Here is a 576,716-nt window from a genome sequence, read left to right on the forward strand (position 1 = left end):
ACAAGATTGTCACCCCCATGTCTCCACAAGATGGCTGGCAGGGGAGGGCAGTTGGGGGCAAGATCAGGCCAGCAGGGGAAGGCAGTTTGGGGCAACCAGGCTGGCAAGGGAGGGCAGTTGGGGGTAATCGGGCTGTCAGGGAGCAGTTAGGCATCAATCAGGCCAGCAGGGGAGTGGTTAGGGGGTGATCAAGCTGGCAGGCAGAAGTGGTTAGGGGCAATCAGGCAGGCAGGCATGTGGTTAGAAGCCAGCAGTCCCGGCTTGTGAGAGGGATGTCTGACTGCTGGTTTAGGCCCTATCTGGCAGTTGGACATCCCCCGAGGGGTCTCAGATTGGAGAGGGTGCAGGCTGGGCTGAGGGACACCCCCCGCCAGTGCATGAATTTCATGCACCAGGCCTCTAGTCTATACTAATAATAGAAAATATGCAAATTGGCCAGGATGCCATCATGTAATGACCAATCAGGATGAGGGTGGGGCCACGGCAGAGAGCTTGCCTGCACTGGGGTCCAAAGGGCACAGAGAGGAAGGGAGAGAAGATAGGCAGTTAAGGGGATCAGGCCAGGAGGGGAGAGCAGTTAGGTCCATCAGGCTGGCAGGGGAGCAGTTAAGGACATCAGGCAGGCAGGTGAGTGGATAAGAGCCAGTGGTCCTGGATTGCGAGAGGGATCCTGGATTAGAGACGTTGCGGGCACTGCTGAGGAAATCCCCCCACCCCACCCCATACATGAATTTCATGCACCGGGACTCTAGTATATATAAAAACCAAGTGACCGGAATGACTGGAATGACCAGAATGACCAGTTGCTATGATGCATGCTATGCCTGGCCAACTGACTCAATGGGGGGTGGGATCAGTGGGCCAATCTCCCGCATCCACTCCCCCTGGCCAGCCACTCCAATTGGCCCTGATCGGGGTGTGCCAGCCAGACCCCACCCAGAGACAAATTCATGCACCGGGTCTCTAGTGTATATAGAAAACCCTAAAGACTCTACCACAAAATTTTAGAAACAGTAAACAAATACAGTCAAGTTGCAAGATACAAAATCAATGTGCAAAAATTCATTGCCTTCCTGTATACTAAGAACAAAACTTTAGAAAAAGATATGAAAAAAATAATTCATTTTGCAATTGCAAACAAAAGAATAAAGTACCTAGAAATAAACTTAAGGAATATGAAAGACCTATGTACTGAAAATTACAAAGCATTATTAAAAGGGATTGAAAAAGACACAACAAAATGGAAAAATATTCCATGTTTATGGATTGGAAGAATTAACATAGTTAAAATGACCATATTACCAAAAGCAATATACAGAATTAATACAATCCTCATCAAAATCCCTCAATGTCATTTTTTAAAAAAACATAGAACAAAAAATCATCAGATTTTTATGGAACCACAAAAGGCCCCAAAGAGCCAAAGCAAGCTTGAGAAAAAAGAAGGACCTGGGGGTATCACAGTAACTGACTTCCAATTTTACTACAGAGCTATTATAGTCAAAACAGCATGGTATTGGCAGAAAAACAGACACACCGATCAATGGAATGGAATAGAGACCCCAGCTATAAAATCACATGTATATGGACAGATAATTTTTGACAAAGGAGCCAGAAACATACAGTGGAGTAAACATTGTCTCTTCAAAAAATGGTGCTGGTAAAACTGGAAAGCCATATGCAAACAAATGAAATTAGATTACAGTTTGTCGCCATATACAAAAATTAATTTAAAATGGATCAGAGATCTAAATATTAGACCTGAAACAATAAGTTATACAGAAGAAAATATGGGGACCAAACTTATGGACCTTGGTCAGAAAGGACATTTTATGAACTTGACCCCAAAGGCAAAGGAAGTAAAGGTAAAAATAATTATATCAAACTGAAGAGCTTTGCACAGCAAAAGAAACTGACAACAAAACAAAGAGGCAGCCAACCAGATGGGAGATATTTGCAAACAGTAGCTCTGACAAAGGTTTAATTCCAAAATAGATAAAGAACTATAAAACTCAACACCAAACAAATTAAAAAGTGGTCAGAGAACCTAAAAATACACCTCTCCCGAGAAGACATACAAACAGCCGATCCCATATAATAAAATCCTAATATGCAAATTGACCAAACTGCAGAACAACCAGTGCACACTGTTTGATGCACACTAACCACTGGGGGCAGACGCTCAACGCAGGAGCTGCCCCAGACTGCAGGCCCCAGGCCAGCCAAGGCGGGTGCCAGTGAGGGTCCTCTGATCGCCCCACTGGTTGCCCCACAGATCAGCCCTGATCTCCGGCCAGGCCTAGGATCCCTAGCCATGCATGGATTTCGTGCACCAGGCCTCTAGTAGATATATGAAAGGATGTTCAACCTCACTGGCAATTAGGAAAGCACAAATCAAAACTAAGAGATAACACCTCACACCTATTAGTGTGGCCATTATTAACCAGACAAGCAATAACAAGTGTTGGAGAGGTTGTGGGAAAAAGGGAACCCTCATTCCCTGATGGTGAGAATGTACAACCACTTGTAACCACTATGGAAAGCAATCCAGCAATTCCTCAAAAATTTAAGAATAGAACTACTTTACCACCCAGCAATCCCTCTCCTGGGTGTATACCTAAAAAAACTTGAAATAATTTATTCTCAAAGATATATGCATCCCTATATTCATTGCAGCATTATTCATGGTGGTCAAGACATAGAAATAACCAAAGTGTTCCAAGAATGAAGATGTGGAACATATACACAATGGAATACTACTCACCCATAGGAAAGGATGAAATATTGCCATTTGCAGCAACATAGATGGACCTTGAAAACATTATACTAAGTGAAATAAGTCAGTCAGAAAAAGCTAAGAACTATATGATTTCACTCATATCTATACTAATAAAAGGGTAATATGCTAATTAGACCAGACATCTTCTGGACATCCTTCCAGACAATGCCACGGTGTCGGGGGCCGAGGCAGAGGTGGTTAGGGGTGATCAGGCCGGCAGGGGAGAGCAGTTAGGGGGATCAGGCCGGCAGGGGAGAGCAGTTAGGGGGATCAGGCCGGCAGGGGAGAGCAGTTAGGGGGATCAGGCCAGCAGGGGTGCAGTTAGGGGGATCAGGCTGGCAGGAGAGGGTGCAGGCCGGGCTGAGGGATACCCCTTCCCCCCCACCCCCACCGTGCACGAATTTCGTGCACTGGGCCTCTAGTGTGGGATATAAAACTGAAACTCATGATCACAAACAGCAGTGTAGTGGTTGCCAGAGGGAAGATGGTGGAGGCAGAAGGGAGTCCTAATATATGGTATCAGGAGAAGATTTGACTGGGTAGTGGGCACAAGGTGCATTATACATCTTGTAACATAGAAACCCTCAGCTGAAACCTGTATGCTCATGTTGACCAATATCACCCCAATAAATTTAATTTTAAGTAGTAAGAAAATAGATTTAATAGAACAAAAAAGCAGCGTGCACATCACACCAGTAATTTCTAATGATATCTTCTTTATTCATGTAAATACTTCCCTCCAACACACACACACACACACACACACACACACACACACACACACATCCTCGACCCATTAGAACAAAGAAGGAGAAAAAAGATAACCAAGAAGAAAATTCATTAATTTTGCACTTTGGAGTCTCTGTGTGGGTGCTGGCTTACCACCTCCCTTGGGGAAATATTTTTAGGAAGAAATTGGTCCCCCTCACAAGCACCCCTTCCCCACAACACATCACTGATTGCGGAAGGTGTGACAATGCCTTCCTGAGACCAGGAGAAAGGGTTGTCACTCTTTTGTTGCACAAGCCGGAAGCTGGAGCAAGAATCTGCTCAGATGCCATTGGCAACTAACAGCTTTCCAAGGCTTTAGGAAAATAAAGAAAATCAAGTAGAAACCAAAGATTCTTGAATCGGATAATCACTGACTAAGATTGCACATGGCCACCAGTCTGGATTTTACAATGGTCTAGCAAGCCATAGGATCTGGACCAACCAAGCCTTTGTGAGTGACAAGCTGGGAATCATAGCGTTGCAGTTACCGCAAGTTAGTGCCAACTTTGCTATTATATAGCTTTACCCCGCTGCACTTTAATCTTATTTTCATATGTGAACACCAGAGATTGGCCAGGAGATCACTTTTACCCTGAAATTTCAGTAGCTATGGGGGCCTCTCTCTCTCTCTCTCTCTGTCTCTCTCTCTCTCTCTCTCAAACACACACACACACACACACACACACACACACACACACACACACCAATTGACACAGAACCTCCTATTCCTAAGCTGGTGAGCGTTTTATTTAATAATTTAATATTTGGAAACTTACTGATTTCCTATGCCTGTTGGAAAGACCAAGCTGAGTGAGGGTGGGAGAAACGCTGTGCTTCATCATTTGTTCCCTGCGGCTGGCTGTCTCCATTGTTGACTTTAGTGGCAAACCTTGTAATCCTGCTCTTGCGGGGGAAGTCTGACACCTTGAGGACTGGAGAGGGGGTGCGGGAGCCCAGACGAGCACGAGTGGGAGAAGCTTTGAGAGTTGCCAAGTGGGGGTGAGGTTACTCTTCCAAGTCTGGAGGCCTGCCTCCTGGATGCTTGTTCTTTGGGGTGGGAGCAGCGATTCTGAAGCAGAGTCCTGGCACGAACTGAAGCCGGACATCTCAGCAGAGCTCGCCTAAGCCTGCAGGTGTGGCTTGCTGTCAGAACCACTGGCTGGATTCTGGCCACCAACACGCCTGGATGAAGACCGGCCTGTGGTGAGCTCCCTACCCAACTGGCTGCCTCGAGGCCCCGTGGAGACCATCCCGGGGCAGGGGAGCTGGGGGCCAGGCGTCCGCGTCTGCCAGGGCGCTGGGTCCTCCACGGACACGCAGTGCCGTGCGTGGGACGCGCATCGTCAGGGACTGTCCCTTCCAAGACGGTCTGTGCGGACGCGGGGTCCGAGCCCGCGGCGCCCAGGCGGGGTCCTTCCTCCGCTCACCGGCTGTCAGTCGTGGGAACGCTAACGCTGCCCCCGGGGTCGGTGGGGCGGGAGGGCGGTCTCCGCTTCCCGGGGCTCACCTACAGCGCAGGCCCCTCCCCCACCTCCGAGGCGTCGCTCTGGGAGCGCTCTCTCCGCCCAGTTCCGTGCCGCTGCGTGGGCTCCAGCTTCCTGCGTCTTCCTTCAGATGCTTGGAAACTCCGCAGAGACCACGGAATGCCTTAGAATGTTCCCGGCGCCGCCCTTGGACTGATCCCCCTTCAGCCAGAAGACTGCGACTCCGCAGGTAAAGCGGGTGTCGCCTCGTGCAGCTCCATCTGACCCGAGTGGCACTGTCGCCTTTCTGGGATCTCGGCTAAGTTTCTCCAGCCCCTGGGAAGCCGGCTTTCCGGGGAGGCGGGCTGACATCTCTGGGGGATCAGGAGTTCAAAAGGCTCCCGCTGCATGGTTTCTCTTTAAACTCTACTGGATTGTGGAGCTTCCTGTGGCTGACCCGTGCTGAGCAGGAGTTTGGGGATGCTTCCTAGCCTCTCACCACACCCCGCTTTAAAGCAGGGGAGAGGGCTAAGAAGGACCCCCCGTGTGATTTATAAGGCAAACAAAGCAGCTGCAGGCAGCCACGATGCCGGGAGGACAGCTGTTCTGTTGTTTGTGTGTGTTTTTACCCTTTTATGCATTGGGAGAAAAGAAAGATCTTGGTGGCCACTGGGAGTATATAAGTGAGCCCTCCTAGCCACTCTGGATTCCTAAACTGGGGGAGTGAAGGAAGGATGGTGATCAATATTCTGTCGATCAATTACACTCTGCGTCATTTTTAGTCTCTATCAAGAAACAGAAACCCTGTTGCTGGACCAAGTCTTGGGATTCCTAGTACGCTTGGCAACTGTAATTCCAATGACTCTGTTTACTACTTAGGTAAATCACTGAGCTTCACAGCACAACTTGTTCTAGCGGTGAACGCTCCTGCCTTTTGTTACTAGAGGACACTGGAAGGGAATAGAGTTTGAGAGAGTCAGAAGGGAACTCTTGTCTGTATCCACTATGTTGTATCCCTGTACACAGGGTTTCTTATGGGACTTTCCCAATTAAATTCCCCACCTATAAAATGCAGCAGGTTGCTTATTGAGTAAGCACAAAGCCAAATGAGTGAGAGAAGGCAGAAGCAAGGTTTACTTGTATTATTAAAAAGAAACTTAGAACATTCTTGTAAAACGGAAAAAAATGTCAGGTATCCTATATTTTTTAACTCTCCTATCATATTACAAATTACAAAATCTTTAATAGAAAAGGTTAACTAGAATTTTTAAAAGTAAACCTTTGAATTAAATAGTGAGAGTATGAGTGGGTGGATTTGTTAAAACATTGCAGTCATTATCATAGTGGCATGATTGTATTTACTCTTACATTTGTAATATTTGTAACACCTACTTCTCTTCACCTGGACAGTAGATCAGGAAATACTCCCCGTTCCCCTTAAGTATTTAAGGCAAAAAAATCAAGATATAGGGATAACTAGTACTTCAGATATTAAGTCAAAATTTAATAAGACATTGTTTTTTTGGGGGGGAATTTTTTTTAAATTTCTTTATTGGTTATGGTATCACATAATTGTCCTCATCCCCCTATTCCCATCCCGAACCCCTCCCCACGTATGCCCCCACCCTCTTGTTGTCCATGACCACTGGTTAGGCTTATATGCATGCATACAAGTCCTTAAGAAACACTTAAAAACTATATGAATTAATGCAGTTAATGCAAATCAACACATCAGTAGACATTAAATGGACTTTATCGAAGTAATATATGAAAATGTCTTTGATTAATAAAGCTTGGCACAGACAGACAGAAAGTTCTTACATTGTTTAAGAGTCTAGAGAGCTGGAGAGCCTTTCAATGTAACTGTTCAGAGCTCAACCAGTCTGCTAAGCTTGTGGGTGTGAAGACGTCACAGATTTATGCCAAGAAAATGATGCACAAAGAGAAATAGAGGTCAAAGAGATTGATCCATAAGAGACGCTTAATATTCATTGAGTGAATAAATATATATGTTCAGATAGACAGATAGTTAAAATAAGGCATAGTGAGAAGATGTGTAATTGCAAATTTAGAAAATTTCTTCCTCTTAAGTAAGAACTTGTATATGAGCATTCATCAAAACAGAGTATCTAAGCTTCACAGACACAAGAAACTTGTCTCTGTAGTAAAACCTGTCAAACATTAACAATGTTTCTAAAAAATCTTTGCTATTGAAACGTAAAATAACTTTCAATTTACTTGCTTAATGGTCATTCTCAAAGATTTGTAAAGGGTGGATACATTTCCCTTATTTATAACCTTTAAAATTTTTCCATTTTTATGTTGATCATTTTTCTGTTATAGTTATTATTGGAAGGTCAAGATAAAATAAATGGACAGAGAAAACTATGAAAAAATTAATGCCCTCTATGAATTTCATGCCCATTTTGGTTATTAAAATAGCAAGAGACCAAATAACTTTCCATATAAGATAACCTTAATTAATTCATACTTTACATAAATAGGTAACACCAGAAACTTTGCTTTTATTTTTTCTCATTAGGGGAAATTTGAATATCTTGTTAAAGATACATATTTTAAACTTGTAAACCCTGTTATTAACATGATTAAATGTTTATCAAAGTATAATAATAGCCCTCAGAATGTTTACTGATTAACCCTACAGAATTAAAAAAAATCCTTTTATAAATATATTGTTGAAAATATTGTCATATTTTTATCTGCATGTTTAACTGCCCAGATAAGTGATGACAATACATTTAGCAGCTGAAAACTGAAATTATCTACCTTTTCTAATTGATGCATATCTCGGAACAAAAATAAAGATATGCACATATTTGTTCAGTATTTAATAATGTAAATATCAGTGCTTTAAAGAGATGAAGGATTTTGTTAATGAAGACAAATACATAAAAAATGCTAAACAGTACTAGGACAGTAAAACTGGGGACTGAATATTTTCTCATTAAAATGTTATTGTTTCATTTTAAAAAAGAAGCTCAAGTTTGGTAAAGAAAAATATAATAAACTCTTAAATTTTCTGTTCCCCAAATTATAATTGCTAAACATTATACAAGGTCAGATGTAAGGTGCATCTTGCCTTTCTACATTATGTTGTCTAGACTAAATTGAAATCAGTGTGACTCAACTCTTAAATATCTATGGAAAGCCCACCATAAGCATTTTGGTTCTCATTAAAAATGGAGACAGATCAAAACAAAAAACTTACCTTTTCTCCTAATTTATGCCCTGTCACCTCCCATACCAAGTAAATATTAAAACTGGTTAATTCAACCAAACTTTAATTGGACATTTACTTCTATCTAGTTGTGATCTTTAAAAAAAATGCTTTAGAACTCTTTCCTCTCCTCTCATCTGCATTTAGACCTCAATATTTGAAGAAATTTGAGAATATTTTGATCAGGGATATAATATCAGGAATATATCTTTTTAATCAGCACAAATATAGACCTGGTCTCTTGAGAACATTAGTACTACTAAATAACTCTATGATGAAAATGAGTTTAGGAAAATATGTCATTCATCTTTGAAAATGAAAATTAAAGACATGCATTGAAAATATCAATTTAAAACTACATTGTTCTATGAACAGTTTGGTAAATGAAGTGGCCTATTTAAATTTTTAAAAAGTCTAATGATCCTTCTGGAAGTTCAATTTTACTTAAATAAGTTATGAAAGATAATAGTTTCAGTACTTGACCTGCTTTTTAAATTGAACTGTAGATGATATCCCACTAATATTAGTGTATGTTTTGTCTCCTTTTTAAAAAAAGTTTTCTTTGAAATACAGCATGATCTCACTTACATGTGGAATCTAATGAACAACATACACTGGTGAACAAAAATAGGTCCAGAGATGTAGAAGAATCAAACAGACTGTCAAATCTCAGAGGGAAGGCAGGGGAGGGTGAGTGGGTGGGAAGAGATCAATCAATGAACTTGTATGCATGTATGCGTATCCCATGGACACAGGCAGTAAGGTGGTGAAGGCCTAGGGTCGGGGGCCGGGGCAGGCTGGGAGAGATCAATGGGGGAAAAGAAAGGGACATATGTAATAATTTCAACAATAAATATTAAAAAAAGATGTCTGAAAAAAAAACAGCAGTGTCATAGAATCATTAAGAGGTAACAGTTTTACATTTAAAAATCAGAAATGCTAATTAAAACACCAATTTAAAAATATGCCTTGATGGCTTTATCTAGCATACTGCATTCTTTTTTTGAGAAATAGCAGGTGCAATGAGATGAATCAGATATGCATTTATTATATTCTGCTTGTAGTTTGCTCTTATATTTTATATATGTTGAAAAAATCAATATAACTAATTTGCTTGAATAAGTAGAATTAAGAGTTAAAGTTTATTTAAGACAGGAAAACAGGAACTAAGATGAAAATAAAAAAAAGAAGAAGAAAAGGAGGGACTCAATATTTGTAGGTACTTAATCTATGCTAGTCACTATGCTAGAAACTGAAAACATTTTTTTCATGTTTATCTTCACATCTACTTTAAAACTGAAGTACTATTACCTTCTTTTAAATAATCTGAAATATTAAATTTCTAAAAAATTCACAAAGCAATTAGAGAGTCAGGATTTGAACCTATATCTACTTCTACCTAAAGACAATACACGTTGTACTTAATTCTAATAGCTTCAAAGATAAAATTAGCAATCTTTTAACAAGATTTTTAATTCCATTGGATTCTTACAGCTATTCGTTTCTTTAATTTTTAAGTTAATGTAACATTGGGACTTAAATCCATTACAATACTACAAATTTAGAACAATATTCTGTTAACTAAAGCTCCATAAGTTTTGAAACACAGCAGGAGATATGCTACTCAAGAAGGTTGTTTTCAAAATTCTCTCCTTTCTTATTCTTGAATATAAATGTAATATATGTGGAAAGGGAAACAAAGGTTTATTCTTTTCATAGATAAAATTCAATGCTATATATTTTTAAAAAATAATTATGATATAATTTCTAAATTGTAAGTTTTCATTCAAACTTTAGAACATCTGTAGGCTATTAATAAAATATCTTTGTTTATAAAAATAGCAGTCATGTCAAGACATGTTAGGTTAATACTGCATCTTATCAGTGTCATATAAATTTTCTCCTCATGTGGTTTTGTCTTAATTTTATCTGAATTTTTAATTGCTTATTTATTTTTAATGTATCTTGATATTTAATGCGAGTAGCTCTCATTCATATATTTCTGAAGTCATCTATTACCTGACAGCACATTTTAAGAAATTTGCCATATTTTTTAAACCTATACCTGCAGTTGAAACTGATGTGGTTATGTCCAAAGACCTATTGATATTGAAGTAGTATAGCATTGTTGGATATATGTAATACCATTACAAAAAAGAGCACTGAAGTGATAGCCATTCAGTAAATATTTGTTGAATAGTGTTAAATGAATAATTGAATATACGGATTAATGAAACTTGAGTAAGATCTTCATTTTTGCATTTTTTGGCAAAGCGCCTTCTGCATTTTTTTCCTCTCAAAATGTTCTCCAAGCACTTAAGCCTAGCTCCAGGTGTCACAAGTAAAATAAGCAAAACCCTTGTTATATGCTGTCTGGCAGGTGGGTAGAGGACTATCTCCTGAACTAGGCAGTAAACCCCTTTAGGAAACCCAGAGGATGCTAAAAAATGCAGGAGTTTTTACCTGAATTTGAACATATTTATTTATATAATGAAGCCAGCTATAATAATAAAATTGCACTTTGGTGATTATAGAGAACTATATTATTACCTATATTTCAAAAATAATTAAGTTACTCAAAGGACATAACTTCCATTCAATTATTCCATAATGCTTATTTTTCACAGGATTTATAGAACCAGTTATTAATGTGTTTTAGTTAAGTGGTGCTGTGCTGGAAATCTTAAGAGAAAAGCTTTTCTTCCATTACACTGTGAGAAATGTGGGTAGAGTTGAAAGAGGACAGATACAAGTATTCTCAGGAATACCTACTGAAGTAAAGAAAGCCATAGACTTTTGTTGTTGTCATTGTTGTAATCCTCACCAGAGGATATTTTCTCCATTGCTTTTCAGAGAAAGTGGAAGAGAAAGAGGGCAAACCAGCAACCCAGGTACATGGCCTTGGCTGGGGGAATCGAACCTGGGTCCCTTCCGTGCATGGGCCAATGCTCTGTCCACTGATCACTGAGCTACACAGACCAGGGCAGCCATAGACTTCTTTGGAGTGATTATATTTGGCAAATTAAGTTGAAAATTTATGTCAAAGTCTTGGCAGTACATGGTACCCAATTGGAAATAAAACAAAACAAAACATTGGTTCTTGTTGGAAGAAATTCACATGTATCCTCCTTGCCTCAAATTATTGTTTCCTATAAGAGTAGGATTTAGGTTTTCCAACTATGAATCAATGATAAATTTAAATAGCATTATTGATGGTATTAATGATGCTGTTTTTGTATATATAGATATTACTAAATTACCTTTCAGAGGCAATGCATTTTAGGAGATACGTTTTTTCCAAAGTCTTGATGGATTTATTGTGATACATTCACATTTTGCCCAAGCCCCTTGTAACCAATCAAGCAAACCTAAGAGAAGAAGCCAGTTTTAGAGGTAGGGATGTAGTGACTTGGATTCTACCCCCTACACCCTTTCCTTGGGATCTAAAAGATGTTGAATCAAGATATTGTTGGAAATATCCATTCTACAGTCATCTAGGTATTCTCAGTATCCACTGTGTATGTTCTTTAGTCAGCTCTTCTGTCTAGAGCTAAGAATATTTTGAAGACTTAAAAATAGGCCATATTTTCATGATATTAAATATTGTGAAAAGAGGACTGAACTAGCTACATTGATTTTTGTAAAATCATTTTTTGGGACCTATATCCCTAGGACTACCCACACTTTGCCAGAAGTTTTGCTTTCTGAGAGTTACGTGAAATAATTAGAATGCCTACTTCTAAGCCTCTGAGAACCTTTATAATTAAGAAGAAATAAATATTTCTAAAGAAAACTCAAATTTTAGGGTTATTGTTGTTCTGTAGGATATTAAATAGCCTTGTATCTAAAAAAAAAAAGTATGTCCCTCTGCATGTGCTATATAAGAAGAAAATGTTGGCAGGGAGAAAGACTTATTTGCTTATCTGGTTCAATTTAATATCACAGATTAACATTTTCATTTGTAATGAGCAAGTATAGAGAGCTGAACTGCATATTTTCATTTTCTTGCAACACAATGAACCAGCAAATGATTTTGCCCTTTCATGAATAAAAGAAGATTTAATAAAAAATATTTCATTATAATAGTAGTTATAAAAAAGAATTTTTCCAACATGTAAAATATCAACAACTTTAACTTTAACTTGGAGAATAAAAATTGTTTTGTTTTCTGTTATACTTAGCAGTGAACCATTAAAATCTGAACTTAAAGCACACGTTTTAACATGCTTAAATACTTTCTTACCAATTATCTCATACTTGTAATTGAAATATTGGATACAATTATATATTGAAAATTCACTCTTTCAGAATAATATTTAGTAGTATTTTTTGACAACAAAAATGCAAAGGATCTTTTTTATAATGTAATATTTTAAAAAATATCATAGATATTTACAATGTAAAACAGGGGCAAGAGACAAACTGATTGAGAAGATCTAAACACATTAACTATTTGAAATGATCTATCATTGACTAATCTACATATATTTGAAACATAACTTTGATTCATTTCAGTTTATTTAATGAATGTATATGAAAGATGAGCTACATTATTATAATGCTATTATTGGTATTATTAGTCAAAATAAGATCTTATCTATAAATATATGAGTATTATGTGTGAAAATTAATGTGATTAAAGTGAATCTCTACTCATAAAATGAATTGGTATTCATTAGCTTTGAGAGAGTGTCAGGATCTGTCAGATTTTATTTTGATTATTTTAACCATAACAAAATGAATATATACAAGTATAGTAAAAAGAGTGACTGCTCAAAGGCTTTTATTTCCAATGCAACATTAAAAAATATCTACTGCTTGCACTCTATTCGTCCTCTACTTACAGGTGGATGTATTCAATTGTCTACATTGGTCCTGGGTTTAAGGCTCTCCTCTCATGGACTGGAGGGAGGCTATGACAGGAGTTGCCATATATAAATCCACATTCCCTGATGCCTTCATCAGAGCAGGGCTCTTACACATGTAGATGGCAACAATGATGATAATTTATTTTTTCTGATCATTGGTAAAATTTTGAGAAATTTAATAGAAAACTCTACTAAATTATGACTTCTGATAAAATACCATTACGAGTTTCTATTCTTTAGGTTACAAGTAGAAGTGTTTTGTGTTTTTTCTAACATATTTAAGAAATTAAGCCAATAATGGCTTAAGGAAAGAATTATAAGGAAGTCTATTGTGTTAAAGAAAAATTATCACTTGCACTCTCTGCTTCATTAAAAGGAAAAAAATCATTACAGGGTCATTGCTGGCATTTGGGGCCATTTTTGTGTTTTAAACTAAAATGAATGCTCACTATAATTGTAAGGATAAGTACTAAAATATTCACTACATATCTAATATTGTCAAATATCTTTCCTGAAACAGTATATTACTTATCATATATTACTGATTTATTAATCATAGGTAACTATTTTTAAAAGTTTAACATTCTAATTTTAAATACTTTTTTCCTAAAAATTTTAGCAATGTACTGAAAGTGTTTGCCAATTATCCTATATAATAAAGAGGTAATATGCAAATTGACTATCACTCCTGGTTGCAGTTGGGGGCAACCAGGCCTGCAGGGGAGGACAGTTAGGGGAAACCAGGCCAGCAGTGGAGGACAGTTAGGGGTGACCAAGTTGGCAAGTGAGGGAAGTTAGAGGTGACTGAGCCAGCAGGGGAGGGCAGTTGGGGGCAGCCAGGCCAGAAAAAGAGGGCAGTTAGGGGTGACCAGGCCAGCAGGGGAGGGCAGTTAGAGACAATTGGGCCAGCAGGGGAGCAGTTAGGTGTTGATCAGGCTGGCAGGGGGTTGGTTAGGGGTGATCAGTCTGGCAGGCAGAAGCGGTTAGTGGCAATCAGGCAGGCAGGCCGGCGAGCAGTTGGGAGCCAGCAGTCCTGGATTGTGAGAGGGATGTCCGACTGCCTGCCACTGGGATCAGGCCTAAACAGGCAGTTGGACATCCCTCGAGCGGTCCCAGATTGGAGAGGGTGCAGGCTGGGCTGAGGGACACACCCTCCCTCCGTGCACAAATTTCGTGTACTGGGCCTCTAGTTTGAAATATAAATGTAAGTTAAACTAATATAAAACATTTACCTAACTTTTGATGAGCTATTTTTACCTTTATTTACACTAGAGTAGGCTGAATTAAAGTTGAGGGATAGTATATTCATCTTTAGAAAAATAAAATTTTATGTGTGTCCACACACATGCATTCTTGGGGATAGTAGACTGAACTGAAAAAATTAGGCAGAATGTTTTCTTTAAAGAAATTATACTCATATGGCACAGTATAGGTACATAATTATACCCATAGAGAAATAAACATAGCAACTACAAAAGTGTTTTGGAATATTTAACCTAATTTTTAAAATTTATTATGTTTGATTTCAGAGAAAAGGGGAGAGGGAGAGACAAACACCAGCAATGAGAGAGGATCATTGATGAACTGGGTCCTGAACAACCCTGACTGGGGATCAGGCAGAAAATGAACTGTGAATTCCTGGTTCATAGGTGATGCTCAATCAGTGAACACCAACTGGACAACCTAATTTTTTATTAGCATACTAATGGCCTGGTGCACGAAATTCATGCATGGATGGGGGGACTCCCTCAGCCCAGCCTGCACCCTCTCCAATCGGGGACCCCTTGGGTGATGTCCTACTGCTGGTTTAGGCCTGATCCCTAAACCAGCAGTCGGACATCCCTCTCGCAATCTGGGACCGCTAGATCCTAACCACTCACCTGCCTGCTTGCCTGATCGCCCCTAACTGCCTCTGCCTGCCTACCTGATTGCCCCTAACCTCTCTGCCTGCCTTCCTGATCGCCGCTAATGGCCCTCCCCTGCCGGCCTGATCTCGCCCCCAACTGCCCTCCCCTGCCAGCCTGATCTCACTCCCAACTGCCCTCCCCCGCCAGCCTGATCTTTCCCCCAACTGCCCTCCCCTGCAGGCCTGATCTTGCCCCCAACTGCCCTCCTCTGCTGGCCAATTCGGTTCTGATTGGTCGGTTTCTATGCCAGTCAGTGTCAAAACCTCTGCTTCCTAGGCAGCCATTGGCTCTTAACAGTTGACCCAGATTTGGTTCTGATGGATCAGTTTCTATGCCAGTCAGCATCAAAAGCTCCGCCTCCTAGGCAGCCATTGGCTCCTGGCACTTCACCCAGATGTGGTTCAGATTGGTCAGTTTCTTTGCCAGTGTCTCTGGGACAATCAACGGGGCATGATCAGAAAGGCAGGGCTGATCAGCAGCCCCGGTGGAGGCCTGGAGAGAAATGGAGGCATGGCTGCTGACCCGGCCTGGAGAGAGAGAGGCAAGTGCTGATCAACAGCTGCCACACAGGCTAAGGATCAGACTTTGCTTCTCTCCTCAGGCCTCTCTCCAGGCCTGATTCAAGCCCCCTCAGCAGGCAGTGCTGGGTCACCGCGCCTGCAGCCACAGCAGTCAATGCTGGGTTGTCATAGCAACCCAGCGCTGACTGCAGGACTGACTTCTGGTTGGTCTAGCCCCAGATCGTGATGGACCCAGGATTTTTATATATTAGGCCTAGAGGCCCAGTGCACGAAATTCGTGCACTGGCGGGGGTGTGTGTCCCTCAGCCCAGCCTATACTCTCTCCAATCTGGGACCCCATGAGGGATGTACGACTGTCCGTTTAGGCCAGCAGGCCTAAACGGGCAATTGGACATCCCTCTCACAATCCAGGACTGCTGACTCCCAACCGCTCACCTGCCTGCATGCCTGATTGCCCCTAACCGCTTCTGCCTGCCAGCCTGATCACCCCCTAACTACTCCCCTGCCAGCCTGATCGATGCCTAACTGCTCCGCTGCCGGCCTGATCTCCCCCAACTGCCCTCCCCTGCAGGGCCGGTCCCCCCCAACTGTCCTCCCCTATAGGCCTGGTCACCCACAACTGCCCTCCTCTGCAGGCCCAGTCCCCGCCCCCCCATCCCCAACTGACCTCCCCTGCTTCTGAGAAACACCATCTAAGGATGTAAAGTTCCAGTATGGTGATAAACTTGTCCATGTATTCTAAAACAGTATGACCCATATCCTAATGGCGATGCAATATTTGTACCCATGGAAGCAAAAGCAAAAGAACTATTTATGGAATGAATATTTTCCATGAAATTTTTACTGTCAGAATCTTCGTTTGTCATTAATCTTTTTAAATATGCTGGGTATTCTGGAAAATGTATATCATTTAGACAGACTTTACCTTTGCTACAACATCAAGTATATTTCCCATCGGATGGTTTTTCATCAGAGAAATTTAGTGATAGGCAAAATTGATATCTGACAGTCATTCCACCACAACTATGTTGGAGAATTGCATCCTCATGTACTCCATTTTTGCTGAGAAGGCAGTTCCTACCAGTATTGGTAGTACTTGTTGATGACTGTTCTGTAGACATATTCTGTTGTCACCACCACCTTCTTTCAACTTCAAAGGCACGTTGGTCTTTAGACATTTTCTGTTGATGATGCCGGCTATTTTCGGCTTCAGAGTTACAATTTGCCAATAGTAGCTTTTCAGATACATTCTGTGACAGGCTCCGCCTTCTTTCTTTCTTTCTTTTTTTTTTTTTAATTTCTTTATTGATTAAGGTGTCACATATTTGTCCTCATCCCCCCATTCCCATCCCACACCCCTCCCCATGGATGCCCCAACCCCCTGTTGAACTTAACCATTGGTTAGGCTCATATGCATGCACACAAGACCTTTGGTTGATCTCTCCCCCCTCCCCCCACCCTCCCCTATCCTCCCTCTGAGGCCCGATAGTCCGATCGATGGCTCCTTGTTTCTGGTTCTGTTGTTGTTCATCAGTCTATGTTGTTCATCATTTCCTCTAGATGAGCGAAATCATGTGTCACTAGAGATATACTTATAAGAACTGAATGTGAGACGAGCAATAATAGTTATGCTGACAGGCAAATGAATCAGTCTGTAGTGAGTTTCTTTCTGGACCAACAGTTCTTTTGAGACCCAATATCAATGACCAGCAGTTCCTTATGTGTACATGTCGGCATTGACCCCTCAGCTCTGGATGGTGGACAAATGGTGGTAATGCAGGTCCGACTCCCTCTGGTTTGGTCTCGGCCGGACCCAGGGGCACGGCTTCACCCGGACCCAGGGGCAGGTGGCCTCACCCGGACCCAGGGGGTGCGTGGCCTCACCTGGACCCAGGTGCGCGTGGCTTCACCTGGACCCGGGACCCAGCCTCACCCGGATCCAGGGGCACACGGCCTCACCCGGACCCAGGATCCAGCTTCACCCGGACCCAGGGGCGCATGGCCTCTCCCAGACCCAGGGTCGCGTGGCCTCACCCGGACCCGGGACCCAACCTCACCCGGATCCAGGGGCACACGCCTCACCTGGACACGGGATCCAGCTTCACCAGGACCCAGGGGAGCGTGGCCTCACCCGGACCCAGGGGCGCGTGGCCTCTCCCAGACCCAGGGGCACGTGGCCTCACCCGGACCCAGGTGTGCGCGGCCTCACCCGTACCCGGGATCCAGCTTCACCCGGACCCAGGGGCGCGTGGCCTCACCCGGATCCAGGGGCACACGGCCTCACCCGGACCCGGGACCCAGCCTCACCCGGATCCAGGGGCACACGGCCTCACCCGGACCCGGTATCTAGCTTCCCCCGGACCCAGGGGCACGTGGCCTCACCCAGACCCAAGTGCGCGAGGCCTCACCTGGACCCGGGACACAGCCTCTCCCGGATCCAGGGGCATACGGCCTCATCCGGACCTGGGATACAGCTTCACCCGAATCCAGGGGCGCGTGGCCTCACCCGGACCCAGGGGCGCGTGGCCTCTCCCAGACCCAGGGTCGCGTGGCCTCACCCGGGTCCAGGGTAGCACGGCCCCACCCGGACTCAGGTACCAGCCTCACCCGGACCTAGGGGCGCATAGCCTCACCCGGACCCAGGGGGGCAGCCCCACCCGGACCCAGGACCCAGCCTCACCTGGACCTAGGGGCGTGCGGCCTTACCCGGATCCAGGGGCATGTGGCCTCGCCTAGACCCGGGACCCAGCCTCACCCTGACCCAGTTCCCAGCCTCACCCGGACCCAGGGGCACGCGGCTTCACCCGGATCCGGGACCCAGCGGCGTTTCGTCTTCTTGATCCCAATTCCTGTTGGTCAATTCCCTCTCAGCAATTCCTTCGGCCATTTTCTCAGAGCTCCAGGGCAGCCGCCGCAGAACTCGTTGGGCGGCGGGCTCGGCGAAGCTCCGGTGTGCCCGGTGCGCGGCGGCGGGCTGGTCCGGGGTGGCTGCGTCGGCCCTTGGGTCTGCAGCGGTGGCCGGTCCCCGAGCGTGCGCACCTGGCCGCTTCCGGGGCGTTGAGATTCTTGAAGGACTCGGAGGTCAGCAAGCACGGAGTCTCCCACCCCATGTCTCCCAGGGGCTCGTCTGTCCGTGCTCGGCAGCGTGTGGAGCCTTCCCCTCAGCCGGAGACCGCCGGGGGAACTGCGCCGAGCACGTTCCAGGCCGCCATTGTGTCGCCTGAGCCGTAGTTCTTAAAGTGTGATCTTTGGGTCACCTGCATCAGCATCATCGCGCGTACCCCTCTCTTTTATTCTAGTTGTAGAGCATCTGCTCAGTCAGCCCTCCGGTGGTTCTGGATGGTGTCTGCTCTGCTCTCCCGTCGTAGTTTCAAAATTGTTGTGGTAGGCAACAATCAGGCTTCTGCCCTATGACTCCATCTTGGTCCTTCTTTGTATAGTAAAGTCTTGATTGTTGTTGGTGTCGCTGGCAGGAATTGTCCTCCAGGCCAATTGGCCGTGCGGACCCTCTGTGTCTATAAAGGAAGAGTTGCTGTGCAGGAGACACGTTTATGGGCCGGGTCTTGGTGCAGCAAGGCTTTGGCGCTCACTGAGTCTGCCTCTTGAATGTGTCCCTAATGCGAGTGGTTGAAATCTGGTGTCGTCTCACACCGACCACTAGATGCCCTCGTTTCTGGGTCTCCAATGGAGTGTAGGTCAGCTACTGCCTGAGGCCACTCAGCAGGAATTACAGCATCCCTTATATTCGTGACCTGTTTCGGTGTCTTCCCCTTTTGGCTGCCTCCCTATCACTCAGCTTCCCCAATCTCCCTAGGTGGTCGCTCTTGATACCCCCCTTTGTGGGCTGAGTGCAAAGTCTTGGTGTTGTTAAGCCTTGATTGCTGTTGGTACACTGGGAGGATTTGACCTCCAGTCCAATTGGCTGTGAAGATCAGCTGTGTCTATGCCGGGAGACAGCCCCATTCAACTAGACTTGCAAAATTGTAAAAGCCTCTGGGCTCAGCTTGGATGGGGCGGAGTTACAGGGCGGAGCCTACAGCCTTGGCTTCCCGTCAGCCCCGCCCTATGAGGTTCCTGTGTCCCTCTGTACTCCCAGCAAACACCTCTGAGAGAAAAGCGCCCTGGAGTTTCGCGCGCTGCCAAACAGTCTAGTCTCTCCCCCAATGAATCTGGATTCCCAGATTCTCGCCCGGAACTGGGTTTCCGTGTAGTCGGAACTGGGGCTCACCGCAGTCTGGCGCTTTTGTCTCCTTCCCACCAGGGCAATCCAGAGACACAGTCAACAGACCATCCTCTGTGCACATTCCCGCGCGCACCTCCGGTGCTCTGCCTTTCACCGCTTCTCTGCATTTCCGCCTTACAGCCCAGATTCCCCCAGTATGAGCCTGGCTTCCCCGGGTCTTTCCCGGAACTGGGGTTCAGTGCAGTTGGAACTGGGGTTCAGCACGGTCCAGAGCTTTTGTCTCCTTCCCGCTAGGGCAATCCAGCGGCACAGGCAACAGTCCCTCCTCTGCGCACATTCCCGTGCGCGGCTCCGGCGCAACTCCTCTGTGCCTCCGCCCCACAGCCCAGATTCCCCCAGCATGAGCCTGGCTTCCCAGGGTTTCGCCCGGACTGGGGTTCAGTGCAGTCGGAGCTGGGGTTCAGTGCAATCTGGAGCTTTTATCTCCTTCCCGCCAGAGAACGCCAGCCAGGCCGTCAGCTGCCCCTTCCTCTCCGGCTCCGTCCTCCCCGCACACGCGCGGGCTCGTGTCTCCGCCCGTGTCTCCATACCTCAGGCTTTTACGGCTTCTCTGATTTTCCTTGTGGTTTTCTCTTTCCTTCTAGTTGTGGGCATTTCAGTCAGCCAGCTTTCCTGTGGTTCTGGATGATGTCCGTTTTGACTTTTAGTTGTATTTTTGAAATTGTTGTGCCAGGCTGTAGGTTAGGTGTTTAACCTATGCCGCCATCTTGGTTTCTCTCCACCTTCTTTCAAGATCAGACACATGTTGGTCTTCAGACATTTTCTGTCAATACGCTGGCTTCTTTTGGCTGCAGAACTACGTTGTATCAATAGTTGCTCTTTAGACATAGTCCCACCTCCCTGCTGTCACGGTCTGAGATGCAGGTGAATGAGAGTCCTGGCTGTCAGGCCGCTGAGAGCTGTCTGACCAATGGCTGATTCTGGCTGATTCTGAGGGGGTGGGACTTCCTTCTCCCTGCTGTCAGAGTCTCTGTGGCATCGATGATGAAGTAAGCATTCCATCCTGCCTCTCTGGGCCCAATCTGCCCAGAGGTCCTCCGCAGCCAGGCTGGAATGGTTGCCTCATTGCCGGGGCAATGAGGCAAGCATTCCCTTCCTCCCCCTGCCCGCCCTCCTCGGCCCCTGCCTGCTCAGAGTCCCTCCGTGGCCGGGCCAGAATGCTTGCCTCGTTGCAGGGGCAATGAAGCAAGTGTTCAGCTCTGGCTGCTCAGTGCCTTCTGGCGAGAGGCCCTCCGCAGCCGGGGTGCAATGCTTGCCTAGTCGCTGTGGAGATGAAACAAGCATTCCGCCAAGCTGCTCCTGTTCCCCTCCTCCCTCCCCTCTCCGCCCCAGGTACTGGGCGACTCCGGCGGGGCTGAGAGATCTGGGCGCCTCCATCTTGTGGCTACGTGTGCTGCCATCTTTGTGATGGAGTGACAGTCAATTTGTATATTCCCTCTTTATTAGATAGGATAGGTAACATTATTCTTGATAAACTACCAACTCTTTGACATTGGTAACTAACCAACCACTTTAAAGCTATTTTTTTATCAAATAATAAATTCTAAATAAAACATTATTAATGGGGCACAAATCAATTGCAATTAAATTCCAACTAATAGCTCTTTCTTATTGAATAGTAAACACACTATTAATGAACAAAAAGTAGAGGTATTATGTGGTAGCAGTTTGACCTCTGTCATTGAGGTGAGATTTTTTTTTTCAGTCCTGTGGTTTTTCTGAGTAATCTTAATTTTTCCCATTTGAAGTACATTATACAGGGATGGGAAAGTGCTATCACTCACTGCTGTTTGTATTACACTTATAACTATTATTGCTAAACTTGCCTAAATCTTGATAGAATGCATTTTCTTAAAGTTTCTCTGCAGATGTGCCTAACACTATATTACACTAAATCATAATTTAAGACATCATCCAAACCTGTCAATGAGAGAGAAATCCTTTCTAATTTTATTATCTGTATCATTGCAGCATATGATTAATAAATCTGCTAGTTGTTTTATGTAATTCAAATCAGACTTACTTATCTTGATATGTTCATTACTTGTCTTTTCAAATATATATATAAACATTGTAGTTTTTAATCAATGCAAAAAGGATGTAGAAGTGGATGAGTGGTATACTATTTTCCCATTGCTGAACCTCATAAAAATCTACCCTAAAGCCATACTTCCTTTCCAGTGGAACATCTTGTCTACCAACCTCGAGATTCATCTAAGTATTGTGTGTATTGATAGCTTGTTCCTTTTTTATTTCTTAGTAGTATTTCATGGTATAGATGAAGTACAGTTTTCATATCACCTGGGACAACAACATGGAAAAGCTGGAAGTTTCTAATCTGTTCCTCCTTCAGCATAGTCCCTACTTCCTAATACAAAGAGGGTTCTTTAAACTTCTGGATCATCAGGAATCTTACTTTCTAGATTTCACCTTTCAGACAATTTTGTGCCTGTTAATGGTTTTGTGGCCTCTAGAGTATAGTCTTCAGGAGCCCAATTCGATTAGCTACATCTTGATGCATAATATCAGCAAGTTGTACATCTCGGTGGCCTATTTTTGTTTAATTCTTTATTGTTTAAAGTATCTATAATAAGAAAAGTGTAATATGCTAATTAGACCAGAAGACCTTCCGGATGAAACAGGGGCTGTGAGGGAAGCCCAGGTCCCAGATGCTGGAGGGAAAGCATTGCTGGCAGGCAGAGGAAGGGAGGCCTACTCTTGCATGAATTTCATGCATTGGGCCTCTAGCTACATATGAAGCCCTTTCCCCGCATTGACCTGTACCCACTCGTGTCCCCCCCTCCTCCGGCACATACTCATATCCCCCATACTGGATGTGTCCATTGGTTATGCTTATATGCATGCATACAAGTGCTTTGGTTGACCTCTGCCCTCCCTCCCCACTCTCTCCCATCCCCTTGAGGTTGGATGGTCTGTTTGATGGTTCTATGCCTCTGGATCTATTTTAGTTCATCAGGTTATGCTGTTCATTATGTTCTACATATACGTGAGATCATGTGATATTTATCTTTCTCCGACTGGCTTATTTCACTTAGCATAATGCTCTCTAGTTCCATGAATGCTGCTTCAAATGGTAAGAGTTCCTTCTTTTTTACAACAGCATAGTGTTCCATTGTGTAGCTGTGCCACAGTGTTTTAATCCACTCATCTGCTGATAGGCACTTAGGCTATTTCCAAATCTTAGCTATTGTAAATTGTGCTTCTATGAATATAGGAGTGCATCTGTCCTTTCTGATTGATGTTTCTGTTTTCTTGGGATATATTCCCAGAAGGTGGATTACTGAGTCAAATGGGAGATCCATTTTTAATTTTTTGAGGAATCTCTATACTGTTTTCCACAGTGGCTGCACTAGTCTGCATTCCCACCAGCAGTGCACAGGGGTTCCTTTTTCTCCACATCCTCTCCAATACTTGTCGTTTGTTGATTTGTTGATGATAGCCATTCTAACAGGTGTGAGGTGATACCTCATTGTCGTTTTGATTTGCATCTCTCAGATGATTAATGACTTTGAGCATGTTTTCTTATGTCTCTTGGCCTTCTGTATGTCCTCTGTCCTAAAGGGTCTATTTAGTTCCTTTGACCATTTTTTGATTGGATTGTTTATCTTCCTTTTGTTAAGTTGTATTAGTTCCCTATAAATTTTGGAAATTAAACTCTATGGGATAGAACACTGACAAATATGTTACCCCATGCAGTGGGCTTTCTTGTTGTTTTGTTGATGGTTTATTTTCTGTGCAGAAGCTTTTTATTTTGATGTAGTCCCATATGTTTATTTTCTCCTTAGTTTCCATTGTCCTAGGAGCTATATCAGTAAAAAATATGCTATGAGATATGTCTGATATTTTGCTGCCTATGGATCCTTCTAAGATTTTTATGGATTTCTGTCTTACATTTAAGTCATTTATCCATTTTGAGTTTATTTTTGTGAATGGTTTATTTTTGTGGATTACCAACTTATTTTGTAAGTTGGTGATCTAGTTTCATTTATTTGGGTGTATCTGTCCAATCTAAACACCATTTATTGAAGAGACTCTCTTGACTCCATTGTATGCTTTGCTCCTTTGTCAAATATTAATTGAGTATAATGGCTTGTGTCAATTTACGGGTTCTCTGTTCTGTTCTGTTATCTCCTGTTCTATTGGTCTATATGTCTGTTCTTGTGCCAGTACCAGGCACTTTTGAGAACAGTGGCTTTGTAATACAGCTTGATATCTGGTATTGTGATTCCTCCAACTTTGCTCTTCTTTCTCAGGACTGCTGTGCCTATTTGGGGTCTTTTTTATTCCAGATGAATTTTTGGAGAGTTTGTTCTAGATATATGAAGTATACCATTGATATTTTAACGGGGATTGCATTGAATCTATAGATTGCTTTGGGTAGTATGGACATTTTAATAATGGTGATTCTACCAATCCATGAGCATGGTATATTCTTCCATTTGATTATGTCTTCCTCTATCTCTTTTTTCAATGTCCAATAATTTTCTGAGTACAGGTCTTTTACCTCCTTAGTTAACTTTATTCATAGGTATCTTAGTTTTTTTGTTGCAATGGTAAAATGGAATTGTGTTTTCAGTTTCTCTTTCTGTGAGCTCATTGTTAGTGTATAAAAAAGCCATAGATTTTTGGGTGTTAATTTTATATTCTGCTACATTTCCAAATTCAATTATTAAGTCTAATCATATTTTGATGGAGTCTATAGGGGTTTCTATGTACGATATCATGTCATCTGCAAATAATGACATTTTTACTTCTTTTTCCCCAATTTGGATGCATTTTATTTCTTCTTCTTGTCTAATTGCAATGGCTAATACTTCCAGTACTATGTCAAACAGGAGTGGTAAAAGTGGACATCCCTGTCTTGTTCCTGTTCTTAGGGTAAATGGTTTTAGTTTTGCCCATTGAGTATGATGTTGGCTGTAGAATTGTCATACAAGGCTTTTATTATATTGAGGTATGATCCCTCTATTCCTACTTTTCTGAGAGTTTTTATCAAGAATGAGTGTTGGCTTTTGTCAAATGCTTTTTCTTATTATGTGATTTTTGTCTTTCAATTTGTTTATGTGATGTATCACGTTTATTGACTTGCAAATATGTACCAGCCTTGAATCCTCAGAATAAATCCCAATTGGTCATGGTGTATGATCTTTCTAATATAATGCTGGATTCTATTGCCAGAATGTTGTTGAGGATTGTAGCATCTATGTTCATCAGGGATGTTGTCTTGTAATTATCTTTCTTTGTATTGTCTTTATCTGGTTTGGGGAATAAGGTGATGCTGGCTTCATAGAAAGAGCTTGGAAGTCTTCCTTCCTCTTTAATTTTTTGGAATAGTCTGAGGAGGATAGGTTTTAATTCTTCTTTGAATGTTTGGTAAAACTCCCCTATGAAGCCATCCAGAACATGGATTTTATTTGCTAGAAGTTTTTTTTTTTATTACTGCTTCAATTTCATCAGTTAGTTATAGGTCTATTCAGGTTTTTTCATTCTTCCTGGTTGAGTTTTGGAAGGTCATATTATTCTAGGAATATGTCCATTTTTTCTAGGTTGTCCATTTTGTTGTAATAGTGTCCCTCGTAGTATTTTTTTTTTTACAATCCTTTGTATGTCTGTGGGGTCGGTTGTTACTTCAGCTCTTTCATTTCTGATTTTGTTTATTTGGGTCCTCTCTCTTTGTTTCGTGGTGAGCCTGGTAAGGGTTTTATCAATCTTGTTTATCCTTTCAAAGAACCAGCTCCTGGTTTTATTGATTTTTTTTTCTCTATGTCATTTATAGCAGCTTTAATCTTTACTATTTCCTTCCTCCTACTTACTCTGGGCTTTTCTTGTTGTTCTCTTTCTAATTCTTTAAGTTGTAGGGTTATATAACTTATTACCATTTTTTCTTGTTTTTTTGAGGTAGGCCTGTAGAGCTATGCACTTCCCTCTCATGACTACTTTCACTGTGTCCCATAGATTTTGGATTGTTGTGTTTGTATTTTCATTTGTTTCTAGCATGCTTTTTATTTATTCTTTGATCTCTTTGGTAACCTACTCATTGTTTAATAGCATGCTATTTTTCCTTCATGTGCTTTATTTTTTTCATTGTTTTTATTGTAGTTGGTTTCTAAGTTTATGCCATTGTGGTCTGAGAAGATGCTTGTTATGATTTCTATCTTATTGAATTTGAAGAGACTTTGCCTGTGTCCCATAATGTGGTCTATCTTTGAAAATGTCCCATGTGCACTTGAGAAGAATGTATATTTTATAGCTTTGGTGTGAAATGTTCTGAAGATTTCAACTAGGTCCATCTGATCTAGTGAGTCATTTAACATAGCTGTTTCTTTGCTGAGTTTTTTGTTTAGATGATTTATCCAGTGGTGTCAGTGGGGTATTAAAGTCCCCTACCCTGATTGTATTGCTGTTGATATCTCCCTTGATATCCTCCGGAAGATTTTTTTATGTATTTGGGTTTTTCTGTATTAAGTGCATACATGTTTACCAGAGTTACATCCTTTTGTTGAGTTGATCCTTTAGTATTATGAAGTGGCCCTCCTTATTTCCTGTTATGGCCTTCACTTTGAGGTCTATTTTGTCCAATATAAGTATTGTTACCTCAACTTTTTTCTCATTTCCATTTGCCTGAGAATTTTTTTTTTTATCATCCCTTGAATATCAGTCTGTGTGAATCCTTTATTCTGAGGTGGGTCTCTTGAAGACAACAGATATATGGGTCATGTTTGCTTATCTATTCAGCGACCGTATGACTTTTGATTGGAGTCCATTTACATTTAAAGTTATTATTGATAGGTACTTGTTTGTAGCCATTTTTATTCTTTCTGCCTGTGTTCCTTCTTCCCTTTCTATTTTTCTTTTTACAGCAGTCCCTTCAGCATTTCTTGCATTGTTGGCTTGGTCATAATAAACTACTTTAGTCTTCTTCTTTTTTTTTTTTTGTCTGTGAAGCCCCTGATTTCACCTTCAATTTTGAATGATAGCTTTAGTGGGTATAATATTCTTGCATTCAGTCCCTTGCTTCCCATTACTTTGTGTATTTCATTCCATTCCCTTCTGGCCTGATGTGATTCTGTTGAGAAATCAGTTGTTAGTCTAATGGGGGATCCCTTATAGTTAACCTTCTGTCTCTCTCTGGCAGCCTTTAAAATTCTTACTTTGTTGTTGGTATTTGCCAATTTAATTATGATGTTTCTTGGTGTCAGTCTTTTTGGGTTTATCTTATTTGGGACTCTGTGTGCTTCTTGAACTTGTGTGGATTTCTTCTTTCCAACATCAGGGCATTTTTCTGTCATTATTTCTTCAGTTTCCTCTCCTTCTGGCACCCTTATTATGCAGATGTTGTTTCATTTTGTGTTGCCCCAGAGCTCCCTGAGCCTATCCTCCTGTTTTTTAAGTTTTTAATTTTTTTCCAGTTGCTGTTCTGCTTGGGTATTTTTTCTACCTTGTCTTCTAACTCGCTGCTGTGATCCCCAGCTTCTTCTGGTCTACTGTTGAAGCCTACTATTGTGTTCTTTATTGCAGCTATGTCATTCTTCATTTATGCTTGATTCCTGTTCATGTGGTGACATTCTCATTCAGCTCATTACAATTTTCATCGAGTTCTGTGTATTTGTCATCCATACATTTGAGCATCCTTTTAACCATTACTCTGAATTCTTTCTCTGACAAGTTACTTGCCTCCATTTCATTTAATTCCCTTTTTGGTAATTCCTCTTTTTCTTTCCTTTGGGGATTGTTTTTTGTCTCCCCATTCTTTGCTGAAGGTTTTTAATTGTTTCTATGTCTTAGATCCAACTGCTCTGCTACCCTGGTTCTTTTAGGGGTGGTGCTATGTAGTTGGACCCATTGGTGCAGTCTCTCAGATCTCGTGAGTCTGGTGACCTAGTGGAGCCCTCTACTTGAGCTATATGGTTTCTCCTGATGTAGTTGGGTCTTGAATGTTAGTTTCTCATTCATGGATGAAGTCTCACCATGGATTGTCTGGCAATGTGACTCACCCTCGGCCTCACTGTGCAAGCTGTTTTGGATGTGATTGTGGTTCTGGCTCTTGTGGAAAGAGTTGCCTGTGGTCTCACTGATATGTACTCAATGTGAAATCACGGAGTCCCCAGCCTGGGAAGAAGGGGTCTCAGGGCTTGAGGATCAGGTACTGTGACTTTGGCCAGTTTTGTGTGACTCTTGCTTGGGTAGTTTCACTTTATATCTCATTAAGAGGTTCCTGGAGCCTGTGATGGTGGATGGCAGCTGACCCATAGTCTTTGGTTGAGGCAGTGGTACTCTGACCAGTGTGATTTCCCTCAGTGAATCATGAGGGGTTCCAGGAGCCAGAAACTGGGATGTGGGGATCTCAGAGTCTGTGGCTGAAACAACATGAACTTGTCCAGGGAGGTGATTCCTCAGTAACTCACCAAGGTGTTCAGAAGCAGGCAGCCAGGAGGGGAGGTCATGGATCCTACTGAGGCAACCCTTTGCCCTTGGTTTGAGAGGTATGCACCCAGTTGCAGCTCACAGAGGGCCACAGGAGCTGTCTGACAGGGCTGTGAGCTAGTGGGGCCTACACACTGGAATGGTGTGATCATGGTGTCCAGATGTCACCAGGAGGGGGAAGTCCCAGTTTCTGCTTCAGGAACTGTGTTCTCTTGGTTGAATACACACATGCCCTTTGGTGGCTCACAGAGGCACCCAGGAGTTGCCTGCTGGAGCAGTGGGCTCAGAGGGCCTGCATAATGGAGCGGCACACTGCAGAGACTGGATGCCAAGCTTCTGCTGAGGGAACTGTGTGCCCTTGGATGGGTACACATGCACCCAGCAGCAGCTGCCTGCTGGGGTGGCAGGCTCGGGGTTGGGGGTGGCCACCCACACACTGGAGCAGTGTGACTGCAGTGTCTGGAGGTCATCAGCTGGGGCAGGAGAAGTCCCAATTCCTATTGCAAAAGCCATGCACCCTTGGTTAGGTACCTGTGTGCCCAGCAGCAGCTCACAGAGGCACTCAGGTATTGCCTGCCAGGGGGCTGGCTCAGGTTCCTGCATGCTGGAGCAGCACAACCGTGATTTCTGGAGGTCAGCAGCCAGGGAGGGGGAAGTCCGAGTTTCTACTTCAGGGGCTGTGAACACTTGGTTGGATACTCATGCACCCAGCAGCAGCTCACAGAGGTGCCCAGGAGCTGCCTGCTGGGGCAGCGGGTACAACACTGGATTGCTGCAACTGTAGTGTCCAGAGGTTGGTAGCTGGGGAGAGTGAAATCCTGGTTTCTGCTGGGGGAGCTGTGTGCCCTTGGAGATGGGTGTCCTGGGGTCTGCAGGTCTGTAGGTGAGGCAGCTAGACTTTGGCTGGTGTGGCTGCAGAATCCCGGGCAGTGTCCAAGGCCAGTCTGGGTGGTGATGATCATGGGTTCCTAGAGGAGGCCACTCTCCCCTTTAAGATCTCATGGGCTCCGGACTCCGTGCCCAAGTCCTGCAGCCTGGGGGTGCATGCAGCAGGAGCAGTGGCAGGGGCTCCCTGTTGAGGAGAGCCTGGTCTGCCAGCCCCTGATACTCCTGCAGGATCTAACTGTCCCTCCCTCACACACACACACACAAACCGCACACATCCACACACTCCCCTTTCACCCCCTCCTCACTTACACCCTCTCCCTCACCTCAGTCTTGCTAGTTGCCATCCTTGGTGGCCTTTTTAATGTCCCCTACACATATTTCAGATCTTTCCACTGGTGCTGCTATTTCCTTTGATCTTCTCAAGTTCCCTCCTTTTGTCATTCAGATTCCAACACAGTAATGATACTAAAGTAGCCACACAGGTCTTAGGTATCACATCACCAATTTTATTTCTTTAAAGTTGTTCTTTTTATATCTCTTTATCATGAGATACCAGCTCCATAAAAGCAATGACCATATCATGACTTATCCACTTCCTGCACTATTTCTCTGCGTATTATACAATATCACCTACTAACTATTCAATGCTTATTTATTGAATGCATAAATGAAAAATGAATCCTTTACTTAAAATGACATGGCTGAGCATTTTTCATATATCCAGAATATCTTTTCCACATTTCTCTATTTGTCAAAATTGCACTCTTCCCTTTTCTGTGAAGCTCTTTAAGCTTTATACAGAAAAAAATAATTTGTCTCTCCTATGTGCTCTTATAATGTGCACCTCCCCTAGACACAAAGGCCTCTGTAAAATATCTATAATAAAAGCATAATATGCTAATTAGACTGGACAGCTGAATGACCTTCCGGACAACAAAAGAAATAATAAAAGAATAATAACTCAAAAATAAATATCCACAAATTCATGATTATATAAATAAATGATAAGATAAGTAGGAGTAAGAAAAAAACAAAATTTCTTTAAAGTAGAATTCCAAGTAATAAATGTAGAAGGGATGAGAAAGAAAATCATCATTGTACCCAGTTGTAATTTGAGTACAGTGAGTGAAAGATGATGTAATAGAACATCTCCTATGACCTTTTTATTCCTTCTATTTTTTGAGAAATTTTCCACTGTCTTTCAGGGTATCTTACATAGATCTTCAGCCCACTTTTTGAAATATTTGCCGTTGTAAATGGCAAATTTACAGATAATTCTGTAAATTATTTTCTCCACTCAAGAAAAACAATTTTAGAAAATATTTTTTGTTACACTCCACAGTAACAGTAAAATATGTTTGCATTTAGGATATGTTGCTTTATTTATTGCACAAATGAGATGTGGACTACCTTTATGCTTAGACAAATATCCTTCTAAATATTTTCTGTCAAAAGAAGAGATGATATAATGCTTGGTCAGTTGAAGTTTGTTGAAATCACTCACTCACCAATTAAAAATAATTTATTAGTATGTATTACTGTATCTATTATATGTATTACTGTATCCATAAATTTAAAATTTAATTTTAAAATGATTTTATTTTTAGATTAAAAATAATCAAGCCATTAAATACAAGAAAAATAATCTTTTATGGGGCTATTTACTTGAAATATAGACCATATGAAATTCATATTAATTTATATCACAAAGTCTAAAGTATTAATATTGTATTATAATTTTACTAGAGGTCTGATGCATGAAATTCATGCAAGATGGGCCTTTCTTCCCCTGGCTGCTGGCACTTGCTTCCCTCTGGCACAAGGGGCCCGAGCTTCCCTCACAGCCCCGGCTTCATTTGGAAGGATGTCTGGTCTAATTAGCATGTTACGGTTTTATTGTTATAGATGGATTACATTGATTCATAATATCTATACTAATAAAAGGGTAATATGCTAATTAGGCCTGGAGACCTTCCCGACGTCTTTCTAGACAAAGCCATGGTGGCGGGGCCAAGGCAAAGGCAGTTAGGGGAGATCAGGCCTGCAGAAGAAGGCAGTTGGGGGTTAGCAGGTCGGTGGGGGGTGGGCAGTTGTGGGGCCGGCAGAGGGGGCAGTTGGGGGCGAGCAGGTTGGCAGGCAGAGTGGTTAGGGGTGATCAGGCAGGCAGGCTGGTGAGTGGTTAGGAGCCAGTGGTCCCGGATTGCGAGAGGGATGTCCAACTGCAGTTTAGGCCCGATCCCTGTTGGATGGGGCCTAAACCGGCAGTTGGACATCCCCCGAGGGGTCCCAGATTGGAGAGGGTGCAGGCCGGGCTGAGGGACACTCCCCCTCAGCCACTAGTAGTAATTATACTTATTTAGTGTACTGCTAGTTCTCTGCTATTCATATATTAAGTGACTGATAAAAATTCATTTTTATGCAAATGTATATATCTTAGTAGTTCATAAATCTATTTATATATCTATCTTGTGTCTTAGCAAATACAACTTATATAAGTTATTCATTCATATTTCCATTAATTTTATGAGAAACAGTTATATTTTCCAATCTGAGAACTGAAGATGACAGAGCTAATTATTAAATACATGGGATGGTAGTAGATTATTAGAAATTTTTTCTCTCATAGACTATGGACCTAGCTGATTAATATATCTCCAATAGTGTAGAAATTAATTTCATAAATTTAATCTAAATGTGTCTTGCATTAAAAAATTATGTAGAGTTATTACATTTTTATTATATATACTATGGGATATGTGGGTCAATTTATATTTGTCTTAATAAAGGAATTTAAGCTTAATTTAAACAAATAACTGGAAGACCCTCTCAGGGTGACTGGATGTAATTTCTGCCCAGTGCTCTAATAGTCAAAGTGTAGAAAATCAATGAAGAGCAGTAAAGAGCAGGAATCACTGATTATCTTAAGGCAATGAAATGTGCTATCTAATTAGTGATGAACATGAATGTCCCTACCTTCTATCCAGGAAAACCACAGCCAAAAGCACAGGCTTGGTGGATTCAATAGGAAAAGAAGACTGTTGAGCTTGACTCTAGTCAAGGTGAAGAGACTTGAGAGTTGTATAATAAGTGGGAGTTCCCTGGTGCTCCAGTCCCCATGTGGGACATGGCAGGATCTTCCATTCCTGCTGGCCAAAATACCACTATTCTCGGCCTTTTTGTACTGATAGGGGTTGGGGTGGGGGCATGTTAAGCTGGGAAGGGCTCTGGCTTCTGGCACCATGTGCTTGCTGCACCCCACTCCAGTATCAGTGCCAGGTGGGGTGGGGAATTTGACAGAGGCAGTACACCTGTTAGACAGTAATGCAGGTGTCCTAAGATGAACTCAGGAGGACAGAAACCTTCCACAGAACAGGAGAAAAGAAAGATAGATCTTGATTTTCAGTAGAATATAGAATGTAAAAGCGGGACCTCATGATCTTTCTGACCTTTTATGTTTTAAGCAGGAGATGTCAGAATAGTTACCACAGGGTTAACTGGCTTCTAGCAGGCAAGTGTTTCATAATAACATAGCTTTTCCCTTTCAATATAGAGTCTTTCTATCATTATGAATTCACTGAACATTGGATTGTTCACCCACTAAATAAATAAATAATCAAACAAACAATATTTTTTACAAATTATTTTTTTGAGTTCACATCTTGAAATTTTGCCATTTAGAAATACAGTGAAACTGAATATAATCAGCACCAATTGAATATCTATATATCAGCCACTTTTGTATATCATATCACATTTGCATAGCAACAACCCTGAATGTAGGCAGCATTATTTATCTTGACATATAGGGAGAATATATCTCCAAGAAGAGAATAACTAACCTGAGGCTAAGTTGCAGAAGATTTCAAAAACCCAATACTTTTGGCTCCCTAACCAAGACACCTTTCATTGTCTGCTTATAAGACACAAGTAGTAAAGCTAGTTCTTTTTTTTTTTTTTTTTTACTATAATAAGTTTAAAATTGCCTGAGTTACCTCAGATCAAAACTTAATAGGTTATGAATTTAAGTTATTGAATAAAAATGTGCTTGCAGTAAAGCTTGGGTTAATTCAACTCCTGAACTTTTAAAATTATAGAAAACAAAATGTTAAGGCTGAAACTGCAGAAGCATTTATTACCTGTATTCTAAGATTCTAGCACCCTGGTTCACTTACTATATTTTTGCAACTCTTTAACACAAGGTTCTGAGATAGTTGTGTTATCCCTATTTTATGCATAAGGATACATAACTTGGAGTTAAGTAATTCTGTCCAGAGCACAGTGGTTGGGGTACAAACTAGCTCTTGATGAGTACAAATCAAGGAGAACTGGGGTAGTGGAGAACAAAGAGAGCGATGGGAGTCATATATATGATGATAGAAGGAGATTAGACTCTGAAGGATAAGTACACAATGCAATATACAGACGATCTATACTAATAAAAGGGTAATATGTTAATTAGACCAGATAGACCAGATGTCTTCCGGACGTCATTCTGGACATCCTTCCTGACAAAGCCTGGGCCCGGGTGCCTGTGGCGGGCCCGGGTGGCGCTGCCCAGGGTCCCAGGTGCCTGCCAGGGTGAGGCTGGCTGCAGGCACCCGGGATCCTGGCCAGCTGCAGCCAGCCAGAGGGAGGGAAGCCCAGGTCTCAGTTGCCTGTGGGCTGCCGGAGGAGGGAAGCCTGGGTCCCCATAGCGGGGACCGAGGCAGAGGTGGTTAGAGGTAATCAGGCAGGCAGGTGGGTGGGGAGTGGTTATGGGTGATCAGCCAGGCAGGCAGGCAAGTGATTAGGAGCCAGTGGTCCAGATTGTGAGAGGGATGTCTGAATGCCGGTTGAGATCCAATCTCTGTAGACTGGGCCTAAACTGGCAGTTGGACAACCCCCAAGGGGTGCCGGATTGCGAAAGGGTGCAGGCTGGGCTAAGGAATGCCCCCCCCCCCCCGTGCACTAATTTTGTGCAACAGGCCTATCCTATCTAATAAAAGAGTGATATGCAAATTGACTGTACCTCTGCTACACCTACAAGCCACACCCACCAGCCAATCAGGAGTGAGTATGCAAATTAACCCAACCAAAATAGCCGCGGCCATGGAGCAATCAGGAGGCTTGGGTTTCCCTGGCAATGGAGGAAGCCAAGCTTCCCGCACACCCTGGCTGGCCCAGGCCTCTGCTCAAGGCTACAAAGTTTCAATTATAGAAGATAAATAAATCCCAGATACCAGGACCTCCACATGGGTTGCTGGGGGGGCATGGCCAGCCTGCAAACCACCACAGGCCCCTCGCCCAGGCCACCCCATGCCCCAAGGGAACCCCCACCCTGATCCGGGACACCCTTTAGGGCAAACCAGCCAGCCCCCACCCATGCACCAGGCCTCTATCCTATCTAATAAAAGAGTAATATGCAAATTGTCTGTCACTCCAACACACAAGATGGATGCCCCCAGGTGGTCAAAGATGGCTGCCCCCATGTGGACACAAGATGGCCACCACAAGATGGTCAGCAGAGGAGGGCAGTTGGGAGGGACCAGGTCTGCAAGGGAGGGCAGTTGTGGGTGATCAAGTCTGCAAGGGAGGGCAGTTAGGGGTGACCAGGTTGGCAGAGGAGGGAAGTTGGGGGTGACCGGGCCTGTAGGGAAGGGCAGTTGGGGGGGGACCCAGGCCTGCAGGGGAGGGCAGTTAGGGGTGACCAGGCCTGCAGGGGAGGTCAGTTAGGGGGGACCCAGGCCTGCAGGGGAGAGCAGTTGGGGGGACCAGGCCTACAGGGGAGGGCAATTAGGGGCAATCAGGGTGGCAGGGGAGTGGTTAGGGGGTGATCAGGCTGGAAGGCAGAAGCAGTTAGGGGCAATCAGGAAGGCAGGCAGGTGAGCAGTTGGGAGCCAGCAGTCCTGGATTGTGAGAGGGATGTCCAACTTCCCGTTTAGGCCCGATCCCAGGGATCGGGCCTAAACGGGCAGTCCGACATCCCTTGAAGGGTCCCAAATTGGAGAGGGTGCCAGCTGGGCTGAGGGACACACACCCCCTGTGCACAAATTTTGTGCACCAGGCCTCTAATAGTCTATAATAATAAAAGCATAATATGCTAATTAGACCAGACAGCCTTCCAGACAAAGCCAGGGCTGCAAGGGAAGCCTGGGTCCTGGGTGCCAGAGGGAAGCCAGTGCCGGAAGTAGGGGAAGGAAGGCCTACTCTTGCATGAATTTCATGCATCGGGCCTCTAGTATATACATAATTGTCCACCTGAAACTTATATAATGTTCTTAACCAAAGTTACCCCAATAAATTTAATTCAAAAATTAGACAGTCAAGATTATTTCTAAAATTTGACAGCAGAAGAGGTAACATATGGTACAGTGTATTACTCAGGGTTCTCCAGAGAAATAGAACCAAATATGAATGATATTTATTATTATAAGAAATTGACTCACACAATTATGGAGGCTTAGAAGTCCTGCAATGTGCTACCTGCAAGCTGGAGGCTTGTGTAAGCCATTGGTGTGGATTCTAGCCAGAAGAGTCCAAAGACGGAGAATTAGGGTTGCAGATGATATAAGACCCAGTCCAAGAGGAGAGAAGATCAATGTCTTGGCTCAAAGGTCAGGCAGAGAGAAAGAGAGAGGATTCAACCTTCCTTTGCTTTTTGTTTTATTCAAACTCTTAATGAATTAAGTGCATGTAACTTATCCTTTATTATTTGATTGACAGATGAAAATATTTCTTCACTTTCCCTCTAAATGTTCCATCAGTGCATATAGAAAACCTCTAAGTTTTTTAATATCATGGGACATTGGGGTTTTAATTTTGAAATGAAAATGGAAAACTCACAACTAAAATTTCAACTCACAATTCCTGGCTTCACTTTTATGATAATTTTAATAAATCAGCAATTGTTTACAAAGCTACTAAACTGTTTACCAAGGTAATGTGGGCTCATTTCAATTAGAATTAGAATTTAATTCCTCAATTCTCCTTAAGGCAATCAAATCCCCAAGAGGCAGAGAAAATTAACAGAAATCTAAGAACTGTTTGTAATGGAGCCAGATTCAGAATGGAAGATTCTACTATAAAATCCATAGCTCTTTCTTATTTCTTAAATCAATACTTGAGAAATTAGTTTATGCCAAGTCCTAGAATAACAGAAGAACTTTGACCTAAAGAAAGTTAATTTTATTTAGTTAAAACTTAAATGATGATTTTATGGAAAATAAACTTTTCCACTCATATGAATATTCTTATCATATCTCTTTAAACATTTAAAGGCATAGATGGAGCTAACTGAATTTAAAAGAAAGTGCAAAATGACTGATAATAATAATATATTTTAAGTGTAGTCTTAAATTTTTCAATGTGAACATACCAAAGAGATAAACTTCTGGGATTAATATTTTAAAATCATAATACAACTTTATATCACAAAAATGATCACAATATCATAGGTCTAATAACTATCCTACCTAATAATAGACAAATATGCAAATTGACAGCACCTTTGCTACACCCAAGCCACGCCCACCAGCCAAGCCACGCCCACCAACCAATCAGGAAGAGTATGCAAATTATCCCAACAAAGATGGCAGCTAATTTGCATATCAAGACAGCCTAGAAAGAAGCCAAGAGCTGCATAAGGGAGCAAAGCTGCTGAGAAGCAAGCAAGCCACGGGGAGGAGAAGGGAGGAGCGGAGGCTGGGCCGGGGGAGAAGGGAGAAAAGCAGGCGGGTTGGCGGAGAAGGCGGGCCGGGGGAGAAGGGAGGAGCGGAGGCGGGGCCGGGGGAGAAGGGAAAAGCAGGCGGGTTGGCAGAGAAGGCGGGCCGGGGGACAAGGGAGGAGCGGAGGTGGGGCCGGGGGAGAAGGGAGAAAAGCAGGTGGGCTGGCGGAGAAGGCGGGCCGGGGGGACAAGGGAGGAGAGCAGGCAGGGTGGGGTAGAGTGCAGCAGGAAACCCTATTGCAGGATTTTTCCTGCAACGGGAACGCTAGTATAGAATAATAAACTCTCTGGAAAGTTGCATCATGACATTCTTTTGAGTTTAAAAAACTACTATTTTTCCATACAAACAACTAGTTTAGCATTGGTGGATTTAGCAAAGTGAGAGTTCTGAAGAGTCTTAATAAGTAAAGCTTTGCTTCATATAGTATCTATCTTTTTGACCAGGTGATCAGATGTTAGCTCAGATAAACTGATATGCTGGAATTTCTTAATGTGAACAGTGAAATATTTATTAGTTTACAAACATCCCTGGGAAAAGTTTTTCTAGAACAAAAATTAACATTAATACAGATATTCTTAATGATGTATGTGGTTGCAGTTCCCATAGGTGATATGATATATTTGTCCCTCATTCATAGTTTTTCTATATAAAAGAGTCATTCTTACATATCCTATGTTGCAATATGAAGTCCTTCAATGTGAGGTCTTATAAATTTCATAACTATGAAAATTCTTGGTCATTACTACTAAAATATTCTTACATTCCATTATTTTATGTTATATTTATGTAATCTCTTTAATATAGATTTTCACCCTATTATATCTATTTTTTTCTCTTAACTTTTGTATTTAAAAAACTGGGAGAATCTTATGACCTGAACTTTCAATTCACTGATTCATTTGGTTGCCATTCTACCAATGTTTTCTATTACTTCTAATTATTTCTTATTCCCCAGTTTTTCTTCTGTCCTCTTTTATAATTGTGTACATATTAATATTCATAGTTTTATCATTATGTGGTAAATTTACTCTCCTGCTCCTATTAAAAGGTAATGAAACTGCTTTCCCAGACAGTTTTGTATTTTTCCCTCTTTGCTCCTTTTCCTCTGGAAGCATCAGCCAAGTGACTAAAGCCATACGCCCTTTTGATGACTTTAGGTAGTAGAGGTGAGAAGTATATTCCAAAGCTTTGAGCTATACATGTGTTGATATACACAATACATTTGTAATTCTTCATATGGCTAACAAAAGCTTGGGGATAAAGATATGCAGAAAATAAAAGTGGGTAAAAACTGAAAGCATTTGCGCAGACTATTTGATAGCTTAGTAACTATTGACTGGATGTTCAGTCAGTGCACTCAGCAGGCTGACAGGTGTTAAACCAATTTTTGGCAAGTGATTAAAGCAATTTGACCCTATTTATTTTATTACCAGAGGCCTGGTGCACAAAATTCATGCACAGGGGGTTTCCTCAGCCCAGCCTGGACCTTCTCCAATCCAGGACCCCTTGGAGGATGTCCAACTGCCGGTTTAGGCCCAATCCCCATTGGGCCTAAACCGGCAGTTGGACATCTCTCTCACAATCCTGTACTGCTGGCTCCTAATTGCTCACCTGCCTTCCTGCCTGGTTGTTCCTAAATGCCTCCCCCTTGCTGGCCTGATTGCCCCTAACTGCCTCTGTGTGCTGGCCTGATTGCCCCTAACTGGCCCCCCTGCTGGCCAGGTCGCTCCAAACTGCCCCCTCCCTGCCAGCCTGGTTGTTCCTAACTGCCCCCCCCCCCCCCTACCAGCCTGGTCACCCCTTACTGCCCCCCCTGAAAGCCTGGTCACCCCCAACTGCCTTCCTCTGCCAGCCTGGTCACCCCCAACTTCCCCCCCCCGCCAGCCTGGTCTCCCCTCACAGCCCCCCCCAACAACCTGGTTGCCCCACGAAGCCTGCTGTTCAGTCATTTGGTTGTCCCTCCCTAACCCCCCCTGCCGGTCTGGTCACCCCACGCAGCCTGCTTGTTCAGTCATTTCCTCATCCCTCACTAACCCCCCTGCTGGCCTGGTTGCCCCACACAGCCTGCTTGTTCAGTCTTTTGGTCATCCCTCACTAACCCCCCTGCTGGCCTTGTCACTCCATGCAGCCTGCTTGTTCAGCCGTTTGGTCATCCCTCACTAACCCCCCTGCCAGCCTAGTTGTAGGCAGCCATCTTGTGAGGGCGTAAGGGTTAATTTGCATATTACCTCTTTATTATATAGGATTTTATCTAAAATGACAGTGGAATAACTATAAAGGCATAGTAATCAATTCATTGATTCGTGAACTTTTAGGCACTTACTATTTGGTTAGCAATGTGGATGAAAAATTGTATGTCAGAATTACATGTATAGTAAGAAATATTCTAAATTTAAGAGATCCACAAAATGTATTAAGATGCTTTAAAAAGGTTATTTAACCCTGCCTTAAGAGGAAGAAAAGAGAAATCCTTAGAGACAATGATACTTCACTGAGGGTTTAAAAACATGGAAGGAATTTCTAGAGTGTTAAGGGATAGAAGGTTACTCCAGTTTAAAAAACAGTATAAGAAAATGCTGAGAGGGGATCCCATCATGGTGGCCAGCAGAATGGCAGTGAGGGAGAGAGTGAGTGAGCAAGGGAGTGAGAAGAGAGATTTTGGACATGTGTGGTGTGTGTGTGTGTGTGGGTGAGTAAGGGAAGTTAGATCTCACAGGAGTCTTAGGGACTGGCAGATCAGGTTCTCCTGAATGGGGAGCCTCTGTTATCTCCACAGGCCAGGCACAGCTCTGGTGCAGACACCATGCCATCGAAGGGGGAAGCAGCAAAGGCTTGGAGCACAGCCACACCAACACCAAGACTGGCATCAGACACAAACCCACATAGTGAGTAGCTTGCCAGCCATAACTTACAAGGGACCACCACTCCACCCCTGCAGAGTGGCACATTACTTTGATGAGGGATCGCAGATGACCACAGTGAGTGCATGTCAGAGAGACCTACTGTAATGCTCCTCCCATGCTCCAGGACCTTGTCCTCCAGGACCTCATACTGTCAGTGCATGCCAGAGGGACCCTTTGCCCCTCCCGACTCAGGCCCCTGGACCACGCTGCGAGTTCATGACCCAGCACATTGCCCAGCTCAGACCACAGGATGGCATAGCAAGTACCCACCAGAGGGACCTAGATCACCACCTGGCTGAGGGTGCCAGGGCCACAGAGTGAGTTGCATGCCAGAGGGTTCTAGGACCTCATAGGGAGTCACACACCAGAGGAACTGTGCACATATCTCACTGATCTCGAGCATGGCAGACAACTGAGGGAACAGATCTGTGGGGGAAGGGAATATAACTCAGAGCAGTGACAATAAAGGTATGAGACTCAAAGTAGACCCAGGGTCTGGATAAGGAGTCCTGGACCTTTGGACTGATAGAGCCTTCAACCTCTCAACCTCAATTAGGTTGCCCAGAGCCAAAAAGAGACAGCAAATCACATTACATAAAAACAAATACAAAATGATAGCAAAAATGAGGAGACAAAGAAACAATCCCAAGAGGAAAGAAAAGGAGGAATTGCCAGGAAAGGAAGTAAATGAAATGCAGTCAAGCAATTTGTTAGAGAAAAAAATTAGAGTAATGGTTAGAAGGCTGCTCAAACATCTGGATGAGAAATTCACCAACATGTGTAAGAAACAAGAGAGAAATGAAGAATGACATAGCAGCAATAAAGAACAAAATGGAAGGATTCAACAATAGACTAGAAGAAGCTAATGATCAAATCAGCGAGTTAGAAGACAGGGTAGAAAAAACACTTAATCTGAACAGCAATTGGGGAAAAAAAGTTAAAAAGCAGGAGGAGTGTTTTAGGGAGCTTTGGGAATAGGTGAAACAAAGCAACATCCACATAACAGGGGTGCCAGAAGGAGAAGAAGCTGAGTAAGAAACAGAATACCTTTTGAAAAAATAATGAAGGCAATCCTCCCTGACTTGGTGAAGACAAAAGTCACACAAGCATAAAGAGTCCCAAAAAAGATGAACCCCCAAACATCCACACCAAGACATGTCATAATTAAAATGGCAAACGTTAACAACAAATAAAGAATCTTATGGGCAACAAGAGACAGAAAGTTACCTATAAGGGATCTCCCATTAGACTATCAAGTGATTTCTCAAAAGAAATACATCAGGGCCAAAAGGGAAGGGAATGAAGTATGAAAAGTAATAAAAAGCAAGGGACTAAATCTAAGAATACTCTATCCCAGTGGTCACCAACTGGTGATCTGTGGACCACTGGTGACCTGTGAGGTCCAAAAGGTTGGTGACTGCTGGTTTAAGGAAACTTTTGGAGCAGCAGTTGCCACTGGTGGTCCATGAGGTTCGAAAGGCTGGTGACCACTGCTCTATCCAGTAAGGCTTTCATTCAAAACCAAAGGTGAAATCAGGAGCTTCGCAGAAAACAACAGGCTAAGGGGGTTTATTACTACCAAACCAGCAATGGAAGAAATCCTAAAGGGACTGCTCTAGGTAGAAGGAATAGACAGGGAGAAAAACAGACATAAAGAATAAAAATGGAAACAAACAAGTACCGTTCAATAATAACCTTAAACATAAATGGTTTAAATGCTCCAATCAAAAGATATAGGGTGGCTGAGTAGATAAGAACACATGACCCATATGCTATCTACAAGAGATCCACCTCAGAACACAGGACTCACACAGACTGAAAGTGAAGGTATGGGGAAAAATTTTTTCAGGCAAATGGAAAAAAAAAAAAAGCTGGGGTAGCAATACTTATATCTGACAAATTAGATCTACAAGTGTTGGCCATAACAAGAGATAAGGAAGGCTACTTCATAATACTAAAGGGAGCAATTCAATAAGAGGATATAACTCTGGAAAATATATATGCACCCAATACAGGAGCACCCAAATACATAAAAAATGTTCTGGAAGATATCAAGGGAGAGTTTGACAACAATACAATGATAGTAGGGAACTTTAAGACCCCATTGACATCACTGGATAAATCTTGTAGACAATAAATCAACAAGGAAACAGCAATCCTAAATGACTCACTAGATCAAATGGAACTAATTGACATCTTCAGAACATTCCACCCCAAAGCTATGGAATATATATTCTTCTCAAGTGTACACAGGACATTTTCAAAGATAGACCACATATTGGGACACAGGCAAAACCTCATCAAATTCAAAAAGATTGAAATCATATCAAACATCTTCTCAGATCACCATGGCATAAAATTAGAAATCAACTATAATAAAACAATCAAAAACAATTAAACACATAGAGACTAAATAGCATGCTATTAAACAATGATTGGGTTACCAAAGAGATAAAAGAATAAATAAAAAACATCCTGGGGAAAAAATGACAATGAAAACACAACAAGCCCAAATCTATGGGACACAGTGAAAGCAAACCTGAGAGGGAGGTTCATAGCACTACAGGCCTACCTTAAAAATCAAGAAAAACTGGAAATTAGTTATCCAACCCTACAACTTAAAGAATTAGAAAGAGAGTAACAAGAAAAGCCCAGAGTAAGTAGAGGGAAGGAAGCAATAAAGATCAGAGCAATAAATGACACAGAGACAAAAAAAAATAGAACCAAGAGCTGGTTCTTTGAAAAGATAAACAAGATTGAAAAACTTGTAGCCAGTCTCACCAAGAAACAAAGAGAGAGGGTGCAAATTTTTTTTAAAAATCAGAAATGAAAGAGGTGAACTAACAGCTGACCCCACAGAAATACAAAGGATTGTAAAAAAATATATACGAACAACTCTATTCCAATAACCTGGACAGCAATGACCAAATGGACATATTCCTAGAAAAATACAGTCTTCCAAAACTTAATCAAGAAGAATCCGAAAATCTGAATAGGTCAATAACTACTGATGAAATTGAAGGGATAATCAAAATACTTCCAGCAAACAAGAGACCTGCTCTGGATGGCATCACCGGGGGAGTTTCACCAAAAATTCAGAGAAGAACTAACACTTGTCATTTTCAGTCTATTCCAAAAAATTCAAAAGGCAGAAACACTTCCAAGCTCTTTCTATGAAGCCAGCATTACCTTAATCCCAAAACCAGATAAATACACGACAAAGAAAGAGAATTACAGGCCAATATACATGATGAACATAGATGCCAAAATCCTTAACAAAATTCTAGCTAATCTGATCCAGCATTACATTAGAAAGATAATATACACCATGAATAAGTGGGATTTATTCCAGAGATGCAATAAAGGTACAATATCCTCAAATCAATACACGTGATATATCACATAAACGAATTGAAAGACAAAAATCACCTGATCAAATCAATTGATGCAGAAAAAGGATTTGACAAAATCTGATTTTTTTCTCTGACAAATTGCTTGACTGTATTTCATTTACTTCCTTTCCTGGCAATTCCTCCTTTTCTTTCCTCTTGGGATTGTTTCTTTGTCTCCTCATTTTTGCTATCATTTTGTATTTGTTTTTATGTAATGTGATTTGCTGTCTCTTTTTGTGGGGGGGTAGGAGGGGAATTTATTTATTTATTTTTTTACTAATTCTACATATGTTTCCATTTCCCCCCCATTAACACCCTCCATCCCACCTCTGCCCCCAGGCCCTCACTGCTCCATTGTCTATGTCCATGAACCATACATATATGCATACAAGGTCTTTTGTTTGATTACCCCAACCCTCCTTCCCTCAGAGATTCCCCACTCTGTTCCATGCTTCCATGTCTCTGGATTCAGTCCGCTCATCAGATTATTTTGTTACTTAGATTCCACATATGAGTGAGATCATGTGATGATTGTCCTTCTCTGACTGGCTTATTTCCCTTAGCTTGATACACTCTAGGTCCCATAATTCTGTCTCAAAGGGTAACAGATTCTTCTTTTTTATTGCTGCATTGTATTCCACAGTATAAATGTACCATAGCATTTTTATCTACTCATATACTGATGAGCACTTGGGCTGTGTCAAGATCTTAGCTATTGTGAATTGTGATGCTATGGACATAGGGGTGCATACATTTTTTTCTGACTGGTATTTCAGGTTTCTTAGGATGTATTCCTAAAAGTGGGATCAAAAAATGACAAGTGCTGGTGAGGATGTGGAGACTCTACAGGCCTATATCCCATTCAAAGCTAAAATGCTGTTATTACCAGGTTGCAACTCATGGCTCCTTTCTCTGTCATTCTCATGAGTTCTTTTCACCATTATCCATTATTTAAAATGTACCACAGGACCCACATATATGTTTTAAAATATACTATACTAGAGGCCCAGTGCATGAAATTCATGCATGGGTAGGGTCCCTAGTGACTGCCAGTGCTGGCTGGGGCCTCCCTTCACCAGCTGCTGGCTGCCAGCTGAAGCCTTCCTTCATTCTGCACTGCCCCCTGGTGGTCAGCATGTCATAGCGAGTGATTGAACTCCCGCTTGGTCAAACTCCTGAGGGAACACTGCATATTAGGCATATATATATATATATATATATATATATATATATATATATATGTTTTCAATATGTTCTAAAAATCCATGCAGCATAACTATTATTGCTCGTCTCACATTCGGTTCTTATAAGTATATTTTTAGTAACACATGATCTCACTCATCTAGGGGAAATGATGAACAACATAGACTGATGAACAACAACAGAACCAGAAACAAGGAGGCATCGATTGGACTATCGGGCCTCAGAGGGAGGATAGGGGAGGGTGGGGGTAGGGGGGAGAGATCAACCAAAGGACTTGTGTGCATGCATACGAGCCTAACCAGTGGTTAAGTTCAACAGGGGGTTGGGGCATCCATGGGGAGGGGTGGGGGATGGGAATGGGGGGATGAGGACAAATATGTGACACCTTAATCAATAAAGAAATTTAAAAAAATGAGATAGTGTTAACAGAAGCGTGTCATAGAACTTAAAGCAAGATAAATTTCATTTCAAAGGGTTCAGTCATTAGAGGCTTCTGAAAAGTTGAGTATTATACATTTGAAAAGTGTCAAAATGTATCTGGCAACTAGCAAGAAATGACTGACCTGAAGGAAAAAAAATTATTACGTTGATGGAGATAAACACCATGTTAGAGTAAATGGGAGATGAGCTTAAAATTACAGAATAAAGAAAATCAGCCTGGCTGGTGTGACTCAGTGGTTGGGCTTCTGCTCATGAGCCAAAGGTCACAGTTCATTCCCAATCAGGGCACATGCCTGGGTTGCAGGCTCCATCCCCAGTGCGGGGGGTGGAGGGGGTATGTGGGAGGCAGCCAATAGATGATATTTCTCTCTCATTGATGTTTCTATCAATCTATCCCTTTCCCTTCCTCTCTCTTTAAAAATAAAAACATATTTTAAAACAATTTTGGCAAGGGAACTTATATAACAGTCTATATTTTATTTTTTAAATATAGTTTTACTTATTTCACTTAACTGCCAAATTTTTATTTTTTATGTGTTTTGTGTAGCACAATGAATTACTAAATTCACAAAACATTTCAGTCAATATGTGGTATTTTGGGTATAAAACATGCAACTACTGGAATGTTCGTATAATATCCTGCTTAAGGGAAGTTGAAAAGTCTGAAATTCAGAATGGTAACAAAAATCAGAGCATTATATTTTTATATGCAGTATATATTATGACAAATATTATTGAGCTAATATATCATACAAATAGAAAGAAAAAGTATTCAAATTGGAGTGTGAATAACTTATCCAGAAAAATGCTGTTTCATATCAGACTCAGAAGAAGTAAAAATGTAACTGAAGATGTATAGTGACTTTTTGTACAGATGCTCCTCAACTTACAATGGGGTTACATCTCAGTGAACTCTATCCTAAGTTGAAAATATTGACTGGAAAATGCACTCAATACACCTAACCTACCAAACATTGTATCTTAGCCTAGCCTACCTTAATTGTGCTCAAAATATTTACCTTAGCATATAGCTGTGCAGTTATTTTGAGTTTTTTTCTTCATCAGAAGCAGGAGACACAGATGTGCATTTTGTAGACATGATAGGATGTAACACACAAAACACAATATCAAAAAAAAAAAAAAGCAATGCAGTACACTCTAGAGTATTGGTTGTTTAGCCTCATGTTGGAGTGGCTGACCCAGACTGAGGCTCACTGCCACTGTCTTGCATCATGCGAGAGTGTTATGCCATAGGGTTTCTATTGAATGTACCATTGTAGAGTTGAAAATCTTTTTTTTTTTAATATATTTTATTGATTTTTCACAGAGAGGAAGGGAGAGGGATAGAGAGCTAGAAACATAGATGAGAGAGAGACATCGACCAGCTGCCCCCCGCACACCCCCCACCGGGGACGTACCCGCAACCAATGTACATGCCCCTGACCGGAATCGAACCCGGGACCCTCCAGTCCGCAGACCAACGCTCTATCCACTGAGCCAAACCGGTTTCGGCTAGAGTTGAAAATCTTAAGTTCAATCAATCAGTCAGGGAACATCTGTGTGTTAATTAGATAATTGTGGTTCTCACACCTAATGACAATTTTTAAAAAAATATTCTTGGGATTGATGTGAAGATTAGGTCTCTCCACTGTTTTGTTTTTTTAATTCTCTAACACATTTAGGGAAGATAACTTTCACATTAATTAAATATTCACATCATTTTTTGCCATCACTTCCCACATCTCCTCTGGTTACGAAATTTAACTTGGTGGAGCAGTCAGTTCACTTCTGGTGTATGTGTTATAAAGGGGGCATTAAATTATATTATTTCGTGGCAATAAACATCTTTCCCCCTTCAGAAAGTTCATTCTGAAAGTGCAGGACTAGGAGCAGGCTTTTATTTCCACATTTTAGGTCAAGATATTTTCTCAACTGAGTCCCCTGTTCTTTCACTGACTTTCTATTCAGTAGCAATTCCATTGTCACTGATAAGTATGTCAGCTTAGAAACTATCAGCCTCTTTAGCACCTTCTCTCACTATTGCATTTGTATATCACAATTTTAAAATGTTAAACTTTATTTTTGTCATCCTATTAAATGTATTTCTATATATCTAGAAAGACAAGTTTATGTATTGAAAAATAATCTTCCTTACTCTTTTAAGGTTTTTTTTTTTGCCATCTCGCTCTCTCTATCTTCTTTCTCTCTCTTTTATTATTCCACTGTAAATATTTAAATTTTATTTACTTAATGTACTTAAAATTTAAATATATTTCAAAACCATCTAGCCTTCCCAATGTGAATTCTTATATTTTTCAAATTTACTAAATTGGAAGAGGGCATTACAGTTAATAAAAGATCCTTCTTGCTCTGGCTGGTTTGCATTGGTGGATAGAGTGTTGACCTGTGGATGAAGGGTCCTGGGTTCAATTCTAGTCAGGGGCACATGCCTGGGTTGCGGACTTGGTCCACAGTCGGGGGGGGGGGGGGGCGTGCAGGAGGCAGCCAGTCAGTGGTTCTCTCTCATCATTGATGTTTTTAGCACTTTCTCCCTCTCCCTTTCTCTCTGAAATCAATAAAAATATAATTTAAAAAAGATCCTTCTTAGCACTAACTCTTTGGTTCATCCACTCATTCCTTTGTGGGTATTGTTTACCTCACTTAATGGATGGATAAACAGTATCTAATTAATGTCTCATGCCCAGTTCACATCTTAACAGTCTTGATTAGAAATGTTGTGTGTGTTTTTTTCAGTCTATCACTCTTTTAAAAATTTACTTATGAAATTTACTTTTGCGGCAGTTATATAGAATAAATTAAATATATTTTAATAAATCTAATTTATCATTATCTGCCCCTTCCCCTCCCACAAGGTCTCAGTAGCTTCTATGTTGTTCACCAATCCCTTCATTGTCACTGACATCCTGCACTTGGAAATGAGAAGTCAAATGCTGTTTATTACCTAATTCTTTATTTAATACTATTTTAATAAAATAAAATAAAGTAGAATGAATATAATAGTTGCATCCTCTAGGTGACTCCTAATCTTGTTGGAGTCACAATTCACATGAAGTTCTGATACTGCATATGTGTGTGTTCATACTTTCATTTTAACCTATATTTTGGGTAAGCTGTATTCAATCATTAGTCTTACACAAAAACATTGGTAAGAAACCTCAAATTCAACTCTAAAAAATGGTATATTCATATATTTTTCCAACAGCAATGGTTAAAAACAATGTGAGGTAGTGAAGAAGAATGTATACTGCCAAAATCTATCTATCTATATAAAAACCTAAGCGACCTATCACAACCGAACGGATGACCGAACAGGCTGCATGGGGCTACCAGGCTGGTAGGGGGGTTAGTGAGGGACAAACAAATGACCGAGTAGCAGGCTGTGTGGGGCAACCAGGCCAACAGGGGGGTTAGTGAGGGGTGACCAAATGACTGAGCAACAGGCTGCATTGGGCGGCCAGGCCTGCAGGGGAGGCAGTTGGAGGTGACCAGGCTGGTGTGGGCGCAGTTGGGGGTGACCAGGCCAGCAGGGGTGCAGTTAGGGGCGATTAGGCCGGCAGGCAGGTGAGCAGTTAGGAGCCAGTGGTCCCAGATTGTGAGAGGGATGACCCGGATTGGAGAGGTCTGAAGAAATGGTTGGGCTGAAGAAATGTCCTCCATGCACAAATTTTATGCACTGTGCCTTTAGTATATATATAAAAGCCTAAGTGACCCAACAGCCGAACAACTGGTCGACCGGTTGCTATGATGCACACTGACCACCAGGGGGCAGATGCTCAATGCAGGAGCTGCCCCCTGGTGGTGAGTGCGCTACCATAACCAACCTCCCATGGCTGGCCAACCTCCCTTGGACCCTCCCCGCTGGCTGACCGGCCCTGATTGGCCCCAACTGGGACTGGGCAAGATGGCCCCAATCAGCCCCAAACACCGGCCAAGCTGAGGGACTACACCCATGCACGAATTCGTGCACTGGGCCTCTTGTAGAAAATAAATGCCAGTTATTATCATTATTAAGTATGTACCATTGTACTCCTGATAAAATTAGAAGTGAAGCCCAGAATGGTGATCTCATATACTCTTAAGGATGCTGGCATAGAGTGGGAAAAGAAGACCTGGAGAAGCTGGTGACAGCTGTCACTTTAAGGCAAATATTTTAATGTTACCACTGATACATAAGTGGGGCATTCAGGATCAGAAAATTAAAATGAGATATCCTATATAATAAAGAGATAATATGCAAATTGACCCTCACATCACAAGATGGCCGCCACAAGATGGACACCCCCACATTGTCACAAGATTGCCGCCCCCATGTTGGCACAAGATGACCACCAAAAGATGGCCACCCCCACATCATCACAAGATGGCCACCCCCACATTGTCACAAGATGGCTGGCAGGGGAGGGCAGTTGGAGGCGATCATGCCAGCAGGGGAGCAGGTAGGTGTCAATCATGCTGGCAGGGGAGCAGTTAGGGGTCTATCAGGCTGGCAGGCAGAAGTGGTTAAGGGCAATCAGTTAGGCAGGCAGGTGAATTGTTAGGAACCAGCAGTTGGACATCTCCTGAGGGGTCCCAGATTGTAGAGGGTGCAGGCTGGGCTGAGGGACACCCCCCCCAGTGCACGAATTTTGTGCACCAGGCCTCTAGTCCTACCTAATAAAAGAATAATATGCAAATCAACCATCACTCTGCTACACCCACAAGCCACGCCCACCAGCCAATCAGTGCGAGTATGCAAATTAACCCCAACCACAGAGAGCAGGAGGGAGGCTTGGGTTTCCCCAGCAATAGTGAAAGCCAAGCTTTCTGCACACCCTGGTGGGACCAGGCCTCCACTCAAGAATACCAAGTTTCAATTATAGAAGATAAATCCCAAGAAAAATGGCGGCATCCACAGAGCTGGAGAGAGCAGGCTAGGGTTGCCCCTGGTGACTGAGGAAGCCAAGCTTTCAACCTGCCCTGGCCGGCCTAGGCCTCCGCTTAAGGCTACAAAGTTTCAATTATAGAAGGTAAACAAATCCAAATTGAAATGGCGGCAGCCACAGAGCGAGCAGAAGGCTTGGCTTTGCACTAGGCTACAAAGTTTCAATTGTAGAAGGTAAACAAATCCAAACAGAAATGGCTGCTGGCCACGGAGTGAGCAGGAGTCTTGGCTCTGCTCCAGGCTACAAAGTTTCAATTGTAGAAGAAAAATATATCCCAGATACCAGGGCCTTCGCTTGGGTCACCGGGGGGCATGGCCAGCTTGCAAACCACCACAGGCCCCTTGCCCAGGCTTCCCCTCACACCAAGGGAACCCCCACCCTGATCTGGGACACCCTTCAGGGCAAACCAGCTGGCCCCCACCCATGCACCAGGCCTCTATCCTATCTAATAAAAGAGTAATATGCAGATTGACCATCACTCCAACACACAAGATCAAGATAGCTGCCCCCATGTGGTCAAAGATCCTGCCCCCATGTGGACACAAGATGGCCACCACAAGATGGCCAGCAGGGGAGGGCATTTGGGAGGGACCAGGCCTGCAAGGGAGTGCAGTTGGGGGCAATCAAGCCTGCAGGGGAGGGCAGTTAGGGGTGACCAGGTCAGCAGAGGAGGGAAGTTGGGGGCAAACAGGCTGGCAGGGGAACAGTTAGACATCAATCAGGCTGGCAGGGCAGTGGTTAGGGGGTGATCAGGCTGGCAGACAAAAGTGTTTAGGGGCAATCAGGAAGGCAGGCAGGTGAGCAGTTGGGAGCCAGCAGTCCTGGATTGTGAGAGGGATGTCCCACTGCCCATGTAGGGCAGTGGGACATGGGCAGTGGGACATCCCTCAAGGGTTCCCAGATTGGAGAGGGTGCAGTCTGGGCTGAGGGACACCCCCCCCGTGCACGAATTTTGTGCACCGGGCCTCTAGTATAACATCATAATAGTCTTGATTTATTGAAGTTTTAACTATACTAGAAGAAGAAGAAATTATCCTTTTCATCTAATAATATAAATTCTATTTCTATTATTCTAGTGAGTTAAAGCACTGCCAAAATAATAAAAATTATATTCACACTTCAAGCAAGTATTTTGCATATAAAAGTGAATACATTTAAACACTAGCATTACTGTTTACTTTCCTCTAAAATTTAATTTTTCCTTTTCTTTAAAATATTGGCATTTAAGGATTTCACAGCATACCCTGTGTGCAATTGTGAAAATGAGTTTATATCATGCTGTGTAGTTGGCCATATTATACATTTAAAATACCAAGACTAATAAAATACTTGAGAAAAATTTTCAAGATTATTGGATTCCCACTTTTAGCTTAGTCTATAAAGTCACCTTAATAAAATAGTTAATCTGATAGGCCAGAAAGGAGCAAATTGTAAAATAACAGTTTTGGATATTAGTTCCTGAACCTAGGCTTTTAAGAAATCATGATGAATAATTTAGATACCAAAAGGTAAAACTTAACTGCTTTTTTAAAAAATATATATTTTATTGATTTTTTACAGAGAGGAAGAGAGAGGGATAGAGAGTTAGAAACATCGATCAGCTGCCTCTTGCACACCCCCTACTGGGGATGTGCCCGCAACCAAGGTACATGCCCTTGACCAGAATCGAACCTGGGACCTTTCAGTCCGCAGGCCGACGCTCTATCCACTGAGCCAAACCGGTTTCGGCAAAACTTAACTGCTTGATAACAGAAACTACTATTAGAGTTACCATGTAAACAATGCATAATTTCCCAAATAAAAGCATTACATTAAATACAATCACATGTGTTAATGCAACATATGTTTAATCTATAGTTAAAGCATTATTAACCTCAAGTTAACTTACTCATAAAATATTTGATCTAAAAAGATCAGTTAAGATGAATATGCATGCTCAAGTACCTATAATGCTCCATTCATATTAATTTAATATGGTGTTTGTAAATAAACATGTGACTTGTATATAAAAGACATAGAGTAATAAAATAGTTTAGTTCATGAGTATGAAATCAAGGACTAACAATTATAAAAAAAGTATATTCAAATTATAATACATATTTCTGTAAATTTATGACATCAACGTAATATTAAATCAATATAGTTATCAGCAACTTTTTTTCTTATTACTCTCTTTTAAGGTGATCTTTTATTTTAAATAATTTTCTCATCTTCAACTATATTTTTACTATCACTTTCAAATAATACATTTTATAATGAATATATTACTGCCTTGTGGTTTATTGTTTCATGATCTAGAGGTAATAGAATGTTTTAAAATAGAAGTTCATAATGAATTATCTCTCTGTTTAATCCTTTTCTAAATCCTTCCTTTGAACATTGGATTGTCTGAGCTCATCTTGATCATTAATATATTGAGTACATATTCTTTCCTTTTCAGTGAACTTACTTATAAAAATAAAATTATGCTCAGTATAAAATTTTATTGACATTGGTATCATTAATTCACTTTAACACTGATGTCAATACTTACTAATATTAAAAATAGATTACATACAAAAAGAATGTATGGCCAAGATAGTGATATTCATACTCTCACCAGCATCTCCATGATTAGCAAAATTGACAGTGAATAATATATTTGAGTATCCTTGGTGAGTCTCAGAGATATAGCCTCTGATTTTCAAGGTTTTCTGCTAAAATTATACATATTTATGATAAATTTTATAAATAACTTGCAAAACTGGGTAGGCACGTCTTTTGACAAATGTCACCCACAAAGTAACTTTTTTTTTTTGGTGTCAGCTTTATTGATACATAATTCACATACCATAAAAGTCACCCATTAACGAGTACATTTCAATGGTTTTTAGTATATTCCTAGAATTATTTAACTATCATTGAAATCAATTTTAGAACAGTTTTACCACCCCCCAAAGAAACCTTGTACCCTTTAGCTGTACCCTTCCCCCTACCTTCCCTCACCTCCAGCCATAGGCAACCACTAACCTTTCTTTCTCTCTAGATTTGCTATAGATATGCTTTCTCTATAGATACAGTTCTAGATATCCTAAATAATAAAGAGCTAATATGTGCCCTGGCTGGTTTGGCTCAGTGGATAGAGTGTCAGCCTGTAGACTGAAGGGTCCCAGGTTTGATTCTGGCCAAAGGGCACATGCCCGGGGTTGCGGGCTCAATCCCTAGTAGGGGGCGTGCAGGAGGCAGCTGATCAATGATTCTCTCTCATCATTGATGTTTCTAACTCTCTATCCCTCTCCCTTTCTCTCTGAAATCAATAAAGAAATATATTTTTAAAAATCTACACTAATAAAAGAGGAACATGCAAATTAACCATCCCTCGGCTACGCCCATCAGCCAATCGGAGGGAATATGCAAATTAGAAGGAGAAAGATGGCGGCTGCCCAGCTGCTCCAGGCGTGGAGTGTCTGGGCGGGGCAGGACGCCTGCTATGAGAGGGAGGGCAGGGGGTGAAGGGATCTACAGGAGGGGCCACAGCAAAGACGAAGACTGCAGACTCCAGAGTCTGCAGCAAAGACGAAGACAGCAATCTGCAGCAAAGATGGCAGACTCTGGCTGGAGTCTGCAGCAAAGACGAAGACAGCAGACTCTGGCCCGAGCGAAGGCCTGGGTTCCAGGTGCCGGAGGAAAACCGGTGCTGGAAGCCAAGGGAAGGAAGGCCTATTGCACGAATCTCTTTGTGCAATGGGACTCTAGTAATAATAATAAAGAGCTAATATGCAAATGGTCATCACGCCCTCATACCCTTGTGCCCTCGCGCCCTCTCGCGCCGGGGCCGGGGGACCTGAGGCCAGGCCTGGGGACCTGAAGCCATGCCCCCGACCCAGGCACTGGGGCCAGGGGACCTGAGGCTGCAAGGGGGATCTGAGGCCACGCTCCCCGCCCGGCGGGGCTTGACGGGGGACCTGAGGCTGCGCCCTGTGCCCTGCGGGGCTTGACAGGGGTGGGGCCGGCTGGGTCTGGGTCTCGTGTGACTTCGAGGCATGCACGGGTGTGTGGGGACTTGACTCTGGATCCCATGGCATGCCCTAGACTCTGACAGGAGGAAGATTTTCATATACATTTTACTAATTTTCTTTCATCTCTGACACTTCTATATAGAGAAAGGGCAAATAGCAATATTAAAACATTTCCTCTAATTAATTCCCTTTTAATATGCACGAATTTTGTGTACCAAGCCACTAGTTTCATGTAAATGAAATCATATAGTATGTCATCCATTATTACAGGCATCTTTCACTTGTAGTGTTTTCAAGATTATCCATGTTATAGTAGGTATCAGTACTACATTCCCTTTTATTATCAAATAATATTCTGTTGTTAGGATTGTCACGTCAAAGTAACTTTTTAAAATAAGTTGCAAATACTTCTTTTTATTCCTCTTAGATTAGGACTTTGCAACTAGTGTTTGCAGATAGTTGAATACTTAGTAAGTCCATTTCTATTGTTTACAGGGAAAAACTTCACTATTGTTACTTAATAATAATGGCATCATTATTGTTATTAACATAATTGTGAGATAAGCCTTGAATTAAAAAGTATACTAACACTAATCATTGTGGGTTTTTTGTTTGTTTGTTTGTTTTTGTTTGCAATTTCAGAGTCAAAAAGAAATAGCATGGCATGAAACATGGCTCAGTTCTACTACAAAAGAAATGTTAATGCCCCTTACAGAGACCGAATCCCTCTAAGGATAGTTCGAGCAGAATCAGAACTCTCACCATCAGAAAAAGCCTACTTAAATGCTGTGGAAAAGGGAGATTATGCAAGTGTCAAGAGAGCCCTAGAGGAAGCTGAAATTTATTTTAAGATAAATATTAATTGCATTGATCCTCTTGGAAGAACTGCTCTCCTAATTGCAATTGAAAATGAGAACTTGGAGCTCATTGAACTACTCTTAAGCTTTAATGTCTATGTTGGCGATGCTCTATTACATGCAATCAGGAAAGAAGTTGTTGGAGCTGTTGAGCTGTTATTGAACCACAAAAAGCCAAGTGGAGAAAAGCAGGTATGTGGAAAAATATTGTTTCTAATTTATTTTACTTGCAGAAGGTTTCTATGTGTGTTCACATGCCCTCAAATACTAATAGAAGCATTGAAATCAGAATTATTTTGCTAGAAAACTGTTAAACACACAGTTCATATCCTCCAACAGTTACTGCCACCACCAGTTGCACCACTTACCCTGGCAAATCAGACATTTAGTGAGAATCAAAGCAAAACAAAGTAACCCATGTTGGCTTTCTCTACATTGGAAACATTTCTATGTTGTGTTCAACACAGAATGTTGTTTGGGACTTACTGTGTATATGTGGGTATTTTTCCTGTTGCCTTTCATTTTCTGACATTCAACAGTAGCAGGCTTGCCCATTTTGAGATTCTGTATCTCACTGAAAAAGTGAATTGCATCATCAAAGTTTGATATTGTTCTTTAGCAGACTCCCGTGGATCCTCTTAAATTGAGACTCGGTTTTTAAAAAAAGTTTACTAGAGCCCTAGCCGGTTTTCACAGTGGTTAGAGCACCGGCCTAGGGACCAAAGGATCCCGGGTTCGATTCTAGTCAAGAGCATGTGCCAGTGTTGCAGGCTTCTCCTCTGTCCTAGCTCTGATCAGGGCACATGCAGGAGGCAACCAATCGATGTGTTTCTCTCATAGAGATGTTTCTCTCTGTCTTTCCCTCTCTCTTCTACTCTCTCTAAAATCAGTGGAAAATATCTTCAGGTGAGGATTAAAAAAAAAGTTTACTAGAAAATGACTATAAATTTAATATCAAATTTATTAGTGACAAAATTATAAGCTGCATCTTAATATCATCAGAAGAAAATAAATTAAAATGGCACAAAATGTGGTTTTCTTTTCCCTCATTGTCTCCCTCTTTTTACCACTAAGGAAGTAGAGAAATCATAGACAGAAACAAATAAGGAATCTGTTTCTGTCTGTCTAGAGTAGACCCTTCCCTTTGTTATTGCCTTGTATCTAAATTGTCTGTTTTATCTTCCTTTCACACTGAACTCGTCAACTCCCTGCATCAAGTTTATCTCACTAATTAAAAAGACATTGAACCTACTACAGTAGCTTAAATATGTCTTTTAAAGTAAAATCTTACTAAATGTGTGTGTGTTTTGACATCTCTAGCAATTTCTTCCCTTTTTGTTACAATGCACAAATCTCTATTTCTGCAAATGATAGACTGTTAGGAGATGTTATATATTTTTAAAGCAGTGATTTTCAACCAGCGTATGCCACAAGAATTTTTACAACACACAATACTTGACTATTTAGTCATGGGCAATGACCTCTTTTTCCTTAGATTATAAAATTTTTTAAGAAAATGACAACAGCCAACACAACAATAGCCTTCTGGTGTGAATACCCTCTTTTGAATAATAAATATATAGGTCATATAATAGAGTTGCATCTTATTGGTCTTGTCACATAATAAGAGGTCCCTGGTTCAATTCCTAGTCAGGGCACATGCCAGGGCTTCTGCTGGATACCCACTAGGGGGCATGCAGGAGGCAGCCTATAGATGTTAATGTTTCTCTATCCATGTTTCTCTCTCTCTTTCCCTTTCTCTATCTCTCTAAAAGTCAATAAATTCTTAACTGGTTTGGCTCAGTGAATATAGCATTGGCCTGTGGACTGAAGGGTCCCAGGTTCGATTCTGAACAAGGGCATGTACCTCGATGGCTCAATCCCCGGGTGAGTGCAGAAGGCAACCACTCGATGTGTCTCTCTCACATCAATGTTTCTCTTTATCTGTGTCTTCCCCTCCCTTTCCACTCTCTCTAAAAATCAATGGAAAAATATCCTTTGGTGAGGAATAAGAAAACAAAACAAAAATCAATAAAACATTTTTTAAAGATACCTAATTACAATTATTATTTATTGTAAATCAATCAAAATCATATATATCTTTATCAGATCAGCAAAATATATATTTTTTGGTTTGTCACAGTGTAGGAATCCCTTTCCACGTCCCGCGTGGTCCAGGGTTCCGGTTCAGGGTTCGAGTTCTGGAGAAGGGCCGCACACAAATGAATGGAGACTTGAAGAAATTCAATTTGGTGAAATGGGGGGCCAGGCGGTAGTCCACCTCTAGTGGGAGAACTACCCCCTGCTCTGGCTCTGCCATCCCTTTTATTGAGGCTTTGGGGAAAACATCTTAGTCAAGATAAACAGAAATATACATGTAGCCCTTAGGCAGGAAATAACAAAAACTTAATGGGACAAACCAAGGTGGAAGCTGCTTCAGCTAACAATATCTCAACTAAAGGGTGAGTGGTTAGAGCAATTAAGGTTGTTGACCAGCCTTCCTGGCTTCCTGTCAACATCTCTCCTTTAGTGACACTGATTGGTTTCCGGCATCTCCCCCGTTTTCTTTCCTTAAAAAATCTTGCATATGCAGACTAGAAATAAACATATAAGAACAAAAAATGAGACAAGCAACAATGGCTATGCTGAGAGTCTAATGAAATCAGTCTGCAGTAAGTTTCTTTCTGGGCCAACAGTTTTTGAATCCCAGTTTCAATGTCCAACAGTCTTTTGAGAACATGTCAGCAATGGTATCTGGATGGTGGACAGATGGTGGTAATGCAGGTCCGACCTCTGGTTTGGTCCTGGGCAACCTGCAGCGACGCACAGCTGCTGACTGCTAGCATGGCAAGGTGTCGTCAGCGTCTTCCATCTCTGGACTGCTTCTCTTCTGTCTTTGTGGCTGGAGCATTCCTGTCAATTCCTCTCTGTTGCAGGAATCCACATGGTTTTGGAGTTGTGTTTTCTGAAAATATACAAACATATTCTCAACCAACAGTTAATAAAGGAATCCTTTCTATAAATTTTACTTGGGATCCTTTTTATTTTTGCCCAAACGATTTTCCTTTGGCTTATTCTGACACCAGGTGTGTTTTTTCATAGGTGTCCTGCTCTTACTATTACAAATGAAAATTAGTTTTCAAAGAAAAAAATTTTTTTTGGATGTTTTTCCTTAAATAATATTTTTCCACTATCCCCCCTTTTTTTGATTTAATTATTAGGAGGCTTTTGGAAAATTTTTATAATGCATTCTTGATCACTTTAAATTTTAAATTTTTGCACAAAAATATGACTGCTTTAAGGTTCATTACATGTTAAGCAATGTTACCATGAAATGAACTACCAAAAGTATTTTTAGTTAATACTGTAGAAACAGCTTTTTGTCCAGTATAATTTTTCTTGAATATTTACTTATTTCAATTAGCCAATTTAGATTAATCTGAAAACTTGACTATTTTACTGTCAAATTTAATACTCTAACAATAATCTTAGTTTACCCTGTAAATATTAATGCAAAGGATTATTTGCATCCTTGAGAAGGCTGTAAGCATTCCTGGTATTAGACTGGATTTAGATATAGGGCTGCTGCTGTCAGCCAAGTCTCTGTTGCCTGGGTCCCGATCTGAGCTGGACAAGTCTTTGTCGGCCACCTGGGTCCCGATCTGAGCTGGACATGGGAAGCGCGAAGCAGCTATGGGGCAGGAGACCTCCCTCAGAAGGGGCGAGTGTTCAAGCCCCTGCAATGTTGGGGGGGTGAGGATCTGTGCCCCACCTCTGTTGACCCCCAAGTTCTCTCCTGATGGCCCCTCTGCGACTGTGCCTGTCCCTTGAGGAATCTTACCCGTCTTTGACTAACCAGCCATCCTCCGGGGCCAAGCAGGGTGATGTGAGGTTCAGTTCTGTCTCCTTGGTAGCCTATGCCCCTATGGCCTCCATGCCCAGCACCTGCCTTGGGATCCCCTCGCCTGCTGGCGGGGCCCTGGCATTGATCACATATCTTGGGGAACCCAGGTTTCTTCTCCAGGGAGGGCCCAGCTCACGCCATTGTGCGAGAGACAGATCCATGGTACCAGTCACCATGAGGCTTCAACCTCAGCAGGAACAGAGAGCTCAGGCAACAGCTGTGGGCAATTGGATGGTGAGAAGAGGGTCCCTCTTGGCAAAAAGAGCAAGAAGGGCTAATATAGAATGCTCAAATGCCTTCCCAGGGGGCCTTCCACACAGTGGAAGGGATTAAATCCTTTCATCTGCTTTTAAATTGCTGCCAAACGTTCAAAGAATTAGTTTGTAAGTTTGTTTGGTATATGCTGTTGTAAAATATCAAAAATTATAATGTCATTGTAGAATAATATCATGTAAGGATTTTCTTTGCTCTAGGCCATGGCAATTCAATTTAAACTGTCTGTCAATTATTTAGTTACTTCGTTTTGCCCTTTTTGGGGCCAAAAACCTTCATAACATTTAAAGTATATTTATTAATTTTTATTTGATAAGGCTTTCCAGGCAATTTCAAGTATATTAGATCTGTTTTAAAAAGATTTCCTTTAAGAAGAGAGAGTAAATTTCTTGTATTATTCCGGGCCCTTGGAGCTTTCCAAGAATCATCTCTGTTAAGGCCTTGAAATTTGAACATGGTAAAAAACCATCAAATATATATATATCCATATATTATTTAAAGATTATAATATCTTTTATAATTATCTTAAAATATCAATTAGATTTTAAACTAGTTTTTACATAGAAAAATTTTGGTTGGGATCACAGAATTAATCCTCTTTTTTAATTAGACCAATAATAAGCAACTTATTTTGAATTCCTAATTATTAGAGAAAACACATTTTTTTTTCTCAAAAATAAGTTCTTATACCTTTAGGCATTTAATTACCACAACTATATTTTCTCCCAATTTAATTTGCACTTTGAACTTTTAAAGCTGGCAAGTCAAATATTTTTAGCATGTCCTAGATTAATAACACAATAACACTTTATATTTCTAAGAATAAATACAAGACATAATTAAGAGCTTCAATTCTGTCCTCTAGGTTTTTTATGAGGCAAATTTAAACTTTACTTTTCATTTGCCAGTGGCTCTGGAAAACCAGGTTTGGTTTATTCGAACGTAAATTACCATATTTCTTAGCATACTGGGAGAGTGGGCTTCCATATAGGATCTTCACTTGTTTCCCTTCCTTCCCCACCCCCTGCTTACTTTGGGGGAAGTTTCAGGAACAGATCTGGCCAAATTTCTTTTTAAGCTTAAAAGATAAAGACAAATCTCAAATTTTTCTTTCTTTTTCGCTTTCCAAAATAATAACTAGCACCCAATTTGGCCAAGATTTGCATTTCTCTGCTAGTTCTTTTATAATTTTTAAATAAAACTTTGAGTAACCTTACTTCGGGAAAGCAGCTAGCCTTGCCCTCTCCTGCCACCTTTGAATTTCTCCGCACCAGAAGCGGTTTCAGCAGTGGAGTTTTATTTCTTACTACAGATTTTAAACTCCAAATACAAACTAAGATTTTAATTTGAACAAGAAACCACATTCTTTAAGCATGCAAACCAAAAGTCTATAATAAAGTTTACTTTATATTTATAACCTAATTCTTCCCCATTAGCCTGGCTGAAAAAGACTTTCCCACCCTACTTACAGTTCCCGACTCTGCAGCTGGCCGTGGGCTTTTGTGTGCGGTGAACTTCCATCACCTTTTTCCGGTGAATTTTCCACACCTTTCCTCGGTGTACTTTTTCCTTCCTTCGCTCTTAGGCGAAAAATACCTTCTCCTCCAGAAGCCCCTCGGTAGGCGCCAGAATGTAGGAATCCCTTTCCACGTCCCACGTGGTCCAGGGTTCCGGTTCAGGGTTCGAGTTCTGGAGAAGGGCCGCACACAAATGAATGGAGACTTGAAGAAATTCAATTTGGTGAAATGGGGGGCCAGGCGGTAGTCCACCTCTAGTGGGAGAACTACCCCCTGCTCTGGCTCTGCCATCCCTTTTATTGAGGCTTTGGGGAAAACATCTTAGTCAAGATAAACAGAAATATACATGTAGCCCTTAGGCAGGAAATAACAAAAACTTAATGGGACAAACCAAGGTGGAAGCTGCTTCAGCTAACAATGTCTCAACTAAAGGGTGAGTGGTTAGAGCAATTAAGGTTGTTGACCAGCCTTCCTGGCTTCCTGTCAACATCTCTCTTTTAGTGAAACTGATTTGTTTCCGGCATCACAGGATTTTAGTAATTAGTTTATGTATGCCATAAGATGAAAAAGTTTGAAAAAAAAATCACTGTTTTAAAGGAAGCTTTGCTATAACTACTGTTGTCTTTGTTTTACTAGAGGACTTTTCATCAGACTCATTGCCATTATTAGAAAACATTTGTGGCTGGGTGTCTCCTGAAAAACTCACTATGTTCTCAGAAATCTGTGTTCTCTGGTCCAGTCTTATGCTTCACCTCCACTCACCCCTTCCCCTCACCTGAACCCAAACTTTGATAAACAACATTCTACAATAACAATACTTTTTTTGTTGCTTTGCTGGCTTTTTGTTGTTTGTTTCATATTCAGATGTTTGTGCATTACCTTTCTATCATATTGCTAAAATTTACTGGTAGAAAATTTCCCTTGATTCATCTATCCTTTCAATTTTATATAAACCTTAACAGGTAATATCTAATGACATATCTGTGTAAGTTCAGGTGCTACTTCCTCAGTACCTTGTGATTCTGAAATTACTTCCATAATTACATCCCTACAATGTTGGTATTTTCTAATAACAATGACCTTAGAGTATATATACTCTTATTTTATGTAGGCAACCATAAGATAGATGTTACGACTGTGATCTAAATCATTTTAGATTTCAACAAGTCTACAGAATAAAATTGCTATTACATGTGTTTTTCACGTTTATTACAAAATAGCCTTCTTTTAATCTCTAGAAAAAATTGGCCCCTATGGTTCAAGTCTCTTTAGTCAATGACATTTGTGCTGGCTAGAGTTATTTGGTGTCTGGAGAAGATATCTGCTATTATGGAAGTGTTTGTAAGATGTTAAACTTTTGAGCTAAACTCTTATCTCACAAGTAGGTCCTGGCTCCTTAGAGGCACTTGATCTAAACTTTGGTTGTTAATGAGGCAGTAAAGGTTTGAAATCTTGCAAGAGTCTGAAACATCCCAGGCCATGTGTTTCTGGAAGATTTATCTTGTATCAATTTTCTGGCCAAATATTTTCCTCTTCAGTGAAGACACTGATAATATTTTTAATTGTATCTTTTTATTTGACCTTTATTTGAACCTTATTAGAATAACCAATCTACCTACTTCTGATATCTCGGTATATTGCACAATGAAAGTGGGGTTGTTACAACATTAAATGTACATAGTATACAGCCCACAAAAGATGTCCTCATGGCATGGAGATGCAGCTCTATTAAAGCTTGGCTGTTTATCTGTGATTTACTTAGGTAATATAGCTCCTAAGTATAGCCAACATCTTCAGGAATAGGTTTCCATAAGCCAGTGTGTTGTAGGTAGCAAATATGTAGACAGGAATTTTTCTCTCATAAATTGTAATTCCTTAGATGATTCTTTAGATTGTTGAAAGCCAATTTGGATATTATGATTTGCCTGAACCTCAGCCCAAAGACTCTGGGACATATTGTCATTAATTTTGGTGATGTCACTGAAGCCAAGTGTTATAATCTAAAAACAAAATATCCAAGTGGACAAAAATAAACATAATTTGTCTTAAAATGAGTTGAGAAAGAGAGTCTAATACAAAAACCATGCAAACCTGACAAATATAGATTAGACTATATATTCTTCTTTTCCAAAATTGTCACATATTAATTTATTTATCTGAAAAAAAGATTCAGTGTTTGATGGCATCCTGAAATCATGAGGGTTTTGAGATTTCAGATTAGTTTGTGTTTTCATCCAGTACATTTACTTGAGAAAAATCTGAGGATGCTTATTGTGCCAAGGCCTTGTGCTGGGCTCTGGGGAGGAGACATTGCTCCTGTTCATCAGAGTCTTAAGGTCTAGTTATATATATAAAAAAAAAAAATTATGGGAACACTAGAGGCCTGGCGTATGAAATTCATGCATGGGGGGGGGTCTCCTCAGCCCAGCCTGCAGCCTCTCCAATCCGGGACCTCTTGGGGGATGTCCGACATCCCTCTCACAATCCAGGACCACTGGCTCCTAACTGCTCACCTGCCTGCCTGCCTGATTGCCCCTAACTGCCCCCTCCTGCTGGCCTGGTCACCCCCAAATGCCCTTCCCACTGGCCTGGTCACCTCTGTCTCCCCCGCTGGCCTGGTCGCCTCTTACTGCCCCCACTGCTGGCCTCGTTGCCCCCAAATGCCCCCCCTCCAGTCTGGTCGCCCCTCAATGCCCCCCTCTGCCGGCCTGGTTGCTCCTCATTGCCCCCACCCTGCTGGCCTGGTCACCCCACGCAGCCTGCTGCTCAGTCGTTTGGTCGTCCCTCACTAACCCTCCCCCCTGCCACCCTGGTTGCCCCATGCAGTCTGTTCGGTTGTCCGTTTGGTTGTTTCGGTTGCGATGGTCACTTAGGCTTTTATATATATAGATGAATAAAAGTGATCACAATGGAAAAGGGGAAGAGAACCAAATCCTCAGGTAACTGTGAATTTAAATAAACAATTCGGTAAACACAAAATGTTACTGGGTAGAGAGCATGAGGGAGCAGGAGAAGGGCCTGAAGAAGAAAGAAAAAAAGAAGGTGTAAGGGTTTACACCTGGAAAAGATTAACTCCTTTAACTGGGATAGATAGTATGAGAAAAGGTTTCAGGGACATGATTAGATATACTCAGTTCTTTATTTATTGAATTTCAATGAAGGCAATTATACATTTGTACTTAAGAAAGGGTCTGAGATTGCTATATAAATGATAGTGAGGACACTGAAGCAAATTAAATCATTCTAAAATGTTCTCTTCTTGCCCTTATATATCATTTAAATGTTTGTGATTGCTAATATTTTGAAAGATTTTTCTCAGTGGAGAATTTAATGAAGATATTTAGGTTTTTCCAGTTGGGCTTAGATCATTAAATATTTTCTTCCATATTTAATTTACACTTTAATATAGACCTTTAGATTAAAGTATTGAGCTCTTAGTGTTTACTTTTATTTTTATACCAAAAAATGGAAAAAGAAATAATTAACTTATTTTATGTAATAGACAGCATAAAGAACATTTGTTTCTTAACACTAAGTAGGAAAATAAAACATTATGTGCTTTTACTCCTCCCTTGCTAAAATCGTTGCTCTGATATTCTCTTATGATTTTACTGAGCTTTTCTTAAACATTTTCAGTACCTTATTTATCTACAGGAAATAAATGAGTGAGTTTTTAGCCCTGATTCAGTAAATTGATTAGTTACTTGACTTTTAATTATTTCTGGCAGACCTTTCTCTTTGTGGTCTTCTAAGGTCAGATCCAATTGCACTTTTAGCTGCTTCAGTAAATGCTTATCAGAAACATAAATTTCTTTTCCATTCTTAACTTAGATAAATGGTTCTCAGTCTTCACTGTCATTAGCATCTCTAGAAGGGCTTGTTAAAACACAGATCACTCTATCCCAGTGATGGGCAACCTTTTGAGCTTGGTGTGTCAAACTTCGCCAAAAAACTGAGCATAACTTGGGTAGTGTGTCACTTTGAGGAAAAAACTAACTCCAAGACTCTAGTCGCAAATGCTTCATTCTCAGGAACAGCAAAAGTTTCATCCTCGGCATGCGGCCGTGTGTCATCAGAAATGGCTACACGTGTCAGTGCTGACACGCGTGTCATAGGTTCGCCATCACTGCTCTATCCCATAATGAGAGTCTAAACAGTAGGTTTGGAATGAGACCCTGGAACTTGTATTTCTAACAATTACCCGGGTAATACTAATGCTGCTCTGACCTGGAGACAACACTTTGAGAACAGCTTCCTTAGAGAATGTTGAAAGTTATAGAATACATATGGTTGTATAGTGCTTGAACTCTGTGATCAACAAAAAGTAAACACTGTGCTATATGGTTCTAACCCATTGCACCAATTTAAATGGGAGTCATTTAAATCATTGATTAATTATCCTTACTTAGGATATGAGTTAAATCATTTTAAAAGAGCCTCTATATCTACATATTCAGATTGTGCCTGTATCTGGAATATTATAATGCCATTTATAATTTAGTTGCTTAATACCAAGGAATAGCAACATCATTAGAAGCTATAAAGTGCTGCAAAAGAGCAGAGTTGAGTCATAGAAATACTGACTTCTAGCCTTCACCATTTCCTAACAGGACAAGTCTCTGAATCACTCTCAGCCTTGTTTTTTTGTTTGTTTGTTTGTTTGTTTGTGGCAGTTAATTGGGATTATAGTATGAATTTACTTGCTTTTTAAAGTCTGGTAGTGGTCAAATTCTGGAAAGTGCTTTATAAGGTAATATAATAACAGCATAATATACTATTATTACTTTTTTATGCCACAATATTTTCCTATTGACAAACATACTAATATAAGATATGCTGAAAAGATAAAGTTAAGCATTGGCAATATACTGTCTAGAGTGGATGACTATTTTTTTTTTCATTTGAAAAAATGCAATAATTAGAAATAGAAACCCTGTTAAGAGAGAGTAAAGGATAATTTAATTCAGTTTACTCTTTTTTTTTTTTTATCTCAGTGCCTATAGGGAAACCTTTTTTTAAAATTTGCTAATAAAATTTGTGGCTTTAGAAACAGTACCTATTAAGTGATCAGAATATCAAATAGTCTAAAATAGGAAATTGACATTAGCATGTTAATGAAAATATGCTATTAACCTAAAATATACCCTGCTAACTCAAAATAAAGAACATTATCCAATTAGTATAGATGCTAATAAATATAGCTCTGGCTACTAGCAAATAACTGTGTTCTTTAGACAATCTAAAATTTCTATATTGAATCCGATTACTCTCTGCTTTAAAACTCAGATAACCCAAAAATAATTACTTTTAATTTCTACATTCATTTGGTTTTTCTCATTGGGCTTCAGAAGAGATAATTTGCCTTTTGTAATTCTATTTTAGTTCTATGGTGCTATTAAATTATAGTGTACTAGAGGCCCGATGCATGAAGATTTGTGCAAGAATGGGCCTTCCTTCCCCTAGCTGCTGGCACCGCCTTCGCTCCGGCCCAGAGCTGCCATCCTGCCTTCCCACACTGCCCCTAGGCCCAGAGCTGCTGGGGCGGGGCAGAATGCCTGTGCTGTTGCCATGGCGATGACGCAGGCGTTCTGCCCCGCCCCCGGCCACTCTGTGCCTGCGTATGCAAATTAACCCGCCATCTTTGTTGGGTTAATTTGCATACTCACTCCTGATTGGCTGGCTGGAGGGAGTTGTGAAGTTATGGTCAATTTGCATGTTTCTGTTTTATTAGTGTAGATGCCAATACAGCCTATGTGCTCTAGGTATGAGAGCCATCCCTTATAGAATGAAAACAATTCAGCTTTCCTTAGTGGTTAACTAATTTGGTTTACCCCTTTCTATTTGTTTTTATTACATCCTGGATATTTATAAGTACCTAAATATATGTGTAATCATAATCATATATACTATAAAAATTCAGAGAGTGCAAGAGCAAGAGCAAAAATGTGAAAGAGGGAAAATTATAGTAAAATATTAAAGATGTCCACCCTCCAAAATACTTATTCTCTCATGAGACATAACTATATAAATGTTATGTTATTTATATTTTTATGTAAACTATCTATAGAAAACTATAAATACTGTATGAGTCTACCATTACATTGAAAAAACTCAAAATTTCCCCAAATATAAACTTTATAGCATAAAGTAATAACCAATTTAAAATATTTATTTTAATAAGTACTTTGAATGTCTAAAAATTAAATTGTCCTAATCCTATCTAATAATAGACAAATATGCAAATTTACCATACCTCCGACACACCCACAAGCCACGCCCACCATCCAATCAGAGCGAGTATGCAAATTAACCCAAACCAAGATGGCTACAGCCACAGAGAGCAAGGTTTCCTAGGTAACAGAGGAAGCCAAGCTTTCTGCCAGCTGTTGCAGGCCTAAGCCTCCACTCAAGCTACAAAGTTTCAATTATAGAAGGTAAACAAATTCAAACAAATGGCGGCAGAATGGAGCTTGAGAGAGCAGGCCAGGGTTGTCCCAGGCAACAAGGGAAGCAAAGCTTTCCACACACCCTGGCCGGGCCCACCCGCTTAAGGCAACAAAGTTTCAATTATAACCCCAACACAAATGGCTGCGGACCTCGGAGGGAGCCCCAGGCTTGGCTCTGCTCCAGGCTACAAAGTTTCAATTGTAGAAGGAAAATAAATTCCAGATACCAGGGCCTCCGCTTGCGTTGCCAGGGGGCATGGCCCGCCTGCAAACCACCACAGGCCCCTTGCTCAGGCCGCCCCATGCCCGAAGGTAACCCCACCCTGATCCGGGACACCCTTCAGGGCAAACCAGCTGGCCCCCACCCCTGTACCAGGCCTCTATCCTATCTAATAAAAGAGTAATATACAGATTGATCATCACTGCAACACACAATATAGCTGCCCCCATGTGGTCAAAGATCCTGCCCCCATGTGGACACAAGATGGCCACCACAAGATGGCCAGCAGGAGAGGGCAGTTGGGAGGCACCCGGCCTGCAAGGGAGGGCAGTTGAGAGGGACCAGGCTTGCAAGGGAGGGCAGTTGGAGGTGATCAACCCTGCAGGAGAGGGCAGTTAGGGGTGACCAGGCTGGCAGAGGAGGGCAGTTGGAGGTGATCAACCCCGCAGGAGAGGGCAGTTAGGGGTGACCAGGCTGGTAGAGGAGGGAAGTTGGGGGCAAACAGGCTGGCAGGGGAGCAGTTAAGCATCAACCAGGCTGGCAGCGGAGTGGTTAGGGGGTGATCAGGCTGGCAGGCAGAAGCGGTTAGGGTCAATCAGGAAGGCAGGCATGCAAGCAGTTGGGAGCCAGCAGTCCTGGATTGTGAGAGGGATGTCCGACTGCCCATTGAGGCCCGATCCAAACGGGCAGTCGGACATCCCTTGAGGGGTCCCAGATTGGAGAGGGTACAGACTGGGCTGAGGGACAACCCCCTTCTGTGCACGAATTTTGTGCACTGGGCCTCTAGTATTTCATAACAGGGAGTTTAAAAGCTATTACAACATAGTATAGATTGTCTTTAGTTAGCAGGAAATTAGCAATCATAAGAGATCTGAATAATTCTGTCTTAAATGAAAGAATTTTTAAAAGATGTAGTATGCTGCACAATCCTATCTAATAAAGAGGGAATATGTTAATTGACCCTCATGCTGTTGCAAAGCTGGGGGTGACCACAGTCAATAGGAAGGGAATAAGCTAATTGACTGCCTGTCTCTCAAAGGTGGTGGTGCCCACAGCCAATAAAGAGGGAATATGCTCATTTATTTCCCCTCCCTCAAATATGGCGCCACCCACAACCACAAGATTGCGGCGCCCAGTTTCCTCAGCCTCCCAGCCACCCAGGGCCAGCCTGAGGTGCAGGCAAGCCTCGGATGTTGTCTGCCCAGCCACCCAGGGCCGGCCCGAGGGATGACCAAATGACTGAACAAGCAGGCTGTGTGGGGTGACCATGCCAGTGGTGGGGGGCAGTTGGGGGTGACTAGGTAGACGGATGGGCAGTTAGGGGCAACCAGGTCAGCAAGAAGGGGGCAGTTGGGGGTGACCAGGCCGGCAGGGGGGCAGTTAGGGGCTATCAGGCAGGCAGGCAGGGGGGTTCGGGTCTAGACCGGCAGTTGGATATCTCCTGAGGGGTCCCAGACTGGAGAGGGTGCAGGCTGGGCTGAGGGGCCCCCTCCCCCATGCATGAATATTGTGCACCGGGTCTCTAGTGTAAATGATAAAATGGCTTAAGCTAACTGGTCATTCCAACTCATGAAATAATATACCATTTAACCTCCTTAGTCACTTTGACATTGTATTCTCCTCCCTTCCCCCACCTCTCCTGAATTTTTTGTGAAGAGAAGTTTTACTTTTTGTTCTCAAGATAAGGTCCTACTACAAGCAACCTTTTTGTTTAATTTCCCTGCCTCAGTTTCCCTATTCCACTTGTCCTGGAATTATCCTAGCTTTTTACTATCCTATAACAATTCCAAACTGTGAGTTTTAAGCCTACATAGAATGTAGCCTTCTCAGAGAATGTTCACACCCACTTGGAAGGAGTGAGTGGCTTTTGGAAGGTAAGAGATTATAGTTGCCAGTTTATCCACTGGATTTATAACCTCTTTTCCCTTAAATGAGATAATAATGGGTGAGTTTAATTTTTCATTATCCTCACCCCCTCATGTGTGTAATCTAATTGTAACATTCTTTCTTGTTTTCTGGAATGTTCTAGGGAAAGTATATAGATTTTTTTGAACTGGAAAAAAAAGGATTAATTGTTAAGCAACATTAGTACCATCTATACTAATAAAAGGGTAATATGCAAAGTGGTCATGACATCCTCACAGTAACGACCGAACAGCAGGCTGCAGGGGGGTTAGGAAGGGATGACCAAATGACTGACCAGCAGGCTGCATGGGATGACCAGGTTGACAGGGGTGGCAGTGAGGGGTGACCAGGACAGCAGGGGGGCAGTTGGGGGTGACCAGGCTGGTGTAGGGGCAGTTGGGGCAACCAGGCCAGCAGGGAGGCAGTTGGGGGCAACCAGGCCAGCAGGAGGGGTAGTTAGGGGCAACCATGCCAGCGGGGGATGTAGTTGGGGGCAACCAGGCTGGTAGGTGGGGCAGTAAGGGGTGAGCAGGCTGGCAGGGGGGACAGTTAGAAGTGACCAGGCTGGCAGGGAGGGTGCAGTTGAGGGCAACCTGGCTGGCAGTGGGGGGCAATTAGGGACAACCAGACCAGCATGCAGAGGCAGTGAGGGGTTACCAGGCCAGGAGAGGGGGGTAGTGAGAGACAACCAGGCCTGCAGGGGGAGCAGTTGGGGGTGACCTGGCCAGTAGCAGGGACAGTTAAAGGTGACCAGGCAGACAGGGGGGGCAGTGAGGGGCAACCAGTCTGGTGGGGGGGTTAGTTGGGGGTGACCAGGCCGGCAGGGGGGGCAGTTTGGGGTGACCAGGCCAGCGGCGGGGGGGGGGGGCAATTGTAGGTGACCAGGCCAGCGGGGGGGGGGGAAGTTGGGGGTGACCAGGTTGGCAGGGGGGCAGTTGGGGGCAACCAGGCTGGTGGGGGGGGGCAGTTTGGGTGATCAGGCTGGCAGGCAGAGGTGGTTAGGGGTGATTAGGCTGGCAGGGGGAGCAGTTAGGGGTGATCAGGCAGGCAGGCAGGTGAGCAGTTAGAAGCCAGCAGTCCAGGATTGTGAGAGGGATGTCCAATTTCTGATTTAGGCCCTATCCGGAAATGGCAGTTGGACATCCTCTGAGCGGTCCCCGATTGAAGAGGGTCCAGTCTGGGCTGAGGGGACACCACCCCTCCCTGCCCCGTGCATGGATTTCATGCACCAGGCCTCTAGTCATATGTAAATGTGAATTTTTAATACAATAGTATAATGAAAGATAAAGTTTAAATTAGAAATAATTACTAGGTTTCAAATATGCCAATAAAGAACACAAGAGGCAATCTACTTAAATTCTGGTGATGAAACCTCAGACAAAAGGCTTCCTAGATACCCACATATTGCTTGGGAAAGTTGTGAATCTATAAGAGGTTGGACGGACCCAAGGAGCTTGACCATTATTAACTCAGAGATATCTAAAAGTCAGGAGAGAAGAAATGGACCATGCTTATAAGACTAAAGTGAATTCTAAATAACTATAATCTAAACATGTTATTAATTATCAAATGTAGTTTCACTCTGAATAAAGAGAAAGACAAGGAAAATTTATTATAATGAAAAATGATTGAAGATGACCTATAGAAGAATAAACACATTCTCTTTGGGTATTTTAGAAATCATGTTTTCAGAAGAGACAAGACATTAAAATTCAACATTGTCAGAATTATTGTAGGATATCAGCTCACCTAAGTCATAGTGTCTCTTTTAATAGATGAGTTAAAAGAAGATTATTTGTTTTACCACACTTAAGGAAAAGAGTAACACCTGGTGAATATTTGAGACCTTTAAAAATTAATGTATTGACACAAGTGGTGAGACAACCCATGGCCAGAAAGGACAGAGGATGCCTGGAAAACAGTAGGATCTGGGCCGGAGAGAGATACCCAACTCCTGGGACAAGAGGGTCAGAAGGAACCTGTGCTGCACCAAATTCATGTCCCTTGGGGACACGTGTAACTCTCAACTGTGGAAGGGGGTCACAGGGTGCTGGCAGCCGGGAAATCTACATCTAAGCCCACAGCTGCGAGAGGCGCATCCAGAAAGGCAGCCTGAAGACCTGCCCTAGCTGCACAGTACTGGGAGGGGGTAGAGAAATGTGCAGAAACACAGCTGTTTTGCCTTTATATTTTCCTTGCTTTTACTTGATAAACCCAATTCATAGGACCTTTCAATTACAAGGCTGTGGTGCAGGTGGAGGTGCAGTTTTGTGGAGGCTGGGGAGAGGCTGTGGAGAGGAGCAAGACAGGGAGAGGTGACCAGGAATCCAGCACTGGGACATTCTGGTCCCTCCAACCCTAAGCAGCTATTTTTCTCCTGAAGAGCCAGCCCCTTCCAGTACCTGGGGGCAGCTGCACCCAGCCTCGAGCTCTGCAGAGGAAACAGAGAATCTGAAAAGCCCCACGGAACCCTTGGGGACTGGGTTGAGGAGCCATCTGGTCCTGGAAACTAATACAGCAACATCCCCACCTAAAGCCCTTTTCAGAAAGACACTTGTGTAAATACAACTGAAAGCAGGCAGGCAAACAAAGCGGGCAGATTGGCACTGCTTTCCTGAAACAAAGGCAGTGGAGACAGACACAGAGGAGTGGTAGATCACTGGGAACTTCAACAAGGTGCTGACTACCTAACAGGAAACTGAGAAGTGGCAGACAGAACAATAGAGAGGGGTGTAAAACCAGCCCCTGTGGGACATTAAAAATCGGTTCACTTTTTTATTTTTTATCTTTTACTTAAGAAAGAAATGTTTTCCTTTATTTTATTTTTTTAACCTTTTATTTTTTGGATTATTTTTCTTCATTCTATTTTTTATCATTATTTTACTTTATATTATTACTATTATTATTATTATTATTATTACTAACGCTATCTTCTTCACTTCTCCCTTTTCATCCTGTTTTCTCTTCTACTGGTCCTGCTTTAGTTTTTCTCTCTCTTTTCTTTTTACATCTTTATCTTCTTTATCTGTCTTATTGACATGTTATTATTACTGTAGTCTCTGTTGGCTTATTCATATATCCAATTTTCTTTCCCCTGATCTAAGTCCATGCACCCTTCTCTTTTCTCTTTCTTCACTAGCCAATTTTTTAAGCTTTTGTTTTTCTTCTCCTCTCTTGCTCTCTTCTCCTAATTGCTTCAATAGTTTCACTCACTAAACTCAAGTTTATATGCTCTCTCCTCTATTCTCCTTTTAAAAAAATAGATGAATATAAAGATAGGTAGATTAAAGAAAAAAAATGTCTATCTTTGAAAATGTTCTGTGTGCACTTGAGAAGAATGTACTGTATATTCTATAGCTTTGGGGTGAAATGTTCTGAAGATGTCAATTAGGTCCATCTAATCTAGTGAGTCAATTAACCTTGCTGTTTCTTTGCTAATTTGTTGCTTAGATTATTTATCCAGTGGTGTCAGTGGGGTATTAAAGTCCCCTACTGTGATTGTATTTCTGTTGATCTCTACTTTGATATCTTCCAGAAGTATTTTTACGTATTTCGGTGTTTCTATATTGGATGCATATATGTTTACCAGAGTTATAACCTCTTGTTGAATTGCTGCCTTTAGTATTATGAAGTGGCCTTCCTTATCTCTTATAATAAATCCCAGATACCAGGACCTCCTTTTGGGTCATATAAAAAGAAGAAATAGGAAGGGGAAAAGGAACACAGGTAGAAAGAATAAAAATGGCAACAAATAAGTACCTATCAATAATAACCATAAATGTAAATGGATTAAATGCTCCAATCAAAAGACATAAGATAGCTGAATGGGTAAGAAAAGATGACCCATATAGTATATGCTGTCTACAAGAGACCAACCTCAGAACAAAGGACTCACACAGACTGAAGGTGAAGGATGGAAAAAGGCTTTTCAGTCAAATGGAAATGAAAAAAAAAAAAAAAAGCTGGTGTAGCAATACTTATATCTGACAAAATAGACCTCAACATGAAGACCAATATCCCTGATGAACATAGATGCTAAAATCCTCAAGAAAATTCTAGCAAATTGAATACAGCATTACATTAGAAAGATTATTCTCCATGACAAAATGGGATTTATTCCGGTATGCAAGGCTGGCACTTTATCTGCAAATCAATACACGTGATACATCACATAAAAAAATCACATAGTCATACCAATTGATGCAGAAAAAGCATTTGACAAAATCCAAAACCCTTTCTTGATAAAAACTCTCAACAAAGAAGGAATAGAGGGATCATACTTCAACATAATAAAAGCCTTATATGACAAACTACAGCTAACATCATACTCAATGGGCAAAAACTAAAACCATTTCCCCTAAAAACAGAAACAAGACAGCGATGCCCACTTTCACCACTCCTGTTCAACATAGTACGGGAAGTACTAGCCATAATGCTCTGACAAGAAGAAGAAAGGAAAGGCATCCAAATTTGAAAAGAAGTAAATTGTCATTATTCACAGATGACATGATACTGTACATAGAACACCCTAAAGAATCATCAATAATCTACTAGACTCAAAAAATGAACTTGACAATGTAGCAGGATAGAAAATTAACCCCTAGAAATCTATGGCTTTTTTATACACCAATAATTAATTCACTAAAAGAGAAACTAAAAACACAATTCCAAAAAATACCATTGTACCAAAAAAATTAAGATACCTCCAGTAGGTATAAACTTAACTAAGAAAGTAAAAGACCTGTACTTAGAAACTACAGGACATTGAAAAAAGAGAAAGAGGAAGACATAAACAAATGAAGAACATACCATGCTAATAGATAGGTAGAATCAACATCATTAAAATCTGCATACTACCTGAAACAATCTATAGATTCAATACAAGCCCCATTAAAATTCCAATGGCATATTTCACAGATCTAGAACAAACTCTCCAAAAATTCATCTGGAATAAAAAAAAAAAATTACTCCGAAGAGCCACAGCAATCTTAAGAAAGAAGAACAAAGTTGGAGCTATCACAATATCAGATATTAAATTACATTACAAAGCCACTGTTCTCAATAATGCCTGGTACTGGCACAAGAAAAGACATATAGACCAACAGAACATAACATAACAGAACAGAGAACCCATAAATTGACCCAAGACATTATGCTCAATTAATATTTGACAAAGGAGGTAAGAGCATTCAATGGAGTCAAGACAGTCTCTTCAATAAATGGTGTTGGAAAAATTGGACAGATACATGCAAAAAAATGAAACTAGACCACCAACATACACCATAAACAAAAATAAACTCAAAATGGATAAGGGACTTGAATGTAAGAGAGGAAACCATAAAAATCTTAGAAGAATCATAGGCAGCAAAATATCAGACTTTTGTCCTAGCAATATCTTTTCCAATACTGCTCCTAGGGCAATGGAAACTAAGGAGGAAATAAACAAATGGGACTACATCAAAATAAAAATCTTCTGCACAGAAAAAGAAACCATCAACAAAACAACAAGAAAGCCCACTGCATGGGAGAACATATTTGCCAATGTTATCTCCGATAAGGGTTTAATCTCCAAAATTTACAGGGAACTCATACAACTTATCAAAAGGAAGATAAATGATCCAATCAACAAATGGACAAAGGACCTAAGTAGACAGTTTTCAAAAGAGGACACACAGAAGGCCAAGACACATAGGAAAACATGCTTAAAGTCACTAACCATATGAGAGAATCAAATCAAAACAACAATGCGGTACCATCTCACAACTGTCAGAATGGCTATCATCAACAAATCAACAAAAGACAAGTGCTGGCGAGGATGCGGAGAAAAAGGAATCCTCGTGCACTGCTGGTGGGAATGCAGACTGGTGCAGCCACTGTGGAGAACAGTATGGAGTTTCCTCAAAAAGTTAAAAATGGAACTTCCATTTGACCCAGTAATCACACTTCTATGATTATATCCCAATAAACCAGAAACACCAATCAGAAAGGATATATGCACCCCTATGTTCATAGCAGCACAATTTACAATAGCTAAGATTTGGAAACAGCCTAAGTGCCCATCAGCAGATGAATGGATTAAAAACTGTGGTACATCTACACCATAGAATACTACGCTGCTATAAAAAAGAAGGAACTTTTATCATTTGCAACAGCATGGATGGAACTGGAGAGCATTATGCTAAGCGAAATAAGCCAGCTGGAGAAAGATACATATCACATGATCTCACTCATATGTGCCATATAATGATCAACATAATTTGATGAACAAAAGTAGATCCAGAAAAAAATGGCATGGGAATTGGGGGGTTAGAGCACAACCAAAAGACTTGTATGCATGCATATTAGCATAACCAATGGACATAGACACTGTGGTCATGGGGTCAATTAGAGAGAAAGGAGCTATATGTAAAACTTTAGACAAAAAAAAAAAAAAAAAAAAACCTACCAAAAAAAAGGGCATAGGACCTAAATAGTCTCTTTTAGGAGATAACATACAGGAGGCCTAGAGTTATATGAAAACATGCTCAAAGTCACTAATCATCTGAGAGGTGCAAATCAAAACAGCAATGAGGTAGCATCTCACACTTGTCAGAATGTCTATCATCAACAAATTAACGAAGGACAAGTGCTGGCGAGGATGTAGAGAAAAAGGAACAACCCCTCATGCACTGCTGGTGGGAATGCAGACTGGTGCAGCCACTGTGAAAAACTATATGGAGATTCCTGAAAAAATTAAAAAGGAACTTCCATTTGACCCAGTCATCCCACTTCTAGGAATATATCCCAAGAAATCAGAAACACCAATCAGAAAGGATATATGCACCCCTATGTTCATAGCAGCACAATTACCATAGCTAAGATTTGGAAACAGCTTAAGTGCCCATCAGCCGATGAGTGGACTAGAAAACTGTGGTACATCTACACAATGGAATACTATGCTGCTATAAAAAAGAAGGAACATTTACTATTTGCAACAGCATGGATGGACTTGGAGAGCATTATGCTAAGTGAAATAAACTAGTTGGTGAAGGATAAATATCACATGATCTCACTCATATGTGGGATATAATGAACATAAACTGATGAACAAAAATAGATTCAGAGACAAAGAAACACCAAACACACCCTCCAACCTCAGAGGGAAGACAGGGAAGGGTGGCGGTGTTTAAGAGATCAACCAAAGGACTTGTATGCATGCGTATTAGTATAACCAATAGACACAGACACTGGGGTGGTGGGGGCTTTTCCTGAGGGGTCAGAGTGGCTGGGGAGGGGTCAATGGGGGAAAAAGGAGACATATATAATATTTCAAACAATAAAAAAATAAAATTAATCAATTACTTTTAAACACCTGGCACGAACTTAAAAATAATAGTCTTATACCTTATATTTTTTATTTTTTATTAGATTATAGTTTTTGCACTCCACAATATTAGCAAAGGATATGTTAGGCACCATATAATCACAAATTTTCATGGAATTTGGCCATTTTTACATGGTTTTATTAGTTGATAGTAATACATATTTTATAGGTTACCTCATTCAAATGAAAAGTTACCTAAAAAAGCAATAACAATTTATGAATCACCATAATCTATATTTCTTTGTTTTTCTCCTTTACTTAATTATATAACTAAGTGTTTAAAAAGATACTTTAGGATTACTATAATGCTAATATAGCCCATTCATTAGAAATATTTTCTAAAAAGCAAAGAGGAGGGAAAAGTCATTTTTTTTTTTTTTTTGGAAAAGTCATTTTTCATTCTGTAACTTGTTCTGTAGTGGGAATTAAGTTTTTATTTACCTGGGACTTTGCTCCTTCTGTATATTTTATCTGGGGCAGGAAAAAGGAGAAATTAATCTCCAATGTGGTTTTTTCTTTTCCTAGTAAAATTTGGTCCCTCCATGCCCTAACTGGTTTGGCTCAGTGGATAGAGTGTTGGCCTACGGACTGAAGGGTCCCAGGTTCAATTCCGCCAAGGGCATGTACCTTGGTTGTAGGCACATCCCCAGTAGAGGGTGTGCAGGAGGCAGCTGATCGATGTTTCTCTCATCGATGTTTCTAACTCTCTATCCCTCTCCCTTCCTCTCTGTAAAAATCAATAAATTATATTAAAAAAAATAAAAGAAACCATAACCCTAGTCAACTTAAAAAAAAAATTGGTCCCTCCATACTATATCCTGCTATAGATATTCTTGACACGTTAGAATAGAGGTTAAGAAGTCTCTTAGCTGGTTGCTACAGAACTCAAAAATTGCTGAAGTCTTTCATTCTTGTACCTAAAGATTCAATTCACTGCTAAAGGAACTAAATGGAGGAAAGGGGGTAAAAATGATTCTTCTCCTATGTGCATTTCTCAGCATTCAGTCAAAAATCTATGTATTTTCATTAGCTATAGCAAGAATAAAGCCACATTTCATTAGGAAAAGTGGGTCACCATCACCTTTCTCTTGCCTAGGAAGCCCTGCTCCATGGATGATGTGACAAACAACATGTCTTTTCTGATTAGCTTCCCATTGTCAATTTCTAGAATGTCTTCAAGTGTTATTTTAGTTATTTTTATGCAATCTCAGAGAACAAGTTTTGAAAACAAGTTCTTTCAGTAGCACTCCTAAGTGTTGTAGCTATCATTTTAATTCTGAAATTCAAAATTTTTGTGGTCTCACCTTGCCTACATACTTACCAATATACTACATCCTGGGATATTTATAGATAGTACTAGTGGCCCGGTGCACGAAATTCGTGCATGGGGTGGGGGGTGTTCCTCAGCCCAGCCTGCACCCTCTCCCATCTGGGACCCCTCAAAGGATTACCTACTGCCAGTTTACAGAGATTGGGCCTAAACCGGCAGTTGGACATCCCTCTCACAATCCAGGACTGCTGGCTCCAGTCGCTCACCTGCCTGCCTGCCTGATTGCCCCTAACCACTCTGCCTGCCAGCCTGCTCGCCCCCAAATGCACCCCCGCCAGCCTGCTCACCCCCAACTGCCTCCCCTGCTAGCCTGCTCACCCCCACATTCCCTCCCCACTGGCCTGCTCACCCCCAACTGCCCCCCTGCTGGCCTGCTCACTCCAAACTGGACCCCTGCTGGTCTGCTTACCCCCAACGGCCCCTGCCATCCCATCCTGGCCTGATCACCCCCCAGTGACCCAAGGTCCCAGCCCCTCCTTTTTTTTTTCTTTTTTTTTTTTTCAGCACCTCCTTGAACAGAGGCCAGGGCCAGCTGGAAGCAAGGATTTATTTATCTTCTATAATTGAAGATAAATTAGGATTTATTTATTTTCTATAATTGAAGATAAATTAGGATTTATTTATCTTCTATAATTGAAACTTTGTAGCCTTGAGCGGAAGCCAGGCCGGCCAGCGTGGGAGGGAAGCTTGGCTTCCTCCATTGCCAGGGCAACCCAAGCCTCCTGCTTGCTCCAGATCTGTGGCCAGCCACCATCTTTGTTGGATTAATTTGCATACTCACTCCTGATTGGCTGGTGGGCATGGCTTTGCATAGTGGAGTGACGGTTAATTTGCATGTTTCTCTTTTATTAGTGTAGATTGCTATCCTCATTTGCTTTAATTTGCTAATTATTTTAAATGAAGATTTTATTTTCTTTAATTTGTTTCTTAATGTGATTACTAACATATAAATATAAAAACTCTTATTAGCTGTGGATGTAAATGATTTTTTAGTTTGTTTTACTGTGATGGTAGGTTCACTTTCTTCTCAAGCTTATGAATATCAGTATATTCATTGAGCATAAATTGCTCTTGAAACCAAATCAAATCTTTGTCTTGTTGCTTTCTGCATAATACTATGTACAACCTAGGTATTAAGTTTGTTGAAGAGAAGGCAGATGGGTAAATATGGTGGATTAAAGATTCCTATCAGTACTCATGAAAATAAATCATAGAAAGAACAATTTGGCATGACAAAATCAAGCATCAAAGAGCTTACAATTCTGGTTTAGATCATTATCAGCATGTACAAGATTATTAATACCTTCGTTATGAAATTTTCTAGGAATATATATATATATATATATATATATATATATATATATATGCCTAAGCGACTGAATGACCAAATGACCAAATGATCGAACTACTGGTTGGTCTGTTGCTATGACATACACTGACCACCAGGGGGAGACACTCAACTCAGGAGCTGCCCCCAGTGGTCAGTGCACTTCTACAGCCAACCTCCCGTGGCTGGCCAACCTCCCATGGTCCCTCCCCCAGGCCGGCCAACCTCCCACAATCCCTCCCCTGGGCCGGCTAGGCCAAAGGACCCCACCTGTGCATGAATTCATGCACCAGGCCTCTAGTATGTATATATTTTAAGTTTCCTCTCTATTTCACCATGAAGCTGTGGTGTATGGTAAGTGAAGGATAGTGTTCTGAGCAGCCTCACTACCTCTTGAAAATTATAAGTTCCACCTCAAGCATGAAAACTTCTTTGTAACAATTACAGTAGCTCCATAAGAGTCTATAATTGTTTGAAAAATATAAGGCACAGCCCTAACTGGTTTGGCTCAGTGGATAGAGCATCAGCCTGCAGACTGAAAGATCCCAGGTTCAATTCCAGTCAAGGGCATGTACCTTGGTTGCGGGCACATCCCCAGTAGGAGGTGTGCAGGGGGCAGTTGATTGACGTTTCTCTCTCATTGATGTTTCTAACTCTCTATCCCTCTCCCTTCCTCTCTGTAAAAAATCAATAAAATATATTTTTAAAAAATACAAGGCACAGTCCAAATTTTCTATATGAAATACACATATGTGTACATATACATTTATGTAAAGACAATGGTTATCTCTGGGTAATGGAATTTAAGATGACATTTTTCTCCTTTTGTATTTTAAATAAATATATTTTAAAAATTAATTTTTAGATGGAGAGAGAGAGAAACATCGATTGGCAGGCCCTGGGTATGTGTCCTGATCAGGAATCGAGTCAGCCACCTTTTGGTGTATGGGATGATACTCCAACCAACTGAGCCACACGGACCAAGCTTCTTTTTGTACATTTTGACATTTAAAATATTTATAGGCAATAAGGATATACAGCCTTTTTAATAAGAAAAATCAGTGCTTGTCTCAAAGTTTATAATGCTAATGCATACCACAGAAGCAAAAGTCAATTGATGAGAAGGAAATTATTAAATATATGGACAGATTAGGCTTAAATAAGTTAGAGTTGTTTCTTTAGAATATTTAATTACTAGAGGCCCAGTGCATGATTGAATCATGCACGTGTAGGGTCCCCTTCACGCTTTCGCTTTCAATCACGGGGGAACTGGGTGCCTGTCCGCTGGTGCACCAGGTCTTTCAGAAGCCTCCAGTGCGGCGGAGGCTTCTGAAAGGCCTGGTGCCTGAGCAGACAGGCACCCAGCTCCCACGCTTTTGCTTTCGATCGCAGGGGAGCTGGGTATCTGTCCGCTGGAGCACCAGGCCTTTCAGAAGCCTCTGGCGTGGCGAAGGATTCTGAAAGGCCTGGTGCCTGAGTGGACAGGCACCCAGCTCCCCCATTTTTGATGGTCCGTGGTGGGACGTGAGCTCGCTGCCCCAGAGGCCCCTTCTGTGCCGCAGCACAGCCATGGTGCAGATGCTGAGCTCGAGCCGCTGCTGGCGACGTGAGCTCAGCGTCCCGCCAGCCCAATCGGCCACCCTGGCCACCCCAAGTCCTGCCTTCCCACGCCTCCTGGCCAATCGCGGGCATAGCGAAGGTACGGTCAATTTGCATATTTGTCTATTATTAGGTAGGATACTATTATAGCAATCAATAAAAGGGACATAACATTTAGAAATATTACACTCTCACAATAGGCCAGTTCTTTTAGTATTCAAAAGTTAAGTCTAAAATGTTTAGTATTTTTATTTATTAATTTTTAATTAAATTTATTGGGTCATATTGATTAATAAAATTAATATTTAAATTTACTTTTTTCATTATTAAAAGTACAAGCCATGATTATAATAATTACCTGTATCTTCAATTTTAATATCATGAGAGTAAAGTTTACTTTCTCCTCATATTTATAAATCATCCCATCTCTGTCAAAGATCATTTAATACTGTGAGTAAACAGGCAGTGCTGTTATCTCTAAAAGTGAAGCTGGTGAAAGCTGTGCTGATAGTGGATGAGCAAAGATTATATGCCTCCTGAGGTTTATCTACTATCCTTTTTTTGGCAAGGGATCCAATCACATGCCCAGCTCTAGGCAGTTCAGAGTAGTCATACACTCAAAATCTCTACCTTGAAAGGCCTTACTAACTTGCAGCCTTTCCTGTCTTTTTAGGTTCAACTACTGGTTCCATATTTTCACTTTGCCTCTCTTTATTTTGATATCCTGGCTTTTGGACCAGCATGTTTTTCATTAGGACATACTATGGATGTAATTCTGCTGCATCTCTCATTGCCAAAAAAGGATCCATATGGAGTTTTTATTATCTTACCTGTGTTAAACAGGTGCTATGACTGAGAAAAGTTCTCAGAGTGAATTTTCCACTATAACATAGAATTTTAAAAATAAATTTGAGTATTAATAACAGTATGTAAAAGTATATTGTCAAATTAGAATGGTAAGACCTTGTACTATACTTCTATATTCCCCATATTTTGAGTGTTCTTCAATGAAAGTGGATTAAGATGTGAGGATTCGTGTAATTTATCCCTACATTCCTGCCACCCATACTCCATCCAATGTGGAGAACTTAATCAACTGTCCTAAGAGTCTCATGCCACTTGAAAATTACAGCCAAGCATGATAATATTTCTTTAGATTTAACATAAACTAATATATTTTTACTCTATGGAGCTGTTGTTAGTGCCTCAAACCACAGAACTTGACAATTTTATCAACTTTTTATTCATTCATGAAAATATACATTCATTTATTTGCAGCACATTTTAAACAAACCTAATGAAGAAAAATAAAAGACAGAAACAATGAAGATAAACCTTGGTGTCATTTTTAACCTCTGAAAGATTTTATTAATTTCAAGATTATTTCTGTCATAATTTAATAGTATGTATTTATTTATGTGGTTAAAATGAAATCATAATAGAAAAAGTATATAGAAAAATGAATTTATAAAATGATAAACTTGATAAAGATAATTCTACTTAACATGGAATAATAAATCAGCAAATTATACAATCTTATTATTTTACTAGAGGCCTGGTGCACGAAATTCGTGCATGGAGGGAGGGCGTGTCCCTCAGCCCAGCCTGCACCCTCTCCAATCTGGGACCCCTTGAGGGATGTCTGACTGCCCGTTTAGGCCCGATCCCAGATCGGGCCTAAACGGGCAGTCGGATATCCCTCTCACAATCCAGGACTGCTGGCTCCCAACTAATCACCTGCCTGCCTTCCTGATTGCCCCTAACCGCTTCTGCCTGCCAGCCTGATCACCCCCTAACCACTCAGCTGCCAGCCTGATTTATGCCTAACTGCTCCCCAGCCAGCCTGTTTGCCCCCAACTCCCCTCCTCTGCCGGCCTGGTCACCCCTAACTGCCCTCCCCTGTAGGGTTGATCACCTCCAACTTCCCTCCCTTGCAGGCCTGGTGCCTCCCAACTGCCCTCCCCTGTTGGCCATCTTGTGGTTGCCATCTTGTGTCTACATGGGGACAGAATCTTTGACCACATGGGGGCAGCCTTCTTGTGTGTTGGAGTGATAGTCAATCTGCATATTACTCTTTTATTAGATAGGATAGAGGCCTGGTGCAGGGGTGGGGGCCAACTGGTTTGCCCTGAAGGATGGGGGTTCCCTTGGGGCTTGGGGTGGCCTGAGCAAGAGGCCTGTGGTGGTTTGCAGGCCGGCACGCCCCCTGGCGACCCAAGAGGAGGCCCTGGTATCTGGAATTTATTTACCTTCTACAATTGAAACTTTTTAGCCTGGAGCAAAGCCAAGCCTCCTGCTCGCTCTGTGGCCAGCAGCAACTTCTGTTGGAGTTAATTCACCTTCTATAATTGAAACTTTGTAGCCTAGAGTGGAGGCTTAGGCCAGCAACAGGAGGCGGAAAGTTTGGCTTCTTTTGTTACCGGGGAAACCCAAGCCTCCTCCCCACTCTCTGTGGCTGTAGCCATCTTGGTTGGGTTTATTTGCATATTTGTTCCTGATTGGCTGGTGGGCATGGCTTGTCTGGTGGGCGTGGCTTGTGTAGTGGAGTGAGGGTTAATTTGCATATCACTCTATTATTAGATTAGGTATTCCATCAATATAGTGGAACTAACACTCTTAATTTTTGTTGGAACTGAATACTTTTGGAAAAGTAATTTAGCAATGTTTAGCAAAAACAAACTAAAGAAAAAATGGCATTCATATTTAATCACTTATTATTTTATGTATTCAAAATAGAGGTGATTATGTAAATTACAGTATCATTTTAATTAAAACATTGTATGATCACAATGATAAGACAAAATCTATCAAAGGATAAATATGTATCAAGTAACTGAATTCAACATACATTAAATAAATAATATTGTATTTAATTAAAAATATGTGAACACTAATTCTCTTGAGAACTAGTGGTTTGCATGTGGACAAGACTTTCTGAGCTTAAATGTAAGGCAGATATTTAGCCTATAAAAATATGATATGCATGTCATCATTCTAATAGATTGATGATCTATTTCAATGAATTGTTGCTTGGGTTACACTGAGCAAGACTGGGGGGGTTAGATTGATCGATTTGATTATTGAGATGAATAAAGTCAAGAATTCTGTCTATTCTGTTCATTGGTATATTACCCAACTTTGAAGAGGGACTGTCATAAACTGTGTGCTCCAAAATATTATTGAATGGCTGAAAGACTACCACATTAGCACATAGAGACAATAATTAACATAAACAGAAAAACTAATGTGAAGTCTTTATGTAGAATAAGAACACTGGGCTTAAGTTTGATCCCTAGAAAAGAACACTGTTCCAGGCAAGAATAAATATGATGAGGGGACCCAGTGAGTGAAACTGAGAAAGAATAACCAGAAAAAATAGTGATAATAGTGATGATGATAATTATCTATACTAATAAATGCCTAGGTGGTGTCTCGCCCTCATGTCATCACAAGAAGGCTGTCCCAATGTCATCACAAGATGGCCGCCCCATGTCATCACAAGATGGCCACCACAAGATGGCCAGCAGGGGAAGGCAGTTGTGGGCAATCAGGACAACAGGGGAGGGCAGTTAGGGGTGACCAGGCTGGCAGGGGAGGGCAGTTGGGGGCAACCAGGCCTGCAGGGAAGGGCAGTTGAGGGTGACCAGGACGGCAGGGGAGCAGTTAGGTGTTAATCAGTCAGGCAGGTGAGCGGTTAGGAGCCAACAGTCCCGGATTATGAGAGGGATGTCCGACTGCTGGCCTAAACCGGCAGTTGGACATCCCCTGGGGTCCCAGATTGGTGAGGGTGCAGACTGGGCTGAGGGACACCCCCCAGTGCACAAATTTCATGCACTGGGCCTCTATCCCTATATAATAAAGGGCTAATATGCAAATGGTTGTCACGCCCTCGCACCCTCATGCTGGGGCCGGGGGACCTGAGGCCATGCCCCCCACCCCGGTGCTGGGGTCAGGAGACCTGAGGCCAGGCCTGGGGACCTGAGGCCACACCCCCAACCCAGTGTCAGGGCTGGGGGACGTGAGGCTGCTCCCCCTGCCCTGGTGCTGGGCCAGGGGACCTGAGGCTGTCCCCCCCTGCCCAGTGGGGCGTGATGGGGGACCTAAGGCTGTGCCCCCACCCTGCAGGGCTTGACGGGGGTGTCGCTGGCCCAGTCTGGGTATTGCGTGATTTCAAGGCACACACAGGTGGGCGGGGACTTGACTCTGGGTCCCCTGGCGTGTCCCAGACTCTGACAGGAGGGAGATTTTCATACACATTTTACTAATTTTCTTTCATCTCTGACACTTCTATTATAGAGAAAGGGAAAATAGCAATATTAAATTATTTCCTCTAATTAATTCCCTTTTAATGTGTATGAATTCCGTGTACCAGACCACTAGTAATATTCATAACAGATTATGTTTTAGCAAATGTACACAACACTTATATTCATCATTACTTTTATTGCATAAAAGAACCCTATGAGGTAAAGACTATAATTATCTCCATTTTATAGATGAGAAAATGGACATTTAGCGGGAGGTTAAAGAATGTTTCCAAAGCTACACATGGTTAATGAGACAGCCAATATTTGAGCCCATGCGCTATCACCCACGGAAAATGGAGTCATGGAAGCTGACAGACTGGTGACTTTTAAAAAGGAGAGTGTGATAACTATGGGCAGGTCATATTAAAAATGGAATCACTGATCAACATTGCTATCAGAAATATCTGAGTTTTTTTTTTGTTTGTTTGTTAATCCTCACCCAAGGATTGTTTTTCGCCATTGATTTTTAGAAAGAATAGAAGGGCGGAGGAGAGACAGAGAGAGAGAAACATCAATGTAAGAGAGACACATTGATTGGTTGCCCACACAGGAGCCCAGATAGGGCCAGGGATGCAGCCTGAAACCAAGGCACATGCCCTTCACCTGGATCAAACCTGAGACCCTTGTGTCCTCGGGCGACACTCCAACCACTCAGCCAAACTGGCCAGGGTGAGATGTCTGAGATTTTGCTACCTATGGTTTCTTCTCGGATGTATATGGTTTCATGACTTCCATTAGGTCTTTTACCCATTTTGATGTATTATTATGTACTAGAGGCCCAGTGCATGATTGAATCATGCACGTTTAGGGGGGGAACTGGGTGCCTGTCTGCTGGTGCACCAGGCCTTTCAGAAGCCTCCGGCGGGGTGGAGGCTTCTGAAAGGCCTGGTGCCTGAGCGGACAGGCACCCAGCTCCCCCGCTTTTGATGGTCCGCGGTGGAACGTGAGCTCGCTGCCCCAGAGGCTCCTTCTGTGCCGCAGCACAGCCATGGTGCAGATGCTGAGCTCGAGCCGCCTCTGGCGACGCGAGCTCAGCGTCCTGCCAGCCCAATCGGCCACCCCGGCCACCCCAAGTCCCGCCCCCCCGTGCCTCCTGGCCAATCGCGGGCATAGCAAAGGTACGGTCAATTTGCATATTTGTCTGTTATTAGGTAGGATGGTGTAAGTTGGTGGTCTAGTTTCATTTTTTGGCATGTACCTGTCCAATTTTCCCAGCACCATTTACTGAAGGAACTGTCTTTACCCCATTGTATGTTGCTGCCTCCTTTGTCAAATATTAATTCAGCATAATGGCTTAGGTCAGTTTCTGGGTTCTCTGTTCTGCTCCTTTTATTATACCAGTACCAGGTAAATTTTTTTATTACAATGGCTTTGCAGTATAATTTGGTATCTGATATTTTTATCCCTCCTACTTTGGTCTTTTTTTCCTCAAGATTGCTGCAGCTCTTTGGAGGCTTTTTCTTGGTTCCATATAAATTTTTGAAATATTTATCCTATATCTGTGAAATATGCTGTTGATATATATACAGTGCACAATAAAAAGCACATGCCATCCTAGGAGATACACAGCTTAAATTTTCAGTAACGAAAAGTACACGTCCAAACTTTGACATGTACACTTGTGAAGCTGGCCCACCAGGAAGTTATTGTTCTACCTTTCAGATAATTCAGACTGTGTCTATGTGAGGACAAACAGCTGAATCTGGCAAAACTGAACAAGATAGTTTTCTGCTCTTTCTCCTAACAATCATAGGTTTGTCACATAACATTAGGTACCTCCATGTTATTTAGTTATTTAAAGATTACAACATACTTTCACATTTAATCTTCATCAAAATCTTGTGAAAATTTACCTTGAGAAGGCTTTGATATATATTTCTCCAGTTCTTATTCTATAATGAGAAAAATCTTGAATAAATTTCCACATTTCAAAATGGGAAAATGGAAAAGAAGAAAAAAAAAAACTGGCTTTGTCTTTTTTTTACACAAATAAAAATGGTTGAAAAAAATGTAGGATTTAATACATATGCCCTTACTCTTGTTACCTGAACTACTTCAGGATATCACAGTTGCCTTCCATACAAGACACAGTCTATTAATTAAGAATTTAGACTCCGGCATCAAGCTGCATGGCTTTCTCTGTGACCATGGGCAAGCAATTTAAGTTCTCTATTTTCCTCATTTGTAGAAAGGGGATGATAATAATACCTACTTCCAAAAATGATCCTGCGGACTAACAAAAATGAATTTGAGGATTAACTAAGGCACTTAAAACTCCTAGCATTGGCGTGGCACATGGTAAATGTCATGTGCATGTCAGTTACTGCTTGTGTCGCTATCATCAGAATCAATGTATATTTGTATTAACAGTGTCAATGAGATGAAATAATTTTTGCCAAATCCTTGTTTATTTGGCTCAAGTGTGTATCATAGTTCTAAAATAAATTTGTCATCCAAGTTATTGTAGAATTATATTTACTATGTTCCTCATAATACCTACTCATATCAATACAGACTGTATTTGCTGCTATTTTTTAATTCAAAGCAGATAAGTAGGCTTACAAAAATTATTTACCTAATATAATTTAAAATGATTAAGATTTAAAAATTTAAAATAATTACTAGTACTGATGTCTTATATAATAAAAGGCTAATATGAAAATCTACCAAACAGCAGAACAACCGGTCGCTTTGATGTGCACTGACCACCAGGAGGCAGATGCTCAGCTCAGGAACTGCCCCCTGTTGGTCAGTGCACTCCCACAGCGGGAGCACCACTCAGCCAAAAGCCGGGATCATGGCTGGCGAGCGCAGCTGCGGTGGCGGAAGCCTCTCCCACCTCCACGGCAGCACTAAGGATGTCCGACTGCCGGCTTGGGCCCACTCCCCATGTGGAGCAGGCCGAGGCCATCAGTTGGACATCCCCTGAGAGCTCCTGAGAGGGCGCAGGCCAGGCTAAGAGACCCCCCTGAGTGCACAGATTTTGTGCACCGGGCCTCTAGTATTCATATTTTTACTGGATATATCACTGACCAAGGTTTGAGTAAAATTACAAATATTTTGTATGAAAACCCTTCCAGGAGAAAAGAGAATCAGGAGTTGTGTAATATGCACTCTCATTCATCATTTCTCTCTCTCTCTCTCTCTCTCTCTCTCTCTCTCTCTCTCTCTCTCTCTCTCTTTGAATGGATATTTCTCTATTCTTGTGTAAAAAATAAATAAATAATGTCTTCCCTTTGCCCTGCTTCCATTTGAAGAGAAAAGGGCAGCTTAAAGACCATTAAACTATATTAAAGCACATCATGAAAATGATCAGATTTGAGTTGGGTTCTGAATGTTTGTTATATTGGCTAAGTGGATAAGAACAAAATTACCAATGAAAAGTTTGATGCTGGAATGATTGGGCCATAGGATGCATGTCAAGAGAGAGTACAAAGTAAATTTTAATATACAGGGTTGGACCTGAGTATAGAGGCCTTTGTTTATCAAATAAAGCAGTTTAAATATAATTGAATTATACTAAGGACAGTGCTGATACAGAGTAGATTGTCAACTAGTGTTTAATGAACCTCAATTAAGGATACTTTATGTAAATAACTATAGTACAACTCTCCAACAGGACAAAATGAAACCTCAGGTGCATTTCTAGAGATTCATACATACAGCATTCATTCTAATTCAAATATTCAATAACACCATAATATTTTATATTAGTAATATACAACTATTTATTCAACTTTTCTCTTTTATAAAATGTTCAGATGATACCCACATTTCGATTATAATGAATATAACAATAATGAAAATAAGTAGAAAGAAATATTTTCACAGTACTTGCTTTTCTGTAGGAAGGGTTTACAGAAGTGAGACTGTGGTTCTCAGATTTGATATAAGCATCAGATACTTTCCAGCAAGGCACTTATTCATATTCCTCTAGCTCTTGATAAGTGAAAGGGCCTATCTCCACAGATTCTTAAATTTGACAATATGTTGGACCAAAATATTGTAGTATGTTATTATTTTAATTTGCCTTTCCCTGATAAATAATGAGAAAAATCATGCTATGCTTCTGATTTTTTTCTTCTTCTTCTTTAATGCACTTGGTTATAATAGTCCATTTGTCCATTAGGTTGTTTATAATTTTATTTTCAATTTATAGGTTTCTTGTGTGATGTGAATATTAAGTATGTTTTGTATGCTTCAAATGCGTGTTTTACTGTAGTTTACTTATCTTATGACTTTATTGATATTATCTCTGGACATTCTACTTAAGAATTACATAATCAAATATGTAGTCTTCTATTCTGTGTTTCCAACCTTTAAGAAGTTCCCATACATAATAAGAAATAAGTCTGGTTAAAATTATATTCAACTGATTTATATTTCTTGTTATATTCTTGAATTCTACTCTCTATTTCATAATTTTTGCAATTCTTGGATATGTAGTCTTCCATAGGCACTAATGAAATGATTTCATCAAGTTATAAATAACAACATAAAACATTCTAGATAAAACAGTATTAAATGCATATGTATATTTTTTGAGCATATGTATTATTAAGATTAGATCCTCTTATGTAGAAATATCTTTTCCCCATATTTTGGATCCATAAAATAATAAATAAATGCATAAATTCCTCTGATGTGTCACTATTTCTACTTATAAGTTTTATTTTTCCTTTAAATTTCTCCTAAGTGTTGTATATTTTATCACCATTAATAATAGCAACCTTTTCATTCTATAAGTAATCAGTTCTGTTTATAACTTGTACTGTTACAATAGAGAAAAATATGGATTTTTGTAAATGTATCTTGTATTAAGCTTTGTTAATGCTGTTACTATATCTTTCCTTTTCAAAATATATGGCCATGTAAACTGCCAGAGATGCATTTGTTTTCTTTCTTAATATGTTATGGATATTTTGTTTCTAATTGTATTGCATTAGGTAGAAACATTAAAATAATAGTGAACGCTATTGTGAAAATAAATATTAGTCTTATTTCTAATTTTAATAAGAAAAGCTTTCAATCTTTATTATAAGGTTTGCTATTGGTGTTTGATAAATAATCCATCATATTTAGGAATAGCGATAGATTTTATCAAATACTAGAGGCCCAGTACATGAATTTGTGCACCAATAGGGTCCCTCAGCCTGGCCTGTGGGATCGGGCTGAAACCAGCTCTCCAACATCCCCCAAGGGTCCGAGATTGCGAGAGGGTACAGGCCAGGCCGAGGGACCCCATCAGTGCACGATTTGGCACAGCGAGGGATGCGGGAGGTTGGCCAGCCAGGGAGGTACTGCGGGAGAGCTTCAGGATGTGTCCAGCCATCTCACTCAGTCCCAATTGGCCAGAGCCCAGCAGCAAGCTAACCTACCAGTTGGAGCATCTGCCTCCTGGTGGTCAGTGCATGTCATAGCGAGTGGTTGAGCGGCCTTAGCATATCATTAGCATATTACGCTTTGATTGGTTGAACAGCTGATTGGACGACCAGACACTTAGCATATTAGGCTTTTATTATATAGGATTTGGTTATTTGTTGCTTATTTAAAATTCAAAAGTAAAGAAAAAAATGGCAACCACAAAATATAAAACAATATAGAGGTCAAAACTAATAATATTTATTATTACACTAATATGAATCAGCCAATTGCCCCTAATTAAAAGACAGAGGCCCATATACATATAAGCTAATTTTGGAAGATTTATGTTCTTTGGAAGAGACTCAGTAAAATAAAGTGCTATTTTGTTTCTTTTTGCTCCAACCTCAAACCCTACCCACCAGTTCCTAGGTTATAGTGAGATATTTTAAAACTGAATTCCAAACTGTTTTTGGATATTCTCTTCACATTTGTCTCTTCTGCTTCAAGTAACCTTACTTATCAACTATATTAACAAACCCCAGGCATAATAAATATAAACATTTACCTTAACTCTACATATTGCAAGACTCATTCCTCAACCTACTTTTGCCACTTATGTGGAGGTGAATCACTTAATACTTGATAATAATACTATTTGAAATATTTGCTCCTGTAGGATATTTAGGTGATGTACCTTCTGAATTCTAGTATTGCCATAAATACATTTATTTTTCTCTTAACAGGAGAGTGATAACTTGGCTAGAATCCTGAGTCACATTCTTTTTTTAAAATTTATTGTTATTAATTGAATTTTTTCAGGTGACATTGGTTAATAAAATCATATACGTTTCAGGTATACAATTCTATAATATATCATCTGTATATTGTATTGAAGTTTAGTATTCTTTTTTTTTTTTTTTTTTTTTTTTTTTTGAAAACATAGACCCCCATTAGGCTTACTTATTTCCAAAAATAATTCAAATGGACAAATTATAAAGGGATTTATTAAAAGAAAGTTTATGTTTTCTTTTTTTTTTTTATTTTTTTTATTTTATTTTATTTTATTTTATTTTTTTATTTTTTTATTGAGGTATTATATGTGTACAGTTTAGTATTCTTATACCCCCCTTGTCCTCTCTTTTACCTCCCTCACCTCCTTTTTCTTTCACTAAAAATTGGCTATAGGTGCAATTATAATATCTTGCATATTTTAATGAGGGAAGATAAAAAAATTAATATTAGTTGCTTTTCCATTCTTACTCATTCTATACTAGTAGCCCAGCGTGCAAAATCGTGGTGTTCGCAGCCCCGCCCTCATGCACACACCCTGCCACGCTCACAGCCCTGCCCACCCATGCGTGCCCCACCCACCTGCCCGCCTGCTGGCCTCCAGCCTTGCTGTGATCAGAGCCTGTGGGCCACCGGGGAGAAACTGAGAGGTGCTCCATGCACTTCATGGTGATCGGTCGTTCGGTCGTTTCGGTCATGATGCCTCTGGCCCTTTATCATTATGGTAACTGGTCACTTTACACTCTTAATCTTTCTAAATATTTTTGGTAATTTGGGATATACCATTGTTTTCATTATTTCAAAGACCTTTTCAGACTACAGATCCAACATTTTCTTAGAACAGGAAAATGTTGCCTGCTTTAAGAATCATTTATTTGCAAACATTTTCACTATCTGTTTTTTATTTTCTTCTTAACTATAATTTGTTTACATAATAAGGCTTCTGGATCTTTCCCCAAATATCCAGAATTTTCCCTCATGAAGTAAATGTTTGTGTGTGTGTATGTGTTGTGATATATTTGTTCTATTTGATATCCTAAGAAATTTATAATTATAGAGGATTCTAGCTTTGAATAAAGATGAAAGTATTTTTAAATTTCAAAAATAATACTACATATTTATTTTCCAGACAGTCTTTTTAATTCTCTAGTTGTCTCTCCTAGAAAACAAGCCTCTGCTTAGTGCTTTCTAGTTAAAATTCTCATATGAGTCTCCCAATTCCAATTTAATCAGACCTGAAGAATTTCTTAAATGCAATAGATAAAATTCAAAGAAATCTGTGAATGAGGATGGGAAAGTTACATCTTATTTTAATAAATTTTGAATTGAATATATGAGTTTATTTAATTCTGAACATAGGCAAAAAAGTCTTATTAGCAATTCTTATGTCTTTGTCAATAGCAGAAATCATAGATGTTTTAGTATCATAGCACTGTTTTACCATATATCTGATATATTTGTATATTTAAAATTACTTTAAAATTAGTCCAATTACTTGCCAGTAGATATTTTTATTTAATGCACTAATAGAGAAGTATATATGTTTACGGCTTCACGTTTGTTTTAAAATATGTTTAAATACATTTTTTTATTGTAATACTATGCATTTATGTTTAGAAATATTCTTTCTAAATAAGGATCCACAGACTGCTTCATGTTTCCAAAGGCGTCTGTGGCACATGAAAATTTAAGGACCTCTTATTAGAGCCATATGCATTAAATGGTGGCTGATTCCTTTTGAGCTGCTTTTTATAATTATTTTCTGGGTTAAGGTTTCATTGGATGTGAGATCAAACTATTAATATCTTTAAATATCAGCCCTTAGCACAGTGAAAGGCACAGATCATACTGGTAAATCATTAGCTCTAAGCTAAGACAAGAGGGTATTTCTTTTTCTGCACAAGTAGAATTTTGACTTCTGTTCACTAGTAGTCTTTCCAGGCAACAGTTTAGGCCTAAAAGAATAAATTTGACTTTTTTGAGATAAGATTGTAACCTAACCATTCATTCACCCATCCAGTTGTTGGTTCATTCATTCATTCATTCATTCACATAGCAACCACTTGGTTTTTGTGGAAGTTCATTGTGCATGTGTATGTGTTTGTGTTAGCATGTGCATGTGTGTGTATTTCAAGTTTTAAATAACTGATAAAAAGTGAATTTTAAAGTATAATTCTAAGTTGAAACTTTCTTACGTTGGTTTGAATTAGAGAGTCAGTCTTATGTATAAGAGAGGAAAATTTGATATTTATAATGCTGATTTTTAAAAAATGTAGGTTTTGATACATTATATAACTAACATTGAAATTAAAAGCAAGCCCAGCTGGTGTGACTCAGTGGTTGAATTTCAACCTATGAACTAGGAAGTCACAGTTCTATTCCCGGTCCGGGCACATGCCCAGGTTGCGGGCTCAATCCCTGGTAGGGGGTGTGCAGAAGGCAGCCAATTAATGATTCTCTCTCATCATTGATGTTTCTATCTCTCTCTCTCCTTTCCTCTCTGAAATCAATAAAAATATTTTAAAAAATAAATTAAAAGCAAAATGAACGAACTCAACCATTTTTATTGAAGCAATTAATAAAAGTCTCATAAATATTCTATTATTGTGCTATCAAGTGGTTTTTTGAATAATAAAAACTCCATGTTAGAAGGTATATTCTTTCTCATCTAACAGATATAATAAAAGACTTTCACATGGTATTATAACTAATTAAGAGTAAGGCCAGATTAGGTTATAAATCTACTTAGTCTTAAAAATTTAGGATATACTGTAAATAAATTTATTTTATTCAATTTATACAAATTCACTGTAATAAATGTTGAATTTAAGAGAATCAATACTCAAACTGAATGAATGTTATTCCAACATGAATTTCTCTCTTAAAGTTTTTCAATATTTGAGTAAAATATCACACTCTAGATTTAAAATATATGCAGCAGAATGGTACTGAGTCACTTCAAGGTAAAGCATTTGGATTAATTCTGAGAAAAGTAATCAGTTTTGAGTTAATATATTCCTTGTGTATGTCAGTCATTTTTAATGTTATGTGACATGAAAATAATTTAGTTAGTAATACAACTAATGTTATTGTAAAATTGAAAAAAATGCATTAAATAAATATTCATTCATACTGTCTGGACAGAATAAAAGACAGAACAAGTTTCCAGTTGCAAAATATTAAAACCAGAAACACTTATTTGACTTCAAGATCCTCTTTTAATCGCCTTTTCTACTTAGTTGTAGATTACTTAGTGAAATAAATATGTAACTCAATCACTTGAAATTTATTTTTTTTAAATAGTTGGGTGTGTGTTGCTTGTTTATTTGTAATGCTAGTATATATTTTCATGCATATCTGTATGCCTGGGTATAAAACTTTATTTATGTCTATAGGTTTTTACACCTGTAAAATAAGTCAAGTATAGTGTGATTTTTATCTATACAGGGTTATGGTCATGACATTCACATCTGCCCTTAAATATACTAAATGAAAATTTTGGTAAACAAAATTTTCTATCAGAATCACTTTTATTTAATAGTTGCTAAGAACCTATTGTAACTTATTTATTTATTTTAATGTTAAAATGTGTTCTTCACTTGTGAAATTGGAACAACAAAGAAAAGAGGTAGAGTTGCATATTGAATATTGAATAAAACAAATGAGAGGGATTAAGGTAGGAAATACACTGGTTTGAAAATGAAACCTGAAAAAGGAGGAGAAAGTCCATTTTTCTGGATTTTCTAAATGTTTCTGAGGTCAAATGCCTTACATTTTAGACTTATTTAGATTTCTGGATAGTAAAATTTCTGAATAGGTAGTGAATTTGACAACAGGCTGAAAAAATATATCAGGTGCAGGAGTTGAGCAAACAAGACTCTCTGAGTTGCAGCTATTTGCTGCCCTATTAATGGCTTCAAATATTGTCCATTTTCCATGGCAGGAGGTGGTTTGAGATGGAACTCTCACCTACCAGTTTGGTAAGACATGGCCCTTTACCAGCCCTTATTCACAGCCTTCTAAAGGACAGAGAGAGAGGAAGGGGAATTGGTCCCAAATGGATTTAGGACTTCTCTGAAAGTCTCCTGTTAGTGCTAGGCCTGGCAAATTGCCATTACAATCTTCTCCAATGTAACTTTGGATTTTTTAGTTTCATTGATGTTCAGTGTTTCTTCCCAGACAAGTGGACACTGAACTCCAAGATACCCCAGGGCATCTGAAAGGATCCTCTCAAGTTCTCTGATACTTTTGCTTCGAATTATTGTACTCCATACTTCTGCTTTCCCTCTTGATAGGCTGTGATCACATTTCCATTGCTACAACTCTACTTCAGACTGCATTAGTTACCGGGCGTTTTCATCTGCCTCCAACCATTCTAATTTTTAATTCACTAATCAAAACATGCTAGCCTAATTCTAATACTTAAGAAGTATCTTATTAAATTTGTGTAAATTCTTTTACAACTCCATCAATTTCTACAAAATAATGCTATGCAAAACTTTCCCTAATCTATATTAAGGTATTTTACAATTATTTACCTTTCTTTATATGACTATATCATACTCTAAATAAAGTTTTTCTTTGAATCCATCTTTCATATTTTCTTCTGTGGCTGTCATTTCCCTATAACTTTTCTATATCACTAATAGTTCCAACAAAGCTTAAATGTAAACTCTTACTCAAATCATTTTCTAATTCTACATAGGAAATATAATCTTTCCTCTTTAAATTAATTTCCCTTTTACTTTATTCATACTCTCTTTAGGGAATTCACTGAGTTCTAATGCTAAATTTCATTTCTATAATATTATACTATGTTGTATATGAGTGAGAGTAAATGAAAGGCATTCATGTGACTTGATTATTATGTTATAAGACTTAGTGAATATTTTTTTCTAGTTTGTTTGAGCAGCTGCAAATCTGTAAACGTGGGCATTTACTTGGAATGAGCTAAATGCACCAGCCACCTATGGAGAAAACTGGATAATTTATGTCTTTACTAGAGGCCCTGTGCATGGATTCCTGCACATTGAAGGGAAATTAATTAGAAGGTGGCCAGCAGAGCAGGACTGGGAGAGATGGGCCGGACACACCTGGAGCCAACCTACCTTGGTCCCTCTACAGCTGGCCACACCTGGCGTGGTGCTGTGGCTCGAAGGGCATCTGTGGAGTGAGCAGGATCCCTCCTGCAGGTGGGGTCCCTCAGCCTGGCCTGTGGGGATCAACCCAAAAATGGCAGTCCGACATCCCCTGAGGGGTCCCAGAGTGCGAGAGGGCACTCTGCAAAGTTGCTGTCGCTCAGCAGCTCCTGCATTGAGCGTCTGCCCCCTGGTGGTCAGTGCACATCATAGCTACCAGCTAGTCAACCAGTTAGCTGGTTGGTTAGCCTTTTATATATATATACTAGAAGCCCGGTGCACGAAATTCGTGCACGGAGGGGGGTTGTCCCTCGGCCCAGCCTGTACCCTCTCCAATCTGGGACTCCTGGAGGGATGTCCGACTGCCCGTTTAGGCCCGATCCTGGTGGGATCGGGCCTAAACGGGCAGTCGGACATCCCTCTCACAATCCAGGACTGCTGGCTCCCAACTGCTTGCCTGCCTGCCTTCCTGATTGCCCCTAACCGCTTCTGCCTGCCAGCCTGATCACCCCCTAACCACTCAGCTGCCAGCCTGGTTGATGCTTAACTGATCCCCTGCCAGCCTGTTTGCCCCCAACTTCCCTCCTCTGCCAGCCTGGTCACCCCTAACTGCCCTCTCCTGCAGGGTTGATCACCTCCAACTGCCCTCCCTTGCAAGCCTGGTCCCTCTCAACTGCCCTCCCTTGCAGGCCGGGTGCCTCCCAACTGCCCTCTCCTGCTGGCCATCTTGTGGTGGCCATCTTGTGTCCACATGGGGGCAGGATCTTTGACCACATGGGGGCAGCTATATTGTGTGTTGCAGTGATGATCAATCTGTATATTACTCTTTTATTAGATAGGATAGAGGCCTGGTGCATGGGTGGGGGACAGCTGGTTTGCCCTGAAGGGTGTCACAGATAAGGGTGGGGGTTCCCTTGGGGTGTGGAGCGGCCTGAGCGAGGGGCCTGTGGTGGTTTGCAGGCCAGCCACGCCCCCTGGCAACCCAAGGGGAGGCCCTGGTATCTGGAATTTATTTTCCTTCTACAATTGAAACTTTGTAGCCTGGGGCGGCAGCCATTTCTGGGCGGCAGCCATTTCTGTGGCAGTTAATTCACCTTCTACAATTGAAACTTTGTAGCCTTAAGCGGGTGAGCCCGGCCAGGGTGTGCAGAAAGCTTTGCTTCCCCTGTTGCCGCCGGCAACCCTGGCCTGCTCTCTCAAGCTCCATTCTGCCGCCATTTGTTTGAATTTGTTTACCTTCTATAATTGAAACTTTGTAGCTTGAGTGGAGGCTTAGGCCTGCAACAGCTATGGGAAAGCTTGGCTTGCTCTGTTACCTGGGAAACCTTGCTCTCTGTGGCTGTAGCCATCTTGGATTGGGGTTAATTTGCATACTCACCCTGATTGGCTTGTGGGCGTGGCTTGACTTGTGGGTGTGGCTTATGTAGCGGAGTGATGGTTAATTTGCATATTACCATTTTATTAGAGAGGATATACTAGAGGCCCGGTGCATGAAAATCGTGCATGGGGGTCCCTCAGCCCACCCTGCACCCTCTACAATCCAGGAGCTCTCAGGTATGTCCTACTGATGGCTTAGGCCCACTCCCCATGGTTCTCTGCTCTCTGCGGGGCCTGGGGGTTTCCCTGCAGCCATGGAGATGAAGCCCCCATGCCCTGCTGTCCGCTCTCTGCTTGCCGCCGCCATGTGCCATCCGAAGGAAGCCCCAATGCCCTGCAGTGTGCTCTGTCTGCCAGGCCTGGGGGCTTCCCAGACATGGACACACTAAGGAAGCCTCCATGCTCTGTTGTCTGGGCTCTGTCTGCCATGTCTGGGGACTTCCTTGCCACTGCGCCACTAAGGAAGCCCCCAAGCCCTGCTGTCCGGGTTCTGTCTGCCAGGCTTGGGGCTTCCCCGCCATAACCCTGTGAATTAAGCCCCCAAGCCCTGCTGTCTGGGCTCTGTCTGCTGGTCCTGGGGCTTCCCTGCTGCCACCATGCTAAGGAAGCCCCCACGCACTGCTGTCCAGGCTCTGTCTGCCGTGTCTGGGGGCAGATCCAGCCTCACTGCTTGGTCCCCGCGAAGCCCCATGGGGCTGACTTGGCCCAGACGCTGCAGCACCGGTGGAGCGGGGAGGCTGGATCTGCCCCCTCCGGAGGTGGATCTAGCCTCACTGCTCCAGCAGACAGGCCCGGACACTCCAGCAGCGGGGCTGAGGGGACTGGGTGCCGCCATCTTGTGGCTACGGGGGCCACCATTTTGTTGGGGAGTAATGGTTAATTTGCATATTACTCTTTTATTATATAGGACTAGAGGCCCAGTGCACAAAATTTGTGCATGGGTACGGTCCTTAGGCCTGGCCAGCGATTGAAGTGTGAGTGTCTGACATGGAAGGGCAAATTCCAGCTGACTTCTGGACTCTGAGCAGCACCTGGGCCCCCAGGCCTCCACTTACCCCCCTCTGCCCGTGTCGCGGTGCACTAGTCCCCACATGGAGATGTGGTAAGCGTGGCTAGACACTGTGGGTCGGGGTGCAGCATGGGCCTCTGGGTCACCCAGTGGCGCCACACAGAAACTGGGCGGGCAGTGCACTCTCTCCCAGCCAGCTTCAGCAGACCAGCTCCTGCGCGAACCCACAGTGAGCCCAACCGGCCCCTGCAGTCTCAGAAGCCCATGGGGGCCAGCAGCACCTCCACTGCTGTCTGCTGCCAGTGACTTGTTTCCGACGCCCACCATGTTCTGTGCTGCCCCCTGGTGGTCAGCGCACGTCATAGCGAGTGGTCGAACTCCTGGTCGAGGCGACAATATGCATATTAGGCTTTTATTATATAGGGTATCTTCCATTGATTTCATAGAGGAAGAGAGAGGGCAAGAGAGAGAGAAACATCAATGATGAGAGAATCATGGATTGGCTGCCTCCTGCACGCCCCACACTGGGGATGAAGACCACAACCTGGTCATGTGCCCTGACAGGGAGTCAAACCTTTACCTCCTGAGTCATAGGTCTACTTTCAACCACTTAGCCCCGCCTGCCAGACTCTTGTTCTTATTTTAAAGGAGAGATAATTAACACTCCAGAGGTCAACTTGCCCAAAACAGCCAAGTTTTGCAGTGACAGAGTCTGAAGGAGGGAGGTAGACTGGTTCTAAACATGCACTCATGAGACACTGTCTCTGGCTCTTCAAGCAGCATTCCTCAAGGTCCTCAGATTCCATGCATGACCCAACACCCTCCCTACTTGACATCAGAGCTGTGGAGACTGGAGGATGGGAAGGGCCATCTGTGGTTCACCTGGGAGAGCCATGGGAGGGGGAGGGATGGGCAGAGCTGGGAACACCACAGACCCCGGGTGGGAGTTAGAGGCAGCGATCTGGATGCTGATCGCTCTGTCCCAGTGTCGCAGGAGCGTTTCTTTCTCTGGAAGCACTGCAAGCATTGCCTTAGGCTTGGGGACTTGGGGCTGGTCTCGGCCGTTCTGTTCTGTGGTGCAGGATCCTCTCTGTCCTGGAAACTGGAGTCGGGGATTGGAGTCAGACCACCTGGGCAAGCCCCTTTGCATTGGACCCTGAGACCTTTTGTGTCACCTGTGACCCCGTTCCGGGCACAGCTGATCTGTGTGTCCACAAGGGGGCTTCATTTTCCTAGTTTTCAACATTTGCTTTCCATAATACTGTACATTCTGTTTTGTTGTATTTTGTACCAAAAATAAAACTATTTGCTTGTTCCCAATAAGTACTTGTCATCACTGAAGATAGCTTCGGGGGTGGGGGGGGCCGTGGGGGGATTTGGGCAGCCAGCCAGGAATGACCCGCCTCCTGGACCTCAGGGTGGGAGGCTGGTCATGAACATTCCAGGACCCTCATGTAGAGCTCAACTAAGGTCTGGGTTTTATAGTCAGACCCTCAAAACGAACCCCCCCCCCCCTGCCAACAGCTGCTGGAGACCCTGCCTTCCCAGGGGCTGAGCGGAGCATGGTGCATCCTCCCCCCTTCCCGCCCCCCCCACACAACGTTCCTCACACTCTGGCTTCCCTCCAGTACACCTCAAAGCTGCCACCTCGGCTGCCAGTTTCCACTGTCTCCGCATTGCCCTTGGGGAGGGTGCTGTCACCTCCTGCTGTCTCCCTGCTTCCTCTTCCCCCTCAGTCTGCTCCTGACACAGAAGCCAGCAGGTCCTCACCTACAGCCTTGGTGCGTCTGCCTGTTCTCAAGGGATGCCAGGTTCTCAAGGACCCTCGATCCCTGCAGGATGTGCCCCCTGACCCAGCCTTGACCCCCTTCCATCTGGCCTCTTGCTCGTCTTGCTGCCCCTCCATAGGCTGTGCCCTCTGCTTGATGCCCTTCTCCAGACGTCCGCCTATCTCTCCTCCATCCGTCCACTTTCCCTCAATGAGCCTCCCTTTGCCCCTCCCTTGCGGAACCCCTATGTGGCTTCATTCCCATGTTTTCATGGTGCCCATGACCTCTAACAGCTGCGCCTCATGTCTGTCCGAGGTTGTTTCCTCCCCACACCCCTGCCCTCTCCTGGCAGAACACATGCTCCTAGGACAGGGTGGCTGACTCCCTGCTGCTCTGCGAGTACCTGGGCATCATAGGAAATGGTGGATGCTCAGTCAGTGGTATGCGGTGAGTAAGATGCACAGGCAATGGTGTTAGGTGTAAAGGCCATTGGAAGGCAGACTCACTTGGAGCTGAGGACTGGTGATCTCTCTGCACAGCGCTCAGTGCGGGGCCTTGGGAGCCAGTTGGTCTTTTCTTGAAAGAAGGCACAGGCCAGGCTGAGGGACCCCACCGGTGCATGAATTCATGCACCGGGCCTCTAGTGTGTATATATATATATATATGTGTGTGTGTGTGTGTGTGTGTGTGTGTGTGTGTGTGTGTGTAAAACCATATATAGGAAAAATATAGTATATACGTTTTCATCTATATATATAAAAGCCTAATATGCAAATAGACAAACTGGTGGAACAACCAAACAACCGATTGCTATGAAATGAGCTGACCACAATGGGACATGCGTAAAACATGGTAGGTGTCCGCAGCAGGCAACAGAGCACAGAACATGGTGGGAGTCGGCTGTGGCAGGATGGTGGAGCAGGTGAGTGGGAGCTCCAGACCAAGGCAGGTCACTGTCATTGGGTGAACCTCTGGTAGTTACTGAAAATTCTTTGCTTCCATGTGCTGTGGTCCTGCCCAGTGCTTGCCCCAGTTGCCAGCACCGGCCCGCTCACACCCGCCGCCAGTGCTGGAGCCAGTCCCGAAAGCTCCGTGCTGTCAGCAGGTGCGAGTGGCAGCTGCCAGCACCAATTGCTCCTGAGGGCTTCTCCACCTCCCCCTGCTCTTGAGAGGCGATCGGGGCAGCAGCTACTGCTCACACCAGCTGTTGGTGCCAGCTCCAGTCGCTCCACGCTGTCAGCAGGTGTGAGCGGGGCCAGCACCATCAGTGTGTGTGAGTGGTGGCAGTGGCAGTGGGAGCAGGAGCAGGGCTGCCAGAAGACAGGGGACCAAGGGTTGTGGTGGGAGAGGCCAGGTGGGGGCGTGAAGTATGGGCCGAAACCTCCCCCTGTGCCCATCTCATCCTCAAGTCCCACAGTTCCTTTCAAGGAGCACGAATTCATGCCCTGAGCCCCTAGTATACTATAATAAAGTTTAATTTGTGAATTAGGCATGAAAGCAATTAACAACAATAGCTAATGATAAAATAGAATGATTATAACAATATATTATAATAAAAGTTATGTGAATGTGGTCTCACTGTATCAAAATACCTTATTAATATGTTTATACAGTGTGGATATGCTAGACTAGACAAAGGGATGATTTACTACTCTGACAAGAAGGAGCTGGACAGCTCAAGGTGTTGTTAAGCATCTGATATGACATTGGTAAACACTTGTTTCTTATTTTTGTTGTTGTTAATCTTCACCTAAGGATATTTTTCCATTGATTTTTTTAGAGGGTAAAAGGGAGGTGGAAAGACAGAGAGAGAAACATCGATGTGAAGAGACACATCAATTGGTTGCCTCCCACAGGAACACACCCCGGCCAGGGCAGGGATCAAGCCTGAAATCAAGATATGTGTGCCCTTGACCAGAATTGAACCTGGGACCCTTCAGTCTGGGGGCTGATGCACTATCCACCGAGCCAAACTGTTTAGGGCTTGTTTCTTATTTTTCAGTGTATATCACACAGTATCTATTATGGTATTGGATTTATAGTAAACTAGAAGCCCAGTGCATGAATTCGCGTGGCTCTACCCACCCACGCTGGTCTTTGGTCGTTATGGCATTAGGACCACAGGCCTTTAATAATATAGATTACTAAACATTTGAATTCATTTAATGGAGACATATGGGAAATGTGTGTTCTAGCTTTCTGTCAAAATGGCAGTCATCTCTTTGAGGATATGGACTGTTTCATCTTTATTTTTCTCAATTATGAGACTGTAATACTTTGCCAGACAATAGATTCAATAAATATTTGTTGATTGCAGTATGAATGTATTATTGAATTACAAAGATTTTTAAGTTATGATAGTATTTTTAAAAAAGAAGTTATTTGAAGAAGTTAATATTTTGGAACAATCACCTTTGTAGTAGTGGAGGGAAGTAATTGAAGACATATTTTTTATTATTTAGAATTGTTTATATTTTATATTACTAACTTTTATAAAACCCAATGGCCCCTTTTTGTCTTGCTAAGGCTTTCATTCTATTAGCTGTTTAAGCATAAAGCCATTTATTTCTTTTATTGCAATATGCAGGAAAGACAGCATATAAATTATGTTGGAGTAAAAAGAAATGCTACAATGATTTAAATTATGTAATTTTTAAAATTAGTTATTTATTGATCAATAAATCATTATTGAATATATTTTTGGTTGGTCCTATAAAATATTACCATTTAATAATTATTCAACAAAATTAAAGTTATTATAAAAATAAAATTAGAATTGTTCATGTATTAACAATTATAAATTCACAATGATTTATTTAGACTTAAAATCATAAACAGAATATTTAGTCTTGATATATTCTCATATATTTTAATCAATTACTTAATAATATTTCTAATATTATGACACTGACCTTTTTTCTGAAACTGTATTTCCTTCTTTAAAATCTATTGTTGACACTATTACAGATGTCTTCCCCCACACACTTTTTACCAACCTCAACCCAAACCCCAAGCTCCCTTCCTCTGGTCTGTGTTTGTAGGGTATGCCTATATGTTCTTTAGTTGATCTCTTCACCTTCTTTCATCCAGTACACACCATCACACTCCCTTCTGACATCTGTCAGTTTGTTCCATATATCCATGCCTCTGGTTCTATTTTGTTTGTCAGTTTATTTTGTTCATTATATTACACATGTAAGTGAGATGTTATGGTATTTGTATTTTTCTGTCTGGCTTATTTTTCTTAGCATAATAATCTTCAGGTCCACACATGCTGTCTCAAGAAGGTATGATATCCTCCTTTTTTACAGTTACATAGCATTCCATTGTGTAAATGTACCACAGTTTTTTATCCACTCAACTACTAATGGGCATTTGGGTTGTTTCCAGATATTGGCTATTGTAAATAATGTTGCAATGAACATAATGGTGCATATATTCTTATGAATTGGTGTTTCAGGACTCTTAGGATATATTTTTAGAAGTGAGATTCCTAGAAGTGGGACAAAAGGCAGTTTCATTTTTAATTTTTTGAGGAAACTCTATACTGTTTTTTTACAGTGTCTTAACCAGTTGGCATTCCCACCAACAGTACACAAGCATTTCTTTTTCTCCACATTTTTGCCAATACTTGTTTATTGATTTAACTAGAGGCCTGGTGCATGAAATTCATGCACGGAGGGGGTTGTCCCTCAGCCCAGCCTGTACTCTCTCCAATCTGGGACCCCTCAAGGGATGTCCAACTGTCCGTTTAGGCCCGATCCCGGTGGGCAGTCAGACATCCCTCTCACAATCCAGGACTGCTGGCTCCCAACTGCTTGCCTGCCTGCCTTCCTGATTGCCCCTAACCGCTTCTGCCTGCCAGCCTGATCACCCCCTAACCACTCCGCTGCCAGCCTGTTTGCCCCCAACTTCCCTCCTCTGCCGGCCTGGTCACCCATAACTGCCCTCTCCTGCAGGTTGATCACCTCCAACTGCCCTCCCTTGCAGGCTGGGTGCCTCCCAACTGCCCTCTCCTGCTAGCCATCTTGTGGTGGCCATATTGTGTCCACATGGGGGCAGGATCTTTGACCACATGGGGGCAGCTATATTGTGTGTTGCAGTGATGATCAATCTGCATATTACTCTTTTATTAGATAGGATAGAGGCCTGGTACAGGGGTGGGGGCCAGCTGGTTTGCCCTGAAGGGTGTCCCTGATCAGGGTGGGGTTCCCTTGGGGCATGGGGTGGCATGAGCAAGGGGCCTGTGGTGGTTTGCAGGCCGGCCACGCCCCCTGGCAACCCAAACGGAGGCCCTGGTATCTGGAATTTATTTTCCTTCTACAATTGAAACTTTGTAGCCTGGAGCGGAGCCAAGCCTGGGGCTCCCTCCGCGGCCGGTAGCCATTTGTGTTGGGGTTATAATTGAAACTTTGTAGCCTTAAGCGGGTGAGCCCGGCCAGGGTGTGCAGAAAGCTTTGCTTCCCTTGTTGCCTGGGACAACCCTGGCCTGCTCTCTCAAGCTCCAATCTGCCGCCATTTGTTTGAATTTGTTTACCTTCTATAATTGAAACTTTGTAGCTTGAGTGGAGGCTTAGGCCTGGCAAGGGCAGGCGGAAAGCTTGGCTTCCTCTGTTACCTAGGAAACCTTGCTCTCTGTGGCTGTAGCCATCTTGGTTGGGTTAATTTGCATACTCGCTCTGATTGGATGGTGGGTGTGGCTTGTGGGTGTGTCGGAGGTATGGTCAATTTGCATATTTGTCTATTATTAGGTAGGATGATGGTAGCCATTCCAACAGGTGTGAGGTGATTTTTCATTTTGGTTCCAATTTGCATCTCTCTGATAACTAGTGACATTGAGCATTTATTCATATGTCTATTGGCTATCTGTATGTCCTCTTTGGAGAAGTGTCTATTCAGATCATCTGCCCAATTTTTATTTGGATTGTTTGTTTTTTGGGTATTGGGTTTTATAAGTGCTTTATATATTTTGGAAATTAATACCTTATCAGGCATATAATGGGCAAATATATTCTCCCATACAATGAGTCCCTTTTTCATTTGGTTGATGGTTACCTTAGCTGTGCAGGAGCTTTTTAGTTTGATGTGGTACCATTTGTTTATTTATTTGCCCTTGCCCTAGCAGGTATATTGGCAAAAAGTATTGCTGTGAGAGATGTCTGAGATTTTATTGCCTATATTTTCTTCTAGGATTTTTATGGTTTTGCAACTTACATTTAAGTCTTTTATCCATTTTGAGTTTATTCTTGTATAGAGTGAAAGTTGGTGGTCTAGTTTCGTTTTTTTGCATGTACCTGTTCAATTTTCCCAACACCATTTATTGAAGAGTCTGTCTTTATTCCATTGTATGCTCTTGCCTACTTTGTCAAATATTAATTGACCATAGAAATGTGGGTTGGCCAACCTGGCATGGCTCAGTGGTTGAGTGTGGACCTATGAACTAGGAGGTTGCAGTTTGATTCCCGGTTAAGGCACATTCCCAGATTACAGGCTTGATCCCCATTGTGGGGTGTGCAGGAAGCAGCCAATCAATGATTCTCTCTCATTATTGTTGTCTCTATCACTCTCTCCCTCTCCCTTCCTCTCTGAAATCAATAAAAAATATATTTAAAAATAAAAGAAATGTGGGTAGATTTCATTGCTCTCTGTTCTGTTCCATTGAACTATATTCCTGTTCTTATGCCAGTATCAGGCTGTTTTTATTACAATGACCTTGTGGTACAGTTTGATTATGTATTTTGATACCTCCATCTTTTTCTTCTTTCTCAAGATTTCTGGTGCTCTTCAGGGTCTTTACAGTTCTATATAAATATTTAGAATATTTGCTCTAGTTCTGTGTAATATACCATTGGTATTTTAATGGGGATTGCATTGAATCTATAGATTGCTTTGGAAACTATGAACATTTTAATGATGTTAATTCTTCCAGTCCATGAACACAGTATTGTTTCCACTTACTTGTATCTTCCTCAGTTTCTTTCTCCAATGTCATACAGTTTTCTGAGTACAAGTTCTTTTACTTCCTTGTTACATTTATTCCTAGGTACCGTATTTTTTGTTGCAGTAGTACCCGTGATTGTTTTCTGTTTCTCTTTCTGATAGTTCATTGTTGGTATCTAAAAATGCCACTGATTTCTGAATATTAATTTTGTATCCTGCTATTTTTAGTATTTTTACAATTCTTTGTATTTACTGTAGTGTAAGTTATTACTTCTCTTTTATTTCTGATTTTATTTATTTGGGTCCTCTCTCTTTTTTTCTTAATGATTCTGGTTAGAGGTTCATCAATTTTGTTTATCTTTTCAAAGAACCAACTCGTGGTTTCCTTGATCTTTTGTATTATTACTATTATTTTTAGTCTTTAGGTCATTTATTTCCTTCCTTCTACTTACTCTGGGCTTTTCTTGTTGTTCTTTCTGTAGTTCTTATAAGTGTAGAGTTAGATTGTTTATTTGAGTTTTTTTTGTTTGTTTCTTGAGCTAGGCCTATAATACTATGAACTTTCCTCTCAGGACTGCTTTTGCGGTGTCCCATAGATTTTGGGTTGTTGTGTGTTAAAAATGTATGCTTTTCAATATGGTCATTTTATAATTTTTTTTGATAAAACATCTTATAAGTTTTTCAAAGTTACATTTTATGTTTTATGAATGGTTGACACTTTAAAAATGTATGTAAAACTATGGTGAAATTATACTGAATTGAGAAAATCCCATTAAATTACATCTGTCATTTAAATCTACATTTACTATAGGAACTTATTTACTTGAAGTTTTTAATGTTTTTGTTTATTTCAGTGAGAGAGGAAGGGAGAGGGATAGAGAGATAGAAGCATCAATGAGAGACAGAGATGATGAGAGAAAAATATCAATAGACTGCTTCCTGCATACCCCCTACAGAGTATTGAGCCCACAACTTGTGTCAGTGCTTTGACTGGGAGTCAAGCCATCAAACCAGAGATTTCTTGGTTCTTGTGTCGATGTTCAACCACTGAGCCACACCAGTGGGGCTACTTATAGTTTTGATTTTACTAAATGTCTGCCATAGCAAATACTTAGTGTATAGTTATAGATGACCTCTTGTTCAGTTTTGTTTAAAGGATTTCTTTTTCTTTGTAGTAAATATATAATTAAACTAGAGGTCCAGTGCATGAAATTCGTGCACAGGAGGGGGGTCCACTCAGCCCAGCCTGGAGGGGGGTCCACTCAGCCCAGCCTACACCCTCTCCAATCCAGGACACCTTGGGGGGTGTCTGACTGCTGGTTTAGGCCCAATCACCGGGATCAGGCCTAAACTGGCAGTAGGACATCCCTCTCACAATCCTGGACTGATGGCTCCTAATCGCTCACCTGCCTGCCTACCTGGTCGCCAGTAACTGCCCACCCCCTGCCAGGCTGATTGCCCCTCACTGCTTCTGGGTGCCGACCTGATTGCCCCTAACTGCCCCCCCCCTGCTGGCCTGGTGGTTCCTAACTGTCCCCCACTGCTGGCCAGCTCACATCCAACTGCCCCCTCCCTGCCAGCCTGGTCCCTCCTAACTGCCCTCCTGCCTGCCTAGTCACCCATAATTCCTCCCCTTGCCAGCCTGGTTGCCCCTAACTGCCCCCCTCTGCCAGGCTGGTTGCCAATAACTGCCCCCGCCTGCCAGCCAAGTCGCCCCTCACTGCCCCCCTGCTGCCAGCCTAATTGCCCCCAACTACCCCTCCTGCCAGCCTGGTCACCTCTCACTGCTCCCCTGCCTGCCTAGTTATCCCTAATTGCCCCTCACTGCCTGCCTGGTCACTCAAAACTGCCCCATTCTGCTGGCCTTGTCACCCCTAACTGCCCCCCACCCTCTGCTGGCCTGGTCACCACACGCAGTCTGCTGTTCAGTCATTTGGCCATACCTCCCTAACCCCCTTGCCAGCCTGGTCATAGGAAGCCATCTTGTGAGGGCATCATGGTCAATTTTCATATTACCTCTTTATTATAAAGGATTTTTTAAAATTTCTTTTTAAATTTCTTTATTGATGAAGGTATTACATATATGTCTTCATCCCCTCATTACCCCCCAATGCCCCCATACATGCCTTCAGCCCCTATTGTCTGTGTCCATTGGTTAAGCTTATATGCATGCATACAAGTCCTTGGGTTGATCTCTCCCCCTTACCCCCACCCTCCCCTCCCTTCCCTCTGAGGTTTGACAGTCTGATTGATGTTCCTCTGTCTCTGGATCTGTTTTTGTTCATCAGTTTATGTTGTTCATTATATTCCACAAATGAATGAGATAATATCCTATATATAAAACAGTAATATGCAAATCATCACTCCGCTACACTCACAAGCCACGCCCACCAGCCACGCCCACCGGCCAATCAGAAAGGGAATATGCAAATACACCTAACCAAGATGGCTGCAGCCTCGGAGAGCAGTTGGAACTGGGATATTGGAGCCGAAGATCAGAGGGGAATATCAGAGCCAGCAGGGGTCCCCCACAGGTGATCAGAGCCAGCTGGGATCCCCTGCAGGCGATCGGAGCCAGCTGGGGTTCCCTGTCCAGGGCCCGAGCCTCAGCCAGAGGCTTGCGGCATTGGCTGGGGGTGGAGCTGGGCCACTGGAACCAGCTGGGGTCCCCTGTGGTGATTGGAGCCAGCTGGGGGTCCCTGACCAGGGCCCAAGCCTCAAACAGAAGCTTGAGGCCTTGGCCTTGGATGGAGCGGGGGATAGAGCTATCTGGGGGTCCCTGCCCAGGGGCCGAGCCTCAAACAGAGGCTTGCGGCATTGGATGGGGGCGGAGCGGGGAGATCAGAGCCAGCTGGGGGTCCTGCCCAGAGCCCAAGCCTTGGCCAGAGGCTTGCAGCCTTGGCCGTTGGGGCGGAGCCTGGTGATCGGAGCCTGGTGATCAGAGCCAGCTGGGGTCCCCTGAGGGCAATCGGAGCCAGCTGGGGGTCCCTGCCCAGAGCCCAAACCTCTGCCAGAGGCTTTAGGCCTTGGCTCGGGGTGGAGCCCACGAGCGGAGCCATCTGGGGGTCCCTGCAGGTGATTGGACCCAGCTGGGGGTCCCTGCCCAGGGCCCAAGCCTCAGCCAGAGGCTTTAGGCCTTGGCTTGGGGTGGAGCCCTCCAGCGGAGCCAGCTGGGGTCCCTTGCAGGTGATCCGAGCCAGCTGGGGGTCCCTGCCCAGAGCCCAAGCCTCTGCCAGAGGCTTGCAGCCTTGGCCGCTGGGGCGGAGCCTGGCAATCAGAGCAAGCTGGGGTCCCCTGTGGGCGATCGGAGCCAGCTGGGGGTCCCTGCCCAGAGCCCAAGCCTAGAGGCTTGCAGCCTTGGCCGTGGGTGGAGCCGGCGATAGAGCCAGCTGTGGGTGTCTGTGGGCAATTGGAACCAGCTGGGAGTCCCTGCCCAGGGCCCGAGCCTCAAACAGAGGCTTGCGGCCTTGGCTGGAGGTAGAGCAGGGCAATCAGAGCCAGCTGGGGGTCCCTGCCCAGGGCTGGAGGCTTTAGGCCTTGGCAGGGGTGGAGCCGGAGATCACAGGAGATAGGTGTGAACTACAGAGGAAATACCTTTTCTGACCACTCATTGGCTAAGCTCCCTGTATGCCACTGGTAATATTCTTAGTAACTTGGGTATAAGAATCCAAAAAAGTGATCTAGGGCTTTTCCACCACACTCCTGGAGAAAAAAATGAAGGTCCGCTGCTGGAGGGCTAAGAAATGTCATAACCTGCCCTACACGGTTTGGCTCAGTGGATAATGTCTAGGTTTGCCAACCGCAGAGTCCAGGTTAGATTCTGATCAAGGGCATGCACCTAAGTTGCAGGCTCCTCCCTTGCTGGGGCCCAGGTCAGGGCTCAGGAAGGAGGCAAGCAATCTAAGTATTCCTCTCACTTTGATGTTTCTCTCTGTCTTTCCCTTTCTCTTTCACATTCTCTAAAAGTCAATGGAAACATATACTCAGGTGAGGATAAAAAAAAAAAAGAAAGAAATGTCATCCTATCTAATAAAAGAGTACTATGCAGATTGATCATCACTGCAACACACAATATAGCTGCCCCCATGTGGTCAAAGATCCTGCCCCCATGTGGACACAAATTGGCAACCACAAGATGGCCAGCAGGAGAGGGCAGTTGGGAGGCACCCGGCCTGCAAGGGAGGGCAGTTGAGAAGGACCAGGCCTGCAAGGGAGGGCAGTTGGAGGTGATCAACCCTGCAGGAGAGGGCAGTTAGGGGTAACCAGGCCGGCAGAGGAGGGAAGTTGGGGGCAAACAGGCTGGCAGCAGAGTGGTTAGGGGGTGATCAGGCTGGCAGGCAGAAGCGGTTAGGGGCAATCAGGAAGGCAGGCAAGCAGTTGGGAGCCAGCAGTCCTGGATTGTGAGAGGGATGTCCGACTGCCCTCAAGGCAGTCGGACATCCCTTGAGGGGTCCCAGATTGGAAAGGGTACAGGCTGGGCTGAGGGACAACCCCCCTCCGTGCACGAATTTAGTGCACCGGGCCTCTAGTGATATTAATATTTCTCTGAATGGCTTATTTCACTTAGCATAATGCTCCCCAGTTCCATCCATGCTGTTGCAAATGGTAAGAATTCCTTCTTTTTTACTACAGCATAGTATTCCATTGTGAAGATGTACCACAGTTTTTTAATCCACTCATCTGCTGATGGGAACTTAGGCTGTTTCCAAATCTTAGCTATGGTGAATTGTGCTGCTATGAACATAGGGGTGCATATATCCTTTCTGATTGGTGTTTCTAACTTCTTGGGATATATTCCTAGAAGTGGGTACCTCCCATACTCGGATAATTAGTGACTTTGAGCATGTTTTCATATGTCTCTTGGCCTTCCTTCTGTCTTCTTTCGAAAAGTATTTAGGTCCATTGTCCATTTTTTTATTGGATTGTTTATCTTCCTTTTATTAAGTTGTATGTGTTCCCTGTAAATGTTGGAAATTAAACCCTTATCGATTATAACATAGGCAAATATGTTCTCCCATGCAGTGGGCTTTCTTGTTGTTTTGTTGATGGATTCCTTTGCTGTGCAAAAGCTTTTTATTTTTATGTAGTCCCATTTGTTAATTTTCTGTTTAGCTTCCATTACCTTCAGAGCAGTATCAGTGAAGAAATTGCTTTGGCATATGTCAGAGATTTCACTACCTGTGGATTTCTCTAGTATTTTTATGATTTCCCATCTTATGTTTAAGTTCTTTATCCATTTTGAGTTTATTTTTGTGTATGCTGTAAGTTGGTGGTCTAGTTTCACTTTGTTGCATGTATCTGTCCAATTTTCCCAATACCACTTATTGAAGAGACTGTTTTTGCTCATTGTATGTTCATGCCTCCTTTGTTGAATATTAATTGGGCATAGTGGTTTGGGTGGATTTCTGGGTTCTCTATTCTATTCCATTGATTTATATGTCTGTTCTTGTGCCAGCACAATTCTGTTTTGAGAACAGTTGCTCTGTAATACAGCTTGAGATCAGGTATTGGGATCCCACCTGCTTTGTTCTTCTTTCTCAGGATTGCTGTGGCTATTGAGGGTCTTTTTTTATTCCAGATGAATTTTTGGAAAGTTTGTTTTAGGTCTGTGAAATATGCCATTGGTATTTTAATGGGGATTGCATTGAATCTAAAGATTGCTTTGGGGAGTATGGACATTTTTTATGATGTTGATTCTACCAATCCATGAACACAGTATGTTCTTCCATCTGTTTATGTCTTCCACTATCTATTTTTTCAGTGTCCTGTAGTTTTTTTGCATATACGTCTTTTACCTCCTTAAATAAGTTTATTCCAGGTATCTTAAATTTTTGGTGTGATAGTCAATGGGATTGCTTTTTTAGCCTTTCTTTATGTAAGTTGACTATTGGTGTAAAGAAATGCCATAGATTTCTTGGTGTTAATTTTGTATCCTGCTACATTGCCGAATTCATTTATTAAGTCTAATAATTTTTGATGGAGTCTTTAGGGTTTTCTATGTACAGTATCATGTCATCTGCAAATAAGGACAGTTTTACTTCTTCTTTTCCAATTTGGATGCCTATTATTTCTTCTTTTTGTCTGATCACAATGGCTAGAACTTCCAGTACTATGTTGAACAGGAGTGGTGAGAGTGGGCATCCCTGTCTTGTTCCTGTTCTTAGGGGAAATGGTTTCCGTTTTTGTCCATTGAGTATGATATTGGCTGTGGGTTTCTCATATATAGCTTTTATTATGTTGAGGTGTGATCCTTCTATTCCCACCTTGCTGAGAGATTTTATCAAGAAAAGGTGTTGGATTTTGTCAAATGCTTTATCTGCATCAATTGATATGACTATGTGATTTTTAACTCTCAATTTGTTTATGTGAGGTATTACATTTATTGATTTGCAGATATTGTACCATCCTTGCATCCTTGGGATAATTCCTATTTGGTCATGGTGTATGATCTTTCTGATGTACTGCTGGATCCGATTTGCTAGAATTTTGTTGAGGATTTTGGCATCTATGTTCATGAGGGATATTGGCCTGAAATTCTCTTTCATTGTGTTGTCTTTATCTGGTTTTGGTATTAGGGTAATGCTGCCTTCATAGAATGAGCTTGGAATTGTTTCTTCCTCTTGAATTATTTGGAATAGTTTGAGGAGGATAGCTTTTAGTTCTTCCTTGAATTTTTGGTATAACTCCCCTGTGAAGCTGTCTGGCCCTGGGCTTTTGTTTGCTGGGATCTTTTTGATGACAGCTTCAATTTCTTCCATACTTATTGGCCAATTGAGATTTTAAGAATCTTTCTGATTGAGTTTTGGAAGGTTGTACTTTTCTAGGAATATGTCCATTTCCTCCAGTTTGTCTAGTTTGTTGGAGTAGAGTTGTTCATAGTATTTTTTAACAATCCTTTGTGTTTCTGTGGGGTCTGTTTTTATTTCACCTCTTTCATTTCTGATTTTATTTATTTGGGTCCTCTCTCTTTGCTTCTTGGTAAGCCTAGCTAGAGGTTCATCAATCTTGTTTATCCTTTCAAAGAACCAGCTCTTGGTTTCATTGATCTTTTGTATTGTTTTTTCAGTCTCTATGTCATTTATTTTTGCTCTGATCTTCATTATCTCCTTTCTTCTGCTCACTCTGGGCTTTTCTTGTTGCTCTCTTTCTAATTGTTTGAGTTGTAGAGTTAGATGATTTACTTCCATTTTTTCTTGTTTTTTTTAGGTAGGCCTGTAGAGCTATAAACTTCCCTCTCAGGACTGCTTTCATTGTGTCCCAAAGAATTTGGATTGTTGTGTTTTTATTGTCATTAGTTTCTAGGATGTTTTTAATTTCTTCTTTGATCTCATTGGTAACCCAATAATTATTTAACAGCATGCTATTCAGCTTCTAAGTGTTTGAGTTTTTTGGATTGTTTTTATTGTAGTTTAGTTCTAAATTATGCCATTGTTGTCTAAGAAGATTCTTGGTATGATTTCAATCTTCTTGAATTTTGGAGACTTTGCTTTTGACCCAATTTGTGAAAATGTCCCATGTGCACTTGAGAAGAATGTGTATTTCGTGACTTTGGGGTGAAAGTTCTGAATATGTCAATTAAGTCCTTCTAATCTAGTGAGTCATTTAGGATTGCTGTTTCTTTGCTGATTTTTTGTCCAGAGGTTTTATACAGTGATATCAGTGGTATATTAAAGTCCCTTACTATGATTGTACTGTTGTCCATCTCTCCCTTTATATCTTCCAGGAGTTTTGGTTTTATGTATTTGGGTGCTCCTGTATTGGGTGCATATATATTTATCAGAGTTATATACTCTTGTTGTATCGACCCCTTTATTATTACGAAGTGGCCTTCCTTATCTCTTATTATGGCCTTCACTTTGAGGTCTATTTTGTCAGATATAAGTATTGCTACCCCAACTTTTTTTTTATTTCTATTTGCCTGAAAGATATTTTTCCATCCCTTCACTTTCAGTCTGTGTGAGTCCCTTGTTCTGAGGTGGGTCTCTTGAAGACAGCATATATATGGGTTATGTGTTTTTATCCATTCAGCTACTCTATTTCTTTTGATTGGAGCATTTATTCCATTTACATTTAAAGTTATTATTGAAAGGTACTTGTTTGTAGTCATTTCTATTTTTGTGCCTGTGTTCCTTCTTACCTTTTTATTTCTTCTTTTTTACAGCATTCCCTTTAGCATTTATTGCATTGCTGGCTTGGTAGTGATAAACTCCCTTAGTCATTTTTTTGTCTGTGAAGCTCCTCATTTCCCCTTCAATTTTGATTGATAGTCTTGCTGGATAGAGTATTCTTGGATTCAGTCCTTTGCTTTGCAACACTTTGTATACATCCTTCCATTCCCTTCTAGCTTGATGTGTTTCTGTTGAGATATCTTTTGATAATCTTATGCAGGAATTTCTAGGTAACTCTCTTGCTGCCTTTAAGATTCTCTCTTTGTTGTTAACATTTGCCATTGTAATTATGACATGTCTTGATGTGTCTTTTGGGATTCATCTTGCTTGGGACTCTCTGTACTTGTGTAACTTTTTCTCCCCCATATCCGGGAAGTTTTCTGGCAATATTTCTTCAAATAGATTTTGTAATCCTTGCTGCTCTACTTGTCCTTCATTTCATGTTGTCTCAAAGCTCTCTTAGGCTCTTCTCCTGATTTTTAATTTTTTTCTCCAGTTGCTGTTCAGATTGGGCTTGTTTCTCTACCTTATCTTCTAACTCACTAATTCGGTCCTCTGCTTCTTCTAGTCTACTGTTGAAACCTTCCACGGTGTTTTTGATTGTAGCTATATCACTTTTCATTTCTTCCTGATTCTTGCATAGGTTGTTGATTTTCTCATTCATTCAGTGTATGAATTGTACCACCATTACTCTGAATTCTTTTTCTGTCATGTTGCATGCTTCTGTTTCACTAATTTCCTTTATTGGTGATTCCTCATTTTCTTTCTTCTGGGGATTGTGTCATCTCCCCATTCTGACTATCACCAGAAGGTTCAAACATCGAGTTGCATGGGCCTGGGCCGTGTGCAGTGGGAGCTTCACACCACACGAGCATCACTGAAGATCTCCGACAACCAAGACTTGTGGTTGCCGTGGGTTTGTGGGAACCAGGCTCACCCAAGGTCAGCATTACCAGTTCTCTGTGTGGCCTCATGTGCACACCTAGAATCAGGGACTTCACCTGCACCACGCTGAAACAGAGACCCCGCTGGCACGTGCTGAAAATCAGAGTCTCCTACAGCATGCCAGGAGTCAGAGTTCCCCTGTGCCTGAACCAAGAATCGAGTATCAAAGTCTCTGTTGCTTTGTGTGGCCTCACACTGAGAATCAGGGTCCCTGTGTGTGCATGCACCAAGAATTGGAGTCACTGGCTCTTAGAGTGCATGCACTGGGAGTCAGGGCTCCCAGGTGCACATGATAAGAAACAGAGTCAAGTCACTGGTGCTCAATGCTGCCTTCCACCTGGAAAATTCAGGTCCTGGTCAGCTCAGGGGACTAGGTTACCCAGTAGCACTGTGTCGGCGGGAGGTGCACTTTTGCACTGCGGAAAACAGACTTCTGTGTGCGCTTGCCCAGAATCAAAGTCAGGTGGCACTGCCGCCCTGTGTGGGCTTCGGGTTTGGTCGTACAATTGTGTTGTGGGGAACAGATTCCCAGTGTCCATGCACTCCCAGGATCAAATTCCTGTTGCAGAGCTGCAGCAGTGTGAGGGGTGGGTCTATCAGTTACTATGGTGCTGCCCGTGACTGTGACTCACAGAAATCTGCAGTGGGGATGTCTGGATTCACGGTGTCTGTGGGTCTGCAGCTCTGGTCACAGGTCTCTGTCCCTAGTGGCTTCAGGGTCCTGGTTTGCATCTGAGACCAGACTGAGTGGTGCTGAGGCCAGGATCCTAGTCTCAAACAGCTCTGTTTCTCAAGATGGCGTGGTCTCTGTGCCTGCACTGGCCGCCCTGGAGTGTCCGCAGTGGGAGCGGGGCTCCGCCATCTAAGACTGCCCGGTGTGGCAGCCCCTGGAAGACCTGCAGAATCTAACTGTCCCTAACTCTCACTCACACACACACCACACACACACATCCACATACTCCTCTATTGCTCCCTCACTCTCTCACATTCTCTCCCTCCCTACCTTCCTGCTGGTCACCATCTTCCTTATATAGGATTATTAGTTAATGTTATCTTTAAAATAAAAGATTACTTAAAAATAATGTAATATGTATTAACCCTATTTAAATGTAACATACTATCTCAAAAGGCAATATGGTTTCCTTAGTTAGTGCATTTTAAAAATCATGGTTGTTGCTATTTTTATCAACTAATTGCATATATTTCAAATAGGTAATTCCATCCTTTTAATCTTTATATAGTATTTCTTATAAAAAAATTGATATTCTAAATGGCCAAATGAAATAAAAGCATGTAGGTTTAATTATTCACACGTAAAGCCTACATCTCTACTTAAAAGTAGTAGAATTGAAGTTTCATATCAGTGGTTTTTTCTACATACTTCTTTTCCTTTTGATCCTATTTCCTTCATATTTTACCAGCAGCATATTTTAATGTGACATGTGTTGTTTTTTTCTGCTATTCCTGATTAACTTATCCTTATGTAGCTTTGATTTTCATAGCTGCCACTGTGACTTTTTGCCAGCAGGGAGAAATATTAAACCAAAAATTGTACGGCAGCATGGTGTAATGCAAGACATACGGACTTGGGTGTCAGACAAGTGGACCTGAGTTCAAAGAGCAGGCCTTTAACTTACTTTCTGAGTGAACACATCTATAATCCTATGTAATAAAGAGCTAATATGTAAATTGTCATCAACCCTTGTGCCCTCGTGCCCTCATGCCCTCGTGCCCTCATGCTCAGGCCGGGGGACCTGACGCCAGGCTGGGGGACCTGAGTCTGCGCCCCCTACCCTGGTGCCGGGCCAGAGGACCTGAGGCTGTGCCCCCCACCCCACACCAGTGCCGGGGGACCTGAGGCTATGCCCCCTCTGCCCGATGGGGCTTGACGGGGACCTGAGGCTGCTCCCTCTGCCCAGTGGGACTTGACGAGTGACCTGAGGCTGTGCCCCCCACCTCGGAGCTGGGCCGGGGGACCTGAGGCCACACGCTCTGCCCAGAGGGGCTTGACAGTGGACCTGAATCTGTGTCCCCCACCTGACTCTGGGCCAGGGAAACTGAGGCTGTGCCCCCCACCCTCTGGGGCTTTACAGGTGTGGGGCCAGCTGGGTCTGGGTCTCGCATGATTTCGAGGCACTCTCAGGTGGGCAGGGATTTGATTCTAGGTCCTGCAGCATGCCCCAGACTCTGACAGGAGGGAGATTTTCATATACATTTTACTAATTTTCTTTCATCTCTGACATTTCTGTTATGGAGAAGGGCAAATAGCAATATTAGAATATTTCCTCTAATTAATTCCCTTTTAATGTGTATGAATTTTGTGCACCAGGCCACTAGTATGTGAATAACTAATGGAGAGGTTTAATGTACGTAGCAAATGTTTACTAAATAGTACCTATTAAATTATTTTCCTCATTATCATTTCTAGAGTATATATAACCCAAAGAAATTATGCATAAGCACACTAGTGACCTGATTTACTAGGGAGCAATTGTTTATTTTTAATAAAACAATGGTATTAGCAATGTAGCACATCTTGTCATCTGGAAAATATACCATAGAGGAATAGATGAAAATAGAAAACATGACGCTAGACCTCCTATGTCTGCTGCCATCTTTAATCATTGGTTGGATGTTAGGAATCTATCTATATAAAAGCCTAAGCGACCGTCACAACAGAACGGACGACTGAAGCCCCAGAGGTTGTGTGGGACAACCAGACTGGCAGGGGGTTAATGAAGGATGACTAAATGACTGAACAGCAGGCTGCATGGAGCAACCAGACCAGAAGGAGTCAGGTTGGGGGCAACCAGGCTGGTTGGGGGGCAGTGAGGGGCGATCAGGCCAGCAGGCAGAGGTGGTTAGGGGTGATCAGGCTGGCGGGGGGGGGGGCAGTTAGGGGAATTCAGGCAGGCAGGCAGGCAGGCAGATGAGCGGTTAGGAGCCAGGGGTCCAGGATTGTGAGCGGGATTTCTGACTGCCCATTTAAGCCTGATCTTCGGGCTTAAACTGTCGGATATCCCTAGATGGGTCCTGGATTGGAGCAGGTGCAGGCTGGGTTGAGGGGACCCTCCCCCCCCAACCACCCCCATGCATGAATTTTGTGCACCAGGCCTCTAGCTCAGAAGATAAAACACAAAAGGAAAAAAAAAAACACTGAAGAATTAAAATACTTTTATTACAGAGGAAAATTGGTTTTAAAACAAATAATTAAGTAATTTTAATGTATTTTTAAATTATTTAGGAAATCATCATCTCTGGGAAAGAGAAGCAAAGATTGTAAGTTAAAAACTAAGTTGGGAGCAAAAAGGGCTGTAACCAATAGCAAGTTTCCATAGCCACTTATTTAAGATTCCTAAAATGTTGTAATTCAGATTAAAGAAAGAATAATGTATCATTATATAGGGAGTTATTTTTCTGTAATTCACTCTTAATTTTTTGGAAAAACAGCCATATCCCTCCACATAAAACAGGCAAAAGATTTATGAACCCTGTTCAACATTCTATGGCATGCTGTCTGAAATTCACAGGCTTGAACAAATGAATAAATATTCATTACCTCTGCTTTCCTCTTTTTCCTAGGTACCTCCCATACTCCTTGATAAGCAGTTCTCTGAATTCACTCCGGACATTACACCAATCATCTTGGCAGCCCACACAAATAATTATGAAATAATAAAACTTTTAGTTCAGAAAGGAGTCTCAGTGCCCAGACCCCATGAGGTCCGCTGTAACTGTGTTGAATGTGTCTCCAGTTCAGATGTGGATAGCCTTCGCCACTCACGCTCCAGACTCAACATCTACAAGGCCTTGGCTAGCCCTTCTCTCATTGCACTGTCAAGTGAAGATCCTTTTCTCACAGCCTTTCAACTAAGTTGGGAGCTTCAGGAATTGAGCAAGGTGGAAAATGAATTCAAGTCAGAGTATGAGGAACTGTCACGACAGTGCAAACAGTTTGCTAAGGACCTACTGGATCAGACAAGAAGCTCCAGAGAACTAGAAATCATTCTTAATTACCGAGATGATAATAGTCTCATAGAAGATCAAAGTGGAAATGATCTTGCGAGACTAAAATTGGCCATTAAGTACCGTCAAAAAGAGGTGAGTGTTGCCAGACTATACCCATCAAAACACCATAAAATTTAATCACAGTGCAGAAAACTGGTACTCCAAAATTAGGTATGAGCATTTTATTTATTTATTTATTTATTTATTTATTTATTTATTTAATCTTTTCCATTACCATTTATCCCCTCTGTGTATGAGCATTTTTCTATTTAACTGTTACATGATTTTTTTCATTTTGTTTTATTTATTTATTTTTTCATTTTAATTTCTTTATTGATTAGGGTATTACATATGTGTCCTCTTTCCCCCATTTACATGGATGATATTTATTTTTTGATTGATATTTACTTGTAAGATTAATAATTATGAAATACATTGAAGAGTGATAAATGATTTCATAATTGGTGATGGTTTTGGTATCCATTAGATGAATTTATTTACTTTGGCATAATGCAAAAAATGAATGAATTTAAAAATTTTCAGACAGAGAGTTTTGGTTCTCTCATGTGTAAGTCTTGTTACTTTAGAAAGTCATGCATCTTTCTCCAAGCTTCTGTTTTCTCATCCGCTTAGTGGACTTCATATTTATAACATTTGATTATGCATGTGTTTATACATATAAAAGGTATCTCTCACAGATTAATAGAAAGTGTAAAATGTTTGGATATATTTGAAGGCTCTTGTGAATTATAAGGTGTTATATTAATAAAATACATTATTAGAAGTTATTACTAAAGAAAAAGCCTTTGCCCCACCAGCAGATAAAAGTACTAAAATCTTTCTCATGTCTGGATTAGTTTCTTGATTTTTCAAAAATAAGAGGTTAAGAGGAAACTCCAAACTGTTTTCCACAGAGGCTGCACTAGTTCGCATTCCCACCAGTAGTATACAAGGGTTCTCTTTTTTCCACATCCTCACCAATACTTGTCATTTGTTGATTTGTGGAAGATAGCCATTCTAACAAGTGTGAGGTGTTACCTCATTGTCGTTTTGATTTGCATCTCTGGAATGATTAGTGACTTTGAGCATTTTTTCATATGACCTTTGCACTTTTGTATGTCTGTTTTAGAGAAGTGTCTATTTAGGTACTTTGCCCATTTTTAATTGGATTATTTATCTTCCTTTTGTTAAGTTGTATGAATTCCTTATAGACTTTGGAGGTTAACCCCTTATTAGATACTAGTGGCCCGGTGCATGAAATTCATGCACAGTGCAGGGGAGGTGTCCCTCAGCCTGGCCTGCACCCTTTCCAATCTGGGACCCCTTGGCAGATGTCCAATTGCTGGTTCAGGCCTGATCCATGTCCTAACTGGCAGTTGGAAATCCCTATCGCAATCTGGGACTGCTGGCTCCTAACCACTCACCTGCCTGCCTGCCTGCCTGACCACCCCTAACCACTCTGCCTGCCGGCCTGATAAACCCCAACTGCCCTCCCTTCCAGCCTGGTCACCCTTAACTGCCTGGCCCTGCTGGACTGATTGCCCCCAACTGCCATCCCCTGCCTGCCAGCTCACCCCCAACTGCCCCTCCCACTGGCCTGATTACCCCCAACTGCCCCCTCTGCTGTCCTGCTTGCCTCACCTGCCCCCCCTTGCCAGCCTGCTCACCCCCACTCGCCCCCCCTGCCAGCCTGCTCACCCTTAACTAACCCCTCCCGCCAGCCTGCTCACCCCCAACTGCCCTCCCCCTGCTGGCCTGATCACCTGTAACCACCTCTGCTTCAGCCCCACCACCATGGCTTTGTCGGGAAGGTCTCCAGGAAGGTCTCCCCATCAAATTAGCATATTACCCTTTTATTAGTATAGATTTCATTGGAAAATATGTTCTCTCATGGAGTGGGCTCTCTTGTTATTTTATTGATGGTTTCTTTTGCTGTGCAGAAGCCTTTTATGTTGATGTAGTCTCATTTATTTATTTTCTCCTTAATTTCTATTGTCTTAAGAGATATATCCATAAACATATTGCTACAAGAGACGTCTGAGATTTTGCTGCCAATGTTTCTTTCTAGGGTTTTTATGGTTTCACATCTTACATTTAAGTCTTTTATCTATTTTGAGTTTATTTTTGTCTATTGTATAAATTGGTGGTCTAATTTAATTTTTTTACAAGTATCTGTGCAATTTTCCCAACACAATTTATTGAAGAGATTTTCTTGATTCCATTGTGTGCTCTTGCCTCCTTTGTCAAATATTAATTGAGCATACTAACTTGGGTCAATTTCTGGGTTCTCTTTTCTGTTCCATTGGTCCATATGTGTGTTCTTGTTCCAGTACCAGGCTGTTTTGAGTATAGTGGCTTTGTAGTATAACTTGATATCTGGTATTGTAATCCCCCCATCTTTGTTCTTCTTTCCCAAGATTGCTGTGGCTGTTTGGGGTCTTTTTTGATTCCATATAAATTTTTGAAATATTTGTCCTAGGTCTGTGAAATAAGCCATTGGTATTTTGATACGGATAGCATTGAATCTATAGATTGCTTTGGGTAGTATAGACATTTTAATGATGTTGATTCTACCAATCCATGAACATAGTATATTATTCCACTTTCACATATCTTCCTCTATCACTTTTTTCAATGTCCTGTAGTTTTTCAAGTACAGGTCTTTTACCTTCTTAGTTAAGTTTATTCCTAAGTATCTAAATTTTTTTGTTGCAAGGGTAAATGGGATTGTTTGTTTAGTTTCCCTTTCTGAGAGCTCATTATTGGTGTATAAAAATGCCATTGATTTCTGGGTATTAATTTTATATCCTGCTATGTTGCCAAATTCATCTAGTAAATCTAGTAGTTTTCTGATGGAGTATTTAGGGTTTTTTATGTACAGTATCATGTCATCTGCGAATAATGACAGTTTTACTTCCTCCTTTTATTTCTTCTTTTTGTCTGATAGTTATAGCTAGCACTTTTAGTACTATGTTGAAGAGCAGTGGTAAAATTAAAAATGGAGCTACCATTTGACCCAGTGATCCCACTTCTAGAAATATATCTCAAGAAATCAGAAATACCCACCAGAAATAATATATGCACCCCTATTTTCTTAGCAGCACAATTTACAGTAGCTAAGATTTGGAAACAGTCTAAGTGCTCATCAGCAGATGAGTGGATTAAAAAGCTGTGTTACATCTATGTAATGGAATACTATGCAGCTCTAAAAAAATAAAGAACTCTTACCATTTTTAACATCATGGATGGACCTAGGGAACATTATGCTATGTGAAATAAGCCAGTCAGAGAAAGGTAAGTATCTTATGATCTCCTTCATGATAAGTCTTAACCTTTTGCACTCGGATGTCGAGTGTGACTCAACACGGTTAGCATCGGTAGCAGCTCGTATGTCGAGCCACACTAGACACGTAGTTTCACCGCAGGGGGGAGGGGGATTTTTGTCTATTTTTCCAGTATATTTTCTTGTTTTCATTAGCATGAAAGGACAAGTAAAATGTAAATGCCGTCTCAACTGATGCCACCACCTAAGCTTATCTTTTGCATAGGCAGCAATCTTGAGTAGGAGGGTCCAAAGCATGAGTCATTGCATCATGCCTTTTTGAGCTTGCATCATCTTCCCTTGGTAAAGAACCTTCCTTATCTTTTCGTCTCCTAAGTTTGTTTAGGTTTCTATTAGCATATCACAGATGTTGTCATGACACAGGGTTTAGTTGGATGATTGGTTTGCCCCCTAGCAGTCGCACGTTCTGAGTGAATTTCCCCTCCTCAGGATGGATAAGTTTTCCAAAGACATAGAAAGCAGCGATGATGAATTTTACTTCGAAAACGAAGAAAAAAGTGAAAAATGTAGTAGTGACGAAAGTGAGTTCTCCGAGGATGCGAGTGGAGATGATGAACAAATCGCTGGTCCTAGTGGAACTACAGAAAGGAAAAAGTCCCTTGCTTTGTCCAAAGATCTGGCTGAAAGTACTGACAGTGACAGTGACATTGAATTCATAAAAGCAAAACGAAGACGCACAATTGTTTATTCGAGTGAGAGTGATGGAGATATAGGTGATATCATTGAGAAATCGGGTATAAGACCCAGTGAAAGTTACATTTCTAGGGGAAAACAGGAAAAAGAAAAGTGGACATCTACCTCTGTGAATGACAAAGAGCCTAGCAGAATCCCTTTCTCCACAGGTCAGTTACATGTTGGACCTCAAGTTCCTTCTGGATGTGCCACACCAATAGACTTTTTTCAGTTGTTTTTTACTGAGATGTTGATAAAAAATATAACGGATGAGACAAATGAGTATGCTAGGCATAAAATTAGCCAGAAAGAATTATCCCAGCGATCCACTTGGAATAATTGGAAAGATGTGACAATAGAGGAAATGAAGGCTTTTCTTGGTGTAATACTAAATATGGGTGTATTGAATCACCCCAACTTGCAGAGTTATTGGTCCATGGATTTTGAGTCTCATATACCATTTTTTTCAATCTGTTTTCAAAAGAGAAAGGTTCTTGCAAATATTTTGGATGTTACACTTGAAAAACGACCAAAAGTCAAGTAAAGATTTGAGAACAAGAACCGAGAAGGTAAACTGCTTCTTGTCATACCTTGAAATTTAGGGAGAGATTCTGTCCTGGAAGAGAGATTGCTGTTGATGAGACTGTTGTTGGTTTCAAGGGAAAGATACACTTCATCACATATAATCCTAAAAAGCCAACAAAATGGGGTATTCGCTTATATGTCCTCTCAGATTCAAAATGTGGTTACGTACATTCATTTGTCCCTTATTATGGAGGAATAACATCTGAAACGTTGGTGAGACCTGATCTCCCTTTTACTAGCAGAATAGTTTTAGAGCTTCATGAAAGATTGAAGAACTCAGTACCTGGTTCTCAAGGTTATCATTTCTTCACTGACAGGTATTACACTAGTGTCACTCTTGCAAAGGAATTGTTCAAGGAAAAAACACACTTGACAGGGACAATAATGCCCAATAGGAAAGATAATCCACCTGTTATCAAACATCCAAAGCTAATGAAAGGAGAGATAGTGGCTTTCAGGGATGAAAATGTAATGCTTCTTGCGTGGAAAGACAAGAGGATAGTCACAATGCTCAGTACATGGGACACTTCAGAGACTGAGTCTGTGGAAAGGAGAGTGTGTGGTGGTGGGAAGGAAATATTTCTCAAACCCAAGGTCATGACCAACTATACAAAGTTTATGGGGGTGTTGATATTGCTGATCACTACACAGGCACATACTGTTTTATGAGGAAGACTCTAATATGGTGTCGTAAATTGTTTTTCTGGGGGCTTGAGGTCAGTGTTGTAAATTCCTATATATTGTACAAAGAATGCCAAAAAAGAAAAAATGAAAAACCGATAACGCATGTGAAATTTATTAGGAAACTAGTACATGATCTTGTTGGAGAATTCAGAGGTGGTACACTAACTTCCAAGGGTAGATTATTATCCACTAACTTAGAGCAACGTTTAGATGGAAAGCTCCATATAATCACACCTCACCCTAACAAAAAACACAATGATTGTGTTGTTTGTTCTAACAGAAAAATCAAAGGAGGAAGAAGAGAGACGATTTATATTTGCGAAACATGTGAATGTAAACCAGGTCTTCATGTGGGTGAATGTTTCAAAAAATATCACAACATGAAAAATTATAGAGATTAAAATTAGTCTTTGAATGTATCAATAATTTGAAATATAAAAAAATCCAAATAAATAAGTTTGTATGAAAAGAAACTCCAGTTTTTTATTCTACTGCCGCACTTTGTAAAATCTGGGGTATTTAAAAAATTAAATCCCGAGTAGAATAAAGGAATTGAGAAAAAAGCAAGCAAGTGCAAAGGGTTAACCCATAGTCACACACAATAGGGTGGTGAAGGCTTGGGGGAGGGGGGAGTGGGCAGTAAGGAGGGGAAGGGACATATGTAACACTTTCAACAATAAAGATTTATTAAAAATGAATAAATAAATAAATAGAATAAAGTTAACAGCAAGAGAGTAATACATTTCTCATGAAAAATTTCATGGATGTGAAGTATCATTAAAGGAAATTCAGATCTGTACTTATTATCCAGTAAAATTGTGTTTTTTGTTTCCATCACTATTTGAGCTGTCAGTTCGCAAGTAACTGTTTACTTCTATCTCAAGAAAATATTGGTTCTCTGCTTACATTTGAATTATAGTAATTATTTATTCCAGAACAATAATTTGGAAAAAAATTATGTAAGATGAAAAAGAAAGAAAATGAGATTTTGGAGTTAAAAAAAAAATTGTATTCAATTTCTTTTGAACTTAGCCCTGAATTATCCCTTGTTACATTGCCAATTATTACAAAACTAGAGTCTCGGTGCACGAAATCGTGCACTTGGGGGGTCCCTCAGCCTGGCCTGCTCCCTCTCACAATCTGGGACCCCTCGGGAGATGTAGCAGTGTGCCAAGCTCCTTAGGAAAGGAGATTTTCCTAACAAGGAAGAAAACAACTTCTTTTGTGTGCATTGCCTCTGATTCTAAAATCATACACACTACTTTGAACCATTTCAAAAATATCAACTCATTTTTTTAGGTTATAATGTTTAAGACTCAGAGATCTGATATATATATACTAGAAGCCCGGTGCACGAAATTCGTGCACGGCGGGGGGGTTGTCCCTCAGCCCAGCCAGTACCCTCTCCAATCTGGGACTCCTGGAGGGATGTCTGACTGCCCGTTTAGGCCCGAACCCGTTCGACTGCCCGTTTAGGCCCGATCCCAACAGGATCGGGCCTAAGCGGGCAGTCGGACATCCCTCTCACAATCCAGGACTGCTGGCTCCCAACTGCTTGCCAGCCTGCCTTCCTGATTGCGCCTAACCGCTTCTGCCTGCCAGCCTGATCACCCCCTAACCACTCCGCTGCCAGCCTGGTTGATGCTTAACTGCTCCCCTGCCAGCCTGTTTGCCCCCAGCTTCTCTCCTCTGCTGGCCTGGTCACCCCTAACTGCCCTCCCCTGCAGGGTTGATCACCTCCAACTGCCCTCCCTTGCAGGCCGGGTGCCTCCTAACTGCCCTCTCCTGCTGGCCATCTTGTGTCCACATGAGGGCAGGATCTTTGACCACATGGGGCAGCTATATTGTGTGTTGCAGTGATGATCAATCTGCATAGTACTTTTTTATTAGATAGGATAGAGGCCTGGTGCATGGGTGGGGGCCAGCTGGTTTGCCCTGAAGGGTGTCCCGGATCAGGGTGGGGTTCCCTTGGGGCGTGGGGCGGCCTGAGCGAGGGGCCTGTGGTGGTTTGCAGGCCGGCCATGCCCCCTGGCGACCCAAGTGGAGGCCCTGGTATCTGGAATTTACTTTCCTTCTACAATTGAAACTTTGTAGCCTGGAGCGGAGCCAAGCCTGCTGCTCCCTCCGGGGCGGCAGCCATTTTCTGTGGCAGTTAATTCACCTTCTACAATTGAAATTTTGTAGCTTTAATCGGGTGAGCCCGGCCAGGGTGTGTGGAAAGCTTTGCTTCCCCTGTTGCCGCCGGCAACCCTGGCCTGCTCTCTCAAGCTCCATTCTGCCGCCATTTGTTTCAATTTGTTTACCTTCTATAATTGAAACTTTGTAGCTTGAGTGGAGGCTTAGGCCTGCAACGTCTATGGAAAGCTTGACTTGCTCTGTTACCTGGGAAACCTTGCTCTCTGTGGCTGTAGCCATCTTGGATTGGGGTTAATTTGCATACTCGCCCTGATTGGCTGGTGGGCGTGGCTTGGTTGATGGGCGTGGCTTATGTAGCGGAGTGATGGTTAATTTGCATATTACCATTTTATTAGAGAGGATATATACTAGAGGCCCAGTGCACGAAATTCATGCATGGAGGGGGGTGTCCCTCAGCCCAGCCTGCACCCTCTACAATCTGGTACATCCCTCTCACAATCCAGGACTGCTGGCTCCCAACTGCTCGCCTGCCTGCCTGCCTGATTTCCCCTAACCGCTTCTGCCTGCCAGCCTAATCACCCCCTAACCACTCCCCTGCCAGCCTGATAAACACCTAACTGCTTCCCTGCCAGCCTGATTGCCCCTAACTGCCCTACCCTGCCAGCCTGGTCATCAAACTGCCCTCCCCTACAGGCCTGGTTACCTCCCAACTTCTCCCCCCTGCAGGCCTGGTCACCCCTAACTGCCCTCCCCAGCTGGCCTGGTCATCCCCAACTGCCCTTCCCTGCAAGCGTGGTCTCCCCCAACTGCCCTCCCCTGCTGGCCTGGTCACACTTAAATACTCTCCCCAGTTTGCCTGGTAGCCCCCAATGCCCTCCTCTGTAGGCCTGGTCACCCCCAACTGCCCTCCCCTCAAGGCCTGGTCACCCCTAACTGCCCTCCCCTGCTGGCCTGGTCATCCCCAACTGCCCTCCCCTCAAGGCCTGTTCCCCCCCAACTTCTCTCCCCTGCAGACCTGGTCACCCCCAACTGCCCTCCCCTGATGGCCTGGTCACACTTAAATACTCTCCCCTGGTGGCCTGGTTGCCCGCAATGCCCTCCTCTGCAGGCCTGGTCCCACCCAACTGCCCTCCCCTCCAGGACTGGTCCCCCCCAACTGCCCTTCCCTGCAGGCCTGGTTCCCCGCAACTGCCCTCCCCTGCTGGCCTGATTGCCCACAACTGCCATCCTGTTTTGGCCATCTTGTGTCCACATGGGGGCAGCCATCTTTGACCACATGGGGGTGGCCATCTTGTGTATTGGAGTGACGGTCAATTTTCATATTACTCTTTTATTAGATAGGATACTAGTGACCTGGTGCATGAAATTTGTGCATGGAGGGGGTTTCCTTCAGCCAAGCCTGCACCGTCTCTAATTGGGGATCACCTTGGGGGATAACTGGCAGTCATACATTCCTCTCACAATCTGGGACCACTGGCTCCTAACCACTCACCTGTCTGCCTGCCTGTCTCATCGCCCCTAACCTCTCTGTCTGCCTGCCTGAACACCCCTAACTGCCTCTGCCTGCCTGCCTGATCTCCCCTAACTTCCCTCCCCTGTCAACTTGATCTTGCCCCCAACTGCTCTCCCTGCTGGCATGATCTCGCCCCAAACTGCCTCTGCCTGCCTGATCACCCCTAACTGCCCTTCCCTGCTGACCTGATCTTGCCCCCAACGGCCCTCCCCTGCTGGCCTTATCTTGCCCCCAATGGCCTTCCCCTGCTGGCCTGATCTTGCCCCCAACAGCCCTCCCCTGCTGCCATGGTTGCCCCCAACTGCCCTCCCCTGCTCACCTGATCTCACCCCCAACTGCTCTCCCTTGCTCACCTGATCTTGCCCCCAACTGCTCTCCCCTGCCTGCCTGATCACCCCTAAATTCCCTCCCTTGCCAACCTGATCTCACCTCCAACTACCCTCCCCTGCAGGCCTGGTCTTGCGCCCAACTACCCTCTCCTGCAGGCCTGGTCTTGCCCCCAACTGCCCTCACCTGCTTGTCAATTTGGTTCTGATTGGTCGGTTTCTATGCCAGTCAGAGTCAAAAGCTCCACCTCCTAGGCAGCCATTGGCTCCTCGCACTTCACCCAGATTTGGTTCTGATTGGTCAGTTCCTATGCCAGTCAGTGTTTCCGGGCTTATCTCCGGGCCTGATCAGAGAGGCAGGGCTGATCAGCAGCCCCCCACGGAGGCCCGGAGAGAAACAGAGATGCGGCTGCTGGCGAAGCCTGGAGAGAAAGAGAGAGGCAACGGTTGATCAACAGCTGCCACAGAGGTTGCGGATCAGACCCTGCCTCTCTCTCTGGGCCTCTCTCTGAGCCTGATCCACAGCCCCCTTGGCAGTCAGTGCTGGGTCACCACGGCAACCCAGCACTGACTGCAGGACTGACTTCCAGTGTTCGGTCGGTTGTTATGGACCCTGGGTTTTTATATATTAGTGTATGTGTATATATATATATATATTTCAGAGAGAAAGGGAGAGGAAGAAATAGAAACATCAGTAATGAGAGAGAATCATTGATCAGCTGACTTCTTCTTGCAGGCCCCTCACTGGGGATTGAGCCAGCAACCCAAGCATGTGCCCTGCCCGGGATTCAAACCCTGACCTCTTGGTGCATGGGCCAATGCTCAACCACGGAATCACACCGACCTGGCAGTAATCTTATATTTTAAAGGGGCTAGAATAATCTTAATATACAACTATAAGATACTGATGAAAACCTTTATTTGATTAAAGTTTTTAAAGTATAACATGTGAAAATTAAAAGTAATTCTATGCCTTAGATCTGATAAAATGAGGTTAAATATTTATGTGACCTCAGCAATTGGGCCAGGCATTCTTAAATATATTTTATTAATACAATATTATGATTTACTTTATTTAGTTTTTTTGGGGGATGAGTATTTAAGGTATTGACACAATTATTACAAAGGTCTCCTATTATATCTGTTCAGTTTTGATATTATCTTGTAAATCATGAGTAGAATAAAATTCCCAGATGCTCTATCCATGAAATGAAACAAAGAACACAGTACAGCTGGTTGTGCTCACTTGTTTCATTTTTGTTCTCTCTGATGACTACAGTGATTTTGGTTCTGATATCATAACTGATTTAACTTTGTCTTTGGCCATAACGACTTGTGTGAAGGCACTGAAACAAAACACTCTGACTCTTTTACCATACCCTCATGATGAAATACTACAGTGATATTTAATCAACTGAAGCAGCCAAATTCTTGTCAAGAGTTGTCCAAAACAGCCCTGGTTGGTTTGGCTTAGTGGATAGAGCATTGGCCTGTGGACTGAGGGATCCCAGGTTTGATTCTGGTCAAGGGCAAATGCTCAGGTTGTGGGCTTGATCCACAGTGGGGGGCATACAGAAGGCAGTCAATCAATGATTTCCTCTCATAATTGATGTTTCTATCTCTCTCTCTTCCTCTCCCTTCCTCTCTGAAATTAATAAAAAAATCAAATACTAATAAAAGGGTAATATGCTAATTAAACTGGATAGACCCGACATCTTCTGGACATCCTTCTGGACAAAGCCATAGTGGCAGGGTTGAGGCAGAGGTGGTTAAGAGTGATCAGGCTGGCAGGGGAGAGTGGTTAGGTGCAATAAAGGAGGCAGACAGAGGTGTTAGGGGCAATCAGGCAGGCAGGCAGAGTGGTGAGGGGTGATCAGGCATGCAGGCAGGTGAGCAGTTAGGAGCCAGCAGTCCCGGATTGTGAGAGGGATGTCTGAATGTGGGATCGGGCCTCAACTTGCAGTCAGACATCCCCCGAGGGATCCCGGATTGGAGAGGGTGAAGGCTGGGCTGAGGGACCGCCCCCTCTGTGCACAGATTTCATGCACCAGCCCTCTAGTCTACACTAATAAAAGAGAAACATGCAAATTGTCCATCATTCCGCTACACCCACCAGCCACGCCCACTAGCTAATCAGGAGCGAGTATGCAAATTAGCCCAACCAAGATGTTGGTGGCCATGGAGCAGGAAAGAGCAGGAGGCTTGGGTTGCCCCTGGCAATGGAGAAAGCCAAGCTTCCCGCCCGCCCTGGCCAGCCCTGGCCTCTGCTCAAGGCTACAAAGTTTCAATTATAGAGGATAAATTCCAGATACCTGCTTCCAGCGGCCCTGGCCTCCGCTCAAGGGGCTCTGAGAGAAAAAGAAAGAAAAGAGAAAAAGGAGGGGCTGGGAGCCTGGATCGCTGGGGGACATGGGCAGCCTGAAAACAACCATTAGCCCCTCACCCAGACTGGCCAGGCATCCCAGTGGGGACCCCCACCCTGAAGGTGGTGTGGCCAGCCTGAAAACAGCCCTCAGTCCCTCACCCCATCAGTGGGGGTCAGTTGGAGGTGATCAGGACAGTGGGGGGGCAGTTTGGAGTGAGCAGGCCAGCAGGGGGGCAGTTGAGGGGGAGCAGGCCAGTGGGGAGGGAACGTGGGGGCGAGCAGGGCAGCAGGCGGGGCAGTGGGGGTGAGCACACTGGCACAGGGGGCAGTTAGGGGTGATCAGGCTGGCAGGGGGGCATTTGGGGGCAAGCAGGCTGGCGGCGGGCGACAGTTGGGGGCAAGGCCAGTGGCAGAGGGGAGTTGGGGGTGAGCAGGCCGGCAGGCAGAGTGGTTAGGGGCAATCAGGCAGGCAGGCAGGCAGGTGAGCGGTTAGGAGCCAGCAGTCCTGGATTGCGAGAGGGATATCCAACTGCTGGTTTAGGCCTGATCTCTGTAAACCAGCAGTAGGATGTCCTTCGAAGGGTCCCAGATTGGAGAGGCTTCAAGCCGGGCTGCGGGACACCCCCGCCCCATGCACAAATTTCATGCACCAGGCCTCTAGTATTAAAATAAAGAGTTGTCCAAGACAAAAAAATAATAATATTAATTTCTTACATATTAACTGAAAGGTTAACATGATGATATGTAGACAAGCTGAATAACCATCTCAGAGAGTGGATAAAGAAAAACTAAATTTATTTTGGAAAAGAGATGGAGGATGGGATATCCAAAGGGAAGGGCTGCACAGCACTGAGTCAAGGGGATATAAAGTCCATGATGGCAGCACCCAGGAGCTGGAGTTTTATCCTTATATGCAGTCACTAGCAGGAAGCTCTTGTCATCAGTGTGTCAGGGGACTGAGTTTGTGGGCTTGGAATTCGGATAGAGTGCAGATATGCTATCAGGTCTTTAGAACAGTTTTAATTTCTTATATGTTCTGATTCCTGGTGTCCATCAAGTTTTACCCTGTCTTTGTCCTCCTGTGGCAGGAAACTTACAAATGGCTATTAAGGGTTGTATTGCCATATAGTCCTAATATTTCCCTACTCTTTCTATTTGGTAGTAATTATTCTTATGGAATCTGGGTGAAGGTCTCTATCTTCTGTCAATCTTCCTAAGAAACAAGGCCTCCTGGTGCTGTTGAAAGGATCCTATCTAATAAAAGAGTAATATGCAAATTGACCATACCTCCGCCATGCCCACCAGCCAATCAGGAGCGAGTATGAAAATTAACCCAACCAAGCTGTCTGCAGCCATGGAGCGAGCAGGAGGCTTGGGTTTCCCAAGCAATGGAGGAAGCCAAGCTTCCTGTAAAACCTGGCTGGCCCAGGCCTCTGCTCAAGGCTACAAAGATTCAATTATAGAAGATAAATAAATCCCAACAAAATGGTCACAGCCGCAGAGCTGGAGAGAACAGGAGGCTTGAATTGCCCCCGGTGATGGAGAAAGCCAAGCTTCTGCAGCCCTGGCCTGCCTTGGCCTCCACTCAAGGCTACAAAGTTTCAATTATAGAAGATAAATAAATCCCAAATACCAGCGCCTCCGCTTGGGTCACTGTGGGGGGTGGCTGGCCTGCAAAACACCACAGGCCCCTTGCCCAGACCACCCCATGCCCCAAGGGAAATCCCCACCCTGATCTGGGACACCCTTCAGGGCAAACCAGCTGGCCCCCACCTGTGCACCAGGCCTCTAATAAAAGAGTAATATGCAAATTAACCATCACTCCAACACACAAGATGGCTGTCCCCATGTCGTCAAAGATCCTGTCCCCATGTGGACACAAGATGGCTGCCACAAGATGGCCAGCAGGGGAGGGCAGTTGGGAGGGACCAGGCCTGCAAGGGAGGGAAGTTGGGGGCGACCAGGCCTGCAGGGAAGGGCAGTTGGGTGGGGACCCAGGCCTGCAGGGGAGAGAGGTTGGGGGGACCAGGCCTGCAGGGGAGGGCAGTTAGGGGCAAACAGGCTGGCAGGGAAGCAGTTAGGCATAAATCAGGCTGGCAGGGGAGTGGTTAGGGGGTGATCAGGCTGGCAGGCAGAAGTGGTTAGGGGCAATCAGGAAGGCAGGCAGGCGAGCAGTTGGGAGCCAGCAGTCCTGGATTGTGAGAGGGATGTCCGACTGCCTGGGATCGGGCCTAAATGGGCAGTCGGACATCCCTCTAGGGGTCCCAGATTGGAGTGGATGCAGGCTGGGCTGAGGGACACACACCCCCATGCAAGAATTTCGTGCACCGGGACTCTAGTATATGTATAAACAATCAGAAACCAACCAGCCAGTGGCTTAGAATGTCCATTAGTATAAGGGAGGGTGAAATTATCAGAACAATTCATATTTTAGTTATTAGATACTATAAGACAATGATTAGATCAACTGGTAAAAGTCAGACATTTTTCAGAGGAAACTACTGCAGCCACCTTTAGAGAAAATATGCCTTCATCATTTTTCTGGACAATGGGTCCCAATGCATAAAGGTCCCTGTATGTGACTTTCTTCCCAAAATGAATAAAATGAGTATAACTCTATATATTAGCAATAGGTGTCCCAACTCCTACTAGACAGGATGTAAAGGTCTATTCTACATATGTTCCTCCTAAAAGGCAAAAGTCAGAGATATTAAGAACATTTTTTACTAATTGCACCCAAATATTTTTGTCTCTTCTGAATGGAATTAATTCTTCAGCCAAACCAGCCATGGTCAAGAGCATGATTATAGTAAGTATTGTCTTTGAAAGATGACCTTGAGGTGTTTCTTGGGTTCAGTTACCCATTCTTCCCCTTCTGGCACCCTATTTACTCTGGTGTAATGGATCTAGGGCTTTATCCCTGACAACTTCAGCAGCTCAAGTATGTCCCAGGATCCCATCCATGTTGATTGTCGGTGATCTGGTTTTCTATGTTTCGAGTAGAACTCCTGCTAAGAAGGAATGTAGCATACCTGTGACAGAAAAATCCCTAGCACATGCAAAATTATTAATAACTATCACTGTTTGATAAAGATGCTGCATATAATGCTTAATTTTAACATTATATCTACATATACCTCTGTTCCTATAGCTGCCTGAAAGGGTCTCCCATATATTATTTCATAGGGCCTCAAACCAATCCCACTTCAGGGAGCTACTCTAATTCTGAGCAGGAAAATTGGCAACACCTGATTCTAATGCAGATGAATCTCCTGACATAGTTTGGCTATATTATTTTTTAGGGTATGGTTAATTTTCTCAACCTTTCCTGAGGCCTAGATGATATCTCTAGGGACAAAAGATCAGAAGGCCTAAATGTATAACTAACAATATGCTAGGGGAGGAGAGGCCACCCTTGGGGCAAGGTCCCTACAATTGTTCCTTGCTAGGCACCTGGGGCTTCCATTCCAGTGACCTTCTGTACCTGGCCTGTCATACTTGCTCAGCTCATATCTGTATAACATTCTCCCCCTCATGGATTTTTGGTACTGAATTCTTTCAGAGAAAAGGGGCATAGTATTTCTTCTGAATGTGCTTCCTGCTGAAAGGGAGTGATGTTTTCCTTCTGAGCCAAAAGATCGTTGCTCTCTGTCAGAGGGATGATGAGGCCTGGGCACAAAAGGAAGTTATAATGGTGTAAAGGGGTGGTATTTCCTGAGTAAAAATAGGGTTTGTAACCCAGTGGAGAAAAATTGTTTTATAAATTTCAGTATCACTGGGGAAAAAGATAGAATGACAATAATTATGATAAATAGTCTGATAAAAGGAAAAAATTCTAGTTGTTAATAATTACAAGTCAAAGAATGAGAAAAAAATGAAACATTAGTTTGGATGGTTGTAGTCAAATATTTAAGAAAACTAGATAAAAATTTAGGATCCAGTTTAGTTTAGCTCATGGGTGAAAAAATAAAACTTTGAAGATAATGAACTGAATTAGAGTCTAATATTTAAAACTATTTATATGGAGAATTTTCCCCCTAAAATTACCCTCATTTTTACTAAAGAGCCAAATGAACACCAATTTATTTACTGTATTGAGGCTAGTTTCAATTTGTCCTGATTATTTGCATGAACACAATAAGAATAGCAATTGATCGTATAGGTTTTTAAAAAAATCTGCTCTGCTGAAATTTCAACATTGAGCCTTAATTAGCCCGTCAGGACAAATAATCTGAGTGACTTAGCTGCCATCAGGTTTTCCTGCAATATCTGTAGACTTGGGTGAATTCCTCAAGTTATTGAGGTCCCCAAAGATATCTTGAGGATCCTTCCTTGCCATCTCCCAGGAAAGCAACTTCATTCCTTTCCTGGAAAGACTGCCATGAACCATGTGACCAAGCAAGATAGCAGACTTTCTCCAAGGGGCCCATATTGGCTTCATAATCAATCTTCACTCATTAAGACTTTTTGATGACATCCGAAGTCCAGGCATGTTTCTCTCAGGCATGACATTCCAGTCAAAGTCTTGGTTAATAAAACCACAATTGGAAACTGGTATTATTGAATTCATGCAAAGAACCATGTTGCCATGACTCACTCATTAAGAATTGACAAATTTTGGAAGGATTAGTAGGAAGAAAAGTAAAAAGGCTTTCATATGCTTAAGAAGGTATAATGTATCAAATTGTTCTAGGAAAATAAAAACAAATTTTCTTATATTTGGAAGGCAGAAAGATTTTCATCCTACCTAATAAAATAGTAATATGCAAATTGACTGCACCTTTGCTACACCAAGCCACGCTCACCAGCCAAAGCCACACCCACCAGCCAGCCAATTAGGGCAAGTATGCAAATTACCCAACAAATATGGCGGTTAATTTGCATATGCCGAGGGAGGGAGGAGTGAAGGCTGAAGACAACTTAGAAGGAAGAGGGAGGAAAAGCGGAAAGCAAGGTGGCTGCCAGAGGGAAAGCCCAGGTGGGGCGGAGAGGGGTGGAGCGGGGCAGAGCGCGGAGGGCGGCAGCAGCGGCCACAACGGCGGTGGCACAGAGCATGCGGCCACAGCGGCCACTTGCAGGATTCTTCCTGCAAATGGGCTACTAGTATAACTAATATTTTATATATATATATTGGCAAATATATTCTCCTGATTACTTGCTAATGTTTATCTTTTAAAGATATTTATTTTTTAATACATTTGTATTGATTTCAGAGAGGAAGAAAGAGGGAGAAGGAGACAGAAACATCAATGATGAGAGAGAATCATTGATTGGCTGCCTCCTGCATGCCCCACACTGGGGATCCAACCCACAACCCAGGCATGTGCCCTAACCGGGAATCAAACCATGACCTCCTGGTTCATAGGTTGATGCTCAACCACTGAGCCAGGCCGGTTAGGCAATTTGCTAGTATTTCATGTTTTCTATTTTTCTTTTTATTTTTCTTTATTGATTAAGGTATTACATATGTGTCCTTATCGCCCCATTGCCCCCCCTGCCACTCCCCCACTTATGCCCTCACCCCCTTGGTGTCTGTGTCCTTTGGTTAGGCTTATATGCATGCATACAAGTCCTTTGGTTGATATCTCCCTCTTACCACCGCCCTCCCCTGCCTTCTCTCTGAGGTTTGACAGTCTGATCGATGCTTCTCTGTCTCTGGATCTGTTTTTGTTCATCAGTTTATGTTGTTCATTATATTCCACAAATGAGTGATATCATGTGATATTTATCTTTCTCTGACTGGCTTATTTTGCTTAGCATAATTCTCTCCAGGTCTATCCATGCTGTTGTAAATGGTAAGAATTCCTTCTTTTTTACTGCAGCATAATATTCCATTGTGTAGATATACCACAGTTTTCTAATCCACTCATCTGCTGATGGGCACTTAGGCTGTTTCCTAATCTTAGCTGTTGTAAATTGTGCTGCTATGAACAGAGGGGTGCATATATCCTTTCTGATTGGTGTTTCTAGTTTCTTGAAAAATATTCCTAGAAGTGGGATCACTGGGTCAAATGGGAGTTCCATTTTTAGTTTTCTGAGGAAACTCCATAATGTTTTCTACAGTGGCTGCACCAGTCTGCATTCCCACCAGCAGTGTACTATGGTACCCTTTTCTCCACATCCTCACCAATGCTTGTCCTTTGTTGATTTGTTGATAATAGCCATTCTGAAATGTGTGAGGTGTTACCTCATTGTTTTCATTTGCATCTCTTCAATCATTAATGACTTTGAGTCTTTTTTTATATGTCTCTTATTCTTCTGTATGTCTGCTTTGGAAAAGTGTCTACTTAGGTCATTTGCCCGTTTTTTAATTGAATTATTTGTCTTTCTTTTGTTAAGGTGTATGAGTTCTTTATATATTTTGGAAATTAACCCCTTTTCAGATATATAATTGGCAAATATATTCTCCAATGCAGTGGGCTCCCTTTTCATTTTGTTGATGCTTTCTATTGCTGTGAAGAAGTCTTTTATTTTGATATAGTCCCATATATTTATTTTCTCCTTATTATCCCTTGCCCCAGGAGATGTATATTGCTATGAGAGTTATCTGAGATTTTGCTGCCTATGGTTACTTCTAGGATTTTATGTGTTCATGACCTTCAGCAAGGTCTTTTAGCCCTGGCTGGTTTGGCTCAGTGAATAGAGCATCAGCCTGTGGACTGAAGGTTCCCAGGTTCTATTCTAGTCAAGGGCACATGCCTGGTTTGTGGGCTTGCTCCCCAGTAGGGGGCTTCCATGAGGCAGCCGATCAATGATTCTCTCTTATCACTGATGTTTCTCTCTCTCTGCCTCTCTCTCTCTCCCTTCCCCTCAGAAATCAATAAAGATATATTTAAAAAAATAAAATAAATAAAAAAATGTTTAAAAGCATTTTTATCCATTTTGAATTTATTCTTGTGTATGGTGTAATTTGGTGATCTAGTTTCATTATTTTTGCATGTACCTGTCCAATTTTCCAACACTATTGATTGAAGAGAATATCTTTACTCCATTGTATGCTCTTGCCTCCTTTGTCAAATATTAACTCAGTGTAATGGCTTGGGTCAGTTTCTGGATTCTCTATTCTGTTACATTGATCTATATGGCTGTTCTTGTGCCACTACCAGACTGTTTTGCCTATAGTGGCATTGTAACATAACTTGATATCTGGCATTGTAATCCCTCCATCTTTGTTCTTCTTTCTCAAGATGGATGCAGCTATTTGGGGTCTTTTTTGCTTACTTATAAATTTTTGGAGTGTTTGTTCTAGATCTGTGAAATATGCCATTGGTATTTTAATAGGGGTTGCATTGAATCTATATATTGCTTTAGGTAGTATGTACATTTTAATGATGTTGATTTTACCAATCCATGAACACAGTATATTCTTTCACTTGTTTATATCATCCTCTATTCCATATTTCATCATCCTATAGTTTTCCAAGTACAGGGTTTTTACCACCTTGGTCAAGTTTATTCCTAAGTATCTTAATTTTTTTGTTGCAATGGTAAATGGATTTTTTTTTTTTTTTTTAGTTTCTCTTTCTGAGAGTTCATTATTGTTGTATAAAAATGCCATTGATTTCTGGGTGTTAATCCTGCTACATTGCCAATTTCCTTGATTAAATTTAGTAGTTTATTCGTGGAGTCTTTAGGATTTTCTGTGTACAATAACATGTCATCTGCAAATAGTGAAAGTTTTACTTTCTCTTTCCAATTTGGATGACTTTTATTTATTTTATCTTGTCTGATCACTGTGACTAGTATTTCCAGTCCTATCTATACTAATAAAAGGGTAATGTGCTAATTAGGCCGGGTAGACCGGACATCTTCTGGACATCCTTCCAGACAAAGCCACAGTGGCAGGGGCCAAGGCAGAGGTGGTTAGGGGCAATCAAGCCAGCAGGGGAGAGCAGTTAGGGATGATCAGGCCAGCAGGGGAGAGAAGTTAAGGATGATCAGGCAGGCAGGCAAAGGCAGTTAGGGGTGATCAGGCAGGCAGACAGAGTGGTTAGGGGTGATCATGCAGGCAGGCAGGTGAGCAGTTAGGAGCCAGCAGTCCCGGATTGCGAGAGGGTGCAGGCCAGCAGTCCCGGATTGTGAGAGGGTGTAGGCCCTACCCCTCCGTGCATGGATTTCATGCACCAGGCCTCAAGTGTTGAATAAGAGTGGTGAAAGCAGACATCCCTGTCTTGTTCCTGTTCTTAGAGAAAATTAGTTTAGTTTTTGACCATTGAGTATGATGTTGGCTGTAGGTTTTCATATTTGGTCATTATAAAATTGAGGTATGATCCCTCTATGCCCACTTTGCTGAGAGATTTTATCAAAAAAGGGTGTTGAATTTTGTTGAATGATTAATCTGCATCAGTTGATATGATCATGTGATTTTTGTCTTCCAATTTGCTTATGTAATATATCACATTTATTGTTTTGTGAATATTGTACCAGCCTTGCATTCCTGAAATAAATCCCACATGGTCATGGTATATGATCTTTTTAATGTATAAAGGGATGTTCATAGCATTACAGGCCTACCTCAAATATTTATTAGAAGAAAATCTTCTAATAAATTATCTAACCCTACAACTTAAAGAATTATAAAGAGGACAACAATAAAAGCCCAGAGAAAGTAGAAGGAAGGAAATAATAAAGATTAGAGCAGAAATAAATGACCTAGAGACTAAAAAACAATACAAGAGCTGATTCTTTGAAAAGATAAACAAGATTGATGCACATTTAGTCAGACTCATTATGAAACAAAGATAGAGTACTCAAATAAAATAAAAAACAGAAAAGGCAAAATGACAACTGACCTAAGAGAAATACAAATGATCACAAAAAAAGTGCTATGAACAACTAAATTCCAGAAGTTGAACAACCTGGATGAAATAGACATATTCCTAGAAAAATACAATCTTCCAAAACTGAATCAGGAAGTATCAAAAAACCTGAATAGGCCAATAACTACTGATGAAATTGAAGCAGTAATAAAAAAAACACAAAAAAAAACAAAAACAAAAACAAATCCCATCAAACAAAAGCCCTGGTCCAGATGGCTTCACAGGGGAGTTTTACCAAACATTCAGAGAAGAACTAACATCTATCCTCCTCAAACTATTCCAAAAAATTCAAGAGTAAGGAAGTTTTCCAAGCTTTTTTTTTTTTTTTTTTTTACAAGGTTAGCATTAGCCTAATTCCTTAACACTAGGATTTTAAAGTGTGGAATCTAATTCCCTTGAGTTTCTTTACAACTAATTAAGTAACACATAAACACTTTCTCCTAATTCATTTTTTCTTCCAAAATTAAATATGAAATTGTATGTTCAAAACATTATATAAATTTATCATTTTAAATTATGTTGAGTATAATATGATAAGTTTATCTTATAAAATAGAAAATCTTAACTTTAAATCAGACATAAATATAGATTTTATTTGATACTGCTTTAAATAAGAGGAATAGATTAAGCATTTTTTTTTCAAAGAGGCATTTTATTCTATTCATTTCACAAAATGTGTATCCACAGGATAAGCAATCCTTACCAATGTAGCTTTTGCCCTACACAAAATCATTATGTTAGTGATATATTTTTAAAATTTTTATTGTATATTGGACACCTTTTCTTGGTTCTCAAATGAATTACTTTTATGCTTAAAACTGGCACTTCTGACTCCATGACGACTAATAAAATCTGCTATTTTCCATTAGTCAGATGCAATCATTTAGGTTTCAATAATGAAGAACCATTTCTTTTGTTTCTGTTGCACTAATGCTTACATTTAAATTTCAGTGTTATCTTTTCCAGAATTATTATTTTTTAATTATTTAAGACCTTGATTAACAGGTGCCTGAAGTTTGTTGACTTTTTTGAAAAAAGCAAATTGTAAACTTTTATTACAAATTTAAAATGCAGTTCTTAAAAATCTCAACTTGACCAGATATGAAGCAATTTAAAAACCTTTAAAGGTGTATTGAGAAAAAAACAGGCTTTTTTTTTTTTCCTTTCTTCAAAAACACGTTTGTCGTTACCAAAAACAGATGTCTTTTGATAAAAATAATGAAAACCACATATTGCATAGATAATGCAGATAGTTCCATCTATCTGGTCAATGGACAAAAAGCAAGCATTTAAGGCCTTTGGCTCCCATTTTTTGTTCATTTCTTATTGCTGAAATTTCATATTCATTTATTCTTGTTGGATGACTAAACCGATGATGGTAGAGATGGAAACCGGCATTTTTTACTCAGCTTCTAGAGTGGACAAAGTCTCAGCTGGTGGATCAGCTGCTTTTATATCTTTGTCATATTGTGGTTCAGGGTTTTCTGGGCATCTGTGTCAGTAATTGAAGTTGTGGCGGTACCAACGTTGAAGTGGCTGCTGATCTTGGGTCTCATCTTCTTGATTTTCCTTATCTTCTTCGTTGCTGTCCTCTCTAGGCTGTCTTTGGCGAGGAGGGCCCCTGCAGAATTGTGGTCTATAGCCCCAATACATATTCTGTCTCACTGGTGTACCCGGTTCTACTGAACCCTGGTTGTCAGCACCCTCCATCACTTCTCCCTACGCAGGAGGGTTGGAATACTGTGGTCAACGCTCATAAGGTCTCCCAATGTAGTAAGGTGGGAACCATCTCCTGCTATAGAGCCGGCGCTGTTGGGCCTGGTCTTTGGGATCACTCTCCCATCCCTTATTGTTTTCCCCATTCTCACTATTCTGGTAATTCTGCTGGTAATTGCGTGAAAGACCCCTGCCACGTGGATAGCATCTATAATGGTTCCAGTCTGCTGCAGTCACTGCCTTGCACAGGAACTCCACTAGGGCCTGTAACATTTACTGCCTCCGCACCCTCTTCTTCTTCAACAACATCAGACACCATAGTATATCCTTCTCCTACACTGCGAAGGGACTTCCTGGGGTTATTCTTCTTTATGGAGTCTGGTGTACAAATACATCTTCCTTGGTGTGATTCTAGTTGATTAAACCATATCCCTTTCTTACATTGAACAATTTTACTGTTCCCCAAACCTTCCTTGCCATGACCTACTTGTTCTCCCCAACTCCTAACCCTACCTAACCCCCAAGGCCCTGCTGATGAAGGGTGGCCCCGGCAGCAGCCTGTGGTGGCTGCTGGGTCTCAGCCTAGCTGCTCATAGTTGTGGTGGTGACTGGCGGGGTGCAGTAGTTCCTCACAGGGTGTGATGGTACTAGGCCAGTGGTGGTTGCGGGGCTGCTTAGGGCTCTCTGGGGTCCGCTCTCAACTCCCACTGCCTATCGAACTCTAGGATTATTATTTAACTAGCGTTCCCGTTGCAGGAAAAATCCTGCAATAGGGTTTCCTGCTGCACTCTACCCCACCCTGCTTGCTCTCTTCCCTTGTCCCCCGCCCCGCGATCTCCGCCAGCCCCCCAGCTTTTCTAACTTCTCCGCCAGCCTGCTCTCCTTCCTTCTCCCCTGGCCCCGCCTCCACTCCTCCCTTCTCCCCTGGCCCCGCCTCCGCTCCTCCCTTCTCCCCTGCCCCGCCTTCTCCGCCAGCCCACTCTCCTTCCTTCTCCCCTGGCCCCGCCTCCGCTCCTCCCTTCTCCCCTGGCCCCGCCTCCGCTCCTCCCTTCTCCCCCGGCCCCGCCTCCGCTCCTCCCTTCTCCCCTGGCCCCGCCTCTGCTCCTCCCTTCTCCCCCGGATCTGCCCCTTCTCCCTCGGCCTCGCCTGCTCAACTTCCTTCTCCCCCGGCCCCGCCTCCGCTCCTCCCCCCGGCTTGCTTGCTTCTCTGCAGCTTTGCTCCCTTTTGCAGCTCTTGGCTTCTTTCTACGCTGTCACAATATGCAAATTAGCCGCCATCTTTGTTGGGATAATTTGCATATTCGTCCTGATTGGTTGGTGGGCGTGGCTTGGCTGGTGGGCGTGGCTTGGGTGTAGCGAAGGTGCGGTCAATTTGCATATTTGTCTATTATTAGATTAGATGGTTCATATTTTCTCTATCACTCATCACTAAACAAAAATAAGAATTACCAGTTTCTGAAATTATGGATTTAATAGCTTATCATAACCCACATATTCTTGAAAAAAATACAAAAATGTTAGACTCAAAACCACAAAAATCCTAGAAGAAAATCCTAGAAGAAGCTGTAAAATCTCAGACATTTCTCATCACAATATTTTTTTCTGATATATCTCCTCAGGCAAGGGAAACAAAAGTAAAAGTAAATAAATGGGACCACATCAAACTAAAAAGTTTTTCACAGCAAAGGAAACCATCAACAAAATGAAAAGACAACCCACTGAATGGGAGAACATAATCACTGGTATATTTGTAAGGGGCTAATAGAAAAAAATTAAAAGGATCTTATAAAATTCAACACCAAAAAACAGAACATAACACCGATCCAATTTAATAATGGGTAAAAAACCTGAGTAGACACTTTTCCGAAGAGGACATACAGGTGTCCATTAGACATATGAAAAGATGCTCAATGTCACTAATTATCAGAGAATTGCAAATTAAAACCACAATGGGATATCACCTCACATCTATCAGAATGGCTATCATCAATAAGTCAACAAACAACAAGTGCTGGAAAGGACACGAAGAAAGACAAGTACCACAGGATTTCATTCATATGTAAAATTTAATGAACATTCTGAACTGACAAGAAAAATAGAGACACACTCAGACAGACAGTTCTGGTGGGGGGGGGGGGTATTGAGCAAAATAAAAAGAAAGAAGTCATAGACATGGACAACAGTGTAGTGATTGTGGGTGAGGAGAAGGTGTAGAGGTTCAAGAGGGTATAGGGGAGATAAATGATGAAAAAAATAAAGAAAAAAAACATAGGTTATCTTTTGGAAATATATGAAACAGAACATTGTTGTTCTTGAGAGATACTATAACCTCCTGTTTGTGTTTCCTTATATTATATGCAGGTGGGGCAAAATAGGTTTATAGTTGTGAATACATGAAACAAAGGGTTAATTCTTGTATTCTTATTTATTAATTATTGTATTATTTTCCATACAAACAACAGAAGATCTATTTTTACCCTATCCTGATTATGATAGGAAACTTTGGAACTTATCCCCACTCCCATTTTTTGACCCTATGAGGAATAGTCACAAGTTTTCTAAATAGAGGTCAATTGTCTTTTATTTGAATTCTTGAAAAAAAAATATGGTAAAAGTCTCAAGTATTTACATTGCCTGTGCTATAATTTCATGATTTGTAATTCTGAAGCTGGATTCTGAAGTTGTGTGTTTATAGTACTTTGTTATAGCAGCCTGAACTAAGACAGCCACAAAATTGTGAAATATCATGAATTGTTAAGTAAGTAAGTTTTGGAACATATATACGTGTCCACCACCAAAGCCTGGCAACTGTATTTCCAGTTATATTTCTTAATATTTCCCAAATCATTTTCCTCATTTCCTGCTTTTTAAGAAGTAGTTTTAGACTAGTGTGCCTCACCCAGTTTTCCTGTGTCCATAGCTCCAATCTTGTTTCATTCAAATTCACACTACACTCTAGGATATTTAATATGTAAACATTCCCCATATTTAAATTATTCTATTAAAATATAAGAAACATTACTATGTTACTTTTTATTGTGGCAAGATACACATAACATTAAATATGCCTTCTTAACCATTTTAAGTATATATTTCAGTAACATTAAGGACATTCATATTGTTGTGTAACCAGCACCATCATCCATCTACAAAACATTTTCATCTTTCTAAACTGAAACTCTATACCCATTAAACAATAATTCTCCCTTCCCTCATCTCCCAGTCCCTGGAAACCACTATTCTACTTCCTGTTTCTATAATTTTGACTATTCTGGGTACCTTATATAAGTGGAATCATATAATATCTGTTCTTTTGTGTTTGCCTTATATCTCTTAGAATAATGTCTTAAAGGTTCATCCATATCATAACATGTATCAAAATTTCATTCCTATTTAACATTGAATAATATTACATTGTATGTATATACCACATTTTGCTTATCCTTTCATCTATTGGTGGACATTTAGGTTGTTTACACTTTTAGCTATCTATAATAATAAAAGGGTAATATGCTAATTAGATTGGACATTCTGCCGTTTGTCAATCCAGACATCCTTCCTGATGAAACTGAGGCTGGAGGGAAGCCAGCCTGGGTCCCAGGAGCCTGTGGGTGGCTGGAGCAAAGCCCAGATCCCGGTGCCTGCAGGCAGCCAGAGGGAAGCTAGCCCAGGTCCCAGGTGCCTGCCAGTGGCAGGAAGGAAGCCAGCCCAGATCCTGGGTACCAGCAGGAGGCCGGAGGGGAGCAAGCCGGGGTGCGAGGTGCTAGAGGGAAGCCGGTGCCAGCAGCCGGGAAAAGGAAGGACTACTCTTGCATGAATTTCATGCATCGGGCCTTCAGTCTATATATATAAAAGTGTAAGCGACCAAATGACCGAATGACTGGTGGACTGGTCGCTATGACACACACTTACCACCAGGGGGCAGACGCTCAACACAGAAGCTGCCTCCTGGTGGTCAGTGTGCTCCCACAGCCAACCTCTCATGGCCAGCCAGCCCTGATCAGGACTGGGCGAGATGGCCCTGATCGGCCCCAAACGCTGGACAGGCCAAGGGAACCCACCTGTGCACGAATTCATGCACCGGGCCGTTAGTTGTAAATAATGCTGCTATATTACATTATTATAAAACCCTAACCCAGTTCTCTATTGCTTATTTTATAGATTCTATAAAATAAAGCCCAAGCTTCTTAACAAGATATCTGAACCTGAATTTCTGCCTAGCTTCATCTCTCATCACTTCCTGGCTTCCATTCTGTGCTCAGCAATTCCAGTTTACTAGTATTTCTTCTTCTGTGCTGTGCTCTGTGAATATTACATCTGTACATTTTCTTATTACTTTATTAACTTAAAATATAATCATTACCTAAGGTTAGATCATATGACTCTTTGGGACATTAACACTCTCCCGATTGGTGTAGTTCAGTGATTGAGTATTGACTTATGAACCAGGAAGTCACATGCCTGAGTCTCAGGCTCAATCCCCACTGGGGGAGGAGTGCAGGAGGCAGCCAATCAATTATTTCTAAACGGTGATGTTTTGATCTCACTCTCCCTTTTCCTTTCTCTCTGAAATCAATAAAAATATATTTTTAATAAAGATGTTAGAACTGAAGCTTCAGAAAAGTTCCCACATGTTCTCCCTGTTTTATGTCTGGAACATATACATTTACCACATCTACACTAATAAAAGAGAAACATGCAAATTGACCATACTTCCGCTACACCCACAAGCCAGGCCCACCAGCCAATCAGGAGCAAGTATGCAAATTAATGCAACCAAGATGGCTGTGGCCATGGAGTGAGCAGGAGGCTTGGGTTTACCCAGCAATGAAGGAAGCCAAGCTTCCCGCCCACCCTGCCTGGCCCTGGCCTCTGCTCAAGGCTACAAAGTTTCAATTATAGAAGATAAATAAATCCCAGATACCAGGGCCTCCACTTGGGTCTCCGGGGGGCATGGCCAGCCTGCAAACCACCACAGGCCCCTCGCCCAGGCTGCCCCACACCCCAAAGGAACCCCCACCCTGATCCGGGACACCCTTCAGGGCAAACCAGCCAGCCTCCACCCGTGCACCAGGCCTCTATCCTATCTAATAAAAGAGTAATATGCAAATTTATCGTCACTCCAACGTGCAAGATGGCTGCCCCCATGTGGACACAAGATGGCTAGCAGGGGAGGGCAGTTGGGGGGGACCAGGCCTGCAAGGGAGGGCAGTTGGGGGCGATAAAGCCTGCAGGGGAGGGCAGTTAGGAGTGACCAGGCCGGCAGAGGAGGGAAGTTGGGGGAAATCATGCCTGCAGGGAAGGGCAGTTGAGGGGGACCCAGGCCTGTAGGAGAGAGCAGTTGGGGGTGACCAGGCCTGCAGGGGAGGGCAGTTAGGGGCAATCAGGCTGGCAGGGGAGCAGTTAGGCATCAATCAGGCTGGCAGGGGAATGGTTAGGGGGTGATCAGGCTGGTAGGCAGAAGCAGTTAGGGGCAATCAGGAAGGCAGGCAGGCGAGCAGTTGGGAGCCAGCAGTCCTAGATTGTGAGAGGGATGTCCGACTGCCCGTTTAGGCCCGGGCCTAAACGGGCAGTCGGACATCCCTCGAGGGGTTCTAGATTGGAGAGAGTGCAGGCTGGACTGAGGGACACACCCCCTGTGCATGAATTTTGTGCACCAGGCCTCTAGTTATATTATAATTAACTAGAGCGCCAATGTACGAAATTCATGCACAGGAGGTGTCCCTCAGCTCGGCCTGAACCCTCTCCAATCTGGGACCCCTTGGGGGATGTCCAGCTGCCACAGGGATCGGGCCTAAACTTGAAGTCGGACATCCCTCTTACAATCTGGGACTACTGGCTCCTAACTGCTTGCCTGCCTGCCTGCCTGCTTGATTGCCCCTAACCGCTTCTGCCTGCAGCCTGATTGCTTGATAACCGCTCCCCTGCTCACCAGATTGACGCCTTACGGCTCCCTGCCAGCCCAATCACCCCCAACTTCCCTCCCCTGCTGGCCCGATCGCCCCCAACTACCCTCTCCTGCTGGCCTGATTGCCCCCAACTGCCCTCCCCTTCAAGCCTGGTCACATCCAACTGCCCTCCCCTGCAGGACTGGTTGCCCCTAACTGCCCTTCCCTGCAGGCCTGGTCACCCCCAGCTGCCCTCACCTGCTGACCTGGTTGCCCCCAACTGCCCTCCCTTGCCAGCCCAATGGCCTCCAACTGCCCTTCCCTGCTGACCTGGTTGCCCCCTACTTCCTTCCCCTGACAGCCTGGTCACCCAAACTGCCATACCCTGCTGGTCTGATTGCCCTCAACTGCCCTCCCCTGCTGGCCTGTTCGCCCCCAACTGCCCTCCCCTGGCGGCCATCTTGTGGCAGCCATCTTGTGGAGGCCATCTTGTGACGACGTGAAGGTGGCCATATTGTGGCAGCCATCTTGTGATGATGTCCTATGAGGGCATCGGGCCACCTAGGCTTTTATTATATAGGTTTGTATATATGTCTTTTCCCTTTAAGAAACTGAGCTCCTTGAAGCAAAGAACTTATATTTATTTTTTAATCTTTATTGTTGAGAGTATTACAGATGTTCCTCTTTTATCCCCCCATTGTCTCCTCCACATGGTTCCCGCCCTGCTCCAGGCCTTCATCACCTATTGTCTATGTCTATAGGTAATTCATGTGTGCATATAAGGTCATTATTTAATCTCTTCCTGCTCCCCAACCCCTTTTCCTCTGAGAATTGTCAGTCTGTTCCATATCTGATTCTTTATATTCACCAGTTTATTCAATTCATTACATTTTTTATTCATTTTGATTTTTAGATTAAATTGTTGTTAGATATGTGTTTATTGCCATTTTACTGTTCATATTTTTATCTCTTCTTCTCCTTCTCTCTCCTTTTTCCTCTTCTTCTTCCCCTTCCCTCTCCTCTTCCTCTTCATAAAGAATACCCTCCAACATTTAATGTAATTCTGGTTTGATGGTAATGAACTCCTTTAGCTTTTTCTTGTCTGTGAAGCTCTTTATCTGACCTTCAATTCTAAATTATAGCTTTGCTGGGTAGAGTAATTTTGGTTGTAGGTTTTTGCTATTCATCATTTTGAATATTTTTTGCCATTCCATTCTGACCTGTGTAGTTTCTGTTGAGAAATCAGCTGACAGTTGTATGGGTGCTCCCTTGTAGGTAACTACCTGCTTTTCTCTTGCTGTGTTTAAGATTATCTCTTTGTCTTTAATCATTGGCATTTTAATTATGATGTGTCTTGGTGTGAGTCTCTTTGGATTCCTCTTGTTTGGAACTCTCTGAACTTCCAAGACTTGCTTGTAAGTCTATTTCTTTCACTAGGTAGGGGAAGTTTTTCATCATTATTTCTTCAAATACATTTTCAAGATCTTGTTATCTATCTCTTCTCCTTCAGGAAGCCCCATAATGTGAATGTTGGTGTGCTTGAAGTTGTCCCAGAGGCTCCTTACACTATCTTCATATTTTTGGATTCTTTTTTCTTTTTGCTCTTCTGATTGGGTGTTTTTTGCTTCCCCATACTTCAAATTGTTGATTTCATTCTCAGAATCCTCTACTCTGTTGAATGCCTGTAAATTATTCTTTATTTCAGTTAGTGCTTAATTTATGACTGGTCCTTTTTAATGTATTTGGTGTTCTCACTAATATCCTCCTTGAAAGTCTCATTAAGTCCCTTGAAGTTCTCTCTGAGTCCTTTAAAACTCTCATTAATATCATTGAGCAACCTTATAACCATTGTTTTGAACTCTGTATCTAGTTGTTTGCTTGCTTCCATTTCATTTATTTCTCTTTCTGGATATTCCATTATTCATTTGTGACATGTTTCCTTGTCTTCACATTTTGTCTGCTTCCCTGTGTTTCTTTCTTTATATTAGGTATAGATACTATGTCTCCTGGAATTGATAGAGTGGCCTCATGTAGCAGGTGTCCTGTAGGGCCCAGTAGCTTAGCCTTCCCAGTCATCTGAGCTGGGCACTGTAGGTGTGCCTCTGTGTGGGCTGTGTGCAAAGTCTTATTGTAGTTGAGCCTTGATTGCTGTTGAAGTCACTGGGAGGAGTTGACCTCCAAGTAGTGAGGACATGCTGCAATGACAGTGGAAGAGCTGTTATATAAAAGACACCCCTGTGAAGCAGGACTTGCTTTAATGGGGCTTTCATGATCACTGAGTGTACCCCTTAAGTGTGTTCTTAGAGCAGTAATCTCATATGGTCTGAAGCTGTCCACCAGGTGCACTGTCTCTGGGGCTTCCTTGGAGGTGCAAAATCAGCCACTGCCTGGGGCCACCTGGCAGGAGCTACTGAGTGATCTGTAAATGGCCACTATTTGCATTGGGCTTGCAAATTCCCAGGCAATGCCAAGCTGTGAAGCAAGGCATAGTGGTGCTAGTGCCAGGTCTTGGGCCTCTTATTGATAGATATGGCACATGCTTATGTCAGCTGATGCTTGTTTAAGATATTTTAGTGAAGCCTGTGTCAAGACAGGCCATTCATATGGAAAATCTGCTGCAAACAGCTTGGGTGGGGCTGCCAGTGAATGGGGTGGGGTCTCAGGGAATCTCCATGGTGGAGCAAAGAGTGTGAGGCACACTGATGAAAACTCAGATATGGCTGTCAGCATAGGAACAATGACCCTGTGAGCACCTTCATCTGGGAGAAAGCCACTCAGAGTTCTTGCTCCAATGCCAGACAATCCAGTTCCTCCCCATATGTGCCTTGTTCCCCCAATGCCCCTGCTTAGTGCTGGAGCTCTTTAAGAGGGACTGCCTGTGTCTCCAGCAGCCTCTGTGTCATCCAGCCACAATCCCTGCTGGTTTCCACAGCCTGAAGTTACAGGGACTCTCTTCCCAGATCTGGAACCCTGGGCTGGGGGGCTGGTGTGAGGCTGGGACCTTGCTTCCCAAAGGAGGCCTCTGTAGTAGAGATATCCCTCCTGATTAACAACATATCATGCCTGGGTGTCAGACCAGCCAGTTCTGCAACTCCACATCTCCACCCCTCATAAAAGTCTTGATAAACTTTCTTCTTTACTTCTCTAGTTGTTGAACTTCTATTCAGCCAGTTTTCAGGAGGTTCTGAATGATAGTTGTTCTGTATTTTAGTTGTAATTTTGATGTTGTTGTGGGAGGCAGTGAGTACCAGCATTTACCTGCTCCACCATCTTGGTTCTCCTTGGGCATGTTTTCTTATCCATTCATCTACCTTATATCTTTTGACTGGAACATTTAATCCATTTGCATTTAAGGTAATTATTGATAGGTACTTATATATTGCCTTTTTTTTCTTTATACCTATGTTTTTCTCTCTTCATATATTTATTCTTAGAGTAGACCCTTTAACATTTCTTGCCATGCTGGCTTGGTGGTACAGTAAACATTTGATTTTGCAGACCTTGACTTAATGAACTTTGGATTTAATGGACAAAATTTCTGTTTCGTATGTCATATGAGAAAATTAACATCCTGTCACTTTTAACATGCTTTTAACCAAGATTTGCTTATAATTAACAGGTTATGTTTTGTTATCAATTCACTGTAATTGTTAGCAAATTTTATTTTATTTTATTATAAATCTTTATTGTTTAATGCATTACATCTGTCCACTTTTATTCCCCATTGACCCTTTCTAGCCTGTCCCAGCCTTCCACCGCAGGCCTTCACCACCCTATTATCTTTGTCCATGGTTAATGCACATATTCAAACAAGTTCTTTGATTGAGCTCTTCCTACCCACCCCTGCCTTCCCTCTGAGACTCAACTGCCTGTTCCATGCTTCTGTGTCTCTGGATCTATTTTGTTCATTAGATTCCACATATAAGTGATATCATGTGATACTTTCTCTAACTGGCTTATTGCACTTAGCATAATATCCTCCAGGTCCCTCCATGTTGTCTCGAGGGTAAGAGATCCTTCTTTTTTACTGCTGCATAGTATTCCATTGTGTAAATGTACCACAGCTTTTTTATCCACTCACCTACTGATGGGCACTTGTGCTTTATAGATCTTAGCTATTGTAAATTGTGCTGCTATGAACATAGGGGTACATATATTTTTTTTATTGGTATTTGGTATTGGTATTTTGATTGGTATTTTTTTATTGGTATTTCAGATTTCTTAGGATATATTCCTAAAAGTGGGATCACTGGGTCAAATGGCAGTTCCATAATTTGCTTATAATTAAATTAACAGGTTATTCTTTGGTTATCAATTCAGTTATTTTTAGCAAATTTTAATGAGTTCCCAAAATGTTGGAAAAAACACTGTAGTATTTAGCCAACATAAATAAATATTACGTATCTACAACTATTGTCTACATATTTAAATCCAAGAGTCATCACTTATAAAAATGTTCTGTGATAGATTAGCACATGATCACTTCACATTGCATATTGTAATTGGTCTGTTGTCGCATGTCATAACTTTCTGCAGCTGTTTTAACACATGCAGGCCAATTTTCCAATATGAGCTAAACCACACCCTAGCCATGTGCATTTGTTTGCTTGCAGTGATTGATGAATGCACATATTTACTAGATGTATTCAATATAAATTTAAAAGTACAGTAATACATGTAGAAAACTTTTATGTGGAATTAAACTTTTCATACATAGTTAATTTTAATTACACAAACATGTTTACCTAAGTAAAAACAGGTAAACTAATTTGTCAATTTTTTTTAACTATGCATTCAGAAAGCGTACTTTATTATATAACTGACTTCCAGCTTTAATGGATACCCCCTCACCTGAATAATCCATTATATCAAGGTTTTACTGTAATGAACCCTTTTAGCCGTTTCTGTGTGGGAAGCTCTTTATTTTTCCTTCAATTTTAAATCATAGGCTTACTGGACAGAGTAGTCTTTGATTCATATTCTTTCTTTTCCTCACTTTGAATACTTCATGCCAATCCCTTCTGGTCTGAAGTTTTTCTTTTGAAAAATCAGCTGATAGACTTATGGGAACCCCCTTGTAGGTAACTAACTGTCTCTCTCTTGCTGCCTTTAAGATTCTCTCTTTGTGAAGGCCTGGGGCGGGGGCAGGCTAGAAGGAGTCAAAAGGTGGAAAAAGGGGACATACATAATATTTTTAACAATAAAGGTATTTTTAAATGTTCTTTGTCTTTAGCCTTTGCTATTTTAATTATGATGTGTCTTGGCGTGGGTCTCTTTTGAATTCATCTTGATTATGACTCCCTGTGCTTCCTGAACTTGTGTGACTTTTTCCTTCACTAGGATAGTTTTCTGTCACTGTTTCTTCACAGAGGTTCTCTCTTTCTTGCTCACATTATTCTCCTTCTGGAACTCCTATTATGTGAATGTTGTTATGTTTCATGTTGTCCCAATGCTTCCTTAAGCTATCCTTATGCTTTTTTATTTTTTATTCTTTTTGCTGTTGTTATTGTGTGGGTTTTTTTTTTTTTTTACTTCTTTCAAGTCACTAATTCAATCCTCTGCTTCATCTAACTGACTTTTTATTTCCTCCAGTTTATTCTTGATATCATTCTTCATTTCCTATTAGTTATTTTTTATGTTTTGTTTATGTCCTTTCTTGCAGGAAGCCAATTCCAGCATGCCATAATTACAAGAGTTTCATCCAAAGGTTGATGAAACTTGGGAACTCAACAAGGGCTGAGTCACATATGTAATCACCTGTTGGAATAGCTGAAAGGCACTTCCCTCAAACCTGAATAGGATGATTGTTTGCTGCCAGACAGCTCAGGGCATCTTAATCTACATGTTATTGCCTCCTGTTGGCCAAGCACCTGAACAGCTGTAGGCTATTCCCCGATCTGACAATGCTTCTGTACCCTACCCTTTGATTGAAGTGTGTTATCTCCACCTTGCTTTAGGACAAATTGTGTTAATAAAAAGCAAGGGTCCTGATACAAGGAGAACTTTAGCTCCTTTAGTTGAAGCTCCTCTGACCCCCAATGCCTTTCAAAATTATCTTTAGTCTTTGGACTCTTATTTAATCTATGCACAGCCTTTCTCCAGATTGCTGAACCCTTTGTAATGCTGGAACAAGAACCCTGGCACTTTCTGATGCTATTATAATTCTCACTAAGTGCCTGGTGCATTTTTATAACTGTTACTTTGAACTCTATATCAGATAATTTGCTTGCCTCCATTTCATTTAGCTTTTTTTCTGGAAAAAAAAAAGCAATTCCTCCTTTTATTTAAATTTGGGTTTGTTTCTTTGTCTCCTCCAGTTTTGTGTTTGTTTCTATGTATTAAATAGAACTGCTATGACTGCCAGTCCTCATGGGGTGGTTTTATGTAATAAGTGTCCTGTGGGAACCAGTGGTGCAGTCTTTTTTATTTTCTGAGCTTGGTGCTCTAAAAATGTCCCTTGTGTGGGTTATGTGGGGCCTCCTCTTGAAATTGGATCTCGATTGCAGTTGGCCCATTCATAGGTGGGATCAACCTTCCAGCTGCCTTACTGTGAGGCTTAACCCTGATAACAGTGTGAAAGTTGCTGTGGAGGTGCAGTATTGAGGTGTTTGTTGGGGCTCATTGGAACATTCTTTCAGCTCATTTGAACTCCCTGCTTCAGGAATGTCTCTTGTGGGTTATGTGCACCCCTTGTTGTAGTTGATGCTTGATTGCTATTGGCCCTTTCATGAGTACAGTTAACCCTTCAGGCTGGGTCATTATATGGCCAAACCTCTATCATCCTGAATGAGAAGTTGTTCAGTGGCTGCTCCCTATAGCAGGGTTGATGCCTGCGGGGATCCCCCTTTGGGTGTGCTGCTCATGTGGCTAGTTGGGACAAGCTCTGGTGTGGTGTGAAGCTCACCACTTATTTTGTTGGTTTTTGGTCCATTGGGATGGGTTGCAGGTTCAGGTCACTGTCAGACATTGCATGTAACTATCTTTCAGCTACCTGTCTGTAGCCACCACGCTGTTCCCCATTTGTGTCTGCAACTATTAAACCTGTGTGTGCAAGGGAAGGTCAATCTGTGTAAAAGGGTCAGCTTCTTCCAGCATAGAGCTGGGGGCAGTTCTGTGAGAGGTATGAGGCTCACTGAGGTCCACTTCCACCTTTAAGCTACTCTATCCCCCTGAGATTTTTAGGTCTTATTCCAGAGTCTTCTGAAGAGAGACTATAGGATGAAGCCCGGTTAGCCAAAATAAGTCTCCTATTTGGGAATCACAGTCATCCATGAGGGGAAATTAGTCCCTGCTTCAAAGCTAAACCCCTTAGTCTCTGCCAGAGTATCCAAATCTAGTTCGCCCTAGCAGGGCTACCTGCAGGTTCACATACACCTAGCTGTCTCCTCAGCAAGTGTGACTTCAGCCTTCCTGGGCTCAGGGGGATAGGTCAAAGTCTCCCTTTGAGGATGTTGACCCAGACTAAGCACCTCCTCCTATTCCCAAACAGTAGCTTCTGAGGGTCTTATATTTTGAATGTCCCCAATCTGAGCCTCTCTTCCTTCCCCCATAGAACTGTGCCCAATGGGGTATCTGGGACTTGGTGGGGCTGATTCAAGTAGTCTCTATTTTAGAGTGGTGCACACAACCTGAGCAGGGGTAGTAGGGGGGGGGGCAAGCACTCCCTTTCCTTCACAGTGCAGTATGGGCTGACCTTGCAGTGCAGCTCAGATCTGCCTTCCCACAATGTAGCTGCTGAGACATGAACTCACCTGTCTTACTCCCAGACAGAGCCCTCCCCAGGAGATACAGTCTGAAAATCCCACCTCTGCACAGCTCCCTGGTATTCCCCATGCTGTCACACCAAGCAGGAGGGGACCAAGAATCAGCCTTGCATGGCACTCTGACCTCTTGTGTGGCAGTCTCAGCAGTGGGAGAATGAAATTCCCAGTTTTGCTCAAGCTCTGATCTCAACAGGACAGGTTGGCTCACCTGTGTCATCAAACCAAGCAGAATGGGCCAAAAATCACCTCCCTGCACCATTCTTCTGTGCCACCAAATTTAGCAAGATGTGGCAGAGTAAGTTGTTCAGCAGGTGCGGGGAGGGGCAGTGACTGTACACTTGACATGTGCAAGGTCCATTCTTTTTCCCAAGCCACACAGTTTAGTTACTGACTGGCTCTCTGCCCAAATACTTTTCAGAGAATAGAGGGCACCTCCAAGTCACTGAGCAGTGAGTGGGGCCCTCCTCAGGGCCTGACAGCAGTGTCTCCAGTATTCAGAGACTAGAGTGAACTCTCTAGGTTGGTGCTATAACCATAGAAGCACTCTTTCCCTGGAATAATGCAGTCTGAGTCTCCCAGACAGATGGAATCTCAACTGATTCCTGTCACCCGATGATACCTGGGCTCTTCTTCCTGCCCTTGTTGCTCTGGGCTGGAAATCATTACCTGGAGTTGAGGCCCCATGCTTCTAGGGAGAGGGAGATTTTGCAACCTCGATATCCCTCCGACTTCTCAGCTACCACCCCTGCATGAAGGAACTCACCCTTTCTGTGTATCCACCCCTCTAATCAGTCTCTTCTTGGATTCTTCTCTGCTCCTTAGTTGTAATATTTCAAATCAGCTATGCTTCCAGTGGTTTTTCAAGTTGATTGCTCTGTAATTGAACTGTAAGACCAGTTTGGTTCTGGGAACAAGTAAATGGAGCTTTAAGCTACTCTGCAGCCATATTGGAATCTAGGCTATTATTTCTTAAAATAAATTTTTATTTACCCAGTCTTTTTCTCTACTTCATCTGAGATTTCAGTTATAACTTTTAATTTTGTTTCACAGATTTTTGAGGTCCTATTAATTTAAAAAAGTGTTTAACTTCTTTCTTCATACAGAATAATTTTTATTGATCTATCTTCAAGTTGACTTACTCTTTTCTCTATCTCCATCATACTTTAAAGTTCATTCAGTATTTTTTCAATTGAATACCTTTGCTCATTCTCATAGTAATATTTTAAATTTTAGATATTTTATTTTCACTTCTAGACTTTCAATTTGGCTTTTTTCCTATAGTTTCTATTTCTTTGCTGAGATTTCTAATGTTTTTTAAATTCATTATGACCATAATTTTCTTTGTCTTCTTGAGCATAGCTATAATAGCTATTCTAAAGTCTGAATTTATAATATGAATCACTTATGGGTCAGCTTTCATTGGTTGTCTTTTCTCGTGAGAATGGATGATATTTCTCTGGTTCTATGGAGAAATTTTGCATTACAGCCTGGATATTGTAAAAGTTATGTTGTGGAGACTCTAGATTCTGTTATAATTATCTCAAGCATTTTCTTTATTTAAATTTGAAGCCAAGTTCCTTAAAATCTCAGTTTAGTTCTTCCCCATTTCCTATTTAGTTAGTCAGTCTGCCCAACAATTGCCTGAGTCAGGGTTCTACACGAAATTTGGGAATCATGATCTCTGGTTCTTCCCTTCTGGAATTATCTCTTCACTTTCCAACAGCTCTTGTAGCCCTAAATGGTCTCCAGACCAGAATTATTTAGATTCTTGAGTCTTTACCACTTCATATTACAATATAGTAGAGATAGATTAGACAGAGAGATGATAGATAGATAGATAGATAGATAGATAGATAGATAGATAGATGATAGATAGATAAAAGATAGATAATGAAACTTACTCTCCTGGTCTTCTCTTCCAGGTTTTTGCTCTTTTCCAGATTCTACCTACAATTTTATTTTTCAGTTTTACAATTACGTAATAGTTTTTCATTTTCTTTGACATAAAGTTATAGTTGTTATTTTCAAAAAAATTGGTCTATTATCAGTCTGGTTATGGCTGCCATAACAAAGTACCACCCACTAGGTAAAAACATAAATTGAATTTCCCTCAATGCTTGAGGCTAAAAGTCTGAGAGCAAAATGTCAACAAGATTATATTTTCTGAAACCACTCTCCTCAGCTTGTAGATGACTTTTTCCCTCGTTCTTCACATGGTCTTTCCTCTATACCTGATTTAACTTTATTACCCCTTTAAAAATCTAAACAACAAACACAGCCAAATTTTGAAATAGTAGGGGTTTAGGACTTTATAACATGAATCTTGAGAGAATACAATTTAACCCATAACTATACATAAGGAAATTTTAAGCCATACTAGACTGAAACTCAGCCATGAAAATTAGAGACATTGGACAGGGTAAATTCTTCCTTTGAATTCTAATTTAAGGTAGTCTCAGACTTCTCTTTAGTGTATGTTCCTAGCAGCTATTACTAATAAGCTCATGTTGGCATGCAAGATAAACGTATTTTCCATCTCTTTTCCTGTATGTTAGCAATATCTATAATGTCAAGTACAATGTTAATTTCTAAAATTAACTCTATTTTGCTGTCTAAATGCAATCTACTCTCAATAAATTTCAATTTAAATATATGAGTGTATGCTCTCCATTATGTCTTATGTCCAATAACCAACTTTTGTTGCATTTATATTCACAATATCACTTAGGACTATCCCGCTTCCGAACTGAAGCATAGTACATATGTCATTGCTCATTGTTCTCTTAACTAAAAATTCCCAGTTTTACTCTGATTAAAGCTAAAATCCTTATAGTGTTCTTCAAATTTGTAAACACATGCTACACTATTTTATTAATTATATCAAATACTCATGTATTGTTTTATTTTATTTTGTTGCCTATCACCCCCAAATGAAAAGTAAACTACACAAACACGTGTTGTTGTTGTGTTTTTTTTGTTCATTGCAAAGTCTGAGAATCTAGAATACAATATAAAACCTGATAGATGGTTAAACATATTTGTTGAATTAATGTAAATGAGCACATTATTTAGCTTTCCCATTGTTCTTCTCTTACTGAAATAATGTTATTGGAAAACAATATTTTTAAAAAACATTAATAAAAAGACTAGCAATTTTTAAAGAGTATCAATCATATGTTTAGAAACCCTTTATAAAGCATTTATGAGTCTTTATATTAGTGACACTGCTTTAAATTTCATGATTATGAGCAACATTTTAACTCTGAACTATTTTAGCATATTTTAATAGAATATTAGTGAACCAGTAGTGTTTAAAATTTAGAATACTAGTGACACTGCTTTAAATTTCATGATTATGAGCAACATTTTAACTCTGAACTATTTTAGCATAATTTGATAGAATATTAACGAACCAGTAGTGTTTAACTACTTTAAGTTTGTAAACTAAATGTAGTACTCTGTTCTAAAACTATTTTCTAAATTCTTCATTTTTTAGCTATTCATATTTTGTAAAAGCCTGCAATATAAACCATCTTAAATTTATAAATCATGATAATTCATTGATGACAAGAAAATTCTATTATCAATTTGGAAAACTGTATTTGAATCTATTTCTTCCTCTTATAGCTCCTTGGAAAACATTGTGAATATAAACTATTGCCATGGAAATAAGCTGTTATCTTCTGGGAAACCTTAGTTCTTATATTTTAGTTTTCTACCCACATCTATTATTACACTATCATCATAAGTCTCCACATCAAAGAGTTAAACAGGTGCACATGTGTGCATATAAATATATATTCATTCTAGGATATTTTACCATTCTCTCTCATTGTATTCTATATGAACCTATACCTCCCCCCTCCCCCCCCCCACACACAGACACACACACAATCTAAGTGAAACAGCTATGAGGAAAATAAACTCACAGAGAACAGTTTAAAAATAAATTTTCCAGCTTCCTAGTTTAAAAATATCATGCTTGTTGAGATTAAAAATCTCAATGGTTAAAAATAGACCTTAAGTAGAGAGGTTGTGTATGTTTTAAGATTTGTTTATTTAAGATTTTATGTCAAAGATATTTAAGAATCAAAGTTTCTATTTCATCTGTAATGTCTTGAGTCTACAGAGTAAACGACCTCCATTTTTACCCCCACATATACACAATATTAACCACTTCCTGAATATGATATGTAAGTTCAGAGTTCAACTTTATTTTGAAAAGGAATAACTTACTTAGAAGCTTTTCTGTAAAACTCATATGTGGTGTTGTCTTCCTGAACTATCCCTTATTGTTCAATGTATGGTAAATAAATATTGCTCATGAAATGTTGGTATGAAATAGAAGTGAAAATTTAAATGAATAGTTTTAAGGTTAATTGATTTGTTGACTTTATAATTAAATTTTTCATTTAAAATTTAATTTAAATTCAGTAATTTGAGGCTTTACTAGTAATTTTTAATAGTAAGACAGAGATGTATCTCTACACTACTTCTTTTTTTTAAAATATATTTTATTGATTTTTTACAGAGAGGAAGAGAGAGGGATAGAGAGTTAGAAACATCGATGAGAGAGAATCATCGATCAGCTGATCAGCTGCCTCTTGCACACCCCCTACTGGGGATGTGCCCGCAACCAAGGTACATGCCCTTGACCGGAATCAAACCTGGGACCTTTCAGTCCACAGGCCGACGCTCTATCCACTGAGCCAAACTGGTTTTGGCCTCTACACTACTTCTTAGTAAGACCCATACTTAATCAAATACATTCACCACTTTAAATATTTCCTAGTTATTTTTCTCCTTTACTAGAAAGTACCCCCTCTGTAATGAACTTATTTAACATTCCTAGATGTAATACTTACAGTTTTTAAATATGTAAAATCTCTTTAAACCTTGAGGGTAAAGTATATACTGAATCATTACTAGATCTAAAAAATTGTGCAGGAAGTCACAGCAACCACAGAAGGTAGGGGGAAATATATATATCCACAATAGTTGTTCTTTGCTTTTGATTTGTAGCCTTTAAAATAGAAAAAAAAGTTATCATGTTCTTCTGAGTCTTTAAAATACACATGAAAACAATATATTTAATTCTAGCAAAGGTTTATCAAGTTTAGAGTTTCATAAGGACATGCCAAAAGTTTATATGTAAAAAAAATAATAACCTTGGCTCCTGAGGAGTGGGGCACAGAGGCACATTCCCACAGCTTGTCTGAGTCACTTTGCTGTTTCTCTCATAGATTGGCAGTGATAGTTCCTAACCAGGAACTCACTTCTGACCACAGTCAAACCTCCATACACAGTTACTAGAGGCCTGGTGCTTGAAATCTGTGCACTGGGGGTGGTGTCCCTCAGCCCAGCCTGCACCCTTTCCAATCTGGGACCTGTCAGGGATGTCCAACTGCCGGTTTAGTCTCACAATCCGGGACTGCTGGCTCCTAACCACTTGCCTGCCTGGCTGCCAGATTGCCCCTAACCACTCTGCCTGCCAGCCTGATAACACCCAAAATCAGTGATGGTGAACCTATGACACGTGTGCACTGACACGCGTAGCCATTTCTGATGACACGCGGCCGCATGCCGAGGATGAAACATTTGCTGCTCCTGAGGATGAAACATTTGCGACTAGAGTCTTGGAGTTAGTTTTTTCCTCAAAGTGACACACTACCCGAGTTATGCTCAGTTTTTTGGCGAAGTTTGACACACCAAGCTCAAAAGGTTGCCCATCACTGCCCTAAATGCTCCCCTGCTGGCATGATTGACACCTAACTGCTCCCCTGCCAGCCCGATCACCCCCAACTGCCCTCCCCTGCAGGCCTGGTTGCCCCCAACTGCCCTCCCCTGCAGGCCTGGTCCCCTCGACTGCCCTCCCCTGCAGGCCTGGTTGCCCCCAACTGCCCTCTCCTGCCGGCTATCTTGTGACAATGTGGGAGCAGCCATCATGTGAGGATGTGGAGGCAACCATCATTTGACAACGTGGGGGCGGCCATCTGTGGTGGCCATTTTGTGATGATGTGGGGGTGGCCATCTTGTGGTGACAATCTTGTGACAACATGGGGGTGGCCATCTTGTGGTGGCCATCATGTGATGATGTGGGTGTGGCCATCGTGTGATGATGTGGGGGTGGCCATCTTGTGGTGGCCATATTGTGATGATGTGGGGTGGCCATCTTGTGACAGCATGGTGCGGTCATCATGTCGTGGCCATCTTGTGATGACGTGGGGGTGGCCATCTTGTGGTGGCCATTTTGTGACAACATGGGGTGGCCATCTTGTGATGATGTGGGGGCAGACATCTTGTGATGACATGGGCAGGGCCATCTTGTGACATGAGGGTGTGAGGCTCAAGTTGCATATTGCCTCTTTATTATACTAGGATAGGGGAAGATAGATGTTTTTCATATTTACAAATTTTGGATGCTTACCAATATCACATTGCAATTGCAATAGGCAGATTTTCCAAGTGTCTTGTGTGAAAGAAAATGCCTATAAAGTTATGATCCAGTGAATATTAATTTCTAATAAAGTCATATGCAATACCTGGATTAAGTGACATGATTGAGCTCAATAAATGTGCTTCTCATTACAGAGCTACAAGTAAATACAGAAATTTTTACAAATTGTTTTTAGTTGCTTAATTCCTCAATGGTGATATGCACATTAGGAAAAGAGAGTGGGAAGATATTTTTACACCTGGTATTATGGTAAGCATTTATTTTTGGAATGTTACTGATTTTATTGAAGTTTTTTTTTTTAATTACTTTATTGATTAAGGTATCACATATTTGTCATCAACCCCCTCCCCCCGTTCCCTTCCCAAACCCCCCCCCCCCACACAAGCCCCCCTCCCCCTGTTGTCCGTGATCACTGGTTAGGCTCATATGCAAGCACACAAGTCCTTTGGTTGATCTATCTCCCTTGTCCCCACCCTCCCCTACCTTCCCTCTGAGGTCTGACAGTCTGATCAATGCTGTTCTTGTTCTTCAGTCTATGTTGTTCATCTTTTCCCCTAGATGAGTGAGCTCATGTGATACTAGGAATACACTTATAGGAACCGAAAATGAGACAGGCAATAATAGTTATGCTGAGAGGCAAATGAATCAGTCTATAGTGAGTTTCTTTCTGGGCCAACAGTTCTTTTGAGTCCCGGTTTCTATGTCCAACAGTTGTTAATGTGTTCATAACAGCAATGACATTTCAGTTCTGGATGGTGGACAAATGGTGGTATTGCAGGTCCGACCCTCTCTGGTTTGGTCCTGGGCAATCTGCAGTGACGCATATCTGCTGACTGCTAGTATGGCAAGGCATCGTCAGTGTCTTCCATCTCTGGACTGTGTCTCTTCTGACTTCATGGCTGGAGCACTCCTGTCAATTCCTCTCTGTTGCAGGAATCCACATGTCTCAGAGTTGTTTTCTGAAAATATACAAACATATTCTCGACCAAAAGTTAATAAAGGAATATTTTCTATAAATTTGACTTGCGATCCTTTTTCATTTTTTTGCCCAAATGATTTTCCTTTGGCTTGTTTTGACACCATGTATGTTTTACCTGGGTGACTTGCTGTTAGCATTACAAATGAAAGTTAATTTTCTAAAGTAAAAATTTTCTAGATGTAATTTATTTGCAGAATATTTTTCCTTACATGATATTCTTCTACTATCCCCCCTTTTTTGGTTTAAATATTGGGAGGCTTTTGGAAATTTTATGCTGTAATCTTGATAGCTTTTAAATTTTACTTTTTTGGACTAAAATGTGACTGCTTTAGGTTCATTATATGTTACGCAATTTTACCAAGATGAACTACCAATAAAAATTTTAGTTAACACTTTAGTAACAACTTTTTTGTCCAGTACAATTGATTTTTCTAGAGTATTTGCTTATTTTGATTGGCCAATTTAAATTAGTCTGAAAACTTGACTACTATTTTACTGTCAAATTTAATACTCTAACAACCATCTTGTTTTACCCTGTAATTATTAGTGGAGAGGATTATTTGCCTTCTTGAGTAGGCCCTGAGCATTCCTGGTGCTAGGCTGGATTTAGATATCCTAGACCCCAGTTCCCCGGATCATGGGTGCAAGACATCTCCATCAAGTCTTGTTGCAGTGAGAGGGCATCTGCTGTCGGCCAAGTCTCTGTTACCTGGGTCCCGATTTGAGCTGGGCATGTGAAGCTGAGCAGCCATGGGGGCAGGAGATCTCCTTCAGCAGGGGTGAGGGTTCAGGCCCCTGCAAACTTGGGGGATGAAGGTCTGTGCCCCACCTCTGTTGACCCCCAAGTTCTCTCCTGATGGCCCCTGTGCAACTGTGCCTGTCTTAGGGTGTTCCTTCCCTGAGGAATCTTACCCGTCTCTGGCTAACCAGCCATCCTCCGGGGCCAAGCAGGGTGATGTGAGGTTTAGTTCTGTCTCCTTGGTCGCCTGTGCCCCCATGGCCTCCACGCCCAGCACCTGCCTTGGGATCCCCTCGCCTGCTGGCAGGGTCCCAGCACTGATCACATATCTTGTGGAACCCAGGTTTCTTCTCCAAGGAGGCCCAGCTCACCCCACTGGGCGAGAGACAGATCCATGGTACCAGCCATCACGAGGTTTCAACCTTGGCATGAACAGAAGCTCAGGCAACAGCTGTGGACAATTGGATTGTGAGAAGCAGGTCCCTCTTGGCCAAAAGGGCAAGAGGGGCCAATTTAGAATGCTCAGGTGCCTTCCCAGGGGGCCCTCTACATAGTGGAAGGGATTAAACCCTTTCATATCCTTTTTAAATTGCTGCCAGACATTCAAAGAATTAGTTTGTAAGTTTGTTTGGGGTAATTATAAAATATGCTGTTGTAATTCTAAAATATCTAGAGATGTGTTACATTTGTCTCCAAGCACCAAACAGATGATGCCCCCCGCCCCCCCATGGGCGTGAGGAACTATTATAAGTAATGGGGGTGATCCAAATCTGGGGAAAATTTTAATGACAGTGTAGAATAATATCATGTAAGGATATTCTTTGTTCTAGTCCATAGCAATACCCTTTCAAACTGGCTGTCTATTTCTTTTTGTATAGACAAGGTCTTAGTTACATTTTCTGCACTTCTACCGCGGGCAAGTAGTGATAGTAGTGACACCCTTTCTTTGGTGTCCACACAAGCCAGAACCTCTCTTTAATTTTACACACAAAGGGGCATTGTTTTGATTTTGTGTCATACAAAAGGGAAGCTGGGTGGAGACCCCTGTGTATTTATACTTTCTTTCCCCACCCATGGACCTCCTGGATGACCAAGGTGTTTGGGATTATTGGTAACTACATTATTCAGGGGATCAGCCCACATGAGTGGTCTTACCCATGAAGAGTCAGGAGCATAAGTCCAAAATACTTACCTTCTTGTCCCGGGTAAAATTACCTTACATCTGATGATTGCTAGCATGGCTGGAAAGGCGTTCTCGTGCATTCTTGGGTTTCTGGTTACCTCACAATTTCTTCCCTGAGGTTTGACATTCTGATTGATGTTTCTCTGTTTCTGGGTCTATTTTTGCCCCCATCAGTTTATGTTGTTCATTATATTCCACAAATGAGTGAGATCATGTGATATTTATCTTTCTCTGCCTGGCTTATTTCACTAAGCATAATGTTCTCCATCTCCATCCATATCGTTTATTTTTGTGTATGGTGTAATTTGGTGGTCTAGTTTCATTTTTTTTGCATGTATCTGTCCAATTTTCCCAACACCATTTGTTGAAGAGACTAGCTTGACTCCATTGTATGCTCTTGCCTCCTTTGTCAAATATTAATTGGGCATAGTGGTTTGGGTCGATATCTGGGTTCTCTATTCTATTCCATTGATCTATATGTCTGTTCTTGTGCCAGTACCAGGCTGTTTTAAGAACAGTGGCTTTGTAATATAGCTTGATACCTGGTATTGAGATCCCACCTACTTTGATCTTCTTTCTCAGGATTGCTGCGAGTATTCGCGGTCTTTTGTTATTCCAGATGAATTTTTGGAAAGTTTGTTTTAGGTCTGTGAAATATGCCATTGGTATTTTAATGGGGATTGCATTGAATCTGTAGATGGCTTTGGATAGTAAGGATATTTTGATGATGTTGATTCTACCAATCCATGAACATGGTATGTTCTTCCATCTGTTTATGTCTTCTCCTATCTCTTTTTTCAGTGTCCTGTATTTTTTCAAATATAGGTCTTTTACCTCCTTAGTTAAGTTTATTCCTAGGTATCTTATTTTTTTTGGTGCGATGATAAATGAGATTGCTTTTTTAGACTTTCTTTCTATAAGTTCACTATTGTTGTAAAGAAATGCCATAGATTTCTTGGCATTAATTTTGTATCCTGCTACATTGCCAAATTCATTTATTACGTCTAATAGTTTTTTGATGGAATATTTAGGGTTTTCTATGTACAGTATCATGTCATCTGCGAATAAGGACAGTTTTACTTCTTCTTTTTCAATTTGGATGCCTTTTATTTATTCTTCTTGTCTGATTGTAATGGCTCGTACTTCCAGTACTATGTTGAACAGGAGTGGTGAGATTGGGCATCCCTGTCTTGTTCTTGTTCTTAGGGGAAATGGTTTTAGTTTGTGTCCATTGAGTATGATATTGGCTGTGTGTTTTTCATATATGACTTTTATTGTTGAGGTATGATCCTTCTATTCCCACCTTGCTGAGAGTTTTTATGAAGAAGGGATGTTGGATTTTGTTGAATGCTTTATCTGCATCAATTGAAATGATTATGTGATTTTTATCTCTCAATTTGTTTATGTGATGTATCATGTTTATTGATTTGCGGATATTGTACCATCCTTGCATCTTCGGGATAAAACCTACTTGGTCATGGTGTATGATCTTTCTGATGTATTGCTGGATCCAATTTGCTAGAATTTTGTTGAGGATTTTGGCATTTATGTTCATGAGGAATATCGGCCTATAATTCTCTTTCATTGTGTTGTCTTTATCTGGTATTGGTATTAGGTTAATGCTGGCTTCATAGAATGAGCCTGGAAGTGTTCCTTTCTCTTGAAATTTTTGGAATAGTCTGAGGAGGATAGGTTTTAGTTCTTACTTGAATGTTTTGTTTAACTCCCCTGTGAAGCTGTCTGGCCCCGGGCTTTTGTTTGCTGTAGCTTTTTGATGACTGCTTCAAATTCATCCATAGTTATTGGCCTATTTAGATTTTTAGAATCTTCCTGATTGAGTTTTGGAAGGTTGTATTTTTCTAGGAATATGTCCATTTCCTCCAGGTTGTCTAGTTTGTTGGAGTAGAGTTGTTCATAGTAATTTTTAATGATCCTTTGTATTTCTGTGGGGTCTGTTGTTATTGCACCTCTTTCATTTCTGATTTTGTTTATTTGAGTCTTCTGTCTTTGCTTCTTGGTGAGCCTGGCTAGAGGTTCATCAATCTTGTTTATCCTTTCAAAGAACCAGCTCTTAGTTTCATTGATCTTTTGTATTGTTTTTTTGGTCTCTATGTCATTTATTTCTGCTCTGATCTTTATTATCTCCTTCCTTCTGCTCACTCTGAGCTTTTCTTGTTGCTCTCTTTCTAATTATTTGAGTGGTAGAGTTATATCATTTACTACCATTTTTTCTTGCTTTTTGAGGTATGCCTGTAGAGCTATGAACTTCTCTCTCAGGACTGCTTTCATTGTATCCCATAGAATTTGGATTGTTGTGTTTATATTGTCATTAGTTTCCAGGATGCTTTTAATTTCTTCTTTGATCTCATTGGTAACCCAGTCATTATTTAATAGCATGCTATTCAGCTTCCAAGTGTTTGAAATTTTTGGATTGTTTTATTGTAGTTTATTTCTAATATTATGCCATTGTGGTCTGAGAAGGTGCTTGGTATTATTTCAGTCTTCTTGAATTTGGAAGACATTTTTTGTGACCCAGTATGAAGTCTATTTTTCAAAATGTCCCATGTGCACTTGAGAAGAACATATATTCCATGGCTTTGGGGTGAAATGTTCTGAAGATGTCTATTAAGGCCATCTGATCTAGTGAGTCATTTAGGATTGATATTTCTTTGCTGTTTTTTTGTCTATATGATTTATCTAGTGATATTAGTTGTGTATCAAAGTCCCCTACTATGATTGTATTGTTGTTGATCTCTCCCTTGATATCTTCCAGGAGTTTTGTTATGTATTTCAGTGCTCCTGCATTGGGTGCATATATGTTTATCAGGGTTATATCCTCTTGTTGTATCAATCCCTTTAGTATTATGAAGTGGCCTTCCTTATCTCTTGTTATGGCCTTCATGTTGAGGTCTATTTTGTCAAATATAAGTATTGCTACCCCAGCTTTTTTTTCATTTCCATTTGCCTGAAAGATATTTTTCCATCCCTTCACTTTCAGTCTGTTTGAGTCCCTTGTTCTGAGGTGGGTCTCTTGTAGACAGCATATATATGGGTCATGTTTTTTTTTTTTATCCATTCAGCCACTTGATGTCTTTTCATTGGAGCATTTAGTCCATTTCCATTTAAAGTTATTACTGAAAGGTTCCTGTTGGTAGTCATATCTATTTTTGTGTCTGTGCTCCTTCTTACCTTTTTATTTATTCTTTATACAGTATTCCCTTTAGCATTTCTTGCTTTGCTGGTTTGGTGGTGATAAACTCCTTTAGCCTTTTTTTGTCTGCAAAGCTCCTGATTTCTCCTTCAATTTTGATTGATAGTCTTGCTGGATAGAGTATTCTTGGATTCAGTCCTTTGATTTGCAACACTTTGTATACATCCTTCCATTCCCTTCTAGCTTGATGTGTTTCTGTTGAGAAATCATTTGAAAATCTCATGGGGGATCCTTTATAGGTAATTCTCTGTCTCTCTCTCTTGCTGCCTTTAAGATTCACTCTTTGTCGTTAATATTTGCCATTGAAATTATGACGTGTCTTGGTGTGGGGCTTTTGGGATTGATCCTGCTTGGGACTCTCTGTATTTGTGTAACTTTTTTCTTCCCCATATCCAGGAAGTCTTCTGTCATTATTTCTTTAAATAGATTTTCTAATCCTTGCTGTTCTTCTTGCCTTTCTGGCAGCCCTATTATACATATGTTACTTCATTTCATGTTGTCCCAAAGCTCCCTTAGGCTTTCCTCCTGCTTTTTTTTTTTAAATATATTTTATTGATTTTTTACAGAGAGAAAGGGAGAGGAACAGAGAGTCAGAAACATTGATGAGAGAGAAACACTGATCAGCTGCCTCCTGCACACCCCCTAATGGGGATGTGCCCACAACCAAGGTACATGCCCTTGACCGGAATCGAACCTGGGACCCTTGAGTCCACAGGCCGACGCTCTATCCACTGAGCCAAACCAGTCAGGGGTTTCCTCCTGCTTTTAATTTTTTTCTCCAGTTGCTGTTCAGATTGGGCTTGTTTCTGTACCTGATCTTCTAACTCACTAATTCGGTCCTCTGCTTCTTCTAGTCTACTGTTGAAACTTTCCATGGTGTTTTGGATTGTAGCTATATCATCATTTCTTCCTTATTCTTGCATAGGTTGTTGATTTTATCATCCATCCGATGTATGAATTCCATGACCATTACTCTGAATTCTTTTTCTGTCATGTTGCATGCTTCAATTTCACTAATTTCCTTTCTTGGTGACTCCTCATTTTCTTTCTTCTGGGGATTGTGTCGTCTCCCCATTCTGACTATCACCAGAAGGTTCAGACTTTTGAGTTGTGTGGACCTGGGTTGTGTGCCGTGGGAGCATCACACCACCCAAGTGTCACTGAAGTGCTTCGACACTAGGACGTGTGGCTGCCATGGGTTGGTGGGAGCTAGGCTCGCCCAGGGTCAGTGTTACCAGTATTCAGTGTGGTCTCGTGTGCGCACCTAGAATCATGGACCCCGCCTGCACTGCGCTGTTGGCATGTGCCGAAAATCAGTCCGCTAGCGTGTGCCAGGAGTCAGAGTTTCCCTGTGTCTGCCCCAAGAATTGAGTATCAGAGTCTCTGTTGCCTCATGCGGCTTCTTGCTGAGAATCAGGGTCCCTATGTGCGCATGCACCAAGAATTGGAGTCACTGGCTCTTAGTGTGAATGCGCTGTGAGTTAGGGATCCCAGGCGTACATGGTAAGAAACAGAATCAAGTCAGTGGTGCTCTTGCTGGGAGAATTTGGGTCCCGGTCACCATGGGGGACTGGGTTGCACAGTAGCACTGTGGCGTGCCTGCGCTGCAGAAAACAGACTTCCGCGTGTGCTGTGGAAAACAGACTTCCATGTGCGCTGCAGAAAACAGACTTCTGTGTGCGCTTGCCCAGAATCGAAGTCAGGTGGCACTGCCGCCCTGCGTGGGCTTAGCAGTGATGGCGAACCTATGACACGTGTGTCAGCACTGACACATGTAGTCATTTCTGATGACACGCGGCCGCTGAGGCGGCCGCATGCCGAGGATGAAACATTTACGAAATAATGTTTTCTCCTCAAAGTGACACACTACCCGAGTTATGCTCAGTTTTTTGGTGAAGTTTGACACACCAAGCTCAAAAGGTTGCCCATCACTGGCTTAGGGTTTGGTCACCCAATTGCTTTGAAGGGAGCAGATTCCAGTCTCTGTGTGAGCGCAGGCTCAAATTCTTGTGGCAGATCTGAGGTCTGTGAGAGCATTCCCAAACTCAAATTCCCATAGGTGTGCTGCAGCCAAGCGAGGGGCAGGTCTATCAGTTACTATGGCGCTATCCGCGATCCTGCTGGGAGTGGGATAGGCTCTTTGACTCACATAAATCTGTGGCCGGGAAGTCTGGATTCTTGTTGTCTGTTGGTCTGAAGCTGTGGTCACAGTTCTCTGTCCCCAGTGGCTGCAGGGTCCTGGTTTGAGTTTGAGACGCGACTGGGTGGTGCTGAGGCCAGGATCCTAGTCTCAAGCAGCTCTTTTTCTCAAGATGGCGTGGTCTCTGTGCCCACACTGGCTGCCCAGAAGTGTCCGCTTTGTGCACGGGACTCCCCCATCTAAGACTGCCCAGTTTGGCAGCCCCCTGGAAGACCTGCAGAATCTAACTGTCCCTAACTCTCACTCACACACACACCACACATGTCCACAGACTCCTCTATCACTCCCTCCCTCTCTCACACTCCCTCCCTCCCTACCTTCCTGGTGGTTGCCATCTTCCCTATTTGTAGCTCTCATTCTTATGAGACCTATAGGAACATAGACACACGCAATATTCTCAGGCTTTATGGTGTAGCCTGGCTAGAGTCCTTTTGGGGGTTTGATTAATTTTTGTTTGTTTGTTTTTTATTTTACTTGAGGACTGATGTTTCTATGATGAGTGTAAGTGATAGTTGATTTCTAAAGTTTGAGCTAGCTGTTGTGTAATTGTGGCTGCAAAGAGGGTCGTTGTTACTCTGTAAGCTTTTTGGTAATCGAAACCTAGGTAAGATTAATTTCTTTTAGTAAGTATTTGGCCACCTCAGTAGTTTTTTTGTTTTGTTTGTTTTTTCTGTTCCTGTAGGAAAGGCTTTAATTTATTCCATGAAAGTGTCTATGAATACTAGCAAGTAATTAAATCTTGTTTAAAGAGATAGCTGAGTGAAATTAATTTGCCAATCCTCCCCAGGATATGTGCCCTATATTGTATTGGCAAGAGGGGAGGAGGAGGAAGTATCTTTGGTGGTTATATAGTAGTTCCCAGACTAGATGAAATGTCCCTCCATAATAAGGGAATGGGGCACCCCAGAACCATAAGTCAGGCATGACTAAAAGTGAGATTCCCCAGGCTGCAGACTACATGTGATGGTCAAATGGTTGGTGGGGACAGTGAGAGGCCTTAGGCACCATCAATTCTCAGGTTTTGGCCATCATTGGTTTGGAAGCATCAGGTTTTATAATGGCCTTATCTCTTGCAGAAGGGGCATGGCTCTGGAGGCGGTGGTATTCAAGTTTGTTGTGGTCACTCCCTTTTCCAGTGTCCTTCTGGCCCACAGGAATAGTATTGCCCCTTTGTTGTTCCTCACAGCCCAGACCTTAAAGCTGTAGCTAAGTGAGCCTTTTGTTTTTAGCCTGTGGGTGGCTTTTTGCTTTCCTCTGCCCTGACTCAGTTGTTAAAAACACTGAAATTTATCTCTACCAATTGCTCATGGGGGTCTGGGGTTCCAAGGCTAGTTTTGTAATTTTTTTTCTTAATGCCTTTGGCTGCCTGCTGGATAAAATGTATCCCTAGATGGGCTCTGCCTCAACAGACTTGGGATGGATGTTTGTGTACTTTTATAAAGCTTCTGTTAATGCCCCTCCTCCAAAAGAGTGTTGTTGTTTTTTTAAAGGTTCTGGATGGGTCGAGATTGTGCACCTATGACATGAGGCTGTAATGTATCAAAAGAGATTTTATTTCAAGCACCTGGGTGCAGACAGGCTGAGTCCAAAAAAGGAGTCATCCCTGACTGAAGGGGGAGGCAAAGCTTTTATCAGCTTCTGTTGGCTGTGGGCGGTTTCTGCTGAAGCACAGAGCTTGACTGGCCAGTCCGGTCCTTTGTTCCTCCAGGCGCCAGATGTCCCCTGGTTATCTAGGTTATGCAGAGCCCAAGGCTGCAAGCTTTCTGCAAGACATCTGCTAAGGACAGTAAGTTTCATCTGCCCCATTTTATTCTCTTTAACCCTTTCATTCCCATCTTAAAGGGTATACACTGAGTGGTCAGATTATTATGATCTCTGAATGCATAATAATCTGGCCACTCAATATATATTCTATATAATAAAAGGCTAATATGAAAATTGCCCCCTTGACCAAGAGTTCAACCAGCAGGCAGACCGGCCAACCGCCCATGTCCACTCCCCCTGGCCAGGCTGGCTGGACCCCACCCATGCACAAATTCATGCACCGGGCCTCTAATAATCTGGCCACTCAGTATATATAAAGGAAAAGAAAGGGGATGAGGTCATCATTTCTCTTTGGCTGCTTCCTGCATGGGAGGGGGCAGCATGGAAGCCAAAGGAATAAATTTAAATTATTTCCTGGGGTATAGACCTGTAGGGTCCCTTTACCTGGGTAAGGACAAACTGTCGTACTGTCTGGTTAACTAGGATTTGTAATCTTGTATGTACAAATTTGGTAACTATCCTCAAAATGCAGGACCCAAAGAAGAGGGGTAGGAGAAATAGTGTCAGGGGGCCCAAAAGGGGTAAAAGCCAGGTTAATTTGGGCAGAGCTGCTTGTAGGCTGGACCATATGGACTGCTCTATGCTATCCTGACTGATCTCCTTGAGCCATTGGGTATTCTGTAGAATGTGTTGTGTTCTTTCCTCTATTTGACCTGTAGAGTTTAGAAAAAAACAACAGGAGGTGTTAGCAACTAAACAAACCCTTCCCTCTTTAGCTAAGTGATAGTCTAGGGCTAATAGGGTGACCATTTTAGGAATATAAGAGATCTTCAAGATTCAGAAGCACTATGAAGGTAAACAAATAGATGTGATCTGGAGAGAAATCCTGTAAATCTCCCTGGAGCCAGAGGTCTGCAATGAGTTTGAAAATATCTTGCACTGTTTGAATGGGATAGTCTGCACCAGGTGGGGGAATGTCATTAACAATCTGCAGGAATGTGGAAGCCTGGGTATATAATCTATTAGTCATTTGGCTGATATGCAAGAGGGGCTATTTTTTCTCCAGGAAGGCTGATGGGAGGGTAGGTTACCCTGGGGGCGAAGTTCTTGTTTTCCAAGTTTTGCCCTTTGCTAGGCTTCTGGAGCTTTCTGCCCTGGTGAGTTTCTACACCTTTACCTGGCCCATCCTCCTTGCTCTTGGGGTCAGAGGGACGATGAGGCCTGGGCACAAAAGGAGGTTGTGATGGTATCTAGAGGTGGTATTTCCTGAGTACAAGTAGGGCTTGTAATCTAGTAGAGACAAACTGTTTTATACATTTTAGTATTACTGGGGCAAAAGCTAGAGCAATACGAGTTATGAAAAATGGTGTGGTGGAAGGAAAGAGACATTAGTTTGAGGGTTGTAGTGTAATATACCAAAATGAGGTTTGTTCTCAAATCATTTACTCTTAAGTGTCCTTGGTTTAGGGGAGATAGGATTTTTTAGATGGTTGTAAACTACTGTTTTATTATCTCAGTTTCCCTATCCTGCTTGACTTGGCTTACTAGCCTGTGTCATTTATATAACTTCCTTTTAACATTTCTCCCTACAAACCTTCCATTATTTTTATGAACCTTCTTACAACTTTCACAAACCTTCTTATAATTTTTACAAACATTCTTTTTCTTTAAAATGTATGTCTATGCCTCATACCTTCTATTATCAAAACCATATAAATTCTTTCTAATTTAATTAGAATTCTTAACTGTTAGAAACCTTAATTTTCTAATGATAAGCAAAAAATAAACAGCCAGTATTTCTTAAACTGACATTTATGAACATTCTCACTTTCAAGAAACATACCTTTAACAAAGCACAAGACATTACATTAACAGTTCTAAATCTACTTTATAGATTTTTTGTAACAAAAAATAAAATCAGGTGAACTTAAAACTTGTTGAAATATTTAGATGTTTATCATTTAACCCAGCAATGCTCCAAAGCTTTTAAGTTGCCAAAGACTTTGGAAAATTATGAGGCTGGAGAAAAATTGGGGGAGGAGGGAGCATGCCCTGCAGCCTGTTCCCAGGCCTCCAGCCACTTGGATTTAAAACGGCCACATTTTAGCTCTGACCGGTTTGGTTCTGTGGATAGAGCATCTGCCTGCAGACTGAAGGGTCCCAGGTTCAATTCCAGTCAAGGGCATGTACCTTGGTTGCGGGCACATCCCCAGTAGGGGGTGTGTAAGAGGCAGCTGATCGATGTTTCTAACTTTCTATCCCTCTCCCTTCCTCTCTGTAAAAAATCATAAAATATATTTAAAAAATGAAACTGCCACGTTTTTCCTTAGAAATAATATGCTAAGGTTTGGGTAATAAAGAGTTCAGCGTCTGATAGTAGCCGAACTGTTAAGTAAGCGTTTGTAGTTTTACAGTAAAGAAAGTTGTTCTTTGGGAAAGGGGGGTGTATATGAGAAGGCACTGAGGTCAGAGTAGTTTTTATTTTTATTTTACTTATTTATTTTTTAAATAAATATATTTTATTGATTTTTTACAGAGCGGAAGGGAGAGGGAGAGAGAGTTAGAAACATTGATGAGAGAGAAACATCAATCAGCTGCCTCCTGCACACCCCCTACTGGGGATGTGCCTGCAACCACGGTACATACCCTTGACTGGAATCGAACCTGGGACCCTTGAATCCGCAGGCTGATGCTCTATCCACTGAGCCAAACCAGTTAGGGCCAGAGTAGTTTTTAGAGCATTAAACGAGTGAGATTGCTGGGCCTTCTGGAGGAAGGTTTAGGGTTTTGAAAGACATTATTATTTTTAATCTAATTACCCAGTAGGAAGACTTAGTTAGACTCTCAATGAAAGTTTAAAAGGCCATGAATGAGCTGTGGAAACAAAGAAAATCTTGGCCTACTTTCAGGAATTACACATGAAACATCCCAAAGAGAGTTCAAATGGGGGAAAGAGAAACCCAGTGTCAGAAGATGAGATGTGGAATGTCAAAAGTGAGGTTGTCAAAATTGGTGTACTAAATGCTTCAGTTAGAGGACCTGGAGTTATATTATGAGTCAGAGAGAGGAATACAAAGGGCAAGTTCATTTGACTTGTCTCATGGACTTGTCTACCCAGTGTCCTGAGGATGGCCTTAACAACAATTGGGACATTACCCAGATGCCCCAGGGATGGGTTTACCTCACTCAGACTGGGGACTCAACTCCACAGTGGCAGAGAGAGAGAACTAGAAAGAGAAAGCACATTTGACCTGTGGATGTATCTATCCCATGCCCTAAGGATGGCTTTACCAGTGATCAGACATTGGCTAACCCTGGGAATGAATTTACCTCTCTCAGATAGCAGGCTCATGTCCATGCTGCTCAAACAAGGGGGAAGAAAGGAGTTTCTTCAGATGTCAGGAGTGATCGATCAGGTCCTGACTCACTGGATCCCATCACCCAGGTGTCACCTGGGCACAGTCGTTGGGCAGGTGACTCCATGTCCAGGGAGCATGCCTACCATCCACCTCAGTCTTGACAAGGTGCTTTGATGAAGGATTTACTCTGCAGTTGACTAATAGGTTTCCCCACACCATGATGGTAAATGACAGGAAGATGAATTAGAGAGAGTGTAAGAAAGAGGAAATAACTCCAGTGCCCTACGATGGGCACCAGAATGTTACTGGACAGGGCCTGGCCCATAGCAGGTCTGCCTCAGGCCAGCCTGTAGTATGTGGGTCCTTGACTTCCTGTAGGAAAGATTTCACAACCTGAGTCCAGATGGGTTTGAGAGTATATTTATTAACGTTGGGGACAATGAAACAAAGGAAGAAATTAGGGTAGAAGAAACAACAGGGGAGAACCTAGGCAGTGCTCTGCTTTGACACTCTAAAAATGTTATAGGAAACTAGAGGCCCGGTTCATGATATTCATGCACGATTAGGGTCCCTAGGCCTGGCCGGCGATCAAGGCCAATTGGGGCCTTCCAGCTGCTGGCTGATGGCCAGGGCCTTCCATCGTTCCATGCTGCCCCTTGGTGGTTAGCGCATGTCATAGCGAGCAATCGAACTCCTGATCTCCTGGTCAAACTCCTGAGGGGACATTTTGCATATTGGGCAGGGCTGCTTTAGTTTCCTGGGGAAGTCAGAGAAAAATGGGGCCTTAGAGACAGGATTAGAGAGTGAGCCTGGGTCAAGCTGCTGCTGCTCATCACTCCCATGACTGAAGTCTCCCGGGACCATTAGAATGTAGGAATAAATAAAAAGTTCATGCCCAGGTAGGGGCATGAGCATGCTCTAAAGTGAGCCCACCTGAGAGCTTTTTATGTTTTTGGTGTTTTTTGTGTGTTTTTTTGTCTTCTGTGGGCAAGTATCTTAGGGGAGGGTTTCAGCTTTCCAGGTGCATTTTTATTATGCTGATGCATTAAAATGAGTGTATAAGGGAGTTTTAGATTATTATTTGGTCTATTTTACTGTTTTATCTTAAGTCTGTCTGACTTTAATGTTTGGTGGGGTTTTTTTTGTTTGTTTGTTTTTGTTTTTTTTTGTTGCCTGACTTCATATGTCCTTGAATTTAGTTGGCAAAAATATAATTAATTGGGTCTTTGTTCTCTATTTTCCCAGGCCAGGGTGATTTAAGCTATGTATTTTCTGGTTAGGGAGGAGGTTATAAACCATTTGCTCTCAAGTGTCCTTGGTTAGGGAAGATAAAGTCTTGCAATTCACAAGCTTGCTAAAAGTTGCCCAAACTGTTTGGCCTTGTTCAATTTTCTTTCTCTTTCCTTGCTTCTTACTATCCTGCTACATAACCACTAGGCTGTATACCAAAACTAGTACCAAATAATATTGAATGTAAACTGCAATCAGAAAATAAAATTAAAATTTTTAAAATAAAAGGCTTTAAGCAGGAAATAGCCATGATTAAATTTGTGTTTTGAAAAGGTCACTGCAGGTGCAGTGTTTATTATAGAGCGGAGAAAATGACTGATGAGTTTCAGATAAGAAATAATGGTACCTTGGACTAGAATGATGACAATAATGATAAATTAAAAATACAGGAAAAAGTATACTCTGCAGTGATGTGGAGTGAGGGAAAAGGATGCATAGTGATGAACCTAAATACTTCCTATGTGAGTTGAAATTGAAGTGATAAATGCAGATTCTTATTGAATATGGTCACTGTTTAGTAAGTGCATTTATCTTCCCACCTTCCTAAGTACATCTCTCTTTTAGAAAGAAAAATTGCTGCATAATCCTTAGCATCAATAAGAGATTCCTCTAATTGACCCTCTAGAATTTCTGCCTTGTCTAGGAAGTTCAATAAAAGTTAAACTGCAAAACAAAGCACCCAAAGATTTTTTTTTCTGTCTGGATTATCTTTTGTCACCATGACATATGTCCAAGCCGTTACATCTCATCCCACATAAAATTACACTTCTCTCTCAATCCTTTCAGCTTGAAACATTCTTTTAATTTCCTTTAGAAAACACCAAGACTTAGAGGATAAGCAGTGTAAATACTTATTTCTTTTTTGGAGGAACTATTTTTTCATTCAAGGTTGTGAGTTATCTAGATCATGAGAAACAGAGTCTACAATAATCTCAGGGACTCATAAAATCAGGAGAATGCAAAGAAAAGCCCCCTTGACTACAAAATCAAAACTGTAAAACTGAATGCTTAGCTTTTATTTCTGCTAAATTTTAGAACTCTATTACACTAGCATTATTGATTTTATGTCTTTAATTTTCTATATGCAAGATGGTGCAATATGATTTTCATGATAGTGCCATGCCGCAACCTTTTACAGTGGGGGTTCAGGATCTGAAGAAAAGGCTGATGCACAAATGAAAATACTATACAAGAAATATGAATTATTAAGGGGTGGGGGCCAGGTGGAGATCTCTCTCTAGGAGAGGCACACCGAAATCTGGCCTTGTCTGTTTTTATTCAATTTTAGATACACATCTTGCCCTCAGTAAAGCATAGCAAACAGGTAGCAGACAGACCAGCTCTAAGGTCAATAAAGATCAATAGAGAGACACAGCATCCCAGTCGCCAGGCAGCTTCTGTTGGATCAGCAGCAGGAGGGACTGCCTGATGTGCTCCCGCCCGACCTGCCAGCCGAGCTCCTGCCCATGTCCCCTGGCTGGTCTGGGGGTCCAGCCACCACCTCTATTGTGGCTCCTCCGGACGTGAGGACTGGGCTGCAGCCCGAGTGGACAGCGTCATGAAGAACCTGCCGTACTTCTGCCGCTGCGAAGTCATGCGGGGCTTTGGCCATGGCTCCAAGCAGCTGAGCATCCCCACCGCTAACTTTCCTGAACAAGTGGTAGATAATCTTCCCTCTGATGTATCCATTGGCATTTATTATGGACTAGAGGCCCGGTACATGAAATTCATGCACAGGGGGTGAGGGTGTCCCTTAGCCCAGCCTGCACCCTCTCCAATCTGGGACCCCTTGAAGCATGTTCAACTGCCCATTAAACATCCTAAATGGGCAGTCGGACATCCCTTTCACAATCCAGGACTGCTGGTTCCCAACCTCTTGCCTGCCTGCCTGCCTGATTGCCCCTAACTGCTTCTGTCTGCTGGCCCAGTCACCACTAACTTCCCTCCCCTGCCAGCCTGGTCACCCCTAACTGCCCGCCCCTGCCAGCCTGGTTGCCCCTAACTGCCCTCCCCTGCTGACCTGGTTGTCACCAATTGCCCTCCCCTGCAGGCCTGGTCCCCCCAATTGCCTTCCCTTGCAGGCCTAGTTGCCCCCAACTTCCCTCCTCTGCTGGCCCGGTCACCCCTAACTGCCCTCTTTTGCAGGCCTGATTGCCCCCACCTGCCCTCCCTTGCAGGCCTGGTCCCTCCCAACTGCCCTCCCCTGCTGGCCTGATTGCCCACAACTGCCCACCCCTGCCAGCCATCTTGTGGTGGCCATCTTGTGTCTACTTGGAGGCAGCCATCTTTGACCACATGGAGGCGGCCATCTTGTGTGTTGGAGTGATGGTCAATTTGCATATTACTCTTTATTAGATAGGATAGGCCAGTGTGGGAACTGGAGAAGTCCATAAGATGGTGGTGAGCATAGGATGGAACCCATACTACAAGAACATGAAAAAGTCCATAGAAACTCATATCATGCGTACCTTCAAAGAGGACTTCTATGGGGAAATCCTTAATGTGGCCATTGCTGACTACCTCAGAACAGAAAAGAACTTTGATTCTTTAGAGTCACTTATTTCAGCAATTCAAGGTGATATTGAGGAAGCTAAGAAATGACTAGATTTACCAGAACATTTGAAACTCAAAGAAGACAATTTCTTCCAGGTTCCGAAAAGCAAAATAATGAATGGCCACTGATGAAAAGTCATCTTACTTATTCATTCATTGTTCTCTAATATTTTACTGCTCATAACCCTGCAGTCTCATCTTGGTTACATTTTAAAAACCAAAAATTTTCTTACAGTTGTGACTTAGTTTAAACAGTACAATGTAGTTATTATTATGCTTCATGTTCAATTAAACCCATCATGCTACAGTACTAAAATATTAATTTTAGAAATCCAGATTCTTTCTATGTAATATGTTGACTAAAATTTACCACTAGAAATATCAAGTGATTTATAAGGGAAATGAAATGTATAAAGCTATGGATAAAAAGGCAAGTCACTAGTTTGAAATGAAAACTAATTATAGGAAAAGACTAGCATGTATGTACTTGTATAGCATGTGCTGCTAAACAGAGAAGGCTTATAAAAGTAAATTATTAAAACAGGTTTAATACCTTATTATAAACCTAAGAGGGAAAATTTATACATCGTATTTTTTATATTTTGTGCATTAAAATATTACTACAAACATGAATACTCGTGAAATTTTAGTCATGACTAATTTCCTTTATGGAAAATTAGAGGTCAAATCATTATATCATGTTCTTTTTTAAAAAAAAACACACATCTGCCTCAGTTATGATTGGTCTGGACTCTCTCTGCCTATCAATTTTTTGGTCTGTCTTTTAAAACATTAAAATGAGTGTGTTTTGAATTTGTAGGTTTCATTTTTGTATTGTATAGATAGCACTGTTCTTTTAAGAGTAGATATTCAACATTTTTTCTTGACTTTGATTATTTTTTTCCGTTAAACAATCGCATGTCAAGTTTTTTCCATTTAGAATATCCTCTGACTTACAAAGGATTGCATCTATCGCTACCATTCCATCCTTCACTATATGAAAACCCCCAAAAGCTTCATCTTTAGGTTTACTCAAAGTTTAATGAACCTGTAGCACTTCATTTATATATGTCAGTTTCTTAAAGAACACAAAACACTTGTTTTTCCTCCTAGGGAAACTGTTTATGAGCCAATTAAGCTATGAAATAGAAAATTATTTATATTATATTTAATGTGATTGTATGTTCCTGAGCAAATAAACTGTTGTAATGGTGTATGCACAATGTAATTTAATGATAAGAGTGCTTGTAGCTTGGGGGTAAAGTATAAATAATAAAGTCTTAGTTACATTAAAAAAAAAAGATCAGTAAAGAGGAGTAAGGTTCAGTAAACATTTACTTTGAGGCTATTAGGTCAGGAAATTGCTTTGAGCCATCACTATCTCCACAGAACAATGGTGCTTAGCATTTGCCTTGCCAATGCTCAAGGTCCATCGGCCTTCTGTGTTCCTTGATGCACTCTTATGATAGTATCAACAGTGGATGGTTTCCCACAGTGCCAGAATCTGTAATTACTGACTTGTGACTATAGTTATACACCTTTGACTTTATTTGTGGGTTGACTTCAGTCCTGACCTCCCATCGTTCACCAAACACACACAATCATCATCACACCTGCCTTTGCTGTTAACTAGTTTTGTGGTCCTGGAAAGTTCATCTGACCTCCATGGACCTCAGTTTCCTGGTTGTAAAATGAAGAGGTGAGGCTTGATGATTTTTGAAGTACTTTCCACCATAACTTTCTAAGGAAGGTAAATCTTGGTAAATCTGACACAGAGTATCAGATGAAAGTGTGAGCATGTTTTTTAGTTCATTTTTCTCGATCATGTGCATCACAAACATTAGAAAAAAAATCATTTATTTCATTTTCCTTTGAGGGATAAAAGCAGATAAACAATAAGCCAGGCATTTACAATTTTAAGATCCTAATCATTTGAGATGGTTGCTAATATTCAGGTCATATCTTTTAGCCTCCTCTCATTCATTTCAGCCCCTCACTCATTTCTACACTCACCTCTTCCAGGACCAGTAGGTTTTCCAAATATCCCTTTGGCAAAAACTCTCAGGGAACCCACTGATGAAGCTCCCAAATCAAAGCTGAACAGCGCTCTCATGCTCTTAAAAGTAGCCTTAGCAAGGAGGAAAGTAATCGTATTTCCTGTTCCAAATATTACATACAGAGATGTCACTGACAGATTGAACTACTACAGAGTTATTTTTACTTTAAAATAATAACTATTAACACCAGGAGATTGCTTACTGATTGGGTCACAAGTGATCGGCCTTGATTGCTGGCCAGGCCTATGCACCCCACCCATGCATGAATTCGTGCACCGGGCCTCTAGTTAAATATAATTGACTATACTTGACACCAGTTAAAGAAAAGGGCATACAGGGAAATAGATACAGTCAATCACTACCTTCTGGAATAGCCACTGAACACAACAAAATTACTCTTCTCTACAATCAGTATTCAGTGACAATCTTAGAGATTCCTTTAAGAATTTCGAAAGATATCTATTAGTCTTTAATTTATAAAACACTAGAGCTGTGTTATCAACAATAGCCACCAGCTACATGAGGCAGTTAAACAAATAAAATGCAGTTTGTCCAAACTGAGGTATAATCTAAGTGTCAAATACATAACGGCTTTCAAAGCCTTGGTACAAACAAAATGAAAAATATCTCATTAATAAATTTTAAATTGCTTATATCTCAAAATTATATATCTTAGATTAAATGAAGTCTTCTATGACAATTAATTTTATCTTTTTTCCTTTTTTAAAAATATGTTTATTAGAAAAATTTAAATTACACATATGGCTCACATTTGTATTTCTTGAGGCAACACTAAATTGCATTAAAGAAAATAAATGTGTATAAAAAAAATAAATTGCAGGTTAAATAAGCCAAGCATCTAAGGTGAAACATACATAAAGAAATACAGAAATTTACTCAGTTTAAATCTCTTGACAAACTATCAATTTCTTTCTTAAATATGTTTACTATATCTTACAGTGAGACTCGTATCTTGAATGGTAGAGAAAAAATAAAAGTAGAGTTTGAATTTGCCAACGATTGGGTGATCAACTTATTCTGAGAATGTGATCCTCAGGGAAACAAAATAAAATATTACAGAATTTAGTAATATTTAAGCTAGAATCAGGGACTTGTTATTTTCATAACTAATTAATGAATTAAAATTGAATAAAGCTGATATAATTGTTACTGCAACCTAACATTTTCAAAGTATTGTTGCTTACATTATAAACTCTTAGATTATGCTGCAAAGAAGTTCTTCTGTTTGAAATACCTATTACTATAATCATCCATTTAATATGACATTACAATAATTGATGTAATATATTATCTTTATTTGTGAATTTTCATAATACATCAAAAGAAGTTTTAGAAATTGAATACCAGTAATAGATCTCTAGTAAAAAGCACTTATGTTTTATCTAAATTGATTCTGTGTGATATTTCAGAAACTGACTTGAGAATTCATATATTCACAATGGACTTTGTTTTATGGTTATTTTGTGAAGAGAATTGTTAAATAAAATCTTATTTTAGAGTATAAAATCTATTTTGCTTGGTATAAAAGAGAATAGATAATTACATATTTGATAGCATTATACAGACCCTAGAAATTTAATTTTCAATACCTTGATATAAAAGTCATAGTCTATCTTTCTCTTAAAAAATTAATTGTCTTTGTTTACTTGTTTTTCTACTATAGACTAAATGTTTTCACCAACCCCACCACCCTGACAATTCAAATGTGGAAACACAATGTGATGCTCTTTGATGGTGGGTTCTTTGGGAGGTGATTAGGACAAAGGAATGGAGCCCTGAAGAATGAGATTAGTGCCCTTATTAAAAGAGACCCCTTCTGCCATGTGAGAATATAGGGAAAAGCTTGCTGTCTATGTATCAGAAACTAGGGCCTCAAATATGCTTGTATCTTGATCTTGGACTTAGCCTCCAGAACTGTAAAAAATGAATGCTTGTTGTTTATGTCATGCAATCTATTGTATTCTGTTATAGCAGCCCAAATGAACTAACACAATCCCCTTGCTAATTGAAAATCTATAACTTACACTTGAAACCTATATAATTTTATTAACCAATGTAACACAATAAATTCTATTTAAAAAATTAAAAAGGAAAAACAATCTATAACTAATGAAATCCGTAGCCAGATATCTCCAGTCATACAGAAATAAGAGAAATTCAAGACCCATGAATAAGGTTAGTCATCAGCTGAAGATTTTTTCTAACAAGAGAAAGGATAAATAATGTGATTAGTAAGTAGAATATATACTTTAGTGGTATATTTAGCTAAGAAACAATAATCTGATGTTTATAGTTCTAAGTTGTTTAATTTCTATACCAAAGCTATGAAATTAATTTTGCCATAGTGGAAAAGTAGAAATGAGAAAATTTATGAACTACATTTTCTTGATAGCAGGAGTAATAACTTATCCTCTCAAAATATTAAAAACATAAATAAGCACTTCTTTTAAAACTAAAACCAGTAACAAAAAAGGTGCATTTTTGTTTACTTTATTGTTTGAGCATTGCCTATTAAAACATAATTACAATCAATACTTATATTGTTGATACTACAAGTCTTATACATAGCTGGGAATTAGTATTTTATCTCAATGTTTACATAAATCAGGATAATAGAGTCTAATCCAGTAAGAGTAAGAAATCAGTATTAAATTTGCAACAAAATTAAAGTGTTTTTCCACATGTAATAGTCATGTTTATTTATTGAGAAAACAAATTTCTTCCTAATTCTTAGGACAGAGTAGCAAAGCCAATTACATATCTTTGGCTTTCTTCAGTAAGAGTATCTCATTGTTAATGCGTCTTTCTTTAGCCTTCAGCCATTTGTTTAGACTTGGCCTCTTTTCTATGCTACACAGCAGTATTGAAGCCATAAAATAATGTAGACACAATTTTAAATGTAGTAAAATGTGCCTTTCTGATGTTGCTATTCATATTTATTTATTCATTCTAAAATTATTTTCAAGAATCTTTTTGTACCCGAAACTATGCAAAGCATTATAGATGCAGAGATAAATAATATCAAATTAGTATGGAAGTATACAGAGATAAATATATCAGTAGAGTTAACTATAATGTTATATATTATAAGTTATTCTGATATATGTTTATATAGAGAAAACCTACCATTGTAAAAGGTTTTTCTTTCTCATAATGAAAGCAGGCCAGAGAGGAAGATAGCGTGGTGACTAGAGCGGTTAAATGAGGAGGCAGTGTTTGAGACAGAGGACTACTGGAGTTCAAAATGTGTGCATGAAGGGAGGAAAGGTAAATGATGAAAACAGATATAATTTTTCATTCTCTATTTGCTTCACATACAAAGTTTGGCCTTCCTAATTTAATTAGGAATTCTACAGTGGTTAATAATGTTATTTTAAATATTAAATTATATACTCTTCACAGAACAAGGCTATCTGTATTTTGTACTGATTTGACATCTCTCCAATATAATTGACAGATCCTTATGATATTTTGTATTCTCTTCAAATATGGGCATTGTGTAGCATTTTGTTGGTGACATTTATACCAAAAAGTATCATCACCTCTTGGATAAAAAGTGAGTGAATGTTCCAAATTCTCAACCTTTAAACATTTACCCACATTTTGAGGTCAATATTGCAATGAAACTGTGAAACACTACTTCAAAAGAAACTCCCCACGTTTCCCTACCCAGTATTGTCTGCCTTCACAATATCCGAGGTAGAAATTTTTGTCTTGGATTTAGCTCCAGTTGGAAGAAGATATTTCCTATTCTATGGAGACTTATAACTTGTATAGATTTGACAGAAGACTACTGTAAAAATGAAATAGAGAGAATACTTCAATCTCAAGAAATTTTAATATAAAGCCTTCTCCAGCCATTTACTAAATGAGCTATTTTCAGCATGCTGAGAAGGTAGAGATTATTTAGTTGACATTTATTTATATGGAGACAGAAAAGGAAATTTATTTGCCACTGTTTTGACCCTTGGTTTTTTACTTTTCAGCCAGCTAAATAAATGAAATGATGTACTGGAAATTAGGACTTTTAATTTAAATATGATACATTTTTATAACCTTAGTATTCTTAAATTCTGGAAATACATATGGAAATATCTCCGTTTTGAATTTCTATCGTGACTTTTGAATTCCTTTGGAATTAGGGAATGACGTACCTATATCAGTGTTAAAAATAGTATGATGGTATTGCTGAATTTAGAAAAAGGAAAACAATTCAAACTATTTTCAGCTTTCAACAATGTTTTAGGCAAAGTAAACTTATTATGACTAGTAAATATTTTGACTATATTTCTCATATGTATGATGTACCAAAAATTACATTATGAATGTTTGGGGGTGGTTAAAGAACTGCTCAAAGTTGGCCATAATTTGTCTAGATGATATGAAGCAGATAGGTTCTGTTTGCTATCAAATTGACTTTCCACCACTAGAGAATTTAGCAAGAAATTCTTGTGTATTTGTAAATGTCCTCATAGTTTTCATTTATTTCTACTGAAAGTCTAGGTACTAAAAAAAAAGGTCATTCTATCTAATTATCATTAACTTCATTATGCTAAGATTGTAACTTTGTTTACCGTCAGGTGTGGTTTTCTCTTACATTTTTCATCAGACAAGTATATCTCTGATTGCACAAAAAGCAAGACAGAGGGAAGAATGTTATTATCTTCATTTAAAGCAATATTAGTAACATTAAAAGTAAGTACTGAAGCCCATTTTGCCACTTCCAGGTCTTATCTCTCTTTCATTGATTCTTGTGGAATTGAACTACATTTCTTTGAAATGTTTTTCCCTGGCAGCTAAACTTGAAATACTCTGCCTCTGTGCTCCTTGTAAAAATGTATTTTCTAAGACAAACTTGATTTTTCATAGCTTCTAAGCACTAACATCTATCCTGGACTGAGGCAGCCTTCTCAGCCTACACTCAAAAACAACACAGTGAAACTCCTAGGAACCTGCCTGAACTATTTCACATTACATTAAGACAGCGATTTTCAACCATTGTGCCACAGGAATTTTAAAATATGCAAAACCTATTTAGTCAGGGGCACTGACTTCTTTTTCCTTAGATTGTCAAATAAAAAATGACAACAGCCCACACAATAGCCATTGGTGTGAATGAATCAAAAGTATACCTTTTCTATTTTTGTCAGATAGGTATAAAATATATTTTATGGTGAGTTGCAGATTTTTAATAATTAATTTATTTGTATCATGAGATGAAAAAAGTTGAAAATCGCTGCATTAAGAAGAAACAGAAGCAGCTAATTTTGTAATTTCTGGAAATAAGGACAAGAATGTAAAGTGTCCTTATTGTTGAGGTTAATGACTTCAGCTCAGGCTTTTCTGTGGAACTTACATGAGTAAATAGTGCCTGATTAGATGGGTCCATAAGCCTTAAGAATGTTCAACAGTTAATGAAATTGAATAAACATTCATTGACATCTCAGTACCAAGTACTGATGCTAGGGATTGAGTGCTGAAAAAAGATAAACCCTTCTAAAATAGTTCACTGTAACCCATAATTAAAATGCAGGAGTAAGTGTAATTATAAATGTACATAAAAGTACAACAGCAGTACTGAGAAAAACAATAATTGACTATAGGAATGACCAAGATAATTAGAAGCTGAATTGGAAGACCAAGAAAAATTCACTGTGAGAAAATGAGAAGTGGATAATTACAGGCAACATTATCAGCAGACACAAATCTACAATAGTAAGAAAGGCACAGACATGGTCAGAACATTCTGAATAGTTTGTATGCCTGAAGTGTATGCGTGGCTGGGGAAAGGAAGATCATGGTCAAGTATCTTAGGGCTTCATAGGTCTTGTATAAACCTGGGCCTTTTTGCTGGAGACTATGAAATGCTAGTACAGACATTTAAGTCAGAAGAAGACACAGTTAAATTTGCATTTTGCATGGCCTATCATTTCAACGTTATGGTATATAAATTAGAAAGACTCATCCTAATAGCTTTGGCAGAAAATAGACCTATTTTTTCTAGTATAGGCCTGTGATCATGACATCTGATATTATGATAATATTTCATGTTAATCTGAATAAGAAATGGTATTGCAATGAAATAAGGAGAGGGATATGAGAGAAAGAGGCTGACTTGAGTACAGATTGAGGTAAATCATAGTGAATATGCTTGTGACACCAGCAAAATAGGACATTTTAAAACAGCTTTATTGAGGTATAATTGACATAAAACAAACCGTACATACTTAAAGTGAATACTTTGGTAACTTTTTATATGTGAATACCTTAAAAATACCACCACACTTAATATAGTGAATATGTCTGTTGCCCCACAGTTTCCTTTGCCCTTTAATATGCTTTCTATGCACACCCTGCCCTTTCCCAGACAACTGCTGGTCTGCTTTCTGTCACTGTAGATCAGTTTGCAGTTTCTAGAGTTTATATAAATGGAATTATACAACATGTACTCTTTTTACTCTGGCTTTTTTTATTCATAATTACTTTGAGATTCAACCATGTGTGTCTATTAATAGTCCTTTATTTTTTCATTGCTGAGCAATTTTCCATAGTATATCCATTCACTGTTTGATGGAAATTTGAATTTTTCTTGTTTTTGGCTGTCACATCAAACCTATTATTACATTTGCATACAAGTCTTTGAATAGACACATGCCATCTTTTCTTTTGGACAAATGCCTGTATTGAAATGAGTCTATTTTATGATAAGTATAGGTTTAATTTTAAAATATATATATACTGCAAATTGTTTACAAAGTGATTGAATGTTATAGGCACCTCTCACTGGCACCAGAGAGGTGTTACCACACAGCCCCCTGAGCCAGTAGAAGAGGGCTGTCGCAAACCTCGATCCTTGGCTTCTCATATAAATGCATTTATATGAGAGACCTTGGCTGTGTTGTGAAAAGCCAATCTATTAAAGCATGCACCTTTATTGAAAAAGCAAGCAAACCTACACATCTGGATTTTGAAGCGCAGATGGGCTCTCAGCTAATCTGAAGAGCAAGCTGGGTGGAGGTTTGAGGCGTTATATATCCTCCTGTCTATAGGTCTCAAAATTCCTCTGCCGAATATTTTGGTGCAGATTAATTCTCAAGGTCCCCCTTTTTTTACTTTCCCAGAATTCATGAGAAGCACCTGGCAACTTTTTCTTGTCAAGCCTTGAGACTGCTGGCTTCTCTGCTTAGGAGAGAAAACTCTCCCTTTTTCCTTTCCCTTTTCCCCCTCCCATTCTGCATTCTCTCATTAGGCAGTTTTTTGTTTTGTTTTGTTTTTTAACCATTTGCTCTCATGTCCTTGCTGGGGAAGATAAAGGCTTCTTAGTAACAAGCTGGCTGCAAATTGCTCATACTGTTTGGCCTTGTTTTAACATTCCTGTCTCAGTTTCCCTGTCCCTGTAATCCTGTAATATTGACCATTTACATTTTGATGGGCAATGTATGAGCGTTCAAGTTTCTCCAAATTCCCATCAATACATATCATGGTTAGTCCTTTTTATTTTAGCCATTCTAATAGGTGTGTAGTGATATCTCATTGTGGTCTTAATTTGCATTTCCCTAATGACAAATTATATTGAGCGTCTTCCACGTTCTTATTCAACATTGGTATATCTTTTGGTGGTATATGTTCAAATATTGAGCCCATTTTTTAAACTTTGGGTTGTTTTCTTATTATTGTGTTTGAATAGTTGAAGTACATATGGTTAGAGAGAATTAAACAACCAACATAGTTTGTTTGTTTTATATTTTATTGATTTTATTACAGAGAGGAAGAGAGAGGGATAGAGAGTTAGAAACATTGATGATAGAGAAACATCGATCAGCTGCCTCTTGCACACCCCCTACTGGGGATGTGCCCGCAACCAAGGTACATGCCCTTGACCGGAATCGAACCTGGGACCTTTCAGTCCGCAGGCCGACGCTCTATCCACTGAGCCAAACCGGTTTCGGCTTAACATAGTTTTTTTTATGCTAGGGACTCTCTAGATCTTAACTGAGATCATGAGTGGATGAAGAGTTCATATCTCATCTAGGTAGATGTTGTCACTCAGCTATATATGCATACAGGTAGATAAGCAATGTTTTGGTCCAAAATAATTAATTATAAACTTATTGAGTTATTTGTATCTGTATTACTTTCAAGTGATAATTTTCTGATAGAAAAATATATCTGTTGGTAATTTAAATTTAGGATATGGTCAAACCAGGCAAACATCTAGGAAGACAAAGTTTTACTTATGTTGGAGATTTCTATTACATACCCCATCCCAGATATTTTTCTTTCTCAGATCAGTATCTGTATATTTCCCCCTATATGCTTATAGTTCTTCACTAAGAGTATAATACTGAACCAGATCAAGTTTTCATGCCTCTTCTTTTTCCAGCCACCAAAGTTTTATGTTATTAATCCCATAACATGGAAGCCCCATTTCAACTATGTAACCATTGCGTAGTGCTTAATGCCTTGTTTGCCTTAGCAGTTTAATAATTTATGCCAGTAAAAATATACACTTTTCCAGAAAGTCCTTATGAAAATGTTTTAATTATAGTAACAGAACAATATGGGAGATGGTATTATGTATAGGAATTTTTTTTCAGAAAAATCTTAAATTTGTATTGTATTGATAGCTCACTACCTATATGTAGAATTCAATAATTTCATGTTATCAATAATTTGATCTTTATTCCTTCTTACTCATCGCATTTATCACCAGTCTTTGCAAGAAAATAAGGAAATAGAAAATAGGGAGAGGAATATAAATTTAACATGAAGTAGAAGGCAGGGTTTTTTAAATTATTTATGAACTTAAATATATTTGGAGCATTTGAAATAGCAATATTTGTGTATACTATCATATAAAAACCTAAACATAGGGCACTGCTAGAAAATGAGTAATTATCAATGTTATGGTTTGAATTATATCCCCCAAAATGATACATTAAACTCTAAACCCCAGTACCTTAGAATTCTACCATATTTGAAAAAAGGGTCATAACAAAGACTGGTGACAAATGGCAATGAGTAAGAAGGAATAAAGATCAAATTATGGAGTAGGATAGGCTCATAATCCAATATGACTGGTGCCCTTACAAGAAGAGAGAAGATAATGTAAAGTGAGGCACATGGGGAGAATGTTATGCAACAACAGAGACAGAGATGAAATAATGCAGCTGCCAAGGAATGTTACTACCAGAAATTAGGAAGGGGCAAGGAAGGAGTCTATCCAGAGTCTGAAAGTGAGCATGATGCTGTCAACACCTTGATTTTGGACTTCAAGCCTCCAGAACTATTAGATAATATGTTTCTTTAGTTTTAAGCCACCAAGTTTATGGCACTTTATTATGACAGCCTTAGGAAACTAAGAGAATGAGCAAATGTACTTTATTAAAATCTAAGAGATCAGATGGAGATATAGTTTATATACAAAATCTTTCAGTATTCACAAGGATAATAGTACCTTGGTTTAGAAAAAGAATCAGTGAATTTTATATCTGCACTCCAATGCTTTTGGTTGTAAGTTGAGTTCCTTTGAAGAATTTCTATTGATGGTTGCAGGTCCAATTTTTCACATACAAATTCCTCATATACATAGAATATTCCTTATTTTTAAGTCATTCTTCACATATGCTTATGATCTGGCCTTACACATTGAGATGTATATTAACTTAGTGAGCTATCATAAGGATATACTGACCAGGATGTTAAGAAGAAAACACTTGTACTCATGGCAAGTGGAAATCCTGAAATTTATGATGAGAGAGAGGAAATGATGCATCCCTCCTTTTGAAGCACATAAGATAGATAAGTTTTTAAAAAAAGAGAAAAGGAAGACCACTACTCAGTAATCCTTGTGAGAAATTAAGGCAAAGAGGAAGAGAGAAAGGCCAGCATGGGAGAAACACTGCAGACAAACAGGCATTGTTGACAATTAGATGAGTTAGGGACGGAGAAGGAATGAAAAGTGACACCAAAAATATTGCCTTTTAACAGGTACATTTATTCTTATTATTCTCCATGTTAAGCAAGTAATGGTAAAGATTGGCAGAAATATATGAAAATGTTTTCGCCTTTGGCTCTATTATTTTTTTTTTTTCTATTCAGCTCTCCCCACTGTTGTTGTACAAGTTGCAGCAGCAGTGTGGGCTCTGCTATTTCCAAAAAAGATAATTTTTCTCACTCCATCATAGACGAGTTAGTTTTATTTCAATTTCAGTAAACAGATGATGAACAACCTAGTATTACTTTTTAGCCCAGGAATGTGTTAGTCTAAGGAGCTATTGACAGGGAAGCAAAGAGTTTAGAGAGCATACAAGAAAATGATCTTATTTTTGACCTTGAGACTAGAGTTAAAAACTTATCTATACTAATAAAAGGGTAATATGCTAATTAGACTGGACATCTTCCGGATGTCCTTCTGGACAAAGCCACGGTGGCAGGGGCTGAGGCAGAGGAAGTTAGGGGCCATCAGGCAGGCAGAACGGTTAGGGGTGATCAGGCTGGCAGGGGAGAAGAGCAGTTAGGGGCAATCAGGCTGGCAGGGGAGAGTGGTTAGGGGTGATCAGGTGAGCAGGGGAGAGCAGTTAGGGGCAATCAGGCTGGCATATAGAGTGGTTAGGAGCAATCAGGCAGGCGGGCAGGCAGTTGAGTGGTTAGGAGCCAGCGGTCCTGGATTGCGAGAGGGATATCTGACTGTTGGCAGTTGGACATCCCCCAAGGGGTCCCAGATTGGAGAGGCTGCAGGCCGGGCTGTGGGACCCCCACCTCCCATGCACGAATTTTGTGCACTGGGCCTTTAGTCTGTATATATGGTCTAACATAATCTCTTCACATAAATTATTTATGTGTATAAATTTACAGGTTAGAGGAAAGATTCTATTCTGTGATATCAACTGTTGATTCTGAAAAAAGGTATAAAGAAGACCCTGTTTTACAGGGTCTTGTAAAATGAAATATTTTCAGAAATAATTGACATTACATAGAAAGGAATAGGGAAGAAAAAGAAGAGTAACGATATCCTTTCAACTCATAAGAGTAACTTGTATTCGTTCCCATTGTGTCTTTTTTTCTCTTCTGGATATTTGTCCTAATGGAAGATAATAGTTTAGTTCTCTAAACCAGGAGTCTCTCCAGGAGACTCTAAGTGAGAGTGAACACCCTTTCTGAACATGCCACTCCTATGTGCAGACACTGTTGGTGGCTCATCAGGGGACTCAGCACATTTGGTGGGGAGGGGATCAAGATTAAGACCAAATTTTATTTTTTTGTTAATCTTCATCCAAGAATATTTTTTCCATTAATTTTTTTTTTAGAGAGTTTAAGGGAGGAAGGGAGAGGGGATACAGAGAAAGAAACATCAATATGAGAGAGACAACATCGATTGATTGCCTCTGCACATGCCCTAATCAAACCTGATCAAACCTGCAACCCAGGTATTTGCCCTTGACTGGGAATTGAACGCTCAACCCTTCAGTGTGCAGGCCAATGCTCTAACCATTGAGCAACCAGCAAGAACAAGCTTTCTTCATTTTTCCATCTACCATTTTCATCTATATTCACTTACATCCAACAATTCATATTGTAATTATTAGGTACTGAAAGATAATAATTAGAATACCTGGTAAAAGTCAGATATTTGCCTCAGGAAGCCCATGCAGCAACCTTTAGAGAAAGCATCCCTGCATCCTTTTCTTATACCAGTGATGGCGAACCTATGACACGCGTGTCAGCACTGACACGCGTAGCCATTTCTGATGACACGCGGCAGCTGAGGCGGCCGCATGCCGAGGATGAAACATTTGCTGCTCCTGAGGATGAAACATTTGCGAAATAATGTTTTTTCCTCAAAGTGACACACTACCCGAGTTATGCTCAGTTTTTTGACGAGGTTTGACACACCGAGCTCAAAAGGTTGCCCATCACTGTGACTTAGACACTGAGTCCCAAAGCATAAAGGTCCCCATATGTGACTTTCTTCCCAAAATAAATAGAATGAGTATAATTCTGTATATTAGCAATATGTGTCCCAACTCCTACTAGGCAAGATATAAAGGTCTGTTCTCATAGGTTCATCCTAAAAGGTAAAACCCTTTTTTGCTAAATGCACTCAAATATTTTTATCTCTTCTGAACGGAATTAGTTCTCCTTCAGCCAGACCAGCAGTGGTCAAGAGCAAATGCTGCCTTCGAAGAAGACCTTGAGTTGTTCCTTGGGTTCAGTCACCCATTCTTCCCCTTCTGGCACCTCCTTCACTCTGGTGTGATGGATCTAGAGCTTTAACTCTACAGATTCAGGATGGTTGGAGTGGTGAGAAGCATGTCCTGGGAAGCTGCCTGTTTTCCACCAGTGGAATGTCTGGCAATCTAGTTTTTCATGTCTTGAGTAGAACTCTGCCCCCTGCTTCTAAGGGATATAAGGGACCTGGCCCATCATCTTTGCTCTGTTCATGTCTGTCTAACTGCCTACCATATCCCCCACTCAAGGATCTTGGCTCTGGATCCTTTCAGAGAAAATGGGTGAAGGGTCTCTTCTGTAGCTGCTTCATGCTGATAAGGGACAAAGTTTTCTTTCAGAGCCTAGAGATCCTTGCTCTCTGTCAGGGGACAATGAGGCCTGGGCATGGAAAGAGCACAGTGGTGTCTAGAGGTAGTATTCCCTGAGTATGAATAGGGCTTTTAACCTGGTGGAAACAAACTATGTTTTACATTTTAATATTAGTGGGGCAAAGCTAGGACAACAAAAATTATGACAAATAATCTGGTGGAAGGAAAAACATTTCAGTTCTAATAATTCCCTATTGGAACACAATTTGTCCCAATAAAATCACCCTCATTTTTATTAAAGAGCCAAATTAAGACCAATTTATTTACTGTACTAAGTCTAGTTACAATTTGGCCTGGTTGTTTGCATGAACACAATAAGAAAAACAACTAATTGTATAGTATTTTAAAAACCTGCCTTGCTGAAATCTCATGATTGAGCTTTAGTTAGTTCCTCGGGGAAAAGCAGCTGAGCCATCTAGCTGTCATCAGGTTTGCCTGAAATACCTATAGATTTGGGTAAGTTCCTCGAGTTATTGAGGTCCCCAATGATGTTTTAAAGTTCCTTCCATGTCGCCGAAACCGGTTTGGCTCAGTGGATAGAGCGTCGGCCTGCGGACTGAAGGGTCCCGGGTTCGATTCCGGTCAAGGGCATGTACCTTGGTTGCAGGCACATCCCCAGTAGGGGGTGTGCAAGAGGCAGCTGATCGATGTTTCTCTCTCATTGATGTTTCTAGCTCTCTATCCCTCTCTCTTCCTCTCTGTAAAAAATCAATAAAATATATTAAAAAAAAAAACTTTAAAGTTCCTTCCATGTCGTCTTACAGTCAGGCTGCAGGCTTTCTCCCAGGGGCTCTTATTGGCTTTTTATGGTTTTCTGTTTTTGTTTTTCTTTTTTTAAGTGTCTTTATGAATGCAAGGGACACATGTGAATTTGCAAGTTTACAGTTTTTAATTATTTATTTTAATGTAATGGCTGGAGTTGTGCTGGACTTGGTCAACTTTAGAAAGAGAACTGACTTTCATACAGTGAGCCTGAAAAGAAACCCCACTCTTCCCAGTCAGAGAATGTTGCAAAAGATGGTAATCCCTGGGGCTCAAAGATGGAACAGAGGAGGCAGGGGCTATAGGGTCCAAGCATGCTGCAGGCAATATAATGGCCCTAGAGAGGAATTGCTGGAAAAGACCAGTGGCAGGTGTCAAAGAGAGGGTGGTTGCCTTTGCTGATAGTTCCCTTCAGAAGGGACTTGGATCAGGCAGAGTAGACCTAGAAGTAATCCAAATAAACCAAGAGGCAGTGATGGGTAAGGAGAAAGAAAGGAAGGAAGAAAGGAAGAAACTAAGAAAAAATAAAATAAAAAGAGAAAGCATGGATAATAAAAACAAAGGACAGAAAGAAGAATGGACAGAAAACATGAAATCATTGAAAGTTTATGCACTTAAATATGAAAATTTCTATTTTAGCAATTAAAGACTGAAAAAATATTTTTAGCAATTAAAGACTGAAAAATTCTGTAATATAAAGGCATAATTTTTTTCATCCTTAACTTGGCAACTAATTTAAACATGAAACCCATTTTTATGGGAAATCCATTCATTAATGGAATATCATTTGGGGAATGCTGGTGTAGATATGTAGTGAACAGCTATAATAGCAAAATAAAAAGTAAAAACATTGTGAGAATATCCAGATTAATGGCAATTCTTAGGAATACTTTTTGGGTTATTTCAATCCTATGATTAGAACAAATTTATAGCCCAATGTTTACATTTTGAAAGACTTGTGTATTACACCCACTCCTGTTCTAATTATATAGTCTTGTCTCGATTATTTACCTATACATGAACCTATCGTGTCCATATTTAATAAAAAAATTGTACTTGTTAATTTATTAAGCACATGTGTATACTTTCCAATAATAAAAAAATCTTTTATGAAAAGGTGTTAGTGAAAAATTAAAGCCATCCTTGTGCTTGGCAAAGGCAGGTGTTCCAAGAGGATTAAATGTTTTGTTTCTTTCTTCTAGGTAAATTAATATAGTCTATATGTGTGTATTAGGACAACAGAAATATTTATCTAAGAAAACCTTGAGTGCTTCCAATAAATTTGTTTGCCCCAGTGTTCCATGCCTAAATGAAATTATGGCCAGGATGTGCAGTTTGTTAGTTCCAGAATTCACTTAGACCATGTGGACCAAAGTACACGTTTTTACTTTTTCTTGTAAATGTATTATTAAATGTATTATTAAATGTGTTATTCATACTTAGTCCGTTGTAGTTTTTCTTCAATTTGTGAAAACTAATGAGAATATAGCAACTGCTCATTGTATGTATTTTGCATTTCCCATTAGTTTATTTAACTCCCTTCTATCAAGGTCTCTCAACTACACTAAATTCTAATACTATGAAGAATATTTTATATGAAAAATAGAAATAAGATGGTAGGCTATGATTTATTCATAATGTGCTGATGGGAGAAGGAGAGAAGGATTGCATGTGAGAGGGAGGACCAACTCTTAAACAGAAGAGAGCTTATTAAGGATCTATAACACACTTAGCCAGTAAACTCTGCAGATATATCAGGAAAAACTCAATTTTGATTTTCAAATATCTGACTTTGAAAAGAATAATATGCAAGTAGTGTGTTAAGAAAAGTTCTTCTTTGAATCATAAAATTTAACTTATTTACAAAGCTTAAATTTTACTTTAATAAGTTACTTAAAAAGTAATACAGAGCCTTCATAATCCTAGTTTGAAGAAATACAGTGTCATTTTGTTGCATATGTATTTACTTAACCAATTATTACCAACTTAATTCAATTTATTACATTTCTTTGCAATTATATCCCTTGAAAATTAGGGTATCCAAGGTAAGATAAAGAGAAACAGTTGCATGAGAAATCATTATATCTTCAGTCTGTTTTGTGGCACACATTAACTATCGAATTGGTCTTTTAAGGAATCACTCATCTGTACTTTGACTCTCAAATAGATTTTAGTTTATGATAAACAAGATCCTTTCTGAGTACCTAGAAATTGTTTGCTTACTTACTGTCAAGAAACAGTGAGAACAAAGCAAACCTTGCTTAAAAAATATCCACACAGGCTAACACTGAAGAAGAAATATTGGGGTGACCAAGTGTTCTGCTTCTAGGATAGGCCTATTTTTTATATTGTAGTATTTTATAATTTTTAAAACCATACCATTTATCATTTTTTAATTATTAACAGTATTACAGATTCCCCCATTTCTCACTACTTTGCATCTGACCACCCAACCGACACCTCACTCAAGGCATTCACCACATTATTGTCAGAGTCCATGGGCTATGCATATAGGTTCTTTGGTTAATCTCTCCCCTCCCCCACTCTCCACTCCCCTCTGATATCTGTTTCAGTTATCCGTGACTCTGAAACTATTTTGTTTGTTAGTTTATTTTGTTCATTAGATTCCACATATGAGTGAGATCATGTGATATTTGTCTTTCTCTTACTGGCTGACTTTGCTTAGCATAACAATCTCCAGGTCCATCCATGCTGTCATAAAGAGTAAAACATCTTTTTTACAGCTGCATGGTATACCATTGGGTAAATGTACCACAGCTTTTTTATCCACTCATATACTGATGAGCACTTAGGCTGTTTCCAGATCTTAGCTATTATAATTAACACCGCTGTGCACATAGGGATGCATATATTCTTTCTGATTGGTGTTCCAGGATTCTTAGGATATATTTCAAGAAGTGAGGTCACTAGGTCAAAAGGCAGTTTCATTTTTAATTTTTTGAGGAAACTCCATAATGCTTTCCATAGTGGCTGCACCAGTCTGCATACCTACCAGCTGTATACTAGGGTTCTCTTTGCTCCACATTCTCACCAGCACTTGTTTGTTGATTTATTGATGGTAGCCATTCTTGCAGGTATGATGTAATACCTCAATGTAGTTTTAATTTGCATCTCTGATAATTAGTGAAGTTGAGCATTTTTTCATATGTTATTTGGACATCTGTATTCCTCTTTGGGGATGTGTTTATCCAGGTCTGTTGCCCATTTTTTTATAGGATTGTTTGTCTTGCTGGTGTTGAATTGTGGTAAGTTCTTTAAATACTTTGGAAATTAACCTCTTATCAGATGTATAATTGCCAAATATGTTCTCCCATACAGTGGCTCTCCTTTTCATTTTGCTGATTGTTTTTCATACACAGAAACTTTTAGTTTGATGTAGTCCCATTTGTTTATTTTTTCCTTTGTTTCTCTTGCCTTAGGACATGTATCAGTAAAAATACTGGTATGTGAGATGTCTGAGATTTTACTGCCAATGTTGTAGGATTTTTGTGGGTTGGTAATTTACATTTAAGATTTTTATCCATTTTGAGTTTATTCTTGTTTATGGTGTAAGTTGGTGGTCTAATTTCAATTTTTTTGCATGCACCTGTTCAATTTTCCAAGCACCATTTATTGAAGAGACCATCTTTACTCCATTGTATTCTCTTGCCTTCATTATCAAATATTAATTGACCATAATGTCGTCATTTGATTTCTGGGATCTCATTTCTGTTCCATTGATCTCTATGCCTGCTCTTGTGCCAGAACCATGCTGTTTTGATTACAATGGTTTTATAGTATAGACTAATATTGTGATCTCTCTAACTTCGTTCTTCTTTCTCAAGATTGCTGAGGTTATTTGGTGTGATTTTTGGTTCTATATAAATTTTTGGAATGTTTGTTGTAGATCTGTGAAATATACTGTTGGTATTTTAATAGAGATTGCATAAAATCTATAAATTGTTTAAGTAGTATGGGCATTTTAATTATGTTAATTTTTCCACTTCATGAACAAGGTATATGTCTTCACTTATTGTATGTTCCTTAATTTCTTTCAATGTCCTATAGTTATCCAAATATAGGTCTTTTATTTTTAATTTAAATTCTTTATTGTTTAAAGTATTACATAAGTCTCCTTTTTCCCCCATTGACCTCTCCCCGACGCCCCAGAACATGCCCTCACCCTCCAGCCACACACTCATGCCCTCACCCCCCTAGTGTCTGTGTCCATTTGTTATGCTAATATGCATACATGCAAGTCCTTTGGTTGATCTCTTACCCCTTCATCCCCCGCCTTCCCTCATAGGTGAGAAAGTCTGCTCGATGATTCTATGCCTCTGGTTCTATTTTTGTTCATCAGTTGTGTGGTTCATAGTATCCCACAAATGAGTGAGATCATGTGATCTTTGTCTTTCTCCGACTGGCTTATTTCACTTAGTATAATGCTCTCCAGTTCTATCCATGCTGTTGCAAATGGTAATAACTTCTTTTTTACAGCAGCATAGTATTCCATTGTGTAGATGTACCACAGTTTTCTAATCCACTCATCTGCTGATGGGCACTTAGGCTGTTTCCAAATCTTAGCTATTGTAAATTGTGCTGCTATCAACATAGGGGTGCATATATCCTTTCGGATTGGTGTTTTTGTTTTCTTGTGATATATTCATAGAAGTGGTATTACTGGGTCAAATGAAAGTTCCCTTTTTAATTTCTTTTTTCTTTATTGATTAAGGTATTATATATGTGTCCTTATTCCCCCTTTGCTCCCCACCACCCTACTCATGCCCTCACCCCCCTGGTGTCTGTGTCCATTGGTTATGCTTATATGCATGCATACAAGTCCTATGATTGATCTCTCCCCCTTACACCCACCCTCCCCTACTTTCCCTCTGAGGTTTGATGGTCTAATTGATGCTTCTCTGTCTCTCGATCTGTTTTTGTTCATCAGTTTATGTTGTTCATTATATTCCATAAATGAGTGAGATCATGTGATATTTATCTTTCTCTGACTGGTTATTTCCCTTAGCATAATGCTCTCCAGTTCCATCCATGCTGTTGCAAATGGTAAGAATCCCTTCTTTTTTACCACAGCATACTATTACATTGTGTAGATGTACCACAGTTTTTAAATCTACTCATCTTCTGATGGGCACTTAGGCTGTTTCCAATCTTAGCCATGGTAAATTGTGCTGCTATGAACATAGGGGTGCACATATCCTTTCTGATTGGTGTTTTTGTTTTCTTGGGATATATTCCTAGAAGTGAGATCAATGGATCAAATGGGAGTTCCATTTTTAGTTTTTTGAGGAAAGTCCATACTATGCTCCACAGTGGCTGCATCAGTCTGCATTCCCACCAGCAGTGCACCAGGGTTCCTTTTTCTCCACATCCTCGCCAGCAGTCATCATTTTTTGATTTGTTGATGATAGCCATTCTGACAGTTGTGAGATGGTACCCCATTGTCATTTTGATTTGCATCTCTCATATGATTAGTGACTTTGGGCATGTTTTCATATGTCTCTTGGCTATCTGTATGTCCTCTTTCAAAATGTGTCTATTTAGGTCCTTTGCCCATTTTTTGATTGGATCATTTATCTTCCTTTTGTTAACTTGTATGAGTTATCTCTAAATTTTGGAGATTAAACCTTTACCTGAAATAGCATTGGCAAATATGTTCTCCCATGAAGTGGCTTTTCTTGTTGTTTTGTTGATGATTTCTTTTTGCTGTGCAGAAGCTTTTTATTTTGATGTAGTCCCATTTGTTTATTTTAACCTTAGTCTCTATTGCTCTAGGAGCTGTGTCAGTACAGATATTGCTACTACGACATATGTTTGCTGTTTTGCTGCCTATGGAATCTTATAGGATTTTTATGGTGTTCTGTCTTACATTTAAGTCCTTTAGTCATTTTGAAGTTGTGTGTGTGTGTGTGTGTGTGTGTGTGTGTGTGTGTGTGTACGCGTGCATACGTGCGTGTGTGTATATGGTGTAAGTTGTTGATCTAATTTCATTTTTTTTGCATGTATCTGATCTAATTCCCCAGTACCATTTATTGAAGAGACTATCTTGACTCCATTGTATGGTCTTGCCTCCTTTGTCAAATATTAATTGAGCATAATGGCTCTGGTCCATTTCTGGGTTTTCTGGTACCATTCCACTGCTCTATATGTCTGTTCTTGTGCCAATACCAGGAAGTTTTGAGAACCGTGTCTTGGTGATATAGTAGCTTGATATCTGATATTATTATCCCTCCAACTTTGTTCTTCTTTCTCAGGATTGCTGTCTTTCTCAGGATTGGGATCTTTTTTTATTCCAGATGAATTTTTGGAGAGTTTGTTCTAGGTCTTTGAAATGTGCCGTTGGTATTTTAATGGGGATTGCATTGAATGTGTAGATTGCTTTGGGTAGTATGGACATTTTAATGATGTTGTTTCTACCAATCCATGAACATGGTAAGTTCTTCTATTTGTTTATGTCTTCCTCTATCTCTTTTTTTATTGTCCTATAGTTTTCTGAGTGCAGGTCTTTTACCTCCTTAGTTAAGTTTATTCCTAGGTATCTTATTTATTTATTTACTTATTTATTTATTTATTTATTTATTGGTGCAATGGTGAATGGGATTTTTTTTTAATTTCTGTGAATTTATTATCTATCCTATCTAATAATAGAGTAATATGCAAATTAACCATCATTCCGCGACAAAAATGGCGGCCCCCATAGCCACAAGATGGCTGCGTCCAGTCACCTCAGAGCGGGGAAAGCAGGGCATGGCGGCTTCCTGATTGCGGCAGCCGGGAAGCCCCAGGCCCTGCAGACAGAGCGGGGAAAACAGGGCATGGCGGCTTCCGGATCGCGGCAGCCGGGAAGCCCCAGGCCCTGCAGACAGAGCGGGGAAAGCAGGGCATGGTGGCTTCCTGATTGCGGCAGCCAGGAAGCCCCAGGCCCTGCAGACAGAGCGGGGAAAGCAGAGAATGGCGGCTTCCGGATCGCGGCAGCCAGGAAGCCCCAGGCCCTGCAGACAGAGCGGGGAAAGCAGGGAATGGCGGCTTTTTGATCGCGGCCTCAGGCCCTGCAGACAGAGCCCCGAGAGGAGGGCATGGCGGCTTCCGGATCATGGCAGCCGGGAAGCCCCAGGCCCTGCAGACAGAGCGGGGAGAACAGGGCATGACAGCTTCCTGATCGCGGCCTCAGGCTCTGCAGACAGAGCCCCGAGAGGAGGGCATGGCGGCTTCCGGATCACGGCAGCCGGGAAGCCCCAGGCCCTGCAGACAGAGCGGGGAATAGCAGGACATGGCGGCTTCTTGATCGCGGCAGCCGGGAAGCCCCAGGCCCTGCAGACAGAGCGGGGAATAGCAGGGCATGGCGGCTTCTTGATCGCGGCAGCCGGGAAGCCCCAGGCCCTGCCGACAGAGCAGGGAGAACAGGGCATGACAGCTGCCTGATCGCTGCCTCAGGCCCTGTAGACAGAGCCCCGAGAGGAGGGCATGGCGGCTTCCTTAGCACTGCGGCAGAGGGGAAGCCCTAGGCCTGCAGACAGAGCCCATAGAACAGGGCATGGTGGCTTTCTTAGAGCAGAGGTGGCGGGAACACCCCAGGTCCAGCAGACAGAGCCCAGAAAGCAGGGCTTGGAGGCTTCCTTAGCAAGATGACAGTGGGAACACCCCCAGACCCTGCAGACAGAGCCCGGACAACAGGGCATTGGGGTTTCCTTAGTGTGTCCGTGTTGGTGAAGCCCCCAGGCCTGGCAGACAGAGCACACTGCAGGGCATTGGGGCTTCCTTTGCATGGCGCATGGCAGCAGCAGGCAGAGAGTAGACAGCAGGGCATATGGGGACTTCATCTCCATGGCTGCAGGGAAACCTCCAGGCCCTGCAGAGAGCAGAGAACCATGGGGAGTGGGCCTAAGCCATCAGTAGGACAACCCTGAGAGCTCCTGGATTGTAGAGGGTGCAGGTTGGGCTGAGGGACCTCCGTGCACGAATTTCGTGCACCGGGCCTCTAGTATATATATAAAAGCCTAAGCAACCATTACTACTAAAAGACCGGAACGACAGGTCGACCAGTTGCTATGATGCCCAGTGAACACCAGGGGCAGAGACTCAATGCAGGAGCTGCCCAGTGTGCTCCCACAGCCAACCTCCCACAGTCCCTTCCCTTGGCTGGTCTTTCCCTGCAGGCTAAGGCTTCAGGCAACAGAGAATCTGTCTCTGGGAAGCCTGTAGGAGGAGAGTGTCCCTGACACAGATCAAGACAGAGTAGCAGCTTGGAGGGGGCAGAAGGGGCAAGGCAGCAGACTAACTGCAAAGATGTAAATTAAGCACCACCACCATCTTACCTCTGCCACTGAACTGCGTGCACCACTCACCCTTCTGACCCTGTCAGCCACTTCTATCTTGGCCTGCACCTTTCTGGGCTGCCAACTGCTGATTGGCTAGTACTCCTAAGGTTGGTGTGTCACCATTGGCCAAAGTCAGCTACCTAACATGATTGGGTGCAGAGCCCCGAGAAAATGTGCAGCTGAGGTTGGAGAGAAGACCTATCTGTCTGTTAGCAACTCTGGCTTGGGGGAGTGAGGCGGCTCTAGCGCAGGCAGGGAAGTAGAGCTGTGTTTCCTCCTCAGAGCATAGCTGGTGTTCAGGCTGTTTGGGTGCTCTTTTGTGGTCTTTACTTGCAGTTACCTCAGCACATCTACACACCTAGATCTGGGCCTGCTGGCAAAACGCCTGTGGTCCCTCCCCACAGCTCGCAAGCCTGATCACCCCCCTCCCATGTACAAATTTGTGCACCTGGCCTCTAGTTGGTGCATAAAAAGGCCATAGATTTCTGGGTGTTAATTTTGTATCCTGCTACATTGCCAAATTCATTTATTAGGTCTGTTAGTTTTTTGATGGAGTCTTTCAGGTTATCTATGGATAGTATCATGTCATCTGCAAATAAGGACAGTTTTACTTCTTCTTTTCCAATTTGGATGCCTTTTATTTCTTCTTATTGTCTCATCCATTTGGCTAGCACTTATAGTGCTATATCAAACAGGACTGGTAAAAGTGGGCATCCCTGTCTTGTTCCTGTTCTTAGGGGAAATGAGTTTAATTTTTGCCCATTGAGTATGATGCTAGAGGTAGGTTTGTCATATAAGGCTTTTATTATGTTGGGGTATGATCCCTCTGTTCACAATTTGCTGAGAGTTTTTATCAAGAAAGGGTGTTGAATTTTGTCAAATGCTTTTTCTGCATTGATTGATATGATTATGTAATTTTTGTCTCTCATTTGTTTATGTGATGTATCACATTTATTGATTTGCAGATATTGTACCATCCTTGAATCCCTGGAATAAATCCCACTTGGTCTATGATCTATCTATTGTAATGCTGAATCTGATTTGCTAGAATTTTGTTGAGGATTTTAGCATCTATGTTCATCAAGGATATTGGCCTGTGGTTCTCTTTTTTTTGTATCTTTATCTGGTTTTGGAATTATGGTAATGATGGCTTCATAGAAAGAGGTTGGAAGTGTGCCTTCCTCTTGAATTTTTTGGAATAGTCTGAGGAGGATAGGTTTTAGTTCTTCTTTGAATGCTTGGTAGAACTCTCCTGTAGAGCCATCTGGACTAGGGCTTTTGTTTTCTGGAAGATTTTTGATCACTGCATCAATTTCTTCAGTAGTTATCAGCCTTTTCAGTTTTTTTTTAAATTTTCCTGATTGAGTTTTGGGAGCTTGTATTTTTCTAAGAATATGTCCATTTTGTCTAGGTTGTCTATTTTGTTGCAATAGACCTGTTAATAGTATTTTTTCATAATTGTTTGTATTTCTGTGGTATCGGTTGTTATTTCACCTCTTTCATTTCTGATTTTGTTTATTTGGGTCCTCTTTCTTTGCTTTTTGGTTAGCCTGGCTAGAGGTTCATCAATCTTTTTTACCCTTTCAAAGAATCAGCTCTTGGTATTGTTGATCTTTTCAATTTTTTTTTTTTGTCTCTATGTCATTTATTTCCACTCTGATCTTTATTATTTCCTTCATTTTGCTTACCCTAGGTTTTTCTTGTTGCTCTCTTTCTAACCCTTTGACTTGTAGATTTAGATAATTTATTACCATTTTTTCTTGTTTTTGAGGTAGGCCTGAAGAGCTATGAACTTCCCTCTCAAGACTGCTTTCACTGTGTCCCATAGATTTTGGATTGTTTTGTTTTCATTGTCATTTGTTGTCATGATGCTTTTTATTTCTTCTTTGATCTCTTTGGTAACCCAATCATTGTTTAATAGCATGCTATTTAACCTCCAGGTGTTTGATTTTTTCATTGTTTTTATTATAGTTGATTTCTAATTTTATGCCATTGTGATCTGAGAAGATGCTTGATATGATTTCTATCTTAGTGAATTTGAAGAGAATTTGCCTGTGTCCCAATATGTAGTCTATCTTTGAAAACGTCCCATGTGCACTGGAGAAGAATGTATATTCTGTGGCTTTTGGATGAAATGTTCTGAAGATATCAATTAATTCCATCTGATCTAGTGAGTCATTTATGATTGATGTTTCTTTTGTGATTTTCTTGTTTAGAGGATTTATTCATCAGTGTTAGTGGGCTATTAAAGTCCCCTAATATGACTATATTGCTGTCAATCTCTTCCTTGATATCCTCTAGAATTTTTTTATGTATTTGGATGCATATATGTTTACCAGAATTACATCTTCTTATTGAATTGCTCCCTTTAGTATTATGAAGTGGCCTTCTCTCTTGTTATGGCCTTCACTTTGAGGTCTAATTTGTCAGATATAAGTATTGCTACCCTAGCTTTTTTTCATTTCCATTTGCCTTAGAAATCTTTTTTCAGCCTTTAACCATCAGTCTGTGTGAGTCCTTTGTTCTGAGGTGGGTCTCCTGGAGACAGTATATATATGGGTCATGTTTTCTTATCCATTCACCTACCCTATGTCTTTTGATTGGGGCATTTAATCCATTATTATTGATGGTACTTGTCACCATTTTTGTTCTTTGTGCCTGTGTTCCTTCCTCCCTTCCTATTTCTTCTTTTTACAGCAGACCTTTTAGAATTTATTGCATTGCTTGTTTGGTGGTAATAAACTCCCTTAGTCTTTTTTTTTTTTTTTTTGTCTGGGAAACTCCTGATTTCAATCTCAAGTTTGATTGATAACCTTGCTGGGTACAGTATTCTTAAAATCAGACATTTGCTTTACATGACTTTGTCTATTTCATTCCATTCCCTTCTGGGCTGATGTGTTTCTGTAGAGAAATCAGTCAATAGTCTGATGGGAAATCCCTTGTATGTAACTTTCTGTCTCTCTCTGGCAGCCTTTAAGATTCTTACATTGTAGTTGATGTTTGCCAGTTTACATATGTGTCTTGGTGTTGGTCTTTTTTGGTTCATCTTGTTTGGGACTCTGTGAGCTTCTAGGACTTGTGTGAGTTTTTTCTTCTTCCCAATATCAGGGAAGTTTTCTGACATTATTTCTTCAAATAGGTTTTATAACCCTTGTTCCTCTTCCTGTAGTCCTGGCAACCCTATTATTCATATGTTGCTTCATTTTCATGTGGTCCCAAAGCTCCCTTAGGCTCTACTCCTCTCTTTTAATTTTTAAAAAAATAAATATTGAGCTTTTTGTTTCTTTTTTTAAATATATTTTTATTGATTTCAAAGAGGAAGGGATAGGGAGAGAGAGATGGAAATATCAATGATAAGAGAGAATCATTGATCAGCTGCCTCCTGCCCACCCCATACTAGGGATCAAGCCTGCTACCCGGGCATGTGCCCTTGACTGGAATCGAACTCGGGACCCTTCAGTCCACAGGCTGATGCTCTATCCACTGAGCCAAAAGAGCTAGGGCCTGTCTTTTAATTTTTTTCTCCAATTGCATTTCAGTCTTGGGTGTATTTTCTTCCCTGTCTTCTAGTTCACGAATTTGGTCCCTTGCTTCTTCTAGTCTACTGTTGAAACATTCCATGGTGTTTTTTATTTCAGCTATATCATTCCTTATTTCTTCTTGATTCTTACATAAGTTGTTGATTTTTTTCATCCATCTGGTTTATGAACTGTATGACCCTTATTCCAAATTCTTTTTCTGACATATTTCATGCCTCTGTTTCCCTTAGCTGCTTTTCTGATGATTCCTCCTTTTCTTTCCTTTTAGGATTTCTTTGTCTCACCATTTTTGCTCTCATCAATGGATCTAGGTGTCGAGTCATGCGGGGGCTGCTCCTCAGGCAGCCAAGGCTCCTTGGGCAGTGGCTGCTCCATGGGCAGTCATGGCAGCAGCTCCTCTGGTGGGTGCTGCTTGCAGCAGTGGTGGCTCCTCTGGCTGGTGGGAGCAGGCTTTTCATGCAGCTGCTGGTCCTCGGATGTGGGCAGGCTGCTTGTGTGGCTGTTGCTCCTCAGATGGGAGTGGGCCGATTGTGGGGCTGCTGCTCCTTGGACAGTAGCAGGCTATGTTAGACTGCTGCTCCTCGAACTAAGGCAGGCTGCTCGCGGGGCTGTTGCTCCTTGGACTGGGGAGGGCTGCCCACCTGACTGCTGCTCATGTGGTTGTGGTGTCCTGGGCTAAAGCATTGGGCCAGCCAGAGGGGAGCATGCTTTGGAACTCACAGGAGCCTGCGCCCAGGGTGGCTAGAGTCTTGGTGACTGTGGGACCACAGCCGAGGCAGCAGGTCCCTGGTGGCAGTGGCTGTGGAGTCCCGGGCGTTGTCTGCGGGCACCCTGGGTAGAGGTGAGGCTGGCTCCCTGTCACAGCAGCTCTCCCCTTCATAAAGGCATGGCCTCTGTGGAAGAGCCAGATGCTCCGGGACTGTTTGCAATGGTAGCAGAGGCTGCCTGGTTAGGCAAGCCTGGTTTGTCTGCCTCCATAGGTCCTGTGGAATCAAACTGTGCCTGACTCACACACACACAATAACCCACACTGCCACACACTCCTCTTTTGTTCCCTCACTCACTCATGCTCTCTCCCTCACTGAAGCCTTCTTCCTGCCTCTGTAGTTGGGTCTGGAGTGTTATTGACCTATTTGTGGATGGAGTCTTCTCTCTGGGTTTCTAGTTATCTGGCTCGCTCTCTACCACATTGGCCAAACAGGACAAAGTGCAATTCGACAAGACACGACACAAAGGGAACAAAACATGAATGTACTCACAACACCAATAACCTCAATATAAGTGACCACCAGAGAAAAGAGAATTAGGGGAGAGAAAAGAAAGCACAAATGATATCCAAGAAAGAAAAAATGGTATGACAGAAAATAAAAAGAAGAAAAATGAGGAAAAATGGAAAAGTATATATATAAAGAGAAAACACCAGAGGAAAAACAGATAAATCAAAATATACAAATACCCAGTAAAGAGGATGGGGGCAGAATCTGTTGAGGTCAAGCTTATATTAAAAAAGTAAGATTAAGGAATTGGATGAATATGGGGAGGACCTCACTTCAGTATAGAGGAAGTAGAAAGAGAATGAATGAATAAGAAGAAAGAGAAGAAGAAAAAAATACTAAACATTTTTAAAAAATTAATTAAAACATAAAATAAAAAATTAGCATGATGAAAAATAATGTGAAAAGAAATAGAAAATAAAGAAATAAATGAAAAAAAGGAAAAAAAGAAAAAAGAGGTAACAAAATAATAATAAAATAAAATAAAATTAAATTAAATTAAATTAAAATGAAAAAGTGAAGTGTTGTTCCTTTCCGCTGAGTTTTAATTCCCCATGAGGGCGGGTTTAAGATCCCACTCTTCTGTACTGTGTGCTGCTTCTCAGTTTTCTGTTGCTGGGTCTGAACAGCCTCTCTTAAAGCAAGTACCTGAGGGCTCTCAGGGACTATTCAGGTTTTTGTTTGTATCCTTTGTACCACTCAGAGTGTAGTCTGGGTATGGCTGTATTGGTTGCCTGGAGATTGCAGGGAGGGGCTATCTCTTTAGGAGAAAATGGCTTCCTAGGTCCGGTAGGTCAGGTATGACTCAGTGCCAGACTTGTGGTGACTTCTCCCTGACCCTCTCCTCTTCCCAGACTCTCCCGAGACTCCACAAGTTTGCACCTCCACCTGCACCTCAGCCACAGGTGCATGTTTGTATTTGAAAGGTCCTATGAACTAGGTTTATTGAATAAAAGCAAAAACCAAAAAGAGGGGAAAGAGCTGTGCCCCTGCTAGCTCCTCCACCCCTCCTCCCCCCGAGCATGGCATGGCTTGTGCAGCCGTCCAGGCTGTCCCCCTATGGGCTCAGACTCTCGTGGCTGGGGACTTAGATCTAGAATACCCTGCCACCAGAATTCCTGAGGACCTCTTTCCACAGTCAGATGCTACGTCTGTCCCAAGGGTGCAGCTTTCTTCTGACCCTCTAGGCTTGGAGGTCTCACAGTTCTCTCCAGCCTAGATCCCTGATTTTACCATTCTCCAGGCATCCTCTGTCCTTCTCGGCTGTGAATTGTCTCACCAGCTGTGTGGATGTTATTCGATTTAGTTGCTTGTTCTATCTGCTCTGAGACAAGGCTCAGGACATGTCCGCCTATTCTGCCGCCATTTTACCTCCTCTCCCTCTGATATTTGATGGTCTGGTTGATGCTTCTCTGTCTCTGGATCTGTTTTTGTTCATCAGATTATTTTGTTCATTATATTCCACAAAGGAATGAGATCATGTGATATTTATCTTTCTCTGAATAACTTATTTCACTTAGAATAATGCTCTCCAGGTCTGTCCATGTAGTTGCAAATGATAGGAATTTCTTCCTTTTTACAGCAGCTTAGTATTCCATTGTGTAGATGTACCACAGTTTTTTAATCCATTCATCTGAAGATGGGCACTGAGGTTGTTTCAAAATCTTAGCTATTGTAAATTGTGCTGCTATGAACATAGGGATGCATTTATCCTTTCTGATTAATTTTTGAGAAAATTCCATACTGTTTTCCACAGTGAGTGCACCAGTCTTCATTCCCACCAGCAGTGTACGATATACATCCACAACAGCACTTGTCGTTTGTTGATTTATTGATGATAGCTGTTCTGACAGGTGTGAGATGGTACCTCATTGTTGTTTTGATTTGCATATCTCATATGATTAGTGACTTTGAGCATGTTTTCATATGTCTCTTGGCCTCATGTATGTTCTCTTTTGAAAAGTGTGTATGTAGGTCTTTGCCTATTTTTTAACTGGATTGTTTATCTTCATTTTGTTAAGTTGAATTATTCCCTGTAAATTTTGGAGATTAAAGCCTTATCGATATAACATCGGCAAATATGTTCTCCCATGCAGTAGGCTTTCTTATTGTTTTGCTGTGCAAAAGCTTTTTATTTTTATATAGTCCCATTTGTTTATTTTCTCCTTAGTTTCCATTGCCCTAGGAGCTGTATCAGTAAAGAAGTTGCTATGACAGATGTCTGCTATTTTGCTGCCTATGGCTTCTTCTAGGATTTTTATGATTTCCTATTGTACATTTAAGTCTTTAATCCATTTTGAGTTTATTTTTGTGTATGGTGTAAATTGGTGGTCTAGTTTCATTTTTTTGCATGTATCTGTCCAATTTTCCCAACACCATTTATTGAATAGACTGTCTTGACTCCGTTGTATGCTCTTGCCTCCTTTGTCAAATATTAATTGATCATAATGTCTTGGGTCAGTCTCTGGGTTCTCTGTTCTGTTCCATTGATCTATATGTCTGTTCTTGTGCCAGTACCAGTAAATTTTGACTAAGATCTGGTTCTTTGAAAGGATACATAAGATTGATGAACCTCTACCCAGGCTCACCAAGAAGAAAGAGAGAAGACCCAAATAAACAAAATTAGAAATGAGGTAAAATAACAACAGACCCCACATAAATACAAATGATTGTTTAAAAATACTATGAACAACTCTATTCCTATAAACTAAACAACCTAGAGGAAATGGACATATTGATAGAAAAATACAACTTTACAAAACACAATCAAGAAGAATAAAGTAATCTCAACAGGCTGATAACTAAGGAGGAAATTAAAGCAGTCATCAAAAAGCTTCCAGGAAACAAAAGCCCAGGGCTAGACAGCTTCACAGGTGAGTTTTTCCAACCATTCAAAGAAGAACTAAAACCTATTCTTCTCAGAGTATTCAAAAAATTTTAGGAGGAAGGTACATTTCCAAGCTCTTTCCATGAAGCCAGCATTATCCTAATCCCAAAACCAGATAAAGACACTACAAAGAAAGAGAATTACAGGCCAATATCCCTGATGAACATAGATGCTAAAATCCTCAACAAAATTCCAGATTACCAAGTGGTATTTATTCCAGGGATGCAATGCTGATACAATATTAGCAAATCAATAAATGTGATATAGCACATAAACCGACTGAGAGACAAAATCACATAATTATATCAATTGACGCAGAAAAGGCATTTGACAATATCCAACACTCTTTCCTGATAAAAACTCTCAACAAAGTGGGAATAGAGGGATCATACCTCAACATTATAAAAGCCTTATATGACAAACCTACAGCCAACATCACACTCAATGGACAAAAACTAAAACCATTTCCCCTAAGAACAGGAACAAGACAGGGATACCCACTTTCACCACTCCTGTTCAACACAGTACTGGAAGTGCTAGCCATAGTGATCAGACAAGAAGAAGAAATAAAAGGCATCCAAATTGGAAAAGAAGAATGAAAATTATCATTATTCACAGATGACATAATATTGTATGTAGAAAACCTGAAAGACTCCATAAAAAAACTACTAGACCTAATAAATGAATTCAGCAATGTAGCAGGATACAAAATTAACACTCAGAATTCTATGGCTTTTTTATACACAAACTAGAGGCCTGTTGCATGAAATTTGTGCATGTTGGAGGTGTGTCGCTGAGCCCGGCCTGCTCCCTCTCACAATCCAGGACCCCTTGGGTAGGGTTCCTAGGCCTGACTGGTGATCAGAGCCCATCGGGGCTTTCCTTCCACTGGCTGCCAGCAGCTATCCCCACCCCCATCGCTGCCAGCACTTGCCATTGTGCAGTGCTATCCCCTCCTCTCCCACCACCGGTCACCTCCCTCTGTGTGCGACAGGTGTGGGGTGAGTTCACTTGCCTGGCCTGGGCCTCCCTCTGCGGGGTGATCACTGGCCGGCCCTGCACACTCTCCACAACATCACTGGCTGGTTGCCTGGGCCTCCTTCCGTGGGGTGATGGATTATGGGGCTTCCAGCTCAATCGGCCCGCAGAGAGAGGCCTCACCCACCCACTGCAGTTTTGTTGGCCAGGTAGCCTGGGCCTCCCTTTTTGGGGTGATTGATCGTGGGCCTTTGTGATTGATTACCCAGCAGATAGAGTTCCTGCCCTCCTAGCCAGGGTCCTCAATTGATTGCTGCACAGAGTTTGACCTGGACCTCTCTCTTTGTAGTGATTGCAGAGGCCCCACCCCATCAATTGCCCCGCCAGCCAGTTGTCTGGGCCTCCCTCTGCAGGGCAGTCATGGGGCGATGGTGGGGCCCCTCGACCAATTGCATTTCACCCTCCTTGGCTGGCCTGGTGCCAGTGCATGTCATAGCATGGTTGTCTGTATGGTTGTTCTGCTATTCTGTCTGTCAGTCAATTTGCATATTACACTTTTATTATTATAGATAATGAACTCACAGAAAGTGATACTGAAAAAACAATTCCATTACCATTGCATCAAAAAAATTAAAATACCTAGGAATAAATTTAACCAATGAGGTAAAGGACTTGTACTCAGAAAATTACACAATGCTGAAAAAAGAGATTGAGGAAGATATAAACAAATGGAAGAATATACTGTGTTCATGGATTGGTAGAATCAACATCATTAAAATCTCCATACTACCCAAAGCAATCCATAGATTCAATGTACTCCCCATTAAAATACCAACAGCATATTTCAAAGATCAAGAACAAACTCTCCAAAAATTCATCTGAAATTTAAAAAAAAAAAAAAAAGACCCCGAATAGCTGCAGCAATCTTGGGAAAGAACAAAATTGGAAAGATCACAATACCAGATATCAACCTATACTACAAAGCCACATAGGACTTTTAACTCCTTGGTTAAATTTATTCCTAAGTATCTTATATTTTGTTGAAATAGTAAATTTTCTTGTTTTATTAGTTTATCTTTCTGAGAGTTCATTATTAGTGTATAAAAATGCCATCCCTATCTGGATATTGATTTTGTATCCTGCAAATTTGCTAAATTCATTGATTAGATCTACTAGGTTTTGTGTGGAGTCTTTAGGGTTTTCTATATACAATGCCATGTCATCTGCAAATAATGAAATTTTTAATTCCTCTTTACAAATTTGGATGCCTTTTATTTATTCCTCTTTTCTGACCATTGTGGCTAGAACTTCCAGTACTAAGTTGAATAAGAGTGGTGAAAGCAGCATCCCTGTCCTATTCTTGAACTTAAGGAAAATAATTTTAGTTGTAGAACATTGAATATGATGTTGACTTTAGTTTTGTCATATAGTGCCTTTATTATATTGATGTATGATCCCTCTATTCCTACTTTGTTGAGAATTTTTATCACAAATTACTTTTGTTGAATGCTTTTTGTGAATCTATTGATATGATCATGCCATTTTTTTCATTCATTTTGTTTACTAATATGTGATGTATCATATTTATTTATTTATGAATATTGAACAATATTCCCAGAATAAATCCTATTTGGTCCTAGTGTATGATCTTTTTAATGTATTGTTGGATCTGATTTGCTAATATTTTGTTGAGGATATTAGCATCTATGTTCATAGTAATATTGGCCTATAATTTTCTTTTTGTGTAGTGACTTTATCTGGTTTTGGAGTTAGAATAATGATGTCCTCATAAAAAGAGCTTGGAAGTCTTCCTTCCTCTTGAATTTTTATAATAGTGTGAAGAGGATGGATCTTTGTTCTTTGAATGTTTTGTTAAATAAGCCTGTGATGACATCCATTCTAGGAATTCTTATTTGCTGGGAGATTTTTTTTATTACTGTTTTAGTTTTAATTTCATTAGTTGTTATTGGTTATTCTGGTTTTATGATTCTTTCTGATTGAGATTTAGAAGATTGCATGTTTCTAGGAATTTTTTCATTTCACCAAGGTTGTCCAATTTGTTGGCAGATCGTTGTTCATAGTATTTTCTTACAATCCTCTGTATTTCTTTGATGTCAGTTTTTACTTCTCCTCTTTCATTTCTGATTTTATTTATTTGGGTCCTTTCTCTTCTTTTATTAGTAAACTAGTGGCCCAACACATGAAATTCATGCACAGGTAGGGTCCCTATGCCTGGCCTGCGATCAGGGCCAATCTTCCCCAGTTGCCAACAGCCAGCCCCGCCCCCTGCCTCCGCCACTGCTGGTCACCCTCTGTGTGTGGGGAAAATGACAGGGTGATAGGGACTCCAGCACCACCGGCATCCACCACCCCCCCCACCCCAGTTCCCAGAGGCCACTCTGCACAGTGAAGCCTGGGGGTCCCGTGGCTCTGTGTGGCGTGGAGGAGCCCGATCCCGTCGTCTCCACCACCTTGGGCGGAAGTGGCGGGTCCTGGAGGAGGAGGTGGGTCGCAGCAGGGGAGGGCAGTTGGGGGCAATTGGGCCGGCAGGGGAGAGCAGTTGGGGGTGATCAGGCTGGCTGGGGTGGGCAGTTGGGGTTGATTGGGCCAGCAGGCATAAGCGGTTAGGGGCAATCAGGCAGGCAGGCAGGTGAGCGGTTAGGAGTCAACAGTCCTGGATTGTGAGAGGGATGTCCTAAACCAGCAGGGATCGGGCCGAAATGGCAGTTGGACATCACCCGAGGGGTCCCAGAATGGAGAGGGTGCAGGCCCAGCTGAGGGACACCTCCACATGAACAAATTTTATGCACTGGTCCTCTAGTATATAGATAAGTTTGTCAGTCTTGTTGATCTCTTCAAAGAACCAGCTCTTGGTTTCATTGATCTTCTATATTGTTTTTTTTGTGTGTGTTCTTTTGTGTTGTTGTTTTTTTGTTGGTATCTATGTCATTTATTTCTGCTATGATCTTTATTATTTCCTTCCTTCTACTTTCTCTGGGCTTTTCTTGTTGTTTTACTAGTTCTTTTAGTTGTAGAGTTAATTGTTTATTTGAGATTTTTCTTGTTTCTTGAGGTAACTGCTTTCACTGTATCTCATAGATTTTGGTTTCTTTTGTATTCATTTCCATTTAAAGTTGTTTTTTTTTTTAAATTTCTTCCTTGATCTCATTGTGAACCCATTCATTGTTTGATATGATAGTATTTAGCCTCCATCTATATGAATGTCATTGAATTTTTTAAAAATTGTAATTGATTTCTAGTATCATGCCATTTTGATCTTATAATATGCTTCATATGAGTTCAATCTCATTGAATTTGTTAAGACTTATTTTGGGTCCTTAGATGTGGTCTATGTTTGAAAATGTTCCATGTGCACTTGAGAAGAATATATATTCTTCAGCTTTGGGATGAAATTTTCTGTAAATATCAATTAAATCCATCTGATCTGATGTAATTTAGGGTCACATTTATGGTCACTGTTTCTGTGTTGATGTTTTTTTGTTTTTTGTTTTTTTTTGTCTGAAAGATCTATCCAGTGATGTCAGTGGAGTGTTAAAGTTCCCTACTAAAACTCTATTGCTGTCCATCTCTCTCCTAAATTCTCTCTCCTATATATATACTGCCAATTTGGCTGCATGTTTGTTTACCAGGATTATATCATCTTGTTAGATTGATCCCTTTAGTATTATGTAGGGGCCTTCCTAGTCTCTTTTATGGCCTTTGTTTTGTAATCTATTTTGTCAAATATAAGTATTGCTACCCCGGCTTTGTTTTCATTTTCATTTGCATGGTATATATATTTTCCATCCCTACACTGGCATCCATATGTGGGTTATGTTTTCTTATTGATTCAGCTAGCCTATATCTTTTAATTGTAGTATTTAAGCCATTTACATTTAAGGTTATTATTGATATGTATTTGTGTATTGCTATTTTTATTCTTTTAAACATTTTTTAAAATATATTTTATTGACTTTTTACAGAGAGGAAGGGAGAGGGATAGAGTGTTAGAAACATCGATGAGAGAGAAACATTGATCAGCTGCCTCCTGCACACTCCCTACTGGGTATGTGCCCACAAGCAAGGTACATGCCCTTGACTGGAATCAAAACTGGGACCTTTGAGTCTGCAGGCCGATGCTCTATCCACTGAGCCAAACTGGTTAGAGTTTTTTTAATAAAATATATTTTTATTGATTTTAGAGAGGAAAGGAGAGGGATAGAGAGATAGAAACATCAATGATGAGAGAGAATTATTAATCAGCTGCCTCCTGCACGCCCCCCCCCCCTGGGGATCGAGCCCGCAACCCAGGCACATGCCCTTGGCCAGAATCGAACCTGGGACCCCTCAGTTCTCAGGTTGATGCTCTATCCACTGAGCCAAACCAGCCGGGGCTTTATTCTTTATTATCTACATTCCTAGCTCTCTATTTCTTCTTTTTTACAGCAGTCTCTTTAACATTTTTGCAATGCTGTTTTGGTGGTTGTACTAGTAAACCCCTTTAGCCTTTTTATTTATGGGAAGCTCTTTATTTCACATTTAATTTTTTAAAATATCCTTGATAGATAGAGAAATCTGGACTTAAGATCCTTGCTTTTAATTATTTTGAGTACCTTATGATATTCCCATCTTGCATGAAATATTTCTGATGAAAACCTGACAGCCTTATGAAAATTCACTTGTAAGTATCTGTCTCTCTCATGCTGCCCTTAATATTCTCTCTTTGTCTTTAATCTTTGCCATTTTAATTATGATGTGTCTTGGTTTGGGTCTCTGGGTTTATTTTGATTGGAATCTCTGTGCTTCTTGAATTTTTGTGACTTTTCTGTCACCAGATTAGGGTATTTTTCTGTCATTATTTCTTCACAGGTTCTCTATCTTTTGTTCATTTTATTTCCCTCTGGTATCCCTATGATGTGGATATTGTTATGTCTCATGTTCCAATGTTCCTTTAAACTATATTCAAGTTTTTAATTTTGGAATTTGCTCCTCTGATTGGATGATTCTTTGTACTTTGTCTTCTAATTTCTTATTTGATTCTTTGCTTTCTCTAACCTACTTTTTATTCCTTCAAGTTTATCCTTCATTTCAGATATGTCATTCTGCATATTATTTCATCATTTCTATGTTCTTTTTCATGTTGTTGAGTGTTTTCTAATCTATTACTTTATACACTGTCTCTGATAAATTGCTTGCCTACATTTCATTCAGCTCTTTCTCTGGAAATTATTTCTGTTCTTTCATTTGATACCTGTTTCTTTGTTTCCTGATTTTTGCTGCTTCTTTGTGATGGTTTCTATGTATTGGTTACAACTTCTATTACTCCCAGTTTTGGTGGGGTAGCCTTCTGTAGTGGGTGTCTTGTGGGGCCCAATGGTATAGTTTCCTTGATCTTCTGATCTTGGTATTCTAGGAATGCCCCATGTTTGGGTTATTTGGGTCTTCCTATTGTAAATTGGTCTTGATTACTCTTGTCCCATTCATGGATTGGCTCAACCCTAGGTCTGGTTCATTACAAGGCTCAATCCCATCCACATTGTGCCAATTGTTGTACAGGTACTGACAGAACAAAACAAAGCAAAACATGATCAAACTGAAGACAAAACTAATAACAACAAAAAGAACAACAACAAAAAGAATTTTGAAGAAAGAATACTATAAGATAAGAGACCAAAACAATGAGAGAAGAAACAAAGGACAAAAAAGAGAATATGAAAGAAAACAAAAGAAAAATAAGATTTAAAAAGAAAATTAAAATAATAAATAAATAATAGTTACAAATAATAATGAATAAAGTTAAATATAGAATAGGAAAAGAGAAAGAGAAAGAAAAATGAAAAGGAACAAAGAAAATAAAAAGAGAAAAATAGAACAAGGAAAGGAAAGAGAAATAAGATATATGAAAGAAAATAGAGACAAAATGAAGCAATTTTTAAAATGAAATATAAAAAACTAAAGATTATATTTTTAAAAACTATAAATACATGGCATTTTCCTCTGTAGATTTTTGTGTCAGCTGCAATTACCCTTTAGATCTCTTATTTGTGGAGCTTGCTGGATTTTACCCTGATGTATCCCAATCTCGCTACTTCGTGTGTCAGTCTGGAGCCTCCAGGGAGGTTCTCTGGTTCAAGCCAATGTCATTCACTGTTGCTTGCTGGCCCTCAGCAATCTGACTGAAATTGGGCTGGGCATAGTCACAATTAGACCAGGGGCAGGGCCTCTGGAGCCCAGAGTCTGGGTCTGACTTGGGTCTCCATTGTTAAATATCGTTACTCTAAGATGCTCTGCCTTCCCCCACAGAACTGCACTCTGCAAGGGAATCTGGGACCTCGTCAGGTTGGTTTAAACATAATCACAGTAGAAGTGAAGATGGCGGCTGGCAGGATGGAGGTGAGGGTAAGGAAGTGAGTGAGTGAGGAGGTAAAAAGAGAGTGTGTGGATGTGTGGTGTGTGTGTGTGAGTGAGTGAGGGACAGTTAAATCTGGCAAAAGCACCAGGGGCTGGCAAACCAGACTCTCTTGGACAGGGAGAACCTACCACCACAGTGGACACTCCCCAGGCTGCAGGACTTGAGCATGGAGCCCACACTATCTTGAAGGGGAGAGCAACCTCTTTTAGGAACTCATCAATACCACCACCCAGACAGCCCTTTGACACTGCCTGCGACTCAGCAGCCACTCCAGCCAAAATCCTGCTATCCCACCCACAGACCTGTAACTGTAGGACCTCCACCTCCAAAGGTGCACCACTCCTGCAGCAGTAAGTGCAACTTCCCCCTCCCCAGCAGCAGACCTCTGGACACCACAGTCATGCATTTCCAGCGCATAGGTCTCCTGAGCCCACCACTCCACAGGCAGCTCTTGGGTGCTGCAGTGAACCCCCGCTGGGTGTGATCTTATACAGACAGGGTGCCCTGGCAGTGGAAATTCTAAATTCACTCTAACTGGATACCTGCCCACAGACACCTCGGTCACACAACTTCAGCACCAGGGCCACTCAGAGTACATCAGAGCTCTGCGCCTACAAACACACCACCACAGTTGCATGTTTCCAGTGTGCAAGCCTTCTAAGCCCATTGCTCCACAGGCTGCTCTTGGGAGACACTGTGAGCCCCCACTGGGTGAGATATCGTACAGACAGGGGAACACTGCCCCGGCAGGGGAAATTCTGAATTCAGTCATCTTGCATATCTGCCCACAGAAACCTCAGTTGTGCAACTTCAACGCCATGGCCCCTCAGAGTGCATCAGAGCTCCACACTGGCAAATGCACCCCAGGTGCCCTGGTGAGTCTCCACTGGAAGCGTGCGTATCCAACCATGGACGCAGCAGCAAAAACTGGTCTTCTGACCCCACAGCTGCAGACCTCTAGACACTACAGTGGTGCTTTTCCAGTGCATAAGCCTACCAAGCCCACCGCTCCACAGGCAGCTATTGGGTGCCACTGTGAGCCCCCGCTGGGCACGCTCTTATCTAAACAAGGGCTCACTGCCCTGCAGTAGAAATTCTGAGCTCCCTCTTCCTGTATACCTTCCCACAGACACCTCAATCATGTGGCTTCAGTGCCAGGGCCCTTCAGAGTGTGTCAATGAACCGCGCTGGAAAATGCACCATGGGTGCCCCTGTGAGCCACCACTGGGTGCACGTGTATCTGAACACAAGGGCAACAGAAAAAACTGAGTCTTCACAACCCACAGCTACAGAATTCTGGACACCACAGTCGCACCTTTCCAGAGTACAGGTCTCCTGAGCTGCACCATCCTGACAGATGGCTCCTGGGTGACTCTGTGAGCCCCCACTGGGCACAAGCAATTTCAAGCAAGGGCACAAGGCAGGAAAAATTGTGACATCCCCCTCCTTGGCTGCTGACTTCAGGACACTGCAGTTGCGCCTTTCCAGCTCACAAACCTACATCAAGAGAACCCAAATAGCTCAAGTAGGGAGCTATGTTAGATTACCAAACCAAGGAGATCTGAGAGATCAGACCAGTAGCACCATAGTCAAAAGATCCTTGGTAACAAAGCAGTAAGATCTAGGACACAGAAACAATTAAAATGTTACAGAAAAACGGGGGGAGACAAAAAAGCAATCCGCAAAAGAAAGTAAAAGAGGAATCACCAGAAAGGGAGTTAAATGAAAAGGAGGCAAGTAACATGTCAGAGAAATAATTCAGAATAATGATTATAAGGATGCTCAAATGGCTGGATGACAAATACACACAACTCAATGAGAATTATAAGGAGCTGAATGAGAATGTCACCAACATGAAAAGGAACCAAGAGGAAATGAAGAATGACATAAATGCAACAAAAAACACAATGGAAGGCTTAAACAGTAGACTAGAAGAGGCTGAGGACCGCATAAGCGAATTAGACAACAAGGTAGGAAAAAACACACAAACAAAACAGCAACTGGAAAGAAAATTTAAAAAGCAGGAGGAGAGCCTAAGGGACCTATGGGACAACACAAAATGAAACAACATACACATAATAGGGATACCAGAAGGAGAAGAAGAGAAGCAAGGAATAGAAAACCTGTTTGAAGAAATAATGACAGAAAACTTCGCTGATATTGGCAAAACAAAAAACTACGCAAGTCCAAGAAGCACATAGAGTCTCAAACAAGATGAATGTAAAAAAGACCGACACCGAGGCACATCATAATTAAATTGGCAAACATCAACAACAAAGTAAGAATTTTAAAGGCTGCCAGAGAGAGACAGAAAGGGATCTCCCATTAGAATATCAACTGATTTCTCAACAGAAACACACCAGGCCAGAAGGGAATGGAATGAAATATATAAAGTGATGCAAAGCAAGGGACTGAATCCAAGACCACTATACCCAGCAAGACTTTAATTCAAAATTGAAGATGGAATTAGGAACTTCACAGACAAAAAAGAGCTAAGAGAATTTATTACCACCAAGCCAGCAATGCAAGAAGTGCTAAAGGGGCTGCTGTAAAAAGAAGAAACAGAAAGGCAAAGAGAAACACAAACATTGAGAATAAAAATGATGACAAACAAGTACTTATCAATAATAACATTAAACGTAAATGGATTAAATGCTCGAATCAAAAGGAATAGGGAAGGTGAATGGATAAGAAAACATGACCCATATTTTTGCTGTCTGCAAGAGAGCCACCTCAAAACAAAGGATTCACACAGACAGATAGGGAAGGGATGGAAAATTTTTTTCCAAGCAAATGGAAATGAGAAAAAAGCTTGTATTGCAATATTATATCTGACAAAATAAATCTAAGTAAAGGCCATACCGAGAGATAAGTAAGGCCACTACATAATACTGAAGGGAGCAATTCAACAAGAAGATATATCTCTGATAAACATATATGCATGCAATACTGAAGCACCCAAATACATAAAACAACTTCTGAAAGATATCAAGAGAGTAATTGATAGCAATACAGTAAGAGTAGGGGACATTAATACCCCACTGACACCAGTGAATAAATCTTCTAAACAAAAATCAGCAAAGAAACAGCAATTATAAGTGACTCACTAAAACCTATGGACTTAATTGACATCTTCAGAATATTTCACCCCAAAGCTACAGAATATATATTCTTCTCCAGTGCGCATGGGACATTTTCAAAGATAGACCACATATTAGGATACAGGAAAAGTCTCTTCAAATTCAAGAGGTTAGAAATCATAACAAGCATCTTCTCAGATCACAATGGCATAAAACTAGAAATCAGCTACAATAAAAACAATGAAAAAATCAAACATTGGAGGCTAAATAGCGTGCTATTAAACAATGATTGGGTTACCAAAGAGATTAAAGAAGAAATAAAAAGCATCCTGGAAACAAATGACAATGAAAGCACAACAATCCAAAATCTATGGGACACAATGAAATTAGTCCTGAGAGAGAAGTTCGTAGTTCTATAGGCCTACCTCTAAAACAAGAAAAACTGACAATAAATTATCTACCATTGCAACTTAAAGAATTAGAAAGAGAGCAACAAGAAAAGCCCACAGTATCCAGAAGGTAGGAGACAATAAAGATCAGAGCAGAAATAAATGACATAGAGACCAAAAAACAATACAAAAGATCCATGAAACCAAGAGCTGGTTCTTCAAAATGATAAACAAGATTAATGAACCTCTAGCCAGGCTCACCAAGAAGCAAAGAGAGAAGACCCAAATAAACAAAATCAGAAATGAAAGAGGTGAAGTAACAACTGAACCCACTGATATATAAAGGATTGTAAAAAAAAAAGATACTGTGAATAACTGTACTCCAACAAACTGGACAACCTCAACAAAATGGACACATTCTAGGAAAATAAAAGCTCCAAAAACTCAATCTGGAAGAATAAAAAAACCTGAATAGGCCAATAACCACTGATGAAAATGAAACAGTAATCAAAAAGCTCCCAGTAAACAAATGCCCTGGTCCAGATGGCTCAAAGGGGAGTTCTACCAAGCATTCAAGGAACAACTAAAACCTATCCTCCTCAGACTATTCCAAAAAATTCAAGAGGAAGGCACACTTCCAACCTCTTTCTATGAAGCCATCATTAGCCTAATTCCAAAACCACATAAAGATACAAAAAAAAAAAAAAGAGAACCACAGGCCAATATCCTTGATGAACATAGATACTAAAATCCTCAACAAAATTCTAGCAAATCAGATTCAGCATTACAATAAATAGATTATAGACCAAGTAGGATTTATTCCAGAGATGCAAGGATGGTACAATATCTGCAAATCAATAAATGTGATACATCACATAAACAAATTGAGAGACAAAAATCACATAATCATATCAATTGAGGCAGAAAATGCATTTGACAAATGCATTTCTGATAAAAACACTCAGCAAGGTGGGAATTGAGGGATCATACCTCAACATAATAAAAGCCTTATATGACAAACCTACAGCCAACATCATACTGCATGGGCAAAAACTAAAACCATTTCCGTTAAGAACAAGACAGGGATTCCCGCTATCACCACTCCTGTTCATCAAAGTACTGGTAGTGCTAGTGGAAGTGATCATACAAGAAGAAGAAATAAAATGCATCCAAACTGGAAAAGAAGAAGTAAAATTGTCATTATTTGCAGATGACATGATACTGTACATAGAAAACCCTAAAGACTCCATCAAAAAAACTTTAGACCTAATAAATGAATTGGGCAATGCAGCAGGATACAAAATTAATGCCAAGAAATCAATGGCATTTTTATACACCAATAGTGAACTTATAGAGAGATTTAAAAAACAATTCCATTTACCATTGCACACAAAAAAATAAAATAAAATAAAATACCTAGGAATAAACGTAACTAAACAGGAAAAAGACTTCTACTCATAAAACTACAGGACATTGAAAAAAAAGAGATAGGAGAAGACATAAACAGATGGAAGAACATACCATGTTCATGGATTGGTAGAATCAACATCATTAAAATGCCCCTACTACCTAAAGCAATCTATACATTCAATGCACTCTCCATTAATATACCAACAGCATATTTCACAGACCTATGAAGAACTCTCCAAAAATTCATCTGGAATAAAAAAAAGACCCTGAATAACTGCAGTGATCCTGAGAAAGAACAAAGTAGGAGGGATCTCAATACCAGATATCAAGATGAATTACAAATCCACTATTCTTAAAACTGCCTGGTACTGGCAAAAGAACAGACATATAGATCAATGGAACAGAAAAGAGAAACCATAAATCGACCCAAACCATTATGCTCAATTAATATTTGACAAAGGAGGCAAGATCATACAATGGAGTCAATACAATCTCTTCAATAAATGGTACTGGGAAATTTGGTCAGACACATGTAGAAAAATGAAACTGGACCACCACCTTACACCGTACACAAAAATAAACTCAAAATGGATAAAAGACTTAAATGCAAGATGGGAAACCATTAAAATATTATAGGAATCCATAGGCAGCAAAATCTCAGATATATGCCAAAGCAATATCTTCACCAATACAGCTCCTAGGGCAATAGAAACTAAAGAGAAAATGAACAAATGGGACTACATCAAAATAAAAGGCTTCTGCAAAGCAAAAAGAAACCATCAACAAAACAACAAGAAAGACCACTGCATGGGAGAACATATTTGCAATGATATTTCAGGTAAGGGTATAATCTCCAACATTTACAAGGAACTCATACAACTTAACAAAAGGAAGATATACAACCCAATCAAAAAATGGGCAATTGACCTAAATAGATACTTTTCGATAGAAGACATAAGGAAGGGAGAAAAGATGGGGGCTGGCCAGACAGAGGTGAGGGAGAGGAAGTGAGTGAGTGAGGGTATGAAAGGAGAGTGTGTGGATGTGTGTGGTGTGTGTGTGTGAGTAAGTAAGGGACAATTAAATCCCCACAGGAGCAGCAGGGGCTGGCAGACCAGGCTCTCTTGGACAAGGAGAGACTACTACTGCTGTGGGCACTACCTGGACTGCAGGACTCGGGCATGGAGCTCACGCCATCTTGAAGGGGAGAATGACCTTTTTTAGGAACTCATCAGCACCACCACCCAGTCAGGACTTTGACACTGCCCACGACCCAGCAGCCACTCCAGCCAAAATCCTGCTGCCCCAGCTGCAGACCCGCGGACCCTTGGACTTCCACCTCCAAAGGTGCACTGCTGGGCAGCAGTAAGTGCATCTTGCCCCTCCCCAGCAGCAGAACACTGGACTCCACTTTCTTTCGCACATTTCCAGCCTAGCAGACATCCAGGGCACACCACTCCTTAGGCAGCGCCTGGGAGCCACTAGGAGCCCCCGCTGGTGTGATTCTGTACAGACAAGGGCGCTCTGCCCCACAGTAGAAATTCTGAATTTCCTCTGCCTGAATAATTGCCCGCAGACACCCCAGCTGTGTAACTTCAGTGCCAGGGCCCCTCAGAGTGTGTCAGAGCTCTGCAACGGCAAACGCACTGCCACAGTCATGCACATTTCCAAAGGGCAAACACCCTGAGCCCATATATCCACAGGGTCCTCTGGGGAGCTGCTTTGAGCCCCTGCTGGGTATGATTCTGTACAGACAAGGATGCGCTGCCCCGAGTAGAAATTCTGAACTCCTTCCTCCTGAATAACTGCCCACATACACCCCAGCAGTTTAACTTCAGTGCCAGGGCCCCTCAGTGCATCAGAGCTCTGTGCAGGCAAACGCACAGCCAGTTCATGCACACATTTCCAGCAGGCAGGCACCCTGAGCCCATCTATCCACAGGGTGCTTATGGGAGGTGCTGTGAGTCCTGGCTGGGTGTTATTTGGACAAACAGGAACACAATGACCCCAGCAGTAGAAATTCTGAATTCACTCATCCTGAACACCTGCACAGACACCCCAGCAGTGTAATTTCAGTGCCAGGGCCCCTCAAAGTGCATCAGAGCTCTGCGCAGTGACAAAGTAAGAATCTTAAAGGCTACCAGAGAGAGACAGAAAGTTACCTACAATGGATCTCCTATTAGAATATAAACTGATTTCTCAACAGAAACACACCTGGCCAGAAGGGAATAGAATGAAATATACAAAGTGATGCAAAGCAAGGGACTGAATCCAAGAATACTATATTCAGCAAGGCTATCATTCAAAATTGAAGGTGGAATCAGGAGCTTCACAGACAAAAAAGGACTAAGGGAATTTATTACCACCAAACCAGCAATGCAAGAGATGCTGAAGGGTCTGCTGTAAAAAGAAGAAATGGGAAATGAAGAAGGAACACAGTGGTAAAGAATAAAAATGGTGACAAACAAGTACCTATCAATAATAACTTTAAATGTAAATGGATTAAATGCCCCAATCAATGCCCCAATCAAAAGACATAGGGTAACTGAGTGGACAGGAAAACATGACCCATATATCTGCTGTCTACAGGAAACCCACCTCAGAAAAAAAGACGCACACAGACTGATGTTGAAGGGATGGAGAAAGGTTTTTCAGGCTAATGGAAATGAAAAAAAAAAAAAAAAAGCTGGGGTAGCAATACTTATATCTGACAAATTAGATCTCAAAATGAAGGACATAAAAAGAGATAAGGAAGGCCACTTCATAATACTAAAGCGAGCAATCCAACAAGAAGAAATAACTCTGGTAAACACATATGCACCCAATACAGGAGCACCCACATACATAAAAAAAACTCCTGGAGGATATCAAGGGAAAGATTGACAGCAATACAATCATAGGAGGGGACTTTAATACCCCACTATCACCATTGGACAAATCCTCTAAACAAAAAATCAGCAAAGAAACATCAATCCTAAATGACTCACTAGACCAGATGGAATTAAATGACATCTTCAGAACATTTCACCCCAAAGTCACAGAATATACATTCTTCTCAAGTGCACATGGGTCATTTTCAAAGATAGACCATATATTGGGTCACAAGCAAAGTCTCTTCAAATTCAGGAGGATAGAAATCATATCAAGCATCTTCTCGGAACATAATGGCATAAAACTGGAAATTAACTATAATAAAAACAATCTAAAAAAATCAAACTCCTGGAGACTAAATAGCATGCTATTAAACAATGTCTGGGTTACCAGAGAGATCAAAGAAGAAATAAAAAACATCATGACAACAAACGAAAATGAAAACACAACAATCCAAAATCTATGGGACACAGTGAAAGCAGTCTTGAGAGATAAGTTGATAGCTCTACAAGCCTACGGCAAAAAACAAAAAACAATGGTAATAAATTATCAAACCCTACAACTCAAAGAGTTAGAAAGAGAGCAACAAGAGAAGCCCAGTGTAAGCAGAAGGAAGGAAAGAATAAAGATCAGAGCGGAGATAAATGACATAGGGACCAAAAAAAAAAAAAAAAAAACCCAAAAACTATACAAAAGATCAACGAAACCAAGAGCTGGTTCTTTGAAAGGATAAACAAAATTGATGAAATTCTAGCCAGGCTCACCAAGAAGCAAAGAGGACCCAAATAAACAAAATCAGAAATGAAAGAGGAGAAATAACAACAGACCCCACAGAAATACAAAGGATTGTTAAAAAATACTATGAACAACTCCATTCCAACAAACTGGACACCTGTAGGAAATGGACATATTCCTAGAAAAATACAACCTTCCAAAACTCAATCAGGAATAATCTAATCATCTCAATAGGCCAATAACTATGGAAGAAATTGAAGCAGTCATCAAAAAGCTCCCAGCAAACAAAAGCCCAGGGACAGACGGATTCACAAGGGAGTTTTACCAATCATTCAAGGAAGAATTAAAGCCTATCCCCCTCAGACTATTCCAAAAAATTTAAGACTAAGGCACACTTCCAAGCTCATTCTATGAAGCCAGTATCACCCTAATACCAAAACCAGGTAAAGACAACACAATGAAAGAGAACTACAGGCCAATATCCCTCATGAACATAGATGCCAAAATCCTCAACAAAATTCTAGCAAATCAGATTCAGCAGTACATCAGAAAGATCATACACCATGACCAAGTAAGATTTATCCCAGGGATGCAAGGATGGTACAATATCCGCAAGTCAATAAACGTGATACATTACATAAACAAATTGAGAGATAAAAAACACAGTCATATCAATTGATGCAGAAAAAGCATTTGACAAAATCCAACACCCTTTCTTGATAAAAACTCTCAGCAAGTCGGGAATAGAAGGATCATACCTCAACATAATAAAAGCTATATATGATAACCCCACAGCCAACATCATACTCAATGGGCAAAAACTAAAACCATTTCCCTTAAGAACAGGAACAGGTGAGAATGGGATGCCCACTCTCACCACTCCTATTCGACATAGCACTGGAAGTTTTAGCTTTGTAAATAGACAAGAAGAAGAAATAAAAGGCATCCAAATTGGAAAAGAAGAAATAAAGCTGTCCTTATTTCCAGATAACATGATATTGTACATAAAAAACCAAAAGACTCCATCAAAAAATTATTAGACTTAATAAATGAATTCGGCAATGTAGCAGGATACAAAATTAATGCCAAGAAACCTATGGTATTTCTATACACCAATAGTGAACTTACAGAAAGAGAGACTAAAAAAGCAATCCCATTTACCATCGCACCAAAAAAAATTAAGATACCTAGGAATAAACTTAACTAATGAGGTAAAAGATCTATAAGTGGAAAACTACAGGACACTGAAAAAAGAGATAGAGGAAGACATAAACTGATGGAAGAACATACCATGTTCATGGATTGGTAGAATCAACATCATTAAAATGTCCATACTACCCAAAGCTATCTACAGATTCAATGCACTACCCAAAAATACCAACGGCATATTTCACAGACCTACAAAGAACTCTCCAAAAATTCATCTGGAATAAAAAAAAACCACCCTGAATAGACACAGCAATCCTGAGAAAGAAAAACAAAGTAAGTGGGATCTTAATAGCAGATTTCAAGCTGTATTAAAAAACCACTCTTCTCAAAACAGTGTAGTAATGACACAAGAACAGACAGGTAGACCAATGGAATAGAATAGAAAACTCAGATATCGACCCAAACCACTATGCTCAATTAATATTTGACAAAAGAGGCATGAACATACAATGGAGTCAAGACAGTCTCTTCAATAAATGGTGTTGGGAAATTTGGTGAGACACAAGCAAAAAAAGGAAACTAGACCACCAACTTACACCATACACAAAAATAAACTCAAAATGGATAAAGGACTTAAACATAAGACGGGAAACCATAAAAATACTAGAGGAATCCACAGGCAGAGAAATCTCAGACATATGCTGAAGCAATTTCTTCACCGAAATGGCTCCTAGGGCAATGGAAGCTAAAGAGAAAATAAACAAATGGACTACATCAAAATAAAAAGCTTTTTCACAGCAAAAGAAACCATCAACAAAACAACAAAAAAGCCCACTGTATGGGAGAACATATTTGCAAATGTTATCACTGATAAAGGTTTAATCTCCAACATCTACAGGGAACTTATACAACTTAATAAAAGGAACATAAATGATCCAATAAAAAATTGGCAACGTACCTATATAGGATATTTTCAAAAGAAGACAGAAGAAAGGCCAAGAGGCATATGAAAACATGCTCAAAGTCACTAATTATCCAAGAGATGCAAATCAAAATGACAATGCAGTACCATTTCACACCTGTCAGAATGGCAATCATCAACAAATCAACAAACAGCATGTGCTGGTGAGGGTGCGGAGAAAAAAGAACCCTCGTGCACTGCTGGTGGGAATGCAGACTGGTGCAGCCACTGTGGAGAACAGAATGGAGGTTCCTCAAAAAACTAAAAATGGAACTCCCATTTGACCCTGTAATCTCACTTCTAGGAATATATCCCAAGAAACTGGAAACACCAATCAGAAAGGATATATGCACCCCTATGTTCATAGCAGCACAATTCACCATAGCTAAGATTTGGAAACAGCCCAAATGCCCATCAGCAGATGAGTGAATTAGAAAACTATGGTACATCTACACAATGGAATACTACGCTGCTATATAAAAGAAGGAATTCTTACCATTTGCAGCAGCATGGATGGACCTGGAGAGCATTATGTTAAGTGAAATAAGCCAGGCAATGAAAGAAAAATACAACATAACCTGATGAACAAAAAGATAAACACAGAGGCAGTAAAGCACCAAACAGACTGTCAAATTACAGCGGAAAGACGGGGAGCGTTGGGGAGGGGGGGAAAGAGATCAACCAAAGGACTTGTATGCATGCATATAAGCACAACCAATGGATATAAGACACTGGGGGGGGCAGTGGGATGAGGGCATGTGACAGGGGATAGGGGAGACTGGGGGAATATCTATGGGGGGGGTAAGGAGATATATGTACTACTATATGTAATACTTTAAACAATAAAATAATTTTTTTAAAAAAAGAAGACATAAGGAAGGCCAAGAGGCATATGAAAACATGCTCAAAGTCACTAATCATCTGAGAGATGCAAATCAAAATGGCAATGAGTTACCATTTCATACCTGTCAGAATGGCTATCATGAACAAATAAACAAATGACAAATTCTGACGAAGATGGGGAGAAAAAGGGATCCCTCATGTACTGCTGGTGGGAATGCAGATTGGTGCAGCCACTGTGGAGAACAGTATGGAGTTTCCTCAAAAATCTAAAATTGGAACTCCCATTTGACTCGGTGATCCCACTTCTAGGAATATATCCCAAGAAATTAGAAACACCAATCAGAAAAGATATATGCACCCCTCTGTTCATAGCAGCACAATTTACAATAGCTAAGATTTGGAATCAGCCTAAGTGCCCATTAGCAGATGAGTGGATTAAAAAACTTTGGTACATCTACACAATGGAATACAATGCTGCTGTAAAAAGGAAGGAACTCCTATCATTTGCAACAGCATAGATGGATTTGGAGAGCATTATGCTAAGTGAAATAAGTCAGTCAAAGATTAATATCACATTATCTCATTCATTTGTGGATTATAATGAACAACATAAACAGATGAACAAAAACAGATCCAGAGACAGAGAAGCATCAATCAGATGCTCAAACCTCAGAAGGAAGGTCCGGGAGGGTGGGGGTAAGGGGGAGAGATCAACCAAAGGACTTGTATGCATGCATATAAGCATAACAAATGGACGCAGACAACAGGGGGTGATGGTGAGGGCAGGATTGGGAGAGTGGCGGGGGGGGGGGGCAATGGGGAGATAAGCACACATTTGTAATACCTTAATTAATAAAGGGAAAAAACAAATAGACAAACAAACAGTATATTGAAGAGATGTCTACAATCCCATATTTATTGTTTCACTAGGGGCTGGGTGCATGAAATTCGTGCACGGTAGGGGGGGGGGGTTGTCCCTCAGGCCAGCCTGCACCCTTTCCAATCTGGGACCCCTCGAGGGATGTCCAACTTCCCGTTTAGGCCCAATCCCGGTAGGATTGGCCCTAAACGGGCAGTTGGATATCCTTCTCACAATCCAGGACTGCTGGCTCCCAACTGCTCACCTGCCTGCCTTCCTGATTGCCCCTAACTGCTTCTGCCTGCCAGCCTGATCACTCCTTAACCACTCCCCTGCCAGCCTGATTGATGCCTAACTGCTTCCCTGCCAGCCTGTTTGCTCCTAACTGCCCTCCCCTGCAGGCCTGGTCACCCCTAACTGCCCTCCCCTGCAGGCCTGGTCCCTGAACTGCCTTCCCCTGCAGGCTTGATTGCCCCCAACTTCCCTCCCTTGCAGGCCTGGTCCCTCCCAACTGCCTTCCCCTGCTGGCCATCTTGTGGCGGCCATCTGTGTCCATATGGGGGCAGCCATCTTTGACCACATGGGGTCAGCCATCTTGTGTGTTGGAGTGACGGTCAATTTGCACATTACTCTTTTATTAGATAGGATAGAGGCCTGGTGCATGGGTGGGGGCCAGCTGGTTTGCCCTGAAGGGTGTCCCAGATCAGGATGGGGGTTCCTTTGGGGGGTGGGGCAGCCTGGGCGAGTGGCCTGTGGTGGTTTGCAGGCCGGCCACGCCCCCCGGTGACCCAAGCGGAGGCCCTGGTATCTGGGATTTATTTATCTTCTATAATTGAAACTTTGTAGCCTTGAGCAGAGCCAAGCCTCCTGCTTGCTCCATGGCCGCAGCCATTTCTTTGGGGATTCATTTATCTTCTATAATTGAAACTTTGTAGCCTTGAGTGGAGGCCTGGGCCGGCCATGGTGTGCGGAAAGCTTGGCTTCTTCCATTGCCAGGGAAACCCAAGCCTCCTGTTTGCTCCGTGGCTGTAGCCATCTTGGTTGGTTTAATTTGCATACTTGCTCCTGATTGCCTCATTGGCATGGCTTGTGGGTGTAGCGGAATAATGGTTAATTTGCATATTACTCTTTTATTAGATAGGCTTATTTACAATTGCCAAGTTATGGAAAAAGCCTAAGTGTCCATCAACAAATAAATGGATAAAGAAGGTGCGGTAAAACAAACAAACAGCAATCCTAATCAGATAGTGTTGGTACCCTAACCTGTAGGAGGGGGAGTGGGCACTGCCTCTTCTTCTCAGGGCTGTGCTGGCTGAATTCACTGGGGATCTCCTCTGCTTTTCCATAATGCAGCTGAAGGGCCCAGTACATACTGTTCTGTCTCCTGGACAGTAGCCCACCTAGAGGAAACAGTCGCAATGCCTCAGCTCTGCCAGGTTCCAAGTAGGAGGTGATAAAAAAAAATCAGACCCACTTTGCACCCCACTTTGCACACTTTCTGTGTGGTCATCCCCTGCTAGATGGGGCCTCCCAGGTTACAACCAGACCAAGAGTCTGAATCCTCTTTGCTGTCAGACGAAATACTATGAGTATAGATTTCAAGTCCAGTACCATTCCCCTTTGCCTTAGGTCTCAGAGGGACAGTAATGACCTAGCATGGAGGGACCGGCACTGCCTGTGAGTTCAAGGTAGGCAAGACCAATCCTCTTTCCTAAGCCACGCTGTCCATCCCCCATCCATATCTTTGTCCAAAATTCTTTCAGGGAATAAAGGGCCCCTCAGAGTCACTGCTGGGTGTATTGATCAGACCTTCCACCAGCCCAAACTTTTCCATGCGGCCTCTCCTGCAGACACAGATTGGAGCAAACTTCCCAGGCTAGTGATGTAACAAAGAAATTTCTCTTTGCCTGGGATGGTCAGGTCTGAGTCTCCCACATGGACTGAATCCCCACTGATTCACATCGCCTGATGCTACCTGGGCTCCCCTTCTCTTCCCTGTTGCTATGGGTTGGGGATAGCTGCATGGGGCTGAGACCCCATGCTCCTAGGGGCAGGTGGTCTATAATATGCCTCTGGCTTTCCAGCCCAAACATGCACGAGTTGGCTCACCTTCTTCCCATCTCCTCCTGTCCTTCCTCCAAGGTCCCTGCTCTCAATATTTTAGATCAGCTACTTCAACTGTTGTTTGTTTTTTTGTTTTTTCAAGCTGATTACTCTACAGTTTAGCCACATGTCTGATCCATTGTTGGAAGCCAGCAGACAGAGTTTCCAGCTACTCCGTAGCCATCTTGGAATCTCTTTCTGTTTTTCCTAAGCCGTACAACCTCCTTTATTTTCAGTTTTTCTTTCTCCTATTTGTCTAGTAGATGATATAGAACATAATGCCCAGGAGGATTAGGTAATCCTGTTAAACATTATAACCTCAAAAGGTCATGTGGTCATCTTTTTACCTATCTCCAAATTTTGAAAAATTTTCTTAACATCTGAATATTAGAAATGATGATGTCTACATTACAATTTGTTATATAGAGTATATGAAAAGTGTACATAAAAGTGTTTAATTTTTAAAAGCATAGGGTAGGCTTATTTTTTATGCTAACAGAACTTTCCTACAGTCTTAACAAAGGACTTAAGCTTCTGCTACAGTCAAAACTACCATGGGCATCCCTTAAGCACACTATACACTTTTTCTCTAGGATATGCTCTCTCTCCCACTTACGTTGCTTTAAATTAACTTCCCTTCTCTTTTCTGCTTAACAGCTCTACCCAATAGGAAGTGTTCAAAGACATTTCCATCCAAAATAGAAAAACTTATCTGAATTTATGTAATGCTTAGTTGTCAGTTCCAATGAGAAATGTAGTGTACAGAGAAAAAAAAATTCCTGGACCAGGTAGTCAAACATTTCATCATTTACTAGATATGTAATATTGAATAAATTTGCTGACCTCTTAAAACTTCCTTTTTCTCAGTCTTAAAATAAAGTAAGCTCCATGCTACTTCTCAAACATGGTACCAGGATAAAAAAAAGTCATGTTTGTGAAATGTTTTGTTTATGGTAATTGATTATACTTAGGTAAAGAATTTGCTTTATTTCCACCAAGTTCAGCTATGATGATTTACATTCTGGTAATCCCAAAATGATTTCATGTATGTTTTTCTTATTGCCTCAATTCAAATAAAAGTATATTTATTTTTTCTATATGATAAAAGTTCTTAAGAGCTTATTATAGAAAATGTTAAAAGTACATGCAAATAAAAAATGAAATATAAGTGTATGTCATAGCTGGAAAATAATCACTAAACCAAGAAATAACCACTATTAACATTTTTATTTTATGCCATACTAGAGGCCCGGTGCAGGAATTTGTGCATGGGTGGGGTCCAGTTGGCCTCCCCCCATGGGGGTTTGATTCTGCAGCTCACCCCAGTAGGGAACATGCAGGAGGCAGCCAATCAATGATTCTCTCTCACCATTGATGTTTCTATCTCTCCCTCTCCCTTCCTCTCTGAAATCAATAAAAATATATATTGAAAAAATAAAATAGAACTTCTGACTTTAAAGATAATTCAGTGTTCTTTTAAAAATTTTTAACTAAATTTATTGGATTGACTTGTTAATAAAGTTATTAATGAACTGAAGCCTTTACATGTAACACTGAATCTTTCTTTTCCTCTTCCTTTCCATTTAGTTTGTTGCCCAGCCCAATTGTCAACAACTGCTTGCATCTCGCTGGTATGATGAGTTCCCAGGGTGGAGGAGAAGACACTGGGCAGTGAAGATGGTGACATGTTTCATAATAGGACTTCTTTTTCCCGTCTTCTCTGTATGCTACCTTATAGCTCCTAAAAGCCCTCTTGGACTGTTTATCAGAAAACCATTTATCAAGTTTATCTGCCATACAGCATCCTACTTGACTTTTTTGTTTCTGCTGTTGCTTGCCTCTCAACACATCGACAGGTCTGATTTGAACAGACAAGGTCCACCACCAACCATCGTCGAGTGGATGATATTACCATGGGTCCTGGGTAAATGTGTTACTATAGAAAATATAACAATGTGATGCTGCCATGAAATTTTGTTGCTCAGAAAAGAATATTAATCAAAGTGTAGGACATAGAGTGTTTAAAACAGCTTCTCACCATCATAGCTCTAAGGCCTAATCCCCAATGATGAATAATTATTTTACAGCTGGGTTGACTTGCTCTTAAATACAACCTATGAAATGTAACTTTAGGTTTTAGAATTCCATGTTTTAATGATTTAATGTCCCATGAATGCTTCTCTAGGGTATTATTTGTATTTTTGTCTTTTAAAGCCTTTCAACATGTCCATATATAAATAATTATTCTAATTTTCTAATAGATATGCCTTCTGCAGAATTATTAATTTTATACATAAAATAACTGTAAATATTCAAAATAGAAAACGTGATTTCTCAGAAAACCACAGTGGGATGGAGGAAAGAATGATTAAACTGTAAATTTTAACCATGTCTATAATAACAACGGGAAAGGAAAACATGGTTTCTACTAGCTATTTCAAGGTTTACTACCTTACCATAATTTGCTCCAGATCCAAAACATTTCTCTTTCCATAAAATGAACAGATAGAAATTGAAGAATGCCCTATTGTTAAATTTACTATTATTTTGATTTAATATATAATTTAAAATATAAACATAAATGGATTTTAAAGAAACTTTGTAGTCTTAAGCAGAGGCCTGGGCTGCTTTGCTTCCATTGCCAGGGGGCAACCCTTGCCTCCTGCTCTTCCCAGCTCCATAGCTGCTGCCATTTCTATTTGGATTTGTTTACCTTCTATAACTGAAATTTTGTAGCCTTGAGTGGAGGCTTAGGCCAGCAAGGTCAGGTGGAAAGCTTGGCTTCCTTTGTTACCGGGGAAACCCAAGCCTCCCTCCTGCTCGCTGTGGCTGTAGCCATCTTGGTTGGGTTTATTTGCATATTTTCTCCTGATTGGCTGGTGGGTGTGGCTGGTGGGTGTGGCGGACATAGGGTCAATTTGCATATTACTCTTTTATTAGGTAGGATTGTTATTTATTTATTTATTTATTAGAAAATATGATACAATTTTCATGACTTACAATCTCAGAAGTTCAGTTTGGGTTAACTGTCAAAACTGCTGCCAGGATTGTGAAATGAGGAAAAAGCAGTTGGTGTACAGGACAGAACAGTGTCTGAATATGAGATAGATTCAATTTTCAATTTTGAAGATTATAAATACTCTCAGTACATAAGCCCTGGTCAGGTGTCTCAATTGATTAGAGTGTCATCCTGTACACCAAAAGGTTGCAGGTTCAATTCTTGGACAGGGCGCATACCTAGGTAGTGAGTTCAATCCCAAGTGTCTCTCTTACATTGATGTTTCTCTCTCTCTCTCTACCTCTCTCTCTCTCACAATATCCCTTTTTCCTTTCTCTGCAAAAATCAAATATATTTCCTCAGGTGAGGTTTTCTTTTTTTAAGTTCATAGGAACAAGATATGTTTTAGATCTCACTGGAAAGAAACTCCGTCATAAGTGAACTTTAAAACAGAGCATAAAGTACGACCCAAGATCTTTCTTAAATTAGAAGGATTTCAGATAATCTGTCTTTTTTTAATACTTTAATTTTCTTTTTATATACATTCAGCTACACTATGTCTTTTTATTGAAGAACTTAATCCATTTACATTTATGGTTATTATTAACTAGGGGCCCGTTTTGCAGGAAAAATCCTGCAAGACTTCCTGTGGGCTTCCCTCCTGCCACTGGCACCTCTCCCACACCCCCACCTCTCCGGCTGCGGCGGGCCCCGCCCACCCCGCCACACCCACCTCCGCTGCTTTATGGTCCTGCGCGCTGCTGCTGCCACTGAGTGCCTTGACCCCGTGGCCACCACCGCCACCACCTCTGTGGCCGCGCACACCGCTGCCGCCACTGCCTCTGTGGCGTGCCCTGCCCCCCGCTCCCCTGACCCGCTGTGCCTGCGGCCGCCACGCGCCGCTGCCCACCTCTGTGGCCGCCTGCACTTTCCCTCCAGCAGCAGCCTTGCTTTCTACTTTCCCTCCCACTTCCTTTTATGGTGTCTTCAGTCTTCACTCCTCCCTCCCTCAGTGTATGCAAATTAGCCGCCATCCTGGTTGGGTTAATTTGCATACTCGCCCTGATTGGCTGGTGGGCGTGGCTTAGGCATAGCGAAGGTGCGGTCAATTTGCATGTTACCCTTTTATTAGGTAGGATAGGCACTTATTTATTGCCATTTTAATTCTGTATGCCTATCTCTCTCTCTCTCTCTCTCACTCTCTCTCTCTCTCTCTCTCTCTATATATATATATGTATATATATATATATATATATATATATATATATATATATATATATTTCTTCTTATCATTAAGGCACTCCCTTTAGCATTTCTTGCAGTGCTGGTTTGGTGGTAATAAACTCTTTTACCTGTTTGTTTGGGGTTTTTTTTTGTGTTTTGTGTGTGTGTTTTGTTTTGTTTTGTTGTTTGTTTTGTTTTTTGTCTGAGAAGCTTTTTATTTCACCATCTATTTTGAATGATAGCCTTTCTGGATATAGTAATCTTGGCTTCAGATACTTGCTTTTCATTACCTTGAATACTTCTTGTCATACCTGTCTGGCCTATAGAGTTTCTGATGAGATATCAACTGACAGCCCTATGGGAGCTCCTTTGTAGATAACAAATTGCTTTTCTTTTGCTGCCTTTAATATTCTCTCTTTGCCTTCAATATTTGGCATTTTAATTATAATTAAGCAATTGCTTGCATCTGGGCATGGGCCTGTTTGGATTCTTCTTTCTTGGGACTCTCTGTGCCCTGTGAACTTGTGTGACTTTTTCCTTCACCAGGTTAGGGAAGTTTTCTGCCACTATTTCTTCAAGCAGGTTCTCTATACCTACCTCATTTTCTTTTAGCACTCCTATGATGTGAATATTGTTACATTTCATGTTGTCCCACAGCTCATTAAGCTATCCTCTGACTTTTTATTGTTTTTCTTTTCTGGTTCTCTGATTGAGTGATTTTTTTCTACTCTGTCTTCTAATTTATTGATCTGATCCTTGGCTTCCCCCAATCTGCTGTGTATTCCTTCCACTGTGTTGTTTCTTAGTGTTGTATCATACTTCATAGTTACTCTATTTTTTCTCATCCTGTTGATCATCTTTTCCATCATTATTCTGATGTGTATATTTGATAAATTTATTATCTCTATTGCTTTTCACTGTTCTGTAGAATTCTCTTGATTTTTTTCATTTGGTGGTTGTTCTTTTTGTTTATTTGTTTGTTTGGTTGTTTGTTTGTTTTTTGATCTCTCATTTTGGTTGCCTGTTTGGGTCTGTGACTATGTATTAGGTAGATTTGCTATGTCTCCCAATCTCAAAGCCTCCAGACACTTGCCTCTGCCTGCAGACTGATTATATTGTCTTGAGTAGCCTCAAGCTATTGTCCTCATGTGAGGTGAGAGGTTTTCCAATAGGGTGGGGCAACTGTTTCTGTCTGGATGGTACTTGTTATACTCAGTCTCTTAATGGGCCTCAGAAACTCCACAGGTTGGGGCAAGGGATTATCCAATAGAGTGGGGCAACTGCCTCCTTGTGCCCCCACTACCCCCCGCCCAGGCAAAAAGTGCCTGGATTGCAAAGGTCTGCCTGGGAAAGATGACTTCTGCCCCATGAGGGAATGACTCAGCACAGAAAACCATTAGAGCACCTTCAGAGCTCTAACTCCAACCCTGGCTTCTGCTCACACAGCTCCAGTCTACTCTGCCCTCCCTCAGCTGGAACCCACAGAATGGCTCCACATGAAATTTTGTGCATTGGCTCTTTAGGAGGATGCCTGCATTTCTATCCGTCTCTGGCTGGCAGCCAGCAATCCTGCTGCTTTTCACAGAAAGGTGTTATGTGGGCACCTTTATCAGTCCTGGTGATCTGGGCTGGGGAGCCCAGCTTGGGGTTTAGAATCCAGAATTCTAAATGGGAACCCCCCCAAGCTGAGATATCCCTCCAGAACTTCAGCTGCTGTCTGTGGGAGTCTGTTCTGCCAATTCACACCTCCACCCTTCCTCTATGTGGTCTCCACTTTCTGTTCTTGGTTATTAGGGATCTCTTCAGCTAGTCTTCAGTTGATTATTCAGGATGATCTTTTTTCATATTTTAGTTGTAATTTCAGTTTGTTTCTAGAAGCATGTCAGTGTAGCATCCATTTGCTCTGCTGCCATATTTAATCTCCTTTAATTTTCTTTTTAATTTTTACATTATAATTGGCATACATTATTATATTAATTTCAGGTGTACAACATAGTGATTCAACATTTATATACCTTATTAAAATGCCACAATACATAGTTATTACAGTATACCCCCTACACTGTTTTGGGGCAAATGAGTGTAGTTAGTTCTCTTAGGTCTCCATGAATCCTAATTATGCAGCAACATTTTACCATTCAGAGTATAGTCACTGCATCTAAACTTACTGAATCTGAATCCCAGGTTCACTGCGTATGTATGCTTGACACAGCTATGGAAATAAATTGAGCACAGAACTTCATTTCTGGTTTTAGTTTCCTCATCTCTACAGCTGAAATGATACTAATAATACCTACATTATAGGATCATTGGAAGATTAAAGGAGTTACTGCATATAAAGTGCTTAAAACTATTTCAACTACAGATAATATTCAATAATTTTTAGCTGTATTTACTTATGTCTACATTTTCTCAGTGGTTTTATTTTTTTAATTATGTTTTATTGAGATATAATTGACATATAACATTGTGGTAAGTTTTTTTTTTTTTAATCTTTATTGTAAAAAGTATTACATATGTCCCCATTTTTCCCCATTGACCCCATCTAACCCACCCCACCCCCCACCCCAGACCTTCACCACACTATTGTCTGTGTCCATGGGTTATGCATATATATACAAGTTCTTTGGTTGATCTCTTCCCACCCACCTACCCCACCTTCCCTCTGATATTTGACATTGATAGTCTGTTCCATACTTCTATATCTCTGGATGTATTTTGTTCAACAGTTTATTTTGTTCAATAGATTCCACATATGAGTGAGATCATGCGATACATGTATTTCTCTGCTTGGCTTATTTCACTTAGCATAATACTCTCCAAGTCCCTCCATGCTGTCTCAAAGGATAATGTATCCTTTTTTACTACTGCATAGTATTCCACGGTGTAAATGTAAAACAGCTTTTTTATCCACTCATCTGTTGTTGAGTACTTGGGCTATTTCCAGATCTTGGCTATTATAAATAGCACTGCTATGAACATAAGGGTGCATATGTTATTTCTGATCGGTGTTTCAGGCTTTTCAGGATATATTCCTAAAATTTGAATCATTGGGTAAAATGGCAGTTCCATTTTTAATTTAAATATATATATATATATATATATATATATATCTATCTTATTGATTCTTTACAGAGAGGAAAGGAGAGGGATAGAGAGTTAGAAACATCTATGAGAGAGAAACATCGATCAGTTGCCTCCTTCTGGGGATGTGCCCACAACCAAGATACACGCCCTTGACAGGAATCGAACCTGGGACCCCTCAGTCCATAGGCCAATGCTCTATCCACTGAGCCAAACTGGCCAGGGCCCATTTTTAATTTTTGAGGACACTCCAAACTGATTTCCATAGTGGCTATACAAGTCGGCATTCCACCAGCAGTGTATTAGGGTTCTTTTTACTCCGCATTCTCACAAGCACTTGTTTATTGATTTATTGATAGTAGCATTCGGACATGGGTGAGGAGATATCTCAGTGATGTTTTAATGTGCATCTTTCTGCTGATTAGTGAGGATCATTTTTTTTATGTGTCTCTTGGACATTTGTAGGTCTGCCTTGGAGAAGTTTCTATTTAGGTCTTCTGCCCATTTTTTATTGTGTTGTTTGTTTTCCTTTTGTTGATTGGTATGAGTACTTTATATATTTTGGATATTAACACCTTACCAGATGTGTCATGGTTCAGTGAGCCTGAGGGAGGGCTGGCGAAGGATGAAGAAAAGATAGACAAAGAGAATAAGCTGGGTCTAGGTGGATCTTCTGTGCCCGGCTGAGGCCACAGAACAGATCCAGACTACAAGCTGATGCTTTATTTTATAGTCAGAGGTAAACAAGGTAGTGGTCACCATAGTTACAATGTTCTTATGAGTTTCACTTGTTTTGGCAGCACCTCCCACAGCCCATTAGCTACTCAGGAAAGATCTAGGGAGCATCACAAGATCAAGCTTAATTATGCTAAGAGGGCTGTGCCCTCTAAGCTGGGACTTGTTTGCAGCTTTGCCAGCAGGTCAGTCTGAGGCTTAACCCTATAACTGCTCCCTACAATTGGCAAATATGCTCTCTCATACAGTAGATTCCCATTTAATTTACATGTTGTTTTATTTTGCTGTGCAGAAGCTTTTTATTTTGATGTAGTCCCATTTGTTTATTTTTTCCTTTGTTTCTCTTGTGCTAGGAGTTGTAATATTTACTGCTTATGTTTTCTTCAAGGATTTTTATGATTCCATGACTTACATTTAAATCTTTTATCCATTTTAAGTTTGTCCTTATGTATGGTTTAAGTTTGTGGTCTAGTTTCATTTTTTTTTGCATGTATCTGTCCAATTATCCCAACATCATTTATTGAAGAGACCTTCTTTATTGTATGCTCTTGCCTCTTTTATTGAAAATTAATTGAGCATAATGGCTTGGATCGATTTCTGGGTTTTCTGTTCTGTTCCATTAATCTATATGTCTGTTCTTGTGCCAGTACTAGGCTGTTTTGATTACAGTGGCTTTGTAATACAGCTTGATATCTGGTCTTCTGATCCCTCCACCTTTGTTCTTCTTTCTCAGTATTGCTGCAGCTACTTGGTGTCTTTTTGTTTCCATATACATTTTTGGAATTTTTTTTTTAATTTCTTTATTGATTAAGAAATTACATATGTGCCCACATCCTCCCATTACCCCCCCTCCCCCGGCCCAACCGCCTAGAACAATTCACCATAGCTAAGGTTTGGAAACAGCCTAAGTGCCCATCAGCAGATGAGTGGATTAAAAAATTATGCTATGCCTTAACCTGTTTGGCTCAGTGGATAGAGCGTTGGCCTGTGGACTGAAGGGTCCCAGGTTCGATTCCAGTCAAGGGCATGTACCTTGGTTGCAGGCACATCCCCAGTAGGGGGTGTTGCAGGAGGCAGCTGGTCAATGTTTCCCTCTCATTGATATTTCTAGCTCTCTATCCCTCTCCCTTCCTCTCTGTAAAAAAATCAATAAAATATATAAAAATAAATAAATAAATAAATAAATAAATAAATAAATAAATAACTGTGGTACATCCACACAATGGAATACTATGCTGTGGTAAAAAAGAAGGAATTCTTACCATTTACAACAGCATGGATTGAACTGGAGAGCATTATGCTAAGTGAAATAAGCCAGTCAGAGAAGGAATGTTTGTTTTTGATCTGTGAAATATGCCATTTTGGGATTTTAGTAGGGATTGCATTGAATATATGAGTATTAAAGACAACAGGGTAGCAATGACTTAACCTTTTATCAAAAGTATGATATAGACAAAAAGGTATAGTATGATTTGATGATTATATTAATGAGCCTTCTATATTTTCTCACTCATTCCTACTATCTGGTAAAGTAAGTGGTCCCTCCATTGTAAGGATTTAGTTTTATAACAGGACCGAACAAGTTATGGAGAAGAGTGTGGCTTATTAATGTGTCCCTCATCATGTTAATTTTACTGATGATAGATTGAAGCTCTGTGCAAGGGTTTTCTCAAGTTTTCTTGAAACAACTTAGATCTTAACTCATGTCAAAGTCATGAGCTACTTGTTTAAATAAATATTTTTTATTTCTTCAAAATTTACTTTCCTTCTACTTTCAGAGAATGTTTCCCAGAACTATGTTACCTTATTTGATAAGAAATTACTTTTACACCTCCCATTTTGTTTATCCTGACAAAAGACTTTTGTCTGTTTTATCTATTTATATTATGAATTTTCACTTTGTCTGAGTATAAAAATTTTCTCTCTTTAAAGCCTATCCTCTCAAATCAATACCTTTATCTCCTTAAGATGTATGGTTTTGCTTGGGGATTTCTTTTATTTTATATATTCTTTCCCTGTTTTTCAACAATAAGAAGTTATTCTACATTTCAGATACAAATATCTTGTGATTTATTACAGTGGCAGAATAATGTTTCTATGTTATTTTTAATATTTTTCCTGCTGAGGTTCAAGTACTTATATTGAAGTCTATTGAGTTTTATATCTTTAAGTCTATAATGACTCATATCCTTTCACTCTGGTGTAATTGATAAATTGTAACTCATCTCCTACCAAACGTTTTCTTTATATATTTTTAATATTTAAACATTTTATTTTTATATTAAATTTGGCATTCAGCATCATTTTTTATTAGTTTCAGATGTGCAGCATAAGGAATATAGTCAATAATTTTGCAAACCTTTTTGAATTATTTTTTTCTTCATACTTTGCTATACAGAGTGGACCAAAAACAGCTACAATTGTTTGTATGGAAAATAATACAGCAAATAATAAATAATTAATACAAGAAACAAATAATACAATAATCCTATATAATAAAGAGCTAATATGCTAATTAGACCTGATCGCAGAACAACCAGTGGGCAGGGGGTGGGGCTGCGGGGCCCAGAGGCAGCCATGGCTGTGAGGGCCTACTCTTGCACGATTTTTTGTGCACTGGGCCTCTAGTTAATAAATAAAAATACAAGAATAAACTGTTAGGCATACTCACAACTGTAAACCTACTATTGCCCCACCTTGTATTGAAGTTTATTGACACTTCTTTTTTTCCTATCAAACAGCTGTAAGAGTTCTTGCAGATGTTTGCTGTCAGAGTGAACTTTAGAATATAAGCAAAGAAATCTAAAAGCCTTATACAGAAACCAAACTTATGATTTTGATCATCTTGAGATAACCAACATAAAATTCCATGCACACAGACAATAATGTGGTGAAGGCCTTGGGGTGGGCTGGTGCCTGTATGGAAGGAGGCAGACTGGAAGGTAAATGGGGGACATTTGTAATACTGTTAACAATTTAAAAATAAAAATAACTTTAAAAAATCAATTAGAGATTATTCAGTTATAACTATCTAAATGGATAGGTAGATAATAGACAGGCACAAATATACCTCTACGGCTGTCAAATTACCTATTTAAATTAGAATTATATATATCCTCTCTAATAAAATGGTAATATGCAAATCAACCATCACTCCGCTACATAAGCCACACCCACCAGCCAAGCCACGCCCACCAGCCAATCAGGGCGAGTATGCAAATTAACCCCAATCCAAGATGGCTACAGCCACAGAGAGCAAGGTTTCCCAGGTAACAGAGCAAGCCAAGCTTTCCATAGCTGTTGGAGGCCTAAGCCTCCACTCAAGCTACAAAGTTTCAATTATAGAAGGTAAACAAATTCAAACAAATGGCGGCAGAATGGAGCTTGAGAGAGCAGGCCAGGGTTGCCGGCGGCAACAGGGGAAGCAAAGCTTTCCACACACCCTGGCCGGGCTCACCCGCTTAAGGCTACAAAGTTTCAACTGTAGAAGGTGAATTAACTGCCACAGAAATGGCTGCCTCCCCAGGCTACAAAGTTTCAATTGTAGAAGGAAAAAAATTCCAGATACCAGGGCTTCCCCTTGGGTTGCCAGGGGGCGTGGCTGGCCTGCAAACCACCACAGGCCCCTCGCTCAGGCCGCCCCACACCCCAAGGGGACCCCCACCCTTATTTGTGACACCCTTCAGGGCAAACCAGCTGGCCCCCACCCGTGCACCAGGCCTCTATCCTATCTAATAAAAGAGCAATATACAGATTGATCATCACTGCAACACACAATGTAGCTGCCCCCATGTGGTCAAAGATCCTGCCCCCATGTGGACACAAGATGGCCACTACAAGATGGCCAGCAGGAGAGGGCAGTTGGGAGGCACCTAGCCTGCAAGGGAGGGCAGTTGTGAGGGACCAGGCCTGCAAGGGAGGGCAGTTGAGAGGGACCAGGCTTGCAAGGGAGGGCAGTTGGAGGTGATCAACCCTGCAGGAGAGGGCAGTTAGGGGTGACCAGGCTGGCAGAGGAGGGAAGTTGGGGGCAAACAGGCTGGCAGGGGATCAGTTAAGCACCAACCAGGCTGGCAGCAGAGTGGTTAGAGGGTGATTAGGCTGGCAGGCAGAAGCGGTTAGGGGCAATCAGGAAGGCAGGCAGACAAGCAGTTAGGAGCCAGCAGTCCTGGATTGTGAGAGGGATGTCCGACTGCCCGTTTAGGCCCGATCCCACCAGGATCGGGCCTAAACGGGCAGTCGGACATCCCTCCAGGAGTCCCAGATTGTAGAGGGTACAGGCTGGGCTGAGGGACAACCCCCCCGCCGTGCACGAATTTCGTGCCCTGGGCTTCTAGTATATATATATAAAAGCCAAGCGACCCAAATGACCAAAATGACTGGTCGCTATGACATGCACTGCAGCAGCCAACCAACTGGCCGGATGGAGGTGGGGCCGGCCAGCCAACCTCCCATGACCCCTTCCCACCAGGCCGACTGGCCCCAATTGGTCCCGATCAAGGTGGGCCAGCCAGACCCCACCCATGCACGAATTCATGCACTGGGCCTCTAGTAAGTAAAATAATAGCTCTAACAAGCATGCATATGGGCCTGGTAACAGCTATACTTTTAAAGTGATCAGAGGGAGCCGAAACCAGTTTGGCTCAGTGGATAGAGCGTCGACCTGCGGACTGAAAGGTCCCGGGTTCGATTCCAGTCAAGGGCATGTACCTTGGTTGCGGGCACATCCCCGGTAGGGGTTGTGCAAGAGGCAGCTGATCGATGTTTCTCTATCATCGATGTTTCTAACTCTCTATCCCTCTCTCTTTCTCTCTGTAAAAAATCAATAAAATATATTTTTTAAAAAAATAAAGTGATCAGAGGGATCACTTTTAATCCATCATTTAGTGTTTAGAAACACTAAATGATGGATTAAAAGGAGGCTGTGCCAGAGTAGAGACCTAGTTACAGCTATGTTCTACTAGACAATGATCTTAAGGCTTTCAATTTATTTAGGGTTTGGTTTTTAACATAAAAAACTAGGGGTAAAAGATAGCTAAAGTATTCATATGAGAAATTCCCTTTTGCATAAGATTTACATGCAAACTAAATAAAGCATGTATATGCATAATATATACAACTAGAGGCCTGGTGCACGAAGATTCATTCAAGAATGGGCCTTCCTTCCCCTGGCTGCTGGCACCGCCTTTGCTCCGGCCGGAGCCACCTTTTCACTCCGCCCGGAGCTGTCTTTCCACCTTCCCACGCTGCCCAGAGGCCCAGAGCAGCTGGGCGGTGCAGAACGCTCCCAGCCACTTCAAGCCTGTGTATGCACATTAACCCACCATCTTTGTTAGGTTAATTTGCATACTCACTCCTGATTGGCAGGTGGGCATCACGAAGGTACAGTCAATTTGCATCTTACTCTTTTATTAGTGTAGATGAGAATTCATCTAAATTATAGTAGCAGTTTTATCTCAAACAGATGTCATTTGTTTCTGGAGATAATGTGGAGTTAAACATGAAAAACAAAAACACTTTTGGATGCTAATTTGTTGACTCTATTACAGGTGTCATTCTGTTATCCACACTTTAGGTCCTATTTTGTTTGTTCATTTGTTTAGTTCTTTAGATTACATATATAAGTGAGATCATGTAATATTTTTCTTTCTTGGACTGGCTTATTTTGCTTAGCATAATAATCTCCAGGTCCATCCAATGCTGTCTCAAAGAGTAAGAGTTCCTTCTTTTTTACAGTGGTATCATATTTCATTGTGTAAATGTGCCACAGCTTTTTAATCCATTCATTTACTGATGTTCAGTTGGGCTGAATCCAGATCTTGGCTATTGTAAATAATGCTGCTATGGACATAGGGATGCATATATTCTTCCCAATTAGTGTTTCAGAATTCTTAGGATATATACAAAGAAGTGGGATCGCTGAGTCAAAAGGCATTTCCATTTTTAATTTTTTTCAGGAAACCCCATATTTTTTTCCACACTGGATTCAAAAGACTGCATTCCCACCAAGAGTGCACTATGGTTTCCATTTCTCCCCTTCTTTTCCAGCACTTGTTGATTTATTGACAGCTGCCATTCTTGCAGATGTGAGGTGATACTTCATTGTAGTTATTATTTTCAACTCTGATGAATGAGCATTTTTTTCATATGTATATGTCCTCTTTAGAGAAGTGTTTATTCAGGTCATTTGCCCAGTTTTTAATTGTTTGTCTTCCTGCTGTTGAGTTGTATAAGTTCTTTTTATATTTTGGAGATCAACCCCTTATCTGATTAATCATTGGCAGATACGTTCTCCATACAGTGGGTTCCCTTTTTGTTTTGTTGCTGTTTTTCTTTGGTGTGCAAAAGCTTTTTAAACCCCATTTTGCTTATTCTTCTCCTGTGTTTCCCTTTCCCTCGGAGATGTATTTGCAAAAATATTGCTCTGAGAGATGTCTGAGATTATATAACCTATATTTGTTTTTAAAGTTTTTATGACTTACATTTAATTATTATTTTTTTTTCCATTTTGAGTTTAGTTTTGTGTATGGTGTAAGTTGGTGGTTTAGTTGCTTTTTTTTTTTTTTTTTTGCATGTTTGTGTCCACTTTTCCCAGCACCAGTTATTGAAGATACTGTCTTTATCCCACTGTATTGTCTTGCCTTCTTTGTCAAATATTAATGGGTTGACTTCTGGGCTCTTTTTCCATTCCATTTTCCTGTTCTTATGCTAGTACCACAATGTTTTGATTACCATGGTTTTGCAGTATAGTTTGATATCTGGTATTGTGATCAATCCAAGTTTGTTCTATTTTCTCAAGTTTGATGTGGCTATTTAGCATCTTTTCTGGTTCCATATAAAACTTTGGAATATTCATTCTAGACCTGTGAAATATGCCATTGGTGATTTAATAGGGATTACATTGAATCTATAGATTTTGGGGGGTAGTATGGACATTTTAATGATGTTAATTCTTTCAACCCATGAACACAGTAAATGCTTTTACTCATTTGTATCTATCTAGTATTTCTTTTTCTGTGACCTATAGTTTTCTGAATATAGATCTTTTACCTCCTTGTTTAAGTTTATTCCTGGGTACCTTATTTTTTTTACAGTGATAACTGGGATTGTTTTCTTGGTTTCTCTTTCTGATAATTCATTATCAGTGTTTAAAAATTCCACACATTTCTGGATATTAATTTTGTATCCTGCTTTGCCAGATTTATTTATTAAATCTAAGAGTTGCACATTAAGTATGATCTTACTTGTAGTTATTTATTACATGGCTTTTATTATGTTGAAGTATGATCCCTCTATTCTCACTTTCTTGGGAGTTTTTATCATATACTAGAGGCCCAGTGCATGAAATTCATGCACGGGGGTGGCGGGGGAGGGCAGTCCCTCAGCCCATCCTGCATCCTCTCGCAATCCAGGATCCCTCAGGGGATGTCAGGCCTAAAACAGCAGTTGGACATCCCTCTTGCAATCTAGGATGCTGCATACACCAGTGACCATACTTTTCATGCAGGTGAAAGCCATCTTGCTGTTGTATTTGCCCTGATTATAAAAAGTAGTATATAACATGATCCTTCTGAGGCAGTAGTACCATTTTCCCCATCTTATGGGTGGAAAAACTGAAGCAGAGGGAAGTTAAGTAATTGGCTTTGTCACACAGTTGTAAGTGTCAGAATCAGGGCTGACCACAAAATGTGCAAGCCAGAGTCCATGCATGTCATCGCTGCATCATCCTGTTTTTTTCAGTGTTAGAGTTGCCTCACCAGGCTTTAATTTTTAAATCTAAGAGACTGTTCCCAATATATAGGGGTAGGGTCCCTAGGCCTGGCCAGTGCTCAGGGCCATCTGTGGGGCGACCAGCAGATGGGGTGATCGGGCCCCCACTGGCACCTGCCTTGGCTGGTGGCCTAGCACCGCCCATTGGCCAGCCCCACTGCCTTATCACTGCCGCAGGTTGCCTCCCCCGACTGGGGACAGCTCCTGCATTAAACGTCTGCCCTGGTGGTCATTGCTCCTCATAGTGACCGGTCATTCTGCCAGTCATTCTGCCATTAAGTCAATTTGCATATTAGTGTTTTATTATATAGGATTCATGCTGGATTTTGTCAAATGCTTTTTTTGCATCTATTGATGTGATCATGTTATGTTTATCTTCCATTTTATGTGGTGTGTCACATTTATTTATTTGTGAATATTGAAAAATACTTGAATTCCTGGAATAAATCCCATTTGGTCCAGGTATATGATCTTTTTAATGTATTGCTATATATGATTTAATAATATTTTGTTGAAGATATTAGCATCTATATTCATCAGAGATATTGGCCTGTAGTTTTCTTTTCTTTATATGTACATTTTTAATTGATTTCAGAGAGAAAGGGAGAGTTAGAAACATCATTGATGAGAGAGAACATTGAATGGCTGCCTACTGCATGCCCCCCACTGGGGATCGAGCCTACAACCCAGGCATGTTCCCTGACTGGGAATTATCAACTCCCCAATCTTATATAAGCTCTCAAAAGGAATTTATTTATGAAAGAAATTTCAAAGGGAAGCTAGGATATAAACATCAAATCTAGAATAAAGCAGTGGTCTACAGCAGACTTTATTTTTTTTTCTCTTTATATTCAACTGAATCAGTCTTCATTTGTGTTATTCATTTAAATGTAACTTAAAATTAATAAATAAAACTTTATTTAAAATTTTAAATAGCCATTGTTACTTTACAATAATTAATGATAAACTGTGATGTCTAATATACTTTTATTTTTTCCTAAGTTTGATTGTGAAATTTTTCAAACCTACAGAAAATGTAAATGACATGTACATTAGTGATATATTACTTATCACCATTATATTACAATTAATATTTTATTTCCCTATTTTTAAACTATCCCTATTTCCAATCATCCATGAACATCAATCTCTCATAAATTTTACTGCCTTCAAATTAAGTTGTAGTATCCTTTTTAAAAATATCTACAATGTTGATAAATTCTTAAGTATCACAAAAATCAAGACATAGGACAGAAGTTGGCAAACTGTGGCCTACAGGCCAAATCTGGCCCATTGACAGCTCTTCTGGTTTCATTGTAACACAGTGTTACTGGATCATCAATTGAAAACGCTAAATTATTTATTCTCTGACACTTTACAGAATACATATGATGGTAGTTGTAGATTTTAATAGATGTTCTTTATCAGATCAAGAAATTTCCCTTCTGCTTCTGCTTTGCTGAACATTTTTATCATGATAAATAAATTCTAAAGTTCCCACAAGCTCTAAAATCCAGTATATGCATCATATATTACATGTTAAATTTTGTCAAATGCATTTTCTGCATCTACTGTGAAGATATTTTCATTTTTCAATAATCTGCTGATGATATATTGATTGATTCTTAAATTTTGAAACAACCTTTTATTCCTAGAAAAACCAGCACTTTGTCATGATTTTTATCAATGTATATATTATAGTATTTAATGTACTAATGTTTATTGAGGATTTTTGCACATATTCATAAGGTTTATGAGTGTAGTTCAGTTTTCTTTGTGTTATTTTTGTCTGAATTTTATCAGAATAATACTTGCCTCTTAAATGTTTCTAATGTTTATTGAGGATTTTTGCACATATTCATAAGGTTTATGAGTGTAGTTCAGTTTTCTTTGTTATTTTTGTCTGAATTTTATCAGAGTAATACTTGGCTCTTAAATGTTTCTTCCCCTTGTATTTTTGTGTTTGATTCAAACTGATATTTCTTCCTTAAATATACAGTAGAATTCAGCACAAAGCAACTGTACCTAAAACTTTGTTAGAAGACTTTTAACTATAAATTCACATTCTTAAATAACTATAGGACAACTCTACATTGTCTTGGATCACTTTAGAAGTTTGTGTCTTTCAGAAAAAATGTCCAATTCATTTAAGTTGCAAAATTTATGAGTACCAAGCTGTTTATTGTATTATCTTTATAAAATCTATATAATCTTTATTGATGGCACTTTTTTCATTTCTGCAATTGATCATGTATATTTCTCTATTTATTTCTTGACCATCATTCTAGCTAGAGTGTTAACAACTTTGACTATTTCAAATATCTAGATTCAGTTTTTATTGTTTTTTTTTCCTCAAGTTCTACATTTTAAAAATCATTGATTAGTGCTGTTATCTTTTTTATTTTCTTCTGAATGTTTTGGGCTTAATTTCTTCTTTTTTTCACAGCATCATAGTTAAAATTGAGATCACTATTTGAGACACTTATTGTTTTTTAGTAAAGCATTTAGACTTACAAATTTCATTCTAAGTACAATAATAGCTACATCATAAATTTATTTGGTTGTATTTTATTTTCAATCACTTCAAAATATTTTATATTTTATTTTATTTTATTTTTTCATTACCATTTATCCATCGATGCCCTTTCCCACCTCCACCAATTTCTCTGACCAAGAGTTATTAAAGGTGTGTTGTTTAATTGAAAACTACTTGGGCGTTTTCCAGATACATTTCATTATTGATTTGTTGTTTATTATGTTGTCATAAAACACACTTTGTATGGTTTCAACTTGTATAAGTATTTGAGGTTTGTCTCATAGTCCATAACATAGTCTATCTTTGTCAATGTTCCACATGTAGTTAAAAAAATATGTGTATTCTGCTGTTGTCAAGTTGTTAATAGTGTTATTTAGGGCTTTTATATCCTTACTAAATTTCTGCCTACTGCTTCCATTGGTTACAGAGAGAAATAAAGTCTCTACCTGTAACTGTACTTTTAGTTTTTGTTTCAGTTCTAATAATTATAGTATCTTGCATTATAAGATTATTTTCTTAGTTGTATCCATATTTAGGATTGTTCTATCTTCTTAGTGAGTTGACCTTTTTATCCTTACTTTATATCCCCTTATTTACCTAGTAACATTTCTTCTGAAATATATCTACACATATTAATATAACCCCTGGAGCTTTCTTTTGATTAGTATTTTATAGTATCTTGTTATTTCTTTACATTTAACCTATTGATGAATTGTGGTATAGTTGTAATTTGCATTTTTATCTTCTACAGTTATCTGTCTTTTAATAATTATGTTTAGAGCATACATTTCATTCAATATAATTATTGATGAGAATGGATTTAAAACCCACTAGAGTACTATCATTTTTCTTATTTGTTACATATGATTTTTGTTGCATTAAAATTTTCTTTTTCTGCCTGTTCATGGATTAATTGAGTAGTTTTTATAACTCCATGTTTATTTACATGTCTGGCTCTTTATTAACACACTTAAAATATTTAAAGAGGATTTCCTAGGATTATGAAATTTTAATTTATCACATTCTAAGTTGAAATACTATTATTTTGTTTTACATGTAGTAAAAGAACTTTATGATAGTATGTTACAAATTTTGCTTTCTCATCTTCTTTGTTAATGTTATATATTTTAGTTTTACATATGTTGTATATGTTATAAACCACAATAAATTGCTACTATTTTTTCTTTAGGCATTCGATTACATGTTAGAACAATTTAAAGTTTTTAAAAATATATTTTACATTTATTTTTACATTAACCATTTATGGATATAGATTCTCATTTATTTTTATAAACCTAAGCTTCTGTTTAGTATTAAATACCTTTTGCCCAAAATACTGTATATCCCTTAAGAGCATTTCTTGTAGCATAGGTCTTATGGTAATACACTTGAGTTTTTCATTGTCTAAAAAATGTCTTTTGTTTACCTTCATTTATTAGAACTATTCATTTTGTGTATAGGACTCTGGGTTGATATTTTCCTTTTAGTAATTTAGTGATGTCACTCTGTCTTACATAGTTTCAGACAAGTTTGATATCAGTCTTATTCCTTTGTATGCTGTGTGTCTTTTATTTCCATGCCATCCCACCCCAATGCCTTCAGTACTTTTTCTTATCTTTTTAAAAACAGTATGAACATGATGGATCATGCTGTATGAATGTGTTTGTATTTTGAGTGTATTGATTCTACCTGTGCAGTAGACTAAACAGAAGTGCATAGCATTAGTGCTTGAAAATATAAATGAATCTTCTGCTATAACATTAATGCAGGAATTTGAGGCAAGATAGTCAGGAAATGAGTTGGGTTTGGGTTCTTTGCTGCTACAATTTCAATGCACCATATACTTCTGCTTAGGATAGTGTATGGACTACATGTCTGTGTCCACCTCAAATTCATATGTTGAAATCCTGGCTCCCATTGTGCATGTATTTGGGGGTAGGGTCTTTGGGAAGCAATATATATATTTATATTTATATACTAGAAGCCCGGTGCACGAAATTCGTGCACGGCGGGGGGTTGTCCCTCAGCCCAGCCTGTACCCTCTCCAATCTGGGACTCCTGGAGGGATGTCCGACTGCCCGTTTAGGCCCGATCCTGGTGGGATCGGGCCTAAACGGGCAGTCGGACATCCCTCTCACAATCCAGGACTGCTGGCTCCCAACTGCTTGCCTGCCTGCCTTCCTGATTGCCCCTAACCGCTTCTGCCTGCCAGCCTGATCACCCCCTAACCACTCTGCTGCCAGCCTGGTTGATGCTTAACTACTCCCCTGCCAGCCTGTTTGCCCCCAACTTCCCTCCTCTGCCAGCCTGGTCACCCCTAACTGCCCTCTCCTGCAGGGCTGATCAACTCCAACTGCCCTCCCTTGCAAGCCTGGTCCCTCTCAACTGCCCTCCCTTGCAGGCCTAGTCCCTCACAACTGCCCTCCCTTGCAGGCCGTGTGCCTCCCAACTGGCCATCTTGTGGTGGCCATCTTGTGTCCACATGGGGGCAGGATCTTTGACCACATTGGGGCAGCTATATTGTGTGCTGCAGTGATGATCAATCTGCATAGTACTCTTTTATTAGATAGGATAGAGGCCTGGTACAGGGGTGGGGGCCAGCTGGTTTGCCCTGAAGGGTGTCACAAATAAGGGTGGGGGTCCCCTTGGGGTGTGGGGCGGCCCGAGCGAGGGGCCTGTGGTGGTTTGCAGGCCGGCCACGCCCCCTGGCAATGCAAGCAGAGGCCCTGGTATCGGGAATTTATTTTCCTTCTACAATTGAAACTTTGTAGCCTGGGGCGGAGCCAAGCCTGGGGCTCCGGCAGCCATTTCTGTGGCAGTTAATTCACCTTCTACAATTGAAACTTTGTAGCCTTAAGCGGGTGAGCCCGGCCAGGGTGTGCGGAAAGCTTTGCTTCCCCTGTTGCCGGCGGCAACCCTGGCCTGCTCTCTCAAGCTCCATTCTGCCGCCATTTGTTTGAATTTGTTTACCTTCTATAATTGAAACTTTGTAGCTTGAGTGGAGGCTTAGGCCTGCAACGGCTATGGAAAGCTTGGCTTACTCTGTTACCTGGGAAACCTTGCTCTCTGTGGCTGTAGCCATCTTGGATTGGGGTTAATTTGCATACTCGCCCTGATTGGCTGGTGGGCGTGGCTTGGCTGGTGGGTGTGGCTTATGTAGCGGAGTGATGGTTAATTTGTATATTACCATTTTATTAGAGAGGATGGCTAATATGCAAAGTGTCCCCTTAGGAGTCCCATCGGGAGACCTGGAGTTCGATCTCTTGCTATGATGTGTGCTGACCACTGGGGGCAGCGTGGAACAAAGGAAGGCCCTGACCAGCAGCTGGAAGGCCCAGATTAGCCCTGATCACCTGCCAGGCCTAGGGACCCTACCCGTGCATGAATTTTGTGCACCGGGCCTCTAGTTAGGTTATGAGAGTGAAGGTATCATAAATAGGATTTGTGCTCTTATAAGAAGAGTCAGAGTGCTAGCTTATTCTTTTTCTTCTATGTGAAGATACAAAGAAGAGTTAGCAGTCTGCAATATGGAAAAGGGCTCTCACCAGCACTGGACCAGGTTAATACCCTGATCTTAGACTTGTAGCCTCCAGAACATGATAAATAAATGTCTGCTTTTTATAAGACACCCATTCAATGATAATTTTTTATAACAGTTTGAAATGTTATAGCAGGTGGGGAAGAGGGATATTAGAATTCCTGTTCCACCAACAGCTTTTGGCTGCTCTGGGTACACCTATTCTTCGAGGGTATGGGGTCTCTATCCAAGCTCTTGCCACTCTTCCAGTGGTTATCAGCTTTTGCACATTGCCTGTTGTCTGTTGACCTGGTGAGAGGGGAGGGGGACAGAAAGGTTTTTTGTTGTCCCAGTCAAGGGAGACTTAGGTAGGCCTATACCTGGGCATTGGGGATGGAGTTTCTCAATGATCCACACCTTTCTTCTCATGGCAGTAAATCTTTCCAGGTCATGTGCAGAAGTAGGTTTCTTGACCTTCCCACTTTGGTTGAAAATCTTTAATGATATTGGTGTAAACCCTAGTCTCAAGGCTGTTTCCTACTTTTCCAATAGTGCTAATGTGTTTTATTCCTTAGGGGACAGGAGCATGCCCTTCCCTTAGAATCAGCCTCTTGAACAGTGAATGGGATCTATGGAAAAGAGTATGCACATGGGTGCAAATTCCCTTGTGTCTGTGTCCCAGGGGTTCTATCCTATTAAGCTAGCTCACATGTAGCCTTTAATTTGTTTAAAACATCTTTCTGAAATCTTCTTACTCCTTTGTATAATGCCAGTGTCTCTTACCCCTCCACTCTGCCACAGGTAACCTAATACTCACATTGTGGCTCTTTTTGGAAGAACCTGCTTTACCTTCAAGTATAGGCTCCTTGGTGTCTTATCTCTTTAATGGGTTCATAAAAAGTAATGTTTTTATAGTTAATGTGACTTTTCTTGCTTTTAGTGTCAAACAGATGTGAAGCTCTGTGCTACACATTTGACTTTCCAGGCTATCATTTTTTTAAAAGAATCTCATTGTTTGCTTGTATTACTGTACCTATGAAATTATATTTATTATTTTAATATTTCCTGATTATAGATACTTTATATATCCTTCTCATTATTAGGCTATATAAACAGACTTACATAATTTTATTAAGATTATGAAAATAGAGTAATAACATATACTGATATTTTAGAAGTACTTCTTAGATTGAAATAAACAAAACACATTTCCTATAAAAAATATGACCATAATAAAGAAAAGGGATTTTTATTTTTTTCTGGTTGTAGCTTTAAAGCTATCACACATTTTAATGAAGTACCACAAATATTATAGTTACCTTTTGTCTACACCTGAAATCAGATCTTCAAGGTGCTAATTGCTTACAAAAGCTCAACAAAGTAACCTTTTAATGGCATTAAGCCGAATATGTTTAGTAGATACACTGTTTTTAACTTGGGATGAAGAATGTCTTAAAATATTTGTTTACAAATAAATGTTATATTTTCCATAAAAATATATAATTAAAGAGAAATTAGTTTGATTAAAAATGGCACATTCTTATGAATTTTTCAAATACTATGTAAAAGAAAGTGAAGCTGCCCTAACAGCATTCTTTATAATTAGCTGAGAGTCCTGAAATCTGTCTGGGATTCAATATATTACCTCTAGTAATAGATGCTGTATCTAGTATAACTACATGGTCTCTTATAGCTCCAAGATTTTATACTTCTTAAATTGTAAATCTGTTTTTAGTAATTTAATTGAAAATTACACTGACAATAAACCTCTTTATAATTGCAGGTTTCATATGGGGAGAAATAAAACAAATGTGGGATGGCGGACTTCAAGATTATATCCATGATTGGTGGAATCTAATGGATTTTGTGATGAACTCCTTATATTTAGCAACAATCTCCTTGAAAATTGTTGCATTTGTAAAGGTAACTATTGTTTATGTTGTTGTAATACATAAATTCTGATAAATATTGAATTTATACCTTCAATCGCTATAAATTTTATTAATATTGTTACTTAGAGTATCATTTATCTGTATGTGATATTCATCAGCATATGACATTAATGATAGATAAGTATGAACTACATAGATAATGCATAATTTATAATCACAGAAAAAATTTAAAGAAAAATTAGAAGTAGTCACACAATTTTCTTATATCTAAATTGAATGATGCCTCAAAATTACTCACAGTAATTTCTCTTGTTTCTAATCCTATCAATTTCTAATGAAATTCTATCTCAAAGCACTTTAAATTTTGGCAAAAATATCTATTTTTATCAGTTATAACTAACTGATAAAATTACATAGAGAAATTAAAATATTACTCTTTCAAAGCACTGAAATTATTATTTCATTTTAAACTAACATAGTTTTACTAGAGGCCCAGTGCATGATTGAATCATGCATGTGTAGGGCCCCCTACACGCTTTCGCTTTCGATCACAGGGGAGCTGGGTGCCTGTCCGCTGGTGCACCAGGCCTTTCAGAAGCCTCTGGCATGGTGAAGGCTTCTGAAAGGCCTGGTGCCTGAGCGGACAGGCATCCAGCTCCCCCGCTTTTGATGGTCCGCGGTGGGACATGAGCTCGCTGCCCCAGAGGCCCCTTCTGTTCCGCAGCACAGCCATGGCGCAGACGCTGAGCTCCAGCCACCGCGTCCCGCCGGCCCAATCGGCCACCCTGGCCATCCCGAGTCCCGCCCCCCCACGCCTCCTGGCCAATCGTGGGCATAGCGAAGGTACGGTCAATTTGCATATTTGTCTATTATTAGGTAGGAAATTATTAGAGCGGAATGTATATATTTTTCTCCTCATGCCATTCAACATGACAGTGCTTGAAATCTCACAAACTCATTACTCCCCCAGAATCTATACAACATAAATATTATCCCAAATTACATAATTTATGTAAAACAATTTTTGTTCTGCAATGACAATTGGGATTATTTTGTATTTGAGGGGATGATTTTCAAACCAAAGTATTATCATCTCCTCTTTCCTGCCTTTTTTCCCCCCTCTTTTCTCTCTCTGTTTTTAAAATTTTATTTTATTTTATTGTTGACAGTATTACAGATATCCCCCAACCTCCCCCTCTTACCCTCTCCTCCCAGCCTCTGCTCCACCCCAGGCCTTCAACACACTATTGTGTGTGTCCATTGGTTATGCACATATATGTATATAATATCTCATTAATCTCTCCCTGTCTCTCCCACTCCACTCTGAGATATGTCAATCTGTTCCATGTCTCTATGTCTCTAAACTTATTTTGTTTGACAGTTTATTATGTTCATTAGACTCCACTTATAAGTGAGATCATGTGATATTTGTCTTTCACTGGCTTATTACACTCAGCATAATACTGTCCAGGTTCATCCATGCTGACACAAAAGGTAAAAATCCTTTTATTTTACAGCTGCATAGTATTCCATAGTGTAAATGTACCACTGCTTTTATATCCACTCATATACTGGTGGGCACTTGGGCTGTTTCCAGATCTTAGCTATTGTAAATAATGCTGTTATAAACATAGGGGTGCATATATTTTTTCTGATTGGTGTTTCAAGATATTTAGGATATATTCCAAGAAGTGGGACCACTGAGTCAAGTGGAAGTTCTATTTTTAATTTTTTTATTTATATGTCTGTTCTTGTGCCAGTACCAGGCTGTTTTGAGAACAGTGGCTTTGCAATACAGCTTGAAATCTGGTATTGAGATCCCTCCTACTTTATTCTTCTTTCTCAGGATTGCTGTGGCTATTCGGGGTCTTTTTTTATTCCAGATGAATTTTTGGAGAGTTCTTTCAAGGTCTGCGAAATATGCCGTTGGTATTTTAATGGGGAGTGCATTGAATCTATAGATTGCTTTGGGTAGTATGGACATTTTAATGATGTTGATTCTACCAATCCATGAACATGGTATGTTCTTCCATCTGTTTACGTCTTCCTGTATCTCTTTTTTCAGTGACCTGTAGTTTTCCGTGTATAGGTCTTTTACCTCCTTAGTTAAGTTTATTCCTAGGTATCTTAATTTTTTTGGTGCGATGGTAAATGGGATTGCCTTTTTAGTCTCTCTGTCAGTAAGTTCACCATTGGTGTATAGAAAGGCCATAGATTTCTTGGCGTTAACCACTGAGTCAAGTGGCAGTTCTATTTTTAATTTTTTTATTTTAATTTTTTTATTTAAAAACATATTTTTTATTGGTTTCAGAGAGGAAAAGTGAGGGAGAGATAGAAACATCAATGATGAGAGAGAATCTTTGATCACTGCTTCCTGAATGACCCCTACCAGGGATCAAGCCCACACCTTACGCATGTGCCCTGGCCGGGAATCGAACCCTGACCTCCTGGTTCATAGGTCAACGCTCAACCACTGAGCCACACTGGCAAGGCCCATTTTTATTTTTTTGATGAAACTCCATACTGTTATCCACAGTGGCTGCATTAGTCTGCATTCCCACCATCGGAGTACTAAATGCTCAACACCACTCATCATCAGAGAGATGCAAATTAAAGCAATCTATATTTTAAGAATGGAGACATTATTTGGTAATTTTTCTATTAGTATTGAGGTTAATGCCCTTGAAATCTTTAAGAGAGCAGAAGGTGGTATCTTAACTAAGGAGGTTATGAATCTATTAGGAAATGGCCAGTCGTTTTTTAAGTGCATATCTGTCCAACCCCTCTTTTCTCTGTAATGATCCTTAAGTAAGTATATCTATAAAATTGTTAGTGATATTGCCACTAAAATATAACATATCCACTTTATGTGGCCCCATGCAGTTATAAAATTCTGGTATTATATGACTATAGCAGTTTTTCTAATACTTTCAGGTACCTAAGGATAACCTGGAGAGCTTGCAAAAACAGATTCCTTTCCTTCATCCCCAGAAATTCTATGTAGGAATATTAAGGAAGGGCCCAAATTTTCATTTCTAGCAAACTCACCAGGTAATGCTGATATATCTGGTATAAGGGAGACACTTTGAATAAAACTGGGTTGTATAAGTCTACTCAACAGCTCATAGAAGTATGACATTGATTTCAAAATGGGTCTCTCTTTTATATTTATTAATATAATATTTATACAAATACATTAATATATTTTATATTACTACAGTGCATATATTTTCACATGTAAGAATTCTGTATATTATAAATACATAAATTAATGGATACTTGTGAATTTTTTGCCTCAATGCTTTTAGATATGGGATTTTAATTTTATTTTAAATGTAAATTCTTCATGTGCAACATCTATTTTAATATTAAAATATAAACATTGTTTTTAATACTACACCAAGGGAAATTTATGTTTAAAATTTAACTCAACCACACCAACTGATGAAGAAGGGGAAGAGGTGGGAAAAGGGGAAATGGAAAAATACACAGAAATTACCTCAGATGATGATGATACAAATAACTTGGAATCTTCAGAAATATGTAGTTTATTACTTTGGTCATAAGAGTTCAGCTATAATTTAAAATATAAATAATGAAATCTTCTTTCTTAATGGTTAATTTGAGTGACTGTGACTTGAGTTGCATTAGTAGTGATTAATGGCATACATTTACCATCAAATCTCTCTGGATCAGTTCTTTCCTCCATCAATTACCAGTTATTTGAACTTGAATCTGTTTGTTTGTGTTTTTTTTTCACTTCCTTCTGACTCATCTATTAAATAGTAGGAATAATAATGTCTACCTTATTCTGTTGGTATGAGAAGTAACTGAGTTGATATATTTAACATGCCTGTTAAAGAGTAAATGCTCATTATTAGCTTTTTGTCTTTCTTTTTTTTTCCTCCTATCTCCTCCTCCTTCTTTGTATAGTGAGCCCATCAAACTTGCCTTTTGTAGTCTTTATTACACATCCTCATTTGCTTTATTTTGGTTAAAAAGTGGTTTGAACTCTGGATTCACACTTACCTTTACCATATGCAATCTGTGATTTGGGGCAAGTTATTTAATGTAAGCCTCAATTTTATTATGTGTTAAATGGTAATAATAATTAAAAGAACACCTATTTGGGAGTCTGTGATGTCATACTTACTTGTTGATTCACCCTTCTTTATTTTATTGATTTGAGAGAGAGAGAGAGAGAGAGAGAGATTCATTTTTGTTGTTCCACTTGTTTAAGCATTCATTGGTTGCTTCTTGTATGTGCCCTAACCAGAGATTGAACCCGCAACCTTGGCATATGGAGATGACTCCCTAACCAACTGAACTACCTAGCCAGGGCCTGGACTCACCCATTCTTGCCTTCTTTTGTTCTATCATTCAATTTTTCATGCAAATTTTTAATAATTTATAACTTATTATTTCAGGAAAAGTGCCTTATTTATGTACAAAAATAGATTCTGCTAATAGTAAGAGAAACAGCTTTTATATGAAACAATCAATAAGAATTTGTAGGGCACACTTGGAAACCAGCTGTTGATCTGGTTGCTAAAAATGCAAAAATGCCAGAGATATAGTCTATACTTTCAAGCAGTTCACAGTCAGATGTAGGAAAGAGAGATAAGGATCTTACATGTGATAAGATCTACATCAGAGGCTATGATAGCATCAAGGAAAGAACCAAACTTTACTGGCATTGTTCTGGAATTATATAGAGGACAGAGTGAGTGGGCAACTACCATGTTCATGAAGATGCATGAGCATTCCAGAGAGAAAAGACACAATATGCAAAAGCCTATGTGTATAAGGGAGGTCAATACCAATGAGAGATAATCCAGGAAATGGAAGCAAGACAAAAATGGGAAGGACTTTCCACATCCTGCTATAGAATGTGGATTCTTTCACTTTTTGGCCAAGCTGTGGATACAGACAAAAAACCCAACAGCCAACAGTAAGGGAATCCTTCCTGTGATGGCCTGTTATAATAGGCCTGGCAGAAGAGCCACACCTGCTTAATTGCGTCATCCTTTTTCAGTTCATCTACTTGGAGGGTTATGTTTTGTTTTGTTTTGCTTTGCTTTTTAAACACAAAAGCATTGTTCTAACCAAGGCCATGGTGAAGTCTGGGCTCTGGTCCACACTTGATATGAGTATTGCCTATATCACTTCCTATCTGTGTGATTTGGAGCAAGTTATTTAATCTATGCCTCAATTTTTTATCTGTAAAATGTCCCTAATAATTAAATCCCATAGAATGTGAAGATTGCCTTAATAAACACATTTATTATCTATGAATAAAGCTTAATATAAACACTCACTATTTCTTTTTTTAAGTTTTATGTATAATGTGATGTACAATGTATTGGCATATTTTACAGACAAAGACAGAGCACAGAAGTATATGTGACTTCAGTATCCTTTTGCTAACATGCAAGGCTTCATGGTGCTTCCTTAAAAGCCTCGATTCATTTTCATTACTTGTGAATGTGGAATTAAAAAAATTCTCCTAATTATTAAAGGAGAAGGTTTGTTAATCATATCTTCTTCTTGCTATGTATGAAATATCATTTAATCCAGAGCTTATTTATGCCTAGGTACAATTATATTACTTTAGCTTCATTAGGACTGGTTTTCTCCTGATTATTATCCAGTCCCTTGCCATATGCACAACTTATCTCATATTTGTCTTCAGTCATTTGGCAGAAATGATTACATTTCTACACTACTTCCACTGTGTAATCTAAGTAATAATTTTAAAATAAAAAATATTGTAAATAGGAACATTTATTTAAACAATCATGATAGATTTTTTTCATAGCACTATTCTAAATAATTGTGAATATATATCTCATTGATCCCTCCTATTTTTACCAGCTAAAAAGAAGGCAATATTGTTGTTTACATTTTGCAAATGCTGCAACTGTATTGTACTCTCCAAGTTATAGGGTTTTCTAAATATTTTTTAGTTTTATTATAGAGAGCTATAGTAATTTGAATCCCAATTGCTTAATTCACCACAGGGAAAAAAAACCCACACATATGCCTTCCTACTCTTTTTCACTACTTAATTATCTAACCAATTTGTAGTAAGGAAAAGATTATCACCTTGTAAATCAGATATGAAAACCAGTATAATTTTCTATTTAATTTCATATAACAAAGATTTTCATTTTATATCAATTTAATGTTTCCTCATTTTGATGAATTATTTGGCTTTTATAAGTATACATCAGTGTCTGTAGAGGATATAAAGATAATCTAACATATATTTTCCTGTATTCAAGGAATTTATGACTCAATGTTATGATTCAATATATCTTCCTCTCTTAACACTTCTGCTGGCTCCAACTTTCTCTCAGACCTGGCTCCAACTTCCTCTTAGATTATATTTTCCCATTATATTAAGATTCTCAAATATTTCCCATTATATTAAGATTTTACAAATCTTTATTTTGAATATGTCTTATGATTTTCTTCCTCAAATGTTTTTAAGCTCCTACTGTATGATCTCAGTGCATGAAATTTTTAGACAAAGTTCCCTACATGGAAAACTGCCAATTAATCTAAGGGTGAATAATATAGGTCTGCAAAGGGGAAATTATCTTTAAAAGAATCTGAATAAAAATAAATGCTTAGGGAAAAACAAAACTACGGCAGGAATAAACTAGAAAGCAAATACTTGAGAGAAAGAAGAAAGCAGGAATTGATGGTCCTGGATACGATATAGGTGTTCACTGTAGCTCTTGATTTTGTTCTGTCAAGGATTATTCTACAATATAGAGTGACCACTCTGGTCAGCAGAATGCTATTGTTGAGTCGTCTGTAATCAAAGAGTACTTATCAAAGGAAAAATTAGAATTGCTTACTTAATGTCTATCTTCTTCACTATATGGTAAGCCCATATGACATAAACTATATATTATCTAATCAAGATGATGAACCCTAAAGTTAGTGCCTGATACAGAGTAGGCATTAACATATATTTAATAATGAATAACAGTTGAAAAATAAAAATAATTATAATTTAAATCCAATCAAGGCAAAGGGCCTCATATTCATAGAAAAGCATTTTGGTGAGAATGTTAGGGTAATTTGGGGAATTAACAGTACTAAATATTGAGTAACAGCATTAGGTATCTAACTGGGGACAAGTGGCAGATCAATCTTAAGAGGAAGTCAGGACCCAGATTCCACAGTCTTTATGTGCCATGTTGGGAAATTGACATTTCATTTCAAGGATAATGTAGAGTCATTGAAGAATGAAACAATACATAAAATGGTGTCACTGGCCCTTTAAACAGATGATTTTAGAGGAAACAGATGATTGTAGAGATAAAGTTCAAGTCAGGGAAAGCAGTTAGGATGCTATTATAATAATTTCTGTGGGAAATAGAAAAACATTTTAAGAGAGTGAGGATACTAATGAAAAGGAGTAAGAAACATATATAAGATTTAGGTTTACAGGCTGAAAATTTGGAAGGGAAGATTCAAGGATAAGACTCAAATTCTTCCTTGGGCAATTTACTGCCATTCACTAAGATCAGAAAGCAAAATTGGGAAAAGAGTTTGAGGATGAAAAGATTATGAGTTCCAATATTGGCCTCTGAGCTTGAGATGCGTATGAGATATTCAAATAGAAAGGTCAGCAAGACATTAGAATATTAAATATGAATGTAAGCTGCAGAGACTGGGCTGGAGATGTGAAATTGAGAGTCATCAGCACATAAATGACAGTTGAAATTATAGGAAACATAATTCGTGTTGATTGAACTAGAATAGAAGCTTGAGCCTGTTTTTTGTGTTTTGCTTTGTTTTTTTCTTCTAATCTCCCCCCTCTCTCTGCCAGTTACATTATGCAGGCTGTCAAGGTGACCTGTGGAATACAAGGACAAATGTTGCTAAGGTAACAGGACTGAAAATTTGTCCACAGAAGTAGATGCTTTATAACCTGGGGTTTCTCTCATTTGCATTTATTTTATTTTATTGTTTAAAGTATTACAAATAATAGTACATATATCTCCTTCCCCCCCCCCATTGATCTCCCCCTGGCCTCCCTTACCCCCCAGCACATGCCCTCACCCCCCTGCCCAGTGTCTTGAGTCCATTGGTTATGCTTATATGCATGCAAACAAGTCCTTTGGCTGATCTCTTATCCCCTCCGCCCCAAACCCTCCCCTGCCTTCCTACTGTAGTTTGACAGTTTGTTCAATGCTTCTCTGCCTCTGTATCTATTTTTGTTCATCAGTTTATAATGATCTTTATATTCCACAAATGAGTGAGATCAAGTGGTATTTATCTTTCACTGACTGGCTTATTTCACTTAGCATAATGTTCTCCATGCTGTTGCAAATGGTAAGAATTCCTTCTTGCCCTAACCGGTTTGGCTCAGTGGATAGAGCGTCGGCCTGCGGACTGAAGGGTCCCAGGTTCGATTCCGGTCAAGGGCATGTACCTTGGTTGCGGGCGCATCCCCGGTAGGGAGTGTGCAAGAGGCAGCTGAATCAACGTTTCTCTCTCATTGATGTTTCTAACTCTCTGTCCCTCTCCTTTCCTCTCTGTAAAAAATCAATAAAATATATTAAAAAAAAAAAAAAGAATTCCTTCTTTTTTTACAGCAGCGTGGTATTCCATTGTGATGTACAACGGTTTTCTAATCCACTCATCTGCTGATGGGCATTTAGGCTGTTTCCAAATCTAAGTTATTGTAAATTGTGCTGCTATGAACATAAGAGTGCATATATTCTTTTTGATTGGTGTTTCTGTTTTCTTGGGATATATTCCTAGAAGTGGTATTACTGGGTCAAATGGGAGTTTTATTTTTCATTTTTTGAGAAAACGCCATATTGTTTTCCACAGTGGCTGCACCAGTCTGCATTCCCACCAGCAGTGAAGGAGGGTTCTTTTTTCTCCTCACCCTCTCCAGCACTTGTCATTTCTTGATTTGTTGATGATAGCCATTCTGACAGGTGTGAGATGGTACTTCATTGTTGTTTTGACTTGCATATCTAAGATGATAAGTGATTTTGAGCATGTTTTCATATGTCTCTTGGCTATTTGTATGTCCTCTTTTAAAAAGTGTCTATTTAGATCCTTTGCCCATTTTTTGATTGGATCATTTATCTTCCTTTTGTTAACTTGTATGAGTTCCCTGTAAATTTTGGAGATTAAACACTTATCTGAGTTTATGGTTATGGATTCTTTTGCTATGCAGAAGCTTTTTATTTTGATATACTCTCATTTGTTTTTCTTCTTAGTTTCCATTGCCCTAAGAGCTGTATCAGTAAAGATACTGCTATGTCAGATGTCTGCTATTTTGGTGCCTATGTCTTCTTCGAAGATTTTTATGGTTTCCTCTCTTACGTTTAAGTCCTTTATACATTTTGAGTTTATTTCTGTGAATGGTGTAAGTTGGTGGTCTAGTTTCATATTTTTGCAAATATCTGTCCAATTTTCCCAACACCATTTATTGAAGAGACTGTCTTGACTCCATTGTATGCTCTTACCTTCTTTTTCAAATATTAATTGAGCATAATGGCTTGTGTCAATTTCTGGGTTCTCTGTTCTTTTCTACTGGCCTACATGTCTGTTCTTGTGCCAGTACTAGACAGTTTTAAGAACACTGGCTTTGTAGTTTAGCTTGATATCTGGTATTGTGATCCCTCCAACATTGTTCTTCTTTCTCAGGATTGCTGCAGCTATTTTGGGTCTTTTTTTATTCCAGATGAATTTTCGGAGAGTTTGTTCTAGGTCTTTGAAGTATGCCATTGGTATTTTAATGGAGATTACACTGAATTTATAGTTTACTTTGGGTAGAATAGACAATTTAATGATGTTGATTCTACCAGTCCATGAACATGGTTTATTCTTCCATTTGTTCATGACTTCCTCTATCTTTTTTCAGCGTCCTGAAATTTTCTGAGTACAGTTCCTTTATCTCCTTGGTTAAATTTATTTTTAGGTATCTTAATTTTTTTTTTTGCAATTGTAAATGGGATTGCTTTTTTAGAGTCTCTTTCTGTAAGTTCATTACTGGTGGATAGAAAAGCCATAGACGTCTGGGTGTTAATTTTGTATCCTGCTACATTGCCAAATTCATTTAATAAGTCTAGTAGCGTTCTGATGGAGTCTTTGGGGTTTTCTATGTACAATATCATGTCATCTGCATATAAGGACAATTTTACTCCTTCTTTTCCAATTTGGATGCCTTTTATTTCTTTTTCTTGTCGGACTGCAATGGCTAGTACTTCCAGTACTATGTCGAACAGGAGTGGTGAGAGTGGGCATTCTGTTTTGTTCCTGTTCTTAGGGGAAATGGTTTTAGTTTTTGCCCATCAAGTTTAATGTTGGCTGAGGATTTGTTATATATGGCTTTTATTATGTTAAGGTATGATCCTTCTATTCCCACCTGTCTGAGAGTTTTTATCAAGAAAAGGTGTTGGATTTTGTCAAACAATTTTTCTGCATCAATGGATGTGATTATATTGTTTTTATCTCTCAGTTGGTTTATGTGGTGTATCACGTTCATTGATTTGCGGATATTGTACCTTTCTTGCATCCTCAAAATAAATCCCACTTGGTCATAGTGTATGATCTTTCTAATATAATGCTGGATTTGATTTGCTAGAATTTTGTTGATAATTTTTGTGTCCATGTTCATGAGGGATATTGTCCTGTAATTCTCTTTCACAGTATTGTCTTTATTTGGTTTTGGGATTAGAGTAATGCTGGCTTTGTAGAAAGAGCTTGGAAGTGCTCATTCTTCTTGAATTTTTTGGAATAGTGTGAGGAAGATAAGTTTTATTTCTTCTTTAACTGTTTGATAAAACTCCATCTGGTCCAGGGCTTTTGTTTGTTGGAAGTATTTTGACTACTGCTTCAATTTCTTCTATAGTTTTTGGCCTATTCAGATTTTTTTATTCCTCCTGGTTATGTTTTGGAAGGTTGTAATTTTCTAGGAATAGGTCTATTTCTTCTAGGTTGACCAATTTGTTGGAATAGAGTTGCTCATAGTATTTTTTTTTTTTTACAATTCTTCATATATCTTTGGGGTCTGTTATTATTTTTGCCTATTTCGTTTCTGATTTTGTTTATTTCGGTTCTCTCCCTTTGCTTCTTGGTAAGCCAGTTTAGAGGTTTATCAATCTTGTTTTTCCTTTCAAAGAAGCAGCTCTTGGTTTCATTGATCTTTTGTATTGTTTTTTTGTAGTTGTTGTTGTTTGTTTGTTTTTTGTCTCTATGTCATTTATTTCCACTCTGGTCTTTATTATTTCCTTCCTTCTGCTCACTCTGGGCTTTTCTTTTTGCTCTCTTTCCAATTCTTCAAGTTGCAGAATTAGTTGGTTTATTACCAGTTTTTCTTGTTTTTTTTGTGGTAGGCCTGTAATGCTATAAACTTCTCTCTCAGGACTGCTTTCACTGTGTCTCATTGATTTTGGATTGTCATGTTTTCATTGTCTATTGTTTCCAGGATTTTTAAAAAATCTTTATTGTTCAGATTATTACAGATGTTCCTCTTCGCCCCCGCCCCCATAGTTCCCCTCCACCTGGTTTCCACCCCACTCCAGGCCTCACCCCCACTGACCTCATCCATAGGTGTAAACTCTTTGTCCAATCTCTTTCCACACCCCCCACAACCCTTTCCCCCTGAGTTGTCAGTCTGCTCCCTTTACATGCCCCTGATTCTATTACATTCACCAGTCTGTTCTGTTCATCAGGTTGTTTATTCATTTGGTTTTTAGGTTCACTTGCTGATAGATATGTATTTGTTGTCACTTTGTTGTTCATAATTTTTTATCTTTACCTTTTTCTTCTTCTTCCTCTTCTTAGAGAATACCCTTCAGCATTTTGTATAATACTGGTTTGGTGGTGATAACTCCTTTAGCTTTTTCTTGTCTGTGAAGCTCTTTATCTGACCTTCAATTCTAAATGATAGCTTTGCTGGGTAGAGTAATCTTGGTTGTAGGTTCTTGCTATTCATCACTTTGAATATTTCTTGCCACTCTCTTCTGGCCTGCATAGTTTCTGTTGAGAAATCAGCTGACAGTCGTATGGGTGCTCCTTAGTAGGTAACTAACTGTTTTTCTCTTGCTGCTTTTAATATTCTCTCTTTGTTTTTTTTTCCCTTGGCATTTTAATTATGATGTGTCTTGGTGTGGTCCTCTTTGGATTTCTCCTGTTTGGGGTTCTCTGCACTTCCTGGACTTGTAAGTCTATTTCTTTCACCAGGTAGGGAACATTTCTGTCATTATTTCTGCAAATAGGTTTTCAATATCTTGCACTCTCTCTTCTTCTGGCACCCCCATAATTCAGATGTTGGTACACTTGAAGTTGTCCCAGAGGTTCCTTACACTATCTTCATATTTGTGGATTCTTTTTTCTTATTGCTTTTACAGTTGGGTGTTTTTCAAAACTTTAACTTGATTCTTGGGATCCTCTAGACTGCTGTTGAATCTCTGTATATTATTCTTTATTTCAGTCAGCGTATGCTTAATTTCTGATTGGTCCCTTTTCCATATAATTGAAGGTCTCACTAAATTTTTCAGAGGTTTTAAAAGATTCTTGAGTAACCTTATAACCATGGTTTTGAACTCTATAGCCAGTATTTTGCTTTCATCCATTTCTTTCATTTGTGACCTGTTTCTTTGTCTCTGCATTTTGGCTGCTTCCCTGTGTTTGTTTCTATGTACTGGGTAGCTGCTAAGTCTCCTTGAATTGATAGAGTGGCCTGGTGTGGTAGGTGTCCTATAGGGCCCAGTGGCTCAGCATCCCCAGTCACCTAAGATGGATGCTCTTAGTGCACTCTTTTGTGGCCAGTTTTCACAGTCTTGTTGTAGTTAACCCTTGATTGCTGTTGGTATCACTGTGAGGAATTGACCTCCAGGCCAATTGGCTATGATGACCACCTGTGTCTCCACTGGAAGATCTGTTGTGCAGGAGACACCCTTATGGGGCATGACTTGCTTCAGCGGGGCTTTGGTGCTCACTGAGTCTGCCCCCTGAATGTGTCTCTTATTGTTGTGAAGAGTTGTAATCTGGTATGTTCTCACTCTGGCCACTGGGTACACTGGCTCTTGGATCTCCACGGAGGTGCAAGGTCAGCCACTATCTGGGGCCATCCAGCAGGAGCTACAGAGAGATCTTCAGATTCCTCCTCTTTTTTGGGGGTTTGGAAGTGCCCAGATGAGGCTCAGCTATGAAGCAAGGCAGGCTGCTGCTGCCGGGCCTTAGGCCTTCTTTTGGAAGCTCTGGGGCTCTCTGACCCAGCTGCAGTTTGACAGGTTTTAGGTGGAGAAAGGACAGGACATTCTCTTGCAAAAGCCTCTGCACACAGCTTGGGTAAGGTGGTAAATTGTGTGGGGAGGGGTCTCTGGGAATCACCAGGGTGGAGCAAACAACACTGGCTGCTAGTCAGCCCTGCACCAGAGAGATCCCTTGGTCTCCGCATTCTGCATCCCCGTGCAGGAACAATAATTGCTGTAAGAACCTCTAAGAGAAACCCGCCCTCATGTTCTGGCCCAATGCCAGACAGTCCAGTTTCTCCCCATATGTGTTTGGGTCACCCAGAGTCTTGCCGGAAATTGAAGTTCAGAGCAAGTGGGAACCTATATCTCCCTCCCAATTAAAAGAGCAGCACATCCAGTGCCTCTTACCAGTCTCCACTCTAGTTGTGGAACTTCCACTCAGTCAGCTTTCCTATGGTTCTGGGTGGTAGTTGTTCTGCCTTTTAGTTGTAATTTTGATGCGGTTGTGAGAAACAACAAGTATAGGTATTTACCTATGACGCCATCTTGGTTCTCCCCGCCAGGATGTTTTTAATTTCTTCTTTGATCTCTTTGGTAACCCACTCATTGTTTAATAGTATGCTATTCAGCCTCCAAGTGTTTGAATTTTTGTGATTGTTTTTATTGTAGTTGATTTCCAATTTTATGCCATTGTGATCTGAGAAGATGCTTGACATGATTTTAATCATCTTGAATTTTGAGACCCAACATGTGGTCTATCTTTGAAAATGTCCCATGTGTTCTTGAGAAGAATGTATATTTTGTAGTTTTGGGGTGGAATGTTCTAAAGATGTGGATTAAGTCCACCTGATCTAGCGAGTCTTTTAGAATTGCTGTTTTTTTGCTAATTTTAGTCTAGAGGATTTATCCAGTGATGTTAATGGGGTATTAAAGTCTCCTACTATAATTGTATTGCTGTCAATCTCTCCCCTGATATCTTACAGAAGGTTTTATTTAATGTATTTGGGTGCTCGTGTATTGGGTGCCTTTATGTTTACTAGAGTTATATCCTCTTATTGTATTGATCCCTTTAGAATTATTAATTGGCCTTCCTTATTTCTTGATATGGTCTTCACTTTGAGGCCTATTTTGTCAGATATAAGTATTGCTACCCCAGATTTTTTTTTGCATTTCAATTTGCCTGATAGATAATTTTCCATCCCTCCACTTCCAGTCTGTGTGATTCCCTTGTTCTGAGGTGGGTCTCCTGTAGACAGCATATGTATGAGTCATGTTTTCTTATCCATTCAGTCACTTGATGTCTTTTGATTGGAGCATTTACATTTAATGTTATTATTGATAGGAACTTGTTTGTAGCCATTTCTGTTCTTTATGCCTGTGTTCCTTCCTCCCATTCTATTTCTTCTTTTTACAGCATTCCCTTTAGCATTTCTTGCATTGCTGGCTTGGTAGTCATAAACTCCCTTAACATTTTCTTTTTTTTGTCTGCAAATCTCCTGATTTCCCCTTCAATTTTGATTGATAGTCTTGCTAGATAAAGTATTCTTGGATTCAGTCCTTTGCTTTGCATCACTCTGTATACATCATTCCATTCCTTTCTAAATTGGTGTGTTTCTAATTGAAAAATCATTTTATAATCTGATGGGGGATCCTTATAGGTAACTCTCCATCTCTCTCTTGCAGCCTTTAAGATTCTCTCTTTGTTGTTAACCTTTGCCATTGTAATTATGATGTGTCTTGGTGTGGGTCTTTTGGGATTCATCTTGCTTTGGACTCTCTGTACTTGTGTGACTTTTTTCTTCCCCATATCTGGAAAGTTTTGTCATTATTTCTTCAAATAGATTATCTAATTCTTGCTACTCTTCTTTTCCTCTGGCACCCTTATTATATGTACATTACTTTGTTCTGTGTTGTCCCAAAGCTCCCTTAGGTTCTCCTCCTGCTTTTTTTTTTCCAATTTTTTATTAAGGTATTATATGTGTACATATCTTACCATTGCCCCCCCACACACACACCCCACTCCCATATATGCCCCCACCCCCCAGAGTTTTGCATCCATTGGTTATGCTTATATGCATGCATACAAGTCCTTTGATTGATCTCTTATCTCCCCCACCTCTCCCTAACCTTCCCCTTGTAATTTGACAGTCTGTTTGATGCTTTACTGTCTCTGTATCTATCTTTTTGTTCAAGTTTATAATGTTCTTTATTATCCATAAATGAGTGAGATCATGTGGTATTTTTCTTTCATTGACTGACTTATTTCACTTAACATAATGTTCTCCAATTCCTCCCAGGTTGCTGCAAATGATGAGAATTCCTTCTTTTTTATGGCAGCATAGTATTCCATTGTGTAGATGTACCACAGTTTTCTGATCCAGTCATCTGCTGACGGGCACCTAGGCTGTTTCCAAATCTTAGCTATGGTGAATTGTGCTGCTATGAACATAGGGGTGCATTTATCCTTTCTAATTGGTGTTTCTAGTTTCTTCGGATATATTCCCAGGAGTGGGATTACTGGGTCAAATGGGAGTTCCATTTTCAGTTTTTTGAGGAAACTCCATACTGTTCTCCACAGTGGCTGCACCAGTCTGCATTCCCACCAGCAGTGCACGAGGGTTCCTTTTTCTCCGCATCCTCGCCAACACTTGTCATTTGTTGATTTGTTGATGATAGCCATTCTGACAGGTGTGAGATGGTACCGCATTGTTGTTTTGATTTGTATCTCTCGGATAATTAGTGACGTTGAGCATGTTTTCATGTGTCTCTTGGCCTTTCTTCTGTCTTCTTTTGAAAAGATTCTATTTAGGTCTGTTGCCCATTTTTTTTATTGGATCATATATCTTCCTTTTATTAAGTTGTATAAGCTGCCTGTAGATGTTGGAGATTAAACCTTTATCAGTGATGCCATTTGCAAATATGTTCTCCCATGCAGTGGGCCTTCTTGTTCTTTTGTTGATGGTTTCTTTTGCTGTGAAAAAGCTTTTTATTTTGATATAGTCCCATTTGTTAATTTTCTCTTTAGCTTCCATTGCCCTAGGGGCAGTGTCAGTGAAGAATTTCTTTTGGCATATGCCTGACATTTTGCTGCCTGTGAATTGCTCTAGTATTTTTATGGTTTCCCGTCTTATGTTTAAGTCCTGTATCCATTTTGAGTTTATTTTTGTGTATGGCGTAAGTTGGTGATCAAGCTTCATTTTTTTGCATGTATCTGACCAATTTTCCCAACACCATTTATTGAAGAGACTGTCTTTATTCCATTGTATGTTCATGCCTCCTTTGTCAAATATTAATTGAGCATAGTGGTTTGGGTCACTATCTGGATTCTCTATTCTGTTCCATTGATCTATATGTCTGTTCTTGTGCCAGTACCAGGCTGTTTTGAGAACAGTGGCTTTGTAATACAGCTTGAAATCTGGTATTGAGATCCCTCCTACTTTATTCTTCTTTCTCAGGATTGCTGTGGCTATTCGGGGTCTTTTTTTATTCCAGATGAATTTTTGGAGAGTTCTTTCAAGGTCTGTGAAATATGCCGTTGGTAATTTAATGGGGAGTGCATTGAATCTATAGATTGCTTTGGGTAGTATGGACATTTTAATGATGTTGATTCTACCAATCCATGAACATGGTATGTTCTTCCATCTGTTTACGTCTTCCTCTATCTCTTTTTTCAGTGTCCTGTAGTTTTCCGCGTATAGGTCTTTTACCTCCTTAGTTAAGTTTATTCCTAGGTATCTTAATTTTTTTGGTGCGATGGTAAATGGGATTGCCTTTTTAGTCTCTCTGTCTGTAAGTTCACTATTGGTGTACAGAAAGGCCATAGATTTCTTGGCGTTAATTTTGTATCCTGCTACATTGCCGAATTCATTTTTTAAGTCTATCAGTTTTTTGACGGAGTCTTTCGGATTTTTTATGTACAATATCATGTCGTCTGCAAATAAAGACAGCTTTACTTGTTCTTTTCCAATTTGGATGCCTTTTATTTCTTCTTCTTGTCTAATTGCAATGGCTAATACTTCCAGTACTATGTCAAGCAGGAGTGGTGAGAGTGGGCATCCCTGTCTTGTTCCTGTTCTTAGGGGAAATGTTTTTAGTTTTTGTCCATTGAGTATGATGTTTGCTGTGGGTTTATCATATACTAGAGGCCCAGTGCATGATTAAATCATGCATGTGTAGGGTCCCCTACATGCTTTCGCTTTTGATCACGGGGGAGCTGGGTGCCTGCCTGCTGGTGCACCAGGCCTTTCAGAAGCCTCCACCGCACCTGGTGCCAGAACGAACAGGCACCCAGCTCCCCCGCTTTTGAAGGTCCGTGGCGGGATGTGAGCTTGCTGCCCCAGAGGCCCCTTCTGTGCCGCAGCACAGCCATGGTGCAGACGCTGAGCTCGCGCCGTCGCTGGTGACGTGAGCTCAGTGTCCCGCCGGCCCAATCGGCCACCCTGGCCACCCCGAGTCCCGCCCCACCGCGCCTCCTGGCCAATCGTGGGCATAGCAAAGGTATGGTCAATTTGCATATTTGTCTATTATTAGGTAGGATAGCTTTTATTATGTTGAGGTATGAGCCATCTATTCCCACCTTGTTGAAAGTTTTTATCAAGAAAGGGTGTTGGATTTTGTCAAATGCTTTTTCTGCATCAATTGATATGACTATGTGATTTTTATCTTTCAATTTGTTTATGTGATGTATCACGTTTATTGATTTGCGGATATTGTACCATCCTTGCATTCCTGGGATAAATCCTACTTGGTCATGGTGTATGATCTTTCTGATGTACTGCTGGAGCCGATTTGCTAGGATTTTGTTGAGGATTTTGGCATCTATGTTCATGAGGGATATTGGTCTGTAATTCTCTTTCATTGTGTTGTCTTTATCTGGTTTTGATATTAGGGTGATGCTGGCTTCATAGAAGGAGCCTGGAAGTGTTCCTTCCTCTTGAATTTTTTGGAATAGTCTGAGGAAGATAGGTTTTAGTTCTTCCTTGAAAGTTTGGTAAAACTCTCCTGTGAAGCCGTCTGGCCCCGGGCTTTTGTTTGCCAGAAGCTTTTTGATGACTGCTTCAATTTCGTCCATAGTTATTGGCCTATTGAGCTGTTTAGATTCTTCTTGATTGATTTTTGGAAGGTTATATTTTTCTAGGAATATGTCCATTTCCTCCAGGTTGTCCAGTTTGTTGGAATAGAGTTGTTCGTAGTATTTTGTAACAATCCTTTGTATCTCAGCGTGGTCTGTTGTTATTTCACCTCTTTCATTTCTGATTTTGTTTATTTGGGTCCTCTCTCTTTGCTTCTTGGTGAGCCTGGCTAGAGGTCCATCAATCTTGTTTATCCTTTCAAAGAACCAGCTCTTGGTTTTGTTGATCTTATGTATTGTTTCTTTGGTCTCTATGTCATTTATCTCCGCTCTGATCTTTGTTATTTCCTTCCTTCTGGTTACACTGGGCTTTTCTTGCTGCTCTTTTTCTAGCTCTTTGAGTTGTAGGGTTAAGTAATTTATTACCATAGTTTCTTGTTTTTTGCAATAGGCTTGTAGAGCTATGAACTTCCTTCTCAAGACTGCTTTCGCTGTGTCCCATAGATTTTGGATTGTTGTGTTTTCATTGTCATTTGTTGCCATGATGTTTTTTATTTCTTCCTTGATCTCTCTGGTGACCCAGTCCTTGTTTAATAGCATGCTGTTTAGTCTCCATGTGTTTGATTTCTTTGGATTGTATTTATTGTAGTTGATTTCCAGTTTTATGCCACTGTGATCTGAGAAGATGCTTGATATAATTTCTATCTTCTTGAATTTGAAGAGACTTTGCCTGTGACCCAGCATATGGTCTATCTTTGAAAATGACCCATGTGCACTTGAGAAGAATGTATATTCTGTGGCTTTGGGGTGAAATGTTCTGAAGATGTCAATTAATTCCATCTGGTCTAGTGAGTCATTTAGGATTGCTGTTTCTTTACTGATTTTTTGTTTAGAGGATTTGTCCAGTGGTGATAGTGGGGTATTGAAGTCTCCTACTATGATTGTATTGCTATTAATCTCTCCCTTGATATCCTCCAGGAGTTTTTTTTATGTATTTGGGTGCTCCTATATTGGGAGCATATATGTTTACCAGAATTATTTCTTCTCTTTGCATTTCTCCCTTTAGTATTATGAAGTGGCCTTCCTTATCTCTTGTTATGGCATTTACTTTGAGGTCTATTTTGTCAGATATAAGTATTACTACTCCAGCTTTTTTTTCATTTCCATTTGCCTGAAAGATATTTTTCCATCCCTTCACTTTCAATCTGTGTGAGTCTCTTGTTCTGAGGTGGGTCTCTTGTAGACAGCATATATATGGGTCGTGTTTTTTTATCCATTCAGCTACTCGATGTCTTTTGATTGGAGCATTTAGTCCATTTACATTTAAAGTTATTACTGAAAGGTATTTGTTTGTAGTCATATCTATTTTTGTGTCTGTATTCCTTCTTACCTGTTTATTTCTTCTTTTTACAGTATTCCCTTTAGCAATTCTTGCATTGCTGGTTTGGTGGTGATAAACTCACTGAGGCTTTTTTTGTCTGCAAAGCTCCTGATTTCCCCTTCAATTTTGATTGATAGTCTTGCTGGATATAGTATTCTTGGATTCAGTCCTTTGCTTTGCAACACTTTGTATACCTCCTTCCATTCACTTCTAGCTTGTTGTGTTTCTGTGGAGTAATCATTTGACAATGTGATGGGTGTTCCTTTTTAGGTAACTCTCTGTCTCTCTCTTGCCGCCTTTAGGATTCTCTCTTTATCATTTATATTTGCCATTGAAATTATGACATGTCTTGGTGTGGGTCTTTTGGGGTTGATCCTGCTTGGGACTCTCTGTACTTGCGTAACTTTTATCTTTCCCATATCCGGGAAGTTTTCTGTCATAATTTCTTCGAATAGATTTTCTAATCCCTGCTGCTCTTCTTGTCCTTCTGGCAGCCCTATTATACGCATGTTACTTCGTTTCATGTTGTCCTGAAGCTCCCTTAGGCTTTCCTCCTACTTTTTAATTTTTTTCTCCAATTGCTGTTCAGATTGAGCTTGTTTCTGTACCTGATCTTCTAACTCACTAATTCGGTCCTCTGCTTCTTGTAGTCTACTGTTGAAACTTTCCATGCTGTTTTTGATTGTAGCTATATCACTTTTCATTTCTTCCTGATTCTTGCATAAGTTGTTGATTTTCTCATCCATCCGATGTATAAATTCCATGACCATTACTCTGAACTCCTTTTCGGTCATGTTGCAAGCTTCAGTTTCACTAATTTCCTTTCTTGGCGACTCCACATTTTCTTTCCTCTGTGAGTTATTTCGTTTCCCCATTCTGGCTATTACCAGAAAGCTCAAGCTTCCGTTTGCGTCGACCTGTGCCGTGTGCTGTGGGGACTTTGCTCCACCCTAGTTTCACTGAAGTGTTCTGACACTAGGATGTGTGGCTGCCTTTGGTTGGTGGGAACCAGACTTGCCCAGGATCAGTGTCCCCAGTGTTCCGTGTGGTCTCATGTGCACATTTAGAATCAGGGGCCCTGTCTGCACCACACTGTTGGTATGTGCCGAGAATGAGATCCTTAGCATGTGCCAGGAGTCAGAGTTTCCCTGTGTCTGCACCAAGACTCGAGTGTCAAAGTCTGTTGCCTTGTGCGGTTTCTCGTTGAGAATCAGAGTCCCTGTGTGTGCACACACCAACAATTGGGGTCGCTGGCTCTTAGTGTGAATGCGCTGTGAGTCAGGGATCCCAGGCAGCTGTGTCCGGCGTGCCAAATTCCCTGAAGTGGAGCTGCGTCCTGTGTGTGCTCTCTCTACTGAGCCAAACCGGCTAGAGCGCACATTCTTAAAATCCTGAAGGTGAGCTGGCTCAGTGAACTCTCCCAGAGTCCCGGAAGGGGGGCGGAGTCCGTCCTGCGCGCCAAATTCCCCAAAGGGAAGCCCCTCTGTGCACGCTGTAAGAATCCCCGAAGGGGGAGCTGTGACCCGCGAGCCAAATTCCCTCAAATTCCCCGAAGGGGAGCCCTCTGTGCGCACTGACAGATTTCCCCTACGGGGAGCTGCTTCTGTCCCGCGCGCGCTCGCCAAATTCCCTAAGGGGGAGCGAGTCCCTGCTCAAAGCTCGGCAGCTTGGGCGAGGGGCGGGTCTATCAGTTACTATGGCTCTTTCCACACGCCTGTGGGTGCTCAGCAGCTTGGGGGAGGGGCGGTTCTATCAGTTACTATGGCGTTATCCGCGCGCCTGCGAGGAGGGGGATAGGCTCTTTGACTCACGGAAATCTGCCGGGAAGTCTGGATTCTTGTTGTTTGTTGGTCTGAAGCTGTGATAGCAGTTCTCTGTCCCCAGTGGCTGCAGGGTCCTGGTTTGTGTCAGAAGCCAGGATCCGAGTCTCAGGCAGCTCTGTTTCTCAAGATGGCGTGGTCTCCGCGTCCGCACCAGCCGCCGAGAAGTGTCCGCTTTGTGCACAGGTCTCCGCTGTCTAGGATTGCCCTGTTAGGGAGCCCCTTGGAAGACCTGCAGAATCTAAATGACCTATCTCATACACACACACACACCACACACATCTACACTCTCCTCTATGGGTTCCTCATCACACTCTCTCTCTCCCTACCTTCCTGCCGGTTGCCATCTTTTTCTCTCTCCTCCTGCTTTTTAATTTTTTTCTCCAGTTGGTGTTCAGAGTGGGCTTCTCTATCTTATCTTCTAACTCACTAATCCTGTCCTCCACTTTTTCTAGTCTACTGTTGAAACCTTCCATAGCATTTTTCATTGTAGCTATATCACTTTTGATTTCTTCCTGATTTTTGCATAGGTTGTTGATTTTCTCATCCATCTGGTTTATGAACTGTGACCATTACAGTCATTCCTCGGGTTATGTTGGACTTGGCATACGCTGTTTTGTGATTATGTCGCCATCTCCCATTTATTTATTTAAAAAAAGTTCTGTCATTTCAACATATGTACATATGTGCTTTATGTTTTTTATTATTTATTTACCACAAGTAAAGGTCAGGAATTGTTATCTTTCTTTTAATTTTTTTTTAATGTTTCACTTCATTACTGCTGTGTATGTGCTCCATGTGAGTGACGTAGGTGCTTATGTAGGTGGGTTCCGATTTACAGCGAAAATAACGTTACATCGCTTTGTAGGAACGAATCTCCGATGTAACCCAAGGACCTACTGTACTCTCAATTCTTTTTCTGTCATATTGCATGCCTCCATTTCACTTATTTCCTTTCTTGGTGATTCCTCTTTTTTTAAAAATATATTTTATTGATTTTTTTACAGAGAGGAAGGGAGAGAGATAGAGAGTTAGAAACATCGATGAGAGAGAAACATTGATCAGCTGCCTCCTGCACACCTCCTACTGGGAATGTGCCTACAGCCAAGGTACATGCCCTTGACCGGAATGGAACATGGGACCTTTCAGTCCGCAGGCCGGTGCTCTATCCACTGAGCCAAACAGGTTAGGGTGGTGATTCCTCTTTTTCTTTCCTCTGGGAATTTTTTCGTTGTCTCCCCATGCTAACTATTACCAGAAGGTCCAAACGCAGAGTTGTGGGGGCCTGAGCCATGTGCAGTGGGAGCATTGCACCACCCGAGTGTCACTGAAGAGCTCCAACTGTAGATGCGTGGCTGCTGTGGGTCGGTGGGTGCCACGTGTGCTGAGAATTAGAGTCACTAGCACTCAGTGCGGCCTCATGCATGCACCTAGAATCAGGGACCCAGCATGTGCCGCACTAAAAAAGTCTTCGTGGGCATGCACTGAAAATCAGAGTCCCCTAGCACACACCAGGAGTCAGAGTCCCAATGTGCATGCACCAAGAATTGAGTATCAGAGTCTCTGTCGCTTGGTGCAGCCTCGCGCTGAGAATCAGGGTCCCTGTGTGCACGTGCACCGAGAATTGGAGTCACTGGCACTGATTGTGCATGCACTGAGAATCAGGGATCCCGTGCATGCATGATGAGAAACAGTCTCGGCATGTGCACACTGAGAGTCAAATCACTGATGCTCAGTGCTGCCTTTTGGGGTGGTGGGCTCAGGAGGCTTGTGCACTGGAAAGGTGCCACTGTGGTGTCCGGTGATTGGCAGCTTTGGATTGGGAAGACTCAGTTTTTGCTGCCAGACCCTGCGCCCTTGGTTGGATTCACACTACCCAGCAGCGGCTCACAGTTTGCCAGGGCAGAGCACTCAGAGGGGCCCTCACACTGAAGCTGCATGACCCGTGGTGTCTGTGGGCAGGCAGCCGGGAAGGGGGTAGTCCAAATTTCTACTGCCAGGGCCATGTGCCCTTTTTTGGATAGGAGCACACCCAGTGGGGGCTCACAGCAGCACCCGAGAACCACCTTTGGGGCAGTGGGATCAGGAGGCCTTCATACTGGAAAGGTATGACTGTGGTGTCTGGAGGTCAGCAGCCAGTGAGGGGGAAGTCCCTCTTACTGCTGTGGGAGCTGTGCACCCTTGGAGGTGGAAGTCCTAGGGTCTTGCAGGTCTGCGGGCGGGGCAGCAGGATTTTGGCTGGAGTGGCTGCATGGTCACGGACAGTGTCCAAGGCCAGTCTGGATGGCGGCGCTGATGAGTTCCAAGAAGAGGCCACTCTCCCCTTCAAGATGGTGAGGGCTCCGTGCCTGAGCCCCATAGCCCAGGTAGTGCTCACAGCAGTGGTAGGTGCTCCACAAATAACAGGAGAGCCTGGTCTGCCAGCCTCTGATACTCCTGCTGGATTTAACTGTCCCTCACTCACTCATACACACACCACACACACCCACACACTCTCCTTTCACCCCCTCACTCACTCACACCCTCTCCCTCACCTCCATCCTGCCAGCCGCCCTGTAAAATGTTTTAAATCACTTTATAAAACAAAGCCTATATTTTAAAACCTAAGCTAAAGGTATATATATATATATATATATATATATATATATATATATATATATCCATATATATATATATATATATATATATATATATATATATATATATCGGGAGAAATATTAAAAAGCAAAATTTAAAAGGATGAAATCAAGAGATAATTACTAAATGTTTATATCTCTACTTATAATAGTCCCCCTTATCTGCAGTTTTGCTTTTTGTGGTTTTAGTTACCCACTGTCAGCCATAGTCTGAAAATATTAAATGAATAATTCCAGAAAGAAACAGTTTATGTTATAAATTGTGTGCTGTTCTGAGTAACATGATAAAATATCACACTGTCCAGCTCCATCCTGCCTAGAAATGAATTACTCCTTTGTCCAGGGAGTGTCTCCACATTTTATGTGCTCCCCACCATTAGTCACTTAGTAAAAATCTTGGTTATCAGATCTGTTGTCATGGCATATCAGATCTGTATCACAGCACTTGTATTCAGGTAACCCTTATTTTACTTAATAATGACCCCAAAATCATTCATATAGTTTTCATTATAGTATACTGTTATAATGGTTCTCATTTGTAATTGTTGTTAATGTCTTACTGTGCCTAATTTATAAATTAAACTTTATCATAGGTATATGTGTGTATAGCAAAAAATATATGGTATATATAGGTTTGGGTACTATCTGTGGTTTCTAGCATCTACTGGGTACCTTGAAACATCTCCCTGGTGGGTAAGGAGGAAGTGCTATATTCCTGGCAGGAAACAAGGTTTTGGATCAGGGAACAAACAAATCATTTACTTACATAACGATCTTAGTGTTGGTTCCCCATGCTTCATTCCCTCGAAGGGCAGATATACCCTTTGTATGCAAGAGTTTGTGATGTGGGAGAGGAACCAGAAAATTATGAATCTCATACTATAGCTGTGCCAGCTGCCCACCTTAACTTCAAAACTAAACATATTCTCTCTGGAGTGTCAAAGGTCTCTAGGTTTATTATCATTAGAATGTAAGCAGATGGTTCCAGGGGAGAGGTTTCTAAATCTCTCAGGAGGTCTCTATTTTTAATTTACAAGGCTTGTTTGTCACTAAAACATTCTTTTTAAAAAATATTTTTTATTGATTTTTTTTTTTTTTTTTTTTTTACAGAGAGGAAGGGAGAGGGATAGAGTGTTAGAAACATCGATGAGAGAGAAACATTGGTCACTTGCCCCCTGCATGCCCCTTACTGGGGATCGAGCCTGCAACCAAGGTACATGCCCTTGACTGGAATCGAACCCGGGACCTTTCAGTCTGTGGCTCGATGCTCTATCCACTGAGCCAAGCAGGTCAGGACTAAATCATCCTTTAACTCTGAGGCCAGCAGTGTTTTGCGCAGGAAGCCCTGACCGTACATAAATGTGGACATATTTATGTAGCATCGTTTCCCAACAATTCCCAGAAGTCCTGGACTTCGAAGCAGACTTTAAGTACATATACTAAGGCAGAATCTCGCATTTCATGATTTGTAAAGTAGAAAACTTTCCTCGTATAATTTTGCAAATACCAGCTGAGATAGTCACCATGTGATGATGATTTCACATTGAACTGCCTTGAACTGGCTATAAAACCTAGAACAAGGTCTAGCATCTCTACTGGACTTAACAATTGGAGGATCCTTAAACTGTAAACAACATGTAATCTCTGTTTAGTCCCAGGTTGAATGACCAATTTCTCCTCTGTTTTCATAAAACACTTTATGTCAATCTCTTAGATCATTTTTATTACAATTAGTTGTCCCTGTCATCCTCACTGGTATATGAATACTTGATGGCACAAAATGTTTCTTGAGCAGCTATTATATGCAGGACATTGTGTTAAATGTTGTGAGAAATTCAAAGAAAACAATCACATTCTTAAGAATGCTTGTTGTTAGTTTGTTTTGTACATTTTGAGATGTAGTCATAAGCCATATTAGTGTGTGTGAGAGAGAGAAATATAAAATTAGCATCAATAGAGGGGAATGATGTCCTCTACTTAAACTGTGTGTCTTTCAAGAAAAGTGAGAAAAGGAGGTAATTGTGATCCTAGCTTTGAAGGGAAAAAGGACATAACATGTGGTGGAACAAGTGGAGGTAATTTGGTAATGTTTGATACCATGAACCCTTACTATACTTGTTATAATGAATTTTTTAAATCTTAAATATTTAATTTTTCTGTCTTCAGTCATTAGCTCTTTCATGTTAAAACTATATCTAGGAATCTTTAATAATAGTTAACAGTATTTAAATATAGAAAATAACATTCCTTTAGTTCATTTGTTCAGTATTTTATTTTTTAAATTTATCTTTATTATTGAAAATATTACAAATGCTCCCTTTTTCCCCTTATTGACGCCCTCCACTGTGCTCTTGCCCCTACCACAGGCCTTTACCACACTACTGTCTGTGTCCATGGGATATGCATATATGCATATAAGTTATTTTGTTAATCTCTTCCTGCCCACCCATCCACCCTTCCCTCTGAGATTTATCAGTCTGTTCCATGATTCCATGTCTCTGGATATATTTTATTCGTCAGTTTACTTTGTTCATTATATCCCACATAGTGAGATCATGTGATAATTGTCTTTCTCTGATTGGCTTATTTCAGTTAGCATAATACTTTCCAAGTCCCTCCATGCTGTCTCGAATGGTAGTAGATCTTTCCTTTTTTATAACTGCATAGTATTCCATTGTGTAAATGTACCACAACTTTAAATATATATATATATATATATATATATATATATATATATATATATATATATATCTTTATTTTGAAAGTATTACGATGTCCCTTTTGTTTTGTTTTGTTTTTCCCATTGACCTTCTCCATTCTGCTCTTGCCCCCACCACAGGCCTTCATCACACTATTGTCTGTGTCTATGGGCTATGCATACAAGCATATAAGTTTCCTAGTTAATCTCTTCTCTCCCATCCCCCCATCCCTACTTTCTCTCTGTAATCCCTCTGTTCCATGCTTCTATGTCTCTGGATCTATTTTGTTCATCAGTTTATTTTGTGCATTAGATTCCACATATGAATGAGGTCATGTGATACTTTTCTTTCTCTGACTGGCTTACTTCACTAAGCATAATACTCTGCAGGTCCATCCATGTTGCTGCAAATGATGCATCACAACTTTTTTATCCACCTATCTACTGATGCGTACTTGGGCTATTTCTGATTCTTAGCTATTGACAATAGTGCTGCTATGAACATAGGGGTGCATATATCCCTTCGGATTGGTGTTTCAGGATTTTTAGGATATATTTCTAGAAGTGGGGTCACTGGGTCAAATGGCAGTTCAATTTTTAACAATTGGAGGACACTCCATACTGTTTCTCATAGTAGCTGCACCAGTATGCATTCCCTCTAGCAGGTACTAGGGTTTTTTTCTCTACATCCTCTACAGCACTTGTTTGTTGATTTGTTGATGGTAGCCATTCTGGCAGGTGGGAGGTGATACTGCATTGTAGCTTGAATTTGCATCATTTTGATAATTAGTGACTTTGAGCATTTTATCATGTGTCACTTGGCCATTTGTATGTTGAATTTGGAGAAGTGTCTATTAGGTCCTTTTCCCATTTTGATTGTATTGTTTGTCTTCCTTTTGATAAGTTGCATGAGTTTTTATATATTTTGGAAATTAACCACTTATCAGATGTGTCATTCTTAAATATGTTCTCCCATACAGTAGGGTCCCTTTTTATTTTGTTGATGGTTTCTTTTGCTGTGCAAAAGCTTTTTATTTTGATGTAGTCCCATTTGTTTATTTTTTCCTTTGTTTCCTTGCCCTAGGAGATGTATTGGCAAACATCCTATCTAATAAAAGAGTAATATGCAAATTGACCATCACTCCAACACACAAGATGGCCACTCCCATGTGGTCAAAGATGGCTTTCCCCATGTGGACACAAGAAGGCTGGCAGGAGAGGGCAGTTGGGAGGGACCAGGCCTGCAAGGGAGGGCAGTTGGGGTTGTCTAGGCCTGCAGTTGAGGACAGTAGGGGGGACCCAGGCCTGCAGGTGAGGGCAGTTGGGGGGACCAGGCCTGCAGGTGAGGGCAGTTGGGGGTGACCAGGCCTGTAGGGGAGGGCAGTTAGGGGTGACCAGGCCAGCAGCGGAGGGCATTTAGCGGCCATCGGGCCAGCAAGGGAGTAGACAGACGTCTATCAGGCTGGCAGGGTAGTGGTTAGGGGGTGATCAGGCTGTCAGGCAGAAGCAGTTAGGGGCAACCAGGAAGGCAAGCAAGAGAGAAGTTGGGAGCCAGTAGTCCTGGATTGTGAGAAGGATCCCAGATTGGAGAGGGTGCAGGCTGGGCTCAGGGACACCCCCCACCCATGCACAAATTTCGTGAACTGGGCCTATAGTCCTATATAATGAAGAGGTAATATGCAAATTGACCATCACTCTAACACACAAGATGGCTGCCCCCCATGTGGTCAAAGATGGTTGCCCCCATGTGAACACAAGATGGCTGACAGAGGAGGGAAGTCATGGGCGATCAGGTCATCAGAGGAGGGCAGTTGGGAGGGACCAGGCCTATAAGGGAGGGCAGTTGGGGGCGATCAGGCCTGCAGGGGAGGACAGTTGGGGGGAACCAGGCCTGCAGGGGAGGGAAGTTGGGGGGACCAGGCCTGATGGGGAGGGTAGTTGGGGGGGACAAGGCCTGCAGGGGAGGGCAGTTGGGTGGACCAAGTCTGTAGGAGAGGGCAGGTAGCGGCCATCAGGTCAGCAGGGGAGCAGTTAGGTGTCGATCAGACTGGCAGGGGAGTGGTTAGCGGGTGATCAGGCTGGCAGGCAGAAGTGGTTAGGGACAATCAGGCAGGCAGGCAGGCAAGCAGTTAGGAGTCAGCAGTCCTGGATTGTGAGAGGGATGTCTGACTGCCCGTTTAGGCCCGATCCCTAAATGGGCAGTTGGACATCCCTTGAGGGGTCCCAGATTGGAGAGGATGCAGGCTGAACTAAGGGACATCCCTCCCCTGTGCACAAGTTTCGTCCACTGGGCCTCTACTCTATAATAATAAAAATGTAATATGCTAATTAGACCGAACGACCACACTATGACACCTACTGGTGCCAGTCCAGCCAAGGTGGGTGCGATGTGATTGGTTGGGGGAAGGGCCATCACCCCATGATCTCCCAACAGAGGGAGGCCCAGGCTACAGACCGACAGGTTTGGCAAGTGGGCGGGGCCTCCCTCTGACAGGGAAGCCTGGGTCCTGGGTGCCTGCTGGCGGCTAGAGGGAAGCCTGTGTCCCGGGTGCCAAAGGGAAGCCAGTGCCAGCAGCTGGGGGAAGGAAGGCCTACTCTTGCATGAATTTTTTGCATTGGGCCTCTAGTATTGCTCCAAGAGATGTCGGAGATTTTGCTGCCTCTATTTTATTTAGTATTTTTATGGTTTCATGACTTACATTTAAGTATTTTATCCATTTTGAGTTTAGTCTTGTGTACTGTCTAAGTTGGTAGTCTAGTTCCATTTTTATATACCTGTCCAATTTTCCAAACACCATATATTGAAAGGACAGCCTTTACTCCATTGTATGCTCTTGCCTTTGACAAATATTAATGGAGCATAATGGTTTGGATTGATTTCTGGGTTTTCTGTTCTGTTCCATTGATGTATTGCCTGTTCTTGTGCCAGTACCAGGCTGTTTTGAGTACAGTGGCTTTGTAGTATAATTTAATATCCAGTGTTGTGATAGCTTTTACTTTACTGTTCTTTCTCAAGATTTCTGTAGCTATTTTGAGTCTTTTATTAGTTTCATATAAATTTTTGGAGCATTTGCTCTACATCTGTGAAATATGATGTTGACATTTTTAAAAATCTTTATTGTTGAGATTATTACAGATGTCCCTCTTTTTTCCTCCATTGCTCCCCTCCACCCGGGTTCCCACCTTGCCCCAGGCCTCTGCCACCCAATTGGCTGTATCCATAGGTAAGGCACATATGCATATAAGATCTTTGTTTAATCTCTTTCCACCCCCACCACCCTTCCCTCTGAGAATTGTCAGTCTGTTCCATTCCCATGCATCTAATTCTATTTTATTCATAAGTTTATCCTGATCATTAGATTTCTTATGCATTTATTTTTTATTTTTAGATTCAACTGTTGTTAGAAAATGTATTTGCTGTCATTTTGTTGTTCATATTGTTTATCTTTTTCTTCTTCTTCCTCTTCTTAAAGAATGCCCTTCAACATTTCAAATAATACTGGTTTGATGGTAATGAACTCATTTAGCTTTTTCGTGTCTGTGAATCTCTTCCTCTGACATTCAATTCTAAATGATAACTTTGCTGGGTAGAGCAATCTTGGTTGTAGATCCTTGCTATTCATCGCTTTGAATATTTCTTGCCACTACCTTCTGGCCTGCATAGTTTCTGTTGTGAAATCAGTTGACAGTCATATGGGCATTCCCTTGTAGGTAACTAACTGCTTTTCTCTTGCTTCTTTTAAGTTCTCTCTTTGTCTTTAACACTTGGAATTTTAATTATGATGTGTCTCGGTGTGGTTCTTTTTGGGTTCCTCATGTTTGGGACTTTCTGTGCTTCCTAGACTTGTATGTCTCTTCTTTCACCAGGTAGGGGAAGTTTTCTGTCATTATTTCTTTAAATAGGTTTTCAATATCTTGCTTTTTCTCTTCTTCTGGCATCCCCAAATGTGAAAGTTGGTACACTTGAAGTTATCACAGAGTATCCTTATACTATCTTCATATTTTTGAATTATTTTTTTCTTTTTGCACTTTTGCCTGGGTGTTTTCTACTTTCTCATATTTCAAATCATTGATTTGATTCTCAGAATCCTCTACTCTACTCTTGAATCCCTGCATATTATTCTTCATTTCAGTCAGTGTATGCTTAATTTCCACCTGGTACTTTTCCATTTTTTGGAGTTTTCTAGAAGATTCTTGAGTAACTTTATAACTTTATAACTTTTGAACTCTATATCCAATGGTTTACTTTCTTCATTTCTTTCATTTGTGACATGTTTCTTTGTCTCTGCATTATGGATGCTTCCCTGTGTTTGTTTCTATGCATTGGGTAGGACTGCTATGTCGCCTTAAGTAGGTAGAGTGGCCTTGTGTAGTAGGTGTCCTATAGGGCCCAGTGGCTCAGCATCCTCAGTCACCTGAGCTGAGCACGCTAGGTGCACCCCTTTGTGGGCTGTGAGTATAGTCTTATTGTAGTTAATACTTGATTGTTGTTGGTGTCCCTGGGAGGAATTGACCTCCAAGCCAATTGGCTGTGAGGACCTGCTATGACTACATGGGAGAGCTGCTGTGCAGGACATACCCCTATGGCGCAGGACTTGCTTCAGTGGGGCTTTGGTGCTGACTGAGTCTTCCCCTTGAGTGTGTTTCTTATGGATGTGTAGAGTTGTAATCTGGCATGGTCTGACACTGACCTCTGGGTATACTGGCTCTTGGGTATCCAGGTAGGTGAAAAGTCAGCCACAGTCTAGAGACACCCAGCAGGAACTGCAGATTCCTCCTCTTTGTATTGGGTTTGGAAGTGCCCATATGCAGACCAGCTATGAAGCAAGGCAGGCTAGTGCTGGTACTGGGTCTTGGGCCTTTTTTTTGATAGGTTTGGGGCTCCCTGACCCAGCTGAAGCTTGAGTGATTTTAGCCTGAGAAAGGAGAGGCCATTCATATGCAAAAGCCACTGCACACAGCTTGGATGGGGTTGTAAATTGGATGAAGTGGGGTTTAAGGGAATCACCAGGGCGGATCAAACAGAAATGGCTGCCAGTCAGCCCTGCAACCTACCGGGGAGGTGCCAGCATAGGAACAATGATCCCTATGAGCACCTCCATCTGGAAGAAAGCCTCTCCCGAGTTCATGCCCCAATGCCAGATAAGCCAGTCCCTCCTCATATGTGTCTGTGTCTCCCAGAGCCTCTCCCTGGTGCTGGAGCTCAGAGGAAGCAGTACCTTGTAAGTTCAGTTTGTGCTGCTGGCCTTTTAAGAGGAACAGCTGGGTCTCCAGCAGCCTCTGTGTCACTGAGCCCCAATCTGAACTGTTTTTTTTACAGCCCATAGTTCTCACTGCTCTTAGGGACTTCTTTTCCCAGCTCTGGGAATCTGGGCTAGGGGGGTCTGGTGTGGGGCTGGGATCCCTTGTTCCTCCAGATGGCCTCCACAGAGATGATTTCCCTTGTGATTAAAAAAGCAGCACATGTGGATGTTGGACCAGCCCGTTCTGCACCTCCACCCCCCTACCAGTCTCAGTGTGCTTTCTTCTTTACTTCTCTAGTTGTAAGACTTCCATTCAGCCAGATTTCCAGCAGTTCTGGATGATGGTTGTTCTGTATTTTAGTTGTAATTTTCATGTGGTTGTGGGAGTCAGGGAGTATAGGCATTTATCTGTGCCACCATCTTCGTTGTCCCTATGATGCTGGTATTTTATTAGGGATTGTGTTGAATATATAGATTGCTTTGGGCAGTATGTACATTTCAATGATATTAATTCTTCCAATCCATTGTTTACATCTTTCTCTGTTTTTTTTTCAATGTCCTATAGTTTTCCAAGTACTGGTCTCTTATCTCCTTGGTTAAGTTTATTCTAAATATCTTGTTGTTGTGGTTGTTGTTTTTGCAATGGAAAATGGGAATGTGTGTGTGTGTTTTAGTTTCTTTTTAGAGTTCATTATCTATAATAATAAAAGCATAATATGGTCATTAGATCGGACATCCTTCTGGATGACTTTTTGGACAAAGATGGAGCTGTGAGGGTCGAGGAAACCGCCTTGGTTGCCTTGGGCTGAGGCAAGCCGCTATGGCTACAAGCACCAAGCCCCTTGCATGAATTTCATGCATTGGGCCTCTAGTTGGTGTATAAAAATGCCATTGATGGATGTTTATTTTGTATCCTGCTACATTGCCAACTTAATTTATTAAATCTAGTAGTTTTTTTTGGTGGAGTCTTCAGGGTTTTTATGTACAATATCATGTCATCTGTGAATAATGACAGTTACACTACCTTCTTTTCTAATTGGATGCCTTTTACTTTTTCTTCTTATCTGATCACTGTGGCTAGGACTTCAAGTACTATGTTGAATAAGAGTGGTGAAAGTAGACATGCCTGCCTTGTTTCTGTTCTTAAGGGAAACACTTTTAGTTTTTTACCCATTAAGTATGATGTTTGCTGTAGGCTCGTCATAGATAGCATTTATTGTGTTGAGGTATGATCCCACTATTCCCACTTTTGTGAGAGTTTTTATCAAAAATCGGTGCTAGATTTGATTGAATCATTTTTGTGAGTCTATTGATATGATCATGTAATTTTTATCTTTCATTTTGTTTGTGTGATGGATCACATTTATTGATTTAAGAATACTGTACCAGCCTTGTATCCCTGGGATAAATTCCACTTGGTCATCATACATATATTTTTTTAATATATTGCTGGATCCAATTTGTTAATATTTTTGAGGATTTGGGCATCTATATTCATAGTTGATATTGTCCTGTAATTTTATTTCTTTGTAGTGTCTTCATCTGGTTGTGAAATTAGGATAATGCTGCTTTCATAAAAAGAACTTGGAATTGTTCCTTCCTCTTGGATATTTTGGAATAGTTTGATGAGGATAGGTGTTGGTTCTTCTTTGAATGTTCCTTAAAATACTCACCTGAAGGTGTCCAGTCCAGGATTTTGGTTTACAGTGATTTTTAAAATTTTTTTATTACAGTTGTCATTGGTCTATTCAGATTTTCTGATTCTTCCTGTTCAGTTTTGGAAAATTATATGTTTCTAGGAATTTATCCATTTTGCCTAAGTTGTCCAATTTGTTAGCACATAGTTGTTTGTGATATTTTCATACAATCCTTTGTGTTTCTTTGGGGGTCAGTTGTTACTTCACCACTTTTGTTTCTGATTTTATTTATTTGGCTCCTCTCAGTTTCTTGATTAGTCTTGCTAGTGGTTCACTAATCTTATTTATCTTTTTAAAGAACTAACTCTGAAATTATTTCCTTCCTTCTACTTACTCTGTACTTTTCCTGTTTACTTTCTAATTCTTTTAGCTGTAGTGTTAGATAATTTATTAGAAATTGTTCTTGTTTCTTAAGGTAGGCCTGTAGTGCTATGAACTTCATTCTCAGAACTGCTTTCACTATGTCCCATAGATTTTGGTTTGTTTTGTGTTCATTTTTATTTATTTCCAGTACGTTTTTTTAAATATATTTTTTACTGACTTCAGAGAGGAAGGGATAGGGAGAGAGAGATAGAAACATCGATGATGAGATAGAATCATTGATTAGATGTCTCCTGCCTGGCCCCCACTGAGGATTGAGCCCACAACCTGGCCATATGCCCTGGCTGGGAATAGATCCATTACCTCCTGGTTCATAGGTTGATGCTCAACCACTGAGCCACTTTGGCTGGGCTCCAATAAGTTTTTAATTGTTTACTTGATCTTATTGTTAACCCATTCATTGTTTAATAACATGGTCTTTAGCCTCTGTGTTTTTTAATCTTTTTGTGTGTTTATATTGTTGTCAATTTCTAGTTTAATGCCATTGTAATATGATGAGATGGTTGACATGACTTCAATATTCTTGAACTTGTAGAGACTCATTTTGTGCCCTAACATGTGGTCTATCTTTGAGAATGTTCCATGTGCACTTGAGAAGAATGTATATTCTGCAGCTTTGGGGTGAAATGTTCCGTAAATGTCCATTAAATCCTTCTGATTTAGTGGGCCATTTAGGATCACTGTTTTCTTATTGATTTTTTGTCTGAAAGATCTATCCAGTGAATCAGTGGGGTGTTGAAGTCCTCTACTATGTATTGCTATCTATCTATCCCTTTAAGTCTTTCAAGGGATATATTTATATATATATTTAGGTGCTCCTATATTGGGTGCATATATGTTTACCAGGATTATGTCCACTTGTTGGATTGATCCATTTAGTATTATGTAGTGATCTTCTTTCTTTTTTTTGGCCTTTGCTTTGAAGTCTGTTTTGTCAGCTATAAATATTGGACCAGCTGTTTTTTTGTAATTGTTTCCATTTTAATGGAAAAATGTTTCTCCATCCATTTTCTATTCTGTGAGTCTTTGGTTCTGAAATGGTTCTCTTGCAGACAGCATATATATATAGGGCATGTTTTCTTATCCATTGTGGTACCCTATGTCATATATATCCTATATAATAAAATGCTAATCTGCAAATTGACCGAACAGTGAAACGACCGGTTGCTATGATGTGCACTGACCACCAGGGAGCAGACACTCAACACAGGAGCTGCCCCCTGGTGGTCAGTGTGCTCCCACAGGGGGAGTTTTTCTCTGCAAACTCCCAGGTGAACAACCACCCAAGGGGACAATTTGCATAGAAGGCTTTTATTATATAAGATGGGAAAGCCTACTATGCAAATTTTCCCCTCAGGCAGTCATTTGACCTGGAGTTTGACCAGGAGATTGACCTCTCGCTCTAACATGCACTGTTATAGCACCGCCCACCCACATGCACCTTGTGCACCTCGTTTCAAAGAGACATCTTGAAATGCACTAATCTGTGCACCAGGGGGCGGTGCAGAACATGGCAGGCATTGGCGATGCAGCACTGGCAGAGGGTGGCAGTAGAGGTGCTGCTGACCCTAATGGGCCCTGATGAGAGCGGGACCGCAGCAGGATGGTGGAACAGGTGAGTGGGTGGTGCCAGGTCAAAGCGGGTGTGAATGGGGGACTGATCGCCCTGCCAGTCACCCTTCAGACTTCGACCAGTGGCAGTGGTGGGGGAAAGGGCAACTGCTTGGCTCCCAGGTACTTAGGGAGCCCTGTGGGGGCCTGGCCCCGATCAATTGCCTTGCAGGTGGGATAATGGAGCAGGTGATGGGGCAGTGCCAGGCCAAGGTGGGGTGCCAGGTGGGGCTGCAGGTATGTGAGGCTGGGGGTGTGAGCTGGGGCCCAATCTCCCCAGGCCACCCCGAGGGACCCCACCCATGCACAAATTTGTGCACCAGACCTCAGTATATATGTACGCTAGAGGCCTGGTGCACAGATTAGTGTATATTCAAAGAAATTGATTAGAAGGTGGTTGGCAGATGGGACTGGGTGAGATGGGCCTGAAACACCCTGGAGCCAACCTCCCATGTTCCCTCCCCAGCCGGCTGCACCTAGGATAGCACTAGGGATTGAAGGGTGTCTGTAGAGAAAGTAGGGTCCCTACTGCAGATGGGATCCCTTGGCCAGGCCTGCAGGGATCAGGCCAAAACTGGCAGTCTGACATCGCCCAAGTGGTCCCGGAGTGTGAGAGGGCACTTCACAAAGTTGCTGTCACTCGGCAGCTCCTGTGCTGAGCGTCTGCACCCTGGTGGTAAATGCATGTCATACCTACCAGCTGGTCAGCAGGTCAGCTGGTTGGCCTGGCAGCCAGGCGTTTAGCCATATATACATATACTAGAGGCCCGGTGCATGAAATTCATGCACGGGGGTGTGTGTCCCTCAGCCCATCCTGCACCCTCTCCAATCTGGGAACCCTCGAGGCATGTCCTACTGCCCATTTAGGCCCGATCACGGTAGGATCCAGCCTAAATGGGCAGTTGGACATCCCTCTCACAATCCAGGACTGCTGGCTGCCAACTGCTCGCCTGCCTGCCTTCCTGATTGCCCCTAATTGCTTCTGCCTGCCAGCCTGTTCACCCCCTAACCACTCCTTTGCCAGCCTGATTGATGTCTAACTGCTCCCCTGCCAGCCTGTTTGCCCCTAACTGCCCTCCCTAGCAGGCCTGGTCACCCCTAACTGCCCTCCACTTCAGGCCTGGTCACCCTAACTGCCCTCCCCTGCAGGCCTGGGTCCCCACCAACTGCCCTTCCCTGCAGGCCCAGTCACCTGCAAATTCCCTCCTCTGCCGGCCTGGTCAACCCTAACTGCCCTCCACTGCAGGCTTGATCGCCCCAAACTGCCCTCCCTTGCAGGCCTGGTCCTTCCCAACTTCTCTCCCCTGCTGGCCATCGTGTGGTGGACATCTTGTGTCCACATGGGAGCAGCCATCTTTAACCACATGGGGGCAGGCATCTTGTATGTTGGAGTGATGGTCAATTTGCATATTACTCTTTTATTAGATAGGATAGAGGCCTGGTGCATGGGTTGGGCCCAGCTAGTTTGCCCTGAAGGGCGTCCCGAATCAGGGTGGCGGTTCCCTTGTGGCATGGGGCGGCCTGGGCAAGGGGCCTGTGGTGGTTTGCAGGCCGGCCATGCCTCTTGGCGACCCAAGCAGAGATCCTGGTATCTGGGATTTATTTATCTTCTATAATTGAAACTTTGTAGCCTTGAGCGGAGGCCAGTGCCGGCCATGGCAGGGCGGGAAGCTTGGCTTCCTCCATAGCCTGGGTGTACCCAAGCCTCCTGCTCTTTTAGTGGCCACAACCTTCTTGGTTGGGTTAATTTGCATACTCGCTCCTGATTGGCTGGTGGGAGTGGCTTGTGGGCGTAGCAGAGGTATGGTCAATATGCATGTTTCTCTTTTATTAGTGTAGACTAGAGGCCTGTTGCATGAAAAGATTCGTGCAATAGGCCTTCCTTCCCTTGGCTCCCAGCACCAGTTTTCCTCTGGCACCCGGGACCCAGGCCTTCACTCCGGCCAGAGTCTGCTGTCTTTGTCTTTGCTGAAGACACTGGCTGGAGTCTGCCATCTTTATCTTCATTGCAGACTCTGGAGTCTGCAGTCTTGTCTTCGCTGTGGCACTCCGCTCCTGTAGATCCCATCAGACCCCACCCTCCCTCTCATAGCAGGTGTCCTGCCCTGCCTGGCCACCCCATGCCTGGAGCAGCTGTGCGGCTGCCATATTTGGCCTTCTAATTTGCATACTCACTCTGATTTGCTGTGAGCATAGCAGAGGTATGGTCAATTTACATGTTTGTCTATTATTAGGTAATATATATATATATGGAGAGAGAGAGAGAGAGAGAGAGAGAGAGAGAGAGAGAATAGGCAAATTAGCTGGGACGCTGTAACAGTCATGACTGCTCAGGAAGAAACTGTGCATACAAGTGGGTGGGAGAGGATTGCTGTGTGGTGAGGCAAGCCACGGATGGCGCCGGCCTGTAGAGAGAAGGGCCTGCCAGCCAGGACATGCTGGAAATCCTGCCTCTGTGCATGAGCTGCAGAGGAACCACCTTTTCTGACTGCTCATTGGCTAAGCTCCCAGTACACCACTTGCAGTGTTCTTGGTAACTTGGGTAATAAGAATCCAAGAAGGTAATCTAGGGTTTTTCCACCTCACTCCTGGAGTAAAACATGAAGGCCCGCTGCTGGAGGGGCTAAGAAATGTCATATCCTGCCCTAGCCAGTTTGGGTCAGTGGATAGAGCCTTGGCCTGCCGACCACAGGGTCCAGGTTTGATTCTGGTCAAGGGCATGTACCTAGGTTACAGGCTCCTCCCTGGCCAGGGCCCAAGTCAGGGCTCATGCAGGAGGCAACCAATGGAAGTGTTCCTCTCACATGGATGTTTCTCTCTGTCTTTCCCTCTCTCTTCCACGCTCTCTAAAAATCAATGGAAAATTATCTTCAGATGAGGATTAAAAAAACAAGGAAGAAAGAAATGTCATATCCTATGAAAGAGACATCTTGAAAATGCCTAAAGAAAGTTGTCATTTTTTCGTGGTGAAGGGACTGGAGTCTGTGTTGATGAAAACACCTTGGCAGCTGCGGTGGCTGGCAGTGGCAGCAGCAGCAGGGTGATGGGGACAGTGCCTTCCCCTGATCAGCCTGTTAGCCTCCTGCAGAGGGAGGCCAGACTGCGGCTTATGGCCACTCCCCACAGGGAACGGGCCTAAGTCATCAGTAGGACATCCCCTGAGGGCCCTCGGATTGGAGAGGGTACAGGTCAGGCTGAGGAACCCTCCACCCCGCCCATGCACAAATTTTGTGCACCCGGCCTCTAATATATATATACTAGTGACCTGGTGCATGAAATTCGTGCCCATTAAAAGGGGATTAAGTAGAGGAAATAATTTAATATTGCTATTTGCCCTTTCTCTATAACAGAAGTGTCAGGGATGAAAAAAAATTAGTAAAATGCATATGAAATCCTACCTCCTGTCAGAGTCTGGGGCTCACCACGGGACCCAGAGTCATGTCCCCACCCACCCACATGCATCTCAAAATCGCGAGAGACCCAGACCCAGCCACACCCCTCCTATTGGGCTAGATCCAGACCCAGCCCACGCTTGTCAAGACCTGCCAGGCAGGGGGCATAGCCTCAGGTCCCCTGGCCCGGTGCCAGGATGGGGGGCGTGGCCTGAGGTCCCCACCCCAGACCGAGGTGGGGGGCATGTGTTGAGGTCCTCCGTCAAGCACAGCCAGGTAGGGGACAAGGTCTGAGATCCCCTGTTAAGCCCCGCTGGGTGGAGGGCATGGCCTGAGGTCCCCCATCAAGCCCCGCTGGGTGGCGGGGTGTGGCCTGAGGTCCCCTAGCCCAGCACCAGGACAGGAAACGCACCTTGAAGTCCCCTGTCAAGCTCCCTTCTGGGTGGGGGGTGCGGCCTGAGGTCCCCTGTCAAGCCCTGCCAGGTGGAGGGCGCAGCCTGAGATCCCCTGTCAAGCCCCACGGGGCGGGGGAGGGCTTAGACTCAGGTTTCTGCTGATTGCTCGTTAAGGCTCCTTATGGGAACTTGGCCTCAGCTGTGGGTGCAGCCATCTTTTGCGACAGAGTGTTGGTCAATTAGCATATTCCCTCTTTAGTAGATAGGATAATATATATAATATAATACTAATATATATCATATCCTATCTAAGAAAAGAGTAATATGCAAATTAACCATCACTCCGCTACACCCACAACCCACGCCCATCAGCCAATCAGGAGCGAGTATGCAAATTAACCCCAACCAAGATGGCTGCGGCCACTGAGAGAGCAGGAGGGAGGGTTGGGTTTCCCCGGCGATGGAGGAAGCCAAGCTTTCTGTATACCTTGGCCGGCCCAGGCCCCCGCTTAAGGCTACAAAGTTTCAATTATAGAAGATAATGGCTGCTGCCACGGAGCAAGCAGGAGGCTTGGCTTCACTCCAGGCTACAAAGTTTCAATTGTAGAAGATAGATAAATCCCAGACACCAGGGCCTCCCCTTGGGTCGCTGGGGGGCGTGGCCAGCCTGCACACCACCACAGGCCCCTCGCCCAGACCACCCTATGCCCTAAGGGAACCCCTACCCTGATCCAGGACACCCTTCAGGGCAAACCAGCTGGCCCCAACCCATGCACCAGGCCTCTATCCTATCTAATAAAAGAGTAATATGCAAATTGACCATCACTCTAACACACAAGATGGCTGCCCCGATGTGGTCAAAGATCTTGCCCCAATGTGGACACAAGATGGCCACCACAAGATGGCCAGCAGGGGAGGGGAATTGGGAGGGACCAGGCCTGCATGGGAGGGCAGTTGGGGGAGATCAAGCCTGCAGTGGAGGGAAGTTAGGAGTGACCAGGCTGGCAGAGGAGGGAAGTTGGGGGCAACCTGGCCTGCAGGGAAGTGCATTTGGGGAGGACCCAAGCCTACAGGGAAGGGCAGTTAGGGGTGACCAGGCCTGCAGGGGAGGGCAGTCAGGGGCAAACAGGCTGGCAGGGGAGCAGTTAGGCATCAATCAGGATGTCAGGGGAGTGGTTAGGGAGTGATCTGGCTGGCAGGAAGAAGTGGTTAGGGGCAATCAGGAAGGCAGGCAGGCAAGCAGTTGGGAGCCAGTAGTCCTGGATTGTGAGAGGGATGTCCTACTGCCCATTTAGGCCCGATCCTGATGGGATCGGGCCTAAATGGGCAGTGGACATCTCTCAAGGGGTCCCAGATTGGAGAGGGTGCAGGCTGGGCTGAGGGGACCCCCCCCCATGCATGAATTTTGTACACCAGGCCTCTAATATATATATATATATATATATATATATATACTAGAAGCCCGGTGCACGAAATTCGTGCACGGCGGGGGGTTGTCCCTCAGCCCAGCCTGTACCCTCTCCAATCTGGGATTCCTGGAGGGATGTCCGACTGCCCGTTTAGGCCCGATCCTGGTGGGATCGGGCCTAAATGGGCAGTCAAACATCCCTCTCACAATCCAGGACTGCTGGCTCCCAATTGCTTGCCTGCCTGCCTTCCTGATTGCCGCTAACCGCTTCTGCCTGCCAGCCTGATCACCCCCTAACCACTCCGCTGCCAGCCTGGTTGATGTTTAACTGCTCCCCTGCCAGCCTGTTTGCCCCCAACTTCCCTCCTCTGCCAGCCTGCTCACCCCTAACTGCCCTCTCCTGCAGGGTTGATCACCTCCAACTGCCCTCACTTGCAAGCCTGGTCCCTCACAACTGCCCTCCCTTGCAGGCCGGGTGCCTCCCAACTGCCCTCTCCTGCTGGCCATCTTGTGGTGGCCATCTTGTGTCCACATGGGGGCAGGATCTTTGACCACATGGGGGCAGCTATATTGTGTGTTGCAGTGATGATCAATCTGCATATTACTCTTTTATTAGATAGGATAGAGGCCTGGTGCACAGGTGGGGGCCAGCTGGTTTGCCCTGAAGGGTGTCACAGATAAGGGTGGGGGTTCCCTTGGGGTGTGGGGCGGCCTGAGCGAGGGGCCTGTGGTGGTTTGCAGGCCGGCCACGCCCCCTGGCAACCCAAGGGGAGGCCCTGGTATCTGGAATTTATTTTCCTTCTACAATTGAAACTTTGTAGCCTGGAGCGGAGCCAAGCCTGGGGCTCTGGCAGCCATTTCTGTGGCAGTTAATTCACCTTCTACAATTGAAACTTTGTAGCCTTAAGCAGGTGAGCCCTGCCAGGGTGTGCGGAAAGCTTTGCTTCCCCTGTTGCCGCCGGCAACCCTGGCCTGCTCTCTCAAGCTCCATTCTGCCGCCATTTGTTTGAATTTGTTTACCTTCTATAATTGAAACTTTGTAGCTTGAGTGGAGGCTTAGGCCTGCAACGGCTATGGAATGCTTGGTTTCCTCTGTTACCTGGGAAACCTTGCTCTCTGTGACTGTAGCCATCTTGGATTGGGGTTAATTTGCATACTCGCCCCGATTGGCTGGTGGGCGTGGCTTGGTTGGTGGGCGTGGCTTATGTAGCGGAGTGATGGTTAATTTGCATATTACCATTTTATTAGAGAGGATATATATATATATTTATATATGTTTTATTATTGATAGTATTACAGATATCTCCCATTCTCCCCACTTTACACCCCTCATCCCAGCCCTTACCCATCTCCCCAGGTCTTTAACAGCCTATTGCACATGCCCATAGGCTACGCATAAAAATATATAAGTCCTTTGGTTTATCTCTTCTTTTCCCCACAACACCACATCAAGTTATATCAGTCTGTTCCATGATACAGGTCTTATTTTATTGGTTAATTCATTTTGTTCATTGCATTCAACAAATAACTGAGGTCATGTAATATTTGTCTTTTCAAGATTGGCTTATTTCACTTAGCATAATATTCTCCAAGTCCATCCATGCTGTCTCAAAGGGTAAGAGACTTCTCTTCTTTACTGCTGCATAGTACTCCATTGTCTGAATGTCCCACAGCTTTTTTATCCACTCATCTACTGATGGGCATTGAGCTTTTTCAAAATCTTAGCTATCTATAATAATAAAAGTGCAATATGCTAATTAGACCAGACAGCCAAATGACCTCCCAAACGTCCTTCTGGACAAAGCTGCAGCAGCGGGGGCCAAGGCAGAAGCAGTTAGGGGCAAACAGGCAGGCAGGCGAGCAGTTAGGGGCAATCAGACAGGCAGGCAGAGTAGTTAGGAGCAATCAAGCAGGCAGGCAGAATGTTTAGGGATGATCAGGCCGGCTGGAGAGCTGTTAGGAGCAATCAGGTAGGCAGGCAAGCTTTTAGGGGTGATCAGGCAGGCAGGTGAGCGGTTAGGGGCAATCAGCCAAGAAAGCAGTCAGACATCCCCTGAGGGGGTCTCAAATTATGAGAGGGTTTAGGCTGGGCTGAGTCCCCCCCCCATGCATGAATTTCATGCACCAGGCCTCTAGGTGTAAATAACGCTACTATGAAAATCAGGGTGCATATGTTTTTTCTGATTGGTGTTTCAGGGTTTTTAGGATAAAATCTCAGAAGTGGGATCAATGGATCAAAAGGAAGTTCCTTTTTTTTTTTTTTTTTTTTTAGTAAACTCCATACTGTTTTCCATAGTGGCTGCACCAATCTGAATTTCCACCAGCAGAGAATCAGTGTTCCCTTTATCCTGCATCCTTGCCAGTTGTTTGTTGATTTTTTTTTAAAATGATAATCATTCTGACAAATGTGAGGTGATTTCTCATTGTGCTTTTAATTTTCATTCCTCCGAGGAGTAGTGAATTTGAGTATTTTTTTCATGTGTCTCTTGGCCATTTGTATAACCTCTTTGGAGCAATGCCTATTCAGGTCTTCTGCCCATTTTTTAATTGGATTGTTTGTATTCCTTTGTTTACTTGTATGAGTGCTTTATTTATTGTGGATATTAACCCCTTATCAGATGTATCATTGGCAAATATATTCCCCCATACAGTGCATTTTCTTTTCATTTTGATGGTGGTTTCTTTTGCTGCACAAAAGCTTTTTATTTTGATGTAGTCCTATTTATTTATTATCTCCTTTATTTTCTTTGCCCTAAGAGATGTATCAACAAATATTCTGCTACATGAAATGTCTGAGATTTTACTGCCTATGTTTTCTTCTAAAATTTTTATGGTTTCATGACTTACATCTAAGTCTTTCATCCATTTTGAGTTTATTCTTCTGTATGGTATAAGTTGGTGGTCCAGTTTTTTTTTTGTTTTTGTTTTTGTTTTTTTTCATGTGTCTGTGCAGTTTTCAAACACCATTTGCTGAAGAGGCTGTCTTTACTCCATTGTATGTTCTTGCTTCCTCTATCAGATATTAATTGACCACAATGGTGTCAATCAATTTCTAGGGTGTCTGCTCTGATCCATTGGTCTGTATGCCTGTTCCTGTGCCAGTACCAGGCTGTTTTGGGTATAAGGACTTAGTAAGTATAGTTTGATATTCAGTATTCTGATCACTCCAACTTTGTACTTCCTTCTTAAAATTTCTGCAGCTATTCAGGGTCTTTGTTGGCTCCATATAGAGTTTTGGAGTATTTGTTATAGATCTGTGAAATACACTGTTGGTATTTTAATAGGGATTGCATTGCATGTATAGGTTGCTTTGCCAGGCGTCCTCAAACTACGGCCTGCGGGCCACATGCAGGTGTTTTTGCCGTTTTGTTTTTTTACTTCAAAATAAGATATGTGCAGTGTGCATAGGAATTTGTTCATAGTTTTTTTTTAACTATAGTCCGGCCCTCCAATGGTCTGAGGGACAGTGAACTGGCCCCCTGTTTAAAAAGTTTGAGGACCCCTGGTATAGACATTTTAATGATGTTAATTCTTCCAATCCATGTACATACTATAGGTTACCATTTTTTGTCTATTTCTCTATTTCTTTTTTCAATGCCCTGTAGTTCTCTAAGAACAGGTCTTTTATATACTTGGTAACTTTATTCTTAGGTATCTTATTTTTTGTTGTTGCAATGGTAAATGGGATTGTATTTTTTATTTCTTTTTCAGAGAGCTCATTATTGGTGTATAAAAATGTCATCAATTTCTGGATATGATTTTGTATCCTGCTACCTTGCTGAATACATTTATTAAGTCTAGTAGTTTCTTGGTGGAGTCTTTTCGTTTTTTGTGTGTGTTTTTTATTTTTATTTTTATTTTTATGTACAATACTAGAGGCCCAATGCATGCAATTCATGCAAGAGTAGGCATTCTGCCCAAACTGGTTTGGCTCAGTGGATAGAGCATTGGCCTGCAGACTGAAAGGTCCCAGATTCGATTCCGGTCAAGGGCATGTACCTTGGTTGTGGGCACATCCCCAGTAGGGGGTGTGCAGGAGGCAGCTGATCGATGTTTCTCTCTCATCGATGTTTCTAACTATCCCTCTCCCTTCCTCTCTGTAAAAAATCAATAAAATATATTTTTTTAAAAAAGAGTAGGCCTTCCTTCCCCCAGCTGCCGGCACTGGCTTCCTTCTGGCACCCAGGACCTGGGCTTCCCTCCAGCTTCCAGCAGGCACCCGGGACCCGGGCTTCCCTCTGGCACCCAGGACCTGGGCTTCCCTCCAGCTTCCAGCAGGCACCCGGGACCTGGGCTTCCCTTGCAGCCCCATCTTTGTCCGGAAGGTCATCCAGTCTAATTAGCATATTGTGCTTTTATTATTATAGATCATGTCATCTCCGAATAGTGAGAGTTTTACTTCCTCCTTTCTAATCTGGATGTTTTTTTTACTCCTCACCCAAGGATATTTTTCTATTGATTTTTTTGTGAGAGAGTGCAAGAGAGAGGGGAAGACAGAGAAACATTGATGTGAGAGAAACACATTGATAGGTTGCCTCCTACACACACCCTGACCAGAGCCCAGGCCAGGAAGGAGCCTGCAACTGAGGTACGTGCTCTTGACCAGAATCAAACCTGGGACCCTTTGGTCCGCAAGCCAACACTCTATCCACTGAGCCAAACCGGCGAGGGCCTAATCTGGATGTTTTTATTTCTTCATCTTGTCTGATTGTGATTAGGACTTCTAGTACTATCCAGAGGGAAGCCAGTGCAGGCAGCCAGGGAAAAAAAGGCCTACTCTTACACGAATTTTATGCATTGGGCCTCTAGTTTTGAATAAGAGTGGTGAAAGTGGACATCTTGTTCCTCTTCTTAAGGAAACACTTTTCGTTTTTCCCCACTAGGTATTACATTGGCTATCAGTCTGTCATATATGGTCTTTATTTATGTTGAGGTATGATTCCTCTACTCCCACTTTCTTGAGAGTTTTCATTAAAAAAAAAAGTGCTGGATTTTGTCAAATGCTTTGTCTGCATCTATTGATATAATCATGTGTTTTTTATCTTTCAATTTGTTTATGTGATGTATCACTTTGTTACTTTGCAGATATTATACCAGCCTTGCATTCCCAGAATAAATGCCACTTGATCATGTTGTATTATCTTTTTAATATATTGCTGGATCCATTTTTCTAGTATTTTGTTGAAGATTTTAGCATCTGTGTTCATCAGGGATATTGGTCTATAATTCTCTTTCTTTGTAGTGTCTTTACCTGGTTTTGGAATTAGGATAATACTGGCTTCATAAAAAGAGCCTGGAAGTTTTCCTTCCTCTTGACTTTTTTTGAATAGTTTGATGAGGGTAGATGTTAGTTCTTCTTTGAATGTTTGGTCAAATTCTCTAAATCCATCTGATCCAGGACTTTTGTTGTCGGGAGGTTTTTGATTACTGCTTTTATTTCCTCACTTGTTATTAGCCTATTCAGGTTTTCTGATTCATCTTGAGTGTTGGAAGATTGTATATTCCTAAAAATTTTTCCATTTCACCCAGATTGTACCATTTGTTGGCATATAAATGTTCATACTATTTGCTTAAGATCCTTTGTATTTCTGTGGAGACTATTATATTGTCACTTTCATTTTATTTATTTGGGTCCTCTATCTTTGTTTCTTGATGAGTCTGGCTAGGGGTTCATCAACCTTGTTTATCTTTTCAAAGAACCAGCTTTTGGATTGTTTTTGTACTTTTTTTTATTGTCTGTGTCATTTATTTCCACTCTGATCTTTATTTCCTTCTTTCTGCTTACTTGAGCTCTCCTTCTAATTCATTTAGTTGTAGGGTTAGGTAGTTTATTAGTGCTTTTTCTTATTTCTTGAGGTAGGCTTATAGTGCTATGAAATTCCCTCTCAGGGCTGCTTTCACCATGTGCCATAGTTTTTGCATGCTTGTGTGTTCATTTTCATTTGTTTCTGGAAAGTTTTTATTTCTTGCTAGATCTCACTGGTAACCCACTCATTGTTCCATTGTTTAATAACATCCTATTTAGCCTCCATGTATTTGAGTGCTTTTGAGGGTTTTTTTGTGTTTTTTTTTTAATTGTAGTGGATTTCTAACTTCATGCTATTGTGCTTTGAGAAGATATTTGGCATTATATCAATCTCATTTAATTTGTATAGGCTTATTTTGTATCTGAACATGTATTCTATCTTTGAGAATATTCCATGTGCATTTTAAAATAATATATATTCTGTTCCTTTGGGGTGAAATGTTCCATAAATATCAGTTAGGTCCATCTGATCTAGTGTGTCATTTAAGGCCTCTGTTCCTTTGTTGATTTTTTTCCCCTGGAAGATATATCCAGTGGTATCAGTAGGGTATTGAAGTCCACTAGCATGACTGTAATGTTGTTAATCTCTCTCTTAAAGTTCATCAAGAGTCTTTTTATGAACTTGGATGCTCCTATATTGGGTGTATATATGTTTACAAGGCTTATTCTTTTTGTTGAATCATTCCCTTTAGTACTATGTAGTGGCCTTCTTTGTCTTTGGTTATGGCCTTTGTTTTGAAGTCTATTTTGTCTGATATGAGTATTGTTACTCCAGCTTCTTTTCCCTTTCCATTTGAATGGAACATATTTTTTCATCCCTTTACTCTCAGTTTGGTGTATCTTTTGTTAAGAGGTGAGTCTCTTGTACATAGCATATATATGAGGTCATGTTTTCTTATCCACTCAGTCACCCTATGTCTTTTGACTGAAGCATTTCATCCATTTACATTTAAGACTAATATTGATAGGTATGTATTTATGGCCATTGTTATTTTCTTTATGCCTATGATCTTTTTTTCTATTCTTTTCTTCTTCTTAAAGCAGTCCCGTTAACATTTCTTGCATTGCTGGTTTGGTAATAATGTACTCCTTTAACTTTCTTTTTTTTTTTTTTTTTTGGTCTGGAAAGCTTTTTATTTCACCATTGATTTTAAATGATAGCCTTGCTGGATACAGTAGTCTTTTCATTACTTTGAATACTTCACACCACTCCCTTCTATCCTGAAGTGTTTCCATTGAGAATTCATCTGACATTCTAATAGGAAATCCTTTGTAGGCAATTTTCTGTCTCTCTCTTGCTACCTTTAATATTATTTCTTTCTTTTTGACATTTGCCATTTTGATTATGATGTGTCTAGGTGTGGGTCTCTTTGGGTCTATCTTTATTGGAACTCTCTGAGCCTCCTGAACTTGTGTGACATTTTCCTTCACCTGGTTGGGGAAGTTTTCTGTCATTATTTGTTTAAACAGCATCTCTGTTCCTTGCTTACTCTCTTCCCCTTCTGGCATTCCTATAATGTGGATGTTATGTTTCATGTTTTCCCTGAGCCCCTTTATGCTATCTTCCTGCTTTTTAATTCTTTTTTTCTATTTGTTGCTCTAATTGGGTATTTATTTTTATGTAGTTTTCCAAATTGCTGATTCAGTCTTCTGCTTCTTCCAATCTACTTTTAATTTGTTCCAAGGTGTTATTGATATCAGGTATATCATTCTTCATTACTTTCTGGTTCTTGTTCATAGCCTCTATTTTCTTTTTAATGTTGTTGTAATTTCCTTAAACATCTTTATAACCATTCCTTTGAACTCTGTTTGATAGGTTGCTTGCCTCCATTTCATTTCATTCTTTTTCTGTAGATTCCTTCTTTTCTCTCATTTGGGTGTTGTTGTTTTTTTTTTGTCTCCCTATTTTATCTGTCTCTCTGTATTTGCTTCTATGTATTAGATAGAACTGTTATGCCTCCCAGTCTTTGTGGGATGGCTGTATGTAGAAAGAATCTTAAGGGGTCCAGTGGTGCAGTCTCTTTGTTCACCTGAGCTGGATGCTCTAGGAATGCCCCTTGTGTGCCTTATTTGGGCTCTCCTGTTGTAATTTGAACTTTATTGTTCATGTCCCATTTGTGAAAGGGATCTCCCTTCTGACTTGCTGCCAGTGAGGTCCAACCCTAATTATCTGTCAGTTGTTATACAGGCACTGACAGAATAGAACAAGACACAACAGGACCAAACCAAAATTACCACAATAATCGAGCTACTCAATGCAACAATAGTAGGAAAGACTAAGAAGGAAAGGGAAGAGAAATCAAGAAAATAAAAAATAAAAAGAATACTATACTAAAAGGCATGCAACCAAAGTCTTAGAAGAAATATAAAGAAAAAGGGGGAAAAAGATGAAAAATGGCTATATGGATGCAAGAAGGAAACTAAAAGAAATAGTATAGGAGGAAAAATAAAAGGAAACAGAAAATAAATGAAATAATAATGAATTTAAAATGTATTGATAATGTACTTTAGATATAGATAGAAAAAATAAAGCTAAAAGAAAGGATTATAAAATAAAAACAAAAGAAAAATTAGTAATAACAATAAGAATAGACAAAGTAGAATACAATCAAAGGGAACAAAGGAATTAGAGATATGCAAGAAAAGGGAAGAAAGAAAAAAGGGGGGTGGGACACACAAAAAACAACAACAAAAATCCAATCACACGTATATAGCCCAATAAACAAAACCGCTCACATTCTTATGCTAAAAAACCTTTGGGTCCACTATTTGTGGAGCTCACTGGATTTTGCTCTGATGTTGTTGTAGCTGTCCCCTTTGTGTATCTATCCTGACCCCCCTGGAAGCTTCTCTGGTGCAGGTCAGTGTGAGTCACTGTCTTTTCTGGCCCTGGGGAACCTGATTGAGGTCCAAGAGGTTGAAGCCTCTGGTAATCCCATGAGCAGTGACTCCTTGGGCCAAAGACTAGGTCTGCCTCGTCGAGTCTCTCACCTTGATTATCCCTGTTCTGAGCTGTACTTCCTTCCCCCATGGAGCTGGGCTCTACCGGGGTATCCTGTTCTTGGCCAGGATGGTTTGAGAAGACTTGTGTTGAGGGAGGTGCCAGTAGCCTTTAAAAGGGGGTGGGGTGGGGCGGCTGCCTCTTTTTCTAATGCAAGCATGTCAAACTCAAAGGTTAACATGGGGCAAATAAACAAGGTTTAAGTTTATGTGGGCCACAAAAAACAAACAAACACAAAAGCTTCAATTTTCATAGAAATGTAGGTTTATTTAGATAGAGACATGCTGAATACAAAGGGCTGAAATAAATGAGTAATCATTAACATAAAATAATAGAACATTTTAATAAAAATTAATATTTTTTCTTGAACATTAACTTACCAGACACTAAATAACTGCACAAATTAATAAGTGTAACACAAATAAACCATTGTTCTTGTTTTCCAAAAGTGAAATATTTCCTGTTGTGCACACAAAACAAGTGAGTACAAGACTAATGATGTGGCAATTGGCTGCTAAAATATTCGCTGCTAGTATTAGTGGAGAGAAATGTTGTGCCCGCACGTAAGGCTTGTAAGGGAAATGAATGCAACACAATTATAGTAATCAGTCATTAGCGAATATTGTAGTCCATTATTAATAATTATGTATAACAGGATATTGTAAAAATTAAGTTGGGAAATTTTTATTAAAATGTTTCTTACATACCGTTATATTGACTGGGCTGCAAAAATATTCGTTGTGGGCTGCATGTGGCCTGCGGGCCGTGAGTTTGACATGCATGTTCTAGTGCCTCAGCTTTTTCAGGTTTGCTGGCACTTCCTCTCTGTCACCTGCAGGGGCACATATTTCCTGCTGCAGGCTGTTCCCCCTTGCCTCAGGTCACTGCAGATTGGGTCAGAAGCAAATTTTTGCTGGCGGGAAAGAGGGTATCTCCCCTGCATTCCAGATGGGCAGGGATGACCTTCCTAGACCTATTTTCTAGCCCCCTTTCTCTTCATGAGTTCTTCCAAGAAAGAGAAGGCCCCCCAGATTCAATGTTAAATGTATCCTTCAGACCCCTCCAGTGGAGACTGGCCCTGAGATCCACTGTGTGACCCTTCTCTCTGGTCAGAGGAGCTTCCCAGGCTTCAGGATGATGGCGTGCTAGCACTGCTCTATGCAGGGACTTCAGCCCCAGGCTTCCACTGCTGCACCCACTCCACAGTCTCCACAGCCAGTGCTCTCAGGCCTCTTCTCTCAGACTCAGGCCCTCCTGTCTCACCTATACATCTGCATCCTCTTCAGTCTCCTCGTGTCCTCAGTTCAATAGGTCCATGTTAGGGGAGTCTACATCAACATCCTGGCCTTAAGTGCAGTTCCTGCCCCTGATTCCTGGTGGTGGAGCTGAGCAGCTGAGCTCTCGGGTGGCAGTGACAGCACAGTAGCAGCGGCAGTGGGTAAGTATAAGGCTGGGGAAGAGCCCTGCCAGGTCAGTGGTGATCACACAGAAGTGGCACAATGTCCAGACTGGGTCCTATCAGGCACATGGTGCAGGCTGGGTACATGCCAGGCATGCAGAGGTTTCTAGTTTGTTGCAGGTATATTGGTTTGGGTTGTGACCTCTGTGGGTGCACTTAGGTTCAAGCCCAGGCCACCTAGCCACAGCTGCTCCCCACAGCCTCCTCCCAAGGAGGACCCTGTCAAGCCTTCAAGATGGCCCACTCTTTAAGCTGGAGCTATATGCCCTGGGAGTGGCTGTGGAGGTGGCGATAGTGTGGAGTCCCACAGCTTTCAGCTGCAGGCACGTGGGGTCTCACTTCTCTTCACTTAGGTGTTGGCAGGGCTTTGTCTATGGCAGGTGCGAACAAGGTCTTGCTGTTGCTGCTGCTGCTATTAACATAGGTGTGCAAACCAGGCATTGTCTGCAGTGGATGTATGCAGAGTCTGGGTTGTGTCCTTGGTGCACACAAGCATGTGAGGTCTGGGGTGGGATGCCTATGGTTTCTGGCCTTGGCTGTGGCTAGTGTGGGTGGTAGCGAGGTTGGGCACTTAGCTGCTGCTGCTCCTCACCTCCTCCTCCCAAGGACCTTGTAAACCGCCTGTCCCCAAGTCTCCCCATGATTGGACTGCCCCTGCCACACACACACACACACACACCCATGTACGTCCACACACTCTCCCTCTCACTCCTTCACTCACTCAAACTCTATCCCTAACTCCAGTTCTTAAGTACTTATGGGGATTTATATTCCTCTTTAATCTTTTGATTGGAGCATTTAATCCATTTACATTTAAAGTTATTATTTATTGCCATTTTAATTCTGTATTCCTGTGTTTCTCTCTCTCTCTCTATTTTTATTATTACAGCAATTCCTTTAACATTTTTTGCAATGCTGATTTGGTAGTAATAAACTCCTTTATCCTTTTATTTTTGTCTGGGAAACTCTATTTTTCCAACTGTTTTGAATGATAGCCTTGCTTGATAGAGTAGTCTTGGATTTAGATGCTTGCTTTCATTTCATTGTATACTTCATGCTTATCCCTTCTGGGCTGGAGAGTTTCTGTTGAAAAATCAGCTGACAGCCAAATTGGAGCTCCTTTATAGGTAACACATTGCTTTTCCCTTGCTGCCTTTAAGATTCTCTCTTTGTCTTTAATTTTCAACATTTTCATTGTGATGTGTCTGTGTGTGGTTCTCTTTGGGTTCTTCTTGTTTGGGACTCTGTGCTTCATGAACTTGTGAGACATTTTCCTATACCAGGTTAGGGATGTTTTCTGTCATTATTTCTTCAAACAGGTTCTTTTTTGCTTTCTCAATTTATTCTCCTTTTGGCACTCCTCTGATGCAAATATTATGTTTCATGTCCCACAGCTTTCTTAAACTGTCTTCCTGTTTTGTTCCCCAATGTCTGATTGAGTGATTATTTTTTTACCCTGTCTTCTAATTCGCTGATCTAATCCTCATCTTCCTCTAGTCTGTTGTTTATTCCTTCTGTTGTTTTCTTTATTTCTGTTATGTCATTCTTTGTTTCCAACTGTTTTTTCATAGTTTCTATATCTTTTCTCATTCTGGTGAGCATCCTTATAATCATTATTCTGATTATATTTCATTTATCTCTTCTCCTGGATAATTCTCTTGTCCTTGTATTTGGAGCGTGTTTCTTTGCTTCCCCATTTTTGTTGCCTTGTTTGAGTTTGCTTCTATGTATTAGGTGTATCTTCTCTGACTCCCAGTCTTGGTAGGGTGGCCTCATGTAATAGGTGACCTGTGGGGCCCAGTGCTGCAGTATTACTGATCACCAGACCTGGGTACTCTAATAATGCCCATTGTGCACATTGTGTCGACCCTCCTGTTGTAATTGGGTCTTGATTGCTATTGGCCCATAAAGTGTGCAGGCTGCTATGCAGATGCTTATTACAGAAAGTGGAATTCACCTCCATAGGTTTTATAGCCTGCCAATATCTTCCTTTTGATATACTGCTTGTGAAGATTATTGGATCCTATTCTGTTCTTGTCTTAAGCTGACCACTGGGCTCATTGGTTTTGGGTCTCTTTGGAAGGTGCCTGGCACAGGTCAATATCAGGTGCTGTTTTGACTGGCCTGGAGTACTCTGTATGGAGCTATCAGCAATCCACAAATTGTGGCTCCCTCTGCTGGGCCTGGGTATATGCAGAAAGGACCAAAATGCACATAAAGGTCTGCTTTTCCTAGTCCCAGTCCCAGAAGCAGGTTAGGCAAATACTCAAAGCATCCCAATATCTGCCTGTGCCTACAGGCTGACTGTTAGTCTCAGTCACTTAATGAACCTCTCTCTCCTGAGCCATCTGCTCCATGTTCTCCTCATGCAGCTCTAGTCCACTCTTTTATCCCTCTGTTGGAGCCCAAAGTGAGTGGCTGCAAATGAAATTTAATGTGTTGGCCCTTTAAGTGATTGTCTGTGTTTCTAGCCATCTCTCTCTGCCTGACAAAACCCCCAGTGCTTTTTACAGCCAGATGTTATGTGGGCCACTTTCCCAGTTCTGTTACTCTGGAGGGGAATCCCAGCTTGGATTTAGAACCAAGACTTCTCAAGGAAAACCCCAGCATCTAATATATCCCTCCAGAACTTCAGCTGCTGCACATGAGGGCCTACTCATCCCTCTCATGCCTCTGCACTTTCTACCAGTCTTGATGTGGCCTTCTCTTCATGTTCTTGGTTATAAGGATTCTCTACTAGTCTTCAGTTGTTTATTCAGGATGATGTTTTCACATTTCAGTTGTTAGTTCAGTTTGGTCCTAGGTGAATGCCCGTGTAGCTTCCCCTATATTCTTGACAGCTTCAAGAGCTATCTTTATTTATTTTTTAAAATTTTATTGAATTTACTGGGGAGACATTGGTTAATAAAATTATATAGGTTTCAGGTATACAATACTATAATACATCATCTGTACATTGTATTGTGTGCTCATTACTCCAAGTCAAGTCTCCTTTTACAATCATTTATCTTTCCTTAACCCTCTTCTACCTCCCTCCATCCCCCCTTTTTCTCTGGTAATCATCATAATATTGTCTGTGTCTTTGAGGTTTTTCTTTTCTTTCTTAATCCCTTCACCTTTTTCACCAACACCCCCTAACTTAAACCAGAACACAAAATCAAGTCCATCAATGCCTGTCACTACTGAGCCATTAAGCAGAGACGAGATTGAATCATTGTTGTGTGTTTATTTCATATTGCCAACAATGTGGAGTGAGCAACAGTGATGATTCTCTGAAAAAAATCCTGCTCCCTGATGATTGATTTTAAACAAAATCTTATATAGGGTGAGTGGGTAGAACAAAATCTAAAGTTAGTGAGCTCTCAGGATCTGCCTTTTTTCATTGTCCCTGCAAAGATTAGCTCTGGAACACTTCAAAGATTAGCATGAAGTGCTGTCTCCCTTCATATAGGTTCTGTCAGTTACCTGGGCTCTGGGCTGCCTTATTTCCAGGACCCATTCTCCTTGTAACATGTCCTTCCTTTTCCCAGGACCTGTAAGAAAATCTTGTCTATATAGTGACTAGCTATTAAAGAACTGTGATTATATTTATTTTATGTGACCCTCTCCTATTATCCCCACCCTGTGTTAGTTTTAAATCTTACCATATATATGTATGAGATTAATTTCATATTGAAAACATCTTGCTGCTTAAGTTGTTTGGAGTCCTGCCTATCCCAAGGTATCACAGTTAGCTTATAGATGGCCTTCATTATATTTTCCACAGGTGAGAGGGGGAGTTGGAACATCGGATAGGGCACATGTTACTATTTGTTATACCACTACCATAATATGGGAATTTTTCTTTTCCACTCCCATACAATCTGCCTGCTATATCTTCCACATGTGTTCTGGGGAGTGAGGAGAATGGGTCAGACATTGCATTTATACTTTATAGTAATAATATACACAGTAAAGGAATAACAGACTTATGCATGTTAGTATCACAATATATAAAGCAGATCTCCCAAGAAAACTTTTCAAATCATGTTGAGATTGGACTATTCTGTCAGGTTGACTGGATTTGTTTTCCAAGGCAGCCCAGCAGTATCAGAGAGGGGTGTCTTTGAACATACCCAACAGTCTGAAACATTGGACTGGAGAGCCATTTCATCAGCTCATCTTGTAAAGATATCAACCTGCACTGAACTAAGGAGAATAAGAAATGTTTTGTAGGCACCAACAGGCAAATCAGGACCAGTGGGTAGTATACAAGCCATTGCTCTATCCTATGTAAGAATAGTGGCCTGTTCAAGGGATCTTCCTGGTCTTCTATACTAAACCTTTTGACCGGTGAGTCCCCTCCAGCCTAGAATACTAGCTAGAAGAGGAGGAATATAAATCTACCAGATAGAATAGTAGTTGGCCACTTACTGATTATGGTAGATTTTGAGAAAGTCCTGGGCAAGACCTTCCCCACATGGGGCTGAGAGAGTGCAATAGTAGGTACCACTTTGAGTTTTTGAGAGCCAGGTTAATACACTAGCAAGAGGAGGTTATTTTCCACACCCCAACAAGGTCTTATCTTAGCAACTGTTGCTTGAACCTGCATTCTCAGTGGGGATGCCCACGTCTGCTACTGTATCTGGTTGGGGCTTTTCATTCATGGTTGGTAGTAAATCAGAGAGTCTTATGGTCTAATCTTGTAACAACCCTTCCTCAGTTTTTAGGGAGTTTTTCAAAAGTTGATTATAATGTTCTATCTGTCCAGCTCTAGCTGAATTATAACAGAGGTGTAAATGCCATTTAATGTTGTGGCTTTCAGCCTAGCCATGCACATAGTGTTCTGTAATTGCCAACAAGGGACACAAATGCTGCTCTGCACATACAGAACACTGTTGACAAACTGTGATGATGTCTGTCATTTTAAGTGGGAGGCCCCAGGCTTTAGCTATTGCTTATAGGATGTTCTGCCCTGTATCTTTAATTTTCCTCTATATCCAGATCTTCTTCTGAGGCCTCTTCTAGTCACTGAATACAAGCACACGCATTCCCTTCATCATTCCCTGGACATTGTAATGACTGATGTCTTGGAACATGACAGAAGATTGTTTCCTTAGTCTATACAACTATCCATATGTCAGCTTACACAGTTTGTCCCCACAAGGGTCTGTTGTTGATAGTCCAGTCCTAAAAATGCTATTTAGGGGCTTGTCCTTTGCATGAGCCATCAGTATACCATGCTTCAGGTGAAACTGGAACTGTACCTGCTTTCACTGCCAGAGGAACAAGGCTTCTCCTCAAGTGTCTTTTTAGCATCTTCTTCTGACACAAAGATGACCGGTTTCAACAGTGAATGCAATTACTGGGTAAGAGGGGATTGAGTGGACATGTCTACTCTGCAGGTAAACACTCTATCTCATTAAAGTTTGTACCTATCTGCAGCAGATTTGGGGGTGTGATATACATCATGTAGCCACCCCATGATGGGATAGGTGGTCTGCACCATTAGACAGAGCTTCCAGTTGTAGGCTCTGTTGCTTGCGGGACATGATATGTGGCATAAACCTGTTTCTCTATTAGACTGTATCTTTTTTCAACCCCTCTCCATACCTGGTACCAAAACCTTTTTGGGATGTAAAGTCTTTCCTGTCTCTACCAGAAACCCCCATGACATCCCCTCCTTGGTTACATGTACATCCAACTCCTCAGGTAGGACTGGATTATAGATACCAAGATACCAAGCGCCTATACCTGTTTAATTGCTCTTTTGCCTCCTCATGAACCAGCTGTTGCTTTTCCTGCCAAACCTGCTGTTGTCCCTTGCTTATAAGAGCATACAAAGGTTTTAGGTGCACAGTTCTACAACACATACTGCATTGTTTGTTCACTACACCAAGTCAAGTCTCCTATTACAATTTATTCCCTCTATACCATTTTCTCCCACCCACCCCCATCCTTTTCCCTCTGGTAATCTCCATACTGTTGATTGTGAGTTTTTCATTTACAACAGTCAATATTTGGACTCAGTCAAAGCCAATCTTAATTCCTTAAAATTTTCTGGTGCCATTCAGAGTCTGTTCATGCCTCTCTTAAACATGACAGGCCACTCCAAGTCTTGGTTAATAAAATAAGTTTTAAATTACATCCTGTTATAAAGAGAATAGATTCTCTTTGAATTCATACAAACAACCATATTGCCATGAAAGTTAAATAGTACTCACTCATTAAAATTTTTCAAATTCTAGAGAGATCAGATAGAGAGGAAAATATAAGTGCTTTAATATTGCTTATCCTATCTAATAAAAGAGTAATATGCAAATTGACCACAACTCCGCCACACCATCAAGCCACGCCCACCAGCCAATCAGGATTGAGTATGCAAATTAACCCAACCAAGAAGGCTACAGCCACGGAGAGAGCAGGAGACTTGGGTTTCCCCAGCAATGGAGGAAGCCAAGCTTTCTGCACACTCTGGCAGGCCCAGGCCTCAACTAAAGGCTACAAAATTTCAATTATAGAAGATGAATAAATCCCAACAAAATGGCGGTAGCCACGGAGCTGGAGAGAGCAGGAGGCTTGGGTTTCCCTGGCAAAGGAGGAAGCCAAGCTCCTGCAGTCCTGGCCTGCCTTGGCCTCTGCTTAAGGCTACAAAGTTTAAATTATAGAAGATAAATGAATCCTAACAGAAATGGCTGTGGCCATGGAGCAAGCAGGAGGCTTGGCTCTGCTCAAGGCTACCAAGTTTCAATTATAGAAGATAAATAAATCCCAGATACCAGGGCCTCCGCTTGGGTCACCGGGGGGTGTGGCCAGCCTGCAAACCACCACAGGCCCCTTGCCCAGGCCGCCCCATGCCCCAAGGGAACCCCCACCCTGATCCAGGACACCCTTCAGGGCAAACCAGCTGGCCCCCACCCATGCACCAGGCCTCTATCCTATCTAATAAAAGAGTAATATGCAAATTGATGGTCACTCCAGCACACAAGATGGCTGCCCCCATGTGGTCAAAGATGGCCACCACAAGATGGCCAGCAGGGGAGGCCTGTTGGGAGGGACCAGGTCTGTAAGGGAGGGCAGTTGTGGGCGATCAACCCAGCAGGGGAGGGCAGTTGGAAAGGACCAGGCCTGCAAGGGAGGGCAGTTGGGGGCAATCAAGCCGCCAGGGGAGGGCAGTTAGGGGTGACCAGGCCTACAGAGGAGGGAAGTTGCGGGGGACCAGGCCTGCAGGGGAGGGCAGTTAGGGTTGACCAGGCCTTCAGGGAAGAGCAGTTAGGAGTGACCAAGCCTGCAAGGGAGGGTAGTTAGGGGCGAACAGGCTGGCAAGGGAGCAGTTAGGCATCAATCAGGCTGGCAGGGGAGTGGTTAGGGGGTGATCAGACTGGAAGGCAGAAACGTTTAGGGGCAATCAGGAAGGCAGGAATGCGAGCAGTTGGGAGCCAGCAGTCCTGGATTGAGGCAGGCAGTTGGACATCCCTTGAGGGGTCCCAGATTGGAGAGGGTGCAGGCTGGGCTAAGGGACACCGCCCCCATGTATGAATTTTGTGCACCAGGCCTCTAGTTAAGGTATAACTTACTAATCTGCTTTAATATTTAAGTTTCATTATGTCTGAGAAACAAAAAAATTAAATAAACAATCAGTAATATTTTCAACAAAAAGTTACAAAAACTACAGTAATCTTCAGTTTATTCAGTCCTCTAATCAATTTTTGTTTCCTTGTTCATTCATCAATACTTCCATACATTCAGATGTTCCCTAGAGTTCTAGTAATCTTCACCCTGCCAAACCTGCTGTTGTCAAAGAGATGATCTGAAAATTTGTTCTCAAAGGCATGTAATTTAAGGTAAATCAGAGTCCTTTCCATGGATCACTCAGAAGATGTAGCAGTTTTGAAAATGTATTATAATAAAATAGTGACTGTCTCTAAATGACAAAAAAAAACCTTAAAATAACATGGTTATAGATTTTATTATAATGTGATTGACATGAAACCCTGCCCTTTTTTCAAGACACGACATTTCAAAATAACAATCAAAGTTGTAAATAAAAGTATATCAGAATTTTGTAGACTCTTGGAGATTTTTATATTATCTCTAGAATATATTTTTAAATATTGTATATAGTAATGGTTTCTTCATTTGACAAAGCTTTCCATGTACATTAAGTATAAATTTTTCCTTCATAAGGAGAGAAAACAAATCCTTGAGGCATTCTATGGACCCACTGGAATAACCCAAATCCAATTCTAGGTCAACAAAAAGTCTCTTCAAATCCAAACATATTTGGTGGCTTTCAAACATATTTAACCAAAAATCATATATCATTATGAAATAATATTAAATTATTTATTAATCCAAAATGACAACAAAGTTATTAAACACAAACACAGGCTAGCAAAACTTCAGTTATTAGGATTAAGAAGATGGGTTTTTCTGTAATCAAGTACTGATTATAATAATATAACATATTACCATTTTAATAATGTATACACCCTTTGCTTTCTAGGCAGATACAGGAAAAACCTTTTTTTCTCTTTTCTATATCCTTCTTGACTATTCCTTTTCACTTTTTTTTATTTTTTCAATTTTTAGAAAACTTAATTTTTAGTGACAACTAAAAGCAAGCAAATAGAATTTTTTTGGCAAATTTATGAAAACATTTCATAACTTTCAGAAACAGGCTTTTTTGTCCATTGGAAAATACATTTACATTTTAAGAGGCATAACAGAGATAACATAACCTTGGCAACACTTAGGAGGCTGGAGAAAAGGCAGGGGGAGAAATGAGATATTTTGCTCCACAGCTTGTTACCAGGACTGAAGCAACTACTGGATCTCAAGGGGTTTTAATGTAAAAATACATTTTTTTCCCTTTACAGGTAGGGAGTGTCCCCCACCCCCTTGCTTCTGCAGCCTCATAAAGACACCTCTGCAGCTCCAGCCCTCCAGGAGGAAAACATGAAGTGTTTAAAATATTTAGTTCCCTATATATTTTTTTCTGAGTAAAATTCTTATAATGTAACAACATGAAAACTGGTACATAAGAGATCTTATCCCATTTCAAAACAGAAACAAGAACAACATCTAAAACAAACAAATGAGCCAAGCCTGCATGGCTCAGTAGATGAGCATTGACCTATGAACCAGGAGGTCACAGTTCGATTCCCAGTCAGGGCACATGCCCGGGTTGTGGGCCTGATCTCTGGTATGGGGTGTGCAGAAGGCAGCCAATCAATGATTCTCTCTTATCACTGGTGTTTCTCTCTCTCTCTCTCTCTCTCTCTCTCTCTCTCTCTCTCTCTCTCTCTTCCCCTTCCTCTCTGAAATCAATAAAAGTATATTTTTAAAAGATAAGGCAAACAAACGAGCACTCTCAAAAGGAGGGACTGGGACACTAGCCTTCTAATCCCACACCAACTGGTACAGAAAACGACTTTCACAAGGTCTAAATAGCACCAAGCCCAAATGGCAGACAGAGAATTCCCTTGGTTCATAAAACAGCAAAGAGCAAACCAAGTCCCCAAAAGATAAGAAAGCAAGCAAAGAACATCTGTAACCAAACCAAAACTGACTTCCTCCCACAGAGGAAGTGGAATTAAAGTCACAGAGTCTTTCCCCTGCCGAAAGCGTACTACAGATGACTCATTGTCAAGTCCCAGATGGCTAAAAAGTCCAGATGGCATTGATAGAGGACTCCCAGCATGCTCACTGGTTTGACTTAGTCAAACTTGAAGTCCGTTGACTCCCCAGAGACATGTTTACTTTCAGTAGCTAAGCTTTTCAGGCAGTGGATGCTTTGGAAGGGAGAGCAAGGAGAGTCCCCAAAATAAAGAATTCTTGGTAGCTACTGGGAAATTCCTGCAAACCTTGACATGGAGTCAGCCGACCACAAGCAGAACCACACCACCTCATTGTCTGTGTTCATGGGTTATTCATACAAGTTCATTGATTGACTTGTTCCCACACACCCTCCCCTGCCTTCCTCTGAGGTTCAACAGTCTGTTCATGTTTCTATGTCTCTGGCTCTCTTTTTGTTCATCAATTTATTTGGTTCATTAGATTCCACATGAGTGAGATTATGTGATACTTATCTTTCTCTGACTTAGCATAATACTCTCCAGGTCCATCCATGCTGTTGCAAATGGTAAGAGTTCTTTCTTTTTTATTGCCGTGTAGCATTCCATTGTGTATATGTACCACAGTTTGTTTTTTTGTTTTTTGTTTTATCTACTCATCTGCTGAGGACACATAGGCTGTTTCCAAATCTTAACTATTGTAAATTGCGCTGCTATGAACATAGGGGTACATACATTCTTTCTGATGAGTGTTTCGGGTTTCTTAGAATATACTCCTGGAAGTGGGATCACTGGGTCAAATGGGATTTCCAGTTTTACGTTTTTGAGGAAACTCCACACTGTTTTTCACAGTGGCTGCGCCAGTCCGCATTCCCACCAGCAGGGTTTCCTTTTCTCAACATCCTCGCCAACACTTGTCTTTGTTGGTTTGTTGATGATAGCCATTTTGACAGGTGTGTGCTGATATCTCATTGTCATTTTGATTTGCATCTTTCAGATGATTAATGACTTTGACCATTTTTTTATATGTCTCTTGGCTTTCTGAGTGTCCACTTTAAAGAAGAGTATATTTAAGTCCTTTGCCCATTTTTAATTGCAATTTTTTCATCCTTTTGTTAACTTTATAAGTTCCCTATATATTTTAGAGATTAAACCCTTATACAATATATAATTGGCAAATATGTTATCCAATGTAGTAGGCTCTCTTTTATAGTGTTGTGCATCTATTTATTTTAATGTTGTCCCATTTATTTTCTCAGTTTCCATTATACTAGGATATGTATCAGTAAACATATTGCTACAAGAGATGACTGAGATTTTGCTGCCTATGTTTTCCTCTAAGATTTTTATGGTTTCACAACTTAAACTTAAGTATTTTATCCATTTTGAGTCTAGTCTTCTGTATGGTGTAAGTTGGTGGTCTAATTTCTTTTTCTTTTTCTTTTTTTTGTTTTTGCATGTACCTGTCCAATTGTCGCAACACTATTTATTGAAGAGATTGTTTCTGCTCCATTGTATGCTCTTGCCTCCTTTGTCAAATACTAATTGAGCTTGGATTGATTTCTGGGTTCTCTGTTCTGCCCCATTGATCTATATGCCTGCTAATTTGCCAGTACCAGTTGTTTTGATTAGAGTGGCTTTGAAGTATAACTTGATATGTGGTATTGTGATTCCTCCAACTTTATTATTCTTTTTCAAGATTGCTGTATCTATTTAGGGTCTTTTTTTGTTCTACATACATTTTTGCAGTGTTTTTTCTAGATCTGTGAAATAAGCCATGGGTATTTTAATATGGATTGCATTGAATCTGTACATTGCTTTTGGTCGAATGGACATTTTAATTATGTTGATTCTACCAATCAATGAACATGGTATATTCTTCCATATATTTGTATCTTCCTCTATCCCTTTTTTTCAATATCCTATAGTTTATGGAGTACAGGTCTTTTACCTCCTTGGTTAACTTTATTTCTAAGTATCTTCGTTGTTGTTTTTTGTTGTTGTTGTTGTTGTTGTTGCAATGGTAAATGGGATTTTCTTTTGTTAGTTTATTCTTCTGAGAGTCCATTATTGGTGTCTAAAATAAAATAGATTTTTAGGTGTTACTTTTTAAAACTTCTTTATTGATTAAGATACTACATATGTTTTCATATGTCCCCATTACCCCCCTTTCCCACCCACTCATGCCCTCACCCACCTGTTATCTATGTCCATTGGTTAGGCTTATATGCATGCATACAAGTCCTTTGGTTGATCTCTCCTCCTTACCCCCACCCCCACCCCCACATTCCCTCTAAATTTTGATGGTCTGATCAATGCTACTCTGTCTCTGGATTTTGTTCATCAGTTTATGTTGTTCATTATATTCCATAAATGAGTGAGATCATGTGACAGTTATTTTTCTCTAACTGGCTTATTTCACTTAGCATAATACTCTCCAGTTCCATCCAAGCTGTTGCAAATAGTAAGAACTCCTTCTTTTTTACCGCAGCATAGTATTCCATTGTGTAGATATACCACAGTTTTTTAATCCACTCATCTGCTGATGGGCACTTAGGCTGTTTCCAAATCTTAGCTATGGTAATTGTGCTGCTATGAACATAGGGGTGCATATATCCTTTCTAATTGGTATTTCTAGTTTCTTGGGATATATTTCTAGAAGTGGGATCACTGGGTCTAATGGGAGTTCCATTTTTAGTTTTTTGAGGAAACTCCATACTGTTCTCTACAATGACTGCACCAGTCTGCATTCCAACTAGCAGTGCACAAGGGTTCCTTTTTCTCCCCATCCTGGCCAGCACTTGTTGTTTGTTTATTTGTATGTCTCTTGGCCTTCCTTCTGTCTTCTTTCAAAAAGTAACTATTTAGGTCCATTGCCCATTTTTTGATTGGGTTGTTTATCTTCCTTTTGTTAAGTTGTATGAGTTCCCTATAAATGTTGGAGATTAAACCCTTATTGGTGATAACATTGGCAAATATGTTCCCCCATGCAGTGGGCTTTCTTGTTGTTGTGTTGATGGTTTCTTTGCTGTGCAAAAGCTTTTTATTTTAATGTAGTCCCATTTATTTATTTTCTCTTTAGTTTCCATTGCCCTAGGAGCAGTATCAGTGAAGAAATTCCTTCAGCATATGTCTGAGATTTTGCTGCCTGTGGATTCCTCTAGTATTTTTTTGGTTTCCCTTCTTATATGTAAGTCCTTTATCCATTTTGAGTGTATTTTTGTGTATGATGTAAGTTGGTGGACTAGTTTCATTTTTTTGCATGTATTTGTCCAATTTTCCCAAAACCATATTGACCTGTAATTCTCTTTCATTGTGTTGTCTTTATCTGGTTTTGGTATTAGGGTAATGCTGGCTTCATAGAAAGAGCTTGGAAGTGTGCCTTTCTCTTGAATTTTTTGGAATAGTCTGAGGAGGATAGGTTTTAGTTCTTCCTTGAATGTTTGCTAAAACTACCCTGTGAAGCTGTCTGGTCCCAGGCTTTTGTTTACTGGAAACTTTTTTTTAAAATTTTTTTGAAGCTTTTTAATGACTGCTACCATTTCTTCCATAGTTATCGGCTATTGAGATTTTTATAATCTTCCTGATTGAGTTTTGGAAGGTTGTATTTTTCTAGGAATATGTCCATTTCCTCCAGGTTGTCTAGTTTGTTAGAATAGAGTTGTCCATGGTATTTTTTAACAATCCTTTGTATTTCTTTGGGGTCTGTTGTTATTTTGCCTCTTTCATTTCTGATTTTGTGTATTTGGGTCCTCTCTCTTAGCTTCTTGGTGAGCTTGACTAGAGTTTCATCAATCTTGTTTATCCTATCAAAGAACCAGCTCTTGGTTTCATTAATCTTTTGTATAGTTTTTTTTATCTCTATGTCATTAATTTCTACTCTGATCTTTATTATCTCCTTCCTTCTGCTCACTCTGAGCTTTTCTTGTTGCTCTCTTTCTAATTCTTTGAGTTGTAGAGTTAGATGATTTATTACCATTTTTTCTTGTTTTCTTGAGGTAGGCCTGTACCTTGTTTTCTTGAGGTAGGCTGTATAAACTTCCCTCTCAGGATTGCTTTCATTGTGTCCCATAGATTTTGTATTGTTGTGTTTTTATTGTCATTAGTTTCCAGGATGTTTTTAATTTCTTCTTTGATCTCTTTGGTAACCCAATTATTGTTTAACAGATTACTATTCAGATTCCAAGTGTTTGAATTTTTTGGATTGTTTTTATTGTAGTTTAGTTCTAATATTATGCCATTGTGGTTTGAGAAAATGCTTGATATGATTTCAGTCTTCTTGAATTTGAGGAGACTTTGCTTATGACCCAATATGTGGTCTATTTTTTAAAATGTCCCATGTGCACTTGAGAAGAACGTATATTCCGAGGCTTTGAGGTGAAATGTTCTGAACATGTCAATTAAGTCCATCTGATCTAGTGAGTCATTTAGGATTGCTGTTTCTTTGCTGATTTTTTTGTCTAGAGGATTTATCCAGTGATGTCAGTGGTGTATTAAAGTCCCCTACTATGATTGTATTCTTATAGATTTCTCCCTTGATATCTTCCAGGAGTTTTTTTTATGTATTTGGGTGCTCCTGTATTGGGGTGCATATATGTTTATCAGGGTTATATCCTCTTGTTTTATCGATCACTTTAGTATTATGAAGTGGCCTTCCTTATCTCTTGTTATGGCCTTCACTTTAAGATCTATTTTGTCAGATATATTGCTACCCCAGCTTTTTCATTTCCATTTGCCTGAAAGATATTTTTCCATTCCTTCACTTTCAGTCTGTGTCAGTCCCTTGTTCTGAGTTAGGTGTCTTGTAGACAGCATATATATGGATCATGTTTTTTATCCATTCAGCCACTCAATGTCTTTTAATTGGAGCATTTAGTCCATTTACATTTAAAGTTATTATTGAAAGGTACTTGTTGGTAGCCATTTTTATTTTTTGTGCCTGTGTTCTTTCTTACCCATGTATTTCTTCTTTTTACACCAGTCCCTTTAGTATTTCATGCATTGCTGTCTTGGTAGTGATAAACTCCCTTAGCCTTTTTTTTTTTTTTTTTTTTTTTTTGTCTGTGAAGCTCCTGATTTCCCCTTCAATTTTGAATGATAGCCTTGCTGGATAGAGTATTCTTGGATTCAGTCACTTGCTTTGCATCACTTTGTAAATTTCCTTCCATTCTTTTATGCCCTGATGTGTTTCTGTTGAGAAATCATTTGATAATCTAATGGGAGATCCCTTATATGTAACTTTGTCTTTCACTTGCAGCCTTTAAGATTCTCTCTTTGTCCTGAACATTTGCCATCATAATTATGATGTGTCTTTGTGTGGGTCTTTTCAAGTTCATCTTGTTTGGGACTCTCTGTGTTTTTATGACTTTTTTCTTCCTTACATCAGGGAAGTTTTCTGACATTATTTCTTCAAATAGGTTTTCTAACCCTTGTTCCTCTTCCTGTTGTTCTGCCACCCCTATTATTCGTATGTTGCTTTGTTTCATGTTGTCCCATAGTTCACTTAGGCTCTCCTCCTGTCTTTTAATTTTTTTCTCCAATTGCAGTTTAGTTTGGGTGTGTTTTGCTTCCCTGTCTTCTAACTTGTTAATTCAGTCCTCTGCTTCTCCTAGTCTACTGTTGAAACTTTCCATGGTGTTTTTTATTGTAGCTATTTCACTCTTTGTTTCTTCTTGATTCTTACATAAGTTGTTGATTTTTTTCATCCATCTGGTTTATGAACTGTATGAACCTTATTCTGAATTCCTTTTCTGACATATCGTATGCCTCTGCTTCATTTAGCTACTTTTCTGGTGATTCCTCCTTTTCTTTCCTTTGGGGGTTTCTTTTTCTACCCATTTTTGGTCTTACTGACTGATCTAGATGTCGACTTGTGCAGGAGCTGCTACTTGGGTGGCTATGGCTCCTTGGGCTGCAGTTGCTCCTTGGGTAGTTGCAGAAGCGGCTGCTCCTCAGTTAGCAGCGGCTCCTTTTGTGGGTGCTGTTCGCAGCAGTGGTGTTTCCTCTGGCTGGTGGGTGAGGCTGCTCACACAGCTGCTGTTCCTTGGATGGGGATGACTGCTCACAAGGCTGCTGCTCCTCAGATGGGGGCAGGTTGCTCACACAGCTGCTGCTCCTCGGACAGGTGCAGAAAGCGGGCTGCATGCAGCTGCTGCTCCTCAGATGGGGGCAGTCTGCACGGGGCTGCATTCCTTAATTGTGGGTGTACTGCTCATGCAGCTTCTGTTCCTCAGAAAAGGCAGGCTGCTTGCATGGTTGCTGCTCCTCAGACAGGGAAGCGGGCTACTCACACAGCTGCTGTTCCTTGGACAGCAGCAGGCCATGTGAGGCTGCTGCTCTTAGGCCTGGGGCAGGCTGCTCGTGGGGCTGCTGCTTCTTGGACAGGAGCTAGGTGCTCATGTGTCTGATGCTCGCATGGTTGCAGTGCCCTGGGCTAAAGTGTTGTGCCGGTCAGAGGGGAGCACACTTCAGAACTCACAGGAGCCTGCACCTGGGGTAGCTGGAGACTTGTTGATCATGGGACCACAGCTGAGGTAGCAGGTCCCTGGGAGGGGTGGCTTTAGAGTCCCAGGTGTTATTTGAGGGCACCCTGGGTGGTAGGTGAGGCTGAGCTCTCAGTTACAGCAGCTCTCCCCTTCAAAAAGACTAGGCCTCTGAGGATGAGCTGGCCTCCTGGTACTGTTTATAACAGTAGCAGAGGCTGCCTAGTTAGGCGAGCCCGATTAGCCTGCCCGCGAAGGTCCTGCGGGATCTAACTATGCCTCACTCTCTCTCTCTCACACACACACACACACACACACACACACACACACCACATGACCTCACACTCCTCTTTTGCTCCCTCACTCACTCACGGTCTCTCCCTCACTGCCGTCTTCTTCCTGCCTCTATAGTTGGATCTGGGGTGTTCTTGACCTGTTCATGGATGGAGTTTCCTCTCCAGGTGTCTGATTATGTGGCTTGCTCTCTAGCACCTTGCCAGACAGGATAAAATTCACCTCCACAAGACACAACACAAAGGTAACAAAGCAAGAATGTACTCACGACACCAATAACTCTATATAAGTGACCACCTGAGAAAAAAGGATTAAGGGAGAGAAAAGAGAGCACAAATGATATCAAAGAGAGAGAAAAAGATAGGAGAAAAAAAGAAAAAGGAAGGAAAAGGAGAATATATATCGATATAGATATAGATATAGATATAGATATAGATATAGATATAGATATATTCTCCTTTTCCTTCCTTTTTCTTTTTTTCTCCTATCTTTTTCTCTCTCTTTGATATGTAGATATAGGTATAGATATAGATATAGATATAGATATAGATATAGATATAGATATAGATATAGATATAGATATATAGATATAGATATAGATATAGATATAGATATAGATATAGATATAGATATACACACACATATATGGGGAAAACACCACAGAACCAATAGATAAACAAAACAACAACAACAAAAATACAAACACCAAACACCCAGCAAAGTGGGTGGGGGCAGAATCTGTAGAGGCTGAGCTTATATACAGAAAATAAGGTTAAGAATTGGATGAATATGGGGAGGACCTCAGTTCAGTAAGGAGGAAGTGGTATGGGGATGGGTGGATAAGAAAAAAGAGAACAAGAAGAAAATAATAATAATAAATTTACAAAAAAATTGATTTCAAAATGGTATAAAAAATAGCAAATAAAAATAAAATAGAGTGATGGAAAAATAATGCGAAAAGAAATAGAAAACAAAGCAACAAGCAAAAACAGGAAAACAATGAAAAAAGAAGAAAAAAAGGGATAACAATAATAAAAAAATAAAAATGAAAAAGTGAAGTGTTGTTCCTTTGGCTGGCTTAAGATCACAGTCTTCTGTACTGTACTGTTTCTCATTTCCTGTTGCTGGGACTGAAGGTCTCTCTTTATGCCAGTCCCTTTGGACTCTCAGGAACTATTTAGATTTTTTTAATCCTTTGTACCATTCAGGGTGGAATCTGTTTGTGGCTGTATTGGTTGCCTGTAAACTGGAGGGAGGGGTTATCTCTTCAGGACAAAATAGTGCCCTGTCCTGGGCTCAAGTAAGACTCAACACCAGACTTGCTGTCACTTCTCCTGGACTTCCTTCTCTTCCCCAGATTCCACAAGTCCGCACCTTCTCCTGCACCTCAGTCATGGGTAAGTGCCTGTGTCTGAAAGGTCCTATGAATTAGGTTCAATGAAGAAAGGCACAGGTCACAGAGAGGGGAAAGACTGCGCCTCTGCGACCCCCTCTCCTGCCGGCACTGCATGGTTTGGTCAGCCCTTCAGACTTCCCCCTCTGGGTTCAGCCTTTTGTGACGGTGGACCCAGATCTAGAATCCCCATACCATCCAGCAGTCCTGTGGACTTTCTTTCCACAGTCAGATGCTGTGCCTGTCCCCAGGGACATGGCTTGGTGCCATGCAGTTTCCCTCTGACCCTTTGGGCTCAGAGGTGTAGCAGACTTTCCTGCCCAGACCTTTGATTTTATCTTTCTCCAGGGATCCACTGCCCTTCCAGTCTGCAAACTATCTCACCAGCTGAGTCTCCTTCGCCAATTCAGGTTGGATGTTATTCATTTCAGCTGCTCATTCTATTTGCTCCGGGACAAGGTTCGGGACACGTCCATCTATTCCACTGCCATTTTTTCTCCTCCTGGGTGTTACTTTTGTATCCTGCTATGTTTCTGAATTCATTTATTAAATCTAGTAGTTTTTATGGAGTTTTTAGGGTTTTATAAGTACAATATCATGTCATCTGCAAATAATGAGAGTTTTACTTACTCCTTTCCTATTTGGATGCCTTTTATTTCTTCTTCTTCTTCTTCTCTGATCATTATGGCTAGAATTTCCAGTACTATGTTGAACAAGAATGGTGAAAGAGGGCATTCCTGTCTTGTTTTTAGGGGAAATGGTTTTAGTTTTTGCCCAGTGAGTTTGATGTTGGCTGTAGGTTTGTCAAAAATGGTTTTTATTGTGTTTAGGTATGATCCCTCTATTCCCACTTTGCTGAGAGTTTTTATCAAAAAAGGGTGTTGGATATTGTCAAATTCTTTTCCAGCACCAATTGATATGACCATGTGATTTTGGTCTTACAAGCTGTTTATGTGGTGTATCACATTTATTGATTTGCAAATATTGTACCAGCCTTGCATCCCAGGGATAAATCCCACTTGGTCATGGTGTATTATCTTTTTAATGTATTGCACATCCGGTTTGGTAAAATTTTCTGGAGGATTTTAGCTTTTATGTTCATCAGGGTTATTGGCCTGTAGTTTTCTTTCACTGTCTTGTCTTTATCTGTTTGGGAATTAAAGTAATGCTGGCCTTTTAGAAAGAGCTTGGAAATGTTCCTTCTTTTTGAATTTTTGGAATAGTTTGAGGGGAGATAGGTGTTAGTTCTTCTTTGAATATTTGGTAAGACTCCCCTGTGAAACTATATGGACCAGGGCTTTTATTTGCTGGGATTTTTTTGATTACTGCTTCAATTTCATCAGTAGTTATCAGCCGATTCATGTGTTCTGATTCCTTCTGATGGAGTTCTGGAAGGTTAAATTTTACTAGGAACCTGTCCATTTTGTCCAGATTGTCTCGTTTTTTGGAATAAAGTCATTTATAGTATTTTATTACAATCCTTTGTATTTCTGTTACTTCACCTCTTTGATTTCTGATTTTGTTTATTTAGATCTCCTCTGTTGTTTTGTTTTGTTTTGTTTTGTTTTGTTTTGTTTCTGGTGAGTCTGGCTAGAGTTTCATACATCCTGTTTATACTTTCTAAGAACCAGCTCTTGGTTTTATTGATCTTTTCTATTTTTTATTTTTTGTCTCTAAGTCATTTATTTCCACTCTGATCATTATTGTTTCACTAGAGGCCCGGTGCACGAAATTTGTGCATGGAGGGAGGGGTGTCCCTCAGCCCAGCCTGTACCCTCTCCAATCTGGGACCCCTCGAGGGATGTCCGACTGCCCGTTTAGGCCCGATCACGGTAGGATCCAGCCTAAACGGGCAGTTGGACATCCCTCTCACAATCCAGGACTGCTGGCTGCCAACTGCTCACCTGCCTGCCTTCCTGCCATTACATATGTCTCCTTTTTCCCGCATTGCCCCTAAATCACTTCTGCCTGCCAGCCTGATCACCCCCTAACCACTCCCATGCCAGCCTGACTGATGTCTAACTGCTCCCCTGCCAGCCTGTTTGCCCCCAACTTCCCTCCTCTGCCAGCCTGGTCACCCCTGACTGCCATCCCTGCAGGGTTGATTGCCTCCAACTGCCCTCCCTTGCAGGCCTGGTCCCTCCCAACTGCCCTCCCCTGCTGGCCATCTTGTGGTAGCCATCTTGTGTCCACATGGGGACAGGATCTTTGACCACATGGGGGCAGCCATATTGTGTGTTGGGTTGATGGTCAATCTGCATATTACTCTTTTATTAGATAGGAGGATAGAGGCCTGGTGCACGGGTTGGGGCCAGCTGGTTTGCCCTGAAGGGTGTCCTGGATCAGGGTGGTGTTCCCTAGGAGCATCGGCCTGGGCGAGGGGCCTGTGGTGGTTTGCAGGCCAGCCACGCCCCTGGCGACCCAAGCAGAGGCCCTGGTATCTGTAATTTATTTACCTTCTACAATTGAAACTTTGTAGCCTGGAGCGGAGCCAAGCCTCCTGCTGGATCTGTGGCTGCCGCTTGGATTCGTTTACCTTCTATAATTGAAACTTTGTATCCTTGAGTGGAGGCCTGGGCCCACCAGAGTGTGTGGAAAGCTTGGCTTCTTCTGTTGCTGGGAAACCCAATGGTAGCCATCTTGGCTGGGGTTAATTTGCATTCTCGCCCTGATTGGCTGGTGGGCGTGGCTTGGCTGGTGGGTGTGGCTTGTGTAGTGGAGTGATGGTTAATTTGCATATTACCCTTTTATTAGAGAGGATTCCATCCACTTACTCTGGCTTTCCTTATTGTTCACTTTATGGTTCTTTAAGTTGAAGTATTAGATAATTTATTACCAATTTTACTTGTTTTTTGAAGTAGGCCTGTAGTGCTAAGAACTTGCCTCTCAGGACTTTGGCTGTGACCCATAGATTTTGGATTGTTGTGTGTTCATTTTCACTTGTTTTCAATCGTCTTTGATCTCTTTGTTAACCTACTCATAGTTTAATAGCATGCTATTTATTATTTAGCCTCCACATGTTTGATTGCCTTATGAGCATTTTTATTGTAGTTGATTTCTAATTTCATGCCATTGTGGTCTGAGAAGATGCTTGATATGATTTCAATCTTCTTGAATTTGTAGAGAATTAATTTGTGACATAATATGTGGTCTATCTTTGAAAATGTCCCATGTATACTTGAGAAGAAATTTTATTCATAGCCTTGGGGTGAAATGTTCTGAAGGTGTCAATTAGTTCCAACTGATCTAGTGTGTCATTTAGGATTGCTGTTTCCTTGTCGACTTTTGTGTCTTGAAGTTTTATTCAGTGATGTCCCTGGGGTATTAAAGTCCCCTACTATGATTTTATTGCTGTTGATATCTCCCTTGATATCCTCCAGAAGATTTTTTTAAGATTCTTTATTGTTTAAAGTATTACACATAGTATTACATATGTCTCCTTTTTCCCGCATTGAGCTCTCCCTGGCCACCCTCACCCTCCAGCACATGCCCTCACCCCATAGTGTTAGTGTCCATTGGTTATGATTACATACATACATACAAGGCCTTTGGTTAATCGCTTACCCCCACCACCCTCCACTGTCTTCCCTCTGAAGTTTGACAGCCTGTTCAATGCTTCTCTGTCTCTGGATTTTTTTTTCATTACTTCATGTTGTTCATTATATTCCACAGATGAGTGAGATAATGTGATATTTATCTTTCTCTGACTGACTTGTTTCACTTAGCATAATGCTCTCCATGTCCATCCATGCTAATGGTAAGAGTTCTTTCTTTTTTACAGCAGCATAGTATTCCATTGTACAGATGTACCACCATTTTTTAATCCAATCATCTGCTGATGGGCACTTAGGCTGTTTCCAAATATCAGCTATTGTAAATTATGTTGCTATGAACATAGGGGTGCATATGTCCTTTCGGATTGGTGTTTATAGCTTCTTTGGATACATTGATAAAAGTGGGATTATTGGGTAAAATGGGAGTTCCATTTTTAATTTTTTGAGAAAACTCCATACTGTTTTCCACAGTGGCTGCACCAGTCTGCATTCCCACAGGCAGTGCACAAGGGTTCCTTTTTCTCTATATTCTCAGCCGCACTTACAGTTTGTTGATTTGTTGATAACAGCCATTCTGACAGGTGTGAGATAGTATCTCATTGTTGTTTTGATTTGCATATCTCGGATGATTAGTGACTTTGAGCATGTTTTCATATGTCTCATGGCCTTCCTTATGTCTTCTTTTGAAAAGTATCTATTGAGGTCCATTGCCTTTTTTATTTTTTAATTGGGTTGTTTATCTTCCCTTTGTAAAGTTGCATGAGTTCCCTGTAAATGTTGGAGATTAAACCCTTATCAGTTATAACATTGGAAAATATGTTCTCCCATGCAGTGGGATTTCTTGTTGTTTTGTTGATGGTTTCTTTTGCTGTGCAGAAGCTTTTTATTTTGATGTAGTCCCATTTGTTTGTTTTTCCTTTAATTTCCATTGCCCTAGGAGCTATGTGTGTGAAGAAATTGCTTCAGCATATATCTGAAATATTGCTGCCTGTGGATTCCTCTAATATTTTTATGGTTTCCCATCTTATGTTTAAGTCCTTTATCTATCTTGAGTTTATTTTTGTGTATGGTGTAAGTTGGTGGTCTAGTTTCATTTTTTTGCATGTGTCTGACCAAATTTTCCAACACCATTTATTGAAGAGAATGTCTTGACTCCAATGTATGTTCTTGCCTCCTTTGTCAAATATTAATTGAGCATAGTAGTTTGGGTCGATTTCTGGGTTCTCTATTCTATTCCATTGGCTGATATGTCTGTTCTTGTGCCAGTTCTAGGCAATTTTGAGAGCAGTGGCTTTTTGTAATACATCTTGATATCTGGTATTGAGATCCCTCATACTTTGTTCCTCTTTCTCAGGATCGCTGCAACTATTCGGGGTTGTTTTTTATTCCAGATGAATTTTTGGAGAGTTATTTCTAGGTCTGTAAAATATGCCATTGGTATTTTAATGGGGAGTGAATTGAATCTATGGATTGCTTTGCGTAGTATGGACATTTTAATGATGTTGATTCTACCAATCCATGAACACGATATGTGCTTCCATCGGTTTATGTCATCCTCTATTTCTTTTTTCAATGTCCTGTAGTTTTCTGAGTAGAGGTCTTTTACCTCGTTAGTTAAGATTATTCCTAGGTCTCTTAATTTCTTTTGTGCAATGGTAAATGGGATCATTTTTTTTAAATTTCTCTTTCTGTAAGTTCACTAGTGGTGTTTAAAAATGCCATAGATTTCTTGGCGTTAATTTTTTATCCTGCTACATTGCCGAATTCATTTATTAAGTCTAATAATTTTTATGGGGTCTTTAGGGTTTTATATGTACAGTATTATGTCATCTGCAAATAATGGGAATTTTACTTCTTCTTTTCCAATTTGGATGCCTTTTATTTCGTCTTCTTCTTCTCTGATCACTACGGCTAGTATTTCTAGTACTATATTGAATAGGAGTGGTGAAAGCGGGCATCCCTGTTTTGTTCCTGTTCTTAAGGGAAATGGTTTTAGTTTTTGCCCATGGAGTATGATGTTGGCAATAGATTTGTCATATAGGGCTTTTATTATGTTGATGTATGATCCTTCTATTCCTACTTTGCTGAGCGTTTTTATCCAAAAATGGTGTTGGACTTTGTCAAATGCCTTTTCTGCATCAATCGATATGATTATGTGATTTTGTCTCTCAATTTGTTTATGTGATGTATCACGTTTATTGATTTGCAGATATTGTACCAGCCTTGCATCCTTGAAATAAATCACACTTGGTCATGGTGTATGATATTTCTAATACTGCTGGGTCCGGTTTTCTAGAATTTTGTTGAGGATTTTAGCATCTAAGTTCATCAGGGATATTGGCCTGTAATTCTCTTTCTTTGTAGTGTCTTTATCTGGTTTTGGTATTAGGGTAAAGCTGGCTTCATAGAAAGAGGTTGGAAGTGTGCCTTCCTCTTGAATTTTTTGGAATAGTCTGAGAAGGATTGGTTTTAGTTCTTCTTTGATGTTCGGTAAAACTCCCCTGTGAAGACATCTGGTCAAGGCTTTTATTTGCTGGAAGCTTTTTGATTACTGTTTCAATTTCATCAGTAGTTATCAGCCTATTCAGGTTTTTTGATGCTTCCTGATTGAATTTTGGAGGAAACTTGTATTTTTCTGGAATGTATCCATTTCGTCGTGGTTGTCCAGTTTTTTGGAGTAGACTTATTCATAATATTTTTTTACAATTCTTTATATATCAGTAGGGTTAGTTGTTACTTCACCTCTTTCATTTCTGATTTTGTTTATTTGGGTCCCCTCTCTTTGTTTCTTGGTGATCCTGGCCAGAGCGCTTCATCAATCTTGTTTATCCTTTCAAAGAACCAGCTCTTGGTTTCATAGAAAAAAATATATATATATATATATTAACATGCTATTTAGCCTCCAAGTGTTCGATTTTTTATCATTGTTTTTATTGTAGTTGATTTCTAGTTTTTTGCCATTGTGATCTGAGAAGATGCTTCTTATGATTTCTATCCTCTTGAATTTGAAGAGACTTTGCCTGTGTCCTAATATGTGGTCTATCTATGAAAATGTTCCATGTGCACTGGAGAAGAATGTATATTCTGTAGCTTTGGGGTGAAATGTTCTGAAGATGTCAATTAAGTCCATCTGATCTAGTGAGTCATTTAGGATTGCTGTTTCTTTGCTGATTTTTTGTCTAGAGGATTTATCCAGTGGTGTCAGTGGGGTATTAAAGTCCTCTACTATGACTGTATTGCTATCAATCTCTCCCTAAATATCTTCCAGAAGTTGTTTTATGTATTTGGGTGGTCCTGTATTAGGGGCATATAGGTTTACCAGAGTTATATCTTCTTGTTGAATTGCTCTCTTTAGTATTATGTAGTGGCCTTTTTTATCTCTTGTTATGGCCTTTACTTTGAGGTCTATTTTATCAGATATAAGTATCGCAACCCCAGCTTTTTTCTCATTTCCATTTGCCTGAAAAATGTTTTTCCATCCCTTCACTCTCAGTCTGTGTGAATCCTTTGTTCTGAGGTAGGTCTTTTTCAGACAGCAAATTTATGGGTCATGTTTTCTTATCCATTCAGCTACCCTATGTCTTTTGATTGGAGCATTTAATCCATTACGTTTAATGTTATTATTGATAAGTACTTGTTTGTTGTCATTTTTTTAATGTTTGTGTTTCTTCTTGCCTTCAGTTTCTTCTTTTTACAGCAGTCTCTTTAGCATTTCTTGCATTGCTGGCTTGGTAGTAATAAACTCTCTTAGCCCTTTTTTTGTCAGTTTTGAATGATAGCCTTGCTGGGTATACTATTCTTGGATTTAGTCCCTTTCTTTGCATCACTTTGTATATTTCATTCCATTCCCTTCTGGCATGGTGTGTTTCTGTTGAGAAATCAGTTGATATTCTGATAGGAGATCCCTTGTAGGTAACTTTCTGTCTCTCTCTGGCAGCCATTAAGAATCTTACTTTGTCTTTGGTGTTTGCCAATTTAATTATGATATGTCTTGGTGTCAGTCTTTTGGGGTTCATGTTGTCTGGGACTCTATGTGCTTCTTGGACTTGCATAGTTGTGTTTGTTTTTTTCTTGCCAATATCTGGGAAGTTTTCTGTCATTATTTCTTCAAACAAGTTTTCTATTCCTTGCTTTTCTTCCTTTCCTTCTGGTACCCCTATTATGCAAATGTTGTTTCATTTTGTGTTGTCCCAAAGCTCCCTTAGGCTCTCCTTTTGCTTTTTCAATCTTCTTTCCAGTTGCTGCTGTGTTGGTGTGTTTTTTCCTACTTTTTCTTCTAATTCGCTTATGCGGTCCTCAGCCTCTTCTAGTCTACTGTTTAAGCTTTCCATTGTGTTCTTTATGGCAGCTATGTCATTCTTCAGTTCCTCTTGGTTCCTTTTCATGTTGGTGACATTCTCATTCAGCTCCTTATATTTGTCGTTGAGTTCTGTGTATTTGTCATTTAGCCGTTTGAGCATCCTTATAACCATTACTCTGAATTCTTTCTCTGATATGTTGCTAGCCTCAATTTCATTTAACTCCCTTTCTGGTGATTCCTCTTTTTCGTTCCTTTGGGGATTGCTTTTTTTGTCTTCCCATGTTTTGTTGTAACATTTTAATTGTAGATCTGATTGCTTTGCTACCCATGATTTTTTGGTGATGTTGCTACTGGTGTGATCTCTCAAGTCTCCTGGGCTTAGTAATATAGCATAGCTTCCTACTTGAGCTATTTGGGTTCTCTTGATGTAGGCCTGTGAGCTGGAAAGGTGCAACTGTGGTGTCTAGAAGTCAGCCACCTTGGAGGGGGGTGTTCCAATTTTTCCTGTCTTGCGCCCTTGGTTGAAATCGCCTGTCCCCAGCAGGGACTCACAGTGACACCCAGGAATCATCTGTTGTGGTGATGGGGCTCAGGAGGCCTGCACTCTGGAAAGGCGTGACTGTGGTGTCCAGAGTTCTGTAGTTGTGGTGTTGGCAGAATCAGCTTTTGCTGTTGCTCCTATGGTTGTATACATGTGACCCCAGTGGCGGCGCACAGGGGCACCCATGGTGCATTTTCCAGCAGGGTATACTGACACACTCTGAAGGGCCTTGGCTCTGAAGCCACAGGATTGCAGTTTCTGTGGGCAGGTATCCCAGAAGAGGGAATTCAGCGTTTCTACAGCCCAGCAGTGCACCTCTGTTTGTATAAGTGCGTGCCCAGTGGAGGCTCACAGAGGCACCCAAAGGCTGCCTGTGGAGCGGTGGGATTAGGAGGCCTGCGATCTGTAAAAGCATGCAACTGTAGTGTCCAGAGTTCTGCAGCTGTGGGGTGGGAAGACTCAGTTTTTGCTTCTGCACCTGTGGTGGATCAGCTCATGCTCCGAGTGGCGGCTCACAGGGGCACCTGTAGTGCATTTTCCAGCATGGCGCACTGAAGCACTCTGAAGGGCCCTGGCACTAAAGCCGCATCATTGAGTCATCTGTGGGCATGTATCCAGGATGAGTGAATTCATTATTTCTACTGCCAGAAAGAGTGCATTTTTATTGTTCAGATTATTACAGTTGTTCCTTTTTTCCCCCCCATAGCTCCCCTCCACCCGGTTCCCACCCCATCCCCTGCCCTTACCCCCCCCACTGTCCTCATCCATAGGTATACGATTTTTGTCCAGTCTCTTCCCACACCCCCACACCCCCTTCCCCCGAGAATTATCAGTCCACTCCCTTTATATGCCCCTGATTCTATTATATTCACTAGTTTATTCTGTTTATCAGATTTTTTATTCACTTGAATTTTAGATTCACTTGTTGATAGATATGCATTTGTTGTCACTTTGTTGTTCATAATTTTTATCTTTACCTTTTTCTTCTTCTTCCTCTTTTTAAAGAATACCATTCAGCATTTCATATAATACTGGTTTGGTGGTGATGAATTCCTTCAGCTTTTTCTTATCTGTGAAGTTCTTTATCTGACCTTCAATTCTAAATGATAGCTTTGCTGGGTAGAGTAATCTTGGTTGTAGGTTCTTGCTATTCATCACTTTGAATATTTCTTGCCACTCCATTCTGGCCTGCATAGTTTCTGTTGAGAAATCAGCTGACAGTCATATGAATACTTCCTTGTAGGTAACTAACTTTTTCTCTTGCTGCTTTTAATATTCTCTCATTGTCTGTTGCCCTTGGCATTTTAATTATGATGTGTCTTGGTGTGGTCCTCTTTGGATTCCTTTTGTTTGGGGTTCTTTGCACTTCCTGGACTCATAGGTCAATTTATTTCACCAGGTTGGGAAAGTTTTCTGTCATTATTTCTTTAAATAGGTTTTCAATATCTTGCTTTCTCTCTTCTTCTGATACCCCCATAATTCGGATGTTGGTACACTTGAAGTTGTCCCAGAGGCTCCTTGCACTATCTTCATATTTTTTAATTCTTTTTTCTTTTTGCTTTTCCTGTTGGGTGTTTTTTTGCTTCTTTGTATTTCAAATATTTGACTTGATTCTTGGGATCCTCGAGTCTGCTGTTGGATCTCTGTATATTATTCTTTATTTCAGTCAGTGTATGCTTAATTTCTAATTGGTTCTTTTTCATATCCTTGAGGATCCCACTAAATTTCTCAGACTTTTCTAGAAGATTCTTGAGTAACCTTATAACCATGGTTTTGAACTCTATATCCAGTAGTTTGCTTTCCTCCATTTCTTTCATTTGTGACCTATTTCTTTGTCTCCATGTTTTGGCTGCTTCCCTGTGTTGATAGAGTGGTTTTTTGTGCTAGGTGTCCTATAGGGCCTAGTGATTCAGCCTCCCTAATTACCCGAGGTGGACACGCTTGGTACACCCCTTTGTGGGCTGTGTGCACAGTCTTGTTTTAGTTAAGCCTTGATTGCTGTTGGTATCACTGGGAGGAATTGACCTCCAGGCCAATTGGCTGTGAGGACCAGTTGTGTCTACAATGGTAGTACTTCTGTGCTGGAGACACCCTTATGGGGCAGGACTTGCTTCAGTGGGGCTTTGGCACTCACTGAGTCTGCCCTTTGCATGTGTCTCTTATGGATGTGAAGAGTTGTAATCTGGATGGTCTCACTCTGACAACTGGGTAAACTGGCTCTTGGATCTCCAAGGCGGGGCAATGTCAGCCACTGCCTGAGGCCACCCAGCAGGAGCTACAGAGAGATCTGCAGATTCCTCCTCTTTGTTTGGGGTTTGGAAGTGCGCAGTTGTGGCCCAGCTGTGAATCAATGCAGGCTGCTGCTGCCGGGCCTTAGGCCTTCTTTTGGAAGCTTTGGAGCTCTCTGACCCAGTTGCAGTTTGTTAAGTTTTAGATTGCAAAAGGCCAGTCCATTCATATGCAAAAGCCTCTGTGCACAGCTTGGGTGGGGTTGTCAATTGATGGGGTGGAGTCTCAGGGAATCACCAGGATGGATCAAACAGCAATGGCTGCCCATCAGCCCTGCCCTGAAGCGGCCCCCGGGTCTCTGTGTCCCACCACACCATGCAGGAACAATGATTGCTGCAACCACCTCTGAGAGAAATCTTCCCTCATGTTCTGGCCCAAAGCCAGACAGTCCAGTTTCTCTACGTATGAGTCTGGGTCCCCAGAGTCTCGCCTGGAACTGGAGTTCAGAGCAGTCATGAGCTTGTATCTCCCTCCCAATTGAAAAAGACAACAGTGTACCCAGTTGCCAGCTCCTATCATGCATGCTTCCATACCTCCACACTTCCATACCTCCGCACCTCCTACCAGACTCAATACACTTTTCTCTTTCCTTCTAGTTGTAGAATTTTCTCTCAGCCTGCCTTCCCGTGGTTCTGGATGATATTCGTTTTGTCTTTTAGTTGTAGTTTTTATATGGTTGTGTGCAGCAGCAAGTTCAGGTGTTTACCTATGCCGCCATCTTGGTTGTCTCCACTCTATGTCTTTTGATGGAGCATTTAGTCTATTTATGTTTAAGGTTATTATTGATAGGTACGTGTTTGTTGCCATTTATATTCTACCAGAGACCCGGTGCATGAAATTTGTGCATGGTACAGTCCCTAGGCCTGGCCTGGGATCAGAGCCACCTTCCCCAGCTGCCCTCAGCTGGACATGCCCCCTGCTGCCACCTACCCCTGGTTTCCCATTCGCCAACTGGTGATTGGTGCCTATCAGCCAGGGCACGGGACTGAGAGGTCAGCTGTTCCTGCCTACTCACTGGCCCCGCCACTGCCATGGGTGGCCATTAGGCAATTAGAGCCTGCCGACTGGGGAAAGGGACCAAGAGGTGGTCAGTTTGCCTCATAGTGACTGGTCCAGTGGTCGTTCTGGTTATTCTGTTGTTAGGATCAATTTTCATATTACCTTTTTATTGTATAGGATAGAGTCCTGGTGCATGGGTGTAGGCATGCTGGACTGCCCTGAAGAGGGCCCCAGATTGGGGTGGGCAATCCCAGCTGGGGGCATGGGGCTGGCCATGGCAAGGGGCCGGTTGGGGGTTGCAGGCTGGCCATGCCCCCAATTGGGTTGGGGTTCCCACTTGGGGATGGGGCCAGCCTGGGCAAGGGGAAGCCATGGGTTTGCAGGCTGGCCATGCCCCTGACCTGGGTTAGGGCTCCAGGTAGGGGGTGGGGCCGGTCTGGGTGAGGGGCTGTAGGTGGTTTGCAGGCAGGCCACACCCCCAGCTTTGTCAGGAAGGATGTCCAGAATGACATCCAGAAGATGTCTGGTCTATCTGGTCTAATTAACATATTACCCTTTTATTAGTATAGATGCCTGTGTCCCTTATTCCCTTTCTATTTTTTTTTTCTTTTTACAGCTGTCCCTTTAGCATTTCTTGCATTGCTGGCTTTGTAGTGATAGCCTGCCTTAGCCTTTTTTTGTCTGTGAAGCTCCTGATTTTCCCTTCAGTTTTCAATGATAGCATTGCTGGATAGAGTGTTCTTGGCTTCAGTCCTTTGCTTAGCATTACTTTGTATATTTCATTCCATTCCCTTCTGGCCTGATGTGTTTCTGTTGAGAAATCAGTTGACAGTCAATTGGGAGATGGTTTGAAGGTACCACTCTGCCTCTCCCTTGCAGTCTTGAAGATTCTCTCTTTGTCATTAATGTTTACCATTGTAATTATGATGTGTCTTAGTGTGGGTCTTTTTGGCTTCTTCTTGTTTGGGACTCTCTGTGCTTATGTGACTTTATTCCCCAAATCAGGGAAGTTTTCTGTCATTATTTATTCAAAAAGGTTTTCTAATCCTTGCTCCTCTTCTTATCCTTCTGGCACCCATTTAGTACATATGTTAATTTGTTTCATGTTGTCCCAAATCTCCCTGAGGCTTTCCTCCTGCTTTCTAATTTTTTTCTCCAATTGCTGTTCAGATTGGGTGTGTTTTGCTGCCCTGTCTTCTAACTAACTAATTCAGTCCTCCACTTCTCCTAGTCTACTATTGAAACCTTTCATCATGTTTTGTATTGTAGCTATATAATTTTTTATTTTCTCTTGATTCTTACATAATTTGTTAATTTTCTCATCCATCTGGTTGAATTGTATGGCCCTTACTCTGAATTATTATTATTATTATTTTACATATTGCTTGCCTCCGTTTCATTTAGTGCCTTTTCTGATCATTCCTCTTTTTCTTTCCTTGTGGGGTTGTTTTTTTGTCCCCCCATTTTTGCTGTCTCTTTCTGGCCCTTGGCAACCTGTTTGGGGTTTGAGAAGTTGAAGACCCTATCAGGGCAATGGTCTGGAAATTGTTAGCCCAGAGGCTGGGTCTGTGTTGAGTCTCACACCTTTATATTCTCTTCTCTGAGTTGTGTCCCCTTCTTTCATGGATCTGGTTTCTCAATTGTCTGCTTCAGATGCTCAGGGTGGTGGGAACACTTGCACACTTCCTCTGGTTTGTGAATTCCTGTGAGGACCCAGAGCCTTCTGCCATGCCATTTGTTTTGTGGCCCCAGCACCTGTGGCTGGCTCACACCATACGTCCCTCTGGCAGTGCACTTACAGTGGTGTCCTGTGTCACCTGGCTGGGCACACTGGCTTTCTCCGGGTCACCCCAGCAGTGCTCTCCTATGGCCCAGAGTGAGGCATGTGTTGGGGTGCTCTGGGTAGCCCCTGCATGACTGTTCCAGGAACCAGAGAGAAGTGGATACAGGTTGCTTTGGGTTGCACAGTCAGAGCTCCCCTGTGGCCTGAGTGGGGCATGCACTGGGTTAACTCCAGGTTGCCCCTGCAGCAAGAACCTGGGGTCAGGGTTGAGTTGGCGTGGGTTGCTATGGGTTGCACAATCCTCACTTTCTTGTAGCCTGGAGTGAGATGTGCATCCAGTTTGCTCCTCCTCGTGTGGAGCTGAGGTCAGTTGCCTTGGGTTGCTCAGTCCATGCTCTCCTGTCCATTGGAGTCAGGTAACCTTTGGGTTGCTCTGGATGGCTCCAGCAAGATTGTCCAGGGGGCCATGGTGGAGCAGGCACAGGTTGCTATGGGTTGCACATTCTGCACTCTCCTGTGGCCTGGAGTGAGGTGTGGTCTTGGTTGCTCTGATTTACCCTGGCAGCAGGTCCCAGAGCTCAGGGTTGAGTGGGTGCTGGGTGGCTTTGGGTCAGGTTAGCAGCATGGTTCTGCAGTCTGGGGAAGGGGTGAGGCACAGGGTTTCCCCTGGCTTGCACGCACTGCAGGGTCTTGGAGCCGGATCCTAGGATTCTGGGTCCCAGTGGGCTGGTGAAGAGGCCTGGTGTGGGAGCTCACTCTGGCAACATTCACTCCTTACAGACATCTGGGAGCCTGCCAGGAGGTACTTCACCACTCACTGCCAGGGCATAATGGTGGTTATGGCTGGCAAGCAGCATTCTCTAGGCATTCTCTGCCCTTCCTTATTGAAAATTGTCTCTTCAGCTGTGTCTAATTTGTTAACTCAGGGTTAATATTCTCTGATTTAGTTGCTTTTCTGGCCTGGCCCTAGAAGGATGTGCATGACACTGCTGCCTATTCAGCTGCCATTTTCTATACCACCAGAAGATTTTAAAATATATATTTGGATACTCCTGTATTGGGTACATATATCTTTACCAGAGTTAGAGCCTCTTTTTGTATCAATCCCTTTAATATTATGATGTGTCCTTCCTTATCTCTTGTTATGGACTTTACTTTGAGGTCTATTTTGTCAGATATAAGTATTGTTACCCCAGCTTTTTTTTTCATTTACATTTGCCTGAAAGATATTTTTTTCCACCCTTATACTTTCAGTCTGTGTGAGTCCCTTGTTCTGAGGTGGGTCTCCTGCAGACAGCATATATTTATTTATTATCCATTCAGCCACACTATGTCTTTTGATTGGAGCATTTAATCCATTAACATTTAACAATATTATTGATAGGTACTTGTTTGTAGCCATTTTTACTCTTTATGCCTGTGTTCCTTATTCTCTATTTTTTCTTTTTACAACATTCCCTTCAGGATTTCTTGTATTGCTGGTTTATTGGTATTAAACTCCCTTGAACTTTATTTTGCTCCTGCAAAGCTGTTAATTTCATCTTCAGTTTTGAATGATAGCCTTTTTTTATTTATTTTTTTTATTTTTATTGATTTTTTACACAAAGGAAGAGAGAGGGATAATGAGTTAGAAACATCAATGAGAGAGAAACATCGATCAGCTGCCTCCTGCACACCCCCCACTGGGGATGTGCCCGCAACCAAGGTACATGCCCTTGACCGGAATCGAACCTGAGACCCTTGAGTCTGCAGGCCGACGCTCCATCCACTGAGCCAAACCAGTTTCGGCAATGATAGCCTTTTTTGGATAGAGTATTCTTGTATTCATTCCCTTGATTATCATCACTTTGTATACTTCTGTTTTGATGTGTTTCTGTTGAGAAATCCATTGATAGTCTAGTGGGAGATCCTTTGTGGGTAACATTCTACCTCTCTTTTGCAGTCTTTAAGATTCTTTCTTGGTCTTTAATGTTTGCCAATTTAATTGCGATGTGTCTTGGTGTAGGTCTTTTTGGGTTCATCTTGATCTGGACTCTCTGTGCCTATTGTACTTGTGTGACTTTTTCTTCCCCAGAGGTCACTGTGTGGAGACAAATGGGGTCAGCTGGTACTCGAGTTTTTATCAGTCTGGTACCTAGAATAGTAGGGCAGATTGCCCCTCCTCCACTCTGGTCACTGAAGGATCCTTGAGACTGTTCAGATCTGTAAGCTTGGCCTCTGCCTTTGTTTCCTCAGTAAAGCTCCAAATGTAGGGTGTGGCAGGCTGTAACACCTAGGGCAGGTTTTTTTTTGTGTGTGTGTGTGTTTTTTTTTTCCTTTACCTGCCCTCTGGATGTTTGGTGCAGATAGCTTCTCCCAAGGAAAATGACCATTTTGGTTTGGAAGCATATAAACGACCCAATGCAGGATTCCTGGCTACTGCTTTTCCAAGTCTCCCTGCCCTGCTTCCCACCCTTGCCTGTCCTCAAGCACCTGAAGTCCTCAGCCTCCCTCCCTGTGCCAATATTTGGGGTGTGTAGTTGTAACTGAAAACTCCTGTGCTCTGGGTTTACAGATAAAACAAAAAAAAGCAATTCAAACTGTGGCTCTCTCCCCCACTGGCACTGGTCTGCTGGGTCTAGACTTGGCTGCCACTAGCAGTCCTGCTACCTTTCACAGCTGCTTGGATGATACAGGTGCTGCAGGTCACCCTGCTACTGTTGGTCAGGAAGCACTGCCTGTTTGGTTGCTGCCACCACTGTAGCCTTGGGCGAGTGTATGAGCCCTGCCTGTGCTCCCAGAACAGTTCTCCCTATAGCTCAGATTCTTCCACTCCGGGCTCCCCACCTCTCCTGATCTCGCCCTTCATACTGGTCTCCAGGTGTCTTCTGGTCTTCCTTGTTAGAAGTCAACTCCTCAACCAGACCACAGTTGGAAATTCCAGGTGAATGTTCTCCAATTTAGTTGTATTCCCAGTCCAGACCTGGAAGGAGGTGCCGGACAGGTCTGACTATTCAGCTGCCATTTTCTCTTCTCCTACCTTTTTTTATTGTCCTTGTAAAGATTAGCCCTGGAACACTGCAAAGATTAGTCCAGAATACTGTCTCTCTTCAGATAGATTCTGTCTGTTAACTGGGCTCCTGGCTGCCTTATCTCCAGGGCCTAGTCTCCTTCTTGTAATATGTCCTTCAGTTTCCCAGGGTCTGTAAGAAAAATCTCTTCTTTACAGTGAGTAGCTATTAAATAACTCTAATTCTACTATGTTCCCCTCCCCTATAACAGCCACCTTCCCCTTTGACAGCTTCCAGTTTGTTCATTGTATCTATAAGTCTGTTTCTGTTTTGTTAGTTTACTTTTTTCATTAGATTCCACATATAAGTGAAATCATATGATACTTGTCTTTCTCTGATTGGCTTATTTCACCTAGCATAATACTCTCCAGATCCATCCACAGTGTTACAAATGGTAAGAGTTCCTTCTTTTTTATGACCAAGTGATTGTTGAATAGTATTCCACTGTAATGTACCACAGTGTTTTTATCTACTTATCTATTAACTAGGGGCCCAGTGCACGAATTCATGCACCTTGAAAGGAACTGTGGGCCACAAGGCTGCAGTGGGCACAAGGACAGGTCTCAGCCCATCCTCTGTGACCACACCTAGGCCCTCCTGCCACAGCCCCTGGTCCCCATTATGCTGGCATCCCTGCTCCCACCGTCGTCGCTCCCATGTGCTGATGGTGCCAGCCCCACTTGTACCTGCTGACAGTGTGGAGTGATTGGGGCCGGTGCCAGCAGCGGGTGTGAGTGGCAGCTACTGCCCCGATTGCCCCTCAGGAGCAGGGAGAGGTGGAGAAGCCCTCAGGGGTGATCAGGGCCAGCAGCCGCCACTTGCACCCTCTCGATCAATCAGGACTGGCACTGGTTGCTGGCAGCAGGTACAAGCAGTGGCTCTGGTACTGGCATTGGGTGTAAGTGGGGCCATCGCTGGCAGCGGGTGCAAGAGGCAGCTGCTGGCCCCGATTGCCCTTCAGGAGCAAAGAATTTTTAATAACCACCAGAGATTCACCCCGATAACAGCGACAGGCACCCCACCTTTGTCTGGCACCCTCATTCACCTGTTCCACCATCCTGCTGTGGTCAATGCCTGCCATGTTCTTTCACGCCCTCTGGTGGTCAGTGCACATCATAGCAACTGGTTGTCCGGTTGCTCTGCTGTTTGGTCTATTTCCATATTAGGGTTTTATGTATATAGATGGGCACTTGGGCTGCTTCCAAATCTTGGCTATTAGAAATAATGCTGCATTGAATTTAGGGCTGTATATATTCTTTCAAATCAGTGTTTCGGGTTTCTTTGAATATATTCCCAGAAGTGGAATCACTGGATCATATGGCAGTTCCAATTTTAATTTTTTGAGAAAAATACTATCATCAATGAATCAACAAACAACCAGTGTTGGCAAGGATATGGACAAAAAGGAACCCTAGTGCACTATTGATGGAAATGCAGATTGATACAGGCACTGTGGCAAACTTGATTGTTTTAAATTGTCACCCAAGCTAGAGTATGTTGAACAAAATCAGTTTCTTGTGATGTGTTTTTTCCTCAGGGAGATTAAAAAAATACTATCTATTATTTTTAGGAGAATTAACATTTGTAAAGTCATTGGTATAAAATAAAATATAAAGAGAAGGAAAATATTCTGATTGGACTAATACACATGCAGAAAGTTTGTTCTGACAGGAAAAAGATACAGTTGTCTAGACATATTTTTTAGTGATATATATGAAGAAGAAAATTCAATTTATTATTCACTTCCTATACATGTATAATTATAGTTTTCATAATGGAATATTTCAAAGAGTGCATTTGACCTCCCTTTAAAAAAACACACAGCAAATTTACTTTAATATTACAAAGAACAAATTATATTGTGCTCTTTAAATAGCTTAATACTAGTATGAAGATAATCCAAAGCTGACATTTATTTAACACAAAATAATTGTTGGTCAAAGTTTAATCTACCAAATATTTTTCTCAGAACACATGCTATATAATTAAGGAATGTTAAGATAAATATCACATTACTGACACATAAAATATTTTTAAAATAGCAATTCATTGATATCCAGGATGATTTCTAGATTTTATCTACATCCTATCTAATAAAAGAGTAATATGCAAATTGACAGTCACTCCAAAACACAAGATGGCTGCCCCCATGTGGTCAAAGATGGCTGCCCCCATGTGGACACAAGATGGCCACCACAAGATGGCCAGCAAGGGAGGGCTGTAGGGGGAGACCAGGCCAGCAAGGAGGGCAATTGGGAGGGACCAGGCCTGCAGGAGAGAGCAGTTGGGGGGACCAGGCCAGCAGGGGAGGGCAGTTGGACCAGGCCTGCAGGGGAGAGCAGTTAGGGATGACCGGGCTAATTAGGGGCGACCCGGCTGGCAGGGGAGGGCAGTTAGGGGCAATCGGGCTGGCAGGGGAGCAGTTCAGTGTCTATCAGGCTGGCAAGGGAGTGGTTAGGGGATGATCAGGCTGGCAGGCAGAAGCGGTTAGGGGCAATTAGGCAGCCAGGCAGGTGAGTGGTTGGGAGCCAGCAGTCCTGGATTGTGAGAGGGATCCCAGATTGGAGAGGGTGCAGGCTGGGCTGAGGGACACACACACACACACACACACACACACACACGCACAAATTTTGTGCACCAGGGCTCTAGTTTAGGATATAACAGATACAAAGTACTAACTGTTATGTGCATATTGGCCATTACTATTTCCAAGGCAACAAGACCACTACTTCCACTCATTTATATGTAATTTGTATCATACATGCATTTCTCTATAATAGCCAAGTATTTCAAATATGGTAAGTAAAGTTATTGTTATTTTGTTAAAAATTTAGTGCCTTTCATTTATAATGTACTAGAGGCCCGATGCATGAAATTCATGCACGGGGGGAGGGGCGTCCCTCAGCCCAGTCTGCACCCTCTTCAATCTGGGACATCCCCCTCACAATCCAGGACTGCTGGCTCCCAACTGCTCACCTGCCTGCCTTCCTGATTGCCCCTAACTGCTTCTGCCTGCCAGCCTGATCACCCCCTAACCACTCCCCTGCCAGCCTGATTGATGCCTAACTGTTCCCCTGCCAGCCTGATTGCCCTTAACTGCCCTCCCTTGCAGGCTTGGGTCCCCCCCCCCAACTGCCCTTCCCTGCAGGCCCGGTCGCCCCCAACTTCCCTCCTCTGCCAGCCTGGTCACCCCTAACTGCCCTCCCCTGCAGGCTTGATCACCCCCAACTACCCTCCCTTGCAGGCCTGGTCCCTCCCAACTGCCCTCCCCTGCTGGCCATCTTGTGGTGGCCATCTTGTGTCCACATGGGGGCAGCCATCTTTGACCACATGGGGGCAGCCATCTTGTGTGTTGGAGTGACAGTCAATTTGCATATTATTCTTTTATTAGATAGGATTTTTCTTTGTTACAATGATATTGCTATATTTTCCCAATGTAAAATCAGATTTACACCACCCCCCCCCCATGTAACACTTATTTTTTTGAAATTCCATTGGAAAGGCAAGAGGAGATGTAATTCACATATTAATGTATACTACAAATGAAAAGGACAGATCAGGAAGGCACTTTAATTGAAGTTTATAAATTATAAACTAACTAGAAGCCAGCCCAGTGTACAAATTCATACACCAGTGGGGTCCCTCAGCCTGGCCTGCAGGATCAGGCTAAAACCGGCTCTCCAACACCTCCTGATGGGTTCCAGATTGCGAGAGGGCACAGGCCAGGCAGATGGACGCCACCAGTGCAAGATCGGGCCTGGGGAGGGATGTGGGAGGTTGGCCAGCTGGGGAGGGATCACAGGAGGGCTCCAGGATATGTCCGGCCCGTCTTGTTCAGTCCTGATCGGTTGGACCCCAGCAGCAAGCTAACATACCGGTCGACTCTCTGTCCCCTGGGGGTCAGTGCACGTTATAGCGAGCGGACACTTAGCATATTAGGCTTTTATTATATAGGATACTTTTTTTTTCAGATTAGTATTGCTGCCATTGTTGTGGAGGACATTAGCTTCTCAAAAAAATATCCTGGCCTGACATATGCATATGTATGCGTTTGTTTTACTTTTTGTTTTTCTCTTTTCTTCAGTACAGTGCTCTCAATCCTCGAGAATCTTGGGACATGTGGCATCCCACTCTGGTAGCTGAAGCTTTATTTGCGATTGCAAACATCTTCAGTTCCCTACGCCTGATCTCACTGTTTACTGCTAATTCTCACCTGGGGCCTCTGCAGATATCTTTGGGAAGAATGCTCCTGGACATTTTGAAGTTTCTATTCATATATTGCCTTGTGTTGTTAGCATTTGCTAATGGCCTAAATCAATTATATTTCTACTATGAAGAAACAAAAGGTTTAAACTGCAAAGGCATACGATGCGAAAAGCAGAATAATGCATTTTCAACGTAAGTTCAAACATTTCTATCAATAACGTGCAGAAATTTAGATTACAATACATTATGAATTTGAAAAATCATTGACAAGTGGTTGCAAAGAAAAATATGCTTAATGCAGAGAACAGAGTTAACATGCCTTTAAATATTTCATTCATTCATTCATTTTGCTTTTCTCAGTGCTTCATATAAATGATGTCACATAGTATGTGAAAAGAAAAATAATAAAATTGTAATTTATTCTGTTATCTTCATGGTATTCAAACTAAATAGTCCTTTTCTTGTAACTATTTTTATAATTGTCACTATTACAGATGTCTGCATTTCCCCCCCCTTTGCCCACCTCTACCCAGTCCCTGTTCCCTGTTCCCTCTGGCTATCACTACATTGTTGGTTGTGCATATATGTTCTTTTGCTAAGTTTTAGTAAAATGGTAATTTCTTTCAAAATGACCTCATTAAAGACACCTATATATAATTGTTTTGAATGTATTGGGGCGACATTGGTTAAAAGGATTATATAGGTTTCAAGTATACATTTCTGTGATACATAATCTGTACTTGTACCCACAGTCAGTCATTTTCCATCACCATATATTTGGCCTTCTTTACCTATTACTACCTCCACACCCCCTTCACTACCTTACTGTTGTCTGTGTTTATGAATTTCAGTTTTATATCCCACATATGGGTGAAATCATATGGTTCATAGCTTTTTCTGACTGAATTATTTTGTTTAGCATGATATCCTCAAGGTCCATGTATATACTTTTAAAATGTGGAATAAGCCCACCAGATTGGCTCAGTGGTTGAGTGTTGACCTATGAACCAGGAGGATACAGTTCAATTCCCGATCATGGCACATCCCCGGGTTGTGGGCTCGATCCCCAGTGTGGGGCGTGCAGGAGGCAGCCGGTCAATGATTCTCTCTCATCATTGATGTTTCTCTCTTTCTCCCTCTTCCTTCCTCTCTAAAATCAATAAAAACATAATTAAAAATAAGTAAATAAATACATATATAAAATGTGAAATAAAATGGAAATCTGTGTCCTATTGATAGCTTACACAACCATTAAAAAATAGAATGTGTACATGTAAAAGCAATCATATAAGAAAATCCAAGTGCTTTTCAGTCCTTTTTCAGGTGTTTTCCAGATGTTAAAGTCCTTTCACATATCTCTTTTATTCTCTAGTTTTCCATACGAAAATCTAAGCATATAGAAATAATCCAAACCATATTATGCACACAAAACTTTCTGTGCCCTTCCACCCGAGAAGCAATAGGCCTTGTGTAGTATCACCATCTATATCTTACAATCAGATTTGCTGGACAGCACAGGTTTCATGATCACTATGTCTGATGTTCACACAGTCCTCATAAAATACACCTCTACATATCTGTGTCCATTTCCTTCCCACTCTGGTAAACAGTTAATTAGCAGATTAATGGAGAAGTTGGATCATTTTTATCTACACAGTAACCATATGTGAATACATGGTCTTTTGTAGTTGACTTTTAAAAGTCAGACCCTATTCGTGGGCCATTACAGAATTTTATGTAATATAAGAGAGTACAGTAATTTTTCAAGTATAAGGAAATTAATAACCACAAATGAACTAAGTCACTTATGGTTAAAAAATTGTTGATTAAATTCTGTCTGTTTTATCTTTGATTCCAGTACTAAAACTCCATTTTAATTAATCAAGGTCTGATTATTTGCACATAAAATTTTAAGTGCTGCCTTAGTTGCCTTAAATATTTTCATAAATAGATTTGCTACAAACCATGAATCACAAATAAAACAAAAAGTCATTCCAGACTCTCCTTGCCTTGTCAACCCCTGCTCCCAGCCTCTTCTGGGCTTAAGCAGCATTTCTTCAGCTGAACAGCTTACTTGGCTTTGTTGTCTTCCTTATATTCTTTTCTGACTCTGGACAGGGCAGGTTCAATGAATCCCTTGCAACAACATCCTTGTGACTAACATGGTTTAGGACTGTGTCTCAGTTTTGATACCTGAACCTATCTTTCCCCACTCATTTGTGATCCTTGTCTTGGTATTTGCCCCTAGCAACTAGGTCCAGGGATTTACAATGGTGAGATCCTACCACCTTCCCCTAGAATTCTACCTTCAACAAGCTTCCTGTATATTGTCTGTCTGCTTACTGGACTGCTGGATTTCTGATGGAGAGCTCTTATGCACGCTGTGTCTTGCACAACTCCTTTGCTACTTTGTACTGCATGCCCTAATGCAAATTGCTTGCTAAGACCACTCCATCTATATTTGTTGCCATATCCTTCTGATTCCATGCTTTGTCTTCCAGAATGAACTTCTACACAGCACCTAGAAGTGAGTAAACTCACATGTCTTTTTTAAATTCAGGGAACAGCTCTGGTTCCAAGACCCCAACCCCTTCTCAGAAATCTGATTCATCTGCAGCCAACAGAATTATACTTAACCCCATCCTAATTTATGTTTCCTAAGGTTTCCAGGAATCCCTTTACCCTATTAGTAGCTTCATGGTAAATGATTAAATATTATTAACTAATTTAAATCTCCATCCAAGAATGTATGGCTAGAAAAATCTGATGTAACATACCTAATATAAATTGTATTTTAAAAGCAACTGTATTGAATTTTTGAATTATGTATTATTTTACTTTGTCCATACTGATGGTTTCCTCTGTTATAATAAGAAAATAAAAGATAATTGCATACCTCAAATATTGTAGACCCAAATCAGTCAACTTAAATAAATCAAGTGTTCTACCTGAAATTTTTCCAATGTAAACTTTCAAGGAACAAATTATTTTTGTTCAAAGTTATTCAAAAGCTAAAAATATAATCATAACTTCTCATTTTTAATATACTAGAATATATAGGATGTACTAGGCAGGCATGAATCACTTATACCTTAATGACCCTGTTTGGTTAAATGGGTATCAATCACTGTGAGTGGATAACTAGTAATGCCCTCAGGGCTCCTGCTGTACATCTTATTTCTGTGCTTTTGTTGTCTTCAGTTTTCTTTTCATAATTATATAACTGCTATAAATTTTAAGCTTTCACCCTAGCCAATTTGGCTCAGTGAATAGAGTGTCAGCCTGAAGGGTCCCAGGTTCAATTCTGGTTAAGGGCACATGTGGAGGCAACCAATCAATATGTTTCTCTCACATAGATGTTTCTCTTGTTCTGTCTCTCCCCGTCCTTCCACTCTCTCTAAAAATCAATGGCAAAATATTGTCAGGTGAGGATTATTAAATTTTTTTTCAAACTTTCTTTTACTAACCACTCTTTCAGAGATTTTATTCCATGTGAGGATTTAGAAAAACATAATAATTCATGTAAAGTACCTGAATACAGCAGCTGTCATATAATATGATAAAATATTAGCTATTCTACTTCTTTTTATCATTAGTGGTAGTAGTACAGTGTTATCTCTCACCTATATCTCCAATGATTACTCTCTTTTACTCCTTTCACTCAGGGTAAATATGGATGCTGAAACTTTAGAACCTTGTGTTTCTCATTAGTTACCACTCCTGTCTCTCTTTTTTCTTTCATCCAAACAACCTTGAAATGAAGCCTGAACATGATATCTGGTTTTCTTGCTTCTTATTCATTCTTCACCCAATTGCAATTTGGCTGTCGCTTCCACGACTCCATCAGAACTACTCTAGAAAATATCTAGAGCCTTCATATCACCACTATTAATGGATTTTATTTCTTTACTAGAGGCCCGGTGCATGAAATTCATGCTGGGGGGGTGGGGTTCCCTCAGCCTGACCTGTACTCTCTCCAATCTGGGAGCCCTCATGGGATGTCCTACTGATGGCTTAGGACCACTCTCCATGGTTCTCTGCTCTCTGCAGACCTGCCTGCTCCACACCTCGGCGATGGGCAAGCAGGCCCTGCTGTCTGCTCTCTGTGGGGCCTGCTTGCCTGCTTGCTTCTGGCGGGACTGAACAGACTAGGGGACTCCAGCGGGGCTGAGGGGACTGTGTGCCACCATCTTGTGGGTATGGGCACCACCATCTTTGTGAGAGTGTGATGGTCAATTTGCATATTCCCTCTTTATTAGATAGGATATTATCTTCAATATATCTGAATCATTTGACCCTGTTTAACACTTTCATGTTTTAACATTATTTTATTTTTTCAATTACAGTTTATATTCAACATTTTTTATTAGTTACACTTTCATTTTTTAAATCTTGTCCTTTTTAAATTATGTTACTCTGCTTTTATAGTTCATCTCTTACTTTAGTCTTTTTCACTTTCCTCTGATAATTATATTTCAACTATTGCTTTTATTTATTTTTAATTTAAATTCTTTATTGTTTAAAATATTACATAAGTTTCCTTTTCCCCCATTAACCTCTCCCCAGCTGCCCCAACCCCAAAAGTGGTCTGCCTTAGTAACTATCCTCAAACCCTATTGCAATATCTCTGTGAAAACTCAGCTATGATTATGGATTTGGCCCAATGCCTTTGAGATGACTTCTACATTCATATCACTAGCACAGATCCCCAATATTTGAAGGCCCAACTATCTATTAGCTACTCTCTATGTATATCTCCTAAAAAGGTAAACCTAATCAAAGAAAATTCATCAGAGTTTCTCTCTCAAAAGTTGTTCCTCCTCCTCCCTATTGTTAAACAGCTCTAGCAAAATACACCAATAGACACAATTAAATTTCACATCCCTTGATTAAAATGTAATTATACAATTAAAAATATAAAATACTTTACTCTTTTAAAAAAGCAATCAATTTGAGAAAAGAAGTCCTGAACTTTAATTAAGGCACCCTTAGTTAGATTCTCCTGGTTATACAGACCAGTAGCTCATGAATTGTTTCAAGTAACAGGAGTTTTGTTATAACAATGATACATAGGATTACAGTCCTTTGATCCTCTGAGCAAACTTAGAGCAAAACCTGGCTTCAGGAAAAGCAGGAGTTGACATAGTGCTGGACCACAGGACTTTTTACTATGAGAACCAACATTAACATGATTTAGCTAGTCCATGTGTATTCTCTTTGATGTTACTAGCTTTTTCATCCTCAATTCTCTGCTTCTTAGTTTGTGCTATCTCAAACTTTTGACTTCTCATAAGTCCAGTGATCCTGACCCTAGATCATAACTCCTGTCATTTCATTCACTTTGACAACTACCGCATTCTCTTGATATTTCTAAGATAAACTCTTTTACAGAACAAATCTGATTGCTTAGGCTCACCTTCACATTAGGCCATGTCCCTGCTTAGGTCATTTGATCTTGACCAATCTAATCCATGTGGCTTTGGGTGGGGAGGGTCAGAGACCTACATAAAGACCACCCTTGTGTGAAAGGGTACACATGGAGTAATGTCACTGGGGCTGGGAGCTGCCAGAAAACATTATTGACTTGGTCCTACATTATGATTCCAAACTAATGCCAATCTCACTAAAGATTAAAATCCTAACTACTTGTTATGAATGAGATAATTTTTGTTTTTGTTTTTACAATATAATTTAACTAAAGTCTTATTGTAACCATTTATCAAAGAGTATAAGACTTTTGTTGTCTTTTTACGGCATTATATTAAGGTATTAAAATGGTCCTCTTGAAACAAACAATTCTTCATTAAGTTCAGACATTCTTCCTCTTATTCCATTTCTTGCAGTAAGTGAAAGAAACTTAACTTTTAATTAAACCACCTAATTCATTCATTGACAGGACTAAGTGTTCCCTGAAATATTTTAAAAAATAACAAATTTTATTATCTCAGCATTCTTAGACACGATGCTATCTTACAGCATTCATTACGTGCAATTTAAATAGCCAATGTGGAAATCAATATTGGTAACTTTATTTTTAAAAATATATTTTTATTGATTTCAGGTAGGGAGGGAGAGAGATATATAGAAACATCAATGATGAGAGAGAATCATTGATCAGCCACCTGCCGAATGGCCCCTACCAGAGACCAAGCCACACCCTGGGCATATGTCCTGATTGGGAATTGAACAATGACTTCCTGGTTCATAGGTCGATGCTCAACCACTGAGCCATGCGGGCCAGCTGATAAATTTATTCTTAATCCTCTTACAACTAAAAGCAAAATCAGGTGAAATGACATTTTTCAAAGACTAGGCTTGAGGGTCAATTATTTGTTAACTATTACCAATTGCCCTAAGATGGGACAAACTTTCTATGAAAAAGACACATAGTAAATATTTTAGGCTTTTGTGGGCCATATGTTTTCTGTTACAGTTACCTCTGCCATTGTAATACAAAATAAATAATAGGTAATGCATAAATAAATGACTATGGTTGTGTTTCAATAAAACTTTGTTTATGCAGTATGAAGTTTCCTCAAAAAATTAAATATGGAACTACCATTTGATCCAGTGATCCCATTTCTAAGAATATATCCCAAGAAACCCAAAACACTGATCAGAAAGAATGTACATAACCCTATGTTCACAGCTAAGATCTGGAAACATCCCAAGTGCCCAGCAGTAGATGAGTGGGTAAAAAAACCAGTGATACATTTATACCATGGAATACTATGCAGCAGTAGAAAGAAAAATCTCTTATCCTTTGAGACATCATGGAGGCACCTGGAAAGTATTATCCTAAGTGAAATAAGCCAGTCAGAGAAAGACAAGTATCACATGATTTCACTCATATGTGGAATCTAATGAACAAAATAAACTGTTAAACAAAATAGATCCAGAAACATAGAAGCATGGAACAGACTGTGGAATCCCAGAAGGAAGGCTGGTGTGGGTCAAGGGTGGGAGTGGGAGGGAAGAGGGGGCGGGGAAGAGATCAACCAAACCCATGGACACAGACAATAGGGTGGCCTGGGTCAGGGGTGAGAGCAATAAGGGTTCAATGGGAGAAAAAAAGGGGAGATTATATATATATATATATATATATATATATATATATATATATATATATAACTTTCAACAATAAAGATTAAAAAAAAATAAAAATAAATAAACTCTAAAAAAAACTTTTTTATGGACATTAAATTGTGAATTCATTCAATTTCATATATCATAAAATATCACTCTTCTTTCTATGTTTTTTCCAACTATTTGCAAAAGCAAAACACATTTTTAACTCAGCAGTCATACAAAAACAGATTGTGGGTCAGATTTTTCATCTTTGACCTAGAAAACTAAATACAGCTTTCAAAGCTCTTAGGAAAATCAAGTATACCATTTATACTAGTATGATTAAAACAATTTTTAAATTCTTTTTATTAAGTTTAATTTTATAATTACCCTAAATTACCTGTACTTTTTCTTTTGTCATTCATTCATTTATTTATTTTTCTTTTTAATTAAATTTATTGGGGTGATATTTGTTAATAAAATTATATAGAATTTCAAATGTACATTTCTATGATACATTATCTGTATATTGCATTGTGTGCCCTCCACCCAAAGTCAAATCTTCCACCATCACATATTTGACCCCCTTTAGCCTTTACTGCCCCCTTATTGTTCTGGTGACCACCATACTGTTATCTGTGTTTATGATTTTTTGTTTGTTTTTCTTGTTTGTTCATTTGTTGCTTTTAGTTTTATATCATACTAGAAGCCCGATTGCACGAAGATTCGTGCCAGAATGGGCCTTCCTTTCCCTGGCTGCCAGCACCACTTTCGCTCTGGCTGGAGCCACCTTTCCGCTCCGGCCCGGAGCCGCCTTTCTGCCTTCCTAAGCTGCTCAGAGGCCCCCAACTGCTTGGTGGCCATGTATACAAATTAATCCTCCATATTTGTTGGGTTAATTTGCATACTCACTCCTGATTGGCTGGTGGGTGTTGTGAAGGTCTGGTCAATTAGCATGTTTGTCTATTATTAGGTAAGATGGTTCTTGATTTTTTTCTGACTGACTTATTTTGCTTAGTATGATATTCTGAAGATCCATCTATGTTGTTGCAAATGGCAGTATTTCATCTTTTCTTATGACTGAGTAGTATTTCATAATATCTATAATAATAAAAGCAATATGCAAATTGACCAAACGACCAAATAGCAGAAGGACCATCCTGACAACCTTCCAGACAACCACATTATGACATGCACTGGCACCAGGCCAGCCAAGGTGGGTGCAATGCGATTGGTCGGGCCTGGCCAACATCCCTGATTGCCCTGCAGAGAGAGGCCTAGGCCACTGACCAGTGGGCTGTGGTGGGTGGGAGGGGCCTCCCGCTGCAGGGCACAATCGATCACCCCTGCAGAGGGAGGCCCAGACTACCCAGCTGGCTGCACTGCAGCAGGTAGCCTGGGCCCCCTCTGCAGGGGTGATCCATCGCGGAGCCTTGGCCAGATAGGCGGGGCCTACCTCTTTGGGGTGATTGATCCTGGGGCTCCTGGACTGTGAGAGGGCACAGGCCCGGCTGAGCCTCTAGTATATATATATATATATATATATATATATATATATATATATATCATATGTTCTTTATCCAATCATCTACCAAATGACCCTTCTGTGTTTCCATATCTTGGCCACCATAAATAATGCTACAATGAACATTGGGATACATATATTTTGTGATTAAATGTTTTCAAATTTTTTGTATAGATATCCAGTGGAGGACATGTATTTTTAAATTAATTTTATATACATAATAGTATTCCAGTTTTACTGTTATGTCTTTGTATACTGGTTCTATTAACATAGTTATTAGTTCATTTTATCTTTATTCCAGGTTATTTGAGACACTCCAGTCCCTGTTTTGGTCAATATTTGGGCTCATCAATTTATATGTGACCAATGTTAAAGCACAGCATGAATTCACTGAGTTTGTTGGTGCCACCATGTTTGGGACATACAATGTCATCTCTCTGGTTGTCCTACTCAACATGTTAATAGCTATGATGAATAATTCTTACCAACTTATTGCTGTAAGTTGAATAATTTTATTTTAATACAATATTTTACCCTAGAATGCATTGTTCCTAGGTATACTCCCTTCTATCATCATTGTAAATGAGGTCTGGAATTGGCTATTGATAAGACAAAAGTATAATATAAATGGTTAATTTGAAGTTTCTAAGCAGTATTCACCATATTTAACTAGATACTAATTTAGTGTTTTACACATTATTATAAAATAAACTAGATTTATCCTTTCAGATAGTCATTAGCTATGGCAAGAAACAGGTAAGTGCCTTCGGACTTTGCATTGTGTCTCTCTATTTAACCTACAATCTTGATATAAGAAAAACTCAGGCCAGCTTTGAAAGATACAAAAAATAGTCCACAGGAGAATCTTAGGAGGAAAAGTCACAGGATTTTTAGTTTCTTAAAGCCTAGCAAAAGCAATATAAGTGTAAGCCTGAATTCTGTAGCAGAATATTGTATATTCTATATACATTGTATATTCAGTATTGTATATCAGAGCTTTAGGATAAAGTATTTAAAAAAAGAGTAAAGTTTAATGGTTAAAAGGCAAAAGCAATCATGCAGGCCATATCTAAAGCCTGTTTCTCATTCACTCATGTATCCTTTAGACAAATATTTATTGTATACTGAATCTGGAACTCATATTCATTCATTCTACAAATTCTTACTGAATACTTACTCTGCTGCCAGGTACTTTTCTAGGAACTAGAAATACAGCAACAAACAAAGAAGATTAAGCCTTTTATCCCTTAGAGCTTACATGTTAGTGATGTATATCTATAGCCAATCACAGTCGTAATAAAGTAAATAATGCTGGAATGAAATATGTTTTAAGTCTTTAATATTTAGACTTTAGACAAGTATCATTTTATAAGGATAATTATAGGCTTCTCAGTTTCTCCATAAATAACTACAATTATATTGCATTTTGGAATCTATTGCTAAAATTCTGAAATGTTATTATTTTTTGAGAGGCAACATTCTGAATTTTACTTAAACCTGTCACAGATGAAAAACTGCATAAATATAAGAAAAAATACTTTCATTTACTGATTCACAGTCTAACATATTCCCATCTGGATATACCTAGGGCCTGGAATTTACATGTTAATAGCTAAATTTGTGGAGCTTCATTTAAGCATCTTACAAATCTGAAAATTTTTAGATACTCCCTATATATTTGTATCAGAACTCCCGTATTCTTCTAGTCAACACATTTCCCTAATGTGAATTCTATTTTCCAAACTACCCCTTCAAAAACATTAGGAAGCCTCTAAATATAAAGCCATAGACAAATTGTATATAAAGTTGCATATAAAATTTTGATTCTATAAAACATGTATTGTGTATGAAGTTTATGAAGAGAACACTATTCAAGAATAGTATGACATTTTCTTTTTGCTGCTTTGTGGAGTATTAATTCTTACAGAGATGAGAATAAGCTTCAAATCTCTATTTTTGTTTAACCCAAATACTAAAACTACTTGAGAGGAGACCAGCCCCTCAGAAGCTGAACCATGTGTCCTTTCCAAGATCCTGCATATGATGCCTCCTTGGAGCATGAACATGCTAAGTATTTTATTTCCTCCTGTCCTAAAATACCAGAATTTACCCTGAGGGTTTTTTCTTTTGTCCTGCTAGTCCTAACTCAGAGCTTTAGGATAAAGTATTTTAAAAAAAGAGTAAAGTTTAATGGTTAAAAGGCAAAAGCAATCATGCAGGCCATATCTAAAGCCTATTACTCATTCACTCATGTATCCTTTAAGCAAATATTTATTGTGCATCTAATATATGCCAAGTATATGCTTGCTTTTAGGGATACACAGAATAAGGAAGTCTCTGCTCTCAAGAAAAATGTGATGTAGTAGGGATAAAATAAATAAATGATTTCAATATTGAGAAAATGGATTTGCTAATATGATGAAAGTACAGAAGAGAAGGACCATACATGCAGGGGTGGGAGGTAGCTGAGATTGATGGTGGTCGGGGCAGGCTTCCTATGAGAGCAAATAGCTAAGTGAAGCTTTAAATATTGACTAAGTTAGAAGATGGGTAGCAGAAGGTGATTTTTAGTCATCATCATAGTTCAGTTCCAGTTTTTTTTTTCATTTACAGTTTACATGTATCATTAAATTAGTTGCAGGTATACACCCTAGTGACCAGGCATTACATAATTTAATAAGTGATCACCCTAATAAATCCCATACTCATTCAGCACCACACCTAGTTATTAAAATATTATTGACTATATTCCCTGTGCTGTACTTTGCATCCCCATGGCTACTCTGTAACAACTAATTTGTACATCTTAATCCCTTAACCTTTTTTGCCCAGTCCCCCACACCCTCCCATCTAGCAACCAACAAAAATTTCTCTGTATCTATGAGTCTGTTTCTCTTCTGCTTATTCATTTTGTTTGTAGATTAAATTGTTGATAGATATGCATTTATTGCCATTGGGACAACTTTAAGTGTACTGACATTCACATCATGGGGGAGTGGAAGGAGAAGAATGAGAGCAATAAATTGAATACCTATTTGAATGACAGAAAACTTCCCTAACTTGGAGAAGAAAACATACATATAAATCCAGGAAGTGCAGAGAGTCCCAAACAAGATGAACCTAAAGAAGCCCTCACCAAGACACACTGTAATTAAAATGCAAAAAGTTAAAGACAAAGATAGAATCCTAAAGCAGCAAGAGAAAACAGTTACCTATAAGTAAGCCCCATAAGACTTTCAGCTGATTTCTCAAAAGAAACTTTTCAGGCCAGAAGGGAGTGGCATGTAATATTCAAATGATGAAAGCAAGGGCCTACAACCAAGATTACTCTATCCTGCAAATCTATCATTAAAATTGATGGACATATAAATAGTTTCCCAGACAAGAAAAAACTAAAGAAGTTCATCACCACCAAACCATTATTGTATGAAAGGTTGAAGGGTCTTCTTGAAGAAGAAGATGATCAATAATATGAACAATAAAATGGCAATAAGTACATATCTATCAACTGTTCAAGTTTTTCTAACCACTGGAGACTTTGTTTAGACTCTTTCAGAATCACAGGCTTTGTTTAGTAGTAAAATATAATAATGAAATCAAGATAATACTTAATATATGACTCCTTGAGAATCAGGAGGATAAGAAGCTACTCATAGGCCAATACTTTATTTATTATTTATTTATTTATTTATTTATTTATTTATTTATGTATTTATTTATGTATTTATTTATTTATTTATTTTTAAAATATGTTTTATTGAAGGGAGAAAGGGAGAGGAATAGAAACATCAATGATGAAAGAGAATCATTAATCATCTGCCTCTTGCATGATCCCTACTGGGAATTGAGCCCAAAACTGGGGCATGTGCCCTGGCCGGGAATTGAACTGGTGACCTCTTGGTCCATGTGTCAATGCTCATCACTGAGCCACACTGGCCAGGCTAAACCAATACTTTAGGTGACTACCTTTTTATTATCTTAAGCTGATTCTACTGAATCCCATTCTCCAGCAAACAAATACACTTTTCTTCATTAAGTTAGAATCTGTAAGCTTGTTTAGAAAGAAAGTAAACAAGAGGAACTAGAGGAGAGGAACAGGAGGGAAAATGGGTGGGAAACTGTAGCTTCTGTGCTTCCATCTAATGACTGAAGCCTCCAATCAGACATTTGCTAAGCAACAATGGAGGCCATGGATTTTCTAAATATAGTGATTCCTATTGAAAGTACAATTTGTCCAGTGCCTAGACTAAAATATATATTGTTCATAGTAGAAAGATATATACAACCTATGCATTCATTGGCACACAGAAATTTAGTAATATTATAATGATGTATAGTCTAATATTATCCTACTCTAAAATCTGAGTTCCTTTTTATAATAGTAATGGGTTAAAATGAATTATTTTGAATTATTTAACTGTATGTGGGCCTAGTTTCTAGCACTTCCTACTTCCCAGATTGTCTACTTAATTCAATTTATTGGCTAATTCAAGAGGAGAATGGCTGCTCTCTAACTAAATGCCATAAATGTTCCTAAGTTTTCCCAGGAGATAAATAAGATCCTATATAATAAAAGCTAATATGCAAATTGACTGAATGGCAGAATGACTGGTGGAATGACCGGTTGCTATGATGTACACTGACCACCAGGGGGCAGACTCTCAATGCAGGAGCTTCCTCCAGCCTGCAGGCCCCAGGCCAGCCAAGGTGGGTGCCAGTGGGTCCCTCACGATCACCCCGCTAGTTGCCCCACAGCTTGGCCCTGATTGCTGGCTAGGCCGAGCAACCCTACGCATGCACAAATTTCATGCACCAGGCCTCTAGTATAATGATAAATAAATGACAATGAAGGATAACCTCAGGCTTGTGGGTAACCACCAGTCATACTCCTATCTGGTGCCATTTGGCCAGGATTATGTCAATGTTCAATGTGTCATATTCCCAACTCTACATTTGATAGAAGAATTATCTCTGAGTTTATGTCTATTCCCTAAAGGTGGTCACTAATTATTCACATGGAAATGTATCAAGTAAGACTTTTCCTGGAAATACCAGGAGGCTAAGCCATGAGCAGCCATGAGGGTGACATTCAGATAAGTAGGGGTTCAAAGTCTTGGATAATACATAAAGCCCTGTTTGCTGCCATAATCTAATGAAACTGTGCTAATGGCAGCCTTGCTAATTCATCCTTGAGGCATAAGTAATCACTGCGAGTCTCTTTAACATGGGCTTAATTTAGATGTCTGTTTCATGGAAGAGGGAAAGATGAAAAGTTACAAGAAAGCTGTGACTCTTACTAGGATAAGCCATCATCTGAAATGTTTAGATGACTATATCCAAGAGTCAGCAGTGTTTTCATGAATGATTAATGTTCCAAGAGCTACACAAGTCAGGTTACAAGCTCTCTGTGATGTTTATCTGACATTAATAATTAAGAAACCTGTCAGCAGTTATCATGTTCTTCTCTTCAGGACCATGCTGATATAGAATGGAAATTTGCTCGAACAAAGCTTTGGATGAGTTATTTTGAAGAAGGAGGTACCCTACCTACTCCCTTCAATGTTATTCCGAGCCCTAAATCTCTTTGGTACCTGATCAAATGGATATGGACACACCTGTGCAAGAAAAAGATAAGAAGAAAGCCAGAAAGCTTTGGAACAATAGGGGTAAGAGCATAACACGTTAGTATTACTCTTTATTTTAATTGTTTTTTAACCAAAGAACTTGTAGGCATATATACATAACTCACAGACACAGACAATAGTGTGTTGAAGGCCTGGGGTCAGGGGCAGGTGTGAGCTAGAAGGGGACAATGAGGACAAAAAGAGGACATCTGTAATACCTTCAACAATAAAGATAAAACAGCAACATAAACCTACATGACTATAATTCAAAAGCATCATCAAATAATAATTTTTAAAAAATTGTATATTTAAATATATTTGTATTTCATATTGAATATTTTCCATTATTCTCAGTGTGTAACATGGGCTCCTTTAAGACCATATTATGCTTGATAAAATGTTCTCAATTAAATGATTAGATAAATATTATAACTAGAAAATACTGTGTCATATTCAAACACAGTGATTTTGTAACTGGACAACCAAAGAGTCCAGGCTGCCTGTCACTACTTCAGCCAATTTAGAAGAGACAGGGTTGAATCATATATGAGCAATTATTCCAATAATGCTCACAGTATGGGAGAGCAGCAGGTCATCCACAAAAATCTACTCTTCAACCCACCATAAGCCAGCTGCTTATATTGGGTAGAAGGACAAAGATTATGTGGGGAAGTAGGAATTACAGGCATGGAAAAGTAGGCACAGGATAATCACTACAGGTTACAAGTCATGCAGGCATGGAGCAGGGCGAGGGGAGTCACAAGAAGGCAGGCACCTCTGGGCACTCCGGGACCACAGTATAGGTAATAGGGACTGGGGGTTGGAAAGAGCAGGTGCCTCCCAGACTAGATTGTTTCAGCCATGAGGTTGTAAATATTTCCATAATGACAGGCAGTTCTTGGGAGGGAGGATGATCTGAATTCCAAAGTTAGCTCCCATCTCCCAGGGTGTACAATTCCCAGCCAGGTTAGAATGTGCTTTCTTTAATCAGAACAAAACAATCATGGTTTACAGAGCATGATTAACATTTCTTATTTTATTTCTTGTAACTAATAGCTAGTCCCCAATATTATGTTTCCACCCCTAACATTCCCCACTGCTATTTTTTTATCATCTACCTAATAAAAGAGTAACATGCTAATTGACCATACCTTTGCGACACCCACCAGCCAATCAGGAGTGAGTATGCAAATTAACCCAACAAAACACAGGCGCCGAGCACTGGGCAGGACGCAGGCATTTCGCACCACCCCAGCCACTCCAGGCCTCTGGGCAGCGTGTGAAGGCAGAAAGGCAGCTCAGGGCCGAAGCAGAAAGGCTGCTCTGGCCAGAGCGAAGGTGGTGCTGGCAGCCAGGAGAATGAAGGCCCATTCTTGCACAAATATTCATTCATGCATCAGACCACTAGTCTCATATATATGAGATTAGGTTTAGATGAAAAATCTCATCCTGCTGGACTATATTTGCTTTTGCCTTGAAAGCAGTTCCCAGGGATAGAATACAGCGAATGTACAATCTTGAAGATGGTTTCCCTAATTTGATGAATGTTGTTTTCTATCAACTGAGAATTGTCAGAAAGATTAAAACAGAATATTTCTTTTAATTCCTCACAACTGCGTTTATGCAGCAACAACAAATAATCTATTGCTGCCCAATTCTCTAGAACTGCTCCCTGACATTTCTCAACTCTTAATGTATCCCTTGAATAGCCCTGGAAGTGGCATTTGGGGCTTTTACCATGCTACAAGCCAGCCAGTTCACTTCTACATTAAGGAAGCCTACCATTACCAGCGTAACAAAAATGTTTAAAGCAATATATTCAGCAGGGCTCCACAGATAGAGATCATTGTTGCAGTCTGGTGCTATGGCCGTGAGAAAGTCTTTTTGGTTGGGACCCTGGGATGTTTCTGAGACATGAGGACAGTCAGTCGTCCTAAGGAACAGGTGTTATTAGCAAGGATATATGAATAGACAGTTACCCCACATATCAGAAACCAACCAGCTGGTAGCTTAGTATGTCCATTATTATAAGGGATGGTATAATTATCAGAACAATTCATATTGTAGTTATTAGATACTAAAAGACAATAAGCACTCCCAGTAAAATGTCTGACATTCACCTCAGGTAACTACTGCAGTGACCTTTAGAGAAAACATCCCTGCATCTTTTTCCCAACAGTGGGTCCCAACAAATAAAGGTCCCAGTATATTACTTTCCTCCCAAAATGAATAGAATGAGTGTAATTCAATATATTAGCAATAGGTATCCCAACTCCTACTAGGCAAGATGTCAAGTTCCATTCTACATAGGTTCCTCAATTGCCAGCTTCAGAGCAGTTGGGGTGGTGAGACACATGTCTCAGGGTCCCATCCATTTCTGCCCCAGTTGGCCTATCATCTTTGCTCTGCTCATGTCTGTCTGACTACCACATCCCCCTTCAGGGATCCTGCTCTGAATTCTTTCAGAGAAAAGTGGTACAGGGTTTCTTCTGTAGCTGCTTCAAGCTGAAGAGGGATGAAGTTTTCTTTCAGAGCCAAGAGACCCTTCCCCTCTGTCAGAGGGACAATGAAACCTGGGCATGGAAAGATGTGGCAATGGTGTCTAGAGGTGGTATTCCTTGAGTACAAGTAGGGCTTGTAACCTGGTGGAGACAAACTTTGTCATAAATTTTTGTATTATTGGGGTAAAAGCTAGAGATAAATTCAGGATCCAGTTCAATTCATAGGTAAAAAGTAAAGCTTTGAGTCTAATATTCACAATTGTGTCTTATAGAATCTACTGAAACACAATTACTCCCCCTAAAATCTAAAATCACCCCCATTTTTATTAAGGAGCCAAATTAAGACCAATTGACTTATTGTATTAAATCTAGTTTTAATTTGGTCTGATCACTTTCATGAACACAATAAGAATAGCAATTGATCATATAGGCCTTTAAAATTTTTTCCTTGCTGGAGGTTCATGATTGAGCTTTAATTAGCCCCTCAGGGCAAAGAAGGTGAGCCACTTAGGTGTCATCAGGTTTTCCTGCAGTACCTGCAGACTTGGGTGAATTTCATCATATTCTTGAGGTTCCCAATGTGCCTTGAGGTTCCTTCCTTGCCATCTCTCAGAAAAGCAACCTTTGTTTCTTACCTGGAAAGACTGCCATGAACCACTGACCAAACAAGGTACCAGGCTATTTCTCCAAGGCTCACTTATTGGCTTCAAAGTCAGTCTTTATTCCTTAAAGCTTTCTGGTGACATCCAGAGTCCAGGCATTTCTCTTTCAGACATGACATTCCATTCAAAGTCTTGGTTCATAAAACGAAAATTGGAAACAGGTCTTATAGAATTCATGCAATGAAGCATTTTGCCATGACTCACTTCTTAAGAATTGCCAAATTCTGGAGGGATAAGGTAGGGAGAAAAATACATAATTTACCAAATTGCTTTAAGAAAAGAAGAAAGTTTCCTTATGTCTGAAAAACAAAAAAGATTAAAAATCAGCAATATTTTCCACAAAAGTTACAAAAACTATATAATTCTTTTCAGTTCATTCAGCCACAATCATTTTTTCGTTTCTCCTGATTTTTTTCTGCCAATACTTTTATAAATCTATATACTCTATAGAGCTACAATAATTTTCATCCAGTTCGAAGGGGATGATCTGAAAATGTCAGAGTCCTTTCCATGGATCCCTCAGAAGATGAAACGTTTTTCCAAATGCATTATAACAAAACAGTGACTATCTGTAAATGACAAGAAGAAATTTAAAATGACACAATATTCCAGCCTGGCTGGCGTGGCTCAGTGGATGAGTGTCGACCTATGAACCAGGAGGTTGTGGTTCAATTCCCAGTCAGGGCACATGCCCAGGTTGTGGGCTTGATCCCCAGTGTGAGAGAATGCAGGAGGAAGCCAATCAATGATTCTCTCTCATCATTGATGTCTCTCTCTCTCTCTCTCTCTCTCTCTCTCTCTTTTTTCCTCTCTGAAATCAATAAAAATATATATCTTTAAAAAGAATAAATAAATAAATAAATAAAATGACACAATATTCCAGAATAACAATTAAGTTATAAATGAAATTATACCAGAGTTATTATTTCTTTATTTGACAAAGTTTCCCATGTACCTTAAGCAGAAAATATTCCTGCATAAGATGAAAAAACAAATTCTTAAGGCCAATTGGAATGACCTAAAGCCAATTCTAGGTTAAGAAAAGTTTCTTAAAATTCATACCCTGGGAAGGTTGAATTTCCAAGGCCAATTGGAATGACCTAAAGCCAATTCTAGGTTAAGAAAAGTTTCTTAAAATTCAAACCCTGGGAAGGTTGTCAAACTTATTTTACCAAAAGGTTATATATCATCCTTATTATTATTATGAAACAGTATTAGATTATTCAATCAAAGTGAAAAAAAGTATTAAACACAATCATAGGCGAGCAAAACTTAAGTTCCCACAATTAAGAAGGTGGACTTTTTAAGCAATCATGAACCTGATTAATCCTATATAATAAAGAGGTAATATGCAAATTGACCACCACACCCTCACAAGATGGCTGCCTATGACCAGGCCAGCAGGGGTGTTAGTGAGGAACGACCAAATGACTGAACAAGCAGAATGTGTGGGGCGACCAGACCAGCAGAGGGGGGGCAGTTGGGGGCAACCAGGCTGGCAGGGGAGGTGCAGTTGGGGGCGACCAGGCTGGCAGGGGGGGCAGAAGAGGCTACCAGGCTGTGGGGGGGGCAGTGAGGGTGACTAGGCCAGCAGGGGGGCAGTTGGAAGTGACCTGGCCAGCAGGGGGGGCAGTAAGAGGCGACCAGGCTGGCAGGGGAGGGCAGTGAGGGGTGACTAGGCCAGCAGAGGGGGCGGCAGTTGGGGGTGACCTGGCTGGCAGCAGGAGGCAGAGGCGACCAGGCCAGCAGGGGGGCAGTTAGGGGTGACCAGGCAGGCAGGTGAGCAATTAGGAGCCAGTGGTCCAGGATTGTGAGAGGGATGTGCGACTGCCGGCTTAGGCCTGATAAACCGGCAGTCGGACATCCCCTGAGGGGTCCCGGATTGGAGAGGGTGCAGGCTGGGCTGAGGGGACACCCCACCCCCCCGTGCATGAATTTCATGCACCTGGCCTCTAGTATAACATAATATATAACCATTTACATAATTTATAGGACTTTTGCTTTTTGGGCAAAAACAGAAAAGGCTTTTTCTTTTTTACCTTTTAGCAGACTAGAAAAGAGTAAACAAATTCTGTATTAGCTTACTTTAGACTCATTTATGACATTAAATTTATTATTCAGATTATCTATAATTTCCTTTTAATATTTTTCTTCACAACCCTTCCATAACTTTCACAAACCTTTCTACAACTTTCACAAACCTTCTTATGCATTCAGAAATAACCAGCTTTAGAACTCACTTTCTTTTTTTCTTCAAAATGTATCTCCATGCCTCATTCCTTCTATTACCAAAACCATATAATTTCTTTCCAATTGGTTAGAATTCTTAATTCTCAGAAACCTTAATTTTTAGGTGACCACTAAAAAGTAAACAGCATTCTTTAGATTGGCAAATATATTTACACTTTTGAGAGACATATTTCTATTATAAAACATTCACTAACAATTTAAAGTGTATTTTCTAGCTTTTCTGTAATAAGAGGTCAAAAAATAGGCAAACTCAGATTAATTAATATTTCAGTATCCTGTTATTTCAAAATACCCAGATATTTAATAATTTCTACTTATTAAACCGAAGTTTTAAGTTACCAAGGACTTGACTATGTTTTTTCTTTACGAAGTGGGAGTGGCCCCCTTCCTTGAGAGCACTTCTGCAGGTCAGGCCCTTCTAGGAGAAAACTGGGGGAGTTTAGAAGGTTTATTTCCCATAACTTTTTTCGGAGTAGATGTAACAACATGGAATCTTGCATATAAGAAGAGATCTTATCCTATTTCAAAATAGAAACAAAAACAACCCCTAAAGTAAATAGATGAGTATGCCCAATAGGAGAGACTGGGACATTAGCTTTAGAATATTATCTCACACTAGTCCAGCACAGCAAATGACCTTTCGTTCTGAGTGGTACAAGCCTGAACAGCAGATGCAGATGATTCCCAGTGTTCATAAAACAACCCCAAAAGATAAGAAAGCAAACAAAGAACATCCTTAACCAAAGTTACATTACAGACAGACAAAACTCACTAGCAAAGCATTTGGATTGGCTGATGTCTTGAGAAGGAGAGCAGGGAGGGTCCCCAATATTAAGAATTCTCAGCAACTGCTGGGAAGTTCCTGTAACCCATGACATGGGTTCAGCCTGCCACAAGCAGCTGGGGCCCCCAGAAAAGTGGGATGTGCTCCAACTTTAAACAAATAAACCAAACAACAAAGAGTCACAAAATAACAATCAACAGAGACACTCTATGCACCATATTTACAGGCACACACAACCCCCAGAGCTTCACACCATGCTTCTTGTCTGTCCAACCACAAAAAACTTCAGAATGCCCTGCATTAAACAACAAAAAAAAAACAAAACAAAAAAAAAACAACACTGAAGCAGAGCAATGTCTCTAGTCCCAGAATGGATCAGACTAAGGGCTCGAATACCAGGCAAGGACCACTAGAGGTCTCTTGCTACCAGGATCTGGTCAGGCTCACCCAGTAAATGCATGCCTTAAAACCAGATGAGAGGCAGCAAATGCTTCTCGTGCCATACAAACATGATTGATTCTTCTGTCATACAGAAATGCTTGATTCAACTTACATATTATGTGAGATGATGGGGATTGCTGAGGCTGGGGCTAGGACTCAAAACAGGAAAATACCTGGCAGTGCTGCAAATAAGAGTCCAGACCTCAGCCCCAGGAACCCCCAGTCCAGGCAGCAAGCGGGATCACCAGTGTTCACCCCAGAGGAGTCGCTCACTTACATCCCACCAGAGTCGCCAGATTATATAACCTCACAACCAAGGGGTCTGGGCTGCTTGTCACCACTTGAGCCAATTAAGCAGAGACAGGGTTGTATCATATATGAGTGTTTATTCCAATACTGCCGGTAGTATGGGAGAGCAGCAGGTCATCCACAAAAATCTGCTCTGCACCCCACCATAAGCCAGCTGCTTATATTGGGTAAAAGGACAAAGATTACATGGGGAAGTAGGAATTACAGGCATGGGAAAGTAGACATGGGATAATCATTACGGGTTACAAGTCATGTGAGCTCAGGGTGGGCAAGGGTCACAAGAAGGCGGGCGCCTCTGGGCACTCTGGGACCAGATTATAGGTAATAGGGGTTGGAGGTTGTAAAGAGCAGGTACCTACCAGACTAGATTGTTTCAGCCATGAAGTTGTGAATCTTTCCATAATAATAGGCAGTTCTTGGGAAGGAGGATGGACTGCATTCCGATGTTAGCTCCCATGTCCCAGGGAGTACAACTCCCAGCCAGGTTAAAATGTGCTTTCTCTAATTAGAACAAAACATTCATGGTTAACAGAGCATGATTAATGTTTATTATTTTATTTCTTATAACTAATAGCTAGGAGAATATTATGTTTCTTCCTCTAACAATTTCAGAATGTGTTTAATTGTCCAACATTTTGCTTCTACTCTCAATCATATTAAATGCCGAGAAGTTGTGTTTGTAAAAAAACATTAGGACGGCTCAGAACCATGTTTCTCTTATACTGGAAAATTGTACTTCCTTTGAAAAATGTTACTGGGAAGCAGAATGTGCTTTCTTTAATCAGAACAAAACATCATGGTTAACAGAACATGATTAATATCACTCATAATTACGGTTGGTCCCCAATATTCTATTTCTGCCCTGAACACACAGGAAGATAATTAAAGATTAACTGTGATGTCAAACCATTTCTTTTCCTTATCCATGTTAATTTTACTAACCTTTGGATATCTTTATGCTTCGGGAATTTATGACAAACTAAATAAATATTGTGAGTCATGTCTCTCTTCTTCAGCCTCATCCACTCTCAATCCTGCCTCTTCTCTACCAAGCCATGGTTTTGGGCAGGCACCAGCCTAACAAACTCAGTGAATGTTATATGTTCACTCTTTCTCTGGACTCCATTCCAGAGTGAGGCTATATTATTTTGGTTTGCATACTCATAGTTGAGTTTTACATATTTACATTTTAGATGAAAATAAATAGTACATATTACTTGTAAGAAAAATATAAGATAAATGAAAGCCAAATTAAGAAGATTCTAATAATAACAGGAGTTAAATGAGAATCAAAAAGTAATTTCTTTTGCTCTGAATTCCTTTTAGTTTGGATAATCTTTCTGATAGTTATTTGTATAAACATGAAGACAAGGGGATATACACATATTCATTAATAAGAAGGTGGAAGTCACTTTGTATAACCAAGATATGGATTAGAATATCAAATCATACTTGAAAGGGACTTTAGAAATCATTTAACTCAACCATTTCCTTTAAAAGAGAACTTATTTACCTTGCTCAGCATTTCATGATCCCTTGGTGACAGAGCTGGGGAAAAAACTGGGTGATTGTTTCCGTCTAATGTGCCTTTCCTTGTTTCCCTGAAAAGTCTGATGAGTATGCAACAATACCCTCCATGTTGTGTATTTATCTTTTAAGTTTTATCAACAGGTCTTACAGATCCTATCACTGTTTTCAGTTTCCTCTTAGATTCCTGTATCTCAAAGTTCTCATTTAACAAGATGGTATGCCTTCTGCTCTCATCCTAACTTGCTTATTATTTAAGCCACATTTTTGAAACAGAAAATTGAAACTAAACTCTAGGTAGAGTTTATGCATTTTTTGAGTCAATTTTCTCTAACCTTCCTATTTGTGATTCACTTATTGACTCTTGTCACCTAGAAGATGTTCATTCTCTTCCCTGCCCTTCAGGGTTACCACCATTGGTCCTCTCTAGATTCCATCACTGGTGATTTTATCTTGCTATTTATGACCACTGGGTAACAACTAACCCTGAAGAATTAAGTAACTCTTAAAAAAAACAAAAAAAAACTTTGGACTTGTTAGGGTCGCTGAAGGAGTAACGCACAAGGCCAAAAGTGGTAAAGAGTTATACATTTATTAGGTCATCTGGTAACCAGATGGGCTGAGCCCCCAAATAGCACCAGCAGCCAGGGACAAGGAGTCAGAGATTTTATTTTATTTTTTATTTTATTACTAAGGGCCCGGTGAACGAAATTCGTGCACTGGGGTTGGGGGGGGGGTCCCTCAGCTCAGCCTGCCCCCTCTCATAGACTGGGAGCCTTCCGTGGGGAGCGGGCCTAAGCCGCAGGTTAAAATGGAAATTGGAATGAGATACAACTAATGTGAGGGAGGGAGGGGAAGGCACCAGCCCCATCACCCCGCTCCTGCAGCCACTGCCAGCCACTGCAACTGCCAAGGTGTTTTCATCAACACGGACTCCAGTCCCTTCACCAAGAAAAAATGACAACTTTCTTTAGGCATTTTCAAGATGTGTCTTTCATAGGATATGACATTTTTTTTTCTTTTTTTAATCCTCACCTGAGGATATGTTTCCATTGATTTTTAGAGAGTGTGGAAGAGAGAGGGAAAGACAGAGAGAAACATCAATGTGAGAGGGACACTTTGATTGGTTGCCTCCTGCATGAGCCCTGACCTGGGCACTGGCTAGGGAGGAGCCTGCAACCTAGGTACATGCCCTTGATCAGAATCAAACCCGGACCCTGTGGTCGGCAGGCCGAGGCATTATCCACTGAGCCAAACCCGCTAGGGCAGGATATGACATTTCTTAGCCCTCCAGCAGCAGAACTTCATTTTTTTCCTCCAGGAGTGTGGTGGAAAAACCCTAAATCACCTTTTTGGATTCTTATTACCCAAGTTACCAAGAACATTACCAGTGGTGTACAGGGAGCTTAGCCAATGAGCAGTCAGAAAAGGTGTTTCCTCTGCAGCTCATGTGCAGAGGCAGGACTGCTGGCAAGCCAAGGCTAGCACGCGCCCCCCTTCCCTCGCCCCCCATCTCCGGGCCTACTCAAACCTCTGCTGCGGCTTGGGCAGGACCCCCACCTCAGCTCTTCCTAAGCCTCCGCTGTGGCTTAGGCAGGGCCCCCCAGATCTGCTCAAGCCTCTGCTTGGGCAGGGCCCACCAGCTCCTCTCCGGCCCTGCTCAAGCCTCTGCCACCCCACCCCAGGCCGCTTGGTGCCAAGGCCTGTTGGCCAGGAGTGGCCAGGGGCATTCTGGGACCCCAGCTGCTCAGGGCTTATGTGCAGGCCTACAGGCTCTGAGCGGCCTGAGTCCCAAGCATGTTCCTGGGACCCAGGCTGCTGGGCGCCTGTGTATGCAAATTAGCTTGCCATCTCTGTTGGGTTAATTTGCATACTCACTCCTGATTGGATGGTGGGTGTTGCAGAGGTATGGTCAATTTGCATATTTCTCTTTTATTAGTGTAGATTTCTTTTTTTTTTTAATTAAATTTTATTGGGGTGACATTAGTCATCATGAACATATAGGTTTCATGTGTGGATTACTAATTTACAAAATATGTATGTAGGACCATGTGCCCACAACCCAAAGTCAAATCTTCCCCTGTCACCTCATATTAGGACCCCTTTCTCTCCTCACACCCCTCACTCTGGCAATCACCACACTGCTGTTTGTGTTCATAAGTTTCAGTTTTATATTCCACATATGAGTGAAATCATATAGTTCTTAGCTTTTTCAGTCTGACTTACTTCACTTTGCATAATGTTTTCAAGGTCCATCCATCTTGTTGTAAATGGTGCTATTTTATCCTTTCTTATGGCCGTGTAGTACTACATTGTGTATACATACCACATCTTCTTTATCCAGTCCTCTATCACAGGGAACTTTGGCTGTTTCCAAGTCTTGGCCACTATGAATAATACTGCAATGAACATAGGGGTGCATATATCTTTGCGTATAAATGATTTTGAGTTTCTTGGGTATATACTCAGGAAGGGGGATGTTGGGTCATATTGTAGCTCTATTTTTAATTTTTTGAGGCAACGCCAGACTGCTTTCCATAGTGGTTGTACCAGTCTACATTCCCACCAGCAGTGAATGAGAGTTCCCTGTTTTCCACAATCTCTCCAAAACTTGCTGTTGTTTGCCTTGTTGATAATGGCCACTCTAACTGGTGTAAGGTGGTATCTCATTGTAGTTTTCATTTGCATTTCCCTGATTGGCAGTGACGTTGAACATCTTTTCATATATAGGACTCTAGGCAATTTTTTTTGGCAGGGAATTCTCTGGGCAGGTCCATATCCTGGGCAAGTCCTAAGGTGAAAGATAGTGGTCTTAGCAAATGGAATGTGGTCTAAGCAAAAGAAAATGGCTGTGAAGTAGTCTACAGGTCAGTTCCCAGGGGAGGGGGTATCAATTCAATTATTTGATCAGACTAACAGGACTTTCTTATATGGATAATTAGGTATTCCAGGTAAATTAACCTTTCATTTGGAATACTTTCTGGGGGAAAGCATAAATGAAGCAGAAATATTTTATTGGCTGGAACCGGTTTGGCTCAGTGGATAGAGCGTCGGCCTGCGGACTCAAGGGTCCCAGGTTCGATTCCGGTCAAGGGCATGTACCTTGGTTGCAGGCACACCCCCAGTAGGGGGTGTGCAGGAGGCAGCTGATCGATGTTTCTCTCTCATCGATGTTTCTGACTTTCTATCCCTCTCTCTTCCTCTCTGTAAAAAATCAATAAAATATATTTTTTTAAAAAAGAAATATTTTATTGATCAAAACCTTTACTATAGAAAGAAAACTCATTGAGAAATGGTTTCTCTCTGGGAAATCATAAAAATCCTACAAAGGGACAACCTATTTGGAAATTTTTTGCTTAATCTCATTTTATCAAAACACTCTCAGTATTAAAACACTGGTTCTCAAACTTTAATGTGTACTAGAATCATAGGGAATCTCCATTTTAACAAGCACTTATAGCTTGTAGCTTTAATTAGAAACTCCTGTTTACAAAATCACTGGTGTCTAGATCAGCTATTTAAACTAAAACAAAACTAGTGTTTCTACTTGTGGCTCCAGAGTTTGGATCACTTAATTAAAGTAAAAAGATGTTATGCAATACTTCACCAAAGTGTTTAATTAATATAACACACACACACACACACACACACACACACTAGAGGCCCAGTGCACGAATTTGTTCATGGGTGGGGTCCCTTGGCCTGGCCTGCCATCAGGGACAATCAGGGGGGCCGGCACACAGGGGGAGAAGGACCACAGGAGGTTGGCCAGCCAGCCCCCCAATCAGGGCCAATCAGGGAGGCTGGCCTCCCAGTGGGAGGGACCAACTGCCAATTCTGCGAGGAACTGGGCTCCCTCCTCTCTCCTGTCTGAGTCTGGGGTGCGGGTGAAAGAGCTTCAGGGCTGTCAGGGCCTCAGCAGCAAGCTAAGGCACAGTCGACTCCACGAGGAATCGGGCTCCCTCCTCCCTCCTGTCTGGGTCCTGGGTGTGGGTGAACCAGTTTCAGGGCTGTCAGGGCCCCAGAAGGAAGCTAAGGCACGGCCAACTCCATGAGGAATTGGGCTCCTTCCTCCCCGCTGTCTGGGTCCAGGGTGCAGGTGAACTAGATTTGGGGTTGACAGGGCCCCAGCAGCAAGGTCTATATATAAATCTTACATAATAAAAAGGTAATATTTAAATTACCATCACTCCGCTACGCCCATGATTGGGCCAGCGGGTGATACAGGGGGCGGGACTCGGGGTGGCTGGGGTGGTGATTGGGCCGGCAGGATGCTGAGCTCGCGTTGCCAGAGGCGACGCGAGCTCAGCGTCTGCGCCATGGCTGTGCTGCGGCACAGACGGGCCTCTGGGGCAGCGAGCCGAGCCGGCGTTTTGGAGGTTTGGAGGCTGCGGGCGGTGGGCGGGCAGCGCGGCTCCCCGGGGAGGAGTCTGGCGGCAATTGGGCCGCAGGAGCACGTGGCGGCGGCCCCAGCCTTCCTGGGCGAGAGGCAAAGGCAAGACCCTGGCCTGGGCTCTGGCAGCAGGAGGACCACGCCCCCGCCCCGCCTCACCCTAGGGGCCCAGGGACTTCGGAGCTGCCAACCAGTGGACAGACAACTTACACGTGCATGATTAAATCATGCACTGGGCTTCTAGTATATATATAAATTTTTCTATTACAATTGACATTCAATGTTATTCTGTATTAGTTTCAGATATACAGCAAAGTGGTTAGGAAATCATGAACTTTGCAGAATGTTATCCCCACTGCTTCAAGTACCCACCTTGCCCCAAACATATTTGTCATAATACTAGAGGCCCAGGGCAAAAAAGTTCATGCACTGGAGAGGGGTGTTCCTCAGTCCAGCCTGGGACCCCTTGGGGGATGTCTGACTACCTGTAAGATCGGGCCTGAACCGTCATTCAGACATCCCTCTCATAATCTGCGACTGCTGGCTCCCAACCACTTGCCTGACTGCCTGCCAGCCTGATCACCCCTAACCACTCCCCTGCCAGCCCGATCAATGCCTAACTACTCCCCTGCCAGACTGATTGCCCCCAACTGCCCTCCCCTGCCAGCCCAGTCGCCCTAAACTGCCCTCCCCTGCCAGCCTGGTCACCCCTAAATGCCCTCCCATACAGGCCTGGTCGCCCCTAACTGCCCTCGCCTGCTGGCCTGGTCACCCCCAACTTCCCTCCCTGCAGGCCTGGTCCCACAAACTGCCCTCCCCTGCCAGCCTGGCTGCCCCTAACTGCCTTCCCCTGCTGGCCTGATCAGCCCCAACTGCCTTCCCCTGCAGGCCCGGTCCCCTCCATCTGCCCTCTGCTAACGACCCAGTCACCCCCAACTGCCCTCCCCTGCAGGCCCAGTCGCCCACAACTGCCTTCCCCTGCAGGCCTGGTACCCCCAACTGCCCTCTTCTGCCAGCTCAGTCACCCTTAACTGCCCTCCCCTACAGGCCTGATCACCCCAACTGCCCTCCCCTGCCGGCCATCTTGTGAACACATGGTGGCGGCCATCTTGTGCAAGGGCGTGATCATAAATTTGCATATTACCTCTTTATTATATAGGACTAGAGGCCCGGTGCATGAAATTCGTGCACGGGGGGGGGGTGTCCTTTAGCCCAACCTGCACCCTCTCCAATCTGGGACCCCTGGAGGGATGTCCAACTGCCTCTTGGACATCCCTCTCACAACCCAGGACTGCTGGCTCCCAACTGCTTGCCTGCCTGCCTTCCTGATTGGCCCTAACTGCTTCTGCCTGCCAGCCTGATCACCCCTTAACCACTCTGCTGCCAGCCTGATTGATGCCTAACTGCTCCCCTGCCAGCCTGATTGCCCCTCACTGCCCTCCCCTGTGGGCCTGTTCACCCCTAACTGCCCTCCCCTGCAGGCCTGGTCCTCCCCAACTGCTCTCCCCTGCAGGCCTGGGTCCCACCCAACTGCCCTTCCCTGCAGGCCCAGCCACCCCCAACTTCCCTCCTCTGCCGGCCTGATCACCTCTAACTGCCCTCACCTGCAGGCTTCATTGCCCCAACCTGCCCTCCCTTGCAAGCCTGGTTCCTCCCAACTGCCCTCCCCTGCTTGCCTGATTGCCTACAATTGCCCTCCCTTTCAGGCCTGGTCCCTCCCAACTGCCCTCCCCTGCTGGCCATCTTGTGGTGGCCACCTTGTTTCCACATGGGGGCAGGATCTTGACCACATGGGGGCAGCCATCTTCTGTGTTAGAGTGATGGTCAATTTGCATATTATTATTTTATTAGATAGGATAGAGGTCTGGTGCATGGGTGGGGGCCGGCTTGCCCTGAAGGGTGTCCTGGATCAGGGTGGGGGTTCCCTTGGGGCATGGGGCGACCTGGGCGATGGACCTGTGGTGGGTTGCAGGCCAGCCACGCCCCCTGGCGACCCAAGCAGAGGCCCTGGTATCTGGGATTTATTTATCTTTTACAATTGAAACTTTGTAGCCTGGAGCGGAACCAAGCCTTCTGCTCACTCCATGGCAGCAGCCATTTCTGTTGGGATTTATTTATCTTCTATAATTGAAACTTTGTAGCCTTAAGTGGAGGCCAAGGCAGGCCAGTGCTGCAGAAGCTTGGCTTCCTCCATCGCCAGGAACAACCCTAGCCTCCTGCTCTCTCCAGCTCCGTGGCTGCCGCCATTTTTGTTGGGATTTATTTATCTTCTATAATTGAAATTTTGTAGCCTTAAGCAGAGGCCAAGCCAGGCCAGGGTGTGCGGAAAGCTTGGCTTCCTCCATCGCTGGGGAAACCCAAGCCTCCCTCCTGCTCTCTCTGTGGCCCCAACCATCTTGGTTGGGTTAATTTGCATATTCACTCCTGATTGGCTTGTGGGTGTGGCTTGTGGGCGTGGCTTGTGGGTGTGGTGAAGGTACGGTCTATTTGCATATTGCTCTTTTATTAGATAGGCTTATTTTATTGACTATATTCCCTATTCTATAATCTATACCTCTGTGAACATTCTGCAACTAAAAATATTTTCTGCTCAATCCCTTCACCTTTTTCACCCAGCCCCCAATATCCCTCCCCTCTGACTACTATAAGTCTGTTCTATGTATATATGAGTCAATTTTTATTTTATTATTTGGTTTATTTTGTTAATTAGATTCCAAATATAAATGAAATCATATGGCACTTATCTTTTCTGTATGCCTTATTTCACTAAGCATAATACCCTTTAGGTCCATTTATGCTATTGCAAAGGGTAAGATTTCAACTTTTTTATGGTCCAATAGTATTCCATTGTATAAATGTACCACAGCATTTTATTCACTCATCTATTGAGGGGCACTTGGGTTGCTTCCATATCTTGGCTATTCTAAATAATGCTGCAATGAACATAGGATGCATATATATTTTTTGAATTAGTGTTTTGGTTTTATTTGGATACTAGAGGCCCGGTGCACAAAATTTGTGCCTGGGGGAGGGGGAGTCCCTCGGCCCAGCCTGCACCCTCTCACAATATGGGACTCCTTGGCAAACCGGCAGTCAGACATCCCTCTCTCAATCTGGGACTGCTGGCTCCTAACTGCTCGCCTGCCTGATCGCCCCTAACCACTGTGCCTGCCTGCCTGTTTGTCCCTAATCACCCCTGCCTGGGCCCCCGCCACCATGGCTTCGTCCAGAATGAGGTCAAAAAGGTCGTTTGGCTGTCCGGTCTAATTAACATATTAAACTATTATTATTACAGACTAGAGGCCCGGTGCACGAAATTCGTGCACGGAGGGGGGGTTGTCCCTCATCCCAGCCTGTACCCTCTCCAATATGGGACCCACTGGGATCGGGCCTAAACGGGCAGTCAGACATCCCTCTCACAATCCAGGACTGCTGGCTCCCAACTGCTTGCCTTCCTGCCTTCCTGATTGCCCCTAACCGCTTCTGCCTGCCAGCCTGATCTCCCCCTAACCACTCTGCTGCCAGCCTGTTTGCCTCCAACTTCCCTCCTCTGCCTGCCTGGTCACCCCTAACTGCCCTCTCCTGCAGGGTTGATCACCTCCAACTGCCCTCCCTTGCAGGCCTGTTCCCTCTCAACTGCCCTCCCTTGCAGGCCTGGTCCTTCTCAACTGCCCTCCCTTGCAAGCCGGGTGCCTCCCAACTGCCCTCTCCTGCTGGCCATCTTGTGGTGGCCATCCAGTGTCCACATGGGGGCAGGATCTTTGACCACATGGGGGCAGCTATATTGTGTGTTACAGTGATGATCAATCTGTATATTACTCTTTTATTAGATAGGATAGAGGCCTGGTACAGGGGTGGGGGCCAGCTGGTTTGCCCTGAAGGGTATCCTGGATCAGGTGGGGGTTCCCTTGGGGCATGGGGCGGCCTGAGCGAGGGGCCTTTGGTGGTTTGCAGGCTGGCCACGCCCCCTGGCAACCCAAGCAGAGGCCCTGGTATCTGGAATTTATTTTCCTTCTACAATTGAAACTTTGTAGTCTGGAGCGGAGCCAAGCCTGGGGCTCCCTCCCAGGCTGCCGGCAGCCATTTGTGTTGGGGTTATAATTGAAACTTTGTTGCCTTAAGCAGTTGGGCCCGGCCAGGGTGTGCAGAAAGCTTTGCTTCCCCTGTTGCCGGCAGCAACCCTGGCCTGCTCTCTCAAGCTCCGTTCTGCCGCCATTCTGTTTAAATTTGTTTACCTTCTATAATTGAAACTTTGTAGCTTGAGTGGAGGCTTAGGCCTGGCAAGGGCAGGCGGAAAGCTTGGCTTTCTCTGTTACCTAGGAAACCTTGCTCTCTGTGGCTGTAGCCATCTTGGTTTGGATTAATCCTTCTCACAATCCAGGACTGCTGGCTCCCAACTGCTCACCTGCCTGCCTTCCTGATTGGCCCTAACCACTTCTGCCTGCCAGCCTGATCACCCCTTAACCACTCCCCTGACAGCCAGATTTATGCCTAACTGCTCCCCTGCCAGCCTGATTGCCCCTAACTGCCCTCCCCTGCAGGCCTGGTCCCCACCAACTGCTCTCCCCTGCAGGCCTGGGTCCCACCCACCTGCTCTTCCCTGCAGGCCTGGTTGCCCCCAACTTCCTTCCTCTGCCAGCCTGGTCACCCCTAACTGCCCTCCCCTGCAGGCTTGATCACCCCCAACTGCCTCCCTTGCAGGCCTGGTCTCTCCCAACTGCCATCCCCTGCTGGCCTGATCACCCACAACTGCCCTCCCTTTCAGGCCTGGTCCCTCCCAACTGCCCTCCCCTGCTGGCCATCTTGTGGTGGCCATCTTGTGTCCACATGGGGGCAGCCATCTTTGATCACATGGGGGCAGCCATCTTGTGTATTGGAGTGATGGTCAATTTGCATATTACTCTTTTATTAGATAGGATAGAGGCCTGGTGTATGGGTGGGGGCCGGCTTGCCCTGAAGTGTATCCCGGATCAGGGTGGGGGTTCCCTTGGGGAATGGGGTGGCCTGGGCGAGGGGCCTGTGGTGTTTTGCAGGCTGGCCATGCCCCCCGGCAACCCAAGCGGAGGCCCTGGTATCTGGGATTTATTTATCCTACCTAATAATAGACAACTATGCAAATTGACCGCACCTTCGCTATGCCCAAGCCACGCCCACCAACCATGCCACGCCCACCAACCAATCAGGACGAGTGTGCAAATTACCCCCACAAAGATGGCGGCTAATTTGCATATCAAGACAGCGTAGAAAGAAGCCAAGAGATGCTGATGGGAGCAAAGCTGTGGAGAAGCAAGCAAGCCGGGGGGAGGAGAAGGGAGGAGCGGAGGCGGGGCCGGGGGAGAAGGAAGGAGAGCGGGGAGGGCTGGTGGAGAAGGCAGGCCGGGGGACAAGAGAGGAGCGGAGGCGGGGTGGGGTAGAGTGCAGCAGGAAACCCTATTGCAGGATTTTTCCTGCAACGAGAACGCTAGTCTTCTATAATTGAAACTTTGTAGCCTTGAGTGGAGGCCAGGGTCAGCCAGGAAGCTTGACTTCCTCCATCGCCAGGGAAACCCAAGCCTCCTGCTTGCTCTGTGGCCGAAGCCATTTTTGTTGGGATTTATTTATCTTTTATAATTGAAACTTTGTAGCCTTGAGCAGAGGCCAGGGCCGGCCAGAGGGGGTGGGAAGCTTGGCTTCCTCCATTGCTGGGGAAACCCAAGCCTCCTGCTTGCTCTGTTGCTGCAGCCATCTTGGTTGGGTTAATTTGCATACTTGCTCCTGATTGGCTGGTGGGTGTGGCTTGTGTGCATAGCGGAGGTACGGTCAATTTGCATGTTTGTCTTTTATTAGTGTAGATAATAATAGCTATTATTCTATTGAATTTTTATTTGACATTTTTTCTATTTTTCAATTTGATATGGCCCATCTGTTTCTCTTAGCATCATTTCAAGTGATTTCAGTAGTCTGTCAACTATAATTATTGATTTCCCTATCTCCTTATGTTAGAAAAGCAACATTTACATTATTTTAAACTTATTTTGTATATCAAATTCCATACAGGTTATAACCTTGCATTTGCTCTTTTGGTTCACTCATTCTTTTGATTCATGTGAAGCACTTTCTGGCACTTGTCCACTGTCTAATTAAATTCTCCCTCTGAAAAAATTAAAAAAATATTCTTCATTAAAAGAACAAATTAATTATTTTATAGAATGGTAAACATCCTTTCCCTTTTCAGAGGCGAGCTGCTGATAATTTGAGAAGACATCACCAGTATCAAGTAAGTTAATCATATATTATATCTTGAAATTTGCATTAAAATACAGTTCCGTTTTCAGAACTAACCAAAGAAAGAAATCATATATATGCACTGAATATCAATTGTGTTATTTTTAAATACCTCAGGAAGTTATGAGGAACCTAGTGAAGCGATATGTTGCTGCAATGATTAGAGATGCCAAAACAGAAGAAGGCCTGACTGAAGAAAACTTTAAGGTACCTATTTTTACTTTAATGATGAAATCACCAAGAAGCTGATTCTGCAGAGCATGGAATCTGATATAGCACATTGACAATCAAAACTGGAAACACAGCTGTGTGTTCCAGCTAGATTTTGTGTCTTCTAAATTAAATCACTATTGTATTATCCAAAAGAGTGATGACATTTCTTCTCAAAATGCATTGTTTTCAAACATACTTACTCTCAAATGTCGAGATGACTTTATTGAAGGCATAGAAAATCCTGGCATTCTGACTGCCTATCCTACTACTGAGTGAGCTTTAGTTTTTGAAATTTCAGGCTGATTTCTAATCCTGAAATGTTTAGTAACCAACTTGCTAAAAACAAAAACAAAATCTTTGTTTTGCACAGCTTTGATAGGAGAAAAATTTGCACTTAATTGTAACTTATAAACTTAGTGTTTTTCCCTGAGTTTTATTTTTATTGTAACCAGAGGAAATAGGTGGAATACATGAAATATATAAATAAATATAAATATATCATGTGTGTAAAATACCTCTGTTATTCTGCCTGAGTTTTTTGCTATTTTGGAGGAATGATTAAAGTCAATAAGATCTATAGGCAAAATCTAACAAATAAAAAAAATCCTACAGGAGACCTTTAACAGAGTAAAGTAGCAAGTTTGACAGAGAACAAATATAACCAGCCACTTAGGTAAGAAGATAGATAAATTACAAAACTTAAAGCACATTTATAGTTGGCGAGGATCCAAAATGTTCTTTACAGGCACAACATCCAAATTTTAGAATTAGATGGTCCTTGGTACTTTGGGAGATAGGTTGGAGGCAGGGGCCCACCTTAAAGGCCACCATTAGATTAGAGTTGAGAATTCAAATATCCAAAAAGAGAAGAAAAAGGATGAATCTCAGAAATGCTATCTAATTGAATGAACCAATTTGTAACATTTTGTAGCTAACCGAGATACTGGGTTAAAAATCAACTTTAAGGTAGTAAATAATGGAAAATTACTGCTAACCCTAGAAAGGGCAGGCTTCACTTTGTTTTGCTATATATGTCCCTTTGGACAGCAAAATATACCTATGTTAAAAATATTTGCAAAATGTATCCCAGAGAGAGTGTGAAGTGATTTGAAAGGAGATGGGTATTTGAAGAGGAAGTATTTGAAAATGTTTCCCCCCCCCCCCAAAAAAAAAAAAAAAAAAAAAACACCAACAACAATATACTTGACTATGCAGCAGTGAAAAAGAAAAGTCATCCTGTTTCTTTTCACATGAACCTTAGGAAGTCTCTTTATTACTACAGACCTTGAATAGGAAATTAATAGATATCACAATGACACAAGTACCAGGAAGAAAACTAGAAATTCTAGATAGAACCATAGCAGAGTGGAATCCTAGTTCTTAAAAATGTGTGAAACACATCAGCCCCATGTATGAAATGAACAAATGATGTTTACTAATGTTTATTTAAGTCACAAATTTCATCATTTTAAATTTCACTTAGGAACTAAAGCAAGACATTTCTAGTTTCCGCTTTGAAGTCCTGGGGTTACTAAGAGGAAGCAAACTCTCTACAATACAATCTGCTCAGACCATGAAGGACACTTCTAATTCAGCAGACTCAGGTGAAAAGAGTGATAATGAAGTTACCAGCAAAGACAAGAAGAACTTCAGCCTTTTCGATTTAACCACCCTGATCCATCCTCGATCAGCAGCAATTACCGCAGAAAGACACAACATAAGCAATGGTTCTGCACTGGTGGTGCAGGAACGCCTGCGGGAGAAACAGAGAAAAATGAATTTTGTGACTGATATAAAAAACTTTGGGTTATTTTATAGACGATCAAAACAAAATGCTGCCAAGCAAAATGCAAACCAAATCTTCTCTGTTTCAGAAGAGGTTGCTCGTCAACAGGCTGAGGTATCACTGGAGAGAAATATTCAACTGGAATCTCCAGGATTATCTTCAAGGGGTGACCTGGGCATCCCTGGTCTCAGTGAACAATGCATATTAGTAGACCACCGAGAAAGGAATATGGACAGTCTAGGTTTACAAGTTGGAAAGAGAATGTGTGCCTTCAAATCAGAGAAGGTGATGGTGGAAGACACTGTTCCAATAATACCAAAGGAGAAGCATGCAAGGAAAGAGGACTCTAGTACAGACTATGATGCAAGCCTCACAAACACAGTCATTCACGAAGATTATGTGACTACAAGATTGTGATACTTGAAGGAAGGAGGAAGCGTTTATCAGACATATATCTTTTCTATAGTGCTCTGAGTTGGGGGGAGTGTTTAAAAGCAAGTAAGCAAATTCTAACTTACACTCTATAGCATTTATCAACTGTAGCATAATAATGTGTAACGTTTAAATAAGGCAAAAGCTATCAAAAACCCTTGTTTTGCAGCCCACTTTTGCTTTCACAATTTGGTTTACATTTTTTGTTGTTAATAAGTAAACTCACCTTGTATCTTGCACTGTTGCAATAACATGGGCAATTTTTAGCTATCTTTTTCAATTAAAACAAATTCAACGTCATGATTTAGTTGACTCTTGTAGTAGATATTTTTATATACAAAAATTAATGTAGCTAAAATATTAGAGCTTTTCATAAATTTTTAGGGCCTCTAGAGATTGGTACTTATTAAGGACTTTTCACTCAGCCCTACGGTTTAGCTAAAAAACACAAATATTAGCAAATTATTTCTAGAAAAAGTGAATAATTATAGTACACAATTAAAGCAAGGAAGGCTTCTCATGGGGTCGGGGTCATGATCAAACTCTTTCGTTAAAATGAAAGTGGGCCCTGGCCAGGGTGGCTCAGTTGGTTGGAGTGTCCTCCTGTACACAGAAAGTTGGCAGGTTTGATTCCCATCAGGGGACATACCCAGATTATGAGGGTTCTATGTTTTTCTCTCTATTTCTCTCTCTCTCGTCCTCTCTCTTCTCCTCCCCTTTTTTCTCTCTAAAATCAATAAAGGTATCCTCGGTGAGGATTGAAAAAAAATTAAAAATGTAAGTCTGTATACTTCATAGAGTTTTAGTTTGACCAGTTTTTTCTTTCAGAAAGTAAATAAATGTCCTAATAAATTTGGATGACTGGTGATTTTTAGCATTTTACCAAAAAAAAAAAAAGTTTTACTTGAAGTTTTATTTTTAAACAGCCTTTTTCAGGTGCAGTATTAATATGAGGCTTTATGAATAGAACTGAATTTCAAAAAGGTGACCAAAGTTGTTAGTGTCAGAAAAGAATCACAGTCAATAAAAATAGTTTAAGAACCTTAAACAGAGCAAGGTGGTTGATTGTGTTTTCATAATATTCAGATGAAAATTAATTCTAATAATTATTAAGCAAAACTAAATTCTACCTTTAATTAGTGCAATATTGCTGTCAATTCTAAAGACATTTATAAACCTAGTAGTTTCATCTTCTTTCCTCCAGTTACTGTTATACATTTTGTAGTAATTAAATTTTGTGGTAATCTATTCTTTTCAAGGCAATTTAACAATATTCCTTCAATGAACTACTAAAAGGAAAGTGGAGTATTTCACCTGAGGTACTGGAAACTTTTTAAAGTTTAAGTTGTATAACTTGTGTCTATTTAAACCATCATGGAAATGCAAGTTCCCTCACCACATGCAATTAAGCATTTATTTCAAATCAATAGAAAAATGTTGAGTTTGTTTTACTTTAAAAATTACCTCCATGTACTAGACAAATTATATATGATTTAGCATTAACCAAAAACTGCATAGTACTACAAATTCTAGTTTCTGATTATAATACATAAAAAATAATGAATAATAGCAATAACAATGCCAGCCAGTTTTACGTACTATGTATGTATTAACATATGCACTGCTCATAACAACACTCTGAAGTAGCTACTATTCTTATCCCCACTTAATAGATTAAAAAATGAGGCAAATACTAATTAGACTGGGTTCATAATAAGTGATGGAACAAGCAAAAACATGTGCACATAATAATACTGGGATTCAAAGGAGTGAATGGTTCTCTAGTCCCATGACTTTTTGTGTTATTTTTACCACTTTTGAAATGCTATGTTTTGAGAGAAAACGAGTAAACTCCATACATCTGTGACTCTCATTGTAAAGCAAGAGGCACAAAATTAACAATGTAATGTACGTGATTCTTTAGACTCAATTTTAATCTAGATTTTAAAAATTTGGTATGTAATATCAGAATTTAACTTGATATATTAGATTTTAGTTTGCAGAAAAGCTATGGGCACTGATAACTGCTTATTCCTAAACCTGGTTTTGTCCTATGGATTTAAGAATGGGACAGGTAGGTTTGGAGAGAACAATAATGCTAATGAATGTTCTTCTTGCTTCAAGCTTACCTTTATTTCAAGTGTGTTAGGACTCAAAATAAGCCCTGGGGATAGTGAAATATCTAAATTGTTCTAAATGAGACAGACAGTAATAAGGGAATTGTAGGCCTATTCTCAATACTTGGTGTATTTTCCAATGATTTAATTTTTTGCTGCTGTTTTTTGTTTAGTTTTGTTTTGTTTTGTTCCCCAAAATAAACGTCATATACGTCACTATTATATATAAACTATAAGAATGTAATTTCAAATTTATTTTGTTCTTTCAAATGACACCAGCAACAATGCGGGCAACAATAATTTTTTCCCCAGTAGTTTACTTATATTCAGGGTTAGGGAGATAATATTTTACAGGTGAACATGGTGATCATAGAGGAATTTATTTGAAGCCAGTAACATCTTACTTTTCAATGTTCCAGAAAAGATGGTTTCTAACAGCCCCTGAGATCACTGAGAATTTAAACAAAGTGTTGGATATTGTTAGTACCAGAAGTTCTAGAATTAAATATTATTCTAAATATGTGATGATATTAGTTAACATTAAGGAAGATGAACAATAGGGGGAAAAATAAGAAAACATAAAACAACAGCATGATTGCAAGTTAAGGATGATGTTTCTGAGGTCTTTAAATGATAAATTTGGGGTTTCTTTTCATTTCTACTCAGATTCCTATCAACAGAAAATCCTAAACACACCTTCATTTGTATACTTTTTCTTGTATTTCACACCCTCTTGATCATGCTATGGCTCACATACATTTATTTATTTAGTTATTTATTTATTGCCAGGGTTGAGTGGAAGAGTGTCTAGAAAACTTAGTTTAATTTTAATAAAATAAAGTTAAATTTCAAAGCCCTTCAATTATCATTGATATAGTTTGAAAAACTCATTTACAAGAAAGAATGCTATAGCCCTAGCCAGTTTGGCTCAATGGATAGAGCATCAGCCCGAGAACTGAAGGGTTTGATTTCCAGTCAAAGGCAAGTACCTGAGTTGCAGGTTCCATCCCCAGCCCTGGTCAGGGGGCGTGCAGGAGGCAACCAATCAATGTGTCTCTCTCACATCAATGTTTCTCTCTGTCTCTCCCCCTCCTTTCCACTCTCTCCAAAAATCAGTGGAAAAATATCCTTAGGTGAGAATTAACAAACAAAAATCAATACATAACTTAAAAAAAAAGAAAGAATGCTATAAAGATGTATCTCACTGTTTGTGATTGATGTATTCCTGAAAATATCCATGTAAATAAATGTATATTAACTTTAGTAGGTAAACTATGTAAAAGCAAAAAATAAAGAAATACAGGTAGTGAATTATTTTGTAAAATGATAAATTATTTTTCAAAGTGATAATTATCCTCAAAATGTTAACTATTTCATAAGTTAGACATTTGTATATCAAATTTTCTTAAATTGGATATTTTATTTACTGGCTGGTAATTAAAATACTGCAAAATCATTTTCACTTTTTTTCCCTTGACCCAGATAGCAAATTGACACAGTAATAAAACACATAGACCCAAATGATGAAATTTCTTGAGATAAAATTTCTCTTGGGATGTCAAAAACATAAATGATGAAGAGTAGCACATCAAAGCCCAAATGATTCAGGACTGTGATGGTGTTGAGAACATTGTCTTTGAAAATATTGCTAGCTACTAATAAGTTGTCTACATACTATAGAAGAATTCCCAATTTCAATGGCGTATTCCTTAAGTCTTTTGCTAATATTTCTCAAAATATGGTCAGGGAATTTCTTGTGGCGATACAGTTTAACAGTATTGGAGCATGGTTTTAGTTTCTGGACCTTCCATTCAAAGGCAAATAATTGTTGAACCTGTTCATCTATTGGGATGCAGAAAAAGGCATCTTTCAAGTCTATGTCTGAAAACCATTTGCTACTTTCAAGCATGGTGGTCAACAAAGTATAAGGGCTGGGCACTGTAGGATGAATGTCTTAGACAACATCATTTATGGTCCTGAAATCCTGTACAAATTTATATTCATCAGAGTGAGGCTTTTTGACTGGAAAAATGGGGTGTTATAGGGAAACTGGCATGGCTGGATTAATCCTGATTTTAAGAATTTCTGCAATACTGATTGAATTCCCTCTAAAGAGTTCTTTGTAAGGGGGTATTGTTTCTTCCATAGGATCCATGCCACTTCTTTACAGGCAATTTAGAAAGTAAATCTTAGCCCAATGTTGAAATGAGGCAGTCTGGCATGTAAAGAAAATTGCATATATTTTGATCACCAAACTGACATTCTAGAGGTTAAAGGAATGCCTTATTATTATTTTTTTTAATTATCTGGTCACTGCAGTAATTGAGATCACAGCTGAACTTTTTTTGGTTAGTTTTGTATTTTGCACTGAGTATGTATCTATGAGGAAGTCAGTTAGCTTGTACCGTACCCCATAATCAATTGTACCTGGGGCTCCTGTGGGGAAATAGTAATAAGTCATTATTTGTCTAGAGAGTCCCTGGGCCACCTAATTTTTATCAGATTTGCCATTTCTTTCTTTTTTTTAATTTTTTTTTTCTTTATTGATTAAGGTATTATGTGTCGTTATCCCCCCATTGCTCCCCCACCCCCACCCCCACTCAGGCTCTCACCTCCCTGGTGTCTGTGTTCATTGGTTATGCTTATATGCATGCATACAAGTCTTTTGGTTGATCTCTCCCCCTTCCTTCCCTCTGAGATTTGATGGTCTGATCGATGCTTCTCTGTCTCTGTTTTTGTCATTCCTTTCTAACATTTTGGCAAGGGATTCTAGCCTTTTTATTTTTCTCTTTTAGTTTTGGGCAATCTTTTTTCCAATGACCTTCCTCTTTGCAATAGGTGTATTAATTGGGCCTAGTGGGTCTTTCCCTTTTCCTTTTGGGTCCGTCCTCTCCTTCTGGGTTCCCGGCACTGTTTCTAAGAAAATGGTGGCCTGCTTCAACTTCCTTGTTTCCCAGGCATTGTAAACTTTAATGGCTATGTCCACCAATACCCCATCTAAACAATAACACTTCCTTCTGATATCTGCGCGCTTTGTCCAATAAAAATCATGTTTACTATCCAGACATTTTCTGTATCAGCATCAGTGTTCTTTCTATAGGCCTGATAAATCCTTTCTAAAAATTCAGAATAATCCTCATTTGGTTTTTGCTGAATGGACTGTATCACATTCAGTTTCTTTTGTTTAGGCATCCACTTTTTAAGCCCTTCCAATATGCATCTTTTGTAATGTTCTAAGAAGCCTAGGTCCCCACCATTCGCGCCCCAGTTGGGCTCTATCAAGGGCATCACCCCAGCTAGGTTGTAGATCCCTTTGGGATTCTCTTGATGATGGAGATGAACCCTTTATTAGCCTTACCTAAAACTAGGCACCTTTCATCTGTCATTAGCAGGATGTTAAGAATAGCCTGTACACCTGCCCAGTTTGGATGGTAAGTAGCAAAAATAAAGGTGATAAAATATGCCATTTTCTGAGGATCCTTCCTATATGAGAGATTGAAATTCTTCCAATTCAGTAAATCTGAAGTAGAAAATGAATTATGGGCCCAGTATTGTCCAGCAGGCTAACCTTCCTGGTTTATTCTGCCTATAACCTATTGCCTTAAAGGGCATTGTCCTGCTCAGTATATGGATATTCCCTGGCTAAATTGGGTGCCCTGCCAGGTTTCAAGAGGAGATATATAATTTCTTCCTCATACGGTGGTGCGCTGTTGCCCCTCTAGCAGTGGGGGTGGTGGCAGGGGAAATCTTTCTTCTACTAATCCTGGGTCCCCTAGGTTCAGGACCTTAAAGAAACTCATATCCTCATTTTCCTTTTCTTCCTGTTTCTTACTATGAGGCAGGGGTTTTGAAGCCAGTTCTTTTCTCTTCATCATTAGGTTATTCCCTTTCATTGCCAAATCCTTATTGTGTAAAGACATAAACACTTAGACATAAGGGATTTTGTCCCATGTCCCTGACCATTGACAAAACGATTCCAACTGTATGATGGTGTAGTAATTTAGGGAACCATTTAAGGGCAATTTTCCCCATTGTCTAAAGTATGCACATGCCAAGCAGAGTTACAATAGAAAAAAAATTTCTTCTTAGTCATTGGATCATAGATGTACATGGACAAATCTGCTAAATTTCGGCCCAGTGTGCTCCCATAGGAGTCAAAACAGCACAACCCCTCAAGGCATGAAAGTACAAACCTGAAGCCATAAACATAGAAAGATCCAAGACAAAGTGGGAACAGATGAGTAAAACTTGGATCCATAATTCCATTATTGCAAACAAGTGCTCACCAGAAAGTCCTAGAGTCTTATATCCTGCCAACTATTACCACAAAAGGTCCTGTCCAGACCCAAGTGGCACAAAGCCCGGGTAGCACAAAGCCCAAGTGGCATAAAATTCAAGTTGTATGAAGACCAAGTGGCATGAAGCCCAAGTGGAATGAAACAGTAGGGATAGAGGCCTTCTGTTGTGTATGCTGGTTAAATTAACCAAGTTTTGAATTGTGTCTACTCCCCAGAAACCCATTTTCTTTCACCAGCTAAGCATTTCAGGTGGCTAATGCCTTGAGAAGGAGGGCTGGGAAATTCCCAGAAAAACATCTCTCAACAGTGCTAGAAAGTCCCCACAGTCTGGCTAACAAGGTCTGCCTGCCACAGGGAGGTAGGACCCCAGCTCGGGCACTTTGGGACTTACTGAGGTCCATGTTGTCCCACCAGAGTTGCTAAAACCTATAACTGAAATGCAGGTTTGGCTGCCTGCTGCAATGAAAGCCAAACTTGTGAGATAGGTGCTGATTTAAAAGGAAAGTGGTTTATACAGGTACCACAACATGGGAGAATGGTGGACTCTCATTTCAAAGACTATTCCCCCTCCTTGGTCAAGCCTGCAGTTCTTATAGGAATAGGGAAGGGAGGGCTCTTTTTCTATCTAATTATCTTGCTAGATTTTGGTGCTCTTGGCCCTGTCCATTCATCTTTCTAGCTTTTGACACTCTCAGTGTAAAACTTCCCCTTGTGCCATCTTGACAAATGGGGGAGAATCGCTGGCATGTCCTGTCTATAGTATCAGACTCAGTTTGTTGGGGAGGTGCTGCAGGATCTGCCCTCATGAAGCCCGAATATGCCACAGCCTTCACCCTCCTGCCAACACTGGGTGTGGTGCCTGCACATCAGGGTGAGCCAGTTTGAATGCACCCCTGGATTCTGACACACCCATGACCTCTGCCAGACCTGACCCTCTAGGGTGGCCAGCCAGCCCAGTACTCACCTTGCCGCTGGCTGCCCATGCTCCAACTGTCTATGGTAATAGTACCAGCATCATTTATCAGCATCATTCTTTCACATACACTTAACTTCTGCCAATATTTCTCTTTCCCCCCAAATCTGTAAATACTGTTCCTCCAGGCTTGGAACATAATTGGACCAAAATGTCATTACTTTAAAGTATTTTATTTAATCCAATATTTTAATTAATTCCAATTGATCTGTGTTTAGGGTTTACTTTATATCTCATTGTTTAACCAAATCTTTTTCATAAAGATTGTTTTAGTAATTCTGCAGGTTTCCTCATGCTGGGAATAAGAGGTTATCTGTATTGAGCTACTTTCTGGCCATCAATGTACTTATGAAGCAGACAACCTAGATAGAAGTGCCAGGTCCTTCTCCCTCCCCTTACTAAGAAAACACACTTGCAAGAAGAAACAAGTTTACTTTAGGAAGCAAGTCACAGAGATAAACAAGGACCAGTTCTATCCAGTTGGGCCAGGCACCCTTACTGAAAAGTGACTATAGCCAATTATTATGCCACTAGAGGCCCAGTGCACGAAATTTGTGCACTGGGGGGGAGGGAGAGGGGTGATCCCTCAGCCCAGACTGCCTCTTTTCCCAGTCTGGGAATCCTCAGGGGGAGCGGGCCTAAGCTGCAGTCTGGCTTCCCTCTGCAGGAAGTGACTGGACTGATCAGGGGAAGGCACAACCCCCATCACCCCGCTGCCGCTGCCACTGCTGGCCACTGCAGCCACCAAGGTGTTTTCATCAACATGGATTCCAGTCCCTTCACCACAAAAAAATAACAACTTTCTTTAGGAATTTTCAAGATGTCTCTTTCATAAAATATGACATTTCCTTCTTCTTCTTTTTTTATCCTCACTTGAGGATATTTTTCCATTGATTTTTAAAGAGTGTGGAAGACAGAGAGAAAGATAGAGAGAAACATCAATGTGAGAGGGACACTTCAATTGGTTGCTTCCTGCATGAGCCCTGACCTGGGCCCTGGCCAGGGAGGAGCCTGCAACCTAGGTACATGCTCTTGATCAGAATCGAACCTGGACCCTGCGGTCGGCAGGCTGAGGCTCTATCCACTTAGCCAAACTTGCTAGGGCAGGATATGACATTTCTTAGCCCCTCCAGCAGTGGACCTTCATTTTTTCCTCCAGGAATGAGATGGAAAAACCCTAGATCACCTTCTTTTTTTTTTTAAAATATCTTTATTGATTAAGGTAGTACATATGTGTCCTTATTCCTCCATTACCCCCCACCTTCTTGAATTCGTATTACCCAAGTTACCAAGAACACTGTAAGTGGTATACCGGGAGCTTAGCCAATTAGCAGACAGATAAGGTGTTTACTCTGCAACTCATACACAGAGGTGAGACTGTTGGCGAGCGGCAGCTAGCAAGGCCCCCTGTCTCCACTCCAGGCCTACTCAAGCCACTGCGACTGGCGCTGGCATGCCCCCCTGGTCTGCCTCCACTCCAGGCCTGCTGAAGCCACCACGGCATCCGTGGCTTGCCTCACCTCCCACGCAATCCCCTCCCACCCACCTGCACACGCAGCCTCCTCCTGAGCGGTCGTAATGTTACGGTGTCCCAGACAATTTTCATATTACCTCTTTATATATAGAGATTATAACATCATTAACATTTCAGATAGACCAGTATTCATCATGCACTGAGGCCATGCCAGTTCTAGACCAAATAAGGACATAACCTCTCCCTTTCCTGCTTCACCTCAGCTACACCTATATCCGCTCCTTCATGAGTTCCTCCCCATGAGTCCAAAACATAATCCTAGCCCTTGAAATCCTGGGGGTGACTAATTCTTGAGTCTTCTTGCCTCTCCAAATGTGCACTTTCACTTTAATAAGTCCTCTAAACTTCACCAAATTTTTCTGTCTCTCTCTCGAATCCTTTCTTGTGCAATAACAAAAACCTGGACACTACACTAGGTTGAGGCCTCACTATGAGTCTCCAACATCACTTAGAGAGGTTTAATTTGATCCCAGGATATAACTCATTGTGTTCAGAATGCAAAATGTCCTGTGATCTGGAGGAAGGCAGGAAGCCTGCATTTTTTTCATAGCTCCTATGGGTGACTGTACATTGGGCATGTCACTCATTTAGACCTCATCAACTGAAAGGAAAATAATAAAACAAAGTCAAGTCACTGAAGTAAAAAAAAGAAAAAAGGTAAAACTTCTGGAAATAACAATTTAGTATGATAAGAATGATGTCCTTGATGAGCATCTAGGAGGTGTACCTAACCCCATTTGTGTATCCTATCTAATAAAAGAGTAATATGCAAACTGACCGTACCTCCACTACACACACAAGCCACGCCCACCAGCCAATCAGGAGTGAATATGCAAATTAACCCAACCAAGATGGCTGCGGCCACAGAGCTGCAGCAAGCAGGAGGCTTGGGTTTCCCCGGCAATTGAGGAAGCCAAGCTTCACTGCCACCCTGGCCGGCCCAGGCCTACACTCAAGGCTACAAAGTTTCAATTATAGAAGATAAATAAATCCCAACAAAAATGGCTGCAGCCACGGAGCTGGAGAGAGCAGGAAGCTTGAGTTGCCCCCGGTGATGGAGGAAGCCAAGCTCCCGCAGCCCTGGCCTGCCTTGGCCTCCACTACAAAGTTTCAATTATAGAAGATAAATAAATCTCAACAAAAATGGCTGTGGCCATGGAGTGAGCAGGAGGCTTGGCTCCACTCAAGGCTACAAAGTTTCAATTATAAATAAAGATAAATAAACCCCAGATACCAGGGCCTTCGCTTGGGTTGCCGAGGGGTGTGGCCGGCCTGCAAACCACCACAGGCCCCTCGCCCAGCTGCCCCACGCCCCAAGGGAACCCCCACCCTGATCTGGGACACCCTAAGGGCAAACCAGCTGGCCCCCACCCGTGCACCAGGCCTCTATCCTATCTAATAAAAGAGTAATATGCAAATTGACCATCACTCTAACACACAAGATGCCTGCCCCCATGTGTTCAAAGATGACTGCCCCCATGTAGACCCAAGATGGCTGTGACAAGATGGCCAGCAGGAAAGGGCAGTTGGGAGGGACCAGGCCTGCAAGGGAGGGTAGTTGTGGGCGATCAGGCAAGCAGGGGAGGGCAGTTTGGAGGGACCAGGCTGGCAGAGGAGGAAAGTTGGGGGTGACCGGGCCTTCAGGGAAGGGCTGTTGGGGGGGGACCCAGGCCGGCAGGGGAGAGCAGTTGGGGGGAACCAGGCCTGCAAGGGAGGGCAGTTAGGGGTGACCAGGCCTGCAGGGGAGGGCAGTTAGGGGCAATCAGGCTGGCAGGGGAGTGGTTAGGGAGTGATCAGGCTGGCAGGCAGAAGCAGTTAGGGGCAATCAGGAAGGCAGGCAGGTGAGCAGTTGGGAACCAGCAGTCCTGGATTGTGGGAGGGATGTCCGACTGCCCATTTAGGATCGGGCCTAAATGGGCAGTCGGAGATCCCTCGAGGGGTCTCAGATTGGAGAGGGTGCAGGCTGGGCTGAGGGACACAGCCCCCTCTGCACAAATTTTGTGCACTGGGCCTCTAGTAGAGAAAAATAAATGTCTATATCACTTCTTAACGATGAGTAATAGTTATTTGGAAGTTGGTCTTTATCCTGTGCACAACTGGGAGTCATTAAAGAATTTAATGTAGGGATTTGCCTTGACAAAATTTTCTTGAAGTAGAGATAGAAAGAGATGTGAAAATCACCACATTTACACAACAAAATAAAATAGAAGTGAGTCCTTTCATCTATGAAAAGAGGTATTTTAAGATTTCACTCAATGATTTTAAATAGACTAAATGCAAGTCTGCAGATGATAAATGGATAATCAATTTTATAAAGCAAAACAAATAGATATAATTCTAATTAGCTTTATATTTTATCTTTCTAAAAAGCCAAATATATTTTATATTCAATCAGAATGACTTTTCTGGCAACTCTTAATCGTGGAATGAACAATTATCTTTTTAAACAATTTTATTGAGAGTATAATCCATGTACCACTCAATCCAATCATTTAAAGTATAAAAATCAGTGGGTTTTTTGTATATTCACAATCACCACTATATTGAATTTTAGAACATTTCATGAGAAAACCTGTCTCCTTTAGCTATCATTATCCTATCTTCCCATTCCACACATCTCCAGCCTTAACCAACTATTAATTTCCTTTCATTTTTTATAAATATATTTTCATTGATTTCAGAGAGGAAGGGAGAGGGAGAGAGAAATAGAAACATCAACTATGAGCGAGAATCATTGATCAGCTATCTCCTGCAAGCCCCACACTTTGGTTTGAGCCTGCAACTTGGGCATGTGCTCTGACTGGGAATCAAACCGTAACCTCTTGGTTCATAGATCCAGGTTCTATCACTGAGCCTTGCCAGCAAGGCTATTAATTTCCTTTCTATCACTTTAGATTTCCTATACTAGATTTTTATATGAATCAATTCATGTATATGGTGTATTGTGACTAACTTCTTCCATTTGTCATAATGTTTCCAAGGTTCATCCATGTTGTAACACGTATGAATGTTTCATTTCTTATTATGGCCAAATAACATGCCATTGTATGTATGTATATACCACATTTTGCATTAGTATATCCATTCCCTTGTTGATGATCATTTAGGTTGCTTCTACATTTTGGCTATTATAAATAATGCTGCCAAAAACTTTCATATTCTAGGTTTTATTTGGACATCTGTGTTTTTTTATCTTGAATAAATAGGTGGAGTGCAATTATTAGGTCAAATGGTACTTCTGTGTTTAATTGTTTGACAAACTGCCAGATTGTTTTCTACAGTGGCTGAACCATTTTACATTCTCACCAGCAGCAGTGTACAAAATTTCTTTACACTCACATTAACACTTTCTCAGTTTTTTATTCTAGCCATCCCAGCAAGTGTATAAAAGTATCCATGTGGCTTTGATTTACATTTACCTGATATTTATTTGGGTAATTTGTCTTTATTATTTAATTTTAAGAGTTATTTTTAATATATTTTATTAATTTTTTTTTACAGAGAGGAAGGGAGAGGGACAGAGGGTTAGAAACATCGATGAAAGAGAAACATTGATCACCCACCTCCTGCACACCCCCTACTGGGGATGTGCCCACAACCAAGGTACATGCCCATGACCAGAATCGAACCTGGGACTTTTCAGTCTGCAGGCCAACGCTCTATCCACTTAGCCAAACCAGTTAGGGCAAGAGTTCTTAATATATTGTAGGTACAAATCCCTTACCAGATATATGATTTGCAAATACTTTTCTCTCTCTGTTGGTTATCTCTAAAAGTTATATTGTATTTTTTATTGTTACCATTATTACAGATGTCCACCATTCCCCCCTCTTTTAATCCTCTACCCAGACCTCACCATCCCTCTCACTGGCCCTCACCCCATTGTTGTCAATGTACAATCAATTCTCCATTGTATGCTCTTGCTTCCTTTGTCAAATATTAATTCAACTTAATGGCTTGGGTTGATTTCTGGGTCTTTGTTCTGTTCCATTGATCTATATGCCTATTCTTGTGCCAGTACCAGGCTATTTTGATTATAGTGGCTTTGTAATACAACTTGAAATCTGGTATTGTGATCCCACCAACATTGTCCTTCTTTCTCAATATGGCTGCAGCTATTCAGGGTCTTTTTGGTTTCATATAAATTTTGGAGTATTTTTTCTGGATATGTGAAATATGATGTTGGTATTTTAATATGGATTGCATTGACTCTGTAGATCAATTTGAGTAGTGTGGAAATTTTGATGAAGTTAATTCTATCAATCCATGAACATGGTATATTTTTCTATTTGTTTATACATGCCCCTATGTTCAATTAATATTTGACAATGGAGGCAAGAGCATACAATGGAGTAAAAACAGTCTCTTCCATAAATGGCATTGGTAAAATTGGACAGGTACATGCAAAAAGTGAAAGTAGACCACCAACTTACACCATACACAAGAATAAACTCAAAATGGATAAAAGATTTAAATGTAAGTCATGAAACCATAAAAATCCTAGAAGAAAACGTAGGCAGCAAAAGGTCAGACATCTCACATAACAGAATTTTCAGATACATCTCCTTGGGCAAAAGAAACAAAGGAGAAAATAAACAAATGGGACTACATCAAAACATAAAGCTTCTGGACAGCAAAAGAAACTAGTGTCAAAAATGAAAAGGGAACTCATTGTATGAGAGAATATATTTGCCAATGACACATATGATAAGGAGTTAGTTTCCAAAATATATCAAGTACGCATACATCTCAACAAAAGGAAGTCAAACAACCCAATTAAAAAATGGGCAGAGGACCTGAATAAACACTTCTTAAAAGAGGACATACAGATGGCCAAGAGACATGAAAAAGTGCTCAACATCACTAATTATCAGAGAGTTGTAAATTGAAATGATGATGAGGTACCACCTTCCACCTGCCAAAATGGCTACCATCAACAAACAACAAATGCAGGCAAGGATATCAGGGGGGGAGAGGGGGGCGGGAAGCAACCCTAGTACATTACTGATGGGAATGCAGACTGGTGCAGCCACTATGGAAAACAGTATAGAGTTTCCTCAAAAAATTAAATATAAAACTGCCATTTGACCCAATGATCCCACTTCTAGAATATATCCTAAGTAACTCAAAACACCCATCAGAAAGAATATATGCACTCCTATGTTCACAACAGTGCAATTTACAATAGCTAGGATCTGGAAACAGCCCAAATGCTCATCAGTAGATGAGTGGGGAAAAAAACAGTGGTACATTTACCCCATGGGATACTATGCAGTAGTAAAAAAGAAGGATCTCTTACCCTTTAAATTAGCATGGAGGGACCTGGAAAGTATTATGCTAAGTGAAGAAAGCCAGTTAGAGAAAGGTAAGTATCTCACTCATATGTGGAATCTAATGAACAAAATAAACTTATTAACAAAATAGAGCTGGAGACAAAGAATGGAACAGACTGTCGAATCTCAGAGGTACAGTGGGGTGAGTGGGTAGGTGGGAAGAGATTAACCAAAGAACTTGTATGCATATATGCATAACCCATGGACACATTCAATAGTGTGGTGAAGGCCGGGCCTAGGGGCAGGGACAGGTTAGAAGGGAACATATGTAATATTTTCAACAATAAAGATTTACAAATAAATAAATAAATAAATAAATACAATTGAAACATCAAAAAACAGAAAATAAGAATAAAGAAGAGAGGAAGGAAAATAGTATTAAAAGAAAAAGAAAGAAAATAATTATGAAAAGGAAAGTAGAGGAGAAAACAGACAAAAATAAGAAAAGGAAAAACAAAGAGAAAGAAGGAGAAAGGACAAAAAATAGTGTAATAAAAGGGAAGGGAAAAATTAGATCTATGAAAGAGAAAAAAAGAGACTAAAATAATAAATCAATAAAGAAGAAAGATAAAGGAAAAAAAAGTAAAGTGGTGTTCATCTTAGTCTCAGCAGAGTTAGTGCCTCCTGGAGCTCCCTTTGGATCCTGCTCTTCTGATGACTGAGGCTGACTGTTCTGTCTGCAATTCTGGACCTCCCTGGAGCTACTAGGAACTAACCACTGTCAGAAACTGTCCTTTGGCTCTCGTCAACCGGTTTGAAGCTTCAAGTGATCTACAGTTTATGTCTTTTTCCACAGGACGTTTCTGTGTATAGGAGGGGCCAAGTTGCACTCTGAGGCCAGTTTGTTGGCAACACAGGCCCAGGGGTGGGTCCATAAACTTCCCCAGGTTCCCCAGGCTCCGCCTCCACCTGCTTTTGCCTTCTAGCCAGCTGTCAATCTTAATAACTCAGAAGTCTGTTTCTGAAAGGGTTTTACCCAGAATTGGAGCCTAGACCTCTGGTTCTCCTGTGATGGGGAGGTGCTGTTCAGACTTCATGGAAAGTGATGGGTGTGTTTCCCCATCCTAGAGCTACTCCTCTTCTAGAATATTTCCTTGCCTAGGCTGGGCAGAGATCCTCATATGCAGTCCAGATGGATCAGCTGGAAACTTGGAGTTTTTATTAGCTCTCCCACGATGGAGAAGCACCAGTTAGCTTCCCGGGTTAGTGGAGTGGAAAGTCCCACCCCACGCCAGTGACTGATGCTTCCTGAGACTGTTCAAACCCATAAGCATGGCCTCCGCTGCTGTCTCCTCTGCAAATGTCGAGATGCAGGGTGTGGTAGGCAGAGCTCCTGAGGGTGGGCTCTATCACCTAGAGCACATTTTTCTTTTTCCTTTTTCTGAACTGTGGCTCCCGGATGGGGCCAGTGTCTCTCAGGAAAAATAGCCATTTGGTTTGGGGTGGTGTGATCAAATGCAAGTCTTCTGGCCACCTCCCCCCAATGCTTCCTACTCCAGCCTCTCCTCAGTTATCTTCAGTCTGCACTGCCCTCCCTCCACTGAAGCATCGGTTGAATAACTGCAAATTACAATCCTGTGCTCTGTTTTCTTTTTGTTTGTTTCCTTTAAAAAACACACACAAATAAACAGCCAAACAAGCAAAGAAAAGTCTGTGGCTTTATCTTTGACCAGCTCCCTGGCAGCTAGAAGCCCTGCCTGCTTTTCATGGCTGGATGTTATGTGGGCCACTGGTCTTGGCTCTGGTGCTCCAGGCTGTGGAGCCTAGCCTGGGTTCCAGACCTTGATCTTCTCAGGTAAAAGATCCTCCCATAACCAAGAGATCCTACTTCACTCTTGGCCTGCTGCCAGTGGAAGCTGGGTCAGCCCCTCTCACAACCTTGCCCTCCCTATCAGTCTCCAGGTGTTTTCCGTCCTTCCTGGATATACTTCTCCTCCTCAGTTGGACCTCAGTTGAGTAATTGTGGGTGAATGTTCCCCAATTGAATTGTATTTCTTTTGGTCCTGGGAGGAGATGCAAGAAAGGTCTGCCTATTCGGCTGACATCTTCTCCCTCTTTTTCTCGTGTTCTTGAGATAGACCTGTAATGCTATGAATTCACCCTCTCAGAACTGCTTTCCTTGTATCCCACAGATTTTTGGCTGTTGTATGTTTATTTTTGTTTTCAGGTAATTTTTATTTCTTCCTGGATTTTATTGGTAACCCATTCATTGTTTAATAATATGTGTTTGAATGTTTTGAGATTTTTTTTTATTGTGATCTGAGATTATGCTTGATATGATTTCAATATTCTTGAATTTGTTAATATTTATTTTTGTGTTCTAACATGTGGTCTATCTTTGAGAATGTCCATATGCACTTGAGAAAAATGTATATTTTGCTGCTTTGGGATAAAATGTTCTGTAAATATAATTAAGTCCATCTGACCTAATGTGTTATTTAAGCTCTCTATTTTCTTATTGACTTTTTCTTCTGGAAGATCTATCCATTGATGACTGTGAGATATTAATGTCCCCTACTATGACTATATTGCTGCCAATCTCTCCCTTAAAGCACACCAAGGATATCTATAATAATAAAAGCATAATATGCAAATCGATCGAACAACCGAACAGCAGAATGACCGTTCGGATGTCCTTCCAGACGACCACGCTATGACACGCACTGGTGCCAGGCCATCCAAGGCAGGTGCAATGCGATTGGTCAGGGGCCCTGCCATTGTCCCATGATTGCCCTGCCGAGGGAAGCCCAGGCCACCTTCTGTGGGGCGATCGATGGGTGGGGGGGGGGGATCTGCAATTGATCTCCCCAAAGAGGGAGTCCCAGGCCCCCCGGCTGGCAGCCAGCGACGCTGTGGTAGGTGTGCGGGGCCAGCCAGCGATCACTCTGCAGAGGGAGACCCAGGCCAGCCAAGCGATCACACCCCAAACCTGTTGCCTGCAGAGGGAGGCATCTGGTGGCAGGGGGAGGGGGCAGCACCACACAGATGGCAAGCAGTTGCAGTCAGGTGAAGGAAAGCCCTGATAGGCTCTGATCACCGGCCAGGCCTACGGACCCTACCCGATGGGTCCCCGACTGCACAAATTTTTATATATTTAGGTGCTCCTATATTGGCTGCATATATGTTTGTAAGGGTTATATCCTTTTGTTGGATTGATCACTTTAGTATTATGTAGTGACCTTCTATGTATCTTTCATGGCCTTTGTTTAAAGTATATTTTGTCAGAATAAATATTCTTACCCCAGCATTTTTGTTTGTGTCTTTCCATTTGCATAAAATATTTTTTTTCCATTCTTTCACTTTGAGTTGTGTGAATCTTTTGTTCTGAGTGTGGGTCTCCTGGTAGAAAGCATATATATGGGTCGTCTTTTCTTATCGATTCAACTACCCTATATCTTTTTTTGTTGCTGTTGTTGATTCTAATGTGAGGATATTTTTTCCATTAATTTTCAGAGAGTGGAAGGTAGGGGGAGAAGCAGAGAGAGAGAATAAAAAATATCAATGTGAGAGAAACACATTGATTGGTTGCCTCCCACACCAGCCCTAACCGGAGCTGGTGATCAAGCCTGCAAATCAGGCATGTGCCCTTGACAGGAATCGAACCCATGACCGTTCAGTCTGTGGGCCAATTCTCTAACCACTGAGAAACTGCCTAGGGATCAACTACCCCATATCTTTTGATGGAAGCATTTAATCTATTTATATTTAAGGTTATTATTGATGGATATTTATTTTTGCCATTTTTTTCTTTTTTTATATATATTTTATTGATTTTTTACAGAAAGGCAGGGCAAGGGATAGAGAGTTAGAAACATCAATGAGAGAGAAATATCAATCAGCTGCCTCCTGCACACTCCCCACTGGGTATGTGCCCGCAACCAAGGTACATGCCCATGACCAGAATTGAACCTGGGACCGCAGGCGACCCTCTATCCACTGAGCCAAACTGGTTAGGGCGTCATTTTTTTCTTTATGCCCATGTTCCTCTCTCTCTCTCTCTATTTCTTCTCCTTCTTAAAGCATTGCCTTTAGCATTTCTTGCAATGATGGTTTTGTGGTATTGAACTCCTTTTACCTTCTTTTGTATGGGAAGATCTTTATTTTGTCTTTGACTTTAAAATATAGTCTTGCTTGACAGTCTGTTCAGTGCTTTATTTCCTCTGTATCTATCTTTTTGTTCATCAGGTTATAATGTTCTTTATTTTCCACAAATGAGTGAGATCATGTAGTATTTTTATTTCATTGCCTGGCTTATTTCACTTAACATAACGCTCTCCAGGCCCATCCATGCTGCTGCAAATGGTAAGAGTTCCTTCTTTTTTATAGCAGCGTAATATTTCATTTTGTAGATGTACCATTGTTTTCTAATCCACTCATCTGCTGATAGGCATTTAGGCTGTTTTCAAATCTTAGCTATGGTGAATTGTGCTGCTATGAACATAGGGGTGCATATATCCTTTCAGATTGGTGTTTCTAGTCTCTTGGGATATATTCATAGAAGTGGGATTACTGGGTCAAATAGGAATTCCATTTTTAGTTTTTTGAGGAAACTCCATACTGTTCTCCACAGTGGCTGCACCAGTCTGCATTCCCACCAGCAGTGCATGAGGGATCCTTTTTCTCCGCATCCTCGCCAGCACTTGTCCTTTGTTGGTTTGTTGATGATTGCCTTTCTGACAGGTGTGAGATGGTACCTCATTGTCATTTTGATTTGCATCTCTCGGATAATTAGCAACTTTGAGCATGTTTTCATATGTCTCTTGGCCTTCTTTCTGTCTTCTTTTGAAAAGATTCTATTTAGGTCCATTGCCCATTTTTTTATTGGATCATTTATCTTCCTTTTATTAAGTTGTATAAGTTGCCTGTAGATGTTGGAGATTAAACCTTTATCAGTGATAACATTTGCAAATATGTTCTCCCATACAGTGGGCTTTCTTGTTGTTTTGTTGATGGTTTCTTTTGCTGTGAAAAAAACTTTTTATTTTGATGTAGTCCCATTTGTTTATTTTCTCTTTAGCTTCCATTGCCCTAGGAGCAGTATCAGTGAAGAAGTTCTTTCGGCATATGTCTGAGATTTCTCTGCCTGTGGATTCCTCTAGTATTTTTTTTATGATTTCCCATCTTATGTTTAAGTCCTTTATCCATTTTGAGTTTATTTTTGTGTATGGTGTAAGTTGGTGATCTAGTTTCATTTTTTTGCATGTATCTGTTCAATTTTCCCAACACCATTTATTGAAGAGACTGTCTTGACTCCATTGTATGTTCATGCCTCCTTTGTCAAATATTAATTGAGCATAGTGGTTTGGGTTGATATCTGGGTTTTCTATGCTATTCTTGCTGGTAGAGCAGTCTTGGTTGCAGGTTCTTGGTTTTCATTACTTTGAATACTTTATGCCACTTCTTCTGGACTGAAGAAACCCACTGACAGTCTTATGGAAACTTCCTGGTAGGTTGCTATCCCTCTCTTACTGCCTTTAAGGTTCTCCTTTTCTTTAACTTTTGCCCTTTTAACTATGATGTGTCTTGGTGTGGGTCCTTTTGGGCTCATCTCGATTAGGACTCTCTATGCTTCCTGAACTAGTGTCGCTTTTTTTCACCAGGTTAGGGAAGTTTTCTATCATTATTTCTTCAAACAGGTTATCTATCCCTTGCTTGCTTTCTTCTCCCTCTGGCATGCCTGTGATGCAAATGTTGATACATTTTAGGTTTTCCCAAAGTTCCCTTAAATTAGTCTCTTTCTTTTTAATTCTTACTTTTCTTCTGTTTTGATTGATTTTTTTCTACCTTGTCTTCAATTCACTGATTTGCCCCTTTGCTTTGTCAAACCTACTCTTTTTTTCTTCCAATGTATGCTTATATCTGCTATTGGATTCTTCATTTCAATTTCAGCTTGATTATTTTTTCATGGATTGTATGTCCTTTTTCATGATTTTGAGCATCCTTGTAAACATTGCTTTGAGCTCTATTTCTGATAAATAACTTGCCTCCATTTCATTGAACTCTTTATCTGGAGATTTCTCTTGTTCTTTCATTTAGGGCCTGTTACTTTGTTTCCCCATTTGGGCTGTCTCTTTGTGTTTGTTTCTGTTTTAGACAAAACTGCTATGACTCCAAGTCTTGATAGGGTGGTCTTCTGAGATAGGGGTCCTGTGGGACCCAGAGGTGCATTCTAATTGATCTCCTGAGTTGGTTGCTCTAGGAATGTCTGTTTTGTGGGTCATTGGTATCTTACTTTATAATTGGGTTTTGATTGCTATTGGCCCATTTGTGGGTGAGATCAACACTCAGACTGGTTGACTGAAGCTCAATCCCAACCGTGGCATCCAAGCTGCTGTGTAGAAGCAGTTTTGAGGTTCTTGTTGGGCTCAGTGTCACATTCTTTCTGATCATATGTGCTCCATGTTCCAAAAATGTGGGTTATGTACATTCTGTTTTTATTTTGTTTTGTTTATTAAATATATATTTATTAATTTTAGAGAGGAAGGGAGAGGGAGGTAAAAACATCAATGATGAAGGAGAATCATTGACTGGCTGCCTCCTGCATGCCTCACACTGGGGATCAAGCAGGCAACCCAGGCATATGCCCTGAATGGGAATCAAACCGTGACCTTCTGGTTCATAGGTCAATGCTCAACCACCGAACCACACCATTTTAGTTGCATCTTGATAAATGCTGTTGGCCCTTTTGTGGGTGAAGTTAACCTTTTAGGCTGGGTGATCTATATATATAAAAGGCTAAGCGACCATCACATCTGAAACAACCAAACGGATGACCAAACAGGCTGTGTGGGGCAACCAGGCCGGCAGGAGGGTTAGTGAGGCGTGAACAAACGACTGAGCAGCAGGCTGCATGGGGCGACCAGACCTGCAGGGGGGGGGGCAGTTGGGGGTGACCAGGCCAGTGGGGGGTGGGGGCAGTGAGGGGCAACCAAATGACCAAGCAGCAGGCTGCATGGTGCAACAAGGCCGGCAGGAGGGTTAGTGAGGGGCTACCAAAGGACTGAGCAGTAGGCTGTGTGGGGCTACGAAGCCCGCAGTGGGAGCAGTTGGGGGCAACCAGACCTGTGGGGGGGGGCGAGTGTGGGGCAACCAGGCTGGCGGGGGGGGGGCAGTTGGGGGTGACCAGGCCAGCGGGGGGGCAGTTTGGGGTAATCAGGCAGGCAGGCAGATGAGCAGTTAGGAGCCAGTGGTCCCGGATTGTGAGAGGGATGTCCCGGATTAGAGAGGGTGCAGGCTGGGCTGAGGGGACCCCCCACACACACCATGCACAAATTTCATGTACCAGGCCTCTAGTTATAAGATAAATCTCTATCATCCTGTATGCGACACTATGCAGGGGCTGCTCCCCAAGGTTGAATTGTTCCTAGCAGGGTCTGGTGCCTGCTGGAATCTTCCTTTGGGTGTATCTCTTGTATGGCTGGTTGGGTTGAGCTCTGGTTCAGTCTGAAGCCTATCACTGGTTGTTTTGGTTCTGGGTCCATTTGGGTGTGGTTCAGATACATGTCACTGTCAGATGTTTGTAACTACTTTTGGGCTACCTTTCTGGAGCTACTACACTATTCACTGTCTGTGTCTGTCTTTCCAGGACCTGTGTGTGTGGGGAAGAGGCCAATCTGTGTAGATGAGTTGGCTTCCTGGAGCCCTGAAGTTAGGTCAGATAAATAAAAGATCAAGACTCCTTGATGTTGGTGTCTGTTGATTACTCTGCTCCTCCTCAAGGTGTCCTGAACTTCCTCCTGAGTCTTATACAGAAAGGCTGTAGAGTGGGCCCAAGCTGGACATACCCCACTGACCCTTCCACAGGGCTCAAGCTTGGTAGGTTGTAGTGACCAGGTTGAGCAGACAGGGTGAGTGGGTCACCTAGTTTTAGGCATCATGGTCTGGCACTCAATGGGGAGAATGTGGCCCTTACTCCAGAGCCATAACATTCGATCTCTGGCAGAGTCTCCAACTCTAGGTCCCCCAGGAGGAGTGCAGCACAGGTTCAGGTTGTGTGTAGCCAGCTATCCTCACTGTAGTAATGATCTCAGCTGGAAAGGACTGGGTCACTGGGACTTGGGCAAAAAAATCAGGAAAGCCTTCTTTTGGGGGGTGGTACCAACTGTGCTTTGGGAGAGGGGACAAGCTACACTCCTCCTTCTGTAGCCATGCCTGCTCAAGACCTGCACTGTAGCCTCTGAGATAGATGCACTCTGAATATCCCAGCTCTGAGCAGAGTCTCCTTCCCCCAAAGCTATACCTAGCAAGGTGGGGCCAAAAAACAAATCAAGGCAGTCTTCCATTGGTGGTGGTGCTGTCCCACTTGAAGGGAGAAACCTGCATGCCTCCTGCCTTTATCTCTGCAGCCATGCCTTCTGGGCTGCATTTCAAAGCTCCTGTCTCCAAGTTGTGCTCCCTGCTTCCTTTCCCTGTGCTGGACTTGCAGGAACAGATCAAGGCAGCCCTCTGCTGGGGGTTGTGCTGGCCCTCAGCCCTTGGCCCACAGGAGGGAAGCGAGCTAGCCTTCTCCTAGCTTGACGTGCACCTTCAAGACCCTGAATGGAGACTCCTATCAAATGTCCCTGTTCTGAGTTGATCCCTTTTCTCCTGCCATGTGCTAGCAGGACTTAAAGGAACAGATCAAAGCAGCCCTCCATTGGGTGTGGTGCCAGCCCTTGGGAGGGGTGAGAGCTACTTGCCTCCATAGTAGGCTGCCAAATACCTTGACAGAGGGCTCTGAGGGGATCGTGTTAAATGTCCCAATTCTGAGTTGCACCTCTTACCCCTTGCAGAACTGTGCTTTACAGGCTGGTGCCAGCAGAATTTTGGAATGCAAATCAAGGCAGCCTTTTCTTGGAAGTGGCACAAGGCTATGGGAGTGGTGCAAGTGCATGTCTTCCCCTAGCACCACAGCTGCCTGTTGTCTGAGACCCTGACAAGGGAGTCTTTCATTGTGGCTGGTGCCTCCCTAACCCGTGGAGTCAGGGGGTCGTGGAGGCAGCAAAGTTTGGCCCTTGTTCCAAAGCCACTTGGTTCAATGATAATCTGAGAGTCAGTCTATAATTTCTCCAGAAATAAAGTGAAATCAGGTCCCTGTAGGGTGCTGCCAACAGTCCTTTATGCCAGACTCAATCTTGGCAGGGTGGTGTTACCAATATTTAGAGGGCAGGATTGGTGCAGTTTCTCCAGCTGATGCTGTAAGAATAGAAATGCACCATCTTCCAGGGTCAAGCACTTCTATACTTACAGCTGCTGCACCTGGGTGCAAGGTCCAGCCCTCTCCATGTCTCCACCTTTCTTACCAGTTTTTGTGTAGCTTCTTTATTCAATCTTTGGATAAGATACTCCTATTCAGGTGTCCTTCAGTTGTTTATTCAGGTTGAAAGCTCTAAATTTAAGCTGTAAATCTGATTTGGTGCCCAGAAAAGGTGTATGTTGTTTTCACCTACTCTGCAGCCATCTTGGAAACCCTGTGGAGGTTAATTCCTATACTATGTTAATTCTTGTACTATTATCACACTTTCTTGATTACTACTTTGTAGAATTTTGAAATCAGAAAGTGAATTTTGGACTTTATTCTTCTTTTTCAACATTGTTTTAGCTTATTATGGGTTCCTGCAATTCTATGAAATTTAGAATCAGCTTCTCAATTTCTACAAAGAAATTAGCTAAGATTTTCTTAGGGATTTTGTTGGGGCATAGGTTAGTCTGAAGAGTATTTAACCTATTAATGGTGTTAAATCTTCTGATCCATGAACATGGGATTTTTTCCCATTTATTTAGATCTACTTTAATTTATTTCATCAATGTTGTATAGTTTTTCAGAATAGAAATTTTATACTTTTTTGTTAAATTTATTTCTAAGTATTTTATTCTTTTTGGTGCTATTATAATTTAAATTTTAATTATGATGTGAAATTCTCAAATCAGAAGCCAGAGAAAAACAAGTACCACATGATTTCAATTAAATGTGGAATTTAATGAACAAAATAAACTAACAAAATAGAAACAGACTCATAGATACAGAGAACAGACTGACAGCTGTCAGAGGGAAGGGGGGAATTTCAGGGCTGGCTGAAAAAGGTGAAGGAATTAATTTAAGCAAAAACTCATAGACACAGACAACAGTATGGTGATTACCAAAGGGAAAATAAGTGTAGGGAGGTAGAAGACGGTAAAGCGGGGATAAATGGTGATGGAAGGAGACTTGACTTGGAGTACTGAACACAAAATACAATATGCAGATGATGTACTAGTATTATAGAATTGTAGACCTGGAACCTATATAATTTTATTAACCAACTAGAGGCTTTGTACATGAAACTCGTGCACAGGGGTGGGTAATCCCTCAGCCCAGCCTGCACCCTCTCCAATCTGGGATGCCTCGGGGATATCCGACTGCCAGTTTAGGCCCAATCCAGTTGGACATCCCTCTCACAATCCAGGACTGCTGGCTCCTAACCACTCGCCTGCCTGCCTGTCTGATTTTCCCTAAACACTTCTGCCTGCCAGCCCAATCGCCCCCAACTGACCTCTCCTGCCAGCCTGATCACTCCCAACTGCACTCCCCTGCTGGCCTGGTTGCCCACAACTGCCTTCCCCTGCCGGCCATCTTGTGGCAGCCATCTTGTGATGGCGATCTTGTGGTGGTCATCTTGTGACAACGTGGGGCGGCCATCTTGTGGTGGCCATCTTGTGACGAAGTGGAGATGGCCATATTGTGACGACATGGGGGCGGTCATCTTGTGATGATGTGAGGGCATCGCACGAGGACGCACGGGCCACCTAGGCTTTTATTAGTATAGATATCACCCTAATAAATTCAATAGAAAAACACATCTTAAGGCAAAATAAGTTAGATTTGTTGTTATTGCTATTAAATTTTTTATTTAAATTCCAATATAAATCCAAAAAAGAAATTATTAATACACAAATTTCAAAGGTCATTAATGCTATAAATACATCAGTTAAAAACTGGATAACTTGAAATTTTCATTCCTTATTACCTTAGAAACTTTTGCTAACTAATAATGCAATCTCTAAAGATCCACTCTCTTTTATTGATAAAGCCATTTAATGACTTAAAATGTTTGAAGGTGATATATATAAAAGCAAATAATAAAATAAATGATATATTTAAGCATAAAAATTCTCTATTCTTGTTCATATTAGTACTAAATGGTCTCATTTTAATTGCCCTGTGTAATATCTACATAACTTTTGTCAATTTAAATTGCATTGTAGTTACATGTACTAATAAGATATTTGTACTTATACCTAAACCTAGCATTGTCATCTATCTTGCCATATCATAGTTTGAAAACAAACTGTCCATAATTTCTTTTTCAAACTGTACTGGGTTGTATGTATGTATGCATTTTAGCTTGGTAATGCTATTGTACACTAAGTAACCATTATAGGAGACCTCATTTACAAATATCTAATTATAATCCTACTGATCAAAGAGAAGTGAGAAATAGGAAGATGGATTAAAAGTTATTATTATTTTCCATATTCTCAATTTTACTATACCTAATTTTTGACCAATATACTAGTAGAAAGTATGCCCACAAATTTTACCCATTTTTAGAATCAAGACATTCCATTAATCTTTTATATAGGACAGGAAAAAGGATACATCTTTCTCCTTTGGAGAATTAGTGCTGAAATTACATCCTTAAGGCCACAAACAGATTAATTGATTGCATTAGCTGAAAATATGGAAATGAAAATAAAAAGATGAATGAGCTGTATTGGACAACTAGGTCCATGTAAGATTGCACTATGGATGAGGGAGAAAAATGAGAAAGAAGATGTCAATAGCATAACTTTATACCCACAACTTTAAGTATAAGGGTTATGATTGATTGACAATGTCTTAATTGTTCATTGACTTTCATTTGCTCTTTTTATTCCTACAAGGACAATTTAAAGAGAAATAAAAATATGTTGAGGTAATAGAATAGGCCAACCAATAAATATATATATATATATATATATATATACCACCTAATAATAGAGTAATATGCAAATTGACTGTACCTTCGCTACACCCACAAGCCACGCCACCAGGAAACCGTCGCAGGGACGCTGGGGTGCGCCGAGCCCAAGGCCGGAAAAGCCTCCGCCAGAGGCTTTCCCAGCCTTGGGCACCAGTGGGGAGCCTGCACTGATCGCAGGCAACCACCGGGGGTCGGCTCCTGCGATCCGTAGCAGGGAGGCTGGGGTGCAGCTGAGCCCAAGGCCACCACCCGGGGCCAAACCCCGACCCTGAAAGAAGGCAGAAGGCGGTGGCCACAGCCAAGGCCTGGGTCCCCCGTGCTGGCAGAAAACTGGTGCAGGCAGCCAGGTGAATGAAGGTCTATTGCACGAATCTTCGTGCAAATGGGCTGCTAGTATGTATGTGTGTATATATATATATATATATATATATATATATATATATATATACTGAGTGGCCAGATTATTAAGATCTCTGAATGCATAATAATCTGGCCACTCAGTGTATAGGATATATAATAAAAGGCTAATAGGCAAATTGTCCCCTCGACCAGGAGTTCGACCAGCAGGCAGGCCGGCCAACCACCCATGTCACATCCCCCTAGCCAGGCTGGCCGGATCCCACCCATGCACGAATTCATGCACCAGGCCTCATATATATATATATATATATATATATATATATATATATATATATATATGCTGAGTGGCCAGATTATTATGCATTCAGAGATCATAATAATCTGGCCACTCAGTGTATATATATCCATAGTGGCACTAAATTGAATGAGAATTTGTTTGTAATTGTGTTCAATAAATGAAAATAGAGCTGTCCCCAACCTAAATTTCCTGACAGGGTCCTCTGCGTGAATATTGCAATTGAATGCAAGAAGTTCAGGTTCCAGCTTTATCTTATTCTTTATTGTATCATTTGTAAAGTGAGAAAATAACAACTTATTATTCCTGACCAAGGAGCTCAATTGTCATAACTTAAAAAAAATTTTAGGAAGACATGAACACATTTTGTCAAGAGTAAGGAACTATATGTGCATGATTTTCCTTTTATTACACATATATAACACTATACAATAGCAAATAATTTAGAATTGAATGATATGATAAATGGGGCCTTACAAGACCAAAATTATTCAACACTCAAAAAGTAAAAGGATCATGGATGCTATTCACTTTGGTGTATATCTGATTCTGAAATTCACAGAAATAAAATAAAACATACATGCTAATAAAACTTATATGTAATCTAGTGTTTGATTTTAAAGACCAACTTAAGCTGGTGGTAAGAAAGATGGATGTCAAGAAGCATGCTCACATCTCTGGCATAGGCAGATGAAAAGTTTAAGGGATGGGCAGAATGAAAGGAAATGACTGAACAACCAGAATGACAGTGGAAAATCAGAAGACATAAGAATGAAAAGCATTTTTTAGAAGGAAATGGCTTACATTGACAAGAGCTTCAAGAAGTCAAATACTGTGAAGATAGAATTTATCTGGGAACAACAAAAATGAAGAACAGAATAGGTTAGAGCAGTGGTCGGCAAACTCATTAGTCAACAGAGCCAAATACCAACAGTACAATGATTGAAATTTCTTCTGAGAGCCAAATTTTTTAAACTTAAACTTCTTCTAATGCCACTTCTTCAAAATAAACTCGCCCAGGCCATGGTATTTTGTGGAAGAGCCACACTCAAGAGGCCAAAGAGCCACATGTGGCTCGCGAGCCGCAGTTTGCCGACCACGGGGTTAGAGCAAGTTAACATGTGAATTACAGGGTAGAAGAGCAATATTCTGAGAGGTGCATAACAAATAAAATAAAAAAATTCAGACTTCCAACTTTCTGCTATTAAGATAAAAATATACTGGTCCTGAAGTCTATCAAATATTAAATGCATTTTAGCCAAATTCATTATCTGTATAAAGTTATAAAAGTAGCCGTAGATGACTAGGCATTATGTCATTTGTATTAAACCCAGATCTATTTCTGATATGTGCTGAATGCTGTTATGAAAAGTGTTTTAACTTTTGCCGTTCTCAGTTTGTAATTAGAGGATTTCCGTTTACCCTTTGTAGCTCAGAGAGCAACTGATATATCATCTCAAATATAATAAACATGATCCTGTAAAAAAAAGATACATGGGATATGAAAAATGAAGCACACACTCCCATGACAGAGTGACATGTGGAGATTATTGCTTCAGGTGAGAACCAAGGAGTCTGAAATGGAAAACTCATGCAAATTATTTTAAAAGTGAAGGGTGATTGTTTAAAACTCGTTTCTTTATGATGAAATAAGAAATAGTTGTTCCAGAATTTAAAATAGAGCAGTTTGGGGGAGAAAACACAAGAGAAAAATAGATGACAGGGAGAATAACATAAAAAAGGGTAGTTCTAGTATGTTGCAAGATTACCTGAAATAATTGATTTTCCAAGTTCCTGGTGGATTTGGGAAGAGAATGGGAATGGGAACATTACAAATCATTTCCTTGCTGAGAATAATAAACCTCATCTTTGATTAGTTGTATCTCTAAATGGACTTTAGCCCAGCAGGTATCCTATGAGTTCAATTAGAGAGTAAAAGTTTAAACAGGAGTTCCAAATAGCTGTATGTTTATTCATTTGAATGAACTGAATGAAAGCAGCAACTTCAATCCACATTTTTTGTACCTTGAGAACTGTTGCTGAAAAACAAGAAAAAAAAATAGGTTGGTTTCTCCTGTGACATAAGCTTATTCTAAAGGGATTAAAGGATCCAAATTTTTTTCCAATTTTTTTTATTAAGGTATTACATGTGTCCATATCTCCCCATTGTCCTCCCACCCCACTCCCATACATATCCTCACCCCCCAGTGTCTTGCATTCATTGGTTATGCTTATATGCATGCATACCAAGTCCTTCCATTGATCTCTTACTACCCCAAACCGCCTCCCCAGCCTTCCTGCTGTAATATGACAGTATGTTCGATGCTTCTCTGCCTTTGTATCTATCTTTTTGTTCATCAGGTTATAATGTTCTTTACTATCCATAAATGAGTGAGATCATGTGGTATTTTTCTTTCACTGACTGGCTTATTTCACTTAGCATAATGCTCTCCAATTCCATCCATGCTGCTGCAAATGGTAAGAATTCCTTCTTTTTTAAAGCAGCATAGTATTCTATCGTGTAGAGGTACCATAGTTTTCTAATCCAGTCATCTGCTGATGGGCACTTAGGCTGTTTCCAAATCTTAGCTATGGTAAACTGTGCCGCTATGAACATAGGGGTGCATAAATCCTTTCTGATTGGTGTTTCTAGTTTCTTGGAATATATTTTTTTCTTGCCAATATCAGGGAGTTTTCTGTCATTGTTTCTTCAAACAGGTTTTCTATTCCTTGCTTCTCTTCCTGTCCTTCTGGTACCCCTATTATGTGAATGTTGTTTTGTTTTGTGTTGTCCCAAAGCTACCTTTGGCTCTCCTCTTCCTTTTAAGTCTTCTTTCCAGTTGCTGCTGTGTTTGTGTGTTTTTTTCCTATGTTGTCTTCTAATTCGCTGATGTGGTCCTCAGCCTCTTCTAGTCTACTGTTTAAGCCTTCCATTGTGTTCTTTATTGCAGCTATGTCATTCTTCATGTCCTCTTGGTTCCTTTTCATGTTGGTGACATTCTCATTCAGCTCCTTATAATTCTCATTGAGTTGTGTGTATTTGTCATTCAGCCATTTTAGCATCCTTATAACCATTACTCTGAATTCTTTCTCTGGTATATTGCTAGCCTTGATTTCATTTAACTCCCTTTCTGATGATTCCTCTTTTTCTTTCCTTTGGGGATTACTTTTTTATCTTCCCATGTTTTGCTGTAATGTTTTAATTATAGATCCGATTGCTTTGCTACCCAGGTTCTTTTCAGAATGGTGCTACTAGTATGATCTCTCAGGTCTCCTGGGCTTGGTAACCTAGTCTAGTTCCCTAATTGAGCTATTTGGGTTCTCTTGATGTAGGCCTGCGAGCTGGAAAGGTGCAAGTGTGGTGTCTAGAAGTCAGCATTCGTGGAGGGGGGTGTCCCAATTTTTGCTGTCTTGTTCCCTTGATTGAAATCACGCGTGCCCAGCAGGGACTCACAGTGGCCCCCAGGAACCGTCTGTTGGAGTGATGGTGCTCAGGGGGCCTGTGCTCTGGAAAGGCATGACTGTGGTGTCCAGAGTTCTGCAGCTGTGGGGTGGGCAGACTCAGCTTTTGCTGCTACACCTGTGGTGGATAGGCATGTGCTCCCAGTGGTGGCTCACAGGGGCACCCATGGTGCATTTGCCACTGAAGCACTCTGAAGGGTCCTGGCACTGAAGCCATGTAATTGAGGCATCTGTGGGCAGGTATCCAGGATGAGTGAATTCAGAATTTCTACTGCCGGGGGACGGGGGAGGTTGCAGTGCATCCCTGTTCGTCCAAGATAGCACCCAGCAAGAGCTCACAGTGGCTTCCACAAGCGCCTGTGGATAGATGGGCTCAGGGTGCCTGCCTGTTGGAAATGCGCGACTGTGGAGGTGCGTTTGCCAGTGCAGAGCTCTGATGCACTCTGAGGGGCCCTGGCGCTGAAGTTGCACAGCTGGGGTGTCTGTGGGCAGTTATTCAGGAAGAGGGAATTCAGAATTTCTACTGCGGGGCACCGCGCCCTTGTCTGTACAAAATCACACCCAGCGGGGGTTCCCAGTGGCTCCCAGACGTTGCCTATGGAGTGGTGTGCTCTGGATGTCTGCGCTCTGGAAATGCATGAATGTGGTGTCTGGAGTTCTGCTGCTGGGGAGGGGGGAAGTCGCACTTACTGCTGCAGGAGCCGCACACCTTTGGAGATGGAGGTCCCAGGGTCCGCGGGTCTGCAGGTGGGGCAGCAAGATTTTGGCTGGAGTGGCTGCTGGGTCATGGGCAGTTCCAAGGCCTGTCTGAGTGGTGGTGCTGATGAGTTCCTAGAAAAGGCCATTCTCCCCTTTGCCAATGATTTTTTTAAATAGAAGATTGCATAAGTTAATTTGTAGCTCTTAATTCTTTGCAGTTTTCAAATATTCCCATGCTAATTTTTTTTCTATCCAGAAACTTGTTTATTCATTTCTTCTGTTTGTATTTTCTGCTTCTTTGTCTCTAAAATACTATTCCATAAAGGCAGGGGCTTTATTCATCCATCTTGTTCAATCTTATATTTCTAGTGCATAGAATAGTGCTTGGGATATTAAGGTACATCTAATATATAATTTTAAATAAAGTTTTCAAATGTTCCCTCATGCTATCAGGTTCATTTACCACCTCAATTTCCTCTATCGGTAAATCAACAAAATAAAAAGAGTAAAATGTATATAAATTTAATGATGTTCTGAAATTATATTTTTATAGAAAATATAACAAAGAAATAAAGGAAGGAAAAGAAATATATTTTTGAATACTCACTTATTCTAGGAAACTTTCGCACATATTTTATTTAATAAAAATCACCATGGTTGTTAAAATAAGCTTTGTAGATGAAGAAAAAAAATTAGAAAATTTAGTACTTTGCCCTGTTTTTAAATGGCATATTTGTGGAATAAAATAGATTTTAACATATGTACCTCAGTTCAAAAATACATAAAAGGAAGAAAAAGAAGGAGAGAGTGGAGCAGAAGGAAGGGAGAGGGAAGAAAGAAGAGAGGAGAAAAATTAAACACAAAATATTAATTCTTTTTGGGATAAACATTTACCTCATTACCTCACAAGAATTACATATAATAAACTCCATTCCCCTCTCATTGAAAACTGATGTTCATAGCATTTTTTTGTGTTTGTGATTTTCCCAAGTGATTTATACCTAAAAGGTGGTGGAGCTAGGATTTGAACTAGGATATTTTTAATCCCAAAGTCCATGTTCTTGTAATTATATCAGTCTTTGCCAGTAAGAGGGAAAAAAAGACAATGTATATTCAGTTTTACTTAAAACAAAAACTGATTTTGAAGAATACTATATTTGTTATATTTATACCATATCCTACACAGAATGGTTTTAGCTATTGAACAGAATTGACTATTGCCTGATTGGAAGAGAATGAATAGGGACACAAATGCTCTTTGTCTACTTCTCACCTGTCACCAACACAAGTCACTAGTTCTTGGGATCAATAATGCCTTTTACTCATGTCAAAATGCTCTGTTGGCCTAATTCAATGAAAGAAATAATGGCAATTGCCATAGTTTTAACTTTTCTAACACAGATTATTGCAATAGCAATCTATTTATTTCCAATCTTTTCACTCCTTGTCAAGAACCAGGTGACACCTTTGAAGGAATTGTTTTATAGAAGAGACACAATGTGATGTGTCCAAGTCCAAAAACCTTTGTTCATGAATATGGGAGGAAAAACTGTGAACACCCATCATGCAGAAAGTATTACAAGGATGACTTTAAAATGATTTTGACCTCCAAACATATATTTGAGTGTGAGTTTGTGCACTGGACAAGCATGTCTGTATTATAGGTAGGGAGTAATCACAGCTTGGCTTTCAGTTCAGGAGAAATTATCAAAGTTAACTAGAGGCCTGGTGCACAATATTTGTACACGGGGGGGGGGGGGGGTCCCTCAGCCCAACCTGCACTCTCTACAATCTGGGACCCCTCAGGGGATGTCTGGGGCCTAAACCGGCAGTCGGACAAGCCTCTCACAATCCGGAACCACTGGCTCCTAACTGCTCACCTGCCTGCCTACCTGATGGCCCCTAAATACTCTGCCTGCCAGCCTGATCCCTGTAACTGCTCTACCCTGCCAGCCTGGTTGCTCCCTAACTACTCTCCCCTACCGGCCTGATCACTCCTAACTGCCTCTGCCTTGGCCCCCACCACCATGGCTTTGTCCAGAAGGATGTCCAGGAGATGTCCAGTCTAATTAACGTATTACCCTTTTATTAGTATAGATTCTTTCCAGTGGAAAAAAGTTTGCCAATGGCAAAAATTTAGGTGTTGTATAAGCTTACAGTAGTGGACTTGAGTTTTCCATTCTCTTGGTTTAGTAGTACCATGAAATTCCCTATAAGAGATATCAATACTAAATATAATAAGAAAAGCTTGAAAAATTTGAGTCAGGCACTGCATATCTTTTTAAAATACTCACTCAAATATCTTCTATAATAATAAAAGTGTAATATGCAAATTGACTGAACAACCGAACAACAGAATGACCTTCCGTACAACCTTCCAGATGACCATGCTATGACATGCACTGGCACCAGGCCAGCCAAGGCAGGTGTGATGCAATCACCCCATGATTGCCCTGCAGAGGGAGGCCCAGGCCACCAGAGGGGTGATCTATTGGGGGTCGGGACACTCCACAACCTCCCCAAAGAGATTGCATGGCAATTGATCATGGATCCCTGGCTGGGTGGGCAGGGCCTCCCTCTGCTGGACAATTGATTGCGGAGCCCTGTGATTGATTGCCCCAAAGAGGCAGGCCACCAAGCAGCGATGCTATGGTGGGTCTGCAGAGTCAGCCAGTGATTGCCTCACAGAGGGAGGCCCATGCCAGCCAAGGGATTACACCCTACTCCTGTCACCTGCAGAGGGAGGTGACTGGTGGCAGGGGAGGGGGGGACAACGCCGCACAGATGGCAAATAGTAGCAGCGGCAGGGGCGGAGCCAGCTAGCAGCAGCCAGGGGAAGGAATGTCCTGTTAGGCCCTCATCACTGGCCAGTCCTAGGGACCCTACCTGAGGGGTCCTGGATTGCGAGAGGGAGCAGGCTGGGCTGAGGGACACCACCCCCCTCCCGGTGCATGAATTTTGTGCACTGGGCCTCTAGTTTATAAATAATATGTTATTATTCCCATTTTAAAGATGATGAAACTGGGAGTCTTCCAAAATTAAATAGCCAGTAGAACTGTGCCAGGATTCTGATTATTTGTTTCATGTAATAGCTGATTATTATAGAAAAATGTCACATAATCTATAGTTAAAAACAAACTACCATTTTTCCTTTATATATGCATGCTTTGAGCTTCTCAATCCTGCTCTCATGTCTATGGTTGCTAATGGGAATCCAGAGTTTGAATGTGGCGATACTTCTAGTTACAGAAATCTCAGAAATGTCTGAGGAACAGATGAAACTTCTTCCCCCACAACTTCAATGGAGACACATTATTGAGTCATAAAAATAATTCAAAGAGTCTCTCTTAATAGGTGGTGAATCTATATCAAACTTTTTGCCCTCTCCAGTACGAAGACTTTTGTGAAACTGTATAACTATTAATTTTCTGTTTCTTTTCTGGTATTATAAAACTACTAGAGGCCCAGTGCAGGAAAATTCATGCACTGGAGAGGGGTTCCTCAGCCCGGCCTGCCCCCTCTCACAGTTAGGGAGCCCTCAGGGGTGGGAGGGGACCCAGTGATCAGGGGAAGGCGATGCCCCCATCACACTTATGCTGCTGCCACTGCTGGCAGTGCAAGCCTCAGCTGACCCTGGTTACCTGCTCCTTGGGCCAGCCCTGCTCCTTGGGCAGCCACCATCCAAGGCTTGCCTGCACCTCGGGCTGGCCCTGGGCGGCTGGGGTTACTGAGGGGACTGGGGGACTCTGGTGGCAGGCACGTGGAGCAACCAGACTTACCTGGGGGTGGGCCCAGCCATGCTGTGTGCCTGCCACCTCAGCGAGGCTGAGGGGACTGGCCAACGCCATCTTGTGGCTGTGGGCACCACTATCTTTGAGGGCGTGGCAGTCAATTAGCATATTCCCTCTTTATTGGTTGTGGGCACTACCATCTTTATGATAGCATGATGGTCAATTAGCATATTCCCTCTTTATTAGATAGGATCCTTTAATGTGAAGTTTGTATACAATTCTCTAAAAATAAGAAATGATTGCTTTGACTCATAGAGAAATAACCTTTTATATCTAAAATTTATCATCATAATTGATTACCTTACCTAATACATCATAGTGGAGTGATATTAATTTGATCAATACTAGTATATCCTAAAATGCACAAATTTCATAAAAAATTTGTTAAAACAATTGAGCATCATCAGCACTTTCATCTTGTACCAACATGAATGAAAATATAAATTATTTTTTAAAATTTCTTATGCAGAGTAATATTTGAATAAACTGTAGCTATAGAATTTCAAATTATAGAGAATTTTAAAAATCATCTACTCTAACACTAATTTCAACAGAGTTTTTGTGAAATGAAAATGTATTTACAAAGTTACATAGTCAGTCAGAGATGGAAGCAAGACTGGAATCCAAGTTTCCTGATTCATAAGCCAGCATCTTAAGTCCTAGCTACATGACCAGCATTGAGAAATTATCATAACAAATGGTAAATACCACTGATTGAATGCTATGTTTTAGAGTTTTCTGTGTAAAACTCTCATTCTACATGAAATCTGATTGGGTTTGCTCATTTACTGTGATCCTTTGGTAGACTAAACCTCAGAGTTATAACTAAACCATGCTTTTGTGGTATGAAAGACATGATATTTACACCAAGTCATATTCAGGAAGTTTAAGAATGAATTTGTATACTATAGTAATTTATAGTATTTCATTTTCTTGTAGAACTTGTTCTGGGCACTACTGAGTACCAGTTACCATTCTAAAAAGTTTATCACAATCTGTGGCCCATTTATCACAGTTTGGTTTGTAGTAGCTTATTTTGGGTAATCTAATGATTAAAATGGGAAGACAATAGGATTACTTCAGAATCCATTATTTAGGCCTTATTCTAACTTACCTTCACCAAGAGCTAGTTGCCTTAGCAATAAATGCAATTAATCATAATGCTTGACTTACTGTTATGAGAATCAAATGAAGTCAGGTGTTTCAAAGTTCTTTAAGATACAAAAATGTGGTAAACAAACATAAGCTAAACTCAACTTATAGATGCCACAGAAGCAAGAAAAATATTGAAAAATGCCAGAATATATTTCTCTCTCTCTCTCTCTCTCTCTCTCTCTCTCTCTCTCTCTCTCTCTTTCTCTCTCTCTCTCTCTCTCTCACACACACACACACACAGAGAGAGAGAGAGAGAGAGAGAGAGAGAGAGAGAGAGAGAGAAGATCTTTGGAGAAGATTTACTTTCAAGTGATGGTTTGGGGACAGAATGATAGAAAGAAATAGACTAAATGAGAGGTTTCTAGATGTCAATCACTAAGGGAATGGCTATATATAATATCCTAAAAGCGTAAGATTGATTGAATACTGTGCAGTAGTCAAAAGTAATAAACTAAATCTATATAGCTAATATGATTGATTTTTTAAACATATTGAATGAAAATATACATATGTATATAGTAAAGTTCTATTTGCATAAATCCATAATGTGTACATACACTTAACAAAATATTTTTGCTTACAACACACAAATACTTAAAATCAATTGAGTATCTATCTATAGGAGTAATATGAATGCTATGTGGGATGAGTTTTAAAAATGGAAGACGACAACAATAAAACAGAACAAGGGAAGAGCCATAAACTTCCCTACTATAATGTTTCATGAACAAAGGGATATTGTTATCTTTGACCCACCAATTCAATGAAGAAAAAGAAAAGAGGGGCAGGAAAGTTGAAAGGAGTATGAAAGTAGGGATTGCTACTTAAATACATAAAAGTAATACATTTCTAGAGAAGAAAAATGGTGGCTGGCAGGACAGCAGTGAGGGAAGAGAGTGTGAGAGTGAGGGAATGAAAGGGGAATGTGTGGACATATGGAGCACGTGTGTGTGAGGGAAGGACAGTTACATTCCACAGGACTGTTGGGGCTGGCAGACCAGGCTCCCCTAGTCAGGCAGCCTCTACTGCTGCTGCCACCTTTCCCAGGGAAGCCGCCTCTGCTTCAGAGGCTGCGCCATCTTGAAGGGGAGAGCTTCCCTGACTGGGAGCCCAGCCTCACCTCCACACAGGGGGCCCTTGGACACCACCAGGGACCCTACAGCCACTCTGGCCAGGATTTGCTGCCTCGGCGGCAGACCCACGAACACCGAGACTACAGTCTCCCTGGCTGTGGGCTCCTATGAGTTGTGGAGCACAGTCTCCTCCCACTAGCCAGATGCTTTAACCTGGTCCATGCACAAACAGCCAAGACTTATGCAGCAACCCTAGGTGCTGAGTCCACGCGTGAACAGCCAATCTTTACACAGCCATCTCAGGTTCCGAAGCCATGCACGAAAAACCAAGCCTTATGCATCAACCCCAGGTTCCACAACCATGCACAAACAGCCAAGCATTGTATTGCAACTCTTGATGCCACAACCATGCTAGCCATTGCCAAACCTGACACAGCAACCCCGGGTGCCACAACCGAGAGTGAACAGCAAAGCCCGATGCAGCAACACTGGGTGCCTCACACAGTGACCCCAGGTGACCCAACCATGCAAATCGCCACCTAGCCTGATGTATCGACCCCAGGCCGGGTGACTGTGCGACCCACCATCAAGCCCACTGCTGCAGACACAGGCCCATTGCAACCAGACACCTAGATCCTTCAGAGAGAGAAAAAATGGGGAGACAAAAAACAACCACCAAAGGAAAGAAAAGGAGAAATCGCCAGAAAAGGAATTAAATGAAACAGAGGCATGGATTTTGTCAGAAAAATAATTCAGACTAAGGGTCATACAGTTCATAAACCAGATGGCTGAGAAATTCAACAACTTATGTAAGAATCAAGAGGAAATAAAGAGTGATATAGCTACAATAAAAAATACCATGGAAGGTTTCAACAGTAGACTAGAAGAAGTGGAGGACCAAATTAGTGAATTAGAAGATAGGGCAACAAAACATATCCAATCCGAACTGCAATTAGAGAAAAAAATTAAAGGGCAGGCGGAAAGCCTAAGGGAGCTTTGGGACAACATGAAATGAAGAAACATATGTATAATAGGGGTGCCAGAATGACAAAAAGAAGAGCATGGGTTAGAAAACATACTTAAAGAAATAATGTCAGAAAATTTCCCTAATTTGGGGAAGAATAAAGTCACACAAGCACAGGTCCCAACAAGAGGAACCCAAAATACCCACACCGATAAACATCATTATGATGGTACATGTTAAGGACAAAGAGAGAATCTTAAAGGCTGCAAGAGAGAGACAGAGAGTTACCTACAAGGGAATCTCCCATTAGATTATCAAATGATTTCTCAACAGAAACACATCAGGCCAGAAAAGAATGGAAGAAAGTGTACAAAGTGATGCTGGGCAGGGGAGTCCAAGAATACTCTGTCCAGCAAGGCTATCATTCCAAATTGAAGGGGAAATCAGATGTTTCACAGACAAAAAAAGCCTAAGGGATTTTATCACTACGAAGCCAGCAATGCAAGAAATGCTAAAGGTACCATTGTAAAAAGAAGAAATAAAAAGGGAAGAAGGAACACAGGCACAAAATAAATAAAAATGGCTACAAACAAGTACCTAACAATAATAACCTTGAATGTAAATGGATTTAATGCTCCAATCAAAATACTTGAGTAGCTGAATGGATAAGACAACATGATCCATATATATGCTACATGCAGGAGACCTGCCTCAGAACAAGGGACACACACAGACTGAGAGTGAAAGGATGGAAAAATATCATTCAGGCAAATGGAAATGAAAAAAAAAGTTGGGGTAGCAATACATACTAGGTATACTGGACAAAGTAGACCTCAAAGTGAAGGCCATAACAAGAGATAAGGAAGGCCACTTCATCATACTAAAGGTATCAATACAAGAAGATATAACTCGGGTAAACATATATGCACTGAATGCAGGAGCACCCAAATACATAAAAAGTACTTCTGGAAGATATCAAGGGAGAGATCGACAGCCATACTGTCATAATAGGGGACTTTAATACCCCACTGACACCACTGAATAAATTCTCTAAACAAAAAATCAGCAAAGGAACAGCAATGCTAAAAGACTCACTAAATCAGATGGAATTAATTGACATCTTCAGAACATTTCACCCCAAAGCTACAGAATATACATTCTCCTCAAGAGCACATGGGACATTTTCAAAGATAGACCACATATTGGGACAAGCAAAGTCTCTTCAAATTCAAGTAGATTGAAATCATATCAAACATATTCTCAGGTCACAATGGTATAAAATTAGAAATCAACTGCAATGAAAAAAATCAAATATTTCAAGGCTAAATAGAATGGAATAAAAGTAGAAATAAACAATAAAAACAATAAAAGAATTCAAACACTTGGAAGGTGAATAGCATGCTGTTAAACAATGATTGGATTACCAAAGAGATCAAAGAAGAAATAAAAAGCATCCTGGCAACAAACAATAATGAAAACACAACAATTCAAAACCTATGGGACACAGTGAAAGTAGTTTTGAGAGGGACATTCATAGCTCTACAAATCTACCTCAAAAAAAAAAAAAAAACACAAGAAAAAATGGTAATAAATTATCTAACCCTCCAACTCAAAGAATTAGAAAGAGAGCAACAAGAAAGGCCCAGAGTGAACAGAAGGAAGGAAATAATAAAGATAAGAGAGGAAATAAATGACATAGAGACCAAAAAACAATACAAAGGAAAAAAAACACACACACACACACAAAAAAAAAACAAAACAAAAAAAACAAGAGCTGATTCTTTGAAAGGTTAAACAAGATTGATGAAACTCTAGCCAGGCTCATTAAGAAGCAAAGAGAAAGGACTGAAATAAACAAAATCAGAAATGAAAGAGGCGAAGTAACAACTGATCCCACAGAAATACAAAGGATTATGAGAAAATAATATGAACATCTTTATTTCACAAACTGGATAACCTAGACAAAATGACCATATTCTTAGAAAAATACAAACTCCCAAAACTCAATCAGGAAGAATAAAAAAACCTGAAAAAGCCAATAACTACTGAAGAAATTGAAGCAGTAATCAAAAATCTTCCAGCAAACAAAATCTCTTGTCTGGACGGCTTTAGAGGGGAGTCTAACGAGCATTCAAATAGGAACTAAAACCAATTCTCCTCAGGTTATTCCAAAAAATTCAAGAAAAAGGAACACTTCCAAGCTCTTTCTATGAGCCAGCATTACTCTAATTGCAAAACCAGATAACGACACCACAAAGAAAGAGACCTACAGGCCAATATCCTTGATGAACATAGATGCTACAGTCCTCAACAAAATTCTAGCAAATCAGACCCAGCATTACATTAGAAAGATCATATACCATGATCAGGTGGGATTTATCTCAGAGGTACAAGGATGGTACAATATCCGCAAATCAATAAATGTGATACATCACATACACGAATTGAGAGACAAGAATCACATAATCATATCAATCAATGAAGAAAAAGCATTTGACAAAATCCAACACCCTTTCTTGATAAAAAAAACAAACAAACTCTCAACAAAGTGGGAATAGAGGTATCATACCTCAACATAATAAAAGCCCTATATGAAAAACCTACAGCCAATATACTCCATGGACAAAAACTAAATTCAATTCCCCTGAGAACAGGAACAAGACAGGGATGCCCACTTTCACAACCCCTTTTTGATATAGTACTGGAAGTGCTAGTCATAGTGATCAGACAAGAAGAAGAAATAAAAGGCATACAAATTGGAAAAGAAGTAAAACTGTCCTTATCCCGAGATGACATGATACTGTACATAGAAAACCCCAAAGACTCCATCAAAAAACTGCTAGACTTAATAAATGAATTTGGCAATGTAGCAGGATACAAAATTAACACCCAGAAATCTATGGCTTTTTTATACACCAATAATGAACTCACAGAAAGAGAAACTAAAAAAATAATTCTGTATACCATTGAACCAAAAAAATTAAGATACTTAGGAATAAAATTAAGTAAGGAGGTAAAAGACCTGCCCTCTGAAAACTACAGGTCATTGAAAAAAGAGTTAGAGGGAGACATAAACAAATGGAAGAACATACCATGTTCATGGATTGGTAGACTCAACATCATTAAAATGTCCAGGCCACCCACAGCAATTTATAGATTCAATGCAATCACTATTAAAATACCAACAGCATATTTCACAGACCTAGAACAAACTATCTAAAAAATCATCTGGAACAAAAAAAAAAAAGAAAAAGACCCCAAATATCCATAGAAATCCTGAGAATGAAGAACAAAGTTGAAAGGATCACAATACCAGATGGTACAAAGCCACAGTTCTCAAAATTGCCTGCTACTGGCACAAGAACAGACATATAGACCAATGGAACAGAACAGAGAACCCAGAAATAGACTCAAGCCATTATGCTCAATTAATATTTGACAAAGGAGGCAAGAGCATACAATGGAGTCAAAATCGTCTCTTCAATAAATGGTGCTGGGAAATTCCCTCAGATACATGCAAAAAAAATGAAATTAGACCACCAACTTACATCATACACATAAACAAACTCAAAATGCCTAAAGGACTTAAATGTAAGACAGAAAACCATAAAAACCTTAGAAGACGGGAAAAAAATGGTGGCGGAATAGACAGATGTGTTCCGAGCCTTGTCCCAGAACAGAAAGAAAGAACAGCTGAGGGTCACACAGGGAGTGTTTGTTGGCGAGTTAAGGGACAGCTATACTCCAGGAGAAGGTGAGGGACTACTGGACAGGGTTCCCCTGACCAGGCAGCCCCCGCTGCTGCTGGGTTTCCTCCCGGAGCGATCCGCTCAGACGCGGAGACCGCACCATCTTGAAGGGGAAAGTGGATCTTATCTGAAGCCTGAAAATCTACAACTGCAGCACCCACCGAACAGCTGCGAACCCCAGAACACCGGTCCCCAATTGACACAAACACGCAGATTCAGAGGAGCTCTACACTCCACCACGGAAGATCAGATTTCGCCTAGGATAAGGTGAGGTCTCTGGTCCCGGCAGGTCAGAGAAACGCGCACGCTGCAGGAGCTGGAGGACCAGGGGAAGTCTGTGCCTAGAAAAATCCATGGCTGTTGGGGCTGACGTGATCCATGAACGTGGAAGGGGGTGCTTAGAGCTGCTAACAGAAGGGATCTCTAAAAAGCAATCCATTTTGATCTGACGCAAAAGGACAGCCTAAAAATTTTAAAAGTGTGCCGGCTGCTTAGACCCAAGGGGGAAAGGGGGACTGCGCAGATTTATTCGCAGCCCCGTTGTTCGCTCACTTGGGCTCTTTCCTCTTCAAATCCCTGCTTCTGATTACTAAGCCCAATATAGAGGATCACCCAGTTGGGGACACCCTGGGAGACTGCAGGGGAAAGTTGTTTTTCTGGAACTTGGGAATCCAGCGGGGAGTGACCATCAGAGAGCCAGCTCTGGGGCAGCCACAAACCGGTATTGAGTGCCACAGGGAAAGCAGGATCTTAGTACAGGCTAGAGAGGACCTATAGACCCGGAAGTCAATCCAGAAACACTGCCACCCAGGGGCTGAATCACAAATTGACTCTTGTGTAAACACAAATAAAGGAATACAAGAAATTAAGACACCGCCTGTTTAAAAATCAGGACTGGCTTACAACACTGAGGAGCAGTGGAACACAGGGAACTTCAATACTGTCCGGACTGGGAAACAGGCGTGCCAAACAGAACAATAGAGGAAGTGAATGACCTTCACTACTGCACATTTTATTTTATTTATTTTATTTTTTTATTTTTATTTTTTTCATCTTTTACTTAAACTAATTTTTTTTGTTTTCCTCAGTCGATTTTACCTTATTAATTATTACATTTTTACTTTCAATTCGTATTATTACTACTACTATTTTACCTTTTTTTTTAAAAGTGTCATTTTATTTTCTCTTTATTTTACTTTGGGATTAGTGTCCTACATTCTATTTTCATCTTTCCTTTAGCATTGTTTTACTCTATCTCAACTCTACCTTTATGCCATCAGTCTCTTCCTAAATTTTCCCCTTTTGGTGTCCTATTTCTCTTACTCTTTTCCTGCTTTAGATTTTCCCTCTGTCCTTTTGTTATTGTTTGCTTGAATGTTGATTATATTTATTTTTTATGCTTTTTTGTGAGATTGTTTTGCTTATTCTTCTTTTTGTTTTTATTTGTTTGTTTGTTTGCTTTGTTTTTGTTTTTTGCTTCTGTTTTCCCTCGCCTTGCTTGATATTAGATGTTGTTTGTAGTTTGTATTAATCTCCAGGTACTTGTTGCTGGCATTTGCTAGAATTAGTGGCTGCTCTATTGGAGTTTTCTCCACATATATATAGTTTGTTCCCCTTTTCTTTCTTATTCTCTTTCTTTTCTCTCTTACTTTTTTTTTTCATTTTCCCAACTTCATTTTGGCACTCCCTTTTTTTTTCCTTTTCTTTTTTCTTTCCTATACCTTAATTTGCCTTTCTCTGGTGGTCACCTTTATTTGGGCTTATAAATATTGTGAATACATCTCTGTTCAGTGCCTGGCGTGTTGTACCTGGTTGTGTTGAATTTTGTCCTTTAAATCAACGCAGGAGAGAGAGAACTACATAACCAGTCATCCAGAGAAGAAAGACCATGGGAAGATAAAGAAACAACCCACATATGAAAGAAAAGCAGGCATCACCAGAAAATGAAGTAAACAAAATGGAGGCAAGCAACCTGTCAGAGAAAGAATTCAGAGAAATGGTCATAAGGTGGCTGAAAAGAATGGAAGACAAATTCGACAATATGAGTAAGAACCAAGAGGAAATAAAGAAGAACCAAGAAGAAATGAAAAATGACATCACTGAAGTAAAGAACTCAATAGAAAGCATCAGGAATAGACTAGAAGAAGCAGAGGACGACATCAGTGAGCTAGAAGACAAGGTGGGAAAAAATACCCAAGTAGAGCAGCTTCTAGAAAAAAAAATTTAAAACAGGAGTAAAGCCTAAGGGAACTTTGGGACAACATGAAACAAAACAACATTCGCATAATAGGGGTTCCAGAAGGAGAGGAAACTGAGCAAGGAATAGAAAACCTGTTTGAAGAAATAATGACAGAAAACTTCCCTGATATAGGGAAGAAAAAACCCACACAAATTCAAGAAGCTCACAGAGTCCCAAGCAAAATGAACCCCAAAAGACCGATGCCAAGGCACATTATAATTAAATTGGCAAACACCAACGACAAAGTAAGAATCTTAAAAGCGGCCAGAGAGAGACAGAAAGTTACATACAAAGGCACCCCCATCAGACTAGCAACTGATTTCTAAAAAAAAACTAATAAGCCCAGAAGAGAATGGAATGAAATATACCACGTCATACAAAGGAAGGGTCTGAATCCAAGAATAGTGTACCCAGCAAAGCTATCAATCAAAATTGAAGGTGAAATCAGGAGCTTCGCAGACAAAAAAGGAATAAGGGAATTTATTACTACCAAACCAGCAATGTGAGAAATACTAAAGGGTCTGCTGTAAAAAAAAAAGGAAGCAAAGAAGGAACACAGGGGTAAAGAATAAAATGGCGACAAATAAGTACCTATCAATCATAACTTTAAATGTAAATGGATTAAATGTCCCAATCAAAAGACAGAGGGTAACAGATTGGATAAGAAAACAAGACCCATATATCTGCTGTCTACAAAAAACCCACCTGAGAACAAAAGATGCACACAGACTGAGGGTGAAGGGATGGAAAAAGGTTTTTCAGGCAAATGGAAATGAAAAAAAAAGCTGGGGTAGCAATACTTATATCTGACAAATTAGATCTCAAAGTAATGGACATAACAAGAGATAAGGAAGGCCACTTCATAATACTAAAGGGAGCAATCCAACAAGAAGAAATAACTCTGGTAAATATATATGCACCCAAATACATAAAAAAAAAACTCCTGGAGGATATCAAAGGAGAGATTGACAGCAATACAATCATAGTAGGAGACTTTAATACCCCATTATCACCATTGGACAAATCCTCTAAACAAAAAATCAGCAAATATCAATCCTAAATGACTCACTAGACCAGATGAAATTAATTGATATCTTCAGAACATTTCACCCCAAAGCCACAGAATATACATTCTTCTCAAGTGCACATGGGTCATTTTCAAAGATAGACCATATGTTGGGTCATAGGCAAAGTCTCTTCAAAGTCAAGAAGATAGAAATCATATCAAGCATCTTCTCAGATCACAGTGGCATAAAACTGGAAATCAACTACAATAAAAGCAATCCAAAGAAATCAAACACATGGAGACTAAACAATATGCTATTAAACAATGACTGGGTAACCAGAGAGATCAGGAAAGAAATAAAAACATCTTGGCAACAAATGACAATGAAAACACAACAATCCAAAATCTATGGGACACAGCGAAAGCAGTCTTCAGAGGGAAGTTCATAGCTCTACAAGCCTACTGCAAAAAAACAGGAAACAATGGTAATAAATTACCTAACCCTACAACTCAAAGAGTTAGAAAGAGAGCAACAAGAAAAGCCCAGTGTAAGCAGAAGGAAGGAAATAATAAAGATCAGAGCGGAGATAAATGACATAGAGACCAAAGAAACAATACAAAAGATCAACAAAACCAAGAGCTGGTTCTTTGAAAAGATAAACAAGATTGATGAAGCTCTAGCCAATCTCACCAAGAGCAAAGAGAGAGGACCCAAATAAGCAAAATCAGAAATGAAACAGGTGAAATAACAACAGACCCCACCGAAATACAAAGGATTGTTAAAAAATACTATGAACAAATGTATTCCAACAAACTGGATAACCGGGAGGAAATGGACATATTCATAGAAAAATATAACATTCCAAAACTCAATCAGGAAGAATCTAAACATCTCAATATGCCAATAACTATGGAAGAAATTGAAGCAGTCATCAAAACGCTTCCGGCAAACAAAACCCAGGGGCCAGACAGCTTCACAGGGGAGTTTTACCAAACATTCAAGGAAGAACTAAAACCTATCCTCCTCAGACTATTCCAAAAAATTCAAGGCTAAAGAACACTTCCAAGCTCCTATAAAGCAAGCATCACCCTAATACTAAAACCAGATAAAGACAACACAATGAAAGAGAATTACAGGCCAATATCCCTCATGAATATAGATGCCAAAATCCTCAACAAAATTCTAGCAAATCGGCTCCAGCAGTACATCAGAAAGATCATACACCATGACCAAGTAGGATTTATCCCAGGAATGCAAGGATGGTACAATCAATAAACGTGATACATCACATAAACAAATTGAGAGATAAAAATCACATAGTCATATCAATTGATGCAGAAAAAGCATTTGACAAAATCCAATAACCTTTCTTGATAAAAACTCTCAACAAGGTGGGAATAGAAGAATCATACCTGAACATAATAAAAGCTATATGTGATAAACCCACAGCTAACGTCATACTCAATGGGCAAAAACTAAAACCATTTCCCCTGAGAACAGGAACAATACAGGGATGCCCACACTCACCACTCCTGTTTGACATAGTACTGGAAGTATTAGCCATTGCAGTTAGACAAGAAGAAGAAATAAAAGGCATCCAAATTGGAAAAGAAGAAGTAAAGCTGTCCTTATTTGCAGATGACATGATATTGCACATAAAAAACCCAAAAGACACCATCAAAAAACTAATAGACTTAATAAATGAATTAAGCAATGTAGCAGGATACAAAATTAATGCCAAGAACTCTATGGCATTTCTATACACCAATAGTGAACTTATAGAAAGAGAGACTAAAAAAGCAATCCCATTTACCATCACACCAAAAAGTTAAGGTACCTAGGAATAAACTTAACTAATGAGGTAAAAGACCTATACATGGAAAACTACAGCACACTGAAAAAAGAGATAGAGGAAGACGTAAACAAATGGAAGAACATACCATGTTCATGGACTGATAGAATCAACATCATTAAAATGTCCATACTACCCAAAGCAATCTATAGATTCAATGCAATCCCCATTAAAATACCAACAGCGTACTTCACAGACCTAGAAAGAACTCTCCAGAAATTCATCTGGAATAAATAAAGACCCCAAATAGCCACAGCAATCCAGAGAAAGAAGAATAAAGTAGGCGGGATCTCAATACTAGATTTCAAGCTGTATTACAAAGCCACTCTTCTCAAAACAGCCTGGTACTGGCACAAGAACAGACATATAGACCAATGGAATAGAATAGAGAATCGAGATATCGACCCAAACCACTATGCTCAATTAATATTTGACAAAGGAGGCATGAACATACAATGGAGTCAAGACAGTCTCTTCAACAAATGGTGCTGGTAAAGTTGGACAGATACATGCAAAAAAAAATGAAACTAGACCACTAACTTACAGCATACACAAAAATAAACTCAAAATGGACATAGGACTTAAACATAAGACAGGAAACCATAAAAATACTAGAGGAATCCACAGGCAACAAAATGTCAGACATATGCCAAAAGAACTTCTCAGACAAAGATAAATCTCAAAGAACTTCTTCACTGATACTGCTCCTAGGGCAATGGAAGCTAAAGAGAAAATAAACAAATGAGACTACATCAAAATAAAAAGCTTTTTCACAGCAAAAGAAACCATCAACAAAACAACAAGAAAGCCCACTGTATGGGAGAACATATTTGCAAATGTTATCACTGATAATGGTTTAATCTCCAACATCTACAGGCAACTTATACAACTTAATAAAAGGAAGATAAATGATCCAATAAAAAAATGGTCAACAGTCCTAAATAGAATCTTTTCGAAAGACAGAAGGAAGGCCAAGAGACACATGAAAACATGCTCAAAGTCACTAATTATCTGAGAGATGCAAATCAAAACGACAATGTGGTACTATCTCATACCTGTCAGAATGGCTATCATCAACAAATCAACAAACGACAAGTGTTGGCAAGGATGTGGAGAACAAGGAACCCTCGTGCACTGCTGGTGGGTATGCAGACTGGTGCAGCCACTGTGGAGAACAGTATGGAGTTTCCTCAGAAAACTAAAAATGGAACTCCCATTTGACCCAGTAATCCCACCTCTATGAATATATCCCAAGAAACTAGAAACACCAATCCGAAAGGATATATGCACCCCTATGTTCATAGCAGCACAGTTTACAATAGCTAAGATTTGGAAACAGACTAGGAGCCCATCAGCAGATGACTGGATCAGAAAACTATGGTACATATACACAATGGAATACTATGCTGCCATAAAAAAGAAGGAATTCTTACCATTTGAAGCAACCTGTAAAGAACTGGAGAGCATTATGCTAAGTGAAATTAGCCAGTCACAGAAAGAAAAATACCATATGATCTCACTCATTTGTGGATAATAAAGAACATTATAAACTGATGAACAAAAAGATAGATACAGAAGCAGTAAAGCATCAAACAGACTGTCATATTACAACGGGAAGTTTAGGGAGAGGTGGGGGAGATAAGAGATCAACCGAAGGACTTGTATGCATGCATATAAGCATAACCAATGGACGCAAAACACTGGGGGGTGAGGGCATGTATGGGAGTGGTGTGGAGGGGAATTGCTAACATATGTACACATATAATACCTTAATAAAAAAATGAAAAAAAATTTAGAAGACTCCATAGGCAGCAAAATGTCAGACATATACCATAGCAATTAAGATACCTAGGAATAAATTTAACCAAGGAGGTAAAGGACCCGTACTCAGAAAATTACAGGATGGTGAAAAAGTGGATAGAAGACGACATAAACAAATGGAAGAATATATCATGTTCTCAAAGCAGCCCCCGAACACGCCAGAGCCCCACAGGCCTCCCAAGCAAAGTTTTTTGTTTTGTTTTACTTTGAAATAGTTTTATTGGCTCATAATACCTTTGCATATAAAAAAAAATACCCCAGAACACTATGCAGTATTAAATCGCAATTGCATTTTTTTTACCAATTAAAACTACCCAGAATATACATATTTTAAAGGGAAAAAAATCCTACAGAACTGAATTCTAAAATGACATTATGATTTAAATACTATGACAAAAGAAATAATTCCTTATAACATTAATTTATTGCACAAAGCTGCCAGACACTTCCATACACATAACCATTGCAGAGTGCAAATGAACACAATTTAATATTACACACTTAACTGAAGTAGCTGTGCCTCCACTTAAGAAGCTCTCAAATTTCTGGCACAAAAAGTTGGACTGTTTTAACTTTTACCAGGAAACCAACTTCACAATCCATTTACTCTCTTTCTGGCAATTTCTATTAGAAGAAGAAGAAGAAGGAGAAGAAGAAGAAGAAGAAGAAGAAGAAGAAGAAGAAGAAGAAGAAGAAGAAGAAGAAGAAGAAGAAGAAGAAGAAGAAGAAGAAGAAGAGGAGGAGGAGGAGGAGGAGGAGGAGGAGGAGGAGGAGGAGGAGGAGGAGGAGGAGGAGGAAGGAGGAGGGAAAAAAAGTAACATCCTTCTGCTGTCAGAGCCTCAAGGAGTCAGCATCACCTCTACTTGAAGAAATCCACTCCTCTTAATTCTTCAGGCAGGTATTCCTGGTCCACAGGCTCGCTGTACATGGGGTTGTATTTGCAGCCCTTGCCATAGCCCAGGGCCTTCATGAGCTGGTTCGGCGCATTCCTCAGGTGCAGCGGGACGGGGGCAGAGGCCCCTGGTGGTTCCGCAGGCAGGCTTTGACGTTGTTGTAGGGGCTGTGCACCTCAATAGACTTTGGGACTCTGGCAAAATAGACTACACACTGGGCCAGAAGCACCTCACATTCGGGCATGCCTATGAAGTGACAGCCCTGGTAGGCAGCCACTGCTTGTGGTAATGCAGATGGGTCTGCCAGACCTATGTCTTCACTGGCAAACCTCACCAGCCTCCTTGCCACATACAGCCGGTCCTCTCCTCCTTGGAGCATGCGTGCCAGCCAGTAGAGGGAGGCACTCGGGTCTGAGCCCCACATTAACTTATGAGGAGCAGAGACTTAAAGTGAGACTTTTGGAGGCCTCCCTTCACATCATTCTCAGTGATCAAAACTACTGGGAGAATAGGCTTGCCCACTCTTCTTACAAAACATCTTCCTAGAGCTTAACCTGGCCAGCACTGCCAGCTGCAGTTCATTCAGTCCAATTCGGACTCCCCAGCAAAGTTAACTGGCGTTGCTATACCAGCTGCGGTGTGAACATCTCCACATCCATGGGACCTGGGGCCTGGGGCCACACGGCCCACACCCACCCCAGCCACTAAGCCTGGGGCTCCGTGCGGGGTGGGGGTAGGGGCGGGGCAGCCAGTGCCGGGAGGCACCTCGGAGCTCCAGCAGGTCTTTCTTTATTTTTATTTATTTTAAATATTTTTAGGGCAAAAGTCTATGATTTTTAATTAAAACGGGAAAACTGTCAGGGACAGGAATGACAGAGGACCCGTCCTAGGTGGATGGGATCCTGGGGGTGGGGAGTGGGGAAATTGGTTGACACAGTTGTCAGAATTCAAATGGGGTATGTGGATTGAACCTTAATACCGTTTGAATGGAGATTTCCTCACGTGGTTGGGTGGAGAATTGTTATGTAGGAGTGTCTGCTTTTGGGAAATACACAGGGGAGTATCTGGGCATCCTGTCATGTGTAAAGAATGCTCTCAAACAGCTCAGAAAAAGACTGGGGGAAATGGGCATATCCTATCTAATAAAAGAGTAATATGAAAATTGACCGTACCTCTGCTACACCCACAAGCCACCCCACCAGCCAATCAGGAGTGAGTATGCAAATTAACCCAACAAAGATGGCTGTGGCCACAGAGCAAGCAGGAGGTTTGGGTTTCCCCTGCAATGGAGGAAGCCAAGCTTTCCGCCCGCCCTGGCCGGCCATGGACTCCACTCAAGGCTACAAAGTTTCAAATATAGAAGGTAAATAAATCCCAACAAAAATGGTGGCAGCCACGGAGCTGGAGAGAGCAGGAGGCTTGGGTTTCCCCGGCGATGGAGGAAGCCAAGCTTTCCGCCCGCCCTGGCCTGCCCTAGCCTCCACTCAAGGCTACAAAGTTTCAATTATAGAAGGAAAATAAATTCCAGATACCAGGGCCTCCGCTTGGGTTTCCAGGGGGCGTGGCTGGCCTGCAAACCACCACAGGACCCTCGCTTAGGCCTCCCCACACCCCAAGGGAACCCCCACCCTGATCTGGGACACCCTTCAGGGCAAACCAGCTGGCCCCCACTCCTGCACCAGGCCTCTACCTATCTAATAAAAGAGTAATATGCAGATTGACCATCACTCCAACACACAATAAGTCTGCCCCCATGTGGTCAAAGATCCCGCCCCCATGTGGACACAAGATGGCCACTACAAGATGGCCAGCAGGAGAGGGCAGTTGGGAGGCACCCGGCCTGCAAGGGAGGGCTGTTGAGAGGGACCAGGCTTGCAAGGGAGGGCAGTTGGAGGTGATCAACCCTGCAGGAGAGGGCAGTTAGGGGTGACCAGGCCAGCAGAGGAGGGAAGTTGGGGGCAAACAGGCTGTCAGGGGAGCAGTTAAGCATCAACCAGGCTGGCAGCGGAGTGGTTAGGGGGTGATCAGGCTGGCAGGCAGAAGCGGTTAGGGGCAATCAGGAAGGAAGGCAGGCAAGCAGTTGGGAGCCAGCAGTCCTGAATTGTGAGAGGGCAGTCGGACATCCCTCCAGGGGTCCCAGATTGGAGAGGGTACAGGCTGGGCTGAGGGACAACCCCCCTCGGTGCACGAATTTCGTGCACTGGGCTTCTAGTATGTGTATAAATGCACACACCCACACACAGTCTAACCTTGCTATTTCCGACTCCACCTCTGTGCACCTGCCTACTTGCTAAGATCTGTAACTCCAGGATCAAGGCTTACAGAGCTTCCTTGGCCATTGGGCCATGGCCAGGGTGCAGGAACCCTGCAGACAGACCCACGGACACAGTCCCAGCTGAGGTCCAACAGGTGCCATTGTTTTCTTGTTTCCGCTCCAGTATGTGAACTGGGGTCTGTTTTGCGACGGGTTCCATTGGGGCTTTTACATTTCTGTGCTTCCTGGGGGCATCTGGCTGGGTGGGATGGCCAAGCTGGCGCTCCAGTGGCTGCCGGTTCCCTGAGCCCGAGAAGACTGTGGGGTAAAATACGGAGAAAAGATCGCGTCGTAAGCAAGTTCAGGCTGCCCCATTTCATCCTTGAGGAATCAACAGCACCCATTGCATACGGTGTCCTTTCCACAGAAACACAGAGCGCGCTGCCCCGAGCACGCACGGCGCCGGCTCACCGGGCCCACAGACCAGCAGCGATGGCCACTTGTGGATGACCTCATGAAACTGTGACACGAGGAGATGCCGGGGTGAGTCCGGCTGCCAAGGCCACGTCCTGGCCCACGACCAGGCCTATGCCCCATAGTGAAGCCTAAGGTTGGGCACTGACAGTCAGCTCGGGGAACTGACATAGACAGGTCGGTACGGCTGCAGTTTCTCTATTCACGTTTAAACCATCCGTGTTCTTCCAAAAGAAGGGCTTTCTCTCCTACTCTGAATGGCCATGCTCCCCCAGCGGCGCCTGAGGACCTGGGGCCTACCAGGCACCCCAGCCTCACTGACCCCACAGGTCACTGCGCTAACAGCTCTGTACCTCTGTGGCCCTCCAGGCAGCCCGCCAGCTCCACCCAGCATGGTCTGTCCAGCACGGTCCATCCATCTGCATGGTCCCTGAGGCCGCCTGGCCACTCCCACCCAGACTCCGCTTTCCCGCAACCTGGCGGTGGGCCCAGTGCGCCTGTGTGGGGCTGCGCCTTGGTGACTGCACTTAGAGAAGCTGCCCTTTCTTTATTTTTAAAAGACTGCACTGCACACGCCCAGCCTCCAGTGCCACCCCAGCCTGGGCGAGGGGCCACTAGCAGTTTGCAGGCCGGCAGCGCCCCTGATCATGGCAGGGATACCCTCTGGGGTGCTGGGCAGGCCTTGGCTAGAGGCCACTGGCGGTTTGAAGGCCAGTCACACCCTCAATCCAGGCGGGGTCCCCTCATGGTGACCGGTCATCTGTCTGGTCATGATGGCCCTAGTCTATTATTAATATAGAGGATGGTAACATGATCCCCAAACAGAATGAACAACACTGATCCTGATATACTCATAGAATTAGTTTCCTCTTGATATGCCACAGTAGCATACAGATATAATCTGTAGAGACCTTAGGCAGAACACCTAAGCTATAATTTAATGTCATCTCATAATAAGATTATATAAAGCTTTGCCTTTATAGTCACCCTACAAAATAATCAGAAAACATTTTTTGGATTATTCATTTTACAGCTTAATAAGTAAAGCAGAGCGCAGTTTCCTTTTCAGAGCACAGTGGCGGTAAAGAAACCACATCGTCCCATCAGGTACTCCTTATCTTGTTGTTTTTGTTGTTAATACTCACCAGAGAATATTTTTTCCATTAATTTTTAGAGAGAGTGGAAGGGAGTGGGATAGACAGAGAGAGAAACATTGATGTGAGAGAGACACATCGATTGGTTGCCTCCCACACATACCCCAACTAGAGCTGGGGATGGAACCTGCAACCAAGGTATGTGCCCTTGACCGAAATCAACCCAAGACCCTTCACTCCTCAGGCTGGGTGCTCTAATCACTGAGAAAAACTAGCTAGGGCACCTTTTTAAAGTCAATGCAGCTATCTATGTCTCTTGGAGCCCAAAAAAATAACAAAACAAAAAATAAAACAAACAAAACAAAAAAAAATCACCTTTCTAGACAAAAATACTAAAAAGGGATTTTTGAAACTCAATTTACATTTATTTACAAACAAATATGAAAAATTATTGTATATCATTCTGATACACTTGAATAATATTCACATCCTATATAATAAAGGCTAAAATTCAAATTGTCCCCTCAACCAGGAATTCAACTGGGAGTTCAACTGGGAATTGGACTAGGGGGCAGGGCTGGCCAGCCAACCACCCACAGCCCCTCCCCTCAACTGGCCCAGCCTCTGATCACCCCTCCTCACCCCGATGGGGGCAGGCCGGCTGGGCCCCATCCATGCATGATTTTGTGCACTGAGCCTCTAGTTTATTTGTATATGTCTTTTTAATTGGGATATATTTCATTTTGAAGACTTGTTAGCTTAAAATCTCAATGTCACCATGACCTAATCTTGAAAACTGTCAGAGTAAAATTATTTAGCAAGTAATTTTCTTTTGTCCTTTCAGCCTGCCCTTTTTCCTGTACAGCTGGATTTTCTCTTTGTATCTCCAAGAGTTGATTTCCTGAGTAGGTTGAATAAGTAAGTACCTTTCTATATTTTCCTCCGCCCCCGCCCCCCACTGAGAAGTCTTCATTCTAAAACTCCAAATCTTTTACCTGCTTTACAGTTTAAAAAGCACTTTTACATACAATCCATCCTAGTCATCATCAACAAAAAACACTAGTCATTTTCACTGTTATTTTTGGTGCTATTGCACAATTCCTTAAATCAATTACCATGGCTCTGAAGGCTGAGAAACTGGTATTGGTTAGTGCCTTTTGAGGGTCTCATTTGAGATAAATATGGAGTTGGCAATTTTAAGAGTACTCTTCATTTCTGTCAACTTTAAAAAGATGGAGAACTTATTCCATTTAAGAATTTATTTAAAAACTCACCCCTCCACAAACACTTTAAAAATAACTCTAAAAACATCTCTAAAGGGTTGAAAGGGCAGATAGTTTAAGCTGATTATTCAGCTAAGAAAATTGAGGCACAGGGTTATTAATTGAATTTTCCCAATGATCTTACAACTGATGACTAGATAAGCTAGGGTTCAACCCAGATCACCTGACTTCCCAGGAGCAGCCACTTTAAAATATATAGCACACTCTCTCTTTCCCTCAAATTTTAAAAAATATTTTTATTGATTTCAGAGAGAGGAAAGGAGAGGGAGAGAGGGATAGAAATATTAATGATGAGAGAGTATCAGGGATTGGCTGCCTCCTTCACACCCCCTAATGAGGATTGAGTCTACAACTCGGGAATGTGTCCTGACTAAGAATTGAACTATAACCTCCTGGTTCATGGGTTGATGCTCAATCACTGAGCCACATCATCCAGGCTCCCTTAAGTGTTTAAGTTTTAATATTTTACTCTGCCTTTTTACTTCTATTACTATCCAAATCTCCTTTTAAAATTTAACAATATATGTGAGTTATTTGATCTACTATAAAGGCTATAGAGCAAAATGAAAGAAGATAAATGAAGAGAAAATGATCTTTATTAAGGGACAGACGTGATATGAATTTCTTAAGTTTACTTAGAGTTTTTCCTAATTTATCTTATCAGAATCTGAGCTCAAACAAAAAGAGCTAAGTTCACTTTCTTTTTTTAATCTTTAATATTGAGAGTATTACAAATGTTCCTCTCACCCCCCACCGTTGTTCCTTTCCACCCAGTTCCTGCCCCATCCAAGGCCTTCATCACCCTATTGTCTGTGTCCATAGATAATGCATATCCTATATAATAAAAGCCCAGTGACCGAAACAGTGGAACGACCAGAGACCAGAACGACCATGGCCCCTCACCCTGGATGGCAGCCCCCCAGCAAGCGGTTAGCAGTGAACAGGCAGGCAGGTGAGCAGTTAGGGGCAATTAGGGAGTCAGGCAGAGTGGTTAGGGGCGATCAGGCAGGCAGAGGCAAGGGCGAACAGGCAGACAGAGTGCTTAGGGGTGATCAGGCAGGCAGGCAGAGTGCTTGGGGCAATCAGGCAGGCAGGGTAGTGGTTAGGGGCGATCATGCAGGCAGGAAGAGGGGTTAGGGATGATCAGGCAGGCAGGCAATAGGTTAGGAGCGATCAGGCAAGCAGGTGAGTGATTAGGGGCAATCAAGCAGGCAGACAGAAGCAGTTTAGGGTGTTAAGGCAGGCAGGGTAGTGGTTAGGGGTGATCATGCAGGCAGGCAGAGGGGTTAGGGATGATCAGGCAGGCAGGCAACAGGTTAGGGGTGATCAGGCAGCAGGTGAGCAGTTAGTGGCCAGCAGTCCCAGATTGCGAGACGGATGTCCGACTGCCGGTTTAGGCCTGATCCCTGTGGATTGGGCCTAAACCTACAGTCAGACATCCCCTGAGGGGTCCTGGATTTCTAGAGGGTGCAGGCCAGGCTGAGGTACCCCCCCACACACACTGTACACGAATTTCATGCACCGGGCCTCTAGTCTATCTATATAAAAGGCTAAGTGACCAGCCAACAAGCCTACCAGCCAGTAGGTAAGACACTCACTGACCACCAGGGGCAGACACTCAACACAGGAGCAGCCGAGTGACAGCAACTTTGCAGAGTGCCCTCTTGCACTCCGGGACCCCTTGGGGGATGTTGGACTGCTGTTTTTTTCCCTACTTCTGCAGGCCAGGCCAAGGGATCCCACATGCCAGAGGGAGCCCGCTCATTTCACAGAAACCCTTCAAGTCCTGGCGCCACCCCAGGTACAGCCAGCCAGGGAGGGACTGCAGGAGGTTGGCTCCAGGGTGTGTCCAGTCCATCTCACCTAGTACCACCCTGCTGGCCACCTTCTAATTAATTTCCTTTCAATGTGCATGAATCAGTGCACCAAGCCTCTAGTATGAATATAAGATCTCTGCTTAATCTCTTCCCACCCCCATTCCTTCTGAGATTTGTCAATCTGTTACATGTCTTCATGCCTCTGATTCTATTTTATTCATCAGTTTATTTTGTTTATTAGACTTCTTGTTCATTTATTTTTAGATCCAATTATTGATAGATATGTATTTATTGCATTTTAGTGTTCATAATTTTTATCTTTTTTTCTTCTTCTTTTTCTTCTTCCTCTTCTTAAAAAATACCTTTCAATATTTTATGTTATTGATGTGGTGGTGATGAACTCTGCTAGGTTTTTATTGTCTGTGAAGCTCTTTATCTTACATTCAGTTCTAAATGATAGCTTTGTGGGTATAGTAGTATTGGTTGTAGGTCCTTGCTATTCATCACTTTGAGTATTTCTTGCCACTCACTTCTGGCCTGAAAAGTTTCTATTAATAAATCAGCTAACAGTCATATGGGCACTCCATTGTAGGTAACAAATAATTTTCTCTTACTGCTTTTAAGATTCTCTCTTTGTATTTAACACTTGGCATTTTAATTATGATGTGTCTTGGTGTGGGCTTCTTTGGGTTCCTCTTGTTTGTGACTTTCTGTGCTTTCTGGATTTGTAAGTCTCTTTCTTTCACCAGGTAGGTGATATTTTCTGTCATTATTTCTTCAAATAGGTTTTCAATATCTTGCTCTCTCTTCTTCTTCTGGCACCCCATAATGTGAATGTTAGTATGCTTGACATTGTCCCAGAGGCTCCTTACACTGTGTTCCTATTTTTTTTTATTCTTTTTTCTTTTTGCTCTTCTGATTTGGGTGTTTTTTTCTTCCTCATATTCCATATCATTGATTTGATTCTTGGAATCCTCTACTCTAGTGTTGAATCCTTGTAAATTGTTCTTTATTTCAGTTAGTTCATGCTTAATTTCTGACTGTTCTTTTTTTTTTTTTTTTTTTTTTACAGAGAGGAAGGGAGAGGGATAGAAAGCTAGAAACATCGATGAGAGAGAAACATCGATCAGCTGCCTCCTGCACACCCCCTACTGGGGATGTGCCCGCAACCAAAGTACATGCCCTTGACCGGAATCGAACCTGGGACCTTTCAGTCCGCAGGCCGATGCTCTATCCACTGAGCCAAACCGGTTTCGGCTGACTGTTCTTTTTTTATGTCTTTGACATTCTCACCAAGATCCTTGAAAGTCTCACTAAGTCCCTCAAAGCTCTCATTAAGTACCTTTAACCTTTTGCACTCGGATGTCGACTGTGACTCGACATGGTTAGCATTAGAATAAAGGAATCGAGAAAAAAGCAAGTGAGTGCAAAGGGTTAAGCCCTCATCAAGATCTTTGAGTAAACTTATAATTATTGTTTTGAACTCTGTATCTAATAGCTTGCTTGCTTCCATTTCTTTCATTTGTAGCAAGTTTGGCTGCTTCCCTGTGTTTGTTTCTATGTATTAGGTAGAGCTATTATGTCTCCTGGAATTGGTAGAATGGCCTTGTGTAGTAGATTTCTTGTAGGGGCCAGTAGCTCAGCCTCTCCAGTCATCTGAACTGGACACTCAAAGTGCACCCCTGTGTAGGCTGTGTGCATTGTCCTATTGTAGTTGAGCCATGATTGCTGTTGGCATTACTGGGAGGAATTGACCTCCAGGCCAATTGGCTGTGAGGACCAGCTACGTTTACAATGGAAGAACTGCTATGCAAAAGACATCCTTATTGAAAAGGACTTTGCTTCAGTGGGGTTTTTTCTTTTTTTCTAATATATTTTTATTGAGTTCAGATAGGAAGGGAGAGGGAGATAGAAACATCAATGATAAGAGAGAATCATTGATTGGCTGCCTTCAGCATGACCCATACTGGGGATTGAGCCTGCAACCTGGGCATGTGCCCTGACTGAACATTGAACCCATGACCTCCTGGGTTATAGTTCAACATTTAACCACTGTGCAACACTAGCCAGGCCAGTGGGGCTTTGATGCTTCCTGAGTCTTCCCCTTGAGTGTGTTGCTTGTGAATGTGTAGAGTTTTAAACTGGTATGGTTTGAAGCTGTCCACTGTGTATACTGGCTCTGGGGCCTTCTGGGAGGTTCAAAGTCAGTCACTGCCTAGGGATACCCAGCAGGAGCTACAGAGAGATCTACAGATAGCTATGACTTGTATTAGGCTAGGAAGTGCACAAGTAAGACCCAGCTGTGAAGCAAGGTATGCTTGTGCTAGTGCCTGGTTTTGAGCCTTTTATTGATAGGTTTGGGGCACTCTGACTCAAGTTAATGCTTGTTTAAGATATTTTAGCAAAGTTTGAAGCCTGAGCAGGACAGGCCATTCATGTAGAAAAGTAGATTCAAATAGCTTGGGTGGAGGTGCAAATTCTATGGGGTGGAGTCTCAGGGAATCACCAGGGTGGAGCAAACAGTGCAGGCCAAGCTGTTGGAGACTCAGATATGGCTGCCAGTCAGCTCTGTGATGGAAAGGTCCCAGCACAGGAACAATGACCCCTGTGAGCCCCCCTGCCTGGGAGAAAGCTGCCCATGACTTCCTGCCCCAATGCCAGACAATCCAGTTCCTCCCTGTATGTCCCTGGAATCCCCCAAAGCTGCTACCTGGTGCTGGAGGTAAGAGAAAACAGGACTGTGTAAGTATTGTATGGTCCTTTTAAGAGGAATATCTGAGACTCCAGCAGCCTCCATGTCACACAGCCACAATCCCCACTAGTTTTTACCACCCAAAGTTACGGTGACTTCTCTTCCCAGTTCTGGAACCCTGAGCTGGGGTGTGTCTGGTGTGGAGTTGGACCCCCTGCTTCTCACTGAAAACTTTGGAGATATCCCTCCCAAATAAAGAAACACTACATGTGGGTGTCAGACCAGACCTTTCCAGGCCTCTGCCCCTCCTACCAGTCTCATTGTGCTTTCTTCTTTACTTCTCTAGTTATAGGACTTACATTCAGCCAGATTTCAGGTTGTTCTATATTTTTGTTTTAATTTTGATGTGATTGTGGGAGGCGGTGAGTACCAACATTTACCTATGCCATATTGGTTCTCCAGTTCACTTTTACCTTAAAAAAATTAACAGGTGAGCCCAGCTGGTGTTGCTCAATGGTTAATCATCAACCCATGAACAAGAGATCAAGGTTCAATTCCCAGTCAGGGCACATGCCCGGGTTGCAGACTTGATCCCCAGTAGGGGAAGTGCAAGAGGCAGCCAATCAATGATTCTCTCTCATCATTGATGTGTCTGTCTCTCTCATGCCCTCTCCCTTCCCCTCTGAAATCAATAAAAAATATATTTTTAAAAAACAGCTGATAACAGATCAAAGTTTTACTCCTGCTTCCCAGAGAAAGTATAGTTTAACATCTATATATATAAAATCCTAATATGCAAATAGACTGAACAGCTGAACAACCAAACAATCAAACAAACGGTCACTATGACATGCACTGACCACCATGGGATGTATGAGGAACATGGTGGGCATCGGCAGCAGGCTGCAGAGTGCAGAACATGGCAGGCATTGGCCTCAGTGGGATGGTGGAGCAGGTGAGTGGGGGTGCCAAACTAAGGCGGGGCACCAATCGCTGTCATCAGGACGAGCCTCTAGTGGTTACTGAAAATTCACTGGGTGGTCGCACCTGCTGCCAGTACCTGCACCTGCTGCTGGCACCCAGCGTCAGCCCAGATCACTGGCTCCAATCACCCCTGAGGACTTCTCCACCTCCCCCTGCTCCTGAGGGGCGATCGGGGCAGCAGCCGCTGCTTGCACCCACTGACAGCACTAGACCCACTTGCACCTGCTGCTGGTGCCGGCCCCAATTGCTCTGCCCAGTCAGCAGTGCAAGTGGGGCCCGTGCTGTCAGTGCATGGGAGCAGTGGCGGTGGGAGTGGGGCTGCCAGCAGGCAGAGGACCGGGGGCTGCAGCAGGAGGGGCTGGGCCGGGGTGTGGAGGAAAATGGGCCAAGACCTGCCCCTATTCCCACCCAGCCTCTCAGCCCACAATTCCTTTCAAGGTGCATGAATTTGTGCACTGGGCTCCTAATATAAAATAATTAAAAAGAAAGAATTTCATACAGCATAGTTTTATGCTACATCACTATACATCAGGTAAATGCAAATGAAAGGCACAATGCAATATCACCTCACAACTCTTATAATGGCTATTATAAAAAAGATGAGTGATAAAAAGTGCTGTTGAGGATGTGGAGAAAAAGAGAACCTTATTGTTCTGTTGGTGGGAATGTACATTGGTACAGCTTTATAGAAAACAATATGGAGGGTACTCAAAAATTAAAAATAGAACTACCATATGATCCAAAAATCCCAGACCTAGATGTAGAAATGAAATAACTATCTCAAAAAGATTAATGTATCTCCATTTTTATTGCAGTATTATTTCATTATTCACAATATCCAAAATATAGAAACAACCTAAGTATTTATAGACTGGTGAATGGATAAAGAGTATATCTAATGGAATATTATTCAGTCATAAAAAGAAGAAATCATTTGCAACAATATGGATGGCCCTTGAGGGCATTGTGCTAAGTGAAATAAGTCAGGTAGAGAAAGATAAATATTGTATGATGTCATATGTATGGAATCTAAAAACATCAAACTCATAGTAACAGAAAATAGAATGATGGTTGCCAGGGGATGAAAGGTGCAGTCAATGGGAAGATGTTGGTCACATCATAATAACAACAGAATGGTAATCATGTGAAGTGAAGGATGTGTTAACTAACCTTATTGTGATACTATTTAACAATTTATGTTAAATCATTGTATTGTACACATTAAACTTACATAATGTTTTATGTCAATTATGTCTAAATAGAGCTGGAAATACTATATATATATATATATATATATATATATATAGAGAGAGAGAGAGAGAGAGAGAGAGAGAGAAGAGAAAATTATATACTGTTTAAGCAGAAAACTACAGAAAGCTGATTAGCTAATTTAATAATGAGAAGGCAAAATTCAAACCAAGGATAATTGTAAGAGTTAAAGATTTAAAATTCATAATTATCAAAAGGTTAGTTTAGAAAGTAGACATAAAAATCCTAAAAAAAGTGTACTCAATATCAGATCTTCAAAATACATGAAACAAAATGGAGAGAAATGAATTGAAGAGTAAACACACCCAAATAGTTAAAATTTTGCAATCGAGAAGAGGCTTGCCCATTAGGCGTGACTCAGTGATTGATGGTAAACCTATGAACTAGGAGGTAAAAATTTGATTCCCAGTTAGGGCACATGCTCCAGTTGTAGTATTATTTCTTTTTTAATTTTTGAAATTATATTTATTGTATATATTATACATATTGTATAATTATATTGATTATAGATATTATACATATTTTATTCTATTAGAACTGAGGAAAGGGAAGGCCCCAGAGTAGGAGTACAAGAGGCAGCTGATCCATGATTCTCTCTCATCATTGATGATTCTCTTTTTCTCTCTCTCTCTCTTCCTCTTTAAAATCAATAAAAAAATTTTTTATAAAAAGAAGAGGTTTATCTCTCCTTCTTCCCAACCAAGACCACCTGTGTTACCTGTCAAGAAAAAGCCAAGGTAGGCTCTCTGTCTGGCTGGGATTTCAAATAGGGCAGCTTCTTGGGGAACCTCCCACCTCATGGCCCTTCCTTCTAAGCACAATAAAAAAAAAAAAGAAACATTTGCTCACCTACTTACCAGATCCCCAATGAGCCCTTTTTCTACTGGAATCTACTCATGTTGTGAGTACTAAGTAATTTTTTATTTACTTATTAGTAATGGTATGTGTCATCAGTTTCAACATCCAAATAAATTCCTGAGTGGACAGCTATATCTGCCTCTGTGGAAACTAAGCAGAACATTTTTCAACACTACTTCTCAAGAACGGTTAAAAATATGTTCTCACACAGTTAATAAGGATATTGAAGACTTAAATCTATCCACCAATTTGATTTCATTGACATTTAACATTTATAGAAATGACACATTTACCAAGCCAATGCTGATTGTAAGAAATGTCTACTGCCTCTGAGGAAAAATAGTACCATTACAGAAATGATTCAAGCTTGTCAGAATGTGGGATCAGGCACTTTTCAAGCAAACTTACTAGCTGCTGCTGTAACAGTGGGGAATAAAAGATGCATTAATTGTGGAAAAACAGGACATTTCAAAAAAGAATGTAGGCAACCAAGAATGACACAAAGTGGCGCCCAAGGGAAAGGCGTGAGCATTCCGCCTCCGGATTCAAACAATGCAGATTCAACCTCTTTATATTCTGGATGTCAGAAAGGAAATCATTGGGCCGGTCAATGTAGATTGAAATTTCATAAAAAAATCATTCGGGCAGCCATTAAGATCAAGACATAGGGAATGGCCAACTGCAGGGAAATGGCCAGAAGGGCTACCCCCAGCTCCATCATCAATAGGGGATTTTTGACCTGCAAGGCCCACAGTGGATTCCCTCATCCAAGCCACTCCAGGGAGCATAGGCCTAGATCTCAACAGTACAATAGCAGTCACTCTGACCCCCAATATGGCTCGGCAAGCTGTTCCTACAGAAATTTGGGGACCTGTGCCACTGGGAACATTAGGACGAGTCTTAGGGAGAAGTGGAAACACTCTGAATGGACTAAATGTTTTGCCTGAAGTCATAGATTCAGACTATTAGGGAAAAATCAAGGTAATACTAGAATGCAAACATATTATGCAAATTATTCCAGGACAAAGAATTGCTCAGATCCTACTTCTACCTTATATTCAGCAGGGTGAAGTTATAAAGAGGAAAAAAAGGAACACAAGGATTTGGAAGCTCAGATATCTATTGGATACATGAAATTAGCAAAACCCATCCTATGATTAATTTAAGAATAGAGGTAAAACTCTTTAAAGGTTTAGTAGACATTGTAGCGGATGTCAGCATTATCAGTAAAGAATTCTAGCCTCCAAGTTGGTCCATGGTAGAAGCTATGGGCTCTATTGGGGGGTTGGAGTTCCTGATAATACACAACATAGTGCTGCAGTGTTAAGGTGGCAAGATGAGGAAGGACAGACAGGATGGTTTCAGCCCTACATAGTCTCTGCAATTGCAGCCAACTTATGGGGCCAGGATGTTTTAGAAGGTTTACAAGCTTGTATTATTACCGGCAAGGGACAACAGTTAATAACTCAGATGGGATATCAGACTGGTCAAGGCTTGGGAAAAAATAACCATTGAATTAAAAAGCCCATCCAAGCCAAAGGAAATCCAGGAAGATGAGTATTAGGATATCAGCCTTTTTAGGAATGGTCACTGCTCAGTCTCCTCATCCCATGCTGATCCTATACAATGGAAAGATGATAGACCTATATGGGTGGGTCAGTGGCTATTAACTAAGGAGAAATTAGGTCATATTCATGAATTAATACAGGAACAATTAGAGGCTGGCCACATAGAGCCTTCCAATAGTCCTTGGAATACCCTTATATTTACAATACCTAAGAAGGCGACAGGAAAGTGGCCATTGTTACATGATCTTAGAGCTGTTAACACTACTATGCATACCATAGGAGCTTTACAGCCTGGACTCCCAGCCCCTTCACAAATCCCTCTAGATTGGTCTTTTATAGTAGTAGATCTTAAGGATTATTTCTTCATCATTGCCTTGGCACCTCAAGATAAACAAAGATTGGCCTTTTCAGTGCCATCTATTAATAATATAGAATCTATGAAAAGGTATCAATGGGAAGTTTTGCCTCAAGGAATTGCTGATAGCCCTACTTTATGTCAAAAATATGTCGCTCAAGCTGTTCAGCCTTTAAGAGAAAAAATATTCCCAATGTTATGTTATTCATTACATGGATGACTTGCTCTTAGCAAGTCCACAGGAAGAGCAGACTTTAGCAATGTTTTCTCAATTAGAAAAGGAACTCCCTAAATGGGGCTTAAAAATTGCTTCAGAAAAGGTACAGAAAGAAACGCCTTTCAAATATCTAGAAACCATAATTGAAAACCAATGTATTAGGCCTCAAAAGGTGGAAATACAAAAAGATTGCCTTAAAACTTTAAATGACTTTCAAAAATTATTAGGGAGCATTAACTGGTTAAGACTTTATCTGAAAATCTCTATGGGAGAAATGACAAATTTATTTAATATACTTAGGGGTAACTAATCATTCCTCACCCAGAACATTAACAAATGAAGCTAAGAAGGAGTTACTAAGAATTGAACAGACAATCTCCTCAGCCCACGTAGCATGGGTATAGCCTGAATTGCCTTTATTGGGACAGATTAATCCTACTGCAAATAGTCCTACTGGAGTCATCTTCCAAAATAAAAACTCTCCTGTTATTATTGAATGGGTCCACCTAAGGCATCAATTTTCTAAAACTACAGTTACATATATAGAACTCATGGCTCAGTTAATATCTCAACTCAGAAAGTGCTGCAGGCAGCTTAGAGGAGAAGAACCCCAATGCATCTATCTTCCCTTCACTGGGAAGCAATTAGAAATGTTATTTCAAACTGATTTGAATTGGCAAATTTGACTCAGTGGATATTCAGGGGAACTTAGTTGTCACCTATTAAAAAACAAATTACTACAATTTTTATATTATACCCCTATTATTATACCCCCCCAAAAAAATACTAGGCAGGAACCTATTCCTGGAGCATTAACTGTTTTTACTGATGGATCATCTAATGGTAAAGCTGCCAGACCGAGTCATCCTGAGCAGTCATACTTCTGTGCAAAGAATTGAATTAGAGACTATCAAGGCTGCAATGCAGGATTTCCAAGAGCCTCTTAATATTATATCTGACTCTGTTTATATATAAATATATATATATTGGTGAATAGAATTGAAACTGCTTGATTAAAATAGCTCAGTGACCAAAGTCTATTTATACTATTTAAACACATTCAGCAGATTGCACAACAGAGACAATACCCTTTCTATATTACTCATATCAGGGCTCATAGCATATTACCTGGCCCTTTAACAAAAGGAAATGCACATGCCAATCAATTGCTTGCTTTATTAAAACAGGCCACAGAATCTCATCAGCTTTTACATCAGCCTGCCAAAATGTTGTCTAAGCAATTTTCAATCACTGGACAGCAGGCAAAACAGATTATCAAGGCATATCCCACTTGCATGTTACATCTGCCTCAATGGCCTAATACAGGAATTAACCCTCGAGGATTGATAAGGGACCATATTTGGCAAAAGGATGTAACACACTATACTCCTTTTGGATGCCTTGGGTCATTGCATGTCTCTCTCTGTAGACACCTTTTCAAAGGTCCTATGGGCTACTGCATCTAAAGAGGAAATGGCAAAACAGGTTATTAATCATTGCCTAGCTGCTTTTGCCATCATGGGAATTCCAAAAGTTATTAAAACTGATAATGGACCCACTTACACTAGCGTCATTTCCAGCAAATTTGTAAAAAATGGAAAATTCAGCACATTACAGGAATATCACATAATTCCCAAGATAGGCAATTATAGAACACCAACATCAAAGGCTAAAATCCCAACTTAAAAAACAAAAGGGGGGATTATGGAGAAATCACCTATAAGTAGACTACACCAAGCCTTAATTACTTTAAATTTTTTCATTTGTAATGCTGATGGCAAAACACCCATGGAAATACACTGGTGTTAAAACAAGCCAAAGGAAAATGGTCTTGTTAAATAGAAAGATCCCAAGTCTGGTTTATGGAAGGGCCCCGATCCCCTGTTAACATTTGGTTGATGGTATGGTTGTATATTTCCAGAAAACTTCTCCAAGCCTTTGTGGATTCCCTCAAGAAATATTAAACTTCAACATGGATCCAAGGGAGGAACTGACCAGATTAATGAGGACCCTGAACCTGGAGCTGTGCCTTGCAGCTGGAAGCAATCAGCTACCCCAGCTACAGATAGCAGCAGCCCCAAGCAACACAATGAAGATAAGGAGTGGGAAGAGAACATGGCAGATGACAAACAGCCTGGAGGTGACCTAGGAAATGGTGAAGAAGACATTCCAGAAAGCTGAGCAAATTTGTGAGGAAACTAAAACCCCAAGAACGCCTGAGAACGTCTTTCTTGCCATGCTAGCAGTCATCAGCTATGTGGTAATACTACCAGGGGCAAATGGGGAAGTATAATGGAATTATGTTCCTGACCCTCCATGGGTAATACCACTTATGTGGGCTGATCCCCCACCTAATGTAGTCACCAATAATACCAAACACCTTGTTCATCCAGGAGGACCACAGGTGGGACAAGGAAGTATATGAGCAAAGTATAATTACACGGGTGTCGCCACCCAGCTTCCCTTTTGTATGACACAGAATCCAAGTACTGCTCCTTTGTGTGTAGAATTAAAGAGAGGCTTCTGTCTAGCATGGACACAAAAGGAGGGGGAAGCAAAAACCCAAATACATCTACTATTACTACTTGCTCCTGGGAGAGGTACAGAAAATGTAACATTACTAAGACATCCCCCCACTAAGCCATTATGTAAAAAGTTTTATGAATGGCACCCCACCAAGGAAGAAATTAATTAGCAAGACTGTTATAGTGACTCCCACACCAGCAGCAAACTTAATAATAGTTTTTCCTTTGTGGATTGGAGCCCCTATGGGTCTGCATATAGTAACAATCACACCTTAAAATGGAAGGGGACCACATCCTATCTATATGTTGAAGCTAATCACTCCATTTCATGGCATGGAGGAGGATTTGTTGGATTTCAATTACAACATGATAATTGGCCCCTATAAAATATGCAATGGAAGTTAGCTGCTGCACTTGCACCTATTAAATGGTATAGTTTTAACTATAGCTCAGATAATTCCATTTGTACCTTTTGGGGAACTCCCAATAAGACAGTATTTGCCACCACCTATGTATTTGATCCTTTTGTACTTCTCTCAGGCCCCATCCAGATGTGCCTTAATGCAACAAACCATCTATATTAGGTGTCATGCACAGGCTGCACACTATCCCATTGTATTAATTCTACATTCCAAAAAGATTCCCTCATGATTTTAAAACAACCTGCTGTCACTTGGGTTCCTACTAACCCAGTGGCTCTCAACCTTTCTAATGCCACGACCTTTTAATACAGTTCCTCATGTTGTGGTGACCCCCCAACCATAAAATTATTTTTGTTGCTACTTCATAACTGTAATTTTGCTACTGTTATGAATCGTAATGTAAATATCTGTGTTTTCCAATGGTCTTAGGCAACCCTGCTAGCGGTTCTCAACCTGTGGGTTACAACCACTGCTGTTCCAGGTCCTGAGAACCACTGCTGTTCCAGGTCCTGAACCCTAGCCATGCAGGTCACGGCTTTCACATGTGCTCAGTATTTTTTCATTTTGCCCCACTTGGCGCTCCTTCCTTCTTTGTAGATTTCCTGTTATTCTCATTTCTGGTGTCACAAGAGACAGCTGAATGGTTGAGAAAAGTAGCTTAGACCTGGCTTCTTGCAACCACCTGCACCTGTATCTAGCTTAACTGTTAGCCCTGACATTCAAAAGAGACATATAAATATCCCATACTCCCTACTCTTGCTTGCTGACACCAATATACAGGTCTAAACTTGCTGTGTGAGAATGTAATAACATTTCTTAAACTATCACAATATCTATTGGCCTGGTTCCTGTTGGCTCAAACCCAACACCCTGAATTTTTTTTATTTTATTTTTTAAATATATTTTATTGATTTTTTACAGAGAGGAAGGGAGAGGGATAGAGAGCTAGAAACATCAATGAGAGAGAAACATTGACCAGCTGCCTCCTGCACACCCCCTACCGGGGATGTGCCCGCAACCACTGTTTATGTCCTTGACCGGAATCGAACCTGGGACCTTTCAGTCCACAGACCGACGCTCTATCCACTGAGCCAAACCGGTTTCGGCAACACCCTGAATTTATGACACCAACTTATATTTGGCCAATTAAGACCCAGGTCAAACTGCATTCTTTGAAGGTCTAGTCCAGTGATGGGCAACCTTTTGAGCTTGGTGTGTCAAACTTCGCCAAAAAACTGAGCATAACTCGGGTAGTGTGTCACTTTGAGGAAAAAACATTATTTCACGATATTTATAGATTAAATAACATAAAAGTATAATTTTTATATATGATTGTATTTAATAAACCAAAAACTAAATATTTAACTTACTTGCTTAGTGACTTCTTTGTTCATCCATCAGTCGGTTTCTTTTGTTGGTCTTGATATTATTTAGCTTGTGTGGGATGCCGTGAACTAAGATAAGTGAGGGGGAGGGGGAATTCTTTAACTAACCTGCCTATTAGTGACTTTTTTGTTGCTGAATTTCATTGGCTAAATCTTCAATTGAAGGTTAGTATTTTGTACACTTCAGGCCCAAGCAAGTGCTACTAACTTCATCTGTCAATCTGTTTCTTTTGTTGGTTTTGATATTATTTAACATTGAGAATTAGGCCTCACAAAAGTATGTAGAGGGAAAAATTGTGAGTAAAGCCATTGCTATATTTTTCAGGGTGCTAAAAGTGTCTGGTAGTCGGTTCCAGGCATTCCAAATTTCCTGTTCGTAGTGGCACTCCTCTTGATTCTCCAAGCAGCACCTTTCCAGATTCTCAAGCTTTGACCTCAAGTCAACAAACACCTGAGCCCAGATACTATCTTGAAATTCTGCAAGTTGCATCTCCAAATCATCAATTTGCATCTATTGGAAACCATTTAATTCCAAACTACTGTAGACTACTACATCAGGATACTTAATTATTTTCATGGTCTGTTCTAGACTTCTAAATTGACTAAATCTATCACTAAACTGGTCAAGTAACAAGTCTAAAACATGCTGGTACTTCATATGCAAGAGTTCCATTTCATTTTGTACAGCTGCACTGGCCTTCTCAAAATACTTTGTTACTCGAGGAAAATACTTATAAGTTTTAGTTTCTACATCTCGCTTGAAAATTTTAACTTTACTTTCAAAAGCTTTTATGTATCCAAACATAACGTCAATACTTTTGCCAAAACCTTGTAACTTTAAGTTCAGTTCATTAATATGAACAGAGAGATCTGTAAAAAACATCAGGGTGTTGACCCACTTATCATCATTAAGCTGAGGAAAGTTTCCCAGATCCTTATCGTCAAGAAATACCTTAATTTCTTCAAAGCACTCCAAAAAGCGCTCAAGAACTTTGCCTCGGCTCAGCCATCTTACATTATTGTACTTCAGCAGTCCACTATAGGTGGAATCAACCTCCAGTAAAAGTGCCGAAAATTCTCGCTTGTGAAGGGGGCGAGCAGCTATTAAATTAACTATTTTTGTAACAACTGACATTAAGTCGTTTAAGTTGGTGAATCCTGCCTTGGCACATAAAGCCTCCTGATGGATAATATAATGAAAAGGCACAATCGGATGTCCAATAGCTTCTGTAAACAATCTGACAAATACGACTTTTTTCCCCACCATATTTGGTGCCCCATCTGTCGTCACTGACACAACTTTAGAGATATCAATGCTTAGGTCACGAAATGTTTGTATAACAACTTTACATATTTTGCTTCCTGATTTACTTGTTGACACTGATACTAACTTTATCAACTCTTCTCTCATTGTGAGACCATCAGAATATCGACCAATAATGACCAACTGAGCATGTGATGTGACATCAGTAGTTTCATCAAGAGAGATCGAAAAATATTTACACTTCCTTATGGTCTCTCTTTAATTGATGTTGTACATTTGTGTTCAGTCTCATTATTCAGTCTTTTATGATATTTCTACTGAGTGGTAACTCAGATATTCTCTTAATAATTGCATCTTTATTCTGCATATCGTGAAATAGAACTGGTGCACATCTTAGGAGAGTTTCTTTAATAAATTCTCCCACACTGAGCGCTTTTCCATGCTGAGCTATAGAGTGAGCAATGCTCAAACTTGCAGATGTTAAATCTGTAGAGCCTTTCATAAATTTAAGGATGGAATTAGATTGGCTCTGCCTGGAAATGTATTCCTTCCTTTCATCCTCACTTTTTTCCAAGAGCTGGGAATGATTAGTTTCAAAATGTCTATTTATATTCCACGTTCTGCTTACTACCATTTCAGTACATAGAACGCAAAATGATCTGCCATTTTTTTCTATAAAGCCACACATCTTGGTCCATGTCTCTTGAAAGGGTCGGCCACTGCTACTACCACTTCCTTTACTTAACCTTAGTTTTTTTTTATTTTTTGGGTTCTCCATCAGAGGGGCAGTGACAGAAGATAGAATTATAGATAGCTTGTTAGGCCTGCAGGCAATTAGGGGTTAACTAGCCTAACTAACCACAAAATGGTGCATATAACTGTCTTTTAGGAAAGGGCAGGGTTAATAAGCAGAAATAGGGGTTAATAAGGATGCACAACAGTAATAGTGGTGAAATGGAGTCTGCACTATGGAGCTAGATGGTGTTCCTTATGTGAATTAAAATGGCTGCCACTATTTCTAATGGCGGGAAATGGCACCCATAGCATGCCACAAACCCTCGCCTCTCCCAGCCTCCCCCTCACTTATCTCAGTAATGCTGGATTAGAAATCCATGACACCCCAGAACAGTAGATAATACTGTGGTTAACGTTATTTGGTTACTGGTAATGGCAGGGCCCCCAGAGATGTGTCCCCCGCTGCGTTCCGCTGCTCCCTGCTCTGCCGGCGGAAGTGAGGGCAAAGATCCCGGCTTAACCGGAAGTCCCAGAACTAGATGCTCTGTGCCAGACTTCTGTTGTTTTGGCCTACAGACCTCCAGCACAGAGTGTCTAATAGGGGAGGATGAAACATTTGCGACTAGAGTCTTGGAGTTAGAGTCTAACTCCAAGACTCTAGTCGCAAATGTTTCATCCTCAGGAGCAGCAAATGTTTCATCCTCAGCATGTGGCCGCCTCAGCGGCCTCGTGTCATCAGAAATGGCTACGCGTGTCAGTGCTGACACGCGTGTCATAGGTTCTCCATCACTGGTCTAGTCAGTTGGTAAGTGACAATTATTTCTTTCATGTAATCTTTAACAGAAATTCATAAGTTTCATTGATTATGCCCCAAAAGATGAGTGACCCATGGTAATTCAGATGGGCACCTCTGAAAAGATTTGTTAGTCTCCTGTCCAGTTCTAATCAGATTATTTTTAAAACCATAGGAAAAGACTGAAATTCCCCTTCAATCTGAAATTGCATGCAAATTTTTACAACATTAACTGGAAAAAACAAGATTCCCAACATGGAACCCAATAGACCTCCACAGATAAAAATCATTGATCAATGAGTAGTTGCACAAGGCAGATGCTCCTTAATGGGACGCTCAAGGCCAAAACAAAACAAAACAAAATAAAAAGACATTGCTAATCCCATTATGGAAAAGATCAGGTATCAAGACTCAATAATACTCTCCAATTCCATGTCGTTGCAGTCCCTTGAAAACCTGATAAAAGTGTTTGTACATTTGTTATGATGCTTGTGGTCTTGAAGCAATGTTTGAACTCTTTCCAATGGAGTGAAAATTGCTTCTGTTGTCCCTGCAAGTAATGCTGCCATGCTATGGGTTGCAAACTCTGGGTTACTGATATGCTGATGGAGAAGGCAAGATAAAACCTCATACAGACTAAATGTAAGTGCCAGTGTAGTTGTTTTCTGCATTAATGGGGGAAGGATTTTGCCATACAAGTTTTGAAATACATCCATTCTAAACTGAAGCACTACATCCCTAGTTTTGATTACATACAGCTGTTGCCAAAAGAGGACCTTCTGAATGGAAATGTGATCACTATATTGTTGAAAGTTACACAGCATCCATACAAATGATGTTTCATTTCACCAAAATCTGTAATACAAAGTGATATATTTTATGTTGATGATGTTATAATGGACAAACTCTTTTCATGAACTTCTGAAAGTCTTCATGAAGGTTTTTTTTAACCCTTAGTTGTGGAGAATTATGACTGGATACTACTGAGGGCCAAAATCTGCCCTGTAACACCATCTGGACCAGGTGTTTTGAGGAATGGTAGTTTTTTTTTGTAACATTCTCAATATTTTTCCATTGTTAATGGTCTGTTAGGTTCTCTCTTCTAGAGTCAATTTTGATAACTGAATTTCCTGCTTCTCTCACTCACCAGTTCGGTGCCGGGCTCCATGCAGGTGAGTCAGTGAGCAATCCCTCTCAGGCAGGCACAGACCTTTTCTGACTGCAGTTCTCTTTTCTCATTTAAATGCCAAAGAGGTCATGATAGGTGTTTAGTCAGCAACATGGTGACCAGTAGGATGGGAGTGAGGGAGAGAGTGTGTGTGAGCAAGGAAGTGAGAGGGGAGTATGCGGATGTGCCTGGTGCATGTGTGTGTGTGTGTGTGTGTGTGTGTGTGTGTGTGTGTGTGAGAGAGAGAGAGAGAGAGAGAGAGAGAGATCTTGCAGGAGTCTCAGGGGCTGATGGATCAGCCCCAGCTACTGTGCTACCGACACTTCCCAGGCAGAAAAAAACACCTAATCAGAGTAGCAATTGGGGAAAAAATTAAAAAGCAGGAGGAGAGTTTAAGGGAGCTTTGTAACAACATGAAACTAAGCAACATCCACATAGTAGGGCTCCCAGAAGGAGAAGAAGCTGAACAAGGAATAGAAAGCCTGTTTAAAGAGATGACAGAAAAATTCCCTAACTTGGGGAAGAAAAAAGTCATACAAGTCCAGGAGGCACAGAGAGTCTCAAACAAGATGAACCCAAAAGACCCACTTCAAGACACATCATAATAAAATGGCAAAAGTTAAAGACAAAGAAAGAATCTTAAAGACTGGAAGAGAAAGAAACAAAATTACCTACATCCCTTGTATTATTAGATTATCCACTGATTTCTCAACAGAAAAACATCAGGCCAGAATGAAAAGCAAGAGAATGAATACACGAATACTCTATCCATCAAGGCTATCATTCAAAATTAAAGGTGAAATCAGGAGCTTTGAAGACAAAAAAAGGCTAAAGGAGTTTGTTACTACCAAACCAGCAATGTAAGAAATCCTAACGGGACAGTTGTAAGAAAAAGAAATAGAAAGAGAAGGAGGAATACAGGCATTAAAAAAATGGCAACAGACAAGTACATATCAATGGATTAAATGTTCTTATTAAAAGACATAAGGTAGTTAAATGGAGAAGAAAAAATGACCCATATATATGCTGTCTACAAGAGACCCACCTCAGAACAAAGTACTCACACAGACTGAAAGTGAAGAAATGGGGGGGAAATTTTTTCAGGCAAATAGAAATTAAAAAAAGCTGGGATAGCAATACTTATATCTGATAAAATAGACCTCAAAGTGAAGGCCATAACAAGAGATAAGGAAAGCCACTTAATAATGGTAAAGGGATCTATATAACAAAAGGATATAACTCTGGTAAACATATATGCACCCAACACAGAAACAATCTCATATATAAAAAACATTGAAGGATATCAAGGGAGAGATAGACAGCAGTACAATCATAGTAGGGGACTTCAATACCCCACTTTCATCACTTGATAAATCTTCAGGGAAAAAAAATTGACAAGAAAACAGCAATCCTAAATGACACACTAGATCAAATGAAACTAATAGACATCTTCAGAACATTTCACCCCAAATCTACGGAATATACATTCTTCTCAAGTGCACATGGGACATTTTCAAAGAGAGACCACATGTTAAGTCACAATCTAAGTCTCCACAAAGTCAAGAAAATTGAAATTATACCAAGCATATTCTTAGATCACTATGACATGAAATTAGAAATCAGCTACAGTAAAAATGCTCAAAAACAATCATATACATGGAAGCCAAATAGCATGCTATTAAACAATGAATGAATTACCAAACAGATCATAGAAGAAATAGAAAATATCCTGAAAAGAAATGAAAATGAACATACAACAATCCAAAATCTATGGGACACAGTGAAAGCAGTCCTGAGAGGGAAGTTCATAGCCCTACAGGCCTACCTCAAAAAATAAGAAAAAATGGTAATAAGTTATTTAACACTACAACTTAAAGAATTAGTAAGAAATCAACAAAAAAGAGCTCAGAGTAAATAGAAGGAAGGAAATAATAAAAATCAGAGCAGAAATAAATGACATAGAGGCCAAGAAATCAATAAAAAACGTTAGTACAAAAGATCTGGTCCTTTGAAAGGATAAACACGATTGATGATCCCACAGCCAGTCTCAGCAAGAAACAAAGAAAGAAGACCAAAATAAATAAAATCAGAAATGAAAGAGGTGAAGTAACAACTGACCCCACAGAAATACAAAGGATCCTTAAAAAAATACTACAAACAACCCTATTCCAACAAACTGGAAAATCTTGGCAAAATGGAGATATTCCTAGAAAAAATACACTCTTCTAAAACTTTATCAGGAGGAATCAGAAAACCTGAATAGGCCGATAACTAGTGATGAAATTGAAGCAGTAATAATAATAATAATAATAATAATAATAATAATAACAATAATAATAATAATAAAACCTTCCAGCAAACAAAAGCCCTTGTCTGGATGGTTTCACAGGGGAGTTTTATCAAACATACAAAGAACATCTACCCCCTCAAACCATTAAAAAAATTCAAGAGGAATGAACACTTCCAAGCTCTTTCTATGAGGCCAGCATTACCCTAATCCAAAATCAGTTAAAGATGCGACAAAGAAAGATAATTACAGGCCAATATCCCTGATGAATATTGATGCTACAATCCTCAAGAAAATATTAGCAAATCTGATCCAGTAATACATTAAATACACCATGACCAAGAGTGATTTATTCCAGTGATGCAAGGCTAGAACAATATCCGCAAATCAATAAATGTGATACAGCTAATTAACAAATTGCAAGAAAAAAATCACATGAGCATATCAATTGATGTAGAAAAAGCATTTGACAAAATCCAATACCCTTTCTTGATAAAAAATGTTCAGCAAACTGGGACTAGAGGGAATATACCTCAACATAATAAAAGCCATATATGACAAACCTACAGGCAACATCATACTCAATGGGCAAAAACTAAAATTATTTCCCAAAGGAACAGGAACAAGACAATGATGCCCACTTTTATCACTTCTGTTTGACATACTACTGGAAATGCTAACCATAGTGATAAGACAATAAGAAGAAATAAAATGCATCCAAATTAGAAAGGAGGAAGTAAAACTGTCATTATTCACAGGTGAAATGATATTGTATATAGAAGACCCTAAAGGCTCCATCAAAAAACTACTAGATTTAATAAATGAATTTGGCAATGTAGCAGGATATAAAATTAACACCCAGAAATCTATTGCATTTTTATATGCCAACTAAAGGCTCAGTGCACAAAATTCTTGCACAGGTATGGTCCCTAGGCCTGGCCTGCAATCAGGGCCATCTTCCCCAGCTGCCTGCAGCCAGCCCTGCCCCCCACCCCAAGTTCCATGTTTGCCATTGGGTGATCGGGGCCTGCGGCTTGAGGTGGGAACCAAGAGGTCAGCTGTTCCACCCACTCAACTGCCCCGCCCCTGCCGTGGGTTGCCTCTGTATGTGGGATGACCGGTGGGGCAGGGGCCTTGGCCTGGCACCACCCGCATCCCCCGCCATCCACCTCCGGTTCCCCATTTGCCATTGGATGATCAGAGCCTGACGGCCAGGGAAAGGGACCGAGAAGTGGTCAGTGCACCTCATAGTGACTGGTCGAGCGGTCCTTCTGGTCGTTCCGCCATTAGGGTCAATTTGCATATTACCCTTTTATTATATAGAATAGAGGGTTGGTGCATGGGTGGGGGGCGGCCAGCCTGCCCTGATGGGGTCCCTGGATCTGGGTGGGGGCCCCCACTGAAGGGTGGGGCCAGCTGGCATGAGGGGTCATTGGTGGTTTGTAGGCCGGCCACGCCCCTGATCAGGGTGGGGGTCCCCATTGGGGGACAGGGCCAGCAGGGGTGAGGGGCAGCAGTCGTTCTGGTCTCTGGTCATTCTGGTTGTTCTGCCATTTCAGTTGCTGGGCTTTTATCTTATATATCCAGTAACCAAAATGGCAGAATGACCAGAATAACCAGAGACCAGAACAACCACAGCCCTTCACCCAGGCTGAACCTGCCCCCCAGAGGGAAGTTAGGGGAGATCTTGCAGGCAGGTGAGCAGTTTGGGGTGATCAGGCAATCAGGAAGAGGTGGTTAGGGGCAATCAAGCAGGCAGGCAGGTGAGTGGTTAGGGGCAATCAGGCAGGCAGAGGCAGTTAGGGGCTATCTGGCAGGCAGGTGAGCGGTTAGGAGCCAGCAGTCCCAGATTGTGAGAGATATGTCTGACTGCCTCAGACATCCCCCAAAAGGTCCCAGATTGTGAGAGGGTGCAGGCCGGGCTGAGGGACACCCCACTCTGTGCATGAATTTCATGCACTGGGCTTATAGTATAGGATAAGGAGCTATCATAAATAGAAATTAAAAAAGCAATCCCATTTACCACTGCAACAAAAAAATTTAAGATACTTAAAAATAAACTTAACCAAGGAGATAAAAGACCTGTACTTGGAAAACTACAGGACATTGGAAAAAGAGAGAGAGGAAGATATAAACAAGTGGAATAATATACTGTTTTCATGGTTTGGTAGAAACAGAAGCATTAAAATGTCCATACTACCTAAAGCAACCTATAGACTCAATGCAGTCCTATTAAAATACCAATGGCATATTTCACAGACCTAGAACAAACTCTCCAAAAATTCATCTGGAATTTAAAAAGACCCGGAATAGCCACAGAAATCCTGAGAAAGAAGAACAAAGTTTGAGGGATCACAATACTACAAAGTTGGAGGGATCACAATACTACAAAGCCACCGGACTCAAAACAACCTGGAACTGGCACAAGAACAGGCATATAGACCAATGGAACAGAACAGAGACTCCAGAAATCAACCCAAGCAATTACCCTCAATTAATATTAGACAAAGAAGGTAAGAACATACAATGGAGTCAAGACAGTCTCCTCAATAAATGTTGTTTGGAAAATTGGACAGATACATGCAAAAAGAAAAATGAAACTAGACCACCAACTTACACCATACACAAGAATAAACTCAAAATGGATAAAAGACTTAAATGTAAACTGCTAAATCATAAAAATCTTAGCAGAAACCATAGGCAGCAAAATCTGGGACATTTCTGGTAGCAATATGTTTACAGATGTATCTCCTAGGACAATGGAAACTATGGAGAAAATAAACAAATGGAACTACATCAAAATAAAAAACTTCTGCACAGAAAAAGAAACCATCAAAAACAAAACAAAACAAAAACAAGAGAGCCTACTAAATGGGAGAACATATTTGCCTATGATACATTTAATAGACACTTCTCCAAAGTGGACGTACAGAAGGCCAAAAGGCATATGAAAAAATGCTCAAAGTCACTAATCATTTGAGAGGTACAAATCAAAACTACAATGAGGTATCACCTCACACTTGTCAGAATGGCTACCGTCAACAAATCAGCCAATGACAAGTGTTGGCAAGGATGTGGAGAAAAGGGAACCCTAGTACCCTGCTGGTGGAAATGGAGACTGGTGCATCCATCCTCTGTGGAAACAGTATGGCATTTCCTCAAAAACTTAAAACTGGAATTCCCATTGACCTAGTGATCCCACTTTTAGGAATATATCCTAAGAAACCAGAAACACCAATCAGAAAGAGTATATGCACCCCTCTGTTCATAGCAGTACAATTTGCAATAGCTAAGATTTGGAAACAGCCTAAGTGCCCATTCTCAGATGAGTGGATTAAAAAACTGTGGTACATCTACACAATGGAATACTACACTGCGGTAAAAAAGAAGAACTCTTACCATTTGAAACAACATGATGGCCCTGGAGAGCATTATGTTAAGTGAAATAAGCCAGTCAGAGAAAGATAAATACCACATGATCTCACTGATAATGTGGCATCTAATGAACAACATAAAGTGATGGACAAAAATAGATCCAGATAGAAGCATGGAACAGACTGTCAAATCTCAGAAGGAAGGCAGGGGAGGGTGCATGATTGGGAGTAGATCAACCAATGAACTTGTATGCATATAAGCACAACCAATAGGGTGGTGAAGGCCTGCGGTGGGGTGGTGGGAACAGGCTAGGAGAGGTCAATGGGGAAAAAAGGATGTATGTAATACTTTCAACAATAAAGATTTTAAAATGATAAAAAATAAATTCTGAAGAATTTATTAGCTATTATAGGTCTTTTACTTTTCTGAATAAGAACCATATAATTAGTTCCGATGCCCAATGGAATAATTTCCTTCCCAGAACTTTTTCTAATATGATCATCTTCTCTTTTGTTTTTCATTAACTACTGGGAACCTATGAAAACCCTGTGCAGGTAACACATGCAGGCATGACCTGAGGTCCCATGACTTGTCTAATTCTACTTTTTCCACAAGCATTGGTGTCTCTTGGAATAAGAATATAAAAATGTTACACATTTGTTAACATAAAAAGAATAAGAGATTTTTTTTTGTTTTTGCTTCCCCACAGTACTAATGTAAGAAAATTGTAGTGAATAACAAACTTAATCAGTTGAAGTATTTAGAGAAGAAATTATATTTTTGAGCAAATTTGAGCAAGGAAAGCAGGAACCCTCATCATATATGGAGTGAGCAAGAAGAATAAATCTCTAGCAGTTATGATGCTGAATAGCTGCAATTGTTAATTAATCATATATGATAAATAACTGTAGAAGTGGAGAAACAGTTTATTTTGGAGCACAATATCTTTGGTTGGCATTTTTCCTGGGAAGAAGTAAAAGAAGCTTTTCAGATATGGACAGAGAGGATATAGACAATGCAGTATAAACATTGAAAAAATAAGATTAAGAGAATTTGAGGACAATGTTAATATGGAAAAATAAACAAAGGAAATATAAGCAGATAGCGATCTAAATATGGGACCTAAGAATGTTGCTATTTCAGAGGGACAGGGTCTCAGGAGGGTAATAAATGAGCGATTATGAATTATAGAGTTATCATAATTCAGACTACTGTTTCACCAGACCAACTGTGACAGATGGTATGTTGAAATTCCAGTACTATAAAGGCTGAATGTCTACAAAATTTTTTCAATTGCAGTAATTATCCATCCCCTCATTTTAAAGTCTGATCTGAAAGAATACTGGAAGTTATCTGTAAGTTAGAGACAGATAATGATCAGAGTATTAATTAGCTCTGAAACAAAATTGTTCAAATGTGAAAGAGAGAAAAGATGAAAGGCACAATGTTAGCAGTATCAAGCATACCAACAATGACAAATACATGGTGTATAAATGTGACGGGAACCAATGATGAAAATAAACTACAGAAGTGATTATTTCCAATCATTGAGTTGAAGTAGAAAGACCTATCACAGTTTCTTATTCACAATTTTCTATTCCTGTCTCCAGTTTATGTAAGTGTAGAGCAACAACAACAACAAAAACTCAGGTAAAAAGTAAAGCAATTTATTCTTCAGTCACATACATACAAAAACCAAAGTAAATTTTTCACTTTTTGTCTAGAGTTGACATCATTTATTTTGGTCAATCTAAATCAGCTTTAAAATATTTTTATATAAAAGGTAATTATTAATGTTTAGTTTTTTTAATGTATATATGTCTGTAAAGTATTTGAGATTATTTTATATTGATCTCATATTTATATTTTAATCAAAATATAATAGATGGTTTCTGTGCTTCTAGAAGTACATACTGTATTTCTCCACTAGATGTCTCCAGAGAGATACAAGTAAATACTGATAAAAAGAAATTCTGCTTACATACACTCAGTTTTAAGATTTCAAAATCACAACTAGAGAAAAATAGTTACAATGGTTACTTAGGATGAGAGTAAGATCTGTCACTTGAGGACATATTATTGAAGAATTCCTTCTGCTCTGCTTCTTATTGAATTAGCATTAAAGACATATCATTTAATAATTACTTTGGGGTCAAGTTAGTCATTTCTATCTCTCGATATAAGTTTATTATCTTAGATATGTTAGGTCAGAAGATAACTGGAAGATCTATGGGAGTAGAGGAGGAAATTCTCTAGAAATATATTTGGAGGAGGACTCAGGAAGTCCCACCTTTTCTAAGCTCTACAATGTGTCAGGGAAAAAAATCTGAGCTTATATATTACCCTTTTGACTTAAGTCAGACATTGATATTTAATTTTATTTTGGCTGTATGTGTGTTTTATGAAGAAAAAAGATCACAAAATTTAATTTTTATTTAATTTGAATTTCTGTTGTCTTAGGTCAGAACAATGTAATAATTTTAAGAAAACATTTTCCCTCACTCTAAGGAAACAAAGATAAGTGGTTCTTTGCCAAAACTTCAGTTTACGGAGCTGAGACCCCAGGTACCAGGGAAGGCTGAGATGCTCCCTTGCCAAGATACTTGCATCAACTTCAAGGCCTTATCATAACTTACATATAGGCCAGTAGAAAAGCAAAATGATACTAAGAAATGTCATAGACCACATGTTAAAAAGCAGGGGTTTAGAAACGTGGGGCAAAGAACCATTCTGGATCATTCAAAACCAAGGAAATTCTGTCCTAAAAGTCTACTCTTGGCTTGAGTATCCAGTTTTGTTTTAAATATGTTTTTATTGATTTTTAGACAGAGAGGAAAGGAGAGTGAAAGAGAGAGAGAAACATCAATGTTGAGAAATATTGATTGGCTGCTTCCTGCATGCCCCCTACTGGGGATTGAGCCTGCAACCTGGGAATGTGCCCTGATCAGGAATCAAACTGTGTGACCTCCTGGTTCATAGGTTGACACTCAACCACTGAGTGACACTGGCCAGAGCCAATCTTTTTTTAATCCAGATGCTATGTCCAATGCTAGAGAATGTAAGTCTAATATTGGTTGCATGCCAGTGATTGCAAGCCTATTACTGCAGTGACTTCACAATTTCTGGAAGCTACAAGGCTTACTAAAAGAATCTCCTGGATAATTTGGGAACTGACAGTGAATTAGCATCCTAGTAACTAGACACAAATTTCTCTGTCTTTTGGACACATTATTTCTCTCGGATTGCATTATAAATGGTTTATTTTTCACTAATGACTTACATTTCTGGGTCAGACTTTGTAACTGGAATGTTCCAAGTCTTCACTCTTTCTTCAAACCATGAATAAAATTATGTAGTCAACTAGGGGCAGGATCTTTTCATGAAATAGTAGAATGGGGGTTCTGTGGAGAGAGAGGGAGAGACATAGAAAGAGAGAGAGAGAGAGAGAGAGAGAGAGAGAGAGAGAGAGAGAGAGTCCCTTGATGAGTGCTCTGAAAGGAGAGAACTTTATTCCTCTTAATATTTTTTAATCTCTTCTCTATAATTTAGACTATCTTTTCTTCCCACTCTTGGGAATTTCCCATTTCTTTCCTTACCCTACAATAAACTGCTGGCTATGGACCAGTATTCAATTATTTGCCTCACTGAAGCCAAGATTCTGCCTGAAGTTGTTGCTTGGACTTTTTCCCACTGTTACCTTCATTAGCTAGTTATTGAAAGGAAGAGAGTGAAGCATGGTCAGCTGGGGAAGCAGCGGCCTATTTGCTTCACCAGGAAGCTACAGCTTCACACTCGCCCCAGAGAGCCACCAGTACCTTCCCGAAGGGATAGAAGAAAAAGGGCATTAAACACATAAGCAATAAAGTCAAAATGGCACAGGGGGATGTACTTAACCATAGAGGACTGTCAGTATAATCTGGGAAAAAGATCATTGGCTAGAGAGGTGGAGTCAATGCAATCCCTCAAAATCTTGGGAAGTTAATTGGTTATTTTGAACAAACTCCTAGTTAAAATCCCAGAAGAGGAAGAACTCTCTCACTCTCTCTCTTACGGGTGACCTGTACTTGCCCTGTTCATTGTGTTCTCTCCTGCCCAAAGCATGCAACTATGTGGGTCTAGTGGCCACCTGGGTTCCACAGTAGATTGAGGGGGCTCTGAAGGACTATGAAGCAGAAACTCTGGATACTGGCCTTTACCTTGGCCTTGTTGAAGACATGTTGTACATGGAAGGAGATGGCACATTAGAAACCCAGGGGTAGAGGCAGCTATCACAAATAAACCACGCCACCATACCACAATCTCCTATGTGTGGATCCTTGAAATGCTTTTCTTGTGATCCCATGGAAGAGCCTGATTTCCACCACCACCACCACCACTATTTCTTTGCTGAGCTCAGAGCTGCAGTGCTTTAATGTTTTTATATTTACTCTAAACGTTTCCTTCCTTGGAATGTTCTCCAACCTCTAAACTTACTTGTAGTTTATATACACAATCTGTCTCTCATTTTCAAGATCTTCCTTGACTGCATTACTCATCTTGAGTGAAAATATTTGTTGCATTAGCATTTGTTGACTTCCATGGGACTTAAGTTCCAAATATGATTCTCATGGATATATTTAAGACTCCATTGTTAGAAACGCCAAAAAGAAAAATTTAGGAAATATCTTTCTACTGGTTGAGCATATCTCATGTTTTTGTTTTTGTTTTTTTATAGAAAGGAAACGTGTATGTCCTTTCAGAAAGGGAACAGTCCTCTTGAATTACAAATATATTTCCATTTTCACTACTCATCTTATGCAATTATTTGTTTATTCAGACCACTGGAAGATAAAACTGTGGTCTCAAGGAACAACTAGGTGTTTTGGTGTTTTTGTGGGTTTTTTTTAAGAATCAATATATTTTCTATTTATTACAGGCACTATTAAGAAAGTGGGTGACATTGAAGGAAATTATTGATTCTTTCTTCACTGTTATAATCATAATCAAGTTTATCTGTTATTATTCTGGACTATATTTAAAGAGTTCTTTTACTCTTAATATGTATTATCCAAGTCTATATCTCTTTCTCTCTGTACCCCATTACTTCCTCTTCAATAGCTACATTAGATTTGAGCAGATTTGAGCTTTATTACAGAAAAACTTATAAATAGTTACAGTTATCTAAAATTTAAAAAGTTGCATCAATAATAGTGAGCATCCCAGTAAAGAGTAAATTACTATTTATTGTAATGATGTTAGAGAGATTTCTGTATTTTAAGTTTGATTTATTTTTCTATAATTTCAAGTCCCTATTGTTATGTTTTAAGAAAATAAATAATCTATACTATAATGTCTAAACAATAATGTCTGGAATTGAAGATTTTTATAACTATGTTATCAATAATGTTCTAACAGCTAATTTGCTGATATTAAGTAGAAATTATTTTCATAAAAGTTTTTTTCATCCTACTCAATAAGCAAATTGCACAACATAAGAGGAATAGAAATCTATTATATAACACATGCCAGCAACATACAGATGAAATTAGAATAATTTCATTCACAGAAATATAAAAAATAGGCTACAGTAATTCTCTTCTTCCCACAAGGGACTAGGGAAAGAATATAATTTACGTTTTGCACCATCTTCTCTTCATCTCTCCTTTTAAATAGCTCTTTTATTTTCTATATGTGACTACCAATATTTTTAAATTGAAAAAAAGCCTTTGAATCATACTTCAGAATTTATTGTTTCATTTTATATTTTCTTAATAGTCTGGCAGCAAGGTGAAAAATTATGTATTGCCCCAAGACAAAATCCTGTAACAAGCTTAATGTAACTATCCTGACACTTGGAATTCTCTCTGGTCCAATCCAGATTCCCCAACAGCACTTCCAATTGGACAACATGGAGATTCATTGTATAATTTCTTTATATTACCAGTAGGGAAGCAGAACTAATGTGCCACTGCAGCAGAAGCAATTTGCCACAAGAAAGATTTGAATTGCACTTTGGCGTTAGAATATTGTGTAACATATTTATTCAAGGAGATTCTCTGAACTTATTATTTTAGCTCATTGTTGACTTCTAAAATTCAGATTTCTTTTATCCAAAATATTCCCTTTGCTAGGAATTACATGTAGCATTAAGAGACTTTAGTTACTCTTGATAAAATTAGAAGAGTAATTATGGCAACATTCCTGTTTCATAATATGAATTTAATTATTCTGTTATGGTTATATTAGTAATAATGTGTTCTGATATGGGATACTTTTGCCCAGTGCTTATCAGTAGATTTACTACCTAGAGATTTTCAATATCATGTGAAGTATGTAATGAATAAGCAATAAAAGTAAAATGTTTTCCTTTTCTGCTTTGTTTCAAGACTTAGGGAAAAGTGACAGAAGTAGATCTATGTTAATTCCATCCATCCCTTGATATTTAAAGAGAGGAGTGAAATGGGAGGGATCTCCTCAGTAGGATTGCAAGGAAAATGTAGCCTCTTCTACACTTTTGTCAGCAAGTTAGAATTCTTGTTTCATATTTCATGTAAGTTTTAAATCCACATTTGTTTTTAATTAACAGCCACTACTCCTTTGTGATTATCAAACTTATATCTTCTTCTGTTTTCTGGTGAAAAAAAAAAGGAACTTTTCACTTTTGATGTGAAATAAATGTGACAAGATATGATAAGGTAAAATAATGATTGCATGAAGCACAGGGACATGTACTCTGAAAGGGATGGATTGAAGAATATTCCTTAAACCCAAACAAAATTATTTTCCATTAAAAGGCCCCTCTAAATTACCAAAGAATAAAATTGAAATATGAACATGAAATGAGCCAGGTATTAAAAATAAAGAGAATATAAATAATACAAATATCTTCATATGAGTAAAAATGAGGCTCAGTCTGTTCAGGAAACCTAACTAACAAAAGTGGAGTTTAGCTAGCAATTTGAAGCTGCTGATGTTTTTTGCAGATTCCCAAGGTTGATAGAGTGCTCCCTCCCACAGCTCTGGCATGTATATAAACTCTGAGCTCTCCAAAGCCTACTGCCAGTTCTCTTCCTGGACGAACTGCAAGGGAGAGGCTAAAGATGATTCCTTTCTTATCCATATTTTCTCTGCTCTTGCTGGTTGTTGTTAACCCTGCAAATGCCAATGGTCATTATGACAAAATTTTGGCTCATAGCCGTATCAGAGGACGAGATCAGGGGTAAGTCAAGTTATAACCGCCCCCCCCCCCCCACCCCTTAGCTTATTGTATGTACAATGATGCATATTTTTCTACTTATTACAAAGTAATAAGAAAAAAAATGAGTAGTCTGTGATTTTATGTTTTAAACTTTAAGAATTACTTTCAAAATAATTGTATGTAATTGCTTTTTATGTAATGTTATATAATTCTAATCTAATTAACATTTAACAGGGCATTTCTTTATGATGTAATTTATTCATGTTTTTCTTTTTTCCCAAAAATCTGGAATAAGATATTCAAAGTTAAAGAATTTGTGGTTAAAGATTCTCATTATGTAAACAGCTATGAAATATCTCACATGATGTTAGGAAAGTTTTTACTTAAGTTTTGTATAAAAATTTAATAATGGGTAACGTAACAAGGTCTCTGAATTTTCTGAAGCATTTAAGATGCTTTTAAATTTTAGGTTGAGTAAAATTGCAGACAATTTATATTTCTTAGAATAAATTCAGCTACAAGTTAGCATTTTGAAAGTTATGTCATAATTTAATATCTTAGCCAACCATTTAGAATTTTTTGAAAGGGATCTTGGGATTTTCATAACGATCAGAAGCTCCCTGCCTTACAGTGCAAATAAGACTTCCATCTATTTGAGAGAAAAAAACACTTAAAATTATGGCAAAAGATATTCTAATCTATTACCTCAATTCAAAGAAATAAATTTTCCTTTGTGCAGCAATATTATTTAAGTTAATTCTAGTCTTTATTTCATTTTATGTTGGCTTACCTAGAAATTTGCAGAATATAGTGTCTGTGGACATAGTAAAACTTGTATCTTTTATTCTCTAATCTCTCATTGTTTCAGAGAGCCCTAAAGGCTTCCCTTTACCTAAAATGATCACATGTTTGACTTAAAAGGAGTCAATGGATTATTTACAATTAAAAGTAATGAGATATGTGAAAACAAAATTGTATCAAACCTAATGCTGATTTTATAATGCTATTAGATTAACTTTTGGTAAACTGACATTTTATTCTCAGAGATGTATCATTTATTTTCTCTTTCCCATAGATTTTAGTTTTTCCAATGATTCAGTAAGATTGAATAAAATTCAGGTTTGTGCAAGACTTTAATTAAATCCTTGAAAATCAAATCCACGTTAACTCTTTTTGTAACCATTTTACCTATAGATATTAAAAAAAAATACTAGATGTCTTTATGACATTAATTCTCTTTCTTTTCTTCTATCTTTCAAGCCCAAATGTCTGTGCCCTTCAACAGATTTTAGGCACCAAAAAGAAATACTTCAGCACTTGTAGAAACTGGTATCAAGGTGCCATCTGTGGAAAGAAAACGTAAGTCTCATCTTTTTCTTAATGTGCCAGCTCCAAAGACAACACCATAATGTCTATGTCTTTCCTTGGACATACCTCCTCCATTTTTCTTGAAAAACCTCTCCCAAATTGTGAGCTTTCTAAAAAAAGGAATGGGTCACATACATGAATGAAAAAATTCTCCCTGCATTTCTCCATATAATAGTGGAATTCTCATTACTGAACCTATGTGTCATATAGGTTCAAAGGAGGCAAGTACATGGCAATGTGATTTGGTATAGAATCTGTGTGAGAGGTTGACTATGAAATTTTTACTCCCTCTTTTCTCTTAGGCAAGTCATTTAACCTTTATGCCTCAAATTTTTTATTTTATATTTAAAAAATGGGCTAAAAGAGCAAAATGACCTGAAATATTAGGGGTTTTGAGTCACAAATTAATGCTTACCTACAGTTATTTGGAAATTATCTAAAGTACTCTAACTGACCTCAGAGGTTTTATCAAAGCTAAAAGAATTTGAATATTTCATCTCTTCATTTAATTTCAAACCACGGGATTCCTAGCCCACCACTATAGCCAAAAAGCCCATCACTATAGCCAAAAAGACAATTACTCTTTTAGTTATATTTTTCACTGATTAACTTAAAATTGGAAAGCATGTTTTATTGCTTGATAAACCTACTTATTTGTTTAATCTGTTACTAACTATTAATAAAAATACACTATTGGGCATATAAATGTTGAAAACCATTCATGTGCTCCAAAATCTTCATTTTAAAATTAAGGAGCTGAGTCATAGATAGGATAAGTTACTAAGTCAAAATTATTACAGATTTTATCCTTAGTCAAGAAACAGTGGAAATGACTCATTGCTTCTTATTAATTTGGATCCCATCCTCAGTGAGAGACACCTTATGAAGCAGAGTATCCAAAGGAGGACCTGCTTAGCACATCATCATTAAACATCAGTTATCCTAAATTGTGTGGAAGGATTGGAGGATTGTTAAAAACTTATTCCTAAATTTAAAATATGAGTACAAATAATAAATGTGAAATCATTTAACCTCCTGGAGTCTTCATTGTTGTTTTTTTTTAACCTGTGAAATGTGAATTTAATAGTTACAGAGTTTCTGAAGGTAAAGTGAATGGATGAATGTGAAATAAGTATCTAACACAATATCAACTGTCCTTTTATTTTAACTATTTTAAACAAATGGATATATGCAGAAGGGAACAAGAGTTGTACATAGGATTATTTTTATTTCCAAATAAGAATCCTGTATTCAAGGCTGGACTGTACCTCCAAGGGTGAACAAATGTAGGACACCAGAGGACATTGCTGTCCATCCCCACTCATTGGCTTAATAGATTCTCAACTGGTGTTACTTTTTGACTAAGACATTATTTCTGTAGTTTGCAGATATTTGGTAGACTTGTGAGTCATTCACACATTTACAATTACAATCACAAGTCAGTAGTGATAATGATCTTGGCCATGATGCAGGCCAAGCCCCAGCTGGGAATTCCAAGGCTCTGGATTAAAAATCTTTGTTCTTTATATTTTTGACTAGAGACCCGGTGCATGAAAATTCATACACTGGAGGGAGGGTACCTCAGCCCGGCCTACCCCCTCTCATAGTCCAGGAGCCCTCAGGGGCAGGAGGCAACCCGGCAATCAGGGAAAGGTGATGCCCCCATCACACCTCTGCTGCTGCCACTGCTGGCAGAGCAAGCCTCGGCCAGCCCTGGTTACCTGAGCCTTGGGCATCCCTGGGCGGCTGGGCAACCACCATCAAGCCTTGCCTGCACCTTGGGCCAACCCTGGGTGGCTGGGCAGCCAACATCTGAGGCTTGCCTGTGCCTCGGGCCGGCCCTGTGTGGCTGGGGGCTGAGGGGACTGGGGGACTCTGGAGGCAGGCGCGTGGAGTGGCCCGACCTGCCTGGGGGAGGTCCCAGCCGTGCCACGCACCTGCCACCCCAGCAGGGCTGAGGGGACTGGGCGCCATCATTTTGTGGATGTGGGTGCTGCCATCGTTGAGGGCGTGGAAGTCAATTAGCATATTCCCTCCTTATTGTTTGTGGGTGTTGCCATCTTTGTGAGGGTGTTATGGTCAATTAACATATTCCCTCTTTATTAGATAGGATTACCATGAGGCATATTTGGAATGCACACTAAGTATATAAGAAAGGACCTGTTTTCTGACATATTTAGGGGAATTCTTTACTATATCTTCAAACTAATATAAATACCTTAGTGTCGAAAATAAACAAATGACTGATTTCTGGATTCTAAAAATTTTATAGTATATGCTTTACGAAGTTATGTCAAAATGTATTCTCTGTAGTTCCCCATTTTAATATTGATTTTCTTCTAATGCACAGGACTGTGCTATATGAATGTTGCCCTGGTTATATGAGAATGGAAGGAGTGAAAGGCTGCCCAGCAGGTAAATTTTTAGTTACTGAATTAAATGAGGAATTTGTATTGTTTGAGGAAAAAGGTTGAAGTAGCTTGTAGAGAAGTCAAATGTGTGTGTGTGTGTGTGTGTGTGTGTGTGTGTGTGTGTGTTTAGCATCATGATACATCCCAACTATGCCCCCATATACTTGTGTTAATCATTAATTTATCATGGCAGTAAAGTATTACAATGTAATTTGGATACATTGAATGCTGACAATGCAAAAGATGCTTAAATTAAGTTAGTTCAATTTTCCTTCATGAAAAAAATTTCCTCTACAAAATCTCTTTCTTTGAACATGTCTAGAAACATGTAGCTTTTTAGCAAGGCATCATCTTTTCTAATTGGACAGCTCTGGTTTTATAATGTTCCTCATTGAAAGTTGGTTTCCTAAAACTCTGCCTACTAGAGGAAGAAAACAGTTCATCTATTTCCTCTTTGAAATGGTAGCTATTCTGATATTCAGCACTAACCATCACAACATTTCTCCAGCTACCCTCTCTTCTCCAACACAATCTTCTCTTTTCTGGGGGAAGTGGGAGCCAACCCTACTTTCTCTAATGTTGCATAGACTTTGGATGTCTCACCATCATGGACATCAACCCATAAAAAGCACCCAGTCCAGTCATCTTTTTTCTGATTGTGATCCCAGATTGGTGTTTACAATTCATGTGGTTCCAAAAAGCTGAGAGAATATCAAGACAAATATCTCACTTTTGGGTGCCCCTGAACTTGGGTTAATATAATTGGTTACCATGTCATATCATTAGCTCATATTGAATTTTCAAATCAATTAAAATTTATTACAGGCCTTGTTTATATGAACAGTATCCAGTCAGGTCACTCTCAGGATTTTTGTTTTCAACTTAAGCATAGAACTTGCATGGAACCATGCTATATTTAATCTGTTAATTTTGACTAATTTTCTCCATCCTGTTGGAATATTTTTAAATCCTGATTTTATCATTTAATATATTAATTATATCACCTACTCTTATTATAGTCACAAGTGTAATAATCATTTATCCAATGAGATTGTCCAAAGTAGTAATTTTCAAATAGTTATAAAAAATAAGTTTCTGCACCAAGCTTAAGTTTGACATTGATTTATTTTTTTATACAGATTTGTAAATATATGTATAAATATTTCTTCTGGAAGTCGAAGAGAGCTATTCTGGACATGTGAGATACTTTGATCTATTTCAGAAAGGGCCCAAATCTATCAAAATTTTATTTCTATACACAACAATAACATACTATTTAAGAACTTTAAGCCAACATGAGAGAAAATATCACTTTTGCCATGAAATAATCAGAGATATTTACTGATGATTATAATTGAGCTATTATTGACATAGAAAGATTGACACCTAAACAGACTATATGTTAAACTAGAATGATAATTTAAAATTTATTTTTCCTCACAAGTATATATGAAAAGGGTAAATGAAATAATAGTTTTCAATAGTATTTTATTACTTAGCACTCCAAAGCCAGTTTTCTTATAAAACTGATGAGTCATTTTATTGCTAAAATTATCAATTCAGTGTATTGGGGAACTTACCAATAGTGTAAAGTTTAAATGCTTGAAAAATAATATTTTTGAAATAATATCCTAAATTCTTATTTATTTCTTTATTATTTCAGTTTTGCCTATTGACAATATTTATGGTACTCTGGGCATTGTGGGAGCCACCACAACACAACACTATTCTGATGTCTCAAAATTGAGAGAAGAGATCGAAGGAAAAGGATCATTCACTTACTTTGCACCGAGTAATGAGGCTTGGGACAACTTGGATTCTGTAATTCATTATTTTTTTAATATAATTACTTTTGTTGCCATTATTATTTTATTTTTAATTGCTTTATTAACTTGGAAATTAATAGAAGTTTATTAGTATATCTTTCAATTATACATATATGAAGATACATAAAAGGATGAGTTATTGAGGGTAAGGAATAAGTCATTTTCATATATCCATAAATAAAATTCAACATCCTCATAGACTAATAAAGAAAAGGCAAACTGAAAATGGACCACCGAACAAGCACTTGTTATTATTCTATTTTACTCTTTCTTTTTTGGTTGTGAGAAAATATATGTAATTTAAAATTTTTTAAATATATTTTTATTGATTTCAGAGAGGAAGGGACATGGAGAGAGAGATAGAAACATCAATGATGAGAGAGAATCATTGATTGGCGGCCTCCTGCATGCCCCCTACTGGGGATCGAGCTGCAACCCAGACATATGCCTTAACTGGGAATGGAACCTTTTGGTTCCTGGGTTGATGTTCAACCGTTGAGCCACACCCAGCCAGGCAATATATGTAATTTTGATATATCTAATAGAAAGGTAAGAAGCTTAGTGAAATTTGAAATTTTATTTGAAATTTGAAAGTATATTTTATAGATATACTTTATTATTTGAAATATATGTAAATATATATGGCTATTTAGAGATTGACAGATTTGTAAATATATGTATAAATATTTAAATGAAGTGTTGTAAACAATGCATTTTATTTTCAGACTTTTTGTGAATAGTCTGACTTACACACACCAAATTATGACTCAGTTCCCAAATCTGTAAAACTGGTATAAAAATGTACCATAACAATACCATATTATTTAAGAACTTTAAGCCAACATGAGAAAAAATATCACTTTTGCCATGAAATAATCAGAGATATTTACTGATGATTATAATCTACTTTCTACTTGATGAATTGATAGTTGCTACTACAGTAAAACGTACTTGGTAAAATTTAGGCAGATTCCTCTGGATAGTATCTTGTAACTATGTGGTTAATTGCTTGCATTATAGAACTCTCTCTTCTGGTTGTTTTTAACCACATTTCTTTTGCTGACTCCTCTTTTTCCTTGCCTTAAGAATGGGTGTTATTAAAGTCTGTGCAGTAGACTTTCCTCTTTATATACACTTCTGATGACTTCAGCTATTACTTTAGTGCAAATAACATGATATCTGTTTCTTGTACTTGCTCTTTTTGGAACTCCAGGAGAATATTTCTAATGTCCATCTTAATATTGTTCTTTGGATACATCATCTGTATCTTTAAACAAAAGGTATCTACAACATATAACATAAACAATTGTTTTTCTCTGTCTTTTTTCCACAATTGGCAATAGCAGTCTCAGTGTTTAGACTTGGATATTGTAAGTCATCCGTACCTCCTTTCTCTCCAGTTCTTACAAACTAGTTAGTCACCCATATCCCATGTTTCATACTCTTAATTATTCTATTTTATTATTCTATTTTACTCTTCATGTTTGCTATGCATTACCACCATATTAACCTTTCTAAGGCCCGTTCTAATTATTATAATCCAATGCCACAAAATCTTCAGTGGCTTCCCATTGTCAGTTTAATTTACACTTTACTCAGTCATTAAAGTTTTATGTGTTACTAGCATTCCCGTTGCAGGAAAAATCCTGCAATAGGATTTCCTGCTGCACTCTACCCCGCATCCGCTCCTCCCTTGTCGCCCGCCCCGCCTTCTCCGCCAGCCCGCCTGCTTTTCCCTTCGCCCCCGGCCCCGCCTCCGCTCCTCCCTTGTCGCCCGCCCCGCCTTCTCGGCCAGCCCGCCTGCTTTTCCCTTCTGCCCCGGCCCTGCCTTTGGTCCTCCCTTGTCGCCCGCCCCGCCTTCTCCACCAGCCCGCCTGCTTTTCCCTTCTCCCCCGGCCCCGCCTCCGCTCCTCCCTTGTCGCCCGCCCCGCCTTCTCGGCCAGCCCGCCTGCTTTTCCCTTCTCCCCCGGCCCCGCCTCCGCTCCTCCCTTGTCGCCCGCCCCGCCTTCTCGGCCAGCCCGCCTGCTTTTCCCTTCTGCCCCGGCCCTGCCTTTGGTCCTCCCTTCTCCTCCCCACGGCTTGCTTGCTTCTTCGAAGCTTTACTCCCTTCTGCAGCTCTTGGCTTCTTTCGACGCTGTCTTGATATGCAAATTAGCCACCATCTTTGTTGGGGTGATTTGCATACTCGTCCTGATTGGTTGGCGGGCGTGGCTTGGCTGGTGGGCATGCTTGGGTGTAGCGAAGGTGCAGTCAATTTGCATATTTGTCTATTATTAGATAGGATTGTCCCACATACTTTTCTTAATATTATCAGAGAAACTCAAATATGTGCTAACCCCACTAGATAACTTCTGCTCTCTTAATATTTATCAACTGGACTCAGAATAATCATTGCACCATTCCTATCCTATCTACCCTTCAATGCCTATCTGCAAATCTTGAAAAGTTGGCTTTCCTCATTTGATCACTGAAATATTTTTTCCTCCTTCTGTCCTCTATCTTATTGTGCTTATTTTTGCATGCTGTTATGTGATAAATACCTTAAAAGTAGAAACTTCACCTTACCTATCATTGTACTTCCCATAGCACCATGTACACCATGATATCATATATAATTTTGGATAAATAAAAAGGTACAGAATATTTGAATTCTTAAATTTGTTTTTGAATAAACATAAAATCATTTATTAAATTAAAATATTGTATGCAATATAATATTTTTGTTTTATTACTCAAAAATTTTTAAATGTCTGATAATTGTATATCCCCGTAAGCCTTTACTTTATATCAAGATTGTCACTTTATCAATATATACATTTAAAATATTGTTTTGTCTCTAAAAACGCCCAAGTGCTCTACCAGATTCAGGACCTTAACTGAATACCTGTACTTACAAAATTCCTTAATTAATTTAAATAATAAAAAATAAGTTATTTATGTCAGTTTGGTTTGCTCAGCTGGACAATGCAAAGATAATGAGAGAAGTGATAATGTAATTATAATAATATTAGTAATGAATCACAATAAAATAAACTTCTATAATTTTAATTTTTCCTAGGATATCCGTAGAGGTTTGGAGAGCAATGTCAATGTTGAATTATTGAATGCTTTACATAGCCACATGGTTAATAAGAGAATGTTAACCAAAGACTTAAAAAACGGCATGATTGTTCCTTCGATGTATAACAATTTGGGGCTTTTTATTAACCATTATCCTAATGGGGTAAGTTTCACCAGTAAACAGTACATTTCTAAGTAATGTTGCCCTTAATTTTTTCTGTACTATTTATATAATGTTCACAGAGCTAATAAAAGTTAGTAAATATAGGTGCTATATCATGACTTTGCCCCATGTTTAGGGCAGGTACATTATTGATTCAGTGACTGATTTCTACTAAAGAATGATAGTGAGGAAATATTAAATTAACAATAGACTTAGATGTTCTAAAAGAGGACATCTTAGTAGTTGATGAGCTTAAAAATAGTAATCAGAGAAAAATAATAAATAAGAATTTATCAGAGAATGTGTCAAAGAATAATCAGAGGATGAGAATTTCTTTATTCAGCCTCTGGCTACTATACTGATTTAGGTTATTGTGTATTTAGATAAGAATCTTTGTGTAAAACTTACAACAAGTTCATAGGGCTCTTTCAACAGTCAAAAAGTGTCACTGAAGAGGAAATATTTAGGACATTATTAGAATCATACTGAGTATATTTATACAATAATTGTTTTTCACTCTTAGAACTTATTTTAGGACTATTTAGACTTTTTATCTAAGTTACTAGAGGCCCCATGCACGAAATTCATGCAAGAATAGGACTTCTTTCCCCCGGCTGCTGGCACTGGCTTCCCTCTGGCACCCGGGACCCGTGCTTTCCTCGCAGCCTCAGCTTCATCCAGAAGGACGGAAGGATGTCCAGAAGGACATCCGGTCTAATTAGTATATTATGCTTTTATTATTATATACTAGAAGCCCATTGCATGAAGTTTCGTGCAATAGACCTTCCTTCACCTGGCTGCCAGCACCAGTTTTCCGCCAGCACCAGTTTTACTCAGGCCACCGCCGCCCCCCCGCCCCCCCCGCCCCCGATCGGAGTGCCTCCCGCCAGCGCGATCGGCCACCCCGAGAGGAACTCCGGTTGGGAGGCAGGTGGCCAGAGGAAAACTGCTGCTGGCGGAAAACTGGTGCTGGCAGCCATGCAATCGGCCACCCCGAGTTCTGCCACCGGCGCCTTCCGCCAGCTCCATCGGTCCTCTTGCAGTGCCTGCTGTTGGGGCCTGCGGGAGGAACGGGGTGCCACTCATCCTGTCAGCCCAATTGGGCACCCCAAGTCCCGCCCCCAGCCTGCCGCCGGCCCAATCGTGGGCATAGCGGAGTGATGGTTATTTGTATACTTCCCTTTTATTAAGTAGGATTGCTCTACATTAGAAATAGTTGATTACTGTATCTATAAAAGAAAATAAGAATCAAAGTAATAATTCAAATGAAAAATGCTTTTTTCTTATGTTTTATGATATGTTAAGTGTAACTATATTTGAGTTCTCTACTGGCTCTGTTTTCTCTTATTTCTTTTTTATGTATAGCAATATGCAAGTTTTCACTCTCAGAATTTATATTCAGAATGTCTTTCTTTATGCTAATTTTATTAGTATAAATTAAAAATAGGGAATGAGCTTGCTGTCTCAGTAGTCAATGGATAGCTCTGATTCTTGCACTTTGATTTTCCCAAATAATTATAGGTTGTCACTGTTAATTGTGCTCGAATAATCCATGGGAACCAGATTGCAACAAATGGTGTTGTACATGTCATTGACCGTGTCCTTACACAAATTGGTAACTCAATTCAAGACTTCATTGAAGCAGAAGATGACCTCTCATCTTTTAGGGTAAGAACAAGAAGCAACAGTAGATTGTCATGGATCATTGAAATTCCTTTTCTTTCTATGTCAGAATCTAAAAACAATAAAATGCTGTTAAACAAATCTGGCAGAAACACAACAAATATATTTCTTGAAATGAAAAGTTTTCATTTTACATAGAATAAATCATCTCATATGAAATAATATTTAGTTGGACAACATAGATAAAAATGATTAGTTACATGACTGCAGTATATTTAGTACACTTAGAATGTGTATTTCTTAGTTATTTTCTGTACTGCTGGATATTGCTACAGTAGTACAAACAATGGCAGAATTGTCATTTTTATAGACATAGTTTGAAAAAAGATGGAAAGGACATAGTTGGTATGCCAAAAAGTACTATAATGTTTCTATAAAGTATATAGAGTAAACTTCCATGGTTTTCTATAGAATGAGCTCATTCTTGTCAGCTTAGGCTAAGTGACTTGTAATTTTCTTTTGGATTTATAATGTGCAAGCATCTAAAAAGCACAATTGTGTTTTAGGCAGCAGCCATCACATCTGATATATTGGAAGCCCTTGGAAGAGATGGTCACTTCACACTCTTTGCTCCCACCAATGAGGCCTTTGAGAAACTTCCACAAGGTGTCCTAGAAAGGATCATGGGAGACAAAGTGGCTTCTGAAGGTACAAAAATGTTTTCCTATATGGGAAGCTTCCCAGAATTTCAAGAAGAAAATAAAAAAAGAGATTGCCATGCTAATGTTATCAGCATTGATAAGCAAAGACAAAAAAAAATTTAGGTGAACTATAAAAATTTTAAAAAACAAAGTCTTTGAAAGCATATGCAGAGTAATTTAATAATTAAAGTAATTAAAATAATAATATTCTAAAGATTACATTATACTTTTGTACTACTTTCAAGTAAGTAAATAGCAACATTAAAAGAATCAACAAGTATAGAAAAGATATCTTAGACCAGTGGTCGGCAAACAGTGGCTCGTGAGCCACATGCAGCTCTTTGGCCCCTTGAGTGTGGCTCTTCCACAAAATACCACATACCCTAATTAAAGTTAATAACAATGTACCTACCTATATAGTTAGTTTAAAAAATTTGGCTCTCAAAAGAAATTTCAATCGTTGTACTGTTGATATTTGGTTCTGTTGACTAATGAGTTTGCTGACCACTGTCTTAGACCATCAAATTTTAATATTATATACATATTATTAAATGCTCTTAGTTATAAACTTATGCTAAAAGATATGATTGAGTTGAATAAATTGCATGGTTCTCTTGGGCCATTACTTATTGATGTACAAAATTTGGCTCCTTTCCAGTCTCCTTTTCTATTTTCAAATAGATTTTACATTGTGACTAATACATTTCACTTAGCCTCTTCCAAAATACATTTAACCAATTTAAAATGAGAATTTTGAAAATTCAGATATAAATATAATATAGTTTGCGAATATCCCTCCCACGCCCCACGTGGTTCAGGGTTCAGGTTCAGGGTTCGGGTTCTGGAGGAGGCCACACGCAAATGAAAGAGACTAGAAAATATTAATTTGGAAATATTGGGGGCCAGGAGGGAGCCAGCTCAAGAGGAAGGACTCCGCTTTGCTCTGGCCTTGCTATCCCTTCTATTCAGGTTTTGGAATACACCCATAGCCCTTAGGCAGGCAATTCCAATGAAAGCCCATCAGCAAGGATTTACATGAGACTAAAGGTGGAAGTTTCTTCAGATCCCTTTGTCTCACTAGACAGTGGGTGCTTGGCTCTGACCCTTGCCAGAGCCTTCAAGGTTAACCAGCCTTCCGGACTCCTGGTCCACCTCTCTCTGCTAGTGAAGGCAATGGGCAGCTTCCAACAATAGTTGAAGCATTGATCCCTTGAGAAATCCTTCAAAAATAATCTTTACTTTAGATACTTTCTATATGTTGTCATAAGGGAATTCTTTGTCTTTGCCTTCAGCTTCTATTAATTGCTTTACAAATTTATGTACAGGTATTCTGTTATGAGTGACTAATGCAAGATACTGCTCAGGTGTTTTGGGACTAATATCAGTCAACAAATAACTTTACAGGCCTTCTGAATGGAATAGATTTATTTTTTTTGCTTTCACAACAAAAAGTGCTTTCTTATGATAGTGGGCACTTGATCCAACACATTTTGTTAGTATTATACAAATTATTTCATGCAACTGATCTCCTTTTCTTCTTCCTACTGAGCTGAGTTATATAGTTGATGAAAAAAACAGTACAAGAATTTCAACAGACTTTGAAAACATTTAGTTGATCCTTAGATAAGATATATATATATATAATATTATATATATATATATATCTATATATATATATATATATATATATATATATATATATATATAATATTTCTTAGGAATATTTAGTTTCATATTGAAGCAAGTTTTTTAAGGATTAAATTCTATTTCCCTTGATATGAATACTTTCTCTTTTTATCCTGTCCTTCAGCTCTCATGAAATATCACATTTTAAACACTCTCCAGTGTTCTGAGGCTATTACGGGAGGAGCAGTCTTTGAGACTCTAGAAGGAAACACAATTGAGATAGGATGTGATGGTGACAGCATAACAGTAAATGGAATCAAAATGGTGAACAAAAAAGATATTGTGACAAACAATGGTGTTATTCATTTGATTGATCAGGTCCTAATTCCTGATTCTGGTGAGTAACAGTTTTATATTCTTCTAATTACTATTGTTTATCAATTATGATGCCTCAAGAGTAAGTTCATGAAAGATGAATATATAGTATAAGGAATGGCATGTGAAACACAAACACAAAATAAATAGTGAGTGAACTGAGTGCTAAATAGTAAAACTTGGTTTTTCTAGGATTTCTAATATCTAATACTTATAAAGGTTCTTATAGTGTCAAATGTTCCTTAAAAACACAAAGGAAAGATATAACTAAATGGTCATCTTTGAATAAATGAAAGAGCTATGGTACTCACAAGAGTAGAGTATAGAGGTGAGCAATAGAGAATTAAAGAACATTAAAAGCAAGAAGACAGAAAGATATTTTCCTTCTGAAATGTTTTGATGTTATTAATTCCCTAAAAGGGAAGCTGGAATTCTTACTAAGAAAAGGCAGGATGTCTTATTAAATTGTCAGTGCAGCAAGTAGCTTATAGAAAACAGCCAAGAATTGATCTACTAATTTCATGATGATGATAACACTGATGACATTTTGGGAATTGTGATGGTTTATTTTACAGCCAAACAAGTTATTGAGCTGGCTGGAAATCAACAAACCACTTTTGCAGACCTCATAGCCCAATTAGGTTTGGCATCTGCTCTGAGGCCAGATGGAGAATATACTTTGCTGGCACCTGTGAATAATGCATTTTCTGGTATGTACTACTGGACAATGCCATTCCTGTTCTTCAGCCCCCAACCCATCCACACCATTTTTCTTCACCATGACTGTTTGCAAAAATGAATAACATATTTTTGCAAGTTGTTGATTAGTTTTTGTATTGGATACCCATACAGTGTGTTAGCACTACATAGCCTCTATTGAAATGTCCTTTACTTAAAAGATTTTATTTCAATAGGTAATAACATAAAGGGAGTGAAAGTTTATGATAAGAGGTATTCAGTTGTTTTCTGAATATAACCATATTACCAGCACACATAATGAATCTTAAAAAAAAATAAGTCTGATTTTTTTATTTAACACCAACATAATATTTAGGAATAAACAGGTATATTTTGTATCTCAAAATTTGACAGTAACATGTTAAATTATAAATAAATAAAAACAAGAAAATATTATATACTTCTATATTAAGTTATAAACTATTGTTGTAAATATTTTGCCTAGTAGCTGCTATTCAGTGACAGTTTTAGATTAATGCAACCTGCCATTTTTTTCTAGAAAGTGATTTTTAAAGACATATTTAAATTGTTAGACATAATTTAATAACTATATAAACAAACTAGAGGCCTGGTGCACAAATTCATGCACTGGTGGGGTCCCCTAGCCTGGCCGGTGATTGAGGCCTATGGGGGCGGGCCCCAAACGGCTGGGAGGAGGGACCGCCTGAGGATGGCTGGTGAGGGGAGGGGCCATGGGAGGTTGGCTGTAGGAGTGCAGTGACCACCAGGGGGCAGCTCCTGCATTGAGCTTCTGCCCCCTGGTAGTCAGTGTGCATCATAGCGACTGGTTGTCCAGTCATTCTGATCATTCAGTCATAATGGTTACTTAGGCTTTTATATATATAAATAAGTGCCACCTATTTTACAATTTTCCAAATACCAAATTATGACAGAAGCTATCAATAAAAATTTCAAATTCCTAGAAATGTTTTTCTTCTTTTTAATAATGATGTCCATATGCATTAATATTAACCTATCTTTAAGATGTTATGTGCTTTGATTTTCTCTTCAGTAACAGTGATAAATTTACAAATGATTCATCAGTAGTCTTTCATATGGATATTTGATATCAAATTCTCCGAAAAATTCTTGGCCAGCGCTAGAGTTTAACTTTTTCCAATGACTACATAAAACTACGTAGCCCTCACAGAAATGAAACCCATTGTTTGGACTGCTTGGAAACATGTTATAGTCACTTGATGAAATAGCTCATAGAGCTTCTGTTGGTGCATGAAATCCATTCCCTTGAGCATTTAATTGAGATATATATGTTATGAGTGTAGGATCCATAGTATCAATGATAAGAATGATTCATTTTCATTATTTTTTTTTCATTTTCATTATTTTCTCATACCAAGAGAAACTTTAATGCTTTCTAAATACCGTCATATTTTTTTCCTTTAAAATTTATTTATAGATAATACTCTGAGCATGGATCAGCGCCTTCTTAAATTAATTCTGCAGAATCATATATTGAAAGTAAAAGTTGGACTTAATGAGCTTTACAATGGACAAAAACTTGAGACCATTGGAGGCAAACAGCTCAGAGTCTTTGTGTATCGAACAGTAAGTGAATAAAACAGTATAAAATATCTACATTGGCCTAAATGTTAAATAACATGCACTTGTCAAAAGATGTTGTTACAACATATGCTTCCCAGAATTTTATTTATGCAGTTTTAACAATAAATATGCATCAGAAGATCAGGGAATGTCCTGGCCAGTGTGACTAAGTTGTTTCGAGCTTTGTCCCTTTGACCAGGTTGATTCCTGGTCAGGGCACATACCCAGGTTGTGAGTTATATCTAACATTGATGTCTCTCTCTCTCTCTCTCTCTCTCTCTCTCTCTCTCTCTCTCCCCCCCCCCACTTCTTCTCTCTAAATATCAATTAAAAAAGAAAAGAAAAGATCATGGAACTGAGTAACATGTGTGAAGACAGAAAGTTACACAAAAAGTGCTACGTGTTAATAATTCTTAAATCAAGAATTGTTTAATTATAAATAACATTATATTCTAAAGCATTATTTCAATTTTACAAATCACTACAACTTCTGTAAAATAAGTTTTTAATTACTAGTTTTATTTAAGTATAGTTGGTATACAAATTAATTTCAGGCATGCAATATAGTGATTGGACATTTATAAATCTTACAATTTGATCACCATACTAAGTCTAGTAATCATCCATCACTGTGAAAACTGATCACAATATTATTGGCCATATTCCCCGACACCTTTTTTAACCACCCTCCCAACTCTTGTCTACTCTGGAAACCATGTTTCAATAAGTCTGTTTTTGTTTTACTTCATATTCCACATATAAGTGAAATCATATGGAATTTGTCTTTCTCTGACATACTTCACTTAGCATAATACCATCCTTGTTCTCACAAATGGTAAAATTTCATTTTTTATGGCTGAGTAATATTCCATTGCAAAATTAGACCACATACTTTGTATCCATTCATCTATCAATAGAAATCTAGGTTGCTTCTATATCTTGGTTATTGTAAACTAGAGGCCTGGTGCATGAAATTTGTGCACAGAGGAGGGTTGTCCCTCAGCCCAGCCTGTACCCTCTTCAATCTGGGACCCCTCGAGGGATGTCCGACTGCCCGTTTAGGCCCGATCCCACTGGGATCGGGCCTAAACGGGCAGTCGGACATCCCTCTCATAATCCAGGACTGCTGGCTCCCAACTGCTTGCCTGCCTGCCTTCCTGATTGCCCCTAACCGCTTCTGCCTGCCAGTCTGATCACCCCCTAACCACTCCACAGCCAGCCTGTTTGCCCTCAACTTCCCTCCTCTGCCGGCCTGGTCACCCCTAACTGCCCTCTCCTGCAGGGTTGATCACCTCCAACTGCCCTCCCTTGCAGGCCTGGTCCCTCTCAACTGCCCTCCCTTGCAGGCCTGGTCCTTCTCAACTGCCCTCCCTTGCAGGCCGGGTGCCTCCCAACTGCCCTCTCCTGCTGGCCATCTTGTGTCCACATGGGGGAAGGATCTTTGACCACATGGGGGCAGCTATATTGTGTGTTGCAGTGATGATCAATCTGCATATTACTCTTTTATTAGATAGGATAGAGGCCTGGTGCACGGGTGGGGGCCAGCTGGTTTGCCCTGAAGGGTGTCCCGGATCAGGTGGGGGTTCCCTTGGGGTGTGGGGCGGCCTGAGCAAGGGGCCTGTGGTGGTTTTCAGGCCAGCCACGCCCCCTGGCAACCCAAGCAGAGGCACTGGTATCTGGAATTTATTTTCCTTCTACAATTGAAACTTTGTAGCCTGGAGTGGAGCCAAGCCTGGGGCTCCCTCCGCGGCCGGCAGCCATTTCTCTTGGGGTTATAATTGAAACTTTGTAGCCTTAAGCGGGTGGGCCCGGCCAGGGTGTGCGGAAAGCTTTGCTTCCCCTGTTGCCGCCAGCAACCCTGGCCTGCTCTCTCAAGCTCCATTCTGCCGCCATTTCTGTTTGAATTTGTTTACCTTCTATAATTGAAACTTTGTAGCTTAAGTGGAGGTTTAGGCCTGGCAAGGGCAGGCGGAAAGCTTGGCTTCCTCTGTTACCTAGGAAACCTTGCTGTCTGTGGCTTTAGCCATCTTGGTTGGGTTAATTTGCATACTTGCTCTGATTGGATGGTGGGCGTGGCTTGTGGGTGTGTCGGGGGTATGGTCAATTTGCATATTTGTCTACTATTAGGTAGGATAATGCTGCCATGAACATAGGAAGGTATATATCTTTTTAAATTAGTGTTTTGTTTCCTTTGATAAATACCTAAAAATAGAATTTCTGGATGATATGGTAGTTCTATTTTTAATTTTTTTGAGGAGTCTCCACACTGCTTTCCATATTGGCTGCAACAATTTGCAGCCCCACCAAAAGTGCACAAGGGTTCCCTTTTCTCTACATTCTTGCCAACACACATTATTTGTTGAATATATGTGATTTATTTATTTTTAAAATAAACTTAATTGGGTGACATTGGTATATAGGTTCCAAGTATATAATTCTATGATTAATCTTCTGTATATTGTATTGTTTGCCAACCACCCTAAGTCAAATATCCTATCACCATATATTTGAACACTTTTACCTTTTACTACCTCCCACCCCTATCCCTCTGGTAAGTATACCATAGTTGTCTGTGTCTATGAGTTTTTGTTTGTTTTTCCTGTTTGTTCATTTGTTGCTTTCAGTTTTGTATCCTACATATGAGTGAAATCATATAGTTCTTGACTATTTCTGTATGATTTATTTTGCTAAGTATTATATTCTCAAGATCCATCTATGTAGTCATATGGCAGTATTTCTTTATTTTTTAAAATTAAATCTTTATTGTTGAAAGTATTACATATGTCCCCCTTTTCCCCGTATTGACCCCTTCCAGCCCACCCCCACCCACCACCCAAGGCCTTTACTACTCTATTGTCTGTGTCTATGGGTTAAAGAATATATGCATACAAGTTGTTTGGTTGATCTTTTCTCACCTAGTCATCCTCCCCCGCTTACTCTCTGAGATTCCACAGTCTGTTCTATGTTTCTATGTGTCTGGATCTATTTTGTTCATCAGTTTTTTGTGTTTTGTTTTTTTTCATTAGATTCCACAAATGAGTGAGATCATGTGATATTTGTCTTTGTCTGACTGGCTTATTTCAATTAGCATAATACTCTCCAGGTCCCTCCATGGTATTGCAAATGTTGAGTTCTTTCTTTTTTTACTGCTGTATCGTATCTCATGGTGTAAATGTACCACTGCTTTTTTATCTACTTGGGTTATTTTCAGGTCTTAGCTATTATAAATTGTGCTGCTCTGAACATAGGGATGCATGCATTCTTTCTGATTGGTGTTTCAAGTTTCTTAGGATATACTCCCAGAATTGGGATCACTAGGTCAAAAGGCAGCTGATATTTAATTTTTTGAGGAAACTCCATAATAACTGCACCAGTTTGCATTCCCACCAGCAGTGTACTAGGGTTCCCTTTTCTCCACATCCACATCAGCACTTGCATTTTGTTGATGGTAGCTATTCTGACAGGTATAAGGTGATACCTCATTGTTGTTTAATTTGCATCTCACTGATGATCAGTAACTTTGAGCATTTTTTCATGTTCCTCTTGGCCATCTGTATATACTCTTTGGAGAAATGTCTATTCAGGTATTCTGCCCATTTTTAAATTGTATTGTTTGTCTTCCTTTTGTTAAACTGTATTTGTTCCTTATATATTTTGGATATTAAACCTTTATCAGAATATCATTTCCAAATATGTTATCTTATACAGTGGGCTTCCTTTTGATTTGTTGATGGTTTCTTTTATTATGAAGAAGCTTTTTATTTTTATGTAGTCCCATTTGTTTATTTCTTCCTTAGTTTCCTTTGCCCTAGGAGATGTATCTATAAAGATATTGCTAGGAGAGATGTCTAAGATTTTCCTGCTTATGGTTTCTTCCAGAATTTTAATGGCATGACAACTTACATTTAAGTCTTGTATCCATTTTGAGTTTATTCTTGTGTATGGTGTAAGTTGGTGGTCTAGTTTCATTTTTTTGCATGTGTCTGTCCAATTTTCCCAACATTTATTGAGGAGACTGTCTTGACTACATTGCATGTTCTTACCTTCTTTGTCAAATATTAATTGACGGTAATTGCTTGGTTTGAATTCCGGAGTCTCTGTTCTGTTCCATTGGTCTATATGCCTGTTCTTGTGCCAGTAACAGGCTGTTTTGATTTACACTGGCTTTGTAGTATAACTTGATATCGGGTATTGTGATTCCTCTAACATTGTCCTTCTTTCTCAAGATTGCTGTGACTATTTGGGGTCTTTATTGATTCCATATACATTTTGGAGTAATTTTTTCTAGATCTGTGAAATATGCTGTTAATTTTTTAATAGTGAGTGCATTGAATCTGTAGATTTCTTTGGGTAGTATGGACATTTTAATGATGTAAATATTACCAATCCATGAACATGGTATATTCTTCCATTTGTTTAAATCTTCCTCTCTCTCTTTGTTTAACATCCTCTAGTTTTCCAAGTACAAGTCTTTTACCTCGTTGGTTATGTTTATTCCCAAGTATCTTAATTTTTTGTTGCCATGGTAAATTGGATTACTTGTTTAATTTCTCTTTCTGACAATTCAATTATTGGTGTATAAGAATGCCATCAGTTTCGGATGTTAATTTTGTATCCTGCTACATTGCCAAATTCATTGATTAAATCCAGTAATTTTTGGTGAAGACTTTAGAATTTTCATGTCATATTGGGAATAATGAGAGTTTTATTTCTTCCTTTTCGATTTGGATGTTTTTTACTTCTTCTTGTCTGACTGCTGTGGCTAGGACTTCCAGTACTATGTTGAATAAGAGTGGTGAGATCGGACATCACTGACTTGTTCCTGTTCTTAGGGGAAAAGGTTTTAGTTATTGCCTATTGAGTATGATGTTCGCTATAAATTTGTCATATATGACCTTTATCATGCTGAGATATTGTCCCTCTATTCCCACTTTGCTGAGAGTTTTTAATAAAAAATAGGTGTTAGGTTTTGTTGAATGCTTTTTCTGTGTATATTGATATGTACATGAGATATTTTTTCCTTTTAATTTGTTTATGTGATGTATCACATTTACTGATTTGCAAATATCTTTCATCCCCATAATAAATCCCACTTGGTCATGGAGTATGATCTTTTTGATATATTGCTATATCCAATTTGCTAATATTTTGTTAAAGGTTTTAGCACATATGTTTATCAGCTATATTGGACTATAGTTCTATTTCTTTGCAGTTTCTTTATCTGGTTTTGGAATTAGTTCTGTTTATTGGACTCATGAAAAGAACTTGGAAGTTTTATTTCTCTTGGATTTTTTGGAGTAGTTTGAGGATGATAGGTCTTAGTTGTTCTTTGAAGGTTTGGTAAAACTCCCCTATGAAGCTGTACAGACCAATACTTTTGTTTGCGGGAAGGTTTTGATTACTGCTTCTATTTCATCAGTTGTTATTGGCTTATTTAGGTTTTCTGATTCTTCCTGATTCAGTTTTTGGAAATTGTATTTTTCTAGGAATTTGTCCATTTTATTCACATTGTCCAGCTTGTTAGCATATAGCTGTTCACAGTATTTTCTTACAACACTTTGTATTTCCATGGTGTCAGTTGTTAACTTCACCAATTTCATTTCTGATTTTATTTATTTTGGTCCTCTCTCTTTATTTTCTGACTAGAGGCCCAGTGCAAAAAATTCATGCATGGGTAGGGTCCCTAGGCCTGGCTGGTGATCAGGGACAATCGGCTGGGTGACTGGCAGGGTGATCAAGGGTCCCCTGCTGGCACCTGCCTTGGCTGGCCTGGGCCTGTGGGCTGGGGAAAGCTCCTGCATTGAGCATCTGTCCCCTGGTGGTCAGTGCATATCATAGCAGCCGGTCGTTCCACTAGTCATTCCGCTATTCGTTCGATTTGCATGTTAGGCTTTTATTATATACTAGAGGCCCGGTGCACGAAATTCGTGCATGGAGGGGGGTTGTCCCTCAGCCCAGCCTGTACCCTCTCCAATCTGGGACCCCTCAAGGGATGTCCGACTGCCCGTTTAGGCCCAATCCCTGGGATCGGGCCTAAACGGGCAGTCGGACATCCCTCTCACAATCCAGGACTGCTGGCTCCCAACTGCTTGCCTGTCTGCCTTCCTGATTGCCCCTAACTGCTTCTTCCTGCCAGCCTGATCACCCCCTTACCACTCTGCTGCCAGCCTGTTTGCCCCCAACTTCTCTCCTCTGCCGGCCTGGTTACCCTTAACTGCCCTCTCCTGCAGGGTTGATCACCTCCAACTGCCCTCCCTTGAAGGCCTGGTCCTTCTCAACTGCCCTCCCTTGCAGGCTGGGTGCCTCCCAACTGCCCTCTCCTGCTGGCCATCTTGTGGTGGCCATCTTGTGTCCACATGGGGGCAGGATCTTTGACCACATGGGGGCAGCTATATTGTGTGTTGCAGTGATGATCAATCTGCATAGTACTCTTTTATTAGATAGGATAGAGGCCTGGTACAGGGGTGGGGGCCAGCTGGTTTGCCCTGAAGGATGTCCCTGATCAGGGTGGGGTTCACTTGGGGCGTGGGGCGGCCTGAGTGAGGGGCCTGTGGTGGTTTGCAGGTGGGCCACGCCCCCTGGCAACGCAAGCGGAGGCCCTGGTATCTGGAATTTATTTTCCTTCTACAATTGAAACTTTGTAGCCTGGAGTGGAGCCAAGCCTGGGGCTCCCTTCGTGGCCGGCAGCCATTTGTGTTGGGGTTATAATTGAAACTTTGTTGCCTTAAGCGGGTGGGCCCGGCCAGGGTGTGCGGAAAGCTTTGCTTCCCCTGTTGCCGCCAGCAACCCTGGCCTGCTCTCTCAAGCTCCATTCTGCCACCATTTGTTTGAATTTGTTTACCTTCTATAATTGAAACTTTGTAGCTTGAGTGGAGGCTTAGGCCTGCAATGGCTCGCAGAAAGCTTGGCTTCCTCTGTTACTTAGGAAACCTTGCTCTCTGTGGCTGTAGCCATCTTGGTTGGGTTAATTTGCATACTCGCTCTGATTGGATGGTGGGCGTGGCTTGTGGGCGTGGTTTGTGGGTGTGTCGGAGGTATGGTCAATTTGCATATTTGTCTATTATTATATAGGAAGACTGGCTGAAGGTCCATAAGTCTTGTTTATCTTTTCAAAGAATGAACTCTTAGTTTCAATGAACTTTTGTATGATTTTTTTCAACTCAATGTAATTTATTTCTGCTCTAATCTTTATTATTTCTTTCATTCTACTTTCTCTGGGCTTTTCTTATTGTTCTCTTTCTAGTTCTTTAAGGTGTAGTGTTAAATATTTTATTATTAATTTTTCTTATCTTTTGAGATAGGCCTGAAGTGCTATGAACCTCCCTCTTAGGACTGCTTTTGCTGGATCACAGAGATTTTAGGTTGTTTTAGGTTCATTTACATTTGTTTTCAGAACATTTTTTATTTCTTCCTTGATCTCATTGGTAACCCTGTCATCCTATATAATAAAAACCTAATATGCTAAGTGTCCGGTTGTCCGGTAGGGCGTTCAACCAATCAAAGCATAATATTCTAATGATATGCTAAGGCTGCTCAACTATTCACTATGATGTGCACTGACCACCAGTGAGCAGATGCTTTGACCATTAGGTTAGCTTGCTGCTGGGGTGCAGCCAATCGGAACTGAGCAAGATGGGCTGGACATGCCCTGGAATCCTTCTGTGGTCCCTCCTGGGCTTGCCGACTTCCTGTGTCCTTCCTTGGCCTCAGTCGTGCACCAATGGGGTTCCTCAGCCTGGCCTGTACCCTCTAGCAATCTGGGACCCCTTGGGGTATGTTGGATAATGGGTTTCAGCCCAATCCTGCAGACCAGGCCAATGGACCCCACTGGTGCACAAATTCATGCACTGGGACTCTAGTTGTTTAATAACATGTTATTTAGCCTCCTTGTGTTGGAATGTTTTGGAGTATTTTTAATGTAGTTGATTTCATAATTCATTCCATTGTGGTCTAAGAAGATGCTTGATATGAATTCAATTTTCATGAAATTGTAGAAACTTGTTTTGTATCCTAACATGTGGTTTATCTTTGAGAATGGTCCATGTACACTTGAGAAGAATGTATATTCTGCAGCTTTGGGATGAAATGTTCTATAAATGTCAATTAAATCCATCTGATCCAGTGGGTCATTTAGAGCCATTCTTTCCTTGGTAATTTTTTATCTGGAAGATCTATCCAGTGAAGTCAGTGGGGTGTTAAAGTCCCCTACTATAACTGTATTGCTTTTGATCTCTCCCTTAAAGTCCTCAAGAAGTTTTATATATATATATATATATATATATATATATATATATATATATATATATATACAATATATATTTAGGTGCTCCTATATTGGGTACATATATGTTTACCAGGGTTATATCCTCTTGTTGTATTGATACCTTTAGTGACCCTTATTGTCTCTTGTGATGAAATTCATTTTGAATTTGAAGTCTATTTTGTCAGATATGAGGATTGCTACCCTAGCATTGTTTTGTTTTGTTTTTTTCCTTTCCATTTTCATGGAAAATGTTTTTCCATCCCTTCATCCTCAGCCTGTGTGAGTCTTTTGTTCTGAGGTGGGTCTCTTGTAGACAGCATATAATTGGGTCATGTTTTTGTATCCATTCCTGTACCCTATATCTTTTGATTGGCGCACTTGATCAATTTGCATTTAAGGTTCTTATTGATAGGAACTTATTTCTTTACATTTAAGATCTGTATATCTATGTTTCTCTATATATATTTCTTCTCATTACAGCAGTCCCTTTAGCATTTCTTGCAGTGCTGGTTTGATGGTGATAAAGCCTTTTTGTCTGGTAAGCTTTTTATTTCACCATCTATTTTGAATGATAGCCTTTCTGGATATAGTAATCTTGGTTTCAGATACTTGCTTTTCATTACCTTGAATACTTCATGCCACTCCCTTCTGGCCTATTGAGTTTCTGATGAAAAATCAACCTTTTTGTAGGTAACACATTTCTTTTCTCTTGCTGCCTTTAAGTTCCTATCTTTAGTCTTAATTTTTGGCATTTTAATTATGATGTGTCTGGGCATGGGCTTGTTTGGGTTCTTCTTTCTTTTGACTCTAGGTTTCTCCTGGACTTATGTGACTTTTTCCTTCAGCAGGTTGGGGAAGTATTCTGCCATTATTTCTTCAAATATGTTCTCTATCCCTTGCTCACTTTCACCTCCTTCTGGCACTCTGACTATGCAAATAATTTTATGTTTCACTTTGTCCCACAGCTCCCTTAAACTGTCCTCCTGTTTTTTAAATTGTTTTTTGTTTCTCTGATTAAGTAATTTTTTTTCTACACTGTCTTCTAATTCACTGATCCAGTCCTCTGCTTCCCCTAATCTGCTGTGTATTCCTTCCACAGTGTTATTAGTGCTATGTCATTTTTTATTTCCGACTGGTCTTTTTTCATAGTTACTATATTTTTTCTTATGCTGTTGAGCATCTTTGCCATTATTATTCTGAACTCTATATCTGATAAATTTCTTATCTCCATTTTATTTAGTTCGTCTTCTGGTGAATTCTCTTCTTCTTTCATTTGAGGGTTATTTTCTTGTCTTCCCATTTTGGCTGCCTGTTTGGGTTTGTGTTTATATATTAGGTAGATCTGCTGTGACTCCCAGTCTCTAATGCAGGATAATGTCACATGCTGCTTCTGACTGGCACTTAGTACCCTGTTTGGGGCTATCAGCAATCCACAGCTTGTGGCTCCCTCTGCTGGGGTCTGGTGCCTTAGGAAAGGACCACGATGTGCACCAGGGTCTACTTTTACTAGATCAGGGCCTGAGATTAGATAAGCACAGACTCAAAGCCTCCAGAGATCCACCTCTGCTTGCAGTTTGATTTTATTCATGCTTGATTAGCCTTGTGCTGACCACAGGGTGGGAAGAGATGACTTCCATTAGGGTGTGCAATTGCCTTCCCCCACAGCCAAAACTGCCTGGATATCAAATGTCAATCAGAGAAAGATGTCCTCCACACAGTGAGGGAATGACTCAGCACAGGAGACCAGGAAATTGCCCTCCAAGCTCCAACTCCCACCCCCCAACCCTGGACTCTCCTCACACAGCTCCAGTCTACTCTGCCCTCCCTCTGCTGGAGCCAAAGGTGAATGGCTGCACAAGAAATTTTGTGCCTTGGTCATTTAAGCGGGTGCCTGCATTTCCAGTCATCTCTCATTGGCAGATAGCAACCTTGATGCTTTTCACAGTCAGGTATTATGTGGGCACCTTTCTCAGTTCTGATGCTCTGGGCTGGGGAGGCCAGCTTGGAGTTTAGACCCCAGAGTTCTCAGTGGGAACCCCCTAACAGCTGTGATAATTATTTGAAACTTCAGCTGCTGACTGTGGGAGCCCAGCCACCCCTTTCTTGTCTCCACACTTCCTACCAGTCTCTATGCAGCTTCCACTTTCCATCTTTGGTTATCAGGGTTCTCTCCAGCTAGTCTTTAGTTGATTTTTCAAGGTGATTTTTCTGTATTTTAGTTGTATTTCCAGTTTGATCCTTGGAGAATGTCAATGTAGCTTCCACTTACTCTGCCACCATTTTTAATCTCCCCACAGGGTAGTGTTTCATCTTTTTTTTATGGCTGATTAGTATTCCATTGTATATATGTACCAAATTTTCTTTACCCAATCATCTATGGAAGGAAACTTTGGTTGTTTCCATGTCTTGGCCACTGTGAATAATGCTGCAATGAACAAAGTGGTGAATATATCTTTGTGAATAAATGTTTTCAAAAATTTTTGTCAGATACACAGAAGAGGAGTTTCTGGATCTAACTCTATTCTTAATTCTTTGAGTTTTGTATAATTGCCACTCTGACTAGTCTGAGGTGGTATTTCATTTTGGTTTTGACTTGCATTTACTGATGATTAATGATGTTAAACATCTTTTCATCTGTCCATTGGCCATTTGTTTATCAGTTTATAAGGTCTATTATAATTTACAAGATAATTTTATATATAATCAAATATGTAGAATGATCTTTTACTGTGATATCACAATTCAGCAATTGAATCTTTTTTGAATGACTTTCAAGATAAACTTTCATAAACAGAAATATTTTTGAATTCTATAAAATGGTTCTAATGTACTTTATCTGAGGAAAACATTTTAGAAAATATTGCTTATCAAAATCACAGTGCAAATAGTGGTGCTGTTTGGTTCCTGTCCAGGAAACACATACAGCTATAGCTAAAATATTTCACAGAAAGTAAAGCATTTCCTAGAATTGAATTTGACATAGTATCTGTTCATTATAGTTCCACAATTCCATGACAAACATTATAAAGGAAGCATAAAATGGGCTGTTCTCAAAATTATACATACACCTTTATTTGTTTAAAAGTTCTATAACTAAATCAATACTTTCATTTATAAATTGATGGAATATTACAGTTAAGAAAATATAGAAACTATTTCTGAAGATCACAAGAGTCACTGATGTCAGGAAACTGACAGTTAAAAAAGGTCCTAAAGAGTTAAAAGGTTAAAGTTTCCCAAGAAGGTTGGAAAAATGGTTGGAACATGAAGAGGAATGGTAGAAAATGTTAACAATGGGATTCTATGGAACTTTTGTTACTTACTCATAAAACTACCTGCCTGACACCTATGGTAGGTTGAGTAGTAGCAGAAAACCTTGTTGAATAAGAAAGTTGATGTCAGATTTTGCAAGGAATTAAAAACAGAAGAGAGAATCTGTTTCCACTAGCCATATATATATAGGTCAGGGTATCTCTTAGGAGAGTCAATCTAAAAATTTAATTATGCAATTATTTCCACATAGGAAAGTCCAAATAAGGAAATGGAGAGCTGTATCTTTTCTTCCTTTGCTAGGCTGTCTGCATTGAAAATTCCTGCATGGTGAGAGGAAGCAAGCAAGGGAGAAATGGTGCTATTCACATATTCCGAGAGATCATCAAACCAGCAGAGAAATCCCTCCATGAAAAGTTAAAACAAGATAAACGTTTTAGGTAAACTTAATTAATTTCACCTCCACCACAAAAGAATGAGAGGTATTGGCATATTTTTGTTTCACAGTTAGAATTCTAAATGGCATTTAATATTCAGTATTGCTGATCATAAAATTTAGAATAAGTCTATGAAACTTTTTTCAAAATTAAAATATATTCTCAACATTATTTTGCTTCCTAGTGCAACTTAATATAATTTGGTGAGTGAAAAAAAAATCTTATAAACTGAACTATTCTTTGCAAGTTTCTTATAATTAAATTTTTAAAGGACAATATTTAATAGCAAAGCCTATTTTGTAGAATATTAAATTAAAAATGTTTATTTGCTGTAAAGTGTGACCTTCTCAAGTTTTATAGGAGAAAAACAGTACTTAGGAAATTTAAAAATCACATGTACATTTAAATAATTTCCCCATGATAAAACTTTCTTAACAGGTAAATTTTATTTGAAACCTATAAAAATGTATGAACAATTTTCTCATGCTTTCTGAAATACATGGGTTATATTCTATTTCATGCATTGTAGGTGAGCATACTATATCTAAATCTAACAAAATAAACATATGTCTTTTCTGTTTAGCATCTTCCTTAGCTTTCTAGAAGCTGCAGACTTGAAAGAGATCCTAACACAACCTGGGGATTGGACTTTATTTGTTCCAACCAATGATGCCTTTAAGGGAATGACTAATGAAGAAAAGGAAATTCTGATTCGTAAGTAAAAGTGAATATGGAATATTTGCCCTTTGATATCAGGACCTAATTTCTTCCTCAAGGGTTTCTGCCCAGACATCAGCCTCAAATATATTTCCTTTTTAAAAATTCTTGTAAAGTCTTAGTTATTTTTATTTTCATTTGAGCTATGTGAAGGGTCACTCATTAATATTCTTAGTTAGCTACTTACTGTCATGTGTTTGGGCTACGTGTTCATTTATGTTATTTATCAATAGCAACTTGAGAGAACAATGACATAAGAAAATACAGTGTGGAAATATGAAGACAATTTTTTTTTCTCTTTAGTATTCCTAGCATCAAAATGCCAAAACAAGATAACATGTATATATTTCCTTCTAGGCAACAAAAATGCTCTTCAAAATATTATCCTTTATCACCTGACACCAGGAGTTTTCATTGGAAAGGGGTTTGAACCTGGTGTTACTAATATTCTAAAGACCATACAAGGAAGCAAAATCTATCTGAAAGGAGTAAGTTCTCTGGAATGAACTTCTGATAGTGTTCATAAATTGTAACATTCATTTTTCATTAAATTTCTCATTGACATTATCTCTTGTTTTGATAGGTAAATGACACACTTATGGTAAATGAATTGAAATCAAAAGAATCTGACATCATGACAACAAATGGTGTCATTCATATTGTAGATAAACTTCTCTATCCAGCAGGTTGGTAATTATTGAATTCATTAACATGCTAAATCTTTTTTTTATAAAAACCTAGATTTTTATTTCATACATTCTTGCCAACATTTATTTAATATTCCTCTTCATAGATATGCCTATTGGAAGTGATCAGCTGCTGGAAATACTTAATAAACTGATCAAATATATCCAAATTAAGGTACAGAATATTATTGGATTTATTTATAATGTGTTGAACATAGAAACTATAAATGTAGACATTAATGAGTAGATGGACACTGGGCTTGGATTGCTCTCTGTTGATTATGCATCACTAGCATAAAGAAATGACATAAATTCTTTATGGCTTTATTCAACAACAATCCATTAAAATCTACTTGAGGCCAAGCTGTGTATTAAGTGTTATGTGAAATATTAAGTTGAATCAGATATGGCTCTTTATGCAAAAAGATTACCATCCAGTAGGGAAAATAAGACATGGGAAAAAAAAACCAGCTATAAATTTTTATCCTCAAATGTCTTTGCTACTTAATATAAGAAAAAGTATTTACTTATAAAAAGTTGTCATTAATCATAATAGTTAAAGGCAAAGAATATTTTGCTTCTTTATTACTATAGAGTCAATGTGTCAGAAAACACATGACTTCGGATTAACTATTCTATAATTTTCAAGACTGAGTTACAAATCCATAAATTTTAAGCTATCAGCCTCATAACAGGAAACTGGAATTTGATTCATATGAAGACTTAATTTCTGTTAAGTGTAATGATAGTTTCATTTTATTTACCTTAGTAAGAAATACAGTGGTTTTATATTTTTTAATACAACTAGCCTTAGTTTTATGTTACTAAGTATACATGTCTTGTTACTACACTTCATGTATAAACATTTATTTTCAGTTTGTTCGTGGTAGCACCTTCAAAGAAATCCCCATGACTGTCTATAGTAAGTACATAATGGGTATTAATCACATGAAAATGGCAAAATTAAAAAAATATTAATAATCTATATATATAAAGAGGTAATATGCAAATTAGCCAGGATGCCATAACAGTCACAACCACTCAGGAGGAAGCTGTGCGTGCACGTGGGCGGGAGGGGGCTGCTGTGTGGTGAGGCAAGCCACGGATGGCGCAGGCCCACAGAAAGCAGGGCTTGCCAGCCACAGTGGCAGTGAGCAGGCCTGCAGAGAGCAGGGAGCAAGGCCTGCCTGCCAGCCGTGGCGGCGGCAAGCAGGCAGGTGCGCAAAGAACAGGGTCTGACATGCTGGCAGTCCTGCCTCTGCATGTGAGCTGCAGAGGAAACACCTTTCCTGACCGCTCATTGGCTAAGCTCCCAGTATGCCACTCACAGTGTTCTTGGTAACTTGCATAAAAAGAATCCAAGAAGGTGTTCTAGGGTTTTTCTACCTCACTCCTGGAGGAAAAAATGAAGGTCTGCTGCTGGAGGGGCTAAGAAATGTCATATCCTGCCCTAGCCAGTTTGGCTCAGTGGATAGAGCCTCGAACGGTCTACCACAGGGTCCAGGTTTGATTCTGAACAAGGGCATGTACCTAGGTTGCAGGCCCCTCCCTGGCTGGGGCCTAGATCAGGGCTCATGCAGGAGGCAACCAATCAAAATGTCCCTCTCACATTGATGTTTCTCTCTGTCTTTCTCTCTCTCTTCCACACTCTCTAAAAATCAATGGAAAAATATCCTCAAGTGAGGAGAAAGAAAGAAAGAAAGAAAGAAAGAAAGAAAGAAAGAAAGAGAGAGAGAGAGAGAGAGAGAGAGAGAGAGAGAGAGAGAGAGAGAAGAGGAGAGGAGAGGAGAGGAGAGGAGAGGAGAGGAGAGGAGAGGAAAGGAAAGGAAAGGAAAGGAAAGGAAAGGAAAGGAAAGGAAAGGAAAGGAAAGGAAAGGAAAGGAAAGGAAAGAAGGAAGGAAGGAAGGAAGGAAGGAAGGAAGGAAGGAAGGAAGGAAGAAATGAAAGAGACATCTTGAAAATGCCTGAAGAAATATGTCATTTTTTCATGATGAAAGGACTGGAGTCCATGTTGATGAAAACACCTTTGTGGATGCAGCTGCCGGCAGTGGCAGCAGCAGCAGGGTGATGGGGGCGGCACCTTCCCCGATCAGCCCAGTCACCTAAGCCATCAGGAGGACATCCCCTGAGGGCTCCCAAATTGGAGAGGGTGCAGGTTGGGATGAGGGAGACCCCTCTGCACAAATTTCATGCACCAGGCCTCTAGTATTTTTTATATTTAGAAAGACTACTGATAATCTGGTATTTAGAATTGTAAACAATGGCAAATGGAATCCCACTTTAAATAAGGCTTGAGTTTAGAATGAGACCTTTCAGCCTTAGCCATACCCTCCAACTCTAAGAAACCACTTCCCCATTCAACTAAAAATATATAAGAACTAGAGGCCCGGTGCACGAAATTCATGCACAGGGTGGTGGGGCCTGGGTCCCCACAAACTGCCCTTCCTTGCAGGCACGGTCACCCCCAACTTCCCTCCTCTGCCAGCCTGGTCACCCCTAACTGCCCTCCTTGCAGGCTTGATCATCCCCAACTGTCCTCCCCTGCTGGCCTGATCGCCCACAACTGCCCTTCCTTGCAGGCCTGGTCCCTCTAAACTGCCCTCCCCTGCTTGCCATCTAGTGGTGGCCATCTTGTGTGTTGGAGTGACAGTCAATTTGCATATTACTCTTTTATTAGATAGGATAGAGGCCTGGTGCACGGGTGGGGGCCGGCTGGTTTGCCCTGAAGGGTGTCCCGGATCAGGGTGGGGGTTCCCTTGGGGTGTGGGGTGGCCTGAGCGAGGGGCCTGTGGTGGTTTGCAGGCCAGCCATGCCCTCCGGCAACCCAAGGGGAGGCCCTGGTATCTGGGATTTATTTATCTTCTATAATTGAAACTTTGTAGCCTTGAGCAGAGGCCAGGGCAGGCTAAGGCTGCGGGAAGCTTGGCTTCCTCCATCATTTGGGGCAACTCAAGCCTCCTGCTCTCTTCAGCTCCGTGGCTGCTGCCATTTTTGTTGGGATTTATTTATCTTCTATAATTGAAACTTTGTAGCCTTGAGTGGAGGCCAGGACCGGCCAGAGCGGACGGGAAGCTTGGCTTTCTCCATTTCTGGGGAAACCCAAGCATCCTGCTCACTCCATGGCCACAGCCATCTTGGTTGGTTAATTTGCATACTCGCTCCTGATTGGCTGGTGGGCGTGGCTTGTGGGCATGTTTCTCTTTTATTAGTGTAGATAATTGTAAAATATAATAGCTAGTATGGCAAAGAAGCAGAAAAAAAGACATACAGACCTTAAAGGGAAGATATAGGTAAAAAGCACTCCAGAGCTATCTGAAAATGCAGATGTGTGGACACAGAAATAGCATTGCTGAAGGATTTGTCACTTACTATACCCTCAAGTCCTCAGTCTGCTCAATGTAGGGTGGGACACAATGTGCCAAAGAATCCTAATGACTTGGTGGTCAAAAACTCTCTCTATCCAAAACTGTACAAAAAAATAAAAGTTTTGCCAGGTGATAAACATAAAGTTTCTTGATCCCAAGGTTCTTTTATCCCTGATTCTACCAGATTATCAAAATTGAACCCCTACTATTTAACATTGGTAAAGGATAAGTCATTCTCATAAACATAACTTGTGGTATGTCTTTTTCAATGTGACTTTTCTTCCTTTGTATTTTTTCTTTCTTGTAACTTTCAAAACAGAAATTCTTTTAATTTTCTTTTGACTCTACAATAAACACTCAATATGCAGTATAATAGTAGCTAAATATTTCAATTCCCACATTTATTCTTACTAGAAAATTATTCTATTTTTTACCATTAGCATCTGTTATTTAATTAAGAAAATTTTCTTTAAGATTTATACTTGGTATGGAAAAGAAGTAAAGACAATATAAGGAGCAAAACAAAATGTCTGCTACTCTTACTAACTTCAATCATGTAATAACTAGAGGCCCAATGCACAAAATTAGTGCTAGAGTAGGCCTTCCTTCCCCTGGCTGCTGACACCGGCTTCCCTCTGGCACCCGGGACCCGGGCTTCCCTTGCAGCCCCAGCTTCGTCCAGAAGGTTGTCTGGAAGTATGTCCGATCTAAATTAGCATATTATGCTTTTATTATTATAGATAATATGTGCAAATGCAATATCAAGCCAGTTCAGCATTGTTTTAAAGATTTAGTTGTAATACTTTTGTTTAAACCTGGTATACATTTCACTATGAAAGTATACAATGTTTTAAAGATATATTTCATAAAAAACTAAAGAATCCTTATGGGCTCTATTCATCAGAAATATTATGTCATCTTTCTCTACTAAAGATGTATATGTGCATTGCTTTTTTTTTAATTTTCCTATTTAATCCATAATAAATTCACCACTTTCCATATATGTCAATATAATATTTTGCTTACAATGAGCCACCATCTATAATTCCTTTATTTTTCTTTACTGAAATTAGATCTTCAATCACAGAGAATGTTACACTTTATGAAATTATGCAAGTCTAGTAAATCTCACCTTCCTACTCAAAGCTCTTGAAACAGCTTTGAGATTTACATTCTGATATCAAATGTTTCTTTAACTCCTCCTTAACAACATATGGGTAGGCTGTTATGTAGAAGCATACGTCAAATAGAGGTAGAGACTAATTAAACCAAAAATTTAATTCTTATGTTTTTTTATTGACTGGTATATAAAATTTATTTAATATGCTTGCTACATATTATTATGGTCCCCAAAATACCATACATTCTAATTTTTTGGGGGGACTGCTATTTAGCAATTTTGTAAATTATATAACATTGAGTAATAAAATCAGTATTAAATCCTTGGCTGGTGACCTGTCAGAACTATTTGCCTTCAGGAAAGTGTGATTAAAACAAAAATAACAATCAACTAAACACCCTAAACTTCAAGTTCCTTAGTATGAAGTAAAAATTTGAGATAAAAGTAATTAACTCATTTTGAAAGTAGCAGTGGATATGACCTCTGCATTTGATCTTCATGGAAAGGTTTCTCTATGGTAGGACCACCTGTGAAACCAATAATTGGACACAGATTTATTATGCCTTAGAACTTTATAATTTGGGATCTCAAAACATAAAATCTTAATATGACTGAAACATGGTCACAATTAAGGCCTAGAAGCCATCTTAGTTCAAAAGTGGATACAACTAAACATCTCATAAAACTGAGGTGAGAATGTTGCAGAAACCCAAACTATGCTAACACCTCACCTTTAAAATGTCAATATATCTGATATGAATACACAGGTAGCTTTAGTGCAGCATGTTATCTAATGGAGCCATCTTTTAAGGACTCTAATTAGAAGTGACAAAAACCCAGTAACTCTGCTTATATGGCTCCAGAGGCTCATTTTTAGTTAATCTGTACAAACAAAAGCCAACTAAAAAGTTGGCTACTATCTTAAATAAATTTTACACATTATTATCTTAGTTGGGTGGATGGCATGCATTCAAAATACATACCTTTAAATTTTAAAAAAGATGATGATGAGGATAAAAATTAATGATATTGTAGCCTGTAATTTAAGTAATGATCATATAATGTTTGTTGCATATAGCTCATCTGGCTGGCTGAGATTTATTTTTACTTTTAAGTATGCTGAGCTATTTTTCTATTTTCCTCTCTAATGTTATAAAATGCATGAAAAATATTTTGCCTTTTATTTTATTTTTTTCTAATTGAGGAAGAATTCAACAATGCAATTTGAGATATTATGAATTGCGTGAAATTAATCCTATTTATTGTCTTCTGTTGCTATGCAGCCAATATTTTCAAGAAGTATAAAAGAAGGTAAAGAGCTTTAGTGGTACAGTTCAAAATTATAGATTTCTAGATAGAATTCTCCACTTAGTGAGTCTATATTTCACTGGAACAAATCCAAGTCCCTGGACTTCAGAGTACAATATCTGGCCATAAGAAGATACTACTAGATAATGTGCAATGAATATTTCTTGCAACTTCTGTATGAACATATTACTGTACCTGATACCTTAGTACCTAGCAAAAAACAAAGCCAAAAACTGTTTTATTCAGGTTGTTGAAATACAAGCATCATTTATGTTCCACTTTCTATACTTTCAGCTACTAAAATTATAACCAAAGTTGTAGAACCAAAAATTAAAGTGATTGAAGGCAGTCTTCAGCCTATTATCAAAACTGAAGGTAAAAATCAATGTTATACATGTTTCCTTTTACTGTGAAAAACGCCCATATAATAGACTGATTTCTATGAATGTATCTACATTCTTTTTTTAAACTAACATGCTAAATATTTCTATACAAATGGCATGCTTATGTTATTGAAAAATAGGGAATGCAAATTATTTCACAGAGTGGATTGTGCAGTTCTAATACTTTCAGTACATTTGCTTGTTCTGGACTGGGAAAACACAGTAGTTTCACGTGAACCTAATTGGCTATTGCATTAGCACTAGTACCAAGATAGTCACTAAACAAATAAATGCTGAGCATTTTTGCTGCAGTTCAATTCCTTCAGAGAATATACTCTTTTTTTTTTTTTTTTTTGGTAGCTTCATTTCCAATCTCCCCACATGGATCTCTTTTATACTATTATAAAACACTCTTCCAAAAAGTGCAGGCATTTTTCATCCAACAACTTAAGAGAGTACAGAAGCTGTACGTTGATGAAAACTTAAAATTACAACCACATGTAATATATTTTTAAATAGAAGGAGTAATAAATAGCTGGTGCAGTGAGTCAAATCTTAGAAATCTTAGTTCTAACCCTGAACTCATATGTATGAGTTAAACATTTCCCCTGACGTTTCAGTCTAGAACATTAAGCACTCACTTTTCTCTTTATCCTTACTGTCTATGTTAGCCAGCTTCAATATCTTTGTGCCACCTTTATCTCATGTATTTTAATTGTTACTAAGAGTCAGACCTCAATACAATTTTATTTCCGTGTCTAAACATCTTAATGTGGTGACTTGACAAATGCTTATCTTGGCAGCCATTTATGATTTTCCTGCTCTACAATGATACTGATGCAGATTTATTGATGATTATTGAATTCTCACTAAATAAATTAGACTCCAAGATGTTTCTTATTTTTAAAAAAGGATACTTAATCAAATTTCAGAATAAAGAATAAATCAATGAAAATTCAATTCAGTACATATTTATTGAGCATTTATTGTGTTGGCTACTCTCCTAAATGCTGGAAGTAAATATGAAAAAGAAATATTTTTGATGAAAACCTTGCCTTCATAGAGCTTCACTATAAAGGATATTTCTGAAATATCAGTTTAATTTCCTTTAAAGCAATGTCAAGTCAGATAATTTATTAACTAATTTCCTATGCTTAAACACCTTAAGTGTACTTTTCTTTTGAAATATCTATACCTTAAAAATCTGGCCTTATATTTTGATACTCAGTATCCCTTAGTTCTATAGATCAAATATCATGATGTGAAATATTTATTGTTTAAAATAACTATACTTTTGTTTTCCTGATTTTATTTTGTTCTAGACTATTTAATTCTGGGTAATTGAAAATTCCTGGACAAAGCAAATAAATCCTCTCAAAGATAAGCAAATTTAGTTACCCTCAGCTGTTGAAGGTTGTTACAGAATAAGTTAAATGTACTGAACTTTATTTTTCTTTTCCTCTATGAAATAGTCTTGATTAACTAATGTAGTAATCAACTTTCTAACATTCAAAATTATTTTCTACGGAAGCAAAATCATTTTGCAAGTCAAATACAACACATTTAACTTTTGCATTTGAAGGATTATTACTTAGTAAATTTTTCCATCATTCACATATAGAAGGTAAGTACACAAATTTGTTTAGCCATAAAACCTGAATTTAGTATCTTAAAAGTAGGCATACATTTGGGATTTTTAAATGTTCAATCTTATGCTCATTAGATTAAAGAGTCTAAGATAGTCAGTAATTAAAATTTAATAAGGAAGCAGTAATAGATAATCTCAGAATGGTAAAATAACACTAGCAATAATTAGAACAACTCAAATTTATATATACTGTATGATTCACAAAATAGAGTCACATATTTCATGTGATAATGAATGGATATATTTACAAATCAATTTAAGCCCTCTTGCAGATGAAAGTAATTTTAATAGAATACCAAATATTTCCTAATTTGAAGAAAATGGGAATTGTTTAAAACTGAATTCATAAAGTCTGAAATAATTTTCATGTTTGAGTAACACCAAATGTTGAAATAAATTTATCGTCCTGGTAAATTTAAAGGACTACTTAACATGATAATTTGTTTCCTAAAACAATGTTTCAGGACCCACAATAACAAAGATGAAAATTGAAGGTGAACCTGAATTCAGACTGATTAAAGAAGGTGAAGCAGTAACTGAAATAATCCATGGAGGTGCGTTATGTATGTTTCCTAGTGCCTGATTGGGATCTCTATGACTATTTTAATCACAGGAATTGGTTTAAATATATTGAACATCTGATGTTTTCTCTTGGCTTGTGTTTTATGTAAATCATGGGAATATTTTTCTCAGTTATGGGTTCTTATTAGCCTGTCAAATAAAATATAGATGACCTTTAATTGATCTAGTTGGAATTAATTTAACCATTAAGCCACCAGGTTCAATAAAACTGTCATTATTTCTCCACATGCAGTGATGATTATGAAATACTAGAGGCTTGGTACACAAAATTTGTGCACGGGGGGATGTCCCTCAGCACAGCATGCACCCTCTCCAATCTGGGACCCCTCGAGGGATGTCCGACTGCCCATTTTGGACCAGGATCAGGCCTAAACTGGCAGTTGGACATCCCTCTCACAATCCAGGACTGCTGGCTCCCAACTGTTCACCTGCCTGCTTGCCTGATTGCCCCTAACCACTTCTGCCTGCCAGCCTGATCACCCCCTAACTACTTCCCTGCCAGCCTGATCAATGCCTAACTGCTCCCCTGCCAGCCTGATTGCCCCTAACTTCCCTCCCCTGCTGGCCTGGTTACCCCTAATTGTCCTCCCCTGCAGGCCTGGTCACCCCCAAGTTCCCTCCCTGCTGGCCTGGTCACCCTTAACTGCCCTCCCTTGCCAGCCTGGTCACCCCTAAATGCACTCCCCTGCTGGCCTGGTCACTCTAACTGCCCTCCCCTGCCAGCCTGGTCATCCCTAACTGTCCTCCACTGCAGGCCTGATCACCCCCAACTGCCCTCTCCTGCAGTCCTGGTCACCCCTAACTGCCCTCCCCTGCTGGCCTGATCACCCACAACTGCCCTCCCCTGCCGGCCATCTTGTGGCAGCCATCTTTGACTACATGGGGGCTGCCATCTTATGTGTTGGAGTGATGGTCAATTTGCATATTACCTATTTATTATATAGGATAATGATGACAATAATTTCAACAAAAGGACATATTGGACTTAGAAGAAAAAAATTTCCCATTGTTTTAGACTGACTAATAAGCCACTGTTAAGATTATCATAGAGTTCTCATTCTAATAATGTAGAACTCTCTGGATTCTCACTAAATACTCATTCCACAGTCAGGAAACAAATATGACATGGAGAGTTAGCTTACTAGATGCCCTTTACCCTTACCCAAGATTCAGGACATAATTATGAATTTTCAAACATCTGTTGATCTGAATTTATTTGAGTTCTGTCCCCAAAATAATTGCAGTGGAACCTCGATTCTCAAATTTAATTCATTCCAGAAGGCTGTTTGAGAAGCAATTTGTTCAAAAACAGAATCATTTTTTTCTTATTAGAAATAATTAAAATGAATTAATTCATTCTAGACCCCCAAATAATTCCCTGTTGTGTCCTTTATTATTTAGAGTACATGTCTAATGTACTGTTTATTCTATAAATAAATACTTCTTTTCTTAAATTTATCAAACCACCCCCTACTAGCCTTAATGAAATCACTTTCAGCACTCATTCCAGGGGTGTCTTTCAGGTCAGTATGCAGCATCTTCCCTTTTTCACGTATCATTGCCTCTGAAATGCTAGTACCAGCTAACTGCTTTTTCTTTATCCAAATCAACAAAAATTTTTCTACCTCTTCAATTGACTGAGATCATTGTTTCATGAGTACTTTCACACCTTTAGCAACACTTGATGGCCTCTTTATATTTTAAAATTGTGCGAATTCTCCATCTAGCCAGCAACAATACAACAACAATAATGCCAAAAAAAATATTCCCAGCATAATTTCCTGAGATGTTAACAACAGGAGGTTTCGAGGTAAACTGACTCATACTCTCACAGTCTCTCATTTGTTTGTGACTTGAGAGATGTATTTTTTAAATATATTTTTATTGATTTCAGAGAAGAAGGGAGAGGAAGAGAGCGATAGAAACATCAATGATGAGAAAGAATCATTTATCGGCTGTCTCCTGCACACCCCACACTGGGGATCGAGCTGCATCTGGGCATATGGCCTGACTAGGAATCAAACCATGACCTCCTAGTCCATAGGTCAATGCTTAACCACTGAGCCACGCTGGCTGGGTGGTGAGAGATGCTTTTTTTTCATGCTGATATATCAGCATGAAAGAGCTGTTAGGTCAAAAACTGAAGTTTTGTTTCACAAACAAGACATTTTCCTGTGAAATAATTGGTCAAGAACCAAATTGTTCGAGATAGGAGATGTCTGAGAACCGACTTTTAATTGTATAATTAAGTTATAAATGGTATTGTTTTGAGAAATACATTTACTCATTAAAATATCTAGCTTTTGACATCATGAGGATGACAAATCAAATGCCTTTTTCTACCCCTAATTTCAGAGCCAATTATTAAAAAATACACCAAAATCATTGATGGAGTGCCTGTGGAAATAACTGAAAAAGAGACAAGGGAAGAACGAATAATTACAGGTAATCTTTAATTCCATAGATGGAACTGTTCCTTAGATTATAAAGATACAACTACAGTTAATTCTAAAATATCTCTATAGGAATTATTATATCCTGAAAACCCCCAAAACAACAATCATAAAGAATATATGCACCCCTATGTTCATAGCAGCATTATTTACAATAGCTAAGATCTGGAAACAGCCCAGGTGCCGATTAGTAGATTAATGGGTAAAAAAGTTTGAGACATTTACATAATGGAATACTATGCAGCAGTACAAAAGAGGGATCTCTTATCCTTTGGGACAGCATGGAGGGACCTGGATAGTATTATATTAAGTGAAATAAGCCAAACTGAGAAAGACAAATATCACATTATCTCACTTATTTGTAGAATCTAAAGAACAAAATAAATTGACCAACAATATAAGACCTGAAGCATGGAGGCATGGAACAGACTGACATACTTTGGTGTGGGGATTAGGGACATGAGAAGAGATAAACCAAAGAACTTATATATACTTACATGCATAGCCCATGGACAAGGGCAATAGGGGGGTGAAGACCTGGTGGGGTAGGTAGGGGCTGGAAGGACAGAGGTAAATGGGGGGAAAGTGGAAGACATCTGTAATACTATCAACAATAAAAGTATATCTTAAGGAATAATTATTAGAGTAACTAAGTCATTTTCATGGTGGTTATTGAAGTAACTTTATTTTTTTGGCAGATATAATATCATTCTAAATGTGTAATCTATATTTTTCTCTGAGTTGGAAATTTGTAGACAAATCTATAAGCATTCGTTTTTATTATGTGCTTCTTACACATTATATAATGTATTAGTATAGCCTAGAACCAAAACCATTCCCTCTTTTGGTTTTCCATTAATCTTAAGGTCTACTCATATACATACCAGAATATATGCAAGTATGTATAAAACAATAAATAATCTCAGTAAACCTCTATATCAGTCTCCCACCAATAAATTAGCCTAAAATTCTGAATACAACTATTCTATAAATATTTGTTTAAATGAGTTATTGGCAACTATAGCCCATGCCGCTTACTTATGTAATAAAGTTTTATTGGAATACAGTGTCAATTCATTTATATAATGTCCATGGATATTTTCACAGTATAGCTACTAAGTTGAATAGTTACAACACAAGCCATATCACCTACAAAGTTTAAAATGTTTACTATCTGACCCTTTACAGAGGAAGTTTACCTACCCCTGTATTAGTCATATTTTTTTTTTAATTGTCTTTCCTTTAGGTCCTGAAATAAAATATACTAGGATTACTACTGGTGGTGGAGAGACAGAAGAAACTCTGAAGAAATTGTTGCAAGAAGGTCAGCATACTAAAAAAAAAATAAGAATATGACTTTACCTAAGCTGTCTGTAAAGACTAATCTTGGAGTCTTCATATATATATATATATATATATATATATATATATATATATATATATATATATATATCATTTCTTTGTTTAAGTTCTATACCAACATAAGAGAAAAAAAATCCAAACATATAGAATGAAACTTAAATGACAGTCACATTGATTGTTATGTTGCATATTTGTTATATATTGTTCAACAGATTTATAAGGAAACAGGCTTATTGAAAAACAGCACTAAAATCTGAGAAAGAACCAAGTGTTGGTCTGGAATTCATAGTTGGGCAGATGTGTTTATATCAGGTCTCCTGTCTTCTTGTTACATAAACCAATTTCTGTGGTAAACATGTACCCTCTCAGAGGTCACCAAAGTCTCCAAACTCATTGAAGGTGGTGATGGTCATTTACTTGAAGACGAAGAAATTAAAAGACTGCTTCAGGGAGGTCAGTAAAGGAGAAACAGCTAACCCACTAACAGGTGTGGTGCTGAATTCTTCAACTTTTTAAAGACTGAGCATTCACAATTGTTTTAAAGATGGCATCATGTGTTATCTTAACAGATTGATTTGTTCAATGATAGTTTATTTATAGCTATAAAGAAATTATAACTAGTTTAAGCGATCTTTAAGAAGTATGGTATAAAGCTTGAGGAGCACTGAATATCTTTTTGCTTTGATACACATAATTATAAGGGTATTTTAAGTATGTGAAAAGGGGAAACTTTTAAAATTGGTAGTTATTTGAACAAACCCAAATTGACATACATTTTATATTTTAAAAAATGTATTCACTGCTCCCACAAAAATAATACAAGTCATGTTTATGGAATCTTTAAGTTCATAGGTCTAGAAAAAAAACAGTGCATTTAGTCATTTTCTTGCCTAAAACTGCATTCTTGGGAATGTGTATCTGTTTCTTTTAACAGTCTGAGTGATAATCTATATCTGGGAATGTAAATTATTTTGCATATAATATTAATCTTAATCTTTAAAGTATGGAATGTTCTCTGTCTGTGCCATTAAAGGGACCTGCTTTTAAAGGCAAAGGAGAAAAAAAAATTTAAAATCTTATGCAAACTCTAAACAGTAATTATTTGAAGAAATAATAATGTCATAAATATAATGCAGATCATTTTTATTTGAATAAATTAATTTCTAGTTCCTTTTATTAAAGATAAAATGTTGACAGGTTGTCTTAGAGAAACAAGTATTTAAACTATATAGGAATATCAAATAGTCTCCTTGAAATATACCATGAATTGAGAACATTTGAAAATGTTTAGCCAAAGTATGGTCCAGATGATTTTTCCTGCTTAAATTTTTAAAAATTGTATCACTCTACCCAAGAAAACATAAATTATCTTGGGACCATGTGTAATCATTGCTTTTTTATTCCTTATTTTAATACAGATAAAAATATCTTACATAGTATTAAAACTGTTCAGCAATAGTAAAAAGAAATAATTTTTATTCAAACAGTAATTGAATTTCCCCTCAATAGAAAGATATGTATCTGAAATATGTAAGATTTCCTTTCAGACTCCCAGGGATATGTTACACAGCCAACTCTCTAAAGGAGTCAAAGTTTCTGTAAGATCTAATGCAGACTTCACTCATCCACCTCCAAAATCTTAATAATCTGCCAAGAAAATATATTGATTTGAGTCAAGCGGCAAAGACATTATGAAGATTAAATTAAAATCTTTTTAAATTTTTTAGTCCTTGCCACATTAAATAGCAGTGTAGAATGGCAGTGCTTCTTATTTTTATTTTATTTTTTGAATGTATCTTTAGAGAATTAATCAGTTAGTAGCTGTACCTGTGTATATTGCTTTAATTTATTTAGGTTTAAACTTTATGTTAGTATGTTTTCTTTCCTTTAATAAAGTCCTATTAACAAGTCTATTATAAACTATGAATTACATTCTCAAGAATAGCTTTACTCAAGAAAAGAAGATAACCTGCTGCAAGTTAATAATATTCTATTTTTAGTTAATAGACTCTTCCTTAACTCCTGTTTCTGTTAATTGCAGAGGTTGATTCCTTTAGTTTCCACTATATGGTTTTTCTGCATATCTATAAAGCATCAGTTTCCACTATTCCACACCATAAATTTTATTAAAACATTAGAAGCCCGGTGCACAAAATTCGTGCATGGGGGGTTGGGGGGACAGCCCAGCCTGTACCCTCTCCAATCTGGGACCCCTTGAGGGATGTCTGACAGCCCATTTAGGCCCGATCCCACCTGGGACAGAATCACTTGCAAGGCATGTGTTTGGGGCCCACCTTATAATTTCAGACGTCCCTCTCATAGACCAGAGCTGCTGACTCCCAACTGCTTGCCTGCTTGCCTGCCTGATTGCCCCTAACAGCTTCTGCCTGCCAGCCTGATCACCCCCTAATCACTACCCTGCCAGCCTGATTGATGCCTAACTGCTCCCCTGCCGGCCCGATCACCCTTAACTGCCCTCCCCTGCTGGCCTGGTCACCCCTAACTGCCCTCCCCTGCAGGCCTTGTGCCTCCCAACCGTCCTCCCTTGCCAGCCTAGTCGTCCCTAACTGCCCTCCCCTGCCGGCCTGGTCACCCCTAACTGCCCTCCCCTGAAGGCCTTGTGCCTCCCAACTGCCCTCCCCTGCAGGTCTGGTTGCCCCCAACTGCCCTCTCCTCCAGGCCTGGTCATCCCCAAATGCCCTCCCCTGCTGGCCTGGTCTTCCCCAACTGCTCTCCCCTGCAGGCCTAGTCACCCCCAACTGCCCTCCCCTGAAGGCCTTGTGCCTACCAACTGCCCTCCCCTGCTGGCCTGGTCTTCCCCAACTGCTCTCCCCTGCAGGCCTAGTCACCCCCAACTGCCCTCCCCTGAAGGCCTTGTGCCTACCAACTCCCTTCTCCTGCAGGCCTGGGTCTCCCCCCGCCCCCCCGAACTGTCCTCCCCTGCAGACCTGGTCGCCCCCAACTGCCTTCCTCTGTTGGTCCAGCCACCCCTAAATGCCCTCCCCTGCTGGCCTGGGTGCCCCCAACTGTGCTCCCTTGCAGGCCTGGTCCCTCCCTAATGCCCTGGCCTGCTGGTCTGATTGCCCACAACTGCCCTCTTCTGCCGGCCATCTTGTGTCCACATGGGGGCGGCCATTTTTGACCACATGGGGGTGGCCATCTTGTGTGTTGGAGTGATGGTCAATTTGCATATTACCTCTTTATTATATAGGATTGCCAAGGTTTTTCTTTTTATCAGTATAATCAGTATAGCTATTACTACATATCTGGATATTGATTGGATATGCTAGTTATTTTTCCATTCCTGTAAAATCATTAGGTCATCCCTGAGTCACAGTATCCTCTTACCTAGCTCTTAAGAGACAGTGATTTATAAATACGCTGGTATTAATAGCAATTAGGTCATGGCCAACCAGTGTGGTTCATTGGTTGAGCACTGACCTATGAACCAGGAAATCATAGTTTGACTTCTGGTCAGGGCACATGCCTGGGTTTGGGGCTCAGTCTCCAGTAGGGAGCATGCAGGAGGTAGCCGATCAATGATTCTTTCTCGTCATGAATGTTTCTATCTCTCTCTCCCTTTCCCTTCCTCTCTGAAATTAAAAGAAAAAAAATAGGTCATGGAAGACTGGCTTTTTTTCCTTTGAGAGTCTAGATCAGTGATGGGCAACTTTTTGAGCTTGGTGTGTCAAACTTCGCCAAAAAACTGAGCATAACTCGGGTAGTGTGTCACTTTGAGGAAAAAACTAACTCCAAGACTCTAGTCACAAATGTTTCATCCTCAGGAGCAGCAAATGTTTCATCCTCGGCATGCGGCCGCGTGTCATCAGAAATGGCTACACGTGTCAGTGCTGACACGTCTGTCATAGGTTCGCCATCACTGGTCTAGATAATTGATCTATATCCAAACTCTGGTCCTTATCTCTAAGCTTGGAGTTTTCTATCTGAATTGCTCATATTGTGGTACATTTGGATGAATTGGGTACCAATCACTGAAGTCATGACTAAGTGGTCCCCTTGGTACTAGTATTATGATTTTTCACTAAAATACATTAGGTCCCTTAACTAAAAAATATGTTCTCACAAAATGCATCAAGTTTTTCATTCTTATCTTAAGCAGAACTGCATTTACCAAAAATACTAAAGCAATTAAGGAAGAATATCAAACTATGGAGAAAGGAACCAAAAAGGTCATGGAAGGTTTTGACAAATCTGACTATATAACCTGTAAAGATTTATGGCCTTTTTTAGACAATAGGGGATCAGGTTGGAGATCTGACTCCCAATCTGGGATCCAACTCAAACTAACTTAAGTAAACTGATTTTTTTTGGGGGGGACCTTGGTTCCTTCTTCTGAAAAGTGGGGCAAGTAATGTTACCTACATCTAAATGAGTTAATGTATGAAAAGTGCTTGGAATAATGTGCAGCACATATGAGCTCCCAGTAATGCTAACTACTATCAGTATTTTGGTCAGTGAACATTAACCTGGTCAATGTAGTAATATTTTACACCCTATTTTAAATTTCCAAAGTAATAGTCATATACAAATGCAAAGATCTCACAAATATTTGAACTGACATGCTTTGCATGTTTCACAAAACATGTGGTAGAGAAAGGGCCTTTGTTGGTACCATTTTGCTTCTCTAAACATGCCTTGTTACAACTCTTACTCAGTTTGAGATAGCAGGGTGCCCCTGGGAGGAACTCTGATTTTGTGCACTTTATTCACACTTTTTTCTAATGATGTTTGTTTGCCACGATGAACACTTATTTTGATATTGTCATACCAAAATAGTAATGAATTAGCAAATTAGCTAACTGGATGCTCAATTAGATACTATCAAGTGATTGGAAAAAATATCCAAGTGTCAGTGCTAATTATTAAAAGTAATGTTGTAAACACTTCTCTGATCTTGTTATAAATTGTACAATAACTTATTTGGAATTTAACAAGTCCATTATAAAAATGGTCTTATTCACTATTTAAAGGTTGTATCCCATTTTTTTCTTGACAATATTTTATAAGCCATATTTTGTTATCAAATAATTCTAAAGTTAAGAAATTTATCAATTGGAACATATTCTGTAATTTAGATTTTCCTATCTCACATAAACTTTACTCCACTATCCAATTTAATGAAGTTTTCCACAGTTCTGTATTTTATGATGGCACTAATATGGTGTTAAATCATATACATCATATATTCTGTGGAGAGGAAAGACATGTTGGAAATCTGCCACATAGAAATAAAATACGTAAAAAGAAATTTAAAATATTTATCTTTCACTTGGTGTCATATAGCCAAAATTACTGTTAGTGATAGGTTCATGCCTTACCTTTTATGGAATACTAGAGGCCTGGTGCACAAAATTTGTGCACGGGGTGGGGGGCGGGGCGGGGGTTGTCCCTCAGCCCAGCCTGCAGCCTCTTCAATCTGGGACCCCTCAAAAAATGTCAGGCTAACGGGCTGATCAAGGGAAGGCACCAGCCCCATTACCCCACTGCTGCAGCCACTGCCAGCCACTGCAGCCTCCAAGGTGTTTTCATCAACATGGACTCCAGTCCCTTCACTGTGAAAAAATTACAACTTTCTTTAGGCATTTTCAAGATGTATCTTTCATACGATATGACATTTCTTTCTTTCTTTCTTTCTTTTTTTTAATCCTCATCTGAGGATATGTTTCCATTGATTTTTAGAGAGTGTGGAAGAGAGACGGAGAGACAGAGGGAAACATCAATGTGAGAGGGACACTTTGATTGGTTGCCTCCTGCATGAGCCCTGACCTGGGCCCTGGTCAGGAAGGAGCCTGTAAACTAGGTACATGCTCTTGATCAGAATCGAACCCGGACTCTGCAGTCGGCAGGCCGAGGCTCTATCCACTGAGTCAAACCAGCTAGGGCAGGATATGACATTTCTTAGCCCCTCCAGTAGCGGACCTTCATTTTTTCCTCCAGGAGTGTGGTGGAAAAACCCTAGATCACCTTCTTGGATTCTTATAACCCAAATTACCAAGAACACTGCAAGTGGTGGCCTACAGGGAGCTTAGCCAATGAGCTGTCAGAAAAGGTATTTACTCTCAAACTGGTTTGGCTCAGTGGATAGACCGTGGGCCTGCAGACTGAAGGGTCCCAGGTTTGATTCCTGTTCAGGGCATGTACCTTGGTTGGAGGCACATCCCCAGTGGGGAGTGTGCAGGAGGCAGCTAATCGATGTTTCTCTCTCATTGATATTTCTGACTGTCTATCCCTCTCCCCTCTTCTCTGTAAAAAAAATCAATAAAATAAATATATTTTTAAAAAGGTGTATCCTCTGCAGCTCATGCAGCCCCTGGGTTGTGTCCACTGGGCTAGGGGCATGTCCCTGCCGCCCGGTGGTGGCTGCTGGGGTCTCCGCACAGTCCAGAGGCCAGCAGCCATCCCCCTGTGGAGAGCGCTGGGCTGGGGGCGTGGACGCGAACCACCACTTGGTGCCAGAGCTTGGAAAGCCTGGGAGCAGGGCGGGAACATCCCTGTTACCTAACACCCCTGAGGCCAGCAGCCAACCCCACCATGGGCACCAGGCTGGGGCATCCAGGGACTCTGGGCAGCACGCAACGGTGGCTGCCAGGGTCTCGGCACACCCCAGAGGCCAGCAGCCAGCCCCCTGTTGTGGGCACTGGGCTGGGGGTGTGGACCCAAACTGCTGCTTGGTGCCAGAGCATTTGCAAGCATCTGGGGGTGAGGCAGGAATGTTTCTGCCCTGCCAGGCCGCTTGGCGCCTGCACCCATAGGCTCAGAGTGGCCAGGGGGCATTCTTGGACCCCTGCCGCTCAGGACCTAAGGGCGGGCCTACAGGCTAGGAGCGGCCTGGGTCGGGAGGATGTTTCCGGTACCCAGGCTGCTCAGTGCCTGCATATGCAAACTAACCACCATCTTTGTTTGGGTTCATTTGCATATTCGCTCTGATTGGCTGTGGGCGTAGTGAAGGTATGGTCAATTTGCATGTTTCTCTTTTATTAGATAGGACTAGAGACCTCATGCATGAATCCTGTGCAAGGGTAGGCCCTCGCAGCCACCCCAACGGCTGCTGCTTCAGCCCTGACAGACCCAGCTTTGTCAGGAAGGTCATCCAGAAGGTCATTCTGCTGTTAGGCCTTTCAGTCGATTTGCATATTACACTTTTATTATTATAGACTAGAGGTCCAGTGCACGAAATTCATGCACTTGGAGGGGGGGGCGTCCCTCAGCCTGGCCTGTGCCCTCTCGAAATCCGGAAGCCCTGGGGGATTGTCCAACTGACAGCTTAGTGGGCCTAAGTTGTCAGTCAGACATCCTTAGCATTGCCACGGAGGCAGGAGAGGCTCCCACCACTGCCGCTGTGCTCGCCAGCCATGAGCCCAGCTTCTGGCTGAGTGGCGCTCCCCCTGTGGGAGCACACTGACCACCAGGGGGCAGCTCCTGTGTTGAGTGTCTGCCCCTTGGTGGTCAGCGCACATCACAGTGACCGGTCATTCCACCATTTGGTCATTTGCATATTAGCCTTTTATTATGTAGGATACACTGTAGATGAGGCCCTCTAGAACCATAAGAAATGCAAAAAATTCACTATTAACTCATTCTCAAATTGGCCCCACTTAAAATCAATTTGACCCCCTGTGTGGTGTGTGCTGCACCTTGGGAACCACTGGGCTTGACACTTGTCCTCTCTGAGCATCATTTCTGAATACATACGCATATACCATAGAGATTGTAATCTCTTCTCCACCTACCTCACTGGGTTGTCATAAGGAGGTTTTGAGCTAATAAACCTAGAAATGTTTCATCAAGTAAGTGATGTCTAAATGGGAAGGAATTGTTATTTTTAAGCCCATGGGTACCCTTGCAGGTAGCAGGTGCTGATTAGGGGAGGAGGGCATGATTGTTTCCCGGGACTGTAGCTATGGAAGCTTTGCAGAGGATTCTGCAGACCTCAGACGGGTGGGCTCTGGCCAGCATCCCTGTAGCTATAGTCGTCTCTGGAGGTGCTGGTGGGGGTCAGGGCATTAGGCGGACGCTCAGGGGGCAGCAAGGCCCAAGGGGGAGTAACGATCAAACCTCCCTGTTTGGCACAATTCTATATATTGTAAGTGGCTGTTTCGCAGTTGTACCTGCTCAGGGCAGGGCTCCAATCTCCTGGAGTGGGGTGGGGGCCATGCCAGGGTGGAGCCAGGTGGGTTAGGAGGGCAGGTTTAGCTGTACCCCCATCGAGGTTCAGTGCACTTCTACAGCGGAGACGGCGCTGCTGCTTTGGGGGGGGGGGGGGTAAGGGTCTGACCCTGGGGGGCCACTCAGGCTTTCCTCCACCCGGTCTGGAGTTGTAGGGAGGATTGGCGTGCCTGGCGCCAGTGGAGGGGGCCCAGCAGCGGTGGGCCACGGGCCCTGGGTGCCTTGGGGGCGCTGACGGGTGGTCGCCGGCATGTTATTGTTGTGGGCGCCCCTGGCAGGGATGGCGGGGGAAGAGATTGGGAGTCGGAGGTACAGGCTGAAGCTACCCCCAAGGCTGGGTCTTCTCCCCATCAGGTCAGCCTCCTCGTCCTCCTGGGGTTTCTGGGGCTGGGGTAGTATGTCTGCCCATCCCCCCAGGGATGCAGGAACTGGGGTAGGGTATCTAATGTAGGGGGATTGGAAGAGCTCCCCGTGGCCACTTCCTCTTCCTTCTTTGCAGTTCAGGCTCCTGTCAGGTGCTCTCCTCAGACCCCCAGGAACTTGGCTCCAGCCGCCCACCCCCTGCTGCATGCACAGCCTCCTGCTGGTCTATCAATATGCAAATTGGTCATTACTGTGACACCGCTAGGATCAATTAGCATATTATCTCTTTATATATATAGATTAGAGACTTCATATATGTATATATATTAGAAAAAGTTTGACTTAATTATCTAATATAGATTATTTATAAAAATCAAGAAGTCAAAATTTGAAGAAAAAATAAAGGTAAGCCAAAATATGAAGTCGCTGTAGGAACCTATTTGACCTCAAATGATCAACAACAAAGTGAAAATGGGATGTTATGCCTCCCAGGTAGAGCTTATGGATGAATTACAAGAAAAACAAGGGAATTTAGAAATATATTTTTTCCAATTATTTTATTAAGGTATTATATGTGTACATATCTTACCATTGCCCCCACCCCCACCCCACTCCCATATATGCCCTCACCCCTCAGAGTTTTGCGTCCATTGGTTATGCTTATATGCATGCACACAAGTCCCCTGATTGATCTCTTATCTCCCCCATCTCTCCCTAACCTTCCCCCTGTAATTTGACAGTCTGTTTGATGCTTTACTGTCTCTGTATCTATCTTTTTGTTCAATTTTATAATGTTCTTTATTATCCATAAATGAGTGAGATCATGTGGTATTTTTCTTTCATTGACTGACTTATTTCACTTAACATAATGTTTTCCAATTCCATCCAGGTTGCTGCAAATGATGAGAATTCCTTCTTTTTTATGGCAGCATAGTATTCCATTGTGTAGATGTACCACAGTTTTCTGATCCAGTCATCTGCTGACGGGCACCTAGGCTGTTTCCAAATCTTAGCTATGGTGAATTGTGCTGCTATGAACAAAGGGGTGCATATATCCTTTCTGATTGGTGTTTCTAGTTTCTTCGGATATATTCCCAGGAGTGGGATTACTGGGTCAAATGGGAGTTCCATTTTCAGTTTTTTGAGGAAACTCCATACTGTTCTCCACAGTGGCTGCACCAATCTGCATTCCCACCAGCAGTGCACGAGGGTTCCTTTTTCTCCGCATCCTCGCCAACACTTGTCGTTTGTTGATTTGTTGATGATAGCCATTCTGACAGGGGTGAGATGGTACCGCATTGTTGTTTTGATTTGCATCTCTCGGATAATTAGTGACGTTGAGCATGTTTTCATGTGTCTCTTGGCCTTCCTTCTGTCTTCTTTTGAAAAGATTCTATTTAGGTCTGTTGCCCATTTTTTTATTGGATCATTTATCTTCCTTTTATTAAGTTGCATAAGCTGCCTGTAGATGTTGGAGATTAAACCTTTATCAGTGATGCCATTTGCAAATATGTTCTCCCATGCAGTGGGCCTTCTTGTTGTTTTGTTGATGGTTTCTTTTGCTGTGAAAAAGCTTTTTATTTTGATGTAGTCCCATTTGTTAATTTTCTCTTTAGCTTCCATTGCCCTAGGGGCAGTGTCAGTGAAGAATTTCTTTTGGCATATGTCTGAGATTTTGCTGCCTGTGGATTGCTCTAGTATTTTTATGGTTTCCCGTCTTATGTTTAAGTCCTGTATCCATTTTGAGTTTATTTTTGTGTATGGCGTAAGTTGGTGATCAAGCTTCATTTTTTTGCATGTATCTGTCCAATTTTCCCAACACCATTTATTGAAGAGACTGTCTTTATTCCATTGTATGTTCATGCCTCCTTTGTCAAATATTAATTGAGCATAGTGGTTTGGGTCAATATCTGGATTCTCTATTCTGTTCCATTGATCTATATGTCTGTTCTTGTGCCAGTACCAGGCTGTTTTGAGAACAGTGGCTTTGTAATACAGCTTGAAATCTGGTATTGAGATCCCTCTTACTTTATTCTTCTTTCTATGTTATTTCACCTCTTTCATTTCTGATTTTGTTTATTTGGGTCCTCTCTCTTTGCTTCTTGGTGAGCCTGGCTAGAGGTCCATCAATCTTGTTTATCCTTTCAAAGAACCAGCTCTTTGTTTTGTTGATCTTATGTATTGTTTCTTTGGTCTCTATGTCATTTATCTCCGCTCTGATCTTTGTTATTTCCTTCCTTCTGGTTACACTGGGCTTTTCTTGCTGCGCTTTTTCTAGCTCTTTGAGTTGTAGGGTTAAGTAATTTATTACCATTGTTTCTTGTTTTTTGCAATAGGCTTGTAGAGCTATGAACTTCCCTCTCAAGACTGCTTTCGCTGTGTCCCATAGATTTTGGATTGTTGTGTTTTCATTGTCATTTGTTGCCATGATGTTTTTTATTTCTTCCTTGATCTCTCTGGTGACCCAGTCCTTGTTTAATAGCATGCTGTTTAGTCTCCATGTGTTTGATTTCTTTGGATTGTATTTATTGTAGTTGATTTCCAGTTTTATGCCACTGTGATCTGAGAAGATGCTTGATATAATTTCTATCTTCTTGAATTTGAAGAGACTTTGCCTGTGACCCAGCATATGGTCTATCTTTGAAAATGACCCATGTGCACTTGAGAAGAATGTATATTCTGTGGCTTTGGGGTGAAATGTTCTGAAGATGTCAATTAATTCCATCTGGTCTAGTGAGTCATTTAAGATTGCTGTTTCTTTGCTGATTTTTTGTTTAGAGGATTTGTCCAGTGGTGATAGTGGGGTATTAAAGTCTCCTACTATGATTGTATTGCTATTAATCTCTCCCTTGATATCCTCCAGGAGTTTTTTTATGTATTTGGGTGCTCCTATATTGGGAGCGTATATGTTTACCAGAATTATTTCTTCTTGTTGGATTTCTCCCTTTAGTATTATGAAGTGGCCTTCCTTATCTCTTGTTATGGCATTTACTTTGAGGTCTATTTTGTCAGATATAAGTATTGCTACCCCTGCTTTTTTTTTATTTCCATTTGCCTGAAAGATATTTTTCCATCCCTTCACTTTCAATCTGTGTGAGTCTCTTGTTCTGAGGTGGGTCTCTTGTAGACAGCATATACATGGGTCGTGTTTTTTTATCCATTCAGCTACTCGATGTCTTTTGATTGGAGCATTTAGTCCGTTTACATTTAAAGTTATTACTGAAAGGTATTTGTTTGCAGTCATATCTATTTTTGTGTCTGTATTCCTTCTTACCTGTTTATTTCTTCTTTTTACAGTATTTTAGAAATATTTTACAACTAAAACAGCCCAAAACTACAATTATAGACACTTGAAATTCTTAAAAATAATTTTTTATTATTTTTAACTAGGTATTTTTTTAATGGCCTTGTAGGATTAGAAGTAAATCTGGAGATATGTAGGCACACATTTTATGAATTTCTTATTTTCTTATTTCTAGAGTTATTAGGCAAATGATATTTTGTTGTCTTCATGTACTAAAAGGTAATCATAAATTAATTTACAATGATAATTCACAGAGACAGAAGTCTGATAACATTACAAATAGAAATGAATGGATATCTTTGGGGAGGTACTTCTGCTAAACTTTATATAATGTGAAATATCCCTTCATCATAAAGTCATGCTTTTTTTAAAAAAAAGGTGAAAAAAATCATGTAAGTGATATACTCTTTGCAGAAGTGGTACATTATACAGAACTCCAAATGCCATAATGAAACAAAATATTTTGCAAATGGTGAAAATTCATTATGATTTGTGGGAAATAAGTTTCTGTTTTGTCTGTTGCCAATGCAAAGTCTCATGTTTGTGAAATTCACTACTACAAAAGAAAATCTACACACTTAAGTGCTGTTTATTTAAAACTTTATGCTTTTCTGCTTAACTGTGGTCTTCTGTCTGATGCTGGCCATATTTTCAAATTTTTTTTTTAACTACAACTATTTAATTTTAGACACACCTGTGAAGAAGATACAAGACAACAAAAGAGTTCAAGGTAAATGTATTGACTATAGTAATATACATATTAACACATGAGTTGTTAAAAGAAACCAAAGAAAAGGAGAGTGCTTTCATATATTTTACTAGAGGCCCGGTGCACGAAATTCATGCATGGGGGTAATGGGGGGGGTGTCCCTCAGCCCTGTCTTGGCCTGCAAAGACGCCAGCATCCCTCACCCTGGCCTCTAGCTAGAGGTTCATCCCCTCCTTCTGCACAGCCTCTGGGAAGATGCTTGTCCTGGGGCCTCCTCAGGGCCCCGGCCCACGATGCCCTGCAGCTCAGGTACTCGGGGGCTTGGGCTTTCAGGTCTGGCTTCCTCACCTGGCATGGTGAGCATCAGCTGCCATGGGAGCCTTGCCTTAGGAGTCGCCCCCTTGGACCATACTACTTGCAAGTGTGGCGGGGGGGGGGGGGGGGGTGGCCTCGGTGGCAGTGATTTGATGTCTGTAGCGTGCCCGCTGACACCCCCCTGCCCCTCGCCGCTGCTGCCGCCACCGCGGCACCAAGCTGGTCCCATCTGGACTGCTGGCTGGGGCTTCCAGTCTGCGACTGGGGCTGATGGGCTGCGACTGGGGGCTGCAGGTGGAGGACCCCGGCACCCATAGGGCTCTGTCAGCATCAGGAACTGGAAAGATCCATTTTTCTGGTTCCTCCCCTGCCACGGGGACGCTGAGCTCCGGGCACCACAGGCCCTTTCCCTCCCGCCACAAGGCAGGCCAGGGCGTGGACTCTGGGCTCCCGGACTCTGGGCTCGCGGCCCCAGAGTCCCCTTCACTCCCGCCGCACAGCTGTGGCGCAGATGCTGAGCTCACACCACCACTGGCGACGCGAGCTCAGCGTCCCACTCCCAGTCCTCTGGCCAGAGACCCCTCCACGGCCAAGGAGCAGATGCTGGGCTCCCGTTGCTGGGGCAATGCCTCCAGCATATGCTATGGGCGCCACCATTTTTGTCGTGGAGTGATGACTAATTTACATATTACTCTTTTATTATATAGGATTGGACTTTGTTGTCTGTTAGGGAGAACAGTTAGCCAATAAGGGGGCAAAGTATTTTGATGGCAAGAAGATAAATTGTTTATGTTCTGCACTATTAGTAAAGTCTAAGAATAACAAATATTAAGGAAAAGCAATTATACTCATCTAAAGGGCTAGATACATTGAACCCTTTAGGAAAACTCAAATAGAGTTAATATGGAAAGAAATCCTTAAATATCAAAGCTAAACCAAAGTAAGTACAGGACTGAACTCTGTAAAATGTTATTTTTTGAGATGAGACTAGAGTTGAAGTATAAACACTGTCCACATATAGGAAATTGTTAATATAACTGTACAAAATTTGATATCATTTGTAGATTACATATACATAATTTACTCATATACACTGAGTGGCCAGATTATTATGATCTCTGAATGCATAATAATCTGGCCACTCAGTAGAGGCCCGGTGCATGAATTCGTGCATGGATGGGGTCCGGCCAACTTGGCCAGGGGGCGGGGACATGGGTGGTTGGCCGGCCTGCCTGCTGGTTGAACTCCTGGTCGAGGGGACGATTTGCATATTAGCCTTTTATTATATAGGATATACACTGAGTGGCCAGGTTATTATGCATTCAGAGATCATAATAACCTGGCCACTCAGTGTTTATACCCCCATTCAATATAATATTCTTTATAACTATGTTTATGTGCACTTTCTAATCTTCCATTTAGGTTTCCTTACATTCTTTTACATTAAAAAATTAAAGATTCCCCTTATGGAACTTGAAATAAATTATAAATTTGGAATTTCTAAAATAATTACATACTGGTAGTCAAAAGAAGTTACAAGTCTTATAAATGCATTATAGGCATATCTGATTTTAAGTTAATCCAATACAGATATTTGAAATTAAATAATGAATGATACATGTAATTTTTAATTAAAATTTATCAGGTATTTCTTCTGAACTTCCAAATTCATTCAAATTTTCTAGAGAACTAAAATCACCACTTTAAATTATCATTTTCATATACCTTTATACAAAGTATAACCTTGATTTTATCATCATAAATGAAGGAAATTATTAAGAAACTAGAGGCCCAATGCATGAAATTCGTGCACTCGGTGAGGGGTGTCACTCAGTCTGGCCTGTGCCTTCTCGCAGTCCAGGAACCCTCAGGAGATGTCCAACTGAGGCTTAGGCTGCAGAGGTCGGACATCCTTAGCGCTGCTGCAGAGGTGGGAGAAGCTCCCGCCACCACTACTGTGCTCACCAGCTTGAGCCCAGATTCTGGCTGAGTGGTGCTCCCCCTGTGGGAGTGCACTGACCACCAGGAGGAAGCTCCTGCATTGTGTCTTCCCCTTGGTGGTTAGTGCAAGTTACAGCAACCAGTCATTCTGCTGGTCATTCCACCATTCAGTAAATTTGCATATTAGCCTTTTATTATATAGGATATGGTCTTTTATAGATATAGTTATACATAGAATATCATATTTTTAGACTCTAATGTTTCATTATATTTACTATATATATGTTCTCCCTTCTTCTTAATCAGGATCTAGAAGACGATCAAGAGAAGGTCATTCTCAGTGAAAATCCAGACCAGACGGCAAAGTTTATATAACCCTAAACCCTGATATTAAAGAAATATTATGAGAACCACTTTGATTTCAGGAAATAAACCATCACCACAAATAAAAAATCATTGAACAATTCTGAATGTAAATTTAATTCTTTTTAATTAGGAAAATCAGGGAAATTGTGGACTTTACAATCTCAATTTTGAGATGGGAACTGAGGGAATTCAAACACCTTACAGGCTTTTACATCTTGACATTAAACATTCTGACCAACTTCGGGATCCATCAAAGAAAATCCTTATCACTGGATTTATTACAATTCAAATCTCAGTGGTGAGCCATTATCTTATTCAGAAAATTAAGCCTTGAATTTATTTAGTGGGTAGACAAAATGTATGCAATCAGTTACTCTCCATAAAAAACTAACTCATAGAAAACTAGAGGCCCGGCCGAAACCGGTTTGGCTCAATGGATAGAGCGTCGGCCTGCAGACTCAAGGGTCCCAGGTTCGATTCCGGTGAAGGGCATGTACCTTGGTTGCGGGCACATCCCCAGTGGGGGGTGTGCAAGAGGCAGCTGATCGATGTTTCTCTCTCATCGATGTTTCTAACTCTCTATCCCTCTCTCTTCCTCTCTGTAAAAAATCAATAAAATATATTAAAAAAAAAAAAGAAAACTAGAGGCCTGGTGCACAAAATTTGTGCACGGGGTGGCAGGGGGAATCCCTCTCAGCCCAGCCTGCACCCTCTTCAATCAAGGACCCCTTGGGGGAGGTCCGACTGCCAGTTTAGGCCCCATTCACAAGGCAGCAACAGTTAGACATCCCTCTCGCAATCCGGGAGTGCTGGCTCCTAACTGCTTGCCTGCCTGCTGGCCTAATCGCTATCTAACCGCTCCCCTGATGGCCCCCAATTTTCCTGCCCTGCTGGCCTGATGGCCCCCAACTGCCCTCCCTGCTGGCCTGATGGCCCCCAACTGCCCTCCCTGCTGGCCTGATGGCCCCCAACTGCCCTCCCCTGCCCACCTGATTGCCCCTAACCACCTCTGCCTCAGCCCCCACCACCGTGGCTTTGTCTGGAAGGAAGTTGGATGTCCAGAAGATGTCTGGTCACCTAGTCTAATTAGCATATTACCCTTTTATTAGTATGGATGGTTACTGAGCAGTCCATTCTGGGGAACATGGGGAAGTGGCCTTATGACTCAGAGACCAGGGACTCGACAGGAAGCTGGGAGGTCTGGTCTCACTCAGCAGAGGATGGGCCTGGGATCATGGGTGAGGCCTGGACTGTGTTTAGCTCCAAGGAACCTCACTTCTCCAGGAACCACTTGCTCATTGGCCTCCCACACACACCCCGACATGGGTTCAAACACGCAACCTTTCAATGTACAGGACAAAGCTCCAACCAATGAAGCCACTTGGCCAGGGCAGTTATTCTTAGCTTTTATTTTATTTTAATTTTTTACTCTTTTTTATTAAATCTTTATTGTTGACAGGTTTACATAGGTCCCCTTTCCCCCCATTAATCTTTTCCAGACTACAACCCCCTCTAGGCCCTCACCACCCCATTGTCTGTGTCCAGGGATGATGCATATATGTACACAGACCATGGGTTGATCTCTTCCCACCCACCCACCATCCCCCGCCTTCCCTCTGAGGTTCCACAGTCTATTCATGCATCTGTGTATCTTTTTGTTCATCAGTGTATTTGGCTCATTAGGTGTTAAAAGTGCTCTGGTTGTGATCACTTGGGTTTTCTAAAGAGTCAGTCATATCATGTACAAATCTTTTTTCTTTTTCCAAATATACTTGTGGACACATTGGGAATATAGACACCAGAAATAGAAGTCTGTGAATGAGTTGGGAATAGGATGCTTTTTCTTTCGTGATGTTGTGTACATGACCCTGTGCTCCCGCCGTGTTGAGAACACTGAGTACTCTGGCTGCAGGGAAGCTCTCATTGCCAACTCATCCACATAGAGCCATAGCCTCCCTCTCCATCAGCCGCAGCTCCCAGGACAGATGCATGCACCCTCAACAGAGGTGGGGGCACTTGGCCACCTCCCGCAGGCTTGCCCCCTATCATCACCCGGTTGGGGCCCACCTTCTGCATATCACCTTCTTGTTCCTACTCCCAGGCCATTCCATGCACTTCCTCTCAACCAGCCCCCTCTCTCCTCCCGTCATGTCCAGAGCCCCAGGTGCTGCCCCTGAGAGGTCTGTGACACTCCCTACCGGACCATTTCATCTCATTCTTTCATTGTGTCCAGTGTTTTTTCTGCCTTGTTAACTTGTTTGAATCTGAACAGAAATGGCTCCATCTTCTATTTCATTTGTGTCCTTTCCACCCCTAAGTTAATGCCATGTCCTTAGTATGTGGCTATGAGATGTCTCTATGACTGAGCTAGGAAACCTTTCATGTTTCTCTTTCCTTTTCTTTCATCTCAGGATAACTGAGCTCTGTGGTTTGTGTGGGACCAAAGGCTCTGGGAATTCAATGCTGAGCCCTCTGAACACATTTTATGCTTTATTGTATTATTTAATTCCTGGGGTTGAATTAAACATGAAAATAGAAAAAAATATACCCTTAGATATACAATCTGAGTTATTACCCGGAGATTTCTGCGGGAGCTGACACTGAGTTATAAGACCCATGTGTTTATTGGTCAGTTTCCTCACCTATGGAACGAAGGTTGAACTTGCCCCTCGGATCCTTTGGAGGTTGGATATGATGCATCCAGAGGGATTAACTGGCGGATCGGAGAGTAAGATCAGAAGTCAACAGACACTTGTTTCCTTTACCTGGACAGAGCTAGAAAAACACAACTCTTTATCATAACACCTGGAAGGGCTATGCCTGTGGGATTTTTTACAAAGGTGTAAAGGCAAATCAATTGACAAAGGAGAGTCTTCTCAGAAAATGGTGCTGGAATAACTGACTATCTAAGGGGAAAAAACTTTGGTTTACACCTGTATCATAATAGAAAAATAATTCAAAATGAATCATACTTCAATGTAAAACTTAAATTCTAATAAAACTTCAAAAATAAAACATTTTAGAACATTTTTTACCTTTCATTAAGAAAAGATTTCTTGGATATGACACCAAAAGCTAAATTCATAAAAGGTAAAATATGATAAATTTGACTTTGGCATTTTGAAAAACACTGCTAAGAGAATTAAAAGAGAAGTCACTAGGAGAAAATATTTGCACCTTATATAGCTGATAAACAACTTGAATCCATTATATAAAAGGAATCTGAAAACTCAATAATAATTTTTAAAACCACCCCAATTAAAAATTGGCAAAATATTTGAACACTTTACCAAAGATAATCAAAAAGCATATGGAAATCATATATTAGAGAAATGCAACTTAAATATTATAATGAGATATCACTACACACTTATTAGAATAGCTAATATCAAAAGATTGACCATGTCAAGTGTTGGCAAGAGAAATTGTAACTGTCATATAATTCTGCTGGAAATACAAAATAGAACTCCTTTGTAATATAATTTGACAGTTTCCAAAATTTTAATTGTATACCTGCCTACATATTAATCCAAGAGAAAGCAAGTCAGATAAAGTCATGCATACTGTGCGATTCAACTTATATAATAGTCTAGATATTGCCATTATCTATAGTGACAGAAAGTAGATAAGTGGTTGCGTGGAAAATTGTGGTATCAGCAGAAATCTCTATAAAGAAATATTTATCATAGTTAGGGCTGTAGCTCTTGTGCATCAGTATCAACTAACAGGGCTTATTTTATTCATTTATTTATTTACTTACTTATTATTTTTACAAACAGAATCATTCCTTTTTCCTTTTGTTTTTTAAATTTTTGCTACCCTGTTTTTAATTTATTTTTTCCAGAGAGGAAGAGATGGGTAGAGAGAGAGAAACATCCTTGATGAGAGAGAATTATCCATCAGCTGCCTCCTGCATGATCCCTACTGGGGACTAGCCCTAAATCCAGACATGTGCCTTGACTGGGAATTGAACCGTGACCTGGTTCATGGGTTGACCCTCAAACACTGAGCCACACCAGCCAGGCTAAAGGGGGATATATATATATATATATATATATATATATATATATATATATAGAGAGAGAGAGAGAGAGAGAGAGAATATGCAAATTAGGCTGGGATACTGTAACGGACATGACCGGACAGGAGGAGGCTGCACACGCAGCAGGCAGGTGGGCGGGGACTTGCAGCAGCACCCACGACCTACCCGCCCCAGCATGAGTGTCCCAAGCAGGCAGTGTGTTCCATCAGCAGCCCGCCCTGTGCACGCGCATGTAGGTGAAGTCACCGGTGCTGGCTTTCCTGCAGGCCTGAACCCCCAAGCAGCTGGGTATGTGCTGGTGATACCAACAGCCTGACAGCCAGCAGTGGAGGTGGCATTGGGCCTGGGGACTGGCAAATGGGCAGAAGATGGCCCTGATTGGGCTGGTTGCTATGATGCCCACTGTAGCCAGCAAACTGCTGATCAGGGGGTGGGGCCGGCAGCCAACCTCGAGGTTCCTCCCCCCTGCTGGCCTTCCCCTGATCAGACTCTTCCATCCAAATCAAGAGCACGGCGCACAGAGCCTGTACCCTTCCTGGCAGCCCGAGTCCATGGGGTTGAGAATTCTGATGGCCCTGATTGGGCTGGTCACTATGACGCCCACTGCCCACTGTAGCCAACAAACCAGCCTGATCTGGGGGTGGGGCTGGCAGCCAACCTCACAGCCCCTCCCCTCTGCCGGCCTGCCTTGGACTCTCCCATCCCGATCAAGAGCAGGCTGCACAGAGCCTGGACCCTTCCTGGCATCTTCAAGTCAGTGGGGTTGAGAATTCTGATGGCCCTTCCCAGAGACTAGAGGTGCCTGATGAGCAGGGACAGGGACCACAGGCCTCCAGGGAGCTCCGCAGAGTTGGCAAGGAGAGGAGAGGGCCTGTGGAGGGGGGAGGAGGTAAAGCCAGTGGACATCAGCCCAGAATCCAGCCCTTCCCCTCCGGAGCCAGCAGGACCTAAACCCAGAACCCCAGCCCGAATTGGAAGAGCCTGAAGGAGGCTTCAGGAAGCTCTATGCAAAGCTGCACGTTGAGAATGAGAGACTTCGTGAGGCCCTGACCCAGACTACGATGCGGCTGGCGCAGCTCAAGGTGGAGCTGGAGTGCACCACGCAGAGGCAGGAGTGCTTTGCAGGGAGGCCGGCCCTCCTGGAGCTGGAGAGATTTGAGCGCAGGGCCCTGGAGCGCAAGGCCGCTGAGCTGGAAGAGGAGCTGAAGGGACTGTCCAACCTCTTGGGATGACAACCAGCGCCTCAAGGACAAGAATGCGGCCCTGATCCACGTCATCAGCAAACTGTCCAAGTACCCCAGAGGACTTGCCCCTGCGCCCACATTTATACAGGTACTTCTGCCACACATACCCCTTCCCCTGTGTGAACATGAGTGACAGGGCTGCCGGGGAGTCTCTGAGAAGCCATAACCTCCCCTTTGGACCTCCAGGCTGGGAGGGGAGGACAGAACCCCCAGGAGCCAAGGGGGCCATCTGAGGCCAAGATGGAGATGGGAGGTTGAGCCAGGTAAGGGGATCAGGGCTGCAGGCAGGACCAGGAAGGAACCGAGGGGCAGGAAGTGCCAGGACCAGAGTGGCTACTCAGAAGTTGCTTCTCACGTGTGCTGCCACGAATCACCCCTCCAGCCCCTGAGCAGGGATTTGAGAATGTGCCAAGCATCCCGCAGGCCTGGGCCAGATGGGCCTGTATATAGGGTCTGTGTGCAATAGGGAAGGATGTCTTCTATTTTTTGCTGCCCCCTCCCCAATGCTGTCCCAGGCAGGGGAAGAAGGTATTTTGAGACATAGCACAGGCACCACAAATAAAAGTTGTGAAGTTGCCAAAAATAAAAATTAAAAAAAATAAGAGTGGGCAGGCCAGCCAAACGCCCTCTCCCTTCCCCCCCCCCCCCCCCCCCCCGCCAGTCCCACCACAATAGTCCCCAGCCACTCTTAATCAGCCTGCCCCACCACAATAGGCCCACAGCCCCTCCTGGTGGCTGCCTGCCCCTGATCACACACCCCCACCCCAATAGGGGGCAAGGCTGGCCAGCCAATATACTGCAGCCCCTCCCCCTGCCTGGCCCCACCCCAGATCAGCCCCTCCACCCCAATCAGGGGCCGGGCTGGCTGGCCAACCACCCATGGCAGCCATTTCTGTTGGGGTTATAATTGAAACTTTGTAGCCTTAAGCGGGTGGGCCCGGCCAGGGTGTGTGGAAAGCTTTGCTTCCCCTGTTGCCAGGGGCAACATTGGCCTGCTCTCTCAAGCTCCATTCTGTCGCCATTTCTGTTTGAATTTGTTTACCTTCTATAATTGAAACTTTGTAGCTTGAATGGAGGCTTAGGCCTGGCAAGGACAGGCGGAAAGCTTGGCTTCCTCTGTTACCTAGGAAACCTTGCTCTCTGTGGCTGTAGCCATCTTGGTTGGGTTAATTTGCATACTCGCTCTGATTGGATAGTGGGTGTGGCTTGTGGGTGTGGCTTGCGGGTGTGTCAGAGGTATGTCAATTTGCATATTTGTCTATTATTAGGTAGGATGTTTACTCTATAGCCCTAATTGGTTTGGTTCAGTGGATAGAGCGTTGGTCCACAGACTGAAGGTGCCCAGGTTTGTTTCTGTTCCAGGGCATGTACCTCAGTTGTTGGCTTGATCTCTGGCCCTGGTTGGGGCACATGCGGGAAGGCAACCAATTGATGTGTCTCTCTCACAAAAATGTTTCTCTATCTCCATCTCTCCCTCTCCCTTCCACTCTCTCTGGAAATCAATGGGAAAATATCCTCCAGTGAGGATTAACAACAACAATAAAAATGTTTACTATAGTTACTTATAATAATGGAAAATGAAAATAACCTTCATGTCACACTTCAAAAGATAGTTAAATTATGGCTATTAGAAAATTATTTAGGCAGAAAATGTTTTAATGTGTTTATTCTTGAAGATTCTGACAGAATGATAGACCAATACAATAATATGTTACACAGCATGCTACTACAAAGAATATTCTGCATGGAGAATGCAAGATGGCTGCAGAGTAGCTGGGGCTTATTTGTTCTGAGCTATGGACCTGATTTACAGCTAAAATACAGACGAATCAACTTGAAAACCCAATTGAATTGTAGCTGATCTGAAATATTATACCTAAGGAGCACTGAAGAAGCCACAAAGAGACCAGTAAGAGAAGTGGAGACACAGAAAGGGAAAGCCCCCTTTGAGCAGGTGCAGAAGCTGAGAGGCCAGAGGGATACCAAGCTTCCAAACTCCCTCCCCTTGGGAGTGTGGGTCTCAACCCTATGCAGATATCCCCAACCAAGAGCAACAGAGATGAGAAGAAGAGTTCATGTAGCATTTGGCAGAGGGAATCACAGGTTCTGTCTGCCTGGGAGGCTTAGACACCACCTTATCAGTGAATGAATGCTCCTAATGTTAGCAGTCCCAGCCTGAGAAGTTTGTTCTGGACTCTGACTACTTGAAAATCTATACAGCTCTCTTTGGGACCAGCAGAGTGGTCTGCATAAAGAGATTGAAGTCCTGTGCAGCGCTGGTTTTCTGCCCCTTTCTGCTTGATTTGGTGGTATGGGGGGCATTGGTGCATGCAGAGCTGGGAATTTTTAGTGTTGAGGGAGGCTTCTGTCAGGGAGACTGACAGGCAGGTCCTGAGCTCTGTGACTTCACTGTTGGCAGACATATTTGAGCTTACTGGGAGTTTCACCGCAAAGCACCAGGAAAGAGTATTAGTGTTTGTCACCCCTCCTGCAGGCTGTGGGCACCACCCGCAACAGGAGAGTGTTTGGTTCAGTTCTGTGAAGTCCTAGATACCCCTGCTGGGTACAGTTCTGTGAGGGAGAGGGGTTCCTCTCAGACCATGACATTGACAAAATGAGACATTTGGAGGCTGTTATCTGGGACTAGGAGAAAGTGTTTATCCCTCTCCTGTGGGTTGGGCCAGAAATATCTTCAATGGGAGACTCTTTTGATCTCTCCCCCTGTGCCCATGGGGACTGAATCTGCTCCTGCAGAAGAGACTACAAGCTGTACCCAACCTGAACCTGCAGTGAGCCCCCTAAGGGGAAACTAGAGTTGGACACTCTGGCAGAGACTGAGGAGATTGACATTGAAGCATGGACTAATTTTCCCTCCTTGAGCACCTGACTGTGTAATCCCCAAGCAGGGAGCCAACTAGCTAAGCAAGGCTAGCCAGGGTTCATCCTAAAGACTCTCTTTGGAAGACTCTGGAAGAAGGCCAGACAACTCAGGGGGAATGTGGAGTAGCTGATATGTGGAGTTGTATCTCAGGGAGCCTTGGTCTGATCACAGATCTTCCCCCAACTCTACCCTGGAAGAAGCTGAACCATTTACATAAATTGGCCCCTCCCATGTTCACAAAATCTGACAGTGACCTGCATCTAAAACACACACTAGAGAATGCAGAACTAGCACAACAAGGTATGGGCTTCAGACCAAACCAGAGCTCAACCCAACTAGACACACAAATAGCACACCCAAAGAGGAATCCCAGCAGATCCCAGACAGTGCTGGCAAGAAAACTGCCTAAGGGGGAAGCCCCTGCACATCATCTTATACAAGGTGATCAAGGTTTGCCTCTATAGACACCCAGCCTAAAGGATGTATGATTGTGCCACTACATTCAAATAAGGTAGCTAGAGACTGTACCTGAATAGCAGTTTGCATGCCAGGGTTGAGGTTGAGCCTCATAGTCAACCATCTTGAGGGTCAATCCCACCCACAAATGGGCCAACAGCAAGCAAGACACATATAAAACAGGAAGACCCAAATAATAAAGAGACATTTCTAGAGCACCCAGCTCAGGAGATCAAGGAGACTGCATTACTGAGACCCACAGAACATGTACTACAGAAGGCCACATGACCAAAACTGACAGTCTTAGCAGTTCTACCTAATAAAAAGAAACAAACATAAAGAGACAGCCAAAATGGGAAGACAAAGAATCAGACCTTAAATGAAAGAACAGGAGGAATCTTGAAGAAAAAAAAAAAGAGCTAAATTAAATGGAGGCAAACAATTTATCAGAAACAGAGCTCAAAGTAATTAATATAAGAATGCTCAGAAGATTGAAAAAGAACATAGAAACTATGTAAAACAATCAGTCAGAAGTAAAGAATGAAATAGCTGAAAAAAAGAATACACTGGAAGAAATAACCAGTAGGCTGGAGGAAGCAGAAGGAACAAATTAGTGAATTAAAGGAAAAGATAGAAAAAAAATATCACTCAAAAAAAGCATAAAATGAAGAAATAATTAGTTTGTTAAAGGTAACTTTGGAAAAATGTAAAACAAAACAACATCCTTATCATAGGAGTACTAGAGGGAGAAGAAAGTGAGCAAGGGATAAAAAACCTGTTTGAAGAAATAATTCCAGAAAACTCCCCTAACATGGTGAAGAAAAAGACACACAAGTTTAGGAAGTACAAAGCCCCAATCAAGATGAACCCAAAGAGAACCACACCAAGACACATCATCATTAAAATAGCAAACTTTAAAGACCAAGAGAGAATCTTAAAGGCAGCAAGAGAAAGATAGTCAGTTACCTAAAAGGGAGCAATGATATGGCTGTCAGTTGATTTCTCAACAGAAACACTACAGGTCAGAAGGCAATGGCATGAAGTATTCAAAATAATGAAAGCAAGGATCTGAAACCAAGACTAATCTATCCAGCAAGGCTGTCATTCAAAATTTAAGGTAAAATAAAGAACTTCCCAGACAAAAAAAAAAAAAAAGGCTAAACAAACTTATTACCACTATTGGGTTCGAGCTCCTCTGCTAGGGACTGAACCTCTTTGGATGCTGGAAATTACAAAACAAAACAAAACAAAAAAACATGAGCAACCACAAGTATATGGGACATGCTTTATTGTAAACAAAGCAGCCATTGCATACAAAGCAGCCAACCACTGGCTGGTCAGTAGCAGATTTTTATACTAACTCAGACAAAAGAGGCTTCTTGACAAATAGTGACATCAGTATTACATGAACTAGTTATGTACTATATAGATGTGCCTGCACAGTGGGTACAGTGAAACACTGTGTCATTGCCTCTGGGCACATGTGTATGGCAAATGGGCCTTTAACATTCCACTTACTCTGGTCAGGGTCCCCACAACCACCAAACCATCTTTTCAAGAAAGGTTATAGGGACCGCTATAAGAAGAAGGAGAAATAAAAGGGAGAGAGAGAGACAGCATAGGCATAAAGAGATGGAAAAATTCATGCAAATGGAAACAAACAAAAAAGAAACCTGGGGTAGCAATACTAACATGCAACAAAATAGACTCCATAACAAGGGGCAAAAAAGAGACAAAGAGCCCTGGCCACTGTGGCTCAGTTGGTTGAGCATAGTTCTATTCACCAAATACATCACTGGTTTGATTCTAGTTCAGTGCACATGTATGAGTTGTGGGCCCTGATAGGGGATGTACAGGAGGCATCTGATAGATATTTCTCTCTCACTCTTCCATCCTCTCTCTCTAAAATCATTAAAAAAAAACACCCATATTTTTAAAAAGAGAGACAAAGAAGATCACTACATAATACTAAATAAATCAATCTAGTTTATAACCCTGATAAACATATATGCACCCAATATGGGAACACCTAAACTATACACAGTACATATATATCATAAGCATAATATGCTAATTAGACCAGACAACCGAACGACCTTCTGGACGTCATTCTGGATGTCCTTCCAGACGAAGCCATGGCAGTGGGGGCCGAGGCAGAGGTGGTTAGGGGCGATCAGGCAGGCAGGCAGGAGAGTGGTTAGGGCAATCAGGCAGGCAGGTGAGTGGTTAGGGGTGATGAGGTAGGCAGGCAGAGGGGTTAGGGACAATCAGGCAGGCAGGCAAAGGCAGTTAGGGGCAACCAGGCAGACAGGTAGAATAGTGGTTAGGGGCAATGAGGCAGGCAGACAGGCAGGCGAGCAGTCAGGAGCCAGCGGTCCCAGATTGCAAGAAGGTGCAGGCCAGGCTGAGGAACACCCACCCCCATCTAGTATATATATTTATACTCTTCAAACTATCCCAAAAATTCGAGAAGAAGGAAGACTTCTAATCTCTTTTTACAAGGCCAGCATTATTCTAATTTCAAAACAAGATAAAGACACTACAAAAGAAAAAAAAGAAAAGGAAAGAAAGAAAAGAAAAGAAAAGAAAAGAAAAGAAAAGAAAAGAAAAGAAAAGAAAAGAAAAGAAAAGAAAAGAAAAGGAAATTATAGGCTAATATACCTGATGTACATAGATGCTAAAATCCTCAACAAAATGTTACCAAATCAGATCCAGCAATACATTAAAAAGATCATACACCATGACCAAGTGGAATTCATTCTGGGAATGCAAGGCTATGCAATATTTGCAAATCAATGAATGTGATATATCACATAAACAAGATGAAGGAAAAAAAGTCACATGATCATATCAATAGATGCAGAAAAAATATTCAACAAAATGTAGCATCCATTTATGGTAAAAAAACAAAACAAAACAAAAAAAACTCCAGCAAAGTGGGAACAGAGAGAACATACCTCAATGTAATAAAAGCCATATAGGACAACCCACTGCCAACATCATTCTCAATGGGCAGAAACGAAAAATATTTCTCTTAAAAACTGGAACAAGCAGGGATGTCTGCTTTTGCTACTCTTATTCAGCATAGTGCTGGAAGTCCCATCATACAAAAAGAAAAAAGAAGGCATTTTATTTTGAAAGGAGTATTATTCACAGATGACATGATATTGTACATAGAAAACCCTAAAGACTACCAAAAAACTACTATATTTAATAAATGAATTTAGCAAATTAGCAAAATTAACATCTATATATTGATAGCATTTTTATATACCAACTAAGGCCTGATGCACAAAATTTGTGCAAGAATAGGCCTTACTTCCCCCAGCTGCTGACACCGGCTTCCCTCTGGCACCCGGGACCCAGGCTTCCCTCTGACCACCAGCAGGCACCTGGGACCCAGGCTTCCCTCCAGATGCCAGCAGGTACCCGGGACCCAGGCAGCCCGGCTTTGTCTGGAAGGTCATCCTGCAGGACATCTGGTCTAATTAGCATAGTATGCCTTTATTATTATAGATAATAAACTCTCAGAAAGAAAAACTAAAAAAATAAGCCCATTACCACTAAAACAACAACAACAACAACAAAATAAGGTACCTGGGTAAAACTTAATCAAAGAGGTAAAAAGACCTGTACTCAAAAAACTGTAAGACATTGAAAAAAGAAATATAGGACTTAACAAGCAAGTGGAAGTATGTACCCTATTCATGGGTTGATAGAATTAAAATCACTAAAATGTCCATACTACCCAAAGTAATCTATAGATTCAATACAATCCCTATTAAAATACAAACAGCATATTTCACAGATCTAGATCAAATATACTGAATAGCCTCAGCAATCTTGAGAAAGAATACAGTTGGAAGGATCACAATACAAATATCAAACTATACTATAAATCCATACTATAAATCAAACAGCCTTGTACTGGTACAAGAACAGGCATATAGACCAATGGAACAGATCAGAGTCCCTAGAAATTGACACACACCATTATAGTCATTAATATTTGACAAAGGAGGCAAGCATATCAGTGGAGTAAGATAATCTCTTCAATAAATGGTATTGGGAAAAGCAAAAAAAAAAGAAAGAAAGAAAGAAACTAGACCACCATTTATACCACACACAAGAATAAACTCAAAATGGGTAAAAGACTTAAATATATGTTCTGAAACCATAAAAAATCCTAGATGGAAACATAGGCAGTGAAGCTCAGACATCTCATATAGCAGTATTTTCACTGACATGTCTTCTAAGGAAAGTGAAACAAACAAAATAAACAAATGGGACTATAACAAACTAAAAGATTCTGTGTAGAAAAAGAAACCATCAACAAAATGAAAAAGGAACCTACTCTATAGGAGAACATAATCGTCAATGATAAATCTGATATTGGGTTAATTTCCAAAATGTACAAAGAACTCATACAACTCAACACCAGAAATAAAATCCAATTAAAAAATAGGAAAAAGACCTGATTAGAAACTTCTCCAAAAAGGACATACAGATGGCTAAGATACATAAGATAAAATTCTCAATGTCTTTAATCATCAGAGAGATACAAATTAAAACTACAATGAGTTATCACCTCACACCTGCCAGAATGGCTACAAATCAACAAGTCAACAAACAACAAGTGCTGGCAAGGATGCAGAGAAAGGGGAACCCTAATAGACTGCTGGTGAGAATGCAGACTGGTACAGCCACAATGGAAAACAGTATGGAATTTCCTGAAACAATTAATAATGGGACTGCCTTTTGACACAACATTATCACTCTTGGGAATACATCCTAAAAATCCTGAAACACCAATCAGAAAGAATATATCCACCCCTGTATTCATAGATCTGGAAAGCCCAAGTGCCCACCAGTAGATGAGTGGATAAAAAAAGCTGTAGTACATTTACAAAATGGAATACTATGCTACTGTATAAAAGAAGGCACTCTGCCCAACCAGCACTACTCAGTGTTTGAGCATTGACCTATGAACCAGGAAGTCATGATTCAATTTCTGATCAAGGCACATGCCTAGGTTATGGGATTGATCCCCCATGGGGCTTGTGCAGGAGACAACCGATCAATGGTTCTCCCTTATCATTGATGTTTCTATTTCTCTTCCTCTCTCTTTTTCTCTTCAATCAATAAAACCCTATCTAATAAAGAGGGGAATATGCTAATTGACCCTCATGCCATCACAAAAATGGCGGCGCCCACAGCCAATAAGGATGGGATATGTTAATTGACTGCCCTGCCCTCAAAGATGGCAGCATCCACAGCCAATAGGAGGGAATATGCTAATTGACTGCCACACCCTCAAATATGATGGTGCCCAGTCCTCTCAGACCCACCAGGGCAGCAGGCACGTAGGCCCAGCCGCTCTGAGCACCTGCCTCCAAAGTTGCCCAATCCCCTCAGCCTCCCAGCTGCCCAGGGCCAGCCCAAGGCACAGGCAAGCCTCGGATGGTGGCTGCCCAGCCACCCAGGGATGCCTGAGGTTCAGGTAACCAGGGCAGACCGAGGCTTGCACTGCCGACAGTGGCAGCAGCAGAGGTGTGATGGGGTGTAACCTTCCCCTGATTGCTGGGTCGCCTCCCACCTCCGAGGGCTCCTGGTCTGTGAGAGGGGGCAGGCCGGGCTGAGGGACCACCCCTCCAGTGCATGAATTTTCATGCACCAGGCCTCTAGTATTAAATAAATAGATGGTAGATAGATGATAGATAGATGATAGATAGATGATAGATAGATAGATAGATAGATAGATAGATAGATAGATAGATAGAGATAGATAGATAGATAGATAGATAGATAGATAGATAGATAAAAGAAGGAGCTCTTACCCTTTGCAACAGCATGGATAAATCTGGAGAGTATTATTTTAAGTGAAATAAGCCAGACAGAGAAAGACAATTATCACATTATCTCACTTCTATGTGGAATCTAATGAACAAAATAAATAGGTCCAAAGGTATGGATGCATAGAACAGACTGACAAATCTCAGAGGGGAAATAGTGGGGTGGACAGGAAGAGATTAAACAAATAACATATTTGCATATATGTATACCCATAAATACAGAGAGTAGTGGGTGAAGATCCTGGGTGGGGCAGGGGCTTAGTTGAGCGGGGCAAATGTGGGAAAAATGGGGGATATATGTAATACTGTCAGCAATCCTATCCAATAACAGTGTAATATGCAAATTGACCATCACTCCAACACACAAGATGGCTGTTCCATGTGGTCAAATATGGCTACCCCCATGTGGATAGAAGATGGCCACCACAAGATGTCCGGCAGGGGAAGACAGTTGTGGGCAATCAGGCAAGGAAGGGAGGGCAGTTGGGAGGGACCAGGCCTGCAGGGGAGGGCAGTTAGGGGTGACTGGGCTGGCAGAGGAGGGCAGTTGGGGGGGACCAGGTCTTCAGGGGAGGGCAGTTGGGGCCAACCAGGCTGGCTGGGGAGGTCAGTTAGGGTTGACCAGGCCAGCAGGGGAGGGCATTGGGGGCGACCAGACCAGCAGGGGAGAGCAGTTAGAGCAACCAGGCCAACAGGGGAGGGCAGTTGGAGGTGACCAGGCCTGCAGAGGAGAGAAGTTGGGGGGGGGGAACCAAGCCTTCAGGGGAGAAAAGTTGGGGGGCAACCAGGCCTGCAGGGGAGGACAGTTAGGGGCAACCAGGCCTGCAGGGGAGGCAGTTGGGGAGGACCAGGCCTGCAGGGTAGGGCAGTTTGGGGGACCAGGCCTGCAGGGGAGGGCAGTTGTGGGCGGCCAGACCAGCAGGGGAGAGCAGTTGGTGATGAGCAGGCCAGCAGGGGAGGGCAGTTAAGGGCAACCAGACTGGCAGGGGAGGGCAGTTAGGGATGACTAAGCCAGCAGGGGAGGCAAGTTAGAGGCAATCAGGCTGGCAGGGGAGGGCAGTTAAGGTGACCAGGCTGCCAAGGGAGGGAAGTTAGGGGTGACCAGGCCAGCAGGGGAGGGAAGTTGGGAGCCTCCAGGCCTGCAGGGGAGGACAGTTAGGGGTGACCAGGTCGGCAGGGGAGGGCAGTTAGGGGCATTCAGGCTGGCAGGGGAGCAGTTAGGCTTCGATCAGGCTGGCAGGGGAGTAGTTAGGGCATGATCAGGCTGGCAGGCAGAAGCAGTTAGGGGCAATCAGGCAGGCAGTCAGGCGCGCAGTTTCAAGCCAGGAGTCCTGGATTGTGAGAGGGATGTCCGACTGCCCGTTTTGGCCCTATCCTGGATCAGGCCAAAACGGGCAGTCGGACATCCCTCACGGGGTCCCAGATTGGAGAGGGTGCAGGCTAGGCTGAGGGACATCCCCCTCCCCCCTGCATGAATTTCATGCATCGGACCTCTAATAAGAAAATAATAACAATTTTTTTAAAATATGCAGCATAGATCTATTTGAGAAACATATGTATGCACAGGAAAAACACTTTTGGCAATCTTCTGCTTTTCAGAAGTTCACTTTATGTCACTTTGTTTTTATGAAAGACCTACATTAGTATCTCTTTTGACTGACACCTAAATTAATACGTATTTGATATGAAAAATGCAAAAAAGTGAAACTAATCTTTTTCATTTATTTTACAGTGAGCCCTTAGAGAGGCAATTGCACCCCAGCAGAAAGAATGACACCACCAAGCTCCTTCCAGGGAACCACACTGAGCATCTCAGCATCAAGCCACTGGAAATTTGAACTGTAACTGTGACCATCTGAGCTTGATCTAGATTTATGCTGTGTATCTGTTAGAAAGATATGTCCTGAGCACCCATATGATTGTCAGCTGATTTCTCAACAGAAACTATGCAGGCCAGACGGCAGTGGCAAGAAGTAGTCAAAGTGATGAATAGCAAGAACCTACAACCAAGATTACTCTACCCAGCCAAGCTGACATTCAGAATTGAAGGGCAGCTAAAGAGCTTCACAGATAAGAAAAAGCTAAAGGAGTTCATGAACACCAAACCAGTATTATATGAAATGCTGAAAGGTATTCTCTAAGAAGAGGAAGAAGAAGAAAAATGTAAAGATAAAAATTATGAACAACAAATACATATCTATCAACAAGTGAATCTAAAAACCAAGTGAATTAAAAATATGATGTACAGAATAAACTGGTGAATATAATAGAATCAGGGGCATAGAAAGGGAGTGAACTGACAACTGTCAGGGGTAAAGGGGTGTAGGGGGTGCGGGAAGAGACTGGACAAAAATCATATATCTATGGATGAAGACAGTGGGGGGGAGGTAAGGGAAGAGGGTGGGATGGGAACCAGGTGGAGGGGAGCTATGGGGGGAAAAAAGAGAAACAACTGTAATAATCTGAACAATAAAGATTTATTAAATTAAAAAGAAAGATATGTCCTAAGGTGATTACTTCCTCACTTTATGCCATTTTGGGTTACAAAACGTTACATAAGAACATTCTATTTTTCCAAAATGGGATAAAAACTCTATCTTATAAGGTATAAGTGGCAAAATTGTATTATTTACATTATAAATTTTTTAAATTAAAATGCATAACTATTAGAAAAAAATGAGTTGTAAAAATTAATTTTTAGTTAGTTAATTTTATTCTCTAATGTATTTATCTGTAATCCATCTAAGTGTGAAATAATATATGGTGATACTTATAAAGGCAGGTAGAGATTTTTTTTTCCTAATTACAAAGTGGAAGGTAAGGGCAGATATTATTTTCTGTTTATGAAGATGGGAACTACCATTTGATTATAAAAACAAGTAGTTGCAAATACTCTTTAAAGATTTCTGTGAATGGAGTAGAGTTAGGAACATCTGGTATACTGCCCACTACAAAAGAAAAATGAAAACCAGTTAAAAAAAATAAAGGTCCTAAAGAAATTTGGATAAGAAATCCTGGTGGCTTGAACAAAGCTATGGCAATGAAGATGAAGAGGAGATGATGGTTTAAAAATGAATTTGAATTTAGAAATGACAGGTCTTAGTGATGGATTGGGTTTAAGGTGGAAGGAGAGAAAGAATTGAAAAATTATCTTGATCCTCAGATTTCTGGCTTGAGCAACTACCTGAATGATGGTGCCATTTTATAAAATAGGAAAGCCTGGGAGAAAAGAAAAAAAACACACAGAAAAACCAATAGAACAATTTTAAAAAATGTGTGTTTTTATTGATTTGGAGACAGAGAGGAAGGGAGTGGGGAGAAAGACAGAAACATCAATGATGAAAGAGAATCATTGATCAGCTGCCTCCTGCATGCCCTTACTGGGGATTGATCCCACAACTTGGGAATCAAACTGGTGACCTCTTGGTTCGTGGGTCATATTCAACCACTAAGCCACACCGATGGGCCCACAGAACAATTTTGAATGTGATAACTCTTGAGTTCTCTATAAATGTACAAGTGGATATATAAAATAAGTTTTTAGACACCAAATTTAGAATTCAGAGAAGATATCCTAATTAGAGTAGATATAAATTACACATGCATTGCCACAGTGATTTCTTATTATTATTGTAAAATGGATTAGAGTTAAGGGAAAGAAAAAAGTTAGATACATCCTGAATAACAATTAGCTACAGATTGGTTGGAAGAAGAGGAGATAGGAAAGGAGATTGAGACAGAGTGGCAACAGAGATGGGAGAGAAACCATGATCATAGTTACAAGGGAGCAGGTATCTCAAAAAGAACAGAGTGAACTGATATGTTGAGCAGTGGTAGGAAAATAAAAAGAAGAATAGCAGAAGGGTGCTCTTTGAGTATTTCAATGTAGATGTCAGTGTGGGCCCTAGCAAAGTTAGTACTGGAATCAGAAGCCAATAGTGGATTGATAAGAAAATTGAAAGTAAGATAATGAAGACATCAGTAATACACCACTTTTTTGACAAATTTGTCTTTGGAAGAAACAAAAAAAAATGAAGCAGAAATTGTAGAGGACTGAGAAATCAAGAGAAGTGATTTCTTAAGGAAAAGGCTACTATTATTTTATTGAAATGATTCAGTAAAGGGATCCTATATAATAAAGACATAATATGCAAATGGTTGTTATGCTGTGAAGCATAACGACTGACCGTGTAACTAACGACTGGATCACAGATCAGCAGGAGGGTGGGGCAGCGAGCTACAAGTGGGTGGCAGAGAGCTACAGGAGCGGGTAGGGCAGCAAGCTATGGGAGGAAGCGGGGGGCGGGGGCGGAGGAAGCTACAGTTGGGCAGCAGAGAACTACTTGGCTACAAGCGGGTGGTGGAGAGCTACAGGAGGGGGCAGGGCAGCAAGCTATGAGGGGGTGTTGGGGGAAGGGCGGCAGGGGGAGCTACAGGAGGGTGGGGGAGCAGGCAGAGAGCTACTGAAGGGCAGCAACGAGCTACTGGCGAGCTACTGATGCATGGATTCGTGAGCAGGGCTACTAGTATAAATATAAAAATAAATATGCTTTCTATCGTAAATCGTCAATGAAAAACTTCTGGGAACTAGAGAGCGTAATAAAGTATACACTGAGTGGCCAGATTATTATGACCACCTGATGTTTGTAGGCAAATTAGCCGTACACTGCATCATATGGGATATGGAAGCCGAAGGCCTATTTGAACACCTTTGCTGTCTGCAGTTACCAAGATAAAATGTCTCCAATTCACACAGGAACACAAGGATTGGACAGTCGAGCATTGGAAAAAAAGTCATGTGGTCCGATGAATCATGCTCCCAGTTGCATCATGCAGATGGCAGAGTGAGAATTTGGCGGAAACAGCATGAAAGCATGCACCCCACATGCATGAGTACAACCCTTCAAGCTGGTGAGGGAAGTGTTATAGTTTGGGGCATGTTTTACTGGCATGATTTGGGCCCTTTAATTCATGTGGAACAACGTCTGAATAACACAACATACCTAAGTATCATTGATCAAGTTCATCCTATCATGTTGATAGTGTATCCCAATGGAGATGGTTTCTTCCAACAAGACAATGCACCATGCCATGGTACTTGTATTGTGCAGGAGTGGTTTCAAGAGCATGAGGGAGACTTGATCTTGCTTAGGTAACCCCCACAATCACCATATCTCAATCCAATTGAGCATTTGTGGGATGAAGTTAAAAGAGCCATCAGCCAGCTGGTTCCACAACCATCAAATCTCACAGAACTGGACAGTGCTATTCATCAGGCATGGTGTCAGCTTCCTCACATCACCTTTCAACATCTCGTGGAGTCAATGCCAAGAAGAATCGCCGCAGTATTGAAGGCAAAAGGTGGCCCAACGAAGTACTGATGGGGTGGTCATAATAATCTGGCCACTCTGTATAAAAGAAGTCTTTAAAACACTTTATACATCCAGTTGAGGTAAATATGAATTCAACATTTTGTTTTCATAATCTTTTCTTCATTACTATTCTTATGATATTACATTTTTCTACCATAATTTCTCATTTGGATTACTTACTACATTATTAGCCTCTCACTTCCCCTAGTGTTATTTCTGTATTATCAGTAATCTTTCAAAATTCCAAATACAATTATACCATTGCTTAAATTCATCCTTAAGCTTTTAGGATAAAGGCTGAACTCCTTACTTAAGCTATTCACAACAGTCTCTACCTCCTAAACATCTTCCATTTCATTAATCATGCACCACTTCCCCAAACTACAATGACATCCTATATAATAAAAGGCTAATATGCAAATAGACCAAACAGCAGAACAACTGGAACAACCGAACAACTGAACAACCTGTCGCTATGACATGCGCTGATCACCGGGGGCATGTGTGGAACATGGTGGGCATTGGCCGCGGCGGGATAATAGAGCAGGTGAGTGGGTGCGTCAGACCAAGGCATAGCACTGGTCACTATCATCGGGGCGAGCCTCTGGTGGTTACTGAAAATTCTTTGCTCCAACATGCCGTGGTCCTGCCCGGCACTCACACCTGCTGCCAGCACTGGAGCCATCACTCACACCCACTGCCAGTGCTGACCCCACTTGCATTGACAGCCGGCACTGGAGCTGCCACTTGATCTCACTGCTGGTGCCTGGTGCCGGTCCCAATCGTTTGGTGCCATCAGCAGGTGAGAGCGGCAGTTGCTGGTCCTGATCGCCCCTGAGGACTTCTCCATCTCCCCCTGCTCCTGAGGGTCAATCGGGGCAGCAAAAAGCACTTGCACCTGCTGATGGAGTGGAGCAATTGGGGATGGAGCCGTCAGCGCTTGGGAGCGGGAGCAGCTTGAGCAGGGCTGCCAGCAGACAGGCAACAAGGGGCCCCAGTGGGAGGGGCCGGGCAGGGGCGTGGAGGAGGGGCCAAGACCCACCCCTGTGCCTGCCAAACCTCACATCACACAGTTCCTTTCAAGGTGTATGAATTTGTGCCCTGGGCCCCTGGTCTATATAAATAAAAGCCCAGCAACCATTATGGTGGAAGGACCAGAATACCCGGTCGCTATGACACGCACTGACGACCAGGGGGCAGACACTCAATGCAGGAGCTGCCCTCTGGTAGTCAGTGCGCTCCCACAGCAGGATTGCTGCTCAGCCAGAAGCCAGGCTCATGCTGGCGAGCACAGCAGCGGTGGCGGGAGACTCTCCTGCCTCTGCAGAAGCACTAAGGAGTGAAGACCCAAGCGGTAAGGAGCAAGCAGGCAGGCAGTAAGGAGCAGCAAGCCAAGTAGTAAGGAGTGAGCAGGCAGGCGGTTAGGAGTGATGGGTCCCAGATTGTGAGAGGGTGCAGGCTGGGCTGAGGAAACCCCTCCCCCACACACATGAATATCGTGCATCGGGCCTCTAGTATTCAATATATTCTGACTCTCTCTTTCACACTTTTGCATATGCTTAGAATACACATTTGTTTTTAATGTTCTCTGCAATAATCTCAATTCTCAAACCATATCCATAAGTACATACACTCTCATGCATAAAAACCCCTTTTATATCTAGCTTACATCCAGTCATCTTTCAACTTTGAACTCAAATGTCACCTCTTCTGGTAAGCTTTTGTTATTCTGCTAGCTTGTTTTAGATCAATCATAGAACTAATCCTACTATATCATATCATTGGTGTTCTTGTCAGAATTAGGAGAAAATAGAAGGTTCTTGAAGGCAAGAGCAAAGCATTGCATAACACCTGTCAATTGTTCTTAACCTAGGATATAACAAAGAGCTGGAATGAACCCTGAAAGAGTAGTGAGAAGAGGAAAGAGGATTTACAATGTATAGACATTCCCCAGCTGTACCTTAGTTTCAATATGATAACTTCTGTGAGAGCTACTGATCTGGGTGAACATACTTTCCTGAGAAGCAAAGGAAAAAATTACTTCATTGTTTTGTCTGTGGATCTGAAATCAGACCTAATTAAAAGAACCCTTTGTTTTTCTTAACAGAGCATATACTCAGAACTGCAGATGTCAAATTTTGGCACATTTGTGATAAGCTTACCAAACAACAATTTAAAATTCATTAATTGAACCAGATAGACGATTGGAGGAAAACAAAAAATAACATTTAATGATAACCATATTTTCTTCAAAATAGGCTGCATGTATTTTGAAGAAAACTGCTATTTCTTATTGTTTCACTAATCACTACAAGTTTTGCCTTGGCATATTTTTTTATTTTACTATTAAAAATAAAAAGTTTAAAAGCTCTTCCCCTTATAAAAAATGGCAAAATAACAAAAATATCCTTGGGAGCAATCTTATGTATACATTTATAAAACTGATTAGGCCTTCAAAATAGCTATTCTATTCATCTCTGTTTCCCTACTGAAGATATCTATTTATATCTTTTGTTCTCTTCAAATGAACAACAGATAACAAAACAATTTGCCTGTTGCAAATAACTTCAGAAATTTTTTTTTTCTCACTCTCAGATTGCCATGAAAGGGGAAGGGAGAAGAAAGAGTCTTATTCTGTTTTCTGATTAGTTTATAAACTTCAGACTTACAATACTTGATTGTCATTTTCAAAATTATTTTATCATGATATATGCATGCTGATAGTTGATTTTTAAAAGAATGTGCCATCTTGCTATACAAAATCTTAAAATGAAACCACAGTAAAAACAAAACAAAACTTAGAAGTTTGGTGCTCTCAGACAATACAATTCTAGAGCTACAGTTCTTAAAGTAAAGTCTATTGACTTTAGTCTACTACCTTTCCACTTCTGAAATGTCTGGATGAATTTATTTCTGACCTTTTCTGAATCCTTGAGGCCATCTGTTTTATTTGCTTGTGTTTCCCTTTGCCTTGCCTCATGATATCTAAGCCTTCCTGCATCTGACCTCATAATCATATCACATACTCAGTTTTTATCCTATTCCTAAGCTAGGTTCATGGCTAAATGAAAAAATAATTGAGGAACCTAATTTCTGATTGCTCTCAAAACAGCTATGTCATTTTGGTCATATTCAAGACAGAATTATCAAGTTCCACAACAATTAGATTACACTATTTCATAAACAACAACAAATAAAGCTTCCTTCTAAGAATGTAATTTGCATGTCAAGAAATACAGTAAACATATGAAATTTATTTTTTATAATTACTAGAAGAAATTAGGGAAATAAAAATCATTAAATTAAATTTAGAAAATAATTTTCCTAAACAATTTCATCTAACCATGCATGCATTTTGAAATATTTGTTTTAGATATGTGGCTTTTGAGGCAAGTTAGGAAGAAACAAAGAAAATTCCCTGGCAAGTGGAATGAGGAAACTGAGACAAAAGGTTGAACAAAAAGCAGGAAAGGCTGAACAATTAACATCCAGCTAATAAATCACAAGATCCTATCCTCCCTAACTGACGATGCCTAAGAACAGATGGTTTAAATAATCATAGTTAGGGAGGTAGATAACAAAAAACAAGTAGAGCCAAACTAATCCAGATCAAAGATGAAACTAACCAAAAAAGGGCCCAAAGCTCATTGTACCATCATTATAATAAAAGTTGACACCATAAGTAGAAGGAGACCTCAGAGGATAAACACCATGATTTCTGGAAGGGATCATATTAAGAACAAGACTCCCCTTTCAACCAGAAGTTGGAGTCAGAATTTGGTGCCACAAAACTTGAAAACAACCCCCTACACACACAACTTGGAAACATAAAATCCAAAGAATTAGCTAATCATGGGAGCAACTCACCAGTGAATTGGCCCTCATCCACTCAGGCATGTACTCGTTGCTTCTGTCACAGTGGAGCCTGCACTCTTTCTTTTCCTTTTTATTTTTTATTTTTTATTCTTCATTACTCAATGCAATCTTTATTTTTCCTTTTATTGAAAATTAATTTTTAGTTTCGAAAGTATTATAGATATCTCCCTACTTTTTCCCCATTGACCCACTCCATCCGGCACCCCTACGCAGGCCTTCACCACACTATTTTCTGTGTCCAGGGGTTATGCATACATGCATATAAATTATTTGGTTAATCTCTTCCCACCCCCATCTCCACCCCTGCCTTCCCTCTGAGATTCATCAGTCTATTCCATGCTTCTATGTCTCTGAATCTATTTTGTTCTTCAGTTTATTTTGTTCATGTGAGTGAGATATGTGATACTTGTCTTTTTCTGACTGGCTTGTTTTGCTTAGCATAATACTATACTGGTCCCTCCATGTTGCCTCAAAGGGTAAGAGATCTTTATTTTTTACAGCTGCATTGTATTCCATTGTGTAAATGTACCACAATGAGGTATCACCTCACACCTGCCAGAATGGCTACCATCAATAAATCAACAAACAAGTGCTGGTGAGGATATGGAGAAAAGGGAACCCTAGTACACTGTTGGTGGGAATGCAGACTGGTGCAGCCACTATGGAAAACAGTATGGAGTTTCCTCAAAAAAATTAAAAATGGAATTGCCTTTTGACCCAGCAACCCCACTTCTAGGAATATATTCTAAGAATTCTGAAGCACCAATCAGGAAAAATATATGCACCTCTATGTTCATAGCAACATTATATACAATAATTAAGATGCTAAAATTCTCAACAAAATTCTAGAAAACCAGATCCAGCAATACATTAGAAAGATCATACACCATGACCAAGTGGAATTTATTCCAGGAATGCAAGACTGGTACAATATCCACAAATCAATAAATGTGATACATCACATAAACAAAGTGAGAGACAAAAATCACATAATCATATCAATTGGTACAGAAAAGGCATTTGACAAAATCCAACACCATTTTCTGATAAAAACACTCAGCAAAGTGGGAATAGAGGGATCATACCTCAAAATAATAAAAGCCTTATATGACAAACCTACAGCCAACATCATACTCAATGGGAAAAAACTAACACCATTTCCACTAAGAACAAGAACAAGACAGGGATGCCCGCTTTCACCACTCCTGTTCAACATAGTACTGGAAGTGCTAGCCACAGCAATCAGACAAGAAGAAATAAAGGGCATCCAAATTGGAAAAGAAGAAGTAAAATTGTCATTATTCGCAGATGACATGATATTCTACATAGAAAACCCTAAAGACTTCATCAAAAAATTATTATACTTAATAAATTAATTGGGCAATGTAGCAGGATACAAAATTAATGCCAAGAAATCTATGGCATTTCTATACAACAGCAGTGAAATTACATAAAGAGAGACTAAGAAAAAAATCCCATTCACCATTGCACCAAAAAAATTAAGATACCTAGGCATAAACTTAACTAAGGAGGTAAAAGACCACTACTCAGAAAACTACAGGACATTGAAAAAAGAGATAGAGGAAGACATAAATAGATGGAAGAGCATACCATGTTCATGGATTGGTAGAATCAACATCATTAAAATGTCCATACTACCCAAAGCAATCTATAGATTCAATGCACTCCCCATTAAAATACCAATGGCATATTTCACAGACCTAGAACGAACTCTCCAAAGATTCATCTGGAATAAAAAAAGACATTGAATAGCTGCAGCAATCCTGAGAAAGAAGAGCAACATAGGAGGGATCTTAATACCAGATTTCAAGCTGTATTATAAGGCCACTGTTCTCAAAACTGCCTGGTACTGGCATAAGAACAGACATATACACCAATGGAATAGAATAGAGAACCCAGAAATCGACCTAAAACACTATGCACAATTAATATTTGACAAAGGAGACAAGAACATACCATGGAGTCAAGAGTCTCTTCAATAAATGATGTTGGGAAAATTGGACAAATACATGCAAAAAAAATGAAACTGGACCACCAGCTTACACCATACACAAAAATAAACTCAAAATGGATAAAGGACTTAAATGTAAGATGGGAAACCATAAAAATATTAGAGGAATCCACAGGCAGCAAAATCCCTGACATATGCCAAAGCAATTTCTTCACTGATACTGCTCCTAGGGCAATGGAAACTAAAGAGAAAATAAACAAATGGGACTACATCAAAATAAAAAGCTTCTACACTACAAAAGAAACCATCAACAAAACAACAAGAAAGCGCACTGCTTGGGAGAACATATTTGCCAATGTTATCTCTGATAAGGGTTTAATTTCCAACATTTACAGGGAACTCATACAACTTAAGAAAAGGAACATAAACAACCCAATCAAAAAATGGGCAAGGGACCTAAATAGATATTTTTTCAAAGAGGACATAAGGAAGGCCAAGAGGCATATGAAAACATGCTCAAAGTCACTAATCACCCAAGAGATGTACATCAAAACAACAATGTGGTATCTCTAATGTTTTCAGGATGTACATCAAAACGACAGCCATCTCACACCGGTCAGAATAGCTACCATCAACAAATCAACAAAGGACAAATGCTGTCAAGGATTCGGAGAAAAAGGAACCCTTGTGCACTGCTAGTGGGAATGCAGACTGGTGCAGCCACTGTGGAGAACAGTATGGAGTTTCCTCAAAAAACTAAAAACGGAACTACCATTTGACCCAGTGATCCCACTTCTAGGAATATATCCCAAGAAACTAGAAACACCAATCAGAAAGGATATATGCACCCCTATGTTCATAGCAGCACAATTTACAATAGCTAAGATTTGGAAACAGCCTAAGTGCACATCAGCTGATGAGTGGATTAGAAAACTATGGTACATCTATACAATGGAATACTACACTGCTTTAAAAAAGAACTAATTCTTACCATTTGCAGCAGCATGGATGGAACTGGAGATCATTATTCTAAGCAAAATAAGCCAGTCAGTGAAGGAGAAATACCACATGATCTCACTTACTTATGGATAATTAAGAACATTATAACCTGATGAACAAAAAGAATGATACAGAGGCAGAGAAGCATCAAACAGACTGCCAAATTATAGCGGGAAGGCTGGGGAGGGGGGAGGGAGTTAAGAGATCAATGGAAGGACTTGTATGCATGCATATAAGCATAACCAATGGACACAAGACACTGGGGTGTGAGGGTATATATGGGACTGGAGTGGAGGCGCAATGGGGGGATATGGACATATGTAATACTTTAATCAATAAAAAAATTTAAAAAGGAAAATAAATAAATAAGTAAAGTTTTCAGATTTAAAAAAAAAATTAAAAATGGAATTACCTTTTGACCCAGCAACCCCACTTCTAGGAATATATTCTAAGAACTCTGAAGCATGAATCAGGAAAAAATATTTGCACCCCTATGTTCAGAGCATCATTATTTACAATAATTAAGATCTGAAAACAGCCCATTAATAGATGAGTAGATTTAAAAAAAGCTGTGGTACATTTATATAATGGAATACTATGCAGCTGTTAAAAAGAGGCCTCTTTCTTTTTCTCTGCCTGAATAAAACTTGCTATTTTCTCACTTTCACCTGAACTTTGGTCTTCAAAATTTTCCTACACTAGTCAAGAACCTAGAGGTTTCCTGACATGCAAAAGGGCCAGCCACTGCCAAAGAAGTGGTCAAGTAACATACTTATTTTTTTTCTCTTTTTATATGCTTTGTATTTATTTTTCAGCATTATTCTATCTATGGTCAGAGTCACTTGGGACAGACAAAATCTGTATTTGGATAATTGAGGTAAATGCAAATTTTTTAAAACTATATTATTGAAACAGACTAATTTTTATAAAAATATTTTCTGATTAAAATTATACTATATCTTTATGTCATTTAATGTAATAATATAAATTGATAATTTGAATACTTATTTTAAAGGTTAATATTACATCAGTTTTATATTTCATTGGTTCTAAAAGTAAGAGAAAAGAGTAAACAAAAAGCAGAGGAAACTGCTCTAAAGAATACATTTATTTCCATTGTTGTGATAAGCCCTTTAAAGTGATATATATATATATATATATATATATATATATATATATATATATACACAACATCTAGTCTCTTAAGTTTGGATCCTTTTATAGTTCTCTCAAAAAGTAACTGTATTACTTCTGAACATCCATAAAGTTTCATGAGCCATCATTTAAAGAAAAATTATTACATTCTGAGATCTTCTATTTAGGTCAAGACAACCTAAGCATCACTTGATACCATCTTTACAGGCTTATATATTAATCACTTCCAACTTTCAGAAGCCATGGAGTAACCTACTCAAGCCAAATCCTGAGAACATATGATAAACTATATCAACAGCCATAAATGCTGTGGTATAAAGTATAGAAACTACATCAAGAAAGGCAGCACAGCTCTTCCTCAGCACTGCCAGTGGAGGTGGCAACCATCTCCTACTTAGCATGATAGCTTCCCTCAGACCCCTTGTGAAACCCAAAATTGTCCAAAAGAGAACCAAGAAGTTCATCTGGCACCAGTCAGACTGATATGTCAAAATTAAGTGCAACTGGTGGAAACCCAGAGGCATTGACAATAGGGTGCACAGAAGATTCAAGGGCCACATCTTGATGCCCAACATTGGCTATGGGAGCAACAAGAAAACAAAGCACATGCTGTCCACAGGCTTTCAGAAGTTTCTGGTCCACAACGTCAAGGAGCTTGAAGTGCTGCTGATATGGAACAAATCTTACTGTACTGATATTGCTCACAACGTCTCCTCAAATAACCTCAAAGCTATTGTGGAAAGAGCAGCCCAGCTGGCCATCAGACACCAATCCCAATGCCAGGCTATGCAACAAAGAAAATGAATAGACATATTGTGTGCACATTGTATTTGTGTTAATAAAATAATAAATTCTGCCCCCAAAAAAGAAAGAAAGAGAAAGAAAGGCAGCACTGATTTGGGAATGTTTGACCTAACAGTGTAAAGAAACAGGATCTGCTAAGAGTTCACAATGCAAAGGGACATCATAAGTCACTTCAGTATAAAGAATGTATCTTCAACATTTTCAATCCTAGCTATCCTAGCTAATAAAAGAGTAATATGCAAATTGACCATCACTCCAACACACAAGATGGCTGCCCCCATGTGGTCAAAGATGGCTGCCCCCATGTGGACACAAGATGGCCACCACAAGATGGCCAGCAGGGGAGGGCAGTTGGGAGGGACCAGGCCTGCAAGAGAGGGCATTTGGGGGCTATCAAGCCTGCAGGGGAGGGCAGTTAGGGGTGACCAGGCCAGCAGAGGAGGGAAGTTGGGGGCGACCGGGCCTGCAGGGAAGGCCAGTTGGGGGAAACCCAGGCCTGCAGGGGAGAGCAGTTGAGGGGTGACCTGGCTGGCAGGGGAAGGCAGTTAGGGGCAATTAAGCTGGCAGGGGAGCAGTTAGGCATCAATCAGACTGGCAGGGGAGTGGTTAGGGGGTGATCAGGCTGGTAGGCAAAAGTGGTTAGGGGCAATCAGGAAGGCAGGCAGGCGAGCAGTTGGGAGCCAGCAGTACTGGATTGTGAGAGGGATGTCCGACTGCCCATTTAGGCCCGATTCTAGTGAGATCCCTCGAGAGGTCTCAGATTGGAGAGGGTGCAGGCTGGGCTGAGGGACACACACACCCCTGTGCACAAATTTTGTGCATCGGGCCTCTAGTTTCTAAATAAAAACAGATATTTTTGTAAATGTCTATAATTTGATTGTGAGTAACTACAACATAAAAAAGTCAGAATATTCTTTATGAATAGGAAGCAAGTTCATCTAGGAACATAGGTTTAAAGGGAAAAGGCATTTGGTAGGGTGTTGGAGGAAATTCAAAATAATCAAATGTATAATGAGAAAGAAAGTTGCCAATTACTTTATAATGCTAAAATCTTAGCTACTTTAAAACCTGTTTACCTGTACTTTGACCTTTTACATTATAGTTGTCAGGCATTTTAATTCTACAAATAAGTTAGGCATAACAGTAATTGCTTTGTATAATGAATATTCATTGTTTACCAGCATATTTACTCTCTTATTGCTCTTTTAAAATCAATTATTTTTTAAATCCTTCTCCAAAGATTTATTTTTTTTCCATTGATTTTTTAGACATAGTAGAAGGGAGGGAGGAGAGGAGAGAGAGAAACATTGTCATGACAGCGACACGTTGATTGGTTGCCTCTCGCATGGCCCGGACCCGGGCTGGGGACTGAATCCACAACCAAGGTATATGCCCTTGACTGGAAATCAAACTCTTGACCCTTTGGTCTGCAGGACTATGCTATAACTAACCACTAAGAAAAACCACCCAGGGCTCTCTTATTGTTCAGTAGTTTCCATGCTTCTATTCAAATATATTCTGTGGTCTCTTTTTCACTTTACCTACCTTGTCATCTAATGCATCCAATCTGCTGGTTCATTTCTTGGGTTGTTAATTCTAGCTATCACATTTTTTCCATTATGGAATACTGATTTGATATTTTATGATACTATTTTATACTTTCATATACTTTGTCTAAATTTTTTTAAATTCTTGAACATATTAATCATAGTTATTTCAAAATCTTTTACTGCTAACTACAACTTCTGTATTAACCATGCCTTTATGATTGGTTCTTTTTTTAAATATGTTTTGATTGATTTCAGAGAGGAAGGGAGAAGGAGAGAGAGATAGAAACATCAATAACAAGAGAATCATTGCTCAGCTGCCTCCCGCACACCCCCCACTGGGGATGAGCCCACAACCAGACATGTACCCTTGACTGGAATCGAACCTGGCACCCTTCAGTCCACAGGCTGACACTCTATCCACTGAGCCAAACCAGCCAGGGCTGATTGGTTATTTTTTATTTTTATTTATAGTTGTGTTTTTGTAACTCTCGTTGTTAAATATTTGATTGAAGGCTAACTACTGTAAAATAGAACGTGAGACTCCAAATGATGTCATCTTCCACTAGACTGTTTTTCTTTTCCTCTGTTTGGCAAATAATCTGAGTTGATGATCATATCAATTAAATCTGAGAATAAGCTTGTTCTGAATTCCCTTAAAGATTTAGTTTGAATCTATCTACTCCTGGGTCAACTCTGTGATTTTAGTATATGCCATTTTGCCTTTGGATAAAAAACATAGTAGGTATCTATCTCACCAGTCTTAGAATTCTGCACAAGATTGAACTTTTAATATTAAAAGTGTCCAGCCCAGATTTCCAATTTCTTGCCAGTATCACTTCAGAATCTGACAAATGTCTTAAGACGGGAGTTGGTAATTAGTTTCAGGCTGGTTTCCTCCCCCTTCCTAAGTTGATATAACTGCTGCAGATTTCATTATGCCTTTTTAGAAGTCTAGTCCCAACTCTCCAGACTGCTACAGAGCCCCAGAATCAAGAAACAGCCCCTGAAAAATCAGTCTCCGTTTTCAGTGTAGCTTAGCATAACCACTAAAATGACTAGTTTGGCTTCCTGCACCCCACCAAGCTTTGTTAAGACTAAGCTCAATAATTAGTTTTCCCACAAAATCAACAAATGTCTCCGAGTTTGGTGAAACAGGTCCTCCACTCTCTAGAACATTATTTCATCTAGTGCTCATTCTTTCTAAGCTTTCATGAAATATGATTTATGTAATTTATCTAGCTTTTCTTATTTTAATGGAAACATTTGTCCACCATTAACTGTTTCTCACCCAGAAGTAAAAATTTTCTTTGTTTTTTTAAGCTTTAACATTTTGTGGCAATTGACTCTGATGTGTATTACCAAAACAAACTAATATGAATTTGTGATTTTATTTTAGTCTTCTAAATATTGAATAACTTTTTATCAAATTCTAGAGGCCCGATGCTTGAAAATTCGTGCAAGAGAAGGCCTTCCTTCCCCCGGTTGCCGGCACCGGCTTCCCACTGGCACCCGGGACCCAGGCTTCCCTCCTCCAGCCACCAGCAGGCACCCGGGACCCGGGCTGGCTGCCCTCGGGCCCTGGCTTCCTCAGGAAGGATGTCCGGAATGACGTCCAGAAGACTTCCAGTCTAAGTAGCATATTACCCTTTTATTTTTATAGATGCCACACCAGCTTTCTTCATTCTTATATGTTTGCCTTATAAGGGTGCCCCTATACCCTCTGCTCTTGGTAATCACTTTCCAGTTTAGACCACATATTTATCCTGGAAATGATCCCTTGCTATTGTGATATACTTGTTTAGCTATTGGTCAGTATCTTAAATCTTCCCATAATTGACTTCCTTTTATGTTTACCATATATAACAAATGACATTTTCAAAATCAGCATAATTTACTTTAGTTGTACTTTATTAATTCAAAAGTTTGAGAAACATAATTTTGAATAATGTCTGACTGTCTTCCAGTTTTGAAAATACTCTGCTGTTAGAAGAATTGGGAGAAATCTGGAGAAATAATTACTGGGCTAAAACTGAAATCAATCCAGAAGGCAAGTTCCCCAGCTAATAGACTGTTATAAATTTCACAGCCATTAACTCTGAGAGATTTTACAAATATTACTTACATGTGTGCACAGTCTCATGGGGGTTTGGTTTCTGACTTGACCCTTTTGGGAAGCTGACAAGTACAGATTTTTTAAGAGAAGAGCTTCCAAACTAAACTGTAGACCTTCCAGGCTAGTCATCCACTTAAATAAAAATAGCCAAGTATCCTGTAACTGTTGGAACAGGAAAAAAATCATCATATAAAGAACACTGAGTTGCATTCTGCTAGATTCTGTGAACTACATGATCAACCTGAATTATGCAATTAAAGTATTAACTGACTAAAAAACTAAGAAAGAAAATCGTTAGTAATGTCAGTTTATGGTCTTTGCTCATCAGGTCAATGAAGAGTAAAATAATAATTACTAGTATTTCCACTATGTATTTTAGGTTTACAAAATACTTTCACAAATATGGATTCAATAAAATATTTGGAAGTTTGTGTACTCCAAATATGTGTGTAAACTCACAAAGAGAATTCAGTGATTTGCACATTAACATAATACCATATATTCATACAAATCTCTACCCAAGAGGTAATACCTTTAAGAAAATGAGGGATTCCTGGATGGATACAAAGTAGGTGGAAGCTGCACTCACCTGCTCCTAGTGCGAAACTACATTTACAATTAACTTATAGAGGCATGGCAACTGGAATCAGGAGTGCGAGCCTAGTGGGTCTCTTCCTTGAGAGCCACGTGGTCAGGCACTGAATGAGAGGAACGTGGTCCCTACTCCAGAAGCAAACCACTAATATCAACCTAAATATTTGAAGATTAGATAAACTGAAATATTACAATGAAGGATTTACAGCAGAAGCCACATAGAAATGGTTAAGATGGTGGAGACACAGAAAGGACTGGCCCTAACATCCATGTGCAGCAGCCGAGAAGCTGAAGGGTATTCTTAACTGCAAAACTACCTCCCCCTAGGAAGGTGGGATCTCAACTGCACACAGGTATTCCCAACTCAGAGCAGCAGACATGGAAAGAAGAGTCTGCAGCGCATCTGGTGGTGTAAATCAGTGAAGATTTAGTTGGCCTAGAGGAGAAGGGAATCTGCTAGATATCCATATGTCTCTTTCTCAGGAATGAACACTTTTATTGTTACAGCACCAACCTGGGGAATGCATTGCCCAGTTCCCCAGTGGTTGGCAATACCACCCTGTTGTGTTCAGGTTCTGTGGATGGGTCTGCTGACTGCACTTAGTAGTGACCATTTGGGTGCTCTTATTCTAGAGAAGCTCTTGGTGTTTACCATATATAACAAATGACATTATTATCAAGTAGGCCAATCTTGAGCTCACAGCTGGAGCCCCCTTCCCCACCCATTGAATAACTTGGCTGGCCCTGTCCTGCTGAGTTCAGTCAGGCAGGGATTTCAGAGTATTGCACAGAGTTGCAAGTTTTTGTGCTTGTCTCCCAAGGAGGCTTTTGTGCGGGATTTAGATGGGCTAGTGCTGGGCTGTGTGGCTACATCACTGGGGAGCCACTCCTATCTCCCCTGCAAGCTCAGCCCATGCTACCCTGGAAGGAGAAGAAGTTCATGACCCTGCCCTACAGGCTTGCAGGCACCAACCCCAAAGAGAGACTGGATCTGCCCTTCTAAGTACCAGATATCCTGCTCTGCTTAGTTCAGTCACACGGGGCGAAAGGTAGTGCTACTTAAAGCTGGGGCATTCGAAGTGTGGATTCCTCAAAAACTATAGTCTGAGATCAGGACAAAGTGTTTGTCCCCCTCTTATATGCTTGGCTGGCACCATCCTCAATGGGCAACTTTTTAAATCTGTCTTCATGCGACCAGAGGGCTCCACTCTGTTGAGCTTGCTCCTGCAGAGGGAATAGCTGGCTGCACCCAGCATGAACCTGAGGTGTACTCCTCTGAGGAAGCTAGAGTTGGAAACTCTGACAGACATTTAGTGGTTTGCTTCTGGAGTAGGGACCACGTTCCTCTCATTCAGTGCCTGACCACGTGGCTCTCAAGGAAGAGACCCACTAGGCTCGTACTCCTGATTCCAGTTGCCATGCCTTACCAAGTTTGTGACCTGCGGAAGGGTCAGTGGGTCACACTCAGCCTGGGCCCACTCTACAATTTTACTTTGGAAGGTTCTGGAAGAAGACCAGGCAACCTCTGGGGAGGTAGTGTAGCTGATAGGAGAAGGAAACCCTCAGGGAGCCTTGGACATTTTATAGATCTGCCCCCAGCTCTAAGCTGGAGGAAACCAATTATTGCACACTGATTGGCCTCTCCCAGGCACACCCAGGCCCGGTAAATTCAGCCACAAACAGTGAACAGCATAGTTGCTTCAGACAAGTAGCCCAAGGCTATTTACACACAATGTCTGATATTGACTGGTACCTGAACTTTGCCAAAGAAGACCCAAAACAAAAACAAGTGGTGATCATCAGACCACACCAGAACTGGATCTAAATAGCCACACAAGAAGTACACCTAGAGGGGGATTATGGCAGGCATCTAAGAATAAATTTAATCAATAAGGAAAAAGACCTGTATTCAAAAAATTATGATCTACACTAATAAAAGAGAAAGATGCAAATTGACCATACCTCCATGACTCCCACCAGCCAATCAGGAAAGAATATGCAAATTAGAAGGACAAAGATGGCGGTGGCCAGGTGAGGCAGGACTCCTGCAACGAGCGGGAGGATGGGGGGCAAAAGGATCTATAGGATCGGCACTCTGGCTGCACCGAAGACGAAGACTGCAGACTCCGCCTGGAGTCAGCAGTGAAGACGAAGACGGTCAACTCCGGCCGGAGTCTGCAGCAAAGACGAAGATGGCAGACTCCAGCCAGAGTCAACAGCAAAAGTGGCAGACTCTGACTGGAGTGAAGGCGGAAGGTGGCAGCCAGAGCAAAGGCCTGGTTCCTGGGTGCTGGAGGAAAACCGGTGCAGGAAGCCAGGGGAAGGAAGGCCTATTGCACAAATCTTCGTACAACGGGCCTCTAGTATTGAATAAAAAAGTTGATGAAGGTACTCCCCCAAAATATGTAATTCCTATTAAAATACAAATTGCATATCTCACAGATATAGAACAAATATTCCATAAATTTATATGGAACCACAAAGACCCCAAATAGCCTCAGCATCTTGAGAAAGAACAACAATGTTGAAGGTGTCACACTAACTGATATCTAACTATACTACAAGGTCATAGTAATCAAAGCAGCATAATATTGGTATAAGAACAGGCATACAAATTAATGGAACAGAAAAGAGAGACCAGAGAAAAAAAAGATGGCGACCGGCAGGAAGGTAGGGAGAGAGAGAGTGTGAGTGAGGAACCCACAGAGGAGAGTGTAGATGTGTGTGGTGTGTGTGTGTGTATGAGATAGGGTCAGTTAGATTCTGCAGGTTTTCCAAGGGGCTCCCGAACAGGGCAGCCCTAGACGGCGGAGCCCCGCGCACAAAGCGGACACTTCTCGGCGGCTGGTGCGGACGCAGAGACCACGCCATCTTGGGAAACAGAGCTGCCTGAGACTCGGATCCTGGCTTCTGACACAAACCAGGACCCTGCAGCCACTGGGGACAGAGAACTGCTATCACAGCTTCAGACAAACAAACAAGAATCCAGACTTCCCGGCAGATTTCCGTGAGTCAAAGAGCCTACCCCCCTCCTCGCAGGCACTGATAGCGCCATAGTAACTAATAGACGCGCCCCTCCCCCAAGCTGCTGAGCGCCCACAGGCATGCGGAAAGCGCCATAGTAACTGATAGGCGCGCCCCTCGCCCAAGCTGCTCACAGGCGCGCGCACAGACAGCGCCATAGTAACTGATAGGCGCGCCCCTCGCCCAAGCTGCCGAGCTTTGCGCAGGGACGCGCTCCCTCTTAGGGAATTTGGCGCGCGCTCGCGCACCGGACAGAAGCAGATCCCCGTCGGGGAAATCTGTCAGTGCGCACAGAGGGCTCCCCTTCGGGGAATTTGGGGGAATTTGGCTCGCGGGTCACAGCTCCCCCTTCGGAGATTCTTAAAAGCGTGCACAGAGGGGCTTCCCTTTGGGGAATTTGGCGCGCAGGACGGACTCCACCCCCCTTCTGGGACTTTGGGAGAGTGCACTGAGCCGGCTCACCTTCAGGTTTTTAAGAATGTGCGCTCTAGCCGGTTTGGCTCAGTAGAGAGAGCACACACAGGACGCAGCCCCACTTCAGGGAATTTGGCACGCCGGACACAGCTGCCTGGGATCCCTGACTCACAGCGCATTCACACTAAGAGCCAGCGACCCCAATTGTTGGTGCGTGCACACACAGGGACCCTGATTCTCAACGAGAAACCGCACAAGGCAACAGAGGCTTTGACACTCGAGTCTTGGTGCAGACACAGGGAAACTCTGACTCCTGGCACATGCTAAGGATCTCATTCTCGGCACATACCAACAGTGTGGTGCAGACAGGGCCCCTGATTCTAAATGTGCACACAAGACCACACGGAACACTGGGGACACTGATCCTGGGCAAGTTTGGTTCCCACCAACCAAAGACAGTCACACGTCCTAGTGTCAGAGCACTTCAGTGAAACTAGGGTGGAGCGAAGTCCCCACAGCACACGGCCCAGGTCCACGCAAACAGAAGCTTGAGCTTTCTGGTAATAGCCAGAATGGGGAAACGAAATAACTCACAGAGGAAAGAAAATGTGGAGTCGCCAAGAAAGGAAATTAGTGAAAATGAAGCTTGCAACATGACCGAAAAGGAGTTCAGAGTAATGGTCATGGAATTTATACATCGGATGGATGAGAAAATCAACAACTTATGCAAGAATCAGGAAGAAATGAAAAGTGATATAGCTACAATCAAAAACACCATGGAAAGTTTCAACAGTAGATTACAAGAAGCAGAGGACCGAATTAGTGAGTTAGAAGATCAGGTACAGAAACAAGCTCAAGCTGAACAGCAATTGGAGAAAAAAATTAAAAAGCAGGAGGAAAGCCTAAGGGAGCTTCGGGACAACATGAAACGAAGTAACATGCGTATAATAGGGCTGCCAGAAGGACAAGAAGAGCAGCAGGGATTAGAAAATCTATTTGAAGAAATAATGACAGAAAACTTCCCGGATATGGGAAAGATAAAAGTTACGCAAGTAAAGAGAGTCCCAAGCAGGATCAACCCCAAAAGACCCACACCAAGACATGTCATAATTTCAATGGCAAATATAAATGATAAAGAGAGAATCCTAAAGGCGGCAAGAGAGAGACAGAGAGTTACCTACAAAGGAACACCCATCAGATTGTCAAATGATTACTCATCAGAAACACAACAAGCTAGAAGTGAATGGAAGGAGGTATACAAAGTGTTGCAAAGCAAAGGACTGAATCCAAGAATACTATATCCAGCAAGACTATCAATGAAAATTGAAGGGGAAATCAGGAGCTTTGCAGACAAAAAAAGCCTCAGGGAGTTTATCACCACCAAACCAGCAATGCAAGAATTGCTAAAGGGAATACTGTAAAAAGAAGAAATAAACAGGTAAGAAGGAATACAGACACAAAAATAGATATGACTGCAAACAAATACCTTTCAGTAATAACTTTAAATGTAAACGGACTAAATGCTCCAATCAAAAGACATCGAGTAGCTGAATGGATAAAAAAACACGACCCATATATATGCTGTCTACAAGAGACCCACCTCAGAACAAGAGACTCACACAGATTGAAAGTGAAGGGATGGAAAAATATCTTTCAGGCAAATGGAAATGAAAAAAAAGCTGGGGTAGCAATACTTATATCTGACAAAATAGACCTCAAAGTAAATGCCATAACAAGAGATAAGGAAGGCCACTTCATAATACTAAAGGGAGAAATCCAACAAGAAGAAATAATTCTGGTAAACATATACGCTCCCAATATAGGAGCACCCAAATACATAAAAAAACTCCTGGAGGATATCAAGGGAGAGATTAATAGCAACACAATCATAGTAGGAGACTTTAATACCCCACTATCACCACTGGACAAATCCTCTAAACAAAAAATCAGCAAAGAAACAGCAATCCTAAATGACTCACTAGACCAGATGGAATTAATTGACATCTTCAGAACATTTCACCCCAAAGCCACAGAATATACATTCTTCTCAAGTGCACATGGGTCATTTTCAAAGATAGACCATATGCTGGGTCACAGGCAAAGTCTCTTCAAATTCAAGAAGATAGAAATTATATCAAGCATCTTCTCAGATCACAGTGGCATAAAACTGGAAATCAACTACAATAAATACAATCCAAAGAAATCAAACACATGGAGACTAAACAGCATGCTATTAAACAAGGACTGGGTCACCAGAGAGATCAAGGAAGAAATAAAAAACATCATGGCAACAAATGACAATGAAAACACAACAATCCAAAATCTATGGGACACAGCGAAAGCAGTCTTGAGAGGGAAGTTCATAGCTCTACAGGCCTATTGCAAAAAACAAGAAACAATGGTAATAAATTACTTAACCCTACAACTCAAAGAGCTAGAAAAAGAGCAGCAAGAAAAGCCCAGTGTAACCAGAAGGAAGGAAATAACAAAGATCAGAGCGGAGATAAATGACATAGAGACCAAAGAAACAATACATAAGATCAACAAAACCAAGAGCTGGTTCTTTGAAAGGATAAACAAGATTGATGGACCTCTAGCCAGGCTCACCAAGAAGCAAAGAGAGAGGACCCAAATAAACAAAATCAGAAATGAAAGAGGTGAAATAACAACAGACCCCGCTGAGATACAAAGGATTGTTACAAAATACTACGAACAACTCTATTCCAACAAACTGGACAATCTGGAGGAAATGGACATATTCCTAGAAAAATATAACCTTCCAAAAATCAATCAAGAAGAATCTAAACAGCTCAATAGGCCAATAACTATGGACGAAATTGAAGCAGTCATCAAAAAGCTTCCGGCAAACAAAAGCCCGGGGCCTGATGGCTTCACAGGAGAGTTTTACCAAACATTCAAGGAAGAACTAAAACCTATCCTCCTCAGACTATTCCAAAAAATTCAAGAGGAAGGAACACTTCCAAGCTCCTTCTATGAAGCCAGCATCACCCTAATACCAAAACCAGATAAAGACAACACAATGAAAGAGAATTACAGACCAATATCCCTCATGAACATAGATGCCAAAATCCTCAACAAAATTCTAGCAAATCGCCTCCAGCAGTACATCAGAAAGATCATACACCATGACCAAGTAGGATTTATCCCAGGAATGCAAGGATGGTACAATATCCGCAAATCAATAAACGTGATACATCACATAAACAAATTGAAAGATAAAAATCACATAGTCATATCAATTGATGCAGAAAAAGCATTTGACAAAATCCAACACCCTTTCTTGATAAAAGCTCTCAACAAGGTGGGAATAGATGGCTCATACCTCAACATAATAAAAGCTATATATGATAAACCCACAGCAAACATCATACTCAATGGACAAAAACTAAAGACATTTCCCCTAAGAACAGGAACAAGACAGGGATGCCCACTCTCACCACTCATGTTTGACATAGTACTGGAAGTATTAGCCATTGCAATTAGACAAGAAGAAGAAATAAAAGGCATCCAGATTGGAAAAGAACAAGTAAAGCTGTCTTTATTTGCAGACGACATGATCTTGTACATAAAAAATCCGAAAGACTCTGTCAAAAAACTAATAGACTTAATAAATGAATTCGGCAATGTAGCAGGATACAAAATTAACGCCAAGAAATCTATGGCCTTTCTATACACCAATAGTGAACTTACAGACAGAGAGACTAAAAAGGCAATCCCATTTACCATCGCACCAAAAAAATTAAGATACCTAGGAATAAACTTAACTAAGGAGGTAAAAGACCTATACACGGAAAACTACAGGACACTGAAAAAAGAGATAGAGGAAGACGTAAACAGATGGAAGAACATACCATGTTCATGGATTGGTAGAATCAACATCATTAAAATGTCCATACTACCCAAAGCAATCTATAGATTCAATGCACTCCCCATTAAAATACCAACGGCATATTTCACAGACCTTGAAAGAACTCTCCAAAAATTCATCTGGAATAAAAAAAGACCCCGAATAGCCACAGCAATCCTGAGAAAGAAGAATAAAGTAGGAGGGATCTCAATACCAGATTTCAAGCTGTATTACAAAGCCACTGTTCTCAAAACAGCCTGGTACTGGCACAAGAACAGACATATAGATCAATGGAACAGAATAGAGAATCCAGATATTGACCCAAACCACTATGCTCAATTAATATTTGACAAAGGAGGCATGAACATACAATGGAATAAAGACAGTCTCTTCAATAAATGGTGTTGGGAAAATTGGACAGATACATGCAAAAAAATGAAGCTTGATCACCAACTTACACCATACACAAAAATAAACTCAAAATGGATACAGGACTTAAACATAAGACGGGAAACCATAAAAATACTAGAGCAATCCACAGGCAGCAAAATGTCAGACATATGCCAAAAGAAATTCTTCACTGACACTGCCCCTAGGGCAATGGAAGCTAAAGAGAAAATTAACAAATGGGACTACATCAAAATAAAAAGCTTTTTCACAGCAAAAGAAACCATCAACAAAACAACAAGAAGGCCCACTGCATGGGAGAACATATTTGCAAATGGCATCACTGATAAAGGTTTAATCTCCAACATCTACAGGCAGCTTACACAACTTAATAAAAGGAAGATAAATGATCCAATAAAAAAATGGGCAACAGACCTAAATAGAATCTTTTCAAAAGAAGACAGAAGGAAGGCCAAGAGACACATGAAAACATGCTCAACGTCACTAATTATCCGAGAGATGCAAATCAAAACAACAATGCGGTACCATCTCACACCTGTCAGAATGGCTATCATCAACAAATCAACAAACGACAAGTGTTGGCGAGGATGCGGAGAAAAAGGAACCCTCGTGCACTGCTGGTGGGATTGCAGACTGGTGCAGCCACTGTGGAGAACAGTATGGAGTTTCCTCAAAAAACTGAAAATGGAACTCCCATTTGATCCAGTAATCCCACTCCTGGGAATATATCCGAAGAAACTAGAAACACCAATTAGAAAGGATATATGCACCCCTATGTTCATAGCAGCGCAATTCACCATAGCTAAGATTTGGAAACAGCCTAGGTGCCCGTCAGCAGATGACTGGATCAGAAAACTGTGGTACATCTACACAATGGAATACTATGCTGCCATAAAAAAGAAGGAATTCTCATCATTTGCAGCAACCTGGGAGGAATTGGAGAACATTATGTTAAGTGAAATAAGTCAGTCAATGAAAGAAAAATACCACATGATCTCACTCATTTATGGATAATAAAGAACATTATAAACTTGAACAAAAAGATAGATACAGAGACAGTAAAGCATCAAACAGAATGTCAAATTACAAGGGGAAGGTTAGGGAGAGGTGGGGGAGATAAGAGATCAATCAAAGGACTTGTATGCATGCATATAAGCATAACCAATGGATGCAAAACTCTGGGGGGTGGGGGCATATATGGGAGTGGGGTGTGGGGAGGGCAATGGTAAGATATGTACACATATAATACCTTAATAAAAAAATTGAAAAAAAAAAAAAGAAAAGAGAGACCAGAAATAAACCTATACCTTTATGGTAAATTAATATTTAACAAAAGAGGCAAGAGCATATAATGGAGTAAAGACAGTCTCTTCAATAAAGGGTGTTGAAAGAATTGGACAGGCACATGCCAAAAAATGAAACTAGACCACCAACTTACAGCATAAACAAGAATAAACTAAACATGCAATGTAAGTAAAAAAATTCATTAAGATCCTAGAAGAAAGCATGTGTAGCAAAATTCAGACACTCCTTGTGGCAATAATTTTGCTAATATAGCTCCTTGGGCAAGGGAAACAAAGGAGAAATAACCAAATAAGGCTAGATTAAACTAAAAAGCTTTTGCATAGCAAAATAAACATCAACTAAATGAAAAGGGAACCCATTGAATGAGAGAACATATTTGCTGATGATACATTTGATAAGGGGTTAATTTAAAATATATATGTATAAAGAAATTATACTAGTCAACACTAAGAAGATAAACAACTCACTAAAAAATGGGCAAAATCCCTGGCCAGTGTTTCTCAGTGGTTAGAGTGCTGGCCCCCATGCCAAAGGATTGTGGGTTCAATTTCTGGTTCAAAGGCATGTACCTGAGTTGTAGGTTCACTCCCTACCCCTTCTTGGAGTATGTGCAGGAGGCAACCAGTCAGTGTGTTACTCTTACATCAATTTTTCTCTCCCTCTCCCTTCCACTCTCTCTGAAAAGCAATGGAAAAAATATCCTCTGGTGAGGATTAACAAAAACAAAATGGGCAAAGGACATAAATAGACACTTCTTCTAAGAGGCCATACAGATGGCCAACAGACATATGAAAAAATGCTCAACGTCACTAATCATCAGAGAGATGCAAATTAAAACTATAATGAGATATCACCTCATGCCTTTCAGAATGTCTGTCATCAAGAAATCAGCAAATAACAGATGCTGGCAGGGATGTGGAGAAAAGGGAACCCTCATATACTGCTGGTGGGAATTCAGACTGATGCAGCCACTGTGGAAAAAAGTTTGGAATTTCCTCAAAAATTAAAAATGAATCTGCCTTTTGACCCAGTGATTCCATTTCTGGGAATATAGCCTAAAAAACCTGGAACACTAATTTGAAGAATATATATGCCCATATACTCATTCCAGCATTAATTACAACTAGAGGCCCATTGCACGAAGAGATTCGTGCAATAGGCCTTTCTTCCCTTGGCTTCCAGCACTGGTTTTCCTCTGGCACCCGGGACCCAGGCCTTCGCTCCGGCCAAAGTCTGCCTTCTTTGTCTTTGCTGCAGACTCTGGCCGGAGTCTGCCATCTTCGTCTTCACTGCAGACTCCGGCTGGAGTCTGCCTTCTTCGTCTTTGCTGCAGACTCTGGCTGGAGTCTGCCATCTTCGTCTTCGCTGCAGACTCCGGAATCTGTAGTCTTGTCTTCGCTGCGGCACTCTGCTCCTGTAGATCCCTTTGCCCCCTTCCCTCCCTCTCATAGCAGGCGTCCTGCCCCGCCTGTCCACTCCGCACCTGGAGCAGCTGGGCGGCCACCATCTTTGGCCTTCTAATTTGCATACTCACTCTGATTGGCTGTGGGCGTAGCACAGGTAAAGTCAATTTACATGTTTGTCTAGTGGCGGTACAGTCAATTTACATGTGTGCCAGTAGCTCACCAGTAGCTCACTGCCACACTCCAATAGCTCTCCACCCACTGCTCTGCCCTCCTATAGCTCCCTCTGCCTTCCTCCCCTCGCCCCCCCTCATGGTTTGCTGCCCTGCCCCCTCCTGTACCTCTCAGCTGCCCGCTTGCAGCTTGCTGCCCCACCCTCCTGCTGATCCATAATCCGGTCATTACACAGTCGGTCGTTACGATTCATGGCGTAACGACCATTTGCATATTATATCTTTATTATATAGGACTAGAGGCCTGATGCATGAAGATTTATGCAAGAATGGGCCTTCTTTCCCCTGGCTGCCGCACTGCCTTCGCTCTGGCCAGAGCCGCCTTTTTGCTCTGGCCAAGAGCCGCCTTTCTGCCTTCCCATGCTGCCCAGAGGTCTGGAGCGGCTGGGATGGTGCAGAACACCTGCGTCCCACCCCGCCCCCAGCAGCTCGGCACCTGTGTATGCAAATTAACCCACTATCCAGGATTGCTGGCTCCCAACTGCTCGCCTGCCTGCCTGCCTGCCTGCCTGCCTGATTGCTCCTAACTACTCCCCTGCCAGCCTGATTGATGCCTAACTGCTCCCCTGCCAGTCCGATTGCCCCTAACTGCACTCTCCTGCCAGCCTGGTCATCCCTAACTGCACCATCTTTATATTAACCTTTGTTTGCCTAGCACAGTTGTTTGAAATTATGGTTCTTTATTAAGTATCTACAGTAATAAAAGAGAAATATGCAAATTGACTGTCACTTCATGACACCCACCAGCCGATCAGGACTGAGTATGCAAATTAACCTGGCAAATATGGCAGCGGCTCCACCCACCAGCTGCTCTGGGCCTCTGGGCAGCATGCATGCAGGTGTGGTGCGGCCAGGGAGGGCAGGACACCTGCTATGAGGGGAAGGGTGGAGGGTGGAGAGAGCTACAGGAGTGGTGCTCTGGATGGAGCAAAGACTGAAGGCTCTGGCCAGAGCGAAGACGGAAGGCGGTGGCCAGAGCTAAGGCCTGGGTCCCAGGTGCCAGAGAAAAACCGGTGCCGGCAGCCAGGGGAAGGAAGGCCAATTGCATGAATCTTTGTGCAATGGCCTCTAGTGTGTAATATGTACCTGACAAAAGCATCTGGTATATTCAGTTTTGGGTATACTGAGAAACTCTGATAAAATGAAATTTTAGAAACTCTTATAAAAGGAAAACATAATATACCAAATCAATCTTCCCACAGATTTAGGGAACTTCAGTACACTCATTTCTATATCCAGACTAGATTTTTATAAGTGATTCAAAACAAGAAGAAAAAAGTTGTCTCTGCTCTCAAGTGTATCTAATGGGGAAAGAAAGACACCTGAATGTGATTTTTCTGCCTTTTGCATGTTTAGAAAGATCTAAACAATATACAAACACTGCTAAGATGAAATAATGAAGAAATGTTCACAGAATTTGGAGGTGATTGAATAAACTTTAGAGAAGGTTAATTTTAAAGGTGCTTTCTATACTGTGGATTAAAATGTAATACTGTGGGGTAGAAAGTTATAATTATAATTGTAGCCATAATGTAATTATAATTATACTAGAGGCCTGGTGCATGAAATTTTTGCAGGGGGGTGTCCCTCAGCCCAGCCTGCACCCTCTCCAATCTGGGACCCCTCGAGGGATGTCCGACTACCCATTTAGGCCCAATCCTACCTGGATCGGGCCTAAATGGGCAGTTGGACATCCCTCTCACAGTCCAGGACTGCTGGCTCCCAACTGCTCACTTGCCTGCCTTCCTGATTGCCTCTCACTGCTTCTGCCTGCCAGCCTGATCACCCCCTAACCACTCCCCTGCCAGCCTGATTGATGCCTAACTGTTCACCTGCCAGCCTGTTTGCCCCTAACTGCCCTCCCCTGCAGGTTTGGCCACCCCTAACTGCCCTCCCCTGCAGGCCTGGTCCCCCCAACTGCCCTTCCCTGCAGGCCTGGTCACCCCCAACTGCCCTTCTCTGCTGGCCTGGTCACCCCTAACTGCCCTCCCCTGTAGGCTTGATCGCCCCCAACTGCCCTCCCTTGCAGACCTGGTCCCTCCCAACTGCCCTCCCTTGCTGGCCATCTTGTGATGGCCATCTTGTGTCCAAATGGGGGCAGTCATCTTTGACCACATGGGGGCAGCCATATTGTGTGTTGGAGTGATGGTCAATTTGCATATTATTCTTTTATTAGATAGGTTTCACTGAATATAGAAACTATCATTCATAGTCCTTTCCCATTAGCCTTATATATGATTCATGATTTCAATGCAGACTAGTAAATATTGCCACATATTAGATCCTGCAAGCCTCCAATTAATTGCTTCAGTGGAAAATTTTTTTATAAGAGAGAGATTTTTAGATAACTTTAAATATTGAGTCAGGAATCTGGGCAATGTTGCAATTTAGAATTATTTAAATTGAAGGCTAAGAATTGAAGGGAAATATTTTAAACACATTTTTATAAATATTTATATATGTGAGATCCATGTTAAAGTAAAAGACCTGGTTGGGAGATTTACATTTCTATTATAGTTATGATGCTACTCTTCTTTTTATGTAATTATAAACAAAGGTTTAATGTTCTTCTTTAAGACTTTGACTTATAGTTTTCTGAATTCCAAATATTTCATGTTACTCTTGTAGAATGTGACCATCAATCTCTAATCCATGTCAAATTCCGTATTTTCCGGCATATAAAACGACTGGGCGTATAAGACGACCCCCAACTTTTCCAGTTAAAATATAGAGTTTTGGATATACCCACCCTATAAGATGACACTCGGCGTATAAGACAACCCCCGACTTTTGAGAAGATTTTCCTGGGTTAAAAAGTCTTCTTATATGCCGGAAAATATGGTAATTGTTTTTAAAAGGAGTCCAATCTTTAACTGCTTCAATTATATAAATATCTAAATTTTATTATAGCACTAGAGGCCCATCACACAAAATCATGCATAGTTAGGGTCCCTAGGCCTAGCCTGTGTCAGGGCCATGTTCTGCCCATTTGCCAGTCCCCAGGTCCACTCTCCCACCGCCACCAATCGATTGGAGCCTGAGGGCCAGGAGGAGGGACCAAGAGGTCTACCTTCCACCCACTTGCCAGTCCCTGCCTCACCACTCACCCCAGTTATCCCGTTAGACATCCCCTGATCAATCAGAGCCTGCAGGCCGGGGGTAGGGACCAAGCAGTCTGCCTTCCTCCTGCTCTCCAGTCCCCAGTTCTGCCCCACCACCACCACGAATCAATCAGAGAATGAGGGCCAGGGGGAGGAACCAAGAGGTTTGCCTTCCACCTGCTCGCCAGTCGCTGATGCCACTGATTGATCGGAGCCTGGATGCGCTGATCAGTGTGTTGGGGGCAATCCAACCCAGATCAGGCCAATTCGCTGGCGGCAGTGGGTGTCATATTGACCAGTCGTTAGGTTGTTATGGTTATGGAAGCATTACGGTCTCTGGATTTTTATATATATAGATAGTTTTCAGATTCATAATATTTATTTCTTCTCCCTTTAACCAATGATAAAATAATAAATAATAAAATAAATGTAATATATAATTAAATATAAAATATAAATAAATATAAATGTAATATAAAATATAAATAAAATATACTAAAATAACTTTAATTTTAAAATTAATAATACAGTCCTATATATTAAAAGTCTAATATGCAAATTGTCCCCTGGACTGGGAGTTCCACCCTGAGTTCAACCAGGAATTTGACCAGGAGGTGGGGCCAGCCGACCAACCACCAAGGCCCCTCCCCCTAGCCATCCTGGCCCAATTAGCCCAGATCGAGGCAGGCCAGCCGGACCCCACCCATGCATGAATTCATGCACCAGGCCTCTAGTTTTAATTATAAGCAACAACTTTGATAAGATTACATTATATTTTTAAAACGGGAAAATACAGTAAATAACTGAGCAATTATTCTGAATATTTAACTTTGTTAAAAACCAAACCACTTGAAATAGTCAAAAATTTAAATATTAAAGCCATTCTAGACCTGTCCTATAAAAATCTTAAAATAAAAACTCAGAAAGATAAAATTGATCTGTGATAACTCTCTGCTAGAGCAACCTCAAAAATTCTTTACAAAAATCCAGATACTCAAGTACATGACATTTACAATATAAAGCACTGAATTGAAACTTGCTAGTTATACTAAGAAGCAGAAAAAAGCAACTTGTCATCAGGAAAATAATCAGTCAATAGAATCAGACCCAAAAATGAAAGTAATTAAGTAATTAGTACAATATACTTTCTTCTGTCGCGATACATAAATTTGCATTTGTAGCAAATAGAATTAGACAATACACTCTTTTTAAAAAAAATCTGGCTTCTTTCACTCAGTTTAATACTTGGGATTTATTTATATTGTTGCAAGTCTGTGCCTTTAATTACTAAGTAGTGTTTCATTGTATAGATATACCATATTTTCTTTACTGATTCATTGATGAATATTATTAGGTTGTTTGTTTTTAATCCAAATCAAGTTGCTATGAATCTTTATGTGCATGTCTTTGTGTGGACATGTTTTTATTGAAATAGTTGAGTTGTATGGTAGGTGCATCCAACTTTTTAAGATGCCAAAGAAATTTTCAAAGTCATTTTACTACTTTACATTCCCAATAGCAATTTACAAGAGTTTTAGTTCTTTTTACACCCCCACTGTTGGTTATAGGATTTGTACATTACATCTTTAACATGTAACTGTATAACTCCACATAAGAGTAAATACATATCTTGTAAGAACCTTTTAATAGTACACTTCTGTTTCCTCCTCCCATCCTTCATGTTCGTTTTATCATGTTACTCACATCTTATTAACAGCATAATACAATATTTTTGTTTTTCTCTAAGCTATCTATATTTTTAAAATTTTTAAGGTGAGAAAATATAGCAAGTCCTTGGATAATGTTGTTGTTTTTTTCAACTTTGTTTCCATATAATGTTGATGAGAAAAAAATAATGATTCCCAGCCAGGACCACTGTCCGTGTGGAGTTTGCATGGCTCTCCTCATGTCTGCATGGGTTTACCAGTATTCAGGGTACTTTGGTTTACTCCCACATCCTAAAGATTTGCACATTAAGTGAGTTCAAGTTTTGTTTAATAATAAAGTTTGGTATCTTTGCACATTACCCTGGTAAAAATTCTTAAACCAAGCTCCAGAGCAAGTTGACTTATACCTCTGTAAAAGAAGTGAAACTTCCCAGGTATAAATGCTCTATCATCTCTGTGACCAGTGTTTCTACATCTATATGGGCTAAAATAAGTGTCCAAAAGTGGAAAAACACATAAATTAAAGAGTAACTTTTTATGGGCCATGGTTATAGCTTACATTTAACTGCATAATTTGACCAAATAGGAATTGCATTTTAGGGATTTTTATTGAAACATAATTGACATATGACATCTTACTACTTTCAGGTATATAACATAATGATTTGATATATACTGTGAAATGGCCACACCAGAAATCTGTATCCATTACCAGACATAGTTTTTTCTTTTCTTGTGATGAAAACTATTAAGATTTACTCTTAGCAAATTTCAAATATACAGTACAGTATTATTAATTATAGTCACCATGCTAAACATAACATCCACATGACATTTATTTTATTACTGAAAGTTTGTACCTTTTGACCCTCTTCAGCCATTTCTTTCACCTCATATGCTCACCTCTGGCAACCACCCATCTGTTCTCTGTATCTACAAATTTGTTTTGTATTTCTTAGATTCCACATATTAGTGAGATAATCAGGAATTTGACTGTCTCTATCTGTTTTATTTTATAGGGTATAATGCTCTTAAAATTCATCTATGTTGTCATAAATGGCAAGATTTCCTTCTTTTTATGGCTGAATAATATTCTATTGTGTATAAATATCACATTTTCTTTATTAATTCATCCATCAATGGACACTTAGGCTGCTTTCATCTGTCAGCTATTGTAAATAATGCTACATGAATATGGGGATGTAGATATCTTTTCAAGTAAGTGTTTTCATTTTCTTCAGATAAATACTCAGAAGTGGATTGCTTGAGATGTAAAATAGAAGTTGTGTTAATAAAACACCAAAGCATTTTTAAAGCCTCATGAAATAGTAAAATACATTGGATGTTAAAACCTGATTACCTTGTTCAAATTCTTTTTTTTATTTTTATTTTTTAGACTATTACATACATCTCCCCCCTCAGATGTGGGATATAATGATCAACATAATTTGATGAACAGGAATAGATCCAGAGACAAATGACAGGGGAGGGGCGGGGGGGTTACAGAGCAACCAAAGGACTTGTAGGCATGCATATTAATATAACCAATGGACACAGACACTGGGACAGTGGGGGCTTGCCTGGGATAGGAATGGCTTGGGGGGGGTGGAAATCGGGGGAAAAAGGAGACTTATGTAAAACTTTAGACAATAAAAAAAAAAGAAGAAATTTGGAGGGATCACAATACCAGCTATCAAGTTATAATACAAAGCCACTGTTATCAAAACAGCCTGGTTCTGGCACAAAAACAGGCATGTAGATCAATGGAACAGAACAGAGACCTCAGAAATCATCACAAGCCATATGCTAGATTAATATTTGACAAAGGAGGCAAGAATATACAATGGAGTCAAGACAGTCTCTTCAATAAATGGTTTTGGGAAAGTTGGACAGATACATGCAAAAAAATGAATCTAGACTTACACCATGCACAAGAATAAACTCAAAATGGATAAAAGACTTAAATGTAAGTTGTGAAACCATAAAAATCCTAGAAGAAACAATAGGCAGCAAAATTTCAGATGTCTCTCCTAACAATATTTTGTGGATATATCTTCTAGAGGAAGGGAAACTAAGCAAAAAATAAACAAATGGGACGACATAAAAGTATAAAGCTTCTGCACAGCAAAATAAATCATCAACAAAATGAAAAGAGAGCCCACTATATGGGAGGACATATTTTATAATGATACAACTGATAAAGGGTTAATATCCAAAATATATAAGGAACTCATATAACTTAACAAAAGGAAGACAAAAAATCCAATTAAAAAATGGGCAAAGGACCTACATAGATACTTCTCCAGAGTGGACATACAGATGGCTAAGAGACATATAAAAAATGTTCAAAGTCACAGATCATGAGAGAGATGCAAATTAAAATGACAATGAGGTGTCACCTCACACCTGTCAGAATGGCTACTATCAACAAATGAACAAATGACAAGTGCTGACAAGGATATGGAGAAAAGGAAACCCTTGTACACTGCTGGTGAGAATGCAGTCTGGTATATCCATTATGGAAAAACAGTATGGAATTTCCTCAAAAAAATTAAAAATGGAACTGCCTTTTGACCCAGTGACCCACTTCTAGGAATATATCCTAAGAAACCCAACACACAAATGAGAAAGAATATATGTCCCTCTATGTTCATAGCATTGAAATTAACATTAGCTACACTATGGAAACAGTCCAAATGCCCATCAATAGTTGAGTCGATAAAAAAGCTGTGGTACATTTACACCAGGGAATACTATGCAGCAATTTTAAAAAAAGGATCTCTTACCCTTTGAGACAGCATGGAGAGACCTGGAGTGTATTATGCTGAATGAAATAAGCCAGTCAGAGAAAGGCTAGTATCACATAATCTCACATATGTTGAATGTAATGAACAAAATAAACTGATGGCCAAAATAGATTCAGAGACATAGAAGCATGAAACAGACCGTGGAATCTCAGAGGAAAGGCAGGGTGGGTGGATGGGTAGGAAGAAATCAACCAAAGAACTTGTATGCATATATGCATAAACTATAGACACAGACCATAGGGTGGTGAAAGCCTGGGCCAGGGACTGGGACTGGGCTAGAAGGCGTTAATGGTGGAAAAAATGGGACATATGTAATACTTTCAACAATAAAGAATAAAAAAATATTTTTTGTGAAACCAAAAACATTTTATTATAATTTTGTTTTTATACTTTTTAAAAGTTTCTTATTTAATATGTAATGTTTAATCCTTATATTTTTAATTCAATAACATTTTTGTATACAATAGTCAAGATGGTATATGATACCTGGTTTAAGAAAATGCTTTTCTTTTTATTTTCTACTTATATGCATGAATTAATCATGTTTTGAGGGGTTTTCAAAAACTACATGAATGTTTACAGTAATTTTTGCTGGAGCATATTATAGGTAATTTTCTTCTTCCTAATCTGAGGTCAACTTTTTTTCATTACCAACCCTTCCACTGCACCACCTCCAAAAGACAAAACAAAACAAAGACACAGGACTAACTATATCAAGATAAAATGGCCAAAAGCTATGTTTTAGCTGTTGAATCAAAATACATGTAATCTACATCTATGTGACCATTGGAAATCATATTTTATTTTTCATACTAACATAAGGTGACCAGATTTTAACATTGGTAAAGCAGGACACTATTGACCGGGTGGTGGGGGGGGTTCTTGATTAAAAATTTGGTCTATATGGAGCAACAAAAATTTTCATACAATGCAAAAATAGTATTGTAATATATTTTTTAAAATTTCAACATAAGTACAATTTACAAATATAATAAATAAAAAATTATGTATAGTATTATTTTATTCTTTGGCATATTTCTCATTTGAGTGAATTTTTTTTAGTAGATTGCTGTCGTTGTTTAAAAGGTCATGAATTTGCCATAATGTAAGTCGTAAGTGTCACTTTCAAGGCCGGCGCTAGACTTTTTGCCGCCACTATAAAATATAAATAATACGAGTACTGTCTGCTAAATTCAAGGAAATTTATGTATTTATGAAATAAATAAATAAATTACTTACCTAAATTATCTGAATAGCTGATTTGTAATGACATCACTTGTTTAACTAGCTTACTAGCACGCAGTACGATGTGTATCGTCTGAGAGACAGTTACAAAATGTTTTTGTCATTGCCAATCCCAAAAAATGCCATTGTTCATTAAGTCCAAACAATGGTGGTCGAATTCTAACAACTGATCAGCAATGTGAACTTTGATAAGCAGTTCTCGATAATCAGTTCTCAACAATTATTTGTTATTATTAAAGTTTGACATTATAAAATTAATAAAAATAATATAAAACTCATATCCTGGCTAAATAGCCACATGGCCGCCGAAAACCGTATATTCCCTTCCCGTTCTCCCTCCGTTCCCTAGCTTGTCATGCATTCTTTCCAAAAATCGGGACTTTTTTAAAATGCCGCGGGACGCGGGACAAATTGTTAAAAATCGGGACTGTCCCGCCAAAAGCGGGACATCTGGTCACCTTACACTAACATCATAGTGAAAAATCTATAAATAAAAAAGGAAAATAAGAATATACCTGGCCAAATAATCCATAGACTGAGAGTAATAATCAGAAATAACTTATCATTAAAGAACTTGAGGAAGTGGAATTTTTCAGGACTTTATTTATTTAACATAATGTTCAGGAAGAAAATAAAACAACAAAAAGTAATACATCTTATATATTTACTGATGGTTATATTTAATAACTCAGTCCTTTTGCTTATGGATTTTGTTCCTGTAGAGTCACCAAAAAGTTGTGGGACAGAACTTGAAACCTAAAAGGAAGAGGACTCACATGTTGGCATAAACTCTGGAGTGTCTTACTCAGTGATGAAATTGAAGTATGGTAGCAACCATACTTAGGTAAAAAACTGCTGTTTGAATTTTAACCCTGCTATTCTGGCTTCTGTACACACTTGCTTGCTTGGACAATAGGGTGGTTATCTCAGCTTCCAGACTGAGACCTGGAGACTCACAGAGGTAATTTTCCTGTGCCTGTGGACCAGGACTACAGGAGATTGATTCCCACTGACTCAGTAGCTCCAGGAGTAGAAACTGTAGATAACCTTTAGAGATTACTGACTCCGCTTGGTTCTGTTCTGTAAAAACCTGCTTTCCCAAGATAGGGCCACATTCCAATAATGTCCAGCAGGGGCTGGGAACCCCCCTGCAGGCTGTTCCCAGACTTTAGAATTTAGTATTTAGAACAAAGGAAAATTTTTGTGGTTTGGACCTTT

The 576,716-nt window shown here is 40.8% G+C and overlaps 3 protein-coding genes and 3 pseudogenes across 7 annotated transcripts; 4 read left to right on the forward strand and 2 right to left on the reverse strand.

The window, feature by feature from the left end:
* Positions 1-4,560: 4,560 nt before the first annotated feature.
* On the forward strand, positions 4,561-381,273 carry TRPC4 (transient receptor potential cation channel subfamily C member 4; the record flags this gene model as incomplete). Its single annotated transcript, XM_079779004.1, has 11 exons — positions 4,561-5,263; positions 54,349-54,755; positions 118,836-119,354; positions 233,659-233,995; positions 255,716-255,855; positions 345,388-345,701; positions 354,404-354,599; positions 359,574-359,768; positions 378,808-378,849; positions 378,975-379,064; positions 380,554-381,273. The coding sequence occupies exons 2-11, from the start codon at positions 54,378-54,380 to the stop codon at positions 381,271-381,273; spliced, it is 2,931 nt and encodes a 976-aa protein (XP_079635130.1). The 5' UTR covers positions 4,561-5,263; positions 54,349-54,377.
* Positions 141,106-141,900, reverse strand: LOC307104455 (Y-box-binding protein 1-like; annotated as a pseudogene). Its single transcript has one exon. The product of its transcript is annotated as a Y-box-binding protein 1-like (transcript).
* LOC307104354 (riboflavin kinase-like) lies at positions 177,812-178,926 on the forward strand (the record flags this gene model as incomplete). Its single annotated transcript, XM_079779261.1, has 2 exons — positions 177,812-177,969; positions 178,623-178,926. 2 exons carry the CDS (start codon positions 177,812-177,814, stop codon positions 178,852-178,854), a joined length of 390 nt encoding a protein of 129 aa, XP_079635387.1. The 3' UTR covers positions 178,855-178,926.
* Positions 381,274-452,905: 71,632 nt separating the features above from the next.
* On the reverse strand, positions 452,906-454,041 carry LOC307104085 (mitochondrial nicotinamide adenine dinucleotide transporter SLC25A51-like; annotated as a pseudogene). The gene is made up of 2 exons: positions 454,017-454,041; positions 452,906-453,728 (listed from the first exon to the last, which is right to left on the reverse strand). The product of its transcript is annotated as a mitochondrial nicotinamide adenine dinucleotide transporter SLC25A51-like (transcript).
* A 12,705-nt stretch (positions 454,042-466,746) lies between these two features.
* On the forward strand, positions 466,747-523,213 carry POSTN (periostin). Of its 2 annotated transcripts, XM_079779333.1 has the most exons (22): positions 466,747-466,901; positions 468,141-468,239; positions 470,599-470,663; positions 472,323-472,480; positions 475,544-475,708; positions 477,230-477,376; positions 477,898-478,039; positions 479,843-480,055; positions 480,609-480,743; positions 482,189-482,337; positions 494,171-494,307; positions 494,888-495,018; positions 495,379-495,509; positions 495,605-495,707; positions 495,815-495,882; positions 496,584-496,629; positions 501,795-501,875; positions 503,996-504,085; positions 506,469-506,558; positions 507,813-507,890; positions 520,471-520,512; positions 523,054-523,213. In XM_079779333.1, the coding sequence occupies exons 1-22, from the start codon at positions 466,783-466,785 to the stop codon at positions 523,089-523,091; spliced, it is 2,427 nt and encodes an 808-aa protein (XP_079635459.1). In that variant the 5' UTR covers positions 466,747-466,782; the 3' UTR covers positions 523,092-523,213. The 2 variants fall into 2 exon arrangements, with proteins under 2 accessions (XP_079635459.1, XP_079635460.1); XM_079779334.1 differs by lacking the exon at positions 501,795-501,875.
* Positions 523,214-551,319: 28,106 nt separating this feature from the next.
* LOC307104414 (large ribosomal subunit protein eL32-like) lies at positions 551,320-551,770 on the forward strand (annotated as a pseudogene). The gene has a single exon. The product of its transcript is annotated as a large ribosomal subunit protein eL32-like (transcript).
* The last annotated feature ends 24,946 nt before the right edge of the window (positions 551,771-576,716 follow it).

The sequence above is a fragment of the Cnephaeus nilssonii genome (assembly GCF_951640355.1).
Source record: "Cnephaeus nilssonii genome assembly, chromosome: 8".
NCBI classification, from domain to species: Eukaryota; Metazoa; Chordata; class Mammalia; order Chiroptera; family Vespertilionidae; genus Cnephaeus; species Cnephaeus nilssonii.

Coding starts and splice junctions, on each gene's coding strand:
- POSTN (XM_079779333.1), top strand. CDS start 466,783: ATGATTCCTTTCTTATCCATATTTTCTCTGCTCTTGCTGGTTGTTGTT. Junction 494,308..494,887: donor AAACAAGATAAACGTTTTAG/GTAAACTTAATT, acceptor TTTTCTGTTTAG/CATCTTCCTTAGCTTTCTAG. Junction 501,876..503,995: donor GCCTATTATCAAAACTGAAG/GTAAAAATCAAT, acceptor ACAATGTTTCAG/GACCCACAATAACAAAGATG.